This window comes from Cupressus sempervirens, chromosome 10 (genome assembly GCF_028749045.1).
Source record: "Cupressus sempervirens isolate cs-2001-9-10 chromosome 10, ASM2874904v1, whole genome shotgun sequence".
NCBI classification, from domain to species: Eukaryota; Viridiplantae; Streptophyta; class Pinopsida; order Cupressales; family Cupressaceae; genus Cupressus; species Cupressus sempervirens.
The window spans coordinates 528,048,812-528,625,527 of record NC_143127.1 but is presented as its reverse complement, the minus strand read 5'-3'; the positions used below and the strand labels follow the sequence as shown (position 1 = coordinate 528,625,527).

The window sequence follows — 576,716 nt, the reverse complement described above, 5'->3', positions numbered from 1 at the left end:
AGATAATGAAAAAAATTGAGCTTGAAGGAAAAATTGGGAACATTCTTGAGAAACTGATGGCCTATAAAGCTAGCCTATGGTAACTAGTCAATGATAGAAGACAACATATGGACATGATCACTACTAGTTTATGTACAGTGGTGGATAGCTTGGATAGGAGGAGCAATGAGAAAATTATTTCTCCTAAGCATGCCCAAATGACTGGTGGTCCTAGTAGAAGGACTAGGAAGAGCACAAAAAGGGCCATTGAAGCTACCCCTATTTCCAATACTAAGGATCTCCTTCAAGGGGTTGCTCATACTACCAAAGATTTCACTAAGGTTGTAGAGGACCTTTAGTGACAAGAGTTTTTCCTTCTTTTCTTCTGCTAGTCCTAGTCATTAGTTTGGGTCTCTAGTTTGTATCTCTATGTTGGCTTTCTTTTACTATGGTTTTTTTGTTTCTAGATGGTTTATGTTTATACATAGGTTTCAGGTCCTTGTAAAACCTAGTTTTTTTATGATGATCATTGTAGGTTCTAGGTCCTTATAAAACTTGGTGGATACCATATCATAGAATTTTTTTGTATGGGGTTTTGAGTCCCCTCAAAACCTATTTTTACCTTATTACAAAATGTATTTCATAATTGATCGATGTGTGACTTATGTAATAAAAATGAGATTCCTTATCATCTTGATCATGTTGAGCCAAGACATTACTTAATGCTTTAGAAGAAGAAGAGGTATAAAGAAAGAACAACTTGTTTGGTTGAGCCTTTTGCAAGATAGGATGATTGGAAAGATAAGATTTAAATTGTTTAAATGAGATCTCACAATCCTCATCCCAAGACAAAGTGGAATCCTTCTTAAGAAAGTAAGTGAAAGGAATGGTATGATCCACTAGTTGAGAGACAAACCTACAGATAGCCTATATCTTCCCTTATAAGCTACAAACTTGTGAGATATTTTGAGTAGGCATATTGACAATAGCATAAATTTTATCTCTAACAATATCAATACATCTATTACATGTTATAATCCCTAGGATCTCTCCACTTTCAACCCCAAAGGTGCATTTTCATGGATTTAAATGCATATTATACTTCCTTATTCTTTCAAATATATGTCTAAGATTATGAACATGCTCATCATGTTTCATAGACTTTTCTAGACTGTCATCCACATAATCTTCTACAATCTTATGCATGTACCTATTAAATATCAATGTCATAACACATTGATAAGTAGAACCCACATTTCTTAATCCAAAAGGCATTACTACCCAACATAAAGTTCACAAAGGAGTAATAAAAGTGCTTTTATATTGATCACAAGGAGGAATAAAAATGTGATTACACCCAAAGAATCCATCCATAATAGATAATAATGGATTTCTATTAGTTGAGTCCACTATCATTTCAATGTTAGGTAATGGAAAATCAACTTTCAAACAAGCCTTTTTTTAAATCACAAAAAATAACTACACATCCTTATATTATTTTCACCCTTAGAGATAATCACTTTATTAGAAATCCAAGAAAAATAATAAATAGGATGTATAAAATAATAGTCCAAGAGATTTTTATATCTCATCATTAACATGAAGAGTGATAATAGGATTCATTTTATGAATATTCTATTTAATAGGTTTATCATCAGATGTCACAGTAATGTTGCGGGTGATAATCTTAGGATCAATTCCTAGTATATCAAAGTATTTCCAAGAAAAGATACAAAAAAATTCTAGAAGAAGTTAGGTAAGCTACTTCTAATCTATCTCATCCAAATATTTTCCAATATTAATAACCTTTTCAGAATCATCAAGATCAATTGGCACATCTATAGTTTCTTTGATCAAGAGATTACTCTTCTGTGCTTCATAGGAGGAAGAGGGTCAATATCTGATTTAGTTTCTTCTCTAAATTATTCATTAATATACAATCAATAAGGTTTTCTCTTATTATGATAGAAATAATGTAAATCCTCATATGCACCCAAGAAATCTATTAAGGCATCATTAGAGGATAAAATATTCAAAGAAGGTGTTTGATAAATGTCATAAGATAGAGGTTTGATAACTTCAAAGGACCACTACAAATATGATTCACATTGGAAATAAAGAAGGTTTCTTACAAGGACTGAATCCAAAACCATAAGTATGCTCACAACCATCATTATATAGAGAGACTTGTATTTCTTGTTCAAATTTTCCACATCCTTGACCATAAAACTCATGTTTAGTAAGAAAATGGTACCCAAGAGCATACCAATCAGCCATTTTTGAGCTAGCAAAAGAATCTTCATAAGTCACCACATCATGATAATAAGGTTTAAAGGTTTCAATGGTTTTCTTTGAGGAAGAAATGATAAAGTTAATACTTGAATCTCTAGATAGAGGAGTCAAAGAAAATTTTTCTTCCTTAGGTTGTTCAGATGTTTTCATGAAGGAGAGACCAGAAACCTTGTATTATCAAATGAATCTAGGATTAAAGTCCAAAGTGCCCAAGTCATCTTCAAATAAAGAGGAGGAAGGTTCTTCTCTCAATTGATCTTTGATTTCAATTTCATCCTTTTTTTAATTTCCTAGGTCTCATAACCTTATAACATTCAACATTGTAGCAAATATTAGGTCTATCATCTGCATGAAGGGTGTATGTCACATTTTCATAAATAAAATAAAATTTACAATGAAGATTAGATAGAATAACATGCATATTATGTAAGCATGGTATTCCCAAAAGAAGGTTATAGTTGGGAGGTCTAGACATCACATGAATTGGAGTATCTAATACAACAAGGATAACTTGAATAAGAAGAGTTATGACTACCAAATTTTTCTAGCAATGGTATACTAGCCACAAATAAGAACACTAACTAGTTTTATCATAAATATATTAGAAATGATATCTTTCAACATATCCAAACTACAAACATTCAATCCCAATCCATTATCAATTAAAGTTCTTCAAATAATGTTCTCATTGATAAGAAACACAACCATAAGAGCATTATATTGATCTTGAAATTCCTTAGGTGGTAAATCATCTTTAGCAAATGTAATCTAAAGAGGAATAGGCATGGTATGCATACATGCTAAGAAAGAATTAATGTTATCCATATTAGGTGGAGGCTAAGGAAGAGTAGATAAAGTCTTTTGTAAATATTCATGATAAGTAGGAGATGTTTGAAGAAGTTCCCATAAGGACATCTTAAAAGGAATAGTGTGTAACTGCTCAACTAAATCATACTCCTTTTCCAAGGAACTAGGTAAATGGGGTGCTTGGGGAAGCAACAGTAAAGGTGTAGAAGTTACCAAAATAATCAATTGAGAATTATTTTTTTCTTGATAAGTGTGAGAAAATGAACTATAAATGTGTTTCCCTTAAAGGACTATAAGAGGCTTATCATCTTGAGGAACTCCTTCAAGAGCAATAATGATTTGTTGAGGTGGACAACCTTTAAGAGTGATAAGTGGTTGAGAAAATTGCATAGGCTCAATATTAAAAATAGTATCACACATAGGAAGTCATGATGGAACCCTATTGTGAAGGTTAGGTATAATAGATGTAGAGGAAGTCATAGGAGGAATGGATTCAATGAAGATCCCATTCTTTTCATCCAACCATTCACTACTAGACACCTTTATAGGGTTACTAAAAAATGCATAATTAAAGTACTCTTGAAAGAAATCATACATATTGAAGCAAAGCTAAATCAATCAAGAGCAACATAACTTGGATACTATCAATGCTAAACTTAGTCATATGGAAGGACAGATGGGAGACATCCCTAACAAACTTAACAACTATGAGTAGATCCTCACAATGTTAATCAAGGAGAGTAGCACTAAGATGGAATAGGTCACCTTGAGTATTTGTGCAGCCGCTACAAGCCTGGGAAAAAGGGCGAATGAAGATATCATTTCGGCTGAGGGTCCAAAAAAAAGAACAAGGCAAAGCTCGAGGAAGAGTGCTATGAAAGCTGCTACTACTATGGATGTTGTTTCCATTCAAGAGACTGTTGCAATTGGTAAGGAAGCAGCTAAATTTATCCTGGAGCTACAATAGTGGCATTGGGGTGGGTTCTCTAGTTTGGTGCCTATCTGGTATTGGTCGTTGGTTGGGGACTCTGGTCTTGGTTTCTAGTTTTTTATAGTTTAGACTGCTTGTGGTTCCAGGTCCCTGTAAAACCTGGGTTAGTTTGTTTTTGGACTTTTCTAGTGGTTTGAGGTCCCTATAAAACTTGATTTTGATACTGTTCTTTAGTTTGTTGCAGGTTTTTTCCTGGTTGGGCTGTCTTGCTTTATCTTTCTATTTTTTCTTGAAGGGTTTTGAGGTCCCTTCAAAACTTGCTTTTACCGTAATCTAAAACATACAAATACAATGCAAGATATTGTTTTATTTTTGTGTTTATAAACATAAGGCTTAAAAGAAATATCTAACTACAAAGATCAAACAAAAGGAGGGTTCATGTTACATTCACCCAAATGTTTAGGGTGAAAATGGTACCAATGATAGTAAATAAAACTAAACTAAGAAAGTTCAGCACTTTCTCCCTAATCCATTTAGTACAAAAGAAAGAGGAGCTTCCAAGCATAACTCTCAATAAGTCCTAAATTTGATTAGCAAAAATCCAAAGATGATATAGGGATTCAATACAAAATCTAGAGACTTATCAAGGAAGTGCACTAGTTAGGCCTCTTTCATACAATGTTGTGTGACTAAAGAGATCTAAACAAGATTGATATGATAAATGTAGTCTTAAAATGTACACAAGTACCCCAATGTAGATCTGCAAAAAAAAACATATGCTAGGAAGGGAAACAAGGAATGAGGTACTCACCTTGAATTTCATAATGGAAGATGTATTTTAGCCCAAAAAGTCACAAATATGAACCTATTTCTAAATATCCAACTATGGATCCTAAAATAAAATGATGAAAGGAGAAAAAATGAGAAATTGTTTTGCAAGAAGGACGAAAGGACTAGGTTGTTCTAAAGGAAGGAATTTGTTCCATAGAGTTGACATAGTCTGGTGACATTGTAAAAAAAAATCTCCAAAAATCCCATGGGGAGTAGACTCTAGATATGTATATACCAAATTTATATCTTGCAAGTATGAAACAAATTATTTGTGTGTGGGTGGCTATAAAAGGGTTTTCCTTAGTCACTCCTCTTTTTGGTGATTTCCACATCCACGAATAGTTTTCAAGAAAAATGGCATGTGTATGTGTGTATCCTAGATATGTAGATATAGAATGTAAATATACCAAATTCTAAGAATTGACTCTGTGTGTGAAATCGTGGCATGTAAGTGTGCATACATTTAAATGTATGAAGGTGGAAAGAGTCAGATCTGAAGTATGATGTATAAATCATATTAAGCCCCCAAGGCTAAAGTATTGTAATGATATTTGAGATCCCTTTATAAATCCATGTTGATGTATTCACCTTTGATTTCTTGATGAAGAATAATAACCTTGCTTTGAAATGAAGATTAAGAAACCAACCCTTTATATCACCTTGTAATTACACTATGTTAGATTAGGGTGTCTACAAATGCTTGGATCTTGCTCCTCTCATGTGTAAATGAGGGATTTGATTCATTTTATAGTATATTTATGGAATATTCACAAAATTACCCTACAAGAGTCGACTATGCAAGTGGGATTTTACCATAGGAGTAAAAAATACTAGGCCTAGAATCATTGGAAGCTTCAAAACTAGACCAACATGGGGTCAACCTTTTCTAGACTAGGTTGACCTCACCTAGACTAAGTTGGCTTGGGTCAACCTTTTTAGACTACATGTTCTATATTCAAGACTAGTAGGGATTAGGGGTAAGATGAAAGTTCTCGATTGTACCGAAGATTGAATCTAAGATTTTAGGTCCTAAGAAGAAAGGATACTCATGAGTTAAGTCCCAATTTAGTGGATATGTGAGAAAGAAGGGAAATCAAGGAGGATTTTTTAGGTCCTATCTTAGTTTCACCTAAGATGGGGAGAAGAAAGAAGAGAAGTGTGTGTTGAAAGTGTGATTGTGAAATGCAAACATACTAAAGAGGAGCTAAAAGCTCCAAGATTTAAGTACATACAATTTAAGATAGTAGAGTGTCCACTATTATATATTAAATATTGATGATAATTAAATATCATCATGTTAAAATAATAATAATATATTTTTTATGGATAGAATAGTAAAAATATTCATAATAAAAGAAATTCAAAATTCATAAAACACTTTCAACCATTTACACATGTCCAGGGTCACTAATCACTAATGATGATAACATTGACAAAATGATGCGGAAAATGCTAGAGGAACACATGATATCTAAATGAAGTATTGTCTATGAATGTGGCTATGTGTTGACCACAATTTGATCAACATAGATCAATGACCTATGAGTTGTAGAACCTCAGGCCAATTCAGGGAACACTTGCTCCATTTTTCAAATTTCCCCAAGAAAAAAGATACATCCACTATTATATATTAAATGATGATGATAATTGAATATCATCATGTTAAAATTATAATTATATTTTTTGTATGGACAAAAATAGTAAACATATTCATAATAAAAATAATCCATATTATTATTAGTATTTACTGTAGACTACATAATATTGCAATCACTTTATCTTAACGAGTTATTAAAAATGTTTTATCTAGACTAATTAAAATCAAGTATTTTTATATTTTAATTATTTCTCTTAATTTTTCCAAAGTATACATGTGCAATATAAATGTAATATAAATCTAATTTATAGAATTAAAATGTGCTAAGTATTGATTAATTTTATTTTATTAAATCTAAACATAAATGTTCAATATGGAGTCATTTTTAAAATAATATTTAATAATTTTAGTACTAAAATTTGTAATAATTTTTTTACTTATATTAAAATTTAACTTTGTAGTAGTAAAATTTTTAATGATATTTTGTTTAATTTTTAATTTAATTGTTTAATTTTCACCTTCTAATTATATCATTCCCACCCTACTTAATTAAAAATATAATAATAGAATATTATCATTACAATAAACCAAATTTTTTCTAGTATAATTATTATCCAAAACAATGCACTACATAGCACTTATTTTTTAAATTGACAATTAATGAATAATGATTTGATTGTCCCTAATTTTAACATACATAATAGTTTTCATATTATGTATTTGATTTCGCAGGTATCATATTAGGTTTTCATACTCCTTTGCAAATGTGACATGTATTATATTTAATTTAGAATAATTATAATTGTGGGACCTATTTTCTGTCCAAAAAAATTATACCAAGGCCTAAAAACCATAGATCAAAATAGATAAAATTATAGTCATAGAAGAAATAAAAATCAAAAGTTTGCAAGATACTCCCAAAATCATGACATGTCTCCAATGTCACTAATCACTAATATCAATGATAATGTGGAATCTGTTAGAGGGAAACAAGGCATCTACATGAAGTACAATTTACAAATGGGGTAATGCATAGATCATCATTTTGTCAACATAGATTGATGACCCAAAATGTATTTTAGGCCAATTTGGAATTTTGGGAATACTCAAATATTTTTTCAAATGCCTCAAGAAAGAAGATGTGTGTCATAGACATACCTTCAAAAATATTTCTTCAAATGGAAGCAACATTGAATAAAGGTTAATGTTGAATGCATTGTAGGTTACTATCTACAAGTTGTACTTACTAACAAAAGATAATAGCAAACATGTCTCACATTTTTACAAGTTATGTTTCGTAACAAAAATTAAAATTTACCCTTTGTGTAAAGATATGGTTGTGTTCTCCTTGTTCAATCTAAGTGTTTTACTTTTAGTGAGTAAAAGTAGTGGAGATTAAGAAAGGGTTTATACTTTATGAATTATTGGTTGAGGAATGCAAGATTGTCTCTTATCCCTTTGCCCATTCTCAATCTTTTAGTTCTCAAATTGAGTTTCTAGATAAAATCTTGAACACTACTATGCCCTTTTTTAATTTTTTAGTTATCACCACGTGATTTACTATACTATAGATTATATAGTTTAGAGTTTAATTTTGAATCACACATATAAGCCTAAATTGTTACAATTCTAGCTAACATGCTAAGTAAAATAAAAGACTTAATTTCAATTTTTAAGCAAGCGTAATTTTAAAATGGATAAAACAATTGCATTTATTTTTAATTATTCTTGTAAATTATAATTAATGACTATGTATATTTATTTGAATTTTTCAACGAGTACATATCATGGTGAGGAAAATATACAAGAGGACTATAAAACAAAAATAAGGGAAAGAAATATTAGACTTCATGAAATTGGTTAAAACACTAGGTTTCACTAATGAATTTCATGATATTTATGATGCTATTATCTATGGTAAAAAGAGTATCATGGAAATTAGATTTGTGGTTGAAAATAAATGGAAACATCCACTCAAGAAGATAAAATATTGTCCATATAGTAACATGATAGGGTCACACACAAATAAAATTGCATTATAAATTGTTGGATCAACAACCTACATTGTGTTAGATCAAGAATTCATTTTCTAGAAATTTTCATGGTCTGTGCTACTAACTATGATGAAAATGGAAAGGAATTTTTTAATAAAAATACTCGGGAGCTAATTTTTTCAATAATAGAGAGTGAATTTTCTAATTTATTGGAACTAGGGTCTGAAACACAAAACTTAATTATGCATACTGACCTAGAAAACCTGGTAGAGACATAGGAGAACTTAACAAAAAATAGAAAAGATTCATATATTAGAATACTAGTACACAATTGCAATCTAGATCATGATCATAAGCCTCCTTGTAATTTTGATATTTTTGTACAATGGGTTCAAGATAGTTGATCCTTGCTAGGATGTTTTTTTTTATTGTAAAGTAACCAAGAAGTGGGTAGCAACATCCTGGAAATGATTTGAAATATTCCTTTTTAAATAAAAAATAGGAAGATATAATTTTATTGAGCATGGTATGCTTTGTATGTAAGAGAAATTGTTATAAATTAGAAGAGGTTCACAAAAGAGGTTTAGATTCACAACCTACTTGTGTTATCTTTTATTATCAAAGCCTCATCAAATATTTTAAACATACAAGATTCAAATTAAAGTTCATCATTGAATCCATCATATCCAAATAATGTATATATATGGTTATTTCATATGAACTTGAATTCATGATGGAGATTTGAATCAACAACATGCATAGTGTGTAACCAAGTTCAATGAAAAAAAGATTATAGTTAAGGGACCCAAGCATTACATAAATAGGAGTGGATAAAATAAGTAGACCTACCTTAACAAGACGTGATGATGCCCAATGTTTTCTTAAAAACATTATCATAGCCATAGATATGAATAGAATCAACTTTAATAGTTGAAACATAACCTTTCATTTCATGCAACATATCAATGCTACAAACATTAAATCTAGACCTATTATAAACTAAGATCCTATAAATGAGATATCCATTTACAAGGGAAACCACTATAAGGGCATCATGTTGATTTTGAACTTCTTTACAAGGTAATTTATCTTGAGTAAAAACAATTTGATATGGGATAGGAGTGAAATACACAGATTCCAAAAAGGAATTAATGTTTTCTTGTGAATGTGATTGAGATCTTTTGAAGAGTAGTTAAATATTGTTGTAATCCTAATATGTAGGATAAGTGTGAACAAGTTCCCAAAAAGAAATCTTGGTAAGGGTAGTATGTAATTTCTCTATTAAGTCATACTCCTAATTTACAAGATTAAGAGGTGGATGAGGTGCTAGAGAAAGAATGGGTTGAGAAGGTGGATGAGAAGTAGGACCAATAGGATACTAGGTTTAAGATCAAGGATAAATTTAAGAAACCCCCTCCCCAAAAGAATTATAAAGTCATGGAAAATCAAAAAATTATTTTCAAAGAGAAAAATATTTATATTCATGATTTTATTCCAACCATGTAGTTAAATTTCATAAAGTTGAAGTGATTGATGGATTAATATGGGGAAAAGTATATAATGTATGATGCAAGGGCATCCAGGGTTACCTTGCTATCCTACTCATATTTTTGCTTTCTATCAGATATTGCTGAGTTGTAGTTTTTTTTGAGCTATAGTATTGGTCGAGTTCCTTCTTTGGCTAAATTATGTTGTTCCTAAGTTCCTTCTTGTGCTGAGTGAGCTCATTGGTTTGTTGATTCTCAGTTCCTTCTTTAGCGAAGTTTGTTTGTGATTGGTTCCTAGTATTAGCCAACTTGTTCATTTAATTAGAATTATGAATTTAATATTAGGATCATGCATTGGGATGCATGTAGGTTGTTATGAGGTTGGCCTTCTCTTGTGTAAAGATCTAGAATATTATGTAAGTCATTTTGACAAGTATAAGTATAGGTATCTAGGATTAGGTTACAAGAGAGTAAATAGAGAGTTTGGAAAGAAATGTGAGTGATTATAGAGGAGAAAGTCTAGGGTTAGAATTTGTAGAGATCTTAGATCTCAAAGTTGTAATCATCTTGAATTGCTCATAACCCAAAAGACTTTAAAGTTGAGCATGTTGTCAAAATCATGATGAATTAATAAATATGTTGGTGTTTCTTATATCCTTGGTGTTGTTCTCTATTTTTTTTTCTATTGTGTCTACTCTACAAGGTGTTCAGATTGTTAGGTGTGGCTTTGGCACTAATTTTCCATCCATTTCCATGTCAATTGGTATTAGAGCTTAAGGTTCATCCTTGTGAAGATTGGATTATGTAGAACCCTAATTTATTTTGGTTGTAGGACGATATATCTATGTACTTGATCTATAACTTGCAAACGGTAGTGATCTTGAAGGAACTATTATCAAGATGGTTTGAGGTAGAGTAAATGTTGATAATTCCATATTTGACATGTTGAGATAGTTTTTAGCTAGATTATATGTTGTGGAGAAATCTTAGAGGAGAGGAGTACATATTGATGATGTTAGTGATGATGAAGAAATGACACCAAACCCTAATCCAAAACCTAAGGAAGATCAAGATGAGGAAATATTATTGAGAGTGTTCTCTAGGACATATTCAAAACTTATTTTATAAGTTGTCCCTTATGAAAGAAAGTTGGATACCAATTTTGTGTTGGATTGGATCTTTGATATGGAGAAGTTCTTTGAATTTGAAAACACTCTTGATAATAGGAAGGTAAATATTGCAATCATGAGGCTAAAAGGTCATGCCTCACTATTGTGGGAGCATTTGCAAACTGCTAGACAAAGAAGAGGAAAAGAGAAGGTCATAACATGGTTGAAAATGGTTAACAAGGTGAAGAAGAAGTTCCTTACTACTAAATACCAAGTTATCTTGTTGAGGAAGATGCAAAATTTGAGAGAAAAGGACATGACTATAAAGGAGTTCACTAATGAATTCTATAGATTAAACATCAAATTTGGACATGTGGATGATGAGGTTGAGAAAGGTACAAGGTACTTGAATGGATTGAGATCTAGGATTCAAGATGAGATAAGTTTTGTAAAATTGGATAGTGTGGGAAAAGCATACCAATATCCATTGAAAGTTGAGGATATCTTGACCAAGAAGCATGAACAAAGACAAAGAGGTAGAGGTGGTAGATTCTAGAGAAATATTGGTAGATCTTATGGAGAATGTGGAAAATCCAAAAATTATGCATAAGGTAAAGGCAAATATGAATGGAAAAGTGATGAGAAAAGTAAGACCAAGTGAAAAGGTAGTAATTTGTTGGTAAACAGATTTGTTCTTTTTTAATTATGAATCTTGAATGCCAAAATTATGAACAATATCTGATTACAAGTAGTTGAAAAGCCACTTCTAGATAGATTGGCCTTTCTCTAAATTAATAGGTACAACTCCCTATGGTGGATTTGCAATGAGTTATGTTTTATTCCTAAAACTAATATAAGGGTGTGTTCTTGACCTAAGAACAGAAGGAGTAAAATTGAGCTAGACCTATATAGGATCTAACTCATGTAGAAAAAGATTTATGAGGAATTGATTAAGTTTATGAATCCACACATCTTATGAGCTCACAAAGCTTAATAACATAACAACTAATACTAAACTAAATCAACTAGGATATGAACTATAGAGAAGAAGAAGTTAACTAAAAGGAAAAAAAAATGTTTAAGAGATTCCTCTTTGAACATATAATGACACTACTTATCACATCCATTTTCTACCTTGAAATAGGGGAATAAAACTTTGTTCTTTCCTTGCTTCAATCAAAACAAAAGAGAAAACACATAATACAACTAACCAAAATGGAATGGAAAATAGTTGATACAAATTACCATTCAATTAACTCTGCAACATCAAGTATTTCACATAAAAAATTAACTGAACTTTTATTAACCTTTCAATTTCGTACATATAGGATTCTGAGATGAATGTTATGATAGAAGTTCAATCAATTCATCTCCTCAAAGAATGAAAAATGACAAGAAACCAATTTTTTGTTGCAATAATTACATAATAAAGTGACGAGAGGATAGAATGTGAATCACTTCATCTTCTTCCCCTTTTCTACTTTTGTTTTATAGGCCTTAGCAGCAACTATGATTGGGATTAGCTCTTCATGCCTAGAGACATGTATGTTGGCATATCTTAAGAGCCACTTAGAATGTTCCCTAGCTTACTCCTTCACAATACTCAATTGATTTGGTAATTCCTCTATGGCCATGTATATACATCCATTGAGTTTCTGAAGTTTTGCAATTTTGATTATTTGAAGATACATCAGTCAGACTATCTAAAAATTTGGAGAGATTCTCCTTCATGACATTTATCCCAATGAGTTCTTTTCCCTAGCCACTAGTCTATGAATCTATATGTAGTCCCCTCATGAGTTCAAATCCTCTATCTTGGGTCTTCTTCACTTTATCCTCTATTTCCTTAAGTCCTTTTTCTACTAATAAGATCATTTCTAACTTGAATTGCATGCTCTAAAGCCATTCAAATAGAGGTTCATCTCCCTTTGGAAAGGTTTTTTCTTCAACAGCTTCCTTTGTCTTCATTTGAATGATCATCTTCAAAAGAGAGATACAATCATCACTCTTCACTCTTTCTCTGACTAGAGTACTGCTATTTGCTAAGATGTTATCCTTCTCTATTTCTAATCTTAAGATAACATTGCCAATTTCTTCTATAATAGAAACTCCCTCTAATTTGAGCTTCCCAATCTAGTCTTTACCAATTTGGCCAAATTACCTTGGATCTTCCTAAAGTTGGAAGATAAGGGCTTGACCTTTCATAGCCATAGAATTTCTTGTTACTGATACTCTAGAGATAATTTTCAATGAAGTGACTAATTTCCTAATGAATCTATTCAACTCTTCTATCTTACCCTTCATCCGAACTTTTGACAACATCAAGTTTTTCAATTGTCCCTCAATTACTTCATTGGTTGACTTCCAGAGGCCAACCTTGGTGTCATGCATGGCCTCTCCAAGGCCCACCAAGTGCAATGTAAAATCATCAGCAGTCATATCTTCAATTCTTCCATCTTTTTTGGGCTTGGCTATCTCCATTGTTAGGTGCCCTATTTTTGGATCTTTCCCAAGTATAGAAAAAGTTTTTTTCTTCTTACCTCATCATATTCAATAGATTCACTACTACTTCTTTTTCGATCTCCAAAATCTACTATCTACATTGGGGAGTCACTTGGTTGTAGAAGTGTAGAACTTACTGATAGAACTAGGCTATAATGAGGTGAGGGAACTGGGGTGACATGAGGAGAGGGGATTGGTGTAACATGAGGAGATGGAACTAAGGTAACAACACTATCCTTTGGCTCCTCTGTCTTCTTCTCTTTAGCATTAGTTTGGGTTCCAATAATTGGGAGGGAGCCATCATGACAAGTCTTAGCTATGGGGATGCTCTTGTCTAGAGGTTGCTCACCTCCTCTCAAAGATTGAGCTGGTCCTTGAGTGATAGCTTGTGTTACATCTAGTGTAGAACTTTAGGAGGAAGAGGGAGTTGCAGTTGCTGGAGAAGCTTTAGTGGTTGTGCCCTTACTTTGGCTTCTTTTGGTTGTCAATTCAACCCACTTCCCAGTTCTTTTGATGATTCAAGCCATCATAGTGTCTAAATCTTCCTTGATATCCTTATAGGCTCCAAACTAATATGAGTGTTTCTTAACTTAGTTAGATATGTATTACTGTACATATATTGCCCATCATTCTCCAATCCTTCAACATTAAGATTGATATTATATGTTTTTATCTACTCCACTATGTGCCTAGAAAAAGCATAATCTTGACTTTCAAATTCATCTTTACATTTCACCCAATAGTCTTCAATAGTGGTAATGTGTTTGATCACACTCCCAATCTACAACACATCCCTATCATATCCATTTAGATCAAACATAGGTCTCAAGACCTCATATATCTTCAATTTGTATTTCATCTCAAACACTTTGAGCATATTCTTTGTATTAGAGTGGGACTCACAACTGTAAGCTCCTACTTTTATAGGGAACTCATATCCCTTCATCTTCAAGCTTCTGCTTAACACATTCACCTAGACTACCTACCTCACAATCTCTATCAGCACGATCATGTTACTCAGATACCTGGGCAACTTCAAGGAGAATCCATTGAAAGCTACAAGATGCAAATATGAGAAAGATTAGAACTAGATAAAATAGCTTCCAAACTGACTAATAGCCACCATTTCCTTTGGACTAAATCTCCTCTTTGGGCATCCTTGGAGTTCCCTACAAATTCTCATTGTGAATTCATCATTAACTTTGACATACTCTAAATAACTATTTTGTAATTGCAAACATGGATAGAACTCATAACACTTCACTTCATCAGGGAAGTTTTCTATTCGTAGAAGGCCCACCCATAACTATAAAGATGCTAGCATGTAAATAAAAAAGAAAGACATATAGAAAGTGTTGTAGATCTTCACAGTGCTGAGAGCATTGGAAAGATTTTCACTTACCTCATGAGCCCAATCAATATATTGCGTATATGAACAAATACATTGTACTAGAAAGAAATATTATTCAACAAAATTTAGAGCTTCTACATCACCTTTCAGTCTATGCAGGAGAAGCAAAATATCTACAATCTCAGGCTTGAGACTATTACCAAATAGAGTTTTTTGGACCTTACTCTTGGCACTCTATGGCTTTTGAAACTAGGATTTCATAATTTCCTTCCTCCACACCATCTTCTTTGTAGAGAACTCAGAGACAGCTCCTCCTACTGTGAAGTCCAAAAATTCCTCCCATTCTAGAACTTGCAAGCAATTCACCATAATTTTCCTATCAATGGATATTAATACTATATGATCAGGTAACAAAATTTATCTAGTATTAGGATTATAGTGATTTATGCATTTATAAATCAATTCTAGAGCTTGAATTGCCACTAGAAAACTAGCTACCTCTACTAGTCCACTTCTCACAGCTTCTCAATTATGAGATGAATTGGCTTTGACTTCAGCCTCCTTTGGAAATCTTACCTATCATAAAAATGAAGTGAAGTATCCATGAAATTTTGCAATGTGGACTTGATTCCATTTAGCCCATCAAACCTTGCAAATTTGGTTGCCATTCTCTTTGAGAATAAAGTAAATTGAAATTTTGAATCTAGATGAAGAACATGATATTGAATTTGCAAATATAGACTATCTGAAAGCATTTTGCAATTTAACAAAATAACAGTTCAAGAAAAAGTGGTAGTTTTTCTAACTGTTATGTTTCCATCTATATAGGAGTCTCAATTCATCCGTTGATCTTCAAGATTCATGCCACATGAATGAATTAAAGAATAAATCCATTGAAATAGTAAATGCGAGAGCTTCTAATGGATATTTTGGTATCTTTTCACTATTTCTATTGACCCAATGGTAACTTTCCTTTCTTTTATTATTTTTCATTTCCCATTAAGTTTTGGAGAAGTATGAATAGAGTAAACCATAAGGAATATCTGCCTAATTGAATTCTACTCAGTATACCTTTCCCACAATGGTTAGATTATTTCCATTATCATCTTAAGATGTTTTGTGTATAATTCATGGGCCCAATCTACTTACAAAGTTTATTTTCTCTTGAATGCAAAAAATCATCCTCATGGGTTGAAAACTTGCCGAGGTGAAGATAATTCGCATTTTTTCGCCCAGGCTTTCCTTTAAACTTTATCCTTTAAGTTAATATTTCCTTTGGGTTCAAAAAATCTTAAAAGGACTCTGAAAGTTGAAAAGGGGCCCACTTCCTTATTTCTTTCTTTTACAATTGCCTTTGGTGGAAAATGGACTTTATGGGTTAAAAGCTCGCCGAGGAGAAGTCATTTTTGAGTTTTCCACTTAAGATTATTTTGAGTTCTATGATGAATCCTAAATGTTTCCCAACATAGAATATTGTAATGAAAATAGGGATTTTCCATAAAATAGCTCATTATCTTCTTATATGGGCTTGTAAACATCATTTATTGCTCTTTGCTAAAAATTTCCTTCATGGGTAGAAAACTTGCAGAGGAGAAGACGATGCTCAATTTTTTGCAAGCTTCCTTCTTTCATTGAAAACATGATAAGCTAGAAACAAGCACAACTTTGTGAATAACCTTTGCATGTTACAAGAATCCCCATCAAATTAGGTACTAAGCTACCCATAAACTCACAACATCAAGGAAAACCACCTAGCCAATAAATGTGGGAGAAGGGAAAGATGGAAAATTTGATGGAGACTCTTTTCACCTAAGGGGAATTAAAACTAGACCTAGGCATACCTAGGCTTAACTAAGACAAAAAAATTTCCACTTTTGCAAAATGGTTATAGGGTGAAAAGTGGGGCAATAGCTGGCTCTGACTAGCGACTTGGGTAGACTATACCCAAGCAAGGAACTCAAAATCTCTGGTTTCACAAAAATAAAAGGTGGCAACACAACAAAACTAAAATAGAGGAAAAAATAGGGAAGCAAAGGCAAGGAAGGAAAAATAGCTAGTAAAACATAGAAAGGAACTAAATGTAACTGTAATACAATATAGGGGTTACCTATTCTCAATTTGAAATTTGATAAAGCTTCAAATCCTAACCATTATAGATCAAAGGTAGCACTTTTCCATCTTAGTAAGCCAATTTGAAAGAATTGTTATCGAATACCTAGTGAATTATGAATTGACCTTTCCACAAGGTGTAAAAAATTTTATGCATACCCTTTGGAGCACTTTGCTTATCCCAGAGTAACACACTATCTCCTACCATGAATTTTTGTGGTCTTGCCTCCTTACAAAATAGATTCTTTACTCGCATCTAGTGTTGTGTGATGTGATCCACGATTTCTTCTCTTTCCTCTTCAAGCTTTCTCAAGTACAAAATCTTCTTTTCTAAATCATCTTTATAGATATCATCTTCAATCATTATTCTAAGTTTGTTCGTAGCCAATTCCAAAGGTAATGAGAGATTAGCCTCAGTTCCATAGACTAATTCAAAAGGAGATATGCCAATCACCCTCTTAGGTGTTACTCTATCTTCCCATAGTGCGTCATGAATTTTCTTGTGCCAAGTCTTTTGATTATCTAACACCAATGTCTTGATAATATTTATCAAATTTTTGTTGCTAGACTCGGCTTGACAATTTCCTTGTGGGAAATAATTAGACAAATGATTGACTATGATTCCATGCTCAAAGAAAAAATTGGTAATCTCAATTGAAGAGAAATAGGTCATGTTGTCCATCACTAATTTGATGGGAACACCAAACCTAACTAGTATGTTTTCCTTAATGAATTTGCATACTACTTCAGAAGTAGTTTTCTTAGTTGCTTTAACTTCCACCCACTTAGTGAAGTAATTAGTTGCAATTATCACATACTAGTGACTAGCAATAGATGTTGGGTTAATTAGACCAATGAAATCAAGAACCCATTATTGAAAAGGCCCCTCGATGATGATAGGTCTTAATGGTAGAGTAGCTAATTGAGGATGCCCAATGAACATCTTACATTTTTCGCATTTTACCACCCAGGAATGGGCATCCTTGAACATTCTGGGCCAGTAATAGCATTGTCTTAATATTTTGAAATTTGTGACTAAGGATGAAAAATGCCCTCCACAAGCTTCATCGCGAAATTTTTTCAACAACTTTTCTTGTTGTTGTTTGTCTACACATCTAAGGAAAGTGCCATCTATGGTTTTTTAAACAATTTTCCATCCCAAATTACATACTTAGCTTCTTTCAATTTAAGATCCCTCCTTTGTCTTGTATTTAGGCCCTCTAGACATTCTCCATATGTTAGTAGATAAGTAATATTTTCAAACCATGGATCATGAAGACCTATAGCCAAAACTAGTTGTTTTTCTCCTAATTCTTTTGATTCTTCAACAATCTTGTTTTTCAGAATCACCTTGTACAAGGCATTACACCTTACTAGCTTGGTAGGTTTAATTTTTATATCATACTCTTGTGTCTTTTCTATCCATGTTCCTCTGACATTTCACCCTACATCCTATTGTGTTAACACACATTTTACAACTACATCTAGGACATAAATGATAGAATGTGAATGCAAGATGTAAAATTAAAAAAAAATAAGTGCTTTGACTACTGCAAATGCATGTTTCTCAAATTGTGAGTATATCAATTCATGAATTTTCATAGGTATGCTCATGAAATCTATTGGGGCTTGTATCCCTTTGTTATTATCTTGCATAAGTATTGCCAATAAAGTGTGTTCAAAATCCTAATAGTAGATGATGAAATCTCTCTTATAATTCAGGTGACATAATACTAGAGCATTAGCAATAGTAGTTTTTATATTTTGAAAGGCCTATTTTCCTACCTCATTCCATTTGAAATTTGAATTTTCCTTAATCATTTCCACAATACACTTTGTGGTTTCTGCAAAATTTGGTACAAATCTTCTAAGGAAATTCACCTACCTGAAGAATGATTTAATTCCTATTTTATTTGATGGCAAGATCAATCTTTGAATGGCTTCAACTCATTTAGGATCAATTCTAATACCCTTTTGAGAAACTATATGACCAAGGAGTTTTCCCTCTATCACACAAAAAATAGATTTTTTTGGATTGAGCAAGATTCCATGTTCTCAACATCTTTGTAAGACTTTCTTCAAATCTTCTATGTGATCTTTCCTCTTTTTTGAAAACATGGTGAGGTCATCCAGATATATAACTATAATCTAGTCCTTTAGATCAGCAAACATTTTACTCATACACCTTTGAAATGTGGTGCTAGCATTGATGAGCACAAAGGGCATTCTGTGATACGCAAATGTACCCCAAGGAGTTGTGAATGTTGTCTTATGCTAGTCCTTCTCTTCCACTTCAACTTGATTGTAACCTAAGAACTCATCAAGCATGGACATCATTTCAAATCCAACCACTATTTTTAGTAAGTAATCCATATTGGGGAGAGCAAAATTATCCTTTAGAGATGCCTAGTTCAAATTACAAAAATTAGCACAGATCCTTATTTCTCCATTCTTCTTTCTAACTAGTATTATATTAGCTACCTAGGTGGAGTGATGGATGGGATAGATGATTCTTGCTTTCAACATTTTATCTACTTTCTAAAATATGGTGCCTGCTACCTTAGGATTATAATTCCTTTGTTTCTATCAAAAAGGAACTACATCAGGTTTGAGGGGAATCTAATGTTTTATCTCCCCACCTCTATAGCTTTTCAAATCTTCATAACTCTAGGCGAATACATCCTAGTATTTTATAAAAAGAAACTTAGTAGCTTCTTTCTCTTCTAGTGAACAACACTTACAAATATTAATCATTTTAGGATTATAGACATCACCAATATTTACTCCTTCATACTCACTAGTAGTAGGTCCTTTTTCCACCCTCTTTTGCTTTATGTAGGCATCATGTCTATTAAACAATTTTTCCAAAGACACAAAGTATGGGGGAATGATATTACCTCATAATTAGATTTCCCCCATCTGATTTTATTTTAGCTCATGATTAGAGTCTTCATTATTACCTTCATTAGACTAATGTTTGGAAGTAGCCTTGTCATTTTCTAAGAATAATTTCAAGCTCTTGTTATCTTCAAAAACTTGCCAAGATTCTATATTATCTGGAATAGAGGCTTGATATACAATCTCAATTTGGTACTTCTTATCTTTGAACTCCGGATGAGGTAACAATAGAGAAGTAGAAATTGCTAAGGAATCAACTTTGGTGTCCATCTCCCTTGGCACTACTTCAACAAAAAAAACATCTAGGCCCTCTATTTCATCCCAAACTCTGTTTCTGTAATTCTTCAACTTGTGACTCTTCATAGAGTATTTCCCTTTAATTTGTCTTATAATGAGCTCTGCATCACCTCGACCTTTCAAGATCTTTATTCCCTTTTCTTTCATTGTCATTATCCCTAGTAGTAAGGCCTCATACTCTGCAGTGTTATTCATATTCCCAAACTCCAATTTGAAGGCCATGGGTTCAAGTTCTCCCTCAAGGGTTATTAACACTACACCTACACTAGATCCTGAAGAGGAAAAACTTCCATCAAATTCTAGTGTCCATATGCCTGTTAAATCTTTTTCCTCATTGGAATTTCCTTAACTCAGAGTTTTATTTCTTTGTTCATCCAAAGCCTCTTTAGTAAATAACATGTAATTTCCAAACTCCATCTCTTGGTAGAGGATCTGAGCTTTAGGGACATCTAATTTTAAGACAGTAAATTTTTCCTTTTCTTTAGGTTCTAATTTGACTTTCTTATTCCCTATAAGTATGACTACTTGGGACCAATCTAGTTTTATTTCTCCTCCTAAGTCTTGGAAAAAACTCCTACTTAAGAGAAGTCCATAGGTTGCTAGAATATCTACAACTAGAATGGTCAATAAGAGTTTCTTTTCTAGATGTTCAAGCTAAGGCTACTTGAGCATCTTAAATTTTTCAGAGCAAAGGAACTTGTTTCACATCCATAGAATAACATCTTCCATGTACCTTAGTAAGGTTGATATTAGCTACAGAATAAGGCATAATGTTGTCTGATGCACCTGAATCTATTATGCAATTGCTTAGTTTGCATCCATTGATATACAATAAAATATAGAACAGGTCAAGTTTTTTCCCAGGAGAGGTTGCTAAAATAGTAGAATCCTCTTGATTAAATAGGTTAGATGTCAAGGTTTCATCCCCTTCTTCAATAGTTACATTGTGATTTAAATCAAAAGTATTTCCTTTACATTGATCTACCAGTCTTTTCAACTCAGAGGGGTGAGACTTCAAATAATCTATAGGGGAAATTTGGATTTTTGATTCTTCATAGAATTGAATGAAATCAAAAGGCATTTTGTCCTTACCCATTTGAGAAGTTGATGCTCCTTGATCAACATGAATATTATTCATTAAGGGGCTAGGATTGTTCCTATGGGGATAACTGGAGGATTGATTATTTAGCCTTTGACCTTGAGTAAGCATTGTATATGAAGTTCCATCAATGGTCACATAACATTTTCCCTTTGGTTTAGAATCTGACTCATATTCCAAAATAAATTTCTAGAGTTTCCATTTGAGTACGAATCTGATTTTGAATAAGGAGTTATAATGTTCAACTTCTTAGTGGATAATAAATGCATCATACGAGTAGTTTTTAGATAGCTTTCACTATCATGATCTATTGTCAAATGAAAGACACACATATTTCCTTTCTTTGGTGCTACTTCAATTTGCAACCTAGGTTGTGAGCCTATGAGCTACAAAAATTTTCCATCATTGTTCCTTCCTAGCAGATTTTGATAATTTTGCTTGTAGGAATTATTGAATCCTGGTAATTGCCTCTTTACTACTACTAACTTATTTGACAATTTTTCAATCATTACATCAGATGATGTGGTGTTACTAGAACTTCCTTTAGTTTGAAGTTATCACTTCCATTTTCCAACAAAAATCAAGTTATCTTCAAATTCAATTGCATTCTTTTGTGCATCTGTTAAATCTATGGGATATGCCCTTCTCAAGTCATAATTGATATCTAGGGGCATCACACTTATGAATAAGGTTTTTAGATTACTGGCTATGGGCCTATCAATAGTTGGAATTATACTAATAATCTTATTGAAATTAGTAATGAAATCCCTCATACTCATGGTAGGTTTCTTTTTAATAGATGTCAACTATGTTAACAAGACATGTTCATCTTCCACAATCTTAAATCTTGTCTCAAAGGTCATTCTCATTGTATCCCAACCAATGATCAAGCCATCATCTAGATGATAGAACTAGTCTACTACATTTTTTATCAAGGTTTCCACAAATAATCTTATGGAAACACCCTCATGTCCAACTCCTAAGATGTGAGTAGCTACAAAGAAGGCCTTAATGTATTCATCTATAGTAACCCTCCCATCCCATCACTTGAAAATTTAGGGAAATTCTTCCTTGAACTAGTTGGGAGTGGATGATAATTTGTTAGTGCTAATGGTCCTATTGTTGCAGCCCATGGAGCAACCATCATTGTTTTGGCGAGGTATTGTGGGAAATTAACAACTGGGAGAGTAGTGATTTCATGTAGGGCCAATACTTGGCACATAGTATGTGAAGCACTTTGATCCCTAATAGGGGAAGGTAGTCTACTTCAGCTTTTCTTTTCACCTTTCCATTTTAGAATGTCTAGAATGGGAAAACCAAGCTCTTTAAGTTTATCAAAAATAGGGTTTTTCCCACCCTGTTCTTTAGTACTTCTGAGGAACCTTGTTTGTTCTAGGGTGCTAGGTTAATTTTTTCTTTGAGCTTCACGTCTCAATTGTCTTTCTACTCTTCATATGTCACTCCTTTGAACAACTCTTTCTAAAGCTTTGGCTCTTATTTCTTCCTCTTCCAATACTTGGCTAGTGTTCCTATAATGTTCAACATTCCTCCTATGTCTCCAAAAAAATGTTTTAAGAAATGAAATTATGTCTTCTTGGTCGTCTTGAAAATTGAGGTTAGCTTGGAGCAGTGGAAAAATGTTCTCATGAGGTAGTACCATTTTTCCTCATGATATAGGCTTATTAGTCAAGTGACTATTCATATCCCCAAAAAAAGTCGCCAAAAAATCTATTGGTAAATAGATTTGTTCTTTTTTAATTATGACTCTTGAATGACCAAATTATGAACAATATCTGATTACAAGCATTGAAAAGCCACTTCTAGATAGATTGGCCTTTATTTTAATTAATAGGTATAGCTTCCTATGGTGGATTTGTAGTGAATTATGTTTTATTCCTAAAACTAATATAGGGGTGTGTTCTTGACTTGAGAAAAAAGGAGGTAAAATTGAGCCAGACCTAAACAAGATCTAACTCAGGTAGAAAAAGATTTTTGAGGAATTGATTAAGTTTATGAACCCACACATCTTATGAGCTCACAAAGCTTAATAGCATAACAAATAATACTGAACTGAATTAACTAGGATCTAAACTACAGAGAAGAAGAAGTTAACTAAAAGGGAAAAAAATGTTTAAGGGATTCCTCTTTGAAAATGCAATGACACTACTTATCACATTAGTTCGTTGCCTTGAAATAGGGGAATGAAACTCCATTCTTTCCTTGTTTCAATCCAAACAAAAGAGAAAACATATAACTACAACTAATAAAAATGGAATAGAAAATAGTTGATACAAAATATCATTCAATTGATTTTGCAACATCAAGTACTTCACACCAAAAATTCATTGACCTTTTATTAATCTTTCAATTTTATACATATAGGATTCTGAGATGACCGTTACAATAGAAGTTCAATTGGTTCATCTCCTCAAAGAATGACAAATGGCAAGAAACTAGTTTTTTGTATTGCAATAATTATATAAGAAAGTGAAAAGAGGGAAAAATGTTAATCACTTTGTCTTCTTCCCCTTTTCTACTTTTTTTCTATAGGCCTTAGTAGCAACTATGATTGGGATTAGATCTTCATGCCTAGGCATGTGTATGTTGGTGTATCTCAAGAGCCACTTAGAATGCTCCTTGGCCAAATCTTTCACAACATTCAATTGATTTGGCAATTCCTTCATGGCCATGTGTATACATCCACTGAGTTTCTAGAGTTTCATAACACTATATTTTTTTTATTGGAAGATACATTAGATAGACTATCTAAAAATTTGGAGAAATTTTCCTTCATGATGTTTATCCCAATGAGTGGTTTCCCCTAGCCACTAGTTTGTGAATTTGTACGTAATCCCCGCATGAGTTCAAATCCTCTGTCTTGGATCTTCTTCACTTTATCCTCTATTTCCTTAAGTCCCTTTTCTACTAATAAGATCATTTTAAACTTGAACTGCATGCTCTGAAGCCATTCAAATAGAGGTTTGCCTCCCTTTGGCATGATTTTTTCTTCAATAGCTTCCTTTGTCTTCATTTGAATGATCATCTTCAAAAGAGAGATACAATCATTGCTCTTCACTCTTTCTCTTTCTAGAGTACTATTATTTGCTAAGATGTTATCCTTCTCTATTTCTAATCTTAAGACAACATTGCCAATTTGTTCTATAATAGCAACTCCCTCTAATTTGAGCTTGTCAATCTAGTATTTTCCAATTTGGCCAAAGTTCCTATCTTCCTAAAGTTGGGAGAAAAGGGCTTTAAATTTGGCAGCTATAGGATTTCTTGTTACTAATACTTTAGAGATAGTTGCCAATGGAGTGATCAATTGCCTGATGAATCTATTCAACTCTTCTATCTCAACCTTCATCCTAGCTAATTTTGACAACTTCAAGTTTTTCAATTATCCCTCAATTACTTTATTAGTTGACTTCCACAGGCCAACCTTGATGTCATGTCTAGCCTCTCCAAGGTCCACTAAGTGTAGAGTAAAATCACTAGTAGTCATATCTTCAATTCTTCCTTCTTTGTTGGGCTTGGCTATCTCTATTGTTAGGTGCCTTATTTCTAGATCTTGCCCAAGTATAGAAAAAAATTTCTACTTCTTTACCTTAGTTAATTCAGATAAAGAATGAATTGCAAGGGATATGTGGTATCCTTGGCGAGGGTGCTTTCATCTTTCCTTTTTCTCTTTCTCTCCAGAGTATCCTCTAACCAAGAATTAGTACCAATCACCTTGGAGGCCATCCCAAGTGAGTCTATGCTAAACATCTTCTTATTGACTAGAGTGATTTTCATCATAGTTGAAGAGAAGGGATTCTTCGGGGCCTAAGAAATGAGCTTGGAAGAGCTTTGGCCTTTGTCCACCTCTAAGGTTTTCTTTGTTGCCTCACCAAATTTAGCAAATTCACTGGTATTGCTCTTTCCATCTCCCAAATCTACTATCTCCAATGGGAAGCCAATTGGTTGTACAACTGTAGCACTTACTAGCATAATTGGGCTATGATGAGGTGAGGAAATTGGGGTGACATAAGGAGAGGGGACTGGTGTAACATGAGGAGAGAGAATTGAGGTAACAACACTATCCTTTGACTCTTCTATCTTCTCCTCTTTAGCATCAATTTAGGTTCCAATAACTAGGAGGGAGCCATCATGACAAATCTTAGCTATGGGGATGCTTTTGTTTGGAGGTTGGTCACCACCTCCTAAAGGTTGAGCTGGTCCTTGAGTGATAGCTAGTGTTATGCCTAGTGTAGCACTCTAGGAAGAAGAGGGAGTTGTAGTTGTGGGAGAAGTTTGAGTGGCTATGCCCTTAATCTAGCTTCTTTTGGTTGTCCATTCGACCCACTTCCCAGTTCTTTTGATTATTTGGGCCATCATATGTCTAAATATTCCTTAGCATCCTCATATGGCTTCAAAGTAATAAGAATTTCTTAACTTAGTTAGATATGTATTACTATACATATATTGTCCATCATCCTCCAATCCTTCAACATTAAGATTGATATTATATGTTTTTATTTGCTCCACTATGAGCTTGGTGAAAGCGTGATCTTAACTTTCAAATCCATCTATACAATCTACCCAATAGTCTTCAACAATGGTAATATGTTTGATTACACTCCCAATATACAACACATCCCTAGCATATCCATTCAAATCAAACATAGGTCTCAAGACCTCATACATCTCTAACTTCTATTTCATCTCAAACACTTTGAGCATATTCTTTACATTAGAGTGGGACTCACAACTATCAGCTACTACTTTCATAGGGAACTCACATCCCTTCTTATTCAAGCTTCTACTTAGCACATTCACTTGGAGCACCTATCTCATAATCTCTATCAGCACTATCATGCCACTTAGATACCTGGGCAACTTCAAGGGGAATCAATCGAAAGCTGCAAGATGCAAATATGAGAAATATGAGGACTAGATAAAATAGCTTCTGAACTAACTAATAGCCACCATTGCCTCTAGATTAAATCTCCTCTTCAGGCATCCTTGGAGTTCCCTAAAAATTCTCATTGTGAATTGTAAACATAGATAGAACCCATAACACCTCACATCATCAGGCAAGTTTTCTATTCTTGGAAGGCCTAACCATAACTGTAGAGATGCTAGCATGTAAATCAAAAAGGAAGACATATAGAAAGTGTTGTAGAACTTCACGACACTAAGAGTATTGGAAAGATTTTCACTTACCTCATGATCCCAATCAATATATTGCATATTTGAACAAATAACTTGTACAAGAAAGAGATATTGTTCAAAAACATTTATAGCTTCTACCTCACCTTTCAGTCTATGTAGGAGAACCAAAATATCTATAATCTCAGGCTTGATATTAGGACCAAATAGAATTTTGGGGACCTTACTCTTGGCACTCTGCAGCTTTTGAAACTAGGATTGCATAATTTCCTTCCTCCACACCATCTTCTTTGCGAAGAACTTAGAGATTGCTCCTCCTACTGTCAAGTCCAAAAACTCCTTCTATTCTAGAACTTGGAGGTAATTCACCATAGTTTTCCTATCAATGGAGATTAATACTATATGATCAGGTAACATAATTTGTCTGGTATCTGGATTCTAGTGATTTGTGCATTCATAAATCAATTCTAGACCTTGGACTGCCATCAAGAAACCAACTACCTCTACTAGTCAAATTCCTTAGAGTTTCTTAGTTATGGGATGAATCAGCTCCGACTTCAGCCTCCTTTGGAAATCTTGCATATCAAAAAAATGGAGTGAAGTATCCATGAAATTCTGCAATGTGGACTTGATTCCATTTAGACCATCAAACCTTGCAAATCTGGTTGCTATTCTATCTAAGAATGAAGTAAATTGAAATTTTGAATTTAGATGAAGAAAAAGATATTGAATTCACAAATATAGACTATTTGAAAAAATTGTGTAATTTAACAGAATAATAGTTCAAGAAAAAGTGGTAATTTGAATAATTGTTATGTTTCCATCTATATAGGAGTCTCAATTCATCTATTGATCTTCAGGATTCATGACAGATGAATGAATTAAAGGATAAATCCATTGAAACAATAAATGTGGGAGCTTCTAATGAATATTTTAGTGTCTTTTCACTATTTCCATTGTCCCAACGGTAACTTTCCTTTCTTTCATACTGACTTTTCCATTTCTCATTAAGTTTTGGAGAATTATGAATAGAGTACCCCATAAGGAAATATCCACCTAATTGAATTCTGCTTAGTATACCTTTCTTGAAATGGTTAGATTATTGCCGTTATCATCTTAAGATGTTTTGTGTGTAATCTATGGGTCCAATCCACTTACAAAGTTGATTTTCTCTTGAATGTGGAAAATCATCCTCCTATTTTGAAAATCTGTCGAGGAGAAGATGATTCCCATTTTTCTGCCTAGGCTTTCCTTTAAACTTTATCCTTTGAGTTATATTTTCTTTGGGTTCAAAAAATCTTGAAAGTACTATGAAAGTTGAAAAAGGACCCACTTCCTTGTTTCTTTTCTTTACAATTGCCTTTGCTAGAAAATGGACTTCATGGGTTAAAAGCTCACCAAGGAGAAGTCATTTTTGAGTTTTTCACTCAAGATGATTCTGAGTGCTATGATGAATCTTGAATGTTTCCAAAGATAGAATATTGTAATGAAAATAGGGATTTTCCATAAAATAGCTCATTATCTTCTTATATAGGCCTGTAAACATCATTTATTGCTCTTCATAAAAAATTGCCTTCATGGGTAGAACACCTGCTGAAGAGAAGGTGATGCTCAATTTTTTGCAAGCTTCCTTCTTTCATTGAAAACATGATAAGCCACAAACAAGCCCAAATTTTTGAATAACATTCAAATGTTACAAGAATCCCCATTGAATTAGGTACTAAGCTACCAATAAACTCACAAAATCAAGGGAAACCACCCGACCACGAAATGTGGGAGAAGGGAAAGATGGAAAATCTGATGCAGACTTTTTTCACCTAAGGAGAATTAAAACTAGACCCAGACATGCCTAGGCTTAACTAAGACATAAAATTTTCCACTTTTGCAAAATGGTTATAGGGTGAAAAGTGGGCCAACATAATTATTATCTAGGAGGTACTAGTTCTTATTGAGGAAGAGGTAATTCTTATCCTAGAGGTGGTTTTTGTGGTAATTGATTTAGATGTGGAAAAGAAGGACATAGATCCTTTGAGCATAGATAATCTGGTGAGAGTGATAATGGTAACCAAAATTTTGTGATTCAAGGAGATCTTGAGGGTTCACCAAGTATACTCAAGGCTAGAGAAAACCTGATGGTAAGGAGAATTTTGTCTAGTAGAAGTATTAATGAAGAATTTGTCTTGAGAAGTCTTTTCAAGGTTAGATGTAAGATAGAAGGGACATTTTGTAAACTAATCATTGACAATGGTAGTTCCAAAAATTTGGCATTAGAGGAGTTAGTTACCAAGTTGTAGTTGTAAAGGTGAGACACCCCAAACCCTATCGTGTTTCATTGATTAAGGATGAGCATAAGTTGTTGGTAAGTGAAAAATTTGTTGTAAAATTTAAGAATAGAAACTACTTTAGTAAAGTTCTTTGTGATATTATGCCAATGGATTATTGTCATAATCTATTAGGTAGACCTTGTTAGTATGATATACATGTTATGTATGATGGTATATTGAATCAACATACTCATTGGGTGAATGAAGTGAAGAAAAAAATGTTTCCTTTGATTCAAGTTGTAGATGAGGTAAAATTGTACTACTGCTAGAGTTTGCATGATCAATGGAGAATAATTTGTAAGGAGATGAGGATGAACCAAGTTTATTTTATTTTAATTCCTAGAGGGCCATATTGTAATAGAAATGGTTGAGTGACATAAGATACTAGAGGCTGAGTGACAAAATAAGCTGACAGTGTTAGTTGAGTGCTACCAAAAATTAAATTAAAAACTTTTTGAATGAGTATAAGGTGATTATTTAAGAAGATATCATTGATGTTTTTCCACCAATAAGGAGTATATGTCATTGTATGGATCTAATTCCTAGAGCTAGTTTTCCAAATAAAGCACCATATAGATTAATAGCTACTGAAAATAAAGAACTTAACAAACAAGTGTAAGAGTTGTAGAAATGTTTCATTAGAGAAATCTCAAGTAAATGTTTTGTACTTACTATATTGGCATCTAACAAGAATGGAGAATGGAGAATGTGTATTGATTTTAGAGTTATTAACAAAATAATAGTGAAATATATGTCTCCTATATCAACAGAGCATGACATAATAGATTATTTGAGTGGAGCAAAGTATTTTACCAAGATTGATATGAAGAGTAGTCATTATCATATCAGAATCAAAGAAGGTCGTGAGACAAATATTTCTTTCAAGACAAAAGATGGTTTGTATGAGTGGTTGGGTATAAGTTTGCGATTATGTATCTGGATGATATCCTAATATTTATTAAGACTAAGGAAGAACATCTTGAACATATTAGGAAAGTTTTGTTGAGGCTAAAAGAGGAGAAGTTGTTGATTAATTTGAAGAAATGTTCATTCATGCAAGAGGAGATTGTGTACTTGGGATTTTTGATTTGACCTGATGGTTTGAGAATGGACGCTAAGGAGGTTAAAGCAATTTTTGAGTGGCCTACACCTAAGAATGTGGGAGAGATAAGATCATTTCATGATTTGGCTAGTTTTTAAAGGAAGTTTATAAAGAATTATATTTATTTTTGTAATGCTATGAATAAAACTATGAGAGGAGACATAAAGGATTTCAAGTTGACACATGGAGCTTAGCTTTTCCTAATTTCAATAAGGTATTTCAGGTTGAGTGTGATACAAGTGGTAGTGCAATAGGAGCCATGTTGAGTCAAGAAGGAAAATGTGTTGCTTTCTTTAGTGAGATGTTGAATGACATTAAAAAGAATTTTTTTATGTATGATCAAGAGTTATATGCTATTGTTCAAGCCTTGAAAAAATTAAGACATTATTTGATTCCTAAGGAGTGTGTGTTGTATACTAGTCATAAAGCTTTACAATATTTGGGAAGTCAACATAAGTTGAACTAGAGATATGTTAAGTGGGTTGAGTACTTGCAAAGTTTCACATTTGTGATCGAGCATACAAGTGGAGTTACTAATCAAGTTGTAGATGTATTGAGTAGAAGACATTATTTATTGACTGAGATGAAGGTTGAAGTTCTTGGTTTTGATGAAATGAAAGAGTTGTATGATATTGACCCTATTTTTTCTGAGGCATGGAGAGAAGGTAGAGTACCAAATATATCAGATCAACTGATAAGTATGATGAATATTTCATTCAAGAAGGTATGTTGTTCAAAGAAATTCAATTGTGTATACCAAGAAGTTCCATGAGAGTTAATTTGATTAAGAAAAAGCATTGTGGTGGATTGGCTAGACACTTTGGTATTGATAAAAGATTTAGATTTCTTAAGGATAAGTATTATTAGGCAACAATGTGTAAGGATGTTCATAAGTTTTTGAAGAGTTGTAGAATTTTTTAAGTTGTAAAAGAAGTAAGTTAGAATAATGGATTGTATACGTCTATTTTTGTCCTTGAGAAACCTTGGAGTGACATCAATATGGATTTTGTTCTTGGATTACCTAAGACATCAAGAGAGTTTATTCCATATTTGTTGTTGGGGATAGATTTTCTAAGATGACACATTTTATACTATGTAAGAAGACATCTAATGCAATGCATTTTGTAGAGCATTTCTTCAAAGAGATTTTTAGATTGTATGGATTACCCAGAAGTATTATTTGTGATAGAGAAAGCAAGTTTATTAGTTATTTCTAGAGGACTTTATGGAAGAAAATGAATATTGATTTGAATTTTAGTGATACATTTCATCCATAGACAGATGGATAGACAAAGGTTGTGAATAGAATCTTTGGTAATTTGTTGAGATTTTTAGTAGGAGATAAGCTAAATAATTGGGATATGGTATTGTATCATCTTAAAATTGAAGCAATTCCATGTTAAGATTGTTTAGCCCTCTGAGTGAGTGGTCTAGGGTCATACCAAGTACCTTGAATGGGTCTTTACAAGGATATGGTTATTTTTGCCATGTTCTACTTCTCTCTCCCTATTTTGAGCCTCTTTCTAACAATTTTCTCTATGAAACTAAAGACTTTGACTTTCTGGGTCAAGGATGACCTAAAGGGTCAAGGTTGACTTCAACCCTAACCTAGGTCAAGAATAACCTTGACACTAACCTAGGGTAAGGTCAACCTCATCCTTGACCCCAGGTCCAATTGTTAATTTCCAGAGATTTTAGGATATCAGGCTTCAAAAAATTTCATTTTCCCATTTGAGGTTGACTGTTTTTGGTTTTAGAATGGTAAACTCTTAACTTTCATTTAATCTAGGTCCATTTCTAGGGATTAAGGTTAACTATTATTTAATTCTTCAATGTCGATCTTCTCTAGAAGTTTATGCCCTAGATATCTATATAAGGAAGCCTTCCTCTCTCATTTTAGACACCCACAAGAGATATTAGATGACAATTTTTCTATGAAGTGAAGATTTACTATCCATCAATTATTCAAGCATTCAACTCATCAAGGAGATCTATTGTTATCCATTGAAGAATTCAATCTCTATGGAGCCCTCTTGTTGAAGATTTCTCCATCCACATCCATATTCATCCAAGCCTTTTTCTATGCAAAGATCCATTCAAGATTGGTGTCGAAGATCAATATGAGCAAGGTAAATAGTTCCATTTACTTTGTTTATTCATATTGCAATTTCAATTATATTTCAAGATAAATTCCAAACTAGGGCTTGACCAAGGCAAACCCCCCATCCAAACAAAAAAAACCAATTTTTTTGTAGGTATAGGTACATGACAATTAATTAAAGTACAAATTTGGATACCCTTTTCATCAAACTTCTAGGATCTAGAAGAATTTTTTTTGTCAAAGCTATACATGTCAAGGTCAAATTTTTGGGGCACAATTGTTCCCTGGGGTAAGATTGTGCTCCACTATCTAGGATCAATGTCAACCTACCCTTGAAAGGAAAATCATTTTTTGCGTTTTCCCCATCTCGACATTTCCTGTCCATAGCAAGTTGTTGAATTCCTCAAAATTGTACACAAACATCAAAAAATTTAATAATTTTTTAAAAGATTTTCTCTATTTTGAGGTTAGTATTTATCTTTTATTCATTCAAGGTTTCATGTACTTACTTTATATAGTAGATTATAGGATTTCCTCCTTTCTTCATATTCTCCATTCACAATGTTTGATTCATTTGTGCATTGGTCACTTCCTTGTGGTTAATCAATTTGGATCATTCCTTTTTGAAATTTGGGTTAAGGATAGATCCTATATTCCCCCTCATATCATATTTTCTACTTACACATTTTTTCCTCTATTCAGGTATTATCATATAATAATTCTTTGAATAGGAGTACTTGGAAAACACCTTTTTATGTTGTTACTGGAATATAGTCTAGAGGTATATCAGATTTGAAGGATGTTGTTGGTGAAGAGAAGAGAAGTGTTGAAGGAGAATTAATTTATGATTTTATGAATTATTTGCATGAGAAAGTGAAGTTGACATTCAAACAAAGTAATCAAAGGTATAAGAAGACTGTAGTCAAGTCTAGAAGCCATCATGTTTTTGAAGTTGGTGATGAGGTGATGATTCATTTGAAGAAGGGTACATTTCCTATTGGTACATACAGTAAGCTAAAAAATGAAGAAGTTTGCTCCTTTTAGAATCTTGAGGAAGTTTGACAGTGGTATTTCTTATGAAGTTGAGTTACTCAATGCCATGGATTATCTTCTATATTCAATGTTTCTAATTTGTATAAGTATCACCAGTCAATTGATGAAGTTGTTGTACTAGATGATTATCCTAAGAAGCAGATTGAAGAGGTTGAATAGATATTGTATCAAAGAGTTGGCAAAAGAACAAGAGGAAAATTTTACTATGAATATTAAGTGAAATGGAAGAAAAAACCAATGAAAGATGCCACATATGTTTCTCAATCTGAGTTGGATTTAGCTTAGGTTGTGACATCTCAATGATTCAGGAGAATCATTTCTTTCAACTAATTGTCTAATGTGGGAGCATCCTAGGTTGTCTTTCTATCCTAATCATCTTTGTGCTTTCTATTAGTTGTTGTCAAGTTATAGTTGTTTCCAAGCTTTGGGATTGGTCGAGTTCCTTATGATGGTTGATTTCCTACTTTGGCTGAATTCTATTACTATCAAGTTCCTTCATATGCTGAGAGTGAGCTTGTTGGTTTTTTGATGCTTGATTCATTCTCTGTGATTGGTTCCTAGTATGATTCAACTTGTTCATTTAATTAGTATCATGAATTTAATTTTATAATCATACATTGGGATGTGTTTAGACTGTTGTGAGGTTGACCTTCTCATGTGTAAAGATCTAGAATCTTCTATAAGTCATTTTGGAAAGTATAAGTAGAGGTGTCTAGACTTAGGTTAAGACAGAGTTGTTAAAGAGTTTGGAAATAAATGTGAATAATCATAGAAGAGAAAGTCTAAAGTTAGAATTTTTAGAGATCATGGATCTCAAAGTTGTAATCATCTTCTACTGGTTATAACCTAGATGGCCTTATAGCTAAGCATGTTTTCCAAAATCATGATGAATCAATAAATATATTTGTGTTTCTCCCCTCCTTGGTGTTGTTCTCTTTTATTTGCTTCCACTATGTTTACTTTGGAGGGTTTTTGGGCTATTTGTTGTGCCTTTGGCCCTAATTTTTCATCCACCCTTGTGTCCATGTATGAGCCAATTTTTTCCCTTCTAATGGAAAAAATATAATGTATGAGGTAAACTTTTCGTCTTTATGGAAAATATATACAATATATTGGTGAATCTATTGCCTATAAATGTAAAATAAATAAAATATACTAGTGAACAACCCCTTTTAAATACTTTTTATGTGTAATGTTAGAAAATTTTGAATGGTAATTGATCAAAGATATCATAGTGGGTGATGTTGTTCATTAGCATGATGTGGATCTAACGTTTGTCTATCTTTTTTTATTATGTATCAATGATTGATATTTCATTTTAGGTTGAATGTCTTGAATGATTTCTCAATATTTTTTAAGTATCTAGAATGGTGACACATCTCCCTCCACCCAGCTTGACTTGTAGTGGACATTAAATAGATGTCTTTTTATTATTAATGAAATTCTCTCTTCTATCTACAATGTATGCATCACTTCTTTTTTGGTACTAAAGAAATTGTAATACTATATTTATGGGAAATATTTTTAAATATCTTCATTTAATTAAATTGAACTATAAGGACAAAGGGGAGATTCAAGAAATTTATATGGTTGCTAAGATTATTTACAGCCAATTGAGCTTTCTTCTATATTCCTCCATTTATCTTTGGTAGTCACTAGTCTAATAAGTAAATTTTGTTAAGTCCATTACTATTAGTTTGCAAAAAATTAGTGTGGTTTAACTCATTGCTCTCTAATTAACTATTTTTCCTACTTAAATAAATTAAGATGGACACTTAATTTCATTTGATATGCAAATTGGAAGAGGACCAAAAGGTTTTTTTAGGCCCTTCATTGATGAAAACCTCCAATCAATTTACAATGAGGTAGGGCCATTCATCTTCTAGGCTATTATAATGGTATTGGACCATAATTTTGTGCTAAATGATGAGAGGCATTGTATGAACATAGGTATTACATCCCACTTTTTGGCATCTCTCTTCAACTCCAAAAGAGAAAAGGTTGACATTATGATGTTGTTAAGGAAGACCTTCAAAGTAGAGTAGTTAGAAAATGAAATTGAGGTTTCCATATTTTCATAAATATGGTAGAAATACCTTGCACAAGTCAAATCCTCGAGCTTCTATCACTTAAGTAGAATGTGGTAATACAATCAATTTTGTTGGACCTAAATTGGTGCTAGGCACCTAGGTGGGCTAAGGAAGACCTAGGGCTCCTTTTGGATTTTTTATTGTAGTGGTTCTAGCCACACTACTAGGTGAATAAAGGGACCCATGTAGTTCTAAGAAGGTAAGGTGTTAGGTTTGGCAACCCTAGATAGGTCAAAGTTATTCACTAGGCCAACATAGGTATTTTGAGTCCTAGAAGGCTAAATGGTTAAATAGAGGTTATAAGGGAATATTTAGGTGTTTTAAGTCCTATTTGGACATTATACATGGTTTCATTACTTTTGGAGCAAGTTTGAGGACTTAACTCCATAAGATGTAAAAGTTGCTCAATTGTTGTCAATGTTGTCAATGACAACATTGACAACTTTTCTTGCATTTTGAGAGAATTTGTCTAGAAAGTTTTATAACTATCTGAAATAATTAGGAGTCTGAGTGGAAATCCTATATGATTTCATTCTCACCCTATTCAAGGGGTTGGAGAAGTTTGGCACTAGACTATATGAATTGTGCAATAAATTTTAAGTAGCAGTTTTATGTATTTGAGCTCTTTTGGACAAAATATGGATTAGATTTGGAAATTTTTGAAATGGAAGTGTTAGAGTAGGTTGATTCAAGGTTTTTTATAGTTTTAGTTGGTCATTTTATAAGGCTTTGTGTTATTAGTTAAATTGTTTTGATTTCTACCAGTTTGTTGTTCTGAGTTAGGTTGTTTGTGCAAATGGAGTTATAAGGCCACTTCCCACCTTAGGTTTTGTATGGGATTTTGGGTTTTGCAAAATGAATCCATGTGAATTTTTTACAATGGAGATGGTTCCCTTGAAAGATGAGGAGGTATATTTGAAGTGATGCCCTAGGCAAGTCTTGGTAACTTGGTTAGGGATCATAGAGCAGAGCAAGTAGAATGAGAGTGGTTGAACATTACTAATACTTAAACTTGAGATTGGATTATGTTATAAGGTGTTTTGGAGTAACCCCAAACCAAATGGGAAGCCTTGGTGGGAGTCCTAAGCAAGGAAAAACACTCTTTCCATCAGACAATAAGCCAAACCCTTGAAACCCTTATTTTAAAGCTAAATTTGTGCTTGTACAATACTTACAATTTGGGAACCCTAAACCCCAAAAATCCTTAAGGCATCTAAAAATAGCACTTGGAATGGTGGTTTTTTTAATTCCTTATTAATAATTTTTGCAAGATAAATGGTTTTTTCTACATTTGGAGGGCTAATTCTTGTAGCCCTATTTCAAGCATTTGAATGTATTTTTTCTTAAGAGTTGGAACTGGAATAGGGTTTCTTAGTTGATTTTGGTTGTAGATCTTATGGGGACTCCAAGTAAATTCCTAGATTACTACCCATAAATTTGGGGAATCTAATGATCATTTGGGTTTATTTGTGTTGAATGAGAGTTAGCAAGCAAGATTGTTCTACTTGGTTGATGTGTGTCAATTGAAAGGTTTAGAATCTACTTGGTTACAATCCTTACTAGCATAGGATTAGTAAAATCTCTATTTGGTCATGTGTATGACCTAAGGAGACCCTAAGGGAGAGCTTGGGAGAGAAGAAATATTGGTTGTCACATTAGAATGGTATCAAAGCAAGTTGAAGATGGGAAAAGTAGTGTATGTTTACAGATACTACAAAATCAATAGGTGAGTATAGTATGGTGACTATTCTAAAACTAGCCAAAGAATTTAATGAGAAAAAGGAGAAGAATAGACTCCTTTAAGTAGCCTTGGAAGAGGTGAAGACAAAATTGGAAGAAATTGATGATGCAACAAAAAGGAAGGAAGAAGAAGATAGTGAGAAGGGTAAAGAGGTAGCAAAAGAGGATGTTATACCTAAACTTGACCCTATCTTAAATGAAGAGCTCTTCTTGAAGGTTATTAAAGCCCTAAGAGGAAAATATTTGGAAGGTGTGAGACTTTTAGTGGAATGATGGATATTGATCCAGTAATGGATTGTTTGGATGGGATGGAGTACCATTTTGAATGTGAAGGTGTATCAGAGGCACAATATGTGAAAGTAGCTAAGTCAAGACTTTGAGGCTCAACATTGACATGGTGGAAGTTTGTACAAGATGAGAGAATTAGCATGGGAAAGAATCCTATAGCCAACTAGAATGTAATGGTTACTAAGTTAAAGGAGAACTTCCTACTAGAAGACTTTGAAATCCATCTCCATAAAAGAAGGAAAGGACTAAAGAAAAAAGACCTAGATGTGACCTCTTATACAAAGGAGTTTTAAATTTTGTGTCTCAGATCAAAAAAGAAAGAAGAGGGGCCAATAAAGGTGACTAGATACTTAGGAGGTATGAAATGGAACATCCAAGAGGAAATTATTTAATCAAAGGTATCGTTAGCTAGCCTTAAAGATGGATGAGAAGAATAGGACAAAAGAGGATTCTAACTTTAAGGACAAAGGTAAGGATAGAAAGGAAAGAGGACAAAGAGGAGGTTACCAAGGTAGTGGTAATGAGGATAGGAATCAATGTGAGAAAAAGTTCACTAAGAAAACCAATGAAGGAACTTCTAGAGGAGCTTATAGTAGAGGGAGAGGCAACCAAGGAGGCTCTAATAGGGGCAAAGGATCATGTAGATGCAATTCATACTTTGCTAGTATGAAATTTTACAACTATGGCTAATTAGGCCACCCTACATATAGATGCCCTGACAAACCCTCTTCTTCTAACCAAGATAAGAGGATATTATATGTCCAAGAAGACAACTATAGCAAGGACTTTGAAGTAGACCACATAGAATCAAAAAAGGGAGAGAAACTTATGTTTAGAAGGGTGTTGATTAAGAAACCTACTCTAGATGAGCCCAAGAATAGAAGGGCACTATTTAAGATTAGATATAAGATTCTAGGTAAGTTATGCAAAGTGGTAGTAGACTCTGGATCTACTGATAAAATAATATCAAAGGAAGTAGTGGAAAATCCTAAACTACCTAAGGTGCTACATGTGAATTCCTACAAGCCACTAGAGTATACTGGTCAATGAGTAGACAATGGTGGACTTCTCCATTATAGGTTATAAGAAAAAAATAGTGTATGACATTCTACCCATAGATGCTTTCCATTTTTTGTTGGGCAGACCTTAGCAATTTGATAGAGAAGAAATTTATGATGGGAGGAAAAATTCCATCTCATTTAAGAAGGGATGCAAGACATTCAAAATCCAATCTGTTTTGGAGGAAGAAGAGCCATAAACCAAGGTACCTAGTGTCTTTTTGTGTAGTGATAAGGAATTTGTCAAGAACCTCAAGGATGAGGAGGACCAAAGTAATGCAATAGTATTGAAGTCCAAAGGAAAGGAGAATATAGTCAAAGAGGCATTACAAAGGGAGGTATAAGCACTGCTTGAGAAATACAAGGATATAGTAAGTGATGGTGCTCCTACTACACTACCACCTAGAAGGGTCATAAGTCACCAAATTGACTGTGTCCCTAGTGCATCCTTACCTAACAAGGCAGCATACAAGTTCACTCTAGATCAAAACTTTAAAGTGGTAAGGCAAGTGGAAAAAGGTTTGATTCAAAAGAGCATAAGCTCATGTGTAGTCCCTATGGTATTAGCATCCAATTAAGAAAGGAAATAGAGACTATGTATAGACTCAAGGTCCATAAATAGGATCACAATCAAGTATAAGTTTCCTATACCTAGGAGTGAGGATCTCATGGATTGTCTTGGAGGAGCTATGTATTTCACCAAGTTGGATTTGAAAAGTGGGTAACCAAATTAGGATTAAGGAGGGAGATGAATGGAAAACAACATTGAATACCATAAATGAGCTCTATGAATGTCTAGTGATGTCATTTGGTCTCTCAAATGATCCTAGCACATTCATGAGGCCTATGAATGAAGTGCATAAAGACTACATAGGAAGGTTTCTAGTTGTGTATCTAAATGATATCCCCATCTTCAGCAAGACTAAAGAGGAGCACATCAAGCATGTGGAAGCAATATTTTAGAGGTTGAATGAAGAGAAGCTTGCCATATATGTTGAGAAGTGTGACTTCTTCAAGCAAGAGCTTGTGTACCTAGGCTTTGTGGTGTCTAAGAGAACCTTGAAGATGGACTAAGAGAAGGTTGTTGCAATCCTCAAATGGCAACCACCTACTACTTCAACTAAGGTAAGGATGTTTCATGGTCTTGCTTAATTCTATAGGAATTTTATTCAAAACTTTAGTAGCATATGTGCACCTTTGATAGAGACCATAAATGGTGGAGTCAAGTCCATGTTTAGGTAGACACTAGAAGCTTAAAAGTCATTTAAAATGCTCAAGAAGCAAGTAGTTACTCAACTTGTTATGTTTACTAATAACTAGGACCTAAGATACATAAACACTCAAGAAAATTTGAGAAATAGGCACTTGAAGTGGATGGATTACTTACATGCATTCACTTTCATAATCAATCACAAGAAAGGACTAATGAATAAAGTAACAAATGCATTGAGTAGGATTGTGTTGATAGTTAAGAAGTTCAGCTACATAGAATTGGAATAGAGAGCTTCAAGAGTCTCTATAAGGAGGATGAATACTTTGGAGAGGCCTACAAGGTATGTTTAGATCTTGAGAATCACTTTCATAGAAAATTTTTTGAGTTTACCTTACAAAATGGGTTGCTCTTTAAGGGTAATTAGTTGTGTGTGCCAAGGGGATAAATAAGAGAGAACCTAATGCATGAGAAACATAGTTGGAGTCTAAGTGGACACTTTGGGATAAATAAAATGTTGAAATTGGTCCAAAGATCCTATTATTGGAAAAAAATAGTTAGATATGTGATTAAGTATGTGGAACAATGCATGATATGCAAGAAAGATAAAGGAGGGATGGGCAATGCAGGTCTCTATCAGCCCTTACTAGTCCCAAATAGGCCATGAGAATATGTGAGAATGGATTTCATTGTGGGGATTCCAAAGAAAAAATAGGGCTATGATAGTATCCATGTAGTTGTTGACAAGTTTAGCAAGATGGGACACTTTGTTCCATACAAGACTACTAATGATGCAAGCCACATTGCCCATCTATTCTTCAAAGAGGTTGTGAGGATTCATGGCCTTCCCTTAAGCATAGTTTTAGATAGAGATGTGAAATTAATGAGTCACTTTTGGAAGATTTTTTTGAGTAGACTTGGAACAAATTTATCATTTCAATCAGCATACCATCCTCAAATTGATGGTCATACTGATGTGGTCAACAAGGCCCTAGGTAATCTTGTAAGATAGCTAACTAAGGAGTATGGAAAAACTTGGGATGTTATAATTCCCCAAGAAGAGTATGCCTACAATGATAATAGGAATAGAACCATATTAGAAGCCCCTTTGAAATTTTCTATGGCATGCATCCTAGAGGTGTGTTTGATTTGAGGGATCTTGGAGGAATGGAGCATTGGAGTGGACATGCTGAGGATTTTTCCCAAACTATGAAAGAGATACAAGAAGAAGTCAAAGGACTATTCAAGAAAATACCCAAAAGCTAAAAGGCAAGGTAGATGAAAGGAAAAAGGACACTTAGTTCACCATTGGAGATTATGTCATGATGCACTTAAACAAGGAAAGATTGCAAAAAGGTGTACCTACCAAGTTGTAGAGGAAGAGAGTTCCTTGCAAGGTCATAGAAAAATATGGGGCAAATGCATACTAGGTGGATTTACCATAAAATTTGGGCATATCTCTAATTGTTAATGTTGAAGGCTTGGTTCAATTTAAAGGAACATTTCCTACCAATGCTACCAGCAGCTAAGGACTTTAGGATGACTTGGAACCTGCAATAGTCCCTTCCACCAAAAAGTTGGATGCTAAAAAGGTGTTAGAATCCAAAGTGAAGAAAGCCATTAGAAACAAGGTGTACATGGAGCACCTTCTCAAGTGGAAAGGCATACTAGACTCAGAAGCCACATGGATTATTGAGGAAGATTTCAACAAGTTAGGCATCAGTAAAGACCTACTACCCATAGGAGTGACATAACTTTTCTATATGGGGGAGTATGGTGTAGGGGCACCTAGGTGGGCTAAGGAAGACCTAGGGATCCCTTTTTTATTTTATCTTGTAGTTTTTTTAGCCACAAAACTAGGTTAAAGGGACCCATGTAGTCCTAAGAAGGTAAGGTGCTAGGTTTGGCAACCCCAGATAGGTCAAAGTTGCTTACTAGGCCAACATAGGTGTTTTGAGGTGTAGAAGACTAGAATGGTAAAATAAAGATTATATGGCCATATTTAGGATTTTAAAGTCCTATTTTGACATTATACAAGGTTTCATGACATTTGGAGCAAGTTTGAGGACTTAAATCCATAAGATGTAAAAGTTACTCAATCGTTGTCAAAATTGTCAATGACAACATTGACAACTTTTCTTGCATTTCGAGAAACTTTTTCTAGAATGTGTTATAACTATTTGAAATAGTTACAAGCATGGATGGAAAGCTTATATGAGGCCATTATCAACTTGTTCAAGGGGTTGGAGAAGTTTGGTATTGGACTGTATGGATTGTACAACAAGTTTTGAGTAGCAGTTTTATGCATTATAGTTATTTTGCAAAATACGGATTAGATTTGGAACTTTTTGAATTGGAAGTGTTAGATTAGGTTGATTAAAGGTTTTATAAAATTTTAGTTGGTCATTTTATAAGGTTTTGTGTGCTTAGTTAAATTATTTTGTCTTCTACTAGTTTGTTGTTCTAAGTCAGGTTGTTTGTGCAAATGGAGTCATAGGGCCACTTCCCACCGTAGGTTTTATATGGATTTTTGGATTTGGAAGATGAATCCATGTACATTTTATATAGTGGATATGGGCCTTGGAAAGTTGAGGAGGTATATTTGAAGTGATGCCCTAGGCAAGTAATGGTAATTTGGTTAGGGGTCATAGAGTAGAGCAAGTGGAATGGGAGTGGTTGAACATTGTTGATACTTCAACTTAAGATTATATTATGTTAGAATGTGTTTTGGAGTAACCCCAAACCAAATGGGAAGCCTTGATGGCAGTCCTAAGGAAGGAAAAACACTCTTTCCATTAAACAACAAGCCAAACCCTTGAAACCCTTATTTTAAGGCTAAATTTGTGCCTGTATAGTACAAAAAATTTGGGAGACCTAGACCCACAAAATCATTAAAGTCTCTAAAAAGGGTACTTGGAATGGTGGTTTTTTGGATTCCTTGTTAAGAATTTTTGCAAGATAATTGAGTTTTTCTACATTTGGGGGGCTAATTTTTGCAACCCTATTTCAAGCATTTGAATGTATTTTTTCTTTAGAGTTGGTACTCGATTAGAGTTTCTTGGTTGATTTTGGTTGTGGATCTTGTGGGGAGCCCAATTACATTCCTATATGACTAACCATCCATTTGTAGATTCTAGTGATCATTTGGGGTTATTTGTGTTGAAGGAGAGTTAGCAAGCAAGATTTTTCTACTTGGTTGATGTGTGCCAATTGAAAGGTTTATGATCTACTTGGTTAGAGTCATCAAGAGAGTAGGATGAGTAAAATCCCTATTTGGTTAGGTGTATGACTGAAGGTGACCCTAAGGGAGAGCTTAGGGGAGAAGCAAGATTAGTTGTCACATCATAAATGTTAGGCAATTGAAGTGACATAGGAAATGAGTGTGGATTGCCAAATATTTTCTCTAGAAATGGTTTTATTTTATGGAGTGGAGGAGGGCCAGTATGGAAGGCTTTGTGAATTCTTAGAGTTAATAATCTCTCAAGGATTCTTCTTAGATTCAAGGGAACATCACTAGGGTTTCTTAGGGCTTGTCACCCCTAGTTGACATCTTTTTTTTTTCTTTTTTTTTTTAATTACAAATTATAATCATTGTGCAAACATCTAGTTGTAGATTATAATTTCTTGAAATTTATTAATGAAATTTTTTTATTTTCATTCAAAATATGTTTTATGAATTTTCAATTTTGTTGACTTCTTAAATTTTTTTCTTTAAAAGTTTAATGTTTTTAAAGGTTCCAGGTTTTCTTTAAAAAGTTGTAAGAAACATGAGTCTAACATAGAAATTAAAATTTATCATTTAATTAAAATGTTAAGATTGTGATGACTCATAATAAGATTGTGATAAATTTTACAATAGTATTAAAATAAATTACCCTACATATATTACACATATAAACATCAATATCTAAAAGATACCTTCATCAGAGATCTATTTGATCAAAATCAAAGGTTCAAAGTGTATTTGAAGCTAAAGTAGAGAATGAGAATTAGGTTTTCATAATTTTTTTAAAATGTGGCACATATCCTATTCAACTCGTAAAATACATTATAATTTTTACACATGCCAAGTGTCACTAACTAGCATTTGATCAACAACCCAAAATGTACTTTGGTCCAATTTGGTTATCACTCACCCATTTTTGCAAATATCCCCCTAGAAAGAAGATATGTGTCCACTATCATATATTAAATAGTAATGTTATTTAATATCATCAAAGTGAAATAATGATAAGTATTTTTGTATCAATAATAATAAAAAATTATTCAAAGTAAAATTAATATAAAATTTTAAAAAAGCTTCTTGAATATTTACACATGTCTAGTGTCACTAATCACTAATGATATGATGTGTACAAATGATGTGGCAAATGTTAGAGGCACACACGGCATTTGAATAAACTAAATTATATGAATAAGGTGATGTGATAAGCACTTTTGATCAATGTAGATCAAAAATATCATATATACTTTGGGTCAATTTGCAAGACACTTTCCCCTTTTTGCTAACATCCCTCAAAAAGAAGACAAGTGTCTATTAGGGGGGTAAATGATTCCAATCATTGTAATGTAAACTAGATGAATAAAGTTCAACACTTTTTTCCTAACCCATTTAATAGAAGAGAAAGAGGGGATCCCAAGCATAACTCTCAACAAGCCCTAAATTTGATTAGTAAAAACCCAAAGAAGATACAGGGATGCTAATACAAAATCTAGAGACTTGTTAAGGAAGTGCACTAGAAAGGTCTCTTTCATGCAATGTTGTGAGACTAAAGAGATCTAAAAAAAGATAGATATGATAAATGTAGATCTAAAATGTACACAAGTAGCCCAATCTAGATTTTAAAATAAATATATGTTAGGAGGGGAAATAAGGAATGAAGTACTCACTTTAAAATTTGTAGTAGAAGATTATTTTGGCCCAAAAAGTCACAGATATGAACCTATTTCTAAATATCCAATTGTGGATCTTGGAATGAAATGAAAAAAAGAGACAAACAAAAAAATCATCCAACAAGAAGATAGAAAGGACTAGGTTGACCTAAAGGAATAATGTCCTTCCATAGAGTTGGCATAGTCTAATGACACTATAAAAAGCTTCCCCAAAAAATTCTCAAGGAGTAGATTCAAGATTTGTATGTGCCAAATTGATATCCTACATGTATATGATACATTTTGTATGTGTGTGTGTGTGTGTGTGGCTGGATATAAAGTGTTTTACCTTAGTCAACTCCCCATTTTGGTGATTTCCACCTCTATGAATAGCTTGTAGGAAAAATGTTGTGTGTATATGTGCATCGTAGATGTGTAGATCTAGAATGTAAATATACTAAAATGTTAAGAATATAATTTGTGAGTAAAACCCTAGCATATAAATATACATTATATAAATGTATGAAGGTGAAAAGAATTAGATCAAAAATATGATGTAGAAATCATACCAAACTCCCAAGGCTAAAGTACTCTAACCATCTTTTAGATCCCTTTGCAACTCCATGTTGATGTATTTACCTTTGAATGCTTGATGAAAAATAATAACCTTGCTTTGCAATGAAGAATAATAAACTAACCATTTTTCACCTTGTGATTGTCCTATGTCAGATTGGGGTGTCCACACATGCTTGCCTCTTGCTCCTCTAACATGTGAATAAAGATTTTGATGTCCTTTTATAGTATATTTTTGGAATATTTGTGAAATTTCCCAACTAGGGTCAATTGCGCACACAAGATTTTACCATAGGGGTAAAAAGAAAAATGGGCCCAAAATTGCCAAAAGATTTAAGAACAAGCCAACCTAGTCTATACCAAGTTGACCTAGGTCCACCTATTCTAGAAGGTCAACCTTCCCAAGATACCTATTCTAGATTCAAAACTATAAGGGATTAGGGGTGAGATAGATATTCTAGAATATCAATCTAAGATCCAATCTAGGATTTTAGGTCCTAAGAAGTAAGGATACTCATGAGTTAAGTTATAATTTAGTGGATATGTGATAAAGAAGGGGATTGAAGAGGATTTTTTAGGTCCTACCTTAATTTCACCTAAATAAAGAAGGGAAATTGAGGAGGAGAAGAAATAAGAGAAGTGTGTGCTCAAAGTGTGATTATAAAATGGAAACATAGTAAAGAGGAGCTAAAAGGTCCTAAACTAAAGATAATCCAATTTAAGATAATACATTTATCCCCCACTTTAGTGAGATATGATACTATGTGTATATGCAAGCTAAAGTAAGACAACATAAACATAACTTGTAAAAAGGATATAGCATAGTCCAAGTGCACAAATCTTGCAAGAAAACATTATTTATTGTATCCTAAAAAACCACAAGTTAGTGATAATAAAAATCACCTAGGATGGTGAAGCTCACAAATATCCATGCCCCCCCCCCCTGTTTTGGATTTCTCATTTAGGAAAGGTAAAACAAGGTATCATGCTAAATGTAGTGAACTATAAATAAAAGATTATGACAAGTAGCCCTCAAAAAAATTCTAGAAAAACTTTAAATACTCTTAGGAGTGACTTGGAAAAGTAGATAACCAAGCCATAATTTCAATGCCTATGACATGGAAGAAATCAAAGTTACCAAACTTAAGATATTTAAAAAATAGTGAGGGGAGCTATTATTTGCAAATTAGGGTTTTGTGAAATATATTAAAAATGTAAACTAGAATAATGTTATATAAGTTCATGCTACCTTTTGAAGACTCATTTTTTTCCTTGTACTTTAAGGAGAGAAGAAGAAAAAAGGAGAAAGATGTCAAAGACAAAGCCACTAAAGCCCATACAAATGGAGGTGCTTGAACTAGATGTAGTAGATTTATGCTTGAGGAGGTAGGCATCAGATTCATACTTCATATCAATTTATTTCTTTTCTATATTTTTTATTTTCATGGATGTAGAATATTTCCATATAGGTGATATGTATAGTCCTTAGTAGGAGTTCAACCTAGTCCTGGGTGAGCTCAACCTGGTCCTTAGTGCATCTAGGGTTTCTTAGGGTGATATTGACATAGTCCTCAGGGAGGTCAATCTAGTCCCTTAGAAGTCAACCTAGTCACTAGGGAGGTTGACCTAGTCCTAGGGAAGTTGACCTAGTCCCCAAGAGGTCAACCTAGTCTAGATGTAAACTAGATGACTTACTAATTTGATATGGTTGACTGATAGATCCTTGGTTGATGGTTTCTAAGATCCACCAACAATGAGAGAGAACTATATTTTGATGACTATTGAGAAGAAGTAAAGCACAAACTTTGCACTCACTATCTCAAGTTCATGCTCCTAGATTGATACATTAAATGAGTTTAGCATGATGTTCTAAGTAGAAACATGATGAATTTCAGGAATGAATAATTGTTTAAGGATGTCCACTCATTGTGTTACTAGGATATTGTTCTAACTAGTCATTTTTGGCACTTTTTCTAGGGATGGTGTTAATTTAGTTTGACCTAGAAGTCATTAAGTTAGTTTGCATTTTGCTTCATTTTGCATGCATAGGCATAGGGACCATCTTGGGTGATTTTGACCTAATCTTAATTAGGAAGATCCATCTGAGGTTATCAATCTATATAGAGACCATCTTGGGTGATTCTTACCTAATCTTAACTAGGAAGAACCATATGAGGTTCTCAATATAGCACTTGAGGAAACCCATTTAGAAATTCCACAAGAAGAAGAAACATTTGAGAATGTGTTTGCTGATGTTGATGACCACTTGCCTTCACCATCGTTGTCTTTAGAATATATATATTAACTATTCTAGAGCTATTGTCAAGAAAGGAAGAGGATTGAGAGCCCTCCCTCACAAGTCTAATAGTAGAGGTGTGTCCAAAATAGAGATATCTAATATGTTGTCAAATTTCAAATAAGACACCATTAACAAATTTGACACTCAGTTGGATACAATGCAAGTAAGGAGAAAGAAAGATGAATATGATGCAATGTTGGCTATATATTGTCCACATTGTAGGGAGAAGAAAAAGAATTACTGTTGCAAGTTTGTTGCAAGCCTAGAATCTCAACCTATGCCTACTAAGTTCAAAGCCATTGATGAGAATGGAGAGGTCCTCTACATTTCCCAGAAAAGGCCATGGGCTCCAAGACTAGATAATCCCCAAGATCCTCTTCAAAATTTTAATAGTAATAATGCATGGAAAAACCAATAACATAGTGGATCTAGTGGATATAATAGTTGGTAAAAGCCCTAACAGGGGTGGTAAAAACCACGCAATTGGTTTAACCAATCAAGCCAGCAAGCTTTGATGCCACCACTTCAGTAACAAGCTTTGATGCCTCCTCCTACTACCAATATTACTTCACCTAAATGGATTCATCAATTTCCTACTTAGCCTACTCCTAATCCAAACAATGCTAAGCCAATAACACAGTAGCAAAGCTATGCAATTTCCCTGAATGACATCCATTTAAGATCTGGAACAACTCTTCCTCCTCCAAAGCAGCCTATTATTACCAAAGTGGGGAATACTTTAGTAGAACCAACTGAGATACCAATCCAACTTGCTGCTCCTATAGCACAAGAACCTCCATTTCTTCATAGGTTGGAGGAACATGTTAAGTCAATGGAAAATCTGGCAATGTTGGATTTTCCTGCTCAACTAAAGAAAATGATAGTAAAGATTCCTTGTTAGGTGCCACAAAATAAGTACTTTCATATACCAAAGCTATCAAGGAAGCCTACATAAAAAAACCTAGAAGAAAGAGAAAAGATCCTAAAGCCATTCATGTCCTAGGTTAGTTATCTGATCTCATGTTGGAGAAATTAACAATTCCAAGGTATTATGATCTTAGTAGTCCTATGCTAACAATCAATATTCAAGAAGTTCAATTCTAGAATGCCCTAGTTGACTTAGGTGCTACCATAAATTTCATGACCACGGAGGTAATGTCTCAGTTACATATAATCAATCTTAGGAAAGTACCCAACATCCTTTAGCTTGTTGATAGTTTCACCATTACACCTAATAGGATGGTAGAAGATGTTATGGTGACCTTGAGTTCTTGGGAATATTTGGTTGACTTTGTTGTCCTTTCCCCAAAGGCTAACATGGGAGGATACCCAATAATCCTAGGTAGACCTTGGTTGGCTACTGTTGATGTCTATATATCTAATGGAGTTAATACTAAACATTTGACTCTATATTCCCCAGTTCACCCTCTATTACAAGATGATTAAATCATCTGGCTAGACTTGGATGATATTGAACCTAAGGTCAATTTCATTCATCAATTAATGATGATATCCATGAAACCTTTTATAACTTCTAGTGGGGAAGATGAGATCATTTCCTCCATTATTCTGAATGAATATGTAGTGGAAACCCAAGTGTGTTCCCAAGGTAACTATGTTCTTAACACTTTGCTACCACCTATTGATGCTTTGCAGTATTTAGAAACTTCAAAATTTCTTCACACATTGCTACCTCATGAAATGGAGTCTTTCCCAATTTCTCAACTAACCACCAAAAAAAAGGTCACCAAGATTGAGGTTGTAGGTAGTGCTTGACTTCCTCTCAGTATCAGAAGTCCTGTAGCTTCTTACAAAACATCAATCAACCTTTGCTTGGGATTATACTGACATGAAATTCCTAGACCCTAAGCTCTACACTTACAAAATTTATACTAGCTTTGAATATAAACCTATTGACCAACCTCAATAGAGGGTAAATCTAGCTCTTAGGGATGGAGTCAAGAATGAGTTGTAGAAGTTGTTAAATGTTAGCTTCATCTCTCCAATTCTAGATAGTTAGTGGGTTTTCCCTCTTGTTTTAGTGCCTATGAAATGAGGGAAGTGGAGAGTATGTGTCGACTATAGTGAGCTTAACATGGAATTGATACAAAATTAGCACAAGCAATGGCATGAAAAGTATGTTCAGGATAAATAAATTTATGTTGGTGATTGGGCACTCTTTTATGACTCCAAGTATCAGTATAATCTTGGAAAATTAAAAACCAAATGGTTAGGGTTATATGAAATTATTGTAGTCTTTCCAAATGGAGTGGTCTAGCTATCCACTATGGATTAGGTTTGGTTCAAATTTTTGGTCAATGGTCATAGTTTAAAATTATATCACAAACCAAAGAGTAAGGAGGAGTTCCTACAATAATTCTCTTCTATTGTTGGTGTTGTAGTTCCTATAGCATCTCCTAATGAGCTTTTTTCTCTTTTTTCTACCTCACTCTATTTGGTCTTGTCACTATCATAATAAACATTTTCATTGCTAAAGTTGATTCTCCATAATAAATTTTTGCTTCATTTCTAGTCTACCACCCATCCATGTCATCATTTCTTTTATTCATAGATAGCAACTACCACCTCACCAACACTTTTGGTTAGTACACATTCCAAGGTATGCAATATTAATTTATATTCCAAAAAAATTTGTGTGCCTTATCGCCATTGCAAGTGGGGGACCACTTGCACTATTTTAGCTACGGGAGTTATATTAGTTTTGTCATTATTTTTATGCCACTAGTTTGACATTATTATAAATCCTTTTGTTGTGTGTTATTTTTCATATGTATAAAACTAAAGTGGAAATAAATATTGTGTACAAGTTCTAAGAGATATATTTATGAGTGATTATGAAATGATAACATGGAGATTTGCATTTATTTTACTCATAAGTTCTTATTTCTTGAGCTTTATTACTCTAGAAATTTCATCTTGTAACCCACTGTTTCAAGTTTTCTTGTCCAAATTTGTTGTTATCTATTATTCTCTCCTACAACTTTGTTTTGGGTACCTTGGAAATTAGACTATGGGAGGAGACCTGATTCGAATAGAGCCTACTATGCATAATATGTTATCAAAGACCAAATTTGTAGGCCATATTTTCAAGAAAGGGGATGGACAGATTATGTTAAGAAGCTAACTAGCTAGGATGACGAGATTGCATTTTAATTTCTGAACTCCTTAAAGAATGAGGTGACAACAGTTAAAGGATTGAAGGTGTCATTTTCTCAAATATTTTTGTTAGAAGTTATGGGACTACTATTGGAATGAGAGGAATTTATAGAAGATCAAGCTCAGTTCACTCTACATGTAGACCCAAAGCTCTATATTAATAAGAAACAAGGTACTATTAGACTATCTCTTTCTGAGGCATATCCACAATGTATGGTTTTTATCATTAAGTATTTCACCTATGAAGGGTGATACTCATTTATGCATGTCATTCATTTCAAATTCTTGATTTTTTTAAGGCATGATATCAGATCTATTAATGTCCCTAGTTTTGTATTTGGCTTTTTGTCAAAACAAGCCATACTAGTGCAAGAGGGTAGATGGAACTTTGTCTCTCACCATTGCTCAATTAAGCTGATAGTAGAAAAAGCTTTAAAGGAGTAGTCAGATATTTCTTGGGAGGAATTTCTTCTACAAGGGTTTAAGGAGCCTATCCCAAAACTAGTTGGGTGTAGAGTAGGTCAAACAGTTAAAACTGCTAAAGGAATTAAAAAATTCTTTATCAAAATTGGACAATATTCTTCGTCCAAAAAGAAAAGGGAAGCTAAGGTTAGAAGCCTTAATTACTCTAACTTCCCTAATTCTACTAATTCCTCTACTTTGAGAATAGTTCATGAATAGGAATTGGAGACTCTACAAAGAAGTTTGAAATTGCCTCTACAATAGAAACAATTTACCCAAAGTGTAAGAAGCAAAAAATTAAACCTAGTACTAGCTGATAGGCTAAGGCATCTCCTATAGCCAAGAGAACTTCTAGAAAAAGGAAAGCCCCTAAAAAGTAAGAAACTCCATTAAGCAGAAGTTCTAGGGGAAGAACAAAACCAACTGAGGAGATTCCATATAATGAACATCAAGTAACCCAATATTTTGAGCTAAAGGAAGAAGAAAATGAAAATATCTAGCAAGAGGCTTATTTATAGCCTAAAATTTCTCAGCAAGATGAGCAATGAATTGAAGTTATGGAATAGGACACATTTGAGGAATTTCATGATGACAAAATGGATAAGGTTCCTGATAAGCCTAAGAATGAAAAAGTCATTACAATCAAAGATGACTCTAACTCAAAGGAGTAGGCTTATGTATTTCAAAGACCAGCCTCTAGGAATTTTTAGTGAAATGATTCAAGAAGTGATGATTTTGATAGTTATATCAAGGAAATAGACGAACCAACATTTTCTCCTATAGTAGAATTTCTTATGGTAGAGAAGGATCCCTATGAAGAAAATCCAACTATTGATATGGACCTTATCAAAAATGTGGTTGAAAAAATTTCAAATGAAAGATTAGAAACATTAGCTTTAGTGGTTCAACAATGCTCTAATCCTAAGAAAGCTACGATTATTTGGATAGATCCTTTAAAAAATACAAGTCCTAATAAGGGTAAGTCATTTGTTCCTCAAGTAGTACATAATTCTCACCATAGTTCAATATTAGCTCAATCTCGTCCAAAATTTTTGTTATATGTTATTTTCCTATTGACTAAGCAATTAAATTCTGAGGGAGAAGTGAAAATAGAAAAGGAAAGAATTGAATAAAATCATAGATGGTCATTATCAAGAAAAACTTGTTCAAGAGGAAAAAGTAGAATAGTTAAGTGTAAAGCTTGAAAAAATTATATCCTTAATCCTTGAATTAATGGGTTGTAGATCTCCATCACCTATCTATGCTCTATTTCTTAAAGAAAAATTGTTAAACTATTAAATGACCTACATTATGTAGGATAGGAATCCACCATTACAAGATCCTAACTAGTTTTTCCAAGCTTTTCGTAACTCTCTAGCAATCATCAAAAATTTTCTATGTGAACTTTATCTTCACAATCTTGCAGTTCTAGATGACTGAGTTTGGAATCCCTTACTTTATGTTGGGGATATTAAACTTAGAGCCTTCATGTCCTAAATATAGAATGAAATTAGTTGTAACACTCAAGCTAGAGTGTGTAGAAATTTGGAATCAAACATTCACCTATTTCTAAGGTATGAAGCCAAGGATCCTCAAACTCTCTTTTATAACTAGTTAACAATAGCCTCCTCTCAATCAAGTAGCAATATCATCTATCCAATGAGGATGAAAACATTTAATGCATATAAATAGATGGTAAATACTAAACTACCTAAGAGAAATGCCATACATTGGTGCTAGAACAATTTATCTGAGGAGATGAGAAAGAGAGAACCACATTCACCTCTCAATTTTTCTATGTCAACCTAGTGTGCTCCTTGGTACATTTCTTTGGGAAGAGAGAGAGAGAGAGAGTTTTTGGATTCCATTAACCTTTCAGCCTCCATTATTACTTTCTCCAATAGTTACAAATTTAGAAAGACTGGACGATTTTACCATGCATGAGGAAGAGGATAGGTGGAAGAAACACAAGAAAGAAAAATGTTTCTACTAGAGTTTTGTAGAGGGAGGATCTAGATAGAGCATAGTTTCTGGCTATATGATGACAACTAGGTTAAAGAATCTATTTGCTATGGGACTAGCAAATGGCTAAGCTAGGGGGAACAATGAGTCAACTTTTGGGGATTTATTGTTTATGATTTTCAAAGTATAGACTTGAATATCTTATAGTTTTTCATAAGCATGATAGAATCTTTTATGTTTATAAGTGTTAACTATATGTAGATTTGATTCTTATGGAACTTAAAGAAAAATACTAAACAAATTTCTAAATTAATGAATGTCATGGTAAATCTGGTATATTTCTTCTTTAGCTTTAATGGGTAGACCTCCTATAGTTGTGTGAAAAGGCTGCATTAAAATATGAAAAACTTATTACAATCTATGCCTTGGATTCATGTTTGGATTTTTTTGTGTTAACCTTTTGCAAGAAGAATAAGTCAAGCAAGGAGTGTGGACTAAAGGATGAGTGGGTCTTTTAAGGTGAGTGATTGTTTTAGAGTTCATTTATAGCTCCACTCCTTCCATCACTTTGTGATTTCTAATTTAGTTCAAGAAAATTTAGTTGCTAAGCATTCCTATATTGCTGAAGCATTAAATGTAGTTTATATTCTTTCATAAATAATGTTGTCACTCCTTAAACTAAAATTTTTTATGCTATGTAATGGAAGACCTACTTTGTCAGTATTCTATTTTTCCTAGTTTCCTTTAAATAAATTGGAACTTATGTTTCTAGGGGAGTTAGATGTTTTGAGAAGTTCACGTTATAATCAAGAAGTAGAGTAAAGCATCTTGATACTCTATATTGTATCCATGTTTTATTGAATGAACACATGATAGTTTTTCACTTCAATCTCTGACTTATAATTTATTCATACTTCTAGGGGCCCATGCGAAAGATGAATTCTCTATTCATGCTTAAGTAGAATTTAGTTAAGTTTCCTTTGATTTGTTAAGTATTGTTGTTCCTATAGTCACTGGTAGCAGAACCATTGACTATATCCTACAGCATAGGATTATTTCCAAAGCATTATCTATTTAATGTTATGTTTTCCTTAGATGAGAATTAGTCTATAAGTTCAGTTTCTAGTATAAGTTTCCTATAGAAATTGTTTTTACCTTTGTAGTGATGACTATTGAGAAGAACTAAAGCATAAACTTTGCAGTCACTATCTCAAGTTCATGTTCCTAGATTGATACATTAAATGAGTTTAGCATGATGTTCCAAGTAGAAACATGATGAATTCAGCAATAAATCATTTTTTAAGGATGTCCAATCCTTTTGTTACTAGGATATTGTTCTAACTAGTAAATGCACAAATGAGAGCACACCAAAGTTCTAATGGTAAGAAATATCCACATACTCAAGGCAACCAAATTCCATTGGGTAGCCCAACAACCATATGTGAGATTCCACATAGGGATGATACTAGCCTTGATGGAGAGATGGGATGAGACTACATATTCATTCTATTTACCAATGGGAGAGATGATAATGATCTTAGAGGACATGTATCAGATCTTATTCTTACTAGTCTGTGGATTGATAGTGAGACCATAAGAATGCCAATCATGCTCAGGGATTATGATAGATTTTTAGTATGGCATGGCTATACCATACAAAGAGAGACAAAGACCATACCAAGTCACCTAAAGGGAATAATCCATCGGTGGATACCTCTACTTAGGAAGATTATTTTATGTGTTACTACCATTTTAGTCATACTTGACACAAAGTGTAAAATATTCCAAGCTCTTCTAGTACATATAATTAGGCATATAGAGAGAAAGTTGATAGTGTATGAGTCAAGATGAGGCATGCTAGTACATCTATAATATGAGATATGAAAGTTTATGAGATATTGGTGATAGAGTCTTATGACATGTCCACTCTTACAATGTGGACCTTTGAGAATTTCACATGCACAAGACCATTTTGGTTCTTGAATGATATACCAAGTTATCAAGAGTATATGTATATACTTGAGTCATATCTAGAAGTATTGATATATACTATAATGGAGGATTAGATTCAACTAACTAAAGTCTACTATTCTTACATGTAGAGCCTACCATCTCATAATAGCATGGCTAGAATTAGTAGTACAACTAAGATGGTTTAGAGGTAGAGGGTTTTAGAGGGTAGGCATGAATACATAATGATGCCCTACTAATATGATAGAATACTATGGAAGTTTGGTCATAAACAAGGTCCTCCCCATCTGTACCCCAATATCCATACAAAGAAATATACAAAGATATCCTTGGGACCAAACATCGATTGATAATGGATGATGTAAAGTTTATAGATACTAAGAGTCTTGATGACATAGAGGAGCCCCCTAAAATAGAATATATAGGAATATCTAAAGACTATCTATGGTATTTTGGTGTTTAGATAGATCCTTGTTTGATGATTTGTAGGATCTACCAATGTCAAGAAATAATTATTCTTTGAATGTGATGATATACATTTGAGAGCACATTGAAGATTTAGGGGCAACAAATATCCAACTACTCATGGATATAAGCCTCTACTAGGTAGCCAAAAAACCACATGTGAGATTCCATAGAGGGATGCTACTATCCTTAATGGGGAGATGAGGATACATATTCATTCCATCTACTAGTGGGAGACACAGTAGTGATCTTAGGGGATGTGTATTGGATCTTATGCTTGCCAATCCGTAGACTAAAAATGAGACCACTAGAACACCGTTCATGCTAAAAAATTATGATAAATTTAGTGTACTAATGGGTATGCCATATAGACAAAGATAAAGACCAAACTAGGTGCACCTAAAGGGCACCATCCATAGGTGGATACCTCTACTTAGGAAGATTATGCTATGTATTACTACCACTACAATCATACCTGATACAAAGTGTACAATATTCCAAACTCCTCTAGCACATATAATTAGGCATACAAAGATCAAGTTGACAATATATGTGTGGGGACAAGAATGTTAGCACATCTATACTATGAGCTAGGGAAGTTTGTGAGATACTAACAATAGATTCTTGTAACATTTACACTCTTACAGATGTGGACCTTTGAGCACTTAACATGCATGCGACCATTTGGCTTCTTGAATAAGATATCGACTATGTTTCTTAGAGTATATGTGTATACATTGATTCATGACTAGCAGTGTGGAGATATACTATATTGGAGGATTAGATTCAACCACGGTCTACAAATGTTACATGGAGACCCTAAAATATCATGATAGCATGAATAGTATTAGCATTACAACTAAGATGGATGTAGAGGCAAAGGGTTTTAGAGGGAAAGCACAAGTACATAGTGGTGTCATACTAATATTATAAAGTACCATGCTAGTTTAGTCTCTAGCAAGACCCTCCTCCATCTATGCCCTAATATTTGTATAGAGTGAGATATAGAGATATCACTAGGACCAGACATTGATTGACAGTGGATAATGTAGAGTTCATAGATAATGAGAATCTCGATGACACAAAAGTGCCCCAACAATAGAAGATGCATAAGTACCTAGAGAGAGTCTATGGAATTTGGTGTTTAAGGTATGAGAACCATATTCCTAAATGACTACCCTACAGGTGATCCAAGTTCTATATTATAGAGTTCCACTAGGAGAGGATGGCACTGATGAGGATAAAAAGTATGATGATAATGATGGTGACAAACCTCTACCAGAGGGAGAGACAATAGAGTTTTAGGGTGAGGAGGATATACTAGGAGTGAGTGGGAGAGAAAATGATAGGGAACTTCTTTTATATAGATAAGGTTACTATGATCCTATATGCCACAAGGTCAAACCAAGATCCCTCCTCCCAGAACTAGATAGGAAGAGCATAGAGATTCAAGCTAACCACCACCAGCTATCCATCTCTGAGATATAGACTACGGGTTCTAGGAAGGAAATCCACATATGAAAAATTATAAAGAATTAATATAATGATAATTATATATAGTAAATGACTTCAAAAATGTGATTTGTGAAGCTAGTATAGAGGAGTGGAGATCCTTTGTGAGGGACATCCTAATGGACATGGCTAGAGAGGCAAGGATTCCTTCCATATATTAGATCTTATATGTGGGAAGATGAGAATGAAGACACCATCTAGACATCTTTACACATGTAGTAGTAGAGCTACAATTTATATGAGAGAAGCTAGACGAATAGTGTCATGCATTATAGGGGCTATGTGAGTACCAATGTAGATCTCAAATCTAATCAAAGAGGAGTACCTCTAGGAGTCATGCACACATGTATCGACTACCCAAAGGATAGGCACATCATCACATCATAGACTAGAAAGATAAGGATCTCATTGTCCTATTGATGAGATTTTATTGTATCTATTTCGATACAAGACACATTTTGTATCCAGTGCCTACTATGTATACTAAAATAGTTTAATAATTATATTTGTGTATGTGTGTGTGATGGACATGTTTTACTATATCTTCTTATGATTAATTTTCACAACTAATTACATAAAAATAAGATAACATTAGAATGTGGTAATATAAAAGAATAACATGTAGTTAGTATTTTTTTTTAATCACCTTTGAATCTGCAAAAGGAAAAATGTAAGTGTTACCAAATTTTAGCATCCTATTGAAATTTGGAAGGCCTATATAAATTATTTTAAGTGAATAAGGTATATTCATACAATTCAAAAACTTTTGAATTGTCAAGTGCTATGATTTATTTAGAGTCATACAAGAGAAAAATTAATTGAGGTACATAAAGTTCAAAAAGAAGCAATTGACAATTCATATATGAAAGGAAAAACCTTATATATCTACATTTAGTGATATTACAAAATCATATTTATACAACACATCTTTTTCAATTTGATGTTTATGATTGCATTTATAGATTGAAAAGTGTATAGAATAATTGAAATCCTACACAAGCCATGGTTGCTACAAGAAAACTCATAATGTATCTAAATTGCAAATTTGAGAAGTCAAGATAGAAGAGAAAGGGATAGATTGGCCATTTCTATTCAATTGCATACTAGTATGACTTGATGTGTTGTAGAAGTGTGTTCCCCACATCCATGGAATATGAGATAGTACCTAGAAGATAATAGAAATGGTGTTAGTCACATGGACTAAGAAATGACAAATCTAATGTCAATAATACAAAGCATGATCAACTATCATTTATACATATCCATCCATGCTATGAAAAAGATAAAATCATTAAAAGTAAAGAGAAAAACATGTGAGAGAGAATGAAAACATCAATTAGGGAACATTTATTTAACATGTTTTCTAAATGTGCAAATACAAGTGATTGCAGAAATAAAAATGAGTGTGCAATTTCATAAAACAAAAGGCATATTTTATTTCAATCAGCCAAAAAGAAGTAGTGATATTCATAGGCATGTGATCAGAAGATATGACAAAAAGTTACAAAATAATGACAAATTATTCCATGGAAAAATCAATATAAAAGGAAGAAACACAAGTTTTCTCATAGCTATGAAAGTTGCTACACATGAATGAGTAACATAATTCTAATGATTTTATGTCATGTTTGATAGCTATATCAAGTCTGAAAAATAGAAGGAACAATAGAAAAAAAGTAGTGGCATAATCAACATAAAAGTAGGTTGCATTATTTTAATAGATAAAATAACACGATATCAATGTGTGCAAGTAAAAAAGGAGGTCTCATATACAACATATATAGAAAGTTTCAAGTTTCACATTATGCTCACAAGAAGGAAATTATACCAAGAGCCAATCGGATATAAGGAAAGCTTAAATTTTTCATAACAATGACAATAAGATTAAAATAGAGTACATGTTCTTCCACAACATGCTCAGGATTAACATAGAAAATTAAAGAGAGGTACACATTTATAGAAACAAAGTATGATGAAATCAAGAGGTGTCACTAAAGAACAATCAAGGAAAATTGACAAGGGATGTACTCCAGATATGATGAGAAAGAATGTGTCAAATATTGAAATAAAATACAACGATACTTGTAGACTTTACAACTTTATAATTAAATTTGTGACAAGAATAATTGAATTTATAAGAATATGTGCCTTGAATCTCAGTATAGAATAGCCAAAATGAGATACCATGAAAGTTCATTCAATAACTAAGAAATGCCTAGTTAATTACAACAAGCATTTACAAAAAACTAAAACTAAACTATCATTTTCTATGGTGTATTTTGGGCAAATAACATTGAATCTCGCAAAATGAATTCTAGGTTTTCTCCATAGCAAGTTTGTTTAGGTCTATAGCGGGAAGAATTTACATAATAGAAACAAGGAAGGAGATACAATTGTTTTTCCAATGGAAGCTTTAAAAAAAATTCCAATTCAAAATAGATTATAGGGAAAATGCATCAAGTTTGAAGCCAAGGAAAATATAAACCCTTAAGCTTTTTTCAGCCTACAACAACAAAAAATGTGAAGGATCCCTCATGAGATAGATGGGAGATCTTGGGATAAAAGAGACAAGTAGAAATATCAACAGGAGGTCAAAAATAATAGAGCATCCAATGTGTAATGAATACAAATTGATGGATTCAAATACCCAATGAGAGAGGTAATATTGAAGAAGCTCACATCATTTTTGCAATGATTCTCCAAGCCATGTGTCATAACAAAAGGAATAAAACTACAATTTGGTTTTGTGATATGATAAAGAATAAAAGAACCATGTATTTTCAGCAACAGATCTAAAACTAATTCATTACAAAATATATAGGTGGCAATCATTTTCAAAAAAAAAAAAAAAGAGAAAATTTAAAATCCTTATTTCCAAAATAAGTCACAAATTTAAATCATGAATACATGATAAGAATAGTATAGAGAAATAACAACATGCTAGTAAAAATGGTGAAATAATGACAAAGCTTATAAGCAGTGATTTCAAAGGTCTCATAGCTTCCATGCCTACATTCTCCATATCCTTAAGTGATTGCCCTTCGATGGGAGGATTTTTTTGTAGATAGAAGAAAAGTTATAGAATGTTAGCTCCAAAACCATTAAATTCTCCACCATTATTCACCAGTTTAAATCCTAGCCAATAGGTAGAGAGGAAAATTTCTAGAAAATGATAAAATGCCAAATTGATATAAAAGTTAGGGATTTTCTTTATGTCTACAACACTATATTTTATTAAATCCAATACAAAAAATCATTTTAGATATACTGATATGAAAAGAATGTTCCTTATTTTATCTTACAAGAAAACTTTGTATATGTATATGCATATGTGTGTGTGTGTGTGTGTATTAACATGTACATACATACATACATACATACATACATACATACATACATACATACATACATACATACATACATACATACATATATATATATATATATATATATATATATATATATATATATATATATATGTATGTATATGTATATGTATATGTATATGTATATGTGTGTGTGTGTGAGTGTGTGTATTAACATGTACACACACACACACACACACACACACACACACACACACACATACACATATACATATCTGTATATGTATATACATATACGGATATGTATATGTATATACATATACATATACATATACATATACATATGTGTATATGTATATACATATGTATATGTATATATATATATACATATGTGTATATATATATACAAATGTGTATATATATATACATATGTGTATATATATATACATATGTGTGTATATATATATACAAATGTGTATATATATATACATATGTGTATATATATATACATATGTGTGTATATATATATATATATATATATGTATGTATGTATGTATGTATGTATGTATGTATGTATGTATGTATGTATTGTGTGTACAAAAAATGTCACACTTCTATAAATCATTATTTTTGAGAATACCCGTGAAAGAGGGCATCTCAAAAGGTGGCTTATAGCTCTCTATCTCTGATGTACAAAGGCCATGAGATGGTGGCTCTCAAATAAACCAAGCTATGCAACCCTTGTAAGGTGCACCATAGAATGAAAAATTCAAAGAGTAGAGGCAAGAGTACGAATATCCAAGAATCTAGAGTAAAATGCAATGCAATTATAAGCTATTCTAAATAAATACAATCTAACAAAGAGAACTAAGCTAAAGAATAAAGAAAAATAAGCTAAAAAGTATACCATAATGTAAGCAGAATGAGAGCCAAGCTAAAATGCAAAAATGCAAGAATGCTCCAAGTCTCCAAACTCATCAAGAAAACTTGTAGCATAACAATAGCATGAAAGACAAAGATTTTTGAATGAGGAGGGATCTCTCCCTTTTAAAGAAAAATGGACAGTAGAGATTAAGAGGCAAAAGAGGCATAATCAAGGGAGGAGAATACATCTTGAGTGATCTGTTTGCACAAGCATCTCAACCAAGAATTATTAATGGTTAACTTTTGAGAGGGTTTGAAATGTGTGGAGGAGAATTAAAGTTATTTAAAAAATAGAAGATTCCTCTCACATAGAAAATTGTGCATTCATGTGTAGACAAAAATGTCTTTTCTTTTATTTCTAAAATAAGAATAATGCTTTATCTATGCACATTGAGTGGGTAAGAAGAAAGGGGACTTTTATTTAATTAAAAGGGGACATGTTCTTTTAATCAAATAATGAACTTAGGATAATATAGTCAAAGCTATAGGTTATAATCAAATTAATTGATTTCTAGCAATTTGGTCTAGGTAAATGACTAATTAATTTAGGCAAAATGCTAAGAAAGAGCTAATAGTCTAGATGACCATTTCAAGGCAAATATATTAGTTGGCTATCAGTTGGACAGGTACTTGAGGAAAGATCTGATTGGTTTCTTCATATATTAGAGAATTTTTTAGTCTTTCATTTCATGCATATTTCTCAAATTCAAGTTAGGGATTTGAGCTCTATTTATTGTATTTTCACTTCATTTTGAGGTCTCTTCTTTCTTACTTAGATTTTTTGCACATTGCAAGTTTGTTGAGTTGACTGTGGAAACACTTTGTAGAAGACATTTTTCAATATTGATTATTTAGATTTGATAGTTCCTTCACATTGATTCTTTTTTGCAATATTATGGGTTCTTTGCTTTTATGTTGTGTTTATCCTTCATTGAAGCTATATTCCTTATTGCATGTTTGTATCTTGATACTTAAAATTGTAGGTCTTTGTTTGTGTCCTTATTATTTTTGTAGAAAATTGGTAAATCCTACATTTTCCTTTCAAAGAAAAATATTCTAGGTTCTTGTATAGAAATACTTTTATAATTGAATGCTTGATTGGGTATTGTGAATCATTTGTATTATGGATAATTTGTGATAGTTTTAATTGTAGATGCATACAAATCATTGGTGTATCACCCCATTTAGGTTTAGTATTCATTATTATCATTCACTTCTCATCCCTTTTCCCACATTCAAGTTAAAATTTTAGGTGATCACTATTTAGGAACTAGTCAAATCTAGAGATTCATCTCTTATTTTAGGACAACCCACCACCTATGATAGTTTCCATGTTTCAACAGAATAGATAGATTTTGCATCTTGCTATAGGTGCAATGCTGATTGAGAGTAATAAGAATACAGTATACAAGAATGAATAATTACACATAATAATGACATAAATGCATAATATTAATAGGATCCTTAAAAGGTACACCATTCATATCAAAAAATTTATATGCATTGTATCCATATACTTTTGTATTAACATAAAGACCTGCTAATTAGGACTAAACTTTCCTATTCTAGTAGGTAATACATTTACATTTCTTTGATTCTAGTAAAGGATTAAATCACCTACTAAAAAGGAGTGTTCAATCACTTTACCATTATATCTTTTGTTCATAATTTTACGATAAGCCATGAAATGTTCCAGAGCATTTATCATCCATATCAAGCTCTTGTAAATGGTGTTCCCAAAAAATATCCTTGTCAATTATTCCCTTGAAAGAAAATCTCAAAGAAGGAATTTCTTATTCTAAAGGCATCCCCACATCTACCTCATAAATCAAGTTATAAGGACATTTTCTAGTCACAGTTCAAATACTAGTTCTATAATCCCAAAAAGCATAAACCAATTGAATTCCCAATCCTTAACATATTTTTAAATTTTCTTATAAAGGATCTATTTGATAACCTTGTTAGAAGCTTCAACTTATCCATTAGATTGAGAAAAGTAAGGAGATGAAAAATGATGATGAATGTGATATTTCTTTAAAAAGGTCCTTAAATTCCTTGTTTTCAAATTGAGCTCTATTATCCAAAATCATAGCCATAGGAAATGCCAAATCTAGAGATAATGTTTTGAAGGATAAAATTACAAATAACATTCATAGTAGCAGAGCAAAGAGGAATAACCTTTACTGATGCAGGAGCATCTAGTTGTGTAAGGGTAATCCTATATCATCCAAAAATATGCTTAGTGTTAGTTTCTATTTAAAAAAAAAATTCATTTCTTTATACCCATTTGGATGAAATAAAGAATCCAACTCTCATAGTTCCACTATTGGTTTTCTAGGTTAGAGTTTTTGAGCACCTTGGGATATGTATCAATGTAGAAAATGGGTTATTTTGTAATTGAGCCATAATTGTGATGAGTTAGAGGGTGTAAGTTGGAGGGATGTTTATATTTGTAATTTAAAATACTCCAAAAAAAGAATTAGGTCAAAAGGCTTTATGGTTTGAAAGCTATTATAGTTTTGAGTTGCCTGGAGACCTCCTAAGAGTGCTTCCAAGTTAGATTTGAGGCATTAAGCAACCTTGTACGAGCCTAAAAAATGGAGGATGAGAAAAGCTAGTCCATAAGATTATAGAGAACTTTAAGAGCTTTCTGAAAATGTAAGTCCCAGATCAAAAGTTATGCCTCCCAGAAGTTGGACTACCATTTCTAGATTATTCTAATTTTACATTGGCTTCTAATGTTATTTCTAGAACCTTCTATTTTGTTAGTGGATTCCAAATGGCATATTCTATCATGTATTCCTAACCCTAAACCTAATTAGGGTTTATTTAAGAACATTTTTGGCATTATAAAGGTAGTTCTTGGTGGAGTTTGAGAGAAGGTATTGTGAGGATTTTTTCTCTAGGATTTGACCATTGTAAGCCCATAGGGCATGTATTTGGGTGTATTTACATGTACTGAATGTAGTAGCATATTTTAATAATAATATTATTTCCCTTTTCCCCTATTGCATTCATTCTAGTTGTGGTTTTTGTCTTCATCATATATCGAGTTAGTAAATATGATATGTAGCTATGAGGATATAAATATGTCATTGAGAAGAAGGAGAAGAGATCTTACCAATAAGATCAAAACCACACACAATAAAAATCCATGGTGAAAATTGAGATCATAAAGCATAGAAATGAGCATGAATAAGGTCATTATGGTGTTCACATTATGAACACTTCTTAACGAAGGTGAATGAATCATGTTCAATAGTTTAACAATAATATACCATGCAAATGATTTTTTTATTAATTACTTCCCACCAAACTTCCCCTCGCATGATCCAACATGAACTTCTTGCAAGGCCTCAAGAATCTCATCTTTAGTAAGGCATCTAAGAAGAATACTATCATAAAATTATTTGTAGAGAACATCGACAAGAATGATATAACAAGTCACAAGGATTTGAATTGTACTCCTAGAATTATTGGTTGATGACTCATGGAATGATCCATCATTTAGATATTGATAAATATGATAATACTACTCATCTAGATGTAAATTAAGACAAATCACATCTAGTAGGGTTTTGTGTGAAAATGTAGGTTCTAACAAGGTATGAATTGTGAATAGAAAATATAAAACACCTTCCTCTAAAGTATTAAGGGATGTCACACTTGCCATAGCATCAACATTCCAGTTGTCTTTCTAGGGTAGGTTTTGAATAGAAAAATAAGAAAATCTCCCAAGTTCATAGCTAGATCATGATACTTGGTCAATTTGTCATTCTTAGCCTAATATGGGTTATTAATCTATTGTATAATAACTTGAAAATCATCAAAGATCATAATGTGTTTAATTTGTAAGGATAAAGCTTCCTTCAAATGATAAATAAGGGCTTCATACTTAGCAATATTATTGGTGCATGATAAGATGATTTTATAATACAAAGTAATGGGTTTCCTAGATAGAGTTATTAATATGACACCTACTTTGGATCCTGTTTGACATCTAAATCCATCAAATAATAATGCCCATGTCTCATCTCTATCAATAGGTAAGACAAATTTGTTAGGAAACTCCACATATTCTGATGTAGAAGTAGGAGAGGGAATCTCATCCAAATAATTAGTATAGGCTTTCTGTTTCATAGATTTATGTGAGATAAATTTCAAATCAGATTTTGTCAAGACCATGACCCATTTAGCAAGTCACCCAAATAAATATATCTTTGAAAAAAGATTCTTTAAAGGATTGAACTTCACATAAACATTAACTTCTATATTGAGGAGATCATGTTGGAGCTTTTGACAAGAGAAAACTAAAGCTAGATATTCTTTATCAATTGTAGTGTAAAACATTCCATAATTGATCAATGTGTGACTTACGTAATAAATTGGACATTCCTTATCATCTTGATCATTTTGAGCCAAGACATTACCTAATTATTTAGAAGAACCAAAGGTATGAAGAAGGAATGACTTGTTTTGTTGAGCCTATTGCAAGATAGGAGGATTGGAAAGATAAGATTTAAATTCTTCAAATGAGATCTTACAATCCTCATACCAAGACAAAGTAGAATATTTATTAAGAGAGGAAATGAAAGAGATGGTATGATCCACTAGGTGAGAGACAAACCTATAGATAGCCTATATCTTCCCTTGAAAGTTGTGAGGCTATGAGATATTTTGAGGAGGCATATTGGCAATATCAACAATTTTCTCTCTATCAACATCAATACTTCTATTACATATTATAATCCCTAGGATCTTTCCATTGTCAACCAAAAGGGTGCATTTTCATGGATTCTAATGCATATTATACTTCCTTGTTCTTTTAAATATCTATCTAAGAGTATGAACATGCTCATCATGTTTCACAGACTTTGCTAGAATTTCATCCACATAATCTTCAAGAAATATTATGCATGTAGTTGTGAAAGATCAACTTCATAACACATTGATAAGTAGTGCTTGCATTTATTAATCCAAAAAGAATCATTATCCACCATAAAGTTCAAAAAGGAGTAATAAAAGTGATCTTATATTCATCATAAGGAGGAATAAAAATCTGATTAGACCCAAAGAATCTATCCATAAAAGATAAAATGCATGTATAGTAGTTGAGTCTACTATCATATACATAATAGGTAAAGAAAAACCATCTTTCAAAGAAGCCTTGTTGAAATCACAAAAAATTTTACACATTCTTATCTTGTTTTAACCCTTAGAGATAACTTCATAACATCATTACAAATATTATTATTTGGAAAGAAAGAAGGCTACTTATAGGGATTAAATCATAAACCATAAGTATGCTCACAACCATCATTATATAGAGGAACGTGTGTTCCTTGTTCAAAATTTCCACATCATTGACCATGAAACTCATGTTTAGTGAGAAAATAGTACCCAAGAGCATAAGGATTAGCAATATTAGAGATAGTCAAAGGAGCTTCATAAGTAACCACATCATGACAATGAGGTTTAATAGATTCAATGGTTCTCTTAGATGAAGTAATGATAAAGTTAATACTTGACTCTCTAGATAGAGGAGTCAAAGAAACATTTTCTTCCTTAAGTTTTTTAGATATTTTCATGAACAAGAGACCAAAAACCTTGTATTATTTAATGAATTTAGGATTAAATTCTAAAGTGCCTCTTTCATCTTCAAATAAAGAGGAGCAAGGTTCTTCACTTGATTGATCTTTGATTTAAATTTTATCCTTTTGTTTTTCTTTCCTAGGTCCAAGAACCTTAAAATATTTAGCATTATAGTATTTATTAGGTCTATAATCCATATGAAGGGTGTAAATCACATTTTAATAACTAAACTTAACTTTATAATGAAGAATAGAGGACATAAATGCATATTATGTAACCATGATCTTCCCAAGAGAATTTCATAGTTGAGAGGTCTTGGAATCACATGAATTAGAGTATCTAATACAATAAGACTAACCTAAATAGGAAGATTTATGACTCCAAAAGTTTTCTTAGCAATGCTATCAAATCCATGTATAGGAATGTTGTCTAGTTTTATAGAGGACATATCAACATTGATAGCTTTCAACATATCCAAACTAAAAATATTCAATCATGATCTATTATCAATTAAAGTTCTTTGAATAAGGTTCCCTTTGACAACAACTAAAACCATAAGAGAATCATATTGATCTTGAAATTCCTAAAGTGGTAAATCATCTTTAGTAAACACAATCTAAAGAGGAACAAGTGTGGCATGCATACACTCTAAGCAAGAATTAATGTTATCAAAATTAGGTGGAGGTTTAGGAAGAGTAGATAAATCCTTTTGTAAAGCTTCATAATAGGTAGGGGATGTTTGAAGAATTTCCCATAAGGAGATCTTAGTGAGATTAGCACATAGTTGCTCAACTAAAATATACCCATTTCCCAAGGAATAGGTGAATGAGGTGCTTGGGGAAGCACTAGTAAAGGTGTAGGAGGTACTAGAATAGTCAATTAAGGATTATTTTATGTAAAATAAGTGTGAGAAATTAAACTATAAATAAGTTTCCCTTTAAGGACTCTAATACGATTATCATCCTAAGGAACTCCCTTAAGAGTGATAACAAGTTGTTGGGGTGGAAATCCTTTAAGAGTGATAAGTGGTTGAGAAAATTGCATAGGCTCAATGCTAAAAATAATATCACACATAGGAAGCCATGATGGAACCCTATTGTAAAGGTTATTTGTAATACATTTTGAGGAAGTCATAGGAGGAATAGATTTAATGAAAATCTCATTCTTTTCATCCAACCCTTCACTACTAGACACATTTAGAGGTAACAAATGCATAATCAAAGTACTCATGAAAGAAATCATACATCTTGAAGCAAAACAAATCACTCAAGAGTAACATAAAAATGCAATGTAAGATATTATTTATTATTGTGTTTATTTATAAACATAAGGCATGAAATAAAGATCTAACTACCAAGATCAACCAAATGGAGGGTTCACATCAGGTTCACCCAAATGTTCCAGGGGAAAATGGTACCAATGATAGTAATGCAAACTAGACTAATAAAGTTCAACACTTTCTCCTTAAGCAATTTAATACAAGAGAAAGAGGGGCTTCCAAGCATAACTCTCAACAAGCCCTAAATTTTATTAGTAAAAACTCAAAGAGAATACAAGGATTCAATACAAAATCTAGAGACTTATCAAGGAAGTGCACAAGCAATGCCTCTTTCAAAAAATGTTGTGAGATTAAAGAGATATTATAAACAAGATAGATATGATAAATGTAGTTCTAAAATGTACAAAAGTAGCCCAATGTATATCTACAAAAAAGACATATGCTAGAAGGGGAAATAAGGAATGAGGTTCGCATCTTGCATTTCTTTGTGGAAGATGTACTTTAGCCCAAAAAGTCACAAATATGAATATGTTTCTGAATATATGATTAAAAATCCTAAAATAAAATAATGAAAGGAGAAAAATTGAGAAATTGTTTAGTAGGAAGAAATAATGGACTAGGTTGTCTTGAAGGAAGGACGTCCTTCAATAGAGTTGACATAGTTTGATGATATTGTATTAAACTTCTCCAGAAAGACCATGGGGAGTAGATTCCATACCTACATGCACCAAATTGATATCTTACAAGTCTATAACAAATATTTTGTGTGTGTGGGCTGCCATAAAGGGGTTTTCCCTAGTCAACCCTCATTTTGGTGATTTCCATGTCCACGAATAGTTTTCAAGAAAAATGTTGTATGTGTGTGTGTATCCTAGATGTGTAGATCTATAATGTAAATATACTAAAATGATAAGAATCTACTCTATGAGTAAAAGCATAGCATGTAAGTGTGCATGTATTCAAATGTATGTAAAATGTATGAAGTTGCAAAGAACCAGATTTGAAGTATGATGTAGAAATCATACCATGCCCCCAAGGCTAAAATATTGTAATGCTCTTTGACATCCCTTCACAACTATATGGTTGTCTATTCACCTTTGAATTCTTGATGAAGATTAAGAAACCAACCCTTTCTTTCACCTTGCAAATTACCCTATATCAAATTAGGGTGACCACATGTCCTTGCCTCTTGCTCTTCTCATGTGAAAATGAGGGTTTTGATGTCCTTTTTATAGTATGTTTTGGAATATTTGCAAAATTACCCTAGAAGGGCCAACCACACAAGTGGAATTTCACCATAGGGGTAAAACAACACTAGGCCCAAAATCACATAAAGCTTCAAAATGAGGCTGACCAGGGTCAACCTTTTCTCAAATAGGTCAACCTCATTTGGACCAAGTCAACTTGGGGTCAACCTCATTTGGTTCAGTGGTGCAAGAGCACCCACATAAAGTTATTTTGGGCATGATTTCTGCATGAACCGACTTGAGGAATTTATCTTGATTTCATCATTAGAATAAGGTCTTTTCTTGGAATTTGTACAAATCATTATGGGGTCATTCTGCCCCATTTTATATTGATCTAGAGTATTATGTAAGTTATTCTTCCTATTTTTTAATAATCTAGAATGTTTCGTAGACCATCTTAGCAAGTACAAATAGAGTTTTAGGTTTAAGTTTAGATCAAGTTTTTGGATAGAAAGTTACAAGAAGAAGAGAGCTATAGAAAAGCAAGTGTATGCATTATTCATTTGATAAATCAATTAGAAGAATTTTATTATCTATCTCTTGCTAGTGCTGGTTCCTTTTGATTTTGCTTCTGTTGAATTTATCTCTACATCATTTTTGGTATTAGAGCTTGGGGAAAGCTCCTAAGGTGCTTGGGAAAATCTTGGGGAAAGCTTTTAGGTTCTAAGGTGAATTGGATTTTGTGACAAGTTAGGGAAAGAACCTGTAAGTATGGTCAAAAGACTTAAGTGGAGAGAACCTAGATAGGAGAAAATGGTCACAAGAGAAGATTTATCTCATGATCAGAAGATATTATTTGATGCATGGGTTTCATATTGGAATTTTCAGAATAAGAAGAAGGAAGAAGCAAGGAAAAGATTGGAAAAGAAAAGGAAGAAAACAGAAGAGGAATCCATAATAGATCAAGAGATAAATGAAAAAATTGAATTCCTAATGCAGGTACTAAGAAAGCATGAATAAAATTTAGTGTGACTAAAAGAGGAATTGCAGAAAAATATGGAAAAAGAAAATACAAATCTGGAGCACCAACCAATTCAAATGACAAAAGCCTATACTGAGACATTGGAAGAGAAGAGTTGTCCATTGAAAGAACAACCTAATCACATTGATCCTAATATACCATATGGATAGATTGATGCTAACATACCAAATGAACATAGTGAAGTAGATATACAAGGTGAGCAACAACATGTTTTTGATGAAACTTATGATACAAAAGTTCTTGAAGATAGAAAAGAGGTTGAAATGGTTGATAAGAATTGTGATGAAATGGTTCATAAAGAGTTGGATTTGATGGTCCTTCATGTAACCAAGAAATGGCATTTGGAGTTAAGAAAGAAGGTGGTCTAGCCTATTAAAAGGATACTAGCAGCAAGGATGAAGACTTGTGATGAAGCTAAGAGGATAGAGGAGGCTCCAATAGTGATGAATTTGTCTCCAAACATGGAGATATTATAGCATAAAGACATTACAAAAAAGGATCCAACAGTTCCTATAGTAACCCAAATTGGTGAAGTCATATTTAATGAGGTTCCATCTAATCCATTCATTGTAGGTTTGCAGCAATTCCATCTGAATATGGAAAAAGTTTATGCACATATGATAGTTGATTTGGATACTGGTCAAGAGTACAAACAACAAATACCAAAGAATTGGAAGGCACAAAAGAGGAAGGCCAATCCAAGGGACTTGGATTCTATTGTCCCTTGGAGTATGGTGCAGGAGCACCCACATAAAGTTATTTTGGGCATGATTTTTGCATGAACTGACTTGAGGAATTTATCTCGATTTTTTCATTAGGATAAGGTCTTTTCTTGGAATTTGTATAGATCATTGTGGGGCCATTCTTCCCCATTCCATATTGACCTAGAGTATTCTGTAAGTTGTTCTTCCTATTTTTAATAATCTAGAATGTTCTGTAGACCATCTTAGCAAGTATAAATAAAGTTTTAGGTTTAGGTTTAGATCAAGTTTTTGGATAGAAAGTTACACGAAGAAGAAATATGTAGGAAAGCAAGTGTATGTATTGTTCATTTGATAAATCAATTAGAAGAATTTTATTATCTATCTCTTGTTGGTGTTGGTTCCTTTTGATTTTGTTTCCATTGAATTTATCTCTGCATCATTCAGGCTGACCTAGGCCAACCTAGTCTAGAAGGTCAGTCTTCTTAGGCTATGTGTTATAGATTCCAGACTAGTAGGGGTAAAAGATGAGATAGATGTTCCAGACTATACCAAAGATTGAATCTAAGATTTAAGGTTCTAAGAAGAAATGACACTCACAAGCTAAGTCCCAATTTAGTGGATATGTGAGAAATAAGGGAAATTGAGGAGGATTTGTTAGGGCCTACCTCAGTTTCACCTAGGCAAAGGAGAAGAAAGAAGAGAAGTGTGTGCTCAAAGTATGATCGTGAAATGCAAACACACTAAAGAGAAGCTAAAAGGTCCTAAATTAAAGTACATCCAATTTAAGATAGTAGATTGTCCACTATCATATATTAAATATTGATGATAATTTATTATCATCACTTTAAAATAATAATATATTTTGTATGGATAAAATAGTAAAAATATCATAATAAAATAAATCCAAAATTCATAAAACACTTTCAAATATTTACACATGTCTGGTGTCACTGATCACTAAGGATGATGTCATGTACAAAATGATTGCGAATCCCAAAGGAACACATGACTTCTAAATGAACTGTTGTTTATGAATGAGGCAATGTGTTGACAACCATTTGATCAACATGGATCAATGACCTATGAGTTGTACTTCAGGCCAATTTTGGGGAACACCTACTCCTTTTTGTAAATTTTCCCCAAGACACATGTCCACTATTATATATTAAATGTTGATGATAATTGAATATCATCAAGTTAAAATAATAATAAGATTTATTGTATGGATAAAAATAGTAAAAATATGCATAATAAAATTAATCCATATTATTATTAGTATTTATTGTAGGCTACATAATATTGCAATCACTTTTTCTTAACGAGTTATGAATAATGTTTTATTTGGACCAACTAAAATCAAGTATTTTTAAATTTAAATTATTTCTCTTAAGGTTTCCAAAGTATACATGTGCAATATAATTGTAATATAAATCTAATTTATAGACTCAAAATGTGTTGATTAATATTTTATTTTATTTTATTGAATCTAAACATAAGTATTCAATATGGAATCATTTTTAAAAGTAAAATTTAACAATTTCAATACTAAAATTTATAATTTTTTTTGTTTTACTTATATTAAAATTTAACTTTATACTATTGCAATTTAACTTTGTAGTATTTGTAATGATATTTTGTTTAACTTTTAATTCAATTATTTAATGTTTACCTTCTAATAATATCATTCTGACTCTGACTAATTAAAAATATGAGAATAGAATATTAAAGTCACAATCAACCAAATTTGTTTCCATATAATTATTACCTTAAAAATCATGCTCTACTATACATCATTAAAAAATGTTTAATATTATAGTTACTATATCTGTGAATTGTGGGCCTTGGATCCTCACACACACTCCAATGTGGTCATTACCTAAGAGATCATCCCAAAATGAACATTGAATTGTTCATCTGAGTAATCTAACAAAGTGACCTATTGCCTTCTAACTAGAAGGATTTTGCCTTTGTTCTCAAACCGAGAAGCAGGCAACTAGATGTTTTAGTATGGAGGATTTATGTAGCTATATGATAGTGCAATAAATCTAAATGAACTACAATTCTAATCTAATAATAGGAAAAGGAAATTAAGCTATATTTTATTTTTTTTATAATCTAGATGATATTAATGCTAAATAATTATAAAAGCTATGAAAGTATGAAGCAATTGAGTATCTATTTCAACAGTAATTCGATGCAATTCAATTCCCCCCTGTAATGAGGAATTAGAAGCCTTCTTAAATAGAATTTCCAAAATCAACCAATAGTTGAGATCAATTGGAAAGGATGGTCAAGATTCAAGCTAAGATTTAGTCAAGATGGAAGATTCCAAGTGTAGGTGAGGTTAACTAACTCAGATCCTAAGTATAATGAAGAGTTAACTGAAATTCACCTAAGTGTGAGAATAAGTTGAATAAGTTAGTTTCAATTCAAGAGATATATCACTTAGAATTCTCATTCTTGAACTAAAGATAAGATTTGGAAGATTATTTAATTTAATAAAATGAGATATGACTTCATAAATGTATATTTCTAATTAATTGAGTAATCAAACCCAATAATTGAAATCAAGACATTACTCATTAAATTAAATATGTTTAATTCCTTTGCACATTAGCTTAAAGAAGTAATTTAATTTAATTAAGGTATGAACACTTATAATTAAATCAAATTTAATCAATAGGTTTAATGTAGGTAATTTGAGTTGATACTTAGGAAATAAATAGAGAATGTGATTAATGCATATTAGGGTTTTCTACATATGAAAATTAGGTCAAGTAGCGATAACTAGAATAAGAATTGCCTAGTAAAATAGGACTTAGGGTTGGTCAAAATAGACCAAAATTGGCTTACATGGCAATGTGCAAATTTTGGGGTATTACATTTGCCCATCTTTGAATGAATGTGCAAGCAGCACGTTCCATTCAAAGAAATTAGAAGTATGACATCGAAGATCAAGAAATGAAGATTGGTTCCAAAATTGATGATACAAAGACCAATTGATAATAATTTTAAAGGTTATCTCCAAAATGAAGCTTAACCTTAGGGAATCTAGATAGAATGCCTAGATACCAAGATTGATAAACTTTTAAAGATTATCTCTAGAACAAAGCTTAACCTTAAGGGATCCAAATAGAACATCTAGATACCTAGATTGATAAGCTTTTAAAAATTATCTCTAGAATGGAGCTTAACCTTAAGAGATTCAGATAGAACACCTAGATGCCTAGATCAATAAGCTTTTAAAGATTATCTCCAGAATAGAGCTTAACCTTAAGGAATCCAAATAGATTATCTTGATACTTAGATAGATAAGCTTTTAAAGATTATCTCCAGAATAGAGCTTAACCTTAAGGGATCTAGATAAAACACCTAGATACCTAGCCATAAAATATAGAGAGATTCCATCATGAGTCATAGAATCATCTCCAAAATTTAGGCTGTCCCAATACTTGTCCATCAAACTCTAATAAGAACTACTTATAAGATGTGATCAACTGATCAAGAGATGCAGTAGATGATAAATGATGCTAGATAGAAAGGGGAAAAGATGCCTCGAGTGATGAGGACATCAGTTTTAGATTGAGTTGAAATTTAGATTCAATGATGTAATCATCCTGCCCCCTTAGGAGAAAAATAAAAAGATGACACATTAGAAATAGAGATGCAAAATAGTATATCAAGAGAGATAGGAGAAAATTAGATTTCAAAGAATAGAGAAGGGATCAAAATGATTAGAAGAAAATTTTGAAGTGATTTCAATGTCCAAAAGACCAAGTTTGACCAAAGTTGACTAGAGTTGACTTGAGTTGACTCTTTCCCAAAATTTTAGAAAATTTGAAGAAATTGTGAGTTGAAAAGATTCTAAGATTCACAAAGTATCAAAAAAATTAGACTACACAAGAATTCGATTGCATTGGTCCCAACATTTAAAATACATTTTTGAGTTGCTTAAGTGTGTCAAATTTTGAATTTGATCATGAAAATAGATTCAAAGCAGTTAGATTAGTTAGGGGAGTGATTTTCACATCAATTAGAGCACAAATTATCAGAGTAGGAATCTCAATCTCAATTGGAAGCACAACATATGCTCCATAGACTAAAACAAAGGGCATTGTACCCATTGGAGTTCTGATACTTATTCTGCATGCCCATAAAGCTAGATTAATATGAAAGTGCTAGTCCCTTCTAGATTTGCTAGCTGTGTGATGCAAGAATCACCTTGTTGGATGTCTCTACTTGAACATTACCCTTGGGGTAATAGATAGAAGACTAGTGTTGCATGATTCTAAACTTTTTGCATAACTCCTTAATATCCTTGTTTTTAAATTATTCTCCATTGTCAATAATAATGGAGGAAAGTACATCATACCTGCATATGATGTAATTCATAATGAATAGAGCTACGGTTTTTCCATTAGCTATAGAGAGAGGGACTACCTCCACCCACTTAGTGAAGTAGTCTATTGTTGTAATAATGAACTTATGTCCATTTGAAGAAGATGGGTGAATCTAACCCACAAGATCAAAGGCCAATAATTGGAATGGCCACAGTGTGATAGATGGAATTAGCTCCCTAGCTAGAGTATGAATCAAATTCCCATGGAGCTGGCATTGTTTACAGAACTTGGCATATTTGACTACCTCTTGCTCCATATTCAACCAATAGTAACCAACTCTAATAAGTTTACAAGCTAGTGTCAAGACATTTGAGTGAGATCCACAAAAGACCTCGCGGACATTGATTAAAGTGTGTTTGGACTCATCAAGTTCTAGACATCTAAGGAGTGTCCTGTCGAGACCTCTCCTAAATAAGTCATCAGCAATAATGGCATACCATGAAGCATTGTAGATAAGGTGACATTTTCATTCCGGGTTAGACCATCTAGAATGATTTGGTCATGCAAAAAGGTGTATATGTGGTGGTAGTGGGATGAATTGTGTCCTAAAATAGAAAAAATCATCCAAGATTCAAGGGTATCATAGGTAGGGTAGAGAAACGTTTCCACCAAGAACTCATATCAGAGGTCATTCTCTGGCATTTGTAACAAGGAAGCAAGATTAGCCATGACATCAGTCACTTTGTTGTTTGCTTCAGAAACATGTTGAAAAGTGATATAAGAAAAGTATTTCTTTAGATCATCCACCATGCATTTATAAGGGATCAATTTCTCATCTTTTGTTTTATATACATCATTGACCTAGTTGATTATGAGCTGTGAATCACTAAATATTTTCAATTGACCTACTCTCCATTCAACTACAATCTTCATGCCATTAATGGGACCTTCATATTCTACAATATTTGTACAAGGAAATAGAATTTTGTATGCCTTAAGTAGTGAATACCTTTATGGTGTTATGAACACTAACCCAACACCATATCCTTGTTGTGTGAAGGAACTATCAAAGAACATCACCCAAGTTTGATGTGTGAGTATTAGAATTGATTCACCAAGGAAGTCAATGTTTAGTGGAAGAAGACTCCACATGGGCTCCTCTACTAACTAATTAGAAATCACTTTTCCTTTGATAGCCTTCTATTCAACATACTAAATGTCAAACTCTCTTAGTATCATGACCCACTTAGCCAATCTTCCTATTAGAGATGCATTGATGAGTAAGTACTTAATAATTTTAGCAACTAGTCATGTAGTGTGGGAAAGCATGTAGTGTCTCAACTTTTGGGAAGCAAAGATAACTTCCAAGCAAGCCTTCTCGATGATACTACAATTCTTTTTATAGGAGATCAGTGTGCAACAAAAATAGTAAATAGCTCTTTCCTTGTTATCATTGTCCTCTTGAACTAGCAAGATATCTAGAGATGTCTCTATTGCTAAGATGTACATAATAAGAGGCTTCCCATGAATAGGAGGCATCAAGATTGGTGGATTAGCAAGGTATAGCTTTATCTATGTTAGACTCTAATCACAACCTTAGCTCTAGTTATATTTCACACCTTTGTGCAGAGTCTTGGTAAAAGGTTGTGACATATCCACTAGTTGTGAGATGAATCTAAAATTGGATTGGAGTCCTCCTTGTCCCCTCATATGATTGATATTATGAGGTGGAGGCATGTCCATGATTTCTTGAAATTTATTTAGATTGAACTCGATTCCTTTTATAGACATGATGTAGCCAAGTAATTTCCTAGATGTTATACCAAATGCATATTTTTTGGGATTAAGTTTTAGACTGAAATTCTCCATGCGATTGAGAATAGGTCCCAAATCTTGAAGGCAAGTGTTGCATTTTGTTCTCTTAACCAGAGTATCATCAACATAGTCTCTTCCATTATTTTATGCATCATGTCATAAAAAATTGTAGTGACTACCCTCTGATATGTAGAACCAACATTTTTCAAGCCAAATGACATCACATTCCAATAGCAAGTTCCCCATGCACAAGTGAAAGTAGCTTTTTCCTGATCTTTTGGTGTAATTTTGATATGATTATAACCAGAAAAACCATCTATGAGTGAGTACATCTCATATCCTACCATCATGTCCACTATCATATCAGTGTTAGGGAGTGGAAAATCATCCTTTAGACATGCTAAGTTTAGATCTTGGAAATCTGTATAGACTCTAATATATTTATCATGCTTGGAGACTAGAACAATGTTTGATATCCATTCATCATAATCAATAGTGCAGATTAATCCAGCTTTTAGAAGTTTTTCCAATTCATCTTTCAAAAGAAATGCAACATGAGGATGCATTTTTCTAAGTTTTTGTTTGATTGATTTAACTCTTGGTGTGATAGACAAGTGATGCATAATGAGATCAGGATATAATCTTGGCATGTTTGAGTATGTCCATGCAAAGTTTATCTTTTTCTCTTGGAAGAAAGCAATGAATTCCTCTTTTTCTTCTGGAGATAGTGACTATGCAAGATGTATCATGTGAGGTTTTTACTTTGTTCCCAAGTTGATTGGCTATGTTGGTTCTATTAGCACTAATGATCTCTCTTGAAAATGACTAGGAAGTACATCAAATATTTTGTAGATACCTTAGAGAGGTTTTCACCCTTGAAGCATCTTTTATATTTTCTATTTTAGGTTCCAACACTGCCACAATGTGGTTTTCACCATTGGACCTTTTATTTCTTTTCTTTTTTATTGTATGACTAAGATATTTGATGTCAGCTTCAGTCATGTTGATGCTTTTTTCACCGGTGGAAGACATTATTGGTTTGACAATATTTAAGTAGCAGGAAAGAGCATAGTCATTCTGGAATGTGAGGACTTCACTAGATGCATTCAAATTCCAATCTATGAGCTTAGGATAGGTGATTGAAAGGGATGTGCTAGGTTTGATTGCATTCATAGTATAATCATTAAATATTTGGATGAGCAATTTGAGACCTAGAGCAGCTTTATCCACTAGTGTGTTTGAATGTCTTTGAGCACTAACATGAAGAATCAAGGACACTAGTTGGATAGGACTCATTTGACCTAACTCTAGATGATTCACCTACTTTAAGGAGGTTTTCAAAGACATGAACTTGATCTATATCTTTGTCTATAGTTTCTTTTGAGAGAGTCAAATTCATACTCTCTAGAATCTATACTGCATGGAGATAGATTGTAGAATTCCCCAACAATGATAGGAACAAATGCTCCTTCATCATATATATTTTTACAAAGGTACTTAATGTATAAAGTGTGACTAGACTCTCCTTGTTCTCATTGGGTATGATGTGAACTGGTTGATGAGGCTAATTATTGCCTCTATTTCATGATATTTTTTAAACACTTTATTAATACTCTATTTCATTTTCATCAAGACATTTGTGGATCTATGTTTACCTAAACCAATGATTAACCTATGGGTAGATAGTATGTCATCTTTTGCTAATATCATATATATGATACAGTATTTTATATAATTATCAAAATGTGTGTTCTTATATTTGAATTTAATTTGAAAATCCTTATTTGCAATTATCTTTGCATTATAACTAACCTATTAGCAATGAAGCTAAAAGATTATTGGAAGAATTCGAAGATGAGTATGAAGACAACCAATAGCATTCAAGGAGAAAAGAACACTAACATTTAGCCACGATGGAGGAAATTCATAATAGTTCCAAAGGACATGGCAGCAAGTATGGAGGAGCTATGAAGACTTATTGCATTCTTTGCATTTATTCCTATGGCAAGCAAATGTTTAGACTTTATTATTCCCACCTTAAGCCGTTATCCCTTCTTCCCGCCTTGAGTTGTTATTTTCCTTCTTTCTCTCCTACAAATTTATAGCTAGGTTGTTTACTTTTCTATTTCAGAATAAGTGTTAATCTCCTATATATAAGAATCAAACCAAGTGTGTTAGTTTAGTTAGAAGGAAAAAGTTTATGGGAACAAACTATTAACTTTTATAGTGAGTTGTGTTTTTACAATTCTATGTGTTGTTTCCATGTAATGAAATAGTTTTTTGGCTTCTATCATGTGTTAGTAATTTAGTTGAAGCTGACCAAGGGGGGCCACTTGGAAGGTGGATTAGATTAGGATAGTATAGATTTATTTTCAAGCATTTTTAGTATTGTAAGTAGAAGTTGTAAGTTCCTGTGACATCACACTTCATGAATGTTCCTATAGCATATGTGAGAATAGTTATAGTGGATGATGAACTAAGTTGAATATTTGTTAATCTTTCATTTTATTTCCAATTTTCATAGAGTTAAGTGTGTTAGTTTCCTATAGCAATAGTGTAAGTTCTTTTCCTTGCATTTTACTTTCTTGCAGTATAAGCATAGTGACTCATTAAGAGACCTAGTGCAAATATTGTGCCGACCATTTCAAGTATACGTCCCTGGGTTGACAAGATTAAATACACCTCATAGTGGGAAAAATGGTCCTTAGATTAAATACACTATTCCTAAGCATGGCCCAGAGCATGACTATGATACACCTATTGTGAGGCAGACCATTTTTGGTGTCGTTTCCAGGGATGGTGTCAAGCTAGGAGCTTTTTTGAGTCATAGTTCTTAGACATAGTTTTGTTTTTAGAAATTTCTAGTTTTGAAGCTTCCTTCACTAGTGTGAAGAGTTTAATTGCATGCATCAAAGAGGAAGACAACAAGATGAATATGGAACATATCTTCCATGGGATTCTATTAGTTTGAATGAAGAAATTAAAGAAGAAGAAGTTGAGTTGCCTTTTGAAGACACAAGCCCTCTTTTTCCTACAACATCATCTTCAAGAGAAAAACCAATAGATACAAGTGGTCTTCAACCTTTTATTGAAGTTTTGGCTAGTTTTCTTCATAATACTACTTTGAATCCACTAGTTGTTAATCATCCAGTACCCAATGTCCCATTTTAGCAACAACATCATAATCTAATACCTCTAGTAATAGCACAACCTACTTTTCCATTTCCTCTCCCAAGCCTTATAAATATTGATAATCTCAAGAATATACCTATAGTTGCCCTTCCAAAGTTCTATGGCCTTGCAACCAAAGACCCTAATACTTTCTTTTTTGAATTTGACATACTTTATCATAGGTTTGGCTACAACATTGGTGACCATAAGCTCAAATTGTTTCTAGCAACATTGAAAGAATCAACTCTACGATGATTCATAGGCTTAGGAGCCAATGCAGTAGGAACTTGGGATGAAATGCAAACTCTATTTTTGGATAAGTACAAAGTATTGCAAAGCATCTGGTTCAAGAGGAGATGATGTCTTTAAGATATCACAAAAGGAGGAAGAAACATTAGAAGAATATGTTTCACATTTCTTATAGACATTGCAGAAGAACCGTTAGCATGTGTTGTTTGAGGATTCACAAAAGCTAGTCTTTCTAAGAGGTGCGAATGATAGTTGTCTAGAAGGACTAGACCTAATGGCTAGTGGTGATGTATATCAAGCTTCCTAGGAAGACCTCAAGAACATCTATTAGAACTATTCAAGGTCAACCATGAAGAAAGTTTGAGGACCTCATTCTACAGTCACTAAAGGAATCAGTCAAGGTATTCCAAAGCTTGAGATATCTAACCTATTATCAAATTTCAAACAAGACATCATCAATGATGTTGCTACACATCTTGAGACAATAAGTGCAAAGAAGAAGTATGCAGAAGCTTAGTCACAACTAGCTTAATACTACCCTTATTGCCAGAAACAAAAGAAGGATTGCCAATGTAAACTAGTTGCAAGCATGGAGAACCATCATCTTCCAACTGAGTACCTCAAGATAGATGAAGATGATGAGAAAGTTTTTTTTTTGCTCAATGCTGACCATGGGCCCAACATCAAGGTATGCCTTAGGACCCTTTTCAAAATTCAAATTCATATGGTAATCAATGGCGAAACCACAATCCCCAAGGTCCTCCACAATATCAACCTAATTGGAATAATGTTGGGCAAAACAACTTGCAACAATCCCAATTGGCTTAGAATTCCCAACTGCCCTAGCCTAACCAATAAAGTAACCAATGGCAAAACCAATAGAACTACTGATAAAACCAATAGAACCAATAGCAACCACCCCAAGGGAATCGGTAGTCTATGAACCAATGGAGGGGATCTCAATAGTGACCTAACCAAAATACTAGTACTCCATAATTACCACCTCCAATTGAACAACCTACTCTAATGCCACCACCTACAAATCTTAGACCTCAAAAGAAAACATAGTTACCTACACAACCTTAGCCAAATCCAAATATCCAATAGCCAGAACAACCCATGTATAGTTTTGATGCTCAGCAATATCCTACTTATGCTTTGAGTGTTGCAGATATACATCTGAGATCTGGTACAACTTTACCAGTGCTGAAACTGCCTCTTATAACTAAAATACTAGATCCTTCTGTAGCACCAGAACCCTCAATTATTGAAATAGTTGACCCAACCAATGTCACCATGTCAACCCAAGCTCAACTAGTAGTGGAACCTCCTTTTGCAAAATTTTTTATATAAAGCAAACCTATACAAGCAGAGGAACAATCTTTTAATGTTGTTGATTAGTTGAAAAAAATACATGTCCAAATACCCCTTTTCCAAGCCATTAAAAATGTTCTAGTCTATGGAAAAGCCATTAGAGATGCTTGCCTAAAGAAGCCTGGAATGAAGAAAAAGGACCCCACCATAGTCCATGTTGTGGGGCAATTGGCTGACATTATGTTAGGAAAATTGATCACACCAAAATATTTTGATCTAGGAAATCCAGTAGTGAATGTCAATATAAATGGTCAGTTTGTTAAAAATGCTTTAATAGATCTTGGCACTGTTATAAATGTCATCACCAGGGACACTGTGAAGAAGTTGAAAATAGAAGGACTAAGGTCTACTCTAAAAACTTTGCAACTTGCAAGTAGTTCTATTGTCACACTTGATGGGATGATAGAGAACATAGTGGTAACCCTAGATTCTCTAGAGTATCATAAAGACTTCATGATTTTATCCCCCAAAGTTAATCTATCTAGTTACCCTATCATCCTAGGTCAACCATGGTTAGCCATAGCTGATGCAAATATAATTTGTAGATCAGGGAATATGACCATATCAAATGGCCAAGAAACAAAGAAATTTGATTTATATCCTCCAACACAACCATTACCAGATTTGAGCACATTTATTTGGCCAAATTTAGGGGATGAAGAAGAAGAGTTAAATTCTATAGTAAAACTCATGATGTTGCATAGACAATCCTTTCTAAAGCTACAAGAGGAAGATTCAGTACTTTTGAGTATCCTTACTAACAGTTGTGTGGTAGAAAAAGATGTATATGAAAGTTTTGTGTTGGAATTAATCACATTTGAAGAATGTGATAAGAATTCTAATTTTCTCAAAGAACCTGACATTCTTCATCCACTCTCACCATGTGAATTAGAAGCAACTCCAATATTTGAAGTTTCTACGATAGAGTCCACCACTGCTGTTGAACTGACTAAAGGTCATAATCTCCATGTTAATCCCAAATTAACACCCACATAGATGGAACAGTTAAAAAAGTTACTTCAAAGGCATAAAAAGGCCTTTGCATGGGACTATAGTGATATGAAAGGGTTGAGTCCTACATTGTGCACCCATAGGAATATCAATGAAAGTTGTCTACCACTCTATCAACCCTAGAGAACAATAAATCCAAGCCTTAGAGAGATAGTTAAAATTGAATTTCAAAAAATACCTTTTATTTATCCTATATCTAATAGTAGATGGGTGTCACTCTTGGTCATAGTGCCTAAAAGGAAGGAAAATGGAGAATTTGTGTAGATTACAGAGAATTGAACAAGGACACCAAAAAGGATTACTTTCCTTTACTATTTATAGACCAAGTTCTAGACACTCTAGCTGGAAAGAAGTATTTCTCTTTTATAAATGGGTATAGTAGTTATAATCAAATCAGTATTTCTCCTAAAGATCAAGACAAAACCATATTTACATGCCCATGGGGTACTTTTGCATACTTTGTTTTACCATTTGGTCTATGTAATGCTCTTGCAATGTTCCAATGAGCCATTATTAGCATCTTTGCTAATATATCACATGATTGTATAGAAATATATATGGATGACTTCACAACATTTGGAGTCACTTTTGAGGAAACAATGATGAATCTTAAAAATGTTTTGGTAAGGTGTCATGAACATAAATTGGCACTTAATAGTGAAAAAAAATTCATGCTCATGCAAGAAGGTGCAGTACTTGGTCATTTCATATCAGCTATAGGAATACAAGTGGATCCAACTAAGATAGAGGTAATTCAAACATTGCCCATACCTGAAAAATCAAAAGATGTAAGATCTTTTCTAGGGCATGCTAGATATTAAAAACATTTTATAAGAGATTTCAGCAAAATAGCTAGTCCCTTGTATAAGTTACTCACAAAAGAATATGAATTTAGTTGGACATCCAAATGTGATAGCCTTCCTACAGCTTAAGAAACTTCTAACTACAACCCCAATTTTACAAGGCCCTAATTGGAATTTACCTTTTCATATATATACAGATGCCTTTGATTATGCCATAGGTGTAGTTCTAGCATAGTAATCCAAAAATCTTGAAAATGAAATCTATTATATTAGCAAGAGCCTTCATGGACTAGAATTAAACTACATAGCAACAAAAAAAGAATTGTTAGCAGTAGTTTATGCCCTGAACAAATTTCAGCATTACATAACTGGCTATTCCATATTTTTTCATACTTATCATGCAGCAATTAAATATATCATGAATAAACCTTCTATAACTAGTAGGTTAGCAAGATGGTTATTGTTGTTCCAAGAATTTGATATAACTATTGTTGATAAGCCTGGAAAAGCCAATGTTGTAGCTAATTATTTATCAAGAATCTATCATGATGATACTGACACTAATTTGGTAGATGATGCATTTCCAGATGAGCATTTATTTCATATTGTTGTTCAAACTCCATGGTATGTAAACATTGCTAATTACATTACAGTTAATAAAATACCAAAACATTTTTCTTTCAAGGAAAAGAAGTTTTTTGTAGAGAAAAGTTTCCATTTTTCTTGGATAGATAATCTCTTGTTTTATACTAGACCTTATCAAGTTATTAGAAGATGTGTGAGAAAGGATGAGACATATGAAATTCTACATGCATGTCATAATGAACCATGTGGAGGACACTTTGTAGCAAAAAGAACTGCCTTGAAAATATTGACAATTGGTTATTATTGGCCTACACTTCACAAAGATGCAACTAACTATACACAAAAGTGTGATAAGTGTCAAAGGATGGGCTGACCAATAAAAATAGATGAAATCCCTCTTAACCCTCTGATGGCATTAACACCATTTGAAAAATGGGGCATGGACTTCATTGGTCCAATTGATCCTCCATCTAATGGGAAATCCTATATTCTCGTGTGTGTTGATTACCCAAAAAAATGCGTTGAAGTCAAAGCCATGAAGCGTGCTCATGATGAAAAAGTTGCAGAATTTACGTATGAAATTTTGTTTACCTGCTATGGTGTACCCAAAGAGTTAGTCACTAACCAAGGTGCACAATTCACCTCTAATCTGATATCAGAACTGATGAAATAGTATAACATTAGGCACTAAAAATCCAATTCTTACCACGCTCAAGCTAATGAACAAGCAGAGGTTATAAACCATGAACTGGAGAACATCCTAACAAAAATGATTCATCTACATCATAGGGATTAGACTAGTAGATTATAAGAAGTTTTTTGGGCTTACACATCAACATGGAAGACTACTATAGGATTTACACCATTTGAGCTTCTATATGGAAAGGTAATAATGCTCCCCATTGAATTTGAACATAAAACTTTGAGAACTACTCTAGAGCTAGACATTGAACTTCCTATAGCACAAAGAGAACATCTTCTACACCTTAACTCTTTGGATGAAATGTGAAAAGCTACTTTGGAACATACTAAAATTATACAAAAACAAAGGAAACAATGGCATGACTCTCATATTATCAGTAAACAATTTCAAGTTGGTGACTGGGCACTACTATATGATTCCAGATTTAAATATATGTCAAGCAAGCTACAGACAAGATGGTTGGGTCCATATGAAATTAGTCATGTCTTTGATAATGGAGCTGTTGAATTAACTACCATTGATCTAGTACCTTTCAAATTATTAGTCAATGGTCACAGACTCAAGTTATATAAATGGTCCCAAACAAAAGAGGAATTCTTGTAGCAATTCCAACAGCTAAATTCAAATACAAAAAAGGTAACTCTTCCTGTAGCCAAAGGTGTCAACCTTCTGCCTACCAGTATTCAACACTAATTTCATTGTGCATGCTCATAATAAAAACTTTATGCCCACATAAAGTTCCAAATTTATCCATTCACTTTCTCATTCCATCTCATCTCTTTACCTTCCACCCATACACCTCATCTCATTTCATTACCTTCCATCCACCCACTTTCCACGTCATCAATTTCTAATGCTTTCAATAAATCCCATGAGATGCTGATGGATGTTGTCACTATTGATATCACTTCCACCAACTTTTGGTATGTGCGATGATCAATTAATAGGTATAAGGTTTTTAGATTATAATTCATTTATAATCCACATATTTCATCAATTATATATGGCAGTGTTATGTTAGTTTTCTACCCTGTACTAAGTCTGACAAGTGTGGACACTTTTCCTTATTTCATAGGGGGTAGGGAAGGTTACTAAAACCCAATGACTACATTTATTCATAAAGATTTTTACAAATCTTCATATTTCCTTAAGTACACAAGTGGCTAGGTGTTGTACCCCTTATTTTTTAATGATCTTATTGTCAAGTTGTGATGTGACTTGTGTTTAAATTTTAAGTGATTTGAACCGCATTTTTGGATGATATTCACACACTTCCATGATTTACTCTCATTAAAGCCATATTATTGCTCATAATGAATCACTATGAAATTAATTACCTATCAAATGAAATGTTAAATGGTCTATAAAACAATAAAAGAAGCTTGAATTTGTAATGGGGAAATAGTGAAGTAGTGCAGATAGTGAAAGTGTTAAAGAAAAATGGGTGCACAATTGCAAAGGTGAGAACCAGTGGAGCATACTATTTTTCTCTCAGATGTAGAATTTGTGAGGATGTTTAATGCATGCAACTAGTTAGGGTACTTTTTAAGTTTGACTGCATATGATGAAGAAGAAGCCACATAATTCACAAGGACATTTGATGAAGGGGAAGCTTCTTTATGGGGATTAACAATGGTTGTTACAAAGGAACATATAGTAGAAATTATTGGGTTACTAGTGATAGGAGAACATTATCCCAACACTCATGATGCAAGATCAGCCAGAGCTCAATTTGTCATACCAACCGACCCTCAGATGGACATTACCAAGCAAGTTTGTAAAAGAATGTCTCTTCTGCCACCATACAACAAACTAGCCATGCACATTATTAGGTACCTCACATGTGAAGGAAAATTTTCATATATACATGTACATCATTTCAAATTGCTCAGTTGTATAAGGCATAATCATCCAGTTAATGTTCCCAATTTCTTGTACAATATGTCGTGTATTAGTGTCAAAGAAAATCAAAAAGGAAAAGATAATTCTATCACCCATCATGCCCTAATTAAATTACTCATGGAAAGGTCACATAGGGATGTTTCTCCCTTGTCATGGGTGGAATTTTTCCAAGCCAAAACTTTACAACCCCAAGCTACCCTTCATGAACAGCCTAGTGAGGAGAATGTAGTTCCCACTAATGAACCTGCTAAACAAAGCATTCAAGAGGCTAAAACTAAAAATGTGCAAAGAAATGTACAAGAAAATGTGCAAGAAAATGTGCAAGAAAATATGCAAGATACTGTGCTTTCACCTATTCAAGAAACCCAGAAACCTACCTCTAGCCAAACAAAGAGAAAACAAAGATTGTAAGAAGAAATATTTGTTCTAGTAAAAGAAGAACCAAACCCTATAGTCATGAGGCAAAAGAGAACTAAGAAAGGTCCTGTAGTAGTTACTCCTATAGCATAGAAGGCTATAATATTAGAAGAAACCCCTATAAGAAGAAGTCCCAGAATGAGAGGACAAATTTCCAAAGAATCCCCCTCATCCAAGCCATCTACTAAAGAATCCCCTTTACAAATTGTTCTTGGTCACTCTCCTCCTCACCCTGAAACTAAAAACATTCTTAAAAATCCTAAGGAGGAATGCAGGGTTGAGGTTAATGAAAATCCAAATGATACCCCAGTAGACCAACAAGTACTTTGAGCGGTAGGGATGAACCGGTTCCTAGCAAGTTTATCCAAACATTGCCCTAGTTCCTTATAAATAAACATGGTTTATTGATATTGTAGAACAATTATGAAGGGAATAAAGAAAGAGGAAAATAAATCATGAGGAAGACAGCGGTTCTATTACCCTGTAGAAACTCCTTTTTTATTTGTTTGGACAACATATGTTTGCTAAGGCCTTATGGGAAGAGGAGAGGAAAAGAATGAAGAAAGACATAGTGCCTCTGAATGCAAAAATTATAGATTTGAAAGAGCAATTGGCAAATCAAAAACAAAGGATGGATCATGCCCTCAAATTGGCTGATCAAGCACTTTCCTATAGATCGCCACCATGAATTTATGCTTTCTGTTTAAAAGAACAATTTCTCTTATTCCAACTCATGCTAACCCTTAAAAATATAAATGTAGAGTTTAAATTAGCCCAAGAATTTTATGATTTATATTAGACTCTGCCATCCTAGTAGTAGAATTTTCTTTATGAATTATATATGCATAATTTTGTTATCCCTTCAGAAACCCAATGGAACCCTTTACTTTATATAAGGGATATACATTTAAGAGCATTGATGTCCTAGATGTCTAATGAAGCAAACTCTGATAGGAAACTAAATAATTATAGAGACAAGGAAAGGATAGAACCTCAACCATTAAGAGCCAAAAGTAACAAACTAGAAGAAGTTCTTAGGGACTGGTTCAAGTTAACTTATGGGAATAAGAATAAGGGAGTAAGGGATAGAATCTTCACTGCCAGAGCCAAGGCCTATGCTAATTATGAGAACTTGCCCTACTTTTATTTCTAGAGAGCTATGGTTGGTGCTAGAAGTAGATGGGAAAATTACCTGAGTTACTTAAAAGATCAGAGCCACATAGTCCCATCAACCTAGAAGCTACCCTTAATCGAGCACCAAACTATATAAAGCTAGGAAAATAGGCTAGACCCAAATTATGGTGCCCACTCACTATGCAACCTCCAATGCTCATGTGGCCTTTATATGACATTAACATTGATAGACTTGACAAGTTGTAGGAGGACAACACAAGGGAGGTTTGGGAAAGAACACAAGGATTCTATTACACCTTCAAGAGTACCAGGAAAGGAAGGGTGGAAGTGGGGGAATTTAGGTCACTGACTAGGAAATACCATGCTTGAGGACAAGCATCAGTTTACTAGGGGGCAGATGATGAGGCTAATTATTGCCTCTATTTCATGATAGTTTTTAAACACTTTGTTAATAATTTGTTTCATTTTCATCAAGACATTTGTGGATCTATGTTTACCTAAACCAATGATTAACCTATGGGTAGATAGTATGTCATTTTTTTCCAATATCATATATATCATGTAGTATTTCATATAATTATCAAAATGTGTATTCTTGTATTTGAATTTAATTTGAAAATTCTTATTTGCAATTATCTTTGCATTATAAGTAACCTATTAGCAATGAAGCTAAAATATGATTTGAAGAATTCAAAGATGAGTGTGAAGATAGCCAATAGCATTCAAGGAGAAAAGAACACTAAGGTGTAGCCATAGTGGAGGAAATTCTTAATCGTTCCAAAGGACACGATAGTGAGTATGGAGGAGCTATGAAGACTTACTGCATTCTCTACATTTATTCCTATGGCAAGTGAATGTTTAGACTTTATTATTTCTGCCTTAAGCCATTATCTCTTCTTCCTGCCTTGAGTTGTTATTTTCCTTCTTTCTCTCCTAAAAATTTATAGCTATGTTTTTTACTTTTCTATTTTGAAACAAGCGTAAATCTCCTATATATAGGAATTAGACCAAGTGTTTTAGTTTGGTTAGAAGGAAAAAGCTTATGGGAACAAACTGTTAACTTTTACAGTGAGTTGTGTTTTTACAGTTCTATGTGTTGTTTCCATGTAATGAATTTATGAAATGTAATGAAATAGTTTTTTTGGCTTCTATCCCATGTTAGTAGTTTAGGTGAAGGAAACCAAGGGGGTCCACTTGGAAGGTGGATTAGATTAGGATAGTATAGATTTATTTCCAAGCATTTTTAGTATTGTAAGTAGAAGTTGTAAGTTCCTTCCTGTAGCATTACACTTCATGAATGTTCCTACATCATATGTGATAATAGTTATAGTGGATGAACTAAGTTGGAATATTTGTTAACCTTTAATTGTATTTCCAGTATTCATAGAGTTAAGTGTGTTAGTTTCCTATAGCAACAGTATAAGTTCTTTTCCTTGCATTTTACTTTCTTGAAGCATAAGCATAGTGACTCATTAAGAGACCTAGTGCACATACTGTGTCGACCATTTCAAGTATATGTCCCTAGGTTGACAAGATTAAGTGCACCTCATAGTGGGAAAAATATCCTTAGATTGAATACACTATTCCTAAGCATGGCCCAAAGCATGACTATGATACACCTATTGTGAGGTAGACCACTAGTAGTATCCTTAAAAGAATCACTATCATTATCCATGACATTGACACATGGTACAAAGTTATCTGGTTTCACAAAGAATTTAGCCAAATCACTAGGAATTGGATAAGGCTAAGGATCCTCATTGTCAACATTGTCTTCATGGTCATTAGACTTAGCTTGTGACTCATGTTTAGATTAACTCTCAGGTTCAAGTATGAATTTGTTACTCCCTAGATAGAAGGCAATTTTCTTGAAGCCTAGACCAGATGTGTCTCAATTCCTTCTAGATATTGTTTTGATAGGATCAATCAAACCATTTTTGTTGTATCCAATAGGACCAATTCCCTTGTAGCCAAAGTGTTTCATGAGTCTAGTACCAGGACCATACTTCTTAGGAGTAATTTCATGAGACTGTTTGGTGAGGTCAACTGGAGTTTCCTCTTTGTATATCCATGCAACAATGGCTTTTTTTTTAGCTTCCTCCTTGAGAGGAATAGTAGCTTTGACAAAAATACCATCATACTTAGTTTGAGGTGTCAACACAAAAGGTCTCTTTGCTTTAGATGGTCTCCCATAATGATGAGGAGACTCAGGAAGAGATGTTAGAGACAAAACTAGTTCTATGTGATATTTACCCATTCTAGTTTCTTTTAGCTTGAGTGACTACTCAATTTGATTCAACTTATTATCATGATATTTTGTAGATTCCCTATTAACAGGCACAAAGTTTTCAATAAATTTTAGCATGTTAGAGGTATAGCTAATACTTGCAGGTATGGTGACTTTAGAGACATGAAATGGGAATTTTACACATTAATGGTAAGTGGATGGCACCACATGCATCTCATGTATCCATGGTCTTTCTAACAGAATATTGTAAGTTGAGGGAATGTCGAGGACTTGAAAAGTGACATCCTTTTCTATAGGACCAATGTAGAGAGGCAACACCACTAGACCTAAAGATTTTTGTTTGACTTCATCATGCACTTTGATAATTATCTTCCAGCAAGGTTCAATGGACTCTTTAGAATAGTCCAATTATCTAACTAGAGTAGTAGAGACAATATTTAAACCAGCTCCATTATCGATGAGCACATGACGAGCACGTTTCTAGTGTATCATGACCTCAATGTGTAGAGGTTGATTATGTAGATGACTTAGTAAATTGTCATCCTCCTCAAAGAAAGACATATAGTAAGGTGAGATTAGATGACCTACCATAGATTGGAACCTCTCAAGATCAAGATCTTGAGGTACATTTTCCTCAACAAGGGCTTTGTCGATAATCAACCTATGAGCAGGTGAGATTTTAAGTAGCTCAAAGATTGTGATGTGAGCATTAGTTCACTGTAACTAATCTATATCTAGTAGCCATAGAAGTTGTTGCAAGTTTTTTTCCTTTTCCAAAAGGACCAACAAGAATTGGGTCTTTATGTTGTTTGAGATCAGGAGTAGAAGGCGCAGGGGCTTTGAGTACTAACTTAGCATGAGAATGTGTGACAGTGTTGGCAAAAGATTGCAATGGTTCATTTTTAGATGTATTAGAAGAAGGGCCCCTTAAGACAAATGGTATCTTAGTTTTATTTTTGTCTTATTTTACCTTGATGGTGATGACATCATAGTACTCAACATCCACAAGCTCAACCATGTGGACTATATCATCATCATTAGAGTATGTATAGTTGATCTTGTTATGAGATTTCTATTTTAAGGTTTCTTCCTTTTCATAAGATAGGAATGGCTCCTTGAAATCATTGTGATCTGCATTCTTGTTATGTCCATCCATAACAATGTCACCATTGTCAATTAGGTCTTGGACCTTATGACGCAAGTTGATGCAATTGTTGGTTTTGTGACCTTTGTTTTAGTGATATTCACAAAATGAAATTTCATTCCATAGTGGTGGTCATGATTGTGGATCATAAGGATGAGAGTTATCCAATGGAGAAATGAGCTTGTTTTGTAGCACATTCTGTAGACCACATCCAAAGGTTCACCAAGAGATGTATATTCTATTTTTGGGTGTGAAACCCAAGATGTGTTCTTTGGTTTGTTCCCAGACATCTTATTGTCAAAAGGAGGTTTCTCAAAATTCTTGGATGCTTTGAGATTGTCTGTAAGATTGAAGGTTGCCTTAGCAGGTTTAGGAGTAATGTTGTCAACAACTCTATCATGCACAACCTTTCAATTTTTATTCATGTACTTGGATTTTTCCTTGTTAAAGGTGGATCCTTGTTTTGTGTCCTCTTGAAGGGTTATTTCACCCTTTTTGATCATGAATTCCTCTGTATAGATAGCTTGTGTGACCATGTCTTTGAAGGTGCATGGACCTTGAAGTTGAACTCTATACTCAAAATCAGGTAGGAGGTTATCAATGAAGCTATCAAGCTTTTCTATTTTCAAAATCTTTTGTGAATATTTTGTGTAAATTTGTGAGAGTAGTGTTGGACAAATAGGTTAGTAATCTCATTAAACATTTTGATACCAGAAGGCAAGTGTAGAAACCAATCCATAGCCTAACCACCTAGACTTCTTGGGAATAAACACATGAGATATGTGTGATTATGCATAAATTCCATACATAAGGCCCCAAATCCCTATAAATGATCTTGGGGATTGGTAGTTCCAAATTATTTATCATACTTAGGTAATTCAACTCCTCTTGGAAAAGGAGGTATGTCTATACTCTTGTCAAATGGGAATGGACAAAGAGTTCCTAAGGTGTATGTTTTTGTAGGTTTGTCTTTATCATGCATCATTTGGGCTAGTTGGTCTTCCATGATCTTCAACTATTTTTGCAATATGGATGTTTTAGTTTCCTTTTCAGGTGTAATAATAGTTTCAATGTTAAGGTGATGAGGTAACTTAGCTCCCTCTTGGGAAAGTTTGAGAATGCATTTCGTTTTCTCTTCATTAAGCAGTATTTCCATGACTTTCTATAAGTTTTCATCCTTACAACACTTTTCGATGTGTTCAAGGAGTGTTTCCACCTTTTCCTCATTCTCATTAGTAAGAAGAGGTTCCTTACATTTTTCACTTCTATTTTGATCTTTGTCTCTACTATGTTCTCCCTATTCAGGTCCTTGATCAACCATTCTAGGAATGTGAATGGCTTTAGTATGTTTTGGTTTAAAAGGTCCTCTAAATAAGAATTTCATTGTGTTTTTTAGAGATGTATGACCTTTTATAGTTTTAGGATCCTCTTGATATAAGGGTTTCTTGGTTTGTTGTAAGTTTATAGATAACATTCTCTAAACGTGAGGTGATCTGATGGGTGAAGGAGATCGTGAAGACTCCTCACTAGATGAATCAAACATAGATTGTGTATGAACTAGAAAGAAACCTTTGACATGATTATGACCCCTAGCTCTACCTCATCTAAGTCTAAGGGGATAAAACATGAATCTACTTCTTATTGCCACAGTTATAGACAAGGACAAAAAGAAAAACCTAGACAAGGACCACACTAGAATGTAGCCTCAAGAAAGGCAAGATGAGAGTGATGTATACTAAGGTATGAGTAGTCTAAGTAATGGCTAGAATAGCCAAATATTATGACTATCATGATATAGAATATGACAAGCACTAATGGACAAGAACAAGACAACTAAAAGATGAGAGTAGGTTGAGTGTAGGTCACAAGTTGTTAGCTAAGCAAGATGCCATTGTTTGAAATTGTTTGCAAATAGAAAAGAGGCAAACTATTGTAGGTAATAGACTATACTTAGAGTGCAAATAGCTCTACCAAAATATTTTGATAGTTTTAAGGCAAGATCCCACACAAAGATTCTTAGGGAATTCCATGAAAAAGTACAAAGAACTAGGTGAAGACTTAGAAGAACAATTTTTGGATACTCTTCCTATATGAGGAATTGATCAAAGCTATGTGAGGATGTGCTAGCTTGAGAAAAGGACAAATAATCTGACATATAAGGATAGGCTTGCAAGATCTCACATAGATATTTGCACAGGACTACATGAGGACTTGGACTAGGTCAAATGAAGAAGTTTGGACTAAAAGGTTCTTGCATGAAATTTTGCAAAAATGGGCGTGAAAAAAGGGACCAAACTATTGACTGAGACAAAATTTGAAAGAGATTTACAAGGTTCAAATAGTTTTGGATAGATTTTTGGTTTTTTTGATAGATTTTACATAGATAGCAAGATGGTTTTCAAGTTGTTGAACAATATTTTGGTTTTGAACAAGACAGTTTGCTTTCAGAAAGACATGAGAAGCAAGCAATAGTCACAAACAATTCAATCAAGGATAAAGTAACTTGGAGGGATGGGGGATTATTGACTTTCAATTCTTTTTGATAGGTTTAGACAAGTTTAAGACTCAATAAAAAGCATGCTTTTTCCCTATAACCAAAAATGGTAGAGGAAGCAAAACCTTTGTCCCACAACTTATGTGCATGCATTCACCTCACACAGCTGTGTCACCCCACTAGAGGGTGCTCATTTTTTTGGTTTATTCTAAGGGCTCAATAGCATATATACTAAATGAACACCATTGCGGTAGGGTTCAAGCACATATACCACCTTCCAATGCCCAGGTACATGCCTATGGGGACTTCTATAGGAGAGATTCTTCCCCGTCCTTGCACAAAGATTATGCCCCCTTTCAAAGGTGAACCGAGTAGCAACTAACTAAGAATTTTTTACTAAGATTCCATTCATATTAATCCCTAGTGGCTTTGCAAGTGAAGTTAAGACTAGCATCCCACACCAACATCTGAGAGTGCACACACTTGACTAGCATGACTGGGGCTAGTGCTGGCCAATGCAATAGATAGAGCCTCCTCTTGATATGCAATTTTAGGAATCAAGAGGAAGAAATTAACATGGCTTTGGAGTCTTTCACTCTACAAAGCTTCTTTATTATAGTGAGTTGGAATCTCCAGTGAAAGGAGTGTGTTCACTTGGGTCATTCTCAGAGGTTGGATCACTCTAGCAGGCCCTTTAAGGGTTGACTTGGACTAGTGGTTTGGATCTAAGGGTACAATTTTCAAATTTCCCTCTAGGGGAAAGAGCATACACCTCTACCTTGTCACCTCACTCAAACATACAAGAAATGTTAATCACTGAGTTAGCTTAATCGATCTAGACTTGTCCTTTCTCAAGATTTTGATTCTATAAAAGGAAATCATCATTCCTTCATAGAAGAGGACTCGTACAAGAGAATCACTAACTTTCTTTCCTCCCTCAAATGTCATCTTTCAAAGGCTTCTAGATTTCTAATTTATCCTTGAGCATAAATTCCAAGTGGTAAAGAGCATACTCCCCTATTCCCCTATCTTGTACCCTATGAAGTTCACAAGCCCTAATTATACTATGTGTGAAAAAAAAATTAAAAATGACACTTTGAGTAGGTTTAAAATTGGTCTTCAACATGTGTTTCTTTGGCAATCATCCTACAATCACATAGTCAATATGTGTTTCAAGTTGTTTTGATAAAGGCATCTTTGTCAAGCATCCTACAAACTATTGTTATGCTACAAAAAACTAGAAATCCAAAAGAAAATGCTTTAGAGAAAACTCATTAGTCAAACATAAAGATAAACTAAATTCTAGAAAACTATATTTTGCATGTTGTGGAAAAATTTTGTGTGAAATTCTCCATAAACCTGCATGAGAAAATGTTATACACCACACGAGAAACCATGCAATTATGTACCATTTTGCATGAGGAAGTGCAATAAAAGGGGCAAAATCTTCAAATCTCCACACAAAAATGATATTTCTCATGCAAAAATCTAGAAATTTGTAGAGATGAATGTGATAGAACCATTAAAAGAATAGACAACAGAGTAGATGAGGCTGAAAATTTTGATTTCTCGGCCCTACAATGGGTGACAGAAATGTATATGTGAATTGTGGACCTTGGACCCTCACACACACTCCAACATAGTCATTATGTGAGAGATCATCTCAGAATGAACATTAAATTATTCATCTAAGTAATCTAATAGAGCGACATGTTGTCTTCTAACTAGAAGGATTTTTCCTTTGCTCTCAGACCAAGAAGTGGGTAACTAGACCTTTTAGTATGAAAGATTTATGTAGCTATATGATAGTGCAATTAATCTAAATGAAGTGCAATTCTAATCTAATAACAAGAAAAGAAAATTGAACTATAAGAGTTTATTTTAATCTAGATGATATTAATACTAAAAATTTATAAAAGCTATGAAGGTATTAAGCAATTGAGTATCTATTTCGACAGTTTTTCAATGAAATTCAATTCCCACCCTGTAATGAGGAATTAGAAGCCTCTTAAATAGAATTCTTGAAATCAACCAATGGTTGAGATCAATTGGATTGGATGGTCAAGATTGAAGCTGAGATTTAGTCAGGATGGAAGATTCCCAGTGTAGGTGAGGTTAACTAACTCAAATCCTTATTATAATTAAGATTTAACTGAAATTCACCTAAGTGTGAGAATAAGTTGAATAATTCAATTCTAGTTCGAGAGATATATCACTTAGAATTCCCATTCCTAAACTAAAGATAATATTTGAAAGATTATTTAATTTAATAAAATGAGAGATGACTTCATAAATGTATATTTCTAATTAATTAAGTAGTTAAACACAATAATTGAAATCAAGATATTATCTCATTAAATTAAATATGTTTAATTCCTTTGCACATTATCTTAAAGAAGTAATTTAATTTAATTAAACTATGAACACTTACAATTAAATTTAATCAATAGGTTTTTAATGTAGCTAATTTGAGTCGATACATAGGAATTAAATAGAGAATGCGATTAATGCAAATTAGGGTTTTCTATATCTGACAATTAGGTCAAGTAGTGATAACCAGAATAAGAATTACCTAGTAAAATAGGACTTGGGGTTGAACAAAATAGACCAAAATTGGTTTACATGACAATGTGCCAATTTTGGGGTATTACAGTTATAACTTAATTAGAGCTAAAGAAAATATTTTCCACTACATAGAACTTCTTTTTTTAAATTAACGATTAATGAAAAATGATTTGATTGTCCTTAATTTTAACATACACAATAGTTTTCATGTTATGTATTTGATTTGATTCCTACCATATTATATTTTCATACTCCTTTGAAAACATGACACATATCATATTTAATTTATAATAATTATAATTGTGGGACCTATTTTCTAACAACCAAGTTTATACCAGGGTCGAACAACCATTAGAAAAAAATAGATAAATGATGTATGATGTATTTTAGGTCATAGAGGAAATAAAAATCAAACATTTACAAAATACTCCCAAAATTGTGACATGTCTCCAATGCAACTAATCACTAATGATGATGATGTAGAAAAAGTTAGAGGGACACATGACATCTACATAAAGTACCATCTACAAATGAGGCAATAATTTGATCATCATGCTATCAACATAGATTGTTGACCCAAGATGCATTTCAAGCCAATTTGGGGAATACTCAAATATTTTTTTCAAATACCCAAAGAAAGAAGACATGTTTCATAGACATGCCTTAAAACATAATTCTTCAAAAGGAAGCAATATTGAATAATATTTAATATTTAATGCATTGTAGGTTACTCTTTACAATTTGTACTTACTAACAAAAGATAATAGCGAATATGTCTTACATTTTTACAAGTTGTATTTAGTAACAAAAATTAAAATTTACCCTTTGTGTAAAGATATGGTTGTGTTCTCATTGTTCAATCTAAGTGTTTTACTTGTATCAAGAAAAAGTATTGGAGATTAGGAAAGGGTTTACAATTTATGACTTTTTGGTTGAGGAATGCAAGATAGTCTCTTATCCCTTTGCCCAATCTTGGTCTTCTATATCTCAAATTTAGTTTTTGGATAACATCTTGAACACTGATATGCATCTTTTTAATTTTTTAGTTCTTACCACATGGTTTACTATAATATAGATTGTATAATTTAGGGTTTAATTTTGAATCACACATGTAAGCCTAAATTGTTACATACTATCTAACATGCTAAGTAAAATAATAGAATTAGTTTTAATTTTTAAGCTAGTGCAATTCTATATGACTTAAAAATCGGGTTTTTTTAAAATTATTATTGTAGATTATAATTTGTGATTGTATAGTTATCTAGATTTTTCAATGAATACATATCAAAATGACAAAAATATACAAGAGGAGTTAACACAAATATACATGAAAGAGATAATAGACTTCATGAAACTAGTTAAAACACTAGGTTTGACTAATAAATTTCATGATATTTATGATCCTATTATATATGGGAAAAAGAGTATCATGGACATTATATTTGTAGTTGAAAATAAGTTGAAAGATCCACTTAAGAAGATAAAAATTTATCCATATAGAAACATGTTAGGGTCACAGAAATGAAATTGCATTATAGGTTCCTAAATTGACCTACATCGCATCAGATCAAGTATTCCTTTTTCCATAAATTTTTGTGGTTTGTGCTGATAACTATGATGAAAATAGAAAGGCAATTGTCAATAAAAATACTTAGGAGGTAATTTTTCAATAATAGAGAGTGAATTTTCTAGTTTATTGGACCTAGGTTTTGAAACACAAAACTCAACTATTATATGCACATTAAACTAGGAAACCTAGTAGAGACATATGAGAACTTAACAACAAATAGAAAAGATTCATATATTAGAGTACTAGTAGGCAATTGCAATCTAGATCATGATCATAAGCCTCTTTGTAATTTTGATATTTTTGGACAATGGGTTTAGTATAGTACATCCTTGCTAGCATTTTTTATATATTTTAAAGTAGCCAAGAAGTAGGTGCCAAACCCTAGAAATGATTTGCAATATTCATTGTAAATCAAAACTAGAAAGATATAATTTTATTGAGCATATTGTTCATTTCATTTAATATAAATGGTTTTTAATTAGAAGAGGTTCATAAAAGAGGTTTAGATTCACAAACTACTTGTGTTATCCTCTATTATCAAAGCATCATCAAATATTTAAAACATACAAGCTTCAGATTAAAGTTCAAAATCCAATATATGAATGGGCATTTTTGATAAGGATGAGTTATGATGAAATACAACCCTCTATAGACTTCTTTTTGGAACCCATGTATCATAAAATTACAAGAACTTCAATGACTAGATTGCATATGCCTTGTAAAGATTGCATTCAACTTAGAAGTAAAATATAATTGATCAACTGGTACATCATGGAAGAGTACATTGTATCAAGGTTTTATAGTTCAAAAGTGGAATCCTAGAAACTTGTAATACATATGATAGAGATGGTTTTTGCATGGAATACTTATGACTGATAGAGAGCACAAATGTACTCTTTCATGGGCAAAAAAAGAAAACCATATTTTCTTCCTTGTCTTTCTAATGCAGAGGGTTCACATTTGACAAATAAGGATTTAAAATGGCACAATATATTTTACAATGTTTAAATTTTATGTTGATAGACACTAGAAAAATAATCCTCTAAGCATAATTGGTACAAATCTTACACATAATAGGAACTCTAAAACCAAATGTCAACATGAGAGCATGCCATTGATTGAAATTTTTAAAAATACAAACTCTTAGTAAGTGCTCAACAAAGAGATGGAGAAATGCACCACTAAAAACAATATTTGAATATGGGAATTATCAACTTAAATTATAGGTTTGCATAAGCAAAAAGTAAAAGTGCAACTGTAGCTTAAGACAACCTACAATTTCTACTAGAAAGTGGGTCATCCACCTAAAAAATCTATTCTAGATGACTTATATGAAGATCATGAAGATGATTATTAGACTTCACAAAAAAATACTAATGTATGGAAAATGAGGAAGAATCTTGGTGAGCCAAAGACTTTTGTAGATCTTTATGTTGTGGTTGAGGATAAAAATTTAGCCAATTGTGGGGCAATGAGCATTTAGATGAAGGAGTAGCACATCATGTTGACAATGAGGGTGAATAAAATTAGTATGTGGCTTATGCAGATCCCCAAACTACTATAGTACGTTCATCATTTTCTATATTCACTATGACTAAATTAAGTTATTTAGGTTACGGTAGGTTGGGTCCAACAGGTGAAGGAATGTGGTTTGCACTTCACACACCAAATCCACAAAAAATGTGATGGTAAATGAGTCCTTGGAGATGAATCATCAGGTTCATAAAAACAAGGTAGATCTAGAGTTGTTGATGTTTTACCTTAATTTGTCTCATCTTTAATTCCAACTCTAACTATTCCAAACACTCGTATTCAATCTAAACCAAGTGTCACTATTACTTAGGGATGGTATGGGTAGTTTTAGTGGTAAAAAAGGACATTACAACCAAACTTCAAGAATACAAATAAGAAAAAGGTTATGGAAACAATTCCAAAAATCTCCACTATTAATCCAATTACAATGGCGAGTGCAATTGCAACAATTGAAAGTACTAATCCAATGGTGAGCATAAAAATTTCCACTAGTACAACTCCTTTAGGATAAAGCCCTTAGAACAGTCTAAAAACTTCACTTTCTATTGCCACTAATACAATTCCTTCAAGACAAATCCCTTTGGATAGTCCAAAAAATCCACTTACAATTATTGGAACCTTAGAAATAGGTGGACGTAACTATATCACTGCAAGCTCCTTTTCTCCTTCCCAACATCATATTATGTTAGCAAACCCAGAATTATATCACAATAATTTTGTAACATGTTTTGAACAAACTCAAAATAGTAATAGTCAAAATAATAATGCATTGAAGAGGGATGAATTTGCTACATGTGATGCAAAATCTACATCAAATAAAGTATTTCCCACTTATGGCCAAAATAAATAAATGATACAGTTAATGTTTGGTGTGCTCCCATAGAAAGACAATAATCCACAAAGAGTCGGATGGATCCATTAGAATTTTATCTTACACTACAAAATTTGGGATCAAATTATGATGAAAATTTGTGATGATAGTGTAATTTATGGTCATTTACTTCTTCTTTTTTGCAATTGTCCCTAACGTCATTAAAATACCCACATCAGTGTTGCAATTGTGATGCCCTCCAATCATAAAAAGAAAAAAGAAAACATGACAATCATTTTTTATTTGTTTCGATTTTGTAGAGCTAAGTACAAAAGAGGTGGAGAGCTTTGAATTACAAGGGTGGAGAGCTATGACCATTTTCATGGCCCTTGTGATTGGTGTATTTGGTTGTTGTTCCTTTGTGATCTCTGCATTTCATTTCTATGCCCTTGCTCTATGATTTGATTGTCATATCCTATCCTTGCTCTATGATTTCATTGTTGTGTTGTGCCCTTGTGATCTACGTGCCCTTTCTCTGTGATTTTCTTGAAGGGTGAGAAGAGGTATGTATGTAAATGTTTCTTTCTCCGTGTAAACATGTATGTCTTGATATTTCCTTCTAAAAATGTATCTCTTTATATATTCGGAAAGATCTTTTTTAAGGTGCTTATTACATATATGATCTAGCTACATATATATTCTAGAATAAAACAACAAGACTCACTCAACCCATGCTAAGTGACTTACCTCAAGATCCTACACAAAAATAATGCAAACCATGAAAAATGGGTAGAGTCCACAAGAAATTTTACAAAAACATATCATAGCAGATATTTTTAGAAAGAAACAAGCCATAACCTAGTTAAATTGGTCTAGTTGCTAATTAGCTAGGTTGATTGCAAATTCATGTAGAACTATCATCAGATTAGGTACAATGAAATGAACAATCAAATTTACCAAAAATGATCTAGCTGCATACATATTACAGAATCCAAATAATAAAATAATAAAACTCACTCAACCCATGCTAAGTGATTTACCTCAAGATCCTGTACAAAAATAATGTAGACCACAAAAAAGGTGTAGAGTTCACAAGAAATTTTACAAAAACATATCATAATAGATATTTTTAGAAAGAAACAAGCCATACCCTAGTTAAATCGGTCTAGTTGTTGATTAGCTAGGTTGGTTACAAATTCATATAGAATCGTCATTAGATTATGTACAATAAAATGAATAATCAACTTTACAAAAATGATCTAGTAGCATACATATTCCATAATCCAAATAATAAAACTATAAAAATCACTCAACCTATGCAAAGTGACTTACCTCAAGATCTTGCATAAAAATAATGCAGACCACAAAAAATGGGTAGAGTTTGGAAGAAATTTTACAAAAATATATCATAGCAGATATTTTTAGAAAGAAACAAGTCATAACCCAATTAAATTGGTCTAGTTACTGATTGGTTGGGTTGATTACAAATTCATGTAGAACTATCATCAAATTAGATACAATAAAAAAACAATCAACTTTACCAAAAATGATCTAGCTACATACATACTCCATAACATTGGCCTCCACATCATTTTACTTATTGTACAATAACATCATAGGGATGGTGAATTTTTAAAATAGATGTAGAGAGTGCATTGTTGCATAGAAATATTCATGAGGAGATCTATATGGATCAACTGTAAGGATTTTTTTAGGAATTCTATGTTTATTATAGTATCCAACATTCATTATATGGCCTCAAGAAAGTCTGTGGGGCTTGGTAGGAGAAGATGAACTCTTTTTCTCTCTCTTCTAGTTTTACTCATTATCATTCCAATCCCATAGTTTACACTCAATAGCAAGAGGGAAACAAAGAAAGGGGTATAATTTTATCTTGGTATTATATGTAGATGATTTGGTCCTTACAAATAGATCTCACTCTATGATTTAAAGTGTTTAGTGAACATTGATGGAGATTTTTGACATGAGAGATCTTGGGCATCTACACTATTTCCTTGGGATTGAGGTTGTTCAATATTTCCATGTGATTTTCATTTGTCAACAAAAGTGACATGCTTTCAAAGGTTTGGCATGCTTGATTCCAAGCCTACCGTCACACTCATTCAACTAGTTATTATTTTAAATACCAATAGAACTTATTTATCAGTTGATATTTGTTTGGAAATATTTTATACCTAACACATACTTTTCCTAATATTTATTTTATGGTTGACCTTTATGTGATCACTTTTTTCATGATCCAGATGAGTCAGTGGAAGACTATCAAATGCATTTTGAGGTACTAGACTTTCTTTATGAATTTTGAGGTTTTACTATTTACATGAAGCAATTTGATGTCCTCATTGTTCTAATGGGGTTATAAAATCCTCCACTAATGGAAATTTTTAGGGAAAACTTGTCAAAAAATTTAAGAGTGCTTGAAAAAATAGAGAAATAGAGAAATCCCTGCTCGAATGATAGGGCTAAGAAGATCAATTATTGGTCATGGTCTTTTGATGGGTAGTCCTTGACCCAACTCATTCTTTCTTACCCACAAAAAAAAAATTGGTGGGTTCTCATAATGCATTGCAATAGAACTCACCTAACCTCTCATCAAATGGGTATTAAACACTTCCATTCATTCTTCCAATATTACTTAGGAAAATTGATGCCTCCTCCTTTGTTTTAACCTTTGAAGATGAATAGGGTTGCACCATGGTTCTACAAAGAGGACAAGTAGAGTGGGAGTAAAACCACATATCAATATATTCTGTATAGAAGTTGTGGTTATAGCTTGACAAAAATTTACATTTCTCATTCTCTTGGAATATAGAGAGATAGACTGCACAATCTTGTCCTTGATTGCAACTCTTTGATTTTTACTTAGATATAGGCAGAGCATCTAGACTTTCTTCATTCAAGCCCATGGTGGGAATAATTGCAAGATTATATTTAGAGTCAAATTCATTAGGTTCCATGTAGGCCACACTACCCATTCTACAAAGATAAGATTGTAATTTTTTTAGAAAAAATGCTAGAAGAAGTATAGCTAGTCCTCCTGAGGTGTGATCTAGTGCTAAAAAGAGCTTGTCAGTTGAATCACCCATTGTTGCTACAAACTATTCATCACTCGAATTACACAATTGGATAGCATTTTTGATGATTTAAAAAGAGTTTTAGATAGAGCATGTTTGGAAAAGTTTGACCACATCATTTTTAAAGAGGAATTACATTACTTCATAACTTTATTTTTCTTGGTTTAGGCCTTATTATTTTATTTTGCAAGAACTAATATGTAATTGCATTATCATCTACAAAGGCTAAGTACAAAGAAATAATTCTTAATAGTCAAAAGGTTTTATGGCTTAATTAGTTGATGACAGAGTTTTTGTTTCCTCCTAATGGTCTAATTATTCTTTTGTGTGATAATTAGAGTGCTATTCACATTTTGTGCAATCTTTGTAAAACATTTGGCATTTCAATGAAGGAATTTGTCTTTGAGGGGTCCTCTTGAGGCCTCCCTTTATTTTACATTTCATGTAGTTACATCTCTCACTTTTGGAGAGGGTTTTTTGACCATGTTGTTTTGCTCCTTTTTCTTCACTTTGAGAGGCTTTCATTGTGCAAGGGTACTTAATAAGGTATTTTGTTGTTAGGACCTGTTCATGCATTTCATGCTGAGATAGTTTGTAATCTTATATTAACTAGTTTCCTACATGTTCAAGAATATCATCATAGACATTTTTATAGATAATCAATAGCATGTTTGTACATTTATTCTCTAACTTAAGTTCACTTAATTGAGCCTAAATTTATAATATTCTAGTCTAGTTGGGCTCTATTTTATACATTATGCATATCATGCACTTCTAACTTGTATATCTAGCTCTATTATACTACAAATTTAGTTTGAGTTATCTCTTCATTATAATTCATATTGCATATTATGATCCTTTTTTTAAGGAATATGACTACCTATTTGAATTTTGTTCCCTCTATTTTTTCTTGAAATTTTATGTACCAAGATCTTACTTTGTGCATACTTTGATTGTTGTAAGTCTATGATGATTAGCTAGTTTAGTATTTCATTAAATAGAATTAGACCCATAAATTATTTATTTAGTTGAACTCATTTTTGAGTTTTTTATTCATATATATGCAACCACTTTCCTTAGTGTTATCCTAGGATGATATGTGTTTTTCTATGCATCATAAAAACATGGAGAAAGAAATTGAAAATCTATTCTACAATATATAACAATAGAGAAACAATATAGTTGGGAGAAGAGAGGATTTAGGTTAGTTGAAGATGGAGAAATAATTTTTCAAGTGAAAATAATTTGAACAATCAGTTGTTCCCAACTAGCAGGATCAAATATAGTTTTTCAAGGTGATAATATTGTATATCTACATCACTTTCATGTCAGGCATGAAGTGCATTCCCCAACTTATAATGAATGGTTGGATATAAAAGCTCCATACGATGGCTCAACAATGGAAGCCATGGATGTTTAAGAATAACTTTAGTGAAGAGTTGAGTGACATTACCTCAAAACCTCTAAACATATTAAGAGACATTTTGTGGTTGACATTGAGGGCCTTTCAAATGATGATCAAATAGGGCCCTAGGACACAAAATTTCTTGGACATTAATTTGAGCACCCAAGATCATGATTAAGGACTTCAAAGTCATGAGGATGAACTAGGTGAGATCACCTCCCTGACATGGCTATCAAAGTGAATGTGATAGGGATAAATAATAATAGCCCAACCCATTAGGAGTTAGCATCTAATATCAACACCATGTTCTTACTTCTAAGCTAATAATTTTCAGGTGCATTTTCTTGTAAAACATTAATTTTGTTAAACAAGTGTAAACTCTTAGAAAATACATTCTTATTTTCTATTACCATTGATGGGCTTCCCTTTAACAAAATCAAAATGAAGAGGCATAAATACACCAAATTTTTCTTTCAAAATCATATGTGCAGATATAAACATTAATTACAACATGTCCAATATTTTTATAGATATATACATTAATTACACCAAATTTTTCTTTCAAAACCATATGTGTAGATATAAACATTAAGTACAACATGTCCAATATTTTTGTAGATATACACATTAATTAGACCAAATTTTTCTTTCAAAATCATATGTGAAGATATAAACATTAGTACAACATGTCCAATATTTTTGTAGATAGACACATTAATTATAACAAATTTTTCTTTCAAAACTGTATGTGTAGATATAAACATTAAGCAGATGATGAAAATGATGTTGTTGCTAATTATGATGATGATGATTCTATTGATCATGATGACAAGGAGAGGATGATGATGATGATTATAACCTTTTACTATTTATAATTCATATGTGATGCTAATATTCGATGTAATTTTGAGTATATGTACCATGAATTTTTTAGCTAAAATAAGAAAATTGATTTACTATTGCATAAATGTGAAGCCCTTTCACAAATATCCCACACAATTTCATGGATCATCAGGTATAAGTTAGTACACCCCATAGAGATTAATGTCTTTTACCATTTGTAAAATATCTCTCTCATTGCCACCTATCTCTCTTATTTTGTAGAGTCCAGGTACCAACAAATAGGTATTTTTTAGATTTGTCTTCCTTGAATGGGGAAAATGTAGGAGTGGAAGAAGAAAGTGAGACATTTAGTATGTCTAAATCAAGGAGATCAACTCAAGGTAAAAATATCAGAAAGAAATTCAATAAGTGCATAAAAATTTTCCTTGCTCAAGGGGGGTCATGTTCTTATGATGATGAGAGTAAATGTGACTTTGATGTGTCCTTTAGGTACAAACATCTATAGAAATAATGGGTCCCCAATGAACTTCCTCGAATAAACATTGATTTTGTGTTGGAGAGAGGATATATCACATAGCACCATCCTCATTACATGGTTTGGGCCTATTTTCCATAGATGGCATAAATCTCTCTTACAAAAAGGTTGTTGAATTGATGGGGGGGTATTTTGGACCTTGCTATAATTACAATAGTTGGATGTAGATTGTTAGATATTAAAAAAAAAGTATGTGTATGTATGCACTCGTGAGAAATTATATACAAAAAAAAGTTAGTGATAGAAGGCCGAAAGCATCAGGGAATATTGTAGGTTTTATTAATAGTACATGACCTGTGTCAACTAAGAAGTGACCCAATTGCATATTATGTACTATCATATTATGTTTTATCATGGGTGAGGTGGCACATATTAATAGTACATGACCTGTGTCACTTCTTATGCATATTATGTTTTATCATGGGTGAGGTGGTACATATTATGCACATTTTAAATCAACTCCAAGCAATGAAGATAAACACACCATTAAATTTGTATATTTTTTTTGCTAACTTTGAATAATAATAGGTGTATTAACATGTCTCAATGATTTTTTTTGAAATGCAGGGCTACAGTATGGATCAATAGCGATAAGACCTACATGATGGTGATGGTTCTTCTCCTTGATAGGTAAAACTCATTATTGTTGTACAAATTAGATACAAGAAATATGTTAATGCATATTTTTTTATTATGTTTTATTCTTCACTACTATTTTGGATTGATTTTAAATATAGAGATAATAATATTGAGCTCACAAATGAGTGTTGATAATGAAAAAGTAGTCCACGAGGGTGAGGAGTTGCACTATGATGCACTGGCTGAATTTACTATTGATTTTGATTTAGCCCCTCATCCAATTTTTGCATTGAAGAAGTGTATTAATGATATAGGAAAAAAATTTATCAGAACTAGCATTAAATCAACCTCAGACTCCTGCAACATAAGATAAGATCAATAGGTTGTTGACCCTAGTTCACACATATTTAGTAAGTATTAATGTAATTTTTTAATTATAACAAAAGTGTGTTATTAAATAAAATAAAATGTGTGTTATTTTTTCAAAGGATGGTAAGGATGTTAAGGGGCGATCCCCTAGAGGATGATACTTTAGGTAGTTCAAGTATATTGCATGTTCTATCCTACACTTGTGTTTTTCTCGAACAATATCTTTTTTAATAGCTCTAACAATCTTGTTTTATTGTGCTCTAACAATCTCATTTTCTAGCTCCTACCATTGATACTCTGTTCACTATGCCTCATGATACAAGGAATATCATTGAAGAGGCACTACTAACTACAAATTTGACAATACATAGTTTGGCAATGAATACAGTGGCACTGCCTATTGGTAAATCGAGTCCTCTTTTTCTCTCTCATTTTTCATTTGTTTATTTCACTTGAACTATTATTTCTTAGGGGGCATTTTGTAATATTGGATTCATTTTATGCACAAGGTGATGAGGACTTTCCTGGGTGTTCCTGTGTTAGATGTATGAGAACATTAAAGAATTGTGATTAGTTGCTCATTAACAATGAAGATGGTCTTCCCCTAAAAGTATCCCATCTTCCAGGTACTTTAAAGATTGATCCTTTCTTTTACTATATAATCGTATACTCATAATCAAATGCACTAATCTCCCATGCAATCCCTTACAATAACTACTAATCACATTATTATTTTGTACGAAATAATATATTTTATGAAAAACTTAATGATGAATGTTTATGTATATTTGGGCCAACCATATGCATAGGGTATCATGTTTTGATTTCATTTTTAGATCATGTTTCCTTAATTTGATAAATTTCTTCAAGTAAATTAAAAGGTAGCTTTAGTTCATTTATGAATCTAATAGTTTTTTCTTTTCTTAAAAGGTGGAATTTGCAAGCAAAAGAGTTAAAGAATCAACTCATTGACACCATGACATCACTTTTTTGACCCAACATCTTTCAAAGACTTAGGCTTCTTGTGAAAGTGAGCCAATATTTGAAGTATATTAGGTTCAACTATAGACCCAAATGAAAAAAAACTCTTGTTACCAGTGGCCCCCTATATTCACATTATTGAGTGGGATAATCTTATAAAGGATGCCACTAAGATAAAAGCAAGAGATGATGGACAACTGGTACCACCCAAGGAAAGAAGGTATGTCATAATATTAAGAATGAAATTATGTAATCATTACTATTAATACTTATGTGATCTAACATATTTCTAACTTCACATAGGTTTCCTAGCACATCAAAGGCAATTGAAGCAAGAAAATAGAAGCATAGGTAGCACAAGCTTGGCTCGGGTGGATATGCAAAACTTGTTGCATGAGTTGTAAGAATAAGTAAATGAAAAATTATATGCAAATATGTATAAATTGTAAACAACTTGGTCTTGATGAAATTGATATAAAAAAAATTCATGATACCAAGAAAAAATGTAGGCTGTGGAGTTTTAAAAAATAATCTCTAAAGGGGACAAGAAATTAGGCTACACAAAAGGCTTTATAGTCATGGCTAAACAACTCCAAGCAATGAGTGTGCAAGGTTCTTCTATTGGATCAATTGATGAGGTAAATAATTGAATTGATTTTTATCTCAGATTGAATACTCTACGAATTACTATATTTGATATTAAGTTCCAAAAATATCAGTTGTTATTGTTTCTTAAAGTAAGGAAACAATGATGATATATTTGATATACGTATTAAAATGAATAATTAATATTTCTTAGTATTTTTCTTGTATTGATATGTATATATTGCTGATAAATGAACTAATTATTTACATTGGATTACAACTTGCCAATCCTAATACTTCAACCAAGCACTGCAGAAGTAGTGATTCGAAATTGGATCCTAGTATATTTTTGGTTTCTAAATTATTAATACAAGTAAAAATTTTAAATTTAATTTGGTGTAGTAATAAAAATTTAACTATAACATGTGTTGGAATTAATTAAAGAAACATCTTGTATTGTAGTTGTAGGGGATGCAAAGGTTGTTTCTGATGAGCATGTTGAGGTCCAAACTAGCAGGCAAGATGATGTGGTTGAACAAGGTAAAGAGCACTACAATGTTATTTAAAATCTTTAAAGTCTCAATTTATTTTTATTTAACCTTTTTATTTTTTATTGAAGATGACTTTCCTTTGTAAAGGATAGCAAGTGCACGTTCATAGGTGCAAAGAAATATCAATTATGACATGGATATGCCTCTACAGCAATATAGGGAAGGACAAAAAAAGAAAAAAAGAAAAAAGAAACGATTCATGTAACTTATGTAACTTATTTAACTTATTTGATAATGATTGATGTCTATGTATATATGTTCTATTATGTTCTATTGAATGTTCATGTGAATTTTCTAATGAATCTTATGTTTCAATGTTAATGTGAATGTTCTAATGAAACTAATGTGTTATTGAATGTTATCATGTGGCAATTCATGAATGCTAAATTTTATTAATAGAATGAATAAATTTTAGATGTTAAAGGGGAATTTAGATGTTGGGGGGCGGGCGTGAGGCCAAATGAGCTTCCGCCTTCACATGGTTGGCCCTGATTAGTATAGAATATTAAACTATTATCAAAACCAAGTGAAGCTCAACATTAACCTATGATTGTATGACAACTAACTATTTAAATCTCTTGGTTCTAGGAAATGTAGAAGGATGCCATAATTAAACTCATTTATTTAAAAATTTAGTTGCAGTGTATGAAGTATTCGAAAGAATGGCTTACTTTGGAATTACATCAAATTATTCCTCTCTAAGGTATTATATTATTTCTATTTATCTACAATAATGTTTAATTTCATTTGATAACTTTTTTTGTAAAATGGGAGACATGAAGAAGAATTTGAATAGTGGAAACAAATGATATTAGATCATTCTAAAGTATACATTGATTCATGAACTATTCTCATTATTTCTTTTGAGTGTGGTGATAGGTTGAATAATATTATAGGGAGGAAGAAGACGATCCTAAAGTATAGTCATTTTCTCAAGAAAGAGAAAAAAACTCTTGAGATAGTCAAGCTTGTATCAACAAACATCAATAGACATTATTTCAAACTCCACAGAACATGTCATCATAGAAGAGGTATCTCTTTGAATAAATATGATCTTTCTTCTAACTAGGCTCTAATACCATGTTAAAAATCCCATTTAAGATCAAAGTTCTAATTATTCATCAAGTTTGAAATCACCAAAAACTAAACACTAAACAAAGAGTGGTGATTTTCCTTCTACTTTGTCATACAACATATATGTATAAGCTTGAAGAAGAGATGCCCAACATTGTACTTGTGCCCTTTCCATATGATAATTTAGACATTTTCAATCCTTGGGATACCACTTTCTCCATTGGCTAAGTACTAAAATAAGAGCACTGCATTATGATATTTAGTTATTTTGTTGGCCTATAATATTTCTATAAATAATGCTTCTTTGGTGATTAACATATACCAAACCAATCACAACAATAATGGATTTGATACCAATATGATGTAGAGGGGATTGTGTTTTAACTAACCAAACACATTTTTCTTAACAAGGTCTTACTGACCATCCAATAGTCTACTCATCAGTGGCCTTCTTAAGGTATCTAACAAGACAATCCAACAATTCTTCATAGAGTTACAAACTCTCCAACGAAACAAACCTTGAATTCTATTCCTTCCCAAGGACTACCTTTCCACAACTACTTTACCAACTAGGATATAATAAAATTAAAATTTCTCATAGAGAATGAATGTGTTTATATGTTACTTAGACCCAACATGTAACCATAGATACTTTGGTTCTTATCCACGAAGAAACCCACAATCCAATTTTTTGTAGTAAGAGCTAAAAGAGACATGATAAAATTAGCCCTCCTAATGAGGTATTTGAGTTTTTTCTCCTACAAATCCTAAATGACCCCCAGATTAAATTTCATATTTAGAAACTCTTTTCAAGATATGAAAAAGTACCAAAGAATGGGAATTTTGTTTTTTTCTGCTAACTCCCTAGTTCACCTAAATTGAGGAAGATTAGGCCTAATTTGTAGATATAGGACCAATTCACTCTATAAGTTACTATTGAAAATATTCATTGGACATCTCTGTTACTAAGGAAAAAATCCTATACCCTTGATGGTATGATTTTTATATGTTTTCATTGTTGGTAAAAACCTTTATATTATGTTGTATGGCATAAGGAGAAGTGTTATTAGAGAAGTGTTACTGATATACTTATAATTTGGTCAAACTTCCATTAACTACTAATATGAATAGATCTTGTATTTACATTCTCATTGGGACTTATTTTTAGTTTTCTATTGATTGTTCACCATTATATATTCCAATTTTCTTCTAGTGTTTTCACATCATCCTTTCTTTGTTTCTACCCAATTGTCTATTTGTTCTCATCTCGAATGCATCCTTTTGGCATAGGGTGAAATCATTTGTTAGAAAAAGGATTTTTATTTTATGGATTAATATGTTTGCAAGAATAAGAAATAACTCCTTGTGTTGTTTCCATTGTAAAAACAATTGCATCTTTGATCTCACACAAACCTTCGTCCAATATTTCCTTTTATTACCCAAGTTTTCGGGATGGGGAGGATGGCAAGGGACAATAATTAAAATGAGGAAATTGATAGAAGTATAGAAACATTATTTTTTAATTACAACCAAAATAATTATTCTTTTTTTTTTTAACCTAATAGTTATTACAAGATTCATATAGATGTAGAAATTTAATGAATGTGATCATTACTATATTCAAACATTATATAGATAATAATAATAAATTATGGAGAGAAAGAAAATTCCAGTATGCATATTAAAGTCACTCTTAAATAAGTTCTTAAATATTTGTTAATGTCTTGTCAAATCTAACATTGACAACAAAAAATGGTTGCTTGTTAATTTAAACCAAGATCTCATCATGACTCATGTCCTATCAATTAATTTCCCACACTTCAACTAATCATCTGCACGAATGTACATGTGTCACCTTCTCTTTAATTTAAACCCCTCAATTTGATTACAAGATTTTTTTGCATTGAAACAAGCATATCATACCATCTTAGTGTTTTTTTGGCACAAGACATTTTTCTCTTTGTGTTGCTAGGCTTCACATTTTATCAACTTTTTAATCTCCTAATGGGTATGATTCACATTTCTTCTTAAACTCTATTTTTTTTTTCATTTGCATTTGCTAATGTTTCAATTGGTTTGAAAATGTGTTACAATGTTGAATAGTTTTTGAATTTAATTTTCTAAAGAATTATTTTGTTATTAGAATGAAAGAGAGCTAAGGAGTTTTAAAAATGAATTCATTCATACAAGTACTAAAATCAAGATCAGCAAGTAGCGAACAAATTGTAATATAAAAGCATTCATTTTTTGGCTTGAAAGCAATAGGAAAAGTTAGTTTATTCAATCATTATTTTGATGTACTTATTTTTCTTCTTGTTCTAATTTATTTACATGTAATTACAAGAAGGGAAAGATTTTTTATTTTTTTTATTTTAGAATTAGATTGGGCAATTGTAATATACTTTGATGTACTTATGTTTCTTCTAGCTCTTTGTTTCTAGGCAATTGAAATATATGTGAGATTGTGGTTGTGAGGACACTGACCATACATATATGGTTTGTTGGTATATGTTGGATAAGTATAATAAGTAATATTCAGATCCTTAAAGGGAACTTGCAAAATATGGAATCCCAATCTTAAATATCATTATTTTTATTTGTTGAAGAGAACTATTCATTGTAGAAGGGAATTGTGATGATCTTAAGCATGAAAATGAAATGGTATCTTGCACTTTAGTGCATTAGCCAATGATTGAGCTGTAAATAATCATAAAGTTATTATGTCGAACCAATTGTTGGCTAATAAGGCTATAGCAGCAAACATGCTCTCATCACATGGAGCAATGGATGTCTTAAGTTGAGTAAGGCTAATTTTGTTAAAAGCTTCACCAATCATGCTCCAAGTATCCTCTATAATGTATTGTCTAGTAGTCATGTCTAGTCAAAGATTTTGTTGGGCACTATGTGCACTTTTTCTTGAAAAAACATGCTCATAGTGCCATATTATTGGATTTTTTCATGAAAAAGAATGGATATTAGAGGATAGGATGTATTTCTATTAAAGTAGAGATATAGTATCCTATGTGATGATGACCATATCCATATAGGGATATTAAGCCATCGTGTTAACCAATGGACACAAAATCTATCAACCCAAAGTCTTGTTTCATCGTCTAGAATTGTACTTACTACTGAGATTATCATTCTACATAAATAAGTGGTTGGGTCATGGAAGGTATGAAAATCATATAGTATTAATGGGTGTAGGAAATGTTGTAAGCATCTTAGAGAAATAACACAACCAGTGTTTGGAGAGTACAAGAAATAGTTTACGAGTTCATTGCAAAGCTCAATGAATGTGTATTGGCAATGAAGCGACACATATATTATGTCAAATAAGCAGTCACCAAATTGCAATATATTCTACAAGTGCCCTTGAAGGATTTGAATATTGCTTATTGTGCTTATTCAACATATTCCAACAAACCATATATGTATGTTCAGTGTTCTCACAACCACAATCTCACATATATTGCAATTGCCTAGAACCAAAGAGCTAGAAGAAAAATAAGAACATCAAAATGTATTGCAATATTGCAATTGTCCATCTTCATAGTGGCCAACCTACCAACTCACTATTGATTCCTTAACACTTACTACTATTATCTCCCACAATATTCCTATTTCCTACACTTAATGTGACCCCCTTATCATCATCTAACTCCAAACATGAACTACCATGCTAATTACTTCCTAAACAACCTAAATCACTACCTTTAACAACTTACCATTATCCATCCATATCCCAACCAACACCAACTAAATAACTTTCTTATTTTACATTCACTCTTACCTAGTTTGATCCACTAACTGTATCCCATGCAATTTCTTTCCTAATCCCATATGCACCTTCAATGCATATGAGGGTAAGGTGAGACCTAAACCAAGTACTTGGGTGGTCTGATATGGGCACCTAGTTAGGAGAGAAAGGTGATGCATAGATTTGGTGGGGCCCATTCTTGGAACACACACTATGGGAAGGGGGCACATGAAGAGTATGGTGTAGCAATTAGAAAGTGCCCATTCCTTTGGAAAAGAGAGTGCATGGATTCAAAAGGAGGTGTGGGGTAGGAACCACTGACCAAAAGGGGTCCCCTTGTTGGAAATTTGATTGAAAAGATCAGTGATGAAGAAGATTGATTGAAAGAGGGAGATTGTTGTTAAAAGAATGTTTTCAATCAGTGTTTTGTCATTGATGTCAAACTTGCTATTTGTAGGAATGACATTTTCTTATAATATCTAAGTATTGTCACTTTGTTGATTGATGAAGAGGATTTAATCAACAAGATGTAACAAGAGTACCTAAGGGAAAGGTTGAGTTATAGTTTTGTAATGAGGTGCAAGGATTAGTTAAGACAATGGTTAAATGATGTATTGATAACATACTTGAAGATATAGAGGCTAGCCATGCTTAGAAACATTGGAGGAATAAGTTGTAATAAGGTTGACTATAAAGCTTAAATTAAGTTCATCAGTGGGTGTTGAGCAAGCTAGTTTAAGCTAAGAAAATTTTCAATTGGAGTCAAGCAAATGCAAAATCTAGTGTGTGCCGAGTGAAGTTCAAGTGCCGAGTGATATAGAAGGAGCCAAGTGAAGTTCAAGTGCCAAGTGATATAGAAGGAGCCGAGTGTCAAACAATCTTAGTAGGTGCTGAGTGAACTTCAGTTACTGAGCATCAGTTAAAACATAGTTGATACTGAGTAACTCAATATGTGCCAAGCACCAGAATTTCAATAGTGTCAAGCTACTACATTATTAGAAAAGTCAAAGATTGACTGAATATGAGCCAAAAAAATTGTTACCTTGAATTTTTTGAACCAGTTGGAGGATAAGGATGATGAGCTGGTGGCACAAAATTCTATGTAAACCATTTTTGAGCAAATTCAAGAGGATTCTTCATGATGTTTCTAAAAGGAACATAATATGGGTTAGATTTAATGAATCCTACCTAATCCATACAAATTAAAATTAAAAGAGGGAAGAATCAAGTAGGAAAGGAAGTTCCAAACTTCTATTTAAGGAGTCACAAACCAAGAAGTAAGAGCTATTGGTGTGCCAAATTGCGAAGTGGTTGTGTACACTCGAAAGTGTCCCACTCTAAACCATTCTATCCAAACGATTCCATGAGTTGGAATGTTCAAATGCCGGCTTAGAGCTCCCTATCCACGGAGTGCAAGAGAGTGTATTTCAAGTTCAAGGGCTCTCAAATGAGCCTTAGAGATACTCTTCTTGCTAGTAAACCATGCAATGGGAGGTTCCAAAGACAAGATGCAAGAATGCAAATATCTTCAAGGAATTCCTCAAGGATGCAATGCAAATGAAGATTAAGCTAGAATGAGAATGTCAAATGCAGCTATGCTAAAACATGTATGAGAGTGTTACAATACCATTATTAAGCTATGTGAAGTTAAGCTACATGTAAAAATGAAAGCTAAGCTAAGATGCTATGGTATGAGAGAATGTAGACAAGAAATAGAAGTTCTCCACAAAGCTCCAAAGAAACCTGTTAGAAAACCTGCAGCATAACAATATTCAAAATATGGATTGATTGAGGGGGAAAGCTCTCTCCCTTTTAAAGATGTATGGACGGTAGAGATCAAGATGAAGATGGTGGATGATCAACGGTGGAATTTGAAAAGAGGAGTGATCCATGTGCACACACAAATCAACCAATAGAATATAAGTTGACTTGTCATATAAGACAAAAGTCACAAAGCCTTTTCTTTTAATTGCAAAATAGAAAAAGGACTTTATGTGTGCACTTTAAGTGGGTTAGAAGAATGGGGTCTTTTATTTAATTAAAAGGGGACATGTTCTTTTAATCAAATAATGAACTTAGGATAGCATAGTCAAACTATAGGTTATAATCAAATAAATTGATTATTAGCAATTTGGTCTAGGTAAATGATTAAATTAATTTAGCCAAAATGTTGAGAAGGGGGCTAATAGTCTAGATGACCATTTTTAGATGATTACATTTGCCCCTCTTTGACTAATGCGTGATCGATCTGAGAACACATTATGTCAAAGAAAATAGAAAGCCAAGTAGGCGGTGATAGATATAGATGTCTAATTCCGAAGAGTGAAATGCAGAAATAGATAGCAAGTCCTGAATGCATAGCCTGATAGCAGTAGTACTGAACACTAGGAAGAGATGATGTTAGGATCTGAAAAGAATTCTAACACCTAGTAAAGCAAATAGATCGAGAGCAAGTGATAAGGTCAAACAAATGCTCCTAAGAAATAGATAGCTGTAGCAATCAATGATAGAGTATTTCTGCCCCCTCGGGATCGAAATTGAAATGAGGTAAGGGGAAGTAGAAACTAGCTAGACATGAGAAAATTGAGATATAGCAATGTCTGATATGATAGATAAATGATTAGAACCCAAGAATGACTATATAAAATTGATAAAATGCCCCAGTTTGACTAGAGTTGACCTTGAAGGATATAACATAAAAATTAGGTCAAATCTAGTAGAGAGATGATTTAGATGTGAAAAAGGTGACTAGAAGTAGATATGAAGCATAGAAACGATGAAGACATGAAGAAATGAAGATGCCCCAGCGATAATTCAAAGATTAGACCTCAAACGGTCAGCTAACTGCTCAAAAGAAAGTAAAATTTTAAAGACAATTTTGACCATCAAGATGAACTCGAATTTTGATTTCGATCCTGAAAATGAATCTAGGACATTGAAATTATTTAAGAGGTCAAAACTTTATATAATGTGATGATAAGATAGAAAAGAGATGAAGCGAAAGATTAAGGTGAAAAGACATGAACAAGAAGAAAGTAAAGAAATATATGAAAGGAGTTAGCCAATATGTCTATGAAAAGATGAAGAGAGAGCTCTCCCCATATGCAAGAATGCAAGACTAAGCTAGAAAATGAACCTAAAATGCAAGCTAATATGAAAAGTGGTTTACCAGCAAGAAGTGCATAACATTTAGACTCTTAATTTCATCATTGAGCATTTATTAGGGACATCATGAGATCATACAACCATCACTAGTATAACTATGAGGATATGAATATGATCGATATTAGATAGGTATGTGGAAATCCAATCTAAGCATCAGAGACATGTAAGTTAAGATAACTACACGATTAGATTCCCTAAGTTTAATTTAGCAAGATTACACCTGTATCAAGGCATAAGCGCCAAGATAAACCCTGAGTGCGGTCTTGCAAAATAGTCAAGGATGATACAATTGTAAGTCAACGTGTTGAATAGGACCAACATAAATGCTTACAACACTATAGACAAACAAAGTATACCCACAAGCAGAAATCAAGAAGACATGCCCCATGCCCCCAGTCTTCTAGTCAATGACATCCTTGAAAGACTATTAGGGAGGGAATACATGGCAAAGAAATCATCATAGACAGCACACAAAGTAGATAAATGTCAGCATAGCTCAGTTGTTTAAGTGTTAAAGTGCATGTGTGTAAGTCACTTGGCCATTTCTTCAAGACTTGATTCTGATAGTGAGAAATATTGCAACATCAGAGACTATAGGTAAACTATCTAAAAAGTGTTGAGAAACACTTGATGTCAAAGTGGGTGGGGGTAGTGTTGAGAAACACTATTTTGTGAGTTGTCAAAGAAACCCAAATGCATAAGAATACCTCAAAAAGGCTAAGTAGTTGTGCCCCCAAGACGAGGACAAGAAACAATTCCAAGCTAGGAAATGTGTAGCAAAATAGGTGATTGAGATTGATAGACATAGGTGCAAGGGTCTCAAGTAGCGCCTATTTTCAGATTTTTACCACTTGACAGATTTTTTTCAGGACTTTTTAATATTTTTTTGGTGATACATCAAAGTGCCTATTGCTAGGTTTTCACTAAGATGATCATTTTTTCAGGACATTTTTTAATTTTTAGGATTTTTTCAGCATCATATATGATTTTTTGGATTTTTTAGAAGGTTTTAGAGATCACTAGTTCTCAAGCAAGATCACATCATTTTCTCCCAATGTCTAGCAAGGTATAGGACACGATGGAGAAACAAGCCGATGGATAAGCAAAGATGCATAAGAAAGGAATGTGAAGCAAGTGAAAGTGATCCTCAAGGATTGACTCCTCAAGAGTACCCAAGCTAGGGAAAGAGGTGAAATAGTCATATGAAGCATGTTTTGGATAAGCAATGGAAGTAATGAGAAAGATAACATGTAGAATAAGCAGTGAAGCCAACAAGTGTGATAGCATATAAGATAAGCGATGGAAGCTAATGAGTAAGATAGCATGAAAGCATGTAGTCCAAAAGAGTAGCCATGTCAAGAGACCTATGAGAACCATGTTTGATTTATTTTGATCAAGACCAAGGGGTCAACTAGATAGGATAGCAATGGGATAGAGCAATAAAAATAAAGCTCAGGATGTGAACAATATGAGAGAATGAGAAGGATGGGGTGAGCGATAGATAAGATAGCCAATACACAAGGATAGCTCAACATTGTCAAGATCAAAGAGAGAAGAGGGAATAGATGGATGATGGAAGAATTACGCATGATGCCTGTTTGCTAGGTTTTCATCATGGTACTTATCCAAGGTACCACAAGATGTAGGTTTCACCATAGGATGCATTTATTTCTCTTTAATTTTGCTACCAAGGTGCCACAAGAAGTGGTTTTCACCAAGGCACATTTTCTTTTTTTTCCTTTTTTTCTTTTTTTTTGAATTTTTAGAAAGAGCTCAAGCTTTTTGAATGTAGATAGTGCTCCTATAGGAAAGACAAGTCATGATAAGCCAAGACCATATAAAGGTATGCTCAAAGATGTTGATAGGGTGATGAAAAAGAAATGGTAGTAGGAAGAGTATATGGAGGATAAGAGTTCATGTATAGAAAGTTAGTGTAAGCTTTAGAGGATTTCATGAGGGTAGTTGAAATATTGTACAAGATCAACATTGACACACATTTTGAAGGGTATTGGAATGATGGAGGAATCATGGATGAAATAGCTTGAGATTTAGATCTATGAGAAGGCAGAAAAGATTTGGAAAAAAGTGGAGTGGAAGGCTTTGGAATATTTTTAGAAAGATTTTTGGAAGAAGATGGAATGGAAGCCTTTGGAAGCTTGAATGTCAACTTTGAAGTATTTTCAATATTCAAGTCTTTTAAAAGAGACTTGGGAATCCATATAGCTTTAGATTTTCCTTCAGATACTTCAAAACACATTTCTTCAATAATGGGTTTAGGAACCCATATTTTCTTTGTTTTAGCTTTTTTAATAGTGGACCTTTGCAGTCTCCTTTGTGAATTCTCCTTCTTAGCATTCACATGTCGATTAGATGGGACATAGTGATCTTTATTTTTTAATGGATTCTTATGTTTATTCTCACTTCCAAAGGACTTGGGATTTGTGGATGAATAAGGATGATATGACTGGTTTAGATGTATAGATGGGTGAAAAGTCATCAAGGATGAGTGTCTTTGTTGATCTTGAGGTATGATGGGAGAGCTAGGGAATGAGCTAGGAGTGAATGTAGGAGATGGAGGAACATAAGGCCCCAAAATGGATGGAAGGTTTGAATGCTTTAGCTTAGATGGATAAGGACCAAGGATAGATTTAGGAGATGCAAAGGGATAGTGGGAAGGGATATCAACATCTTTAGAGTGAGCAACATGGTCAAAGCCATCAATAGACTCATGAGTACCTTTCATAGGAACAACATTTTTAATAGAAGCACTTGAAGCTTGAGCACAATTTTGAAGTGGATGTGGAGAAGTAGAACATGAGGGGATGCTTTGATCTTGACAAGTAGCTTTGGATAGCATATGAAGAGAACTTTTCTCATAATTTTCAGTAAGCTCAAGGGAGATAATAGAAGTTGTGTCTTCATCATACTTAGGAGGTGGATAAGATATAGGATATGGAGGGGAAAAATCTTGAAAGAGATGAAAGGGTGCTTGATCTTGATATTTCTTAACATTTATAGATTTTTCTTTTTGAGAGTCCTCTTGACATGGAGCCACTTCTAAGGACAAGGGAGAATGAAGAGTGAATGGAGTAGTGCTTGGACTAGGCATAGTAGTGCATGAAGGTTGAGGATGTTTAGGATTAGTAGCATGGAAAAGTTTTGTAGCCAAGTGAAGGTTAGCTTGAGTTTCTTTTAGAGGTAGCCCTTGAGGATACACATAGTCAATGTGGAAAGCATTAGGTTTTTTATTTGATGGAGGCATGTTGGAAAGCTTTGAAGTGCTGGGAGATGCATGAGTGTTGGAAGAAGTGGAAGATGTAATAGAGCTGCTACTAGACATAGGTTCATTAATGTAATCTTGCTCAAGAGAAGTATCCTCAACACATGATTCACTAGAGGTTCCAAGATCAAAAATCTCATCATCAATGAGATCTTGGATTTTATGTTTCAACTCTATACAATCAAAAGTAGCATGGTCATTAGATTGATGATAAGCACAATAAGCATCCAAGAAAGGATTTCCATAGGAGCTAGACTTAGGCAACATGATGAGCTTAGTTTCAAGAAGTGTTTGCAAAATGTCATCATAAGAATGTTCCAAGGGAGTAAAAGTCCTATTAGAAGTATGTCTAGGATCTTCTTTTTTTTTCTCAAGTGAATGGTATACATCCATGTCTTCATCATTATCTTGGTCAAAGATAGGTTCATCATGAAATTTTAGCATAGGCTCAAAGGAGGTATCACTTGCTTGTTCTCTAAAGAGGTCTTTAGGTCTAGAAGATGAAGACATTTGATGTCTTGAAGTAGAGCATGTAGACCTAGAAGAAGAGGATGACCTCAAAGAAGGTGAATCACATGCATGTAAAGACCTTAAGGAAGATTCATGTAATGAAGCAATCTTCTCCTCTAACCTTTTCTCAAGTTTAGACTTCATTTTTGTCATGCGCTTAGAGAAATGAAGGTAAGAAAGATCATTTGTCTCTTCTAGTTCTTTGTATTGCACATATAGATCTTGAAACTCTTTAGTGACATGGAGGATATCATGATCATCTAGATTTGGTTGAGGTTTGCTAGCACAAGGTTTAGATCCCATAGTTTTAGATGCAAAGCCAAGCATAAAAGAGCCTAGAAGATAACTTGATGTTGAAACTATAGGAGGTAGAGTGTTCACTTGCCAAGATAGTAGAGAGAGATTAAAGTGACTTATCAAACAATATGTCCAAGAAACTTACGACATGAATGACTCAAGTCAATAGCTAGGCAAGGTGCCCAAATAGCGAAATAGATAGAGCAAGCAAGGTGACAAGTGAACAACTCTCCAACCCAAGAGTTTAGTCAAGAAATCAAGGTAACCATTTTAACAAAAGGATAACTAGCAAGCAAACATAGACCATGAAGATAGGAAGACCATGAGCACTAAGACCAAAGATTCACTTTAAGCATGTTCAAGCACTAGAGACATATAAAAGAAAAGTCAAATGATGAGACTCCTCTTAGCAAGCAACACAAGAAAATGTTTGCATTTGATGTTTTGACTTGGTTGACAAAGTTTGACAATAGTTGATAGCATAGCAAGTTTGATGTTCAAAAGCAATTTCTTTCCAAGCAAGATAGTGACACATGGAGTAGTCTTCAAACAATCAAGCAAGGGAAAAAGCAACCTTGCATGATACAATCATATGTGACGTCTCAAAAGAATTCCCTAGAATTATCGTCATGTGTATGTTCAAAAGATTTTCACAAGTATACCACATTCGAGAACACATCAAGCAATACCTACCTAGAAGTCATGGTTCATTACTCAACAACTTGGCCCACGCTTGATGCTCCTTTGCCTCACACCAAGTGGTTTCCCACAAGAGATATTGGCTTTGTCATGGAAATGCCATAAGCATAACCAAGGGAACACATATGGTGAGTGTAAATCTTGGGGTGATCCGGGTAGTCCACTAGGATCAATCCTTGCACCAAGAAGTTGAGCGGCTAAAAAATGTAGTTACTAACTTAGGGTTTTTAGATAGGGCTTTCGTTCATAGTGTTCCTCTTGCTCCCAATTACGGGACACCTCACCTTGTGATGAGTAACCGATCTTGCGATCACAAGAGTACCTTAAGCATTCTTTCCTAGTGATCTCCCTATGGTCGAAATCCCATAAGCAATCACACTAGGTGAAGAAAAACACTACGTCTACCAAAGTTTTGTGTCCTTGGTAGCCTTGAGTTTATAGTGGGTTGGAAGAGCCGGGTAATCTGCTTGTCCCCACTTGGGTCGTTCCTCTCAGGTTGTCCGAGAGCAGGCCCTCTAAAGGATTCTAACTACACAAAGTGGATCAAATTTTGGAAGTCAAGATTTCTGGTTCACCACAAGGGTGAAGAGCATACTCTCCTATTCCAATCATTTTCTCCCAAACATGCCAAGAAGATTCAGTTACCCCTTGCTTTTGAAACCAAATGGCAAGTCAAGATTTCTGATTCACCACAAGGGTGAAGAGCATACTCTCCTATTACCAAAAGACTCCAATCACAAGTTTTATGTGCCTATGAAAAATGAACAATTATTCAATACCACACATGAAAACAAAAAAGTAAAAAATTTGGGTTTTTATGCTTTGGGCAGCCCTGCAAACAATCGTTAGTAGCCCTTGTGCATTTGAAGCTTTGACATGCGTTCTTTTTATGCAATGTTTCAATTTTTTTCACAAGGATGGCAACCTGAAATCACAACTTGTTAGAAACAAAAGTTAGTGTGAAATAACATAAAAATATGCAATAAAAAGTGGTGAGTTTCTTCAAAAATCTAATTTATCCTCCAACCAAGTACATGCAAAGAAAGTGCAAGTTAATCACAAATGCTTTCATTTTTACTCTTTGGTTTTGACCTAGTCAACAAGATTGGACTTTTTTGCTATGATTTCATATCCAAAAATAAAAATGAAAAGAAAAGACCCCTATTAAAAATTAGAGAGCTTTCCAAAAATGCAAGAAATTTTAAAAAATCTCTTCATTTGCTCCTTAGAGATTGATTTTGTCAAAACAGGCCAAATTTATCAAATCGAATTTTTGATCCTTAATACGATCTCAAAATTCAAAACACAAAGAAAGAACCCCCATTAGAATTCAAAAATCTTTCTGAAAATGTAAGTTTTTCCAAAAAATGCGCTGATTTGCGATCAAAAACGACTTTTTATGAAAAAAAAAAGAAAAACTCATAACTCTCGAAAATCATGTCAAAATGTTCTACAAATCGGACTGAAACATTTTGAGCATATATCCAACCTGCAAAAAAAATTTCAGAACCAAACTCTAAGCGGTTTAAAAGATATGATCAAATCTTTAAACCAACTAAGTTTTTGGCCTTCAAACCAATTTACTTATGGCTTGGCCTTAAAACCAAAGTGATAATTCTACAAAAGCATTTGATTAAACCCAATATGCTGCTGTAAAAAAACCAGAGATAAGAAATGAAAGCAAATGGAGCTGAAAATTTGATTCAAGCCCCACGGTGGGCGCCAAAAATGTACACTCGAAAGTGTCCCACTCTAAACCATTCTATCCAAACGATTCCATGAGTTGGAATGTTCAAATGCCGGCTTAGAGCTCCCTATCCACGGAGTGCAAAAGAGTGTATTTCAAGTTCAAGGGCTCTCAAATGAGCCTTAGAGATACTCTTCTTGCTAGTAAACCATGCAATGGGAGGTTCCAAAGACAAGATGCAAGAATGCAAATATCTTCAAGGAATTCCTCAAGGATGCAATGCAAATGAAGATTAAGCTAGAATGAGAATGTCAAATGCAGCTATGCTAAAACATGTATGAGAGTGTTACAATACCATTATTAAGCTATGTGAAGTTAAGCTACATGTAAAAATGAAAGCTAAGCTAAGATGCTATGGTATGAGAGAATGTAGACAAGAAATAGAAGTTCTCCACAAAGCTCCAAAGAAACCTGTTAGAAAACCTGCAGCATAACAATATTCAAAATATGGATTGATTGAGGGGGAAAGCTCTCTCCCTTTTAAAGATGTATGGACGGTAGAGATCAAGATGAAGATGGTGGATGATCAACGGTGGAATTTGAAAAGAGGAGTGATCCATGTGCACACACAAATCAACCAATAGAATATAAGTTGACTTGTCATATAAGACAAAAGTCACAAAGCCTTTTCTTTTAATTGCAAAATAGAAAAAGGACTTTATGTGTGCACTTTAAGTGGGTTAGAAGAATGGGGTCTTTTATTTAATTAAAAGGGGACATGTTCTTTTAATCAAATAATGAACTTAGGATAGCATAGTCAAACTATAGGTTATAATCAAATAAATTGATTATTAGCAATTTGGTCTAGGTAAATGATTAAATTAATTTAGCCAAAATGCTGAGAAGGGGGCTAATAGTCTAGATGACCATTTTTAGATGATTACAGGTTGAAGGGTGTCAAGGAGAAGGCATCTAGGAGAAGGAAGAACAGAGCACAGAGACTCTACTTCGACAAGTGGTCAGAAAGAGAAGATTGCACTAGTACATTGAGCATGGAGACCCAAGGAGATAAAGCTTGAAAGGAGGGAAAGCTGTTAGAGTTGCAAAGACTGAAAGCTAGGCAATGTTATGAGTTGTGAAGTGATTTGAAATCTACAAGTTAAATTGTATTCTATAATTAGGTAAAAACCCCTTATTGTTACTCTCTAAAAATTTTATCAGTTAGGGTAAAAGAAAATCCTATGGACTTAGGTTTTTTAATAGGCATTTGTAAATCCTTTAATAGGGTGGCATTCCAAGTGAATTTCCTAAAGTCCTCTAACGAGGCCCACTTCTAACAAGGTGGTTAAATCCTTTAACTAGGTCACATTTAATAGTGTGTTGTAGCCTTTAACAAGGTAGGCCTTTCACAGGGCATCACTTCAGAAGAGTGAGAATTGAGTAGCATGTTACTAGTGGTTTTTCCCAAATTGGATTTCCACGTAAATCACTATATTACATGTTAATCTTTTTATTTGTTATGTTTGCATGTTGATTTATAGTAACTTGTTGAATAGGAAAGTTAAAGCTTGGATGAATGAAGAGGTTTGAATAGGACATTTGGACCTTGAATGACTAATTCACCCCTCATCTTAGTTATTCTAAAGCATTTCTAACACCCCTCACAAATTTTAATATGTGTGTGTTTTCATTTCAATATTTTTATTGTTATATGATCCTTTACTTTTTCATAAAATGATATCGATGGGGCATATTTATTTAATGGATTTGATGGTGACTTAATTTCTAAGTATAGCCGTAGGATGCTTATGAATTATAATACTCTTACCCTTTTGACTTGGTATGCTATATCTTATATATAATCATTTTATTTTTCCTACTAAGGGACAATCAAGGAATATTTCTTTTAATATTTTATTGGTCTATAATAGAATTGGAATAGAGAAGGGTTTTTTTTTCATTCCCCATACAAAATCAAGAGAGCTAAAAATGTGCATCTACAACTTGTTTTTGTTGGAATCACAAGTAGGAAAGAAGTAAACTTCTGAGAGGGGAGTGAATCAGGAGTTTAAACTTGGACCCATAAAACTTTTACCTTTCATACATCACATGCATAATAAACTCAAATAACATATAAAGCTTATGCATCAATCATGTAAACATGTAATCAAATATACACACTTAACACTAGATATGATTACCCAGAAACCCTCCAAATGAGAAGGTAAAACTAGGGTGGGGATGACACCCACAAATCTTCACTACTGCAGCAATAAAGTGTAGCCAATTAAGGTTACAATGGTTTGTCCTTGAATCATGGTCTACCCTATGAAAGGCATGCCCTATTAAAGGCTTACAAAGATGGTTAAGTCCCACCTTGCTAGATGATTTCAACACCCTGTTAGAAGTGTGTCTGGTTAAAGGACTTTAGGTCATTCTCTTGGAATGCCACCCTGTTAAAGGATTTGGTAAAGCCTGTTAAGGCTACTTCACCTAGAAGATTTAAATAAAATCACTTGTCAAAATGTCTCAACATAGATCCTATAGTTGGAACTTTCTTGTCTGATAATAGATCACCTCTATCAAATCTCTAATTAATCCTTCATGATCTAATGTATCAATGTTGTATCCTCTATCCTCTATTCTTCACTTAACTGATTCTGCAATTCACTCTTACTAATAAGTCACCTTGAATGCTCTGCAAACTATCTTGTTTGCTCCTCCAATTAGATCATTCACCCCTTTACAATACTCTCAACATCATTAAAAATGTAGGGTTTCATCCTCCTTAAGAAGATTGAGGTGGCTTAGGGTTAGGTATGAATCAATAATTGAGATTCATCCATTTTGTCACTTAAATTTGCATTTTTTATTGGTTGCATGTAGTTGCATAGGGAATCTACATATAGATTTTTCCTTATCTCTAAAAGATCAAAATCTATCCTTAGGTTAGCTAAAAAATAATTTACATAGTTGTTTGTGCCATAACAAATAAATATGTCCAATCTATGTTATTCGACATATGTAGTCTCTGATGCTCAACATACACTACTCTGACTCAACACCTAAACTGCTTGGCATCTACAATTTACTTGACACTTAAATCACTCAACATGGTCTATATGCTTGCCACTTGAGTGACTCAACACTCATTGCAACTTGGCATGGCCTAATATTTACATGTTGTACTCGGCATGCATTACTAGTTTGACATGAACTAAGTAAATGTCTTAAGTGTGTTGACACTCACTTGTCAAAACTAATCTAAGATCAACAATTTTTCTTATGGAACTTATTATATATTATCTCTTTGAACTATCTTCTCTTTTCATTATAATGTTTAATTCTTTTGATGTTATTTCTAACATTTCAATGTAATTTTCTAGATCAATGAATCTATCTGGGATTCATTAGAATAGTAGATTTAACATATAAAATGCATGGGGATAAAATCAAAGAAAAATTAACTAATGGATAAATCTTTTCTACTAACAATGTGACCAAAATGATATTTCTTAATGATTAATGCAAAATAGAACTCCTTCATGATCAATCTTTTGAAAAAATAGTTTTCTTGTATTGATTCTTGCTTCAAAGGAATACATGCAAAGACATATACACTACTTAAGTTTCAATAGAGATAGCTATTGAAATGAATCTCTTTTACATTTCATATGTGTCTACTATGACAAGTTGATCCTTCCTTTTCAATGCAACTAGATGCATAACAATAAATCTTACTATGCAAATAGTTATGAGAATATCCAAATTACTTTCTTTCTTTCATGAATCCATTCTTCACAATGATATACATAAAATGGTGAGCTTCTTTTTGTAGCACAATACAAAAAATAACAACTATAAAATTTGTCCTTACAAATAAAATTTTCAATGGCATGGAGGAAGAATCCTCCTTTCAAATACATCACACAATAAAACCATGGAGATTTTGACTTTGAAAACACAATTCTCAAGATACATAGGAGGATTTAATTCTTCCAAATGTATTACATAATGACACATCCCTTCCTTGCTATTATGCAATCATTCATTGCAACAACATGAATAAAATGGAGAGAGATTCTCCAGTACATGTACAATGCACAATGATAAGTTTCCTCATTCAAGCAACATCTACAAGATGATCATTCCAAGTTTTTTTCCATTACTCCCTTGAGCACAAAATCTACAAATGCCACACAAAAAATAACAATGCCATGGATACTCTCCTCCCAACCATAGGCCTCCAAAGATACCACCCCTAAAATAGGGGAACAAGCCTCAAATTGGGTTCATATTCAATCTTACAAAATAAAATTCATCACATTACAACACTTTAAAAATCCCATCCAAAGTATATTTCACAATGGTTCACGAATGGAACCATGAGAATAGGGTGAAAGTGAGCTCTCCAAGAGGAGAAATGTCATGTTAATAACCATCACATATGTTGAAAATTTCATCATGCTTCTTCATGGATTTTCACAACACATTCTTTTCTTCACAATTTTTCACTTATCTCCTCTATATCACAATATTAAGACAATGGCTTCAATGGGGCCCATACTCCAAAAAATCTCTCTTCCTGACAAAGGAAGAGGCTCTAAACTACATTTTTGATCCCAACTAACTCCTTCACCCTAGAATTATTTTCCCTTTCCAAAGGGTGAGTGAAGCTCTCACACCCATAACAACACGCATGAAAAAAATTATGGAAAAACAAAAGCAAGAAAACAATGAAAATCTAAACTTCATGCTCATCACAACACAACACAATGTGATAGAAGATGATACCACACATTTTTCTTACAATGGAATTCTCACTTTCTACATGCTCCTGAATTCAATACCATGATTCAACTTCAAAATAGAAGAAAATAACTACATGGAAAGAAACACCAACCTTGAATCCTGTTTTGAAATGGTAATGAAAGGTTGTAGAAGAGTTTCCTCTAAGCTTTTGAACCCTAAGAGTCTCTAAATTTAGAGAGTGGGTACACAACTCACTAATTTTCCCCAAGCCCCCTAAGAAACCTGTAACTTCTCACTTAGCTAAAATTGGTCCTAACAAGAAGCCTCCCTTTTCTAGCACCCTTGACCCTTTCTAAAATTGTAATCTTGACCAAGTGGGAGAAACATGTGCACTCTTCAATTTCGAAATTCTATGAAAGTGACTTGTTAGGGGATCTCCAAAGTCATCTAGGTCCACTAAAGGTTAAATTTAGACTCCCAACCCATACTAATATCATGTGGGCACTTAGTTTTCACCAAAATAACCCCCTTGGACCTATTTTTTATCCCTAAAAGTTATTGGGAAGTTGGAATTCGAATTTCCCCTGATGGAGACTTCTCCTAATATTCTACCATGAGGATTTAACCTGGGTATTACATTTGGTTAGGTTTAGGTTAGGTTACTTTTTCCCAAAACTGTAAATGACAAGTCATCTCCACATGGGAAACACAAGTGTCAAGTGACACATAAAAACAACACATTACATTCATAGTGACTTGTCTCTAATTATACATGAATTAAAAATATTAGATGCATATAATTCACATTTATGAAACAAAACACAATACAATGAAGTTCAAATATTTTCCACCAATTCAACCTTGGCTATGTCTTGTTCACATGAGTTTTAGCCTTTATTCCCCATTTAATTCCATAGTTAAATTTCCTAGATACTAAAGTCGAGCATCAATAGTCCAAGAAAATCATATAAGCTATATAAATAAAGCAATAATACATTTTTACATTCAACATTAGGTTTGCATATTCCATCACTTCCAATTATATTTTCCTAGTACAATGGCACATGACATACTGTAACATTGAAATATCATAATCTATTCTTTAACACTAATTATCACTTATAAATTTCAATTTGACATTTCAAGCATTTCTAGGATCTAGTTTTTATTAAAACAATGAAACACTAAAACATAACAAAATAATTAAAACATATTAGTTAGGTCCTAATGTACAACATAAGTGTAAATAATCAAAATGAAGGTACTAAAATAACATAACCATACAGTATCAAAAGTGTATCAAAACATTGAGTCTAAAGTATCAGAATGTAAATATATCATCTATGCTATAATGGTTGGTGAGGCCTCACATCTTGGCCCCTAGGCATGAACCTTCTCTTGGAGTTCATCAAAAGGTGTGAGTACTAAGATCTCATATATGTTTCATTTACCAAGGTTGTCCTATTATTCTATCCTTACCAACCCGACTCAAATCTTCTTCATTAGTGTCAATAATCAAACAACTCTTTACCCTACCAAAGTCTAACTAATGAAGTGTTCATAGAATTTTATTATTACCTTGATACATCCTTACTTAAGGTACTTAACATTGTGTCCACCTATAGTCTTAACTAGTTTAAGATATAATCTATATCTGTGCTAATAGAGGTTTAAGGAATTTGACTATTTTTCATATTTATGACATACGAAAGGGTTATGTCTTAGGGATCTTGTCTAGTAGCTTCACAACACATAACAAGAAGGTTTAATAGTGCACTAATTTTTTAGATAGTTTTTCAAGGATTCTCCTTGGTATGGCCACTTCATACATCTTAGTATAATATACTTACCAAGATTATTCACAAGAAAAAGCCTCATAAATGACTTAAAACCAAAATAGAAGAACAATTTTATAGGAAAAAAATGCAAATGTGGCCACTTTAGTAAATCCAATTAAAACAAGACATGTCCTTGAGGCACAAGGGAACCATAATTAAGAAATCTAGCTAAGTAGCAAAATAATAAATGTCACATTGTTGGAAAAACATTTAAAATACAAAAGTTTTTAGCAAAGAACTAACAAGAATTCACATTGAATAAAAATATCACAAGAATGATGTGGTCATTCCAGGGTTCCCTGATGAGCAAAGAGGAGATGTTGTCTTATAGAAATTACTAGTTTAGAAAGGAAACTTCCCATCCCTTATGTCTCTAACTACTTCAATCCGATATCATGGTTCAAATAGGTACACTAATGCATCTTACACAAGGTTGTCATTTTTTGAATAAGTTGAAATGTAATGGGTTAGGCTCCTAGTGTTGAAACAGAGCTCTGATACCAGAACATCATGCAAAAACATTACAGGGAAAAAACACACGTACAATTTTTTTCGAAGGTAACCTTTAGAATCTCACATCAAGAACTATACATTATCAACTTTGTTAATGAATGACTAGGGTTTCATAATACCTTCCAATTAGGTTTATAAGGTTACAACATACTAACCAAAGTAATCCCTAATAGGTGGGTTAAATATTCAATTCAAGTCATCATCATGAATCAAAAGAGACAATTTGATGATACAACATCCATGATGAGGTGGAAGAAAACCAAATTCTAATGACCTTTAATAATAGCATTTATTAGGGTTCAGGGGTTTAAAAGTTATGTCATATATCTAGGTGTGAACTTAATGGACTTAGGGTGATCATGACCTAGTTGTACAAAATTAACTTAACAAACTCAAATAGTTTTGAATTCTACATCTAGGGTCAAGATATGATGTATGATGTCCTTAACATATATGCTTATATTACTCATTTCAAATGTTTCTCATGTTGAATTGTCAAATATGTTAGTTGGCCTTTAAGTCATGAAAAAAAGAAATTTCACTAGGGTCAATGTGGGTTAGTCAATCTACCATGTCTAGATGGATGGACTAGTATGCTACCATTGGTTTACCCATCATTTCTATAATCAAGGGATTTTTGTGACTTATTACTTTTCTTAATTATAATACATGGTATAACTTAGCCACAATTACATTTTTTGGAAAATATGTGTAACTCCACCTAATAATTAATGTGAATTTACCCCATACTGAACTATCATTCATAATGCAACAATTTTCATGAAGCCCAAAATCCATATCTCGATAATGAATTTGATATTCCATCCATAGTTGCTTATTTATTTCATGCTAAAGTGCATACCAATGAGTTACAATCAATTACATTTTTTTCCTAATGATTTAGCATTGAGTTTATTTCCAAATGGCACAAGCTCTTCTACTTTCCAAGACCCAAAACCCACTTCCTAATTTTATTATTATGATACCTTTCCAACCCTAAATTTACATACTTCCCAACCATTTCTTACTTTATTATATAAATCTAATTGGTGACAATTTTTAAATCAACCATTTACTATCTACTATTAAAAAACACGTTATTTGAAATTTGATTTACAAATCAAACCACATTAGTTAACATTACTATGTTGATTAATAGTTTGTCTTTCTTGGTATTTTAGTTTATACCTTTAGTCTTAGACTGCATAATGGCTTATGGAAAACAAAAAAGCTAACAACAAAATGGATTGCTATAGTAATCTATCAAGGATCCTTGGATTGAAAGGTACAACTCGCTTATATGAATGCAAGATATGCAATGAATTTGTCTTTCATTTTTTGTCTTTTTTTTCTTTTTTCTTTTTTTTTTGGTGTGGGGGGGGGGGGGGGGGGGTTGTATGCTCTTAACCAGAGAACAAAAGATAGAAAACCAAGTTGCTCAACACTTTAAAAAACTTAGGAAATTAAAAGGGGGACTAGCTCACAACATGCAATCTATTCTAACCTACAATGCAATAAATGTAAAAATGCATAACTAGCTATGACAACAGGAGGAAAGGAAGAGATAGTGAAGTAAGTAATTCATGGATTACATAGTTAACTAATTTTTTGACAATAACTAGATTTTCTATCTCTCAGCTTGTCCATACACTAGTTTCTGGCTTCCTCATGCGACTAACTACTCTAAACCCACAAACTATGGCATACAGAAGAGAGAACAAAAGACACGTTTATGATGAGGAAAGTAAGACATACAATCTATTGAATGAGGGAAACAAAACCAAGTTCATTCACACTCATTCAAATTTCAACATTAACACATTCATTCCACACACTATATTGAAAGAAAATGAACAACAAAACTTAGAATGAACTTAGAGTCACACACAATAGTACCAGCTATAGGGGTTTCCCCAAAGTAAATTTTGTCAATCTTATTAACTTCATAAAAGTTTACATTTATAGGCCTTCTCAAAATGCTCAGTTACATGGATGGTTGCTTCGTAAAGCATCTTTGAATAGAAAGACTAAAAATAGGACAAGCTTGCATCATTGTCCATTATAGAGATTAACAAAATACCAAGAATGACTAAATTTAGGAAAGAGAAGAAGGGGAATGGTAGATGTCTAAAAAAGCATTAGAACATCTTGCCTTTTTAGAAGTAATTGAATTGGCTCTATAGTCTTTCATGGCTTCAATTACTTTGTCTATCTCTTTGACATCTAGAATGATGATATTGTTAGCTTGGACCATCCAGTAGTCATGCATCTTTGTTAGTTCATATATTTTGGCCACTCTTGACTAGAATTTCTCCATTTCTCTCCTTATATCACATCTGATGTTGAGAGTTCCTTGATCTTGGAAACTTGAAAGTTGGAGAGGGTCAATGGCTTCATTGAAAAATGCCAAGAACTTTGATTTCATTCTATCAATATCCATGAGCTTTCCATTAGTGGACATGAAGGACTCTATGTGCAAGGTCTTCAAATATTGAAACAACTTTTCAATGACCTTTTAAAAAAGCTCATATACATCCTTGAGCTCATTTTTAGATCTCATGGAGCTTTCTATAACAAACTTCAAGGACTATTTCTAGTGAAATAGTGACTCCTTGCCCATCTCCCATAAGTAATGGCCACATTTGTCTTCATGTCAATTACTTCTTGTAGAAGGGTCAATAGCTCAGTTAGCTTATTTGATGCCTTTTATATGGTTGTCTGATGGCTTGAAGCCACTTCCCTATGCTTTTGAGCATCCAATACTAGGCTTCCCAAGTTTTTAACTAGTGGGAGACCTTGAGCCTTGATCTGATCTACCCATGCTCATCCAACCTACCTAAATTACCTTTATTGTTGCAGCTTTAGGAGTAGATTTTTATTCTCCTCTACATTTGGGTCAAATTGACTCGAAGAAATACTCTCAAGTGTGGACCTTATGTATTCCACTAACTTTTTATTCAAGGCCTTTAATATTTCTTTCTCTGCTCTAAGATTTTCAAGCTTATCCTCAATTTTCTCATTGGTGGACTTCCACATGTTCACCATGGAGTCATGAACTAGAATGCCAACATCTACTATCCTAATCTAGAAGTCATCCTTTGAGAGCTCATGAAATCTACTCTCTTTCCATGGCTCAACAATCTCAACTAGCATATGGCCAGTTGTTGAATCTGTAGCCAATGCAATAATTGTCTTTTGCTTCTTTTTCTTCTTGGATGGCCGAGAGGAGGTGACTCGTGTGATCAAGTCCTTTGATGGGGTTGTATCCTCATATCTCCTCTTCTTCCTATCAATGGTCTCTTCAATCCATGACTCTATAGAGATCACATTGATAGCAAATTGCAATGCAATGGGGTCAAACAACTTCCTTAGGATTAATGGAGTTTTCTTGCTTTGAGAAGCAACAGGGAAGGCAATAACCTTAGTTATCAAAAGGGATAAGGTATCCCCTTGCTAAGATACATTCTATTCATTTCCATCCATGGGGTTAATGTCACCATCCAAATTGATGACTTGAAAAATGGAAGATGGCTTGGCCACTAATTTTTCTTGTTCTTTTCCCTTGTCCTTGTCATCTCGCTTCTCCCCAGTTTTCCCAATGTTTGCAAGAGGGCTAGCTCTCTAGGTAGTGGTGAGTGGAACATTCTTTTCTGGAGTTTGGTCTCCACCTTGTCCAATGGACTATAATAGCCCTACAAATGTTGGTGTAGTAGATGTGGTGGTTGTTGTTGTGGTTGACTCAGTGGCTCTAGCTGATACTCCACCCGTAGAACTAGTACTTATGGTCTCCTTCCTCCTCACTTGGGTCCACTCCACCCATTTTTCTATTCTCTTGATTATCCCCAACATAAGAACCTCCAAGGTATCAATGATTGGATCTACAGGTGGGGTAGAAAAAATTGGGGTGCCTTTGATCTTCTCATAAGAAATGGGGTGCATGTAGGCTCTATCATTTGCAAGGTTAAAAACATTAATAGAATTTTTATATAATTTAATTTCATCAATGGTTATCCATGACCAAAATCCCTCCTGAGTTTGGTACTCATTGAGACACCTAGACTAGAAGTCTTCAATATTTGGAACATTCCTGTAGCCATATCCTAACTTCAAATGATCCCTTACGAAGTTAACTAAATCATATTGAGGCCCAAGCACCTCATAGTCTAACAACTTAGTTTTTCTCTCAAATGAATTTACTGTATTTTGAGCATCTAATTTGGAGGCACACAAATATAGGCCAACCACTATAGGGAAGGGAATCTTGACTATCTTCTTTACATTAGAGCATAGGGTATTCGCTTCAAGGATTTGTCGGCATAGTTTGACTAGGACTGCCTTTTCTTTTGGATACCTTGACAATCTCTTAGGAAATCCATCATAAGGTCTTGTTCACAAATAGGAGAAACTTGAAAATTGGATGAATGAGCATCTGAATTGGCTTATGGCCAAAATTGTCTCTCCTTTCAGGGAATTCTTGTAATTCTCGATATAGCCTCATTATGAAGGCATCATTGATAGCTACATACTCCTCATAGCTTCTTTGCAGCTATAGATGTAGGTAGAATTTGTATATTTTGGTGTGCTCATCATAATTTGGGATGCTAGGGAGGTCGGGCCACAAATGATGATTTTCCAAAGCATAGATCAAATAAGAGGACATGTAGAATTGCTTGAATCCTCTGGCCAAATTCAACCATGAGGCAAGCTCATCATAGATTATCTATGCCCAACCAATCTACATATCCTCAACACATATTGCTTGCACTAGGAAGAAGTGGTGCTTGATGAACTCCAAAATCTCCTCTTTTCCTTTCAATCTAAGGAGGAGTGTGAGGATATCCACAATCTCTCATTTTAGATTTGTGCTAAAAAGGGTATTTGGCATTTTTCTCTTCTTTGAGTGAGTAGTCTGGAACCATGTCCTCTGCATGTCTTCTCATTTGAGGGTCTTATTGTAGTTGAACAAGGACATGAAAGACCTGAAGTCAACATCACAATACTACTCCTTCACAAGAATGCCAAATGGAAACTTATTGATTGATATGAAAATAGACTAGTCAGGGAACAAAATCTGCTTTGTTTCCAGGTTGCATCTTTCAATGCATTCCCTTATGAGCTTAGGTGCATGCACTACTATAGGAAAACTAGCTACCTCAACCAATCTACTCTCTTTAGGTTTCTGAGTGATTTGGTGAATGGGTTGAGAGTTAAGTCTTCTATGAAGATCACCCAAATTGTAGAATTTGAAATATCTCTCTATAAGCTCTTTTAATTTACTTTCTAGGCCAATTAACTTATCATAACCAACAACTCTAATTGTCATTTGCTATGATTTCATAGGATGTAGTTCTCAAAAAAGAGTCATTTAAATATACTTCAAGAAACCAATTTCATGCAGTTCTAATGAAATATCTTTAAGAATTAGAATGTTGGCACCAAACGAAAAAAATTAAGTTCAGCCAACAATTGTAACGACAGGATTTGCATTTAACTCCATGAGTAACGACTATTTAAACTTTTTGTTCATTTGCATATAAAATACTAAGTTCCCAAAAACTCTCTTACTTTACTTAGAGTAAAGTGATATGGCTAAGAATCACTTAACGACATAAATTCTTTAGCTTTACATGAAGTGTCTTACTTTGCTCTAGAATTTGGAATGTAGATAAACTTGATAAAGTGAACATAAGTAGGAGAAAGAGAAGCTTAGCTTTTTCGCAAACCCATTCTCCTTCAATTTGGGATCATAGCATAGGGAGTGATCCTTTATTAGCTTGTGCATCTTGTTCTTTCGCTTTCTACCTAAAGTCATAAATACTATATCTCCTTCAATATGGGTTTGTGTTTTCATCACTAACTTCTTCGGAAGTATCTTTTGAGTATCTTTGAGGAATATTGACACTTTAGAGTAACTTGACTTTCTATTTTCAAGGCCTCTAGAGAAGTAGCCTTATTCATTGCCTTGGGATAGAAAACAAAGAAAGTAGACTAGTTTGGGAAAGATGAGAAGTGAGTTACCTATGGACACTTATACATCATACTCACTTTCATACTAATGAATTAAAGCTTTAAAGGATAAGACTAAAACTTGGCAACATACTAATAATCTAAATTCTATCTATCCCACCCTATAATCTACTTAACTTAAATGATTGTCAATTACTAATTATTACCATTATCTTAAGCTCTCACCTACTTCTAACACTACTAACTATCTCTTTTATGATTTGGTAGTGTAGTAACTCTTACTAAATATCCACTAAAATCTATCATAGTGGTCAACCTACCAACTCACTATTAATTCCTTAAAACTTACTACTATTATCTCCTACATTATTCCTATTTTCTACACTTCAGATGACCCCTTTATCACCATCTAACTCCAAAAATGAACTACCATGTTAATTATTTCCTAAACCTAAGTCACTACCTTTAACAACTTACCATTATCGATCCATTTCAAAACCAACACCAACTAAATAACTTTCTTATCTTACATTCACTCTTACCTAGTTTGATCCACTAATTGCACCCCCATGCAGGTCCTTTCCCAATCCCCTTGCACCTTCAATGTGCTTTCTTGGGTCAATGCATAGGATGGTTACGTGAGGCCTAACCCAAGTACTTGGGTGGTTTGATATGGGTGCCCAGGTAGGAGAGAAAGGTGATGTACAAATTTGATGGGGGTCATCCTTGGAACACACACTATGGGAAGGGTGTGCATGAAGAGTATGGTACAATGACTAGAAAGCACCCATTCCTTTGGAAAAGATAGCACATAGATTAGGAAGTGTAGGGGGGGACCACTAACCAAAAGGGGTCCCCTCCCAACTATTAATACATGTGTTTTTTATTTTCAATGTTTTTATTGTTATTCGGTCCTTTACTTTTGCATAAAATGATATCAATGGGGCATATTTATGTAATGGATTTGATGGTGACATAATTTCCAAGTATAGCCACAAGATGCTTAGGAGTTATAATCCTCTTCCCCTTCTGACTTGGTATGCTATAACATATATCTTATCTTATTTTATTGTTTTCCTACTAAGGGAGTATCAAGGAATATTCCTTTTAATATTTTATTATTCTAAAATAGAATCGTGATAGAGGAGGGTTTTTTTTCATTCCCCATATAAAATATAGAGAGCTAAAATGTTCATCTATAGCTTATTTTCTTATGGAACTTATGCTATATTATCCCTTTTGATGTGACACCCAGTCTTTCTCCTTCCCTAACTTCATCTAGGGTCTCCTTAGGTCTCTCACTTGACCTAGTAGGGTTGTGAACTTCCCCTAGTTTCCTTAGGAACCTAACAATGTGGTCCTAGGAAATTCAACTAGGTACATACCAATGTAAGATCAATTACTCTCCTCATTTCAACTAACTCCAAATCCTCAAAAAGTACCACAAAGAGATGGATGGCTGCTAAGAAGGCATTTGGATTCTTCAAAAATTCCACAAACACTAACAATCTTGAAATCCTACATGAGTTCCAAAGTTCATGCAAGATTTCCTCAAACTACTTGAAACAGAGCTACAAGAAATTAGCCCTCCATATGAAGTAAAAATAAAAATTAACTTGAAAAAATTCTTAATAAGAGGCCAAAAAAATCATTAATCCTAACACCCTTTTTAAAGACTATAAGGATTTTGATGGTTTAGGGTTCCCAACTTGTCCATACAACACAATGATAATTTTAGCCTAAAACCAAGGGTTTTACTAGTTGTCTACAAACAAGAAGGATTTTCCCTCCATATAACTCTTACGAAAGGCTCCAATTGAAGTTGGGGTTTCACTACTCCTTCCTTCAACACTTTCCATGCTTTGGTTGAAGTACTACACACATTCAACCACTCCTATCACTTCTGCAATAGACTATGATCCCTAGCCATGCAACTCTGGCTTGCCTAGGGAATTACCATAAAAACCATTGCCTTTCTTTCCAAGGGACCTAATTTTCTATATGATATGTACAAGGATTCACCTCCCATATCCCAAGAGATCATACAGATCCTATGGTGGGAGAGGGAGTTATGACCCCATCTTGCTCCAAGACTAGATTTAGAACAGTAGACACACAAAAGCCAAAACAATTTCTACAAGCAACTAGAACTTCAAAAGACCACAAAATAGAAATGAAAAAAATCTCACATTGATCTCTACTAACACTTTAAGAAACTATAGTCCTTAATCTAATCCATCAAAGTGCCAAAAAGCTTGAAAGCATAAAATTGTAACCATTAACTTGCTGTCAGTTCATAAACACCAGAATTTCTCCAAACTTCCAACCCTGAAAAAAGGTCAAGGATGGCCTTATAAACACATCTGAACTCCTATCCCAACTACTTCAGACAGTTACAAGACTCCAACTAAAAAGTTTCTCGATTGCAAAAAACTTGTTGATTTTGTCAATCAATGACAATTGAGACTATTTTTGAGCAATTTTTGTAATCTTGAGCATTTGACTCTCAAACTTGCTCCAAATGATATTAAACCTTGAAAAAGGAATTACATGGTTAGAAAAAATGTAATAAGGACCTTCAAACCCCTATTTGACATTTTTTCACTTCAGAACACAAAAATTCCCTAAAAGCCTAATTGAGCAATTAGGAGCAACTTATACCTTTTGACACTTACTCATCTTAGCTAACCTCAACCTAGGACTAGGTTAGGTCTACTATTCTCCTAGTGGTGTGGCTAGCACCACTACATGACAAATAACAAAGGGATCCCTAGGTCTTCATTAGCCCACCTAGGTGCACATGCACCACCTTTGCACTATATTCTATTTTCACTATAATGTTTAATTCTTTTGATGCTACTTCTAATGTTTCAATGGAATTATCTAGATCAGTTAATCTATCTTGAATTAATTAGAATAGTAGATTTAACACATAAATTTCATGGGGACAAAATAAAAGAAAAATTGACTAATGGATAAATCTTTTATATTAACAATGGGACTTAAATGACATTTCTTATTGATTAATGCAAAATAGAACTCCTTCATGATCAATCTTTTGAAAAAACAAAATTATTGTATTGATTTTTGCATCAAAGGAATACATACAAAGAAGACATATACACTACTTAAGTTTCAATAGAGATAGTTATTGCAATGAATCTCTTTTACATTTCATATGTGTCTACTATGACAAGTTGATCCTTCATTTTCAATGGAACTAGATGCATAACAATAAATCTTACAATGCAAATAGTTATGAGAATATCCAAATTACTTTCTTTCTTCCATGAAACCATTCTTCACAATGATATATAAATGGAGAGCTTCTTTTTGTAGCACAATACACAAAAAAACAAATGGAAACTTTGTCCTTAAAAATACAATGTTCAATGACATGGAGGAAGATTCCTCCTTTCAAATACATAACACAATATAACCATGGAGATTTTGACATCGTAAATACAATTCTCAAGACATGGAGGAGGATTTCATCCTTCCAAATGCATTAAATAATGACACATCCCTTCCTTTCTACTATACATTCATTCAGTGCAACAACATGAATAAGATGGAGAGAGATTCTCCAATACATATACAATGCACAATGACAAGTTTCCTCCTTTAAGAAACATCTACAAGATGACCATTCAAAGCTTTTTTCTATTGCCCCCTTGAGCACAAAATCTACAAACACCACACAAAAAACAACAATGACCATTGATACTCTCCTCCCAACCATAGGTCTCTAAAGAGACCACCTCGAGCTAGGGAAACAAGGCTCAAACCAGGTTCATATTCAATCTTATAAAAGAAAATTCATCACATTACAACACTTGAACAATCCCATCCAAAATATATTTCAAAATGGTTCACCAGTGGAACCATGAACATAGGGTGAAGGTGGGCTCTCCAAGAAGTGAAATGCCATGTCAATAACCATCACATACATTGAAAATTTCATCATGCCTCTTCAAGGATTTTCACAAGACATTATTTTCTTCACAATTTTCCACTTATCTCCCCCATATCACAATAACAAGACAATGGCTTCAATGGAGCCCATACTCCAAGAAATCTTCCTTCCTTCTAAAGGAAGAGGCTCTCAACTACATTGTTCAACCCAACTAACCCCTTCACCTTGGGCTTTTCTTCCCTTCCCAAAAGGTGAGTGAAGCCCTCAAACTCATAACAACACTCATGCACAAAATTATGGAAAAACAAAAGAAAGAAAACAATGAAATTCCAAACTTCATGATCATCACAACACAACACAACGTGATACAAGATGATACCACACATTTTTCTTACAATGGAATTGTCACTTACTACATGCTCATGAATGCAATACCATGATTCAACTTCAAAATGGAAGAAAATGACTACATGGCAAGAAACGCCAACCTTGAATCCTTTTGCAAAATGGTAATTAAAGGTTGTAGAAGAGCTCCCTCCAAGCTTCCAAACCCTAAGAGTCTCGAAACTTAAAGAGTGGGTACACAACTCACTAATTTTCCCCAAGCCCGCTAAAATCCTTTAACTTATCACTTAGCTAAAACTGGTCCTAACAAGAAGCCTCCCTTTTCTAGCACCCTTGCCCCTTTCTAAAATTGTAATCTTGACCAAGTGGGAGAAACATGTGAACTCTTCAATTTTGAAACTCTATGAAAGTGACTTTCTAGGGGTGTCTTCAAACTCATCTAGGTCCACTAGAGGTACCCATACTACTATCATGTGGGCACTTAGTTTTCACCAAAATAGGCCCCTTGGACCCCTTTTTTATTCGTAAAAGTTATTGGGAAGTTGGAATTCGAATTTTCCCTAATGGAGACTTCTCCTAACATTATACCATGAGGGGTTAACCTAGGTATTACATTTGGTTATGTTCAGGTTAGGTTACTTTTTCCCAAAACCCTAAATGACAAGTCATCTCCACATGGGCAACACAAGTGTCAAGTGACATGTAAAATCAACACATTACAATCATAGTAACTTGTCTCTAATTCACATACATAAATTTAAATTATTACACACATATAATTCACATTTACAAAACAAAACACAATACAACAAGGTTGAAATTTTTTCCACTAATTCAACCTTAGCTATGTCTTGCTCACATGGGTTTGAGCCTTGATTCCCCATTTATTTCCATGGTTAAATTTCCTACACATTAAACTCATGCATTGGTAGTCTAAGAAAATCATATAAGTAATATAAATAGTGGAATAAAACATTTTCACATTTGAAATTAGGTTTGCATATTCCATCACTTCCAATTAACTTTTCCTACTACAATAGCACACAAAATACTGTAACATTGAAATATCATAATCTATCCTTAAACACTAATTCTCACTTATACATTGCAATTTAATATTTCAAGCATTTCTACGATCTAGTTTTTATTAAAACAACAAAATATTGAAACATAACAAATCATTAAAACATGTTAGTTAGGTCCTAATGTAGGACATAAGTGTAGATAATCAAAATGCATATATTGAAGTAACATAACCATATAGTATCAAAAGTGTATCAAAAAATTGAGTTAAAAGTATCAAAATGTAAATATATCATCTACGCTATAACAGTCGGGTGAGGCCTTAGACTTTAGGACACAACTCCTAAAGACATTGAAAATTGCATCAAACCGTTACCAAATTCAAATGGACTATTGGATGCAACATTGCTTTCAATTAATCTTCCAAAATGGATCTTTGATGAAGTTTCATGTCATTTACTATAATATAACAATTATTGAACTTCTATTTGAAGCAAAATTGAAAATCTTTAAAAAGTTGTTAGAATCATCTCATAATTGATCAATCATAGTATGTGAAACTTTGAAAGTGTTTTTAACCATCTCTATAGTCTATATATTTTATTTCTATTTGTAATGGTTCAAAATGAGTTTAAATTTTGTGCTTTATTTCTTGAATAGGATAATTGTACTAGAATCTAGATGCTAATTTGTTGAACATGCTTGTCAAATGCAAAAATATCTGTGATACTAAATTTGGTTCTACTCTTCCCATGAGGAAAATTCATGTCGGGCTCTTGCTGCTTCCTTATTTCTATAAAAAATAATTTAGGGTCACTTGCTAACTCTAAGGATTATGATTTTGAAATTGGGTATTGAAATTTAACTTTTTCAAAATAAATTTGTTCAATTGTATCAATTATCATGTTTAAATAAAGTAATGAGAATAAATATGAATTGTATCATATGAACCACTATATTTTTTTAAAAATAATGAAAATATTATAATGTATTGTCTGAGCTTAATACTTCAAATAAAAATAATTTTACAATAAAATTTGAATGACTAATGAAATGATCAAACATACATATTTTTTTGACATTGGAATATGTTATAACTTATTATGTAGGATGGATGATGAGATATAAAGAATAGTGTCTAGAATCAATAAAGTAGACTATAGTAATAAGTTCAATAAACACCTAGAGGCTATGACCTATTGCTTCTACAGCTATTAGAATTTCCACATCATCTCATCATCTAAATCTTCCAATTCCTCACCATCAAGTTTAAACTATCCTTCATTATTTTTTATGTTTTATTTAGTCTACATACCTTTGCTTACCGACATCTCAAGATTCTCAACTTCAACATCAACTCTATCAATACTAGTAACATTACTTGAGTTATTGATAGTGATATCATTAGTTTTGGAGCTCCTAATTTGATTTAAAATATTACTAAACCTTCTTCTTTGGAATTTCTTCCTCCACAATATCAACGTCATTCATAAGGAAAATTATGGACTTTATACCTAGATGTATGTAGCCTTAGAAAATTTTCCAAATTATTGTATAGTTTGTTTCTTATATTTGATTTTAGGAACACCAAAGACTAAAACTCTCTCATCCTCCACCAAACCCAATATCATGGTCAAGCATAAATCAACAAGCTTGAACAATTCTTGTATTGAGTCCATCAAAAAATCTCTCTTAGCTAGATTTTTGTAAAGCTTGGTTAACAATACTTCTTCTCTAGGGTTTCGCATAAGAATGTATTGTTCCTTCATTGTATCTACAAAATGATGTAATTTCCTTCTCAAATGGGATTTGTCTAAAATTCCATTTACAATTAACCTGTTGATTACTTTGGTTTTGCAAAAATTATCTATCAAAACTAGTAGCTTCTCTTTAAAATATTTTTGACATAACTTGCTATTAGCATTGATCTATAAATTTTTTTTAGGACTATCCAAATTTGTGGGTCTCATCCACTCAAAAAAATTTGCATCATCATAAAAGGATAGTGGATGTTTATAGAGATTATCAAGGGCCACAAATGTAATTTTATGCAATGCATTATATTCTACAATGCACATCACTCTTCGTAGGGTTTGTTCATTATATTCCCCACTTCCTCTAGCATGTGGGTAATAGTTGCTAATGTTAAGAGTGTCTCTACATCACTTAACTTTTGAAGTAGCTTAGGATATTTTCGTATGCAATCCTTATTATGGCTTGACTCTATTGTACCAAGCAATGATGGATATTCAAAAAAAAAAAACTCAATGTGTTGATCCATCCAAAGAGATCCATCTGGTACCATTATCCTTAAGGAGCTTGTTCCCATTAGTTATCACTTCAAGAAAATGTTGAAATTCCTTAAATCATTTTAGACTTCAATAGAAGTGTTGGTATATCTCTTTGATTAAAAATTTGAATTTGTTTACTTGAGAGTAGTTTCTGACAATTCCAAAAGATAGATTCATTTAGTGGGTCATGTAGTGAATGCCAACAATATAAGGTGTGCAAAAAACATCTATCAACTGAAAATCAGTCAGCTTCTACTAACTTGCTAACACCCATTAGCTTGCTTGACATGCACTAGAAATTGCTTTCACTCGGCTCCAACTAACTTTTTTCTCGGCAATGGTGAACTAAGCAAGAAGGCTTAAAAAGGATGAATGCTTGAAGGGTGAACAAGCTGTCAAAGTTGTAAAGATTGGAAGCCAAGTAAATTTAAGGACTGAATAGTGATTTGTAAGCTACAAGTAAGGTTGTAAGTTGTATCAGATCAAAACTCTACTGTTACTTTCTAACAATTGTATCAGATTAGGGTAAATCCTTTGGAGAAAGGTTGACTTAATAGTCATTGGAAAATCCTTTAACAGGATGGCATTCCAAGTGAATTGCCTAAAGTCCTCTAACAAGGCTCACTTTTAATAGGTTGATTGAAATCCCTTAACTGGGTCACACTTAATAGTGTGTGTTGTATAACCTTTCACAGGGCATCACTTCATAAGAGTGAAAAAGGAGTAGCATGTTACTGGTGGTTTTTTCTCAAATTGGATTTCCATGTTAAATCATTATGTCAAGTGTACTGATGGATGTGCTATGTTTTATGTTTTATATCTTTGCATGTTGATGTTATAGTAACATATCAGTTTAGTAACACACACAATGAATGAATGCATGATTGAGAAATTTTTAAGGGTTCACTAAATTGTGAAAAGTTTTATTTTGTACATCTAGACCTTCATTAACTGATTCACCCTCCCCCCCCCACCCACAATTATTCTAAAAAGAATTCAAACTATTTTTATTAGAGCATATTTGCTTAAGAGGATTAGTTTCAAGGTACTAAAAGCATAGAAATCAAGATGTCAAAAAGAGAAGTACCCAAGCTCAACGAAGATAACCTTTCTGCATGGAAAAGTTTGATGAAGCTACACCTTGGAGGACATGGAGATTATGCACAAACTTGCATTATAGTAGAACATGTTGATCCAGAAGGAGCCCTAACTACTAAAGATTTGAAGAAAAGGAAAGAGCATAATCAGGCGATGTTGGAGATTGCCTCTACCCTAAGCTATGTTGAGTGTGATGATATCAAAGACCTTAAAAGTGCAAAGTAGGTGTGGGATGCCCTAGCCAACATCTATGGAGGAGACAAAAATGTTCAAAAAGCCAAGTCAGAGAGCCTAAGAGGTAAGTTTGATGACATGAGAATGGAAGAAGGTGAAAACATTGCTCAATATGTTGCTAGAATAAAAGAAGTTGTTAGTGCAATAAAAGGTGCTACTAGTAAAATAGATGATGATATTGTGCTAAGTAAAGTCTTGAGAACATTGTTTCCTGTGTATGCCATTAGAATGTTTGCAATCCAAGAGTTAGGATGTATGCTAGGAAATGATGTAACCCTTGAAGGTTTGGTAGGAAGACTCACTACTTTTGAGTTATCTAATTTTGACAACTATAGACTAGAAATTATTGAATCAGCTTTCAAATCAAAATTGTTACTAAAAGATTCTAAGGAGGTAAAGCCAAAGAAGAAGAAAAGAAAGATAAAGTATGCATCCGGTGACAATAGTACAAATGAGGAAGACATTGAACAATTGGAAGCATTGTTGGCCAAAATATTTCACAAAGGACAAGGTAAATTCAAAGGTAAGCTTCCTATCATTTGTTTTAATGGTAATGAAGTTAGCCATATTGTAGTAAGATGTACACAGAAGAAGAATTTTAGAGAAGAGAATAAGCACAAAAATAGAAGAGAAGATGATGGAAGAGACTATAGATATAAAGGCTTTTAGTCATGCTACATTGCTAATGAAGATGACTTTGATGAAAATGATGATGAAGTGGTATATGTTGCAATGAAGGATGAATCAGATGAGGATGAAGCTACTGCACTTATGACTTGTGTGAACAAGAATGACAAATGGATTATTGACAATGGATGCTCACATTACATGACTAGAGACAAGAGTAAGTTCATTACCTTAACTTGTTATGATGGAAATAGTGTAAGATTTGCTAATGATGCACCATGTTTAATAAAAGGAAAAGGATCCATCAAACTCATAGACAAAATTACATACATGTGATAATGTTTATTATGTTGAAGGATTGAACTATAACTTGTTAAGTGTGTCACAATTGAATAATTTGGGGTGCAAAGTTGAGTTTGAAAAAATATCTGCCAAGATATATGATACAAATGAAAACTTGATTGGGAAAGGTGATCAAACTAGAAGTAATATGTTCTATTTGGATATAGAAGATGCTACTTGTCTTATTGCAAAATTTGATGATGTTTGGATTTGGCACAAAAGATTATGTCATGTTAACTTTGATAATCTAATTAGTATCAATAAGATGAAAAGAGTTAGAGGTTTACCTAAGTTGAAGAAACCAAAAAATTTAATGTGCAAACAATGTCAGCTAGGCAAGATAACAAAGTCAAGCTTTAAAAGTAAAGCATATACCTCTAAGGAAATACTTGAAATTGTTCATACTGAATTGTGTGGACCTATTGAAGTACAAAGCTATAAAGGAGATAGGTATGTAATACTACTTGTTGATTATTACTCTAGGATGATGACAATCATGTTTCTAAAAAAAAATTAGATGCTTTACAAATGTTTAAATGGTACTTAGAAAGAATTGAGAAAGAAATAGGTAAGAGCTTGAAATGTTTGAGATCAGACAGAGGAGGTGAATTCACTTCACACGAGTTTGAGATGTTCTACAATGACAGAGGAATTAAGAGACAAACATCAACTTAGGACCCCTCCACAAAATGGAATTGCTGAGAGAAGAAACAGGTCAATAATGGACTATGCCAAAACACTCATGATGGAGAAAAATGTTTCTCTAAAATACTAGAGAGAATTTGTAAGTACTACAGTATACACTTTGAACCATGTGTAAGTAAAGAAAGGTACACATTCAACACCTTTTAAACTATGGTATGGTCATCCACCTAATGTGAAATATTTTTAAGTATTTGGAAGTAAATTCTATATTCTTAAAGATGTTAGGAGAGGAAAGTTTGACGCAAAAAGTGAAGAAGATATATTCCTTGGTTACTCCACAAGAAGTAAAGCTTACAAGTGTTTAATTACTAACACCAACAAAATTGTGGAAAGTGCAAATGTGAATTTTGATGAGTTTATAGAAGCACATAAAGATGAAACTACAAGATAATCAAAAGATCACAAGATATTTGCATACTATTATGAAGGAATGCCTACTAAAGAAGATGCTACAAATCATGCAGAAAGTTAACAGCAAGCTTCAACAACTGCTGAGTCACATCTTGTGAATGTCAAGTTGCAGAATTAGGAGAATGTCCAATCTAACTCTGAGATTAGCACACATGAAAGAGATGTTGAAATACCTGACATAGATGCACATAGTGATACTGAAGCCGAGGGATAGAAAGCAACCACTAGAACTAAGCCAAGATTATCCAAATATGTCGAAAGATGTCATGCCCAAAATACAAGACAAAAACACAATTTTAAAAAAAAATCTATTTTATAATAAATAATTCACTAGATTTGAATAGTTTAATTCAGTTAGAAAAAAAGGTACAATGAGGGTATCGAACAGGTTCTTCAATCAAGAGCCTTGATATTCCATTTAGGTTTAAGAACAAAAAGTATGAATAGATCATTTAATATAAGCATTCGTGATTAAATCGATTAATTAAATTGAACAATCCAATTTTGAATTAATTAAAAGATTCGATACATTATCACTAATTTACTTTTAAAAATAATTCGACATGAATTGTGATCGTTTCACTACCTACTAACCTTATCTTAATAACTTAAACGACAAAACAAATTTTAATCATCTAACTCTAAGCTTTAATATAATTACATAATAAATTTCAACTTTAATCTAAAATAATTACATTCAAATCGATAATCTATTTAAGCTAAAACATCCCCAACTATAGCATTATAACTCAAAAGTAATTACTACTAAATAGTAAAATAAAACTTAATATTTTTACCTTCTAATCTAACATTTACTAACTTCTAATTTTCAACTTTTATTAATCTAAACATACACCAAATGAAATAATCCTGATTAAAAAATTTAAATACAAACAAATTTAATTGTTAACAAATTAAAACTAACTAATAAAACATCTTCTTCTTTTTTTAAGAAAAAAATATGATCTAAAATAACAAATACTAACTGAATCTTATTAATGAAAAAAATGCTAAAACAAATTTAATTAAAACTAAAACTAAATTAAACTTAAACTAATTTAAAACTTAAACATTAATTTATAACTAACTTAATTTAAAACTCTTTAAAAAAAATTAAAACAACTAACTTAACACAAACTAACTTAAATTAATAAACTATCTTAAACAAACAAGCTTAAATTAATAACTAGCATAAAATATACAAACCTAAACTAATAAAAAGACTTCCTACTTCGTGAGCCCTTCTTAACTTTAAATTAAAAAATTCTAAAACTAATACCATGTTTGAATACATTTAAAACTTTAAACTTTTTAGCTCAAACAGCCTATGTGGGTATAATTATGAAGCTCCCCACACTGCCCAAGGAGGTGTACGCAGCCCCAAAAGATCTACCAATTGTAGGGGGCAAAAGGTAAAAAGGTAAGTAAAAGTTTTAAATTTTTAAACAACTTGCATTAGTCATGAGGCTACTTAATGGCTGGGAAATAATATGGAGAATGTACATGGGTTAAGTCACCATAGATGATTTTTGACTTGCTTTAAACTCCATCTTGTCCCTCTGTCCAAATCTAACTCCTAGGAAAAATTGGGTGGGGGGAGGGCAGGTGAAGTTATTTCATAAAGCTTATTTGGTAAGAATTTTGGCTTAGGATAGAGGGAGGGTAATAAAGATAAAAAGTCTATTAGGTGAGTTCATAAAAAAAAAAGGTTTTTTCAAGAATAAATATTTCCTTTAAATCCAAATTTATATATTTTCACATATAAGAAAATTTATAATAGCTTTTTAAAAAAGAATCAAAAGGGGAATATGCTCTATTGACAATGGGATTAAGTTTTTTGTATTCCCATACAAACTCCAGAGAGCAATTTGCTCCTAGAGGTGAACATTTTTTTTTTCAAGTCATGTTTTTCTTTCTAAGTGTTATCTTGTGTTTGATTGATTTCTTTAAACTTGCATAGACTCTTTTTGTTTTGAGACATGTTTTTCTTTGGTCATACATTTTAATACAAGGTATATATATATATATATATATATATATATATATATATATATATATATATATATATATATATATATATATATGTTTTTCAATTGATCTTATAACCAAGATGTATGCTTTCTCCCAAATTGGATTTTACAATCACTTAGTTGGCACAAGGAGATGTTTTTCTTTTAATCTAATTTGATTTTGCCACTTATATAGTTTAACAAGGAAAGTGATGAATTTGTTTATCCACAATGAAGGATTGTTTGTTTTCTCCTAATACATATGAAGTTGGTTTGAAAATTTCAACATGACCAAATTTCTTTTCCTTTTAATATATTTGAAACTTGAAGATTGCATGATTCAAAAACATCATCATTTAATCTATTTTTCCACACACATATGCATAAATTGAAACAACATAAGATACAATGCAAGGAGGTTTTCTCAATCTTTTCTCTCTATCAATCAATTTGGTTCAGGGCTCTATCAGAAAGAAATCATTAAGAAAACCTGGCATCCTTGCCAATACATCAAAATTTAAATTTTTTTTTTTACATAATGTTACAATTCAAATGAATTGTCTTCTAGGTCCTTCACAAGAGATCCTTTCCAATATCTTCAATGCATTAAGAGAATCATGGAGAAGACGAGAACTGACCCTGAGGTAAAAAACATAATATGAAGAATAATTCAAGCATGCACCCCCATCCCAGTTTTGTACAATATGTTCAACATTGAGCCAGACTAGGAGGGAGGTGGATTTTTCCAATAGGAGACATCGATCACCATACCATAAGATAGCCCTTTCAAGGCTAAAACTCAAGAACTTTCATTCTTCCACGAATGTCCTTTCGAGGCTGATAAAACAAGGATTTTCATTCCTTCTCTTATTCAAGAATTCAAATTTTTAAAACATGGTATGTGATGACAAGTAGGGGCCCATAACACCCTACCCTCTTTCCCTCTTCTCATCATGAGGAAAGACTCTACACTATTGAGGTCCAACTAAGGCCCTTCCCCCATACATGGCCACTTCTTCCCTATCCAAGGGTGAGTAATGCCAAAACAACCCCATACAATCCCCTCAAAATTCAAAGCAAAACATAAGAAAGACATCCAAGAACAATTTTAGATCCCTCCCAAGAAAACTCAACACATCTACAAGAAATGCAATGAACAACACAATGCCTTATGCATGAATCAAAGCATGAACAATATGAAGAACATGAGCAAAAGAGTGAAGAAATCCTACCTTCAAAATAAGGTTATGGTAAAATGATCAAGTTGAAAAGAGCTTTTCCTTCCTTTCCTTCAATCTTCAAAACTTTTCTCTAAAACTAGAGATTGGGTAACAACCAAAAATTTTCCAAAAATGCATCTAAATATGATCCTAACTCAACTAGACATTAGGTAAACCTCAAGGTGGTGTTTAAGTCACTAACTCATGAAGGAGACAATCAATTTTCGCAATCAACCAAAAGTAGGGTTTTTGAGTGACTCTAAAAGTCAACCAAAGAGGCTGGGGGGGGTAGAAACTACTCTCAACCCATAAGCTTACCCCTAGGGCACTTAAATTTAATGTTTTTAGGCCTTAAAGACTTAATAGGAACCAATCAAAAGCTAGGATAATTTTAAGACTATATAACAACCTTCAAAGAAAAATAATATAAATTAGCACAAATTAGCAAGGGGTTTAGTTCTGTCTTCCCATTAAGTTTCCTGGTTAAATATCCTGCACACTCATTGCACACATCAGTAGTTCAAGAAATCACATGCATATATGTAAATTACGTATCAAGAAAATCATATAAATTTAAAACATCCATCCTTCCAATAATCAATTGTTTATCTCATTCTATTCATATTTTTTACCATTAAAATTGCATAATCAAAGTGTTAGTTATGCATTCATTTACTTCATCGTTATACATGTTTGTAAAGCATTAAATGATGAAATCAAATATTTGGAAGTAAAGCATCAAACATGATAAAATAACATAATAATGTTCAGTGCATCAAATAGTGTCCCGACATATTGAGTCATGGGGATCAAAATAATAATGTATCAACTATGCTAGAATGGGTCAAGGTGAGGCATCACAAAAGACACCATCCTGCAGATCGAATCATTAGAAACAAAGATGCAAGGCCAATGAAAAGAAATAGGTTGAGAGGTGAAGCATGTTTTCTAAGCATGAAGGAACCTAAGACAATGAGAGATGCATTGGAAGATGATGATTGGTACAAGGCTGTGGAAGAAGAAATTTAGCAAATAGAAAAGAACAAGACTTGGAGCCTAGTTCCTAGACCAGAAGACAAGAATGTGATTGGCACAAAATGGGTATTCGGGAACAAGCTAGATGAGAATGGTGAAGTGACAAGAAACAAAGCAAGACTAGTTTGTAAAAGATATGCACAAGAAGAAGGAATTGACTATGGTGAAACATTTTCCCCTATTGCAAGAATGGAAGGAGAAAGAATTATGCTTTCTTATGTTGCATACAAAGGTTTCAGAGTTTACCAGATGGATGCTAAGTTTGCATTTCTAAATGGTATATTAGAAGAAGAGGTCTATATAGAATAGCTAGAAGGATTTGTGCATAAAAACAATAAAGACATGGTATGTAAATTGTACAAAGCCCTATATGGATTAAAACAAACAACAAGAGCATGGTATGAGAGACTTCATACTTATCTTGTTAAGATTGGATTTGAAAGGACTATTGATAACAACAATTTGTACATGAAGATAGACAAAGAAAGAGGTATATTCTTATCTGAAATATTTGTTGATGACATAATATTTACAGGACAAGATGCTTTGTGTAAAGATTTTGCAAATCAAATGAAACAGGAGTTTGAAATGTCAATGTTTGGTGAAATCAAATTCTTTGTGAGATTACAAGTCTATCAAATGAAGTATGGTGTATATATCGCTCAGTCAAAGTATGTCAAGGAGATATTGAAGACATTTGGACTTGAGAATTCAAAACTAGTAAGTACACCTATGGTAACAACACTCAAGCTATCAAAGAATGATGATTCAATTGAGGTCAATCAAACATTATATAGATTCATGATTGGAAAATTGCAATATGTAGTACATAGCAGACCTGATATTGCATTATCTGTGGGGATAGTTGCTAGATTCTCTGCTAATCCTAGAGAGAATCATTTGATGGTTGTAAAAAGAATAATGAGATACTTGAAAGGAACAAAAGAGTATGGTTTATACTATAAGGAGAATGAAAAGTTTGAACTGAAAGCCTACACTAATTCTGATTGGACTAGAAATATTGATGACAAAAAAAGCACTAGTGGAGAAGTATTTTTTTTAAGCAAGAAGACTTGTTACATGGACAAGAAAGAAGCAAAGTTGTACTTCCCAATCTATTGCTGAAGCAGAGTATGTTGTTGTTGCTATCAATTGCACAAATATTGTATGGATCAAATAATTACTAAAGGGAATGAAGAAAGAAATCACTGAACTAGTGACACTTTATTGTGATAATACAAGTGTTATAAATATATCAAAGAATCATGTAATGCATACAAAGACAAAGCACATTGCAATAAAGTATCATTATGTAAGGGAGTTAGTTCAAGACAAAGAGGTGAAGATAGAATATATTAATGCAAAGGAGAAAATTGATGATATCTTCACCAAAGCATTTCCTAAGGATGCTTATGAGTATTTGAGAGGTAAATTAGGAGTGATGCCCCTATCAAAGGCTATGTAAAAGATAGAGGGAATACCCTACATCAAACAAGCTAATATTTATTTAATACAAATTGATGTAGTGGATCTTACTTTAGCAAAATGCCTAAAGTAATCACAAGAGATGGAATTTCAAATTTGTCACAAGCAAGATGATCAAGATGTCAAGTGTTGAGTATATGTCTTTGGCATTGTTGTTAAAGAGGGAGAATGTATAGTAAATTGATCAAATGCTTATTGATCAAGAGGGAGATGATCAAAGTAGATAATCAAGGGAGAAAGAAGAGTTCATCATCATAAGATTAGAAGACTAAAAGCAATAAAAAGGGAGATATTCATATATCCTATTGATCCATGGAAGAAGTTACTGATAGAGGGAGAAGTGTTATTCATAAGATTTCTTTTTGGTATTGCCTTACTATTTTAACCTAGTTAGTTTGATAGAACAAGATGTTCATCATTTGTTTGATTGGTTGATCAGTTTGGTTTGACATCACTTCCAAAGAGGAAGATTGTTGATATATGATTGAAAAGATCATTTGAGTAAGAGAACTGTTGAAGAAGTGTTTTCAAGCATTGTTTTGTCACTGATGTCAAACCTGCTACATGTTGGTAAGATAATTGCTTATATGTTTCAAGCACTATCACTTAGTTGATTGATAACGAAGATTTGATCAACAAGATATAACAAAAGTACCTAGAGGAAAGGTTGAGTTATGATTATGTATTGAAGTGCAAGAATTAGTTAATATAGTGATAACATAATGTATTGATGATCTACTTTGAGTTTGCAAAAAAGTTGGCTACACTTAGAAAGTTTAGAAGAAAAAGATTGTACAAAGTTCATTTGCTAAGCTTGACCAAGTTGATAGAAGGTGTCAAGCAAACTTAGTGCAAACTGAGAAAAAAGTTAGTTGGAGCCGAGTGAAAGCAATTTCTAGTGGATGTCAAGCAAGCTAATGGGTGCCAAGCAAGTTAGTAGAAGCTGAGTGATTTTCAGTTGATGTCGAGCACTAGTAAAATCTAGTTGATGCCGAGAGATTTTATAGTATATGCTGAGTAACATTGTATGTGTCAAGCATCAGTAAATTGATAATGCCGAGCTACTGCATTATGAAAAAGATCGGAGATTCACCAATTAAAAGTTGACAAGTTTGTTTTCTTGGAACTTGTGAATCAGGAGGAAGATAAGATTGACGAGTTGGAGGCACATAATCTTATGTAAACCATTTTGAAGGCGAATTCAAGTGGATTCTAGGAGAAGTTTCTAGAGAAGACAAGATATGGGGTAGATACATTGTATCCTAGGCAAATTTTGGTGATGGATAATGAGTAGGAAAAGAGTTCTAATATTTTATATGTAGAATGTCTAGTCATGAAGCAATGTTGGATAGAGATTAGAGAGTTTTGGAAGTGAAAAATTTGACAAGGAGAAGGAAGAGGGTTTGCTTCATCAAGCAACCCAAGATAAGAAGTCTGCAATGACAAACTAAGCAAGAAGGCTTAAAAATGATGAATGCTTGAAGAGTGAACAAGCTATCAGGGCTGCAAAGATTGGAAGCCAAGAAAAGTTAAGGACTGAATAGTGATTTGTAATTTGCAAGTAAGGTTGTAGGTTGTATTAGATCAAAACTCTACTCATACTTTCTAACAATTATATCAAATTAGGTTAAATCCTTTGGAGAAAGGTTGACTTAATAGTCACTAGAAAATCCTTTAACAAGGTGGCATTCCAAGTGAATGGCCTAAAGTCCTCTAACAACGCTCACTTTTAATAGGGTGATTGAAATCCCTTAACTGGGTCACACTTAACAGTTTGTGTTGTAACCTTTAACAAGGTTGGCCTTTAACAGGGCATCACTTCAGAAGAGTGAAAAAGGAGTAGCATATTACTGGCAGTTTTTCCCAAATTGGGTTTCCATGTTAAATCATTGTGTCAAGTGTACTGATGGATGTGTTATGTTTTATGTTTTATACCTCTGCATGTTGATGTTATAGTAACATATCAGTTTAAGTTAACACACAATGAATGCATGCATGATTGAGAAAGTTTTAAGGGCTCACTAAATTGTGAAAAGTTTTATTTTGTATATCTAGACCTTGAATAACTAATTCACCCCCCCACCCCTCTCAGTTATTCTAAAAGGAATTCCAACAACTACAACAAAAAATATAGATGTCATCATCTCTGATGTTCATGTTTGAGGTCTCCAAGGTGATCACTAACCACCAACAATCTAACTTGTACCTACTAAATAATAATGAACCACAAATTACAAATAGATAGAGGTCTGAGTTACTCACCTTTGCATCGATTGTAGTCACCACTCACCAATGCTCTCAATAGTTTGAGAAATTGAGACTTTGTTATTGATTAGAATTGAGAGAACCAATTGACCTCAATTGTGTAAACTAACATTGATCTATGTATGCATTTATAGAAATTCTTTTTGGCGAATTTGATAGGAACCTTATTGCATATCCAAAATATTTGGCAAAGCATGCACAATAAAACACATAATTTTGTCATTTTTGAGGTAATTATCATGCATCCAATATATTTCCATGAATAATAAAGTTGGTAAAAATGACATTAGTTTGTGACACATGTCCATAAAATGTGGCACACATATTTCCCTTTAAAGAAAACCTTATAAAACCATAGGAAAATTTCAAACGTCTGAAAAATTCCCCTTCAAAAATTTTAAGTGAACGTTTTGAAATTTCCATGTGCAAAAAATAAATTTGATTGGCTATATCACATAAATAATGAAGTTGGTTGCATAAATCATTGGGCGATGAGCTTGGGAGTGCGACAAATTTTTATAAAGTTTGGGCAACATGTCCTACCCCATATGTTGAAATAATTCATCAAATTCAAGCATGCCAATGTACAAAATTCACTAATTGGTGAATATTCACCACTAAAGTTAACCATGCTCAAGATTATTTCTTATGCTATAAGTGTAAGCCACCACATGATATTTTTTGATAAATTCCAAAGAACTCTTAGGTTTTCCCTTCATAGTTGTGATTAGCTTATTCAAAGTTAGAAAAGAACTTGATTGATTATATCCTTCAACCAGAATCACAGGTTTGTTGAACGTTTGAGAACTTTGTTGATTATATCCCTTAATAGAAATCATATGCATATTAAGGGTTTGGGAAGAATTTGATTGCGTACATCCTCTAACAGTTATCACAAGTTTGTTGGTTGATGTAGATTTGTCTTAAGAAAGATGAACTACCTTGTGTTTTTTAATATTTCAAATATAAGCACTCAAAGGATAAAAATTAAGAATCTTTTTCCAAAAGGTTTATTTGGGAGATAGAGTAAAATTAAGTAGAGATGATGTCACCAAAGGCTTCATCTAATATACAAAAAATATTCACAATTATAAGACTCATTAAGGGTGTTGGTATTTCAACAACTAAAGAAATCATCAAAAGTTGTATGCTCTTGAATAAAAAAATCATACATGTTGTAAATGATATTTGAATGCAATTCCTTTTTGTATTTTCTCAAAATATGAATGCAATCCAACTACAGAAAGAGAGATTTTTTTTGGTTCTTTTTATGATTTTAAAATTCACGCTAATACTAAATCTAACTATTCACAACAAAAGGTATTATGCATGAAAGGGATAGGCTCACCAAAATGTACAATAGAAACTAGAAAGCAATGCTAAGATGTAGATTATTTACTAGTTCCTACATTCATTGCAATATGAAATTGCCATAAAGTGAATTCAATTAGCATAACCAAGAGAGTAAGGGTGCCAATGCAAGATCTACACAATGCAAGGTTTGGATTCCTAATCCAAATTAAAAGGGAATGTGAATGTAAATGACATGTCTAAACTATGAAAGTAAGTACAAAAGGATAAAAGTAAAAATATCTGCACTTGGAAATAGAATATGAAAAATAGAAATTTCAATCTGAATTTGACTATGACCAAAACCTCAGATCTTGTTGTAACTCTAGGTTTGATGATCTGAGGCATGTAGCTTCTTGCTCTTGAAATTTTATAGTAAATTAGGAGGGACGAGTTGACTTCTCAACTTCTACCCGATGACGAGATAGCCTTTCAACTTATTCCTTGGGACAAGTTGACTTCTCAACTCATTCTTGGTCCTTTCTGCTCAAACTTTTTGTGTGACAATGTTTCTATGCCTAGAAAGTATCTTTTAATTTATAGCTGAATTTAGATAGTTTGAACTTACAAATCTAAGAAACCACGTGTGTGTGGCTGTATAGGTCCAAGTTATTTTTTGTAGATTTTTCCTAAGAAAGATGAACTACCTTATGTTTTTTAATATTTCAAATATAATTACTCAAAGGATAAAAATTAAGAAACATTTTCCAAAAGGTCTATTTGGGATATAGAGTGAAATTAAGTAGAGATGATGTCACCAAAGGCTTCATCTAACATAAAAAAAATATTCACAATTATAGGACTCATTAAGGGTGTCAGTATTTCAACAAGTAAACAAATCATCAAAAGTTGTATACTCTTGAATAAAAAAATCATACATGTTGCAAATTATCTTCAAATGCAATTTCTCTTTGTATTTTCTCAAAATATGAATGCAGTCCAACTAGAGAAAGAAAGACTCAAATTCACACTAATACTAAATCTAACTATTCACAACAAAAGGTATAATGCATGAAAGGGATAGGCTCACCAAAATGTAGAATAGAAACTAGCAAGCAATGTTAAGATATAGATTATTTACTAGTTCCTACATACATTGCAATACGAAACCGCCATAAAGTGAAATCAATTAGCATAACCAAGAGAGTAAGGGTGCCAATGCAAGATCTACACAATGTAGGGTTCAGATTCCTAATCAAAATTAAAAGGGAATGTAAATGTAAATGACATGTTTGATCTATGAAAGTAAGTGCAAAAGGATAAAAGTAAGAACAACTGCACTCGGAAATAGAATAAGAAAAATGGAAATTTCAATCTAAATTCTAAGGCATGTAACTTCTTGCTCTTGAAATTTTATAGTAAATTAGGAGGGTGAGTTGACTTCTCAACTTCTCCCTGATGACAAGATAGCTTCTCAACTTATTCCTAGGGACAAGTTGATTTCTCAACTCGTTCTTGGTCTTTTTTGCTTAAACTTTTTGTGTGACCATGTTTCTATGCCTATAAAGTATCTTTGAATTTATAGCTGAATTTAGATAGTTTGAACTTGCAAATCTAAGAAATGATGTGTGTGGCTTTACAAGGGTTTGTCTTGGTCAACCCTATGTTTTGGTGATTCCCACCTCTACAGGTAGTTGATAGGATACACAAATTGCATAGTGCTTGTGAATCTAGAGTATGTCTAAATTACTAATGCACTAAAATGGATAAGAAAATGCCTAGATCTAACCCTATATGTGATAGAGTGAATCCTTAGCATGTAAATGTAATCAATGTCTAATTGAATGCATGCAAATAAACATGTAAATATGAAGTTGAAATGCATATATCTGAAAATAACAAGGATATCATACCCAATCCTAGGTGGAAAGAGAACTCCTAGCCTTCCACGTAATTTGTTTTGAACTCCATGATGATGTAGATAATGAATTAGAGATCTTGAATACTTGACAAAAGAAACATAGATAATTGATGTATATGCATCTAGCCAAATTCTCACTTCAAAAGGATGTCAAAAAATTGGGGCTTCTAACTTGTAATCACTTGATTTTACCAAGTTGGACCACTCACCTTGCAATTGATTTCATGTTACCAAAATGAGGCACGATTGTTTCCTTTGTAACAAATTAGAAGACATAATTAAGTAGGTTGGCTATAGATTTGAATACCTCACAAATATTTCATGATAAATGCCAACCCCATGTTTGGGCACAAGATCCAAGGGGAAAATTAACCTATTCAATTGTACCTCAAGAACAAGTTAACTAGTCAACTTGTCTAGCCTAGAATTGGCTAAAATTTGTTTGGTGGGTTGTAGTTAGCTCACAGGCGCTAGATCCAAATAGACTATTGATTACAATGTCAAGATTGAATTATGAGACCATAAAAAGGCGACATTCGACCTAGGGGATGGAATGAATGTTATAACTAGAGAGAACATAAAGTACACCTAAAAATAAGGTCATAACTTAAATTTGCACAAGTTTGAAGGGATTAGAGGACCATATTTGAATAATGTTGCATCAAGTGCAATTGTGAAGTTCTAGAATGTAATTATAATGTAAATATAGTAAGGTGTTGGCAAACCACGAGTAAATTGTTGAGCACATAAGATTCACATTGGAAAAGATGACATTAAGTGATAAACTTTGTGATTAAGTGATATGAATGTTTGATTTCCCTCTCATTTTTCTCAACAACACCATCATTCCATATAACACTTTTTATCAGGACATCCTAAATATCAAAGGATGAGCATGAGTCAACTCTACTTGTATCCAATCCTAAGTCCAAAAATGCAAATGTCTATCAAAAGATATAAAAAAGGCACAAAAAATAAGATTAAAACATGTAATACTTATATGAAAAACTTGGTTATGTATCAAACATGAGAATTTCATCTCACAAAATATAGCAATCGATAAATTCATGCACAAAACACTATTTACATTCATCATTATTCAAAATATAATTTCAAAAAATGAATTATACTTTTCTTTTCTTACCACATGGTACCCATCACTTTTTCCAACACTTACAAGTTTAAAGAGTTTATTTAATCATGATAGGACCAAAACAAGTTTTTAAAACTTTGAAATGAATATTTTAAAATAAATAAACATCATGCATCCATTTTAATATCCAATTTTCTACTACAGTCATAAGAATCCAATGTCACGTCTAACAACCTAGTAAAATAATGGTTAGTAAAATAATTATATAAAGAACAAAAATTAAATAAAAGGAATATATTTCCTATTCCAATGCAAATTCACACAGTTTCAAGAAATCCTTCTTGATTTATGATAAAACTAAGAAATTTTTCAAGATCTTTCTCCATAAATATATTACCTTAATCAAGGAAGCATTGCCTTCTAAACTAAAACCACCAAGAAGGAGGGAGAGAGAATATCAAAAATAAAGAATGAGTTAAACCTAGATCCCTTTCTTTCCTTTTTATTCCCAATTTCACAAAAACCCATCATTTTCATTTCACAGTCCCTCTGAAAAAGTTGATAGAACTTGACCTTAAAGCTAGGGTAGTGTTTGTTATTACATGAAAATAATTGATGTTTTTACGCTATGTGAACAAAGATAACATATGGATCAAATATGTTGAAATGACGTGCATTGAGAGAGGGGCTGAGAATGAACCCAACTTCATTTAAGATTGTACTTTTTCCTAATATATAACTATATTAAAAAAAAATTGTTGAAATTACTTTAAAATAAAATATACATTATAAATAATATATAAAATTCATCACTTAATGATAATTATATTTTAATTTATATCTAACCCTATAAAATTAAATATTTATATTATTTATAATTTCTCTTTAAAACCTAATGGAAGCTATTTATTTTTAATTATGAGATTTAAAAATAGTAAATAATACATAGGAAAAAGTGAATAGTTTAATGTGCAAGAATAGGGAAAGGAAGAAGGATCACTTATTTGTAGTTTGCAGCCTACAAGTGATTACAATGAATGCGACCAACACATGTTTTCTTATCATTGTCTTGAGTTTTCAATTTCTTTGATTGTGGTGTCAATATTCTTGGTATGGATGACACAATACACATAATTTCTTTTAAAAAGCTAATTGAAACTATCTATAATAATGAGATAAAAATATCTCTTATTAATGCTCATAGGCATTTTACAATGGCAAAAAGGGTGGAGTGGGATGGTGTGAGTGTGTTAACATTAACATTTGTAATTTAAAGTTAACTTTAAAAACCACTTACATGTCAAAATCTTAATATATATTATAAATAAAGTATATTTTTAAAAATAATTTAACAAAAACTACTTCAAATATTTTCTAAAATTATAAACTTTAGAGATATAAATAATTTTCTTTTAGAAATTGAAATTAAAAACTTAAGTGAGTGCAAAATAAATAAATTAAAATACAGCAAAAATATAAATATTTTTAGGTGTAGTAAATTAATTTTTAATCATTTTATAATAGATATCTATCAAAATTTTATTTAGATAGAATTTTTAATACATCTATACTAGTTTGTAATAATTATTAGATTGAAAAAATCAATGGTAAATAGCCATGTTACCACAATAACAATTCAAGGTTAAACTAAATACAAGTAAAACAATACACATTAGCTGATTATGGGTTTGAAAACTTTATACCTACCAACCAATAAATAATAATTAGTATAAAATAATGTAATTCACATATTGAAGAATATTTTAAAAAGATAACACTAATAAACAATCTTTCAAAAGAATCTTTAAAAAATAAAAATGCTATAGTTGTCTCCAAAAGCTTTGTTTTCTGATTCTTTTGTGAGTTCCTACTTTGGAACATTCACTGACATCTCCTAAGTAATTTAAGAGATTTTGTCCCTCCAAATTTTTTTTTTTTGACATTGTTTGGTAACTTGATGCAAATTTATGCATTAATACCTTTATGTTAAATTAATTTAAAACTTTAAAGAGTATAATGCAAGTTAAGATAATGGTTATGGAAGAAAATTGGGCATCTCAACACTCACATTCACATTTAGTCTATGTCTTCATCATGTGAGCGACATTTGCAATGACCAGAGTAGAATGTCAACAATGTCAATAGCACCACCTTTAGAAGACTTTTCTTTAACTCCATAATTCCCTTGCACAAAAAAATAATTACTTGTCATTTAGATCCCTATCAATGTTGTAATTTAGTGACTCAATCACATTAGAACACCATTGTTGTATATGCTTGTGATCAAAGCCAAAAACATTAGTTGGTATACTTGCATAAGCCCAAATGTTTGTTTTTTCCAACTTACATTGCAATAGTCAACAACAATGGAAAGGACTGGGACAAGAAGTTGGTGATAATCATTCCACCGTCTCATAGTAGATTCTAATGTCCTCATTTTAGCTCACCTTGAGTTGCACTAAAGATTAGCTTATTAGTGACCTTCGTGGGCTGATCAATTAGTTGGATGGTCTTAATTGGTTAAGCTAGATGTTATTTTCTCACTCTATTGGGCAAGGATGTTTCAGATTGCTCTTCATTTAAGTCAAATTGACACACTTACTATTTTGAGAAAGTTGGGGTTACTATTCTAAGTAGGGAACCTAAACTATTGGTAGTAGCATGGAGTTGTGGGTACATCAACAAAACTTCTAGTTTGGGAGTTACAATTTATAGGAAGTCAATTTATAGGTAGTGTTATTTTAGAAGTGTACCTTGCCATCATCAAGTTACACAACAAGCAACTAGACTTGGAGTGAGTCTTTCAGAGGATTTAATGAGCTATTAGAGTCCATTAATAATCATTAATTTAATTCCATCTAACTAATGATAAATACAATGTTCATATTATTAAGTCTGATCAAGTGCATTAAATGTTTATTTAATTATATAGTGATGTGGTGTTTATATTTGGAGGAAAATATAATGAACTATTATATTTCACACATTGCAACAAAAGCCAATATTTAACTCCTGCTCCCGCTCCCACTAGCTGCTCCCACCATTGCTTGGGCCAAGTATGGTTGTTGCGGCTGTGTCTGCTCAGCCTATTTCTTCCGGCGCTCAATCAAGGGTTAGGTTTTCTGCTTCTACTATTGGCGACAATGCTGCCTCTTTTGCTGATGTGGCAACTTTCAAAGCTAATGACCATGATTGGGGGGTTTTGGCTCTGGATCGTCCAGTTTTTTCCTTGGTTGTGGCTCTTGTCACAGTTTGCAATCCTATCTGGTTGGAGTTGGAGGATGATGCTGTTGAAGAAATTGCTCATAAAATTGAGGACTTCTATGAGCGAGCAACTATTTTTAAATCTTGAGGCTTCTAGCCTTCCCTTCAAGCTCTTCATGCTTGGAATTCTAAGCACTGGGACCCGTTGATTTCTAAATTTGTCCTCATTTACCCTATGGCTAGGGGTTTTTTCATAGTAAAATTTGATGTTGTTGATGACAAGAGGGCTTTTATGTGTAGTCGCTTCAACTGGGAGGATCGTTACCCTTTGTTGGCCAAACCTTGGCACAAGAGTTGTGACCTTGCATTTGAATCTTTTTCTCATATGCTTCTTTGGGTCAGGCTCCCAAATCTTCCCCTTCACCTGTGGCTTGATTCAATTCTTGAAGCTGTGGGAGATGCGATTGATGACTTCCAAACAATGGATTCTAAATCTTATGATATTCTGTATACTACTTATGCTCGCATCCTCATGGTGGTTAATACTTCGAAGGGCCTCCCTGAGAAGATCAAACTTGAGGTCCCTAATGGTTCCTGGATCCATACTCTAGACTATGAAGGAATTCCTTTCCATTGTAGGGTCTGCTTCGGGACTGGACATATTGTGACACATTGTCCTGCAAAATTGAGGAAACCAAAGAAAAGACCTTCTTGGTGACTTGGGGCTTTGGTTTAGCATTACTCTGTCTTTAAAGACTCTATTCCTATGGATTCCCTCGTGACAATAGTTGTTGTGGGTGCCTGTAGCTCTGCCTCGTCTTACTAGGCTATTGATCCATTGTTGGATGTTGATGTCACAATAGCCCCTCCCTCTATGGGTCGAGTTCCTATGGGCGATTTTTCTAGTGTGGTTTTGCCTGTTTTTCCAGTTGGGTCAGATGTCAATGCTTTAGTTTGGAAGAAGGAGGCTTCTCTATGGAGGAAGGTTGGACAAAGGTTAAAGAAAAAAATAAAAATGTTCCCAACAATCCTCTGATCGACTTCTTAGATCTCACTCTTTTGGGACTAAAGGGTGCTAAATGGTTTTATTAAGTTTTATTTGATAGCAGATGTGTATTGTTATCTGTGAGGCTACCCTGGTCACCTTATTTTGGTTGGTGACTTGTTTCACCTCTGGTCTCTTGTATCTTTTGTTTAGGCTCCATTGATAATATTTTGATGTGTAAAAGGTTTCAAGCACCCTGCAAAACCTATTTTGCTTAATTAAAAAAAAAAGCCAATATTTTAAATGCTTAAGTGAAACAGTGTTATGGTAAATTTGCATTCGAGGTTATAAAGGCATCCAAATTCAAGGATCAAGCATTGTATTGTGCATTTTGATTTGGTGGCAGCTAGGGTTTGAGCAATTGGAAGCTAAAAAAATTGGGAATTCTTCTAAGTATTTTGCACTTTGAATTGGTTGATCTCTACTTGTTAGTTGTTCCATTTTGGCACAGGCAAGAACACTAGCAAAGAGTTTGGACTTTGGCTTTAATTTGATGATCAAATTGTGATCAAGATCTAGCATTTCATATTAATAATAATTTGCAAAGTTTAGAGGAAAATATTAGTGCAAAATTGCTACCATTAGTGGTCATTGTTTGTAGTTCCAAGCAGTCACACTACATCTGTTGGCATCGACCATTTATATAGGGTTGTGAGCTATATTTTGAAGGCAATGTTAGACTTTCAATATCTTTGGAGAGCTTGCATTTGTTGTTGAGGACTGATTTTTTATCTAAATATGCCAACAAATTCATAACTAGTAACAATGTTGAAGATTGTAAATTCCTTGGGGAAAAACTTCATAGTTTCTAAAAGTGCAAAATCCAAGTTCAATTATTGTAAAAAATAATTATTGTTGTATATTCCTTTGAATGTAAACAGTTGCACACAATTTAATAGTGAAATAAGAATGCAAGTGCTTGGTAATTTGCAACTTAATTTCAAGCATTCTATTTCTACTCCATTTATGGTTTTAAAAAGTCCAAAAAATCATAAAACTTGCAAAAACTAAACATGCCAATCATCGTGAATCAAAAGTAGAATCATTAGAGTTCTACATGGATGTCCAAACCTCGTTCCATTTGGAGTTTGGAGTTTGGCTTTAAACAAATACACTATGGATATCCTAGAATCACGAGATTCATCAACACCAAATTTATTTGGTGCATCTTTTCAAATACTCTTCTTCCCAATGCCAGCACCATACCACTGACAAGAACACGAATGCTTGTGATGCGATTTTCGGGATACAAACTGTGAACGAAGGTAAATAGGGATGAAAACCATTACGACTTAAAGCCCACATCATTAGTGAGGTCTTATTGAAAAAACATAGCCCACACTAATTATTTTTTAAGTCTCTCAAGCCTATAACAACAATTTTATATCAATTTGGGTAATTCAAAGAAATGACTACTTTAGTGACATATATCATAATAACTGCATTTTCTTGAAAAATAATACAATGATATATTTTTGTCTTTTTTGCCATGCATTGCACTATTTTTGTGATTTGCACTAGAGCCATATGAAATAGAGTGGACTCAAAGGTTAGAGGTGACAACATATCTATCCATTGTGATTTGTAAGCTAGGAGCTCTACACCAAATGGACACCCTTCGACTTTTGCTTAAGCTTGCAATCACTTTGGTATGTGTCAAGGTTTAGCAAAAATGGACAGATTGGGCACTAATTAGACTAGACATTGAGCCACTTGAGACATGACATAAGAGGCCTTACAAATTTTAAGGCGACCAAAGAATGAAACACCCATTAGAGAGCATCAAGCCAATTGGATAGGAATAAAGCTCTAGCCTTTTGCTTCACTCTTTGCTACCTATTTTGTATTGAAGGCATTCAATCCCACAAACAATAGAACATAACTCTAAGGGATCAAAATAAAAACAAAGAAAAATAAGAAAAAACCAATGCAAATTCTGAATGCAATATTTGTGGATATACAGATTGTGATCTAACCTTCTAAAGAGTGACCATGTTCTTCAAAAATTCAAAGCTACCACATCTGAGTCAAAGTCATTTGAAATCCTTGAAAATAAAAAAGAAATGGAGAATCAAGGCAAGCTTTATAAGCAAAATGACGAAAAGGACATCCATATTTTCTGCATAGGCATTTGGCTAGATGTTGCACTCCTCCATCAAATTTCACAAGTGCATTTGAAGCAACTTCAAATGTGATCTGCAGATTTTGAAATCAATATTTTTAAAATTATTTTAGGCGAGAGAGATTGTAAGAACTTCATATGTGGGCGGGACACAAATATGCATAGTTCCATTAATATAGACCATTTCTACTTAATATTTGGAAATTCACATTGAATAATCAATTCTCAACACTAATAAGATGAGATACATTTATTAATGTCCAATAAGAGACCAACGAGGGTCTAAGGGATTGGAAACAGTACAAAGGGCAAACGCTAGCAGAGGGAACACCAAATAACATGCGCAAAAAGAACGTAAAAGCTAAACAACAAAAGAACCAAGAAAAAGGAATAACAATAGCTAAAAACTCCTCACACGCGAGAAGTAGTTTAGAATGGAAAGGTGGACTTAAGGCAATTAGGTACTCTGGAAGGTCGCCTCTGAGGTCTACTAGAAGGACATTGCTGAGTGTAATCTTTGTGGGGTCTCACAAATCTGGTGTGAACCAAGATAGTGCAGAGAGACTGCTTCGATCCTCAGGCAGGAACTGTAAGACTGAAGAAAGAGGTGATGAGCTATATAAGGGTCAATGTTGAGCAAAGCTAGAGTTGTATACTGTGCTCGTGAAGTTGCATGGTCTCCTGAAGATAGAGTGCAAGACAGTGCTGGTCTTGTCCTCCCTACCAATCTGGTGATCAGTCTGAATACGCAGCTGATGAGAACCCACACTAAAAGATCCCAAGGACATGTGAAGAGTGTGAGTCCAACGATGAGTGAGGTACTAGGGACATAAGATGATCCTGTCTTGGATATCAAGAAAGTACTCAACATAGAAGGCCATGCACGGACAGAGACCACCTTCCTCCAAGTCGTGATAACATGTTGTCTATAGATGCCAAGTCTAACATGCTCATGCAACTCCTGTTGAGGTGGAAGATGGGCTAGAGCGTCCAGAGAAAATTGGAAGGGGGGAAGACGATCCAAACTAATACCAATCGAGCCCAAGAGAGCAAAGAATAATCAAATTGTCTCCAATATTTTATATTTAATTTATAAATCTAATGCAAATTATAAATGAAATACAAAATCAACAAACCACCAAATCAAACACAAACAAGATATTAGATCAATTATCAAATCTATGATAGACAAGTAAGAAAATATGTGAACATAACAAAGAACTAGATTGAATGAAATATTTTGTACACTGTACTTTCTATTCCATAACAGATGACCAGATTAAACATCCCAAAAATAAAACTACTCACAATCTAGATATATAATTAGATCTAGTATTTAACACAAGTTACTTAATAAACAATTATATTATATCACATTTGAAAGCCTAGCCATTAAATTTTATGAACCATCATTACGAAACTATTCCATTGTTTTATTAACAAACCTCACACCCTAATAAAACCAAAAAATAAATAAAAGAGAACAACCACACCCGTTTTTCAATTATCTGTGACTAATACTTGTCAATATTAATATTGCTTAAAAAGAATTTTCTTACACCATTCAGTTACATATCTAAATGTAACGAAATTTTGGGCATACTCTCGTATCATTCTTTTTCCAGAACCTTCGCGATTCTACGGGATATATTGTAACCACTAAATATCCTTCCATAAAATCAAAGACGGAAATTCATCTCGTGACTTAAGCAATGCCATTCCTGTAAATAAATGTAACTCAATGTATCTGTGTTTGACTCTATTTCAGAAGTCAGGAAAAGAACTAAACCAGTTCAAATTACATAAACGGCTGTAAAATGACTTTTGTTACAAACCAATGCAAATAGATTCAAATGTACAAACCATTTTTAATCTTTGTTGGAATATATTCCTCTGATAGTAGAGAAAATGATGAGGCCGATATTGCCTCAATCTCAAACTTGACACCTTTGGCGCACATTATGACCAGTTGCGATCTGTTAAAAAGCATAATTATGATCATATGACTTAAAGATCCATGGATGTCTAGCATTCCTTAAAGCTCAAATTCAATTTATCAGATAAAGTGCCCCCAATTCAAATATTGCTTGTACTCATCAATTTGTATACCTCCATTCTGGTGCATGTTGTTTTAAATAGCATCTTCGAAGCATGGTTTGGACTTTCTTCTTATCTGGGCATAACAACAAATACGATCAAGCAAAAGAAAGGTCACTGATTAAAAACTCCTGTAAAATCCAGAATAGGTTTTGAACTTTTGAAATATAGCTGTAAAAGGAATACGCAAACATGCAAATGATGCACTAGTAAAGTACTACATATTACCTGCCGTTGTGAATGGTAGTAGGCATCTGTCTGGAATCTGGTAGGTGTCACAATCTGATGGGAAAACTCCAAGCCAACGAATTTCTGGTGCTGACAATGCTTTAGCATCATAAGCCATTTGCTTCACAAAAAATGCATTAATCTTTCAATAACTGATCTTCATCTGTAATAGATCCAAATACATGTTTCATAGTTTGTAACGGCATTCACAAGTCCAAAGCTTATCTATCATTCCAAGTTGTAAAATACTGTGCGCGATCTTTAGGATTCCTAGAGAAGCACGATACAAATGAAGATCTTTATTTGCAAAGAAAGATAAGCATGTGATCATACAAAATCTTCTATTAAAACCTTTGGAATAACATGTAATCTTTTATGGGCAGTTTCTTTGTCTTGTAGATTTTTGTATGGGACAGGGACTGCTCAAAAACTGCACACTGAGAAATCTTTTTTTACTTATTGAAATTGACTTCCTTGAGTCTAAATCAAAATCTGTTTTTCCCTTTCAGAACTTATTAAAAAACCAATGAAGCAATACATCTAATATAGAATTTGTTCGTGTAAAAATACATGACCAATATGCTACTAAAACAATATTAAAAAAGACTCCTTACGTTAACATGCTAGAGTCTAAAACTGATCAATAAAACAATAAAAGTAGGCGTCAAAATTACTACACAGGTTATCCAAAATATAGTCTGAGCTCTCTAAAGATAGTCAATATAACTACACAAAATATCATGTTTAAAATAGTAATGATCAGTACTAAGAAAACTTATTTATAAATAAAAACCTATTTTTAGTTTCCAATGCGGAGACTAGGACAGCAGAAAATGACAACTAAACAAATATTGTTAATATCAGCTGCATCATTCTAATGAGTATAATGCATATAAACACATCTTCAACAACAACTACCTGCCATCTTCATAACACCTATCTATTATCTTCAGAGATACCACTTGACATCTTCAATAGCAAAAGCTTGACTTCAACATCAGTAGTTTGACTTAGGTCGGCTTCTCCTAACTTGTTTGCATTTTGTTATTTAATATCAAGTCTTTGTTGTCCCCTTGTTGTCAAATCCCTATGTCTGCAACCTCTCAAACTTAAATGTATTATCTTTCCAAGTCCTTCTGTCATAATATCTACCAATTGCCCTTTTTCACCTGCAATACTGAATATCAACATTTTTTCCTTGTACCAACTCTCTTGCAACATGCCCCTTCAGTTCAATTTGTTTTTACACCATTGTCACAAAATAAATTATCTGTTCTCACTGATATTTGAGAAGTCTTCTTAACCAAACTGCTTATCTCCAAGCTAATGTTAATACACCATATGTTTTTTTGTACTTGATAATGCCATTATATTTTGTTCTTCTGAACTTCATGTAACCAAGACACTTCTATGCAATGTCATGGGCGGCCCTTGTGACCAAATGATTTACTTTTCTTTTCTTTTTTGTAATTTCTGAGTTTTCTATATAGAAAATTTCAAATAGATATAGAAATTGACAGAAATAGAGATATTCAAAATGCAACTTACAACGGCCGTATTGAGAACAACTCAAATATATGTGTGTTCTTATTTCTAATTCCAATGATTCTGAAGTACATTAATAGTAGATCATGATAACGTTTTCTCAATAATTATACATAATAGCAATGCCAAACCCATGACATCATTCCCTTGATGATTACGGATAATAGAAGACATGCACAACCTTCTTTCTATAAGCCTCAGTCCTGTATAGCCCCCTTGCAGCGCTTTCAGAGCTGTATGGCACATACAAGAGTTTGTAGACCTGCACAACTTTCCTGCAGATGATTTTACCAACCTGTATGGCTGCGAACTAGACTTGTATGACCAACATACTCTGGTTATAACCCCTTAATATGTTCGGTCAGCATACACTAGTTGATATGCAGCACTAGCTGTTCAAACACATCCTCCAACAGCTCAAATCAATCACCTTATATGTCTGAAACTTTTTAATGGAAATGAACAGATTGAACAAAGCAATCAGATTTTGCCATGGCACTCAATCAAATTCTCAGACTGTCTTCCAACAACATAGAGATCACTAGCAAAGAGGGTTTTTGCCATCCAAGCCCTTGAAGATAAACTCTCCACTTAATTTTACAAGGAAAAAAATCAATCCAATGTGCATGAAAGTGAGTTGTTGGAAATCTTTTATAACACTCATAGGAGCTCCTTCACTCATCTTACCAATGTGGGATAAACAAAATCACTTTTGCCCTTTCCTATTTTTTGGGGATTTTTCTTTCTTATCCTATTTTCTCATGATTGTTTTACCCCTATTTTCACACTTTTGTCACTTAAAATAACTTTCCCTTTCAACTTAAGTCCTCATTTACATTTTTTTCTTCAATGTTTAATTAAATAAAGGGACTATAAAGATTTCTCACTTAACTATAGTCCCACATTAATAAGGTTAAATACTTATATTTATATTTAACTTTTACAAACTAACTTTATTAAAACCTTCTATCAATATTAATCAATTACCATTGACATGAACTGCCATTGAAGACATTGACCATGCCCAAATGACTTACTTTAAATAGTATGTCCAAAATTGTATCAAAAATTAGAGAAAAATTGTAAGTAGCAATATAAAGAAATTCTATAGAAGAGAATATGAAGTGAAAGGAAAATATTTAACTGATAAATGTGTTAAGAATACAAGGAAAAATGTATATACTCTAGCAAGCAAGGAGTAGATGGTGTGGGAAATAAAGCTATATCAGATCTGGATATTGAAAGAGGTGTTAACACAGATATAGAAAAGATGTGAACACAAACATACTATGAATTTAAAAAAATGTGAATAATGTGCAAAATTGTTGAGGAGAATAAAACCATAGTTACACCACCCTGTGAGACGGGGGGATGGCGGGAGGACAAGTATCCGAGACGGGGGGACAGAGGGGCCTTGATTTGGGGATGGCGGGGGGACACGGGGGTGGCGAGGGGAGCAAGGGTGTATATATTATACATATGGTACTTAAACTGCTACTTATGAAAAGATTTACTACAATTATACAACATAAGATATAAAAATATAGCAAACTTAAACATTGAACATTGCATTGAAGTTTTGAACTAGAACATCATGATTCACGATTAAATGACAAACAACGAACATTGAACATCAACAAATGAAAGAGTGTCAAATTATATAATTTTAAATTTATAATATATATCAGTCTTTAGATATAGAAATGCAAATGTGAATAAAAATAAAGAATAGAAGGCTTTTGAACAAAGGAGGAAGGAATGGGCCCCACATCCCATTATAACAAAAACAGAACCAAAAAAATATTAAAATAATGCCTTATTTTTAAAATTTTTTAATGTCCCCCATCTTGTTGCTACAAGAGATGTCTCAGCATTCCCCTTCGTGTCCCCCGCACCCACAAGGGACACAAAGATGTCTTGTCGTCTCACCATCTTAGGTGGAGGTGGCACTCTGAGTGGCCCCGCCCGAAACACCGTCCCCCCGTCTTGGGTCCATCCCAATTATTTGGGGGGGGTGACAAGTCTCTGTGTTACACTGAATAAAACGTAGGAAAAAAATATATGCACTTGGGATAATAAATTATTTTATAACGAAAGTTCATGTCATTTGGGACATGAATTCTCTAATTGAGAGATGCATCATTTCATTTGGTGGTGAAGATTTAAATTTAGTAGCATTTAAAAAAACATAATGTGGAGGAAGTTTAGAGAATTGCACGACACTATAAAGATAAAAGAACTTTATCTATAGTTATTTTGAAAATCTGATCTAGTTAAGAACTCTATCAATTCAAACAAATATCATTTTGACCAACCTTTCGAATGATTAAATTTTGGACTCCGATAATTTTGATGAATCCTATTGTGATAAACTTAACAAAGATTGAAAATAAGTTAGTATGGAGTTTGATTTTTACATGATGTTGTAAATGTTTACTTTTAAGGATTTGGAACCCCCTGTATTTGGCAACGATTTTATATGTTACAATTCCGATATGCACATTATGATTTTGTTATTTTGCAATTCTTATGTATAGGGATGATGCAATTTAAGGGGGGGGGGAGGAGTTAACCTTTGCAATTGTGATAAATTAAGATGTTATTCGAAGAGTGCATTAATGTGTTGCCTTTTGTCATTATATATTATTTTGGTTTAGTTTGATTTATTTTAAATTATTTAGATGATGTTTGGTGAAGTAATTTGAGTTGAACTATCTTCTAGTCTATAGTGTTAATTAGAATATTAACTTTACTCAATTTTAATTATCCACTAAATAATATGTATAATTACATTATAAAGTTAGACTAGACATTTCAAAAATATTATTGAATACAATTATTAAACAATAAAAATAATAATAGAATTGTTAAAATAATATAAATAAAATAAATATTCATAGATGCCACAACCTTTTATTATGTACTAGTGTGTGAATGTGATGCTTAGATCAAAGTTCCATGACTCAGATTGGCTTATGAGTTGGCAATGCCGACTCGACTCCTGACTCGCTAATGACTAGGCAATACCTTGACTAGGATTCGACAAAACAAAAAGAAAACTTGTTTCATGCACCCATCATTGAATAAATCTTTTAAAAGACATTGTAACTATTACATGACATATATATATTTTCCTTGCTTGTACATATGTCCTCAGCAAATCCAAGATCCCCATTGAAGTGTAGAAAATCATGTGAAAATATTATTGACATTAGTTAACAAAATAACACTAAGACAATCTCTATTATATTGTAGTTGATCAAACTTGTAATGCACAGTTTTCTAAACTATGCCTTACATCTTGCACGAGCCATAGCTTAGTGATTGATGCAAATTTATTGCATTGATTATATACTTCTGAAGTTGGGGACTCATAAATGAGCATTGCAACTTCTTCCTATGGCATATTAGAGTAACTATAATGCTATATTGAACTATTATAACTTTAAGATAAAGAAACCCTTTTCTACAATATGCACAAGTCATGATCATCTGTTTCAACAAGCCATGGCATCACTTGCATGACTTGGCCGAGTCATGCGGGTCGTGGCCCGTGACCCGTTGAGTCATCGTGATGGGTCATGAAAAGCTGCCAACGACTCCACGGCCTGTGACCAACCTAAACTCGCATGATTTGCCAAGTGTTATGGAACACTAGTTTAGACAATGGTGGTCGAGTCATTTGGAAAATTGAATAATTCTAAAATTGGACTACACATAGAAATAATAATTACTAATATAATTGTTAGACATTGTATCTAATTAAATACACCTTAAAATAAATAAATAATACAATCATTAATAATTAAATGAGATATATATAATAATGATATAAATAAAAAAATTAGTAATAAATATTTTTTAAATAAACTATAAAATATTATAATTTTATCAAACATGGCTAATCTAACCTAGCCGACTAAACAAAAGAAACATTTATAAATAAATGACCAAATCTATGTAGCTGACAAAAACAAAGAAATATATATTCCTCTATTAAAAAATAAACCATAAGACAATCCAATTTTACCAAATGAAGAGGCAAATGGAAGCTTTGCGTATAAGGTTGGAGGATAAACATCCCAGATTGGAGTGGTGATGGATACCTCTAGTGCACCACATTCATCATTATAAATCTCAATTGAGCGTCGTGTTTGTAAGGCAGTGAAGATTTGATAATTTATTCTTACCTTAACTTCAGAAAGCTCAGTTGAGCAGATGAATATCAAATTAAATAAGCATGTCATTATAAAATGTGGATCAGGAAGAGCTTCACATCAAATTTCATACTTATAGATGCTTTCAATCAGACAGTAGATAAGTTATAACTGATTATGCCTATAGTAGGAAAATTTAAACAAAGTTATTGCATGATTTTAAAGGCATCGGTTAGAGATAGCAATAAAGGATTTACATCAAAGGAGTCACAATAAGATCTTATATATATATTTATGATAGTTGATTAAAGAAGGAATAAACTTGCAGAATGATACCCCTTACTTCTATTTTGTGCGGGTAGATAATAGCTTAAACTCATATAAACATAATTTTGATTTAAGACAATCTCCTTCAAACATCTATTATGTCATTAACTTCTACATCCAAGGTCAAATCAAAGGACTATATAATCAGTACCGTCTAATAGATAAATTTCTGTGGATTAACCTTCTTCAATATCCAAAATATACATTTGCATTGATCAACCTCTCTATGATCTAACTCATTAAAATAATCTAACTCATTAAAATAAGGATATTGTTGTTATTTACATCTGCAAATCATATGTTTGCGACAAAAAAGAGAGAATTATGTGCAAAATATAGATAAAAGGAAGTTTCTTGCAAATTGGGTTTATAAGGATTTAGTCCAAAGTCATACCCTTAAAGATTACATGTAAAAAACAACCTTTCCTAAGAATTAAATCGCATGGGCTTCACTTACTGAACTTTAATCATAGCATGTACATTCAATCCCCTTACAACATGAAGGTTAAACTACCAGTAAGATAGTTCTTAACAAGTATATCCTAACTACTTAGTGTGAGTTACTGTCAAGTTTTCAAAACAACCACATAAGAATGAAACTATTTTGATTTCGATCAAAAGTAATTAGGATGAACATTTTCCATTTTTGGGGAGTATTATAAGAAGAAAACAACCTAGATTTGGGCAGCAAAATCTGAATGGGACTAATCTGATTTTGGACAGCCAATATGAATGGAGCCATTCATAGTTTGGGAAACAAAATGAAAACTATGAATGGAACCGTTCAGATATTGAGCAGCAAAATAGGCATAGAACCATCCAGAATTTTGAACAGCATGGTAAGAATAAAGCCCTTTTTGGGGCAGCATAACAAGAAAGAAAGTCTATTAATTAAATAAGCATCCACTTCTATTTTATAATTTGTCATTAGCATGGAAGAACATCTATCATGTGTACAACAGTCATCACATTTATAAATAATCTAAGAGCACAGCACGGAAGGTAAAGACTCAGACACAGTGATGTTTATACACGATCTTATGATACTAAGGCCTGATTTGTATTCTGTGCAGTATTGTCTTAACCTCTGAGGCAGAGTTTAAAAATCTGATATATATATAAAATCTAACAGAAGAGAACTTTGTAAGAGCACAGCCTCCGCAATACATCTACAAAAGGCTTATAGTTCTCTCAGAAAACTGTGAGTATATTTAAAACAAGTTGCTCAAGATTAGTAACAGCAGCAGTTGCATATTTCAGCACAACAATATATGGCATTATTTACTATTAATTTATGCATAGTTCAATTTATAGCTATCAGCAACTTATCGCCGAGGGCTCAAAAAAATGTCAGGCAAATATTGGAGATAAGTTGAGAACTTAAAGAATTGCTTTAATTTAATTGGAAATACATTCTTATGCAAAATTCAACAAGGAGATGCATCTAATGAGTCGGTAAATGAAGGCAAGAGCCTACAACACAACTAGTAAATTGTGAGCCTCTTAATCGGTAGGTCTTGAGTTTGAATCTAATCAAGCTTAACCAATAATTGAAATAATTAATTACAACAAATAATAATAATTAACCTTGGCTTCGGCCTCTTACAAATCCAAAATAAAAATGAGTCGGTAAATGAGTAAACAATCCAAACAAGCTGATCTAGGTACATGTAAATGCAAATAGGATACAAAATTGCATCCTTGTTTACCGTATGGATTAATTAAGAAATGCACACAGGAAATAGACACGAACACCGAACAGCAAATTGCAGAACTCTTATTATTATTCGCATATACCAACAGTACATTATGCTCCGATGATAAGATATGATATCAGATCTCCTTACAATGCTTTCCGAAGGGGTTATAAATACTTTCCGAAGAACTTTCCCGAAGGAGTCTGTCGGCCAAATACATTATGCCCGCTACAAACTGTTTACTCGTCAGCTACATAACAAGACTTTTACCGAAGGGACCTATCGGCCGATACACAATTTCCTTCCGACAACATCATCCCCCCCAAAAAGAAAAGTCGTCTCCTGACGACAACAAAACAAAACTCAAACAACAAATACAACAATATTGATTTGCCACATCACTTTCACATTCATCCCGTTGCATCTATAGCCTTGGCTAACACAATACTAACTCCTCAAGCTGACCTTGATAGCCACCTGTGCTGCTTTCTCTGCTTCCAACTCCTCGGTACCCTGAGCCAAGTGTTGCTGCACTGCCTCCAACTGGATGATCAGCTCCTCCCAAGCTCTCTATGCATCCACCAAGACAGCCTCACAGCCAACACCTGCTCCCACTGCCTTTGGTAGACAGACACTCCATGCCTGCAGCAACTTCAACTCTTCTCAACTGGTCAGACTCCCACGACTGATATCCGCAACGACTGGGGGTCCAGGGGGCAACGCCCCCGACGGGGTCGAGGGGCAGCGCCCCGGGTGCCCTCCCGCAGGGTCCTGGGGCAACGCCCCTCGCCGCCAAGACCAAATTAGCACTCTGAAACCCACACAAAACTGCACGGAACACACCATTTCTGTCATTTTCTGCTGATTCTACACTCTTTCTGGCAATCGCTGATGCTTTCCCTTCCCTATGGCATCATCTGATACTCATTCTGAGCAACTTGATTCTGTCATCGTTTTTTTTTTTTTTTTTTTTTTAATTTAAAAAAAAATAGTCAGTTTTCTCTTCAACCGTCGTCACCGTTGGTCTGCAGTGACGAAGGGGTCTCCCGAAGGCCATTTCCTGACGCAAAAGTCTTCCGCTCGTGATATATTTTCAACTTCGACCCATTCACCACCTGAGGCACTTCGTGTCCATCCAAAGTCCATAATTTGATTGCTCCATTGTCCCCTACTTCCCGAATCTGATACGGCCCGACCCACTTAACCTTGAACTTGCTTGGGTTGATCTCATTCCAATCATCGTACTTCAACACCCACTGTCTGAGTTGAAACCTGCTACGCCTGTTCTGTGTCATCTCCATACCGCCCAGTTTGTTCCCGAAGCTCCGTAGCATGGACTCCATCAGTTGCCCCTTCTGGCTGTGAATAACACGTCCACTCCGTACTACTGCAACTTTTATTAAACCCTTCCTCTTTCTTGCCTGTGCAGAGCGTATCGTGTGTTTTCCTTGCCGTCGGTACCTTTCTGCTATATCTATGGTTCGACGTAATACTTTCTTCCTGTGCAGTCGTACAGTAGAAACTTTCCTTCTTTTGGGTTCGTACTGTATGTTCTGTCTTTTAGCTTCAGTCATATCCACGTTTTCTTCTTCGGCTTCTCTATGTTGCTTTAGACATTCATTTCCTCCGTCGGCTTTTCTGTGTTCCTTCGGACATTCATTTCCTCCTTCGGCTTCTCTGTATTCCTTCGGACATTCATTTCCTCCTTCGGCTTCTCTGTGTTCCTTCGGACATTCATTTCCTTCTTTCTTACCTTCGTCGATCCTTAGCATATTACAACTTGGAAAGAGCTCGTAGTCCTCTATCTGCCAGTGGTAAAGACCATTTACTGAATCCAAATCGTCATCTCCTTCCAGTCGTAAAACTCCCTCTTGATCCGGTTCCATAATTTGCCCCTTTTCATCCTCTTCTCCCTCAGAATCTGACGAGAGGGCTTCGTCCCTGACCATCTGAGTGTGCAGGTCAATGACATACTTCTGGCCTTTGCTTTCGAGTGATAAAGTATTTTTCTTCCAATCATGCTTTGCTTTTTGCTTGTATCAGCCACCCCCGACCCAAAATAGCATCGTACCCCTTCCGCCTGAGAGGAATCACAACGAAGTCCAACAAGAATGGTTGTGTTCCGATTGTCATTGGTTGCGCTGTGAATATTCCCAATGGCTTGATTCCATGTTGATCGGCCGTTAGCAGCTGGAAGGTAGGTGGCCATAATGTCGGCCGTCCCAACTTTTTCCAAGTATCCTCTGGTAGCACATTGACACCGGATCCTCCGTCAACGATCGTGTCCGTTAGCACAGTCCCGAGAATGCCCATTTCAACAACCGTCGGATAGTGTCCAGAGGAAAGAGCTAACAACATTGGATCTTCAACACTTGTACCCCCCTGTTTGTCGTTGTCTTGCTCTACGGGTTGCTTAGCACTTGGGACTATATTTGTGAGGGTTGTACGGAGTTGAGGCATCATGAGCAACAAATCATTTATCCTGACGGGTATCTCAGCTTGCAATATTTGCCGTACAATGTTCTGTTCTGCACAGTTCCGGACGGAAGTACTCGACATGTCCTTTAGATGTGTTGTTTCTGCCTGTGTTACTTTCTGGATCTCTGCCCTTGCTTCCTCCAGTCTCTTCTTTTCTTCCGCTGGGTCAGGGTATAGCTTCACCTATTTCCGAGTGATTGCCAGAACTTCTTCGTCTGTCCCTACGGTAATCAAGTTTACTCCGGACTTCAGACACTTAGTATCATCATGATCTCCAGGTCCACACCATCGGCATAGCAACTTCGGTGTGTTCGTCATTGTGCACTCTCGGGCGAAGTGACCCCACAGATTGCATGCGCGGCATTGAACAATTGGCTGACCATTCGCATCGTACTGAATTCGACTCCTTCCTCCATTGTTGTTGTTGCCACCATTGTTGTTATTGCTGTTGTTGTTTGGACCGCGCCGGTTGTTTCTATATCCGCCTGATGTGGCACCTTCCGTATTGGTGTTCCCGTTTCCTCCTGACGGGGATGCCTCCTGTGATAGGAACACTTGTTGTGGTGTCCTTGTTTTTAAATTGAAAGGGCATTCCTTGACTGAGTGTCCCAGGATCTGACAGATTTCACAAAATTGATCTTTGGGGCAGGATCCTTTCGTATGGCCTTCTTTCTTACATTTCGTGCACCATAGATCATTGCCCTTAGCTTCCTTGTTCATGTTTTTGAATTCTTTCATCATTCACATCATGTCCTTCTGTAGAGCACGGACTTTCTTGTTGCTTCCCTCGTCATCGTCACTGCTATCTTCTCCTGAAGACTCATCGTTATCTGAATCCGATGAGCTGGTCTTCTTCTTTTTCTTTGTCTTCTGGTCACTTTCGAGGTTCATTGCCCGATTGTACGCTTCAATGTATGTCGATGGTGGCACGATCATCTTCCTCCACAGCTTCGGGTGAAGGCCTTCAATGAACCATCTTTTCCGGAGCCCATTTGCCGGTTTATTCTCCATTTTACTGATTAAGTCCTTCAACCTCCTGGCAAAGACCCGTACAGTTTCATTCTTCTTTTGCTTGGTATTGAATATCTCTGCGACAATTTCATTATCATCACGCAAAAGTTGAAATTCTGCGATGAACTCCTTCTTAATGTTATCCCAACTATTTAATTTCTATGGATCGGCATCAGTAAACCAATCAATGGCAACACCCCGTAGGGTAGCAGGAAATTGTCGGATCCATTTGTTTGTATCTGTTATGCCATTCGCCCTCCAGATCGTTTCACATGTTTTACAATGTCGAATGGGATCAGCGGCTTCATCACCATCAAATTTAGGCAATTTTTCCTTCGGACTTGCCATTATCACTGTATGTCGAGGGTTTTGTTGTGTACCTGCGCTGATTTGCACTCCCGCGCTGTTTTGAACACCCGCACTGTTTTGAGCTCCCGCGCTGTTTTGAACACCCGCGCTGTTCTGCACACCCGCGCTGTTTTCTGCTTCCGCGCTATTTGGTGAAGAAGAGGGTTCGTCAACCGAAGCTGTCCGTTCTGGAAATATATCTCGGACGAAGAGGTCACTCCACGCTCGTGCTCCTTCGGCACTCCGAGCCGTGCGAGTCGATCTCCTTCTGTCAGGATTCTCTTCCCGTGGCGTATGCAGGTTCAGAAACTCCTCCCTCGCTTCTTTCACCAAATCAAGCCGTTGTCGAGTCTCCTTCAACAATCCTTTCGCACTCTTGTTTCCGTTGGAAATCTTCTGAAACCTCCTTCGACGCTCTATCTGCTGAGCCAAAATTAAATTTTCCTGCGCAACGCGTATGTCATCTTTTTCCTTCAGCTTACTCTTATCTTTGTTCAACTGATTCAGCATTTAATTCATATCCGCCTACCTACGTGCCAGATCCATCGGGCAACGGCGCCAAATGTTTACCGTATGGATTAATTAAGAAACGCACACAGGAAATAGACACGAACACCGAATAACAAATTGCAGAACTCTTATTATTATTCGCATATACCAACAGTACATTATGCTCCGATGATAAGATATGATACCAGATCTCCTTACAATGCTTTCCGAAGGGGTTATAAATACTTTCCGAAGAACTTTCCCAAAGGAGTCCGTCGGCCAGATACATTATGCCCGCTACAAACTGTTTACCCATCGGCCGATACACAATTTCCTTCCGATGACAATCCTCAAGTGGAATGTTAATGGCTTGTAGCTATAGTGTGATAGTTTGAACTTTGAACTCTAAAGAAACCTAAAAATAGCAAAATGCCTTTGTAAAACTATAAGAAAGTACAAGTGTCAAGTACAATATCAAAATAGTCTATATCTTTCTAGTTTCTAACAATATTTTTTTTTAAATTATTTGAATTGATTGGAATTCATTTTTCCTTCACACTCAAAAAGTTGTTTATATGAAAAATGACATTTTTAAAGAGTGATGGCTCTTTTGATCAACATAAGTTTCTTTTTTGAATATGATAATAACAAAATTCTTTCAAGGCTAGAATTGTAACATCAATACCTAGAAATTTTAGTTGGTTTCGTTCAGTTTGACTCAACTTTGCATATTTTATTGAAAGACACAAATACCTCTGTAATACATATTTTTTTAAGAAAAAAATCTCTCATTTTCTATTTTTCTCGAAGCTTCAAAAAGAGACTTTGTGAAATGGATAGACAACCTATATTGAATGTAACTCAAATAGAACGTTGCATTGAATTCAATATATACTAAAAATATAGTCATTGGAAAGCTTGTTCAGAGTACTACAATATTGTATTCTTAGTTTTATAATATAATCCTATTTAGCCATTGTTCAAGACCTCTGAGGGGCATAATTTGCCAAAAATTCTAGGGACTTGTGCAAAAATGTCATTTAGGTCACCTTCGAGTGAAAACTCCCTTTGCTCGAAGGAGTCTTGTAGCCTTCACTCAAAGGGGGCTTCAAGCGAAGCCACTTGGAAAAAACTAATGGATTTTGCCTTGGGGACCTTAGCTCGAAGCCCGTAGGCACCTTTGAGTGAAGACGCTCTAACTATAGGGTAAGCCTACCTTGCCATTGGCCTGTCTAAAATTAGCCAACCTCTCAAACTTCCTATCCTTCCGTCCTCTGGTCAAGGGCCTAATGACCCCTTCCCTACAAACTTTAGGCCAATCAATTTCAGAGACAGTGTGTAATGGGGGGGTTCCCCCAGTCATGCCCTCGAATACCTTATTGGCAAGTGCTAAGGACTGTCTTTGTGTCATTTTGTCTTCTGGTCAGGGGCCAAACGACCTCTTCCCTATAGACTATAGACCACTTGGACCAAGCCTAAAAGTAGATTATAGAGGCCTACTCAATACCATCCCTCCTTGGTCAGGTTGGTTTTGTGCCTCAATTAGGTCTTGGGGGAGGACCCCCCAAACCCTCTTCGCCCCCCCCACCTAGACATTCTTTCTCTTTGACTAGCCCCTAGCCAAGTAGGGTTTCCCCCTTGATCCCCCCTTAGCTAGTGACATCTCTCTAGTGCCTTCGAGCAAAGCCTCTAGGTGCCTTTGAGCAAAGAGCCCTCTTCGCTCAAAGACCCCTAAAATGGAATTTTCTTAATACCCTGAGTTTTTTCATGACAAAAATTCAAAACCATTTTGTGGGTTCACAAAGGAGAGAAGTGAAAAGAAGGCTTGAGGGAGTACCCAACTATATAGATGAGTTGGTGGAGCCAATTGTTCCACCTCCTATCAATAGTTTCCCATATGGGATCAAATTTGAGATTGTTGCCCTTGTAGTAATTTTTTACAAACTCTTTGGCCCTATCCATGCCCTCATAAAGATACCACAATGAGGTTTTCTCCCTATCTACCGAGAAGATAACTTTAACCAAGGACTCCATCACCTACAATTGAAAACTAGAAAATGATTATCATTAGTTAGAGACTAGAGTTAGAAATTAATAATGGAAGACGATTATTGAATTCAACAAAAATGAATAGTCAACTTTTGAAGCATCTAAGTTACCTTCACAATTTTCGTAGCACCATCAAGAAAGTGTTTGTTGAAGACAATGCATGCAACACTCTAGCTATCGAGCTTCTTTAAATAGCTTGAGTTTAGCCATTTTGGATTCACAAACAATTGCTCCAAAGGATTCAAAGAATTGATAACACTTTGCAATGTTAAGAAAATTGTTACAAACCTTGTGGTAGCAGGTCTAACAAACTCCTTCCCATGGGTGAATTCTCTCATCAAGAGGAGGAGCCAAGATGATTGTAGATGTATTTTGTTATCTTTCTTGGATCGTCTACAACCGATCTCACCTAATCCAATTTTCCCATTTCCTTTGAAAGAAGATCAAGGACACACGTTGCACAAGGAAACCAATAAAGTGTGATATACTTATCTTAAAGGATCCTACCCATTGCTACGTATGCTGCTGCATTGTCAGTTATTATTGCACCACATTAGCAATCCTCAGCCCCATCACAACTTTCTCTACCATAAGAGCCAAAGTTTTAGTTGTCTTTATCTTATTTGAGGCATCCAAGGATTTCAAAAAGGCCACTTGATCCTTCGAAGAAACCAAAAAAATGATGATCTAGTATAATTTCTTGCATTTGTCCATCCATTTCAAAGTATGGTGAAGACAAACTATTTCTATTGTGATCTTTAATCATCAACCACATCTTTGATCCAAGAAACAACATCTTTGAGCAACCTACAAGCGCAGAATTAAGTTGACATTAAGCACACAACTTTGATTAAAATTTATTCCAGAACAATAAATGTAGGCATATATACAGGGAGGGAAACGTTGTTGCGGACTCCATGGTTGCCAGCTGGCTGCAAATGGAAGGGTTAAGATGCTGGAGGGAGGTAAATCTGCTTCACAAGATACAAGGAACCTGTCAGGAGGGAGGGACATTTGGGAATAGGTAACCATAATTAGCACCATAGATTGGCTATGTGGCTGAGGTTTAAGGGTACTAAGGGTTACCCTTTCCTTATTTCAAGATTTCTCGTTCTCCGAAAGACGCTTGGCACATATTAATTATGAGCTGGAAAGGCAATTTTGGGCTCAATTCAAAGAGGTTTAGGCAGAAACTTTTAATGATTTCACATCACTACGGAAAGATTTTGGGAATTTATATTTACAACGCAAACTTAAATAATTTTAATTACAAAGGCAAGTTGGGCACTAAGTATTTATGCGAAACCATGGCTTCGTATGTGTACAGACAGTTGGATTACCCAATCATCCCATACTCACATCGTTGCCATTATGGCAATAAAAAGAAAGGCTACGACCACATTAAAAAGGGCCTTTTGAATTTCACTCTATATGCTCTACAAGAAAAGCATTCTTTGCATCTCTCCAAGTATTTCAAACTAGAAACCATGGGTGGCAATATGCTCTACATTGATCCTAACAAGATTGGCATTGAGTTCAGGAACAATGTGAAGGCTATGTTTGTGTGTGAGGAAGGAGATCTGTTACAGTTCATGGAATTTATGACCGGTGGGCATGACGAAAGTATATCGAAGCAATTTCTGGTGTCTTGGAATGATAGGAAGGTTACGGTGAGAGGCCTAACATTTGAGATGAACAAATAGGTCATCTCTAAGGCCACGAGCTTGGCCATGGGGAGGAGAAAATGGAAAAAAACAAGTAAGACGTCTAACTATGAAGCCCTCAAAAAATTCTTCAATCCCCTAAAGGAACTGGTCAAGAATTCGAAATTCAAATTTCATCTTTGGAGTGCATTACATCTTGGCATTTTGAGTTGTTTTCAAAAGTATGTTTTTCTTTTGTTTTCATTTTGTGTGCTTGTTGCTGATTTTTCTCCATTTTGGAGAAGTTGCAAGTTTTTTTCCAAAAACTTGTTTTTCCTTCATTACAGGCGAAAGCGTTATCATTTTTTACATTCTATTTCCATGTCATTACATCTCACATCTCATCCGAAAAATGCGATTACATGTTTATCATCTCACTCGCCATCTGCACATGCATGTAATCCCATTTTCCATTTCCATTTTCATCCATCTCATCTTTCATTTCCATTCACACGACACGATTACATGAAATGTCTTAAGTGTAATTGCATCTAAAAGGTCCAATTTTGACTAGAAGTCACTTTTTGAAAAGTAAAAAAGATGTCATTTTCTCCTTTCCATATGCATTCGCACCTTCATGAGCAAATAAATGTTTCTGTATCTTTCCATGCTTTTCATCTTAGCCTTCATCCGCATATGCATTTAAAGTGTATCTTTCACTCACACTTGCATCTCATTTCACCCTCCACCTTCCTTTACATGTTGCATTTACATGTAATCCATTTTCCGTGCAATGACATCTTGAAAGCCCAAGTCCCTTTTTGAAAATCAGCAATTTCCATTTACATGCATTCCCATGCGCCAAGCACTTCAAAAAAAAAAAAAAAGAGTTAAAGGTGCTGATGGAAAGTTGTTCTGAGTGTACATCCGAACATCGTCAAGAAGGTTTTCAAAGTGTCAAAGACTCCAGTTTGTGCTGATCTACAAAGGAGAATTCACGACAACTTGAGCGAGAAAAGATGGATCACATCAAGTTTCCACATGATAATGGACAATTCATTAAAGAGAGCTAGAGGTTGTCAAAAGACGCAACACTATGGTTATCAACATGAATGCAGCAGTACAAGGTACAGGAACTTCCAATCCTGTTATCATCTAGGATTGCATCGTCAAGTACAAGGCCTTTCAAAATTGTTCTTTTCTCTTCCATTTTCTTTCTTCTTCTTTCATGTTCATAGTTATTTAAGATGCATTACATGATAAAGTGTAATTGCATGTAATGCGAATTGCATGTATGTAAAAGATGTAATGCAAGTTGCATGTGCAGTTGCATGTAATCCATTAGTTTCTGTAGTTAGACTTGGTCAAAGTTGGTTGAGTTGCTCCCACTTTTTCTCAACTTCTTTGCCTATATAAAGGAGTACCCCCTCATTGTAAAATCATCATTATCTTTATGCAAGAGAGCTCTGGAGAAATTGTGCCAGCAGAACTTTGTTTGTGTAGCACTATTTTAAAAGAAAGTGAATACAAAGGAGCATTTGAGACTTAACTTTGATTAAGTGAGATTGTTATTTGTGTGAATTGTAAGCTTTGCCTATAATTCATTCAAGTTACCTTTGATTCGTACTATCTTTTGTCATTGTTATTGTATCTTGTGATTGATAGAAAAGAGTTAAGAAACAATTGAATCCCGAGCTTTGACTCGGAACAATTGTGAAAATCCATAGCTATTAGCTTTGTCTGTAGCTTGGGTGTTTGTCTTAATTTGCAAAATAGTTAAATTGTTGTTACTTTTAGGAGTCTTTGTGCCCTAATTGTAAAGATTTTACCACATAGAAGTACAACAGGACTTAAAGCCAAATTGGTATGTTTTGGCTAGCCTTTGAGTTAGTTAAAATTTATCGATATCACTGTTTCCAGCTCGTCATAGAAGTGTAATTAGAGATTCACCTTGCCCATTATTCGCCTTACGAATAAGTGGATCCTTTCTTGAAAGTTAAGAAGAAAGGATAATAGTAACACCCTCTTTATAAATCTCTCAATTTCTTGCTTACCTTGAGTTGATCCAAGGAACAGTGAGAAGAGGGAGCCTTCCCTTTAAGGTAGGAGAGACTCTGTCTCACATGCTGTGGCTGTTCATCCTATTTTGTGACTGAATTTTTACCCAAAACTATCGGTTACAAAACATCCACCCAACAAGGCTCCCCCTTCTCACCGTTCCTTGGATCAATTCAAGGTAAGCAAGAAGTTGAGAGATTTTGTAAGTAATGTTTCCAATATTCTTTACTCTTATTTTTCATAAAAGAATCCACTTACCTGCGTAGCAAATAATGGGCAAGATGAAACCTCAAACTACACTTCTATCTAAAGTTGTAAATGGTGATACCAACAAACTAAAACTAACTCAAAGGCTAGCTAAAAGCATATCAGTTTGGCTCTAAGTTCTGTTTTAACCTATTCTATAAGAATAACCTCTACCATTGGGGCACAAAAACTTCTAGAAGTAGGGAATTCTAACTATTTTTTGTGAATTTGAGATGATAACACAAGCTATTGTCAAAGCTCCCAGTCTATGTATTGCCACAACTATTCCCAGTCAAAGCTTTGAATCCAATTGTTTCTTAAATCACTATACTCTATTATTAAACACACAATAGTAACATGAATCAAAGATAATAGGCACAAATTACAGTCAAAGCTTCTAATTTGCTCTATCAAAATTGCTTCTAGTCAAAGCTTTGAAATTGCTTTTTTTATTCACTTTTCTCCCAAATTCGTACTACACAATCAAAGTTATGCTTGCACAAATGTGGCAGAACTTTCTTGCATAAAACAAAAGATGATTTTTAAAATGAGATGACACTCCTTTGTATAGGCACAGGAGCTGAGAAAAAGATGGAGGAAAAAAAAGAGCAACTCAACCAACTTTGACTGAGTCTAACTAATAAGAGAAATTGTTGGGTTACATGCAACTCACATTACATGTAATTACACATGTAAGTCATATTACATGTAATACATCCTCTTTAATCACAAACATGAAATAAAAAGAAGAAAGACGAAAGAGAATTGAAACAATCCTAGGGATTGACCTGAAAGGCCTTGTACTTGGTGATGCTACCCCAGATGATCACAAGATCAGGAGTTCTGTATAGTGTTACTGCATTTTCCTTGACAACCATGGCCTTGTGTCTTTTGATAACTTCTGACTCTCTTTGATTGTGATGTTCCTCAACTCCGTGTGGGCAACTAGTTTGACCTCAAGCAACACAGTACTGTATGGTATGCTCATATAGTATGACTGTATGGTAATGATGGACTGTGGGCCGTACGGGGTTGATAAGTGTTATTCGGTGAAGAAGAGATATTGTTTCCATATGGTGACAGAGGGATGAATAGTTGATGCCCATACGGTGGGTAACTAAAGGCTGTATGGTGGATTGAAGACAAGATCGTACAGTGTGCAAAGTAGTCGTATGGTGGGGGAGTTATGGAGGCCGTATGGTGGTAGTAATGGAGACCATATGTTGGAGACTAAGGTATTGCCAAATGGAGTGCTGTAAGGGGTGGTGGATGGAGCTTGGTGTGTGTGGCAATGTAGTTGACAGAATGTACGGATGGTACACCATGTGCAGAGAAAACACAAATGTTTTCCAGAGATTGAACACAAGAGAGCAAATCAAAATTAAACAAGTTATTTCTCCAATTAGCAATATGATGGTGCTTTGACTTTCCAAATCTGAGAGAAGTATTACAGGCAATGGAATAGGGTGAGGGTTGAATCCCACCGAAAATGGAATAGCCAAATAGGGAAGGTCTTTCACTTCTGAAATGACAAACAATAATGAATCCCAACGGGAATTCGCAATACAAAGAAATAATCCAAATTGCATACCTAATGACTACCTACAAGCTGTGCTTAAATACCCGTTGGGGAACCCTTTCCAAAGGTGTACAAAGATAGCCAACGGCTACACAAAACTACGTAAACAAAACAAAAATGGGTTCGAGATATACTAAATAAATTGGTCCATTAACAATAGTTTGATTAATAATTTATTTTATAACGAAAACATCATAGTCCTCCCATCCCAAATTTTGCTTGTCCTCAAGCAAATGCAATGTCGGATGCTATAGAATGTGCTCACCCTCCCACGTCGCATCATCCAACGGCCAGTGTTTCCAATCTACCAAATATTCTTTCACCATGCGGTTCCACAGGGTCTTCTCATGTACTTTGATGACCTCGGCCAGTTTTAATATGAGCTTTCCTTCTTCATTAAGCGGTGGAAGGTCTACAGCTACTATGACGTTCTATCCTACAACTTTCTTAAGGCAAGAGACATGAAAAACATTTTGAATACAGCTCCCCTCTGGAAGTTCCAACTCATAGGCAACTTCACCGATGCAGTGAACTACCCAATAAAAGCAATACAATTGTGGCTTCAGTTTTTCTTTCCCCTTTTCCTTCAATGAGAATTGTCAATATGGTTGAAGTTTGAGATCGACCAAGTCTCCCACTTCAAAACTTCTCTCGATTCAGTGTCTATCGACATACATCTTTTGTTGATTATGTGCCCATTGTAAGTTTTCCTTCAAGCATCTCAGGATGTCCTGTCACTCCTGAAGCCAGCCCCTCACCCTTGGTGCACAATTGTCACCCAGAACTGTGTCGATGAAGGAAAGGGGTTCATACTCATATAATGCTTTGAAAGGTGTCATCCCAAAGGACATGTCGTAAGTGGTATTGTAGCAATATTCCCCTAGGTGCATCCATTTGACACACGCCCGTCGTTGTGCCAAAACGTAGTTCTAAAGGTAGCCTTCGAGCTACTTGTTTACAATCTCCATTTATCCGTCTATCTAAGGGTGGTAACTAGTACTAGGCGACAATCTTGTTCCTGCCAGCCGAAACAATTCTATCTAGAAGATACTAATAAATCGCCTATCCTGAACACTGACAATGTTTTGAGGTAACCTGTGCAGACGAAAGACTTCTCTAAAAACAGATCGGCTACCTGTGCAGCCTGAAAATCTGAGGGGATGGAAAAGAATTGTGCATATTTCGTCAATCTGTCAACCACCACGAAGATACAATCCTTTCCGTTCATCTTGGGAAGTCCAGTAATGAAATCCATTGAGATACTTCCCCACTTTTATTTTGGAATTGGAGAAGGTTGCAATAACCCGACAGGAAGATTATGCTCGGATTTGTTTTGCTGGAAGACTGCACACTCTCTTACATACTACAATATGTATCATTTAAGACCTTTCCATGAAAACCTCTCTCTAAGATGTCTGTAAGCTTTGAGCAAGCCTGGGTGTCCTACCAAGGGTGAGTCATGTACATCCTTCAAGATTTATTACTTCAATTTTGATTCCGACACTAAATATATTTGATTCTTATAGTAAATGATGTCATCCACCACTTTACTGATAATCCTGGGTGTTTCCATCCATTAGCTCACATGCAAATGTGTTATTGGAATATTCTGCCAACAAATGTGCTTTCTAATCAGCTAAAATCTAGGTTAGTAAGCAAATGCGGGTTTCCTAGACAAAGCATCTGTAACCACATTGTTCTTTCTTTTCACATATTCAATGTCAAAATCAAAAGCCTAAACCTTGCTTACCCATTTTTCTTGCCTCGAGTCCAAGTCCCATTGCTTCAGAAAATATCTCAAAGTATTGTGATTCATACGAATGACAAACTTGGCACCCACCGATATTGCTTGAACTTGGTTACTGCATGTACGATGGCCAAAATCTCTGTCGTAAATGGAATATAAGAGTTTTGTTTGCGTAAGCTTCTTGTTCTCATAGGCTATGAGGTGTCTATCTTGCATCAGTTTTGCACCAATGCCTTCTCCGGATGCGTCGCACTCCACATTGAACAGTTGAGTAAAATCAAGTAATGCAAGTACGAGACAAGTGCTCATTGATTCTTTTAGCTTATCAAAAGTGAGTTGCATCTTTTCATTCCATTGGAAGGAGCCCTTTCTTGTCTAATGTGTTAATAGGGTGCTCAGCTGAGAGAATCCTTTCACAAACCTCCGGTAATAACTGCACAATCCAAAAAATTATCACAACTCCAAGAGTGATTTTTTTTTTTGGGGGGGGGGGGGTGGGGGGTGGGCGGTGGGGGGGCAGTTAAGGATAGCAGGAATTTTCTCCTAATGAACTTGTACTCCATATTTGTTGACAACATGCCCCAGGTACAATATTTCTATCATACTAAATTCACACTTGGATCGTTTGGCAAACAAAGATTGATCCTTCATGATCCTTAGGACTTTATCCAAATGTCTAAGGTGTTCTTCCCATGTCTTGCTATAAATAAGGATATCATCAAAAAATACAAGTACTTATGCAGTTGTTTGTTGAAGATGCGATTCATGCATGACTGGAATGTAGCGGGTGCAATCGTTAATCTGAACGGCATGATCAAGAACTCATAATGCCCGTAGTGACAACGAAAGGCTGTCTTTTCCACGTCTTCTTCCCTCAGGCGGATTTGATGGTATCCGAAATAGAGATCTATTTTCGAAAATAGACTACACCATGTAATTCATCCAGCAACTCATCTATCCTTGGAATGGGATATCTATTTTTTATTGTTTTTCTGTTCAATGCATAGTAGTCCACACACATGCGCATCGTTCCATCCTTTTTAACCAATACCATTGATGATGCAAAAGGGCTAGAACTCGGATAGATCCATCCTTTCTCAAGTAGTTCTTGGGATGGCGGTAGGGTGTGGTTATGACCGCCTTAGTGCCTGCTTCCAACTCGATAATATGGTCAAACCCACGATGGGGAGGTATGCCAAGAGGAATGTCTATAAAAACTTTATCATGATCACTCAAGATATTTTGGAGATCACCATCCTGGTGAGGTGTCCATTACCCTTTGATAGGTTCTACTGAGACAAAACAATGTGCAACCCAAGCAACGTCATCATGCAGAAAAACTGCCTCCATCTGATGTGCAGAAACTTTCCTTCAGACCCTCATTTGTCATTCCACGGAGAACAACCTTCTTTCCATCGACAACAAAAGTGAAATCCATTCAGTTGAAGCTCTAAGTGTATTCATCAAGTGTCTCCATCCATTGTATGTCCAGAATAACCTCCATATCATCAAGGTCCACTATGAATAAATCCTCAGTCACGGTGTGATTTGCCATTGTGACACTTAGCTGAGGAACAAGGTGTGTGCAGGGCAGCAGGGTCCCTCCAGCAACCTTGACTTGGAATCCTACATGTGACTTAGTAGGTAGCCCTCTTAGTTTCACCAAGGATGAGTTTATGAAGTTGAGAGTGGCTCCACTATCCAACATCACCATGACTCTTTGTCCTTGAAGGGTTCCCCGTACACGAAACACCATACACCTTAGGTTCCCAGCCAAGGCGATAGATCCTTCGTGCTATACTAATGCTGCAATCCTCTCCGTACGGTTTAGATTAACCATTTTGGTGTCTTCGTGGGACTGGTTGTCATCGAAGGGTAGATCTTGTTCGTCCTCGTCATCGGACACAACTTCAATGTAGTGAATTTTTCCTTTCCCGAGACATTTGTCCCCAGGTTCCCATGGTCCCTTGTAGTTGAAACATAGTTTCTTCCTTCAGAGCTCCTCTCTGGTAGCTTCATCCAATGATGGCTTCCTCGATGGAGGTTTATTATCTATCTCTCGAGAACACCGGCGGTTTGGACTATGAGTAACCTCAAGAGGATAACGCAGATGATGATGCCATACTCCGTGCCTTCTTAATGGCTTCCGACAGGGTAACAAGATTGAACCCTTTTACCCAACCTTTCAGTGGTTCTGTCAACTCGTCCATGAAGAGCACTATCCGTCTTCTTTCAGAAATGTCCGTGACCAAAACAAAGAGTTTATGAAATTCCGCAATGTATTGGTGAACTGATCTAGTTTGCCTTAGCTGTGCCAAATCTTTGAAATTGAATTCTAGATCCTTACCATCAAATTGATCTATCAGTCTTTCAATGAATTCCACATAAGTATTTATCTGATGATGCCCTAGTGTGATGGTATCGTAATGCCACCATTCATATGCCACTCCCTCCAGGTGTAAGGCCGCAAATTTAATTGCTTCTTTTGGCATGGGATTAAGCTACAAGTAAGTATTTGCCTTCATTACCCATGCTTGCGCAAATATGGATCCAGATCCGTCAAATGGTGACAGATTTAATTTACTCAACTTCCTCCTAAGATCATCATTAAAATATCCTTTGTTTCCGCCTCCCAAATATCTCATTCTTAGATCTGCATAATCTTTGTAGGATATATCTTCCTCCAAATTCGCAATCTTCCAGTCTTCTCTCAGTTGTTCTTGCATTTCTTCAAAGGTCAGCTGCTTCCCTCCATATGGTGCCTCTGTCCATGGGGTAAAAGACGGCATGGAAGGTTGAAAGCGTGCTGGATAAGGGTTTGCTTTACTCAAGACCAAGTTCGCATGTGACCATTTTGTTCACCGGATATTTTATTGTCTGCCAACTTCTTGAGAGTTTCTTCTATGAGTCATTGAGTATCATTGATCTGTGCCTAATTCATTGCAAGTTCTCTCAGTAGTACTGATGGAGCCAAAAAATTTAATCTCCATTTGTGAAATCATTTAAGAGATAAATGATGAAATGGTATTATCAATGTCAAAAAGCTTCAGCATTGTTATGACAAAATTGGTACTAGAGGCGATTGAAATATATAAAACATATAAAGGAGTTATGAATATGAAGGTCATATAAACATAATTGTCAAAGAGCCTTCAAGGAATGAGGATTAATAGCTTCTAAACACACAGGAAGTACAATATCAATCAACAAAAGAAATTCTAGGCATGCTATGATTTAAATCAGAATGAATGAAAATGTATTATAAACAACAAATCACATACAGAAAGGAAATTAAACTTGTTTGACCTGTAATGACCTTTCGTGATTATCTACTCTCATCCCCAATGTTGGATACTTTTGAAGTATAGGAATTGATCTAGATCATGCCCACACATTACTAGTACCATTCTTACTTGAATTTGAGGGTGTTGGAGAAGTATAGATTGTGAAAAGTCTTCAAATATAATTTGGAATGAAGGATATTACAATCGAATTACATTCAAAGGAATAAAAAACAACATGAAATACACAAACCATCAATTGTTAAAAATACAATAAAGGTTACTTCCAAGTATGATGCATATCCAAAAGATAATCGCGCCTAGCATTCAAAATTTTCAAGACAATCATATAAGATGTTTGCGGACATCACATGGCAATTCAGATTTAAAATACTTTGCAGGTGTTCGATATTTGCAAAAGACAAACACAATGGGGGTCATCGAGTTGGTGGTGCACCAATTATAATATGACTATCTTCATTGTATTTGAAAACAATACTAGAGATGCATCCGTGTTGAGAAAACCATTAGTCACGGGATTATTTAATTATCAATGTTCATAACAATGGACACAGACAGTGATGAGAATATTTTATCTCAAACTTTAAATCAAATTCTACATCTTGATGTATGAATTAACTCTCGATAAGATGGCAAAATGTCCATGACACAGTGCCACAGTGGAGTCTGGAGGGCCTAATGAATTAAAATAAAAGAATAAACAACAAATTGCCATCTCAGTCGATGACAATATACAGTAGTAGAGGAATGGAAGCAAGTGATTGTGTGGCAGACAAAACCATGTCGAGTGATATGTTCAGACTCTTCTAGCACAAGTCATGAAGATTAAAAGTCATAACTTTTATCTTGTTTATTATACAAAACGTGTTCAAAGAAGGTGATGAGGAAGATTATTCCTGAGCTCCCTTGATGATAATATGTTAATGCGATAGTCAAATTTGTGTTTAGTTTACATTTTAATCGATTCCAAATATTAGAATTAGATTATTATTTTCTATTGTAAAGGGATGCATCGGTTGAGAGGCTATTCTTTTAACCCTTCATCCACATATATATAGGCAATTACAAAAAAGAACAAGACAGGGATTAGGTAAAACATTCAAATTTATACACTCTGAAGAAGTATTTTATATTTATTTATTGTATGGAGGAATAAGGGGCTCATTATGACTTTTGTAATATAAATTCTATTATTTTATTTTAGTAATAAAATAAAATGTTCTTTGTTTATTATTAAAGGCGTGGAGATTTAAACTGCAGGAGAATCATCCTTTGTAATTATTTTCTGGAATTCTGTATACAATTTAAATATCGGATAAGAGGACACGGTCATTTAGCATTTTGAATTTGATCATTACAGATATTGTGAAATATTAAATCATTTCCGTATTTGTATCTAGTATGTCTCCCTACCAGAGGAGTTAAAGTTCAATCTGGAGATCCTCTTGTCTTCATGTTAAAGGGGCACTCTTTTGTCGAATGGCCCATGATCTGACAAATGTCACAAAATTGGTTCTTTGGACACGATCCTTTAGTATGACCGTCGGTCTTACATTCCATGCACCACAGTTCATTGCCTTTTGGCTCCTTCTGCATGTTTTTAAACTCCTTCATCATGCGAACCATATCCTTTTGTAGGGCCCGAACCTTCTTGCTGCTACCTTCATCGTCACTACTATCATCTCCGTCAGGCTCGTCGTCATCAGAATCAGAGGATCTAGTTTTCTTCTTCTTTGTCTTCTGCTCACTTTCCAGGTCCAATGCTCTGTTATAAGCATCCACATATGACGACGGTGGTACAATTTTCATTTTCCTCCGCAACTGTGAGCGTAGGCCATCCACAAACCACCTTTTCTGCAATCCGTCCGCCGACTTGCTTTCCATTTTGTTTATTAAGTCTTTTAATCTCCTGGCATAGACACAGACAGTTTCGTGCTTCCCCTGCTTGGTATTGAAAATTTCCGCTACGATTTCATTATCATCCCGCAAGAGCTTAAACTCCGCCAAGAACTCCTTTTTAATCTTATCCCATGTATCCAGCTTCTGGGGATCCATCTCCGAAAACCAATCAATTGCGACACCCCGTAGGGTTGCCGAAAATTGCCTAACCCATTCGTCGGCATCTGTGATTCCATTTGCCCACCAGATCATCTCACATGTCTTCCAATGTCGGATGGGGTCGGCTGTACCATCACCTTCAAATTTCGGCAGCTTTTCTTTGGGTCCCGCCATAACACTGGAGGTTTGCACTCCACTGGTGGTCGACACTCCCACACCGGTGGTTGGCACTCCCGCACCAGCAGTCTGAACTCCCACACTGGCGGTCTAAACTCCTGCACCGGTGGTCTGAACTCCTACACCGACGGTCTGCACTCCCACACCGGAGGTGTCGACAGCTGCGAACCTTGGTAAAGAAGAAGGATCTTCAGAAATTGTTTCCCGCAAAAGTCTATCCTGGACGAAGAGGTCACTCCACGCTCGTGCTCCGTCGGCACTGTGAGCCGTGCAAGTTGATGTTCTTCCATCTGAATTTTCTTCCCTCGGCGAACACAAATTCAAGAACTTCTCCCGTGCTTCTTCCACCAATTCCACCCGCTGCCGAGTCTCCTCCAACAATTCTTCCGCGCTACGGTTTTTATCGTCAATCTTCTGAAATCTCTGTCGGCGTTTGGTTTGCTGTGCCAGAATTAAATTCTCCTGCGCAGTACGGATTCCATCCTTCGCCTTATTTCAATCCTTGTTAAGCTAATTTGGCATTAATCTTCATTCCTCCCACCTTCCAGATTCATAAGGCAACGGTACCAAATGTTTATCGTACAGGTAAAGAAAATGAACGCATACAGACAATGGAATATAATAGCAATATATTATTGGCAATAGCAGATGAATGATGATTTACAAAGATCCCAGATGAGCTATAAATACTACCGCCGAACCTTCCCGAAGGAGTCCGTTGACCACAAATATTCTATCCGCTACAAACTATTTACTGACAACGTCGGCTACAGAATACAGAAACACCGCCGGACATCATTCCGTCGGCTACAGAAACACCGCCGGAACCATCCAGTCGGCTGACAGTTGCTCTCTCTTTTCTTCATAAAATATAAAGTCTATGCATGATTGGGATCAAAGAAAATGTTTTTTGCATTACAGTATAAGACAATCAGATTTTTTGGAATGAACACATTGTAGCAAGCATGACTCTACCTATTTGAGCTTGTAGGTAAAAAACTAGGTAACTATTATGGCATTGGCAATATTGGTAATGGCAAATTTTAAGGATGTCTTTGATTAAAAGATTTCCACCATTTTAATATTACATTAGATATCATGAGTATTAGCATCCTAAATATCAACACATGGTATTCACCAAATACTCTGAGTAATGACCTACAAAATATCAACACATGATATTCACCAAGTACTCAAAATATATCAATACAAGCAACTCGCAGATCGTCAAGTAAATGGCATCTAAGTTGTTGATTTACAAGATATAATATATTATGATCTATTTAAATATCATAAAAATGTATATCATGATTTAAGTTATTATAAGATCGTCACCTTTCAATGACTTCTGTAAATACAATTGAGGATCATTTGAAAGTCATCACTTCCTAATGATTTACATAAGGCTCATATAATTATAACATAACATTCATAAAAATAATATAGTACAATAATCATTATTCTGAGACTCTCTTAGAATTTACAATCACACTGAGTTCTCTTCGAAAGAGTTCCATCTTCGCTTTAGCAAGTGTCTTAGTAAGAATGCCTGCAATTTGATTCTATGTAATTGATATTTTAGGTCTACTACATTCTTCTCAACCACGTCTCGTATGCACTGATAAGTTATCTCAATGTGCTTTGATCTATTGTGAAAAATAGGATTCAGAGAAAGTTTGATACAACTTTGGCTATCATAGTGAATGGTAAAACGTACTAGTACTTTTCCAAATAATCCAACTAGAAGTTTCCTTAACCATAATCCTTCTCAAGCTCCCATAGATGTTGCAATATATTATGCTTCAGTGGAGCTCTGAGCTACAAATGATTACTTCTTGTTAAACCACGATATCATTGTTGATCTCAAGGTAAAACACATCCTGAAGTACTCTTCTGGTCTCATGAATTTCTTGCCCAATCAGAATCTATATGACCACTTAGATTTACTTCTACATTTGTGTAACTTAAGCCATATTCAATTGTACCACGAAGATACCTTAGGATGTGTTTGGCTGCTACTAGATGAACTTGTTTGGGTTCACACAAGAGCTGACTTAGTGCATTCATTACATAACAGATATTAGGTCTTTGAGTTCACTAAGTACATTAAGAAACCAATAATTTGTCGATAGAGAGTAGGTTCAACATTTCCTAAGTCTTTAGTTGCTTCTTTTAGTTTGTGTTAATTTGTTTCCATAAGTCTTCATAGATTTGCATTCCATTATTCCAAATCTTTTTAGTATATCAAATGTATACTTTCCTTGATTTAGGATGATTTCATTTGTAGTTTGCCATACTTCTAGAACTAGGAAGTAGAGCAGTAATCCTAAATCCTTTATATCAAATTTGGATGCCAGATCTTGTTTACACTTGACTATTAGGGGATCTTCTCTTGTAATCAATTAGTCACCAACATAAAGTACCAAAATTAACTTATCCCCCTTTTGTATTTTGAAAGACAAGTTAGGGTCTGCATCATCTTTGGAGAAACGAAGTTTGGACAAGTGATGATCTATCCATTCATACCAAAATTAGGGAGCTTTCTTTAGTCCATACAAGGTTTTCTTCAATTTGCATACATGTGATTGTTTATTATGTGCCACAAATCCTTCAGGTTGCTCTAAGTAAACCACTTCTATTACTCCATTTTAAAAAGTAGTCTTAACTTCCATCCATTTGATGAATTTTCCACACTTTAGATGCAACAGTGACAATTACAGTTCTAATAGAGGTATTTCTGCCAAGTGGGGCAAATGTGTCTTCATAGTCAATGCCTTGCTTTTGGGAGAAACTTCTTACAACAAATCTAGCTTTGTGTTTGTGAATACTTCCATTTGATGCATGATTGTATATCTACCAACCTCTAGCTTTGTGTTTGTCAATACTTCCATTTGATGCATGATTGTATATTTGGCAACTGGGGCAAATGTCTCTTCATATTCGATGCCTTCCCTTTCAGAGAAACCTCTCGCAACAAATCTAGCTTTGTGTTTGTCAATACTTCCATTTTATGCATGTTGATTTCAAATAACCATTTAGAGGATACAACTGATTTATTTTTGGGTCTAGGAACAATATCCCAAAAGTCATTTTTTAGAATGGAATTATATTGCTTTGTCATGGTGTCCTTCCAAGTGTTGTTTCATAGCTTCTTCTACATTTGAAGGGTCAAAAGCTTGAGAGTTCACTCATAAGTGCAATATAGCTAGAAAATATGTTTGGTCTTTTTCTTTCTCCGATAGATCTAGGGGCTGCAATGTTTTCTGATTCTTCAAGCAAAACCCAAAAACATGAAAATGAACAATTTCTTCATTTTTAAAGGAAAAATGCACTTTCCATGGCATATTTCAACAAGTAGCAATCATCAAGCAATAATGTGCATAAAATAAGAAAGATAGCACAAATTAAATAGCAAGAAAGAAATTGTCCACTTACATGAAGATTAAGTGCCAAAAATAGTGGAGGAAAATGCTCCAATGTTGAAAACTTCTTCAAAAAACACTTTCAATCTTTCAAACTTTGCAAACTCAAATTAGAGAAGGCAGCAAATGAGGCATTTTAGTGGGAGATGCCAAAAATGTGCCCTATTATTGCTCTAAACTCCAACGTTTTTGGTTGCACATGCATGTGGGACGTTTTTGACCAAAAACGTGATTCTCAAGGTGTGAGATCAAAATGTTTTGGCTTCTAAAAGCCAAAATGTTTACCAATATGCAACATAGAACACATATAATGCCAAATCGATTCCTCTTGGATAAAAATCGTGAGCCATAAATGGATTTATTTGAAGTTTTTACCAAAAGCATACCCTTGGATGGAGCTTGAAAAATCGTTTTTTACCAAGATGAATTTGTTTTCAATCTTGGAAAATCCATTGATAGGCAAAAATGAGCCTATTGGAAAAATTTCATGAAAAACTATGAAGGAAATCTCCCACAATCTTCAAAATCGGATTCTTGAAGTCTCTTTGCATGTGTTTTTCCAAAAAGGGGTTTCTTGGAAGAAAATACATGAACTTTAGTACAAATCACACCTTTTAAGAGGTAATGCATGTTTTAAAATATGCATACGGTGAAAATTGCACCTTTTGGCATGGATTGCATGTTTTAAAAACTCCTCATGATGCAAAACACAACTTTTAGGAGGCATTGCATATTTTAAGTGAAAGCTCATGTTTTGTATGCAATAGCATATTTAAGTCATAAAACTCACCTTTTTGATGTCATTGCATATTTCAAGGGAGTTTATATCCAATGGCATCAAAAAGGTCCACTTTTGATGACCTTACGCTTCTAAGTTGAACTTTATATGCAATGACATGTAAAATGTCCACTTTTGATGGATTTTACATGTAATGGCATATAAAATGTCCACATTTGATAACTTAAAGTGATTTAATAAGCACATGTCAATTTACTTTCATTAAAATGTTACTTAAATGGGACATAAACCATATTTACATATCATATTAAAAATATAACAGAAATATCATTTTAAAAAGTAACATTTAAATGAGCATTTGATTTAGATATCAAAAATTAAATTGAACTATATAATTAATATAGTCATCTTAAGTAAAAAATCAAAAAGTAACTCAACTTAAAATTATAACATGAAGTGCATAATAGTTACTTTAAGTGAAAATTTAAATGATAAAGTAACTTATAAACATAACATAAAGTGAATTTAAGTTACATTTTTTAGAAAGTGAATGTCAAATTAAAAATATAACATGATAGTTTTAATTTGTGTCGTTGCATCAAAAAGGTCCACTTTTTGGGCACTAAAATGACCATATCTCTTGACTAACAACTCCGATTGAGCTCTATGTTAGATCAAATCGAAGGGGAAACTAAAAGCCATGACTTGAGCAAAAGCAAAGGACTAAAAACCAACAAACGCAAACTCTAAAACAAAGAAAAGGACGACGAAGCCCTCAAAAATCAAGCAAAGACTCGATAGAAAGGAAAACGAAAAAGACTCGACGAAACCCTTCAGTAAAACGATCTGATATACAAATTGGAGTTGATTGATCAATAAACATTAGACAATTGAATATCAAATTCAACTAATAGAGATATGAAACTAGTTTGAAAAGTTCTGTACTGTTACCTGCATTTTGTGGTGACAAAATATAGGACAACAGGCCATATGGAAGTGTATGGAGCAGGGTCGTACGGTAGTGGGGCAAGGTCGTATGGTAGTGTAACAAGGTTGTACAGTAGTGCAACACGGTCGTATGGGATGGAGGAGGCCATACAGTTGTTGTGGAGGGAGTCGTATGGTGATCAGGGAATGTCGTACAGTGTCAACACGCAACATGGATGATGGAGGGATGTCCATACAGTGAGGATGGAATGGAGTACAAAGTTGAGAGATCCTAAAGGGTGACAAGTACGGTGCGGAAGACTGACAGAACAAATACTAATGGAAGTTAAATACGCACACAGACGAAATCCAACACAAGCAATTGCACTTCAATGGAGAGTAAGAATAGTTGTATCGTCGATAGACATTGTGTAGCCGACGGGTTGATGTTGTCAATAAATATTGTGTAGCCGATGGTTAGATTAGCATATAGTCGTTAATTGTTATGTAGCCGACGACCCCTTCGGGGAGGTTCTTCGGAAAGTATATGTACACCATCTAAGATCATTGTAATCATCATTGTAAGCATTATGTAATCTATTTGGCATGTGTGAATAATAAAAGCAGTACTGCTATTACATGTTTCTGTTTATTGTCTGTATGCATTAATCTATTTACCCTATACGGTGAACATTTGGCACCGTTGCCTAATGGACCCGAAACGAAGGCAGAGGAATGAAGACTAATGCCAAATCAGCTTAACAAGGATAGAAATAAGATAAAGGGAAAAGATGGAATACACACCGCACAAGAAAATTTAATTTTGGCACAACAAGCTGAGCACAGACGGAGGTTTCAACAGAATGCCAACGGACACCGAAGCACCGAGGAATTGTTAGAAGAGACTCGACAACAGTTGGATTTGGTGAAAGAAGCAAGGGAGGAATTTTTGAACCTGTATACGCCGAGGGAAGAGAATCCAAACGGAAGGGAATTAACTCACATGGCTCGGAGTGTCAAGGGAGCACAAGCGTCGAGTGAACTCTTCGTCCAAGATACACTTCTGAAACGGACAACTTTGCTTAATGAAGACCCTTCTTCACCAAAAAATGTAGCTGTTGGAACTAAGATGACTGTCCAAAACAGCGCTAGTGTTGGAGTGCAGGTCGCCAATGTGGGAGTACAAAGTGTCAGTCTGGGAGTGCAAAGCGCTGGTGTGGGAGTGCAGAGCACCGATGTCAGAGTGCAAAACAGCGTCGGTGTTGGAGTACAGAACAATGCCCGTACACAAAATCAAGTGATAATGGTAGGACCAAAGGACAATTTGCCAAAGTTTGATGGTGATGGAACGACCGATCTAATCAGACACTGTAAGACATGCGAAACAATTTGGACGACAAATGGCATAACTGACACAGATGAATGGGTTCGACAATTTCCAACAATCTTAAGAGGTGTAGCGATTGATTGGTTTGCCGACGTAGATCCCCAAAAATTAACTAATTGGGCAAGAGTTAAAAAAGAGTTTATTGCCGAATTTCAATTACGCACTACAACAATGAGATCGTAGCAGAAATATACACCACAAAGCAAGGGAAAAGTGAAACCATCTGTGTATATGCCAGAAAGCTAAAAGAATTAATAAACAAAATGGAAAGTAAGTCGGCAGGTGGGCTGAAAAAGCAATGGTTCATTGAAGGACTACAACCGGAGTTAAAAAAGAAAATGAAGATTGTGCCGCCATCATCATACACCGAAGCATACAATCAGGCGATGGACTTACATAGTGAACAGAAAACGAAAAAGAAGAAGGCAAGTAGCTCATCCAACTCAGATGACGCGTCCTCGGAAGAAGATAGTAGTGATGACGAAAAGGGCAGCAAGAAAGTCCGAACTCTCCAAAAAGATATGATCAAAATGATGAAGGAATCTAAAAACATGTAGAAAGAGACAAAAGAAAATGAGCTATGGTGCACAAAATGTAAGACAGAAGGTCAACGGAGGGATCCTGTTTGAAAAACCAGTTCTGCGATATCTGTCAAATTATGGGACATTCCACAAAAGAATGCCCCTTCAATATGAAAATAAGAGGACATCAACCAGTGCTTCTAACACAAGAGGCTTCGACGTCAGGAGGGAGCGGAAACACCAATAGTGATGGTGCCACTTCGGGTGGGTAGAGAAATAATAGAAGAGGGCAAAACAACAATACCAACAATAATAATGGGGGCCGCAGCCGAATCCAATACGATGCGAACGGCCACCCTACGGTTCAATGGCGAGCATGCAATTTGTGGGGCCATTTCGCATGGAACTGTATATCAACGAACGCACCAAAGTTGTTATGCAGATGGTGCAGTCCTGGAGATCATGAAAATGCCAAGTGCCCAAAATCGTGAGTGAATTTGATTAGCATCGACGTGAACAAAGAGGAAGTATTGGCAATCACCCATAAACAAGCAAAACTATACCTTGACCCGACAGAAGAAAAGAAGAGATTGGAAGAAGCACGGGCGAAAATTAAGAAAGCAACGCAGGCAGAGAAATTGCAATTGAAGGACACTACCGGTACCTCAACAAAGAATGGCACAGAACAAAACACCATATGACAAATATTACAAATGGAAGTACCAATCAAAATAAACGATCTGCTGCTCACAATGCCTCAACTTCGATCAGCACTTACAAACATCGCTTCCAACTGCTAAATTACTAGGACAAGGGAGAAGGAAACTGGAGCAAGTGCAGAGGACCCAATGCTGCTAGCCCTTGCGTCTGGACGACATCCGGCAGTCATCGAAATGGGAATTTTGGAAACTATTCTGACGGACACAATTGTGGATCGAGCGTCAGGTGTGAATGTGTTACCAGAAGATACCTGGAAGAAGTTGGGACAACCGACATTGTGGCTGCCTACCTTCCAATTACTGACAGCAAACCAACACGGCATCAAACCTCCCAGCGTCCTTATGGCACAGCCAATAACTATTGGAACACAGTCATTCCTACTCGATTTCATCGTCATCCCGCTGAAGAGAGGATATGACACCATTCTAGGCCATGGATGGCTCATACAAGCAAAGGTTAAGCATGACAGGAAGAAGAATACACTATCACTGGATAGCAAAGGGCAAAAATTCATTATTGATTTACACACACAAATGATGGGTGAGGAAGCTCTCTCATTTGATTCCGAAGAAGAGGACGAAGGAAAGCAGCGAATGGAACCAGATCCAGAAGGAGTCCTATGGTTGGAAAGTGAGTCAACGGATGATGATTTGGATTCAGTCAATGGATTATTTCACTGATGGAGGATTATGAGCTATTTCAAAGCTACAACATACTAACAATAGAGGAAGGGCACAATGGAGACGGATTTCCAAAAGAATTCACAGAAATAAAAGAAGGGGACGCACCGCTGGATGAAACAACTGCACATGAATTCGGTGAGGGAAAGCAAATAAAATATGACGAAGCCACAGTACAAACCATGAATTTGGGAGATGAGGCCGAACCAAAAAACATACTAGTGGGGGATAACTGGAATCTAGTACTAAAAGCAGCAGCATTTAAAATATTCTTGGAATACAAAGATGTATTTGCCTGGACATATAAGGATTTAAAAAGGAGTTCCGCCAGAGCTATGTGTTCATTGCATCCTGCTGGTCGAAGGTGCAGTGCCGGTACAGAAGCGACCTTACAAGATGAATAAAAATTATGCGGTACGAGTTACAAAAGACATTAACCAAATGCTGGAGGCTGGTATTATTTTTAAGTTTCAAACAAGTGAATGGGTATCGCCCATAGTCATATCCCTAAAGAAGGATACTAGCCAAATCAGGATATGTGTCGACTTCAGATGTCTCAATGCAGTAACAATCAAGGACCCCTTCCCAATTCCCTTCACAGATAGTATATTGGAGGAAGTAGCTGGACATGAGATTTATTCATTTATGGACAAGTTTTCGAGATATAATCAAATTTGCATAGTAGAAGAGGACAAGCTGAAAATGACATTTGTGGTAGAAGACGGGGTGTATGCAAACAACCGTATGCCATTCAGCCTGTGCAATGCGCCGACGACATTCGAAAGAATCATACTGCACATATTCGACAAAATGTCCGTTGGAAATTTCGAAGCATTCCTGGATGACTAGTCCGTATTCAGCACCAAAGACAAACATCTGGCAGCATTGGGCGAATACATAGAAAGATGTCAAAGGGCGTGACTAGCCTTAAATCCAAAGAAATGCAAATTCATGGTTCCACAAGGAAGATTGCTGGGGCATATAGTCTATAAGGAGGGATTGAAAACAGATCCAGACAAAGTCCGACTGATAATGGAAATGCAGCCATCTACAAATGTAACGGAGGTAAAGTCATTCTTGGGACACATAGGCTATTATAGAAGATTCATCAAAAACTTTGCCAAAGTATCATTACCACTCGACAGGTTAACATGCAAAGGGGAACCATTCAAATGGGAGAAAGAATAGGATGAGTCATTTGAAGGGTTGAAGGTACGATTGGCCACAACACCTATCTTGGCGTACTTGAATTGGGACAAGGAATTTTATGTTCACGTAGATGCATCCACCTATGCAATAGGAGCCTAGCGCAGACAGGCAACCATGGACTAGATCACCCGATATATTTTGCCAGTCGACTACTGTCAAAAGAAGAACAAAACTACAGTACAACAGAACGGAAAGCCTTAGGAATGGTGTATGCAATGCAAAAGTTCCGACATTACTTGTTGGCGACACCGTTCGTGTTTTATGTAGACCATCAAGCCCTGTTGTACCTAGTAAATAAACTTGTCATCCAAGGAAGAATCATCTGGTGGCTACTTTTGTTGCAGGAATTCACCTTCAAGATCATTGTATGGCCCGGGAAGCATCATGTCAACGCAGACCATCTGTCACGAATTAAAATAGGCGAATTAGTGGATGGTGGCATGAATGATGATTTTCCTGATGCACAATTATTTCAAATTGCAGTACTGCCAAAATGGTACACGATTATTTCAAATTGTAGTACTGCCAAAATGGTACACAAATATTGGGGAGTACCTTTCCACGGAACAGCCACCAAGGCAGATGCCACAAAATGAAAGACGGAAATTGGTATTAAGGAGCCATACATTTCAATTGATTAATGGATTACTCTACAAAATGGAGCCAGATCACATCCTATGACAGTGTGTATTGGAGGAAATACCAAAAGTATTGAAGGAAGCACATGAGGGCCCAACAGGACATATAGGACCTAACTTCACGGCAAGGAAGATATTACTGGCAGAATTGTGGTGGCCAACAATGTACAACGACACGCAGGAATGGGTCGTCGGTTGTGATACTTGCCAAAGGGCTGGAAAGCCGCTAAAGAAAAACTTCATGTCGTTGCACCCCTCACATGCACAGGAATTATTCGAACAATGGGGATTGGATTTCGTGGGACCCCTGAGAGTAAGCCGAAGGTACCGATGCTAATATATAGTCATCGCTACAAAATACCTAACAAAGTGGGTGGAAGCACGGGCCCTACCTGATAACTTAGCAGTCAGTACAGCAAAATTCATCTATGAACAAATAATCACTCGGTATGGGATTCCACTTTAGATAACAAGTGACCATGGAGGGCATTTTGTCAATCACATCATTAAACTGTTAACGAAGGAATTCAAGATATATCATTCTGTATCAAGCCCATACTACCCACGAGCAAACGGATAGGCGGAGGCTATGAACAAGATCTTGGTAGTAATCATCTACAAGTCGTGTGGTAGAAGGTGAAGACTGGGAGGAAAAATTGCCCTCTGCCCTTTGGGCATGCCGCATGGGGTACAAGGTGACAATGGGACACACACCGTTCCAGTTGATGTTCAGACAGAAGGCAGTGGTACCAGCAAAATTTATGAGACCGAGTCTAAGGATTGCATTGGAGAATAAGTTAGGCGACATGGAAAGCCTGAGGGAAAGGTTGCATAATCTGAACAAACTCGAGGAGAAGTGGCTATTGGCACAATGGACCACGGAGGTGACATAGAACAGGCGCAAGACATGGCATGATAAACACCTGAAACTGAACAAGTTCCAACTAGGACAGCTGGTGTTGAAGTATGATGGACGAAACGAAATCAAACTAGGAAAGTTTAAAGTCAAATGGGTCGGGCCATAACAAATTCAGGAAGTAAGTGATAATGGAGCAATAAAGTTGTGGACCTTGGACGGGCGCAAGATTCTACAAGGAAAAGAAAGCAGTGGAAGAACTAATTGAAGAAAAATATGGAGAAGAATGCCAGAGTCTTGGCTTCTGAAATCCGAGTTGCAAGGCCATCAACATCCACTAGTAAGAAGTAAAAAGTAAGGGCTGAACTCTCACATCTCACAGTTCAGTTTGATGGACTCAATGGCAGCGAGTGTCGGAAATGGTGGCAAGAAACTCTAGACACAAATGTAATCAAACAAATTCTGGTATGAGCACAAGTGCATTGGGCCATACAGCTTCCAGTATTTTCCATTCAATTGTTTGAATCAGTTTTGTGAACCATGATAGAATCATACAATAAGAACAACAGAACTAGTACATTTATGTACAAGAAGCACCGTATGACAGTCTCCTTCAAACTAAAGCATTTCACTAGGGTTTTTGGCATCCCTGGCCAAGGAGGTTGGAAAGTGGAGATCAAGAACCGTAAGCTGTCACAAGAACGAAAAGAATATTGGGTGAAATTAGTGGGCCACGATCTTACGCCAAAGGAAATGGAGTCAATGGTAAAGGGTGCCAAATGTAGAAGGCTTCGGCGAGATTTTATTCAAGACGGCCACTGGAGATGCATTATGGATGTCATCAAAAGCAGGTTAACAAGGGCAAGTTGAGTTTCGGATATAGCTTTGCCACAGATTGTATTCATGAACGACATCATGAATGGCACAGTGTACGATTGGGCCACAGTCCTCGCCGACAAGATGGAGGAGTTCATGACACTCCAGCATCGGACATTCTTCATGCCACACCATGCCATTGGTTTGTTTTTGGAGGCAGTCGTTAATCAGATACTACTCGACGATTTTGAAGTTCCATCGAGGGGAAAGTTGGTGCCAGGAGAGCCTCCAATATTCTATTGGAGACATTTGGACACGGGTGGAACAGCAGCCGGGCAGGAGAAGGTATTCTAGGGATTGGAGGCATACGAAGACACAGACAATGGATGGGAGGACACTTCAGAGAGCAGTAGGGCCGAATCCGAGGAAGAGAGTACTTTTGCAGAAGTTAGCAACGACGTAGCAGGTAGCAAGTCCACATTTTTCACCCCTCCTCAGTTGCCAACTTCAGCACACTTGACCACCACCACCTCACTCATTCCTTTGTTTGGCCAACGTCATGCATCAGTCATTATGACTCCATCGACAGGGGCAGATGTCCCACGAGCAGCGACAGATGTTGTTTCACCAATGGCCACTACAGATGTTGCTTTCCCAATGGTCGCGGCAGATGTTGTTTCTCCTATGGCCACAACCAAAGGCATGCCTTCCCAGAGTTGTTCACCAAGCCCCTTTGCACCAGCAGAGCCAACCCCAAAGATGGTAGAGTTACCAGCGCCAGAGCCCAAACCTCAGGTTCAATTAGATGTGATTGGCTCTAATGTTGTGGTCACTATTTCGTCCTCCTTGTTGGTGGACGTGCAACCAGCACAGCAAGATGAGAGCATTGAGCTGAGACAGACAGGACAGCCCGAAAAGATGGAGGTGATGGACAAAGCTAGCGCATTCCTGTGGCAGCAGTTCCGACTCATTCCTGTAGAGGTCGGTCCGTCCATTCAGTCCCTGAGGCATGGAGGGGTCTCTCTAGGACCAACTGCCATATCGGAGCCATAGGAGGTGGCAGTTCCACAGTCCAAGGGTACACCCAGGGAGGAGGAGGCGACACCAGATGTGGACTTGGCTACCGCAGGAGCGGCAAAGATGGATAGTGATGGGGAGTGGACAATGGACGATGTGGTGAAAGAGGATTATGGGTCAGATGAGGATAGATGCAAGGACTACCTCAGAGCCATGTGGGTTGCATTGAAAAAAGGACACACCATTGCATTACAGGCTTTGACTCGTCAAAGAGAGCTAGATTTGATTCGGGCTTATATTCAAGGAGTTTGTCCTAAGCGGTTTCGCTCCTGCTTTAAGGACAAGGGTTGGCTAGCTGTTGAGACCCCAGAGATGTTGGGTGATTGGGCCATCGCGCCTAAGCTGGGACTGTGTAACACTTCAATGGAGAAGCTGGCGCACGAGATAGTGGGCTTGTATAAAGAAGTCTATTATGCTCGCAAGCGTGCAGAGGCGGATAGAGCATCAGAAAAGGTCACAGCTAAGAGATCTCTGACAGTAGAGAGGGAGACTAGAGAAAAGTTAACTGCAGACTTGGCCAGCCAACAGGTAGCATGGTCAGCTAAGCGTACAGCACTGCTGCGAGACAAGGAAAAAGTAGAGCAAGAATTGCAAATAGCTAAGGCCCAAGATATATACGCAGCGCTTCTTCTGAAGGAAGTCGTAGAGGTTAATACGTGGACTCAAAAGGACTTGCGCATCCAAACATATCAAGTGTACAAATTGCACCGGCAGCAAAACTCTTCAAGGACGCAACCTCCTCTCTTGTATATATTATTTCTATATTGTATGTTGTTGTCTCCTATTTTGTTAGTTTTGAAGTTGCAAAGAGACAACTTCTCTTTTGGGGGGGATGATGTCGTCGATAGACATTGTGTAGCCAACGGGTTGGTGTCGTCGATAAATATTGTGTAGCCGACAGGTAGATTAGCATATAGTCGTTAATTGTTATGTAGCCGATGACCCCTTTGTAAAGGTTCTTTGGAAAGTATATGTACACCATCTGAGATCATTGTAGTCATCATTGTAAACATTATGTAATCTCTTTGGCATATGCGAATAATAAAAGGAGTACTATTGTTACATGTTTATGTTTGTTGTCTGTATGCATTAATCTATTTACCCCATACAGTAAACAATTTGCTAATAAGAATATTGATTAGATTTTCCAAATCTGAACCAAGAAATACACAGACGAAATAGGGTGAAGGTTGAAGCGCACCGAAATCGAAGAAAGCCAAGTAGGGAAGATCTTTCACTTTCAAAATGGCGAAGAATACTGAACTCCAACAGGGATCTGCAATACAAAGAAACAGTCCAAATCGTATACCAAGTACTACCAACATGTGCTTAAATACCCTTTAGAGGAATTTCCTGAGGGTTTATAAAGATACTTGACAGCCACACCTACGGAAACAATTAAATAAAAAATGGGTCCAAGATACACTAAATCAATCGTTCCATTAACAAAGGTTTGATTAATTATTTATTTTATGATGGGACCATTACAGCATGATAGGAAGATTCTATCATGAACAACTCAAAACCAGTCAGGGATGTATCAAGTTGAGAAACTTGACATTTTGTGAGGGTTGAAAAATCCTCAAACACATTTCCTAAGTGTTCGCATTTTTCAGCTATTAAAATGAGAGAAACGGCCGAAGATATAGAAAGTGCCTATGTATTTACTTCTGAGGTTAGGATAGAAGGTGTGAAGACAGTGGAGAATGAATCCATGTAATGTCCCCCAGTTATGAGTATTTCAAAATTCTTCAATTTCTTCTAATTTCTCTACCTAAAATTTGCAATTAAATTTGGCTTCAAAGATTATGCCCAACACTTTCATATTATATCCAATTCCATCAACCTATAATATGATTTTTCTCACATATATTCCATTATTATAATCGACCTAATAGATCATGTACTACTTTCTTATATCTTCATTATGAAGAGTACCTAAGTATTTTATATGCTCTTATTAATAGATCCTCTTCTATTTGTTCTTCCATGGTCTGGTCAATCTGTTTAATTTATACCCTCTTCAAATATGTCTTTGTCAAAGACATTGATATAGAGATTTCTGATAACAATAATGAGTTCTTGATACAGATATCTTCCTCACATTGATTAGACGTTCTTCCTAAATGTACTCACCACCAAGATGAAAAAATAATATTTATATTGCTATTGAATGTGATCGATTAATGAATAAATTTTGTATCTATCATCTTCCCTTCATTTCTAGTCTTCTGAATGTAACATGTGATCCTTGACCTCTTATATTCCTCATTTGATGGTTCTCCCGCAATAAAATTATACACTTGGCTTCTATGTCCAAATGAAGGAACATATATGTGCTCTTCTCCTTGGTCGCAAGCTTCTCACTATTTATCGTGATGGTTGTATAATTACCTCTCTATGTCCCGATTGTGTATAAATCTAATTTTTGTATTTGTTGTTTCGTTTTCCTGATCAAATACTCGCTACTTATTATTGATTAAGTGTGTCTCATACAATAAATTTAGATAATACAGTCTAGTCTTCAGACCCATGCGATTAATCATTCTCCTTGTACCTGATGGGTGTATATGGGTTGCTATTACAATTGCCTCTCATCACTCAGAACTAAAGGCGCTGATTGTAGGCTTCTACCCTTTGCTAGTTGTTTATGTCCACTAATTGTTTATGTTCTCTCTCCAAATGCGAGTCTGTTGCATATGCTCTATGTAAGGTCCCCTTGCACTGCTTAGTACCGATGCTAACTATTGAATGGTGTATGCAGATCCATGTGGAACCTTCTACAATGACTTCCCTAGTATCACAAACAACATTATGTATTGATATTAATCAACATCCTCTGAGACACAACTCTTCAAACATATGATAGTCAGCTTAATAATATTTTATTATTATATTTATTCATTGATATAGTTTATTTTTGCATTAGTATTATTAAAATTCATTTATAACTTTTTACATATTATTATAGTATAATAAATTATATCTTTAATAATATACTCTTCCATTAAAATTATAATTTGAATAATTATAAATTATAATGTATTAATATTTACTTAGTCTAATTGCATATTTTTTTCCCATTATTGAACTATTTACTTCTATATTTAATCCTTATTATCATTAAATTATGCTCTAAAAAGGGTATATCACAATCCACATCATCATCTATTGCACCCAAGAAAGGTTATTCCTGCATAGATGGTCCCTAAGTTTGTGTAGGCCATGGAGGAGATATGATCATGACTTCTCTACTTCCTCCTCGTCTTCTTTATTAAGTCCTTTATCGGATTCTCCTTCTAACTCTTGAGCTTGTTCAGGTGTCTGAGATGATTTAAATCATTTTCCACCTTTCAATTTGAATTTGAGAGATTCCTTTATATCAGAGGAAGATGCACCATCTTTGCCTGCAATTTCTAATTGTGACTTCCTTCTAGGCAAACCAAAACTTTCACAATCCACCCCTATCTTAGGATTCACCCTTTTGAGACCTTTGATTTTCAACCATTTATTAGTGTTAGCCAAGATGAACTGAAATCAATCAATGATAGAAGTACCTTCCTTTTGCTGCCATCGAATGGCAAAAGGGCATCATTTATCAAAATCAACCTAATGATATTCTAGATCAAGAATATTATCATCATCTTCAATTTGAAGATCAGATGGAATTTCAAGCATATTAAGATCTATAATTTGCTGCAATGTTAACCTGCACTAATCCATTTTCATAATATCCAACTTTGTCCGCATATCAATTCAAATTTCTTCTATATGATGGACATGAGTGAATGCTCTCTTAATTCTTGAATTCATCTCTCTGTAATCAAAATCATATCTGGCTTTAAACTTCTTTGGTGTAATCAACTAAAGTTCAGCTTCCATGGCCTTTTCCTTATGTACTGAATTGATCATGCAATGACCGATCACCAAGAGCTTAGCAGAGGTGATACCAAAACCTAACCTATGCATAGTATTTTGATCAGACTGGACCTCCATTATTTGCTCCATTAGAATGATTATGTCGGCAGCATGCCTAGGTAAGGTATACGGTTCTCCTTTGAAGTACCCAACTCACAAATAGGTAAAAGTTGAAAACTGAATAAAGATACAACCATATTGATTAACTGTATCCAAGTCCTCATCAAACACTCTTTTGACAGACAATTGTTTATCAAACAAGCACCGAAAATGTCCAAAAATTCCATGTTGAACTCTCCTATAATGATATTTACCATTTGTCAAGGTAATTTGATCATAATACTCCTAGAATGGAACTTGAAGACGATATCCTTTGGTTGAAAGTTCTGAAAAAGACCCCATAGCAGAAATGATGTAAACAAGGTAGATATAAAATAGTGCTGAAGTCCCTACGTTGAGCAGTTGCTCACAAATTGTAGTACTAATCAGCTCTTCCCAAAAGATATGTTCTTTATTATTAATGATTTAAAAATGAACTTGTACATCCATGGTTCAAAATCACTAGAATCCTTGAGACCGCATATTTTATTGAGAAGGGTAATCAAGTCTTTGTATTCTAGCTTAAAGCTGGATATATGAATGGTTTTAGGCAATCTTGAAAAATTGCTTCTCTTGGAATCCAACCAATATAGATTAACATATTTCTGCTAAGTTCCCTTGTTTTCGTTTCATATTTCCAAAGATGTTTCCTTTTTGAAATCTACACATTCTGCACTTCGTGGTACTTTGGAAATTTGTTCAATAACCTCAGGATCAAGGCTAATAATGACATTACCATCTGCATCCTTGATCAATTTAGACTTTGGATTGAAACGCTTTGCACATCCTAGAACAAATTCCAATTCCACGAAAGCCATAGGAAAATGTAGACACTAGATGAATATTACTCCTCTTGATGCATTTCATCTCATGATTGGCAACTGGTTCAATCCTTTGCAAGAAATATATCATATCCACATGTCTAATCTTTGTATCTAACACATTATCAAGAATAGATGTGACCTGAGATGGAGTTGTATAAGCCAATTCTTTATCATATTGATATTTCATTTTTCCTTACGATTTTGTGGATGAGGGCATTTCTTGTGCTTGTGCTGCAAGTTGCAACATGAAAATTGCAAAATCTAAGCACATCATCAGAGGATATCACTTCCAAAAAAATGTTGACTCTTGATCAACAACAAAGGTTTGGAGTATGGATTAGATACTTCCAAGCATAAAATTTGAATGCATGGGAATGAGTGTAAATCAAAGCTTTTGACCGTGAAAGAGTAACCTTTAGTCAAATTCTCAAGATGTAATTACACAAAAAGGGATTTACATGTAATCATGACATGCAAACCAATAATTTCTCTTGTTAGTAAGACCGGGTCAAAGTTGGTTGAGTGGCTCCCACTTTTTCCTCAATTCCTTTGCCTATATAAAGGAGTGCCCCCTCATTGTAAAAATCATCTTTTGTTGTATGCAAGAAAGCTCTGCCACACTTGCGCAACCATAACTTTGATTGTGTAGTATGAATTTGGGAGAAAGGTGAATAAAAAGAAGCAATTGGATTCGAAGCTTTGACTGGAAGCAATTGTGATAGAGCAAATTAGAAGCTTTGACTAAAATTTCTGCCTACTGTCTTTGATTCATGTTATTATTGTGTGTTCAATAATAAGAACATAGTGAGTTAAGAAGAAAACGGAGTCAAAGCTTGAACTAAGAGCGATTGTGGCGATATATAGACTAGAAGCTTTGACTGTCACTCATATTACCCTCTCAAATTCATGAAAATAAGTTAGAATTCTCCTACTTCTAGAAGTCTTTGCACCCCGATTGTCGAGGCTTTTTTTATAGAATAGATTAAAACAGGACCTAGAGCCAAACTGGTACACTTTCATCTTTCTTTTGAAACATTGTTTGTTTATTGATTTCAGCAACTAAATAGAAGTGTAATTAGAAATTTCATCTTGCTCATTACTTGTTCCATAGGTAAGTGGATTCTTTCCTAAAAGTTAAGAGGAAACAATATTGGTAACATCCCTAACAAATCTCTCAACTTCTTGCCTCCCTTGAGTTGATCCAAGGAACAGTGAGAAGGGGAGCCTTCCCTTTAATGTAGGAGAGACTTTTTCTCATACGTTGTGGCTGGTCTACCTATTTTGTGACTGGATTTTCACAACACTGTCAATTACAAAATATCCACCCAACAGAATTCAACTAAAAAGAGATTTTTTTAGACATCCTAGTTGGATGTATGCAACCACTCAAAAAATAGCAAAATTGGAGAATCACAAATCACAAGTTGTGAAAAAGCCTTAGCTATCCAAAAAGCCATGAAAGAAATATTTACAAATCACCAAATGCTTTGAAGGCATTGGAAGTTTTGAGAAGAACATGGATTTTATAAAACATGACCAAAAACAACTCAAAAAATGCCAATTTTTTCAAATGAAGACTTGCAAAAGGTGAAGCATAAAGAAATCTCGTCAAGATTTATAGAGTCGCTGCATGCAACCATAAACAAAGAAAAAAAGTGGGTCAAAGGCTTCCCCTCAATGTTTGGAACAACAAATACTCTATCAACCAAGAAATGCAATAAAAATGTTGCTTGACTTTGTTTCAGAAAAGAAAAACAATCATAAGAATGGTTGGAGCCAAGTAAATCAAAAAACACAGACCTATGTTGGCAAAAAGAAATCAAGTTGCATGAGCAGGCTAAAATAATAGATTATTTGAGCTTGTGAATCTCAAAAGAGAAACCCCCAAACTCAAAAAAAGGGCCTCTTTTTTTTAAATATGACCCATAATCTCACAAAATAGGACACAATGGGAGCCACATAAATCTACAAACTAATATAGAAAATAAACCACAAAAATCTACAAGAAAATCCTCATCCTGAAGAGAAGATCCCACAATTGTAGATAACTCTAAAAAAATTAGACACCAAGAAAGAATTTCGAAAAGTTTTAGAAAATGAAAATTTGTGAAAGAATTATTCGCAAAAAAATTAACTTAGCTCTAATACCCCATATTACAGAAGTAATTGGATAAATTAATGAATGAACAAAACGTTCATTTATAGTCTACAGAGACAATGTTCCTATTATGAAACAATCGCTAGAATTACAAAGAATCTAATATTTACAAGATTTACAATATTGAGCATTAAATGATAATAAACAAGATATTATGGAGATATTAATCTAATAATAAAAAGAACTAGACCACCCACTTGAAAATCCCTTTGTGACATTCTCTTATCATGCCAATTCTTCATTGTTAGATTATGCAACAACATTCTATCGTGTTCAAACCTTTAGTATTCATCTTTCTTTTACTCCACTATTTTTTGAGAGACAATGCCATCCCTCTCCTCCTTCCCATCATATAATACCTTATACACACATAATTCCATGTTGAGTAACATTCTAATCTCTATACCATACAATAGGTTGAATGGGCTTCTCCCTATGCAATGCTTGAGAGATATCCAATCAGCCCTCATACTCTAACTTGTCATCTCATTCCTTTATATTTAAGTCTAATGTTTTCATTATAATTAAATAAAAATGAGTTTGGAGGGAATTTGAGGTATCTAGAATTTGGTTTTTACACCAGCAGTATCGTGCGGAGAGCTCTGCGAAGGGTTTTTTTAGCAGGTCTATTTCTGAGAATGAAAACCCTCTGGAAAATCAAAGGCCTATAGGCATGTGAGATCACCCAAGGGTTTCTATAGGCAAAATTCTACAGGCAGATTGTATTAGCAGATAGTTATTCCTTCAAATTATATCCGATTGTTGACTGAGTGTTGAGATCTGAATTGGGAAAGGGAAAATATACATAATCTACTTGCAGAATGGTGCATTAAAGAGCACCATTTACCTATTTCTATCCACTAGCTGACCGTAAAGCACAGTATCAAGTCATGGAAACTCCCAGATTGGAAGCCTGACATATCCTGGGACGGGTTTTGGTATACTTTCCTTGTAATATTTCAGAAGAAGTAATTCCGTGGATTTACCAATGAAAAGACATGAGTTTCTAAGTATTTTCACACCACCCCTTCTAGCCATACAGCTTCGGGATATATGTACTTGGTTTCCAGCTGAGACATGGGAGCATTTACATAGCAAGTCTTCATTAAAATCTGAAGTAGTCATTTGTAGCTGATCTGATGATTTCAGGCCATACACATGTTTGTTGCTGTCACCATATGATGTCAACCTGGTGATTTACCTGGTACGACCATGTATTTGATTGGAAAATTCAATAAAATCAGACTTAAATAGAATTTTACTGTTTTACATTTTAGATTTAGTTATTTCATCAGCACTTGTTGTTTTATGGATTGCAAGCATTATTAATCAAAACTCGCAAAAAAAAAAAATCAAAACAAAAAAATCAGAATTCTGGAAGAAAATCAGACCTCGAAAGAAAAACCATCCAGGGGTTGGCCATTACATTCAACCCCACGGCGAAATAGTCAATCGCTGCAAGAATCCACTAGTATCCATTACCAGATCTTTCTTATATCTCTCTGATAAAATCAATCCCCCTTTGACAGAAAGGAGCATCCAAGGGGAAGTGCACCAATAAACTTTGTGGAATGCTGACTTAACTTAGGCATCTCTCTTATTTTTGCTGACTGCTGACTTTATACGCTGATCTGAACCTGATTTTATCTTCTTCGTTTTTTTTTTTCCTTTTTTTTAATTTTAATTTTTTTTTGTTATTTCTATTTATTATTTTTAATTTTTAATTTTCTTAATTTTTTAGAACCTGATTTTATCTTACTGAAAAAGTGAATTGTTTTGGCAGCTTTTGAAGAATCTAAATAGTCGCAGCTGATTTTTTCTATTTTGTTATTTTTTATTTTTTATTTGGAGCTCTCTTTCCTCATTCTCAAAAGGGGATATATCTTTTCAGAGAATGTGGAAAACTTTTTTTCTTCTAAATATTAATACTTAACAATAATTGTAACAATCTTGGTTTTAATTTTAAAATATTAATTAAGAATTATATATTATTTGTGAAACAATAATTACTGATCAAAATTAAAAATTAATAACTGAGAATTAATATCAACTAACCAACTTCAAATATTTGACAATTTGATTTTTGAAGATATTGACAGAAAACAGGTGACTTATCTGGAACAATCTATTTCTGTCTTTATAACTTTGACACACAAACAACTGAAATTAATGATAGACTTTCTTTAACACAATCAAGCTTTGGATTTGGCAAAACAATTCTCAATGACAGCTTCCAATTATTTTTCATTCCCATGCTATGCGTTACTCTTTTACTATATATATAATTATCTTCCTTAATGCAGTTTAGTGAATTCCATTTCTAAGACTTTTAGAACTGTCATATGCAAGTTTCAGTTCTAGAACAGCAAGTCTTTTAATCTTTGATTGGTTGGAGTACTTAAAATTTGTGTAGATAGAACAAGGAGAGGAATATCTTCCGCATTATGGATCAATGTCTACTTAAAGTGAAATGCCCACTGATGGAAGTAACAATATAGATTCCCATGGTTTTGAACCATGATCAAACATGTTCATTCAGCGTTTATCCATCCAAGAGCAACAGATCAGTCTGACTTTTGGAACATGCCAAAAGTGAAAGCTAGAATGTTTGTACACTAAGTAGTAAGTACCAAGGTTACTCAGGCCCTGAAAGCAAGGTTGTGCCTACTACGCTTGAGAATAAGGGAGCACAAATATATTTTGACGACAAGAACTGAATATGAAAAACTTATTTATATTTTCTTTTCGATCAAATGTATTCGTATTTGAGTCATTAGGCTTGTCATGACCAAAGACAACAAATATAGTTTTCAAGCCTTGATTTCAAACTAGAGAATAATATGCATATGGTTACCCAAACAACAAAAAGGATATGCATGCATTTGTTTCCTTACCATTGAACCAAATCGGTACGTTGTCAAGATATCAAAACCATATGGGTCGGAATCCATCAAGCCAAAAGCCGGGACATTTAACTCATTGATTAGAAGCCGCAAAAACCTAATTACAAATTAATTAACAAAAATATTGTGTTAGAGATAAATAACATTACAAACCATTTTAATAGTCTTCAAACAATAATAAATATATAACTCTTACCTCCTTGTTGACACATCTGGATAGCCTCTTCCCTATAATGGAAAAAAAACATTAGCATACCATGTGTAGGAAAACTTTATCATAAAAAAACAGAAGCTCTTACCGAGATAACAATACACTGATTTTGCTTACAAAAACCATCATTTGCCAGCCTCTGAAATACTATAATAAGAACCCAATATCATCAATTAGGAATCAACAGAAAAATAGGAAACAAACACATCAAATTTTTCAAACAATGCCCAAATGAGTTTTACCTGTTTCCTTCTCTACAACTAAAATGTATTTTGCAAGACTCATAATATCTATAATGGAGCGTCAAGAAAGCTAGCATAACTTTTCTTTTACATTATTCTAACTAATAAATTACAGTTGCTTAACAAAAACATAAAAATGCACAAGCATTAGTTTTTATAATATACTTGCTAGAACTAGATTATGGTGCATCATGTTAATTCATTCTAGAGAAAACCTATGAACACACTTTTAAATCTTTGATGAAAATAAACCAGTTTACTCATATCAAGAATTTAAGGCTAGCTCATATCTCTTTGATTCCAAACAAATTAATAAAATACTGGATGAATGCCTTGATTTTGATTTCAGTTCTTTATATAACTGCACCAGTATAAAAAAACACAAATTGGTTAATTGGTATATTGGAAGTAAAAGTTACAAACAAGCATGTTTTAATGATTTCTAGCCATTTTCGTTAATTTATTTAAGAGCTATATGTAGTAGCCTTTATTAGTTAGGCCCAAGCACACTTTGTCAAGAATACTAATCATATACTTAATGATAGTGAACTAGCTGTAAATGTGTGCCAATATATATCCATATACTTTGCAGTTGTCATTGTATAGATGTAATGACAACATAATGGTGAAAATTGCATATGCATGCCCTTTTCCCTAATGTGATGAGCTCATATTGATTACAATGTCCTAAATGCACTAACAAATTTACAAGTGACTAATTCTTACATGCATTCGGCTCATAAATTATAACACTCTTGGATTTCAATCCTATTATCAATTATCACCAAAGACTGGTCTGAATCCCTACATTCATTTTGTATCAACCTAGATCAAAATTCCTTAAATTATGAATTCAAAATAAAATGAATGATTATATGAATATTTTTTAAAATAAGAATAAATATGGATTAATGCAACAAATGAATATATTCATTCTTTAAAGGAAAGAAATGAAACAATTGCCAGCATATGGATTATGAATCAAGAGTAATATATAGACCAGTGCATAATTAAATAGACAAATAGAGTCAATATTATAAGTTGAAACGTACAAATTTATAAAGTTTAATCTACTTAGACTATAAACAAATTAACAATCTAGACAACGGATCAATTATACGAATGCAATTTTATACTAGCCTAGAATGCACTTTAACTCCTTTGATATGGAGACAAACCAGACACAAATATAGAAACAATTGAATATTTCACAATATCTATGATTATCAAGTTTAAAATGCAATAATGACCCAATCCACTTGTCCAAACATTAAAATATTTATAGAATTTAAAAAATAATTATAAAGGACACAACTTAATAATATTTTTAACCCTAATGCAAATAAATAAAACAGGTATGCTTACAGATCATGTTGGAAATAAAAATTGCACTAGAGACACTCCTTACGAATGATTCATCCAATGTATTTCCATTCCAAAATCACATAAAAAAATTTATACTCAATGATTCAAGATCCACTAGCTTAGTTCAAGAACTCATTTCTTTACCAATAAAAAAATAAAATATATCTAAGTGCATAGGATATGTAAAGACCTTGTATATAGATACGAATTGTCTTGATTATCCATCTCATATTTATAAACTATGGAGGGACACTTACCCAACCATTACACCTCTTCAAAACAAAAAACTAACCAATTGTTAAAACTTCAATTCTTGATTAAACATATTTGGCACTTTTATAACGTAGGGCCCATTTGGTTGCTGGAATAGGAATAGAAAAGTTGGAATACGTTTTCCATTTTCTGTTTGGTTCGTCACTCGGAATAGGGAATAGGAATATGTATTCCCATTTTGCCTCTAAAATGAGCTTTTACCCAATCCAAAAAATACCTGTTATTGGAACAGCCATTCCTATTCCCAATATTACATGCCTATTCTCCATTCCTATGCCCGCGACCAAACAGGCCCTTATAGTATTATCAATTATAAAACATGGTTTGAGTAGACCCGCTTAAATTTGTGGATTCGCTAGAGTTATAAATTTCCATAGCATACATTCTACCTCCTCCGCATAGGTTTGTGCTTGTAACATATAATCATGTCCTGCTGAATACACGATATAGCCTAAACAAACGCTCTTGGATGAGCAATCTTCCAGGCGACATTGAGACTGTAGATATAAGTTTCATTTCACATGTTTCTACACAGCGAGCAAATTTTCTGGAGGTTGTGTGCACGTATACTTCTTCGGCAATGTATAACTTCATGGATTTTGCAACTCTACTTTGTAATGTTTTGTTTCGCATACCAAGCTTGGTGATATCTCCGAGCACTTAGCAAGAAAGTACCTCCTCATCCTTACGCGTTTATAAAGACTTCCAATGGACACGCAACAATCAATCAGATGTATAATCATTAAGTATTAAATGCTGTAAGACTTCCTGTGCTCTTCCTCAATGGATGAATCATGATCTTATAACAAACTCTTAAGTGCCGAGAAACATGGAAAAGACTCACGATGCCTTTTGATGAATATCGAACACTCAATAATGGACTGAGACCATAATAATTTCTATTCTCTGAATATACACATACAGGCACAGAACACCATTCTTTAGGCATTCAAAACCTCTATTGGTTATAAAGCTGCCTCCTCTTGCTTCAAACTGGTCCATTCCTGCATATATCTGAAGATATAAACAAATATAAAGGGCGATACCAAGTTTGGTAGATGCCTGTAGCTTGTTCATTATAGCTTGGAGCTTTCAGGCTTTCCATGCCATCCTATGCGTATCAAACAGAGAATTTTTATAGATATTTCCGTACTCCAATGACCAAATGACCCAGTTCATCTGTCTTTGCATGCATGATGGCTTTTGAATGATGTGTCAATACCATATGGATTCTTCATCACTGCATATCATGATTGTGTTCTATGATGAATTGGAAGGCTCAGTAAACTATAATACTTTACACTCTTTGTCCTCCATATTGTGCGAAGCGGAATAGTATTACATTAGCTTGACTGGTCTCACTGCACAGATGACTTCTTTGTGATGACATTCAGGGGCCAGTTCCAGGCATAGAGATCTAAGGTTGATTGCTGAATAAAGGAAATAGCTGCTCCAATAATTCCCTACGTGATTAGAGCATTTTCTAGATGCATGTCTTTATTGATCCTTCCTCAGATTTAATCGTGGCACCTAGTTGCCTCAGGTATGCAGACTCCGAGAGCAGAGAAACTTTGGAGTCATCTGTGCTTAGGTTCTTATTTCTAGTTAACAATATATATCAGCTCTTAGATGCTTTGCTGTTACACTTATCTGGCAGTTATTATATAACATTAGCACGTAGAAGCCATGTCATATCAGCAAGTAGGATTGTAGCTTTTTTTATGTGCTGGAAATTACTCAAAATAGCTTATATGTTCATTTGATGCATTTACTGAAGATTCATGCCAATATCATGCCTTTATAGTCTATTGTAGATGTCACTCTCTCTCTATCATTTTGCATTAGAACCCTCCATCCCAATAGCATCATACTTAAAGACATCTTTTAGTGGGGTATGCTTAAATCTGTTTAATCTCTGTTCCTAATAGCCACTATTGTGAAAATGTCAGATCTCTGTTTATTTGTAAATCGATATATAGATCCATTCAGTGCTTGTCTGAATTTTAATCATTTCCTCTTACAGCCAACACATGGGACGTAATTCAAGCTTTAAAAAACACTTATTGCATCTATTAGAAGTGAACATTTAAATTCCTTGCAGCTGCAATCTCCAGACTGCTGTGAATAATGTATAAGGTCGGCAGTATACTCCATTACTCTGTTTTGAGTTTTTAATAAATCTGAAAAATGTGTCCCACTTCAGTATGTAAAAACTACTATGTGCTGATCTAAAGGAATAACCAAGTACCCCTGGAAATATAACCTGTCCTCATTAATTCCCTGTGATTCCAAATCTATCTCATAAAATCCATGCTCTCCATCTCCTATACAAACTGTCTAAGACTAGTAGCTCTAATTGTTCCTTTGAAGCATCAAGATTATGTAAATAAATCATATCCAGCTTTCCATATCCCTACACCCTTCTTCAGACATCATCATCTAAAAAACAAAAACAGGGTCTTGGTGAGAGATAAAATAAAATAGATGAAAAGATGATGCTGAAATGGAGACCCAAATTTGCCAAAATTTAGGCTCCATCAGTTACGCCTGCACAACTGTCATATGAAAATCGCAGAGTGCGAGAACATCTTCATGTGAGGGTCCCATGACAAGTTTTTGATGTAAAAACATGGATTCGGGACAAGGTATGTAAAGGGAAAATGAATGGAATGATTAAGGATTGGAAAATGAACAAATGGGTCAAGCTTAGAATGGCTCAAATATGAGTAAAATAGCCAAAAACGGGTTGTTTGGAGTGAATTGCATATATCGCCAGCAAGCTTGTTATTTAGTGAACAAGGGAAAAAAATGAGTAACACATTGGGCATAGAACATTTTAATAATTGCAAAAAGTGATACTCGATCTAGCAAGCATGTGGTAGAAACTTCAACCATAGGGCAACCATATGGAGGTATGTGGAATGCATAATAGTGGGGTTTTAATTTGCATTCGCATATGGGGAAAAAGTGAACTTCCCTTTCCTTTGAGAGCGAGAATTTACACCCGATTGCATATGTAGGTAATATGAAACCTTGCACTTGCACTTGCAAATTGGAGAAGAAAACAAAAGATAGAAGGAGCAACTTCATGCACACAAAAGAGATGCAAATCTGAAAATGGAAATGACAAAGATTTGCAACAATACACAAAACACATATATACATTAATGCCATAAGGAAAATAACAAAAGAAATTTACCTCAACTCCACAAAAAATGAGAAAACAAGTCTTTATCCAAATCTTAAACAAATCTGAAATAAGGAAATGACAAATATTTGCAATAGTACACATAACAAATATATGCATTAAATCCTTCCGGAAAATAACAAAGGAATTTCACCTCAACTCCAACAGAAATGAGAAAACAAGTCTTTATCCAAATCTTGAGCAATCTGAAATAAATCCAAGAGATTTAGGATTTTAGATTTGTCCAACAGCCAAAGACTTTATAGATTTCAAAATCCAAACATCATGGTTCGAATTTAAACATGTGAAGATAGTTAGAGAGATACAATGTTCAAAAAGTCGAACAAACTTTGACCTAGCAAATCCATATGCAAGAGCATAGAAGAACAGCACCTAGGGCAAGAGAAAAGCTTGCAAAATGATGAAGAACAAGCTGGAAATCGAAATACTTACCCCCTAGTATGCTTCTTCAAGTGATTGGAAGGTATGATCCATGAAGAAATGTGGAGTTTTTGACCAAAAACATGTCGTACACAAGCTGTATTAGAGAAAATGCTTATACTCCAAAAATTGTCATTCTTCAAAATCCTTCAAAAACACCTTGGTATTGGATAAAAAACAGGTCTTTTTTTAGCAAAAGAATATGTGATTTTGTTATGGGTATTAAAACGCACCTTTGGGGACCCAAAACATGCGAAAAATATGCCAAATGCTTCTTCAAAAAGGCACTAGAATTTATAACGTGATTTTCAAATTCAATTGCACATGCCAAAGATCATGCAATAGCAAAGAAAATCGCCAACAAGTAAAGAATTATTCAAACGCTGCCTTCAAATACTCCTTTGGAGGACAAATGCATATTCCAAAATGCATGCAATAGCAAGGAAATTCGCCGCTCATAGCCTTTTGGCGGAAAATGCATCATTTGGAGGCAAACACATGTATTTGAGAACATGTAATACCATCAAAAATTGCAACATAGTCTATAACACATTTTAAAAAGGTATTCGCATCTATACAACTATATATTGGATTGATGACTTTATTGGAGAACAGAATTTTAGAAAGAATTTACATGCTTTAGTACGTATGCAATGCCTTAAAAAAATGTCACCTTCTTCTACACACATATTTGGAAGTCATTAACATATTTTTAAAACGTATGCATTTAGTCTCTAATTTGCCACTTTGACTTGAGCTAGATGAAGATGAGTTTTATAACATCATATACACATGCAGTTGGGTCAAAAATTGCCACTTATGTCTTTGAAGAGCATTTGCATATTATAAAAATATGCAAGTTGATTTCAAAAGTCCACTAAGTGGTTATTCTAAAAGATGTATATGTAATGAATCTTAAAAACTTCATTTGAAAGCATTAATATAATTAAAATAAACTATATCCTTAACAACATATGTAAATAACTTAGATTTTCACTTACATTAATTGATAAGCTTAAAGTATGTAAATACATATTAAAAACCCACTTAACACATTAAAACATGTTATTGCAAATAAAAAGTCCATTTAATTTAATGTCAAGACTTATAATTTATTGGGAGTGGGTTTTCATGAAGTATTTTGCATGTAGATGTATGCAATGTGTAATACTAATCCAACTTTTATGCATTTAAGTTATCTCATGTATTTATATTTAATATTTAACTATAGTTTTTTATAAAGTAACATGAAAAATAGTCTTGAAATAGGCTATTTTCATTAAACATTAAAAAGTATGGTCAAATCAACTCAGAATGAGTTGAAATTTTAAAATGGACATCACAATCCACTTTAGATAGAAAAATATAATTTTATATCATGCAATTGCCAATAAAAAGTACAGTTTTATGAGGTTTTTACTAAAAATATGCAGTTGACCGAAAACCCCCACTTTTTCACTCATAACTTGAGCAAGACTACTTAGAAACCGACCTAAGTTAGCTCAAATCTAACGGAATTCCAAGGGTCATTCACCTAAGGCAAAAACAAGACCAAAGACTATTTACAACACAAAGAAGAATGAAGAAAGGACGTGAAAGTTCACCAAAATTCGAGTGCTTGCAGTGCGAGAAGGAAAACTCTTATCAACAAACAATTGGGGATAATCTCGAAGGAAAAACTTCAAAACAACACATAGAAAAGCCTACGCAAAGAGCAATTTGGAGATAATGAATTGTTTTCATGATGCCTCATCAATGCATTAAAACAAAGAGCCTACAAATCCATGAGAAAATTGCATAGGGTTGACTCAATTTTGTGATGCCAAAATTGATGACAACGTACATATTTGTTCTTGGGAACAAAGAGGAATGTAAATTCCAGAACTCTAAGTGCTTTCATCTACTCCATTGGGATATAGAGTTAGGCGACTAAAAATAAAAACAAAAATCCTAATCTAAAAAGATTTGAACATTATGTATAGGGGTACTTAGCCAGAGCTTATTCGAAATAATGCTTCACATGTTGCGCATGGTATGGAAGCACAAAAGGAGTTCCATTACGGTAGGCTAACAAGAATGTATTTTCTCTTGTTACTTGGTGAGTGGTGGAAGGACCTTGCCATAGAGAATCAAGCTTGCCATGTATTCCTTTTGGTTCTCATCTTTTATCCCATAGTAGAACTCAATCTCCAACCTAAAACTCTCTATGCTTAGCTTTTTTGTCAAACAATGTTTTCAGTTGCTATTGATATGCTACAAGACTATCCACCACTTACATTCTCTGTTCTTCAAGCTGTTGAAGAAACATGATTCTTTTATCCAAGGAATTTTCAAAAGTTTCATCTCCTACCACATTTTCTAACTTGAGAGCAAGAAGCTCTAAAGTTATGGGAATTTCTGCATTTAGACCATAAAGAAGCTGAAATGGTGACATGCCAATAGCTCTTTTTGGTGTAATTATATGTGCCCACAAAGCCTCGAACAATACCTTGTGCCATGTTCTCTTATTAGCATCCACAAGTTTGCAAATAATTGTAACCAAGTTCTTATTACTAGACTCATCTTGTCCATTTCCTTGTGCGTAATAATCAAATGCATCAGACAAGTTAATAGCATTTGATAAGTAGGAGATAATTTCCACAGCTAGTCAAATCGTGATATGAATATCAAGATTTAACTATGTGATTTTGAGTCAAACTCGATGACCCATGTTTCATGAGTAGTGACTCAACATGAATCCATCTCTCATGAGAATAAATGGAACACTTAGCACTCATTGGATCTAGGTGATGCTCACAGGGGTGAAGCACCGAGACTTCCCGGGAGGTCACCCATCCCAGTACTACTCCATCCTGAGCGCGCTTAACTACGGAGTTTTCTCCATAGTTAAACCCAAAGCTTGCAACCCCATTTGCAAAACCTTCACCAAGTGTTGTGCCTTATGAACCATTCATTAGAAATCCCCTTAAGCTCATCAATTGATAAGTAGGAGATAATTTCCATAGCTAGTCAAATTGTGATATGAATATCAGGATTTAACTGTGTGATTTTGAGTCAAACTCAATGACCCATGTTTCATGAGTAGTGATTCAACATAAATCCATCTCTCATGAGAATAAATAGTTTACTTAGCACTCATTAGATCTAGGTGATGCTCACAGGGGTGAAGCACCGGGACTTTCCGGGAGGTCACCCATCCCAGTACTACTCCAGCCTGAGCGCACTTAACTACGGAGTTTCCTCCATAGTTAAACCCAAAGCTTGCAACCCCATTTGCAAAACCTTCACCAAGTGTTGTGCCTTATGAACCATTCATTAGAAAGCCCCTTAATAGCATGTTCAAAACAAAACTATATAATTTCTGATGATAAAAACACTAAAGCATTGTCTAAGACAATCTTATTGGGTATTCCAAAACGAGAAATAATATACTGCTTCAAAAACGAACATACCACTGATGATGTTGCATTCTTCACCCACTTAGTGAAGTAGTCAGTACCAGTCACAACATGAGTATGTCCCGCACTAGATGTCGCATTAATAGCAGTAGTGAAATCAAGACCCCGTTGCCGAAAAGGTTCTTCAATTACTAACAGCTTCAATGGGAGTGTTGCTAAATTTTGTTTTCCAACGAGATGTTGGCAACATTCACATTTACCTACCCATTTGTATGTATCTTGGAAGAGAGTTGGCCAAAAATACTATGATCGCAAAATCTTACAAGCAATTACTGACGCTGAAAAATGGCCTCCACAAACTTAATCATGAAATGATTCCAACAATTTGATTTGTTGTGCTTTATGAACACATCGAAGAAAAGTGTCATCAACTACATGCTTTTACAGACCATTGTCCCATTGAAAAAAATGTGTGGCTCTAAACTTTAGACTCCTCCTTTGCTTGTAACTAAAATGTGAAGGATATTCACCATATGTAAGATAGTATGCTATATTAGAATACCATTCATCAATTGTACAAACAAACAAAACTTTAAGCAGTTCTTCTTGTTCTGGTTCATTCTCAGCCATGAGCTGACATAAGCCTTTACCACGAACCAACTTTGTAGGCTTAACCTCAATATCATATTCCTGAATATTGGCAATATAATTGCCTCTTTTAGTTCCAAAGTCTTGTTGCATCAAAATAGATTTGACAATAGAATCTGGGACAAGAACCACCACATCAGAATTCAATATATAAAATCTAAAAGATTTGATCGCATTGATGAATGCAAAGGCATTCTTCTCCATTAGTGAATATTTCAGCTCATGTGAATTGAGCTGGCAACTCATGAATGCAATACAGGATTCTATATCTCCAGCATTCTTTTGCATGAGAAGAGTTGACATAGTATGCTCGGAAGCATAGTTATACATGATAAAATCCTTTGTGAAATTTGGACAAATTAATACCGGTGCATGCGCTATTGCTTCTTTAATCTCCTTGAATGTAGCCTTTCCATCAGCACTCCAATGGAAAACTGTCGCTCATTTTATCACATTTGAAATATGATGAGTCTTTTGTATGAAATTTGGAATGAATGTCCTCATAAAATTCACTTTTCTGAAGAAAGAATGAACAACAGTCTTCTTGGTTGGTAGGGATAGACTTTGAATAGATTTAACCCTTTCAGGATCAATTTGGATTCCTTCTATAGACACAATATGTCCAAAAAGCTTTCCTTCTATAACTCCAAACACTGACTTCTTAGGATTAAAAGAAATCCCATGCCTACAACAACTTTCCAATATTTGACGTAAATGATGAACATAATCTTGTCTTTGTTTGGAAAACACAATAAGATCATCAAGGTAAACTACAATAAATTTATACTTATGTCTCGAAAACAAAAATCCATTGCCCGTTGAAAAGTAGCACCCATGTTTATCAATCTGGAGGGCATTATGTTGTATGCAAATCTACCCCAAGAAGTTGTAAATGTTGTTTTGTATTGATCCTCCTCTCTGATATCAATCTGATTATAGACAAAAAAACCATCAAGCATGGATAGCATTTGTAAATCAACGATTGCTTGTAAAGCATGATACATGATTGGCAAAGGATAATTATCCTTCAAAGATGCTTGATTTAAATTTCAAAAATCCACACAAATGTGAATCTCGCCATTCTTCTTTCGTATAGGAACAATATTAGCTACCCATGTAGAATATTGAATTGGGAAAATTATCTTTGCATCCAACATCTTTTGAATTTTCGATAAGATAGTACCAAAAATCTTAGGATTGTAGTATCTTTGCTTTTGCATGAACGAAGCAACACTCGCCTTTAGAGGAATTTCTTGTTGCAACCCTTTAGGATGAAAAGACTTGAGGTAATCATATGAATATGCCAAAACATCCATGTATTCATGTAACAAATCAATGAAATGATCCCTTTCTTAAGGTGTGCAACATTTACCAATATTTACAAACTTTGGATAAACATCCAATCCAAGATTGTACTTCTCAAATTCCAATGTAGAACTAGATCCTGCTTCTTGTTAATGTTTGACATAACGATCATATTTTTCAAACAATTGTTCCAAAGAAACTAAACCATGAAGAATTTTTGTTACCTTTAAGCTGAATGAATTCTTCAACCATGATAGAATCTTTGCCGGAGACATTCTCTCGAGGAGGTGAACTACTACCTTCAAAATATAGCTCATCAAAGGTTTTTTGTCTCCAGGAAATTAATAATCTGGTGATCATCATTGAAAATTTGCCTATGTTCACTGTTGTCGGCAACACTTGGGTGAAAAACCAATTCTATAGAATATTTTTTTTGTTCAAAAATCTCATGTGGAATTAAGACTATTGCCAAAATAGCAAGAGAATCAGCCTTGACATTAAATTCTCTTGGAACCATGGAAATGTTAAAAGCATCAAATCCTTCAACATAATCCCAGACCAAGTTTCTGTAATGGTTAAGCCTCTCTCATTCTTTGTTTCATATTGATTTCGAACTTGACATACCACAAGCTTAGCATCACCTCGAGCATGCAAATTATGGATTCCTTTAACTTGTGCAACATTAATACCAAGTATCAATGCTTCATATTCTGCAATATTATTGGTATTATCAAGCTGCAGTTCGAAAGAATAAGGAAACATTTCTCCTTGTGGTGAAATTAAAACAGCTCCGGCACCAACACCAGTTAACGCACAACTTCCATCAAACTCTAATATCCATACATCATTACAATCAACCATCTCATCAACTAATTGGAAAGAACTTGCAACATCTTTATCCTCCGTGATAGAAAGTATTAACTTTTTCAACCATGGTAGGTGTTGTCGGAACTGCGTCACCCACTACATCTTCACTTCTATCTACAAATTGATCACCATCAAAAACACAAGATGTAATGGAATCACCAAAGTGGTAATCCGCAGACAATTATGAAATTTCATCAGCATGAAGATGATAGTTTCCCATTCCAATGATTCAAAAAGAATTTGTGCATAAGGATCTTCTGACTTAATCACTGTATACTTGGTTTCTCATTAAGGAAGAAACTTTTGCATAACACCTTTGACAGGTATTCTTGCTTCAGACATATCCATGTTGAGTTCTCCTCCCACATCTTTATAAAAGTTATGGCCAAGCAACATAACATAAGAAGCAGGAACATCAGCAACCAAAACAGTGATCCTGAGCTTCTTTTCAACAAACAATGTAAATGCAAATTGAGCATCCTTAATTTATCCTCGAAGACGAACTCGCTTATTCTCCATGCAATAACAATTTCCAAAAGTCTTTGTCAAAGTAAAACCTAGTGCTTTAGCTACGTTAAATGGCATGATATTATCAGAGGCTCCAGAATCAATAACATAGTTACTCAACTTGAAACCATTGATTAACAAGGAAATATAGAAAGGTTCTATCTTTCCAAGAACACTTAAGGGAATGGTAACTAAATTATTAGGCAAAAAAGTTTTGGCGCAGAAGTTTGTGTTTGTGTAGGTTGAGACTCTTTGACAAACTTATTAAGCTCTTCCATCTTATCTCGGTGAGCTTCTACATATTCAACCTCAGACATCTAAATTTTGGTTCTTTTAGCATGATCAATAATATCAAATGCTTGAAAGGAATTGGCCAAAGAAGAACTAAAAGTTTCAGCTTGAGGCTTTGGATTAGACATACTAGGCTTTAGTATACCAAAAGAATTAGGAACAACAGATGTATTTAGTATGTTATTTGCTACATCTTTAGGAAGGGTAGGCAATGGTCTTCCTCTTTTAGCAAGGGTAATAGGTGTTTGCACATCTATTTTTGTTTTTGCAGCTTCTTGCTGTCTAGCTAGTTTGAGAACGCATCATAACCACATATGCATGACCAAAGCTATCTTCGGGATCCTGATCTTCATAGTAGACATACCCAATGATAGAATCGCTCGCTGCGTCATCATCACCGTTGCATGGGACAGCAATATCTTCCTCCTAATAGTTCTCTGATAAAGTACCAAGTTTTTCATTCTCGAAGTACCTTATAGCTTGATGGCCTGGTGGAGCTTCAAGTGCAAGCCTCTCTGGAGGAGCCAGTGGAGGGGGAAGCTTTGCTTGATTCTTAGCTGCATAGTTATGTATAGCATTAGGAAATGATCTTCGCGGAATATCCTTATACGAAGCTTTGAATGAATTTTGAGATATTTGCTTTTTCAAAGAAAGCACATTATTAGCCAACTTCTGTATCTTAGAATCTGTATTTCCAGAGGGGGAAGCATCATTGGAATTTTCTTTGAGCAATGCCTTTGTATCTTACCAGCCATAATAAGATCATCCTCACTCTTTGTTGCCAAAGTTTGAGCTATCGCTGAATATGGAGGACTGGCTCTTCACAATAAGAAGCTAACTTTTGGAAGTTGAGTGCTGATGCTAAAGCACTTAAGTTTTTCAAAAGTAGGAATCCGATTGGCCAATTTGTTGAATTTGGCAATGAATTCCCGCATGCCTTCTTGTGCTCTTTATTCATTTATGTTGTGCAAGGAATGCATGCTCATCTTCAACAGGCTTAAAATGTTCCTCGAACTTAGTCTTTAGAGAATCCCAATCTGTGATTGGACTCGTAGCTAAATTATAGAACCAATCTGCTGCAATTCCCTGTATAGTCTCACTAAATAACCTTACTAAAACATCTTGATGTTCCACACCAAGCACACCACATGCTATGTAGAATGCCTTGATGTGTCATCGAGGTGTTGCTTTCCATCTCCATAGAACTTGGAAAGTTCTTACATGGACCTTGTGGTAAAGCGTATAGAGGTGGTGCAAGAATTCATGGACTAAAAGTCATCCCTTATGGGCCAGTAGTAGCAGGAGCAGCCATGATATTACGAATATGACAATGGGCGCTACGAGTGATGGAAATCTGAGTTTTAAGGAAAAATTGGGAATCTTGATTGGGTATACTAGTTTTCTTCTTGGAAGGTGGGTAGCTTGTAGTTCAGGAAAGAGAAAGAATTTTAGTGAGTAAACCAAAACGAGCTTGTTGGGCCCAAAATGGTCCAGCAAAACTTCATAAACTTTCTGTCTTCTTTCTCCTCAAATATGCATGCTCAAAACTTGCCCATGCAATAACCTATAATTTTCCAAATACCAAAAATAAGGGCATAAAACTTCAAATGAAAGCAGGAGACTTTCGGATAAGTTTGATCCCCAGCAAAGTCGCCAAAATCTATTGGCTAGATATTTTGTAGGTCACTACAAGTACAACTTACAAAATAGGAAATTTAGGCAACGGTGTAGCAAGATAAATCTCTCCTCTCAGCAATAGAAGAGGCTCCCTTCTTACTGTAGGTGGCTACAGCAAAGACCTATCTGGAATTGAAAAATGGGCGGTTCACTACATCTATTACGCTTCTTTCAAGAATGATCTTACGCTAACTACTATTTGCAATCTAACAAAGAGAATCTGTTGCTACGACAACATCGGTGGCTTAGTAGTTGGTGTAAGAACACCTTACGACAAAAATTATAACTTCACTTGTATGGTTGATAGCAAGAACCCAAAGTCACTTACAAGCAACCTTCTTCAAACAAAAGAGCAAACAGCTAACAAAGCTAAAAGTCTCTATTCAACTATTTTGATATCAAATAATATACTAAGAAGTAAAGCTCAGAGTCCTTAAATCCTAGTACTTGCAACCACTATCCAACTATAGCAATCTTGTCTATGAAAGCTTAAAGTATTTCAAGAAAAACACCAAATGCTCAAATGCTTCACAAAGAGAGAAGTAACAAAGACAAATTAACCAATGCAACATAAGAAACAAAGATTGAATCTAAATCTCACAACACAAAGTTTGGGAAAACATGCTTCTTTATTCACTCCAGATATTTGCAACAAGAAATACAAAGCCTTTAAGTTACAAGCCCAACCTTCTTCTATAAAGCAAAAAATGATTATTTACAATGAGCTCACTCCTTTATATACAAAAATAGGAGAGAAAAAAGTGGAGGGAAAAGAGGAACTCCTCAACAACTTTGACTTATTCTCTAACAAACTCCTAACTAACTAATTTGACTTATTCAAAATTGCACGCCTAATGTGATTGCAATTTGACTATATGAGCTCATTGTACAGGGACATGTTATTGTGTACTCAAAACATAATTGCTCTTTACATCTAATCTCTATCATCCTATTCTAAATCATATGGGAAATTTGAAATGTTCACAATCTCAACTATATTTGCAAATGTTTGTAGTGAGTTACACAACTTCAGCATCAGGCTCACCGGTGTATTCAATAACCATTGTGACCTTTCAATATGTACTTGTTGCTTCCGAAATTTCTTTAATAGAAATTTCCTTCTTGCTCTAGAGTTTATCTAGTGAGCACTTCCATCTTGGGAAAGCATTCATCACGCTGATATTGAAATCATCTACTTCGAGCTGTAAGTGAACTACTTTAATAAACCCTGTAAGAATATCCTCTTCTTTATTAAGTTCATTATTCTCAATGATAACTCCACATAATAGCTTCTTGTAACATTCATTGATCATGTCTTCTTGCTCATTAATCTTCATTAATGTTCCCTTCACATGTTTCATGAGCTATTGCAATACTTGTTCTTCATTAATCATCAGGTGCTTGTAATCATGACACATCTCAATAGATGAAATAACTTCCTAACCACAAACACCATCCAAATCAACTCTAATATGCCTTTCCAAGCACCAATTTCTCCATCCAACAACTCTAATTGTCGTTTAAGCAATTCCTGAATATCACTTAATTGGGCAGCAGCTTCCTTCCCTTTGCTCAACATCCTGTAGATATCTCAAATGATCTGAACACCCTGTGATTCAATATTGGAATCCCACTCATCTACAATTTGTGTCTTTCTTTTGATTCTTTCAGTACACTTGGAAAAAGCATGTTCAACACTTGAAGATTTCTTTATCTGTTCAATTGTTTTTAAAACATGCACATTCTCCCTTTTCAACATATTTTTATTTTCCCACAACCTATTATTTTTCAGAACAATTGAGTCAAATGCATCTTGATGTAATGTCCCCAAGTCCGTTGATTGAAAAGATTTTGCAATCGCCTGACTAATGAACCTACAAAAATGTTAGTCCTCCAATAATTATATAAAAATAAAGATTTTAAGCTTTATATATAAATATAAATAGAAGTTTAACACAAATCCTATTTCCCATCTGGTACTTCCCTCTTAAGGAGAGGTCGTGATCTACCACTTAACTCCTACCGGAGTGCCTCCTCAGGCTCCTATATTGGACGACTCTCCACTAAGTGTCGTCATCTCACAGATTTTTCCTCTCAATAAGCCTTGTGGATGGTTAACCATATCCATCCATCCTTCTTAGGAGAGATTACTCTCAAACTAAGCCTTATGAAAAACGACGGGTATGTTCGTACTATCATATGTATATGTCTAGTCTTTCAATTCATTGACCTTCAAAGATGCTTGATTCTCTACCTTAATTCCCTTAGCATTCGTAGAACTCTAATATGAGTTGTACTGATATTTTTATACCCGAGTATTGATAATATAATTCCTTGTTAGATTTGGGCCTGAAACATCTCATAATTCAATTGATGCATGAAGTATTATAAGCGTTGACAAAATGGATATGTTCTTGGGTCTATACCCCACTGTCGAGCTCTGATGTTTGTTTCGTTCCCTTAGTAAACTCCGCATGTATGTAATTGTCCTTAACTATGTATGGAGTATGCAGTAATGCTCAATGATGAGATCATCGTTTATGTGGAAGGAGTGTATTTTGTTGGGTGTTGAATCTAAATCATCTTGGTGGTTGCATATCCAATGTTTGATTTCTGCAAAGTTCCCTGGTACTGTTCATCAAAAAAATGATGAGGCCACATGAGAGTTGATGTGGTAGGGATGGAAGAGATTGACAATTACAAGACTTCCTTTAATCTGCGTTATTGCCTCTTTGGTCAAACCGCTGACATGTATCTTTAGATGTGCTTGATTATGAACTATAGTTGCTAAATGATTTCAGCACTATGTTGGTTCCCATAACTTGTCCGCATTGTTTGTTTGAATTGCAATGATTGTTGGCTCACCCTATTGCTGAGAATCGAGTGTTGCTCTGCCCAATTCCACATCCTTGTCCTGTTCGATGCTCTTACCATTTTGATTTCAATTAAATAAGGGGTTTCGGGGTATCTAGGAGTCACAACCGATTGTATGGGTCGTGACTATCCACCCTCTGATTTTTACCTATGGTCCCTAGTTTGATATAAGCGTATTACATTTGATTGTTTAGTATAATAATATTTACAATGGTTGTTTAATCTGATTATATATATAATGGTTTGTGATAACTAAATTTTAATAATTATTCTATGATTAACATTTAGGAGTTTACACATTATTATATTGATTAAATAATTGTCAAAACAAAAATTAAAAAAAATCACTTATTTAAAATTGAGAAACACCATCAATTGTTTATCCTGATTCTTGGGGTTCATTACACTTGAGCATCTTGTTTGCAGCCCAAATGTTTTTGTTTGCCAAGTTCAATTCTAGAAAACTTGAAATCAGCAGGTTGCATTTCTTCAGCTTTTTTCAACAAGAGGTTTGACACCTTCTACATACTTTGTGTTGTTATCATCCACCACATCCTGAGATACTATCTTAGCATTTTTGTTCTTTGAAACCCTTTGCCTGGCAACTTGCTTGTCAAAATCATCAAGTGGGATTTCTTCTTTCTCTCCTATGTGATGGTGCTCAACCATGGAGGAAGGTTGAAAGAAGATGTACCATCATAAGTAGTGGTCACCATGTTTAACTCTAGATTGTCCTGCATAGTAGTGGTCACTATAACGGGCAACTTGATCTGAATAGTTTTAGGAGTAGGATTGTTGTGTAACTTCAGTCATAAATTGGTCAAACTGAGTTGGGGTCATGTCAAGCAATGTCATAGACCGAATAGTAGCAGATGTGATTGACAAAGAATATATATCACACACACTCTCATAGTCACACTAATCTCCTGTTTCAATCCCCTTTACATCAAGTACTCTCGAGTCCTTCCCTCCTTTCATGGATAGCTTGGGAAAACTTTGAACAAGAAGTTTAAATGTTGATGATGATGTCCCATCTTCACCTTTAGCCTTTATCTCGGATCTCAGCCCAATTGGACCAGCAAGATCAAAATCTTTCCCGGGCTTTATCTTGATGCGCTTTGTTGGGTGAATATTTTGCAACCGACAGGTTTGGGTAACATCCAGTCGCAAAATACATATACCAACCACAGCGTGTGAGACAGAGTCTCTCCAACCTTAAAAGGAAGGCTCCCCCTTCTCACTATTCCTTGCATCAAATCAAGGTAAGCAAGAAGTTTAGAGATTTGAAAGGGTAGTACCAATATTATTTTCTCTTAGCTTTTAGAAAGGAATCCACTTTCCCACGAAGCAAGTAATGGGCAAGATGAAACCTTAAACTACACTTCTATCTAGAGTTGTAAATGGTGATACTGATAAATTAACACTAACTCAAAGCCTAGCTAAAAGCATACCAATTTGGCTCTAAGTCCGATCTTGATATATACTATAAGAATAACCTTTACTATTGGGGCACAAAGACTTCCAGATGTAAAGAATTCTAACTATTTTGTGAATTAAGAAAGAGATACAAGCTATAGTGAAAGCTCCTAGTCTATATATCTCCACAACCACTCCCAGCCAAAGCTTCAGCTCCGATTGCTTCCTAACTCTTTATACTCAATTATCAAGAATGCAAAAATGCATGAATCAAAGTCTAATCACAGTCAAAGCTTCCAACATGCACAAGTAATAATTGCATTCAATTAATGTTCAGCTTCAATTGTTTCTTTGTATCTTTCAAAAGAGTACTACACAATCAAAGTTATGCTTGCACAATTTCTCCAGAGCTCTCTTGCATACAATAAAAGATGATTTTGACAATGAGGGGGCACTCCTTTGTATAAGCAAAGGAGTTGAGAAAAAGGAAGAAAATGTGGAAGCAACTCAACCAATTTTGACCCGGTCTTACTAACAAGAGAAATTATTGGATTACATGTCATTACACATGTAAATCGTATTACATGTCATTACACATGTAAATCGTATTACATGTAAATACACATTTTCATGTAATACATCCTCTTCAATCTACAAACATGAAATAGAGAAGAAAGAAGACTGAAAAGAAAAGAAACAATCCTAAGGATTATTTTCAAGTGCCTTGAACTTGATGATAACATCACACACTGTTGGAAGATCTAAAATCTCCATCATCTTTGATATAGCTTGTATTCTCACACCATTGGCATATGCTGATTTCACAACTTTGCAATTTGTCGTGAAAGAATCCTGTAAGTACTTTGCTAAAGATTCGTACAAAGCAAACATATTCATGTATGAGAACCAAAATCTTCAGAATCTAAATCAGCATTAACTCTAACTATATATTTTGAATTCATTTCTGCAATTCCAATCAAATTATCATTCTTATCAAGAACTTGACATCCCCTTTGTTCCAAGTCGTACATGATCCCAGTTTCAATTACTTGACAATCTGCTATGATTGTCTACAACTTTGTTATTAGTTTTCTTAAGTTTCTTCTTTATAGCCCATGAGTCTGTGACATCTGTAGAACATTTCACAAGATGGAACAATATCACATGTAACCATGGCGTCCAAATCGGATTTGGTGATCTCATCCCAATCACTCAAAATTTCTTTCAGGGTATTAGCTTTCTGACTCAACAATGCAATCAACTCATGCAGCATTTCTTCAATCTCTCTAATACGTTCAAGAATTCTGACCGCATCTATGATGGCTTGAACTCCTTCAGAGACAACTTCTCCAAACCAAGTTTTCACTACTTCCATGATTCGTTTCTCTTGAGGTGTCTAAGATGTTGTTGTTGTATGTTGTGAAGACTATTGTTGAATAACCTCACTCAGGCGGGCAACTTCCTACTTAAGCTGATTCATTTTCTCCCACAACTCGTGATTGCTCTTTGATACATTAGCAAGTGCATCATGAGCATCTTGTAGATAATTTAACCGTGATTGCTTACCAAGTTAGATTTTGGTGAACTTGCAATCCGATCAGTTAAGTTCTTAACCGGTTTGTCCACCAATGGTTTAGCAACCTCCACAAACTTAGTTTTATCAGAATCAACTATGATCTTTGAAACAATCTTATCTTTCAAAGATTTAGACTTGGTTTTTTTAATAGGAAGATTATTCGGGGGCAGCACAACCTTCCTTCTCTTCATAGTAATTTTGCCAAACCAAGTAGGCAAACTAAAACCTTTATCTGTTGATTCAGGAGTAGTGACAATAATAGACATTGATCCTAATTGTATTTCTGTAGTGACTGTGTAGGCTTTAGTTTGTGTTGTTGTATCATGAGGTGTTTGTCGAGAAGACTCTGTAATGAATGCTTCAAAACCACTATTGAAGTATCAAGTTGAGAAACTTGACCTTTAGTAAATGTTGGAAAATCTTCAAATATATTTCCCAAGTTCTCGCTCTACTTAGTTGTGAGAATAGGAAGACCTTCTAAGGAGATAGGAAGTGCCAATGTATTCACTACTGAGGTAGGAATGGTAGATGTGAAAACAGAATGAGTCCGCATCATCATCTATGACACCAAGAAAAGGTGTTTACTAAATGGATGGACCTTGTTGATTTATTGGTCATGGAGGAGATATGATCATAACTTCTCCTTCTTCCTCTTCATCAGATTCTTCTTTAGATGTAGTTTCTTCTTCAACTTCCTCCTCATCAAATTCTTGAGCATTAATAGGTGCTTGTGAGTGTTCTTGAGATGACTTAGATCCCATTCCACCTTTCAGCTTAAACTTAAGAGATTTCATTGTGTCGAAGAGGATGCACCATCTTTGCTTGAGATTTCTAGCTAAGATATCCTCTCAATTGGTCCAAAACTTCCACAATCTAACCCAAGTTTCGGATTCACTCTCCTAAGACCTTTGATCTTCAACCATTCGTTACTATTTACCAAGCGGGATTGAAATCTATCGAAAATAGATATACCTTCTTTCTGCTGCCATTGTATAGGAAAAAAACATTGCTTATCAAAACCATCATGATGGTATTCTAGATCATGAATATCACCGTCATCTTCAATTTGAAGATTAGATGGAATTTCAAGCATGTTAAGATCAATGATTTGTTGTAGAGTGAGCCTACAGTAATCCATTCTCATAATATCTAGTTTTGTGCATAGGTCAATCCATACGTCCTCCATGCGATGAAGATGAGTGAATTGCCCTCTTAATCATTGGCTGCATCCCTCGATAATCAAAATCAAACCTAACCTTGATCACTTATGTGATAAGTTGAAGTTCTGCCTCCATATTCTTTGCCTTGTAGACCAAATTGATCATATATCGACCAATCACCAAGTGTTTGGTTGTAGTGATACCAAAACCTAGCCTATGCAAAGAATTCTAATAAGACTGTACTTCCATAACTTGTTTGGCTAGTTCCATTAATATAATCTTATCTGTAGCATATATTGGTAGACTATATGGCTCTCCATTGAAATAACCAACTCTCAAATAAGTGAAAGTTGGGACTATAGAAATATAGCACCAAATTGATTAACCCTATTCCAAGCTTCATTCAACACTCACTTGATTACCAACTATTTGTCAAAAAAAAATCGAAAATATCAAAAAAATGCATCTTGGACTCTCATATAATGATATTTGTTGTAACAAGGTGATTTGATCATAGTAGTCTCAGATAGGAACTTGTAACCGGTCCCTTTTGGTGGAGAGACACGAGAAAGATCCCATGGATACAACTATGTAAACTAGGTAGAAATTCATGTAGAATGGTGTTGAGGTTCCTACATTAAAGAACTGCTCATAAATAGCAGTACTAATAAGTTCTCCCCAGACGATAGGTTCTTCATTATCAAAGTTTTGGAGAATGAATTTATACATCCAAGGCTCAAAGTCACTTGAACCTTTGAGACTGCATATCCTGCAGAGAAGAGTTATCAAGTCTTTAAACTTTGAATTGAAGTTTAACCTATGAATGGTTTTAGGCTACCTTGAAAAATTGCTCCTTTTGACCTTCAACCAATATGCACTTACATACTTTTGATAATCCGCACTCTTTTCATTCCACAACTCTAAAGACATATCTTTAGACAAGTCTACACACTCTGCATTTTGAGGAACTTTAAGATTTGTTTAATAACCTCTGGATCAAGGCTAATGGTGTCCTTTTCATCTGCATTATTTATTGTCTTGGTTTTTCGACTGAAATTTCGTGCACAACCCAAAACGAATTCCAATTCCAAGGCAGTCATAGGGAAAGTAGATACCAAATGAATATTACTCTTCTTGATGCGCCTCATTTCATGAACTAAAGGAGATTCAACCCTTTGCAAGAAATCAGCCACGTCAACATGCCCGATCTTTGTATCAGAAAAATTATCGAGAGGTGGTCAAACCTGAGACGCACTCACATGAGCTTACTCTTTATCGAATTGGTACTTCATCTTTCCTTTAGATTTTGTGGATGAGGGCAATTCTTGTGCTACAGCATGAAAATCCCAAAATGTAAACACATCATCAGAGGGTATTGATTCCATAAAAATGTTGATTCTTGACCAACAACAAAGGTTTGGAGTATGGATTAAATACTTCAAAAATCTAGTGTAATTATCTTGAAAGGACATGCCACACATATGCAAGGTTGAAATACAACATGGGAGGATGGAAACATGTGTAAAGGATGAGTCTTTGTGTAATGGTTTGAGGAGTGAATGTTAGAAGCATGGTAATGCACGCAAATGATTATTTTTTCTTTTAAACAGTGAGCTTTAGTCAAAAATGGGTTCTCAATAAGTCATTACACATAAAGTGAATTACATGTAAATGTGACATGCGATTGGGTTTGGAAGATGAAAATGCCTGTAAGTGAGAATGATGGATGAGAGTACATGTAAATGCAGATGGGGGGTGAGATTACATGTAATCGCATGTGGAGAATGCAATGCAGAGTGCTATGAGATGGAGAGTGGAATTACATGTAATTGATCTTGGATTGTTATTGCATATGAACGGAATGGATGCAATGTGCCTTGGCATGTAATGGTGGATATAGAATGAAATGATGCACTTGCACAAGATGGTGGAAAGTTGTGTAAAGTGAAACGTGCTCAAGTCCTTGGGTAAGAACTTGCAATTTCTTCCAAATGAAGAAAAATAAGAAAGAAAGCAAACAAACAACAACAAAAAAAAACAAAAGAAACACGTACCTTTGGTTTTAGACTTAAGAATGCCAAGAGGCAAGTTACTTTAAATTACAGATTCGAATTTGGAGTTTGGGGAAAATCCAAAAATATGATAATGGGAGATTTCATCATATTTAAAAGAAAGATGCCCTATTTATGGCATATATATCAACACGTGTGCAACATCAAGCTAAAATATGCAATGAAATAGCAAGATAAGCACAAATTGATGAACAAGATTGAAAATGTCCACTTACTTGAAGACCAATGAGCCAAAATAGCAAGATTTGTAGATTTTGAAGACCAATTCTAATCCAAATCCAGATTATTAAACAATAATATTGACTTCTTCAATCTTATAAGTGATGATCATTAATATGCAATGAATGGTGCCAAAAACGTGATTAAATATCACTTGTGCATGCCACATTATTACCCAAAACTCCAAGAAAAACCTGTTTTTTAACAAAAACGTGGTATTAATCTACCTTTACATGAATCAATTTTTCCATTTAAGATCAAAAACGTGATCTCAAATAGCAATGATGTGCTTTGGTATGTAAAAATGCCTCCTTACAAACAAAAACGTGATCTAAAATGCCCTAATCTCGACATTTCTAGGCAAAACGTGGATCCCAAAGAGCATGAAATGAACTTTTTTTTTGCATGGAAATGGACATTTAGGCAATGAGAATGCATGGAAATGCAAAACCACCTCTAGAGGAAGAGATTTCAAGACATTTCATGGACAAGTCTGGGCAAAATCATCAAAAACATGTTCTTCAAGGGCACAAGAATGGACTTTTTTTCTCTTGGAAGCAAAATCTGGACTCAAGATGCAAATGCATGGATTGGGAGTCCAAACACATTTTTCGAGAGGCATTACATGTTTTCAATTATATATCTTGTGCATTCTTCACGCCAAATGCACTCTTGGAAGGTGTTTGCATGTTTTAAAAATATGCCTTTTCGTCAAAAACACACTCTTGGAGTGCTATTACATATTTTAAATATACAATATCGCTTTCCATGTAAAACACACACTTGGAGGGTGTTGACATGTTTTAAAAGTATGCTATATGCCCTCAAGATGCAAAATGCACTCTTGGAGGAGCATTGCATATTTTGAAAACTTGCAAATGCATCAATTTTTTAGTGTAACACGCATTCTTCGTACGTGATTGCACATTTCAACACTTTGAATATGCATAAGCTCACTCTAAGAGGCCCATTGCATATTTTAAGTTGAAAGCATTTGCATGCCTTTAGTTCAAAACGCATTGTCTAGGAGCCTTTGCATATTTTACATGCAAATGAGTTAAAAGACATGTTTGCACTATAGCCGATAGATATTGTGTAGCCGACGGGTTAACATCATCAATAGATATTGTGTAGCCGATGGGTTGACGTCGTCGGTAGATATTGTGTAGCCAACAGGTTGATGTCGTCAGTATTTATTATGTAGCTGGCATATAGCCGATGAGCCCTTCAGGAAGGTTCTTCAGAATGCTATATGTACAACTTTGGATCATTGTTGTAATCATCATTGGAAGCACTATGTACTCTCTTTGGCATATATGCGAATAATAAAAGGAGTATTGCTGTTACATGTTCTTGTTTATTGTCTGTATGCATTAATCTATTTACCCCATACGGTAAACATTTGGCACTGTTGCCCAGTGGACCTGGAACGAAGGCAGAGGAATGAAGACTAATGCCGAATCAGCTTTAAAAAGATAGGAATAAGATAAAGGGAAAAGATGAAATACGCATAGCACAAGGGAATTTCATTTTGGCACAACAACCCGAGTGCAGACAGAGGTTTCAACAGATTGCCGACGGACACCGAAGCATCGAGGAATTGTTGGAAGAGACTTGACAGGGGTTGGATTTGGTGGAAGTAGCAAGGGAGGAATTTCAAAACCTGTATATGCCAAGGGAAGAGAATCCAGATGGAAAGAAATTAACTCGCACAGCTCGGAGTGTCGAGGGAGCACGAGCGTGGACTGAACTCTTCGCCCACGATACACTTCTCGAACAGACAACTTCGCTTAACGAAAACCCTTCTTCACCAAAGAACACAACTATTGGAAATAAGATGACTATCTTAAACAGCGCCGGTATTGGAGTACAAAGTGTCGGTGTTGGAGTGCAGAGCACCGCTGCTGGAGTGCAAAGCATCGGGGTCAGAGTATAGAGCGCCGTATCGGAGTGCAAAACAGCGTCTGTTTCGAAGTGCAAAATAGTGTCGTTGTTGTAGTGCTGAATAGCACTGGTGTCGCAATACTTAACAACGCCCATACACAATCAAGTAATAATGGCGGGACCAAAGGAGAAGTTGCCAAAGTTAAATGGTGATGGAACGGCTGATGCAATCAGAAACTGTAAGACATACAAAACAATTTGGACGGCGAATGGCATAGCTGACACAGATGAATGGGTCCGACAATTTCCAGCAACCCTAAGGGGTGTAGCAATTGATTGGGTTGCCGACGCGGATCCCCAAAAAAGGAGTTTATCATCGAGTTTCAATTGTTGCAAGACGACAACGAGATAGTAGCAGAAATCTACACCATAAAGCAGGGGAAAAATGAAACAGTCTGCATATATCCTAGGAAACTAAAAGAATTAATAAATAAAATGGAAAGTAAGCCGACAAATGGGCTGAAAAAGAGATGGTTCATTAAAGCACTACGCCCGGAGTTAAGGAAGAAATGAAGATTGTGCCACCATCATCATACACTGAAGCATACAATCGAACAATGGACTTAAAGAATGAACAAAAAATGAAAAAGAAGAAAAGTAGCTCATCCGACTTTGATGACGCATCTTCAAAAGAAGACAGCATTGATGAAGAAAAGGGCAGCAAGAAGGTTCGAGCTCTCCAAAAGGATATGATCAGAATGATGAAGGAATTTAAGAATATGCAGAAAGAAACGAAGCGAAACAAGCTATGGTGCACAGAATGCAAGAGAGAAAGTCATACAAAGGGATCCTGTCCGAAGAATCAGTTTTGTGAGATCTGCCAAATTATAGGACATTCCACAAAAGAATGCGCATTCAATATGAAAACAAAAGGACATGCTCTTGACCCAGAAATCTTCCGCGTCAAGAGGGAGCGGAAACACAAACAATGATGGTACAACTTTGGGTGGGTACAGAAATAATAGCAAAGGGCAAAACAACAATACCAACACTAATAATGGGGGCCGCAGCCAAATTTAGCACGATGTGAACGACCACCCGATGGTTCAATGCCGAGCATGCAATTTGTGGGGCCACTTTGCACAAAATTGTACAAATGCACCAAATTTGTTATGCAGTCCTAGAGATCATGAAGATGTCAAGTGCCCGAAATCAGGAGTGAATCTAATCAGCATCGGCGCCGATGAAGAAGTCTTGGGAATCACCCGTAAACAAGAAAAACTGTACACCGACCCGACGAAAGAAAAGAAGAGATTGGAAGAAGTGCGGGCAGAAATTGAGAAAGCAACGCAAGCAGAGAAATCACAATTAAAAAACACTACTGGAACCTCATCAAGGAACTGCGCTGAGCAAAACATAATAAGGCCGGTGATTCAAATGTAAGTCTCGATCCAATTAAGTGACCACCTCACAATGCCCCAGTTACGGACAGTCATTCTGAATATGACACCGTTTCTGAAAGCGACAGAGGAAACAGGAAAGGACAGTAGTGGAACAAAGACAATAGACCCAATGCTTCTAGCACTCACAACGAAAAGGCATCCTGCAGTAGTCGAGATGGGCATTCTGGGAACTGTTCTGACAGACACAATTGCGGATGGAGGGTCAGCCGTTAATGTGTTACTAGAAGATGTATGGAAAACGTTAGGACAACCTACGTTGTGGCCACCAAAATTCTAGTTGCTCACAACAAACCAGCACAGGATCAAACCGTTAGCAACTTTGATGGTGAAACCTGTAACTATTGGAACGCAGCCATTTTTATTGGACTTTGTGGTCATCCCATTGAAAAAAAAAGGATATGACGCTATTCTAGGACAGAATTGGTTAGTGCAAGCAGAAGTAAAATATGATTGGAAACGAAATACCCTATCAATGGAGCAGGAAGGCAGAAGATTCATAATTGACCTGCACACACAAATGGTAGCTGAGGAGGCAGTGTCGTCAAACTCAGAAGGTGAAGGCAAGAGTAACGATGAAGGAAAGAAGAGAATGGAACCAGAGGAAGCAGTATTGAGATTATAAGGATCAAATGATGACATCATAGACTCAATGAACAACCTTTTCCATTGGCAGATGGAGGATTACAAACTCTTTCCGAGTTGTAATATGTTAAGGGTCGACGAAAAGGAAGAAGAAAATGAATGTCCGAAGGAATACATAGAACTAGAAGAAACAAAGGTGATTACAACTGAAGCTAAAAGAAGCAAAAGGAAAAATTCCATTGTCCAGTACACAGTAAACCGACCGCACAGAAAGAAAAGGTTACACTGCACCATGAAATTAGTAGAAAGGTGCTGACAGCAAGGAAATAAACTAGATGGGTGACGACTGCAGGCACAATGGGCCACAGAAGTTACACAAAACAGGCAGAAGATATGGCAGGAGAAGTGTTTGGAATTGAATAAGCTTCAACCAGGACAACTCGTGTTGAAGTATAGCAAGTGAAACGAAATCAAACCACGGAAGTTTAAAGTCAAATGGGTTAGACTGTACCAAATACAAGAAGTAGGCGAGAACGGAGCAATCAAGCTATGGACATTGTACGCGAAAGAAATACCAGAAATAGTCAATGGTTCAAAGTTAATGATATACCATGCAAGAATGACTCCCTCATCGACGAAGAATGCCAATGCTTGGAGGGAGATATAAAAAGAAAATTTAAAAAAAAAACAAAAAAAACAAAAAAGAAGAAATTTTTTGGTAGAAAGGTCCCATTTACACCTACTCGCGAGCGTGTTCTACGGACACATGGCAAGTTGCCCACGGACATGTGGCCGCAGACCCCCCACCTATGCGGAAGGTGTTCTGCAGGAGTTTCTTTCCTTGCCTCCACAGATGGACCGAGTATCACTTTTCCGTCGTGGCTGCCTTTCCCTTTGCGGGTTGCTTGCCTCTACGGTCTACCTTTTTCTTTGCCAGCGTCACTGTCTCTTTCACGTACGTGACCACTCTTTCCCTCCGGAGGTAATTCCTATCTTCCGCAGGTTGCTACTTCCTGACCTTTGCGGCTTCAACATTCCGAGGGCAGTATTACTCTTTCGCAACTAAGCATAACTTCTTCCTGACCTCTGTAGCTTCAACATTCTGAGGGTAGTATTACTCTTCCATGGCTAAGTATTACTTTTCCACAGGAAACTTTTTGGCTTTTCACCAAGCGTCTTCCGACTGCGTTTGAATCTCGAGAAGTGAGGAAACCCTAGCATGGTAGTGGATATTGCAGGAGTTGGGAAGGGGAGAGAAGAACTTCAGATACAGAGAAAGGTGACAAAAGGTTTTTTTTTTTTTTTTTTAAATCGACAAATCAAAACAGTTGACAATGGAAAATGTATTTTATTGGAGCGACAAACATAAATAGGTAGTAAAGAAAACATAAGCGGTTGCCAGAAAGAGTGTGGGATCGGAAGAAAATCACAAAAATGATGTGTTCCATGGAGTTTTGTGTGGCTTTGAGAGTGCTAATTTGGTCTTGGCAGTAGGGGTGCTACCCCTTGACCCCACTGGGGGCGTTGCCCCCTAGACCCCCAATCGGTTCAATTATCAGTCATGGGAAGTGTGACCAGTTGATAAGACCTAGAGCTATTGTAAGCATGGAGTGTCTGTGTACCAAAGGTGGAAAGAACAACAGAGCAAGCCTTTCAAGAGAAGTGATATGCTTTGAGGCACTTGGAGTAGGTGTTGGATGTAAAGCTATCTTGGTGGATGCATAGAGAGCTCAAGAGGAGCTGATCATCCACTTGATGGCAGTAGAGCAACACTTGGCTAAGTGTACCGAGGAGTTGGAAGAGAAAGCGGGCGGGTAGCTATCAAGGTCAGCTTGACTAAGGAGAGAGTATTGTGTTAGCAGAGCCTACAAATGCAACATGGTTTGGAGACTAGTTTGGTGCAAGCATGGGACGAATGTGAAAGTGGTGTGACAGAAACAAATCTATCTCGTTGTAGTTAGTCAGTTAATGTATTTCGTTTTGTTAATCTATCTCGGATATTTTGTAATTGTCGTCTGAAGACAACTTTTTTCTTTTGGGGGGGATGATCTCACCAGTAGATATTGTGTAGCCAACGGGTTGACGTCATCGGTAGATATTGTGTACCCAACGGGTTGATGTCGTTGGTAGATATTGTGTAGCCAACAGGTTGATGTCGTCAGTATTTATTATGTAGTCGGCATGTAGCCGACGAGCCCTTCACAAGAGTTCTTCGGAATGGTATATGTACAGCTTTGGATCATAGTTGTAATCATCATTGGAAGCACTATGTAATCTCTTCGGCATATATGTGTCGTCAAGAAATAATGTACCAGGAGCTTCCCGACGGTGTTTCAGGAGGTTCCCGACAGTGTATCAGGAGCTTCCCGATGGTGTTTCAGGATGTTATCGACGATGTATCAGGAGCTTTCCGATGGTGTTTCAGGATGTTCTCGACGGTGCATCGGGAGGGTTCTATCAGTGTATCGGGATGTGTGTCGTCAGGCCGACATGTATCAAAATGTATCCAGAAGGTTCTATTATTGTAGTTGGCATGTTGTATGTGGCCGACGGATACCTTTGAGAAGGTTCCTTGGACAGTATATATATTTCCCTTCGAGATCATTGTAATCATCATGATAACCTAATGTAATATCTTGGCATATGCGAATAATAATAAGAGTTCTGCTATTCGTGTTCGTGTTCTTTATCTGTGTGCAATTCTTAATTAACCTATGCGGTAAACATTTGGCGCCGTTGCCCGATGGACCTGGAAAGGCAGGAGAATGAAGAGTAATGCCGAATCAGCTGAACAAGAATAAGAACAAAGTAAAGGAAAGGACGAAATACGCACAGCACACGGCGATCTGATTTTGGCGCAGCAAGTTGAACACAGAAAGAGATTCCAAAAGATTGTTGCCAACAGATGCAGAAGTGCGGAAGCATTATTGGAGGAGACGCAACAGCGGGTGGAATTGGTCGAAGAGGCAAGGGAGGAGTTTTTGAATTGGTGTTTGCCGAGGGAAGACAGTCCATACGGAAGAGAATCGACTCGCACGGCTCGGAGTGCCGAAGGAGCAAGAGTGTGGAGTGAACTCTTCGTCCAGGATCCACTTCCAGAAGGAACAGATTCACTTAACGGAGACCCTTCTTCACCAAACACAATTGTCGGGATACCAAGTGTGAGCGTCGGGATACCAAGTGTGAGCATCAGAATACCAAGCGTGAGCATCGGGATGGCGGGACCAAAGGAGAAGTTACCTAAATTTGATGGTAATGGAGCAGCTGATCCCATCAGACATTGTAAAACCTGTGAAACGATTTGGAGAGTTAATGGCATAACGGATACAAATGAATGGATAAGGCAATTTCCGGCAACCCTCCAAGGTGTTGCAATTGATTGGTTTACCAATACCGATCCACAAAAGTTAAACAGTTGGGATAACATTAAAAAGGAGTTCATCGCTGAATTTCAACCCCTGCACGATGATAATGAAATTGTAGCGGAGATATTCAATACTAAGTAGGGGAAGAATGAAACAGTCCAAGTCTTCGCAAGGAAATTGAAGGACTTGATCAATAAGATGGAGAATAAGCCAGCTGACGGGTTACAGAAACGATTGTTCATTGAAGGCCTTCACCCGAAGCTGCGGAAGAAGATGAAGATCGTGCCACCATCGACATACATTGAAGCATATAACCGAGCAATGAACCTGGAAAGTGAACAGAAGACCAAAAAGAAGAAGAAGACTAGTTCATCGGATTCAAATGACGACGCCTCTTCAGGAGAAGATAGCAGTGATGATGAGGGTAGCAGCAAGAAGGTTCGTGCCCTTCAGAAAGACATGATTCGGATGATGAAGGAATTCAAGAACATGAACAAGGAAACTAAGGGCAATGAACTATGGTGCACGGAGTGCAAGAAGGAAGGCCATACGAAGGGATCCTGCCCGAAAGAGCAATATTGTGAGATCTGCCAGATTATGGGACACTTGGTAAAGGAATGCCCTTTTAATCTGAAAACAAGAACACCGCAGCAAGTGTTCCTGACACAGGAGGCATCCCCGTCAGGAGGGAACGGGAACACCAGTACGGAAGGTGCCACATCGGGAGGATACAGAAATAATCGGCGTGGTCAAAACAACAACGATAGTGGCAACAACAATAATGGCGGAAGAAGTCGAATCCAGTATGATGCAAATGACCGACCGATAGTTCAATGCCGCGCATGCAATCTGAGGGGTCACTTCACCCAAGAGTGTACAATGGCAAACACACTGAAGTTGCTATGCCAATGGTGTGGACCTGGCGATCATGATGATACTAAGTGCCCGAAGTCCGGAGTATACTTGATTACCGTCGAGACGGACAAGGACGAAGTTTTGGCTATCACTCGGAAGCAAGCGAAGCTCTACCCTGATCTGACAGAAGAAAAGAAGAGACTGGAGGAAGCTCATGCAGAAATTCAAAAAGCAACACAGGGAGAAATGGCACACCTGAAGGACACACTGGGTACCTCTATACGCAACTGTGCAGAACAAAACATTGTAAGACAAATCTTGCAAGCCGAGGTACCCGTCAGGATCAATGATCTGTTGCTCACTATGCTGCAACTCTGTACGGCACTCATGAATACAGTCTCGATTGCTAAGCAACCAATAGAGCGAGGAAAGGAAAAATAGGGAGACACAAGTGCAGAAGATCGGATGCTGTTAGCTCTTTCATCTGGACGCTATCCAGCGGTTGTTGAAATGGGCATTCTCGGAATTGTGTTAACAGACACGATCGTGGACGGAGAGTCTGGTGTCAATGTGCTACCAGAAGATACCTGGAGGAAGTTGGGACAGTCGACATTGTGGCCACCCACCTTCCAGTTGTTAACAGCCGATCAACATGGAATCAAGCCATTGGGAATACTCACAACGCAACCAGTTACAATTGGAACACAACTATTCCTGTTGGATTTCGTGGTGATTCCTCTAAGGCGGAAAGGATACGATGCTATTCTGGGTCAGGGGTGGCTGATACAAGCCAAGGCAAAGCACGATTGGAAGAAAAATACTTTATCACTCGAAAGAAAAGGCCGGAAGTATGTTATCGATCTGCACACTCAAATGGTCGAGGAAGAAGCCCTATCATCAGATTCTGAAGGAGAAGAGGATGAAAAGGGGCAAAGTATGGAACCAAATCAGGAGGGAGTTCTACGACTGGAAGGAGATGACGATTTGGATTCAGTAAATGGTCTTTACCATTGGCAGATAAAGGATTATGAATTGTTTCCAGCCTGCAACGTACTGACAATAGAAGTACACAATACTGATGAATTTCCAAAGGAGTTTACTGAAATGAAGGAAGGGGATGCGTCACTCGATGTGACCCCGACACATAAGTTCACTAAAGGGGAACCCATCAAATACAATGAAGTCGTGTTGCAGACCATGAATTTGGGAGACGAAGCGGAACCACGGAACATACTGGTAGGAAACAATTGGGACCCAGTACTAAAGATAGCAGCATTCAAGATATTTTTAGAGTATAAGGATGTCTTTGCATGGACGTACAAGGACCTGAAGGGCGTACCACATGAATTATGTGTGCACTGCATTCAATTGATTGAAGGAGCAATACCCGTATGGAAGAGGCCCTACAGAATGAACAAAAATTATGTGGCCCGAGTTACAGAGCAAATCAATCGGATGCTAGGAGCCGGCATTATTTTCAAAGTGCAGACCAGTGAATGGGTATCCCCGATCGTGATCTCACTGAAGGACTCCTTTCAAATCCAAATATGTGTTGATTTCCGATGCCTAAATGCAGTCACCATCAAGGATCCGTTCCCGATCCCATTCACGGATAGCATCCTGGAGAAGGTAGCGGGACACAAGATCTACTCATTTATGGATGGTTTTTCTGGCTACAATCATATCTCAATCGCAAAGGACGATAAACTGAAGACGACATTTGTCGTAGAAGATGGGATCTATGCCTATAATCGGATGCCGTTGGGTCTGTGCAATGCGCTTACGACATTTCAGCGGATCATACTACACATTTTTGACAAGATGTCTGTCGGAAACTTCGAGGCATTTTTGGATGACTGGTCAGTGTTTAGTGCGGAGGACAAACATCTAGCAGCCTTAGGCGAGTGTATGGAAAGGTGCCGCCCTGCACGTTTGGCCCTGAACCCGAAGAAGTGCAGATTTATGGTCCCACACGGAAGGTTTCTCGGACACATAGTCTGCAAGGAGGGACTGAAGACAGATCCGAACAAAGTGCGGGTCATATTGGAGATGCAGCCGTCCACCAATGTGACAGAGGTAAAATCTTTCCTTGGGCATATAGGGTATTACTGGCGTTTCATCAAAAATTTTGCCAAGATAGCATATCCGTTGGATAGGTTAACTTGAAAGACAGAATCGTTCCGATGGGACAAGGATTAGGATGAAGCATTTGAAGGACTCAAGGTACGACTGGCTACAGCACCTATTTTGGCATACCCGGATTGGAATAAATAGTTTCATGTGCATGTGGATGCATCGAACTATGCGATCGGAGCAACTCTCGCGCAGACAGGAAGCCACGGGTTGGATCATCCGATCTACTTCACCAGTCGGTTACTATCAAAAGCAGAACAAAATTATAGTACGACCGAACGGGAAGCATTGGGGATGGTCTATGCTGTGCAAAAATTTCGACACTACTTGCTGGCTACTCCGTTTGTGATCTATGTCGAACATCAGGCCCTATTGTATATGATCAATAAACCAGTCATTCAAGGAAGGATCAGCCAATGGTTACTCCTGTTGTAGGAGTTTACCTTCAAGATCATCGTACGACCAGGAAAGAAACATGTAAGCATCGATCATTTGTCACGTATCAGAACAGGAGAACCGGCAGATGGTGTGAATGATGACTTTCTTGATGCACAGTTGTTTCACATTGCCGCACTACCGAAGTGGTATACAAGCATCGGCGAATACTTGTCGACGGGACAGTTTCCAAATACCGTACCATCGAATGAAAGACGAAAGTTGGTGATACGGAGCAAAACATTTCAGCTGATTAATGGACTGTTGTATAAAATGGGACCCGATCAGATCTTGAGGCGTTGTGTCCTGGAGGAAGAAATTCCACGAGTACTGAAGGAAGGGCATGAAGGACCGGCAGGAGGACACATGAGCCCGGACACAACTGCACGAAAGATACTTCTAGCAGGATTATGGTGGCCAACGGTATATATAATGACGCCAGGGAATGGGTTGTTGCATGTGATACATGTCAGCGCACGAGGAAACCCTTGAAGAGAGACTTCATGCCTCTAAATCCCTCTCATGCTCAGGAGCTCTTTGAACGATGGGGTTTGGATTTCATAGGACCCTTGAAGACAAGCAGAACCAGAAGGTGTCGTTACATTGTGGTCGCCACAGAGTACATGACTAAATGGGTGGAGGCGCGTGCACTACTAGACAACTCAACGGTAAGTACGGCACAGTTTATTTATGAGCAAATTATTACCAAGTACGGCATTCCATTACAATTAACAAGCGATAGAGGAGGACATTTTGTAAACCATGTGATTCGACTGCTCACCACGGAGTTCAAAATTTACCATTCACTGTCAAGTCCGTACTACCCAAGAGCAAACGGACAAGCCGAAGCTACCAACAAAATTCTGGTATCAATTATATACAAATCCTGCGCAGTTGAAGGAGCGGATTGGGAGGAGAAATTACCTTCTGCTCTGTGGGCTTACCGTATGGCGTATAAAGTTAACAAGACACGCCGTTTCAACTGATGTTCGGGCAGGAGGCTGTAGTACCAGCAGAATTCATGATACCAAGTCTGCGGATAGCGCTAGAAAACAAGTTGGGCGACATGGAAAGCTTAAGGGAGCGGCTATACAAACTAAACAGGTTGGAGGAAAAGCAATTGTTAGCACAGTGGGCCACTAAAGTAACCCAAAACAGGCGAAAGGCGTGGCACAATAAGCACTTGAAATTGAATAAGTTTCAGCCCGGACAGCGGGTGTTGAAGTACGACGGCCGAAATGAGATCAAGCCAGGCAAGTTCAAAGTTAAGTGGGTCAGACCATATCAGATTTGGAAAGTAGGAGACAATGGAGCAATAAAATTATGGACTTTGGATGGACAAGAAGTGCCCTAGGCGGTAAATGGCTCGAAGCTCAAGGTATACCACGGTCAGAAGACTTTTGTGTCAGAAAATAACCTTCGAGTGACCCTGTCGTCGTTGCAGACCGACGATGCTAACGATCGAAGGGAAAACTGACTCTGCTATTAAAATATATATTCAAAAAAAAAAAAAAAAAAGAACACCATACGGTGGTCACCATACGGCAGGCTATTCCATGTCACTGTCACCATACGGTGTTATCCATGTCACCTTATGGTCCTATTTTGGTTGTATAAGAGCATGAAATGTAAAGAGAAGCCATTCGACTTAAAGATGAGTGAAAGCTGAACACAAAGACCATTTTCGAATCAGCTGTTCTCAACACAGTGCTCGCGAATTAGGAGAGAGAGGGCGTAGGGCGAGATAGCAAACCGGCAGGAACCTCCTTACATGGAGCGTCATTGGTCTTCTCGGGATTTCAGTTCTCTTCATTCGGCTGAGCTTTGCGAGAACGAAGAGCCATTGGCTTCATCTTTGATCCATCGTGACTTTTATTAGTTCTTGATCGCTTGGATTCTGTAGATGACTGACTTAAGATTTTTTTTTCTTCAATTTGTTCACGACAAACTGGGCAGTGCCACTTTCCAGGGGAGTGCACTTAAGGGGTGGGTCAAGACATTGAAGATGGTAAGTTCGAGGGCAGCGATCACAACAAAGCAAGTTGCCACCAGCATCGAGTTTCGCATATTCATGCTGCTGCACTGTGGCTTCATCAAGGGCCTTGACGTGGTGAATAAGTAAAGCAACGTAGGGGAGAGTTTTCAAATTATCATCAGCCCTACTCCGTCTGGATACTCGAAATGCCACATTTGGAATGTCTTTCAGCAATGTGCCTTGTTGTTCCAACAGCAATATCATTGGAGGTTTCCTTTAAATGCTTCTGCGCCTGTTGAGGGTCGTCAGTGGTTATTTGGAAGCCGTCTAGACCACAGGTTAGAAGTATTGCTTTCAAGGGTTTCATCGGAGGGCACTCGTAGCAAGAGTTACAGTGCTCTTAGGACGAAATTGATGAGATGTTGCACTGACCCATTGTTTTGTATCAAGCGGCACGATACATGAAGTGATGGCGTGAGAGAGATTTGATGTGAATCCGTACAGCTGTACGGCAGGCGCAGGAAAGCTAATAAGCATCTGCACTCACGTCAAGAAGGAAAAATTTTGCAAGCTGTATGGACATGTCACTGAAATAACAACTTTCTTTTCAGCAAAAGGTCTAGTATGCAATCAGTCGGTAAGAGAGCTTGGAGGAAACACCTAGAGCAGGATTCAGTCATGAATCAAGAGGTGCAGGCAGGACCCTCGCAAGCACAGCCACGGGGAAAGGAGACAGGCAAGCACAGGGTAAAAGTACAGACTCAGCCAGATGTCCATACAACGCCGCAAACTGTAGCTTTTGAAGGGCTGAATGGAGGGGATTGTCGGAAATGGTGGGAAGAACATCTCGATACTCACTTGGTTAAAGCAAGCATTAGAAAGGCGCAGGTGGAGTGGGGTATCCGGATGCCACTTTTTTGTATTAGAGACTTTGATGGCGTTTTGCGGCCAATGATTGAGGCTTATGACAGGCATTCTCGAAAATGCTCAATTCCATATTTGGGGTATGACAGTGTGGTATCCTTTCGGCCAATTGATTTTACGAGAGTCTTTGGTATACCAGGGGCAGTGCAAGGTGGAGCCAAGATTGATGGCAAACCCAAAAAGATGAGCAAGGAGACGAAGTTGCAGCTCATATGGATGGTGTGTAATAACGAAGTACAGAAGCACATCAATACTCTCATGGATGCGTCGAAGAAAAGAGGGCTGCAGAAGTTTGAGATTCGTGAAGGACATTGGAAGTGTTTGATGAATGTGGTTAAAAGCAAGCTTACAGGATCCAGCAGGGCATCTGACATTTCCTTTCCCTTGGTCAGTATGATGAATGGAATCATGAACAGTAAGGTATATGACTCGGCTTCATTGTTAGCCACACGCATGGAGGAGTTCATGACCTTACAACACAAAACGTTCTATATGCCGCACTACGCCATCGAACTCTTTTTGGATGCCACGGCCAGGACGATACCCCATGAGCAGCTAGAAGTTAAGCCGACTCCGGCAGTACCTGGCGAGCCTCCAGTAATGCAATGGAAGCATTTGGATACACCTATAGGTCAGAAGAGTGGCGGCCAAAAGAGGACACGGCAGGAGATGGAGGAATCGGGTAACACCGATAGTGGCCATCAAGACACATCTTGCGATGAGGATGATGACTCTGAAGGTATGGAGGTAGAACAAGAAGAGGAGGAAGAAGATGAGGAAGGTAGCATAGTCTCAGCAGTCCCACTTCACTTTCCGCGACCAGCTGCACCTGTGACTATCACTTCAGCTTCGGTAATTTCAGCACCCCACATTCACACCATGGCAAATGTTCACATCCTAGGGTTTGGTCAGTTTCGGCGTCCAGTGGTGATGACCCCGGTTACTCTACATCCTGCATCACGAACAGCAATAGCACCTGTGCAGCCAGCAATGTGCCAGGGGACAAAAACACCTATAGCCACGAGTACGCAGCCAGCGGTTCACGAACCAACTCCCATACCTATACTAGAGAGTTTGCCTCAGCCACTTCCTGTGGCGAAGCCTATGACAGAGGAAGGAGTCAGTGGGAGAGGTACGCAAGAGCAAGTTCGGCTAGAAGTGATTGGGTCAGATGCGGTAGTCACTGTAGCAGACACTCTGCTAAGTAAGGATCAGAGTGCTCACTCCAGTATCCCTGAAGCGGCACCCCAAGCCCCAGCAACAAGTGTAGCAAGTCGGGCGAGTGAGTACCTGAGGCGCCGACTACTTGCCCCTGTCACCAACAGTCATTCCATTCAGTCTCCCATGAGAGAGCACACGCCCTTGGAGGCCCATTGGTCCAAGAGTGAGATAGTCGAGATACCGGCATCACCTGAAGGGGAGGATCAGAGTGCAACGGCAGCCAAGAAAGTGGCCACGGGAGTGCAAGCGTCAGATCCTCTACCAACAAAGACGGAGGACATGGATATTCATTCTCCTGGCTGTCATTGCAGAGCAAAGCAAGTGCATAGCGGAAATGATGCTGACAGAGCGAAGAAGGGCAAAGGCTGGGTGGAAGGCTCGGGAGACGGCAGAAAAGGCTCGGGAGGAGATGGTCGACCAACTTACCACCCACCACCTTGCATGGGAAGCGGAATGGACAGCGTTGTTAGCACAGCTCAACGAGAGTACGCGAGGGAAACAGCAAGCAGAACAACAGTTAACCACAGTGGAGCAGCAACTCACAGCAGCCGAGCAGCAATTGACAACAGCACGTCTGGAGAAGGACTCAGCGCAACAAGCTCACGATCAGAAGGAAGCTGAGTGTCAGGAGGTTGCTTTGATGCTGAAAGAAATGGTGGAGGAGAACTCACAGATTAGAGCTGATTTGCAGGTACGGACAGATCAGGTGTATCACCTTCGACGCAGCCAGTCGTCACAGTCCGAGACTCAGCCTTCGGGTTGATGATGTTTACGTTCATGTTGTTTTTGTTTTATAAATAATGTAAATAGAGTGATTTTTTTTTTTGGTTTTCTCGTCATCAGGAGACAACATTTCTTTTTGGGGGAGATGATGTTGTCAGGAAACAGTGTACCAGGAGCTTCCCGACGTTGTTTCGAGAGATTCCCGACGGTGTTCAGGATGTTCCCGACGGTGTATCGGGAGGTTCCCGACAGTGTATCAGGAGCTTCCCGATGGTGTTTTAGGATGTTCCCGGCGGTGTATCAGGAGCTTCCTGATGGTGTTTCAGGATGTTCCCGACGGTGCATCGGGAGGGTTCTATCAGTGTATCGGGATGTGTGCCATCAGGCCGACATGTATCAAGATGTATCCAGAAGGTTCTATTATTGTAGTTGGCATGTTGTATGTGGCCGACAGATACCTTCGAGAAGGTTCCTCGGACAGTATTTATATTTCCCTTCGAGATCATTGTAATCATCATGATAACCTAATGTAATATCTTGGCATATGCGAATAATAATAAGAGTTCTGTTGTTCGTGTTCGTGTTCATTATCTGTGTGCGATTCTTAATTAACCTATGCGGTAAACAATATGCAAATAATAAAATGAGTACTATTGTTACATGTTCTTGTTTATTGTCTGTATGCATTAATCTATTTACCCCATACAGTAAACATGCACAACTTAAGTAACCAACTAAGCACATGTTTAAGTGATTTTTGAAGAAATGTCACTTAATCGGATCATAAATAATATTTACAATACATAGTTTAAAATACAATGTGCAAATATCATTCAAAAAGTAATATTTACAAAGATGTTTTGAATTAGAACTCAAAAATTAAACCAAATTGTATAATTAATAGTCACTTAAACGAAAATTTTAAAAAGCAACATAACATAAAAATATAATATAAAGTGCACCATAGTCACTTACGTGATAAATTCAAGTGATAAAGTAACTTAAGAACATAATGTAAAGTATATTTACGTTATATTTTTCAAAAAGTGAATGTCAACTTTAAAATATAACATGATAATTTTAAATCATGTAGTCGCACTAGGAGAGTCCACCTTTTGGGCACTAAAAAGATCATATCATTTGATTGCCAACTCCGATTAAGCCCTAAGATAGAACCTATCAAAGTGAAAACCGAAAGCAATGACTTGAGCAAAGCCTAAAGACTAAAAGCTAACAAACGCACTCAAAAATAAGAAAAATGAAGATTAAGGCTTCAAAAATCAAACATAGGCTCAACAAATAGAAAAACTAACTTCAATAAAAGCATTCATTATATCAATTGGGGTTGATTGATTGATCAATACTAACGAATTAAATAATGAACTGAACTTAGATAAACGCAAAACAAAGTTGAAAATTTTCATATTGTTACCTACATTTGGTGGTGAGAAAATGCAAGACAACAATTGGCTTTGTCTGGAGAATGTTACTCATTTGTTCTTAGAAACAAAGAGTGACATAGAATCCAATTCTCTAAGTGTCTTCATCCACTCCATTGGGCAATAGAGTTAGGCGACAAGAAAATAAAACTTAAAAACAAGGACCCTACAACTTGAAAACAAGAAACTATGTACAAGGGGTACTTATCTGATAATTACTGAAAGTAATGTTTCAGATGTTTTCCACTGTATGCCAATGGCATTAGTGTTCCATCACGATATGTGAGTCAGAAACTGTTTTCGCCTACAATTTGATAAATTGTGAAAGGCCCTCGCCAAAGATAATCAAACTTGCCATGCATTCCTTTTGGTTCTCGCCTCTTATCCCAAAGTAGAACAAGATCACCTATTTGAAATTCTCTATACTCGGCCTTTTTTATCAAATTGAACTTTGACTTGTTGGTGAGAAGCAAGTGTATCAAGCACTTCTCTCCTGGGTTCCTCCAATTGCTAAAGAAACATAATTCTATTATCTAGAGCATTTAAACAAGTCTGAGAATCTTCGATGGCACGTACCAACTTAAGAGCGGGAAGCTCTAAAGTTACTGGAATCTCAGCATTGATCCCATAGAGTAACTGAAAAGGTGACATCCCAATTGCTCTTTTTAGAGTAATTTTGTCATCCCACAAAGCATCAAACAATGCCTTGTGTCAAGTTCTTTAATTTGATTCAATCAACTACTTCATGATAGTCACAATATTCTTATTGCAGTATTCTTCTTGACCATTACCTTGTGGTTAATAGTCGGATGCATGTGCCAATGTTATCACAAGATTGAAACAAAACTCGATCACTTCCTTAGAAGAGAAAGCAGTTGTATTGTCACAACAACTTTGCTTGGAACACCAAATCGTGAAATGATATTCTTTTTCAAGAAGTTAAAAATTATTTCTAACGTAGAGCCCTTCACAGTAATGGCTTCAACCCATTTGGTAAAATAATCCGTTGTTACTAGGATATGAGTGTATCCCTTTCTTGAAAGTGGATTAATAGTACCAATGAAATCGATACCCCACTGCTAAAAAGGTTCTTCAATCACTACTGGCTTTAATAGTAAAATAGCAAGTTTTTGCTTACCCACAAATTGTTGACACAATTCGCATTTCCTTATCCATTGATATGCATCTTGAAAAACCATGGGCCAATAGTATTGTGCTCTTTGAATCTTATGTGTGGTGACAGGTGCAGAGAATGTCCACAACAAGCTTGATAATGGAAATAATCCAAAATCCGTAATTGTTGACTTTTACCCAAACATCGGAGAAAAGTTCCATCCATTGCACGCTTGTAGAGACCATCTCCCATAAGATGAAACTAGAAGCTTTCAAATTGAGAGTCCTCCTTTCTTTGTATGTTAAATGTGAGGGGCATTCTCCATAACTAAGATAATATGCCATATCAGAGTACCAATCATTTGTATTATTGACAGATAAAACAGTAGGAAGAGAAGAGGAATTCTCATCTTCAACTTGCAAAAGTTCATTTTCAGCTATAAGCTTACAAAGTCCTTTGCCACAAACTAACTTAGTTGGTCGTATCGCGTTACCATATTCCTGAATCTTGACAATCCAGTTTCCTCTTTTTGTACCAAACTATTTTTGTGTCAAGATGGTCTTGATAATTGTGTCAGGAACTAGGGCAATGATATGAGAGTTCAATATGTAGAACCTGAAATGCTTTGCTACTTTGACAACGGCAAAAGCATGTTTCTATATTTGACTATATGTCAACTCATGAGCCTTCAGAGGACAACTCATGAACGAAATAGGTGATTCAATGCCTTCATCATTTTTCTGCATCAAGATGACAAACAAGGTATGCTCAAAAGCATAACTATACATGACAAAAGTTGTCATGTAATCAGGACATACTAGCAAAGGTGCATGTGCTATTGCTTCTTTAATTTCTACAAATGTTCTTCCTTCATGATTCCAGTGGAAAGAAACTTTTCCTTTCATCATACCAACAATATGACAAGTCTTTTCAGCGATGTCTGATACAAATCTTTGCAAGAAATTCACCTTTCCAAAGAAAGAATGAATTGTCATCTTGTTTGATGGTAAAGACAGGCTTTGAATTGCTTGTACCTTCTCTGGATCAATTTTAATACCCTCTTTACATACAATGTGTCCCAACAGCTTGCCTTCTAATAGACCAAAAATTGATTTCTTAGTATTTAGTAATACACCATGCTGTCTATATCTCTCCAAGACTTGTCGGAGATGAAAGAAATGACTTGATGTACTTTGGAGAAAATAGTCAAATCATCCAAATATCCAACGGTGCATTTATTGATGAGACCATCAAAAGCCAAATCGATTGCTCGTTGAAAAGTTGCTCCAACATTTATAAGACCGAAAGGCGTCTATCAATATGCAAATGTACCCAATGGGGTAGTAAATGTTGTTTTATACTGATCATCCTCACGAACTTCAATTTAATTGTAGCCTAAGAAACCATCTAGCATAGATAGCATTTCTAAACCAGTTACAACTTGTAAGGTTTGATCCATGACTCGTAGTGGGCAATTATCTTTGAGAGATGCATGATTAAGATTGCAAAAATCTACACAAATGCAAATTTCTCCATTCTTCTTTCTAAGAGGAATTATATTTGCTACCCATGACGAATGATGAATAGGAAAGATAATTCTTGCTTCCAACATTTTTTGAATTACAGCCAAAATGGTACCTGAAATCTTTGGATTATTTTGCCTCTGCTTTTGACGGAGGGGAGTTGTGCCAAACTTGAGAGGAAGATCATGCTGGACTTCCTTAGGACGAAAAGATTTCAAATCCTCATAAGAATAAGCTAGAACATCTTTATATTCACAATGTAAGGTGATGGACTTATCCTTTTCTTCGTCAGTACACAAATTTCCAATGTTTACTTTGGGTCATTTTCAGTCCCAATGTTATATTTCTCGTACTATCCCAAGGAACTAGTCCTTGTTTTCTATTGCTCTTTGACATACCTATCATGCTTGTCAAATAGCTTCTCCAAAGAAATGAGACCTTTGGGAATCTTATTTCCTTTTAATTGAATTATCCCTTAACCAGTATCTGAATTTTCATCAGAAACAATTTCATTTGGTGCATTCTCACTTCCTTCAAAATACATATCATCAAATCCTTCCTTGGTTTTTAGAAAATTGAGAATTTGAGTATCATCATTGAAAACTTGCCAATGTTCACAATTATGTGGAATACTTGGTCGGTAAACCAATTGTATTTTATATATGCCATCTTCAAAGTCTTGATGGGGAAGTAACAAGGTGGCTGATACAGAAAGTGAATCAGCTCTATCATTCAGCTCTCTAGGGATTACCGAGATATTGGAGGTATCAAATAACTTCATAAAATCCCAAGCAAGATCACGGTAATGTCTACGTCAATTATTTCTAGCTTGAAACTGACTTTTGACTTGAGATACCACCAACTCAGCATCTCCTTTAACATGCAAACTCCTAATTCCTTTGGCTTGCGCCATGTTTAATCCCAATATCAAAGCCTCATAAACACATTTGGACCATTACCACTAATCAGCCTTCAATTTGGTAGCCAAAAGCCTTCATGAACTGTCCTCTGCAAAGTCCATTAACGAGGATGTTGTAGGCGACGACATCAGGTGTATGTCCTCTGACTGACATTTTCTCTGAAAAAATCTTCAGCTTCTGCCATTTTATTCTGCTTGCACAGCTCATAAATGAGTAGGTTGTGAGTTACAGTTTTAGGAAAATAACCTTGGCATTTTATCTCATATATTAACTTGGACGCCTCCTGCACCTGACTTTGCCTATTGTGATCAAGGTTTAAAAATACTCTACCTTAGCAGCAGCCCTATCTGTCTTGCCATCCTCGCAAATATTTGTTTGAATCTATGTTACTGTTTTGAATTTTGAATTTGAGCGCTTGCAGATTAGACTGTCACTGTCTCAAACCTGTCTTTTATCCATATGAGCAGAATGTTGTCTTCTGATTTGTTTGTTTATCCTGCACTTATAGTGCCCTCTTACTTTCAAACTTATGCAACTGGTAACGCCAAAAGGCATGTGCTCACTTGAGCAAATTCTAAATTAATAAAAAGGTAAGTTTTTCAATACCCCTGCTGATTAGATTGTTGACTGTGTATGTATTTAACATCTTTGCCTTTGACATCTATGATTATATTTCTATCTCCAGTATAATTTGATAAATGGAGGGGAAAAAATTTGGGCTCCATCAGGTGGATCAAAATCTTTAACTCCTCTGATTGACTCCACTAGTCATTCAACAAAAAAGGGCCACAAGTTGCTTCCCTATTATGTTGGGAATTATGATTGAGAGTCTCTACAACATAATTCAGGGTCCTTATCAAATCTTTCGATGAGCTTGTCTATAAACTTATCATACTTGGTGATCAAGTAGTTGTGTAGCATCACCAAACTATGGTACCGCCACTCAGGGGTGGCTCCATCCAAATTTGAAATAGAAAATATGATGGCATCTTCGTCTATCATTGGTTTGAGAAACAAATAATTATCAAACTTATATACCCAAGCTCTAGCAATGTATTTGTCACTCCCACTAAAGTGTGCTACTGTGCTAGTTGGCACTCTCTCTGTGCTAGTCTTCTGTTATCCACTCTTCCACCACCCACCTCCTCTAATTCAAGAATTGATGCAAAGATAAAACATCCTAATTGCATACTCAATACTATCCCAATGTTCCTGCTATGGGATGTCCCTATGTTTGTTTTGGCAGTCTAGTGGGCCCTTTTATAATCTTTTTAGGACATTAATAAATTTATCTTTATCATACTCAAGACAGGTGGCCCTCACTTCATCAGCTAAGGAAATATGAGTTCAAGAATAGCTTGTAACTCCTCGCAATGTTTTAAGGTAGGTTGAAATGATGTAGGAAATGACCCCAATACTGCTGCAATAGCACATCCAATAGCATTTTGCTAATTTAATGAACTTGTTTCACCATTTGGCACCCTAGTAACCTAAGGCATACCCTGATTCAAATTAGCTGGCATCTACACCATTATTTACCGCACAGCATCAAATCCCCTCTCTGGTCTGGAATTTGGGCTAACTGAACCATCTAATTGATTATCACTTTCTGACATGTTTTGCAATGAACTATCACTGCCACTGAAAGAACTCTAAGGTGCTACCCACACCTGCACTGATTGAGCTTCAAGTAGATTCTGAGGAAATGTCCCTCTATGTCTCTAATACTTCACCTCAATCATCTAGCACTCATAAGTGATGCTGCATTTGCACAAGAAGATCAAGGCACATGATTGCATAATTTCCACCTCTAATACTACTCTAATAGACACCCTCACAATATAAAAATTATTTATTAACAATGCATAAGCCCAACAAACAAACTGAAACTACAATATATCTGTAATTATAAATACTGAGAAAATATCAAAGAATATATTAGTGTTGGTATTAAACAGAAGTGAGAAAAATCATTTCCTTGCTTAAATTGCATAAAACCAAAATCTTGTTGGACACAACATAAGAATACCTTAAATAGATGATAGAAACTTGATTGCATGCTTCAATATGGATGGGAAACGTGCTCTTAGAGTCAGAACAGAAAGGATAATGCCAACAAAGCTTCAGAACACACAACAAACTCATCCCAAAGACTTTAAACAAGATTCAGAACAAATATAGCAACTCCAACACCCTCCAAAACTACCGATAGTAGAATAAAGAGGTCTGATATGTCAAGCAAAGCTATGTCATGTCCGAAATATGATTGTTGCAACTCGAAACAACCACTGTGAACACTATGAAGTATAAACCCTTCCACACAATGTAGGAATACCATTCAATTCAGCGCCAGCAAACAACAATAGAAGATCAATAGTGAGAGGGTCAACTCCCAGGAATGGTACGGCTTGTAAGATACAACTGTATGGACCCTTCAAAATCAAATAAAACCTATAAAGTCCAACAACAAATCCACTGAAACCTCATTTCCAAGTCTGGGTGCCACAAATTCAAGTGAAAATTGCATAAAAAATGCAATCAAGAAGATCCAATTTGACCTGCTCATGCTCTAGGTGTCTATGTATGTGACACAACCTTCCTAAAAATTTCTGCAATCTGGTATTAGCCTCAAAAATAATCCTCAAAAGGGTTCCCTTGTTGTTTGAATCGTGTCATACAAATCCTCTAATGCTCTCAATCCCTTTCAGCAGCCTTTTCCTAGCAATAATGGGTTGTATGGTTTGCTCTTGGAGGATAGGATGGCTAGCTAATACCCATCTGGAAATGCATCGAAAACATACCAAATAATCTTTAAGAGAAATGTTAAACACACCCAATACTCTACAATCATAACACATCAAAAACCTTAATGGTTGGTCCCAAACTAAAAACTTTGTTCTACACACTGGTGATTCTTGAATCAAATCACACCCACTGGCCCGAGATTATCTTTTGAAACTGAAAGGAGGAATCAAATGAGGCTTTTGGTCTTCAAAATATAATTGGAAAAACTCGTAGATTTTGTCTAGCTACATTTGAGTGTGCAAATCTTCAGCAAATGAGCAAATGATCATCCAAACCTTATTTTATAGATTTTAGATGAATAAAGCAATTTTAAAGTATACTACAATCAAAATCAATTTTCATGCGCAAGTCCCCCTCACATTTCCTAGTTGTCCACTTTTGTGGAGGCATAAAGCAACTTTAATAAATTATAAAACTTAAGTGAATAATTTAGCTGTTAACATTTCAGAACATCAAATACTCCACCCAAGCTGTGGATACTGGATAACACTACCAAGGCATTAGAATCCAATGTTGATCATGTCATGATGTTCAAGAAGTGAGATAATGACAGGTGCCACCTTAGAGAATTACTACAAATAGATGTGCTTTTGGAAGCATCACTACAGTCCATAATGCCAACTAAAAGCATCACTACAGTCCATAATGCCAACTAAGCTCCATTTCATAAACAGAATTCAATGAAGATTGAGCTTGTGCTCTCCAAGATCTATAGACTCCCCTTGTAATTATGAATTAGCTTACAAGAACATAAGAAATAGGCTAACAATCATCATACGGGCTAGGTTTGAGAAGGGGACATTACAGTTGACAAAAGCATCTATAGAAGCTACAAATCCATACTGTACAGCCAATATACTTTCTACATCGGCTACTCTGCAATTGAAGGTATTTTTCTTACATCCTATTCAAAACTATTTGAGTGTTTTACAAAAGTTTGAATAGACAGGAACATTGACCTAGTAAAGAGAGGGACAAATGAAGTCAAAATTATTGAGGTGATTTGTTTTCATTGTGTTAAATATACTGGAATAAATAAATGTATTGTCTTCGAAAATGTCAATTCATTACTCAATCATGTGGATGTTAGTATGGTTTGGTACCAATGCAATTGTCACCTACCCAACATAAATTCTCAAGAAACCAAACTTTATGTCAGTTAATGTTCATTAGAAATGGGATCCCTCACACATTGTCATACTCTCCGTATACCATAGCTCTTAGGTGTATGCTACATATATCACTAGTGTTGCAGATATCTATTTACAATGTGTTGTGTGCATTATCTAGAACATTCAGATTTTATAAGGCTACTGAATTGTGTTCTTTATTAGTATATTAAAAGTGACAAAAGAGAATTGGTTATAACTTATCGTATAACTTCGAAATGAAGCTAGTAGTGTTGCATAAGATAGAACTTTCCACTGCTGGGAATGTTACATCATTAAGAAAATTCTAGCAGTAATACATTGTTTACTAACTTAGTCCTCTTGTTTCCACCCTTCCAAATGGCTAATAAAGCAATCGAGAAGATTTTAAAGGGTTTTTTGTGGGAAAAATGGAGCAGAAAACAAAATCCTTTACTTTCCTAGGATCTGGCAAGGCCTTTGGTAACCCTCCCTACAAACCAAACCACAAAAACCCTATGAGGAAGCATTGTAGTCAACATTTCTACAATTGCTCTACTAAACACTAAATACCACAAGAACCTTAGACGAGAGTAGTCTCGTTGACTCTAAGCAATCCCTCCTGAAACTTCGAACTCTCAAGAAGGTACTCATTAAATGTGTTTGTATAGAAGAAATTATATGTGGAAGGATCGACCTATTCCCATGCAATCCATAGCTAATTTCTTTGACTTTGCAACACAACCAACATTCTATCGCCATTAGCTACATGAGATGAAGTAACTGATTTGCTTCCAAGAGAGGGAAACAAATCAACACGAAAGCCAACCTCCAAACTAGATGATACCCGACATGTGTCTAGTGAAGAAGATGGAGTGGTTTCATGAACTATTACACAACTTAAAACTGAATCCACCTCTAGATCACAATGGCTATCAAAAGTCTTCCATGCATCACTTGCCAATGGACTAACCTCGAGAGAACATGGTGCAAAAAGTGCCTCTCTGATGCACTCATCCATTGTACCAATCCCAACTGTCTCTATCACACTGGTATCTGAGAAAGATATAGCCACATCCGCAATGTTAATGTTTTGTAGCTTCAGTCAAATTATTCTAAGCAATGAAATCAAATGCTCAATTGACCAATCGACCTCAAGCATTTCATATCTATCCTCCACTAGGTAATATCTGATTATATATACAATATTATATTATGATTATGTAAACATCATATTATAATATTATATGTTATTTTTGTTTTCAAAATTTACTAAAAATTGTTACTAAACTTGTAATTGTTTATGACTGATATAATAATAGTTAACAGTAGTTATCATAACTGATAACTATGATAGTTATGATTGATAACTATCATACTTATTATTAACAATAATGACTATAATACATATTAATAACAATTATCACATATTACACAGTCGATAATGATATAAGTTGTCATTTATTACAAGTCGATAACAATACAATCGCAAAGTCGATAATGAAATCGACTATCATATATTGCAAATTGATGTTAATATTATCTCAAGTCAATATCATTATTGACCACCTAATAATGCAGATCGATATCATAAAAAATTAAAGTCAATTACTTTGTATTACATCGTATTAAGATTAGTCTCACGAAGAGATGTGTCTCCTCGTGAGACCTTGGATGATACTTATATGACATCAAAATCATTTTTGGAAACATACATTCAATCTTCAATACAGATCGAGCATGAGTTTATCGACAAAAGAAAGTTATATCGATATTGATATCAATAATGATAAAGAGAGATTCAATACTGAATATCAATTGTGTAGATCAGTACTGACATAAATATTTCACTAACATTCATGTGAGATATAAAAGAAATAATTCATATGATTGAGCTGTGTAGAGTTCAATTACACCATAGACAAATCTGATCAAAACTCTTAACACCAAACACATCCATCAACACAATTTGTGGGTATGATCATCAACAACTGTAGAAGTTTGTACTGAATCTCTAGCTAGTGAACATTGTACTCTACTCAGTTCGACAGTAACCTCATCCAATTGACATTGCGGCTCCCAAAGAGCCAACTAGATGCTCTCCAATATCTCAGAAGTGAGCTCAATTACCTCCTCTTCCTTTCCAAGCAAGGCATCCTAACAAATGTCGCCCTACTCAAGAAGGTAGTCTCTGTTGGCCAATAGATGCAAATAGTTCTGTTTCATTACCCTAATGGCCTCTCAAAGGGTATGAAGCTCTGTAAGGGAAAGATTGTTATCACAATGCTCATCTGTCACAAGAGTACCACATCCATAGGCAGCTAACATTTGAAAGGCAAAGTCATAATGGTCTATAGCTATAGCAGTCTAACTACTACTCACCCTCAATTGTGTGGCCACAAGGTGTCTTTGAACTCCTTAACTCTCATGTAAGCTCCCTAGCCCACAAACTGCATTGTGATAGGAAGTCCTATCTGCATCACTTGCCTAATGACACATAACATCATGTGTGTCATCATCTTCACACACATCAACTACCGAGGTACTACTGCTGAGTACCTCAACAAATGGCTCATTTGAATAAGTAGAAGATGTTGCTATATCAATCTCCTCACATGCTTCCACTCCCCATGCAACTGCAAGTTCCTGTGAGTCACGATCCTAGGACCTATCATTAACCAATGACATCTCTGAATCATTTGCTAAAGTCTGATATGACAAATCAAAATCACCGCAGCATGAGTCATCCTTATAGATAACCTCAATAGTACCCAGATCAAGAGTACCAACGTCCTCTACATGTACACTATAATATCTCATGCTGATTTAAGCATGATTCAATGCTGTCATAGAAATTAGAAGTAGAAGTAGCATTTTCCGTGTAATCCTCAAAATTAGAACTCTCATCATGAAAGTCACAACTCAAAGTGATACCCACAACATCCTCCATGCTTGCCCTATCATCAACGTTCTCAATAGGCTCAAACATAGGACTGTTGTCATGAAAATCAGACCCTATATCATTAATAACTCCAATGTTGTTTGTCGATGTAGGACTCCTATCAATGTTGGCTATCTCGTCTTCATCATTCCCATGATCATAAGCTCTTGTCTCATGAAAATGTGAAACTCAATGCAATTGTCCACTAACTAATCAAGTATAACCTCATGCCTCCGGGAAGGACATCCTTCATCCTGTGTAAGACAAACTAGTGGCTGCCCCACTAAGAGAAGGCTCAACCCCCATAGTTGCCTCTTTTCTACTACTTTTTCATGATTGAAATCATTAAATCCTTTTTTTCCCTTTTCCATAAACCAAGAATCCAAAATCTTTGGGTATTGTAGCAGACCCCATATCTTTTAATTATAATTCTGACAAGAATCACTATCGGCCTGTGTAGCACGCTGAAGCTCAGGCATAAGATCCTGTATGGATTTCATTCAGCTCTTCTTACCCATGCTTGTCTTATCCATCATTAATACAACACCTCTAATGCAAAGGCCTCGCCCGCAGGATGGAAGGAAATCACTCTAATACCACTATAAGAACACCTGCAGGTTCCAACTCAAATTTCTATCTTCCTACACAACAATTTTGTCAAAATGTTGTCATGCAACCTCTATGTACGCTGGTCTGAGTTTTCAGTCTGATTAGTTTGCTTAAATGGGCAATGACTATGACTTAAATGCTTACAAAAATAACTCAGCAATGACTAAGCAAAGAAAATGAGGAAAAGGCAACTACTTGTGCTCATTTCATATGCATATATCAGAATTTTTACATATAAATGTACACCTACAATCAAGAAGCATTTTTAAAAACACTTCGCATGAAATAACACTCAATTTAATTCTGAACATTTAATTAACCTAATAATGATGTTGAGATCTTCAATTGACTTTCAGCAATCCCAAACATGTGACCAGGTGTGGACGTGGCCTTTCACCACAAAAACAGCCCCTAAAAGTGATCGTGACCAATGAAATATCCAAACACTACTATATATTAATCACAGTTCTGCTCCAAAACCCACACTGCCAATATCGGATTGATAGATGCCCACGTGACTGTCAAATCTTAATCAGAATCGACCTCTAATGCATAAACTTCCTGGCTGGCCAAATGCACAATGAGTAGCAACAATTTTGGACAATCAGCAGCACAGATCGATCCACTAGACCCTTGTCCAGAATTCAAAGAGCAGGTAATTTTAAGAGTAATTTACAATTCCTTCAGCACATAAATGTCTCGAACTTCTCAAAACCCTCTTCAGCAACAAATTCACAAAATAACATAATCAATAGAATGAATAATTTATCCAAATGGGCTGCATATACAGAAAAACCAGCTGCTTGATTCACACACAAATGGCTAGCTCCTCCATGACACTTTTCACTTAAATACTTTACTTGCTTTTTTGGTTGGACCTTTTGAATTTGAAACAATATAAAATAATAACTCATTTACTCAAATACTCTAATTGATTCCTTGGCATAGGCTTCCATGAATTAATTGAATAAATGGGGGCCCTTCCAATGACAACTCAACCCTCAACTTAAGTGAAATTATAAAGTTAAATTAATACTTTATAATAAGCTATTTAATGATTTAATAATTTAGCCACTAAAATAATAATTTCCAAAATACTTATCCTTTTCATATACCGTTTCAAAAAGGAGTCACCTATTATTTCTCATGTGACCAAATGCACTTTCCAAAAATAGAAAGGGTCGCTCTCAATCATCACGAGACTTACCATAAACAGTAAATACATATAACTAAGCCCAAAGGAAATCCAATCTAAGCCAAATGAAGACCAAACTAGAACATACTTACCATAACCGAGCCTCTGCCTCAAAAGTCCCTCTATACACAATAATTAGCCTACAAGGGTCAATTATAGGCTAACCCCACTACAAAACAAGAACAAACTAAAATGGGGGCATTACAACAAGAATCTAGTGCATGTAACTTGACGGAAGCAATTGATGCTTTTTGGGAAAGATGTATAAAAGCTAGTTTATAGAAAGATACCTTGCAACATGAAATTAGTGGCGTGACAATTTATGACTATGTTCGTGCAAGTTAATATCGAGTGATGTCCCAGGAGAATATAAATTCATTGATTTTTAATATGCACATGATCAGGCAAGTAGTTTCTCCCCTTATCTATGAAGGGATCTATTTTCCTTCTAACCATAATGCTTTTAGCTGATTTAGACCATTTGTCTTCTAAAGTTATAATTTATATATTTATCCAAAGAAATAAAATATCATTCATCATTACGTACTGGCAAATCCAATGAACACTTCAGGATTAATAATTTTCTTTCAAAGATGCTCTATAAGCTTCACTAAACATGCAAAGTATCCATTTTCTGAAGCATTGTAGCTACTATGAGTTATCTAGGTTATACAGTCTAACTTTACATGGTGAAATATAACTATATTCTATTTTTATACATTGATTGAAAAGCCAAAATGTCTATATAGATTTGTTGCCAGACTTTCAATCTCTCCCCTTTTATACCTCTAGTTTGATATATTGAATACAATTTAGTTAAATCCAAGTCTAGACCCCCATAGCTTCCTTCTCTTCTCATCATTCCTAAGGCTTATTCATGTGGGAAAACAATTGCATTATGAGTTAGTAGTTGATTTAGCTATGGGTGGGTAGTCTTGAGCATCATTGCAGATGAGAAGAAAGCATAACCTCCATGATACTTTTGTTTGTGCTCAGATGTTCTTGAATTGGAAAATCAATTCGTGAGGCACTCCAGGAAGCAAATGCGTCTCCGAGGAACCAAATTGCATTTACCAGATACATCTCCAAGCAATTCAAGCCACAATGACTAGGAAATGTCAATTCGAAGAGATCTAGTGCCTAAGCTTAGTCTAAAACAAGTTTTGGGTTTAGTCTCGATGCTAAGCCGGAAGAACACCTCTGATGTTGCTTCGCATGGCCTGGAACCTAGATTTCCAATTGAGGAATTGATCAACCACTTCAAGGCATTCAAGTAAGAAAATCTTTTTATACTAAGCAGAGAATGAGGGAGATTACTTTTCAAGCAAAAATGACAAAGAAATGTTGAGGAATCAATCAAAGTCCTTAGCAAACTCTCATTTCGGAAATTTCACTTCGTGGCTTCTCTAGCTTCGAAAGCGCACCTATCATCAAGGCTTTCCAAATGAAATATCAACTTTAAGTAAAGTCAAATCAACAGTGGTTGTGTAACAAGTTGGAAGCAAAGGAAGCAAAGGTGGGACCCTAGTGTAAGCAAAGTCAAATGAATACATGCCATTTGTCGCTGACATGATATCAGGTTGGCTTTTGGCCCAGACCTCATGGCTATTGAAATAAAGCTAAATTAGCTTGATCCACAAGCCTTTGAAAGACACGTATATGCTGGAGATGCCAATTTAACGCTTCTACCATATGATGCTAAGAAAATAGAAAGGCCCAAAAGGAAAGCGAAAAGACTTCTCCCCCAAACAAAAGTGGAAATAAAGGTTTTCTTAAGGGTTGGAATCACATCTCAAAGGTGACGTCTTCGGAACTAGTATAAATAAGGAAGCAGAAAATGAAGATCTCTGCTACGTCGACGCTTACAAGGTAATTCTACTGTATGATTAAATCTTAATGATGGATTGAGTTGCAAAATAGCCATTAACATACTGAAGTAATTGCAAATTTGATCGTTGCTAACCTTATGGAGTAATCTGAGCTATTTGGCTGTTTTTCACTCATGCGATGCATGAAACTCAATGCCTAAAGATCAGATTTGAATTCAATATATTTGGATTCATCATCAACAGTGTTTCATCTTGTAACAGGCAAATTCTTGCAATTCAATTCAATCTCTGTAACTATAAAGCTAATAGCTGGAAGAATTGGAGGTACTAATAAATTACCAGGCTTGAGAGTCAATTAAAAGATTATACTGACACTTCTTTCAGATTCTAGAACCTCAAAGATCTACGCGAAGGTTGAATTCAGAGCCAATTCATCCTATGACATTCAAGCTGAAAGAAAGTGGACTTGTTGAAGCTGTTGGATTTCCAATGATGGTCCAAGTGCTAGAGTTTGTGAAGGAATGTATAGAAAGATATGATCTAGCAACAAAGAGAATTATGGTGCCAAATAATTCCATACTAATCTCCTTGCACAGAGAACTGATGCAAGCAGCCTTTGGTGTTCCTGTGATAGAAGAATTTTGTGATATTAATTTTGGGTCATTTGCTTCAATGTTTAACGAAAAGAAGACTCTCAAAAGCGCGGACATGCTAACTTCATGGTTCTAGACTCCTAGCGGAAAGAAGAGTAATATGCCAAAGACTTTGTTTGGCACTAATCTGACAAGAGAGATTGTGGATATTCTTGCTCCGTTGTTGAGGCTAAAGGGAGAGGAAGAGGTTTTAAATTTTGTTGAACACCACTTCTTGTTAGTTTAAGCTATCAGTGTTGATGAGCAATATATAGATTGGACTCATACTCTGTGTGATAAGTTAGCCTCGTGGATGAATTATGCTAAAGCATTCAAACATTTCTACATGTCATCCTATCTAATGTACTCTAGCCACTCATCACTTATGGCCTGGTCTACCTTGCATTAGGGATTTTGACAAAAACACTAAGGTCTAGGAGTTCTATCCATGTCTACAATTGGAGAAGTGTGCTATAGAGAATATGTGAGACTGAATGACATCTTTACAATGAGGTTTTGCAGAGAACTACAAGGATGCCTGGAATGAAGATTCTCACCTAAAGCTAATTCAGTTGTTGTTCTATTCAATTTCCTACCTTCTTGTATATCAGAATTGGTGCATACGATGGCTTCCCAAAGAGATTGCCTAGATATCTAAAGGATAGGGTAGTTTTGATTGAACTGTGTAGGCAGATCTTAGATGTGAATACTATGTGCTCTACTGTCAAGAAAATCACTGCTATTCCCTTCCCAATTGTAGTAGGAGCTCTCTCATTTGCCCCTAAATCAGATGCTAAGAACTTAGTTATAGCCTTTGAGAGCAAAGTGAAATTGTTAGATTATGAGGTGATCAGGCCACAATATGATCCAATCGACTATGTAAAATATCATCTGCAATTAGGCTCTAGTTATAGGCATGTTCCTAATATGGAAGATGTTTAGGCCAATTATTATTCTAAAATCCATACTAGAGAAAAGTTATGGTCCAAATTAACTATGGATGAGGTCAAGTTGTATAATGTTGATATTGATATTACTGATATTGATGAGGATGGCTCTCACATGACAACCTCGACCTATTTGAATAAGATCAAAGACACTCCTATAGAGTCAAATCCCCCAAAAGGTCCAGTGAATGATAAAATGGAAATTCTTATGGAAGGAATCATAAAGAGAGCCGATAAATGGGTGGAATGGAAGAGGTCCGCTAGAAAAAGAACCGGAACATCAGGCTCAGCAAGTTGAGCTACCTCACGTGTTGCACAATCTTCATCAGCCACCGCATCATCTTTTTCTGCAGCAACATCAACGTCTATGGGTCCATCCCAATCTGTTGGTGATGGAGGAGGAGATGAACCTCCTAAGAAGAATACACAAATCCCTCCAACTTGTGGGGAAGGATCACTACTAGACACTGGAAAAGCTGAAGAAAAAGAGACGAAGGAGGAAGCAAAGAAAGGCAAGAAAGTAGAAAAGAGAACAGAACACATCTCCTCTACATTGCCAATCATTGACCTGGGTGGTGATAACAACCCTTTGGATGGAGGAGATGAGCAAGCCCAAGCTACACCCCAAAAACCAAGAGATACAAAGCAAGGTGTTCCTCTTGTTCAATCTACAAAGAGTGTAACATTTCCCTTTGACAGCAAGAAGAGCACACCTCGAGTGGCTAGGAAATTGTTTGACCCAACAACCCTGCAATCATCACTGAATGTCCTATCTACTGAATCATGGCTTGAAAAGACAATTGAAAGGAAGAAAAGAAGAGTTGAAAGCAATGCTCCACCTACAAATTTAATTGCTCAAGCTATACAGCAACCATCGTAGTGTCTTAAGTTGACAAAACAGAAGACCCTCATGGCTTTAGCCACCCATGCAAGTATTGAAAACATATTAATGGAGATTGTTGAGCCCCAAAAGGATGGGAGAATTGAGGAGTTAACTCCAAATGATTTCCAAGTAAGAACATTTGACATAGGGAAGCCTATACATGATTCAATTATAAATACCTAGGAATGAACCAATGTGAAAATAGAAGACAGACTTGAAGCGCTGAAGTTGGTGAAGGCTACTTTGAAGGCCGTCAACAAAGAGCTCACTAAATAACTAAGGGTAGCTATAGGACAGCTATAGGACCTCTCGCTATGATGCCAGTTGATAGTGCTTCAGCAAGCACTTTTGATCCTAAAGCTAAGGAGAACAAGAATCTACTTGCCAAATTATAGAGAGACACTGCGGACAAATTGCTAGAGCACGGATCGAGGATTTGGAGGCTCAAGGACCCCCAAGAATTGAGAACCTTGCAATTCTGATAATGGATGCTAATAAGTTAGGGGATACCATATCCGAGCATCAACTCTCAATGCAAAATGAAACCACAAATCTTACAAAAGAATTGCCTCCTTTGCAAGAGGTGTTGGATATGAAAATTGATGCAGCAATTGCTTATGGTATTCTAAGAACTGGTAAAGAGCCATTGCTTCTTTGGAAAAAATCAATTGTATTCAAGACGAAGAGTCTGGAAAGGTCTGAGCTGGAATTGAGGGCACCATATGGAAAAGTAAAAATGCATAAATTATTTGAATATCTTAAGGCATTATACATTGAGTCCTTCGTATCTAAGAGTGGTCAGTAGGTAGACATAGAATGCATGAAATCCAAATTCTTGAAGTTCACTGATGAGACAACTAGACCTGCCAACTTGAAAAATTCAAAGATTCTAGAGCTTACAACTGTGGATGTCATTCTAAAGACTGCATCAGAGAAGATCCCATCAAAGATCACCAAGACTGAAGAGCTAAAAGATAGTCATGATCATTGGGTAATCAAAGCTAATAATGTATTCATTTCAGGAGTCAAGGAAAAGAAAATAGTTATAGAAGCCATGAAACTTCATAGGGAAAAGACTATAATGCCAGCCAAAAAGAGTTGACCGGTCAAGGTGGCGTTACATTCCTGTCTTAGTCATCTTCAGTTAATTTTGTCCTACTCTCTCTCTCTCTCTCTCTCTCTCTCTCTCTCTCTCTCTCTCTCTCTCTCTCTCTCTCTCTCTCTCTCTCTCTCTCTCTCCTATTGTAAGCCATATATAGCATTCGCCCCTTGCATGAGCAAGTTTTGTAAAGGATAACTGGCATGTCAATCCTATTTTAGGCTATTTCATTCAAAATGCTCTAATGCGGAATCATGAATTGTAACCGGCCATATCCTAACGGCCTATATATGTAATCTTTGAAAGATGAACATGGATCGGCAAACTTTTGGTGTGAATTGGCTTGGTGGCTTTGTATACCAATGTTTACAATAAAAGTTTTGTCGTTCATTTTCCATTCTGCATTTTTTTAGCTAGTTCTGCTAGGATTTGAAGGACAAATGTATATGAAGATGTCAATGGCATGCTAGACTTTGTGTTAGTATGGTGTTTTCAATTAAAGTAGACTTTGTGTTGCCTCTTATGTGCATTTTTGTTTCTTATCTGCGGCCTTGCATATGCATTTCATACCATAAATTAAGAGTAAGATTGCTTAGATTGAAATGTTAAGCTAAACGAAGACTTTGAGCTGTAGTAGCTTGGCGGGATGGGCTTTGAATCATCTTCTCATTAAACATTTCTAGCTTTTCTAGTTATTGTATTCATTCCGATAATTTAGATTATACTGCATCATTGCATCTAAATTAGCAATAGCAGTAGAATTAGGGGAGTCGAAGATAAATCAAACTAGTCATTCTATAGTGTTTGAGGCTGTCCAAATCCTTTAATTCGCATGGGTTGCCTATGTCTACAAGTAATCTAGTTTACCTCTATTGTTCTCAGGTCAAGAGCATACCCCCAAAATTTTGATCAACTAAAAATAGAGCCAAATGCAAATCTTTACAAAAATAAGGGAGTTTTACCTTTCAATTCAGGAGAAGGTGACATTAAGATGCACTTACCCATTCTATTGCTAACATCCTTTTGTTTCTCTATACATTGGGCATTTTATGGGTCAGGGTATAAGCCAAAACCTTGAGAGACAAACTATTAGCCAACAAGATTATGTACAATATCTTATGAATTACCAATTACCATGCAACTATGAAACTAGTTATGTTGTTGTTCGCCATTTCAGTTGAAATAAGAACAAATCACAAGGATTATGTAATGTCCCCTCTTCAAGATTAAGGAATGAATGTTTGAACCTACAACAAATCGTTAGCGCCATATAGAAAAATGTATATTAAACATGTTAGAAATATTGAACTAATTAAGCATTGTTCCAAATGCTACCCTTTCTAACCCTTCCTAGTCCTTAGGAGGAGCTCTTCTCAGACTATCTTAATCCTCTGCTAAGAATAATTCTCAATTAGGTAATCGTCATGCGAAGAGTGCCACCTGAAGGCCTTTGGGATCTCTATTAATGAGAAAGCTCATTAACAATCACTACCAAGTAGAGATCCCACCTCTAACCAGGTCTCGTGTCTCTAACATATGCATACGATGAACCACTATAATATATATTGTCTCTAGAGATCTATAATGAATCTCTCCCTAGATACCAATTTGGAATCTCGACATTCATATAGAATGTCCTCTAATCTTTGAGTTCTCTTTTTAGAGACACCTGACATTCCAAAAATGAATGCTCTCTTACCTCTCAATTTTCTTAAGGGGAACTCAACATCCATTTATGTCCTCTACCAAGGATCCACTTCGTCTCTATGAGAACTATAAGATCTCATCTCTAGAATAAAAACTATCATTCTTCTTCTTGTTTATTTTAATTCTGCAACTGTATTCTCCTTCTCACTATTCATCGTTTTGGTCTTTTTAGTTAATTCTTCACTTAATGTCCCAAGATATATATGAGTCCTTGTTTTTTATTTATATCATGCAGCTGTAATAATTATTATATTTTATCATTCTTTTGGTTCAATTCTCATAAGAACTTGATGGTTACTTTTATGAGTTACTTATTCTAATCATCAAGCTCTTCCCCCTTTTGCAATCATGGCTGGATTTGTCTTGCCACATCACACTAGTTCTATTCTTACCCGCAGCAGTATTGGCTTAAGTTTTTTTATATGTTTGATATCTCTGTCTCGTATGACATAAGAAGTATATCTTCTTTGGATCTCCTTTCGATGGCTTTCTTACTTCTCTTTCCATATGTATCCTTTCTTGGTTTTGTCTTCTTTTACTAATGCTATATGCCACGACGTCTTTAGATCTTTCTTCTATTCGCTGAATTCTCCTTTGTTAGTTGTTTGCTTCTGCTGATGATTCCTTCTTATCACTATCATTCTTAGTATTGATTTTGGCATTTGTCTCATTTCCAAATAAATCCTCCAAATCATTCTTTTCTCTGCCACATATTTAGTTACTAATGCTGAGAAACTTCAGGTCTTGTTCGTCCTTGATTATTATATCGGATAGAGATATCTTTGTCTTCGATTTATTCCTATTGTTTTATCGGCTCTGCTCATCATGTTGATCCCATCAAATTTGGTTTGCTGTAATTTTATTTATCAATTTTGACATTCAATTCTTCCTCTTACCTTTTCATTTACCTTCCATTTTGTGCTCTGTCCCTTGTCCGCCCCAGCAGGTTTTATCCCAGCCGTATAAGGCTTCATCTTGTCTCTTTTTCTTTGATGTCTATCTCAGACTTTTCTGCTGAATGGTGTCACCTTATGCAGCAGGAAATGTATTTGTTTTTTATGCTTGATCGATGATGCCATTCATTCTCCCCTATCCACCCCTTTTATATGCATGAACCTGCACTTGCTAAAGCCTCTTCATGGAGCAGACCTGACCGTTAATTTACTTAGGTTGGGTCCTTTGATTATTATATTATAATGATAGTTTTAAAATTAGTTTGATGTTAGCTATATTAGATTGAATATTTATGTTTATTTTATGTCTAATATATATATATATAGAACAATTATCAATATATTTAAATAATATCAGAAAAATGTTAAAAATAAATTATTATTAAAATAATCTTTAATCAATTTGTTATAAATGTTGTCTCTTATGATTTCTATTATGAATAGATTGACAAACTGTTTATTGTCATGTCCCCATTTTTGGAGGCAATTTGATTTAATTAATTTAATTAATTAGGTTCTCCAAAATAATGAATATTTTATGAGGATGACTAATTAATTATTTTAATTAAATAAATAAGTGGTATTAAGTTAATTATTTATAAAGTTATCAAATAAAAAAATATTAAAAGGTAACTTTATATTTAATTAATTTAATAAAGTGACTTGAATTATAAGATATTTTATAAAGTCGCTTAATAAATAAAACAAAATAATGTTCTAGAAGCTTCTGGAGAAAGTGGAGGAAAAAGAATAAATAAGCACCCCGGGCTTCATTCTAATCATCCAGATTTGTTGTTATTGATGTTGATATTTGTTGATGTGCATTGTGGAGCCTAGGGTTTCTGCAATAGTCACAACTAGCCATTGAGAACGAAAACTCTCAATTGGTACACAATTTTGAGGGTGTGAAATATCACTTGAATTATTGCAGCTGGGAGGAAGATACTTCAGTCTTCTATTTGTGCTACATTGAGAAAAAATATTTGTGGCCATTGAGAACGAAAACTCTCAATTGGTACGCAATTTTGAGGGTGAGAAATATCACTTGAACTATTGTAGCTGGAAGGAAGATACTTCAGTCTTCTATTTGTGCTACATTGAGAAAAAATATTTGTGGCCATTGAGAACGAAAACTCTCAATTGGTACGCAATTTTGAGGGTGAGAAATATCACTTGAACTATTGTAGCTGGAAGGAAGATACTTCAGTCTTCTATTTGTGCTACATTGAGAAAAAATATTTGAGTACAAAAAGCAGTTCGAAAAAGCAGGCCGAAAAAACAGTTTGGAAAAGAAGGCCGAAAAAACAGTTCGAAAAAGCAGGCCGAAAAAGCAGTTCGAAAAAGCAGGCCGAAAAAGCAGTTCAAAAAAAGTAGGCCGAAAAAGCAGTCCGAAAAAAAGCAAGCCGAAAAAGTAGAACCGAAAAAGCAGGCCGAAAAAGCAGGTCCGGAAAAGCAATCCAAAAAAAAAGCAAATTCGAAAAAAGCAAAGAAAATTATTTCAGTCATCTACAATCAGGGGCAGCAACTAGAGAGGCACGACTTGGGCACTTGAGGAGGTTATTTTCTGTTCAGTGGTATTGCAATACATCTATTCTCTAAGGCGACTTCATATGCCATGTCTGACATGTATTTTCATAGTTGCCTTTCACTATAGAGTGCTGTTGTAACTGTCATTCATTAATAGATACATCATTCATTTTTACATTTACCACAATGGTATCAGCAATCCATCGCTTTAGTTGTATTTAATCATGCATGTGATTAGCGTACTGCTGTAGGGGAGTATTGAAGTTAGATATTTAGTATTGCATTAGTTTTCATTGGCAGCTGTAGGTGCATATTATTTTACCAGCAATCATCATATTTTGATATCTTTGTAAATGCCAAGAGTCTTGGCTAATTTAGTATGAATATTGTATTCGATACTCATTCTCAATCAAGGAGATACAATTGCTGGTCATTAATAGTTGTGTTTGAGCATTAATATAACATTTCTTATCAACCAGTTAGTTTGCATACCAACTGTTTGTTAAAATACCAGTTGGCTGTAGGTGATCTTTTTCATGATTAGAACTCATATATGCATTCACTATTGCCAAAATTAGTTGCATATTTATGTTAGGTCATTGCTTAGACAATTTTGTAAGCATTCTCTTTGAGGCAAATCCAAACAAGAACCACTGCAGCAATCTGAAAAGTTATATCAGTCAGATGACCCTTGCTTGCAAAGTGTTTGATGAAATGTCAAACCACTGAACTATAAAGATTTTTGGTGTTTGAAGAAGTTATAACCTATTGGAGTTACTACAATGGTATCAGAGCTATTGACCTGCCATCCTGTTGGGTTGATTGGACATTGAATCAGCTAGTTAATCATGTTTACTTCAACTACCCTAAAGCAGTGGGACAAGGATATGAAGAAGCTTAAACAAAATTTGAAAAGGTTGGATGAAAGTCAAAAAAGGATGAATGAATTGATGGTTTCCATGTTTAAGAGGACTACATCACAGAACAAAGACAAAGAGGAACAAGAGGTCTCTACAAGTGAGGTATCTAGAAACCTCTACAAGGAGTTTGCAGTAGTTGGTGACCAGCATATAGCCGAATCTAGGGAAGACAAAAATCAGACTAGCTTGGAGGAAGATGTTGGGCACACAATACTTTAGAAGGTAGTGGGAATGGATATTACGCAAATTGATAGTAACGGTCAACTTGATACTCAAGTTGAGACAATTGTATACAGGTCGTCAGAGGGTGATGTCACAGGTACTCGGGATGGTTTAATTCCAACAGGCAGTGACTACAACGTAGTGGGTTCAGATGATGATTATGAAGATGTTGTTGTGCATGATGGTGAGATACCTGGTAGAGACAAGCAGACATTGAGCATTCATGACTTTGCTGAGAGAGAGTACCAGGCATAGATAGATGCTTCGTCACATGAGGTTAAGGCTAGTAGTACTTCACATGATTTGTCCAGCCAGCTGAAGGTGAGCGAAGACAGTATTGTGACTTCATTATCTCATCATGACAAGATGCGGGATATGATAGAGGATCACATTCGGATGATTCAGTTACAGGGTAGACATAAGGGACTTCAGGCGAAGTCTTCTTGTGTTGACTTACAGGCGATTAGGGAAGGAATAGGAACGATGAAGTTGAGTTATTTACATCTTCTATCAGATCGTGACCATCTTCTTAGCCTTGTCGGAGACTATTCAGATGCCTTGAGGAGAAAGCAGGAGGAAGTTGACAGGCTTTCTCGCGAGCTTGAGGACATTCGAGCTTCTTTGGTAAATACTCCATTGGCATTACAGGATTGGGAGAGACATGGGAATAAGCATGGCATGGAGTTGAGCTTAGTTCAATCTTGCACTCCTGATACTCAATTTTCAGCGGTAGGCGGATCATATGTGGTCGTTGATAATGTTGTGAGTTCATCTTGCATTCACATTCAGGATACAGGGAAAATGTCAGACAGGTATGTGGAGTTAGTTGGTATTAGTCATATTACTCAGGTGAGGAGTTTTCTTGAGTTACCAGCTGATTCTAGTTTACGGATATGGATTCGAGATTGTTATATTGGTGTTTGAGATTCAGTCGACAGGAGATCTTTATCACTTTTTGGTAGCAGTGATTGTTTGGGTGCTATCATGGATTTGATTAGCAGATTGCACGGTGTTGTCTTTTCTTGTGCCAGCAGCTTGTCCAATGTTGGTATTAGTTTTTATACACCGGTGTTGGGCTTTGTTCATATATCCAGTCGACCATTCTTGCTGGAATGTGTTGATGATCTTTCATATTTGGCAGTGTGTACAGATGAGTCCCAAGATCATATTGGCATTGATGACATCCAGGAGGATGCAATGGGCAGTTTTGAAGACTTAGTTTCCTTGGCAGTTTCCTTTGGTACAGAGGAGTTGGACAGCAGTGCTACAGTTTTTGATACTCCGTATGTTGATATGAGCTTTGGAGTTGATTTGCAGGATATGGTTGTTAATACTCTAGAGACCAGTAACTTTGAGGATACTCCCTTAGACACAGTGTCAGAGGAGGTTTGTAGGAGACAGTCTAGCCAGTGCCATCATGTGTCTAGTCAGTTGAGAGTTAGTGAGCGAGGCATTGCTATCGCTTGCCAGCATTTCGATGTTGCTCGTCAATTGTTAGCAGTTTATTGATGGGGTTCTCCTACTAGTGATGAGCAGGGAGGCAGTTATTTTTCCTTGACAGAGATCCACTCTTTATGGGAGGCTATTCGGATTCTGAGACAGAATTATAAGCAGCTGATAGCCGACAGAGATTATCTTATAATGTGGGGGAGTATAGCATACGATGCATTATTGGCCTAGGAAGATGAGGTGAGTGAGCTTACTCAACAGCTCGAGGTGACTTCTGAGATTCTTGCGAGTACACAGTTGGCTTTCGAGGAGTCACAATTTCATTTGGCTAAGGTGACCATGGAGTTAGAGCGATTGCAGTCTTTACCAGATTCTGTACAGTCACAAGCTCTGGTGTCTGGTGATCCGAGGATGTCCATGGACGAAATTATCAGAGACAGTAGAGATGGGGATGCATCCATCCTTGATACTAACATTGGCATATCAGTTTCGTTCCCACTAGAGTCAAGTTCAGTTGAGTTGGTGCTGCAGCAAATTGTTGTATGCCTGACATGGTGGTGGCCTCTAGTACTGATGGCACGGAGACTAGAGATGTTGTATCAAAGATCATGTGTGATGTTGGTGAGCCGACAGTTGGCATGGTTCCTGCTAGTAATACTACTCCCTTGGTGATGTCTTCGGAGGTAGTAGTCAGTTCCAACTTGGTTAGTGATCGATTGCAGTTAGTTTCATCTGGATTGCAGTCTGAGCCACTGACTGAGATTGGCGCATTCTATCGGCATTACACTGTGAGGTATGTTCATCAATTTACCTTTGATGACCATGTTGATGAGATGATGATACAGAGATGTACTTTGGTTCCTAGTGCTTGTCATCAGTTATGGGACGGTTTGACGCCTCAGGATGAGAGTTGTGATGAGCATGACATGGCGATAGGTTTTGCGGTTGACAGCTTGATAATACACGACTTAGAGCAGGAGTTTGGGAGTGATGCTTCAGCAATTGTTGTTATTGATTCTAATCCTTTGGCTATGACATCTCCTGACTTAGCTAGTGATCAGTCACAGTGGGTTGCATCGCTTGTTCATGGTGAGCTGTTGACTGAGGTTGGTTCTTTTTATCAGCATTATACTATAGGGTATGTGCATCAGTTAGCATTTGATCCTTGTGCTGAAGAGTTGATGGCAGGGAAATTTGGTTTGGGTTCCATTTCTTGCCGTTTATCTTGTGATGTCTTTTCACCATCAGCAGTGCATGGGAGTTATGGCTATGAGATAGTGGCCGGTGATCTGCAGAGTTGTGTTGACTTCAGGAGTTGTTTAGTGTGTGGATTCTCCATACTTGGTACAGTTTCATTCGGGAGCGTTCACCATTGTTGCAGAGTTGGATTGTACATTCCATATAGGCCAATAGAATGCGTTGATAGTATTTACTGTGTCGGCAGTTGGAGTTGTCCACTTTACTTGGGTTCTAATGTACTAAGAGTTTGTGTCTCGTGGGTTTCTGACTGTGGCAGTTGCGATTTTGGAGTTTGGTTGAGCTGTAATTGTCAGTTTGATTATGAATTCCTCTTGGTTATCTTGCAGAGGATATTGCAGGAGCTTGTGTTGATTGATAGCAATATAGTTCATGACTACATTTGGGATCCAGGCGGATTGATTGGTTTATTGTTCAGCCATTGCTTGGGGACAAGCAATTTCAGGAAGGGCGGACTGTCATGTCCCCATTTTTGGAGGCAATTTGATTTAATTAATTTAATTAATTAGGTTATCCAAAATAATGAATATTTTATGAGGATGACTAATTAATTATTTTAACTAAATAAATAAGTGGTATTAAGTTAATTATTTATAAAGTTATCAAATAAATAAATATTAAAACGTAACTTTATATTTAATTAATTTAATAAGATGACTTGAATTATAAGATATTTTATAAAGTCACTTAATAAATAAAACAAAATAATGTTCTAGAAGCTTCTGGAGAAAGTGGAGGAAAAATAATAAATAGGCACCCCGGGCTTCATTCTAATCATCCAGATTTGTTGTTGTTGATGTGCATTGTAGAGCCTAAGGTTTCTGCAATAGTCACAACTGGCCATTGAGAACGAAAACTCTCAATTGGTACACAATTTTGAGGGTGTGAAATATCACTTGAATTATTGCAGCTGCGAGGAAAATACTTCAATCTTCTATTTGTGCTACATTGAGAAAAAATATTTGTGGCCATTGAGAACGAAAACTCTCAATTGGTACGCAATTTTGAGGGTGTGAAATATCACTTGAATTATTGCAGCTGGGAGGAAGATACTTTAGTCTTTTATTTGTGCTACATTGAGAAAAAATATTTGAGCACAAAAAGCAGGCTGAAAAAGCAGTTCGAAAAAGCAGGCCGAAAAAACAGTTCGAAAAAGCAGGCCGAAAAAGCAGTTCGAAAAAGCAGGCCGAAAAAGCAGTTCGAAAAAAGCAGGCCGAAAAAGCAGTCCGACAAAAAGCAGGCCGAAAAAGCAGATCCGAAAAAGCAGGCCAAAATAGCAAGTCCGGAAAAGCAATCCGAAAAAGCAAATTCGAAAAAATCAAAGAAAATTATTATAGCCATCTACAATCAGGGGCAGCAGCTAGAGAGGCACGACTTGGGCACTTGAGGAGGTTATTTTCTGTTCAGTGGTATTGCAATACATCTATTCTCTAAGGCGACTCCATATGCCAGGTCTGACATGTATTTTCATAGTTGCCTTTCACTATAGAGTGCTGTTATAACTGTCATTCATTAATAGATACATCATTCATTTTTACATTTATCACAATGGTATCAGCAATCCATCGCTTTAGTTGTATTTAATCATGCATGTGATTAGCGTACTGCTGTAGGGGAGTACTGAAGTTAGATATTTAGCTTAGTTGCCGATTCGTGACACGAATCCGATTCGGGCACGTGAATCGGATCCGTGGATTCAGGATTTTTTTTTTTTCCCAATTATGATTCGTGGAGGATTCGTGCATATATATATATATATATATATATATGCATTATATATACTAAAAAAAAGAGAAATATACATAATTCTAAAACTAAATCATTTCATAGTATGAATCTAGTATACTTGATCAATGACATTGATAATTAATCTATTTTCACGATTATAAAGGAAATCAACACATTCACATTGAATTACTGAAAGTGAAAGCTTGTAACATTCAAAATATAGATCATTAAACTTAAAGTTTATAACATGATTTACTCATAAAAGAGTCAAGAGTCAACACTAAAGTTTTTTATTTAATCATCAAATGGATTTTCAAGAAAATCCGCATCAGAGGGGTACTGGTGAGCTGCAAGTGCTGCATCTGTATTAGTAGAGGAACCCAAACCACTAGTAGTAGAGGGGATTGTTAACTCATAATCCTCCTCCTCATCATCCACATCAATCAAAGTGGATCTAGCAAGATCTCGGATGGTCATATCTAAATCAGGAGTCTCGGGTGCTACATCCCAAAGCTTTTCGGGCCCCTTCTTGTACTTAGGATCCTTCCGTGACAACAAGCGCAAATTGTTGTGAATGAACACAAGGTCTTCTGATTTTTTTGGAGCCAACCGGTTGCGTTTGATTGAGTGGATAAAGGAGTAAGTACTCCAATTCCGCTCAGCGCCAGAAGAGCTGGCAACCTAAAGAGAAATTAAAAATTATCAATACAACAATCAAAATAAATAAATTAAATAATAAATTCAAGGAATTGAGAATGTTAACCTTAAGCTTAATTTTACAAACTTACTTGGGATAGGACCTTTATGGCAAGAGGTTGGAGATACGTGAAGGCTTGCCCATGAAGGTACCACCATTTGATGGCACCCATCCTGCTTTGGTCTGCTATGGCAATAGGGTCGAAATCCTCACCTGAGTTGAAAGCAGCAAATTCACTCCTCACAATTGCCCCAATCTCTGGATCTTGGAATATCTTAGCTAGTGCCCTCTTATACCCATCTGCAACTTCTGCATCTCTAAATGGTGGCACTCTACCTGGAAGGCGAAGTACATCTGCACTATAGTACCTGGGGATAACAAAAGACAATTGAACACTATCAAATATCAATAGCACAAACATTGGATAAAATAAGCACAAACATTTGATAAGAACTACAGTACCTCGGGGATAGAGCATATGCAAGGAGGTGCAAAGGTGTGGTCATCTTGTTCCATCGATGATGAACAATTTTTTCCACCTTCTTGTAAAGGGTGTCCTCAGGATCATTCTCCCTCCTCTGTATGACCTAAGATATGAAATATGAATAATAATTATAATTAGTGAATATGTCAATTTAAACTTTAGAATCTAGATATCTCTCAAATAAAAAATTGTTGTAAAAGAGCGTAAAACTTACCATTTTAATTTTTTCCAGCATACTATCCATGGAATCATAAATATCCCCAAGGCATGGCTCATCACTATCTGCGAAGCGAAGCATTGCCATTATTAGATCGGTGATTTCCAACACATAACTCACAAGACCCCACCAATCCTCATCTAGTATCATTCTTCTCATATTTAAAGCCCTTGCTGTATTGGAATTCTTCCAAATGCCCCATTGGGGGCTAATGACCATATGCTTCAATGCTTCTTTTACCTTCACAAGTCGTCTCAAGACGATTGTGTGAGAGGCAAAGCGGGTTTCAGCAACCTAAGAACATGTTAAACTCAAGTTAGTAAAACATTTAAAAATTAAAACATGTTAATGTAAACAACAACAAAAATTAATAATTGTGGAATCCAATAATATTCAATTATATATTAAATATAAAAATTTACCTTCAATAACTCCAAGTCCGAGAAACTCCTAAAAATTGCTTGTGACATGTGGTGATTTGTCACAAACATTTGAATCTCTTCAGCTTCCTCATATATCCTTTTCACCCAATCTATTTCGGTGCCAATTGCTTTCATCACTAAATTGAGAGAGTGGACGGTGCATGGTGTCCAAAAGATATGATCATATCTAGACTCTACAATTATCCCTGCAGCCCTGCAAACTTTTGCATTGTCCGTGACCACTTGAACAACATTATCAGGACCCACTGACTCTATGGCATCAATGAGAATGCGTGAAATAAATTCTGCATCTTTCACTTGCCCTTCACAATCAACTACCTTCAAGAACATTGCCCCCTTAGGGCATACAGCAATAACATTGATCAATGGACGGTTTCTACAATCTTTCCAACCATCCGAAATAATAGACACACCCGATTGAACCCAAAAATCTCTTATTGGTTGAAGTTGAGCCTCTACATTTTTCCTCTCATCATGTAATATGGTAGTGCGCAACTTCTCATAACCAGGCGGTTTGTAACCATGGGGTGCATCATTTATTGCTTCCACCATCTCCCTAAAATAAGGTGATCTAGCAAAATTAAATGAAACACCATTTGCAATTAAACAACGTCCAATTTTGTGATCAGCAATGTCTCTCTTTTCAATTTGGAATGCCCTATCTAGTGGGCCTCTCTTGCGGGTGAGTGGAGATGGGTCTTCATCTTCATCATTTGTAGTTGGCATAGGCAAAAAAGGATGTGTTCTTGTGTTTGTTTGATCAAATGATGGTGTTGGTATATTTGTTTTTTGGGAAGCACCACGTTTTGCTTTTGCAACTGCTCTATCAGCATCATCTTGCTCTTTTGCTAATGCTGCTATTTGTGCAGCTGGTAATCCCTTCTTATCACTACCTTGACACATGTGAATTCCTTCACCCGCAGGGCCCAAAAAATGTAGTTTCACTCGGGAATAGGAGCTTCTATGTTGTATGTTGCAAAAATTACATTTCCATATGTATGCCCCACCCCCAGGACATTGTGCAACTCTTGTTGTGTGTCTCCATAAAGGAGACCCCTTATCAATTTTGAAGCTTGGTGATGCAGCCCCACCCCCACCCACTGAGCCTTGACTACTCATTGTTCTATTCTTGCAATCTAGAAAAAGTGAAAGAAAACCATACTTCACACTTGCACAAAAACTTGAAAAGTTGGAAAACTAAAAATAAATCAATAATCTATGAAAGAATTCAAGAATATGGTTGAAATGCATACCTTAAACACTTCTTGCAAGGTATTTGAAGCTCCACAACCGATCTCCTTCGAATCCAAGCACTTCACTTCAAACTAGCAAGTATGAGAGAGCAAAATGAGAGAGCAAAATAGAGAGCAAAATAGAGAGCAAATGAACTTGCATTGTGATTTAGAGGGTCGTTTTTAGGGTTTAGGGCCTTTAGGGCAAAAAAAAAAATTAAAAAATGATAATGGGCCCACGTTTTTGCATTCTCCTCCTTCATTGCTGCGGATTCACGCGGATCCGCGCGTGGATCCTCGAGGATCCGGGCAGGATTCGTAATCCTGCCTGTGGATCCGTAAGGATCCGCGGGCCGCGGATCCTTACGGATCCACAGGCAGGATTACGAATCCTGCCCGGATCCATACGTGGATCCGGATCCGAATCGGACCCGAGCCCGGATCCGGCCTTTTCCAGGCGAATCCGGTAACTAAGATATTTAGTATTGCATTAGTTTTTATTGGCAGCTGTAGGTGCATATTATTTTACCAGCAATCATCATATTTTGATATCTTTGTAAATGCCAAGAGTCTTGGCTAACTTAGTATGAATATTGTATTGGATACTCATTCTCAATCAAGGAGATACAATTGCTGGTCATTAATAGTTGTCTTTGAGCGTTAATATATCATTTATTATCAACCAATTAGTTTGCATACCAACTGTTTGTTAAAACACCAGTTGGCTGTAGGTGATCATTTTCATGATTAGAACTCATATATGCATTCACTATTGCCAAAATTAGTTGCATATTTATGTTAGGTCATTGCTTAGACAATTTTGTAAGCATTCTCTTTGAGGCAAATCCAAACAAGAACCACTGCAGCAATCTGAAAAGTTATATCAGTCAGATGACCCTTGCTTGCAAAGTGTTTGACGAAATGTCAAACCACTGAACTATAAAGATTTTTGGTGTTTGAAGAAGTTATAACCTATTGGGGTTACTACATTTATACATTTATATTCTGACTATTATGATTAAATTTCCTTATTAGGGGGATATTACAGATTCTAAAATATAAATACTTCAAAAAAATAAAAATGAAAAAACCAAATAGTTCCTTGTGGAATGCTCGCAGTAGGAGGATGTCACTCACTAAACTAGTACTCCTTATTAGGGGGATATTACAGATTCTAAAATATAAATACTTCAAAAAAATAAAAATGAAAAAACCAAATAGTTCCTTGTGGAATGCTCGCAGTAGGAGGATGTCACTCACTAAACTAGTACTCTTCTGGGAAGTAAACTAAAAGACTATGTCACCATTTTTAAAGAATAAGAAACAATATGTTTTATATGTAAATTATGTTTCTCTTCATAAGCTACTTCTCTTGAATCTATTATGAAAATGATCTTAGACATTCTCTAAAATTTAGCATGTCCTTAAGGATACTTTGAACTTGTTCGACATGCATAGGAATGACATAAGCCTGTAAGAAGCATTTTTACGAGCATATATTAGAATCATATCAGAAACAGTATATAAAATACCACATGGAGATAATTATTATAGGTCGTTTATAAACTTACAGTGCATATATTTCTTGTGCAATCGACATTTCTGCCAGATTCTATGAATCGCAGCCAACCCATCACCAATCTAGAATTAAACAAACCACACACGTGTGATTTACAAACTTCAAATAGGGAATTAAGTGATTTATAAATAGAAAAGAAAAGTACAAATTTAGAACCAAACTATATCAACAGAATTGTGCAATATTAAGTGTCCTTCAGAAAATAAAGGAAAATTATATGTGTTTATAAATCAAGTCCTTACAGCCATTTTTGGGAAACATTTTAAGTCACCATCCTCGAAAGAACTCTAATTATCAGAGAAGTCGTGCTTTGAAAATTGTGAGGTTATTATACAATGCAAGGCATAATGCAATGAACATTTGCAATCTACTTGTACACACAATTCAAAGTATCTTGTGTGGCCTAGAATGAGCACTAAAATAAAGTTTTCACTTTTCATAGAAAATCCAATATGTTTGGTTCATCATAATCTCAAAAGAAGTTTCATTTTGTCTTATATAATTCAACTAAAGGAATTTTTAATCCATTTCTGCCTCATTGGTCACAAGACACCTCATCGCAGTGTTAGTATCTATTTTAATTGATCACTATGGTTTCTCTTCTTTCTATCCTCTACAAATTAAAAATTAAAAATTTGTGTCCAGATGCAAATCACCTTTAACTAGATCTGAACTTTTGCTTCTGACATTAAAATGGTATTGCTCTTCTTTGTATTGAAGGTATCACATAGCCTTTAAGACTATAAGTTTTTCTACCTTGCTGATCTCACATATCATTTTCATGCTGAGTGTGAATTTGTAAATTAAAAGCCCAATGGAATATCTTAGATGCATAAATTGTTGTGTTTAACAAGCATAAAACCCTTTGGATCATGGTGAAAAGTGATGGATAAGATGGGTAAACTGAAACGGATCCAAGGATTTATGCATCCAAGGAGCCAAGCAGCCTAAAGACACCTGACTGGTGAGAAAAGAAGTCAAATGAATTCCCTTAATAAATGGAAAAGGCTCATGCATATGAACCAAAATGGAAGAAGTAAACAAGGAATGACAGTTTGTTTAATGACCTAAAGAAAACCATTTTTGGCTTAAACCATATTATAGTTAAAAACTTAAAAACTTAAAAGAGCATTCAATATCCAATTTAATTAAAGAATAACATGACCCAAAAATTTGTAAATACTAACTGAATGGCCATAAAGTTTGGTTTGTCATGACAAGAGATGTCCGTTTGGAAGTTCATATTTGAACATGACCAATAAGCAGGTTGTATTAAAATATGAATCCGAAGAACCAAGCAGCCTAAAGACAACTAAATGGAGAGAAAAGAAATGAAACCAATTCCCTTAATTAAGCATAATTTCATCTTATATTAGATTTTATTATTACCTACTAATTGTAAGTTATTAGAAATGTTAGAACAGAAAATTATATTAAGTACATTAAAAATATACATTCTCACACAGACCAGGTTGGACTGTACACGGGAACATTTGCATGTTTTCTATTGTAGAAACATGTTTAATTGATATCCACTATTGACTTGAGAAGACCAAAAGGAGAAAAGATGACAACTACACAGAATTCAACCTACAACTCAACAGTGAATGACTATTTTTTCCTACCAACAATTGTCCAGATTCCATACAAACGAAATTGCATAAATTTAGTTTGGGTTGTATAGCATTGTAAAATGAGTGTGTGACTGCACATCACTATGGAATGAAAGAGTACAGCTTTGTACCTATAGGAAAGTCTATAATCATGTTAAATTTCCAGGTACATCTTGTTTTTCTATCAAGAGTCATGCTTCCTACCACTCATCATAGTCATCTATGTTGATCTTGATGTCTCTCATATATTCTTCTCTACGAATAAAAAAGCTTTCAAACACATTCAGATAAGGCAATGAAAAACTTCATGGTTGGGTTTGATAATCATTTTTCAAGAGTAAGAAACAAAGATGAAGGACTGAAGCTGGATTCAAGAAAAATAGTCCAATGAATGAAGATGAACAACTACCAGATTGTAGCACAAATGACAAAGTGCTATCATATGCATGTATCACATGTAGGACGTGTGCCACACAATACAAATACAAAGTTATGGTAAAAAATGTATCTCTAATCGATGGGAACACACCCTATAACAGAGTAACCAAATTTACAAGAAAACTCTGCATCTAGTATACACATACATGCACCTGACAATCTGAAAACAAATTTGATTTTTTAAAATTTGTGTCGTGCAGGGGAGAACACCACTCTATGGAAGTACAATGCATTATGTAAAGAGGGAATTATTGTCTTAGACATCAATACTATTGCTGCATTGCATATGGAGTTCCTTCCCAAGACTGAAAAAAACTGTTCAAGAGAAATCAGTTGAGAATGTCAAGGCTGTATCCTGTGACCAGCAGTCTCATAGATAAATCGGTAAACAATCTTGCAGAGTGATTAGTACAAGTGACTGTCTACAGTGGATTCGTCTAATATCCCCTTATGAAATTTCTTAGGGTTTTGTCTAATTTCTAAAATTGCAAGACTTCTTTCTAGCTAAAAACTTTATTTGCTACTAACATACGCTTTTAATATAACTTGCAGGTAGGTATAAGAACAATACCTTAAAGAAAGGATATATTAAAGAAAATGATGGTTATCTCAATCTTACGCAAGAGATGACAAAGAATGATTCATGTAATTCTCCAGTCGATGAAGGTATAATTGCTATATGATGGGAGTGTCTATGATCAACAAATATCGCCTATACAATCCATATATCCAAATACTTTGTGTAAGATAAACACCAATATAGAAGGTATCGATCTGTAATTATGTCGGGAATATATATCAATCTGAATGTGTATTTGAATATTTGCTGATGTCAACAAGTATTGAGCTGATGAGTTTGTATTGATCATAATATTGATATCTTTATGAGAAGGTAAGAATGAATATTATCACTGATAAAATATAAACGTTGTATTGATCTGTAGGCAATTTACTGTCATGAATGTGGTATAACTGTGAACCTTAATGGATCAATTGAATGCTATTTCAGATTATATTGTGTTTGTTATCCTGCATTTTGTCACTAGAAAGTGGAGGTAACAGTGCAAAACATTTTCAACTAGGTTTTACATTTTTCTGAGATAATTCACTATTTAATTGGCCAAGATTGATCAACCAATCGTTCCCAATTCGCGTAGTGAATACTTTTACTGAAGCACTACTACATTTAAGGCCAAATTGCGACGGCAGTGGAATTATAACATGAATTTGGCTTTTTTTCTTAATAGTATCCGCGACACCGTCGTCATTGTGACGAACCGTCGATATTGTGATAGTGTTGGGAATATAAACAAGAAAAAAGGAATACACAAATCAATTTGAAACAACCAAATTCACAAAAAACACCTTCGTCCGCTCGAAACCAAATTGGCTGCACGAAAGTTTGCAACCATGAACACATGAAATCCCCAAATCGACCACGTGAAGGCATGAACGCATGAAAGCAATTGCAATTTTCTTGCAATCTCTTAAACAACAGCTTGCAACAGGCGAATTAGGTATATGTTAGGTTTTTTTTTCAATCTTTTTCCATGAAAATGATTCTTTGGTGAGATGGGGGAATGGAAGGGAAAGTAGAAGTCATTAAATTTGGATTGTTTGTGAATTATAGTTCATGCCCTGATTTATTCATTTGGGATCCAGGATTGAAAATATATTTTGTCTCTTGTCATGCCCTAGCATGATCTATGTCTCTGCAGGTATGTTTTTCCATTTCATACCTTCATATGTACACAATTTATTTCTATTTTCTTTTTACTCACATGTCCATTTCAATTCATATGATCATTTAGAATTCAGGAGTGAATACATTTTTTGTCTCTTGCTGTGCCCTTGTGATCTATGTCTCTGCAGTGATGTATTTCATTACTGAGTACCCCAAAATTGTCCATTTCATATCTTCATTTCAACTAACATGCCCATTTCATTTCATATGATCATCTAAAAATTGTGTATGCTGAAAATTGAATATGTGCATACCGAATGCTGAGTGTCTGTACTGAGAACTCCAAAATTGTCCTTTTCATAACATCATCTTTACATAATTTATTTCTATTTTCTTTCTCGGATGACAATATGTGCATACTGAATGCTGAATGTTTGAATTGAGTACTCCAAATCTATCCATTTCATACCTTCATCTGTACACAATGTCTTTCTAGTTTCTTTCTACTCACATGCCCATTTCATTTCATCTGATCATCTGCTAATTTGCAAGAAATAAAAATGATTAATCCATTTTCGTAATACTCTACTTTTCTCTCACATATTAAGAAAATTTTCCTTTCAAAAGATGTCAATTTCTTATATGTAAATTTCAATGTTCTTGGAAAGTCAAATATATGAGACTCAATAGATGTTTTGCACTTAAAGAAATAAGTCAACCAAATCGACGATATTACACTACTTGTCTAGCATAATCACTAGCTATTAGTATTATATTTTTATCAAATCCATAAGCATTTACTAATATCATCAAGTATTTGATCCAAAATCTCCGAAGGCTGAATACATATGTGTAATATTGTTTTATGAATTTTCTAAAGGAACTATTTATGTTCTAATTTTTTAAGAAGACTCGCATGGAGTTTACATATCTCACAAACACAAAGTTTACATGGAGTTTTTATTTTTCTTATAACAGTTGCTAGATGAGATAGCCGAAATGTTTTATGGAGTACGTTGGAGAAGTGGTCTGCAAGCTATTCTAGGGGGATATGTTCAAAGTCAGGCTTTTTTTCCCCCTTGCTAAAGGTGAATTTAATTCAAGTTTAGAAAATGAAATAAACAACTTGAACACCTTTAAAGAACCTAAAAATTGACAAATTTAAGGATAGACATAAAATAAATAGCCAAATGACTTATATAGTCACTAAAGAAATCATACTAAATATTATGCTCAAGGTCACCGGGAGATGGGGAGACTACGAGGTCTCTGGTACTGGTACTAGTACCGATACGAAAATTTTACAAATAGGAGACGGGGGTACTTGGAGACGGCAATTTTTTTACTTTTATTTTTTTAATAGTTTAAAGAGTCTAATACTAAAAATAAATACAAAATTTGAAAATAGTAATACTGTAAGACTAAAAGACTAAAGTAAATAATAATAGTAATGTCACACTAAAAATTAAAATAGACTCATAGAGTCAAAGATATCAAAACTCATGTGATCACAATATTGTATCAAAATGAAATAAACAACTTGAAATAAAATAAAATTTATTTAATTAATTCAAGTTAAGAAAATGAAATAAACAACTTGAACACCTTTAAAGAGCCTAAAAATTGACAAATTTAAGGATAGACATAAAATAAATAGCCAAATGACTTATATAGTCACCAAAGAAATCATACTAAATATTATGCTCAAGATCACCAGGAGACGGGGAGACTTCGAGGTCTCTAGTACTGGTACTAGTACTGGTACCGGTATGAAAATTTTTCAAATAGGAGACGGGGGTACTTGGAGACAGCAATTTTTTTACTTTTATTTTTTTAATAGTTTAAAGAGTCTAATACTAAAAGTAAATACAAAATTTGAAAATAGTAATACTGTAAGACAAAGACTAAAGTAAATAATAATAGTAATGTCACACTAAAAATTAAAATAGACTCATAGAGTCAAAGATTTCAAAACTCACATGATCACAATATTGTATCTCATAGACATATTTGTTTTCTGAATATTGCATATGATCACCATCATATCAGATTGATAATCGCTGAGATTATCATTACATATTCAAATTTTAAATTCAGAAAAGTATAGTTTGATGTTGAATTGTCAATATGCAAACAAAAATGAACACTTTGTACAATAAACAAAAAACAGAAATATGTCTAGTATTAGTATGTTGATGATACTATCATCTACTCCACAAGGTTGTGATCATCCATCTCAAGGTCTTCAGCTATCATGCTCTCCAAAAAATCATCACTCTCCAAAAATATTTTAAATGATTTAATCATTTAAATTGTCAGTGGTCTTAATTTTTGCATTAAAAACATTAAAATGAGGCCTAAAATATATAAAATTATTTAATATTATATTTTACATTTATATTTTATCAAGAGACTTCAAGGAGACTTTGCTTTTTGGATTAGGAGACGGGGAGACTTCAGGAGACTTCGTCACACAGTCTCCAACATTTTTTGAGGTCTCTGGAGACGCGAAAAGTCTCTGAGACGCGTATCGAAGACCGAGACACGACTTTTAGGGGGGAGACGGGTCTCCCCGTAACCATGATTATGCTTAATGCCTCTTTCTTTGTCATTAAGAAGAACAATCAACTCTTGATGTTCAACACTTCCTACTTGACCTTGAATTTACAGCTCGAAATGATTATGTAAATTTTCCTCTTCCAACAATTCTAATTGATCATCAGATGAAGATTCATCCACTACAACTTGTTCCTTTGTTACGTCATGCTCCACCCTATCCTATTCATCAAACCAATACTTTTGCCAATGATAGGCTCATCAAGTAAGGATGAATCAACAATACGATAAAAGGAATCAAATGATGAAGGAATTAGCTAGATAGGTTTTTTGGGTTTCATTAAGCAATGTGAGATTTTGAGAATACTGCTCTTCGGTAGTGGTAAACTAATTTTGTACACTTACTATGTTATCTTGCAATAAGTATAATCCTCTAGAAATTGTAAACTTATACTTGGTAACCTACTCTTCAATAAGTTGATTCGTTGCTTTAGAATATGCTGATCTAAAATAGGAACACAAGGATACAGTTGAGCTTCTAGTGCAGTTTTTGAGGTTAACCGAGAAATAATATTCATTTTAATTTATCTTCTTTTTAAGCCAACTCACTTGCAATATATTTTTCAAATTGTTTACTTTCCAACTCCATCTCATGCTACAAGCTGTTAAACTCCAACAATTTCTAAACACCCTCATGTTGTTTTTGGAAGGACAATGCGATATCATTTATGCTTGTGTTCTCAATATGCTGAGGCTAAATCCAAGCTTATTTATGCTATTTTGGGATAAATTTGTCTCTCCAAGAATGATTATCAACATACATAGCCTTCCATGAGGTTTGAGGAGGGATGGGTGAGTAGCTTGTTGCTAATGGTTTATTTTGGATGAGGGAATTACCTTGTTCAATTGGACATGGAAAGTAAGGAGGCGGATAGGCATCATTCTCATGACATAGAAGATGATGATCCATTTTACCACTAAAAGAAGACATGTTGAAGCATTCATATAAGCTAGGAAATCATAAAATATATGCTAAAGCAAGAAGAAATTGGGTCGTATTTTTTTCATATGATCATCTGAAAATTGTGTCAATCTAAGCTTCTGATTTGACCATTCCCTTGTATTCATTTTTAGCTTGTATGTTGATTAATAAACATCAGAAAAAACATGTTAGAGAATTGGCACACATCCATCATGTTATAAGGTATCCACTTTGTTGATTTTCATGGTTGATTTTATAACTCTACAAGATCATTGCACTAGATACTCACACAGGTCAATGATGGCAATGTAGATATAGGATGTATGCATGCCACATTTGTCCTTTGTGTGATAGTGTACAAAGAGAGTAAAATATAGTTTGACAAATCACTCTATTTCTAGTCATCAATCCCTTGCACACATGCAAATGATGGAAAATATTGGATAGATAATTAGAGATCTGCATCAAACAAATCCTTTTTTCTTGGTGTTTCCACTTCCATAATATCTGATATAGCTAATATAAAACTGTAATAGATAAATGTAAAGCTAATAAATATAAATATAAAATATGATGTAAAGATAATGATATTATGAGATTAAGAAAAAAAAATATGAGATTGAGATAAATAAACATGACATGGCAAGTCAGAAAATTAAATCAACCTCACAAAAACCAAAAAAAAACCATAATCAGGGTATGAAATGAAATGATACAATTTTCAGATGATCATATGAAATGAAATGGGCATGTGAGTAAAAAGAAACTAGAAAGACATCGTGTATAGATGAAGGAATGAAATGGGTGATTTTGGAGTACTCAGTACAGACACTCAGCATTAAGTATGCACATATCATAGTTGCTTAGTGACACAGCCTGCTGCTACTCCAGCTGACCACTAATATCGTTGTACGTAAGCCACTTGTACTACACTATGTATAAAAGACCCTTTCTTTTCCTTTTCCCTTTCTTCCTTCTCCCCAAAAAGGAGTTTATGGGGATTTAGCTAAGATTGATAAAGGATTATTTGGTTTGTCTGCTGCCTCATCATATAATGCACATGAATAGGCCTAGGCCTAGTTATCATTTATAATCGTACTATAGTCTGCCTCTGTATAGTATAGTATGTATAGTTAGTATTATTACTACTATTACTACCACTACTACTAACTGACCTAGCCTCCTGCTGCTTCTGCTTGTAAATTATTAAATTGATCACTTTATTTTCTTTCCCTTGTTTAAAAGAGACTGGGGAGTCACGCTTTTGAGTGCTCAACCTTATTGCTTTCTTTAATGTCTCTTACAAGGTCATCGCTTAAATCATTGATAGTCTTTAATGTCTCTTATAAGGTCATCGCTTAAATCATTATTGATAGTTTGAAATGGTTCTTAGATTGTGTGATACTCTATAAGTAGGGAATCTTTGTCAAGGGTGTTTTATTCTTGATAGATTTAGGAAGTGATTCATTCCATGGGTTTCTCTAAGGATAAACATATGCTTCTCACGTGGGATATATCTAAGGTTTCTAATATAGTCTAATAGAACTTCTCCAATAATTTATGAACTAGCTTTAATTTTTATCTAAGGTGGATTAGGTGGACTATGAGACATGTGACATATAATTCATTCTCTATATTATTATTAATAGTATCCAATCTTCTCTATTTTGGGTTCAAGGGTTTTAGCACTGTCATCATATGTTTCTTTATCTTTTCATCCTTAAAGCTTAAATGGAAGGTTCTCTTATTGGTAAAGAGTGATAGAATAATTCAATCTTATAAGGAGGAATAATTCAATCTTATAAGGAGGAGAAGGATTTTGATCATCATTATTACCTTTAATTTGTAGATTGTCATGTCCCCTCTTTAGCTCTGTCTAGCAGTGACATGAGAGTTAGCCTATTATGGAGTCTTGTAGGCTAGTAGTGGTGATTAGGGATTCAGTTAGGGTTTCCAATGTACAAATTTGGTATTTTCAGGTAGTAGTAGATTAGTTGAAAGCAATTCCTCAATTTTAGGAGGCAATTCCTTGATTGTAGGAGGAGATTCCTATCTTTTAGGATGTGGTGACATTTCCAGAGTTGAGGTTCTATAAGATCACCCCCTGGTCTCAGTTTCAGGAGATTTGGGTGTGTTCCCTATTCTTTAGGAGTATCCTTAGATTTGAGGGTGATACTAGCAGTTGGCCTAGGTTGTCTAGCATCAATCACAAGCAGGTGACAAACTCAGTTTCATGTTTTAGAGGTGTTTGGCTTGTTCCTTGGCTACTTGGGAAATATTTTAATATATTTAAATATTTTCCTAAGTTAGCATTTTGATAATTTAAATAAGGCTAAGTGTTTAGCTATTTTGGGGTAACAAGGAGTTTTTTGGCTCCATTTGGATCAATTTGCCTATGTGTGATAGCTCATTGGAAAAAGCTCAATCTCTACTATTTGATTATCACTTGCCGAGACTTATTTGATGCTTGGAGCTATTTGTCATTAATATTGGATGCCTTTATTGGGGAAATAATGTTATATTTTAAAGTTCAAATGAAATCCACTTTAGGGTTCTTTTAGGGTTCAATTTGCCTTGGAGAGGGGATATAAGGAGATTTTAACCTAAAGGTGAGTATCTTTCATCATTTTGTCAACCTATTTGGATGCCATTGCTCTGGAAGAGCATTCCTCACCTAGGATGCAAACCCTAGTATTGAGAGCAGATTTGTTGGGAAGTAGCACTCAACAAGATCAAATTCGAAGGTTCTTATCCATATAGTTTGTTAAGGCAGAGGATTGATTTCTAGTATTGCAGTCACACTTTACAAGTAGTGGACTTTTACAGAAGGCGACCACTTTGGTTCAGCCTGGCATTTCCTTATAGCAGCTCACGTGAGGAATTATGGGGTGTTTATTTGCAGCAGACTGGATTTGTTTTATTGTAACAACTTGGGCTTTATCATTTGAACTTGTTTGGCTGTAGCCGATTCCCATCTTCAACTGGCGGCAACCTTGTTTGAAGTACATCTGTATTGGTACTATTCTGAAATAAATCAGACTCTGCTGGTACGGATTTAGAATCATTTCCAGATTAGTATGTATTGTTACATATGCTTTCTATCACTTCTATTTTATCAGTTACTATTATTTATTTGTTGTAATATTTATTCTGGAAAATAGAACAAGACAACATTCTTATGCAACTTTTGTCTAGCTCCATAAGATCAAAGAAAAATCTACAAGAAAATATAATTTATATAATCAGATATAAGAGCAGCGGCAAAGCAAAAATCCATTTGGGATATTTCATAGATGGTATTGAATTGTTAAGATTTCCTAAAATAAGGGAGGCAATTAGGTTTAGGCTCGTGTTAAATATGTATTTGTAACTTTTATTTAATAGACAAATGACAATAAATTTAATAGTTTTTCTTTGATAATACTTTAGAAATCCAATAGAGGTTTTCTCTTATTGTTAGTATTCCCTTATTTGTTGGTTTTCATCTAAGTTACCGATGTGTCTAAGAAATGTCCAGGTGTGGGTTCTGATGCTTCTAGATGCGCTGGTGCTTTCGAGGTGCTGCACTGGTGCTCTGTTGTAACAGTTAACAACTTTTACCATCTGTCAGCTCCTGCCATATTATCGCAGTTTGTCTCCTCACTTTTTAAGAGCAATCTTCCTCTGTTATACAACGTTATACTTTTAGTCGACCAATTCGTATCTGGTTTTATTTGTCGTTTTTAGTATATTTCATACTGTTAACATGCAAAAAAATGGCATAGGAAATTTCAAAAAATTGTTTGCCATCGGCAATTTCAACTTAAAATTGTAGACAATTTCCAAACCGTCAGTTTCAGCAGGCCCTATTATTATGGAATGCTTTATATATATATATATATATATATATATATATATATACATGCACCCAAACGCATCCAAAATACCCAAACGCATCCAAAATCTCCAAAAAAAAAATCACACCAACACATCAGAACCTTGCACCCGCATCAGCATCAGCATAATAACCAAAATCAGTAACTTAGGTTTTCATAAGACATATAATGAAATTTGAGGATTCTTGAAAAATTTAGAATGTGTGCTGATCAGTACATTTTTCTAAAGTTCCCATTTACTACACATCATTTATTTTTGAAACAAATTTAAACAAAGGTTGTTGGAGTCAATATTATTCATTTATCTAGTTTTTTTGTTAAAATACATGTATCACTTGGAATATCATAAGAAAAAGAGGCTTTAAGATTACATATGTTAGAATACATATGTTTCCAACCGCTTGCCAATGCTACTTCTTTGCCTATTCTTTTGGCTTCTTTGGGACATTCTCTTACTCTAGGTTTTCTCCTCTTGGTGGCTTATTGGCCCCATATTTATCCTTCAAAAGTTTTCGTTGGAATTAGAATCATTAGATCTTCCACGAGAACTAGAGTCTTACTTGATACATGTTTAATAAAATATTTTGCACTCAATTATTGAAACTTTATTAAGTTTCTTATGTATGAAGTCATATCCCCTCCAAATAAGTAGTTTTCAAGGCAATTAGAATTGTGTAATTTGATTGGCTTCTTAGTCCATTATAACTTTCACATTAAAAACTTTTAGCAAGATGAATAATGTAAATAAAAGGTCTCATTCCCACCAATCTTTTCCAAAATAGAAACTTTTGTCTCTTCCATAACAATTGAGATTGATATGAATCCATAGAGTAAAATATACTAATCTAGCCTTCAACATAAAGAGTTGGCTTAAGGTTGTGTGATGCACAATTCCCTATACATTTCTCAATATATGGTCAAGTAACCCATGGCAACCTTTCCCCTAGTTGTTATTGTTATTTTATTTTATCTTTTATTTAGATACATTTCATCCTTTCCAAAGATGATGTGAGTTATTGATTGAACAATCAAAATCATTCTTTTTAAGAGATGTCTAATTTTATATAGACTTTTTGTTGATGATTGTAAGTAATGTTAAATTTATAAAGAAAATATTTTGTCTTTCTTGTCCACATTTTTCTATATGTCAAAATAAAATTAAACATATGTGGAATGGAATTGTGAACCACGAACGCTAGGCAAACATTAAATATAAAAGCAAGAGAAACATGCAAATAAGTGAAGATGATTGCATGGAATGATAAAGTTTAATACATAGGAGAGGAAAGAAAGCATTTAAGGGAAAATGTCCTTCTTACCACCCTACTTAGTGTTAAATATGGTTATCCTTTATGTTAAGAATGTTAGTTGTTTAGTGAATTGAAACATCTAATGAAGTATTGAATATTCATATGTATCTATACAATATATATATACATATATACATAAAAATATATATATAAACATAATTTGATAACCTTATAGTGCAAATACCAATTAGCAATGAGAGTCTATTCTTCTTCCTTTGTCATTAATAGAATCGAGAATTATATTATCAATGTTTGTTCTTACTCACCGATTATTATCGAGAGTCTTGCCTTATCTTCACCTTAATTATTAACAGGATGTTTTGATTTACATTCACATCGTTAGTTCCAGGTGTTTATATGCCGATTAATATCAGTTACCTTGTCTTGTCTATCACACTAATTTAGTATCGGGTTGTCCTGTCCTCAAATTTTAATGTAATAATTTAATTTAATTAATTAATTTGTTGGTCCCAAAATTTAAATAATATAACAAAAGGACCTTTAATTAGTTACTTTAATTAATTAATACAGGGCCCAAGTTCATAATAGTATTTGTGGTTCCAATTGATTTAGTATATCTCGGACCCATTTTTATTTTTATTGTTTCCATAGGTGTTGCCATTGGCTATCTTTGTAAACCCTCGAGAGTTCCTCCGAAGGGTATTTAAGCACGGCGTGTAGGTAGCAGTTGATATGCGATTTGAATTATTTCTTTGCACTGCAAATTCCTGTTGGAGTTTAGAGTTGTTCGCCATTTCAGAAGTGAAAGATCTTCCCTACTTGGCTAATCCGGTTTAGGTGGAATTCAACCCTCACCCTACTCTGTATTTGTACTACTTGCTCGAATCTGACATGTCCATGCATTATCTTTGCTTACAAATATATATATATATATATCAGTTCAATACTTGTATTAGCATTAATTGGCATTCCTGGCGAATACATTCACTTTGTTTTGGCATCTCCGAGCGCAACTCAATCCATCACCTGACAGCCCTCTACGACTTTTGTACCCATCTACACTTCTCCCAAACTCCATCATACAGACTGCACTTTCAAACTGTACGATCACCCCAGCCATTACCATACAGCTCCTTTTATTAACACATCACTATGTGGCCTCCTCTCCTCATCATACAGCCTCTCAACCCTTAACCGTACGGCCTCTCAGAGTCAACCTTACAGCCTCTCTTCTCTTGCTACTGTGCGGCTTCAACTACCACTATACGGCCTCCTACACTCCGCTTGGCCTGCTCCAACAACTACCGTATGGCCTCAACACTACCGTACGGCCTTCCACATTGTGCACCAAGACTACCGTACGAATTCCCATTGTGCATTCTGACGAATACTTGATAGGTTAGATCGTGTTGGAAGGGAAACGGAACATTACAGTAGTATCAGAGCTGGTGATTCTACCAGCATGTTGTGTGAATTGAGAATTTTGACTTGGATTACACTATGGCTCAATTTCAAGCCAATTGGAGGGCACATTTGTTAGTCGAATACTCCAAGAATACTTTTGCATGCCAACTATTGGATGGTCAAGTACAGCATGACAGATATAAGGTGGTTGGCGAAATCATTTACCACATAGACAAATTCTACTTGGTAGCTAAGTCCAAGATTGAGGAAATGATTCTGGAAGAAAGTACTTGCAAAAATATCATTGAACCAATGCTCGACGATCAACTTCATGGAAATTTAGGTTTTACCAACGACCCTTCGAACAAGCAAGCTCTATTGGTAGTTATTCAGCCTTCTGGTGATGCAGATTCAATCGAGGATTATTTGCAGGAGAAATCTTTACAGTTGGCTGATTATGAAGCCTGTTCCCCAATGGCAATCATGATGGATTACACAAATGAATTTCAAGTTTGGGATCTTGGCGACACAGGAAGGAACAATATTTATATCAGAGTGGTGCAGTGAAAGTTTGACGGCAATGTGGTGGTGCGGATGATTGATGGCATTTCACTTGTCTCGCTTGCGCATTTGATTTGGGACCCTGAAGCTATTGGCATTTCGTCTAATGGCCTTTGGGCAGCGATGATTTGTCATGTTCCCAAATTTTAATGTAATAATTTAATTTAATTAATTAACTGGTCCTAGAATTTAAATAAATAATATAACAAAAGAACCTTAATTTAGTTACTTCAATTAATTAATATGGAGCCCAAGTTAATAATATTTGTATTTGTGGCTCCGATTGATTTAGTATATCTTGGACCCATTTTTATTTTAATTGTTTACATAGGTGTTGTCATTGGCTATCTTTGTAAACCCTCAGGAGTTCCTCCGAAGGGTCTTTAAGCATGACGTGTAGGTAGTAGTTGATATGCAATTTGGATTATTTCTTTGTTTCCTGTTGGAGTTCAGTATTGTTGGCCATTTCGGAAGTGAAAGATCGTCCCTACTTTGGCTAATCCAGTTTTGGTGGGATTCAACGCTCACCCTACTTCATCTTTGTATTACTTGCTCGGATTTTGCAAGTCTGTGCACTATCTTTGTTTACAAATACATATATCTATATATCTATGATTGGTTTTCAATATTTGTATTGGCATTGATTGGCGTTCTTGGTCAATACATTCACTTTGTTTTGGCATCTCCGAGCACAACTCAATCCATCACCCAACGGCCCTCTTCGACTTTCGTACCCATCCGTACTTCTCCCAAACTCCACCGTACGGACTACACTTTAAAACCTTACAATCACCCCAGCCATTACCGTACAGCTCCCCATATTAACACATCACCGTACTACCTCCTCTCCTCATCGTACGGCCTCTCAAACCTTAACCATACGGCCTCTCTACTCTTGTTACCATACGGCCTCCTACACTCCACCTGGGCTACCTCAACACTACCGTATGACCTTCCACATTGTGCAACACGACTACCATATGGCTTCCCATTGTGCATTCTGACAAATACTTGATAGGTTAGATCGTGTTGGAAGGGAAACGAAACATTACACAGGTTGTCATGTTTAGTTATGTTACGGTGCAGTTAAGGTTATGTTGAGACATGATCACGTACGGACGTGCCCCTACGTGATTATGCTTGAATATATATATATATATATAAGTTCTATTCAATCTGCAGATCATTCATCAATAACATTGGCATATTTGATCTCAGATTTATATCAGAATTTCATATATATATAAAAGATGTCTTGAATTTACATAAATCATCAAGCTTTCACATCATAAACTTCAAGGTCTCCAAATTTAATTCATCTCAAGCCTGAAAATATAATTGCTTAGTCTCCACCAATAAAGATCTACTAAAATTTACACTTTATATTCTTCTACTTAAGATGCTAAAATAATATTATGTTTCCATATCAAGTAGTGGGCATATATGCAACTTCTAATTTCTTATGTTGTGGGATTTCTATGATGTTTGTGTGATATAGGTATTTTACCTTGGTTAATCATCAGTTTGGTTAATCATCACTTGGTATAGCACACCTGTTGCTTTCATTGAGACCTTGCCTACAAGGTTATCTTCATGCGAATCGAGTAATTGTAGTTAATTTCTACTCATGACATGCCCATTTCATTTCATATGATCATTAAAATATTGTGTCAATCTAAGCTATCAATACATCAATTCATTCATTCATTTGGGATTCAGGAGTGAATATATATCTTGCCCCTTGATGTGCCCTTGTGATCTATGTCTTTGCAGTGATCTTTCTCAATGGAGAAGGAAGGGTCTCACTACCTAGCACAATTGCTACCTTAATTAGGACCTGCTAAGGTTTGTAACATTACATGTCCCAATTTTTTACCCTCTCCTCTAATCTGTATTAGTGTAACAGTTAGCATTTTCATTTGAATTGATTTAATAGTGAATGTTGCAATGTTTATTGTTTGTATGAAACTATTATTTATTTTTTATGCAGGTCAACCTTGAAGGCTATCATAAATCACTTGCATTAGGAGTTGTTACACTCTTCTTGAGATATGTTAGCTCATTGTTTCACTACAACTGTTGAGAGGAAAGAACATAAATTTTGTTAGCAAAGTCTTAATATCTCACATGCGAGAGGTTTCAATTTATCATAAACCTTACATACAAATGGTTCGGCTGGCCAGAGACCTCTCGATTCATTTTGGATTATCAATGAATCAATCTACAAATGGCTTCAGATAACCATAGACTCAATATTGTATAAAAATATACCAAGCTCGTTCAAGTTGAACATGCATATGTTTTGAGATTAAAAAAGGGTTAATTTCAGTTAGGCTTTTCATCTTAGTAGATGTCAAACTTATATTAGGTACATCATAAAATTCGTTGCTCAATTTAAAGGTTTTCTCTCTAATGTTAATGTGTATGGTGAGATGGTTATCAATGATAGATCTAGCAAGTACAACCAATTGAATAAGGGTACAAGCATAAGATATTCCTATGAAGAAGGATCATGTCAGATAATAGAAGTCAATTAGATCGAAATAGGGAGACAGTTGCTAGATTGGTGTCTAACTTTCAAACAGAAGGCGATCGAAAATGCTAGTCCCTGCAAAAGGTGTAAGGGCTTAAACACTAGAAGACTCCTAATCAAAACGGCTAAGATACATGGTAGGGACAATGGTCACATTGAAGGGGGGTTCGAATATCGTCCATTAGTAAGTTGTTCATTATATTGCTTTAACAAATAATATACATATCAAATCACTTGATGATGAGATCATGATCATGGTTTTTTTTGCTCATCATTTTTATATAGGTCGATCTCCCTTGGGCAATATGTGATATGGGCAGCCACATCCTGGGGAATACGGTTTTGGAAATGGAGGAACATGTAGGTGTGAATATTAAAGTTCAAGATAATGATTCCATGGAAGATGATGATCATGCCCCAAAAAACACAATTGAGGATGATACAAATACATTAGTCCATGACACATTTGGAATTGACGCAACTGATGATGATGATGATCATGATGACATTGATGTAGTCCATGATATATCTCATCAATATAAGTATCCAAAGCTCCACTGTGTTTGAGTTTAGGTAACTCCTTGTAGTAGACTTCTATGTCCTCCCTGTCAAACCTGCTTATCAATTTATTACTAAATTCCTCATATGAATTAATCATGCCATAATCTTAAGTGACTAGACCATAGTGCCACTAATCATAAATTGCTCCATTCAAATGGGCGTCATCTACAGTGCAACTTATATGCAACCTTTATGCAATGAAAATATAATAGACTTAGAGTATTAACACTGCATACAGGTGTCTATAAGTTGCCCCATAGCCACTAGAATCCAGATGCATGGTAGAAAAATTGATTGCGTCATTTTCAAACAAGGGAAGTGTGAGAAAGGTATCCATTTTTTGTATCCCGCTATCATGAAATACTAGTAATGAGAACTTATTCATAGCATGTTTTAGATCTCCTATCCTATCTGGCTCTCATTACTTCCCTCTAGTGGTTCATATATTCGACGAAGCCCAAAACTGCCTTAACATTGTCTAGGAACAAATCCCATTCAACATATGTAGCCATGACATCATTAGGTATGTCTCTTACAGCTCCAGCATTACCAACCTCATCTTGATGTTTAGCAAAAACCAGCATTAAAGGCATGTTTGTAGTCCGAGTGGGTGCTTCTCTGCTACGCGGTGATCCACATTGTGATGGCTTTGGGGTCTTCTAGGCCCAATATTTATCCAATATATAGCTTGCTTCAGTTGCTGCAAAATGTTAGCAACCTGATTTTGTCCATCTCTCAGAGCCCTTAAGGTTTCCCTTGCTTCTTTGTCTGCTTCCTCAACAGCAATTGGAACCCTTTCACCCATTGAATGTACTCTAGTGATCTCTAAAGTTGTTTTTTCCTCTGGAATTTGTGGAGGTCTCCAAATTCCACGTGGTTCTCTGTTGTACTAGCACATTCAAGAAGAAAATCTACAAGGCAGTAGGTTCACTACTCTAATACCACTGTAATGAGCTCTACCTAGTTCTGAATTGTTTGGATATTTTAAATCTTTGAATGTCGAAGAAGATTGAACCCAAACAAGAAAACATAACAAATATGCAATATGGTACAGCAATGATGAGCTTACTAAAATTGATTCAAGAATGAAACAATCAATATACGATTAACACACTCACAATTGAGAGTTAGAATTATACATATATATACAAAATACAATGTAGTCTAGGGATTGACATTACATATCAATGAAATGATGCACACAACAAAAGTTTGAATTTCCCTAGAGTAAGTAGTCCAATAACAACATCAGAACCATATATTCAAATGTAAAGTACCGTGAAGAATGAAACATGCTAGACTGGAAATGCTTGTCCATACGTAGGTATTGTGCCAACCAGTCAGAATTGCTCCTTGTCTAAACGCAGACCCAGTAATTGCAAGACGGCCTCTCCAAAAGATATCATTAATCAATTTCATGCTACAAACTAGTGTCTGTTGTCGGTAAAATCTATATTGCAGCCGACGGGTAGAATAGTATCCGAACGGGCGCATGACACTTGAGTCACCCCTTTGGGAAGGTATATGTACACCGTCCGAGATGGACTTTGGATCATCGTTGTAATCATTGTATTCGGATTGTAAGCATTGAGTGCATATTGCATATATGAATAAAGGATCTGTTCTGTGTTATATCGTGCTATACTACATGTGTTAAGTATTCTTTTACCCTGTGCGATAAACATTTGGCGTCGTTGCCAGACATACCTGGAACGAAAGAATGTGATGAAGATTAATGCCGAACTTGCTTAACAAACATTGGAACAAGGTAAAAGACAACGATGGAATAAGTACATCACAAGAAGTTTTAATTTTAGCACAGCAGGTAGAGCACAAACAGAAGCTTCAGAAAATTGCCGACAGGCACCGAAGTGGTGAAGAGGCACAGATGGAGGGAGTGCAGTCACCTAGTAGGCTGAGGAGTGCCAAGGAATTGCTAGAGGAAACTTGACAACAATTAAATTTGGCAGAAGAAACAAAGGAGTTCCTTAACCCGTATACACCGGCACGAGCATGGAGTGAACTCTTCATTCCCGACACACCGAACGAATGGATACAGGCGAAGAATCGACCAATTTCACTTGAAGAAAACCTTTCACTAGGCAATGCGGTTGTTGGGAGCAAGGCTATTATCCGGAGAAGCACGGGTGTGCAGAACAGCGCAAGTACTTTGAACAGTGTAGGTGCTCAGCAAGTACCTAAGAATCAAAAGAAAGTAACAATGGCAGGTCCCAAAGAAAAATTACCCAAGTTTAACTGTGATGGTACGGCAGGCCCAATTCAACAATGTCCGGCATGCAATCTTTGGGGCCACTTCACTAGGGACTGTACTACAAAGGAGATGCCACAACTACTATGTTGATGGTGTGGTCCAGGGGACCACGAAGATGCAAAACCAAAACAAGGGGTAAAGCTATTAAGCATTGAAATGTGCGATGAGAAAGTACTGGCAATTACATGGGAGCAAGCAAAGAAAGTGAAATACCTGGATGCACAAGAAGAGAAGGAGAGGCTACCAAAAGAACGAACAGAGATAGAAAAGCAGATGAAAGCAAAGACACTGCCGATATTTAGAAAAGGAACTTGGCGAAACAAAACATGATGAGGTAGATAACGCAAGCAGAAGTGCCTATTAAACTAAATGACCTTCTTCTCACGATGCCACAGTTGCGTACGGCTATTATGAATATGATACTGTCCCCAAGAGTGACGAAGGAAGCAAGGGATAGTAAGGGAACAACGGCAGCAGACCCAATGCTATTGGCACTTACAATAGGAAGACACCCGGCAGTAGTGGAGATGGGCATTCTGGATACTGGGCTAACAGATACAATTGTAGACGGAGGATCGGGTGTGAACGTGCTAGGAGAAGATATTTGGAAAAAACTAGGACAACCCACATTGTGGCCACCTACTTTCCAGTTACTCACGGCGGATCAGCACAGGATCAAATTGTTCGGAACCTTGATGGCACAGCCAGTAACAATTGGGACACAACCATTTTTACTAGATTTTGTAGTCATCCCATTGAAGAGAAGAGGGTATGACGCCATCCTTGGATGGGGATAACATGATTAGAAACGGAACACCCTATCCATACAGCAAGAAGGCAGAAGATTCATACTTGATTTGCATACACAAATGGTAGGGGAAGAGGCAGCATTGTCAGACTCAAAAGGTGAAGGCGAGAGTGATGACGAAAGGAAACAGAGGATGGAACCAGATGGAGTGTTGAGATTAGGAGGGTCGACTGATCACGACCTAGATTCGGTGAACGGACTGCTACACTGGCAGATGGCAAATTACGAGCTCTTTTTGAGCTGCAACATGTTGGATGTCGATGAAGAAAAAGGAAGAAATGAGTTCCTAAAGGAGTACAGTGAACTAATAAAGGAGGGAGAAGTGCAAGTGGATGAAACACTAGCTCATACGTTCAGTGAAGATAAACCGACAAAGTATGAAGAGCCTACTGGGAAAACAATGAACTTGGGTGATTGGGAAAACAATGAACTTGGGTGAGGAAAATCCAAAAAACATTCTTTTAGGAGATGATTGGAACCCAGTGTTGAAGGCAGCAGCACTCAAAATATTCATGGAGTACAAGGATGTTTTTGCTTGGACATATAAAGACTTAAAAGGAGCGCCACCGGAGCTATGTGTCCACCAGATACCATTGATCGAAGATGCCGTACCTGTATGGAAACGGCCATACCGAATGAATAAGAACTATGCGGCACGGGTCACGAAAGAAATCGATAGGATGCTGGAGGCAAGAATCATTTTTAAAGTGCAAACAAGTGAGTGGGTATCACCGATCATGATATCCCTGAAAAAGGACACAACACAAATAAGAATGTGTGGACTTTTGATGTCTAAACGCAGTAACAATTAAAGACCTATTTCCAATACCATTTACGGATAGCATTTTGAGGAAGTAGTGGGGCATGAGATTTATTCATTCGTGGATGGATTCTCGAGGTACAATTAGATATCCATCACTGAGGAGGACAAATTAAAAATGACATTCATCATGGAAGATGGGGTATATGCATACAACAGAATGTCGTTCGGATTGTGCAATGCCCCGACGACATTCCAAAGGATTATCTTACACATATTTGACAAAATGTCTATCGGAAGTTTTAAAGCGTTCCTTGATGACTGGTTAGCACTGAGAACAAACACATAAAGGCACTCGGAGAATGCATGGAGAGATGCAAACGAGCAAGATTGGTGTTGAACCCAAAGAAGTGTAGGTTCATGGTGCCATAGGGAAAGCTGCTTGAACACACAATTTGTAAAGAAGGATTGAAGACGGATCCAGACAAGGTCCACGTAATATTGGAGATGCCACCTTCAACGGATGTATTGGAAGTAAAGTCATTTTTTGGGCACATCAGTTATTATCGGAGATTTATTAAAAACTTTGCAAAAGTTTCTTACCCGCTGGACAAACTCACCTGCAAGGGTGAACCTTATAGATGGGAGGCTGAACAGAATGAAGCTTTTGAGGGATTGAAAACAAGGTTGGCCACGGCTCCAATTTTGGCCTATCCGAATTGTGTCAAAGAATTTCATGTTCATATAGATGCATCAAATTATGCCATCAGAGCAACACTAGCGCAGACTAGTGACCACAGATTGGACCATCCAGTATATTTTGCAAGTAGATTGTTATCGAAGGCAGAGAAAAACTATAGTACGATAGAGTGAGAAACGTTAGGGATGGTGTACGCAGTGCAGAAGTTCAAACATTACTTGTTGGCCACGCCATTCGTATTCTACGTAGATCATCAGGCACTACTATACTTGGTAAATAAGTCGATTATTCAAGAAAAAATAAGTCGATGGTTGCTATTATTACAGGAGTTCACATTTAAGATAGTGGTACGGCCAAGGAAAAGTCATGTAACTGCAAATCATCTGTCGAGAATAAAATTGAGGGAGCCACCTAAGGGAATTAATGATGATTTTCCAAATGTGCAGCTATTTCATGTTACAATACTACCAGCCTGGTAGGCACGTATTGGAGAATATCTATAAACAGGATAGTTTCTAAGTGAAATGCCACCAAATGAGAGAAGGAAATTGGTGTTGAGGAGCCGAACGCTTTAGTTAATCAATGGGCTATTATACAAAATGCGACCGGATCAAATTCTAAGGCGATGCATCTTGGAGGAGGAAATTCCAAAGGTACTAAAGGAAGCACACGAAGGACCAGCAGGAGGACATATGGGGCCAGACACAACTGTGCGGAAGATACTTCTGGCAGGACTATGGTGGCCAGCTGTATACAACAATGGCAGGGAGTGGGTCGTTGCATGCGACACATGTCAACGAGCCAGGAAACCATTAGAGAGGGATTTCATGCCTCTAAATCCCTTGCACGTACAGGAACTCTTTGAAAGATGGGGATTGGACTTCATCGGACCTCTGAAGGTGAGTAAAACTAGAAGATGTTGATAAACTATGGTAGCGATGGAGTACTTGACTAAATGGGTGGAGGCACGCACACAGCCGGATAACTCGGTAGTAAGCATAGCGAGATTTATTTATGAGCAAATTATTACCAAGTATGGGATTCCACTGCAGTTGACAAGTGATCGGGGAGGACACTTTGTTAACCATGTTATCCAACTACTCACTACTAAATTTTTAAGATCTATCATTCATTGTCGAGCCCGTACTATCCGAGAACCAACGGGCAAGCAAAAGCAATGAACAAGATCCTGGTTGGAGTGACTTATAAATCCTGTGCAGTTGAGGGAGAACATTGGGAAGAAAAGTTACCATCAGCCCTATGGGAGTACCGTACTTCATATAAAATTACTACTGGACATACCTTGTTTCACCTGATGTACAGATAGGAGGCAGCAGTACCGACAGAATTCATGGTACCGAGTTTGAGGATAGCGATCGAGAACAAGTTGGGCAACATGGAAAGCTTAAGGGAAAGATTGTATAACTTGAACAAACTTGATGAGCGACGGCTACAAGCACAATGGGCCATCGAAGTTACACAAAACAGGCAGAAGGCATGGCATGAGAAGCACTTAAAATTAAACAAGTTTCAACTCGGCCAGTTAGTATTGAAGTATAACAGACCAAATGAAATCAGACCTAGAAAGTTCAAAGTTAAATGGGTCGGACCGTATAAGATACAAGAAGTTGGCAATAATGGGGCAATCAAGTTATGGATGCTAGATAAGAAAGAAATACCAGACGCAGTGAATGGGTCAAAGCTAAAAATATATCATAAGAGAAACTCTTCCCCATGGACAAACAATTGAGAAAGAAAAGCGACTGTAAATAATGTATATATGTAAAATAAGTAAAATATAAGAGTTGAACATAGTTTTTAAATAATAAAAGATCAGAGTATTAAAATGGAAGCAACGAATTTGGAATGTGAGTGTTAAACGAATCAAGGAAAAGACCGCACTGTACGGCTTCCTGTATGGCCTTAGGGATGCCTTGCTTATATATTAAGCTACCATGCGAAAGGAAACAGTTGAAGTTTGGGCACTGTACGAAGGTAGGAAACCGAGAAGGAGAATAGAGACCGTACAATGTGTGTAGACCGTTCAGAGAACAGTGAGAAGGAAGAAAGGCCATATAGTGCATGGTAGGAGAAGGGTTGAAGTTGAAACCGTATAGTGTTTTAAAAGAATGAATAGGAAAAGGCATCTCACAGCCTCATAAAGCCTGCACATAGGCCGTACAATGAACGACACAAGAAGAGTAAAGGAAACAAAGACTATACGTCAAAAGCCAAAAGGAAACAGAGGTCGTACAGCGCACGAGGCAAGGAGATAGCAAGGCAAGGACTATACCGTACGACATGCTAAGGGTCATTAAAAACGAATACCGTACAGCAAATAGGCAAGAGAGGATACAAAGACCATACGGTGTGAGGGAGTTGAAAGAACTAAACCGTATGGTGAATTGTGGGAGAGAACCATACGGTGTGTGTCTAAGGGAAGGACTTGTTTCAAGATAACAGGGAAACCATACAGCAGATTTTGACAAGAACTGGCAAAAGAAAAAAACCAAGGCCGTACAACGTACAATGTTAGAGATTAACGCTATTTGGAATTTCGTACAGCGATCAAGAGAGAAAGGAGGAAAGGATCGTACGTCTAAAGGGTATAGAGAAAGAGAAGAAACCGTACTACAAACACCATACGACCAATACAGTAAAAGCAGTTCACAGAATTTTCGAGGGTTGTACAGATCTGTACAAATGCCAACTGAGGAGAGGGCTTTTGTAATTGGTTTGTATAGGGAAGTAACTGCCCCAACGATTTGTGATTTATTCAGCAAAACGACAAAGAAGTGACATTTATGCATTCAACTGGAAAAAGGGCGTGGCAAAAGAAACTAGACAAAGACGCAGCCATGAACAGGAATGTGAAGACATTGCCATCTGGAATCCATATAGCAGGAGGGACCAGTGCAAGTTCAAGTAAGAAGAAAGTAAAGCAACCAAAGCAAGCGGCAAACATTCCTACAGTACAGAGTGTTACATTTTAAGGGTTAAATGGTGCAGAATACTGGAAGTGGTGGCAGGAGACTCCAAACAACCACCAGGTGAAGGCCAGTATCCGGAAAGCACAGGTGGAATGGTTGGTGCAAATGCCAGTATTTTGTATCAGAGACTACGAGGGGTTTTTACACATAATGATAGAAATGTATGACAGGTTCTCTCGAACCAGTACGTTTGAATATCTTGGTTGCAATTTAGTAGTGTCATTCAAACCGGCTGACTTTACACGGGTATTTGGGATACCTAGTCATGCTCAAGGTAGAAGGAAAATAGAAAGTAAGCCAAAAAAGATGAGCCACAAAGTGAAGATGAAGTTGATACAGCTCCTGTGTAGAGACCTATCGCAGGCAGAACAAGAGGCTCTTTCAGACACGTTCAAGGGTAGAGGGTTAAAGAAATCTAATATTCAGGAAGGACACTGGTGTTGTTTGATGGACATCGTGAAGAGCCGCCTCACAGGTTCGAGCCGCGCTTCGGATATCTCATTCCCTAATGTAACAATGATGAACGGGATTTTGCATGGCAAGGTATATGACTAGGCAGCATTGTTCGCTGAACGAATATTGGAATTTATGACAATGCAGCACAAAACATTCTATAGGCCGCATTATGCCGTCGATATGTTCTTGAATGCAACGACGTGGATGATCCCCAATGATGCACTGGAGGCCAAACCGGGACCACTCGCCCATGGCGAACCACCTATTATGCAGTGGAGGCATTTGGATACACTTAGAACAAAAGCCATCGGATAGAAACTACTGAGGCCAGACGGTTGAAACACAAATAGTGGTCGAGAGGAGACATCTTCAAAGGAGAGTGCCCAAGGGGGAAGAGGAAGAGGACGAGGAGGTAGAGGTGATCATTGCTACACCATTGAGATTTTCGCGGCCTGTACTTTCGGCTACGACACACTCGGCCCCTGTGGACATACATGGCATTCCAGGGTTTGGCAGTTCAAGCAGCTAGTAGTGATGACACCAATTTCAACTGCAACACAGCCCACTATAGAGACACGAGCTATTCCTGAGGCAAACATTTATTTAACAACCTTTAATGAAGGCACACTAATTTGTGGAAATATAAGTAAAGTTGCAGGAGCTGTTTGGAAGACTTGGAAAAGTATTTGATAAACTTTCCTTGCCGATGATTGGCTCATTTGTGAATTCCTAACAGCATTGGTTGTTGGTAGTAATTGTAGCTTCATTTGGAGTGAAATTCTTAGTTGGTTAGATGAGGTACAATTTCACAACAGCAACATAATGAGTATCAACATGCCAGAGGGATGTGTCAGTGCAAAGATTTGGGATCTTGGTATCAACATGTGTTGGGCATTTCTTCAATGGATTCATGTTGAGTTGCTTTTGGTATACAGATGTTTACATCAGAGTAGCGCAATGGTTGGGTGGAGCAATATTTCTCAGATTGATATGGGATTCAGGAATTGATAATCCTACAATGTTGGGTACAAATGACACATGCTTTGGTTTTTCTCATGATGGCATACATACTTCATCTTCGAATTTGTCATCTACATCCATTGATATGGCAGTGGTATCCTTGTTGTTTGGTGATTCCATAGTCTTCGATTCCTTATGGACTAGTGGCTGTCCAAGCTGGAATTATTTACTACTTGACTTGGCATTGACCACATCCATGATTTAGTATGAGGGCATTAAGGAGTGTTTCTTTGGGACATTTGTTGTTTGGCATTGGTATGATTACGTCTATGATATCATTCGAGTTGTTGGTCAGAATTATAGCAGCATTGCTAGGTGGTCATGTGGGTTGGAATACTGGTTTATGGGAGTTCACTTTCACACCTTGCTGGTCTGCTTCATTGTATGTATGTTTCATGGAGTGCGGTTGAGATACTTCTTCATCTCATTCAGTACATTTGGTATTTTGGTTTGGGATCCGGGCCCTGGTCTCATTGATACATTGGTGCTTCAGGGTCCTAATGAATTGCTTCACAACTTGTGGTTCACTAATATTTATATCAGAGTGACGAAGCGTCAGCATGGTGGTTCCCTTTTGAGGCAGATTTAGAATCCTGGAATCACTTGGATTTGCAGTTCAATAGTTGAGGATGAGGAAGCCAACGTAGGCTTATTAGAGTTTTCGCCTTTAGTGTTCCAGTTTGGTTCTTTCGGAGAGCAATTCATTGAGGAGTTGACAGAATTGGTACAGTATTTGATTGCTCTTCCTTCAGGGGGTTTTCATGAGGTTACTTGTTTGGGTGCAGTGCAGGACAGTGTTTCTAGAAGATGGAACTACAAACCTTCTAGGATGGCTTGGGACCCTGGTATCATTCTTGGTTATGGTATGGACTTGCCTAATGTTTGTGGAGTTGGATTGACATTGCTTGAGGACAAGCAATCTTTGGAAAGGGAGGACTGTCATGTCCCCAATTTTTGCCCCTCCTTAGTGACAACATTTCTAGCAAGGTTGGTCTATTATCAGGTTCCCATAGGCCAGCAGAGCATAGAGGGAACCAACCCAAGGGCTTTGAGAGTCATGCATGAGATTCCCAAGTACTTTGGAGCAGTAGACAACAATTTCCTACAATTTAGGAGGGATTCCTAATTTGTAGGGATTGACTAGGAGTGCTCTAGGAGGCATTTGGAGACCTCGGCGAACATTTTGGAGACATAGAGTGCATCTCCTATTTTTTAGGAGGCATTCCTATTTTTTAGGAGGAACTCCCAGTACAGTGACAATTCTCTCAGAGGTGCACACAGTAGGGGAGATTCATTGGGAGTCAATTTTGGTTGATTGGGGCAATCTCCTACTTTTTACGAGCATCCCTAGATTTTAGGGATGGACTGCCAGTTGACCCATCTTGTTCGGCATCAGTCACAGACAGGTGACAAGGTCAGATTCATGTTTGATTGGTCATTTTGGACCTTTTGGGACCATTTGGAAAATATTTAAATATATTTAAATATTTCCTAAGTTGGTGATTAAATAAATTAAATAAGGTTAAGTTTTAGCCATTTTGGAGTAATAAGGGGTTTCTTGGCCTCATCTGCATGCGCATCCTATGGTGTGATAGCTCGTTGGAAAGATCTCAAAATTCTCTAAATCTTTCTCTTTGGTCTCAGGGCATTTCAGTGAATGGAATTCTATCTGTGGGGAAAAAGGTCATTTTCTAGTAACATGACCACTTTAAAATAAGAAATTATAACATTTTCACTACACAATGCCACTTGGAGACACTTAGGGTTCAATTTGCAATTGAGAGGGGGTTATAAGGAGATGGAAGCTTCATTCTAAGATCATCTTTTGCATATTGAAAAACTTGTTTTTGTGAATTGGTTCTGAGAGAGCAATTCTTCATCTGGGACGCAAACCCCAGGTTCTGGATTGGCTGGGACGTAGCCCTCAGCAGTTATTGGCATTGGATTCTTCAGATAGTGTGCATTGCTATCAGGGATAGAGTACACCATTCTTTATTGTGAATTCAGGTTGCAGATTTATGGTTTCAGCGTTACAGATTGATTCTTTCAGCTGGGACATGATTCCTTGTAGTCTTACGGCTGCCATTTGCAGCAGTTTGGCATCATTGTTGGATGTAAGCTCCTTGGAATTGCATTGGATTTATTATTTGGCTTTATAAATCAGAAATCTGCCTGGTACGATTTATAGCAATTCTGATTTGGCTCTATGTTCTTATTTATTTTCAGTCTCCTCTCATGTTTATTGTTCATTATTCATTACTATTGTGAAAACGATCAAAAAACCCAAAACAAAAACAAAACCTTCTGCAACTTCTGTCTATTCTCAAAGACCATCAAATAAATCACGGGAAAATATAGTTTATTAATTTAAAAACTATAGCAGATCAGCAAGAGCATCTATCAGGGATCTTTCAGTTCTTCTTGCCTTCTGGTCCACCACTCTACCATCCCATAATAGGGTGATGAGCATGGAGGATGTTAGTGCAAGTAAGAATCCCAAGCAGGCAAACACTAAGAAAGACAAAGAGGATATGATGCCCAAAACTCCCTTCTTCTCGAAAATGAAGAGAATAACTGACACCAATATCGGTACAGTGGACATGATACAGATGAGGGACAAACTAAAGGAAGGACAATTCTCCTTGGCAAAGAGGATGTCAACGAGACAGATTTTGGATCGAAGTTGGATGAGTTAGGAAAGGTTGCTATTAAGAAAAAGCATTTGGGCACCCTTTCCTCTCTCAATGCTTTTATTGGATTTGCGAAGGAATATGAGAAGGATCACAAAAGGACACTACAAGCAACAAGCAGCGTGGCGAAGTCAGTGGAACTCAGGGCGAAGCACACACCTTGTCCTCCTATGGAAGATGTTAACGAAAGGCTAGCTAAGTTCATTGCCTTAGCTAAGAAAATGAAAGAAAAGGGAAGATTTATATTAGAAGATCATTTGATGTAAGCCCAAGTGGCAATTTCCCTTTCTTCTAGAATAGGACAAGTGTCTATTTCTGATTGGCCACCATTTTGGTGCCTTCTCATTGGTTGCCACTTTTTGAACTTTTTTCATTGGTCCATTGATGAGGTGGCAGCTTCTCATTGGCCAATGGGGTCGCAACCCTAATTTGGGTTTTGAGGATCCAATCTGGATCGTTGATCTTGTTTTGATCTCCACCATCCGTTGTATTTTTGGCCCCTATAAAAGGCCATTTGCTCTCATTTGTAAATAGTTGGAGAAATTGTTGCGAAGATAATACCAAAATTGCTCTCTTTTTCATTGTTGCGATTTGCATGTTGATTAAGAACATTGGGTATTATTGCATGTTTTCTACTTCCACTTAGTTAGATTTCCTTTCAAGTTGCTGAAGCAAATTTCATTTCAAGTTGTTTAAGCGAGAGTAAAGTAGATGGATAGTTGTATGGTAGCATTGGTAAATGCTTGATAGGGGTCAATACTAGGCCACTAGCATCCTAGCAGCTGGTTGGGAAGCTTTGTGTGGTAAACTAGTTTATTATTCCTTCGAATCATTGCACCTATGGAAGTGAGGCCGCTCGTCAGCTCTCATTAGGTTCGATCCCCGTCCATTTGCTAACCTTCCATTCATAGGAGTAGGAGTAGAATAGTGAGTAGCTTGGTAGTCGAAGCTTAGAGAAGGAAGTTAGGGAAGTAGATCAAGTATCTGAACACACCCATTCACCCTCCACCACCATCGCTTTCTCATCAACATCACCATTGGCAGAAACATCCTACCTCATCATACCATCAACATTATTTGCCTCCGCACATTTCACAAACCGAATCACCATCACCTTCATTCCACCAAAGTACAAGTCATCCTTGAATGAATAGCGTAAGGCCACCTACGTGATTACCAGCGAATCACATCGATAAAACTGAGCAAGTATCCAACGGTGTAAGGAACATTGGAGCTATTGCTTATGTCTTCATACGTAATAACTTTTCAAGAGAGGAGTTGCATGTTTGATATCCCATATTGAATATTCAAATCCTAATATGTTATGTAAGTGATACAAAACTCGCATCAACAATAGGAATGAGAGACATTTCTTGGTGATGTAGCAACTCTAACGACTCGGGCTCACCAGGTGCTAGCTTCGACAGAGACTCAGGCATTGGACTCAGTTGTGAAGGAGTTGGAGGGAGTCATATCTTTTATGAGGTTAGGATGCCCAATTGCCTTTACAATTTGTTTTGAGCAACGGGGATGGCCGGATGTGGAGACTGCAGAGATGCAACAAGACTGGGCCACGACGACAGATCCTAGCATGGAGAGCCAAGTAGAGGCTTTGACTCACGAGATAGTGAAGTTATATAGGGAGGCGTATTACACTCTTCGGAGGAGCCAGGCAGATCAGGTAACAGCTGAGAGGGCTCGGGAGGAGTCAGCTGCCAAGTTAGCCTAGAGGGCAACCTGGGAATCCGAGAGGGCGGCTTGGGAATCCAAGAGGACAGTCCTGTTAGACAGACAGAGTCAGCTACAGAAGTTGGCAGAGGAAAAGGAACAAGTGGCAGCAGGAAAGGAGAAAGAGTTGGGAGAAAATGCAAAGATGATGCAGTCAGCTCTAGAGCTTCAAATGGAAGCGGAAGCAGAACTGAAGGTTAGGAAAGAGCAAGTCTACAAGCTACGGGCGGAGCTGAATGAATTGAGGGCGCAGTCGACAACTACGCCAAAGACGCATCCCTCTATTTAGTATTTATTCATTGATGTATTTTGTTATTTTAAGTTTTGTTGTATTGTCGTCCAGAGATGAGTTTTCTTTAGAGGGGGATGATGTTGTCAGTAAAATCCATATTGTAGCCGACGGGTAGAATAGTATCCGAACAGGCGCACGACACTTGAGTCACCCCTTCGGGAAGGTATATGTACACCGTCGGAGATAGACTTTGGATCATTGTTGTAATCATTGTATTCGGATTGTAAGCATTGAGTGCATATTGCATATATGAATAAAGGATCTGTTCTGTGTTGTATCATGCTATACTATGTGTTAAGTATTCTTTTACCCTGTACGATAAACAGTGTCAGTCATGCTCGGGCTCACTATAATACACACACTAATAGAACTTCGGTCATGCATACACTTCTCAAGTCGGGCATTCAACGTTAAAGGTAATCCACTCTCCAATCCCTATACGCACAGCGTTAATATGCAAATCATCCTAAAAGAATTTTCTTGTGAATGCATAAACTGAGAGCTGATTGAGAAACAAATTAAATACAAATAAGGGCTACGTCCTATTTAGAAATTGAAAGGGATTTCGTCTCTTAGAGAGCTGATGTTTCACCTAAGCAAAAATTGTGTTCTCCAAAGAATTGCCTCTCTCCATGCTCCTTGTCCAAAAGTAATGCTCGAAACTACACCATCGACCAAATGAAAGGGTGTTACGTTGGGCGAGACATGTAGCTTCAAGGCTTTACAAAGTCTTTGACGAGAAAGGCTACTATGGTGGCTGCCAAGAGGGAGGTACTTGGCAATCCATTGCCACATCCGAAAGGGAACCACCACCGTGGTGCAAATTGGATAGGAATTACCTTAGTTATGGTGGAAGGAATATTATTTGATTTTACTCACTTTTCCACCCCCATGCGACACCCCTAGGATATAAACTTAGGCCTATTGAGGTGCAAATATAGCTAAGTTTTAAACTTAGGCTATTGAGTGCAAGGGGACATGACAGAAATCATCTCATTACAAATGCAAAAACTCTTCCAAAATCCAAAAAAAAATTGCATGTAAAGGGATATCTTGAAATTAGTCATGTTTGAGTCAATAGCAAGAGATAAGTTTTTGTTTTGTTTTTAGTTTTTCTTTCTTGTCTGTTGCTTGTTTTTAGTTTTTTTTTTCTTGGATAAAAGTTGAAGTTTTTCACCCAAGAATGCAAGTGCATTTCCATATTTCCACCTCCCATACTTCATCCATTTTCCAAACACATTCATTTTTCACTTTCCCATACATGTAATGGCGCTCTCTGAGCCTGATTGCATGTTTTACATCATGTAAAATGAAAGGATTTTACCATGTGCAATGACATCTACAGAACCCGATTTGGATGAAAACTCTCATTTTAAAGGATCCAAACTATCATCTTGTAAATACCCAAATGCCTCCAACTTGCATTCTTGACCTTTCCCAACAAAAGCCCATCTTTGCCCACATGCAATCCATCATTCTAAATCTGATTTTGGAAATTTTTGGGCAAATAAATGTTGTATGGTTCATTTCCAGCCATCACATGTGTTCCATATGTATCTAATCAATACTTCAAACACTTGTTCATCATGGATCCACCAATGTAACTCAAATCCAAAAAAAAAGTCAATCTAATCTAGTTGGCAGATGTTTTCATCTTCGAGATATGTCAAAACTTCTTCGAAGAACAAAGACATCCTATCGAGAAGACATGCTTTAATTCTCAAGAAGAAATTATTCATACGGTCTCCACTTTCCCATGGCAGCCTTGCAACCAGAGTTCGTGTGGGAACGCAAAATCACTTTAAAAAAAATAGAAAGGGAATTCAATGAAGATGTTGATGGGAAAGTTGTTCCAGGTTTTCAAAGTATCGTAAAGTCCAGAATGTGGGAATTTGACAAAGACGAATTCACAACTGTGGGATGAGGAAAAGGCTGATTACATCAAGTTTTAAAATGACAACTGGCAATTCATCAAAGAGAATGCAACAACGCACAATACAGGAATTACTGATTCAACGATCATCAACAATTGCACCATCAAGTAAAGGCCTTCGTTGATAATCTACAGGATTGATTCATTCAAAATCAACACCTTCAACATTTTCTTCAAGTGTTTTGTAGCTTTGTAGTTGCAGAAGATGAATTGCATGTGATGCAATTTTATGTAATTCGTTTGCATGTCCTCATGACATGTAATCCAATAATTATTCTCACCTAGTTTGAATAAGTTAAGGTGGTTGAGTTTCTTCACCTTTTTCTCCTTCTTTCTCTACCTAATTTTTCCTATATAAGGAGTGCCCCCCTTATTGTAAAAATCATCTTTTATTTATGCAAGGAAGCACTACCAAACTTGTGCAGAGTAACTTTGATTGTGTAGTACTGATTTGGAAGAAAATTGAAAGAAAACAAACAATTGGAGTCGAATCTTTGACTTGAATCATTTCTAATTAGCACAAATTGGAAGCTTTGAAGCTTTGACTATAATTTTTGTCTATTATCTTTGATTCGAGTTTTATTGTATGTTTAAGTAATAAAGCATAGTAAGTTGAGAACAATTGGAGCCAAAGCTTTGACTAGGAGCGATTGTGGTGAATAGACTAGAAGGTTTGACTGTAGCTTGTATTACCATCCCAAATTCACAAAAAATAGTTAGAATTTCCCTACTTCTAAAAGTCTATGCCTCCAATGGTAGAGGTTTTTCTTATTGAATAGATTAAAACTAAAAATAAGTTATAGAATAGAAACCATCTAATTTTGGAAGTCTTTGCACCCCAATGCTTACGATTTTTCTTATAAATTAGACAAACAGGACTTAAAGCCAAACCGGTACACTTTCAATCAGCCTTTGAGTCGATGGTGGTTTATCGGTATCACCGTTTCCAGCTATTAGATACAAGTGTAGTTTAGAAATTTAATCTTGTCCATTACTCACTTTGCGTGTAAATGGGTTCTTTCCTGAAAGCTAAGAGAAAAGAATATTGGTAACACCCCTTGCAAAAATCTCTCAACTTCTTGCTTACCTTGAGTTAATACAAGGAACAATGAGAAGGGGGAGCCTTTCCCCTAAATCTAGGAGAGACTCTATGTCAGATAATGTGGGTGGTCTACCTATTTTGCAACTGAATTGGCAAAAATTGTCGGTTGTAAAATATCCACCCAACAGTGTTCATGCACTTGCGATTGAGATAGCCTTCCCTAATTAGAATCATTGATTTCTTATGCTTCCATGGGTTGGTGTTTCTACCACTCAACTGAGCACTTTAGACAAGATTAATAACATAAAATCTTCACATATATTCCTTTAGAAATACCTTTCATTCATAAAGAGTTGTGACTCTTCAGTGTGAGAATTGCCAATGAAGTGTTGTATCTTTTCTTTAATCATAGATCACCTCACCCATTAATCATGACTTGCAGTAAGTGTTATCACCAAAATAGAACACCCCTGCTGAGTAAGCTCAAACCTATCAATGAACATGGGAAAGCTTCCCTGATTGTCCTAAGATGGTGGAAGCTAATCTCTAGAGCAAGCTGGTTCTTATAGTACTCACCTAAACATTCCTAAAAGTAAAACCCTTGCTGAGGGAAAGAGTTGGAAGGAAACATGAAACAGAAAACTAACTCCTATAAGCTGTAGCGTACTTATGCTCAAAAACATAGCTATATAATAACACAACTCAAAAATCACTCAGACCTCTACATTAGAATTTCATGAAGGTGTAAACGCTCACAAACCCAAAAAGGAAAACAGAGGTCTCACAGCTGGGTATTTTTTCCATCACTCACACAACTATATGACCTGCAAAGGTATGACAAATCCTGTCTAAAGGTGCTGAAAGTGGTAAATGTTGAAGAAAATGCATAGAAATTCACAAAAAACACTTAACCGTTCTGCTCTATACACAGTAGAGCGGTCCTTGAGAAGGTAAAGTCACTAAAATTATTGAACAAATGATGCTCACAGCAGTATAGAACTCTGGAACTGAGTTACAAAAATTCCCTCTTGCTAAAAGAACCCAACATAGGTTGCAATACAACATAGAAGAATGCTAAGACCCCCTCCAAAAATAAAGCCTCCACCCATACTTATGCTTTTTGATCCAAATGCAGCATTCATGAGGGCAATAAATCCTGGGTTGGATACACTCAATCAGCCTTATTTTGAGCTCCTCAAAAGACTTAAAAAGGCATAAAAGTGGCCCAAAAGTCATGCTCCATCAATGCCATCATAAAGGCCCCTCATAAACACAAACTCATTTCTCTAAAATCTCATCAAGAGCCCCAAAAAAACAATAACCCTCTCTAACTTTGAATCTTATCAGTATGACCATAGCACCTCTACCATAAAAGCTCTCTTGAATCTAGAAGTAAATATAAATATCTATTTGTTCTTCAATTGATGATTATTAAATGAACTATAATTTATTTACTTTAACAAATATTATTTTTATTACTAATATTAATCACGCAATAATTACTTGTTAGAAATGGAAAAAGAAATCTGTAAATACGCAATACCAGGAAAGAACCTAAGTGAGTAAATGCATGAAAAGATATTACCATAAAATAGGAGAGAGAAAGCTTCAAGCTCCAACACCATGAGACAAGATATTTGGAAAGGGGAAAGCAAAGAAAACCCCTTGTGACATTATGAATGAGGCATGAAAAGCCTAAGAAGGAAGAGAGAGATAGAGAGCAATGCTCATACAATAATTGAGAAGAGGAAGAAACCTCATTGTTGTTGAATGAGAGAGGAGGGTCATCTCTTAAATAGAGATGAGAGAGAGGAGTTAGAATGTAACTCCCATGTCTATGAATGCCACCATTCATATGTGTGTGAGGCCAAGTGTGAGATTCCTCTTAAGGAGGAATAATCTAAAATTAGAAATTACAATACATATTTATCCTCACATATTCCACTAGATGACAAAATAAGATGTAGTGGAAAAATGACAAAAAAGAAATATATTAGGATACCTTGGCTTATATCCTAATATATTACAACAATAAAGAAAGGAGTTCTAACCTTGGTTTATAAATACACCAAGGAAAGATTACAACTTCTAACACCCCCCTTTAATCTTTACTTGGGGTAATTACATCAAAGGGTATTAAACCCATAATTTACAAAAATCTGCAACTTAATCTTCAATATGAAGTAATTTGATTGTCTTCAAGCCATATGGTACATTTGCAGATCCAAGAGAAGTACATGAGTCCTTTGAATGTGGAAGCATAGACCCCTCCAAGAAGGTTCCTTGATGGATCACCTGAAAAAAACAACAAGACAAATATCCACAAGTAGAATGCCATCATATATGCAAATTCAAAATCCTTTTGAATAAGGATAATAAAATTCTCATAGAGAAACAATGAGTAAAACATGTTACCACAAAACAATGGAGATAACCTGATATCAAGATAAAGTATATGCTCAAGAAATTGTCAACAAGGACAAATTGAGTAAAAAGCTTGATCAATGCTCTCATAAAAAGTATATGATACTAATGCACAAATGACCATAGACAAGGCCAACTAATGAGACGTGCATCAACATTGCATCAATCATGTGGATATAGATAGTCCACTTAATGAATCATTCCACTGCAAGTTAATGGGTGATCAATCCATAACATGCATGACTCATGATCTAAGCAATAAAATATGCAGATCATTATCACATTAATATATGAAAATAACATAAAGGAGAGACATGCTGATCAAAGTAGAATTATCATGATTTGTTAGGATAATCAAAAGAATGGATTATGAGGATATAACAACATATTGCCTTCAAATTGGATCAAATCATCTGAATTTGGAGAGAAAACTCCAATAATAACATCCTCTTCATTGAGGATCAACATGGAGGGAAACTCCATATAAAATGAGTGCATACCAATATAGGATGGAGGGATACTCCATGGGCCAGATAAGGAAACTATGTATCAGTTATACTGAAGGGACTTACATAGTTATCCTTGAAAAAATATTAAGCTCCCTATGCAACTCAAAAAAAAATCATATAAATCATGTAGATCATTGGTATAAAACCAGAAAGTGCCAACATGGCATAGAACAATGCTATAAAAGCATAAAAGTGCAACTATGTGCAGATAGATCAATTAATTCAAATCATTAAATAATGAAGGCAATAGTGTAAGATTACTCATAATCCAATAAAGTAAAATGATTTAAGGAAGATCAACTAAATATAGATATCAGGTATAAAACTCCATTAAGGGTAAACATGGATATGAAAATTATAATAGGTGGTATATTTATCTTGGTATATATGTGTGAACCCATATATACTTGAATAAATATACTTAAAATATCATAGTATGAAATCATACAATTACAATTATTAAATGATAGCTTGATGCTAGAAAAATGATTTCCCACTTTTTCTTGTTTAAGAGTAATTACCTTCATGTAAAATTTGTTACAACTAACCCTGCAAAAAAGGTTAGTAAATAATGATAGAGTTCAGAGCTGGCAGATAAGAGTATACTAAAAAAAGTTAAAAAACTTTTCTAAAAAAAGTTTGAATAAAAGCTTGTAATGAGAGAATATTGCACTTGTCTGACAATGACTGATTACATGCCAAGAATAGGTTGACAAAAGGCAATAATAAAAGCAAAAGATGCCTCTGTCAAGAAAAAAAGAAGAAGAAAGAATCTTGCAAAAAAAACAAGCAAACTTTACAACTAAATCTAAATATAGATATCAGGTATAAGATATAAATAACAGCTTGAACTGATTAAAAAACATCAAGGGTCAAATCACGAATAACAACTTGAACTTATCAAACATCAGACTGAAAGCACAAAGTCCAGCTTGAACTGATAAAAAAAACAACAGACCCAAATCATGAATCCTCCCATGAATAGATAAAAGACAGCAGACTCAGAGCATAAGTTAAAATTTGAAAGAACATGGGGTAATTACTAGTCGAATCTTATTCTATTCAAACCCCCAAAAAAAGTCTCAATGAGAGTCCACAAAAACCAATTTCAAATGAAACCGAAAGGGGGGCATCAGAAATCACAACCCCATCAAAATCAGCATAACACCATTCTCCGGGGACAATTCTGTTGCCGGAAATGATGAGCGGCACATTAATTTCTCCGTGCCCCTTTTTACTCGATCTCAGAGGATGCGCTCCCAAAGCCCTAACCCCAATATCACAGCAATTAATTTCACGGACATCACGAACACAGAGATTAAGAACAACGCCACTCCAGCCATTGATGTGCGCGAGTTGAGCAAGGTTGCCGTGTTTTCGGGATAAAACTGCCAACTTTGTCTGAATTCAGTTATCATTAAGCTTGTTCTGAGTTTGATTGAAAATGAGTGACATTGGACTGGACATCGGCAATGAAAATTGCGTTGTAGCAGTGCCAAAGCAGCATGGCATTGACGTGAGAATCGAAGCGAGAAACCCCCGCCATGGTTTGTTTCGGCAAAAAACAGCGATTTCTTGGAACGGCAGCAGTGGCCTCGGCCACCATGAATCCCAAATCTACTATATCACAGATCAAACGCCTCATTGGGAGGCAGTTTTCTGATCCGGAGGTACAGAATGACCTCCGCCTCTTTCCTTTTAAGGCTCCAGAGTCCTATATTGAGAAAGGGTATGAAAAGGATCAAAGGAACGCCATCTGAAAAGAAAACAACAAGTCATTGACTTGCAGATTGTAAAAAATGGACAAGAGCATGCTTGGGGATTTGGCCAACATGCCAGAGGAAGACCAACAGAGAATGTCCAACATGATTGATCAGCTTCAAATTAGAGACAGTTTGAGGATGAATAATTCGTTGGTTGAAAGGTGCTTCAATAATTGTGTAGATAGATTTCGACGCAAGACTTTGGACAAACAGGAGGAAACATGTGATCAACGGTGTGCAGAGAAATATTTGAAACATTCTATGAGAGTCAGTATGAGGTTTGCTGAGCTTAATCAAGGAAGCCCAACTCCGGATTGACTGTTTTCAAATTCTGCCGCCGCTCATGTAGCTGCGGCTTGAACGTCGCCTTTCGCAAACCCACTTCGAATGCAGGGGAAGGTGCGGGGGCAGGGGTCGAAGGGGCTGAAGCAGGGGCCGATCGCGGCAAGTAACGGGCAGGCATGGTGATAGAAGAACTGTCAATACCCATGCGACCATCCTGTGGAATAGGTTAAAAAAGACAAAAACAATTTTTTCACCTGCTCTCCATTCAAATATATAGCCATAAAAAACATAGAAGCACGATATATAGTCAGAGAGTCATTTCTTAAAAAAAAATTTAGAAAACAAACTGTGAATGCTTTGGCGGCAAGCCTTCCAAAGGAGTTAGATGAAAAGTAATAGAAAATAAGAAGTAACCTGCACAAATTAGAGCACACAAAAGTTGATCAAGTTTGGCGGTAAACCAGCCAAACTCAAAAATAAATTCAATTTCTTCCATCTTAAGAAGATTAAAGAAGAAATTAGTGAAATCTCTCTCAAGAGTCTCCTTCGAATCGTACCTTCATGCAAACCTTCAAAACAAAGATTAGTAGCTCTGATACCATGTTAGAAATGGAAAAAGAAATCTGTAAATAAGCAATACCACGAAAGAATCTAAGTGAGTAAATGCATGAAAAGATATTACCATAAAATAGGAGAGAGAAAGCTTCAAGCTCCAACACCATGAGACAAGATATTTGGAAAGGGGAAAGCAAAGAAAACCCCTTGTGACATTATGAATGAGGCATGAAAAGCCTAAGAAGGAAGAGAGAGATAGAGAGCAATGCTCATACAATAATTGAGAAGAGGAAGAAACCTCATTGTTGTTGAATGAGAGAGGAGGGTCATCTCTTAAATAGAGATGAGAGAGAGGAGTTAGAATGTAACTCCCATGTCTATGAATGCCACCATTCATATGTGTGTGAGGCCAAGTGTGAGATTCCTCTTAAGGAGGAATAATCTAAAATTAGAAATTACAATACATATTTATCCTCACATATTCCACTAGATGACAAAATAAGATGTAGTGGAAAAAGGACAAAAAAGAAATATATTAGGATACCTTGGCTTATATCCTAATATATTACAACAATAAAGAAAGGAGTTCTAACCTTGGTTTATAAATACACCAAGGAAAGATTACAACTTCTAACATTACTAAACACTTAATAGTATTATTGTTATAATTAATATTTGTTAAAACAACAATTAAAAATTATTCAGCAATATTAAATGATGTACAAATAAAAAGCATTTACTTTTATTTTGGAAAGTCTATTTCCATATTTGGATCTCCAAACTATACTAATAAAATGATATATTTAAAAAAACATTTTAATAATATAGTTTTTACTTCTCACCAAGAAAACATATAAAGCCTATGTGATAATACATATCAGTTCACAAATTTGAAGAATAATTACCCAACGGAGTTTGGATGAAAAAAAATTAAAATAAATAAAACCCAAAAAAGGCTTTACACTTGATGATATATTTCATTTTTCATTTTTGAACTCTCCATTTTGGTGCATCTTTCCATCATGTTGTTTGGGTGTCGCCACGCTGCCATGAAGGTTTACTGGAAAAAAATGGAAGCCTCATTCTTCATCTGTTGTTGGGCGTCGCTACTACTTTGAAAATGGAGCTTTTTGGCTCCCATAAAATGAATGAGGGTTTCTGCAGAGTTTTTTTCAGATCCAGGAGATTTTCCATCATTATCTGAAGCCATTCCTTTTATTTGATTTTTTACCTTTCACTGTTTCCTCCTGGAAGCCACCATGTAAGGTAGGGTTTCATAATTGTGGAGAAAAATCTTAAGGCTTTGCTCTTTGTATGCATAACCTTTGGACATCTACAGGTAAGCACCCCATTATATGGTTAAACTTTTACATTTCAAGCTCTCTGTCTTTGCTGAAAATTATGTAAGCACTTCTGATTTTTTCCCTTGTATATCTATGCTCCATTTCAAGTGGGGGTTTCACTCAGTGTAGGCCATGGCTTGTCTCAAACTCTCGTTTCACTTTTTGTTTTTGCATATTTGGTTACATTTTGTATCTGCTACAGACAGCACTGAAAGACTTTGGTAAATAAATGCATCTTGGTCCTTGGCTGTATATAGGTCTGTGAAAATATCATGAATATCATCATTTGATGCCATTTCCTTTGTATAGTGTATTCACTATTATGTTGGCTTTTATGTTATCCCTGACAAATTGTGCAACGCGTAGTCTCAGGACTGCTTTTTTTTTTAAATTTATAATGGAAACTCACCGCTGCTCCCTAACAGTCATAAAATCGAAGTCTTTTAATGGATCTGCTCCTTATTTCATGGTCTTTATGTCATCTTGCTATCAGAAACTACACCCATACTCATAAGTGATGCTGCTCATATTTAGATTTCAGTGCCTTTGATATTTGGATAATGTTCTTGCTGCTAAAATCATAACTATCACACTGTCCTTTCAAGGCATATTCCTGCTCGAGCTTGAGCTTGAATGCACATGTGCAGCCCATATCCTTAAATATCCACCTTTGATTAGCTTGGAACTTTTGATAAATTGCCACTGCTTTGGAATGTCTATTCGAATAGCATAAACTCCATTATTTTCGTATTTTCCTGAAGCATGAAGAAACCCATTTTATTTTATTTTTTTGTTTCTATTTCAATTGCTATAACTGACTTGTAATGATGCTACTGTCATCAATGCCCAGAATTTGTGGGCTTTATGCTCTACTACAATGGCCTTATGACTATTATAAATGTCTAATCACGATCATTGCATGCTATACTCTATTTTAATCATCTTGTCACTGTGTTGCAATCTGGAACCTTTTTGCTCCAGTTATAGCATCTTCCTTGATAATGACCATACTTTCTAATTTTAACAATGTGTTCAATTCATCTATTTATCATATTCATACCATCTTTTGGCTTTGCATTCTGATTGCAATGTTCTTTGCTCTTCAATCGTGTAGATAGCATACCATAAATTATTTCACTACAAACCATGATTTTGTTCAAAGGCCCTCAAACAATTTATTGCTGTCCTACTTGTTATTGATCAGCATTCTCATACCTTTGAATGTCTAAGACTTGAACTTGGGAGGGCTTAAACGCATGCAAACGGTGCCTTCATCTATTTATGTAGCTGTACTCAAAATGTTGTCGGTCTATGACTATTTTACCAATGCATTCTCTTAATCTTCTTTACACCAGCTAGAGAACAATATAATAATGCTTTAAGTTCACAGCTGTGATTATTGTTTATTATTCAGTATGACAATGTATTCATCTAGACTCAGTGTATTCCTGTAGCTATATTGGCATTATTTTCATCATATTGTAACTGTCAATAAGATATCATGTCAAAACCTTTAAAAAGTTGTTAGCATCGAATGTGTTCTTGTAGATACACATGTTGGCATCTCTAGGACACTATAATATATTATCCATTTAGCCTTCATGATATCTGTCACTGTAATAACATCAACATACCTTGCTCCTCTTCGGGACTTTGTGTAACCAGCAATATATAAAAAATGTTTGCTGCTCCTGTAGCCCTCCTTTTTAGGAACTATCATGTGATTTGCCCCTGTATTCAATTATATTAATCACTTGTGTCATCACAGTTTTACATACCAAAACCATGTTCTTGTAAAATCATGTCACCTTGGGACATGTTAGCTCAAACCTTGTGGGAGCCACATTTTACCCCATGTGCTACAAGAAGGACCGTGTAACTACACATGAAGAAAACAAGTTAGATACAAACCAACATATGGATCTTGTTTTTGATATTTCTTGTTTCTCACATATCCATGATAGATTGCCATCTATTATGCATGTGTGGAACAGATTTATATGTTTGCAGATGTGTGTATGTGCAGTGATGATGTATCATGTAATATCCCTTAACAGGATATTTTCTAAAAACCCTTGATAGAAACTCAGAAATTTTAAACAAATAATTTCATACAACACATTTCAGATTTCATCAACAAAAACCCCATAAATTAACTAATAAAAATGAGTCTCAAACAGTTATTACATTCAATCTCCAGTAGATATACATTTTCAGAAATAATATTTCATTGAAGCTCTTCATAAAATAACCAAGATATCCAATCGTGGATACAGCAACTACAGTAAGAATGGATAATAGAAAAGATGAACCTAGAGTACAATGTGAAAAACCTCTATGATGTCTCCAACTAACAATGGGTTTTCGTCGACTGCCCAAGCTTAAAAAACCTCCGTGATGTCTCCAACCTAGAAATGAGCTCTATCTTCCCTTTTAAGAACAAACAGGCAACTCTTCACATTCTGATTTATGTTTATTTCCTTTTTTAATAAAAACTTTTCCCCCACTTAAGAAAATAAGGCGTACATAGATAATAAAGTGACATTAACAATATCAACTGAAGTAGTCACTTTATAATAAATCTATTAAATCTTCAGACATTATAATCTCCCATCAAATGGACTCTGATATGCATGTCAAATAGCTTGTCGGAAAGCTCTAGAGCAGATGCTCTTAGTCCTACCTCGTGATATCAAGTATGATGAATCTGTTGACTTACTAAAAATAGTAAGTGTCTAGAACCCCCACTAAAACAATCCTCATTAACTCGGAGCTGAAATCACTTAGGCAAAAAATTGCTCTAACTGTATAGAAAACCTGGTTTGCCCATGGGATCAAGGAAAAACAGGATAATGGCGCAACAAAAGTCGTTGGCTAGAAAAGGGGACATGACAGTCCTCCCTTCCCAAAGATTGCTTTCCCCCAAGCAATGTGCATCTATGAGATGAAACCAAATGTCTGAATCCCAGACTGACTCAAAGATGATACTCTGTCCAATTGTTGCGCTACACTAGTGTAAACATCTCTAACCCAAGAGTCATAAAACATCTCAGCATAAACCCGAACACCAATCAACTAGATACCTAACATCCAAAACATCTCATGTGTATACTCAATCCAGACAACCTATCATGTGCTGTTATCATAAAAGGAAGTGCTCACTACCCAACTGAGTACCTCACTCTAGCTGTTACTCCACACTCCTCTGATATCACGAGGTGGTGGGAGCTCAACAGTATACCAATTTCCATCAAGAATGGAATGAAAAAAATCACTTCACCCGACTCCCTAATCTGTAATCATCTTTGTAAAAGCTCCAACTGGATCCCAAGTGAAAGCCTATGTAATGTCCCTAATATCATCCACTAACTCCTGTAATACCTGTGCCCACGAAGATGAAAATATCTTCCAAACTATCTCATAAACCATGACACCCTGCTAGAACTTATGGAATAATCCAATAGTAGGTGTCACCAAAGTAAACATCTCAAAGAGAGTGTCTCAGAAAGCAATCATGTCTTGCCTCCCTCAATTGTGTAAGGACATACACCACACTATCTAAATTCCACACACAAGAGGAATCCATCAAAATTAAAACATATCCAAGCAGATCATCAGACTCCTATCGGACGACTTTGACCTCATCTTCATCATAGCACGATTGGTGAAGCCTATCAATGGAACCCAACCAAGCTATACTGATAACTTTGTCAATGCTCAAGTCCCAAAGCAAACCACTCTCACATCCATTGTCCGTAAGTAGGTACAAAACACTAAAGGAATCTACAATCTTACAACTACATCCAACATCTGCAAGACTCCTATGAATGTGTTAACTCTACATGTAACCCAACTGGTAGCAATTGACACCATAACCACCCTGTAAACTTGTATTTGCATGACACGCCTATGATATAGAAGTAAGAAACACCCTTGAATACATATCACTATGGTGAGAAATTAGTTGGTGCCCCTGTAAGTTATCTCCCATCACCACCTGATTCAAATACTTGTAGCCTCTAATACTATATTCCGAAGATGCCAAGCCTTCATCCCTAAACGGATGATACAATCTTTGAGTCAACCCACACTACGCCTCATCAAGACCCGTATGTGAATCAAAAGAAAAATGATGAGCACTCCTCACTGTATAGTCACAATGAATGACCCCAACCTCTGCTAATGGCTTAATCATAAAGTACAATCTGACCATTAGAAGTGAATAAATCCATCTCAACATGATCAGCCCTCGTGCCACCATCACTAACAACCTCCTCAACAGTCATATCTAAATGTTGGGCTGAATTAGAGCGTGTCAAATCTAATTTTTGACTTAACTCAGCAATATAATTTTCTGCTTCATGAAATGCCACTAATGTAGCCTCAAGGGTGTCCTCGACATTCATGAGCTCATATGTGCATAAATCTACTTTTGCTTCCTTCTTCCTAAGTGCTTCTAAGTAAATTTGTGTAAGGGTCGAAGAGATGATCACGATCTAAAAGGTGGTGCAAGTCATCCAATTTCATAGTTTTCAGCCCTTCTTAAATTATTAATAGCTGTGGAAATTCCTATTCAAGTCCCCTTTACTTTCCCTCTGTTGTCGGTAAAGTTATAAAATAGCCGACAGGTAGATTAGCATGTTGTCGGTAAAGTTACAAAATAGTCGACGGATAGATTAGCATCCGAAAGGACGCGTAACGGTTGAGTCACCCCTTCGGAATGGTATATGTACACCGTCTGGAATGGACTTTGGATCATGGTTGGAATCATCATTGGAAGCACTATGTAATCTCTTCGGCATATATACGAATAATAAAAGTAGTACTGTTGTGTTACACGTTCTTGCCTATTGTCTGTATGCATTAAACTATTTACCCCATACGCGATGATTTGGATTCGGTCAACGGCCTTTTCCACTGGCAAATAGAATTACAAGCTCTTTCCGAGCTGTAATATGTTAAAGGTCGACAAAGGTGAGAAAGAAGAGGGAAACAAATGTCCAAAGGAATATAGAGAAGCAGAAGAAGAAAAGGCGATTACGAAAAAAGTTGAAGCGAAGAAAATACAATACGAACCCAAAAAAAGGATAGATTCCACCGTATGGTACACAATAAACGGACCGCACAGAAAGAAAATGTTACGTCGAACCACAAATATAGTAGAAAGGTGTTGGCAGCAAGGAAAACACATCATACGGTCTACAAAAGAAACAAAGAGGAAGGGTTTAATAAAAGCTTCAGCAGTACGGAGTGAAGCTTCTAAAATCAAGATTACAGTTATTGATGGCAAGAAGTGGCAGCCAACGGAATTCATGGTACCGAGTTTTGAGAAGAAACTGGGCGATATGGAAAACCTGAGGGAGAGATCATGTAACTTAAATAAACTTGATGAGCGACAATTGCAGGCACAATGGACCATAGAGGTGACACAGAATAGGCGCAAAGCGTGGCATGATAAACACCTAAAGTTAAACAAGTTTCAACCGGATGGTGTTGAAGTATAGCGGACTGAACGAAATCAAACCGGGGAAGTTTAAAGTCAAATAGGTAGGGCCATACCAAATCCAGGAAGTAGGTGAAAACGGAGCAAAAAAGCTATGGATATTGGATGGGCAGGAAATTCCAGAAATGGTGAACGGTTCCAAGCTAAAAATATACCATGCTAGAACTCTTCCCCTGTCGACAAACAATGAGGAGCATCAAAAAAAAAATTGAAAAAAAAACGCAGTTATAAAGGCACCATATCGTGACCGTACGGCATCCCAATGCATTCCAAGACACTGTACGGTTCTTCCCAAAATTGTACGACAACTCCACCATGTTCTAAGGCACCGTATGGCAACTTACCATACATAGGCACCATAAGGTACGACAGGCGGACGTGTACGGAAACTATACGAACATCTTAAGACAATGTACGGGCATTGTGAAAACTGTACAGGGAGTGTTTATAAAACCGACTGTACAGGTGTTGTAAAAACCGTACAAGGAGCATTTGCAAATCCGTATTGACAATTAGGAAAACCGTATGTACATCCACATAACCGTACGGGCAGCAAATTAATCATGCAAGCTTCAATTGTTCGGCAATCAAAGTCTCTGGCATCCATACTGTACGAACGGCTGTTATTAGGAGATCTTCAACCGTACAAATCTCTTCACAGACATTGCCACCGTACAGTCACGCAAAAAAAGAGATGAAAGGCACTACCACTATAGAAGCATGTACAGGCAGAGGTCATTGTCTTGTGAGAGCTATTTTAGTTTGGGTTTTGCAGACATCTTCCGAGTGACCAAAGAGGAGGGAATAGGCACCCACAAGTATTATCTGTGTGGCTTCTACAAATAATGCCATCACAAATCAGCAGAAGGAAGCAGTCAGAAGAGAAACCAAAAAAAAAAAAAAAGACAACAAATCAAAAATGTTCAAAATGAATAACCCATGATGCCCAAGGGAAAGGAAAGACATAAACAGGTAGTAAAACATAAGAAGTTGCCAAAAAGAGTGTGGGATTGGAAGAAAATCACAAAAATGGTGTATTCTATGGAATTTTGTGTGGCTTTGAGAGTGTTATTTTGGTCTTGGCCCCTAGACCCCCTAGACCCCCAGTCGCTTCAGTTATCAATCGTGGGAATTATGACCAATTGATGAGACCTGAAGTTGCTGCAGGCATGGAGTGTTTGTGTATCAGAGGTGGAGAGAACAACAGAGCAAGCCTTTCGAGAGGGTTGATACGCTTTGAAGCACTTGGAGTAGGTGTTGGATGTGAAGCTATCGTGGTGAATGCATAGAGAGCTCGGGAGGAGCTGATCATCCAATTGAAGGCAGTACAGCAACACTTGGCGCAATGTACCCAAGAGTTGGAAGCAGAGAAAGCGGCACAAGTGGATATTTTGTAATTGTCGTCCGGAAACTGACTTTTCTTTTTGGGGGGGATGATGTTGTCATTAAAGTTATAAAATAGCCAACGGGTAGATTAACATGTTGTCGGTAAAGTTATAAAATAGCCGATGGGTGGATTAGCATCCGAAAGGACATGCAACGGTTGAGTCACCCCTTCGGAATGGTAAATGTACACCATCTAGAATGAAGGAGTACCGTTGTGTTACATGTTCTTGTCTATTGTTTGTATGCATTCAACTATTTACCCCATACGGTAAACACCCTCCACATACTCTTTCCAAAGGTTCTTTTCAAACATCTCATATATGTCATCAAAGCATGATAAAGCTGCAACAATCTTATGTTCAGCTACTTTCATTTGACTCTCCAAATGAGGTGAACAAGTAGGTGTGTGAAATAAGTCAAACGCATATGAGGTCGGACAAAGTGTTTCATCATACATATCCATATCATATGTAGAAACCATTGAGTCTGAATCAGCACCAGCACTCACAAAAGATGTTGAGTCCTCATCATTGGCTGATTGGACAATCTTCTCCATGTGTTAACAACATGCTTATCAAGAGCACTAGTGTTGGCAGCCTTGCAAAAGACCTCTACCACCATACTGCTCATCTAAAGAGTTGTACCATGTTTAACATATTCTGCGTGATTATGAGAAGGCTGCAAATCAGTGGTAGTTGGCTGCTCTTCTTTTTCAAGACTACCAATAAGATGATTATTGTCCTTCTCTTACAAATCTCTGCACTTGTCTTTTCCAAGGAGATCCTGGCCCAATTCATAATATTTATTTTTTGTCATATCAGTCTTCTTTTCAAGCATTGCATGGAAATCCATTTAATTAATGAAGAGTAATTCTTCTTGAACCCATGGAGGAAGTTTGTTGCCCTCATCATATATGCTGAATACTTCAGTTCTTGCATCAAGTGGGAAATTTTTGGCCAACTGTTGTTGTAATTTAACAAGATCTTTTTTTACTTTTTCTAAGTCATTTACTTTCCCTATGACTAGATATTACTTGTCTTTGCAGGCAAATGTTCAACTTTAATGCAAATCTGGTCTGGATCAAATACTTACAAATTGTTGCAGATTATAGTAACATACAAATTCTCACATATATGTCCCACAGGCATTCACACAACAAATGTTTAGATTCTATTAACTGTCTTCAACTGTAATTTGGACAAACACTTCTCAAAATTCGACATTTAATCAAACCATTGTCGTGCAATTCCTATTCAATATTAGGAGTTTTGCTCAAAATCTTCTTTTGTTGGTCTTCCAACTATGCCTGATTATTTTGTCAAATAGTTACTTGGCGTGAATCTTACTTTGTTGTCTTTCCAACTTCAATTTTACCAAACAATTATCATGTTGTCGGCCAAGTCCTGAGAACATATTCATTCATGCATCCTATCCAACGCTTCCTGGCAAGTATGACAGGCATTGCTTCAACAATCTGGAACAACAATGATAGACATTGTTAAAACCTCAACTGCCAATAATCTTCACTAATTCCTCCCTTGTCACGGCTTGCACCTCAATAACAACAACTGCAGAGTGTCAATAGTCTTTTAAACTTAGCTTTGACCAGCAATTGCTACCCAAAAGTTTAGTAATGCTCAAAACGGAAAATACCTTGGACATCAAAGTTTTTACACTGCCAGCACACTTAGTAGGTCTGAAAGTGTTTCATACAGCAAACTCAAGTTCCAATGCTTCTTAAGTGGTCCAATTTAAGCCATGAATCTCTGTTGTGTTTGGATGTTTACAGCCTGCAATGGCTTCCTTAATATTGTCTCCACAATCTATGCACGATAGCCTCTGATCAAGGATTCAAATATTATTTCTCTACCTATAATAGTTTGCTAGGAATATGAGGTGCACCTTAATGACCAAGCCAATAAGATGGTTTTCAACTTTTCGGATAACTGGACAATAGATGATGCATCGCAGGTGACGGTTGAGCTATCTGGTTTAACCGTAATGAAGTAAATCTCTGCCAACATTAGACACTTTGATATTCTTCCAAAGTCTCTGCTAACAAGAATGCCAGGCCTAAAAGATATCATCTGTCACATAATTTATTTAATTCTCCATTTTTTGGCAACATTGGAAACTGTTAATATAAACTCCTGATATTTGCTTCTGTCAAATAAATTCACAATGTATTATATAGTGAACCATGGAATAGAGACCTGGCAATAAGGACCATTGTGCCTGTCCCGAAGAGTCCATGTGACATTTATCAGTCGGAAAGGTTTTTATCCACCGATAACATGGATATTCCACAAAATACTGATTGGAAAGTTGAAAATCGATGCAGGTAATAGTGTGCATGTTTCAGAAATGTACCTAACATAGATGAAGCTTCCAATCGAAGAACCCCATGATTTATACGTAATTCCAATAGATTATTGTGATAGAGACTTGCCAGTGGCAAAGTAGAAGTTGCCATGAACACACAAAAGGGATGAACGAAGGCTATCACGCAATGAATAACTTCATCGAACAAAGCAATTATTTGGTATATAAAACAATTGTTGATAAGACAATTCAGCACTTCCATCAAAACAAGGAGTTTGTATTGCTACTATAAAAATCTTCATGGACTGGAGATACAAAAGAACGTAGAGAAACACAAACCATATATGTGGTCAGGGGCGTCGAAACAATATAAGGATTGTAAAACAACATGGAAGATACAAGCAAAATATTTCAGTAGCCGTCTGGTTCCATAAATATTCGAGTAACTTCGTCTGTGAGAATATACTTTTAAAAATTAAAGTGATGCCAAAGTACCAATCATTTCATGAAGACAATGCTACCGCCAAAGTTTTTATCCAGCAATTCAATTAAAAATACCACAATTTATTGAGAAGCAATTAAAGATTATACTAATTAAAAATGTGAACTATGTTGTAATAATTAAAAGGTGCAATTATAACAAGAGCTCTTTGCCAGCTTGAGTTCCTATCTTTTGGTTACAAGAGTGTAAAACGGGTTTAACTTAAAACAATTTGTTACATATATGTGTCATTGTGAGCTGATGTAGGAAAGAAACATATAACATATTGTATGAACCAATAAAATAGGTGGTGCAAATGACATTGATCTGAAAAATGTCTTATTTTTATGTCAGTCATCAGTATAAAAAATAAGTAATTCTTTTGTTGTTGTCACATAGTTGAAAGCAATGTACATAGGTCATTATTACTTTTTGAAGAAGCTAACAATTTCAAAAATTAAGAAACTTTATCCATGGATACTTAAGATTTTAAAAAAGTATTTAAAAAGTTAATATAAAACTTTTTTTTAAAACTACCATAAAAAAAAAAATTTAAAAGCTTTACATGTATTGAAAAATCTAATAACCTAGATTTTAAAGACTTTGTTTTTCAAAAAAGAAGTGTTAAAATTCTCAAACCTTATAAATAAAACAATGAAATAGTTGGTTGAGCAATGACATAATAAAGTGTATTTTAAAAATAATTCGTCAAACTAATAATTAAAAAATTTGAAGATAAATAATTTTTAAAAAGATCGATTTTGAAGATTTTTTTTTTTTTAAGTTCCACTTTGTTCATGTAAAAATAAATAATAGATTTATTAGTGGAAATAGAGTTTTTGGAAACGACAAATTTTAAATGTGAAGACAAAGGAGAACAAACAAATAGTTTTTTTCTCAATATTAAACTAAAGATAGCTCTAAAAAATTGTAAAGATAGCTCTGAAAATTTGTAAAGATGATCCCATAAGTTATATCAGATAGAATACAAAGAAATCTTATTTAGACAAAATAAAACACAGTTGTGTGTTAGATATGAAAGCGAACAAAATGTTGTTTTCCAATATGTAATATATTTTTGTTGCTTTGGTTACGAAGTAATTACTAGATAAGGTTTAATGAGAGGACAATAGCGTTATTTGAAGTTCCAAAGTAACGGAAAGAAAATCGAAAAGGCAAAAAAGATAAATATATGTAATCAAGGGATATGATAGAAACATTGCAGATTTGGTGACTTACAACTACCAGACTCACTTATAAGTATGTAGAATATTCAGAGATCATTGTCAGAAGAAGCCAACGATTTGCATGGAAAAGAAAAACCAATGAAAGAAGGGAGATTGCGAAGAGCGAAGGTGGATCTGAGCGATAGAAAAAGATTAAAGAAAATTAAATGAGTCTGAATCCATTATCAAACTTCCACGCTGACCAGAGAAAGTATCGCACTTCTTCAATGAAAGACATATATTGGCAGAGGAATTAGAAAACTAGCAAGAAATCGGCAACAAGGAATGGAAAATACAAAAGCCCAAATAGAGGACTCAAACAAAGAGACGGGTAAGTATAACCCCACACAATTGAAAGAAGGGGATATAAATGAGAATATAATAAGACTACAATATATAAATTTTATTAAGCACTAGAAAAGTCCACCAACATCCATAGATGGTCAAATGTATCAATGACTCAATTGAGTACATGCATAGAAATTACTGCATATCACAAATCTGGATTAGCGCTCCACACATCGCAAACTTCAAGTGTTGTAAGGAGGCCATCCCGAAAGATCGGTGCGACAAATTGTGCTGCTCAAATGCAATGAGGTTTGCAGTGTTCATATGCCATAATTGATGGTGTTTTTGTAGAGAATTTTTTTGTGGGTTTAAGGGGTATTATCTGCACAAATTTCCTTGCTAGCCTGGATAAGCATGGGTGAACATAATATTTTTTGGGCATGGATGGTACAGATGTTCTAATAACAAAGAAGGTGGAGAGAACAAGAAAATGAAGACAGATAAAAAAACCAGTGTGATGTTGGTGGTTCAATTTAAATGACATTAATTATACCCTTTTCCTCCCCAGCCTGTTGCGGCTATCTAACCCATAATAAATGATTCCTTGTCTAGATCAACTATCATTCATATTTTTTTCTCATATTAATTTCCAGAAAAAATGCTAAAAGCCCACCTAAAATAGTCTTGGCCAATCAAAAGTTCGAAATTGACATCAAATAATTGTATTTTTTTAATATACCTTTTTAAACTTTGATAAATGATGCATGTTTAGGAAAAAAAGAAATTAAGGGGGGGTTAAAAGAAAACAATAGTTCCCTACCTTATACAAGGCAAGGATGAATAAGAGGAGCCACTTCAACATGTTTGATTAAAATAATTAGAGATTTATTAATTATAAGAGTGTGACTTTTCTTTTTAAAGATACATAACTTTAAAAAGAAATGAGAGATATAAATAAGAAATTCTATTATTCCAAACAAGATATATTCAATATATGAAAAAGAAGTATTTTTAAAAAGTATTTTATATTTATTTGTATGGAGAAATAAGGAGCTTACATATGACTCTCTAATAATATAAATTCATTTATTTTATTTTAATAAAAAAACAAAAGGCCCTTTTGTATATTTTTATTAAAGAAATGGAGATTTAAACTTTAGTTGATTCATTCTTTATAATTATCTTTTTTAATTCTGTAAGTAATTTATGTCAGATAAGTAGACGAGGTCATCTATGGCATTTTAACCTCGATCATTGCAGATATTGTGAAATATTTAATTGTTTATGAATTTATGTCCAGTCTTCCCCGACCTTAGGAATTAAAGCACAATCTGGAATAGTTTAGAATTCTGTATTTATATTTGATTTTTCATGTGTTAATTACTAAACTGTTTATAGTTTACGTGCATAGAACATTATAAAGTTGTACATTATAATCTTCATTGTAGTTGACTCTGTTGCCCGAATACGCTAAAACACTAGTCTTTTTGTCATTGAAGTATTGGATTTATATTTGAAGTCGGAAAATCTATAACTTCCTTCTTACAAACATCAAATCCATTGTTAAAACTTTTAACAAAACATCCATTTCAAACTATCACATTACTCCATATTAATTGAGTTCAAGTACCTTGCCAGTCGGAGAACTCCAAAGCTTAAATTCGCTATAGAAAAGCTCTGAACCAAGTGATCAGATTCGAGGAAAAGCTCTTCCCGCCTAGGTGTAAAGGAGCCTTAAGTGCAGGGGAATCAAGGTGATTCTTGTTCGTTGGCCAAAACTAATTGTGATATCTTATCAGAGAGGTGGCAGGCTCTTGGATTTCAAGTCTGCGGTTTTGGGAACCAACAGGCCCACCAATTTGCATTCTTAGATTAACACAATTGCGTCAAAATACTTCAAACAATATGCACCCTTCTGTAAATATTTCAACTTGAGATTCTATAGATTTATTCTCTGTTGTAATCTTATGAGTTGCATTCAATGTCAAGATTCCCAATAGATAGCAGGTTTATTGCTCTGATACCACTGTAATATCCCTAACAAGGTATTTTCTAAAAATACTTGATAGAAACTTAGAAATTTTAAGCAAATAATTTCATACGATGCATTTAAGATTTCATCAACAAAAACCCCATAAATTAATCAATAAAATAAGTCTTGAACTGTTATTACATTCGATCTCCAATAGAAATACATTTTCAAAGATAATATTCCATTGAAGCTCTTCATAAAATAACCAAGAAATTCAATCGTAGATACAAAAACTACAGTAAGATTGGATAATTGAAAAGATAAACCTGCAGTACAATGTGAAACACCTGCATGATGTCTCCATCTGACAATGGGTTTTTGTCCACTTCCCAAGCTTGAGGGTTTTCGTCCTCTCACCTGCTAAAAGCTGAAGCTTTCGAGAATAACTCTCCAAAGAGTTTAGTAAAATCCCAATCACCAAACCAAGTCTGTTGGAAATGAGCTCCATCCTCCCTCTTTAGAACAAACAAGCGACTCTTCACATTCCCATTTCTGCTAATTTAGTTCCTTTTTAAATAATACCTTTTCCCCCACTTAATGAAATAAGGTGTACATATATAATAAAGTAACATTACCAATATCAGCTATACTCACCTTATAATAAATTTGTTAAATCTTCAAACATTAAAATCTCCCATCAAATGGACTCGGATATGCATGTCGAATAGCTGGCCGGAAAGCACTTGACAAGGCGCTCTTAGTCCCACCTTGAGATGTCAAGAATGATGAGTATGCTGACATACTATGACCGTATAGAAAACCTGCTTTTCCCATGAGAGCAAGGCAAAATGGGCTAATGGAGCAACAAAACTCACTAACTAGAAAAGAGTACATGACACATCATTGCTTAGATCTATGAGATCTAACATCATTTCTTCTCTTAAATGCGAATATTTGAAGCAAAAAAGACACAAGGGCTGGACGCAAGGCAAGTGAGGGGACTAAAGATGATGCAAGGCAGCTCAAGCCGGACTCGTCCTCAAGCAGTGAGGAGTCACCTTACACTTCTTGTACATTATTTTTCATAGCACCTATAAATGTATAATTTTATTTTCATGTGCACTATGATAGTCTCATGGCTTGTGTGAGACATTGTTCATTTGCATAATCAATAAAGATTACTTTTTCAACAATTTTTTGCACTCTTTCCTATGACAGCAATTTGCATGATGCCATGTCATAGTGTGATCTTCTATTCATTTCCTTATGCATATGAATGTGATACGGTTGAACTAAAATTGTACCTTAATGCATTTAAAAATTACAGAAGCTCTACCTGATTTAGCTAGTAGCAAAAATCGGGTAGCAGTAAGCTTGCGTTATTTTGATAAATTGGACCTCTTTCACAATGTTTGCTTTGGCAATTGCCCCCTTCCAAGTTAATTCTCTTTACTGATTGTTAAAATCAGTTAGCATAATGTATTGAAATCACTGTGCTTAACAGAGAAATCATAAGTCAGCACTCAGCTGAAAACAAAAATGATTATGTTTAGTTTCGATCGCTGTTTAAGAAATAATTGCGTCTTTGCTGCATGATCGATGGCTGCTTTGGGCTGTATTTGCCTTATCATCGCTTTCCATGATGTCCATGCTTATGTACATGGTCACTGCATTTTCATTTAACATTTGCATTGTTGTTCATTTCCTTTGCAATCACTTCAAATGAATTTGGTCTACTCAAATTCATTTCTGTGCCTTACCTTAAAGAACCAACCTGCATGAAAACTGTTCCTTTTATCCATCATGAATTGGTTTTGAATGTTATTTTTATCATTTGTTTGGTTTAAACTTTAATCCTCGACAAAAATTTGTTTAATATTGTTGGTGATAGGAGAATTACTCTCTGTCAATTGCTCCTTACTTCCATTGGCTTTTTAAATAACTATTATTACATCTTTGACTTGGGTGATTTACTAAATGTTCAGCTGGCATTAAGACATCAGATTTATTCTTCTTTCCATTTTCTTGTTAGGATTAGGATATCACAACTCAGCTTTCATAAAGCATACTGACTATGTTTAAACACCTGCACTTTTGATCTGCTGGTTTCTCTATGATCACTCTATGCATACACATTCTAAATATAATCAGCGAACCTTGATTTGCGTTCCTTCTTCCACTAAACCATGGCACTACAATATTCCCTTTCAAGATTACTGTTAGAAATACATGGATTTGCCTTATTCTAGGTTATCAGTTCAGGTTCTGAGATGGGTTTGGATACGAGAACCCGGTAAGTGAGTTCATGAAATTTTATTTTTTTTCATTATGGCTCATATAGGTTTGTGTGTCTGTGTATATACCTCACTTCGAACTTGCAAGATGAAGAGAGAAAATGTGCAATGAAATGTGTTTGGAGGCTGATATGAGGCTGTTTTAGGGTTAGAAAGAAATAAATAAATAAATTAGTCTGTTTATAATGTTTATTTGGGCCACAGGTCTGATCAAGGACCCTGCCCAGACCAAACAAGGACCCCCCTGCAAATTTGAGGGTCCAGCGTGTGAACCCAATAACTAAGGCCTTACTTTCTACATATTAGATGAATATGGTAGGAAAAAGGAAAAAGGTATCCCTAACCACTCTTCCATCTGAAAATAGTTATAGGCCTTTTGCTTTATGGAAATTGTAATGTCCATTAATTTTAATTATTGTAGCTTTTTTTCTTCATAGTACCACTAGATACATTAGATGAGAATGGCTGGAAAAAGAAATAAAGGTATATCTACACATTCTTCCATCTAAAAAGGAAAAGCTGTAGGCCATTTCCTTCTTGGAAATTGTAATGTCCATTAATTCTAATTATAGTGTATTTTGTCCATCTTAGTACCACAAGATAAGATAAATGAGAATAAGATGAAGATCGTGTTCACAGCTTGCAAAAAGAATGATTCAGTGTAGCTAGATACCCTTTACTTGGAGAAACCTGCCAAAATAACAAACAAATATCATGCTTTAGAGGTACTAGAAAAACAACTGTTTATTTTAAAAACTTAGAAAAAAAAAGATAAGAAAGAAATATTAACAAGTAACTATTACATGGCTATGGTCTTCATTCATCAATGCATCAAAGCCTTCATTCATATTATGCCACTTCTGTATTTTTTCTAGCTATCTTGATAATTATCATTTACACTCAAAGGAAATTTTAAACAAATTTAGACATAAGCCTTCACCAAAGTAAATTATGAAGGTACAACCCAAAGGAGATAAATTCACACCTATTATAGTTTCACAAACAATTAAGTATTAGAGTGACATCCATGTTGCTCATATGGTCTTCAGACTGGCATATGATAAGTCTACATGGAACCACAAAAAACTAAATAGTTTTAAAATATAAAGAAACTTAGTGGAAAGGCCAAGAAGTTATCTGGATTGCTTATATTGGAATGTGATTGGACATATACAGTAGTGGACCTAGCAGCCCTGGATGAGTAATAGTGATGCTGCAGTACATATAGCTGGAAAATATTGGACCACGCCCTAAAAGCGCACACCTCTCACATGCAGGTTGTGATGTGAAAGAGAAACCATTCACCCCAAACACATTTAGTAGAACCTAATGCCCCCTACATGTGCGTGTGTCTACATCCCTAATTTCACTTGTACCTCATTAAAAAATCAAATAAATAATTTTTTTAAACAAAGACAATTATTTTGTGAAAAAACTTACAAAATGAATCGTCATACAATATTTTATTGCAGCAGATACTTTATTGGCATTCAGTTAAGGATTTCAGAGTGTTGTGCAGCTTTCTATTGTTGAAGATTGTCCAGCAGGCATTTATTTCATTCATTTATTAAATATAATTTTTTATTAACTAATTTTCACAAGAATGGTATAAAAACAAAAACAAACTCTGCTGTAAGAGAAAACTATTTATAGGAAATTGTAGTTTTTTGGAAAGCATGTTTTCGGAGATTTTAGAATAGAAATATACTCTAGAGGCCAGATGTCCATAGTGAAAAGGAGATGAACAAAATCAGTAATAGTTAAAATCTTAGTTATCAATTTGTGAAATGAATCCGATTCAGGTACACGAACCGGATCCATGGATTTGGGATTTTTTTTTTTTTTTTCCAATAATGATCCGTGGAGGATTCATGTGTGTGTGTGTGTGTGTGTGTGTGTATTTATATATATACTAAAAACTAAGAGAAATCATTTCATAGTATGAATCTAGTATACTTGATAATTGATCTGTTTTCATGATTATAAAGAAAATCAGAACATTCACATTCATGATTTTATGTTTTTGTGCCTTGTATTGCCACGGATTCGTGTTGGATCCTTAGGATTCATGCTTGGATCCTTGAGGATCTAGGCAGGATCCTTGATTCTGCCTGTGATCCGTCAGGATCCTTGGGCCGCAGATCATGACGGATCCACAGGCAGAATCACGGACCCTACCCGGATCCATGTGCGGATCCGGACCTAGCTCGGACCTGAATCCGGATCTAAGGTCTGATTCGCGAATTCGATAACTAGGGTTAAAATATATTAATGTCCTTGTATAGACAAAAATTGGTCAACCCGGCTCTAGAGCACATTAGGATACAATAGAAATTTCTGGAAAGAGAAAATTTTAACATCTGATCACAAATCCAATACCAATAGAAAAGTGGGAAGGGAGGAAGGAGAAGTTCCGCAAAGAACATAAGCTAGTCAAATAGCCAACTCAAAGGAACAAGATACATAAAAGATAGATAGGTATCATCCATCGCTGATCACTAATAAAGGACAGATAAAAGATCTAACAGTGTTCATTGGGGAATGTCTAAGACTAGGTAGGGAATTTGGGAGATTCCATGGGCAAACAAGGGACTCGCTCTACAATCGCAGACGAACATCCAAGGCCAATATAACTCTATAGTAATGAAGTCACTTGCACTGTGCATTTGTCCCTATGGTTCTAGAGTGTTCTATGTTGAGGAGAAGGAGCCAAGTTGTGCTACTACAAGGAAGCTAAACCACATTAGCAAGCGGGAACATGATAGAGCATTTGCATAAAAGTGATAGGTTGTCAGAACCATTATTCACAAATCTATCCACATTTATGTGGGAAGTAGCATTATTCAAAGGTTGTTTGGAGTCATCACAATCCTAGATGGCTCTATCATATTTGGAGACACCTTGCAAGGATATATGGAAAAAGTAATGGCCTCCTATAGAAACGGTCCTAGTAAAGGTTGGTTTGTATATCTAAAGAAAGTAAAGAGAGGATTTCCTATGTCCCAATAAGATAAATGGTATCTCCACTATATCTCATAGTAAATAGGGCATCTAAAATTAAAATGCACCTCAATCTCCACCTCCTAGAGGGAGCAAAGATGGCAAGTGCAATCTGAATGATGAAAAATATTTGCAAGACTAAGAGAGATTGTTAGTAGCAATGAAATCAATCAACTAAACTATTAAACAAAGACCCTACAGAACAACAGAATATAAGCATCATAATCACAAACTAAAAATACTAAATATCAAAGTGCTTATGTTGCTTCTCTGCACTCTTGTTGAGGTAGCACTCAATGTTGATTTGGGCAACACCTGGACTAAAGATATTCGAGAAATATGATGCTTGATGATTGCAATAAACTACAAATGAAACCTGCATAAATTAACTGCAATACAAAATTAAGGATCCTTCACATGTGAGAAGGGAGTTTCATTTGGATTTTCAGAGTTCACTGAACTATCAAGATCAATTCAGGAAAATCAAGATGAACGAATGAGATAATTAGAGACTAGACAGTTTTGGGTAACTTTCCAAAAGAAGAGATTTGTTTCCATTTCAAACTCAAAAAGCAAAATGTAATTTGGAAAACAAAGGAGAGGATAGGATTTAAAGATATTTCTTATTTTCGAAGATTGATATTTCCAAAAATGCAAATTTGGAAAAGGAAATGATTTTGGATTTTTGGATTTTGAAAGGATTTAAATTTTCAAAAAATTGTTTTCCTCGATTTATGAGGGATTTTTTAATTTTAAGAATTTAATTATCTTATAACTTCCATTTTCTGATTTTTGAAGCTTTAGATTCAATTTAAGTTCAATTATGAGATTGATGAAATTAATGTGAAAATAGAACGAAATCATATAGAAATTGGATAAATGAAATTAGTTTGAAATTTGAGTGAAATTAAATTAATTTAATTAGAAAGAATAATTAGATAATTTAAGAGATTACAAATAAAATTTTCAACTATAGGATTATGGAAATTGAACTTAATTAACCAACAAAGGTCAATTAATTAAGGTTGATTAATTAAATAGCATTGATTATTAGATTAATATTAAGAGGGTGATTAAATGATGAAACGTTTGGGTTTATAGAACAAATGCAGTAATTAATTAAAGAATTAAAGAATTAATTAATAGAACAGTTAGTAATTAATGTGAACTCACAAGAGTGTCCAATTTTGGTTGTCTACACAATCTTTTCAAAAAAATATGATGATCAATATCAATTCATAACTAGTGGGTACACATAGTTGATCAAGGGGAACCTCAAGTTGTGTGCCAATGTTATTTAAGATAAAGAGGCTGACATAAGATACCATACTCCACATCGAAGAAATGATCTTTATAAACAGCAACATTTGAGTTTCATACCATAACAAGGAAGATGCAAGAGACAAATAGAGTTTCACTTGTTGTAATTACCTTCCGAGAAAATGAAGGAGCTAGCAAGGCCATTGTTACTACAATTAAGGTTAGTTTTCCCCTACATTGGCTTTTCGATGATAAAAACGAAAGTTTTTGATGCAGGAGCATCCAGAGGTATAAGGGCAATCCTGTGTCACCCAAAAAAATATACTTAGACTTAGTTTCTATTTCATGTGTTTTCATTTCTGGATACCCATTTGGGTCAAATAAAGGTTCCAACTCTCACAGTTCCACTATCAGTGTTCGTGTAAATCCCGAAAAAAAAGGAGTATGTAATTGGACCATCATTTTGGTAAACTAGAAGGTGTGAATTGGCAAGATGAATGTAACTGTGATTTAGAGCATTCCAGAAAAAGAATCAGGTCAAAAGGCCCCACGGTTTGAAAGTTATTCTATTTTTCGGGTTTTGGAGACCTCCTAAGAATGCTTCAAAGTCAGGTTAGGGGCATTAAATGACCTCGAAAAGGGCCGAAAAATGGTTCGCTTGTCCATAGGGCTATAGAGCGCTTCGAGAGCTTTCCGGAAATGTAAACGGTTCGTCAATCGGAGCTACGGTTCAAAAGTTATGCCTCCCGGAAGTTCGGTTACCGTTTCTAGATTCCTCTAGATTTGCGTCGACTTCTAACGCAGCTTCTGGAACCTTCTATTTGGTCGGTGGATGCCTGCTAGCACTTTCTAGAATGTACTCCTAGTTCTTAACCCTCTGGGGTCTATTTAAGGAGATTCTTCGCATTGTAAAAGGCAGTTCGGAGTGGAGTTTGAGAGGAGGTACTGAAAGGAGAAATTATCTCCACATTTATGCTATTATAAGCCCTTAGGGCATATTTTGAAGTTTATTTTCTCTGTACTGAATGTACTAGCTTATTTTTCAATTAATACAATTTCCCTTTTCTGATGTGTCCATTCTGTTCTTGGGTTGTGTCCCCATCAAGTGGTATCAGAGCAGGTTTTCCTGAGTGTGTAGACAAAGCGCCGACTGTGAGGCAGTTTGCACCAGGACTGTGTGGTTGTGGGTTCGAGTTAGAAGATGCCTCCACGAAGAGAGCGTGGTGGAAGGGCCAGAGCTATTAATCCTGAGGAGGTTAGAGCCGTCCAAAGGCAGGTACAAGCATTGCACGAGGAGCTCCGTAGAGGAGCAAATGTTGCCGCAGGTGACGAGAGTGACGATGACAATGAAGAAGAAGAAATGAGACCAGAAGGAGAATTTCACGGGGAAGTTCTGAATCATGCAGAGGAAAGGCTTTTTAGGGCCATTACTAAGTTTGGGAAAAGACCTACAATTGAAGTGAGTGTATTTTCAGAAAATCTGAAACCAGACGAGTTGATCGATTGGATCAATGAACTGGAAGAATACTTTTAGTATGAGGATATCAAGGACCCAGATAGGGTTAAGTTTGCAAAGGCCAAACTGAAAGGCCATACCAAAATCTGGTGGCCAAAGGTTCAATTGGAAAGAAACAGAAGAGGAAAGGAGAAGATCACAAGATGGGATCGCATGGTGGACAAATTGAAGAAGCAGTTCATTCCTGTGGACTACGAGCTTGATTTGTTTAAGAAGATGCATGGGTTAAAGCAAGCAGGAAGATCAGTCCAAGAATATACAGAGGAATTTTACGGACTCTTGATTAGAGCGGGGCATGCAGAAGCAAATAAGGAGAAGGTTGCTCGTTATATCAGTGGGTTGCGACCTAGCATCCAGGAGGAATTAAGTCTGGTAAGAATGACCAGCATTGAAGACGCATACCAGTTTGCCCTACGAGTTGAAGAGAAGCTGAATAAGAGGTTTGAAGGAAGACAAAGAGGACGCGGTCAAGGAGGAAGGGGAAGCGGTAGATCATCTAGAGGCCGCAATGAAACCCAAAAGAAAAATGAAGATGTGGGTACTAGCAGGAACCAGAGGAATGAGGGTTTCAACCGCTCCCATGATCAAGACTTTGGAAATCAGAAAGGAAGAGGTAGAGGACGTGGACAAGGAAGAGGAGCCTTCCGTGGTACTTGTTTCAATTGCAATGAAGAAGGTCATCGTGCCTTTGAATGCCCTCAACGACAAGGAAGGACAGATAGGAGAGCTGAGGGCCAAGCTAGGGTTGCTCATGTGGATGAGGATGCACAATCATCACATTAAGAGGATGCAGAAAGAGGAGAGACCTTGGTAAATGAAAAAGTCCTACTAAGTGGTGAGATTGAACCAGGACAACGGAGGAGTTTGTTCCGTACCAGATGCAAGTGTGAGGATAAATGTTGTGACGTGATCATTGATGGTGGTAGCACTGATAACTTGGTATCAGAAGAGATGGTCTCTAAGCTGAAGCTCAAGAGGGAGAAACATCCCCAGCCCTATCGGATTGCTTGGGTAAAAGATGATCATAAGGTCCTGGTAAGTGAACAATGTTTAGTGAAATTCAAAATTGGGAGTTACCATGATGAAGTTCTCTGTGATGTTATTCCGATGGATGTTGGCCATCTATTGTTGGGTAGACCATGGCAGTTTGATAGACATGCAGTACATGATGGGCATGCAAACACATACTCTCTGACAAAGGATGGAGTTCGCCACAAATTGGAGCCCATGAAAAAGGAAGGCGAAAAGGTATGTAGAAGTGCTAGGATTTGTCTTGTTGATAGAAGGATGTTTTTAGATGGCATGAAACATCAGCATATGTGCTATGCTTTGATTCCTAGGAAAGATAAAGAAGGTAGTAGTGAAATACCACTTGAAGTTTCAGATTTACTAGGTGAATTTGGAGATATTATCTCTAATAATGTTCCAGATGGATTGCCACCAGTAAGGCAAATCAGTCATCAGATAGATCTGATTCCAGGAGCTAGTTTGCCTAACAAGGCTACTCACAGCATGACTCCTACTGAAACAGAGGAGCTAAATAGACAGGTTCAGGAGTTGTTGAGGACGGACTTGATTCGGGAGAGCCTAAGTCCATGTGCAGTACCTGCAGTACTCGCACCAAAGAAGGATGGAGAGTGGAGGATGTGTACAGATTCTCGAGCTATAAATAGGATAACCATCAAGTACCGGTTTCCTTTGCCAAGGATGGATGATCTTATGGACTGCTTAAGTGGAGCTTAGTACTTCACAAAGATAGATCTGAAGAGTGGTTATCACCAGATACGGATTCGAGAAGGAGATGAGCGGAAAACAACCTTCAATACCAAGGAGGGTCTTTATGAGTGGTTAGTCATGCCCTTTGGATTGACGAACGCCCCAAGCACCTTCATGCGGCTCATGAATGAGGTACTTAAGAAGTTCTTGGAAAAATTTGTTATTGTTTATTTGGATGATATTTTAATTTTCAGCAAGACTTTGGAAGAACATTTATTGCATATTCGTAGTGTCCTTGAAAGGCTAAGGGAAGAGAAACTGTTAATTAATCTGAAGAAGTGTATCTTTGCAAAAAGGGAGTTAGTCTATTTGGGGTTTGTTATATCACCCGAAGGTCTCAAAATGGATCCAGAGAAGGTAAAAGCCATCTTGGAATGGCCTACTCCAAGGTCTGCTACTGAGGTAAGATCATTTCATGGTCTGGTTAGTTTTTACAAGAAGTTTATTAAGAATTTCAGTAGCATATGTGCACCCCTAACTGATACAATAAGAGGGGATAGAAAAGAGTTCAAATGGACTGCAGCAGCTGCGAGAAGTTTTGAATTGCTGAAGAAGAAGGTGACAGAACAGTCTGTATTGGCACTTCCAGATTTTAGAAAGGTTTTCCAGGTGGATTGTGATGCCAGTGGCAGCGCTATTGGGGCTGTATTAAGCCAAGAAGTTAAGCCTATTGCATATTTTAGTGAAAAATTGAATGATGCAAAGAAGAAGTATTCTGTTTATAATCAAGAGTTCTATGCAATAGTTCAGGCCTTAAAGAAATGGAGGCATTATTTATTGCCAAAAGAATTTGTTTTGTATACTGATCATCAGGCATTACAGTACCTAAATAGCCAAGGTAAATTGAATCAGAGGCATATGAAGTGGGTAGAGTTCTTGCAGAGCTATACATTTGTGTTGAAGCATAGAAGTGGAAAATCTAACAGGGTTGCAGATGCACTAAGTAGGAGACAGTTGTTACTTACAGTAATGTAGTAGTTGGGTTTGATGAACTCAAGAAATTGTACCCCAAGGATCCTAATTTTGCTGAAGCATGGAAAGCTTGTAAAGAACCTGTTGCTGTAGATAGAACCAAGTGGTTAGGCTATTTGATTCAGGATGGCATGTTGTTCAAAGGTAGTCAATTGTGCATTCCAAGGAGTTCCATGAGAGAAAATCTGATTAAGGAGAAACACAGTGGAGGGATGGCAGGACATTTTGGTCGAGATAAGACCATTGCCATTCTTAGAGAACATTATTTTTTGTCTCAAATTTCATAGGATGTGAAGAAGTTTGTACAGAGTTGTCAGGTTTGTCAAGTTGCCAAGGGGTTTAGTCACAATACTGGCCTATATCAGCCATTGCCTGTTCCATCAAGGCCATGGGAGGACATAAGTATGGATTTTGTTCTTGGATTACCAAGGACACAAAGGGGTAATGACACAGTATTTGTGGTGGTTGATGGGTTCTCCAAAATGGCACATTTCATTCCATGCCACAAAACTCATGATGCTGTCCATATTGCAGACTTGTTTTTCAAAGAGGTGGTAAGACTACATTGTCTTTCAAGGAGTATAGTTTCTGACAGAGATACTAAATTTGTGGGGTATTTCTAGAGGACATTGTGGAAAAAGTTGAGAACAGACTTGAAAATCAGTTCCACGCATCACCCACAAACTGACGGCCAAACAGAAGTGGTAAACAGAAGTCTGGGCAATTTGCTGAGATGTTTAGTTGGGGATAAGCCCAAGGGATGGGATTTGATTCTACTACAAGCAGAGTTTGCTTACAATAACTCTATAAATAGGAGTACTGGAAAATCACCATTCCAAATTGTATATGGGAATAGCCCAAGGACTGCACCAGAATTGAGGAAGATAGAGCAAGGGGAGAGGACAAGTGCTAAAGCGGAAGAATTTGCTAAACATATCAAGCGTCTACATGAGGAGGTTCAGGCACACATTACCAAGATGAATCGAGAGTATAAAGCTAGGGCTGATCAAAGGAGAAGACATAAGGAATTCCAAGTAGGGGATCTAGTCATGGTGCACTTACGAAAATAAAGATTTCCAGCCGGTACTTACAACAAGCTGAAAATGAAGAAATTTGGCCCCTGCAAAAATTTGAAGAAACATGACTCAGGAAATGCATATGAAGTGGAGCTACCAGATGTTATTCACATTTCTCCCATTTTCAACATTGCAGATTTAACAAAGTATCATGATGATGGTGCAGACGAGGAGCTAGTGTTAGAGCCATGTCCAATTCCTGCTTCTAAGAAGGAGGAGATAGAAGACATTCTAGATCATCATGTGGGTAGGAGTACCAGAAACAGGTAGTATGAAGAGTATTTGGTCAAATGGAAAGGACGACCGATCGAGGACTCACCTTGGATTTCAGCAGCTGAGGTTTCCCATTTGGGATTTCCTCTACCATTCATAAAGTGACAGGGTCACTTTTCAATCTACCCTGGGTGTCTGATGCAGGAGCATCCAGAGGTAAGGGCAATCCTGTGTCACCCAAAAAAATATACTTAGACTTAGTTTCTATTTCATGTGTTTTCATTTTTGGATACCCATTTGGGTCAAATAAAGGTTCCAACTCTCACAGTTCCACTATCAGTGTTCATGTAAATCCCGAAAAAATAGGAGTATGTAATTGGGCCATCATTTTGGTAAACTAGAAGGTGTGAATTGGCAAGATGAATGCAACTGTGATTTAGAGCATTCTAGAAAAAGAATCAGGTCAAAAGGCCCCACGGTTTGAAAGTTATTGCAATTTTTCAGGTTTTGGAGACCTCCTAAGAATGCTTCAAACTCAGGTTAGGGGCATTAAATGACCTCGAAAAGGGCCGAAAAATGGGGGACGAGAGAAGCTTGTCTATAAGGCTATAAAGCGCTTCGAGAGCTTTCCGGAAATGTAAACGGTTCGTCAATCGGAGCTACGGTTCAAAAGTTATGCCTCCCGGAAGTTCGGTTACCGTTTCTAGATTTTTCTAGATTTGCGTCGACTTCTAACGCAGCTTCTGGAACCTTCTATTTGGTCGGTGGATGCCTACTAGCACTTTCTAGAATGTACTCCTAGTCCTTAACCCTCCGGGGTCTATTTAAGGAGATTCTTGGCATTGTAAAAGGCAGTTCGGAGTGGAGTTTGAGAGGAGGTACTGAAAGGAGAAATTATCTCCACATTTATGCTATTGTAAGCCCTTAGGGCATATTTTGAAGTTTATTTTCTCTGTACTGAATGTACTAGCTTATTTTTCAGTTAATACAATTTCCCTTTTCTGTTGTGTCCATTCCGTTCTTGGGTTGTGTCCCCATCAGTTTTCATGTAAGCTGTTGCAAGTTTAAATTTTGGTTTGATCACACAATTTTTGGTTTAATTTGTCTTACAGATCAATTTTAAAACTAAAGTGATTTGATTCTTTTGAGCTTATGACAAGTTTTGTACGAAATTCAGTAAGAGATAAAAATGGAATCCTTGAAAAAGTTGAGTGCAACAATGTAATGTCCCCATTGGTTGCCAGTATCAAAATTTAAGGGATTAGCCTAATATCGGATCCTCGTAGACTAATGAGGATGGTTATAAGGTCTTTTGAAGATTGATTCATTTCCAACATTCAGCAATTTATGGATTTGACCTTTGTTCAATGTCATTTGGACTCCATTTGCCATACTTACTATGTCTAGTAAGTCAGGGGTAATAGAGATGGACCCTTTCTTTTTTTTTAAAGTGTATTTGGTCACATGGGGAATTACAAGGAGAGATTCCTATTTTAGATGGGACGAGAATTAGACAAGTATTTCAAGAAATATTAAAGTTCAAGTGACTTAAGTGATTTATTTAAATATTTTAGTGTTATAAAGTTATAAAGTTACTTAAGTGACTAAAAGACGAAATAGTCTTTTATCCCACATTGTTAAATTGTTAGAGCCTCTCCTAATTTCAAAGTTATAAAGGAAAGCATTTGCATTGGACTTATTACAACGAATATATGATATTACTAAAAATCCTAAATGGTTGCTTAAATGTGAATTTGTTCTTCTTAAGGACGAAACCCCTTGGGAAGTCGGAAGTTGGATGTAGCCCTAGTCTTCTTTGTGAGACTTGAAATGTTTCCACTATAAAATAAATCATTTATCCAACTATTGTTTATGGGCCAATTGATTTGATATATCTCAAACCCATTTATGTTTTTGTTCCGTAGTTTTGTCACCGTCGACTCTCTTTGTACACCCTCGGAAAGTTTCCCGACGGGTATTTAACCATGGCTTGTTACTAGTGTTTAGGTATGCAATTTGGATTATTTTCTCTGTACTGCGAATTCTTATTGGGATTCTCGATTCGTCATTTCGGCAGTGAAAAATCTTCCCTCTTTGGTCATCTTTGTTTCGGTGGGAATCAACCCTCACCCTACTCCATCGCCTGTAATACTTCACTCAGATCTGGCACATCAGAGCATCATCATATTGTGAATATTCATTGTGTTGGTTTGATCTACTCTTTCTCCTGTGTATTTCCATTTGTTGTTTATCTGTATTAAATCTCGCTATTTGTTCACACTATTTGCTAGTCTACAAAAACTCTCTGTGCATCACCCTATGAACTCCGACCATTCACCTCTAGTCACTACCATATATTGTATGGCCTCCCATTCTCACCCTTCAATTCATTGCTCTACACCATACAGTCTTCCCTCTTCACCGTACAGTCACCTTACTTCCACTCATCTCCATATGGTCCCCCTCCAATTACAATTGTACGGTCCTTTGTACCTCTTCTCTGTACAATTTGTCCACCATACGAACTTGATTGGTCCACCGTACGACCCTCACAACTCCCATACTGCCTCTTCTGTACCACTCCTGCCACCGTACAACCACTTAATACACTCTCTGCCACCATACGGATCCAACTTTGTGACCTATGAACAAAGAAATTGCTCCAGTCGGATTGTACGGCTATTACATTTCTAGGTCGGAACATTACAATGGTATCAAAGCCATTTGATCCTGCCAGACTGTGGACAATGAATGAGAATTTATAGTTAGAAGAGGAGGACACATTCCATTGATAGAATAGTTGTCGAACCAGAACCGACAGCTGCCGAACTCGTGGCACTATTGACAGTTTTTGCCAAGAATCAGGCACAAATCACTAATACTCAGCAACTCATGGAAGAGACATTGAAGAAATCGGCAGAGAATAAAATATCCGAAGAACAAAATGGTCACAGCACGGACTTGGTGTCAGGTAAATCAAACCCTCATCAACACACTCTCAACCTTCCATGTTGTCTTTTCCCCTATGGACGGAGGCACCACACAAAAGGAAACAACCAACCTTTGAAGAATTGCAAAAACAACTAAGAGAAGATTGGAAGAATATGAATTTTGAGGAAGATGTACCCTACAAAAACTATGCAGATCTGAGAATGAGATATTCAGGAGGCAAAAATAGGGGATATTTTAACGATGATCTCAAGAGGAAGTTAAGTAATGTAAATTTGTCCCTATTTGATGGATCCGGATCCAAATCTGTACAAATGTGGGTAATCAACGCTGATACTTACTTCCAAAATAATCCCATGCCAGAAGAAGCAATAAAATTTGTGGCATTACACTTGGAGGGAGTTGTGCATGAATGGTGGCATCACGGCAGCATCACACTGGGGCATGCTCAAATAAATACTTATGCGAAATTTACTGACAGATTGATAGATAGATTTGATGGTAAAGATCCAAAACTCAACTTCCAAGAATTGGCATAGCTGAGACAAATTGGATCAGTCGATCAATACATTGCGGAATTTCAAAAACTCTCTGTTTTGGTCACAAATATTTCTGAAAGAAGGCGGGTAGTGCTCTTCATGGACGAACTGACAGAACCACTAAAAGGTTGGGTAAAGGGGTTTAATCCTACCATCCTATTGGAGGCCATTAAGAAGGCACGGAGTATGGTATCATCCTCAATATCATCCTCTCGAAGTTACTCGCACCCCAAACCGCCGGCGTTTCTAAGGGACAAAGATAATAAACCTCTACCCAGTAAGCCGTCATTGGACGAAGCTACCAGACAAGTACTCTGAAGGAAGAAATTATGTTTTAACTGCAAGGGACCTTGGGAACCTGGTCACAGATGCCTCGAAAAAGGAAAAATACACTACATTGAGGTCATGTCCGATGATGAGGACAAACAAGAAGAAACACTTGCCAAAGACAACCAACATCACGAAGACACCAACACGGTTAGTCTGAACCGTACGAAAAGGATTGCAGCGTTGGTACGATGCGGAGGGACTATCGCTCTGGCCGGTAGCCCAAGGTGCACAATCTTTCATGTACAGGGAACCCTTTAAGGACAAAGGGTTATGGTGATGCGTGACAGCGAATACACTCTAAACTCCATAAACTCAAGTGAAGTGAAGAGGTCTACCTACGGAGACGCACGTATTATTTTAGGTAAGGTTGCTAGAGGGACTCTTTTTCCCTACACACACCTTGTTCCTCATCTAAGTATCACAATGGCGAATCACACGGTGACCGAGAATTTCTTCATAGTGGACATTGATGACATGGAGGTTATTTTGGGCATACAGTGGATGGAGACACTTGATGAATACACTCAGAGCTTCAAACGGATGGATTTCACTTTTATTGTCGATGGAAAGAAGGTTGTTTTCCGCGGAATGGAAAATGTCGCTCCTACACCATACGGTCTTCCCTCTTCACTGTACGGCCACCTTACTTCCACTCACCACTATACGGTCCCCCTCCAATTGCAGTTGTATGGTCCTTTGTGCCTCTTCTCTGTACAATTTGTCCACCATACACACACTGTACGGCCCTTACAACTCCCATACTGACTCTTCTGTACCGCTCCTGCTTATAACTTCCACCATACAGCTACTTAATACACCCTCTGCCACTATACGGATCCAACTCTGTGACCTACAAACAAAGAAATTGCTCCAGTCGGATTGTACAGCTATCATTTTTCTAGGTCGGAACATTACAAGACTTACATCAGATTGGAAGATTACTAGACAGTAAAAGTGTTTGGAGACAATCTAGCATATACAAGTCAGTACTGGATATTTTTATGTTCAGACAGCAGGTAGGGTAGGCCGACTTTCCTTTGCCAAGTAAGGAGAGATAACGTAGGTTTTAAAAGTAAAGACTTCAGTTTGAACGTATTGGGATAATCAGGTCAATCATAGCAAGTCAACACATAGCAGGGTTGTGCTTGACGACAGGCAGCAAGTTTTTATATTCCATATTTGAGTAAGGATAGATCATCACTGCATCAAAACTAGCTCTTCAGTTCATATCCAAACGCAAGTCACTCAGTATCGAGCAAACAACAGATTAACGGGTTGAGAGAATCACAACCAGCATTCACTTCATTCACCAATAGTCTCACGTGGTCGTAACCACCTACACAACAGTAGCAGGCAGATCAATAGAAACAGCTAGACTCGGGAGAGACCAAGGGTGATCACGGGAGGAGACTTCCAAGTGGGCTAATAGGGTTTCTCCAATGGTAGCAGCATAAGGACATCATCAACCAATGGCATAGTATACAACTCCAGGAATACAGTATTCACATCACCTAATAGTGGTATCATCTATTGTTGCAAATCAAACAATAGTATTCTTTAAACCATGAGTTTCATATTTATTAGTGACTTGTAAGAGTTTGATAGTATGTAATGATCTGATTGGAATTCAGACAGTGGATTAGATTTGTTTTGATTGATTTTCTTAACTGGGCTGGTTCTCTCATGTATTTCGATATGCCAAATAAATGAACCCTTGCAAATATTGGAATAGTTGTGTTGATTTGTCGACTGTTAATCATAATGCAAATCTGGAAATAATGCTACAGCGACCTCTCAATTAACAGCAGGTCATAATTTGCCAACTGTTTGACAAAATTCCTTGGTTGAGTCTTGACCATTTTATTATAAATTAAGGGAGAATATTACAAACAATAACTACACTTGGAAGGTCAATACAAGGCATCACAAAAAATTCACTAGGTTAACCTAACACTTAAAGGATTTGACAATGAAACAAAGAATATGTTCCAAGAAAAATCTTCTACAAAGAATTTAGTAGAACCCCTTGCCAAAATATTTAAATTAGTTTGGAAGATAAAATAAAATAAAATAAAATTTTATAGAAGAACCAAATGAAGATAAAAACAAAAATAAGAGTTCATTTAAACGAGGGAAAAAATTAGATATTAAATGTTTCCATTTTCAAATTATTGCAAGACTTCTCAATGTATAGATTACACAAGTTGAAGCATATTTTAGTGTGCAAAAATAAAGTGGAATATAAAGAATTAGCGTCTGCATACCTTATAATGGAGGATCATGCTCTTATACAATGGGCAATCTATGTTGCTACTTGTGAACATAGGAATAAGCATAACATACGGTAAGGAATTAAAGATGTCAACATGTTGAGTGGATATTGTGCAACTAATAGTTTTGTCAAAATCCAGTCACAAAATAGGTAGACCAGCCACAATGGGTGAGACAAAAGTCTCTCCTACATTAAAGGAAAGGCTCCCCCTTCTCACCATTCGTTGGATCCACTCAAGGTAAGCAAGAAGTTGAGAGATTTGTGAAAGATGTTACCAATATTCTTTCCTCTTAACTTTCAAGAAAGAATCCACTTACCCACAGAACAAAGTCTCTCCTAGATTAAAGGAAAGGCTCCCACTACTCAACGTTATTCGATCAACTCAAGGTAAGTAAGAAGTTGAAAGATTTGTGAGGGATGTTACCAATATTTTTTCCTCTTAATTTTCAACAAAGAATCCACTTACCCGCGGAACGAATAATGGGCAAGATGAAATCTCTAACTAAATTTCTATCTAGTAGCTGGAAACGGTGATACCGATAAATGAACACTAACTCAAAGGCTAGCTGAAAGCGTACTAGTTTGGCTCTAGGTCTTGTTTTAATCTATTTTATAATAAAAGCCTCTACCATTGGGGTACAAAGACTACCAGAAGTAGGAGAATTCTAACTATTTTTCATAAATTTGAGATGGTAATACAAGCTACAATCAAAGCTTCTAGTCTATGGGTCACCACAATCACTCTCATTCAAAACTTCGGCTCTGATTGCTTCTTAACTCACTATGCTCTTATTATTGAACACATAATAATAACATGAATCAAAGACAATAGGCGCAAATTACAGTCAACGCTTCTAATTTGCTCTATCACAATTGCTTCCAGTCAAAGCTTTGAATCCAATTGCTTCTTTTTATTCACTTTTCTCCCAATTCATACTACAAAATCAAAGTTATGCTTGCACAAGTGTAGCAGAGCTTTCTTGCATACAACAGAAGATGATTTTTACAATGAGAAGGAACTCCTTTATATAGGAAAAGGAGTTGAGAAAAAGAAGGAAAAAGTCGGAGCACTCAACGAACTTTGACCCAGTCTAACTAACAAGAGAAATTATTGGATTACATGTCATAAATTGTCATGTAATACATCCTCTCCAATCTACAAACTTGAAAACTAAAGAAGAAAGAAGATGGAAGAGAATTGAAACAATCTTAGGGATTGTTCTGAAGGGCCTTGTACTTGTTGATGCTATCACAGATGATCACAGGATCGGGAGTTCATGTATTTCATGTTACTACATTCATCTTGATAATCATGGTGTCATGTCTTTTGACAACCTCTAACTCTTTTTGATGAATTATCTATTGTCATTTGCAAACTTGATGTAATTTGGCTTTTTCTCGTTTTAGTTGTCATGAATTTTTCTTTGTAGATTGGCACAATCTAGAGTCTCTGACACTTTGAAACTTTCTTGATGGTGTTCAGATGTAAACTCGAAACAACTTTCTATCAGCACCTTTAACTCGCTTTTTTTTGAAGCAAAGTGCTCAGCACATTCTCACACGAACTCATGTTCCAAAGCCGTCATTGGGAAAGTGGAGACCATATGAATAATTTCTTCTTGAAAATTAAAGCACATCTTCTTGACAGGATGTAAATGATAAAAGAAATGTGTTTTGACTTAAAAAGTCCATCAAGCAAAAAGTGGCGACTTTCTATAATTTCGCATATGTTTATATATATGCAAATGCCGCTTAAAAATGCGGTCAAGTCTAAAGTGGTGATTTCTAACCATTTTACATGTTCTCATGTGTTTGCCTTTAAAAAGTGTGTTTTGGTCTTCAACACTAAAGTGGCGATTTGCCTTGGCATTGCATATACTTTTTTTTAAAAACACATCTTTGCCCTCTCAAATTGTGCTTTTCTCTTGAAAGCCAAAAGTGGCAATTTATGTTTAAAACACGTGTTTTGAGGCATGTATTTGCTCTCCAAAACAGCGTTTGAAGGCAGAATTTCAGCAAATCCTTATGGTGGCATTTTCCTTAACTAATGCATGTGTTTGTGTTCTTAAAATGTGTTTTTACTTTTAGCCATTTTTGGTGAAGGTTTTGGCATCCTTTCCAAGTGTTGGTGCCGTCTAAGATTGCATCTATGTATAAGCACAATATTGACATGTGTTATTCAACTACAAAGACCCGTTATTATCAAATGAAAAGGCATTTTTGAAGGGCAGCGATTTCTAAGGAAAAGCATATGGCTCCCAATATGCATTTTGATCAAAACAGCCCCATCTAGGGCATTTCCTCCATCATTTTCAGCTTATTCTTGTGTGTTTTGCCATTGAATCTCTTCAAGAGGTTACCTAGGGCAAGCAAATCGATTCCAAGCTTCTTGTTTATCCATTTTACAAGCTCAATCTTGCCCTAGACGTCATTTTTATATGCCTTTGCATTTGAAATTGCGAGGGAAAAAGTTGTTTTACATTTTGGGCATTGCATTTCTCTAACTGTATCCACATGTCCAAATTCGAACCATGTAATGAGGATTTCGAAATCTATTTAAGTCTTGGTTTGGGCAACTCCAAAATTCGAACATCTCTTGGATTGTTTCAAATTTGCCCGAGGTTTGGACAAGGTTTTGTCTTTCTCATTTTTGGTGGAGTGGAGGTCATTTTTCTTGCTTATTTTCTATAAGGCATCTGTATATTTTAGTGTGAATGTTCATGCAAATCACTGACATTTCCATTTTCAGATTTGTAAGATTTTCATTCTTGAAGTTGTTCCTTCTATCTTCCATCATTCTCTCTAAGTTGCATATGCAAGATCTCATCTTACTGATATATGCAATCCAGCGTAAACTCCTGTTCTAAAAAGATAAGTTTTCACTTCCCTTACATGCAAATGCGAGTTCAAACCCCACTATTACGCATTTCATGTATCTCCATATGGCTGCACTATGAATGAAGTCTTTCCCACGTGCTTACTGGATAATATCTCACATTTTTAAGTTATTTAAATATGAGGTGTTCAATGTGTTATTCATTTATCTCCTTGTTCACTCAAATACAAGCTTGTTGGTCACAATATGCAATTCATCCTAAAAAAATTGTTTTAGGCAAATTTACTCACAATTTAACCATTATGAGTTTGACCCATTTGTTCATTATCCATCCCTATTCATTTCATTCATTTTTCAACTTATACCTTGTTCAAAATTCTACAAAATCTTGCTAGGGATCTTTCACATGCTAATGTTCTCATTTTATGGGATTTTCATGTAACAGTTTCATAGGTGTTCCATTTTGCAATGTCAAAAGTATCTACTCCAGCGAAGGGCAAAGACAAAAAGAAGATGAGATTCCAATATGATCAGTATCATAACGCCATCCCTTCATCACAAGTAACCTCATATTGTGATGAAGTACGAAATACTGATATTTCTCTTATGAACATTGAAGACTTTCTTGCAAGAGTTGAAGCTTCAGCTTCAGAGGAGATGGTGTGGATTAAACGGAATCATATTCATAATTTTTCTACCTTTCCCTTGGCGGCTCATGAACCAAAATTCATTCTTGCATGTGCAAGACATTTTGATGTTGCTTCACGGACCATCAAAGATCAAGACGACAATACTATCATTAGTCTTGATCCTGAGACTATTGATTGTATATTTCATGTTCCTCACACTCCAGTTGTTGCAAACATCACAAGACCGAAGGTTATGGGGCAATCGAATGAGGATACTTCATCTTGCACCAAGTTTGTGAATGATAACTCGTTAATTACTAAGAGACCAAATATTGTTAGATGGTCGGTCAAGGGAGTCCGCAAATGTGATTTTAAAGAGGAAATCAATGACCTCATCACATTTCTCAGCCGCTTGGCAGGGCTCAAGGATTCAAACACCTTCAAACCCTAGATGTACAAGTACATCTCACTCATAATATGGTAAAAAAAAACATGTTTTGGGCTGAATTGGTGAGTGATTCCATATGCGAACAATTGGTGAATGTTGTATCAATTGGTGTGTTTAACATAAATTCCTATATGGTATACATTGTTGCTGCTCTAGGTACCTTTTTTATCAACTAAACATGACAGGTCTATAGTTGATGTGTGGGAATATTATGAACAACTGCCTTTAAAACGAAGTCGGATACACTTCAAAAGAGTTCAGGATGCCTTCATTGAGCATTTTATGTGCTTATTTGATAAAGAGATCCCTAGCAAGCGTGTGTCTGATGAGGCATGAAACAAGGTTAATGAGTAGGGTTGCATATTTTTACAATTTCCCAACTTTTCATATTTGCAAGTTGGGTGTTTCAAAGGAGAATCATACACATTACCAAGGTATCCTACTGATAGAATTATATTGATGGAGTTGGCGAGACAGCTCATGGAAGTCCAGGCTTATCAATCTAGTTTACACCTGCCTAGAGTGGGAATTTCATGTCGAAACCCATTAAAGATTGGAGGATATTCAATTGACACTATTCCCAAGGCCCAGAATATGGAGTTTGAACTCTAGAGGATCGCGCTGAAAAAGCTTGCAGCTAGAAGTTGTTTTGATTGGAGGGGATTGAATGACAAGATGAGGAAGCAATTCTTGCACATACATCGTTTAGAAGATCTCTGGATCGATGTACGTATTGAGGTGGAAATACGGCATATGGATTATACCCGGTTAACTGCGAAGCAAATTGTAGATTTCCATTTGGCATCAATTCCCCCTAGTTTTGAAGATGACCAAATCTGGATCCTGAATATTTTCAACATGATGTGGAGAAGTTACCCATTCTTCCTCCTACATGGTCATACATAGAAAATACATCCATTTGGGATAGATTTCAGTCTATTCTCGTTAATACCAACATATGGATGAAGAGGAACGGTCTTAAATGCATAACGATAAAACCTGGCAAAGATTTTAATCCTACTGGTCCGATTGGTTCGAGATCAGAGATAAACGGTAAAGGAAAAGATGGTACATGCTCCTCTACATTTGAACCCTCTGTTCAAAGTTTTCCTAAGCTATCTATCAAAGGAGGAAAAGATTCAAGAGTTCTTGAAGTGAAAGAGATTTGATGTCAATGAATTCAAGTTGACTCAAGTGACGATGAAGAGAGGAAATCAAAGCAGTCATCACCTTTTATTTCACAGCCTCTAGAAGTTCTTGCTGCAACTTATTTTCCAGAGTCAACTCCACTTTCAGATGAATCTCATGATTCCCCTTTAGGCGTTGCAATGGGTGCATTCTCCATTAAGCATTCATCCTTTGAGGATTCTGTGACTATTACACCGGCTTTGCCCGTATCATTAGCCGCTCCTGAATTAGAGGCACAAGGAGATCAGTATGATTTTGAAAATGTATTTAATACATATTCTTTGTCTATTCCTTCTGTCACTGTCTAGTCTATAACATTGCTAGATGTAACTTCAGCTCAGTTTGAACAATTTATGACTGAGGTCACACATAGCACTCCTCCTGTGGCCATTCAGAGTGAGACACCAGCTATAGTTACTACTGTAATGCAAAGTGATCCTGAGTTGACTATGGTAACTACTGCTTCAGCTAGTGCATCTTCTTTCATTCCTCCTCCATGGTTGAGAGTTGTTACACAAAAAATAAATAAAGAAGAAATTCCTCTTGAAGAAGATGACAGACAAATAACCAAGCGAAGGGTTTCAAAGAACAAGAAAGCTAAAACAGTTTCTCAAGTGGTAGTTGATGATAACCATATCAAGTATGTTGAAGTAGCTGAACTACTTGTGGATAAATCTACTGATGATATGCAACTTGTTGATTACAAAATCACAAGGGTTGAACTTGGAAAGCAAACAAGGCTAAGTTATCAACAAGATGCACATGGAGCGGTAAACTTTCTTTGACAAAAGAATGATGAATTGTGGAAAAAGAAAGTGAAACTCAAAGAAGAGAATGCTCGTTTGGTGGGAATAATTGAAGAAATGAAGAGGTCTTTTCTTGCTAGTGAACCTGTTTCAATTGTAAGCACAGAGAGGGAGAAACAGAAGGCACATATCGTTGACAAGTGGGGCAGCAATATTGAAAAAGAGGGAATCCTAGTGATTTTCTAAGCGTACCGAGAGTTGAAGAAAGTGGATGAAATCTCTACTAAACTCAATGACATGTTGAAATTGCTTAATCATCAATTTGAGTAGATAGACGGTGATTTTGGTGCTTGGAACAGCATGATGGAATTCGATTTAGACTTCTTATGTGAGTATAATTTTATTACATCTGTCGAAATGTATCATGACTTCATGCATGTGATGGAAAACATGAAACAAGTTCTCCAAAAGCTCATTGAAGAGGTAAAGGCAGTGGTACTCATAATGTCAACTCAAGAAGATAAGATTAAAGGAGCTTTGAAAGAATTGTCATGTGAAGTTATTGATGAGGACAAAAAAGTAAGAAGTCAACAAGAAGTTCTCACAGAGTTTGCAGAAGCCATTACCCTACAACTTGAGTTTGATGACGTCAACATCCATGTGCTTGATACATTTGCAAATTGGAAGTTTTCATTGAAGAATTTGCATAATCAAGTGGAGGTTTCTAGCAAGGAAATATCTAGGGTAGCAAGCACACTCCGGAAAGTTATCATGATTTTACAACATATGTAATGTCCCCACTAGTGAGGACAATAATTCCGGCAAAACCAATGTTAGAATTTACACAATAATTAAATATATTTTACTATTCTACCCTCTATCCTATGGCCTTAAAGATGTCTCTAGATCGTGTTTCCTAACCCTTAGTTATTCAACTGTCTTTTCTAGAGTGCACCCCTTGAAGCTCACATATGCATATATTGGCACCGTCAGAACATTCTTACCATTATATTTCCTCCGACATGTTGGTCAGATGGAGATAAAATTTCTTGCATACCAATATTATAGAGGTCATATCCTTTTAGGTAGTGTTTAGCCAAATGCAATTTCACCCATCTCTAATACCAACACTATATGTCTATCTCTATTGTGTCAGCGAAATGGGTAGTTATACCCATCTCTGATACTAACACAAAATATTCATCTCTAATGTTAGCCAAGTAGGTAATGACACCCACCTTTGATACTAACACTAAGAGTGTATATTTCATCTCCTATGTGTCAGCCAAATAGAAATTTCAACCATCTCTGATACTGACACGAAGAGTCTAAGATTAGTCTACTAAAATCAGAAGAACCATTTTTAATCTTTCATAAAATATCAAATATATTTTTCATAAATATAAACTATAATTTTATTAGAAAAAGTTATTCATATATATATATATATATTCATTATTTATAATTGACATTATAATCACATTAATAAGAACTCTTCATATAAATGAATTTAAAATTAAAACATACCTCTTATACCCTTTTTGCTATTTAATTATACTTGGTTTTCCCTCAAGCTGAAATAGGGATTACTACCCATATACTCCCCTTTCCCTCTTGTGAATGGTGCCTGCTCTAAATTGAATTCCATTTATAATGCCTTACTAAGTTCATGGTTTTATTCCCTCCTTTTAATGTATCTTTCTTTTATGCATCTTTTATTACAACATTCACATATCCACCTTTCTAATTAAATCCATACATTCTCACGTCCTTGCTGATATATTTTTACAATGCTCATTAGGAAATATAATTATTATTTGAGGGTTGAAATGATCAAAGTCTTTACGAGTCTGTTTATAATTTTCTCTCTGTGATCCCATGTCCGAATGGTATTTTTGTTTTCTCTACACATATTTATATGGGAAGATATGAAGTATCGTGACACTTCAATGGGATTAATGTATTTATCTATTGTTAGGTAAAATGTCAAATATTATTATTTGTATTTTAATAAATACAATTTATTCAACTGTTTATTCCATGTAATTAATTATTGATTGGGATAACATTATCTTATGAATAATAATATTTGAATTTCATTAGCATCATTAGCGTCAATATTATTCATTTTATTATTTAATCATTACATCTTTAATCTTATTTGAGATTCATTGCAACATACTGGAGAACCAGATGCTGCAGTTGTGCGAAAGTCCCTATGAAAGTTTGGAGAATTGGTTGATTCCATGTGAAAACTCCAAATCATATTTTACATGCTTTAAAGTAGATTAGTGATACGAAGGCTACATGTAAAGAGCATCTTTGTTGTAAGTACAGGATAACATGTACCGGTGCAAGTAGCTCATGTAGTTAAGTTGCAATTGCATTAGGTATGCAACTTTGAATAAAGTCAAAATAATTAGGATAAGTATCGGTGGTTAAGGTTGTTCCACTTTTTCCTCCACCTTTCTCTCTTCATTTTTCCTATAAAAAGGAGAGAGTTCATTGTAAATAATCATCGTTTGCTATAGAGGAGAAGGCTGAGCTTGTGACTAGAAGACTTTGTATTTTTGTTGCAAATTTCTGAAGTGAATAAAGAAACAAGTTTTTCTCAAACTTTGTGTTCAGATATTTGGAATTGATCCTTGTTTCTTATGTTACATTGATTCATTCATTTTTGTTACTTCTCTCTTTGAAAGCATTTAAGAATTTTGGTGTTGTTTTTGAAAGACTTTGAGATTTCATTAACGAAATTGATGTAGTTAAATAGCGGCCGCAAGTGCTAAGAATTTCAGACTTTGAGCTTAACTTCTTAGTATATTATTCCTATTTGGATAGCTAAATGAAGACTTTGAGCTTTGTTAGTTGTTCGCTCTTTTATTTCAAGAAGGTTGTTCATAGGAGGCTTTGAGTTCTTGCTATCAATCACACAAGTCAAGATATAACTATTGTCTTAAGGTTGTTCTTACGTCAACACTTGAGCCATCGGTATTACCATAGTAATAGATTCATTTTGTTTAATAGCAAGTAGTAGATGGTACTATAAGATCATTTCTGAAAAAAAAAAAAAAATTTGATTCAATGAACCACCCTATTGTTAATTCCAGTTAGGTCTTTGTTGTAGCCACCTACGGTAAGAAGGGAGCCTCCCATATTGCTAAGAGGAGAGATTTATCTCACTACACCGTTGTCTAGAAATCCCATTTTGTAGGTTGTGGTCATAGTGGCTTACAAAATATTTAGCCAACACGTACCAAAGAAAGATGGTTCTTGGAAACAAAGTATGTATTGATTGTAGAGCACTTAACAAAATCGCCATTATGAAGTATTTTCGTCCAACAATTGATGATTTGTTAGACCAACTATGGCATTCCAAATATTTTACAAGGATGTGAAGCTCGAAATGAATCAAGTGTGGTCTCTAAACACCTCAACACATAGGTCTCTAAACACATAGGCACCTCAGCAAACAATATTTCAGAGTTTAGGGTGGCCTTGTCCTAAACTGGGAAGAGAGATAGGTGCAAAAAGGATTTGCATCGAAGGAGATTCCTTGATAACAATCAAAGCACTAAGGAAAAAAATATTCCTTCTTCATTAGAACTTGAGTAAATGGCTGGCTTGGATTAGGTGCTTGATTAGCAAATTACATGAATTTAAAATCAGCCACGTTTATAGAGAGGAAAACATGTTTACTAGTGAGTTAGCAAAAAAGAATCTAAGATAAAGTTATAGATCAGTAACCAAATAGATTTAGAATGAGGTGTCAAGGTTGAGTTGGAGGGATGAGTAGTACGTATGAGAGAATGTGGGTCATGCCTTAAAAAGCACATGCCTTAATGATATGAATGATTGCTCATACAGATTGATGGTGTTTCACATGCTATTCAGGTTGTATAGCAGGTTGGCAAATATTGCACTTATATCATGTACATCGCTAGTATTAGAAATGATAGCAATCATGAAAGGTATCTTCTTCACATATAAATTGATGACCTCATAACCAATACATGGTGAGATTTGACAATACATATTATTTAAATTAAGGCATGCCAAATATTTGAACATCTACAACAAGATTCGAGTTTGAGCCAATGATGGATTTGCATTTATATCAAACGCTCTGATTAGATGGCCATGAAACTCATTTGCATATTTAAAGAAGTTGTAGTAATTCTGACTTACAGTCATCTACACTCTGAAATTTGCTAATTTTCTCTTCTCTGCATTATGGACAGGCCTAATATATTGGAGTCCATGAAGACCATATGACATTCCTAGGGTAGGTCATTGACAAACATATGCGGTATGTTTTGGCCACAAGAAATTTCCTAGTTCTATAGGTTGTCTGAGAGGTGTTGGATAGGGAAATCATTCTGGCCTACCTCAGATATAGGGTGAATTCGAACTTGGCGACAATGTTTTTAGTTGTGATTGTTTATATGGGTTCTCGTAAAGAAAAGGCTGAGAAAGTTTGTCGAATGCTATTTTTCCATGCCTTCCAAGGAGAGATAGATGCATCCTTCGATAATATAGATGACAATTTTATGATCCCTTTGGCGAAGATATACTACATGTCTTTGAAGCAAGGGTGGGAAGTACGAAAATATCCCATTGTACAAACCCTAGAGCCAAGACTTCTACAAGAAGTTGGGAGGAGAGGAACATGAGCATAATCTTTTGTTACAGTTGGCCAAAAATCAACTTGTACAAGAAGAGGGATGGATGACAAGGTACATGAGATTGAAAGGGTTGTTTCCTAGCAATGTGAGGAATGAGGGGGAAGAGGATGAGATGGATATTCTAGATGAGAATTCAGACTACGGAAAGGAGAGTGATGATTTGTTAATGACCAAAGACATTTGGAGGACATAGCCAATAGTGAGGCGCATATTGAATGTTGCTTCGACTACCTGGGGATTGCAAGAGCAGAGGTCACTAGGTGCATGAGAGAGGAGACCAATGATAAGAACTCAGAGGAGGAAGATGATCCCAATGAAGGTGCTCGCGAGGCCTAGCCACCCTCTCTGACATTAAAGGGTCTACCATTTTGAAGATAAAGCTATGGAGCCTTAGTATATTATACTTGGTATAGTTACAAATATAGGGAAAAAATGAACTCTATATAAGTCACTTTTGTACAAAAAACGTTATAATACAGAATGACTTCTCAAAGCACTTTGTTTCTGGATCTATAATAACAGTTAGCTTTGGTATTGTATGGATGTAAATTGTGGGACTTGGCTAGATAGATTATCCAAGCATTTTGCAATCATGTTTGGAATTCTAATGTAAATCTTCCATGATATTAATACAATGGATGCTTTCCTAGCAGTTATGTAAAATACCGTTAATGTTCATTGAAAAAATGTTCACATTGCATTGGCTTTATTAAAGCTTCTTCCCTCAACCACCATTTAGGAGACCTACTGGCTCACACCATCACGGTGCTGAAGAATGTATTTTTTGTTCTTTTGGATGTTTTACAATTTTTAGGTTTTTGCAATATATATGATTTTTTTTGGATTTTCAAATATATAGAAAAGCTGAAATAAACATTTAAACCACACAACTACGAACAATGCCAATATAAATTTGCAAATTATCACATTCTATCCTCCTAAAATTGTGTTTAAAAATTAGGAACCTGGTTATAGTGGGTGTCCAAATGTGTAGCACCAGGTTGGTTATTCTTGAGGGTAAAGCAAGTTAGCATTCGAGGAATTTGCAGCAGGATGCCCTTGGAACAATGCGCAATCAGTAGTTCCCTAGCCGTTGTTGGAAGATGGCAATGTTGAGAATTTTTCGACCCAAACCAAAGCCTGTATAATGTATACGTTGCTTCAAAACGCACAACCTTATCTAGGAAAATGTCCACACAATTTAAGGTGCAAATGCAAGCTCAAATGCCCAATTCCAGCAAGAAATCCATGGCCTTCAACAAATAGTAAATACAGTATGAAGGCAAGCAAAAGCATGCCCAAACGGGATATAAATTGTAATGTCCCCCTTTTTGGGACATTAGGAATTTTGAAGTTAAACTCATAAAATATTAAATTTGACTTATGCGAGTTTAAAGCAAATTAATAAATGGGTCAATTAATGTTATAAAGGGAGTTAAAAGGTGACAAGAGAGGAGAGGACAAAAGACATAGAAGCGAAAACTGAAGAGTGACAACTTGATGCATACAAAAAATGGACAAAGACTCTTTTTGCGAAAGCTTGGATGTGAGACTTATTTTCTAGTTTTCTCTTTAAAGAATTTTGGGAAGCTGCTAGCTTTCTCTTGTTGAGGATCCTGAGGACGGAATCCTTCAGGCTCTTCTTAATGGATTGGACGTAGCCCCAATTCATTTTTGTGGTGGATTAATATCAAAATTCACACGTGAGATTACCGGTGCATTTATTGTTATTTCTAATCTGACTGTATTTTTTATATTAAAGATTGTCTTGATATCTGGTTATTGTATTGCTGATGTATAAAGCAATAACATATTCTGAGGCATTTTAATGAGAATTTATTTGTTATATTGTTGGTTTTCATTGCATCATTTTTCTGTTTATGTTCTAGAAATTATTTTGAGAAAATTTGGAGATGATATACTATTGGAAATTACAATGGTATGAGAGCTAAAGATCCTGCCATCCTATGGGATTTGTTTAGAAACGATTTTAAGAAGGGGTTTATCAAATTTTTCCTCGTTCGTTTCTCTTGTGAGATGGTGAGATTTCTTGAATTAAAGAAGTACAAGAAATATTTGTCTTGTGTTTTTACCAGAAAATTAAGGAGTTGAGAATTATTTTTTATTAGTATTTTATCTGCTTCCTTTTGTTGGCAAAATAATTAAATTAATTCTGAAAATCATCTAGTTGGGGCATAATCAGAAATTTGATCAACAACAATAGATTCTGTGAGATCTTAAGGAACAATAAAAGTGCATTTCGACTAATGTCTATTTGGGAAATATTATATTATTTTGTTATGTTTGGGTTGAGCTTAAACATTGCAAAATAGAGTTGTGAGTTTCATTTTGTGAAGGGATTAATTGCTATATCCAAAATGCACACTAGAAGAATGACTATTGATATTTAAATATTTTATGTTTGTGGAGATTTGGAGACTTGGCCTTCTCATAAGTTTAATCACAGTGGACCCGTTTCCTTCATATTTGTAAACCTCTGCATTATTTGAGTCTCAACAGATATTACATATATTTCAAATATTGTATATGTGGAACGAGTGAAACAAATTCTGCACAACAATCGGGCTCTGGAGGTCGAAATATACTTGTAGCCGTCATCGATAATGATCAAAGTAAGGAGACCATAATATATTTGAGTGTGGTTCCCAATATATATTGTTGAAATCAGTAATTGGTATGCACAAATTCTCATCTATGAACAACAAGTGATCATAGCAAATATGTTGAAGGGATGTCAACCTTTTTGAGTGTCAACTGATTTCATGGAGCAACAAACACAATTCTAAAGTTTACACAAGCTATGTCGTAAGTTCCAACGCTTGTAGTCAATTATCATAACTTCATTTACATCTACAGCTACCATAGATTGGAATCTTTATTCGAAAGAGATAGTCCCTAGAAAGTCAGAATGTTATTGGGGGTGCTAAAATGGAGACATAATTATCACCGAGTTCCTTCCTGTAATATCGTTGTGTATTTACAATATCCTTAGCAGCATGAGGAAGTTTGTCTACAACAATCAAAAGCTTGGAAACAAAAAAGGTTTTTCATTCGCATATTGAGAAGAAATTTGTTGAACCGATGAAGTCTATAATGCACAAGGTACAAGCTTAGTCCTATGATCTCTGCAAATACATCACAAAATTCACAGTGAAGAATTGGTTAACAATAACATAGGAATTTTTCCAACAGGCTTGACTATTGGAGTCAAACGAACCTAAACGATGGAGATGTAATGTCAAGAGGTATACTTGTTTCAAGGAATATTTTCCTAGCAATGAAGATACACATATTGGAGAAATATGAATCGTACATAAAAAAACATCACTGTGAGCATTACACCTAGCAACTGATGCCATCACAAATTCCTTTCAATGAAGGATACCTTAGCAAAAGATAACGTTGGATGAAATTGGTGATCCTTTGTGGTTCATCATGAGCGGGAGTTTTAGAAGAATAAAGGGGGATTGATAATTAGTCTGAGTGGGCAGAGATTGTATGTCGTACACCAAAGTCATCAAACTTAGTAGGACTAATGCAATATGTATCAAAGGGGTTGAATTTATACAACAAACGTTTCAAGTTTGTCAAAAAAATTGTTGGTCCTATTTTAATGAAATACATCATGGAAAACAACAAGGAGACTGTCGAGTGAGTGAAAAAAACTTAGACAGTGCATAGAGTTGGTCTTCATTCAGGTATCATAGTTGTTAAAGACCACCACTAAAAGTATTGGCAACCGTGGTTGAGCATTCACATGTCATGGGAAATTAACAAGGTTGAATGTTGCACTGATAGAATTGTGAATGGTAGGACAGTAGATAGAAGCCTTTTTACCAATCGACATGACTAGCTGGAACAGTTCTTAAAGAATACTCGACATTTGTTTACCGTATGGGTAAATTAAAACAATGCATACAGACAATGAACACGGACACGAACAGCAAAATTATATTCGCATATGCCAGACATACATTATGCTTGATAACATCCATGATAGAGGATCCAAGATAGAAGATAGATGATGATTTACAATGATCCTAGACGGGATATAAATACTATCCGCCGAACCTTCCCGGAGGAGTTTGTCGGCCACAAACATTATATCCAGTACAAACTATTTACCCGTCGGCTACAAAATACAAAACACCGACAACAATCATTCTATCGGCTACAGAAACACTGTCGGGACCATCCAGTCGGCTGACACCATCCACCCCAATCGTCAGACTCAGAAGGTGAAGGCGACAGTGACGACGAAAGAAATGACGATGAAGGAAAGAGGAGAATGGAACCGAACGACAAAGGAGTATTGACACTAGAAGATAGATGATGATTTACAATGATCCCAGATAGGATATAAATACTATCCGCTGAACCTTCCCGGAGGAGTCCGTCGGCCACAAACATTATGTCTGCTACAAACTATTTACCCGTCGGCTACAAAATACAAAACACCGACGACAATCACTCTGTTGGCTACAGAAACACCGTCGGGACCATCCAGTCGGCTGACACCATCCCCCCCAAAAAGAAAAGTCGTCTCCGAACAACAATTACAAAATATCTGAGACAAATTAACAAACAAAATACATTAACAAGGTGACTACAACAAGAGAAATCCACTTCTGTCACATCACTTCCACATTCATCCCGTTACAGCTATAGCCTCTGCTAACACAATATTGTCTCCTCAAGCTGACCTTGATAGCCACTCGTGCTGCTTTCTCTGCTTCCAACACTAGGTCCACTGAGCTAAGTGTCGTTGCACTGCCTCCAACTGGATGATTAGCTCCTCTCGAACTCTCTACGCATCCACCAAGACAGCCTTCCGACCAACACCTACTCCCAGTGCCTCCGGTACATAGAAAGTCCATGCCTGCAGCAACTTCAACTCTTCTCAATTGGTCAGACTCCCACGACTGATATCCGCAACGACTGATATCCGAACCCCACAAACTGCATGGAACACACCATTTCTGTCATTTTCTACCAATTCTACACTCATTCTGGCAATCGCTGATGCTTCCCCTTCCCTTTGGCATCATCTGCTACTCATTCTGAACAACTTGAATTTGTCATTTTTTATTTTTTTATTTTTTATTTATTTTGTTTTTTGTAAGAGCTTCTTGCCACCTTCCTTCTGCCGAAGAAGAGGTTTGGACGTGGCTGGCTGAATCCACACAAACATTCGATTTATGCTTAGTAATCAATGAAATTCCCTCTGTTACTTCCTTACTCTGCTGCAGGGGAGAGAGCTTTCATGGGGAAGAGTATGGATCCCGCAAAAAGACATGCTTGGCAGAAGAATGTTATCCACAGAAGGTCGCCTGTGGGAGATACGAAACACTCCGAGGCGAATTTATAATATTGCCGGCTAGTGAAGAATTCCGCAGAGAAAGAGAGAAGGGCGTAGGAAATAAGGCAAAAAAATTATTCCACGCCAGATCAAACAAGAAGGAGAGACAACTCGCATGGAACTCAGAGTGCGGCAGTGAGTTAAAGGAGGGAATCGAACACCAGCTTTCGAGCCTGAAAATGGCGTGAATAACCTGCGGAAAGAGGACCTCCGGATAGGCTGCCGCGGACAGGTGCCCGCAGAGCACCTCCCGCAGAAGAGGTCTGCAGAACACCTCCCCCGGACAGGTGCGTGTCAGCCGACTGGATGGTCCCGGCGGTGTTTCTGTAGCCGACAGAATGATTGTCGTCGATGTTTTGTATTTTGTATCCGACGGGTAAATAGTTTGTAGCGGGCATAATGTTTGTGGCCGACAGACTCCTCCAGGAAGGTTCGGCAGATAGTATTTATATCCCATCTGGGATCAGTGTAAATCATCATCTATCTTCTAGTGTCAATACTCCTTTGTCGTTCGATTCTATTCTCCTCTTTCCTTCATCGTCATTTCTTTCGTCGTCACTGTCGCCTTCACCTTTTGAGTCTGACGATGTTGCCTCCTCACCTACCATTTCTGTGTGCAGGTCAATTATGAATCTTTTGCCTCCCCGCTCCATTGATAGGGTATTTCGTTTCCAATCATGTTTTACTTTTGCTTGCACCAACCAATCCCGTCCCAAAATAGCATCATATCCTCTTCTTTTCAATGGAATGACTACGAAATCCAATAAAAATGGTTGCGTACCAATGGTTACCGGTTGCGCCCTCAAGGTTCCTAACGGTTTGATCCCGTGCTGGTCCGCCGTGAGCAACTGGAATGTACGTGGCCACAGCGTCGGCTTTCCCAACTTCTTCCAAGTATCCTCCAGCAACACATTCACGCCGGATCCTCCATCGACAATTGTGTCTATCAAAACATTTCCCAAAATCCCCATCTTGACAACCGTTGAATGTCGTCCGAATGTGAGCGCTAGCAGCATTGGGTCTGTTGTCGTTACTTCTCTATTGTCCCTTCCTGTGTCCTCCGTTGCTTTCGAAAATGGTGTATGATTCAGAATGGCCGTCCGTAACTGGGGCATTGTGAGAAGGTCACTTATATTGACCGGTATCTCTATTTGTAAGATCTGTCGTACAATGTTTTGTTCTGCGAAGTTCCTTGCCAAGGTGTCGGTGATGTCCTTCAATTGAGATGTCCCCGCCGACGATGCCTTTGCAATTTCCACCTACGCTTCCCCCAATTTTCTCTTTTCCTCCGCTTGCCTCCATGTAATTGCGAAAACCTCCTCTACATCCGTGCCAATAGTGATCAAGTTTACTCCAGACTTTGGACACTTGGAATCTTCGTGATCGCCGAGTCCGCACCATCTGCATAATAATTTTGGTGTGTTTGCCGTTGTACAATCCCGCACAAAATGACCCCACAAATTACATGCTCGGCATTGAACGATCGGCCGTCTATTTGCATCATACTGAGTTCGACTTCGGCTCCCATTATTATTGTTATTATTTGTATTGTTGTTATTTTGCCCTCTGCTATTATTCATGTATCCTCCGAATGTGGCACCTGCACTATTCGTATTTCCGCTATTGCCCAACAGGGAAGCCTCATGTGTAAGAAACACCTGCGAAGATCCTCTTGTCTTCATGTTAAAGGGGCACTCATTTGTGGAATGGCCTATGATCTGACAAATGTCACAAAATTGGTTCTTCGGACACGATCCTTTAGTATGACCGTCGATCTTACAATCCGTGCACCACAGCTCACTGGCTTTTGGGTCCTTCTGCATATTTTTAAACTCCATCGTGTAGATCATATCCTTCTGTAGGGCACGAACCTTCTTGCTGTTGCCTTCATCGTCGCTGCTATCATCTTCGGCAGGCTCGTCGTCATCAAAATCAGAGGAGCTAGTTTTCTTCTTCTTTGTCTTTTGCTCACTTTCAAGGTCCAATGCTCTGTTATACGCGTCCGCATATGACGACAGTGGCACAATTTTCATTTTCCTCCGCAACTTCGAGCGGAGGCCTTCCACGAACCATCTTTTCTGAAGTCCATCCGCCGGCTTGCTTTCCATTTTGTTTATTAAGTCTTTTAATCTCCTGGCGTAGACGCGGACAGTCTCATTCCTCCCCTCCTTGGTATTGAAAATCTCTACAACGATTTCATTATCATCCCGCAACAGTTTAAATTCCGCCAGGAACTCCTTTTTAATGTTATCCCAGCTATTCAGCTTTTGTGGATCCGTATCCGTAAACCAATCAATCGCTACCCCTCGTAGGGTTGCCGGAAATTGCCTCACCCATTCATTGGCATCTGTAATTCCATTTGCCCGCCAGATCGTCTCACATGTCTTACAGTGTCGAATAGGGTCGGTTGTACCATCGCCATCAAACTTCGGCAGCTTTTCTTTGGGTCCTGTTTGGCGAACAAAGACTGCTCCTCCATGATACTTAGAACCTCGTTCAGATGCTTCAGGTGCTCCTCCCATGTCCTGCTATAAATAAGATCATCAAAGAATACCAATAGATACTTACGCAACTGTCTGTTGAAGATGCGGTTCATGCACGACTGAAATGTGGCGAGTGCATTGGTCAGACCGAATGGCATGACCTGGAACTCATAGTGTCCGTAGTGGCAGCAGAAGGCCGTTTTCTCCACATCTTCTTCCCTCATTCAGATCTGATGGTATCTGGAACGGAGATCTATTTTTGAAAAATAGACCGCGCCATGTAGTTCATCCAGCAGCTCATCTATCCTCAAGATGGGGTACCTGTTCTTTATTGTCCTTTTGTTCAGCGCGGGATAGTCCACACACATGCGCATCATTCCGTCCTTTTTGACCAACACCACAAATGACGCGAACAGGCTAGAACTGGGACCTATCCATCCTTTCTCAAGTAACTTCTAAATCGTCCATTCAATCTCATCCTTGAATTTCTTGGGGTGGCGATATGGTGCGGTTATGACTAGTTTTTCCCTAGATTCCAACTCTATTGTGTGTTCAAACCCCTGATGCGGTGGTATGCCAAGTGGAATATCCATGAAAACTTTTTCATGCCTACTTAAAATATCCTGAAGTTCATCATCCTTTGGAGGTGTTCGATGCCCCTTCATTGATTCTGCCGAGATAAAACAATGCACAGCCCACTCAACGTCATCATGCCACAAGACTGCCTCCATCTGATGTGCGGAAACTTCCTTCGAACCTTCATTTTCCATCCCTCGGAGGACCACCTTCTTCCTGTCAACCACGAAAGTGAAGTCCATTCGCTTGAAACTTTGCGTGTACTCATCAAGCGTCTCCATCCACTGTATGCCAAGAATGACTTCCATGTCAATGAGGTCCACTATGAAAAAGTCCTCTATCACCGTGTGATTTGCCATCGTGATACTCAACTGAGGAACAAGGTGCGTGCAGGGCAAGAAAGTCCCTCCTGCAACCTTGACCTGAAAGCCTGCGTGTGCTTCCATCAGAAGATTCCTTCACTTTTTCAAGGACGAGTTTATGAAATTCAAGGTAGCTCCGCTATCCAACATCACCATGACCCTTTGTCCCTGAAGGTTACCTCGCACACAGAAAACTGTGCACCTCAAACTACCAGCCAAAGCAGTGGATCCTCCATGTTGTACCAAGGTGGCAATCCTTTCCGTACGGTTTAAGTTGGCCACGTTGATGTCACCACTAGGTTGGATATCTTCCACTGGCATTTCCTCTTGTTCCTGTTCGTCCTCTTCATTGGACATTACCTCGATGTAATGGATCTTCCCCTTCCCAAGGCATTGGTGGCTAGGCTCCCAAGGCCCCTTGCAATTGAAACACAACTTCTTCCTTCGGAGTTCTTGTCGGGATGCTTCATCCAATGACAACTTCTTGGGCAGAGGTTTGTCCCTTGGAAACGTCAATGGTTTTGGATGTAGCTCGAAGATGATGATGCCGACGACAATGCCATGCTTCGGGCCTTACTGATCGCTCCCAACAGGGTTGACGGATTGAATCCCTTCACCCAACCCTTCAGTGGTTCTACCAACCCGTCCATAAAGAGCACAACACGCCTCCTTTCGAAGATGTGTGTGACCAACACAGAAAGTCTCTGAAATTCTACAATGAACTAATCTACCGATCCAATTTGCCTTAGTTGCGCCAAATCTTTGAAATTGAACTCACAGTCCGTTCCATCAAATCGTTCTATTAATCTTTCCATAAACTCCGCATAGGTCTTTATTTGATCATGCCCTAGTGTGATAGTGTCGTGGTGCCACCATTCGTGTGCAACACCCTCCAACTGCAATGCGGCGAATTTGATAGCTTCTTCAGGCATAGGATTCAACTGGAAGTAGGTATCGGCTTTCATCACCCACCCCTATGCTGAAATGGAGCCCAATCCGTCAAATGGAGACAGATTCACCTTAGTCAATTTTCTCCTAAGATCATCGTTAAAATATCCTCCTCTGTTTCCGCCTCCCGAGTATCACATCCTCAGATCTTCGTAATCTTTGTAGGAAATATCCTCTTCAAGGTTTGCATTTCTCCAGTCCTCTCTTATCTCTTTGAAAGTTGGTAGTCTCTCCCCGTGGTGTGCTTCCATTCGTGGTGGGAAAGTTGACATGGAAGGTCGAGAGCGTGCTGGCGGAGGGTGTGGTTTACCTGATACTGAGTCCACGTTGTGCCCATTTTGTTCACCAGATATTTTGTTCTCCGCCAACTTCTTGAGGGTTTTCTCCATGAGTCGCTGCGTATCCATGATCTGTGCCTGATTCCGGGCAAGTTCCCTCAAAAGTGCCACAAGTTTGGCACCGGTTGGTTCCTGTTACTCAACCATTCAATCAACAGAATGTGTCCTCTTCCAACTATAAACTCTCATTCACTGTCCACAAGCTGGCAAGACCGACAACTCTGATACCACTGTAATGTTCCAGCTAGCACAGGAGCAACTTGCAGTCTGCTTATTTCCAAAATGGGTTCAAATATACTCTCGCCTAAGATCTGTACAGATGAGAGAATGGAAGTTGGAGTTGTCATACAGTGGATAGAATGGTATGCAGAGGCCATATGGTCACCAAATGAAGATTACTCAGTGTTAGAAGGCCGTACAGGTTATGGAAGGTGGCACAATCAATCGTACGATGTCTCTGATAGGCTGTACATGATGAGCCATATAGATGGAAGATTGGATGTTTGAAGGTCTCGTACGGTGGATAATGGATTTACTATACGGTGAGGAAAGGAGGGTAAAAATGTCGTACGGTTGGGATATCAGTCCGTATTGTATCCTAATAAGCCGTATGGCAATTTCAGTATGGTGATATAATGGCTTGTATAGAATATGGGACTGCCCCACAGTCCTACGGTAGATAAGGATGTCGTACAGGGAAAATCTAAATGTCGTACATCACTTCAAGAGAAGTAAATGAATAACAATGAAGCCGTACAGGGTAATACCAGGCCATACGGTTAGTCTTACTACCCAAAGCCGCACAGTATGCTCCTGTAAATGATTCACAATACAAACCAAATGATACCACTTAGGAAATACATACACAAATTTGCAGACGCAGTGCAAGAGATTCACAACCAGGAACGGAGATATATAATTAAGCCTTCAAATTGCTAGAAACAAATTGAGATGAACACCAACGAAATAGGGTGAGGGTTGAATCCCACCGAAACCGCGCAAGCCAAATAGGGAAGATCTTTCACTTCCGAAATGGTGAACAATGCCGAACTTCAACAAGAATCCGCAGTATAGAGAAATGAAATCCAAAGCATGCCTACAACCTTCTACAAGCCGTGCTTAAATACCCATCGGGAAGAAACTTTCCGAGGGTGTACAAAGTTAGTCGACGGCAACACAAACTATGAAAACTAAATAAAAATGGGTCCGAAATAAAATAAATCCATTGGCCCGTTACAAAGATTAAATGAGTACATTTATTTTATGACGGGGACATTACAATAAATGAGTCAACTTATATTAAGAAGAATAGGAGTTTGTGTGAACAAAGAAGCACAAATAAAGAGGTGAACAAACAAGCACAAATAATTTCTTAACTTCCCCTAATGAAAGCTTCAACAGATTTTAATCTGTAAAATATCTCAATATTCACAGTTAAATTGAGCCCGATGAATTAGTTGCAACTAAATGAGAAATATTGAAGCCATTAACTAACCTCCGCCTTAATATTCAACGAAACATCAATAGAGTCTTTGTGACCTACATGAAGGTGAAAGGACTCCAGCCAATAGAAGTGTTGCCTTCATGAAGTATTTTGCTCAAAATTGTATACTTTCTATAGTATGGCTGATGAGAAAAGCTGCAATAAAATCTGGAAAAAAAAATTAAAAATACTCATATTAACCTCAACTTAAAAACATAATGCCCAATCACTTGTTGTGGAGGCCCATAAATAATTTGGCAGACATCATTTTCTGATCTTCAATATTCTCTACTTTCTCAGATGATTTTCTTTCCAAAAAATTTATCTCTTGTAAAACCTCACAAGCTGGCAAGAAAACCAGCTCTCATACCACTGTAATAAGGACTCCCTAGATATTCTTTTCCAGTTTTTCTCAAATAAATTTCAGTAGCATAAACAGAGAATTTATGCAATAATAACCAGCAACATTAACAAGTAATAACCAGCAAATATTCCAAAACTTGTTACATCATTATAATTCAGCAATACAATAACAATCCAATCATAAAAATAGTGATAACAGTCAAATTGAATAATTAGAAAAGAACCTCAAAAGCAAATATGAGCTCCATCACGAATTCACCATAGCTGATGAATCGGGACTACATCTAATCCACCCAAGAACCTTAGGATTTTTGTCCTCGGATCCTAAATAAAAGTTGAAGCTTCCTTAATTTCTTTATGAGAAATCTCAAACCAAATCAATATCCAAGCATGATGAGCTCTCCCTTCCTGTTTGAAGCTCAACAAGATGACTCTTCATATTCCCTTGCCTAACTCCTGAATATTTGTTCTCTTTTCTCTGTTAATTGTCTTTTTCCCACGTAAGAAAATAATATTACTTTATAAGCTAAGTGACTTATTTTAATTTTCCTTTTTATTTTAAAGTCACTTTATTAAAACAAATTAATCTTCAGATGTTAGAATAAATATCTTGTCGAACTCAAAAAGCCATCTATAATAGCTTGCCAGGAAGGTCTCGACAAGACACTCAAAGTCCAATATTGCAAACCTGGAAATATTAAACCCAATTAACTAACTATAAACAGTAAATATCAGAAACCCTTGCTATCTCGACTTTGATAAGATGCCTATGTTGAGACTCATACTGACCTGTGGCAAGATCTAGTTAGCTCACAAGACCATGATGGAAAAGGCTAACAATGCATTAGAGGTTAAAGGAAAGAAAAGGGGACGTAACAAGATAATTTGCATCCGAGACCCTGGTCGAAATGCAGCAAGCAAAAGAATAATTTTCGTATACAGCAGTACCAAAGTTCTAATCAGTATAATTAGAATTGATCTCAGAAATTCAAAGCACAATTTATCATGTCTTTCAATGGTTCAAAGAACAAATAAAAAGAGGAATCAATCCTCACAAACCCTTGAAGATACCTTCAGTCAAAATTCACAAGTAATAAAAATCAATAGACAAGATTGAATCCCTTTCCTACAAAAAGTCTCTTTTATAATACAAAATGCATCTTGGCTTCTTCCTCACACTTTTTATTAAAGATGCTTCATCAATACACTTTTCAATTAGAAGCTTTCATTTGACAATTTTGAATAAATAAGTCCAAAGCTAAAAGCTTCATGAAGACACTTTTCACTTGAAAGGCTTCTTCAGCACACCATCAAATTATAACACTAAATTGTCAAAGTCATTTATTAGAATAGTCTTATAAACAACTTATAATATATAGCTCCATTAATTGATCAAATCAAAGACTAATGATGGCCAATACCAAGTGCCTCCACTACACTGCTAAAAATAGTAATCCACTCTCCTAACTCAATATAAATAATAAGTCACACAAACACAGACCCTCAAATTGTAATGCTCTCGTTACAAAATAAAAAAATAAATCAAACTTTTGTAACAAGCCAATTGATTTAATATATCTCGGACCCATTTTTACTTTTGTTTCTGTAGTTTGTGTCGTCGTCGGCTATCTTTGTACACCCTCGGAAAGTTTCCCATTGGGTATTTAAGCACAACTTGTAGGTTGTAGTCGATATGCTTTTGTATTAATTTCTCTTTACTGCGAATTTCTATTAGAGTTCGGGATTGTTTGCTATTTCGGAAGTGAAAGATCTTCACTATTTGGCTCGTGCGGTTTCGGTGGGATTCAGCCCTCACACTATTCCATTGTTGCATGTAATACTTCACTCGGATCTAGCAAATCGGAGCATTATATTCTAGCAATTATTATTCGCATTCAAATCTCTATTATTGTGTGGTTTTCATCAGGTTCTATTGTGTTTGTGTATGAACAAGGGTGTATTCCGTTTTGGTTCCTGATACCTATCCGTGTGGCTTCCTGTTATTTTTCGTATTGCTCATACCTTGACCGTACAGCCCTCATCCCTCCACCATTTATATCATTTAACTCTACATTGTACGGCTTATGACCTTTTTGCCATAGTATGGTCTTTTGCCTCACCCCTTACCTTCTTTACTCCCTCCCCTTTCACCCACCGTACGGCTTGTTGTACGGCCACCTTGGTCTGTCCCACCGTACGGCCATCCCTTCCACCATACGTCCCTCTCTTGACATTGTACGGCCAAGTATTCCTCTCGTACGGTCACTTTTCCATGGAGTGGCATAGACTAGACTGTCGTACGGCCTTCCTGGCATTCGTACCTCTTTTGCATCCCATACGGCCTCCTGTGGCCATCTGTACGGACTTTCCTAAGCATATTTGTATCCATATCGTTCATCATCTATACTCTTCCACACAAGTAAACCATTTCATCCATTTGTCTGATCATAAAAGAGGACTGGAACATTACAGTGGTATTAGAGCGCTTCGATCCTGCCAGCCTGTGGACAGTCAATGAGAGTTTATAGCCAGACGAGAAGGACACATTCTGTTGATCGAATAGCTACCGAACTGGAACCGACCGCTGCCAAACTTCTGGCACTACTAAGGGAACTTGCCAGGAATCAAGCACAAATCACTAATACACAACGACTCATGGAAGAAACTCTCAAGAAGTTGGGAGACAACAAAATATCCGAAGAACAAAATGGTCATTGCACAGACTCGATGTCGGGTAAATCAAACCCTCAACCAACATGTTCTCAACCTTTCATGCTGACTTTTCCACCACAAACAGAGGCACAACATGGAGGGAGACAACCAACCTTCGAAGAGGTGCAAGAACAATTGAGAGAAGACTAGAATAATGCAAATCTTGAAGAAGATATATCTTACAAAGATTATGCAGATCTGAGAATAAGATATTCAGGAGGCAGAAACAGAGGATACTTTAACGATGATCTTAGAAGAAAGTTGAGTAAGATACATCTGTCTCCATTTGACGGATCCTGTTCCATATCTGCACAAACGTGGGTAATGAAGGCCGATACCTACTTCACGCTGAATCTTATGTCAGAAGAAGTAATCAAATTTGTCGCGTTGCACTTGGAGGGAGTTGCGCATGAATGGTCGCACCACAGGACCATCACATTAGGGCATGATCAAATAAATACTTATGCGGAAGTCACGGAGAGATTGATAGAACAATTTGATGGTAAAGATCTGGAGCTCAATTTCAAAGATTTGGCACAACTGAGACAAACTGAATCGGTCGATCAATTCATTGCAGAATTTTAGAAACTCTCTATTTTGGTCATGGACATTTCCGAAAGAAGACAAGTAGTACTCTCCATGGATGGACTGACAAAACCTCTAAAAAGTTGGGTAAAAGGGTTCAATCTTGCCACCCTATCAGAAGCAATCAATAAAGCACAGAGTATGGCATCATCATCGGCATCATCCTCTCGAAGTTACATTCTAAACAGCTGACGTTTTCGAGGGACAAACCTTCGCCCAAGAAGCTGACATTGGATGAAGCTACCAGATAGGAACTCTAAAGGAAGAAATTGTGTTTCAATTGCAAGGGACCTTGGGAGCCTGGCCACTGATGCCTCAAAGGGGAAGATCCATTACACTGAGGTCGTGTTTGATGATGAGGACGAACAAGAAGAAATGCCAGCCGAAGATAACCAACCCCACAGTGTCACCAACATCAATTTAAACCGTACGGAGAGAACTGTCGCTTTGGTACAACTCGGAGGAACCATTGCCTTGACCGGCAACTCGAAGTGCACAGTTTTTCATATACGGGGTACCCTTCAAGGACAAAGGGTTACAGTGATGTTGGATAGCAGAGCTACTCTAAATTTCATAAACTCATCCTTGTTAAAACGAATAAGTCTACCTATAGAGGTGCACGCAGGCTTTCAGGTCAAGGTCACCAGAGGGACTTTCCTGCCCTGCACGCACCTTGTTCCTCAGCTGAGTATCACAATGGCGAATCACACGGTGACTGAGGACTTCTTCGTAGTGGACCTAGCTAACATGGAAGTTATTCTTGGCATACAGTAGATGGAGACCCTTGATGAATACACTCAAAGCTTCAAACGGATGGACTTCACTTTTGTTGTTGACGGAAAGAAGGTTGTCCTCCGAGGAATGGCAAATGAAGGTCTGAAGGAAGTGTCTACACATCGGATGGAGGCAATTTCTCGACACGATGATGTTGCGTGGGTTGCGCATTGTTTTATCTCGGCAGAACCTATAAAGGGGCGTCGAACACCTCCACAAGATGATGAACTTCAAGATGTTTTAAGTAGACATGATAAAGTTTTCATGGATATTCCTCCTAGCATACCACCTCATCGAGGGTTTGAACACATTATCAAGTTAGAATTAGGAGCAAAGTCAGTCATAACCACACCATACCTCATCCCAAGAAATTCAAAGATGAGATCGAAAGGACGATTCAAGAATTGCTAGAGAAAGGATGGATCCGTCCCAATTCTAGCCCATTCGCATCATCTGTGGTATTAGTCAAAAAGGACAGGACGATGTGCATGTGTGTGGAATACTGTGCGTTGAACAAAAAAACAATAAAGAATAGATATCTCATTCCAAGGATAGATGAGCTGCTGGATGAATTGCATGGCGCGGTCTCTTTTTCAAAAATAGATCTTCGTTCCGGATACCATCAGATCCGCATGAGGGAAGAAGATATGGAGAAGATGGCTTTCCGTTGTCACTACAGACATTATGAGTTTCTGGTCATGCCGTTCAAATTGACCAATGCACCTGCTACATTTCAATCATGCATGAACCACATCTTCAACAAGCAATTGCGTAAGTATTTATTGGTATTCTTTGATGATCTTCTTATTTATAGCAGGACATGGGAGCACCTGAAGCATCTGAATGAAGTTCTAAGTATCATGGAGGAACAATCCTTGTTCGCCAAGCAGTCCAAATGTGAATTTGGTATGACAGAAATATTGTACTTGGGGCATGTTGTCAGTAAATACGGAGTTCAAGTGCATCAGAAGAAGATTTAAGCTATTCTTGACTGGCCTCCACCAAAATCACTCACAGATTTGCAAGGATTTTTAATACTGTGCAGTTACTACAAGAGGTTCGTTAAAGGATTCTCTCAGCTCAGTGCACCCTTAACAATCTAACAAAGAAGGGGTCTTTCTAGTGGAATGAGAAGGCACAACTCACCTTTGATAAGCTGAAGGAGGCCATATGCACTTGTCCTGTACTTGCACTACTTGATTTCACTCGACCGTTCATTTTGGAGTGTGACGCATCCGAGGAAGGCATTGGAGCAGTACTGATGCAAGATAAACACCCCATCACTTATGAGAGCAGGAAACTTACACCAACATAATGCCTATATTCCATCAACGACAAAGAAATGTTGGCCGTCATTCATGCATTAACCATGTTCCAGCAATATCTGGCGAGTGCCAAGTTTGTACAGTCTGAGATATTTGCTGGAGCAACAGGACTTGAAAGAACGGCAACAAAAATGGGCAAGCAAGGTTCAAGCTTTTGATTTTGACATTGAATATGTGAAAGGGAAAAACAATGTGGTTGCGGATGCCTTGTCCCGGAAACCCACCATCTGCTCACAAGACCAAATTTCCGCTGACTGGAAAGCACATCTGTTAGTAGAATATTCCAAAAATACATTTGCCTGTGAAATAATGGATGGCCACACCCACGATGATCCGTACAGAGTGGTGGATGATATCATCTACTATAAAAACCGGATATATTTGGTGCCAGAATCCAAACTAAAGCAGAAAATCTTGAAGGAAGTACACAACTCACCACTAGCTGGACACCCGAGTTTCCTCAAAACTTATAGAAGTCTTCGGGAGAGGTTTTCATGGAAAGGACTTAAAGGGGACATGTTGCAGTATGTAAGAGAGTGTACGGTCTACCAACAAAACAAGTCCCAACATACTCTACTTGCCGAGCTGCTACAACCTTTGCCAATTCCCAAACGTAAGTGGGAAAGTATATCGATGAATTTCATAACAGGGCATCCCAAGGTGAATGGAAAGGATTGTATTTTCGTGGTGGTTGACAAATTGACAAAGTATGCACGTTTCTTCGCCATCCCTCCGACCTTCAGGCCGCACAAGTTGACGATCTGTTCTTTAGAGAAGTCATTCGTCTGCAGGGGTTACCCCGAAACATCGTCAGTGATTGGGATGGACGATTCATCAGTATCTTCTGGACAGAACTGTTTCGGATGGCAGGGACAAAACTATCACCAAGTACAAGTTACCACCCACAGATAGACGGACAAACAGAGATTGTGAACAAATGGCTCGAAGGCTACCTTCGGAACTACGTTTCGGCACAACAGCGATTGTGGGTAAAATGGATCCATCTAGGAGAATATTGCTACAATGCCACGTACCACATGTCCATCAGAATGGCACCCTTCAGAGCTCTGTACTGGTACGAACCCCTTTCCTTCATCGACACAATGTTGGGCGACAGTCACCCACCAAGGGCGAGGGACTAGCTTCAGGAGGGACAAGACATTCTGAGATGCTTGAAAGAAAATCTATAGAGGGCACAAAATCCATAGAAGATGTACGTTGAAAGACACATAATAGAGAGAAGTTTCGAAGTGGGGGATTTGGTTTATCTCCGGCTCCAGCCATATCGACAATCCTCACTGAAAGAAAAGGTAAAGGAGAAACTGAAACCTCGATTCTATGGCCCCTATCGTGTAACTCGCCACATTGGTGAAGTTGCCGATGAGTTGGACCTTCTGGAGGGTAGTCGTATTCATAATGTCTTCCATGTCTCTTGTTTGAAGAAAGTTGTAGGGCAAAACATCACACTTCCTACCGACCTTCCGCCACTCAATGAAGAAGGAAAGCTCATTTTGGAATCTGCTAAGATCTTCGAAGTATGTGAGAGGGCCCTACGGAACCACACTGTGAAGGAATACTCGCTACACTGGCGACACCTGCTGTTGGATGACACGACATGGGAGGGCGAGTGCATTCTCCAACACCTGACGTTGCATTTGCTTGAGAACAAGCAAAATTTGTGACGGGAGGACTATAATGTTCCCATTATAAAATAAAAAAATAAATCAAACTTTTGTAATGGGCCGATTGATTTAATATATGTCGAACCCACTTTTACTTTTGTTTCCGTAGTTTGTGTCGCCGTCGGCTATCTTTGTACACCCTAGAAATGTTTCCCAATAGGTATTTAAGTATGGCTTGTAGGTTGTAGTCGATATGCTTTTGGATTAATTTCTCTATACTACGAATTACTGTTGGAGTTCGGGATTGTTCGCCATTTCGGAAGTGAAAGATCTTCCTTATTTGGCTCGTGCAGTTTCGGTGGAATTCAACCCTCACCCTATTCCATTGTTGCATGTAATACTTCACTTAGATCTGGTAAATTGGAGTATTATCTTCTGGCAATTACTATTTGCATTCAAATCTCTATTATTGTGTGGTTTTCATCAGGATCTATTGTGTTTGTGTATGAACAAGGGTGTATTTTGATTTGGTTCCCGATACCTATCCGTGTGGCTTCCTGTCATTTTGCGTACTACTCATACCTTGACCATACGGCCCTCATCCCTCTGCCTAGACTGTCGTACGACCTTTCTGGCATCCATACGACCTCTTTTGCATCCTGTACGGCCTCTTGTGGCCATTAATACGGACTTTCCTAAGCAAATTTGTATCCATATTGTTCATCATCCATACTCTTCCGCACAAGTAAACCATTTCATCCATTCATCTGATCATAAAAGAGGACTAGAACATTACACAAATCCAACTGTTAGCTCATGACGATCCAGATGATGAACTGACATACCCATGCTCTTGGGCCCTACTAAATTGGGGGCATTACAATCTTCCCTCCTTGAAACTGCTTGTCCCCAAGCAATCTCAGAAACACATAACACATTAGTCCACCCGAATCCCATGGATAAGACTGATTATTGTCTTTGTCATCACTAACCAGCTCCTATGACATCATCCCCAATACAATTGACTAAATGTCCCAGAATCTGAGTAAAGATATCACAGGAGTGAACATCTCAAAGGGAAGCAACTTGCTAAGTTGACAAAGATTGCTTCTGCAAACTATGCAAAGTAAGCTACCATACACACTAGCAGACATGTTTGTAACTGAGCTGTGTGCCTGAAAAAGATCATGCACCTGAGAGTCAAAAGTAAAACCATATATACTTGGCATCATGTATACATTCCAAAACTCCTCTGCAAGTCCTGTCTAAAATCCCCATGCACTAGAAGGATTCCAAACACTAAACAGAAGCTTCCCAAGAAGAACAACCTCTAACATTTGTCACTCAACTCTGAACTCAACTTCACAAGCCAATCAACAAGACTCAACCAAACTTCAGTACTAACCATGTCAGCACTTTCAGATAAAAACATCTGAAAGTGCTAGTATCACTAGCACCATCTTTATCTTTTGCAAAGCTCTTGTGGATGTGCTAATTACTGATGCCATCTACTGCAGATGGCAAATACTCAGCCCACAAAGGATGCTAAACATCAAAACTAGTCCACATTGAAGCCTTGCCAAAACCTGTGTGGATCAGAGAAGTAGTGATGACTACTCCTCCCTATCTAGTCCTGATAAAAGGTTCCCACCTTGGTCAAATGTTGACTTTCATAGCTCTGAATGTAAACCTTGTCATCTAGCTCATCACCAACATCTATATTCGGTGTAACCTAAGGAGAAACCGATGCAACATGTGGGTTCCTACTGCTCTCTATAGATGCCCTCATGCCAACCGTAACATCTATGCCTATAACTGCAATGGATGCAGCCACATCTTCATCATAACTTCTGGATATAGGAACATCACCAACTGCTCCTATTGGAAACTGAACTGTGTCTGCAGATAGTGTAAACTCTACCCAGCTCCGCTAAGGTGAGTGATCAACATCCACCTCAAAAATGGATTGTCATAAGACAATGTTGCTTCCATCTTGAACAAAGGATTGTCCACAAAGTGAACCTCAACACTGTGTTGATTCAGTAACATGTTGTCTCTGATGGAGCCTTAAGTTTTGCAAATTGGGGTATCCATTCTGAGCAATTATATTGGAGGCTTAATATATATTCTTGCTAATGTTAGGTTGGTATCATGTTGAGTATTTGAAGATGAATACTTACCACTACATAACGCAATGTACAAAGGGATGACAGAAGACTGATTATTCATGGTGTTAGTGAACTCTCAGCCAAACAGACAATTCTTATATATAATCAGTATTGCTTATATATGAGCATGAGTCAAGTTTCATGGAAATAATAGCAGTAAAGCCTGTGTAAATTTATTAAAAGTAAAACCTGAACAAGAAAGACATCTATGGTTGAGACTCATAACTAATTGTTGCAGCCTTAAAGATATATGGCTGGAAGCATTAAGCACAGGTCATTAAACTTTGAGGGCATCTATTTCAAGCAATACAATAGAGAGAAGTATATATATACAGAAATAATACTTCCAATTTAACTGGCCAAGGTCAAGTGCAGAACTGTAACATTCTGAATAAGGTATTAAAGTACCAGTTTCTTTCTGAACTAGTTGGTGAAGCTTTCACTACCAAATTTATTACTGCAAAATCTCATAGGTAATCATTTAAAAAAAGTAAACAGAAAAATATGTTGAGCTTTAAGAATGTTGTGTGGATAAGAGAGTAATGTGACTGCGTATAAACTTGGAGCATGCACTTTGGAAGATTCAGTCAGGTACTCTATACAAAAATTTGTGCCTAGTAAACGGAGGCATATCAAATTAAAGTAAAATTCTCTTCCAATAAAATGCTAATGTCTAGATATGCATCTAATTATGAAGACCTTAAGGATTCAAATTAATATGAATGTATGCACTGAGAGAAGGGGACTATGGACATTCAAAAAAAAATGCAGAGATCTCATACAGTGAGTTCCGAGCAGGTAAGATACAGGCTTTGTGTATCTGCGATGACAAAATGGAAGAAGTACCAAGTGACCTTTCACAATGCAATTCACTCAAAGTATTGACTATATGAGGTAATAAGATAGAGGAGTGGCCTGGCATTGCAGGAGCTTAAGTTCGATGCTTTATTAAAATTGACAACCCGTGCACACAATAGACAGAGTGGCGTCTTCATGACATTCGATACTCTGCCTGGTATGTCTGGTAAACTCTAATCCATACACCCAACGTTGATATGAATCGGCAATATTTGCATCATTTGCGGAGACTATTTTGAAAACTTTATATGCGGTATATAATCATTCTTCGGTGATTGTCAATACATGCACGAGTGTTATGATCCCGAGAGAATATTAGGAATAAAATAAAATGGAGATATCATGATGCCAGATGTAAGCCGCATAAGTGGATATGGTCAAAGTCTTCAAATCACTATGGATTCACAAGAATGTAACCTGAACATAAGAGTGGCATTGGCAAGAAGTCTCAACTTCATTTTTCTATGTCATTAGTTGAAGCAAATAAGGAATGTGTGCAACTATAACCAAGAGAATAAGTCGTGCAATGATATGTGCACAGAATATTCAGGAATTGGGAATCATGGACTATGGAAACTTAGATGCGGAAGACACACACGACCTTCATCATGCACTAATGAACAGATGTTTTGCCTTTTGATCTTCATGCTCCCACCACGGTTAGGTCTCAAAGCACTATAAAAAACATTCTAATGATTCTTTATTGTTTCTTGCAGGTTGAGAGACCCCGTGTGGACTTTTAATATGGATGTTGCATAGCGTGATAGGAGTGTTTTTGGAGGGAGAAATTCATATTTCCAAAGTGCGATGACATGCCCGTGTTTATACCCTTGCTTCAGAATCCTTGATAATGGTCACTAAATGGTGGTTTTAATTTTTTTAAAGTAACACGAAATTATGTTGCAAGTTAAAAATTAAGCATCACAAATATTCAATTATTCATTATGAAGGGGCATGATGTTTTGAAAAGGCACACCCAAATCCTATGCAAAATTATAAATAGGGAATGTACAACTCATATTCATATAGACTCTTCCTAATTTTTGCATACTATATGCACTATGATATAATATATTCTTTCATTGGTAAAGAGATGGATTTTTGAACTAAGCTCGTGAATTCCAGATTATTGAGTAAATATATTCATATGCGATTCTAAAGTCAAACTGTATTGGATAGACCATTCGTAAGGAGTGTCTCCAATGCAATTTTATTTCCAGCATGATTAGTAAGAAATATTTATTTTATTTTATTTGCATGAAACTTTAGAGTTAAAATATTATATAGTTTCGTCCTTCATAATTATTATTTTAATTTTATAAATAATTTATATGATAGATAAGTGGACAGGATCAACTATAGCATTTTAAAATCGAACATCATAGATATTGAGAAATATTTAATTGTTTCCGAATCTATGTCTAGCTTGTCTCCAAACCACAGGTGTTAAAATAGATTCTAGACAATTTTAAAATTGTGTCCATATATTTGATTTGTCGCATCTTGATTACTAAATTGTTTATAATTGATGTGCGCAGAATTTTATAAAGTTGTATGTTTTAAACTTATAATACTGAGTCCTGACTCTATTGCCCTTCGGCACTAGTCTTTATATTTTTCATAATTCGCAATATTTGATCTGTCACATCTTGATTACTAAATTTTTTATAATTGATGTGCGTAGAATTTTATAAAGTTGTATGTTTTAAACTTATAATACTGAGTCCTGACTCTATTGCCCTTCGGCACTAGTCTTTATATTTTTCATAATTCGCAATCCATACGCTGGCAATTATTTCATATCTTTCCTTTGAAGAATTAATATATTTGTTTGTTGCAATCATCTATAATAATTACTCTTATTTAAAACCCTCATATATTCATTATTCTTAATTTGTAATTTGCAAGATTAAAAGTTTTCTATAATTCTTGCCATTTGGGAAACTTTCGTGCCATTTGCATTCTAACCATTCTACTATAAGCATCTTGGGCTCAAGTGTTTTGTTCAAGATTAGGTGCACCTACCATGGTTTTTTTGAGCCAGAAGTGCAAGGAACTCAGACTACACTATTCAGTTTCGTCAGGTCGACCATAATTGGTTGGATATCCCAGCATCGAGATGGCAAGACTCGTAGGATTCCAATCTGGGGTGTTGGGAACCAACAGTCTCCACACCACTCGCCTCATAATCAACAAAAACATGTGTGCTATCATTAGTACACACATCAAAGTAGTTGTTGATCTTCAACGGATGGCTCAATTGGCACGAAAGTAGTTGTTGATCTGATAGTATCATCACATGTTGTCACTCCCACTATCACTGCATGACCATCAAATGCATGATCCCTAGAACTCAAGCCAACAAATGCATCATCCAACTCAGCCTGACATGAATTCTAATCACACCCCACATCCAATGTGTCCAAAGCCTAAGTGCTGACATGTGGTAACACAAAAGGAATGTCCTACACATCTATAGCTACCACATTATCATTATGATGCCAAAAATCCTTGCTGTTGTCATGCAAATCAGAACTAATGTCACTATCAATATCCATGTTATCTTCCTCAAAATCATCAATAACATGTGCACTATCATCCACAACTCTATTTACAACATTTTCAGAATTTGCTATGACAATAAGTGCAACTATAATCTCACACAGACCACTCTTGATATGAAACTCAGAGTTTTGACTGAAAACATTTTCTTTCCCTCTAATGGTGTCCACCATAACATCATATTTCTTCCTTTAAGAAAATGATACCATGTTCTGCTCAATTTTTGGATTTGAAATCACTTTTGTCATTCATTTGTGGTTTTGATTCAACACATTCACTAGCACATTCAAATGTTTTACAATACCATCCCATTGTTCCTTATTAGTGGCTATAATTATGATTTATGCACTATAAATTTTATTTACCTACCCCATACGATGGCAGGAAACTACTCTGATACCACTATAAGAACTCCTATTGGTTCTAACTTTAACAAACACCAAATTTTCTTCGCTATTCAATTGTTTGAAATTTTGTCAAGCACTTTGCAAGCAAGCTTTGATACCACTCACTGTAAGAACCCTGCTCACTCACACTATAGCAGTGTTGGAGAATGTATATTTTGTTCGTTTAGATGTTGAGCAATTTTTTGGTTTTTGCAATATATATGATTTTTTTATTTTTTTATCTTCAAATATATAGAAATGCTGAAATAAACATTTAAACCACACCACTTCCAACAACGCCAATATTGTCCTAAAGATTTGCAATTATGAGTTTGCAAATTATTACATTCTATCCTCATGAAATTATAATTAAAAAATAGAAGCCTTATTATAGCAAGCGTATAAATGTTAGAAGCAGGTTGGTTATACTTGCAGCGACAGGAAAGTTGGTGTTGGAGGAATTTGCAGCAGGATGCCCTTGGAATTCAATGCCCAAACAGTGGTTCCCTAGCCATGGCTGGCAGATGGCAAAGTTGGGAATTTTCAGACCCAAAAGGCAGCATGTACAGTGCAGACGTTGCCTTCAAACCCACAGCCTCAGCTAGAAAAATGGACACCCAAATAAAGGTCCAAATGCAGGCACAAATGCCTAGTTGCAGTAGGAATCCATGGCCTTCAAGCAACAGTAAATACAGTAGGAAGTTAAGAAAGACCACACCCAAACAAGATATAAATCGCAGCTCCAGTAATTCTGCAAGACGGCTAACAATGGCCTTCCAATTAACAGCGAACTCACACCAAAATGAAGGAGATAATTGATGTCAAAAACCCTGATCGAAATGCAGCAAGATGATGGATAATTTTAGTATACAACAACACCAAAATTCCAATGACCAAAGCTGGAATTGATTTCAGAAATTTCGAGCACAATGTACCATGTCTTTCAATGGTTCAAAGTGCAAATCAGAGGAGAAATCAGTCCTCACAAACCCTTGAATAAACCTTCAGCCAACATTCACAAGTAATAAAAATCAATAGACAAGAATGAATCCCTTTCCTTGATGAAGTATCTTTTATAATACAAAATGCAACTTGGCTTCTTCCTCACACTTTTCATTAAAAATGTTTCATCAATACACTTTTCAATTAGAAGATTTCATTTAATAATTTTGAATAAATAACTCCCAAGCTAAAAGCTTCATGAAAACACTTTTCACTTAAAAGGCTTCTTCAACACACCACGAAATTATCACTTAAATGATAAAGTCATTTATTAGGACAGTCTTAATAAACAACTTATAATATAAAGCTCCATTTGTTGACCCAATCAAATACTGATGATGCCCAATACCAAGTGCCTCCACTGCACTGCTAAAACAGTAACCCACTCTCCTAACTTACTATAAATAGTAGGTCGCACCAACAAAGACCCTCAAATCCAGGTGTTAACTCACAAGAGTTGCAATGATGAACTAACTTACCCATGCTCTTGGGCCTAACTAAATTGGGGACATTACACACCCTACAACAATTTCACAAGTGATTCCCGCACAAAACTAACCTAAGCTACTACATACGGCGATAAAACATTGTTAACATTAAAAAATTGTAAAAAAATCTAGGATTATTTATTTATAAACTAAATTGTTGCTTCTAGTACATATCCTAGTTTGTATTATGGATCCCGTTCATGGGATTAGCTTTAAAAAATGAGATTTGTGTTTGTTTTGGGTTCATCTATACAAAAAACTTGTAAAAATCAAACACACACACATACTAGAAGCGTGAAAGAATTAGAATATCACATAGCATCATATAAACAACAAAAAGACCATAAAGTTGAATGTCATTTTAAAATGCATGGTAAATATTTATAATGCAAACATACTTATACATATGTGTGTACATATATACATGCAGCCTAAAAGCATGAATCAGGATTACAAAAGTACATAGCATCATCTAAACAAGAAACACCATAAATTTTAATGTCATTCAAAATATGCATGTTAAGCATTCATCATTCAAAATTCAAGTTCAAAATTAAAATAATAATATCAAGTTCAACAAAGAGTTTAACTTATAAACTTTTAATCTTCAAATGGCTTTTTTAAATATCCAATATCATCATCATCGATGTTAGATTAATGTATTAACACTCAATGAACCACAAGCAATATCAGTACCACTGCCGAAGCCACTTGCGCTAAAAGTGTGTTGGACCCGCTGGACACACTCCCAGGCTCAGGTAAAGTATTACATCATACACTGAAACAAAAACAAAACAAAGGAAATTCTCCTGCATCTTCAACAAGGAAAACTCAGGTATCACTACCCACAGAAACATCTTTGATCATTTTTAGTTGGCACTCTCCAACCTAAAAATAACACAGACCACAGCTATGAGCAATCATCCAGCAAAAAGAATCAAAAGAGATATTTATCTCCCAGTTTATTCCATTCAATAGAAAATGGTTCACAATTTCCAGCAGACTTGTATAAATCAAATTGAGACGCATTTATACCCCCGCCTTCTTCCTTGAGAAATTCAGGATCTCCAAGCAAGTCACTCTTTTCCAGAATCTATCGGGTTAGCATAAATCAATATCCTAGTCATCCGCATTCACTTTTTTTTGGACTACGGGAGGAATATTTCCCTAGGTAGACTAGACATTCATCTTTTCCACTTCACACAATATACTATTAATTTCAGCTTTGTAAGGTGTTCGTCTAAACATCTAAGCTAACACCCACACATGCATTATATGCACATGAAAGAATTCCATTTCCTAGTAACACGAGCATCATAGATGTCGATGAGAAGATAAGTAAATCTAAAGATTTTTACAAACTACCCAAAAAACTTTTCATACTTCAAGTGTTTGAGATATCATCAATTATGACTTTTCAAGGCTTGCAATTGTTGCTTCGTGATGCTGTTACTTGTAGGGAAATCGGATTTAATAATGTGCCTTTAGACCTTTCGTATTTGTCAGTTTATTCATAGATTTTACTCATGTTGCTAATATCTCATTGCAAGCCTCCCAATATCATTTAACATAATATAAACCATTATATACACACCACATTTAGATCATGGCGGCTACACTGAAAATAAATGCAGACATCATTAATTCCACGATCTACCGTTGTCTGATCTGTTAAATCATAGAAGAAACATATGTTAGCAGTAGAACTATGCACAGAACTGCTTAAGAAGATACTTCTATCTCTTTTGCATTATGTAGTTGCAGCTCCTTAAGAAGTGATAACCAAAAGGTGTACAATTATCATATCTTTTACTTGCAAAACATCACAGCTAACATTGCCACAAGATTCACTGTTGAATTGTAAATTTCATCATTATTTTCACATCAATGTTTAACAAAATTGTCTTTATCTTGGATGCAAGAACAGATATTAGTGAGAGATTAAGATGTTTAAGGCATAAAATGTATATGAGTGAGAAAATTAAATTATTGAATTTTTATCTTAGATCATTTACGTTCATCAAAATTGATAGCCTTTCACACTCATGAAACAAGCAGTTACAAATTTGTTAACAATATTTGAACGACGACAAAGATTCTTAAAAAAGTAGATTACACCAACCAAGAAAAATTGCAGGATCTGTGTAGTAGATATCCCTCTTAGAAGCGTGTTTGTTTTCTTGCAGCAACTCCTGAATAATTTGGAGTATCCGCAGCATTGCAACTTGCATCAGATAAGATTCGAAGTAACCCAGTAAGTTCTAAGTCCCAGCTCACTTCAAAAAGCAACAGAGAAAAACAGTTGTTTTCTGATTGGCTACAAAACTGACTGGGTGACATTTGAGATGTAGATATCCAGCAAGCAAAAAATAAGATGATACATACCCAACCTACGAGCTGCTGCCTTTGTTTCCATGGTTATGACCTCCTTGTGTATTGCTGCCGCTTCTGTACAGGAGCTGTTTCGCAGAGACACAGTTTTTAAGATTTGTGAATGCATTCAATTGTAATGCATACAGATATTTTTTCAGTTTTTACCCTGCATAATTTTTGCTAATTCTTACTCCTAAGCTGTGCAAAACATCTCTTCTAAAGAACTAACAAATTTTGTCTAACAACAGAAGTGATAAGTCAACTCCACATGCCCAAAAACCCAATGGAGTATTGAATGTAGGTACACAGTTTTCCAAACAGATATTCTTGCTTATTCCAACAAAATTTCAAAAATCCAAGACAAAAATATAATAGGAAATACTTCAGCTCAATTTCATGCAAAAGATCATCAAGAAAGCCTGCTTGAAACCATGGAGAGATTTTTTTGTTCTGCGTATGTTATCATTGTCGTATATAACTTCATATGACAACCAACTGTGAATGAGAAATTGTAACGTCCTTCCTAATGTGACCTTGGAAAATAAATATCTAATAAGGTCTTAAAAGTAATTTATTTAATTATTTAATATTATCCCTCAAAAGTAAATCATATGGGTAATATTATTAAATTAACTTTGCATGATATGTCCTAATTAACTTAATAAAGTGACTTTAATGTTAAGTGAAAATCCAATAAAGTCAAAAGACACGGGAAAAGAAAAATCAGGAGGCAAAGCAAAGGGAAAGCCAAGAGCCTCTGCATTGGGATATAAGAGAACAATGAGAAGTTCATTCAAGATATGCCTGGTTTGTGAATGAGCAATTGTAACGTCCCTTTCTAATGTGACCTTGGAAAATAAATATTTAATAAGGTCATAAAAGTAATTAATATAATTATTTGATATTATTCCTCAAAAGCAAATCATATGGGTGATATTATTTAATTAACTTAAGATGATATTATTTAATTAACTTAAGAAGCTGAACTTAATGTTAAGGAAAATCTAATAGTGTGTAATGTCCCCACTATTAGGGTTTGCTAGAGACAAGAAATACCTGCAAAATAAATGTTAGAATTTAATAATAAGTCTATGTATACTATTCTACCCTCTATCTTAATCTCAACCTTAAAGATGTCTCCACATCGGGATTACTAACCCTCCTGATCTCTATCTTGGATGATATAATATCAATTTTAGCACCATCCTTGGTTACTCCTCCATCTTATATGGAGTGCTCCCTCTAATGTCCTTCCTCAAAGAGATATCCTCTATCCAGGGCCCTTATGACATATGCATATGTTGACATCAATAGAATAGTCTGACCCATGGAGATTATATCAATCTCAGGCCAATATTACATCAACCTCTCGTACCAATACTACAAGAATTATAGAAATCCTTGTCTCTTCTGTCAGGTGGAGATTAAATCAATCTCTCCTCCTAACACTAGAGGAAAAAATAAAAATTACAGAAATTATATCAATCTTTTCTTTAGAGATTATATTAATCTCAGTCCAACAAAAAATTATTATAATTTCTTTCAAATTAATAAATATAAACAACAATAATATAACATTATTTGAAATAGCTTTTTCTTTAATTCTAAATTTAATTTCTTGATCAATACAAATAACATCTGTATAAATATTCATATAAAATTATACATATACATTCTGAATTCATTATACATAATTCTTAATTTAGGTTGAGCTGAAATAACATAATTCTTTATTTTAGATATAAAAAAGAGATAATGTAATTTAATTTAATAATTAAATACATACCTACTTATGTTTGCCTTTATATGCCCTCTTACGTAACTTTTACCTTTCTCTTTTGAAAGGAAGTGATATTTAATGTCTTATTGTTTTATTGTAAATAATTTAGACTTATTACTTTGTTGTCTGCCGCATGTGCTAATGCATTCCCTTATTTGCATTTGTATATGAGGCAATGATAAAATGGCACGGCAAATGGATTCCAATTGCCATAAAATTGACTGTGGAAGAAGACTAATCAAAATGCCTAATGTGAACCAGCCAGTCTGAAATGAAACATCTGAGTATTGCATTGTCAGGCCTTAGGAGATTCCGTAAACATGTATAAATTGAGAGCATATACAACGATGAAAAACTTAAGTCAAACGATAGCATACATGGAGCCCAATAAAAAGATAGGTATAATCTATAGACACCTTCGACAGAAGCCCACGATATCCAAATGATTAAACATAAGTGCAATGAAAATATTCAATACTCCATTTAAGACAAGCAAGGTGAATCAAGGAATCACGGTGAGTCTAGAGGAACAATGATAGCAAAGTTGAACAAATAAAAAATCAGAGTATCTACACGGCAGTAGGAAGACTGAATTGGTGGTCAAATCATTTTCAAAGTCCAACATAATTGGCGGTCAAATCGTTTTCAAAGTCTAACATATTTGGTGGTGTGAGCCGTAACCTACTGTTGCTGTCATAATTTCATGGTTATCCACGAGTTCCTCCATTCTTGCTTGAGACATTGGCTACCATGATCGTATCTATAGTATTTTCTATAATGGACGTCGTGAGCTAGGTTCTACTCAAATGCCATGAGGGTCATTTCTCGATGTCGTGACTCCATTTATGCTTGGTTTTGGTTCCTCTTGCTGAGTTTGACTCCTTGGATGCCAATGCCATGAGGATTCTTCTTCACTTCATGGATTTCTTATGGCTTTAGCTATGAAGGACACCATGTCTTCTATGAAGCTGTAGCTTCATCACTTCTTCAAATTTTGGGTTTCTTAGCTCATAGCAGCTATGAGCTATGGTAATTTATGTAAGTTCTTTTACCTCCATTCTGTGCCATGACTGTGATGTAAGTTATTTGCTATTGTTATTACTTCAGATGCCATGGTTGTTGTAGCTGAATATTTTTCATGGCATGAATATTTACATCTTGTTGTTCTCTATGCCGTGATTGCTTAAAATCCTTGCTTATTCTATTATTTGAAAACAAGATCCGGAAGTTAGATCTTCTTGTTTCTATTTCATGGTTGTTGTGAGATCTCCATTCGTTAAGAGTTTCACGCCCCCCTAGCCGGCCATAGGAAGATATAGAGGATAGATTAGATCTTCTTGCTTCTGTTTCATGGTTGTTGTGAGATCTTCATTAACTGTTGTTATATATGCTATGACTCCATCTGTTGTTATCTTTTCCTCTCATGCTGATTGTCATTATTTGGTACAGCAGGTCTGATAATAACCTTGACATGAGTATTTCTTTTAATTTTACTAATTTCAAACGACATATCATATTGTGCACCAATTGTAGCAAGTCAATCAGCATGTTTATTCTGATTTCTAGGTACAGATTGCAAATTAAATGTTCAAAACCTTCAATTAAATCCCACACAAAATGTTTATAACTTTTCAACAGAGCATTTTTGGTTTCATGGATGCTTCTAACTTGGTTAACAATCAATTCAAAATCACCAAAAACTACTGATACGTCGCTTTATGGCCCATTTGAATCCATTCACAAGCACTTTATATTCAGCAACGTTATTAATACAGCTATAAGTAAATCTGAAAGAAGCATAATACCTTTCATTTGCTGGCGATATCAGCGTACAACCTCCTCCTGCACCTGTTTTGCTCCGTAAACCATCAAAAAATAATTTCCAAACATCATTACTTTGCTGTTCCGAACTTAAATCTGCACCTTTCATGACATTTGGCAGAAAATCAGTAGTTTCCTGAATGACATAATTGCCCAAACTTGGCTCTTCAACCTATTCTTCTGTAATTTCAGCATTTTCAATAGCCCAATCATCTAATAATATATCAAAAACATTGTATACCTACGTTTTGGACTCATGAACATCATTACTTTCCTCTTGATCAAATAAAATGGTTGCTGTCTCATTTTCAGTAGTAACAATATTATGTTCAATGCAATCCTTAGCAATAGGTTCAGATGGAATTGTGATCTTAGTACCATACCTAGTGCGGCAAAGCATGTGAGACCAATCTATAAATACATAACCTCCTATCTTGGTAGTGAAATCACGTGATAAACATATGGGAAAATAGGTAGGTAAGTCAATGATATAAATATCCATAGAGACTAAAAAACTAGGACAAGAATGCAAAGTCAAATCCATTTTCCTTATAACTCTAATTGTCTCAATAGTTGTCCTATCTAGTTGAACCACCCCCTTTTCAAGTGGCTCATATTTAAGGCCTAGCTGATCAACAATTTTTTTGGCATAATTGAGCTAGTAGCACCTGAATCTATCATGCAATTATGAACAGGGTACTTGCCTATTATGACTGTAACGTATAAAAGTGGTGGTTTAACTAGCTTGGATGGTTGTTGTGACGTACAAGCATTTGCAACCATTAGAACTTTAGGAGTTTGTTGCACTAAAGCATCATCAAACAAGGTAAGTGACTGTAATACTTCCTGTAACATATCCTTTTGACCTAGGAGTGCTAAAACGTCCCACATGGAAATAGGAACATGAGTCTTCTTCAAATGCTCAATAATATTGAAATTTTGCATACTAACTTTGAACTGATGTTTTGGTACAGCAGATTCCTTTTGCTGTTGTGATGGTTGTAAACTTGCCTTTTGCGCTTGCACTTGCTGCCCTTTTGGCACATATTGCGCTTTTTGCACATTTGAAGGTCATGGTTGATTATTATCAGTCTTAACCTGCTGTTGGTTTGCCTTATCAACTTGTTGTTGCACATTTGCAACCTAGGTCTTTGACCTTTTGCCCGCTGATACAGGTGTCCAAACTTGGTTTGGATCAAAATTTTCTACTATAACAGCTTTATCTTCATTAAAATTCATTAGAGTAGCATCCAGGTTACCTTGTTGCTGCACTTGATCATGATGAACTTCTCCTTGAGTAGTTATTTGTTGTCCTTTAAGAACATCTCGTCTTCTTGCCTCAAGCATATGTGCACAATCAAGCCAAACATGAACAGCGTTACAAGTATTACACCACTCCTCATCATGTGCATAGTTGTTTTGATTATCAACTACCAATTCTTTAGAAGTACTAGGAGTTGCATAATTATAGAGTTGATTGGCTCTTTAATCCTTGAGCTTGCCTTTGCTGGTTTGACCCTGAAAGTTAATTGAATTGCCTATTTTCCTGATAGGAAGCTTGATTAGGCCTATTGTATTGACCTTGTTGCCTTTTCAAGTTTGTTATTTCATTTCCATAACTCTACAAAGTTCGCATCATATTGTCACTTTTCTTCATTAAGTCCAAATTCTGCTCTTTTAGCTCTCTGATAGGAGTTGTAGCAATGAGTTCTTCTGCTGCAACTTGCACATTAAATGTTGGTAATGCTAGCATAGGTGGATGACAGCTAACGATGGTATAACAGCCGGTACAATTGGTTGTATTTCTATAAAATAAGGCATTGGAGGCCTAAGAGGTAACTTGTCGGCTTGTATTAAGTTGTATTCAGCTCTTACAACGATATCAAATGCATCAGGCAAAGTACACCCTCCCATAGATTGTATCATAACTAAAATATCATTGTTAAAAGCCTTCAAGTAAAATAAGAATGCATACTCATCAGAAGGTTTAACAGATGCTGGAATTATGTCCCAAGTTCGCTAAAAACGGAAGTTAAAATCAGAAATATACTCATTAGGATGCCTTTTGATGGTAGTCAACTGATCAACCAAGGAGAGATTATTGGACTTATCTTCAAACTTGCTGTAATGACCCTGCTCAAATCTGATCCCAAAATGTTGATAAAGGTTCAAGAAAAAACTTTGCATACAAGGGTCATATGACTGATATAAAATTTCAGTTTGCTTTTATGGCTCTTTCCTTCACTTAGCATCAATAAGAATGCTTGCAAGAAGACTCTAAATTGACTAAACAATGACCTAACATGTATGTGCAACTTATTTTGACAATATTCAATGCATATATGTGACTGAAACTACTTGCAATATGCAACTATAGCAACTAGTAATTTTGACAAACACTTGGGATGCAAAATTATAACATTATTTATACCAAAAAGAGAACCTACAATCAATTGACATTTTTACAAACAGTTGGTATGCAAACTAACTAACTGATAATAAATGATATTGAATTGCTCAAATGACACCAGCAACTATTATCTCTTTAATTGCAATGAAATTTCTAATACAATGCTCATGAAATATGGCGAAGACTCTTGGAACTTACATGGATTACAAGATATGATAATGTTGGTATAATGCACACCTACAGCTGAAACTTATAACACCTAAAATGCAATGCTAACATGAATGATAAACAAAGGAACCTGGTTGTAGATGGCTGTGATAATTTTCACCAATCCTGCCTTTCTGCTTCGCTATTCCAGATCTGCTTTTTCACTTTGCTTTTTTCGGACTGCTTTTTCGGACTGCTTTTTCGAATTGCTACGAAAACTGAAACATTTCTCATTACCAACTAATGTTAAAAATTAGATGCACGGGCTGAACAAAAATCACTGAATATTATCTCCCAATTAATCACAAATGAATTGGCTGAATACCAATTCCTCCACTCCCAACTAGGGTTGATATCTCCCAACCGAAATTGACACCTTAGAGTCTTCAAACCCTCAAGCAAGTATGCAAGCACTAAGGCTCTCAGGACAAGAGATGAATATGCAACTCAAGATGTGTAAAATGACCCCCCAAAGGCTCCTTATAAAGATTTCGCAAGCAACTCCAAGAAGCTTCTAGAGCAATCCAGCACTTTATTCTTTTAAGTGACTTTTGATATTTTATTATGTTAGTCACTTTAATATTAAATCAATTAAATATAAAGTTACTTTTTAATATTTCATTGTTTAGTACCCTTATAAGTAATTAATTTAATATATCTTTTCCCCCTTTTTCTTCCATTTTAGCCTCCGAAGAAAATAAAGGCTACAATAAAATAAGTAGCTGATGCCTGTCAAAAAGGGGACATTACAGTCCTCCCTTTCCAAAATTGCTTGTCCTCAAGTGTTTACCGTACTGGTAAAGTAAATGAACACATACAGCCAATGAACACGAACAGCAGAATTATATTCGCAATAGTAGATGATTGATGATTTACAATGATCTCAGACGGGATATAAATACTACCGCCGAACCTTCCCGAAGGAGTCCGTCAGCCACAATTATTTTATCCGCTACAAACTATTTACCGCCGGACCGTCGGCTACAGAAACACCGCCGGACCGTCAGCTACAGAAACACCGCCGGACCGTCGGCTACAAAATACCGCCGGAACCATCAGTCGGCTAACATCAAGCAATTGCAAACTCGGGTGCTGTAAAATTTGCTCATTCTCCCATGTGGCATCCTCTGCAGGTAGATCCTTCTATCTCACCAAGTACTCCTTAATCATTTTGTTCTGCAATTTCCTCTCTCTGACATCAATGATCTCTTCAGGCACCAAGACCAAATGTCCCTCCTCATCAAGAGGTGGGAGATCCATGGAAGAGATAACCTGCTGACCTAATGCCTTCTTGAGGCATGAAACATGAAATACATTATGAATCTTGTTGCTCACAGGCAGCTCTAACTCATATGCTACCTCCCCAATCCTCCTGGTAACCCTGTATGGACCGTAGAACCTTGGTCTTAGTTTCTTTGCTCCACTCTTTTTAAGAGAGGACTGTCTATAGGGCTGCAATCATAGATATACCATATCACCAATCTCAAAGCTGCGCTCAACCCTATGTTTATCTGCATAAGTCTTTTGATGATTCTGTGCCATTACCAAATTCCCCTGGAGTGCCTTCAATATATCTTGGCTTTCCTGAATCCAATCTCTTGCTTTAGGTGCCCTACTCTCACCAAAAGCCATCTCCACGAATGAAGGTGCATCATACCCGTACAAGGCTCTGAAAGGACTCATTCCAATGAACATATGGTGTGTGGTATTGTAACAATACTCTCCTAAATGCAACCACTTGATCCAAGCCAGCTATTGTCCTGCCACATAATTACGCAAGTACCCCTCAACCCACTTATTAACAATTTCTGTTTGTCCATCAATTTGAGGGTGATAACTGGTACTGGGTGTCAACGCAGTACCTGTCAGTTTAAACAGCTCCTGCCAAAAAGCACTCATAAACCTACTATCCCTATCGCTGACTATGTTCTTAGGTAGCCCATGCAATCTAAAGATCTCCCTGAAAAATAGCTCAGCCACCTGTGAAGCCCTGTATTCTGTCAGAATAGCAAAGAAATGTGCGTATTTTGTGAGCCGGTCTACCACAACAAAGATGTTGTCTCTCCCTTGTACCTTGGGTAGGCCTGTGATGAAGTCCATCAAAATGCTCTCCCACTTCCGCTCAGGAATGGGCAAAGGCTGAAGTAACCCAGCTGGATGTGTATGCTCGGACTTATTCTGTTGGCATGTCACGCACTCCTTCACATGCTTCAACACATCATCTTTGAGGCCTTTCCATAAAAACCTCTCTCTATATCTATAAGTTTTGAAGTAGCCTTGATGGCCTAATAGGGGTGTATCATGGCAAGATTGTAGTATTTTCTCCTTCAATTTTGATTCTGGTACCAGGTAGATCCTATCCTTATAGTAAATCACATCATAAACTATCCTGTACCTATCATCCCGAATCAATCCATCCATCAACTCACAAGCAAATTTATTCTTGGAGTACTCCACCAGTAAGATGGATTTCCAATCAGATCTATGAGATTTCCACAATCCATGAATATAAGTTTTTGTTTCTGGATTCGATTGTGTGTAGTTTTTTATCATCAACGTTTCGGATCATACTACATGATCCATCATCAGGATGCTAGAGAACATGAAGAACAAAAAATGATAAGATGCAGATCTAGCAAACCCCTAAAAAGGAATAGGAGAGAGGGGGGGGGTAGCTAGGTTGAAGAGAGAGAAAATAGAGTACCGAGGATGACAAGACACAAATCTACTGAATGTGAGCTACTCCCAAAAAGAAAAAATTAAAAAGTCAAAACTAATAAGAAGAACAAATAAATAAGATGAAAAAATAAATAAATATCTAAATAATATCATGATAGATATATATATATATATATATATATATATATATATATATATATATATATATATATATATGCATGAGTGAGACCTAATAGCAATAATAAAGAAAGAAAATAACACAAATAGCCAGATAACCCGAATAATAACAGAGAATATTGAAAAGGAACCAAGTACACAAATAAGGGAAAGAACCTAGAAGGGAAAAGAACAAGAACAACAAAAAAAAAAAAAAGATGGGAGTAAGAAATGCATATATATATATATATATATATATATATATATATAAGCAAACTACAAGAAATTTAAAAAGGTATAAGCATTGCTAAGATATATATATATATATATATATCAATGTAAAATAGGTGACCTCAAAAAACGAAAAAGGGAAGAAAATTAATAAGGGAATAAAGAGCAAGAGAATAAACACCCCAATCTACAAAAATGTAGATGGGTAAAAGAAAAGACTAAATAATAAATAATAAATATATATATATGCAGGCGCTAGACCTAAAAACAAAAAACAACAATGAAAAATATAACGCATATATAAATAAAAGAGGACAAAAGATGACCTTAATAATAACGGTGAAAAATAATAATAAATAATAAGGGAATAAATACAAAAGGAGAAAACTAGAATATATATATAAATGTGTGAGACCTAATAAAAAATATTGAGAAAATAAAAAGGATAAACTCACTAATAATAGCAACTAAAATAATAAGGAAATAAATCTACGAGAGAAAAAATAAAAAAGAAATAAAAAATAGCACAGGGAGAGACAAGGGAGAGAAGATAGGAGACCGAGATGAACCCTACCAAGCAAGACAAGAAAAGAAATCTCAGAGAGTGAGCAAGCTGAAGGCCTCCTGGAGAGGGCATCTACAACAATGTTCTTCTTCCCCTTAACATACTCTATGTCGAAATCATATGCCTGCATCCTCCTAACCCACTTCTGTTGTCTCTCGTTCAAGTCCTTCTGCTCTAAGAAGTATTTGAGACTGTTATGATCTGTCCTCACCAAAAAATTTCCCCCAACTAGATACTGTCTGAACTTCGCCAAGGCATGCATAATGGCGAGCATCTCCTTATCATAGATGGAGTATAGTCTCTCAACTCCCATCAACTTACGGCTCTCAAAGGCGATAGGGTGTCGATTCTGCATCAACACTGCAACAATACCTTCCCCTGAAGCATCACACTTTAGAATGAAAGGCTGCGTGAAATGAGGAAGTGCCAACACTGGAGAACTACTCATCACCTCCTTGAGCTTATCAAAAGCTCGCTGCACCTTTGTTGTCCAACAAAATGCACCCTTCTTGGTCAAATCTGTCAAAGGTGCCCCCAACTGTGAGAACCCCTTAACAAAACACCTGTAGTAACTGCACAGTCCGAAGAAGCCCTGTAGCTCTGTAAGTGACCGTGGTGTGGGCCAATCTAGAATAGCCTGTATTTTCTCTTGGTGCACTTGGACACCCTCTGCACTGATCACGTGTCCCAAATAAAGAATCTCTCTAAGGCCGAACTCACATTTCGAAGCCTTAGCATACAAGGACTACTCCTCCATGATGGTAAGGATCTCATCAAGCTGTTGCAAGTGTTCTTCCCAAGTTTTACTATATATGAGCAAATCATCAAAGAATACCAAGAGGAACTTACGCAACTGTTTGTTGAAGATATGATTCATACAAGACTAGAATGTGGAAAGTGCGTTAGTTAATCCAAATGGCATCACCAAGAACTCATAGTGCCCATAGTGGCATCGAAAAGCAGTCTTGTGCACATCTTGTTCCCTCACTCTAATCTAATGGTAACCCAATCGAAGATCAATCTTTGAAAAATATACTGCCCCATGTAACTCATCCAATAACTCATTGATCCTGGGTATCGGGTACCTGTTCTTGATTGTTTTCTTATTGAGGGCTCGGTAATCTATACACATTCTCATGGTCCCATCTTTCTTCTTCACCAAGACCACTGAAGAAGCAAAAGGGCTGGAGCTAGGACGAATGTGTCCCGTATCAAGCAATTCCTTTATTGCTTTCTCGATCTCATCCTTAAATTTCTTAGGATGGCAATAAGGGGTAGTAATCACTGGCTTGGCCCCTTCTTCCAACTCAATAGTATGCTCGAAGCCTCTGTCCGATGGCCTCCCTGGGGGTATCTCACCAAAAACCTTGTCATGTTTGCCCAATAGCTCCTTGATGTCAATGTGGATTGGCTGTCCTGAATCTGTAGATTCCTTAGGAATGATCACACACTCTGCTGCCCAAACTATGTCATCATGCCTGAAAATACTCTCCATACCTCTAGCTGAAACAATCTTAGTTGCTTTAGATGCCATACCTCTAAGCACCACTCTACGCCCATCAACATCTCTGAACTTGAGTTCCATGGTTTGGAAGTTTTGTGAGTACTTCCCTAATGACTGCAACCATTGGACCCCAAGTATGGTATGGATATCACCCAAGTCAACCACATAGAAATCATCTGTAACTATGTGGTTGCCCATCATAATAGACAACTGTGGAATCCACTGAGTAAAAGCTATCTTACGCCCATCAGCTATCATCACACTGAATACCTCAAAATCCTCTACCGCTTGTTCACCAATGATGCATCAATGAAGTTATGAGTAGCTCCACTGTTAATCAATACTGCTATCTGATGACCTTGTAGGACCCCACAAACTTTAAAAGAGTTGAACTTAGAAGCACTGGAGATGGAAGCAATGATCTCATCATGATTTTCCCCATCTAAACCGTTAATGTCTTCCCTTTGAGGTTCCTCTTCCTCAAAACTGCTCTCATTATCTGATATCACCTCAATTAAGTGAGCCTTGCCTTTCCCTAGGCAACAGTGTCCACTAGACCATTTCTCCTTGCAATGATAGCAAATCCCCTTAAGCCGACACTCCTATCTATAGGCTTCATCAAAGTTCTTATTACTTTTTTTTTGGAATGGCTTCTTCCCCTTATCCTTATGGGATGTGAAAGGCTTGCTAGGAACCCTAATGCTAGATGTAGAATATTTCATTTCTCTAGTCTTCATGATAGCATCCTGGAGAGAATCTGGTTTGAAGGCCTTAACCCAGCCACGAAGAGGCTCTATCAATCCCTCAATGAAGAGCATAACCAACTGCTGTTCTAAAATATCTGTCACCATAACTGTCAACCATTGGAACTCTGTGATGTAAGAGTCCACTGAATTAGTCTACCGGAGTTGTGTTAACTTCCTAAAGTGGATTTCAGGATCCTTACAATCAAACCTATCAATGAGCTTCTCAGTGAATTCCAAATATGAAGTAATGTCGGCATGCCCCAAGGTGACAAGTCCATGGTACCACCATTCATGTGCTTCACCTTCCAAATGGAGTGTGGCGTACTGGATAGCCTCTGTTTCCAACATAGGATTGAGCAGCAAATATGTGTCGAGCTTTTGAACCCAAGCTCTAGCTGTACCTTTGTTACTTCCATCAAATGATGATGAGGTTAGTTTTCCCACCTTACGCTGCAAGTCTTGACTTTGCACTCCCCGTTGATTGTTTCTTGGTCTATTTCTCAATTTAAGACCACAAAAGTCTACTAGTGACATGGCAGCCTTGAAATCATCACCTAGAGAGTTGTACTCCCTCAAGTAATCACCATATCCCTCTTCTCTTACTTGCTGGTCGTGATTTGGAGCACCATATTCTCTCAAAAATGTAGGCATAAGAGGCCTAGGAGAAGCTCTACTTGTTGTTCTAGCACTGCTTTGAGCTGTGTCATTATTTTCTTGATCCCCATTGTGTCCATTCTGCCCATTAGTCTTGTTATGGTTCCTATCATTTCCATTGTTTCTGTTATCTACCAGCTGTCCAAGGATAAGTGACAATTCTTCTCTTCCTCTTGCCATTTCATCTCTCAACTCCTGTTGCCCTCTTGCAAGAGCATTAAGCATTTGTTGGGTACTGCTTTCTTCCATGACTTCTAAAGGACTTAAGCCCTTTCTTGCCCTATTATAGAATTTATCCAAAAGATTTATGAATGGAACATTTGGAAACTCTTCACTCATAACCCGTATAAGATAGCAGGAACTTTGGCTCTAATACCACTGTAAAGTGCCTTGACAATTTTTGATGTTTTATCCCTATTTTTCTGACTTAAGAATTTTGTCAAACACTTCCCTTGCAGCCTCAGTTTGCTGATGTTTGTTGTTTTGCTATGATTTTTGAATGCCAATGATATTGATGAATACAAATGATTGCAAAATAACTAATTGGAAATCAAAATGATATGCGACTTCTTTTTATTATTTCTCAAATGCAAGTACATGAAATTCTGATGTAATTGGCTCAACCTGCACAACATTTGTAACCCCTTATGCCTGTGAAGATGATGCAGATAAACCATTACCTAAAGATGTGCTAATGTCTCCCTGTATCGAATCCGCATGTCTGTTAAACTCCTCATACAAGTTTCTGCCTATCATAGGGAAGGTACGATCCTTAGGCCTATCAATCAGGCTCTTTAACCACCTACATGCCATAGATGAGAAATTCCTCTCTTTTGTCCAAACATACCATAAGTCTTCTGCCAAAAGTTTAGAAATTTCATCCTCCTCCTCAAACAAGATTGTGAACATGATGGAGTGCATCGATGCCAATATCCTGCTGGGATGAAACTTGTCCATAATATTCCAAAATGTATTAAACATCTTGCTAATGTCACCAATACAACCTATTGCCAGCATAATATTTTCAAATCTACACCTTGCAAATACTTCAAGTAATCTTGCCCTCTTTGTGAAATAAGGGTCCCAAATATTGTCCAACTTTTCAAAGCTTTTTACCATGGCATGAAGTACCTCTCTCATAATCTGATCGTCATAAGAATTAAAGCCAGCTATTATCCTCATGATTTCACTAATGCAAGAGAGAGTTGTGAGTCTTATTACCTCATCATGATGTCTCAATAATCGGAGCTTAACCAACAAACCAAATGCTGGAGATAAAGCTGTTTGCATAGCACCGGGTCTTGACTAATCAAACTTGCCTAAATAAGTTTCCAACTCCTCCAAAGTTCTTAGAAGGTCCTCTGTTCGCTGAAATGGACAATCTAACTTCTTCATTACATTGTCCATTCCTTCTTCCAAATCCTTGTCTCCTGTTAAAGCCATACTGATAATTGAATTCAATCTTAAATAACCCAATCAAGGTGGCAAGAAACCGTTCTGACACCAATGTAATGACCCTGCTCAAATCTGATCACAAAATGTTGATAAAGGTTCAAAAAAAAACTTTGCATACAAGGGTCATATGACTGATATAAAATTTCAGTTTGTTTTTATGGCTCTTTCCTTCACTTAGCATCAATAAGAATGCTTGCAAGAAGACTCTAAATTGACTAAACAATGACCTAACATGTATGTGCAACTTATTTTGACAATATTCAATGCATATATGTGACTGAAACTACTTGCAATATGCAGCTACAGCAACTAGTAATTTTGACAAACACTTGGGATGCAAAATTATAACATTATTTATGCCAAAAAGAGAACCTACAGTCAATTGACATTTTTACAAACAGTTGATATGCAAACTAACTAGCTGATAATAAATGATATTGAATTGCTCAAATGACACCAGCAACTATTATCTCCTTAATTGCAATGAAATTTCTAATACAATGCTCATGAAATATGGCCAAGACTCTTGGCATTTACATGGATTACAAAATATGATAATGTTGGTATAATGCACACCTACAGCTGAAACTTATAACACCTAAAATGCAATGCTAACATGAATGATAAACAAAAGAACCTAGTTGTAGATGGCTGTGATAATTTTCTCCAATCCTGCCTTTCTGCTTTGCTATTCCGAATCTGATTTTTCGCTTTTCTTTTTTCGGATTGCTTTTTCAGACTGCTGCGAAAAATGAAACATTTTTCATTGCCAATTGATGTCAAAAATTAGATGCACGGGCTGAACAAAAATCATTGAATATTATCTCCCAATTAATCACAAATGAATTGGCTGAATACCAATTCCTCCACTCCCAACTAGGGTTGATATCTCACAACTGAAATTGGCACCTTAGAGTCTTCAAACCCTTAGGCAAGTATGCAAGCACTAAGGCTCTCAGCACAAGAGATGAATATGCATCTCAAGATGTGTAAAATGACCCCCCAAAGGCTCCTTATAAAGATTTCACAAGCAACTCCAAGAAGCTTCTAGAGGAATCCAGCGCTGTATTCTTTTAAGTGACTTTTGATATTTTATTATGTTAGTCACTTTAATATTAAATCAATTAAATATAAAGTTACTTTTTAATATTTCATTGTTTAGTAACCTTATAAGTAATTAATTTAATATATCTTGTTCCCCTTAGTTCTTCCTTTTTAGCCTCCAGAGAAAATAAAAGCTAAAATAAAATAAGTAGTTGGTGCCTGTCAAAAAGGGGATATTACACCTACTAATTAATAAGCTTCCCAATGCAATGCATTCCACAAAGCAATTTAACTTACTGCTAAACTTCGGAACCAAATTAATGTCTTTTCTCTAAAAAAGGCTACTAATAACTTTAAGGCCACATCCTCATGTTGAACTTGATGCAATCCACAAAGAGTAACTATATCCCTGATGTGTTCTACTACTGAAACATGATTTTCACCAATAAAATATGGCACACTTTTTAATGCTACTAGTGGAATATCATGGTGAGCAGCAATTTGTAAAGGGCTACCAGTATTAAAAGCTACAAATAGCAAATTTCAGGCAATTTGATGAATTGGTGGTACTTGTTGCTCTACCATAATTGGCAATAAAGGTTGGATAGGCTGATTTACCTTTCGCTGATATGTCTTCAAACTTTGAACAGTAGCTTAGTACCACTTGTAGATGATGCAAAAACAAATTGATCTCTTGGTAGTTCCTCAAAAATGGGCAATTCAGATTCAAAATTATCAAGAACGCTTAAATCTTTAGGAAAACTAATATCTTCAATAACTATCTCAGATTCTTTGGAATTTGTTGGTTGATCTTCAATTATAGGATTTTCAAATGTAGAAAAATCTGGTCCAGATGATGAAGCAGATCTTCCTCTTGTAACCAGTGGTGTTTATCTTCATCGTATTGCTCTCCTAGGAGTTCTCATTAAAAGAATCACCAAAACTGCAACTATATCTGCAATAAACCTTCAAAACAAAGCCTCCAGGATAAAATACCTTCAAAAAGGCTAGAATATTGCTCTCCACACCAAAACAACAATAAAATCTTATAATTCAAAGAACTGTGAAGCAGTTTGGCGTCCCACTGGGCGTGCGAAAAAACTATTGTCAATCAGGATTGTGCCTATAGCAAAATGCGGAATCTAGCTATCCTGTTGAAACATTGAAACTCTCTCGGGTGGTGGGTTGTCCTAAAACAAGAGATGAATCTTCGGAAGCTAGGTTGGTTCGTAAATAGTGATCACCTAAAACCTAAATTGTATGCAGGAAAAGGGATGAGAAGTGAATGACAAATAATAAATACTAACCTAAATGAGGTGAGACACCGATGATTTTGTATGTAACTTTAATCAAATCAACACAAATTATGCAAGATACAAATGATACACGATACTCAGACAAACACGCAACTACAAAATGATTCTATGCAAGGACCCGAAATCTTTTGCTTTGAAAGAAAAAGCTAGGCTTTACCAATTTTCTGCAAAATAAATAAGGACACAAACAAAGACCTGTAATCACACGTATCAAGTTTCTAACATGTAATAAAGAATATAACTTAAGGACGAACACAACATAAAAGTAAAGAATCCACAATATTGCACGACAATCAATGAGAAGGAACCGTTGAATCTGTATAACCAATGCTAAAAAATGTTTACTACAAATTGCTCTTACAATCAACTCAAGATTTGCGATGTGCGAAAAAATTTGAATCTGAAAGATCCTCATAATGAGGTGAATGTACAATAAATGGAGCTCATAACCCTAATTCAGATTTCAAAATCAACCCAAAAATATAGCATGTATGACTCATCAAAAATATGAAAAGTATGTATAAAACAGGCTCCCATAACAAACTGCATGCAAAACTAGCCTTAACTACTCCATATATCGCCAAAAATAGCTCTGTATTTGACTCCACCACTGCATAGAAAACTCAAACTACCCTTAACCAATCATGCATATGAACAATTCTGAAAAAGACTTTGAAAACACCAAAAATAGCTCCACATTTGACTTCACAATCTAGAGCTCGACTTGTGAGTCTACAAATAGTCACTGAACTTCATACCCTTGCATTTAGGCATTAACAATTGAAACTCACTCTTAACCTCTTTACTATTATTGCACTTAACATTAATAAACTGATTTATTATTATGAATTTATTAATATTAATTACATATTTGATGCAAATAATAATAAATGAATTCTTTTGTTTGAAGTCAAAATTGTTATTAATTAATTCATTTTGTAAGACACCAATTAATATAATTATTATTATTCTTCTAAAAAATAAAAACATAATAATCTATATATTAAACAAGGTTGCATGGGTACTCATACCCACACCCCTGGTACTCGTACCCACGTACCCAAGTACTAGGTACACGTATCCCACGTACTAGGTATTCGGTGGAGAGCATCATAGCTAAGGACCTTGATTAAGATTCTGATTTTTTTTTTGGTTTTTTTATTTTTGTATTAGCTGCTTGTTTATCAAACTTAATTCAATACCAAATCAGTTTGAAACTTTGATACTCATTAACAGTAGACTTTATCACTGTTCAAGTCACAAGTTTATCATTTGCAATATGTCACTGTCATATGATTTAGGATCTTCTTGTTCATGTTTAAAGTCTGCCTTCTTTGTTATGCATCTAAGCATTTATCATATATTATTATTTCAAACATATAGTAAATCTGAAACTGAAAAGAATACATTACATTTGCAAACTTTATCACTGTTATTGTTTTGAAAAACCATTGTCATGACTCATAATTTCAGATTTTTTATAAATATAAAAGTATAATTTTTAAATAAGTTTGACATACCCGAGTACCTTCATCCCCTATTATGAAAAATACTTTAAACATAAAACATTCAGCAATAGCACATATATATATATATATATATATATATATATATATATATATATATATATATATATATATATAATTAATTTGACTTATGGCTCATATTTTCAAATTTCTTGTTTTGAATGCTCAATGTCATGACTCATGACATATATTTTAATTTTTATATTTTCTATAAAATATTAATTATATAGAAAAAAATTAGGCATACAAACATACCCCCGACCCCTATTTTGAAAAATATGTGTACCCGTACCCGTTCTCATTCTTGTACCCACGTACCCGTGCAACCTTGATATTAACATATATATGATTCTAATGTTAATATAAAAACTACCATATTGTTTTAACTAACACATTCTAAAGAATGGACTCGAAATTTTTATCAATAATGCTTAAGGGGCCATCAAAAGGACAAAATATAATCATTCTCAACATTTCGAATTGGGAAGATGAGAGAAAAGAGAAGGGTTGAAACCCTAGCCGCCATGAGAGTTTCTCCTTACGATTTTCTGATTTTTGTGGGTTCAGAAGCCATGAATCTGCTGTTATTTCTTGTATTGGATGGATGTCTACTTGTTGTCCAAGTCGTTGCTGATTGTATCCTGCATCTCGTGGCTCCATTTCTATTTTGTGAGCTTCATTTTTTGTTATTTCATGGTTATTGTGGCCGTGAGTGCTCTAAGTTTACCTCATTCTATGGCTCTTGGACAATTTTTTATTTCTTGCTCTGACTGTGTACACGGTCACCATGAGGGTTTTTCTTCTTGTTTCGTGGCTTCATTTCATTCACGGGTTCCTACTGATGAACGTCATGAGCTTCTTTTTTGGTATAGTCTCGAGGGTTTAGCTTGCTCTACAATTTTATCTTGGTTATGGATGCCATAAGATCATCTCTCCATGTCGTGAGCTTTGATGGTTACTTTCTGCTAGCCGTGAGATAGAAGGTTTGCAAGAATTTGTGGCATGAACCGTAACCTACTATTGCTATCATGCTTTCATGGTTATTCACGAGTTCCCCCATTCTTGCTTGAGACATTGGCTATCATGATCATATCTGCAATATTTTCCATGATGGACGCCATGAGCTAGGTTCTACTCAGATGCCATGAGGGTTATTTCTCCATGCTGTGACTCCATTTATGCTTGGTTCTGGTTCTTCTTGCTGAGTTTGACTCCTTGGATGTGTAATGTTCCAACCTAGAAATGTGATAGTCGTACAATCCAACTGGAGCAATTTCTTTGCTAGTAGGTCACAGAGCTGGATCCATACGATGGTAGAGGGTGTATTAAGTGGCCGTACGGTGGAAGTTATAGGCAAGAGTGATATGGAAGAGTTAGTAGAGGAGTTGTGAGGACCCTACGGTGTGTGTAGGTGTACCAATGAAGGTCGTACAGTGGACGAATCGTACAAAGAAGAGGCACAAAGGACCATACAACTACAGTTGGAGGGGGGATCGTACGAAGCTGAGTGGAAGAAAGGTGGTCGTACGGTGAAGATATCTGAAGGGGCCATACAGTGGATCTGTTGTACACCAAACAGCAGTGGGGAGTGTCAGAAGGTCGTACAGTCAAACTAGGTGGTCATATGGTGGTCTTAGGAAGACCGTATGGTGTAGGAGCGACGAATTGAAGGGTGAGAATGGGAGGCCGTATAGTGTACAATAATGTCTGGAGATGAATGGTCGGACTTCATAGGGGGGTGATGCACAGAAAGTTTTAGCAGACCAACAAATAGTGTGAACAAATAGCGCGATTTAATGCATATAAACAACAAATGGAAATACACACGACAAAGAGTAGATTAAACCAACACAATGAATATTCGCAATGTGATGATGCTCCAACTTGCCAGATCTGAGCAAATTATTACAAGCAATATAGAATAGGGTGAGGGTTGATTCCCAGCAAAATCGAGATGACCAAATAGGGAAGATCTTTCACTTCCAAAATGGCGAACAGAGAATCCCAACAGGAATTCGTAGTATAGAGAAAATAATCCAAATTGCATACCTAAAGACTACCTACAAGTTGTCCTTAAATACTCGTCGGGAAACTTTCTAAGGGTGTACAAAGATAGCCGGCACAAACTACGAAAACAAAATAAAAATGGGTCCGAGATATATTAAATCAATCAACCCATTAACAATAGCTTGATAAATGATTTATTTTATAACAAGAACATTACAGTCCTCCTGTCCCAAATTTTGCTTGTCCTCAAGCAAATGCAATGTAGGGTGAAATAGAATGTGCTCACCCTCCCACGTCATATCGTCTAATGGCAAGTGTTTCCAATGCACCAAATATTCCTTCACCATACAGTTTCGCAAAGCCTTCTCACGTACCTCGATGATCTCGGTTGGTTCCAATATAAGCTTTCCTTCTTCATTGAGTGGTGGAAGGTCTGTGGCTACCGTGACGTTCTACCCTACGGCCTTCTTCAGGCATGAGACATGAAAGACATTATGAATACGACTTCCCCCTGTAAGTTCCAGCTCGTACACGACTTCACTAATGCGACGAATTACACAATAGGGGCCATAAAATCATGGCTTCAATTTTTCATTTTCCTTTTCCTTCAATGAAGATTGTCGATATCGTTTGAGCTGGAGATAGACCAAGTCCTCTACCTCAAAACTCCTCTCCATTGTGTCTATCGACGTACATCTTCTGTTGATTTTGTGCCCACTGTAAGTTTTCCTTCAAGCATCTTAGTATGTCCTGTCCCTCCTGAAGCCAGTCCCTCGCCCTTGGTGCACGGCTATCACCCAGAACTATGTCGATGAAGGAAAGGGGTTCACACTCGTACAGAGCTTTGAATAGTTTCATTCCGATAGACATGTGGTATGTGGTATTGTAGCAATATTCCCCTAGATGTATCCATTTGACCCACGCTCGTTGTGCCGAAACGTAGTTCCAAAGGTAACCTTCGAGCCACTTGTTCACAATCTTCATTTGTCCGTCTGTCTACGGGTGGTAACTAGTACTTACTGACAATTTTGTCCCTGTCATTCGAAACAGTTTTGTCCAGAAAATAGTGATGAATCAACCATCCCGATCACTGACAATGTTTTGGGGTAACCCGTGCAGACAAAAGACTTCTCTAAAAAACAAATCGGTAACTTGTGTGGCCTAAAAATCTAAGGGGATGGCAAAGAAATGTGTGTATTTTGTCAATCTATCAACCACCACGAAAATACAATCCTTTCCGTTCACCTTGGAAAGCCCCGTTATGAAATCCATCGAGATACTTTCCCACTTATGTCCTGAAATTAGGAAAGGTTGCAATAACCCGACAGGTAGAGTATGTTCGGATTTGTTTCGCTGGCAGACTGCACACTCTTACATACTGCAACACGTCCCCTTTAAGTCCTTTCCATAAAAATCTCTCCCGGAGACTTCTATAAGTTTTGAGGAAACCCAAGTGTCCTACCAAGGGTGAGTCGTGTACTTCCTTCAAGATTTTCTGCTTCAATTTGGATTCCAGCACTAAAAATATCCAATTCTTATAGTAGATAATGTCATCCACCACTTTGTACCAATCATCCTTGGTGTTGCCATCCATGAGCTCACAAGCAAATGTGTTTTTGGAATATTCTACCAACAAATGTGCCTTCCACTCAACTGAAATCTAGTTTAGTGAGCATATGGCGGGTTTCCTAAACAAGGCATCTGCAACCACATTGTTCTTTCCTTTCACATATTCAATGTCGAAATCAAAAGTTTGAACCTTGCTTACCCATTTTTGTTGCCTATCATTCAAGTCCCATTGCTCCTGAAAATATCTCACACTACTATGATCCGTATCGACGACAAACTTGGCACCCACCAGATACTGCTGAAACTTCGTTAGTGCATGTCCAATGGCCAACATTTCTTTGTCGTAGATGGAATATAAGCGTTTCGTTTGTGTAAGCTTCCTGTTTTCATAAGCTATGGGGTGTCTATCCTGCATTAGTATTGTGCCAATGCCTTCTCCCAATGTGGCGCACTCCAAAATGAATGGTCGAGTGAAATCAAGTAATGCAAGCACAGGACAAATGCTCATTGCCTCTTTCAATTTATCAAAGTGAGTTGTGCCTTTTCGTTCCACTGGAAAGATCCCTTCTTTGTAAGATCCGTTAAGGGTGCGCTAAGCTGAGAGAATCCTTTAACGAACCTCCGGTAATAACTCCACACTCCGAAAAATCCTCACAATTTTGAGAGTGATTTTAGGGGAGGCCAATCAAGGATAGCCTAAATCTTCTCCTGATGAACTTGAACTCCATATTTACTGACAACATGCCCCAGGTACAATATTTTTGTCATACCGAATTCACACTTGGATTGCTTGGCGAATAAAGACTGTTCCTCCATAATCCTTAGGACTTCCTCCAGATGCTTCAGGTGCTCCTCCCATGTCCTATAAATAAGATCATCAAAAAATACCAATAAGTACTTACGCAATTGTTTGTGTAAAATGCAATTCATGCATGATTGGAATGTAGTAGGTGCATTTGTCAATCCAAACGACATGACCAGAAACCCATAATCCCCGTAGTGACAACGAAAGACCGTCTTTTCTACGTCTTCCTCCCTCATCCAGATCTAATGGTATCCGGCTAGGATACCGATTCGTCTGGAAATGCAGAGGCTTCCGCATCGGATGCGGACGGATGCGGGATGCTTCTGGAAGCCTTGTGGATGCTGGCCGGAAGCCACCTGTAGGCTCCCGGATGCGTTTGGAAGCCAATATCCAGCTTCCAGACGCATCCGGGAGCCTGCGGGTGGCTTCCGGCCAACATCCACAGAGCTTCCAGAAGCATCCGGGAGCATCCACGGGCCCAGCTGCATGAAAAGTGTAAAACTCATTCATGTTATTTATCTTTCCAGCATTCATGTTATTTACACACTGCTTATCTTTGTTATATATATACATATATGTTTTCTTTAAATGCCAAACTTTGATATTGCTAGTGCCTAGAATATTTGATTATTAAACAGTATGTAGATACAACTTTGTTTATGATGTATGATTCTTAATATTTGCTGCTAATCAAAATCTTTGACCAAAAGTATTCACGCAGACTGTATGTCTTTACTGGGTCTTCAATACTAAATACTCATCTCAGTTGTTATATATTAATATATATAGACATATATTAGTATATTTGATATTTCTTGCATTTCTTTGCATATATATATATACACACGTTTCCTCCCGCATCCGCATCCAAAAAAAATAAAAATCCCCGCATCCCGTATCCGCTTCCGGAATCCGCTTCGGAATCCGCATCCGAATCGGTAACTTAGGTATCCGGAACCGAAATCTATTTTTGAAAATAAGAATGCACCATGCAATTCATCCAGCAACTTATCTATCCTTGGAATGGGATATCTATTCTTTATTGTTTTTTTGTTCAACACACAATAGTCCACACACATGCGTATTGTCTCATCCTTCTTTTTGACCAATACCACAGTTGCTGCGAAAGGGCTAGAACTGGGACGGATCCATCCTTTATCTAGTAGTTCCTAAATCGTCTTTTCAATCTCATCTTTGAATTTTTTGGTATCGTGGTACAATGTAGTTATGAATGGCTTGGCTCCTGCTTTCAAATCGATAGTATGTTCAAACCCTCGATGAGGCAGTATGCCAGGAGGAATGTCAATGAAAACTTTATCATGTTTACTCAAAATATACTAGAGATCATCATCCTATGGAGGTGTCTATTGCCCTTTTCTAGGTTCTGCCGAGACAAAACAATGTGCAGCCCACGCAACGTCATCACGCCAAAAAATTGCCTCCATCCGATGTGCCAAAAATTCCTTCAGACCCTCATTTGCCATTCTACAGAGAACAACCTTCTTTCCATCAACAACAAAAGTGAAATCCATCCGTTTGAAGCTCTGAGTGTATTCATAAAGTGTCTCCATCCACTGTATGTCCAAAATAACCTCCATGTCACCAAGGTCCACTATGAAGAAATCCTCGGTCACCATGTGATTCGCCATTGTGATACTTAGCTGAGGAACAAGGTGTCTACAAGGCAGAAGAGTCCCTCCGGCAACCTTGACCTGAAATTCTGTGTGCATCTCCGTGGGTAGACCTCTTCACTTCACCAGAGATGACTTTATCAAGTTTAGAGTGGCTAACCATGTTGGTGTCGTCGTGATGTTGGTTGTCTTCAGCGAGTGTTTCTTCCTGTTCGTCCTCATCATCGGACACAACCTCAATGTAGTGTATTTTTCCTTTTCTGAGGCATCTATGGCTAGGTTCCCAAAGTCCCTTGCAGTTGAAACATAATTTCTTCCTTTGTAGTTCCTATCTGGTAGCTTCATCCAATGACGGCTTCCTGGACGAAAGTTTATTATCTGTCCCTCGGAAACATCGGCGGTTTGGGTTGTGAGTAACTTCGAGAGGATGACATCAATGATGATGCCATGCTCCATGCCTTCTTAAAAGCTTCCAACGGGGTGGCAAGATTGAACTCCTTCACCCAACCTTTCAGTGGTTCTATCAGTCCATCCATGAAGAGCACTATCCATCTTCTTTCAGAAATGTCCGTGACCAAAACAGAGAGTTTCTGAAGTTCCGCAATGTACTGATCGACCAATCCAATTTGGCTCAGCTATGCCAAATCTTTGAAATTGAGTTCCAGATCTTTACCATCAAATCGCTCCATTAATCTCTCAGTGAATTTCGCATAAGTAGTTATTTGATCATGCCCCAGTTTGATGGTGTCGTGATGCCACCATTCATGCACAACTCCCTCCAAGCGCAGCGCCGCAAATTTGATTTCTTCTTCTTCTAGCATAGGATTCAGCTGGAAGTATGGCCTTCATTACCCATGCTTGCGTAGATATGGACCCGGATCCGTCAAATGGAGACAGATTTACTTTACTCAACTTTCTTTTGAGATCATCGTTGAAATATCCTCGATTTTCGCCTCCCAAATATCTCATTCTCAGATCCGTGAAATCTTTGTAGGATATATCGTCCTCAAAATTTGCATTCTTCCAATCTTCTCTCAATTGTTCTTGCATCTCTTCAAAAGTTGGTTGTTTCCCTCCGTGTGGTGCCTCCGTCCGAGGGGGAAAAAACAGCATGGAAGGTCGAGAGCCTGTCAGATGAGGGTTTGATTTACCCAACACCGAGTCCGCGTTGTGACCATTTTGTTCTCCGGATATTGTATTGTCTACCAACTTCTTTAGTCTCTTCCATGAGTCGCTGAGTATTAGTGATCTGTGCCTGATTCCTAGCCAGTTCTCTCAATAGCACCACAAGTTTCGCAGTTGTAGGTTCCAATTCGGCAACCATTCTATCAATGAAATGGGTTCTTTGTCTCTTCCGGCTATAAACTTTCACTCACTGTTCACAAGCTAGTAGGATCGAAGCACTCTGATACCACTATAATGTTCCAACCTAGAAATGTGAGTCATACAATCCTACTGGACCAATTTCTTTGTTCGTAGGTCACAGAGTTGGATCCGTATAGTTGCAGAGCGTATTAAGTGGTCGTAAGGTGGAAGTTATAGGCAGAAGTGGTACGGAAGAGTCAGTACAAGAGTTGAGGGTCGTACAGTGTGTGTATGGTGGACCAATGAAGTTCGTATGGTGGACGAATTGTACAGATAAGAGGCACAAAGGACCGTACAACTGCAATTGGAGGGGGTGTCGTACAGAGGTGAGTGGAAGTAAGGTGGTTGTACAGTGAAGATATCTGGAGGGGTCGTACGATGGATCTTTCGTACACCAAGCAGTCGTGGGGAGTGTCAGGAGGTCGTACGGTCAAACTAGGTGGCCGTACAGTGGTCTTAGGAAGACTGTATGGTGTAGGAGCGACAAATTGAAGGGTGAGAATGGGAGGCCGTACAATGTACGATAGTGAATGGAGATGAATGGTTGGACTTCGTAGGGTGACACACAGAGAGTTTTTGCAGACCAATAGATAGTGTGAACAAATAGCATGATTTAATGCAGATAAACAACAAATGGAAATACACGAGACAAGGAGTAGATCAAACCAACACAATGAATATTTGCAATATGATTATGCTCCAACTTGCCAGATCCGAGCGAAGTATTACAGGCAACGAAATAGGGTGAGGGTTGATTCCCACCGAAATCGAGATGACCAAATAAAGAAGATATTTCAATTTTAAAATAGTGAAGAGAGAATCCCAACAGGAATTTGTAGTACAAAGAAAATAATCCAAATTGCATACCTAAAAACTATCTACAAGTTGTGCTTTAATACTCGTCGAGAAACTTTCCTATGGTGTACAAAGATAGTCGACGGCAACACAAACTAAGAAAACAAAATCAAAATAGTTCCAAGATATATTAAATCAATCGGCCCATTAACAATAGTTTGATAAATGATTTATTTTATAAGGGGAACATTACATGATGCTAATGCCATGAGGATTCTTCCTCACTTCGTGGATTTGTTATGGCTTTAGCTATGAAGGACGCCATGTCTTCTATGAAGTTGTAGCTTCATCACTTCTTCAGATTTTGGGTTTCTTAGCTCATAGCAGCTATGAGCTATCGTAATTTCTGTAAGTTCTTTTGCCTCCATTCTGTGCCATGACTGTGATGTAAGTTATTTGCTATTGTTATTACTTCAGATGCCATGGTTGTTGCAGCTGAATATTTTTCATGGCATGAACATTTACAACTTGTTCTCTATGCTGTGATTGTTTAAAATACTTGCTTATTCTGTTATTTGAAAATGAGATCTGAAAGTTAGATCTTGTTTTTGTTTCATAGTTGCTGTGAGATCTTCATTATCTGTTGTTATATATGTTGTGACTCCATCTGCTGTTATCTTTTCCTCTCATGCTGATTGTCATTAAAGTCTTCTATATCTGATGTAAAAACATAGGCCTGCATTTTGTTTCTATGAAGAGAAACGCTAATATATTCTAGAGCTCTCTTTGTTGCATCTCTTGTTCGCACTTTTATCTTGCTTTTTCCTTACTTAAGAATAGCACTTTCCTTACCAACCTGCTGTAATTTTTACAATTTGCTCGAGTAATATTGCTTTTATTTTCCACCACTATAATTGATTGAAGCTCTTGTGAATTGCATCATGATTTGTTATTCCTCTTCAAGTTGGAATATGTTTGTTGTTTTACAATCTTGATGATATTCATGTAGTCTCAACATCATTTTGCTTTGTTGTGTGATTACTTGATGACGACATTTTCCATGTCCAAATAGATCTACAGATTAGATCTTTCAAGAAATAAAGCATTATTTTCCATAAAAATACAAGCTTCCTAAATTGGAACCATGTAGCTTGCAATTGAAATGGTTGCTGCAGCATGCCTTTAGTTTCGTCAATAGGTTTCTCCTCCACATTCTTTACCATTATCAGTTCACTCTGTATTTATCCTTTGCACTTTTATTTTCATATTCACATTCCTGTCTTTACAACCTTGCTGATCAATCTTTGATTCCACCTATAGCTTGCTGCCTATTTTGCTTATTCTGTTATTTCTGAATGTTATCTCCTCTGTTGTACATGCTTTAAAACTTTATCCCTGACTCTATACTTGTAGAGTTCCAATTCCTTCATTATTCGATTGAAAGGTATCATTCTTGTAACATATGTGCATCCCTTTGACAATCTCCTCGTGTCTTCAATCCTCTGCTATGATTCAACTAGAAGGTCCCATGCTTGAAATTTACGTATGCCGCATCAACAATCTCCCCATGTCTTTAGCCTTCGCCTCTACATGATTTCACTAGAAGGTTTCGCACTTGTAATTTATGCGTGTCCCTTCGATAGTCTCCTCAGTCCTTTAGTCTTGGCCTCTACATGTCTCAGTCAAAAGGCTTCATGCATGTAATTTATGCAAGATCCTTCAACAACCTTAAACTTTATACCTGTATCTGCACATGAAACAAATTTATTAGCCTATAACCTGTTTTGCTTTCAGATATCTCTCTTGCCTTCACATCTTTTAATGCAGTTATCTGAATAACTACATTGTAGGAGCACCAAGTAGTGTAGCGATAATTGGAAAAGTTTCCATTGCTCAGTTCGTATGAACTGACCCTCCTCTTTTTACATTTGTTTGCAGGTCTATTCCCAGATGGAGATGTGGGCTCAAACCTTCTTCAACATTCAGATCAACAATAATTCCATTCAAGCAATAGAGGCCTTTCCCCTCATCTTTTCAGTGCTTCTATGTTTATACAATGTGTTTATTCAGAGATTATGCTAGGAGCTAAGAATGCTTGTGTGGTATCTGAATGCATTGTATTAAGTAATGTTTAAATTTGAACACTTTGTACCTTATCAAAACAATTATGAATATCTCAATAAAATGTACTATTTTGGTACTTGTATAAAAATGATCAATTTTTCTTGTTTATTAATCTTTGTACTTTACTTTCTGCATCCATTTCATTTTGTAATATGTATGCTCAGCAACTTGAAACACTTGTCACAGAATAAAGGCAAGCATAACATAGCAATTTAGGAGGTAGGTTAATTGGTAACACAGTCATCCACTTCTGGTTCAACCAACCCTTTAGTACAAATATTAGTGAATGATATGACGATGATAAAGAGACAATTGCCCAAAGCTACTACACCATATCAGGACATTCCTACAAAACATCACAATCAATGGGGAGGAGCATTTGGAAGACAACCTAATATGCTGCCTGGTTCACAGAAATTACTCATCGAAAGCCCTTCTGCTAATAAAGGGAATATGTGTACTTTTCATCTGACAGATGATCACGATGGTATTTCATGTCCCTAAATGGTACGGTATAGACAAATGGAAGCAAATAAATAAACTATAGAGGAAGTTCTCACTGAGGAAGGAGCATCAGGAGGACCTAGCGACTCTATTAGCTATTACCTCAAATATGAATCTAATTCTGAGTGTGGTGGTGATATTCTTTTCACTTTTGAGGAGCCCTCTTGCTTTCTGCTCATGAGGAATCAACGGGGAGGCAAATCACCAAGCCAACCCTCCTCTCCTACGCCTTTCAACAAAGAGACAAAACTGATACATCAAATTAGTGGTAATCCAAAGACTAGGAGGACTCCAATATCTGAAGCAAAAATTCTAAAGAAGCTCAACCCGGAGCTTGCCTTTGACATTATTGAATTTTGTAAGTCTTCTAAAATTTGGGCTTCTCCTATTGATTACTTGAGACTTTAATCTTAGTGAATTAGACAAATTGGTGGAATATGTAAAAGGTCTTGCTTTTTCAAGTGTCACTCTGCAAGTGAACTCTATCTCTCCCCTAAACCTCTTATTGACCCAGAGGAAACCTCTTTGATAGAGGAGCCCTCCGTCCACTTAGAAACCTCAAAAAGTCCCCCTATAGTTGAAAAGTCGAATCCCTTCTATGTATCTCTATTCATTCATGGTCATAAGTTGAGCAACTATATCATAGACTTTAGGGCATCGGACAATATAATGCCATCTTCTATTGCTAATGCCCTAGATTTGCCCCTGACTAAAACCTTTGGCAAGTGCTACTGGGTGACTTCGAAATAGGTTCCATTGGTTGGGTAAATCAAAGACGCCCAAGCGTCATTAGCTGAGTTTCCTAACAAAAGGTTGAAGTTGACCATCATAGTTACAGATATACCAGCTAGTTACCGCATGCTCCTAAGTAGAACATTTTGCAGGGACTTAGGTGGTGAGATTAAGATAGATTGGTCACAAGCCACTATTCCTATTGGTAACCGGAAAGTCATTTTACAGCCTGAAACCAAGTCAAAGTATACTATCTTCCCCTCAGAAGATCCTCCGTCCCACATTCTATATAATGAAAGAGATTTTGTTAACTATGTTATCTTGCCCAAAGAGCATGTGGTAGACACAAATCCACTAGTGAGTAAAGGACTATAGACATTAGAATCCGATGGCAGTTGCTCATCAGCCGATTCAGGTGCCATAATGGTCTTGATATCTCCTTTTGGAGACATGATCCTTGTGCTTACAAATTGGATTTTGAAAACACCAAAAATATCGCAAAGTACAAAGCTTTGTTTTTGGATAGTGAAGAAACAAAAAGAAGGATTGAATTTCTTAAAGCTCGAGGAGATGCAAAATTGGTGGTAAACAAGTTAGGAGTACTTTCACTGTGAAGAATGAGAGATTAAGGCACTACAAGAATAGAGTATGGGATGTGTTGGAGGGATTCGATGCATTTTCCATAAAGGCGATGCCTAGAAAGCTCAATACTAGAGCGAATGCATTGGCAAGGTCAGCAGCCTTGATGATACCCCATCCTGACTTTCAGGAAGAACTCTATACTATCGAGTTGATACACTATCCTAGCTTGCCGGACAACTTTAACTCCTGGTAGGTGTTCAAGGATGATGCACATATAAACACACTCTTGCAAGGCATCGAGAAATTTAGGTCTACATTCTTCGAAGGGTTAAATGTGGAATGTCGGGAATTTTGCCCAAGTTCTAGTGAAGAGGGAGATGACAAGATCGTCCAACTAAGGGTGTATCGTCTTCCAAAAGGACTAGTAGTGTTGGAAACACTTTTTGACAGAAGAGACCATTGTGTTGGCAAGGCTACAGAAAGGAAAGAGAGTCAATCTAGCAATTGTGAAAAGATCCATATTGGCAATGAAAATAATCCAAAACTTATTAATATGGGTACCTGTTGTAGTGCAATCGAGAAGGTGAGATTTTCCACGTTATTGAAAGACTCTGGAGATGTGTTTGCCTGGTCTTACGAAGACCTAAAAGATTTCAAACATCAAATTCCATTGAAACCCGTGGCAACCCCATTTAGACAAAAGTTGAGAAATTATAGCCCAAGGGTGCCAGATGCAATTTTTAGAGAGGTGAATAAAATGTTGGAAGCTCGTATAATCTATCCCACCCACCATTCTACATAGGTTGCAAACATAGTGCAAATTCATAAGAAGAATATAGAAATCAGAATCTGCGTGGACTTCAAGAACTTGAACCAAGCAAGTTTGAAAGACAACTTCGCTTTGCCATACATGAATCACATCTTGCAAACTGTTGCAGGCATAGAGATGATGTCCATGTTTGATGGTTTTTCGAGGTACAATCAGATCAGTATGGCTCTTGAAGACCAGCATAAGACAACTTTCACCACCTTGTGGGGCACCTTTGCATACAATTAAATGCCTTTTGGGCTCATAAACGTAAGCACCAACTTGCAATGAGCAATGAATTCATCCTTTGGGCACCTCTTGGACAAAGTAATTGTCATATATTTGGATGATATGACCATATTTTCCAGAAGGAGAAAGAAGCACCTAAGTGACTGAAGGTTGGTTCTCCAAAGATGTAGAGAGCACGGTTGTAATGTTTCGTTCTAGAGTTTCCTTATGAAGTCCCGTAGTATGCTTTAGGTATTCTTGTCGTGTGCTTCAGGTAGTCTGGTTGTGTGCTCCAAGTAGTATCCTTCAGTGCTTCGGGAGCCAATGCTTCAGGTAGTTCTCCCTTAGTGCTTTGGGTGGCCAATGCTTTAGGTCAACGCTTCAAGTCAGTGCTTCAAGTCAGTCCTTCAGGTCGTACGATATTATCTTGATGATCATATAGTAGAGTGTAATGATCTGTTCGCCCTAAGTGCCTGATAGCGAGTTCCAGAATGTTAAATGCCCATAGGGATGGGGTTGCAAGAAGGTTGTACGGTAGGAAGTACAGTCATATGGTGTCTAGGGAAGGTGTACGGTAGGTAATTGCTAAAGCAAATGGTGTACGCATCTTCTGTTGTTTACCTTGGTGACTGTACAAGAAGGTAAGAAGTTTGTATGGTGAAGCTAAGGGACCGTACGATACGGTGAGGGAGCAGATAGTTATGGGGAGCAGTAGTGGATGAAGCTGTATGGTAGAGATTGAGGCCATACAATACGCCTGAAGGTCATACGGCTGCACTTGGAGGCTGTACTGTAGGCTTGTGAGGTTGTACGATTGAACTTGAGGCCTTCCGAAAGGTGGAGATCGAACTGTGCCAACAAAAATAGTGGTTGATAATGCACAAAACTTTTCTTCAAGAGAATTACAGATTTTCTATTATGACAATGGGATACATCTCTCACATTCCTCAAATTACTTTCCGCAAAGGAATGGCCAAATCGAGTCCACAAATAAAAATCTCATTTCTATCATGAAAGTCAGTCAATGAGAATGTTAACGATTGGGATAAAAGGTTGTACGAGGCATTGTGGGCTGATCAGACATCGCCTAAGAGAGCTATTGGGGTGACTCCCTTCGAGTTGGTATATGGCATTATAGCTCAACAATCTTTGCCCCTTGAGCTCGTCAAAGCCAAACTGCAAAAAGTAATTGAAGATGAAGCCTTTCAAAATGCCCCAGAAAGGAGAATACTCTACCTGACCAAAATTGAGGAAGATAGGGAGAATGTGGTGGATCAAATCACTAGTCACCAGGCATAGGTGAAGAAGTTTTTGATCGCAGAGCTAGGCCTACGAAGTTTAAGGAAAATAATAAAGTTCTGCTTTGGGACAAGCAAAGGGAAATGCGCGGGGCTCATGGGAAGTTTCAATCATTATGGAAGGCTCCACAAAGTGCTAGGATCAAACTCCTTACAATTAAAATATCCAAATAGAAAAGAAATGTCCATGTCCTAAAACAAGCAGGATCTTAAGCTTTACCAACTGTAAGGTTTTTCTCTTCCCTTGTATACAATCTTATGTTGTGTCTTAGGTGCAGTTTCCTTCCTTTGTTGTTTTGGTGTTTTGGTCCCCTTTTGTTTAGTTAGGTTGTGAAACCAAAGATGTTGAATTCCTTTCCAGTGCCTCACACTCCAAATCCCCACTTAGAGCCAGTTGTTACCTGCATTTTACCTTGGCTTTTTCAAAATTTTGTTGAACTCAAAGGACCTTCAAAAGGAGTCTCGAACCTTGAACTAAACCTCCTAGGTCCATGGTTCAAAGTCATCCCTTGCCTCAAGTCGAGTTGTTTTGCCTTGCTTCATCTTTTGTCAAATCTAAACCTTGGACTTGAACCGTTAAGCCGTTTGGTTCAAGATTCAAAGTTCGATGGTTCATTCTTATGTATTTTGTATGTCTGACATGATGGAGCCCTAATTTAATAAACTATGGCCACCATTTATATACCCTTTGTCACTCATCTTTATTTTCAATTTTATCTTTTGGGTCATTAACATATTGCCATGAGGATAAATCGTTTTATCTGATTAGTTATGATACCCTTATCCCTTATATTCCCAAGTTACATTTTCAAGTTTCACACACCATAGTCATATGTAAACACAATTCCAAACAAGCCATCCTCTAGTTCAGCATTTAAATCATTTCATATAACCTTTTTCTCCTTTTTACTAAGAATCTGTATTACTCTACATTTACAACCCAATTGGAATCTGGTCCAGACAAGATATGCTGATATTTGGGAGAAGAACCTAATGGATGTCATGGAACATTATTGGAAGTTACAGATGCCTTGTTGATAAGAAGAGAAATTTCTCATTCACATTCATTTGCTCTCATGAATCTAGTCCTGATCTATTATTGTTAAATCCAGGCTCATAGATGGAAAGTACAATTTCATTGAATGAAAAATGTTCTCCTTCCTCTGATGTCTACTATGTTGAATGTGGTTTTATGGATTCTATGACTGGTGATATTATCCTTCGCATATATGGTGCTATGACAAAGAAGTCTTTGCGTGAAATTTCAAGTCAGAGACCACGTTACTGATTTATGTATAGCAAAGGCAAGAGCAACTATCATCATTCAATATGGATAGAACTTAAAAGAAATCTGGGGTATTCATGATGATACGATGCATATTGGAGAGCTTCAGGAGCAGCTTGGTGTAAATATTATATATCTTAAGGAATTTGAGGAGAATGAAAACTGTGTTGAAAGAGACGATGAGTTTTGAAGCCAGATAATTGAATGGATAGCATCGATGAAGAGTAGTGATAAACGACAAATTGTGGTGACAAGGAGGGAAGCTATTAAAGCCTATTTTAATTACAAAGAATACGTATACTGATATGTGCGTCAAGCATTAAGGAGTCAGGAGAATACTCATGCCTTAACATGATTAGGGAAGTCGTCGAAGGTCAAACCAAGCAAAGGAGGATGTTAGAATGAATATATAATATTGAAGACCCAAAATAGAACATATATTGCATGTCGTAGTTGGACACTGTTAACAATAAAATGCCATTGCCATGTTATCGTGGAAACAATATACAATTACACGGCAACAATCATACCATGTATTGTATCAGAGAAGCAGCTAAAAAGGTGAGCCTTTGTGAAAGACACAACATCAAGAGTATCTTCAGAGTTTTGACTGGTTTGAGTGGGAAGTTCAAAGGAATCCACATCGACACCCAACACCTATTACACAAGGCCCAATAGTTGCAATATAAATTACAATAAACAAACAAAATCTATCCGTGAGCATGAGAGAATTAAGGACTTCGCAGATGGATAACCAAGCCTTACACGGAATACAGAGGGAATGACACGCAATTCTTCTTGATCACCTATCTCAATGTCTGAAGTTGGTTAATAAAATATTGATAATGTAATTGGAAGACAAGGTTAACTAAGTGCGATCAGGTATATCTATTCCAAAAAGTGTGATTAAGCCACCAATTATGTTTATTAATAAACAAAGAAGTGTGACTTCTCATAGGATGGAGGTGCTTCTTCATGACATTTGAAGATATAAATAGAGAACAAACATATTGGACAAGACAAAGGGATAGATTCAGAAAAAAATTCAGATCCATATCCTCTTAGGAGAAAAGTATTTTATATTTTATTATTGTATGGAGGAATAAGGAGCTCATTATGACTTTGTAATATAAATTCTATTATTTCATTTTTATAATAAAATAAAGTGTTCTTTGTTTATTATTAAAGGCGTGGAGATTTAAACTGCAGGTGAATCGTCCCTTATAATTATTTTTTGGAATCTGTATACAATTTAAATGTCGGATAAGTGGACATGGTCATCTAGCATTTAAATTCAATCATCACAGATAGTGTGAAATATTTAATTGTTTCCGCATCTGTGTCCAATTTGTCTCCTTACCAGAGGAGTTAAAGTTCAATCTGGACCAATTTAAGATTGCATATATATTTGATTTGTCGCATTTTAATTATTAAATTGTTGGTAGTTATAAGTGCGTAAATCATTATAAAGTTGTATGTGAAAATTCACTAAAGTTGACTCTATTGCCCGGATGAGCAGAGGCATTGGTCTTTTTATTATTGAAATCAGAAAATATATATATTCCTTTTACAAGCATCAAATTAATCATTATTCAATTTTACAAAACATTCAACTATTATCCAACATCCAATTTTCACTTTAATTGAGTTCGAGGATTTTGCCAGCCAGAGAACTCGAGAAGTTTAAATTCGCTATAGAAAAGCCTTGAACCAAACAGTCAGTGTCTGAGGTGAAAGTTTACCCGCCTAGGTGTAGCGGAGCCTAAAGTGCAGGGGAATCAAGAAGTATTCCCGTTCGTTGGCCAAAACTGATTGGGAAGTCCTATCGGAGAAGTGGCAGGCTCTTGGATTTCCAATCTGCGGTTTTGGGAACCAACACTACATGAAGTCTCATAAGCACTAGCGGACCTCGACACTCTTAAATGAAGTTGAACTTTGTACCTTGTATCTTGCTAGTTTGAGTTCAAAGTTCAGTAAGGTATAATTCAGCCAAATCATATGAGTCAGGTCTGTTGAGCGCCATGTCCCAATATTATTGGCAAATAGAACTTGAACTTTGAACCAATTATTTCATGGTTCAAAAGTTCAAAATTCACAAGCTCATAGCTGCTCGCCCATAGACACATGGCATTACAAATATACTCAATTCCTTTCAGAAAAGGTGAAAACACATGTATTTAATGATGATTGAAAAAGGTGACGATGGAATGAGATTTAGTATGTGCAAAGGTAAATTAACTCATTACATATTGATACCCTATTGAATCGATACTTTCCTCTATCATTCAACGAGCATATTGCCCAAACCTAAACTATCATTAATCCCTGTTCTGGTAAAGTAGCCATGATTGTATGAATGAGGTAAGCTCCCCATGTCTACTCGGAATTAAAAAGTGATGAAGTAGTGTTTCATCAGGAAATTTTCGTGGATCCAAACACGATAAGTTTGTATCTCTTATCCAAATCCTTTGTTTTTGCTTTCTCTTTCAGTATTTAGAAATTCTTCTAGTTTCTTTTCCCGTACCTCTTCATGCGTAGTTAAAACCTGCAATATCCCATGGCTTCCTCCCACCCCAAACTGCGTAAAGAAAAGAAACATGTGCCCTTGAGAAGTTCCCTACTAGAATTAGGGGATACCGAATTGGTTGATGAAGAAATTGAGAAGGTAGTATCTAGGTATAAGAAAACTCAAGACGGGTCTATAGCCAAAAAAATATCTGCAAGTGGGTTAGTACAAGTCGGTGGGTTTCTTGGAGCTATTCATTGTCCTGAGTTGGTTCTAGAATGTAGGGATAAATATGACGCCACTAAAAGATGTATCAGAACTCATAGTGCTAAGAATCTGGTGTATGTAAATTGTGTCACTATCATGAGAGTCTTAAGAATTCCGCCAAAAGAGGTGTACGAGGATTGGACAATGAGTATATTATATTTCTAGATCACTATAAATGTTAAAGACAAAAACATTACCATTGCCAAAAATTGGTTATTGAAGTCAGAGAAGGGTGGTTTCGTTTGTCATGGCCTTTAACCAGAGAACATATGATTCCAAAAATCAAGGATATTATCATTTTGTTGAACAGGAAAAATTGAAATCAGCATGCTTCTCTATGGAAAAATAGGATGCATTTCTTCATTCAGGCTATTTTGCGCAAGGATAAGTGCATTGACTAGGCAGAGATCATCGCAGACAGACTTCATGAGGAGCTTTCACAAGTATATGGGACCATCGTTTTTACATGTCATCTTACTTATTTTACATCCTAACCTGTTGCAAAGAGTGGGAGGGCTTACCTCACCAAGTTTGAGCTAATAACATGACTATCTATGATTATTACCCACTACTACAAAAGAAAAGAAACCTTGAAGATTTCCAGAGGGTACAAGACACATTTCTAGCTATGTTGGTTTTCAAATTGCAAGGGAAGGAGAATAGAAGGTTGTCCGAAGAAGCCATTCAACTAGTTACAATTTATGGCAATTTCTTAGTCCAAATTGCTAAATTCACATATTTGAGGGTTGGCGGATTTCAAGGGAAACCATTAAAATTACCTAGGTAATGTTTAGACAGATATGTGTTAATCGAGGTATGTCGACAAGTTGTTGATGTGGACAAAAAACTTGTAAAGCCAAGAGAGGTTTCGAATTTGTCTTTCCTATCATATTGGGCCATTATCACTGCAAGAGAATTCAAGATGCTTTTAAACAGGATTCTGAATTCAAAGCTATGAACTTGAAATGCTACTCGGCCCGGCCTTATTTTGATAGTAAGGGCTTCACCCAATCTCAACTTGAATTGGACCCTTCATTCACTAATGAACCTTAGATGGAAGATTATTGTTCAAATTGCAAAGACAACTTTGAAGTAAGAAAGAGGTGGTGATCCAAATTCACTTTGAAACAAATCATAGAGTTCAAGTTAACAATGGACATTTCTGAGATTGAAGAGGCTGAGGGAAAGGTAGTGGATCCCAAATTTGTTGAACAAGTTGAAGCATTCCCTATATCCAAACTAGATTGGAGCAAGCCGAAGGAAGATGAGCTCCAAGCAAGAATTCTTTCTATCATCACCCGAACTGAAGAATGGCTTAATGAAAAAAAGGAATTGAAATTAAAGGAAGCAGGACACATCCCCCGAATAGATTCAACTAGTTTTAGTTCAGCATTGCCTCCCTTACATACTGATGAAACATACCATGTCCCTCTGTAGGTAATCAAGAACCTGAATCTAAAGTTGAAACCCTTGTGCTGAAACCAATTCATGTTCAAATTCAATCTTCACTAGGGTTACCCATTCACGAAGCTAGAGGAAAAAAGTGCAAGAAACGGTTATAGTAGACCTGGAAAAAGAGAAGGGCGAGAGTGAACCGGTAGCAAAATCTACTATAGGAAGTCCTACAGAAGTCGTGGATCAGGGAAACAAGTAAGCAACCAATGATGCCAATACCTTAAACTCACTAGTTGTTGGAAACCCTTCACGGCTCCAAACACCTGAAACCAAAGGCAACTCCACCGCACCTAATTGGTTTGACCTTTCTGTCAACAAAAAGAGGAGCATAGTTCCTGTGATTGTTCCAATACAAGACAAGGTCAGCAAGCACTTGGGTAAAACACCAAAAAGCAAGAAACCCAAAGTTAAACCCATGCTCAAATTAGATGAGAAAACCAGACATTGCATGGCTGATATACAACAAGCAAGTGACAAGAGCCGAGAGGAAATCCTATTGCAAGATGATACAATCAAAAGAAATAACTTTGGGCTTGCGACTAGGGCAGTAGACATGAAAATTTTCAATACCAGCAACCAAAAGATCGCAAACAAGATTTGGAAGGATTGGAAGGGCAAGAAGGAATTAAAGCAATACGTGCAGTTGAAGGCTGAATACATTTATGCCCTTCAAAATCCTGATGCATTGGCCTTGCCAAATGCTACTTCTATAGTAGACGTCACATCCCTTGCTAAACAAAGGTTTTTAGATCAAATAAAGAGGGATAGGTATGTTGCCAATGTGTTCAACAATTGGGTGGACTCAATAGTGGCCAATGGAGCTAACTATATTTCCAATTTCACCGGAACTAAGGTACGGGCAGACAATGTGATTGTTGAACTGGAGTCTAAATTCAATGCATGTGAGGCAGAGAATGTCAAACGAGATGAATATATCATCCAAATTAGTGAGGTTCAAACCTATGGTGTGACCAAATTCTTGACAAAAAACCCAATGCCAATGTTAGTGCTAATCTCCTCCTTGTAGCAAGGGCCAATTTGGAATGGAGGAATGCAGTCATTGAGCAAGGCTTAGATGAATCATCGCAGCTCTTAGGAGAAATGGAGTGCCCTAGACAGATCCTGGACAATGGCATTGATGTCAAAATAATGGAGAATGAGGATCGAGTAAATCGAGGAACTAAGGAAATATTAACATGTTTCCAAGACAAGATAAATATCATGAAAGAAATCCGAGAAATTTCAGTAAAAGATTTCATTACCATTTCTCGAGATGACTCCATGATGATCATTTGCAAAGACCACCTAGAGGCGCATGAAAAGAAAATGGACCATATTCACAAGGTAAAGGACCTATGGAAGTTGAGGCTAGAGCACCTAGGACTACCACAGCAAAAAGAATTGATCGGGTTCATGGTTGCACCAAAGGAGTGGAAAGAAGAAAGTGGAGGTCTTGTTATGAACTAGGATGAACAGATCAATCCTACTGCCACAACTAGTGGTTTAGATAGGGATTTAGAAGCTAATAGCCAATAGGGTGCTTCTTACTTTTAATTAGTTGTTTAAAAGGTTATGCAAAAAAGGTGGTATTTTACCGACTCCGAGTCAGCTCTCTGTTGGAATAGAAAAACTTAAATTTTAATGTTTTGTTTTGCATCTGTTTGAAACTATATACGATGTTATAGATATATGAGATCCTATGGTTTTATATGTGAATCATCTAAACAGTAAATCTTATGGTTTATGATTGCATACTGTTCATCTTCTTATGAAAATGAATAATATGTGAAGTTGGTTCTCTTTTCATCATATTATGTTCTCTTATCCAAGGTTGCAGAGAGCAGTCATTTTAGTTAACCGATCTTGGTGATTTCATTGTGGTAATTAGTCATGTGGCTTGTTATTATAGTGAAATTTGAATGGTTCTTTAATCTGCATATTCTCCTCATTTTTATAAGCTGAATGTTATCTCCTTATACTTTCAGTTAAAAGTACTATTTTAAATTATTCTTTCATAATAAGAGTTGATTGCAAAATCTTTCAAGTAAGGGAGTTGCACCTTGTAAATGCAGAGAGTTTGCTAGTAAAGGAACTCATTTGTTGGTTTATTAGTTTTTCTTAATATTAGTAATAGAGTTGTGGATTGATCAATATTGTAAAAGGAAAAAATTGTTCGCTAACTGGATAAATCAGCACTTCAACATTTTGATGCATTTTATACATTTGTAGAAGATTAGGACATTGATGCAGAAGATCAGGTGATGAAACTATTTCTTAGGACATTAAAGAAAATGCAAGACAAGCATATGAATCATTACCTACACAATGTATCTCATCTTGTAAAGAATTTGAATAATGGTTCTTCTATGAATTTCATGATTCAAGTCAGGAAGATAACATGTCTTATGAACAAGATGAAAGTCAAAATTGCATTATGGAAGAACCCTACACGTCTCCCTAGGATGAATTTCTGAATATAAAAAGATAAGAAGATGAATCTCCAGTCAAATTGTCCATGAGGATGTTTAACATTTATTGGAAGATACCTTCAGAGGTTAAGCCTCCATTCTATAAAATGCGCAATAAATTGTATGAGTTAGGGATCTATTATAACTCTCAGGTGCGTCAGTTGATCAAATGTGTATACGATGAAATAATTATAGAAGAAAAATGAATAAAGAGAGAAAGTTACTCAAGGGTCACAAGAGCCAAATGATGCTTCAGATTCAAATGTAGAAGAAATTTTGAACCAAATTGAAGAAGAATCCACCCGTGATGAGACTTGTACGACAAAAGATATCAATAAGTGTAAAGATGAGGAAGAAGCCATTCTTAGCTCTGAGGAAATCACAGTCATATTAGACATGGATTATCGGAAAAATGTTGAAAGAAATGGTTCAAATTTTTTCTCAATCTAATGGAATAAACCAGTTAATGGATCAACACATATTTAAGGGGTACTAGATTGAATAGATGATGATCTCAGAAGGATCAATTTAGTAATGGTATGCAATTTGCTGATATATTATGTAATTGAACACCTGAGGAGCCAGATAAAATCTCTTGTGGAGGTATGCCCAAGTTCTCTATGTTCTTGAATCCATTATTTGAAGAGGACTTTCTATGCAATCAAGTCTATCAATATCATGATGAAGATAGCAAGCCTAATAATAATTTTGAAGATGATGAAACTCATGATATGAGTGGGGAAATGTATTTAAAAACTGAGGCATTCCTTAGTTCATCCTATGAGAAAGAATTATATCAAATATGTGAAGATGAGATGAAATCAGACAGACACAATGAGGAGAATGTGTTGAAGAATAGTTTTGAAAATTTTCCAAATTTCCTATCTGATCAGATTCTTGATAAAAGAGAAGAAATATTTCCTGAACATGAGCTATCTTCAAAACCTTTTTGTGAGGAGAAACAATATTTGGAGTATAGAGATGGAGCAAATTGTGTGAAAGAAGACATGCAAGCAGAGAAGATTAATCTAGAGGCTTGTATGACTGATCAAACACATGACTCGAGGGATCTTCCATTCAGCAAAGACCATAGTGTACCAAATGACTTCTCAAAGGCAAAACAAAAGTCAAATACCAAAGACTGCATTGATGAAGTGTTGTCTATAAAGATGATGCGTCTAACACAACAAGAGATCAAATGTTGGGGATAAATGATTATGGAATTTGTTTCTTTTCAAATACTCTTGCTCTTGTTGATAAGGAAAGGGCAAAGTCTGATCCTAAGCAAGTAATGAAGGGAAAGCATACCATGATCACAAGGAAGGAATTATTACATGATTGAAATCAGGTGTTCGATTGACGAAAGGATCAATGTCCACTTTTGGGTGGCTTGGGGCCACCCAATTTCACTTTGCATCAGGTTAAGTATGGTCTTCTTCTCCAGAGAGTCAGATGCCCATTATGCCCACAAGGAGCATATGTCCCCAGTAGGAGCCACTGATGGAGCCCTAATTTTTGCAAATTAAGGCCTCCATTTATGAAATAATATTGCAGACTTGTTTGTCATTGATGTCATTTACACTTCCCAAAACAAGAACTCATTTACAGATCCCTATTTGAATACTGTGCAGATGTAAAGTTCACATGCAGATATGTAAAAGAAAGGCTACATGCAATCTTGAGCATTGACCACATATACGCGTTGAAGTCTTACAATGAAGTGTTCAATTCTCGTATGCAGATGGAGTCTCACTACAGTGTGCAGAATATGATAGTATACCAAGACAACCTGTGAGCATATAATCTAGATAACCCTGTAAACATTTGAATGGAAATGTAAATGTTTGAATGGATATATTATGGACAAAGTTTGAATGGATAATTTATAGATATCAATCCTATAAACCATAGAGTTAAAATTCAGAAAAAATACATATGAACAATGGTGAGAACAGCAATATGTAAAAGCAGCATGTTCATCAGATAAGACAATGATAAAGAAGTTTCAGAACACAAAAAGACATATGAAATTCGCAAGTTAAGGATATCTCTTCGACGCTAGAGACTCAGAAGAGTTGAAGGAAATATGTGCTAATGATAAAATGGCATGACAAATGGATTCCACTTGTCATAACATCAACTGTGGAAGAAGACTAATCAAAATGCCTAATGTGAACCAACCAGTCTGACATCAAACATCCAGGTACTGTCTTGTCGGGCCTCGAGAGATGTCGTAAACATATTTAAGTTAAGAGCATATACAACGATGAAAAACTTAAGTCAAACGACAGCATACATGGAGCCCGATAAAAGATGGGTATAATCTATAAAGACACCATTGACAGAAGCCCGCGATATCAAAATGATTAAACATTAGTGCAATGAAAATATTCAATACTTCATCTAAGACAAATGTGGTTAATCACAGAATCACGACGATTCTAGTGGAACAATGATACCAAAGTTGAACAAATAAAAAATCAGAGTATCTATGCAGCAGCAGGAAGATTGAATTGGTGGTCAAATCGTTTTCAGAGTCCAACATAACTGGTTTGAAGGTCAATCATTGGTGCCGTCAGTTTTACATGACAATTATGAAGAAAGAATCTATCTTTGAGGGAGTCGCATACACAGGATATAGCCGTTAGGATGCCATAAGCGGAACATAAGGAATTTATAAATAATTCAACAGTAGCAGAGACAAAAGATAAAACGGCAGTATGAAGGAATAATATAATATTCAAATCAATATTAAATTGCAATATTTCTAAAAGCATGCGATCAAAGAAATACAATTGATATTGATTATAATTAAGAGGAGGCTTGATATCTATAAATTATGGATATCTTATGGACAAAGAAGTGACCCTTAAAACTAAGAAGTCACATAAATAGGGAGATATGTCATCTGGAAGAAGGCAGCAAGCAATAAGATGAAGAAAAATACAGAGATAAATATATAAAAAAGGAATAGATCTTTCTACAGATTTTAACAGACTAGATATTGTAAATGAAGCACAGACTATTTGTACTCCTCATTTTTCATATTTTATGCAAGAGCCATGTTTTCTTCATTCATCTTGAAAATCGAAGTTCAAACTATTTTGTTCAGATTTATCCCCTGTGATATTTGATTTCAAAATCAATTACTACTAATGGTGAAGAAGGAAAGTTTAACTCAATTTACCCAAGGTTGGATAAGGGACTGGTCTGCAATTTATTTTGTGAAATTGGGTTGATGTCTGAGGTCTTGAAGTTCAATATTCTGTCATATCCATAGCTCATAAACACTATTCCTTTCATTAAAATAACATTCATTCTATAAGTAAATATCTAAAAGCATTCATATAACTTTTATTTTGATCCAGTTTAAGAATTTTGTCAACTTAAGAACTCAAAAGTTTTAAATTTGCTATAGAAAAGCTTCAATTCAATAATGGTTAGATACTTATAGTTGCACATTTACACTTTCTAAGCCAATTATCTTCTCAACTTTTTATATTAAATTTTCATTTCCTTCATATCCCTCTAACAATAGTTTATTACTTCCATATCTACCTCTAACAACTATAGTCTTATTAAAGGCGATTGTAATACATTGGAGATTACGCATAATTTATCGTATCTTCTTATAATATTCTATATTGTGTAGCTAGCACTCTTAGTTTGTGATTATATTGTATTAAAATTTACTTATCTATTTATTATTTACTTAGTTATTATTTGTTTATTATTTTATCTATTTAATTCTCTTTCAGAAAGGGAACATGACATAAAGACACTTTATTATTTACGTAAGCTCAAATGAAATTAAAAGAGGGGAAACCAAAATACACAGGAAAATAAAAATCAAGACGCAAAGCAAAGGGAAAGCCAAGAGCCTCTATAGTGGGCTATAAGAAAACTAAGTTGTCAATTCGAATTCCACTACAGATGTGTATTTGAGGTTCATGTTTGAAATTAGTCCAAAAATATTTTTTGTTTGGTCCGGATTCATTTTGGGTTCGTCCGTATATATATATATATATATATATATATATATATATATATATATATATATATATATATATATATATATATATATATATATATATATATATATGCTTACTAAGTTAACAACTCCGTTCCTTCCCGCTGGAGTTCGAGACTCGGTTCATTGCATAGTTGGATTTGGTTTGAATTTGCTCAAAGTTCTGCCACAATCTGGCAAATTCACTTAAAATTCTCTCAAAGGGACTCAAGCGGACTTTCAAATGAATTTGGAAGACTTTTGAGTCAGACATAGCAACCTAGAATGAATTATGGACGAGTTTGATTGAAAGTGTCATTTTCATTGACTTTTTTGTAAAGTTTTTGTTTGCAAATAAGTTCATACACAGCTATGCTAATACTAAAGCAAGATAGCAAAATACACCACTACAAATATTAACGTTTTAGTCCAAATGATATAACAAAATGCCAAAATACACCACCATATCAATGTTTCAATTAAAAATAAATAATGTTGAGGAGTTGTCCACACTTGCAACCATGAAGGAATAGCTCAATGACAAGCTTAGAGCATGCAACAATCACCTGATGACATTCCTTGAACAAAGACAAGCAAACAAGAAAGTTAAGCAATGAAAGCAAGAAGTTTTTCTTTTCATTCACATATGCACAAATGACATATAAAACAACCTTTTAGGTCATTTTAGTGGTCACTTTTACAATTGGAGGGTCGAATAGACCTAAGTTGGATAAAAAAGCTTTATGAAAAAGTCAATGAAAATGACACTTTAAGTCAAATTCGCCCATAATTCATTTTGAGTTCCCGTGTTTAATCCAAAAGTCTTCCAAATTCATCTAAAAGTCTGCTTGAGTCCCTGTGATAGACTTTTAAGCGAATTTGGTTGACTGTGACAAAACTTTGAGCGAATTCAAACCAAATCCAACTTTGCAGGGAACCAAATCTCGAATTGCAGTGGGAAGAAGCGAATGTGGTAACTTAGTAAGAAAACAATGAAAAGTTTATTCAATATATGTTTGTTTATTAATTTGTTAGCTCTCAAAGATCCCTACTTTCAATTTCCCAAGGATAGAAACCCTTGGGACTATTCTTGAATTGGACGAAAAACCCAATTCAAGTTGGAGATATAATCCAAGTATCTCAATTTTTATTTACAAACTATTTCAAATGTGCAAAATCTCCGTCTGAGACAAATTTGCCACAAGTTATCGTTTTTAAGTGGAAAAATATACTTCTAAATTATGTAATGAAGTACATTCATTAAGAGCATCCATTTTGATTTGGTAAAGAGATATTATTAATTGCCTATTTATATTGGCATGTGAAAGAAATACCAATGCATTACTATTGAGCAAAATTATGAGAAAATGCAATTCTTTTTGGAAAGTGCTAGTAAATAAGATATGATTGTTAACGGCATAGTTCGCAAACTCGGACTTGAAGAGAACTCACCAAGCTCAAAATTTTCAACTTGACAAAAGCTTGGCAAAAGCTAGGCAACTTAGAGAGTCCTAGAAATTAAAATCTCTTAAAGAAACACATATTTTTGATAGAATTCAATTACAAAATGTATTAAATTAGAAATTGACAACTCAATATAATGCTTAGTTTTATAGCACTAACATCATGTGAAAAATGCATCTTACCTTGCATTTTACCTGCATCAACAATTTTACCTTGTGTTTTACCTACAATTTTATACATCTATTAAAATGTGAGAGTTAAACTTGAGAGTACTTGCCTAGCAAAATAAATTGAGAGTACACGGCAACTCTGAGAGTACTCGTAGAGTTTGCAAACTATGGTTAACGTGATGGTGCCATTCAACTGACTTAAATATCCGGAGATATTTTATTGTTTGCAACTCTTCGTTAATCAGAAGTGTCTATAAATTTCAACCTTATGTTATCAATTTGGGGATAATGAATTACTAAGACTTCTCTACCTTGGGATATATATTGTTTCCCATATGTGAAGGTGTGAGAACAAGCACATAGATATTGATATCAAATCTTGTTTTGATGAATTAAATCACTGATATTCTCTTCTTTCATCCCTAGAGGAGCATCCGTTTGGAGCGGCACTTGAGTATTTCATAGATGTTGAGCCTGTGTATTGTCGATAATTATATTCAATCTTTAGCATATGGTCACCGCCTTATTCAACGAAATTGTGGCAAACTTCATACGTCCCATGAAGGTGTAATTATTTGGAGAAAGGTTAACCGTGGCTATGCTTGGACTACCGTGGACTTAGATTAATAATTGTATGTGGAGCTCCCTTTCATTATTTCTTCAATTTGATCTTCTTCAATTGGCATACGCATCTATTCTCTCAATCTTTAACTATATATTCTTGACTAACGTATTTTGTAGCAATGTATCTTGTAAAGAATAGAACTGGTTCTAACTCCAACAAACATCAAATTGCTTCACTTTTACAATTTTAGACATTTTGTCAAACATTTGGCATGAAACCTCTATTTTGTCGTCCTTTATTTTCAGATTACATTTGCTTGCTTGTAATGGTTTCAAATTTAGCTTATACACTTGCAAATGGTTATTAAATATCCAAGTAAAGAAACTGAAGTACAAATTCATTCCTTCTGACGATTCAAATGCATAAATAAGATTTCTACATGGAAAATGTGCATCTACAGCTTGTAGAAATTTCTACAAACACTTGGCATGCATACTAGCGAGTTATTATAACCAAAACACATATAGCTACAGCTTGGCATTTTATCAAATAGTTGTGGTGCAACCTTATAACTCCTCTTTCCAATACCAATTGTTTACAATGAGCACTAATAATGCTGAACTAAACAATGCCAATTATCAAATATTAATACTACAATTCATTGTAACATCTCTATGGAAATTACAATTAAATTAGAGAACCTCTATATAGTTGTTGTAGGGATCAACTTGCAACAAATTAATAATAAGGACCATGTACAACAGTGTGTTCTTACCAACTCAATGCAAGTCGTTGCTATGTATATGTTAGACACTGCCCAAACAAGGAAATGTCAATCTCCCAAAACATAGATCGTGGCTACCAGGAAAAGGTGGCAGCAGTGATGAAGTCTCACGCCGATTATGTGGGTATTTTGCAGCAGTGAAATGCCCTTGGTAGCACCCAAAAGAAAGGAAACCGATTGGGAAATTGATGCCCAATCAAACACCAAATGCCAAACGGAAAGGCCAACCAACTAGAAGTATATATCAGAAATTAATGATGCCAAAATCATATTGTAGTCACAATTTAAGTCACTATACACCAGCATGAAATGAATGGTCAATTCAGATTCAAAATAACCAGTCAATTGCTTTACAACAACAACAATAGATGCACATATCAAGAGGAATCAGTCCTTAAGAATTCTCAAGAAACTTCTCAAGTAATAAAAATGCAATAGCCAAGAATGAATTCTTTTTTTCTCCACGAAGCCTCTTTTATAGTGCAACTTGACTTCTTCCTCACACTTTTTATTAAAGAGCCTTCATTAATACACCTCTTAATTAGAAGCTCTCAGTTAATAATTTAATAATAATTTGGCAACTAAAATAATAATAACTCCCAAAATACTTATCCTTTAAATGTATTGTCTAAAACAGGATTCATACCTATTATTTCCCTATGAGACCAAATGCACATTCCCAAAATAGAAAGGATCCCTCTCAATCATCACCAGACTTACCATAAATAGATGGTGCATGAAACTTAGCACAAATGAAGTCCAATCTGATTCAAATGAAGACCAAATTGGAACATACTGAATTGTACAGAAGACAAGACCCTCTCATAGCTAAGCCTCTAGCTGAAAAGATGTTTTATCCACAATAATTAGCCTATGAGGAACAAAATAATTGACGCAAGGAGGAGAAGAGAACAACCAAGGCCAAAGGCATACCTAGCTATTCACTCACCTGCGTAGAGTCACACAGCGGAAACCAACAGAAAATACAAACAACTCGGGAGATAGAGGAAGTAAAAGCCTTCATTCATATGTTCATCCAAAGATCAATTACATGCCCAGTTGTAAGGCCTTCTGGGTTATGGCTGTCGTAGGTAGAAACTGTGTCTGCCGACTAGATTGTCGTCAGTGTTTCTATAGCCGACGGAGTGATTGTCAGCGGTGCTTCTGTAGCCGACGGGCTAATTGTTGTCAGTGTTTCTGTATTCTGTAGCCGACAGGTAAATAGTTTGTAGCGGACATAATGTTTGTGGCCGACGGACTCCTTCGGGAAGGTTCGGCGGATAGTATTTATATCCCGTCTGGGATCATTGTAATTCATGAGGAATCATCTACTATCATTGATCTTATGAAGCATAATGTATGTCTAGCATATGCGAATATAATTCTGCTATTCTGTTTCATTCTCTGTCTGCGTTCATTTATTTTACCCATACGGTAAACATTTGGCGCCGTTGCCTTATGAACCTAGAAGGTGGGAGGAATTAAGATTAATGCCGAATCAGCTTAACAAGGATCGAAATAAGGTCAAGGGAAAAGATGGAATCTGTATTGCGCAAGAGAATTTAATTTTGGCACAGCAAGCCGAACGCCGACGAAGATTTCAGAAGATTGTCGAAGGAAACCGGAGCGCCGAAGAATTGTTGGAGACTCGGCAACGGGTGGAATTGGTGGAAGAAGCACGGGAGGAGTTTTTGAATTTGTGCTCGCCGAGGGAAGAGAATCCAGATGGAAGAACATCGACTCGCACAACTCGGAGTGCCAACAAAGCAAGAGCATGGAGTGAACTCTTCATCCAAGATATACTTCCGCAGGGGACAACTTCAAAACACCCTTCTTCACCAAGGTTCGCAGTTGTTGAGTCTGACGGTGTGGGAGAGCAGTCCACCAGTGTGGGAGAGCAGTCCGCCAGTGTAGGAGTGCAGTCCCCCAGTGTGGAAGTGCAGACCGCCGGTGTGGGAGTACAGACTGTCGGTGTGGGAGTGCAGACCGCCGGTGTGAGAATAAAGAGCGCCAGTGTTGCAAGACCGAGCAACGCCTGTTTACAGAAACCAATTGTGATGGCAGGACCAAAAGAGAAACTGCCCAAGTTCAATGGCGATGGTACGGCCGATCCCATTCGACATTGTAAAACATGTGAAAAGATCTGGAAGGCAAATGGGATAACTGATGAAGACGACTGGATGAGGCAATTTTCGGCCACCCTACGAAGCGTAGCAATCGATTGGTTTACTAATACAGATCCACAAAAGCTAAACAGTTGGGATAACATTAAAAAGGAGTTTTTGGCAGAATTTAAACTATTGCGGGATGATAATGAAATTGTAGTAGAGATCTTCAATACTAAGCAGAGGAAGAACGAAACCGTCCGCGTTTACGCCAGGAAATTAAAAAACTTGATTAACAAAATGGAAAGTAAGCTGGCAGACAGACTTCAGAAAAGATGGTTCATGGAAGGCCTACGCTCGAAGTTGCGGAGGAAAATGAAAATTGTGCCACCGTCGTCATATACGGAGCTTATAACAGAGCATTGGACCTCGAAAGTGAGTTGAAGACAAAGAAGAAGAAGAACACTAGCTCATCTGATTCTGATGATGACGAGCCTGTCAGAGAAGATAGTAGCAACGATGAAGGCAGTAGCAAGAAGGTCCGCACCTTGCAAAAGGACATGATCCGCATGATGAAGGAGTTTAAAAACATGCAGAAGGAACCAAAAAGCAGTGAGTTGTGGTGCACAGAGTGCAAGACTGACGGTCATACTAAAGGATCCTGTCCAAATAACCAATTTTGTGACATTTGTCAGATCATGGGCCATTCAACAAAAGATCTTTAACATGAAGACAAGAGGATCTCCGCAGGTGCTTCTTACACAGGAGGCTTCCCCGTCGGGCAGTAGCGGAAATACGAATAGTGCAGGTGCCACATCCGGAGGGTACAAGAATAATAAAGGGCAAAACAACAACAACAATGCAAACAATAACAATAATAATCAGAGCTGAAGTCGAACCCAGTATGATGCAAACAGACGGCCGATCGTTCAATGCCGAGCATGTAATTTGTGTGGTCATTTTGCACGAGATTGTATAGCAGCAAACACACTGAAATTATTATGCAGATGGTGCGGACCCGGCGACCATGAAGATGCCAAGTGCCCAAAGTCTGGAGTAAACTTGATCACTGTCGACACGGATGAAGAAAAGGTTCTGGCAATTACGCAGAGGCAAGCAAAATTGCCGGTGGAGGAAAAAAGAAAATTGGGGGAAGCGCAGGTGGAAATTGGAAAGGCATCGTCGGCAGGGACATCTCAATTGAAGGACATCGCCGGCACCTTGGCAAGGAACTTCACAGAACAAAACATTGTACGGCAAATCTTATAAACGGAGATACCGGTCAAGATAAGTGACCTCCTCCTCACAATGCCCCAGTTACGGATGGCCATTCTGATCATACACCGTTTTCGAAAGCAACTAAAGAACATAGGAAGGGACAGTAGGGAAGTGATGACAACAGACCCAATGAACCTGGCACTCACATCCAGACGGCATCCGACGGTCGTCAACATGGGGATTTTGGGAAATGTTCTGACAAACACAATTGTCAACGGAGGGTCCGACGTGAATGTGTTGCCGGAGGATACTTGGAAGAAGTTGGGAAAGCCGACACTGTGGCCACCTACATTCCAGTTGCTCACGGCGGACCAGCACGGGATCAAACCGTTAGGAACCTTGAGGGCGCAACCGGTAACCATTGGTACGCAACCATTTCTATTGAAATTTGTGGTCATTCCATTCAAAAGAAAAGGATATGATGCTATTCTCGGACGGACTTGGTTGGTGCAAGCAAAAGTAAAACATGATTGGAAATGAAATACCCTATCAATGGAGCGTGGAGGCAAAAGATTCATAATTGACCTGCACACACAAATGGTAGGTGAGGAGGTAGCATCGTCAGACTCAGAAGGTGAAGCGACAATGACGACGAAAGAAGTCACGACGAAGGAAAGCAGAGAATGGAACTGGATGAAGAAGGAATATTGAGACTAGGAGGATCAAATGATGACGACTTAGACTCGATGAATGGCCTTTACCACTGGTAGATAGAAGACTATGAATTGTTTCCGAGTTGTAATATGCTAAGGGTCGACCAAGGTGAGAAAAATGAGAAAAATGAGTGTCTGAAGGAATACAGAGCAGTGGAAGAAGGAAAGGTGGTTATGCTTAAAGCTAAGGGGAAGAACATACAGTCCAAACCCAAAAAAAAGAAAGATCCCAACATTCGGTACACGGTGAACAAACCGCACAAGAAGAAAAGAATGCATCGCACCATAAAATTAATTGAAGGGTATCGACGGCAAGGAAATAAGCTAGATGCGCGACGACCGCAAGCACAATGGGTGACGGAGGTGACACAGAACAAGCATAAGGCGTGGCATGACAAACTCAACAGGTTTCAGCCGGGGCAGTTGGTACTCAAGTACGACGATCGGAATGAAAGCAAACAATAAAGGTTTAAGGCAAGATGGGTTGGACCATGTCAGATCCAGAAGGTCGGCGACAATCGAGTGGTAAAGTTGGGGACATTGAACGGGCAAGAGGTACCTCACGCAATCAACGGATCCTACCGTGCCAGGAAGATGCCGTCGCCGTCGCCGTCGCCATCACCATTGCAGAATGGTCAAATGATTCCCTCGTCGTCGTCGTTGCAAAATGGTGATGCCTGGAGGCAAAATTGAGGTACCTCTGTATTTTTATTTTAGGAAAATAATAATAATAATTTTTTTTAAAATTGAAAAAAAAAATTGAAAAAAAAAAAAAAAAAAGTATGTAGGCCGCGAGAGAATGTTCCGGAGGCAACTCTCCGCGGGAGATTGCCCCGCAGACACATCTCCACGAGAGGTTGCCCCGCGGGAGATTGCCTACGGGCACATCTCCGCGGAAGGTTGCCCCACGGCCAATTCTCCTGTCCGCAGAAGCAATCCGCAGGGCTGTTAAAAACAAAAAAAAAAAAAAAAAATGCCGACTCTCCCAGATGGGATTGATTGTGTTAGAGGAGCTACAGTTTGGCGAGATGGGATATTTGTTACGAGGTCCCTGTGGTGTTGGGCCAGTGGAGTCCATATTCCCGTGGAGCAGTTGACCATTTCCGTGGAGTTCTAGGCAATACAATCAATGCCATCGATTCACATCTTCGTACTGGGATGGCCGTGTTCATACTCATAGCAGAGAATTTTAACAGACTTCAGAATAGTGATTGAGGGTTTGGAAGGGTGGAGACTTTCTGTTGTGGGAAGTTTGAAGGACGACGACTCCAAATTTTGAGCTTGAGGTGTGAGAAGTCGCGCACCTGTGTGAGCTGATGTAATTGGAAAGGTAGACTTGAGAAGCCTTTGATTTTTGGTTGGGATTTGCTAGTTTCGGGGTTTGTGATACCTGAGGTGGCGTTCTTTTCTTCCGCCCAGGAGGGTTTGCTAAAAATTTTTTTTTTTTTTAAAAAGACAGATTCAAATTGTTCAGAATGAGTTACAGATGATGTCAAAGGGAAGGGGACGCATTAGTGGTTGCCAGAAAGAGTCTAGAATCGGCAAAAAATGACAGAAGTGGTGTGTTCCGTGCATTTCTGTGTGGTCTTGGCAGCCTGGGGCACTGCCCCAGGACCCCCAGTCGTTGCGGATATCAGTCGTGAAGTCTGACCAGTTAAGAAGACTTGAGCAGTTGCAGGCATGGAGTGTTTGTGTACCAGAGGCAATGGGAGTAGGTGTTGGCCGAAAGGCTGTCTTGGTGGATGCATAGAGAGCTCGGGAGGAGTGGGTCATCCAGAAGGCAGTACAATGACACTTAGCTCAGTGGACCCAATGTTGGAAGCAGAGAAAGTAGCACGGGTGGCTATCAAGGTCAGCTTAAGGAGATAGTATTGTGTTAACAGAGGCTACAGATGTAACGGGATGAATGTGGAAGTGATGTGACAAAAGCAAATTTTTTGTTGTAGTCACTCTGTTAATGTATTTTGTTTGTTAAATTATCTCAGATATTTTGTAATTGTCGTCCGGAGACGACTTTTTCTTTTGGGGGGGATGATGTCGTAGGTAGAAACTGTGTCTGCCGACTGGATTGTCGTCAATGTTTCTGTAGCCAACGGAGTGATTGTTGACAGTGTTTTTGTAACCGACGAGCTAATTGTCGTCGGTGTTTCTGTATTCTGTAGCCGACAGGTAAATAGTTTGTAGTGGACATAATGTTTGTGGCCGACGGACTCCTTCGGGAAGGTTCGGCGAATAGTATTTATATCCCGTCTGGGATCATTGTAATTTATGAGGAACCATCTACTATCATTGATCTTATGAAGCATAATGTATGTCTGGCATATGCGAATATAATTCTGCTATTCTATTCCATTGTCTGTATGCGTTCATTTATTTTACCCGTACGGTAAACAATGGCCACATATATCAATTCAATTACAATCTTCAATGATCAAACTTCGCACTCTGCTTCCTCTCTAAGCATCTCCCTCTAAGACTCTAACCAAGGTCTCTTAAATACATGCACAGCCACAAATCAGCTTGTTGCAAATGCAACTAAATAAACTCTCGTATTAAATGCTAGGCTAAGCCACAAGTCAACTCGCAGTAGATATCTAACACTAAATTTAATGCAAAGGTCAGCCTCAACAGGAAACCGCACACAGACAACTCAAAAAATGAAGACTCCACAAAATACTGGCACTCGGCATCCAAACGAACTCGGCAACCACACGAACTCGACATCCAAAGGATGACTCGACAACCAAAGAACACTCGGCAACCAAAGACACTCAGCAGCAACTGTGAACTCGGCATCAACCAAGAAGCTTGGCATCCACTAAATGCTCGACAACAACTGATAACTCGACAATGCAAGACATTGCAACTCGGCAGAAATTAAGAAAATTGAAAACATGCAAGATAGCAATGCAACCCAGGATGCTCCTGCATCAATAATAGCTAATCCCTCAAACTCTAATGTTTGAAAAAATGGGGGCATTACAGTTTGCCCTTCCTAAGATTGCTTGTCCCCAAGCAATCTCAGAAACAAATAACACATCAGTCCACCTCAGTCCCAAGGGTAGAATCATGTAATGTCCCTATGATCACTAACTCACACTTGTAGCATCATAACTAATTTAATTGGCAAAACCTGCCAAACTGAAATGAATCCAACTATAGATGTCGCAGGAGTGAACATCTCATAGAGAAGCAACTCAGAAAGCTAACACAGTTTGCTTCCTTGAACTACGCAAAGTGAGCGACCATCGACACTATCTAACACATGCGCAATTGAACTGTGCACTTGGAAAAGATCATGCATATGAAAGTAAAAAGTAAAACAATATGTACTCGGCACCATGTATGCATCCCAAAACTCTTATGCAAGCCCTATTTGAACTCTTGATGCACTAGTAGAATCCCAAACACTAAACAATAGCTCACCAAGAAAAACATCCTCTGATATCTACTTCTCAACTCTTAACTCAACTTCACTAAGCCTAAAGTGGTGAAGACAATCAACAAGACCTGACCAAACTTTAGCGCTGACCATGTTAGCACTAGGGATCCAAGGCACATTGAATGCACATTTATCCATACCATGGAGATTTGAACATCTGAAAGCGGCTGAATCACTAGCATCATCTCTATCCTCTGCAAGGCTCCCATGGATGTGATCACTCTACAAGTAATCCATCTTGCAACCACTAATCCCATCTATTGCAGATGGCAAATACTCACCCCCTAAAGGATGGTACTCTCAAAACCAATCCACACTAAATGCACATCCATCCGTACCATAGAGATCAAAACATCTAAAAGTGGTTGAATCACTAGCACTATCTCTATCCTTTGCAAGGCTCCAATGGATGTGCTCACTTTGCAAGTAATCCAACTTGCAACCACTTATCTCGTCTACTACAGATGGAAAATAATCACCGCCCAAAGGATGGTACACCCTTGAAGCCAATCCACACTAATACGTCATCAAATCCTCTCTGTATGGATCTCAAAAGTCGTGATAAATACTCCTCCCTATGCGGTACTAATAAAAAGCTCCCACCTTGATCAAACAGTGATTGTCATAACTCTGAATGTAACCATTATCATCTAGCTCAGCACCAACAACATCTATAGTGGATGTAACCATAGGATAACCCAATAAAACGTGTGGGTACTCGCTACTCTCTACAAATGCACTAATCCCCACTGTATGATTTGCACATATAACTGGGATATGTGGGGCCACATCCTCAACCTTCTCACAACCATAGCCCGTGGGTATCAAATCATCACCAACCACCGCTATGTGTAGCTAAGTGGATCTAAGGCTCGTACTGACTGTAAACTCTACAACTCCATGGAAAGATAAAACCTTTCTATATTTCCTTGTTAATCAATGGTTTAAGTTGAGCAACTTTGTCATTGATTCTCGAACCTCTGATAATGTAATATCATTTAAGGTAGCTAAAGCACTAGGTCTTACTTTGGCAAAGACTTTTGGAAATTGCTATTCCATAGAAAATAAGGAAGTAGCTCTTTGAGGGCAAATTAAGGATGCTCAATTTGCATTTGCATCCTTCCCTAAAAAGAAAATCAAGATGATTGTCCTAGTTGTCAAAGTTCCTGCTTCTTATGGCATGTTGCTTGGTCGTAACTTCTATAAAGATGTGGGAGGAGAACTCAACATGAATATGTTTGAAGAAAGGATACATGTCAAGGGTGTCATGCAAAAGTTACTTCCTAAGAGAGAAACCAAATACATAGTCATTAAGTTAGAGGATACCCATGAATAGATTCTTTTTGAATCAACCAGAATGCGAAACCATTATATTCATGCTAATGAAATTTCAGAATTTGTTAAGGATTACTACTCTAATGATTCCATTACATCTTATGTTTTTGATAGTGATAGATTTGTAGATGCAAGTGAAGATGTAGTGGGTGACGCAGTTCCAACAACACCGTCTACCATGGTTGAAAAAGTTATACTTCCTACCATGGAAGATGAAGATGTTACAAAATCTTCCCAATCAGTCGATGAGACTGTTGATTCTAATGATGTATGGATATTAGAGTTTGATGGCATTTGTACATCAAGTAGTGTTGGTGCGGGAGTTGTTTTAATCTCACCACGAGGAGAAATGTTTCCTTTTTCTTTCAAACTACAATTTAATAATACTAATAATACTACAGAATATGAAGCATTGATACTTGGTATTAATGTTGCACAAATTAAAGGAATCTGTAGTTTGCATGCTCGAGGTGATGTTGAGCTCATGGTATGTCAAGTTCGAAATCAATATCAAACAAAGAACGAGAGGCTTAAGCATTCCAGAAACTTGGTTTGGGATTATGTTGATGGATTTGATGCTTTCAATATTTCGATGGTTCCAAGAGAATTTAATGTCAAAGCTAATTCTCTTGCAATTTCGGCAACACTCTTAATTCCATATGAGAGTTTTTAACAAGACATATTTTATCCAATTAGTTTTTCGCCCAAGAGTTCCAAACAACTGTGAGCATTGGCAAATTTTCAATGACAATCAATAGATTATCAATTTCTTGGAGACAAAAGAAAATTTTGATGAGCTATATTTCGAAGGTAGTAGTTCACCTCCTCGAGAGAATGTCACTAGTAAAGATCCTATCAATGGTGAAGAGTTCATTCAGCTAAAAGGTAATAAAATTCCTCATGGATTAGTTTGTTTAGAACGATTATTTAAAAAACATGATCGTTATGTCAAGCATCAACAAGAAGTTGGATCTAGTTTTGTAATGGAGTTTGAGAAGTACAATCTTGGATCAGATGTTGATCCAAAGTTTGTGAACATTGGTAAATGTTGCACACCTACAGAAAGGGATTGTTTCATCGATCTGTTGCATGAATACATGGATGATTGGACATATTCATATGATGACCTCAAGTCTTTTCGTCCTAAAAGCTTGCAACATGAAGTTTTCCTAGGGGTAAGTGTTGTTCTGCTTAGGCAAAAGAGAAGACAAAACAATCCTAAGATTTCTGGTACTATCTTATCAGAAATTCAAAAGATGTTGGATGCAAAAATTATTTTCCCAATTCAACATTCTACATGGGTAGCTAATATTGTTCCAGTACAAAAGAAGAATGGTGAGATTCCCATTTGTGTGTATTTTCGAAATTTAAATCAAGCATCTTTGAAGGATAATTACCCTTTGTCGATTATGGTTCATGTTTTGTAGACAGTCACTGGTTCACAAATGTTATCCATGCTTGATGGGTTTTCTGGCTACAATTAGATTGAGGTCAAAGAAGAGGATCAATACAAAATAGCATTTACAACTCCTTGGGGTACATTTGCATACAATAGAATGCCTTTCAGATTGATAAACACGGGTGCCACTTTTCAACGTGCATGGATTTTTCTTTTCGAGATATCAAGGATAAATTCATTGTAGTCTACCTAGATGATCTCACTATGTTTTCTAAATAGAGACAAGATCATGTTCATCATTTGCTTCAAGTGCTTAAAAGTTGTCGAAGACATGGAACTTCTCTTAATCCTAAGAAATCAATGTTTGGAGTTACAAAAGGGAAGCTTCTTGGACATATTGTGTCTAAAGAAGGAAGCAAAATTGATCCTGAAAGAGTTAAATCTATTCAAAGTCTTTCCCTACCAACCAATAAGCCTATTGTTCATTCTATCTTCGGGAAGTTGAATTTTTTGAGGAGATTCATTCTAGAGTTTGTAAAAAAGACTCGTCATATCTCAAATATGATGAAAGGAGCGACAGTTTCCGTTGGAGTGTTGAAGGAAAGGTTGTATTCAAGTAGACCAAAGAAGCAATAGTGCATGCGCCTATGTTAGTTTGTCCAAATTTCATGAAGGATTTAATCATGTATAGCTATGCTTCCAAGCATACTATGTCAGCTCTTCTCTGCAATAGAATGTTGAAGATATAGAGTCTCCTATTGCATTCATGAGTTGTCCTCTCAAATCACATGAGTTGAAAATTTGAAATATTCACTGATAGAGAAGAATGCTATTGTGGTCATCAAAGCGGTCAAATCTTCCAGACTTTATATACTGAATTCACATGTGGTGGCTCTTGTCCCAGATGCTACTGTCAAATCTATTTTGACACAACAAGAGTTTGGAAATAAAAGAAGCCGTTGGATTGCCAAAATTCAGGAGTATGATATTGAGATTAAGCCTACAAAGTTGGTTCGTGGTAAAGGCTTATATCAGCTCATGGCTGAAAATGAACCAGAACAAGAACTACCTTTAGGCATACTCTAATGTAATAACCCTACCTAGTTATGTCTTAGATAAATGCTAGTTCTACCAATTTTCACACACTGGCATTTAGACAAACACTCGCCAAACAACTTATAGCTATTACAAATAAACCCCAATTAATTCTCACTGTTAGATACTTCTTTGTTTGAATAGATACTTTGAATTATTTGAAAATATATATATGTGTTTGATTGCTTTGAATAAAACAGCTCTAAACAAATGCTGAACCAAATAATGGTAACTACTGCCAAATTTTATTCATAATTGTATATGGAATTGAAATTACAAAAAACTAAATAGGAACCTGTCCTTTGATACAGAATACAACTCCCAAATCCCACAGAAGCCTTCAATTCTCTAATCATCAATTATATGCAGACACTTTCAGCAATGCAACTCCAAGACACTAATATAGCCACCAGTTGTCACAGGTATGTGTTTTCAATTAAATCGCAGACTTCCATATTTGATTGCAGGCCTCCTGAAAGGGTATCGCCAGTCCTCTATACTCCAAACGCCACCATCTGACAAATGTTGCAAACTTAATTTTGAATCACAGGGCTTGATTATGGATTGCAGGCCTCACTATGTTTAACGCAGGTCTTAGAAGAAAAAACAGCAGACTCCAAAACTCCAAATGCTGCCTTATCGCAGGGCCTAGGAAACACACCCGCAAGCCTCAAAAGAGGTAATTTCAAGCCTGTAAACCCAAATGCAGCCTTCCCCAATGAAAGAAATCCCTGTCAATGCCCAGTTACTGCCTAGAAGGATAACGGCACCCTTAAATTTGCACAACGAATACTTCAGATGCAAAACACAGGTAATAAGTATGCTTCTAATTCACTTCTAACTCAGTCAGTAGTATTCAGCATTAAATCTCCTTAGACATGGTAACAAGCAGTAGGAGAAATGGCAAAGTAAATTGCAAATGCAATCTCAAATTTATCCTCAGACTTCAATTCTCAATACTACAAACAAGAACTCCCAGCCAAACTTCTTCCAAGCAACAGTAATAACAGATTGGAAGATACAATACCTTAAGAAATTGATCCACAATACCTCAGTTGTAGGATTAATGCACAATTCAAAGCTTCAAACCCTTACACCTCAGCAAGGGCACGAAAATATAGAACTCAGAAAAGTCACAAAGACACAAAAGCAAATAATATTCAATCGATATTTTTCCCTCACAACGAGCTCATATTTATAATATCCAAATGCTCTTTTGTTTCCAAAATGTAACTTCACAAACGAAGCTTTCTCCAACACAACATAACTTTATAACATTTAATACTTGGCTTCGGCATAGAATTAATTAAATAAATGGCCCCTTCCCATGATGTACCCCCAACTTAAGTGAAATATAATTTTATAATTGTCGTCGGTAAATACTGTGTAGCTGACAGGATGTGTCAGGATGTATGTCGTCAGTATCGGGAAGGTTCTCATCAGTATCGGGAAGGTCCTCGTCGGTATCGGGAAGGTTCTTATTATGTAGCCGACATGTTGTATGTGGCCGACGGACCCCTTCAGGAAGGTTTTTCGGAAAGTATTTATACACCCACCTGGGATCATTTTATTCATCATCATCGAAGCATAATGTAATATCTTTGGCATATGCGAATAATATAAGAAGTTCTGCTATTCTGATCCATTGTCTCTATGCATTAATTTCTTTACCCCAGTACAGTAAACATTCGACGTCGTTGCCCGATGGACATGGAAAGGCAAGAGAATGACGACTAATGCTAAATCAGCTGAACAAGAATAAGAACAAGCTAAAGGAAAAGGACGAACTACGCACAGCACAAGGAAATCTAATTTTGGCACAACAAGCCGAAGCAGGAGGTTCCAGAAGATTGCCGACGGACACAGAAGCGCGGAGGAATTGTTGGAGGAGACTCACCAGCGAGTGGAGTTGGTGGAAGAAGCAAGGGAGGAGTTTTCGAATTTGTATTCGCCGAGGGAGAATCCAGATGGAAGAGAATCAACTCGCACAACTTGGAGTGCCGAAGGAGTAAGAGCGTGGAGCGAACTCTTCGTCCGTAATACACTTCCAGAATGGACAGATTCGATTAACGGAGACCCTTCTTCACCAAAAAGAACAGCTGCCGGAGTACAAAGCGTTGGTGTCGGAATAAAAAGTGTCCGTGCCGGAGTGCAAACCGTTGGTATCGAGATACAAAGCGTTGGTACCGGAGTGCAAACCGTTGGTATTGAGATACAAAGCGTTCGTGCCGAAATGGTAGGACCAAAGGAGAAGTTGCCTAAATTTGATGGTGATGGAGTAGCCGATTCGATCCGACATTGTAAAACATGCGAAAAGATTTGGAGGGTGAATGGCATAAGAATTACAAACGAATGGGTCCGGCAGTTTCCGACCACCCTACGAGGTGTTGCAATTGATTGGTTCGCTGATGCAAATCCCCAGAAATTAACCACTTGGGACAACCTTGAGAAGGAATTTACTGCCGAATTTCAACTGTTGCGCGATGACAACGAAATCGTAGCGGAGATATACAACACAAAACAGGAGAAGAATGAAACAATCTGAGTCTACGCCAGGAAGCTAAAGGACTTGATCAATAAAATGGAGAATAAGTCGGCTGATGCGTTGCAAAAAAGATGGTTCATTGAAGGCCTACACCCTAAGTTGCAAAAGAAGATGAAGATCGTGCCGCCATCGTCATACACTGAAGCGTACAATCAGGCAATGAACCTGGAAAGTGAGCAGAAGACGAAAAAAAAGAAGAGTAGCTCGTCGGATTCAGATGATGACACATCTTCAGCAAAGGAAAGTAGTGATGATGAAAAAGGCAGCAAGAAGGTTCGCGCCCTCCATAAGGGCATGATTCGGATGATGAAAGAGTTCAAGAATATGCAGAAGGACACCAAGGGAAACAAGCTATGGTGCACCGAGTGTAAGAAAGAAGGCCATATGAAGGGATCCTACCTGAAAGATCAATTTTGTGAGATTTGCCAGATCATGGGACATTCGACAAAGGAATGTCCTTTCAACCTAAAAACAAGAGCACCGCAGCAAGTGTTCCTGACACAGGAGGCGTCCACGTCAAGAGGGAGCGGGAACACTAGTACAGAGGGTGCCACGTCGGGAGGATACAAAAATAATCGGCGAGGACAAAACAACAACAATAGCAACAACAATAATGGCAGCAAGAGCCGAATTCAGTACGATGAGAATGGCCGAGCCACAATTCAATGCCGAGCATGTAATTTGTGGGGTCACTTTGCCCAAGACTATAAAATAGCAAACACACCGAAATTATTATGCAGATGGTGCGACTCGGTGATCATGAAGATGCCAAGTGCCCAAAGTCGGGAGTAAATTTGATCACCATCGGGATCGACAAAGAAGAGGTTCTAGCCATCACACGAAAGCAAGCGAAAGTGTATTCCAATCCGACGGAAGAAAAGACGCGACTGGCAGAAGCACAGGCAGAGATCCAAAAAGCAACACAAACAGAGAAAGCACACCTAAAGGACACTCCGTACGGAACTGCGCAAAACAGAACATTGTACGCAAATATCACAAACCGAGGTACCTATCAAAATAAATGATCTGCTACTTACTATGCCTCAACTTCGTACAGCACTCACGAACATAGCTCCAATTGCTAAGTTACCAGTAGAACAAGGAAGGGAGAAACAAGGTGGCGCAAGTGCAAAAGATTCGATGTTGTTAACCCTCTCATCTGGACGCCATCTGGAAATTGTTGAAATAGGAATTCTCGAGAATGTGTTGACGGACACGATTGTGGATGGAGGGTCCGGTGTCAACGTGTTACTAGAGGATACTTGGAAAAGGTTGGGACAGCCGACATTGTGGCCACCTACATTCTAGCTGCTAACGGCCGACCAACACGAAATCAAACCATTGGGAGTCCCAATAGCACAACCAGTAACAATTGGAACACAGCCATTCCTGCTTGATTTCGTCGTGATCCCGCTGAAGAGGAAAGGGTACAATGCCATTCTGGACCGTGGATGGCTAGTGCAAGCAAGGGTTAACCACGACTAGAAGAAGAATACTCTATCAATGGAGCACGGAGGTAGAAGATTCATAATTGACCTGCACACACAAATGGTAGGTGAGGAGGCAGCATCGTCAAACTTAGAAGGTGAAAGCGAGAATGATGACAAGGGGAAGAATAGAATGGAACCTGATAAAGAGGGAGTATTGAGACTGGAAGGAGGGTCAAGTGAGGACGATCTAGACTCATTGAATAGCCTTTTCTACTGGCAGATGGAGGATTACGAGCTCTTTCCGAGCTGTAATATGCTAAGGGTCGACGAAGGTAAGAAAGAAGAAGGAAATGAATGTCCGAAGGAATACAGAGAAGCGGAAAAAGGAAAGGTGGTTACGACTGAAGCTGATGGGAAGAACACACAGTACGAACCCAGAAGAAGGAAAGATTCCACTGTATGACCACGCAAAAAGAAAATGTTACGTTGAACCACAGATATAGCAAAAAGGTGCTAGCAGCAAGGAAAACACATCATACGGTCTGCACAGGAAACAAAGAGGAAGGGTTTAATAAAAGTTGCAGCAGTACGGAGTGGAGGTGTTATTGACGGTAAGAAGGGGCAATCGATGGAGTCCATGGTACCGAGCTTCGGGAACAAACTGGGCGATATGGAAAATCGAAGGGAGAGATCGTCTAACTTAAATAAACTTTGACGATCGCAAGCACAATGGACCATGGAGGTGACACGGAACAAACGCAAAGCGTGGCATGATAAACACCTGAAACTGAACAAGTTCCAACCGCGATAGTTGGTGTTGAAGTATGACGGACGGAACAAGATCAAACTAAACAAGTTTCAAGTGAAATGGGTCGGGTCGTACCAGATTCGGGAAGTGGGTGATAACGGAGCAATAAAACTATGGACGCTAGACGGAAAGGAAGTGGCCGACACAGTGCATAGGTCGAAGCTGAATGTCTACCATGAAAGAAATAACGCACCTCTGTGGACTAACAACTAAGAAAAGAACGATTGTAAGTACTGTATATATGTAAATATTGTACATATGTAAGATCAGTAAGGACAGTTTTTTTTTTTTTTTTTTTTTTTAAATTTAAAAGGAAAAGAAAAAGCACCATACGGCATTATGGGCAAGAAATGAGCACCGTACGGTGTTCTTAAGTAAGCACCGTACGGCTTAATATTTGCACTGAACACATTGAACACCGTACGGCAAGTATGTACCGTACAACATTCTAAAACCATAGTACGGCATTTTATAAAATAAACATGAACTGTATGGCATCCCCAGATGAAGCACTGTACGGTACGATTACTTCATTCGACCACCCTCGCCGTACAACCCTCCAAAATGCAATGTCGTACGACTCTCCAAAAACTATTTCAGTGTACAGTGTTTGAAGGAATACAGGCATACAGTGATTGAGTTGTTTTAAAGACATAATGTACAACAGCTAAGGCACAATTGCTATACGGTGGAAGATATAATCAGCAGGGGCATTTTTATGGTTGTACAGACAGGGAGTTCGAAGGTAAGCCATATACGAATCAAGTTGTAAAGCCATAGCAGGGATTTTGTGTTTGGTAAGTCTAGTGGTGAGGACACTGGACTCTGAATCCAGTAGATGCCAGCATCCGTACGGTTGGAGCAATAACATTAATTAGGACAGACAAGAGTATAATGCAATCAGGGCACAAGTTATTAAGGGTTAGCAATACAAGCATGGCATTTTCAGGTCCAGTGGATTAAGAACGCATAGACTAGAAGTTGTGAATTGATGCAATCAGGAAGGCAAGTAGAGGAGCGCAGCCGCACAGCGTCCAAAAACAGATATAGAAGAAGGGTGGCAGGAGGTTTTCAAAAAAAAAAAAAAAAACGACGACAAATCAAAAATGTTCAAAATGAGTAACGCAATAAATACATAATCAAGTAGAAAACATAAGTGGTTGTTAGAAAGAGTGTTGGATAAGAAGAAAATCACAAAAATGGTGTTTTCTGTGGCTTCGAAAGTGCTAATTTGGTCTTGGCGGCAAGGGGTGTTGCCCCTCGACCTTGCCCTGTATCCCGACAGGGAGCGCACCCAGGGCATTGCCCCCTAGAACCCCAGTCGTTGCGATTATCAGTCATCGAAAGTCTGACCAGTTGATGAGAGCTGGAGCTGCTGCAGGCATAGTGTGCCAGAGGTGGAGAGATCACAGAGCAAAGCAAGTCCCTTGCAAAGTTGGTGCTCATAGAGAAAAGATGGGCAGAGGCTGGGCAGGAAGCTCGGGAGACGGCCGAGAAGGCTCAGGAGGAGATGGCCGACCAACTTGCCACCCAGCGGATTGCATGGGAAGCAGAGCGGACAGCCTTATTAGCGCCACTCAAGGAAAGTGCACGAGGGGGGCAACGGGCAGAACAACAATTAGGGGCAACAGAACAACAGTTGGCAGCAGCATTACAGGAGGACTCAGTGAAACAGGCCCTTGATCAGAAGGAAGTTGAGTGCCAAGAGGTCACTTTGATGCTGAAAGAAGTAGTGGAGGAAAACTCTCAAATCAGAGCTGATTTGAAGGTCCAAACGAAACAAGTGTATCAGCTTTGACGCAGCTGGTCTACACAGTCTGAGACACAGCCTTCTGGTTCATGATGTCTATATTTATGTTGTTTTTATGAATAAATGTAGTTAGTTGTTGAGTTTTGTTGTGTGGTTGTCCGGAGACGACTTTTCTTTTCTTTTTTGGTGGGGGGGGGGGGGATGATGTCATCGGTAAATACTGTGTAGCTGACAAGATATGTGTAAGGATGTATGTCGTCGGTGTCGAGAAGGTTCTCATCGGTATCAGGAAGGTTCTCGTCAGTATCGGGAAGGTTTTCATCGATATCGGGAAGGTTCTTATTATGTAGCCGACATGTATGTGGCCGACAGACCCCTTCGGGAAGGTTCTTCGAAAAGTATTTATACACCTGCCTGGGATCATTGTATTCATCATCATCGAAGCATAATGTAATATCTTTGGCATATGCGAATAATATAAGAAGTTCTACTATTCTGATCCATTGTCTGTATGCATTAATTTCTTTACCCCGGTATGGTAAACAATAATAAGCCATTTAATGATTTCATAATAATTTGGCAACTAAAAATATAATAACTCCCATTATACTCATCATTTAAATATGACATCTAAAATAGGAGTCACGCCTATTATTTGTCCATGTGACCAAATGCACTTTTCCAAAAATAGAAACAATCCATCTCAACCAACACCCAACTTACCACAAATAGTAAGTACACAAAACCAAGCCCAAACAAAGACCAACCTATAACTTACTGAATTGTGGAGAAGACAAGACCCTCCCAAGCCAACCCACTACCTCAGAAGACCCTCTATCGACAATAATTAGCCTATGAGGAAAACAATAATAGGCTAATCTCTCAAACTCCAATGCTGGCAAAAAATGGGTACATTACATCTAATTATCAGTGATTGCTATGCTTGGTCTGTTGTTATATTTTCAGATGTGGCTCATCTTTTAGGAGACAGTGAGTTGTAGATTCATTTCCTATTGAGGCACATATCTCATGAGATGATTTTCCTTCTAGTATATAGGCAAAATGACAACATGGGTATCATTCCTATTCCTGATTCAGATTATAGCAGCAGGATGTGGGGGTCTTATGAGTCGGACTTCTTACATATTGAAGAAGTTTTTGGTTTTGGTGGTGATTTGTTCGTTCAGTTGACTGATTCAGGATGAGGACAGGTGGATAGACAACTACTTCTACTCCCAGAATCATGTTGATAGGATGGTTTGGGATTCATGTGTTGATTGGATTTCTGTGTAGCATTTTGAGGATTCTTTTGTGATACCAAACAATTTGAAATTTGATGCAATTATGATCAGAGTCGCACAGCCTACAAACACAATGGTAGTTCACAAATTTACATGGGATCTAGGGATCTGGTTGATGGATGAGTTGCATTTGGATAACTTGCTCCATAGTGTAGCAAGATGTGTTTTCAGATTGGACTACAAAGCTACTTGCAAATTGATATGAGATCATAGTATTGGTTTATGGCCTTATGATTGCTTGAGGGAAAGCAATTGTGAGGAGGGAGGACGTAATGTCCCCTTTTCTGGGATAGTTGAAAAATTAATAGGCCAACCCAATTTATATTAATATTAGCTATTGAGGACTTAATGCAGAATTATTCAAGTCAATTTAATATTAAAAAGGGGTTAATGAGTGACAAATTGGCAAAAAGGGACAAGGACAGGATTGGGGAAGCTCAAGAGTCACATTGATGGGTCCTTAAAAGAAGTACGAGGAGCTCATTTTGGTGGGCTTGGATTTGAGATTGATTTTCTAGTTTCTCTTTGGAGAACGTAAGAAAGCTTCAGCTTCTATTCAAGATCCGAAGATGCAAATTCTCAGGTTCTTCTTGAGTGGATTAGACGTAGCCCCAATTCATCATTTGTGGTGGATTCAGATCAAAATTCACATCTGAGATTAAAGGTGCATTTTATAGTTTCTCTCCAACTTGACTATGTAGTTGTATTTAAGATTGGATTGCTCATATTTGGTCATTGTATTGCTGATGTATAATGCAATAACGTATTTTGAGGTATTTTAATGAGCATTTATTGGTTCATTTGTCGTTTTTATATAATTGGTTTGGTTTGCAAGAGTTATCTATTATGTGTTGAAATCTATTCACGAAAAAAATTGGTAGAATATCTATTGAGGATATTATAGAAGGCATGGACAAAGTTTGTGGCAATGGACATCAAATGGATGTCCAAGGGGAGGGAGCGATATCTAGACATCAGGATGAGCTGGACAAAAGAAGAAATGGGAGGCAAAAGCTGATTGTAGCTTTTATAAGATTTGTATGCAAAAGGTGGAAGTTAGAACAAGATGCTGCAATAGGGATCCTAATATTCCGGATGTAAGGAAAAAGTCTAGAAAACAGAAATGCAGGAGAATGTTTGGAAATCTTGCAAAACATAAACTAGAAAGTGGATAAAACGGAGGGGTGAAATTACCTAGTATGGATTGATTTGATGGCTAGAGGATTAATCTAATTGATTTTGTGGCTGGAATTGAGAATTGCTTTCACTTTGGACTAACAAAATGAAGTTTGAAAATTTTATTTAAAAATTAGTAATTGGAAATTGATGGCTAGGATAATTTAGTTGACACGATGAATAGGATTACCATTGGTGATTTTAAGTTCTTTTACTTTTAAATTGTGAATGCAACATGATCACTCATTAATGGGGGGAATTGGACTAGGATTTGGGGAATTAGGCTGATTAATCAAAAAACTAGATTATGCAATCAATTAGCAGAAATGCATATAAAATGTTAGATTTAACTAAATAAATTTGATTTTATTCAATTAATTGCATGATGAAGGGAATGTTAAAAGGATAAGCCCTAGCTAATTAAATAAATATTTTCTATTGAGATGTTGAGAATGTGGTTATAACAGGCCTACAATGGTGTCAAAAGTGGTGAAAGTGTTGATGTTAGGCATGTTGTTAGAACATGGATGACTTTGATGTCCAAAAAATGAAATTACCTTGACTTTTTTCAAGTAGATAATGATATTGAAATTCTTGACTAGGGCATTAACTACATCTTCTATGCTGAGATTTGCTATCTGGATTTGATTGTGTGACCAATTTTTTTTACATCAACGTTTCGGATCACACTCCGTGATCCATCATCAGGATGCATACAATAGAAGAGAAGGATAAAATGATGGATCACGGAGTGTGATCCGAAACGTTGATGTAAAAAAAAAATTGGTCACACAATCAAATCTAGTTAGCAAATCTCAGCATTGATGGATTGTGGAAATCTGACAGCTCTTATACATCTTCTATTTCAACTATTAAAGGGGCCCTGAGTTGATTGAATGACTCTAAAGCATCTCCAACTATTAAAGATATGATAGTGTCGATAGGCATTCAAGGACAAGACCTGGCATCCGTATGCATATGTGAGTACATGTACGTATACCAATTTACCATGTTCACTAATATACATGTAATGTTCCCATTATAAAATAAATTATCTATCAAACTATTGTTAATGGGCCGATTGATTTAATATATCTCAGACCCATTTTTATTTTTGTTTTCGTAGTTTGTGTCGTCGTCGGCTATCTTTGTACACACTCAGAAAGTTTTCTCGACGGGTATTTAAGCACGGCTTGTAAGTAGTCTTTATGTATGCAAATTATTTGGATTTTTTCTTTGTACTGCAAATTTCAGTTGGGATTCTCTGTAATTTGCCATTTCGGAAGTGAAAGACCTTCCCTATTTGGTTCGTGCAGTTTCGGTGAGATTCATCCCTCACCCTATTCCGTCTTTGTACTGATTGGCTCGGATCTGGCAAATCGGAGCATTATATGTATATGGAAATCCTATCTGGTAACAAATGTGTATCTTTTATACTCTAGCTTCTACAAACTATTTGTGTTTAATATATGTTATTCTACATTTTGAGTGGCATCGTTGAATCCCTTGCATCACCCTACCTACATATACCCTTCTTTACAATCGTACGGGCACCTTGGCCTCTAGTCATCAGTGTACGGTTTACATCAAATACCGTTCAGCTTCATATCGCTCCGTACAGCCAACTCCCACGGTTGCTCCCACACCATATGACCATTCCCCCTACCTCCACCAACCGTACGGCCACTGCACGTTCCACTTCCCTCCACCGTACTGTCTCAGCCCTATCACCGTACACCCTCCTCACCTCCGTACGACCACTACAGAGACACTATACGGCCAGCCCATTGACATCATATGGCCCATCTACATCAATATTCTTGCTATGTACAGACATCCCAATCATCATACTTGATCAATACCACACCCTCCCATTGAAATTCAATGAGGTCTTGTCTTCGAGGACAACAGAACATTACAATACATGCATAGACACACATACATATACATAGACAGTAATATTAATATTGCAATTATCATCAGAAAATCCTTGCAATTGACCAAATCATCATTATCAAACAAATTATGAATTTTGAAGCATTCAGATATATATTCTCTTGGATCATGTTCAATCAAGTAGATTCATCGTGGTTATGATTATTACTTATTCCAGATAGAAGTTTGCTAATGATTATTTAAACCTGATCATACTCGATTAGGATCGAGTCCTTTCTAATGCTCTTTGTATATAATTGTCTCTTCATGAAGAGACCTATGGTGAATAGACTTGACCGTCTATGTTGTGTCCCTTGGAGAAAATATAAATTAGGATTCAAACAAGAGATATGATCATCGAAATTAATAAATGGTTCTATCTCTCCACAATAACATCAGATCGAGCATCAGAAATAAATTGCAGTAAGACTTTTCTCTCAATTGGATAGTTATTTGATTCATATATGTAGTGACTTAATATTACCTGCAAAACCAAAGTTCTGATCAATATTATTACAGTCTGAAATATTTAGATCAGTATAATCACAGTCCGATATAAGTTTAACAATCATTTACATGATATATGAGTCAAGTTAGGAAGATCCAAATTAAACTTGATAAATCAAACTATCAAACTACCTACCTCAATAAGTAAAGTCATGCTTTCATTCTTCAAAATGACAAATGCAATCAGATTTGAGGGTCGCCTTGAAGGTGCCAACAACTTCATAGCATGGAAGTTGAGAATCATTATGATATTTGAAGAGAACAAAGTAGATTCATATGTAAAAGACAAAAGGATAGAACCTGAGGATGAGCCAGAAAAATCCCGATGGATTGAAAATAACAAGAAAGCTATAAAATTGATAGGCTAGAGACCACACAATACCTATACTGGCAAAACAGACAACTGCATACCTCATGTTCAAAACTCTAGAGTTCACATTTGAGATAAACAATACTGACAGAACCCTTGCACTCAAAACATAGTTTAATCACATAAGTATGAACAAAGGAGAATCTATGAATGCCTTCTTCATGAGAATAACAGAATTGAGGAATCAATTGTCAAACATTGGGTATGAAATAGATAGCAAAGAATTATCCCTAATAGCCTTAGGTGGCCTACCAAACTTATGGGAATCATTCAAAAAAGGCATAAGTGCAAGGTCAAAACTCCCAAAGTTAGACCACCTAAGATCTGACTGCCTACAAGAAGAAGCTAGATAGTTACCAAAAGGAATCAAACAAAAATCCATAAATGAAGACACTGATGTTCTCAATACCAACCATCATAAGAAAGGAAAGAACTTAAAAAGGAAGAAAAATCATAATGGAGAAGGTTCATTAAGACAAATAGAAGATGTCTCCTAAATTCAATGTTTCAGATGTGACCAATATGGTCACTATGCTGCAAACTGCCCAAACAGAACTAAGAAACAAGCATCATATGCTAAAGTTAGAAAAACAAAATAAGAAGAGAGTTCTGAGAAGCTGGTAGGTGAAGCTGGTAAACCAATCACATGAGATGGTTTGAGTGATCCCTCCAATGTCCATGGCTGCAATGCAGAGAACAAAGAGTTTATTTGCTAGGTTTTGGAGTAAGCTGCAAATTGTAGGTTGTGGGATTGGTTTCCCATTAGCATCCATTAGGCAAAGAGTTGGGGTCCACTGACTAAGTAAGCCCTTTAAATTTGTTGAAATTGGTTTGATATTTTTTATTTGAGTTTGCATATGTTTCATTGCCAAATGCTCAGGATATATTTTCGAATTATAGTGGCGCATGAACTGGCAAGAACAGCAAAATTTATCCCAAGAAACTCCATTATACAATATATCAGCCATATAAACATTCATGAAGGAAATTACAAGAGGTTACAACCTTATAAGCAACTGTCCATGAAAACTAGCGGAGGTGAAAAATTGAAGCCATGATTCTATGGGCCCTACAAAGTCTTTATGGAAAATTGGTGAAGCAGCTCATGAATTAGAGTTACCCAAGAACAGTAGAATCTACAATGTCTTCCATGTATCATGGCTAAAGAAAGTCCTTGGACAATGAATTACTCAATGTGAAGAATTGCCTCCACCTGATGATGTGATAAGCTCATTCTAGAACCAAAAGGGTTCTCAACATGAGGGAGAAGAAATTGAGGAATAAGACCATTCACGAATGCCTGATCAAATGGAAAGGTCTGCCGGAAGAAGATGCAACCTGGAAGGAACAGAAGTTTTTGAGAACCTAAACAATAAATTGCTTGAGGACAAGTAAATTTAGGAGGGTTGGACTGTGATATCCCGTCTATAATGAGAATTTAAACAATAATATAATAACTATTTAATAATAATATTAATCTTCCCAATGATGATTAATCTTTATTTATAACATCCATTGGCAAAAATAATATGATCCGTTTTCATTAATACATCAGTTACTAATTATTATTATTATTGAACTTCTTATTCAGTCTAAATTTATAATATCAAAATAACAAATTCTGGGCAAAAACATTGGACAATTATAATAATTAATAATAATAAAAGCCACCAATATGGTATACGATTAGAAAGCATAATTAAGCATGGAAATGAATATTGGAATATCAATAAGTGACCTGTATGTCTTCGTGAATAATATATATCATCAGAAATATGTCTGGCTGTTCCCTCAAGGGTTGACAGTGCTCACTTGATTTATTCAAGGTTGTGAACTATGGAAATCAATTTTCAAGGATTTGGAACTTGCATGTGTTCAATACGATATCCAAAACTAATTAATGCAAACCCAGTAATTAACGGTTGTTAACTAATTGATTATGATATTATTATTAAGAGGCGATAGTATGACAATGGTTTACAAGCTAGACAATGATTTAATATGAGGAGTAATCAGTAAAGATTACTAACTGATTCGCATAATGAAAAAAATTCAATACAAACTTTGCATAGAGGGATGCAATTGACTAAATTATGAAGTGGTATGTCTCATTGATCGAAGGAATGTCACTTGCGAGTTCACAAACTATATATAGTGAGGATGGATTTCATTCTGAGGACCATCATCGATCAGGAAGAAAGAAAAAGGATACATATCAAATCAGACTGAAATCTAAGACTTGGACCAGTAGGCATTATTGTCATTGGGTACGTACAATATTCTTTGATAGTAACCAGTGAGTAAGTAGTCACGGATATATTAAGATTTTTATTTTTATTTTTTTTCAGATCTCGTTACTGATTTGGTACCTAAGGAGGAGAGCGCTGAGGCGAAGGACGGTATAAATCCAACCAATAGGATGATTCCCAAGATGAGATAGGCATTAGCGTCCCTTTAAAACCTTGAGGGCATGGTCAAAAGGTAGGTTAAGGGCTTGATCTGTAAACTATAATGGAAACTATTGAGTGGGTCTCTAAGCGCCTTGCTTGCATTCAAGTCTTCTCCCTTCTCAAACTGAAAGAGGTAATGAGATCAGCCTTAACATTAAAGAATTATAAATAGTGTTGGGATAAGGTGACTTGGTCTTACCACATTTTATTGCTTTCCTGGAAAGCTGCTAAATGAAGCTGGATTCTTCCACAAGAAAAGACTTGGAGTAGAAAAATAGAAAGCTTCTGTTTTTTGGTGATTTATTCTCTTATGTTTTGTTTTATGCAAGGGTTGTGCATAAGGAAGTTTCTAAAATAATTTGTAGATGCGTTGAATGTAGACGCTTTAGAAACTGTTTCCTCTTGTATGAAAACTCTATAAGTACAAAGCATTGTTGTAGAGAATAGAGAGAGAGATAAGAAGATATTTGCACAAGGCTATGCTGCCGGATTTTCTCTAGAATGGAGCAAGATGTAAATCTCCATGTGAAGGCTGAAAATGTATTGTAACTTGTTACTGAATAAAACATTAGCTTGATGGTTTGGAGGGTGGGGTTTTTACCTGGAAAGGTTTTCTCCACATATATCCGTGTTTTCTATTCTGTCTCATTCTTCTAGTTCTATGATTGTAGAATAATAATCTGTATGTCGTAATGCTGCTGAATTTTGTTTAGATCGGTAAATTCCAATCACTTTCCTTTAAGGTTTTAATTGTGGGAAATCAACTATGTCTGTTTCCGCTTTTATGGCATAGTAGTATGCACTTGTATTTGCTGATTAGAAGTTGTACAAGGAACTATTGTATACAGGATGTGCATACTGATCTCAGATGAATTTCTCGGGTGCTCTCATTTCCCTTCAATTGGTATCAGAGCCTTTTTTTTGTGAATTGCATGTTGTTTGCATGGGAGGATTCACAGAGTTTTTGGTTCTGGGTATTTCTTCTATTAAGATTTCTTAGCTTGCAGAGCTTGAAGAAGTTTGTTTTGAAGAAATTGACTGATAATTAATCCTTTGATAAGTGGAAGTCTTGCAGTTGATTTATTCCTTCAGGAGACAGCTGACATTTCTTGAAGGATGGTGAAAACAGAGAAAATAGAGCTGGTCATGTTGAAATGACATTGATCTGGAGCTCTTGGTTGACAGCAGAATAACACTTGATGCATGGGTATTTGAAGGTGTCTCTTTTGTTACCTAGAATGCATAGAGGCTATAGAGTTGATCATTGGATGATTTGGAAGCTTCTAAATAGCCTATCTCTCTCATATGCATGTACTAGTAGTGGTTGTGGAATTGGTCTACAAGTGGGCCTGGAGTTCCTGCACTATGTTTTCCTCTTGGATTCTTATGCTTATAGATTTTCTTTAAAAAAAATCTATGGTGATGTTCATCTATGATAATCCATTATTATGGGTTCAGTTGTTTGGTATTTTATTCAGACTTTGAGTCTTCCAGATGAGAAGTGGGTGTGGATGTGTATGGGTGTTCTTAAACACAATGTTTTTGCAGGTTTTGCATGCTGAAATAAAAAACTTGTGGTTTTTTGTGGATCTACTGAAGAGCTATTTTTTGGACTCTTGTTCCTTTAGAGTGGTACCAGATGAGATAGTTGTAGTTCTACATGCATGCATTCTTTGTGCATGGTGAGGGGAGGTCTTTTTCTTTCTCTGCATGGAGATGTTGGTACGTGATCAATCACTCAACATTTCTGTGGTGATGCTTTGTTGGATTCCTGGACTATGGTGCTTGATATGGACATAATTGGCAAATTAGATTTGTGCTTGATCTGGTGTTTGAGTCATGTTGTCTACATGATTATTCTCTTTGATCTAATTTGTATATGTCACTAATGTGATAGTGGGTTTGCATGTTGCAATGATTGGATCTACAAGTTATGCAGTTAAGTGGGTAGGCCACCCATTTAATTGCAGTGGGATAACTTGGATGTGGATTGTCTATATCCACTAGATTTGATTTAGTGTTGGTGCAGACTAGTTAGCTGGCCTTGTTTGTGGTCACTTGTGCATTTGTGTGGTTGCTTTGGATGAGAGGATGGATGATATTTGAGTACTTGGATAGCTTATGGAGTCCTAAAGCATGGTGAATTTCCTTAGTGTGGAGACTTGGTTTCACCCAGTGTGATGTGTGGGCCTGGATGATTTTCAGATTTGGAGGATGGTGTGTCATATGCTTGCAAAGCTTGGTATCACGCTTCAGTGGGAGCTTTAGCAGTGGCTGTATTTTTCCATCATACGGTGATGGATGATCTTCTTTAGTGTTGCAGATGTTGGAGGATGCCTTAGATCCTATTGTTGCAGAAGGGTCTTTCACATTTGTCGGTTCACTAGTTGGAGATGGTATCTTCATGTGATTGGAGATGTTGACATCTTTAGGATTCAAGGGGTCCTTGGTAGAGATGTTGTTTATGCTTTTATTTGATATGTTATCATGGTGGCTTTTATGTCATGGTTTTCTCTTTATTACCAGTTTAGAGTTGTGACATGATACAGTTATTTGGTATGATCACTTGAAGCATGTTATCTCTTTGGAGGAGATGGTTTAGATCATGATGTCATGTTTATGTTCTTGATTCCATGGTTGGAGCTTTGACATTGATCTTGTTTTAGTTTCTTGGTATTGAGTACTTTGATCATTTGCTTGATACTTCATGACAGTGCTATGTTGCAGTGGGGTTTTGCATGGAGTGATTGATTACAGGTGCTTGTGGATATTTGGAGACTTAGGTGAGGCTAGAGTTCTCTTGAGATGAGAGACATGTTGTTGAGATGTATACTCTTGATGAGATTTCAACAGAAAGTCCAAGGAGCCTACAACTTTGTTGGACGTGAGTTCAATAGAGACCTATGAGGAGATTGTTCTTGGATAAGTCACAGGGTGACTTGCATATCTTGGAGGAGCATTCTCATTCCCCGCTCTTGGTCTACTTGGCAATTTATCAGTTGAGAGGTATTGCCCAATGTTACTTTCAACTGCTTTATCTTTTCTTTCATATTCATGGTCTTGAGCTGTAGTTAGATGGTTCTGGAGGATTCATTGTGAGAGATGGATAACATGGTTATCTCCTTGAGGTGTACTTTCATTTATAATGACAATAGGAGATGGTAGTGGGTTGTTTTCCTGAAATGGGAAATGGAGTTGTTTGATTTTCTTTGAGAGGCTTACATCCATGTAGATTTATGATATCATATTATGTTTGATCTCTTGAGGTTGAATAGTTTTGGATGTTGTTGTGGCTTTTCTCTTGGGGTTGTGAAGTAGATCATACTTGGCACAATTGACATTTAGAAGTGTTTGTAGAAGGACATGCTACATGCTTATGATTTGCAGTTTCTTTCTTTGGTCTTGGTTATCTTCTTGGATGTTTGGGTTCACGTAACATTGTTTTTGAGATTTGTTGGAGCTATGTGGTCACTCTTTTGTGGTCATTTTTTATCACTTGTACTTCATTGTTTTTTGGTGATGACATGGTGGCTACTTTATCCTTTTTCTTTGTTGAATGTGGAGAACATGGGAGAGTTGTGGAGACTGGACGAGAGAGATGTTTCTTGCAGTGTTTCTGCTAGAGGATTTGCATATCTTTGTGGATGGTCCTTGGTACTACATGGTTTCACTTTCTTTGTGTTGTTATCAGTAGACTCAATATGCCGTTGATTTTTCAGATTTGACATTACCCATGCAGTGGGAGTTCTTGTATGTGTTTGGTCTTCATCGACTGGTTTGCACATAGAGCTTGAGGTTGCAATTTATGGGTTGGTTATGTTGCTGGCATGAGTTTTCTGGTGTTCGATACCTTTGAGGTATGGGTGATTGGATGAGTTAGCATTTACTATGGATGCTATTTTCAATCTCGTGGGTTTATCAGTTGGATTGGACAAATCAGTTTGGTTGTTGTTCTGGCTGATGTTTTATCTTGTTTTCTGGAGGATGACTTCACAATTTTGTTGGGCTAAGAAGTTGATGTTTTTGATGCTTCTGTGTAGCTCATGAGCACAGTGGAGTGGTGGCATTGTGTGTAGCCTTTGTTATCACATGGATCTTATGCTTGTGTTATTTGGAAAAGTGTCTAGTTGGAGCATGAGAGCATATGTTATGATTTATGTTGTTTCATGGATGGTTGTGATGATATAGTTTCATTAGTTTGAATCTTGTAAGGTCTTCGTCAAGTGGGAGATTGTTGGGATAAGGTGACTCAGCCTTACCACGTTTTATTGCTTTATTTGTGCTTTCCTGGAAAGCTGCTAAATGAAGTTGGATTCTTCCACAAGAAAAGACTTGGAGTAGAAAAATAGAAAGCTTCTGTTTTTTGGTGATTTATTCTCTTATATTTTGTTTTATGCAAGGGTTGTGCATAAGGAAGTTTCTAAAATAATTTGTAGATGCATTGAATGTAGACGCTTTAGAAACTGTTTTCTCTTGTATGAAAACTCTATAAGTACAAAGCATTGTTGTAGAGAATACAGAGAGAGATGAGAAGATATTTGCACAGGGTTATACTACCGGATTTTCTCTAGAATGGAGCAAGATGTAAATCTCCATGTGAAGGCTGAAAATGTATTGTAACTTGTTACTGAATAATACATTAGCTTGATGGTTTGGAGGGTGGGGTTTTTACCTGGAAAGGTTTTCCCCACGTATATCTGTGTTCTCTATTCTATCTCATTCTTCTAGTTCTATGATTGTAGAATAATAATCTGTACGTCGTAATGCTGCTGAATTTTGTTTAGATCGATAAATTGCAATCACTGTCCTTTAAGGTTTTAATTGTGGGAAATCAACTATGTCTGTTTCCACTTTTATGGCATAGTAGTATGCACTTGTATTTGCTGATTAGAAGTTGTACAAGGAACTACTGTATACAAGATGTGCATACTGATCTTAGATGAATTTTTGGGGTGCTCTCATTTCCCTTCAAATAGTAAAGGAATCAAATAACTTAAAATGTTTGATATATTTTCCACTTTGAACGATGGAAGAAAATAGATTTCAATCACCGTATCTTTGTCAATTCGTTTAGGACATTAGATCATAATTTTTTGTGTAACAGAAATCTCATTAAGTCGCTGAGATTTGTCATTTGTGACTTTTGAAGGGATGAAAAGGGTATTAAATTCATAAAAGGTTTGACGAGGATGTTTGTGATGGAAAACAGAGAACAAAATTTAATCATCAAGTAGAGTGACTACACTATCTAGTCCATATGCAATTTACAATATGCCCAATTAAAGCTCTTTATGGGTGTCAAAAGGAAGTATAATCTAACTACAATGGGACAATTCGCAAGAAATTTCCTTTAGACACCCTAACTTGATGGGAAGAGAAAACAGAGACCGGAATCAAACGTAATTCAAGACTGAGACACAAGATCAGCAAATAAGTCTTGCAGATAACAAAATATTATTACAAAAATTAAGTTTCAAAATCACATCAGAAAATAATCCACTGAATTGGGCCAATGTAAATCAATGCAATCGAATGCTTCAGAAAAAGGCAATTCGTAGCCTGAGGTAAGGTAACGGACATTTTCTTTCACCCTCAAAGTCTTTATCACCAGGGTAGGGGATTCATCATAACCCATATAATTTTTTGCCCCAACCATCTGCTGTTCTCAGCATCATATCAAAGTAACCCCAGTTATAAAGCGCCCCAAGTGTAACCTTATATCTCCAGTTTATGGGCATTTGGATTTTGCGTCGTTTCCTTGGATTTTCACAGAGAATCATTATGAAGCAATCACAAGACTAATAACACTAAATCTTTCTAATGCTCGCATATTGATCTCTTTAATGGGGCCTTTCTCACGTGCTCTCAATATTAAATACATCGCAAACCACAACAAATTACATTTCCAGTCAATTCTAATAATAATAATGCACTAAGCGTGTGAAGAGACGTGTGATTCAAAGAAGGTAAAACCATGAACATTTTGAATTCCGACGCACATAACTAAGCTAGTTCAGTATAGAATTCGTGTACTTGCTGTAATAGTAACATAAAATACCAGGCTTGGTGGTGATGATCAAGAGTGCAGTACGCTTGGTACTTATTTATGCCAACACAAGGCACGTTTCCTTCCCATAACTCCAACAACAGAGTTCGCGTAAAACCTAACAAGTTCCGATAGGTTTTGTTACTATGTTATAGAGCAAAATATATTGCTAAGTTTCTGTAAAACCGAAAGTCACCTTTGATGCTCTGGAGCAAACCCTGCGGCGTTACCTCCTTTCCTTCCATCTAGTGCTTTAGTTAGCTCCTAGATTTAAATTTAAATTTTCAGGCCCTGGCTAATCTCCAGGCGTTACCTCCTTTCTTTCCATTTACTGCTGTTGTTAGCTCCTAGATTTAAATTTATATTTACCGGTTCTGGCTAATCTCCAATAAAATGCACCAAAGAAAAGAAAAAACAAAATCAATTTTCTCAAAAAAAAATTGTTGTTTTAGAAAGAATAGTGTCGGGGATAGGTAGAATACGTATAGAGGGGGAACACTCTAGTTATTAATCAATGTTAATTTGTAATGATATATTAAAAAAATGATTATGATTGAAATTGCAAATTGATCTTAGTTTGTCATTTTAAGGAACAAATAGTTACAAGAAATGAAGACAATTTGATACTTGATAAAATACCACAAATTGTTACTTTCCAAATCATTCGTTAACATGCAATCATGTATTAAAAAGAATGATTTTGATTGAAGATTCTATATAATTAATGCAGATGATCTAGAACATTGAATGTAGTTATTTCATTTACAAATATACCTTGTTAGAGCCACATTGCAAATAAGAATGATAACTAAAAACTCTATCTCTAGAACTCTATAATGGAGATAATCTAAATCGTTAAAAAGTAGCTAATTCATTTATTTATACCTCCAACTATCCACATTATTTTCAAAAATACAAATGTACTCTTTTAGATTTACCATGTCCCCACACATCTTAACATTTATCTCATTTTAAAGAATGAACAATCATAGTAAGTGAATTATGAGCCTAATACTTAATAAACAACCACAAATCATCCATATAAATCACAACTTCAAAGTCATCATGTTAAATTTGATGATCTCCTCCAGAAAACACAAATTGTAGGAAAAGAAAAACGCAAAGTTTATACACCCAAAGAAGAAGATTCTAATGTAAGGATAGTATTTTGAAATTTATACATCTTAAACACAACACAAATCTATTTCTCCACAAAATCTATGAAATGATTAAACAAACATTAGTGCATGTAGCTAAATCTTGTAAATGTAACAACACAAAATTCTAAATAAAAAATTGAAAATTATTCAAAATGACAGAAAACAATATGATCCATTCAATAATATCATAACACATCAAAATTATTCTTTGAAACACTTCTAAAGAAAATTGTACACTATGAATTGAAACTTGACGCTCCTAAAAACCCTATCTCTAGAACTCCATAATGGAGATAATCTAAATCGTTAAAAAGTAGCTAATTCATTCATTTATCCCTCCAACTATCCACATTATTTCAAAAATATGTAATTATCTGACCCACACAACTACTCCTAACAATCTTTCTACCAAATAAAACTCATACAAGATTTTGGAGGACAATACAGTGCAATTGGAATTTGGAGTATGGATGCCAAATTGGAACAACACAGACAATATGGAGATCGTACAATGTTTGAGTGACTATACGGTATGATGGGTGGAAATGGGTCGTACACCCAGGATGTGAAGGTTGTACGGCATGGAGAAGCTTGTACAATGGGTAGTAGAGTCTATATAGTAGACAGGTCATATGGAAAGGAGTTACTATGGCCATATAGAGGAGAGTGGAGGGACACAATGGTCGTACGGTGGATGCCAAATAGGGTCGTATGGTGGTTTCCAAAGGGTCATACAATGAGTGATGAGTCATATTGTATAGGTGGTTGTGTCTAACGATGTTGTACAGATGGAACCGAGTGTTGGGAAATGTTTGAATCACTTAATACAACCAAGATAAGACTCGAACAAGAAATGAAGAGTGAACACAATCATTTAATTAATATTTACAATATGATGGTGCTCTAATTTGACAGATTAGAGTGAAGTATTACAAGAGACAACAAAATAGGGTGAAGGTTGAATCCCACCAAAACTGCGTGAGCCAAATAGGGAAGATCTTTCACTTCTGAAATGGCGAACAATCCAGAACTTCAACAAGAATTTGTAGTACATAGAAATAATCAAAAAATCATGCCTAAAGACTACCTACAAGTCGTGCTTAAATACTTGTCAGGGAAACTTTTTGAGGGTGTACAAAGATAGCCAACAACGACACAAACTACAAAAATAAAACAAAAAATGGGTCTCAGATATATTAAATCAATCCGCCCATTAACAATAGTTTGATGAATGATTTACTTTATAATGGGAACATTACAAAATATAAATGTACTCTTTTAGATTTACCATGTCCCCACACATCTTAACATTTATCTCGTTTTAAAGAGTGAACAATCATAGTAAGTGAATTATGAGCCTCCTACTTAATAGACAACCACAAATCCTCCATATAAATCACAACTTCAAGTCATCATGTTAAATTTGATGATCTCCTTCAGAAAAACACAAATTGGACAAAAGAAAAAACGTAAAATTTGTACACCCAAAGAAGAAGACTCTAATGTAAGGATAGTATTTTGAAATTCAACATCTTAAACACAACACAAATCTATTTCTACACAAAATATATGAAATGATTAAACAAACATTAGTGCATGTAGCCAAATCTTATAAATGTAACAACACAAAATTCTAAATAAAAAATTGAAAATTATTCAAAATGACATTAAACAATATGATCCATTTAATAATATCATAACACGTCAGAATTATTCTTCGAAATGCTTCTAAAGAAAAATGGACACTATGAATTGAACCTTGACCAAACAAAGGACATAAAAAAGCCTCACAGTTATCTTGAGGTACCTTAAAAATTTTCACCCTTAAAATATTTTCAACAACTAATCTTATTAATCAAATTTGAACATTCAATCGACTACAACAATATGAATATAAAAATCAGAAAATAACATGCAAAACATTTAATCACAATTTTATATCATTATTTAATATGGAAGCCCAATTTGGGCAAAAACCACTACAAAAATTATGACCCATAAATAATTCACTCTTCTGAAGTGAGTTTGGTTAAGAGCCAACCATGTAAAAGGTTACAAACATATTTGCTAGACTTGACCCTGTCAGGGAATTTTCACCAAACATCAACTAGATCTATCACCCTATAATGAGTTGTCTGGTAAAGAGGACTTAGTACATTCATTGGAATGTCACCTTACAAAGGATTTAGAAATAGGATTGTTAAATCCACTTGGTTAAGAGATTTTTTGCTACAATAGTTAAAAAGTAACTATGAAATGATCTGATAAATTGTGCAACTACATTTGCCTATTTAGGTCTCCTTTTTCTCTTTTCTCTTCTTCAAACTATAACACCCTACTTGGGAACCCGAGAGGAATAAACCTAACATTTAACAATGTTTAATGAGCTATTTTTTTTAAGTTTAAACAACATCAGGATAGCATAATGCAGAAAAAACATACACATCATATACACATAAGCAATTACAAATACAATTTCAATATCTCAAGGGTTCCTTCAAGTTGAGTCATGTTAAGAATTATAATAATTAGTTTAAGTTTCAAGTACAATGTGTCAAGATCATAAAGAATTAACAAATACCTAATCTCATAAGCAAATGCATAGATACATGAAATACAATGAAAATATATCCAATGAATAACATATGTTGCACATGTCGCAGGGTATGCAAAAATAGATACAATACATCCGAATACAGGATTATATATATATATATATATATATATATATATATATATATATATATATATATATATATATATATATATATATATATATATATATACACCAAATAGAAGTCTCCAAGATAGAAGTAAGAATAATAAAGTACAATTGTTGCAATAAACATCCAACAGCTGTAAATCTAAGGGGGACCCAAATGGTAAGAAGACACTACCTCCCGACCGCTTGGTTACCTAGTTAGGCTTCCACTCCCACTGTGCAAGGAAGATAATGAACGATCCACATATGCTAATCAATCATGAAATATTCCTAGGCAAGAAATCCTAATGGCCACCTCTACCTTAGAGAATCCAAATAGAAAGAACACTCAATCCAATACCAACAGTGCATAACAAAACATCATACATATACCATAATATATCAAATCACCAAAATCATAAGATAAAGTCAATGAAAGATATCCACCTCAAGTCAAGAACCACATGTCAAAAGTACATCATCCATGAATCACCAATCGTCATCAATGAAAGTAAATAACCTCATTAAAAATATCCAACAATAAGTGCACCATTAGATCTTCAAACAAAATCTACAAAGGAGACTCAGGCTACATTCTAAGGAGTGTCATCACATAGTCAAACTACTTGAGTTACCCTGGATTGACTCTCAATAGACCCCGGACCCTTAAGCATTGAGTTACCCTAGACTGGTTACTCTAAACCTCAAACCCTTAATGTGACACATGTGGAACCAAAAAAACCTCTTAAGAAGATGACGCAAACCAATCATACTGTCATCCCATTCCCATCCTTAGTCTATACAAGCACTCAAGACATGGGCAAGGCAATATCTCTAACTTATCTATTTAGTGTATTTCCCAAAATATTAATTACTAGATTATCACTTATTAACCTACAATAGGTTATCCTAACAATAACCACTTTAGGTCTCGGACCCCTACTATAAGCTAGTCACAAGGACATGCACCTAGACAACCTCTCCTAAGAATACACTCACTTTTGTGTCCCATACCACAACACCCATAAGATCGAATTCAATTCCTTAATAGGCAACCCGAAAATAAGTTGGTTCTCCCAACCCATGTAAACAGAAAAGCACCACATAAAATCTCTCATAAATGCAACTATCAAATTGAAACACAAGTTCATCATGATATTCAAAATAGAGAAACATCATAAAAGAAAAATACAATGAAAAACTCTGGTGTACATCCTAGTTGGCTAACTAAACAACTTACATGAAATTTCTCATGAAATAAAGACCACAATTCCTCAAATAACTAAAGCAAAAACATTAGAAGAACACATACCAAGAATACAAGTTTCAGTCCTACCATTTAATTCATTTGTTTTTTTTTTTTAATTTTCAAAGTAACTGTCTTCTCCATGACTTTATATATATATATAATTTTATTAATATTCATTATTAATAAATTATAAATATTATCAAATTCAAACCAACCATAATTTGATATCAAATAATCTTACATATATTTAATTATAACTTATATTTAAATCCTTACTAAAATTATACATAGTAAAAAACAATAATAATCAAAACTAAATTTAAACACTCTCTCTTTTGCTAAATATATCTATATTTTAAAATAGATTTAAAAAAAAAAGAATCTTAAAACATATTCTTTTTTTTTAAAACCCTCTTAGAAAAGCTAACTTAAAAAAAACATATTAAACCAAAGGTAATAGGAATGGGATAAATCTTTGGGGAACATGTTAATGTCCTTAATAAATAATTTTAAACAAGTCATAAAAGTTATGCAAGAAGTTAGGTATCGAATTATCCTTTTTTTAGTCCCTGCCTATATATAGGGAGGGAACTAATGTTTTCATTAGATCCCCCTTTCATTTATTAGCACATAAAATAAATTTCATAGTTCAAAGGTTTCAATGGTAATATTTTTTAAATCATTTTTTCATTTATAATTTCTTTTTCCTGATTGGCTAAAGGCATTTTTCCTGGGGTTAAATTTATTTATAAAAATAAAAAATTGAAGAAAAATCTGCAATGATTAAAACTATATTTATTGAACTGATAGCAACATTTATTACTGATTTTCATTTGATTTTTGTGCATATTGTATTACTACCACATAGTACAAGCACAGACACACAAGCATTGAACGTGAAGATTGGTAATGCTCTCATCTAACATTTTAATAATTGGAAAAGACTTAGAATGTTAGCATAGGTCATAAATGATCAGTGCCTTATGCATCCAGCCAAAGGGTCGAGGGCATTTTTTATTTTTAATAGTCTTTTCCATAATCCCAATCGCACCTCCTTCTAAAATGTCTACCACTTGTTTTTCTATCTAATTCATTGTGCCTTTTCTCTGTGGGCTCTTATCTTTTTATTTTCAATTTTTTTTGGAAGAATCGTAGGTACTGAAGTTTGGTCAAGGAATAGCTTTTGAGAAACAATTCAATTTTAGAAAAATGACATTAATAAAAGAAATGAGAAAAATTTATAAATATGCAAACCGTAGTAGTTTTATATTGGCAATCTATAGTCTTGTAGCATTGGGGATGGTGAAGATCTATTGTTTATTAAAAAAATTAAATTTCTATTGTCACTTTCACAATATAAAAACTATATAGGGCATTCTAGATTCGCGTGTATGACTTATCTCTTTGAGATTTTAAGCAGTGTATGCTATCATTCTAAAGATTCTTTGTATAATTTGTGTGAAGGTTAGATTAAATACTATTGAATTGATAACAATATGTAAATGAAAAATTAATCAAATTATAAAATTTAGTGAACAAATTTTAATTTTAATTCAAGTATATCTAAATTGTGTCTTTATACCTTTTTACTATCATTCTTATTTTTTCCTTCCTCATCCAAAGTTATAAATCTTCAAATTGTATTGCATGCAAATAATTCTAAAATTCAAAATTTATTGATTTTTTTTCTTGTTAAAAGCTTTCTTACTTCTCTATTTATAATCCTATCTAATATTGTTTTAATTTTTTTGTTTTTAAATAGTCTCAAATATTTATGTAAAACTAATTGAAAGTAAAATTATCCATGTGAGGATGACATCAAAATGATAAACTAAGTCTTAACTTGTGGAGAAATTGAAAAAAGCAACTAGCATTTTTGTCAACTAGAGCATAGTATGTCAAATAGATGTTTTCTGGAACGTGTGATCCATTCTAATTTAGGACCAATCTCATCAAAATATTTAGGTTCATCAATTTCAATACTGCTAAGATCTACTATTGAATATTCACAAATTTGAATTTATTGAACTACAATCACATAAATAACTAGAATATATCAAATTTAAAAATAATATAAAATACAATTGACTAAATTACTTCAATAGAAACAACTATTAATAAAGAAGCATCAATAAAATATTACAAAATTTTATAAATAACTAGTATAGATATCTTAAATAAATCTATCTAAAGAAATGTCCATAGATATCCACTACAAAATAATTATAATTTAATTTACTATATCTAAAATTATTTATATTTCTTTTATCTCCATTTATTTATTTTTTACTAACTTAAGCTTTTTATTTTAATTTCTTAAAAAATGTAACCCCCCACCAAGGGATCCAAAAGAGTTAATGTAGTGCCTACCCTCGTTCACATCTTTTCTAGACTTATTGTTGCTATTATTATTAGACTTTGATGGACTAGTTTTATGTTGATGGTTTAGTGGTGTTGTTTTGACACTATCAGATATTATGATAGGGATTCAGTTGATATATGATGAGATCATTCAGACTTTACATTTCATGTATGTATGATGATCATTACATTGTTTTCAGTTATTAATGATGATTAGTTAGATGGTTTATTATTTCATGTGTTTTATTATGGTTACTTACCCCATACTTGCATGTGTATGGTGTGCATGTTTTCTTATTGTATGGTGTTTCTGATGTGGTTAAGGAAGGGAGTCGTAGTCACCTGCTTAGTCGGGATCTACACGATGCACCACTTCCTGCCATTGTCTGTTTAGCTTAGCATTATATATTGTATGTACATGCATGGTTTTTCTGCAGGTTGCAGGTACCGGGTATCGACTTCCCTAAATTGCCAGGATGAACGTACCTTATTATACTATCTCAATGATAAGAAAAGGGAGATAAATTCTCAAGTCCAAATCCCAAACCTAAAAACTATTTGTCCTAGTGAGTTAGGACAAGTATCAAAGTTGAATACCCATCGAATGTGTCGGATGACATATTTCGTGATTTTTAACCCTTTAGATTTATTTTGTATGATTTGTTCTATGATGGGTTTTCATATTTTATCTTGGAGGTCTATGGTGAATTTTCCATTAATTAAGTCTTAATAAATAGATTTAATTAATAAATTATTTATTTGAGAAAATTAATAAAATATCATGATCTTTGATATTTTGATTGTAATTAATTAAATGTGAATTATTGGGGAAAAGGAATTAAATAAAAGAAAACTAGAAATTAAAATTAATAATAATTATAAAATAATAATAAAGTAATAAATAAAATAATAATAATAAAAGTTATAAAAATTAAAATGAAAGTTATAAAATTTAAATAGAAATAATTGGAGTTATAAGCTTGCATGGGAATTAACATGTGTCAACAACACGGGGGTTAGTGCATCAATTAAGCACAAGGTGTCTACAACTCTATGACTCAGCAAAAAGGTTGGAATAGACCCATGCTTAGTTGGTGAGACCTTTCAGCGGTTTCAAGAAGCATTCCAAAGGTTTCTTGAGAGCTCTTTATATTCAAGCATTCATAGAAGCTTAGGGAGAGAGTGTGGAGAGCAATTGGAGCATTGGAAGACTCAAGAACTTTGAAGAAGGGAGCTTGCTCTGTGGGTTTTCTGAGGAAAAGCGAATTAGCATCGAAATTTGGGTAGATTCTTGTGATTTTTCTTATGCTATTTCCGCATCATGCATTCCTGTCTTCTTCGTGTCTTCCATATGTCTTCTGAGGAATTTCATATTTTTATTGTATGCATTTTCAATTTGGGCAATTAAATTTATTTGAGAATTTTATATGCATGGATTTTTTAAAAAAAAGAGAAAACGGGGCTAGGGTTAATTCATAGCCAAACCCATTAGATTATTTATTGGATAAATTTGAGATCAAAGTTTATAGAAAATTTCTGAAAATTAGAATTTCTAAATAAATCGTGTATATACATGTTTATATTTTTTAATCTGCATATATATATATATATATATATATATATATATATATACATATATATATGTCTATATATATATATATATGTATATATATATGTATATATATATATATATGTATATATATATATATATGTATATATATATATATATATATGTATATATATATATATATATGTATATATATATATATATATATATATACACACATATATACATATATATATACATACATATGTATATAATATATATATATATATATTTAATTAAAAAAAAAAGAATATCATTAATCGAAAACATTTTTTGAAAAACGTTGAACTTTATTTAAAAATCGAATCGCATACTCGCGAATGGAAATTGCATAAGCGATTTTTTTAAATAAATAAAAAATTTAATGCAAATTGAGGCGGGCGGGGAGGGCTGAGCCCGTACCCCCACCCCACTACGTATATGTGGCAAAGGCCGGCGGCACTGTTGTCGCAGGCCTGCGACAGCAGGCCCGCACGGTACCTCCTCTGTGTAGTGATATAGATATATATGAATTGACTTCCAAGGTTGTGACGCAATTTTGCGATTTGCGAGATGCGAATTGCGAATTGCGATTTGATTATTATATTTTGTTTTATAAAATTTTTTTTTTTTTATTATATGTATAGATGTATATTTATGTATATATATATATATATATATACAAGTATATATATATATATATATATATATATATATATATATATATATATATATATATATATATATATATATATATATATATATATAAAATTAACTATAAATGATTATTATAAAGTTCTCAATTAATGGATCACTTTTTTAATGATTAAAATATTGCTATTAAGCTTGTCAATTATGAAGAGATATTAACAATTAATTTAATTAAACTTAGTTTTTTTTTAATTAAGATTAATTATTAGAATATATAATCTAAGTTTTTGATTCATTGAGAATGTCAATTTTCAAACAATGTCATATAAATCAATTAAAAAATTGAGTCTGATGGAGAAACTTTTATCTATCAAACGAATACTTGGGTTAGGAAAAACATGAAATTTCTCCACTTGATATAATTTGGAAAAACGTAAACTGAGACTTTTAAAATTCAAAAACTTAGCAAAACCAAAACATGTGTTTACATTGTGTATTCCTTATGATATTATTTTGGGTTTTGGGTTGACTAGTGTTGACCAGTATAGGACGTCTACCAAAGGCTTGGGGGTTATGTGATTGTGATGCCATGATGATGTTTTAATCTCGATCTTTATGAACCCAACCATGGTTATGTGATGGAATGCTCTATGTATTGGTTGTAATACTGATTGTTATAGTTGAGGTTCTTATTTATGAGACACTTGACTTAACCATTATTTTTGGTCATCGATCAGTTATCCTTGGTTGTTTTCTAGTCACCATGATGGGACTGAAATGTGGATTTATTCTTGATGATGTCATGTTGTGACATGTTTGACTCAACCATTTTTGGAGTCTTCAATCAGTGTGTTTGAGATATATTGTTGGTAATTGAGAACCATTGGATACTTTTGATTATTAGTGATGCTTCAGTTGCCAATAGAGAGCTGTTGTGGTCATGATTTTCTATGGATGTTTGCTCATGGAGATTTGATGCTTTTATTTGATGATTTTATTATGGATTATTTTTGTGATTTTGAGATTTATGATTCCATGAGCATTAGGGTAGGATATCTGCATGTAGTGACGGGAAGTGGCTTGCAATGGGGGCCGGGGCCTTAAGAGGCTGCCAGGGTAACTCATTGTAAGTTGGATTAATAAGTGATAACATTCACACCTAATACTAACTAAATGAACCTAAAAAGATAAGTGTTTTGGTTCTCGCCCAGGCCTTGAGTGCTTGTATAGGCTAGGATGGGAGTAGTGAGAACGCATGGTTGCGACCTTGCATTCCATAGTATGCCTTGTTAGTATGAGAGGATACTAGTGGCTGCATGAGATCAGTATGGAATCGTGGAGTTTAGCTAACTACCAGGGTAACTTGTACGTGATAAATGCGATGACACTTTCCCGCTTGCATAGTAGGTTCCTACATGTCATTGTGTGCCTCTGGGATTAGATGTCAGTTTTGTGATTGGAACCTTTGAGTTAGTATACTTTTAGGATTCCTGGATTATAGGGATTTATGCTATGTGATTTTGATAACCTGTTTGGGACTTGAGATTATCTCCTTAGCACAGTGGGAGTGGACCACTTAGATACCACGCGATCGGGTGCTAGTGTATTTTTCACTCTTATCATTTGAGATTCATTGAGACATCATGGCTGATGCGTCCTTCGTGATGGTGGATATGTATCCTTTCATTGATGATTAGCATATGTTAGATGATGTTATCTTATGCTTATATTTGCATGTTAGATTACTTTCTACATATGATGTTGTATATGTTAGGAGTGACATTCCTACTATGTTAATACCGATGATCTCTTCGGTGATTTGGGATGTTACGCACGAAGGGATGGCTAGGGCCCACGATGGTTTAATGATGCTATTAACGGTTGGGAGGAACCATGCACTTAGTTAATTATGTTTGATCTTATGATGGATGTATATGTGTTCTATGATGATGTATCATGAGTATCATGTGATTGTCTTTGATGTATCATAGATTAGAATAGGATGATGTACCTTATTTCACATATATATATTCTTTGAGCTTGTCATACCCTGTGACATGTACAGAGGATGATTGAGCATTTGGAAATGTAATGTATGAACATTGGACTTATCATTATTATTTCATGTGGATGTTGTACTAGATGGATTCATGTATGTTAGTTAATTTAGATGTAACTCAATGTTAAGGTATTCTTAAAGAATGAAATCGGTTATGTATGTTATATTTACTTTTAGATGGACATTGCTATTGCTTCCGTTATTATGTACAAGTTATATGTGGTATTTACTTCCATGTTATTTTTAAAAAAAAATGTTATCAAACTTAGTAAAATTCTAGGTTAATTCTTTGGATCCCTTGGCGGGGCATTACAGTTAACCTAAAGTTTTACTAAGTTTGCCAAACTTTTTCTTTTTTTTGAAGTAAGAAAGTATAAAATGCACATAAAACACATAGTAGTGGAAGCAATAACATACAAACAACTAAAACATACATAATAGGTTACAATCCTTAAGGATCCCAAGATGTTGAGTTACATTTAAAATTTAATTAATACTAAGTCTAACAACTACCACATCCACATGAAAGAATAATCAGAAAGTCCAAAGTCCATAATATACATTTGTTTCGAATACCTCTTGGCAAATTAATTCGGAATGCGCAATCATCCATTGTACATGTCACAGGCCATGAAAGGCTAAAAGAATATACATATGTAGAAATAGAAATAAAAATACGTCATCCACCTCGAATCCATGATACAAAAGCAAAATAATAAATGAAACTAATAACATACATGATACATCCATCCATCATAAAAGATATGTACATCCAACATGAAATACAACTATCCATCATAAAACATAACTAAGTGTGCAGTTCCTCCCAACTGTTAATAGCATCATTAGACCATCATGGGCCCTAGCTATCCCCCGTGCATAACAACCCAAGTCACTGATAAGATCATCAGTACTATAGTAATAGGGACGTCACTGCTAAACATACTACAACATAATCATAAGGAAATCTAACATGCTAATCATCAATATAAAGAAATGCATCAGTAAATAACATCAGCTAATCATGTTGAACAAGCATCCCAAGAAGCTCCAGCCACGATGACTACGGACAGATCTCAATGGTAAGAGTGAAAAAGTAATACCACCCAACCGCGTGAAACCTGAATGGCCCACTCCCACCACACTGAGGAGATAGTCTCAAGTCCCAAATAGGATATCAAATCACATAACACAAATACTCTCTAAGTCTAAGAAATCCTAAAAGTATACTAACTCAAAGGTTCCAACATATAGATCAACATCTAGACCCAGAGGCACGCAAGACACATAGGAATCTACTATATAAGCAGGCAAGTGTCATTGCACGAATCACGTTTGAAGTTACCCAAGCAATCCCTTAGGAATCCTGGGTCCCTAGTGATCCTTGCAACCACTAGTATCCTCTCATACTAATGAGGCATACTATGAAATTCAAGGTCGTAACCAAGCGTTCTCTAAACTCCCATCCTAGTCTATACTAGCACTTGAGGCATGGGCGAGAATATACAATTAATCTTATTAGGTTCATTTTACTCTCATTTAGTGTAAATGTTATCACTTATTAAGACAACTTACAATGAGTTACCCTAGCAGCCTCTTAGGGCCCCGACCCCCATTGCAAGCCACTTCCTGACACTACATATAGATTACCTACCCTAAGCTCATGAAATCACAAATCAATAATCACCTTAGTCCTATACAAGTGACTAAAAAGCATCAAAAGATAATCCATAATAATCACATCAGTCCTCCACGAGCAAGTAAAAAGCATCAAATGATAAATCACAATATCCATCAATTCTCTAACAAGCAACTGGAAAGTATCCCACAATATCCATTGGTTCTCAACGAGCAACCAAAAAGCATCCCAAAATAATACTGATCAAAGACTCTAAAATAGTCAAGTCAAACATGTCACAACATGACATCATCAAGAACAAATCATCCAAAACATCTCAGTCCTCTCAAAGCGACTGGAAAGCAAATCAAATATAACTAATTGATGACTCAAAAATGGTTAAGTTAGATAGCCTATAACATAAATCTCGCCATCCCACAAGGCATTTGAAAACAGTAATCAACAATATAAATACACTCAACATAGAGCATACCATCACATACCATGGTTAAGTAAAAATAATCAAGATTGAGAACAAATCATCATATCATCACAATCACAAAACTCTCAAGTCTCTGGTAAACGTTCTAAACTGGTCAACACCCTAAGACCACCCAAACCCCAAACATAGACATCACATAGAAAACAAAACAATACAGTTTCATAGTTTGGGTTTGATTTGAAAATACAGAATTGAGTAGAACAATAAAGCTTAAGTTTCAATTTGAGTTTCAATGTTTGTTTCAGGTGTATAAGATTCTCAGTTTATTCCCTGAAATATCCCATTCATGTTTTCGACTCAAATATATAAAGTTACCCTCATGATAACAGTCAATCTCCCAAAGAATGATTCGAGGATGATCATTTAATTATCTACATTATAAAGTAACCATTATCGATTTAAAATAAAGTGATTACGATCTTATTAAAATCAATACTGTTTATTTTAAACAACAATAATTAGATTTACAACTTCATTAATTACATCTCATTATTAATAAATTTTAATTAAATTAGATTTAATTAAATTAACTAATAATTAATAATAATAATAAAACTATATTGCATTAATTCATTTAATAATTAAACTTTAATAGTAATAAAAAATGATTAATAATTAATAATAATATAAATTTAAAAATCATTAATAAATAATAATTAAAATTTAATATAAATTAAATTTAACAATTTTAAAATTTAATATAATTATAATTATAATTAAAACATTATAAAGCGCATGCATTATATACATATGCGGTCTGCATAAGCAGGCCCACGACCTGTCAAAGGCAGTCGCGATCTATCAATGGTAGGCCCGTAGTCTGCCAAGCAGCCGCAACACTAATTAAGTGGGTGATATAATATTTTTTTTAAAAATTACTTTAAAAAAAAAATCATATCTATTCTATAAAATACATTTGATTTTTATTAAAAATTGTTTTAAAACAATGTGAGGCCTCGTCCCGACCCTTCGTAGCCTTAGATGTTACTTTATCATTTTGATACTCACAACTCGAGATGTCGAGACATTATCTGATACTAGAACATATTATGTTATTTCATGCTGTGTGATGTTACTTTCATATATATTTGATGTTTGTCATTTAATGTTTCATGTATATGTATGTTGATGAAATTAGTAAATGTAGGATTGATACTTTGATTTAAGAGATTTTAAATGGTTAAGAATTAAGTAGGATGAAAGAAACCCTGATTTTGTTATAGATGGATGTTTTAATTTATGTGATTCCTGATACGTATATATATACATATGTACATGAGATTTTCGGGACTACTGATGTGTGCAATGAGTGTGTAGATATTTTAGTCGAGAAAATCGACGGAGGAACAAAATTGATCTCTATGTGCTAATTTTGGAAACCTTGTTGTTCGTAATTAAATTGAGATGTATGTATGTATCTTTCTGTGTTCAGTAAATGTTAATGTTCGTAACTATGTTTCTTTAGTGTTGCTTGACACTCGTGAATTGTTTATGTTCTTCTACATGCTAGCTAGGGTTAGCTATGTAACCTTTGGACCTAAGTCGGTTTAAGTTAGTGTCAGTTTGCTAATTTGGTTCTTAATCGAGTTTAGTCATCCTTAATCCAAATTAGTGCTTAATTTGCCTTTTTAGAGTTGTTAGATGGTCCTAACTATCCCTAGCCTTTGTTTGGCTCTAAACCTATTCCTAAGGCTTTAAAACATGAAATATTTATACTCAAAGGGTATGGGTATGGGTTGGGGGTCTTTTCCAACCCCTAAACCCCTTTTATTGACTTTTGAGGTCACTCAAAAAGTCTCTTTTTGCCTTTGTGCGAAAATTGACTACGGTTACCATGAGTTGCATCACCTCACCTCCACTTAGTGTTTAACCATAGTATGGGTTGAGTTAGGAGCTTCTAGATTTGTAGGTAGGTGGGAGAAGTTATTGATCCCTTTGGTGATTGAGTTTGAGGCTTATTTAGAGGCCCTTCTTGATCTAGTTGAGGTTGTTACCCAATCTCTACATTTAGAGAGGAGTCTTGGAAGATTGAAGCAAGGAAGGGAAAATCTCTACTCAAACTTGTTCATTTTCCATTACCTCGTTGTGAAGGTAGGAATTCTCATCTCCCTTGTTCAGATTTCATGTGTGTTTCATGCTTATGCTACCTTGTTGTTGTTTGAATGTTTGTATGTTTGTGGGTATGTTGGGAAGCTTTGAAAACAATGTTATTTTGAATTATTTCTTTTCATGTTTATGTTGGAATTTTGAGATTTTCTTGCATGGGTGTTTTGGCATTACTCACCCTTGGAGAGGGCATAAGTGGCCAATTTCAAGAAAGGGCATTTTAGTTGGACTCCAACAATGTAGAGTCTCTTCTCAGGACGAGAAGAGGGAGAGAGGGTAGGGTGTTATGGGCCCTTACCTGTCAGCACAAACCACGTATGAGTTTTGGCATGTAAGAATGGAAGAACGAAAGTTCTTGATTTATAGCCCTGATTGGGCATCTGGTTTGGTGTTGTGTCTGATGTCTCCTGTTGGAAAAATCCACCTTTCCCTAGTTTTGATTTATTATGAATCCTATTATGAAAGTCTTGTATGAATATGTATGTTTGATTTGTTTCTTGGTCATGCTTGTGGTCACCTGACCAGATTCTATTCTTTCCATGGTTCATAGAAATGTGTTGCAGAATTTGATATGGAACCCTTGATGAGGGTCATGAAGGAAATTCAATTTTATTGTTGTAATTCAGGATTGAAATCCTATGTAATTTGTTTTTCAAACTTTGTTGTAAAGGCAACGATGTCGAGTTTTCTTCCTGGTTCTTTCCTGGCTGAGCCTTTGAATCAGGTTTGCCAATATAATTGGTGTTTGAGTATAATTGTTTATCATGTGATTTAATTGTAATTTTAGCTTAGATGGATGCACATCAAAAATAAGATGGAAATAATGATGATGTTCAATTTGGCAAAATTTCAAGTTTTCATATATGTTGAAAATGAAAATTTATGATCATGCATGTAGATTCAGTTTTTATGATTATTAGATATCAATTAATCTTGCATTATTGTACCACAATGACTAAATCTATGTTATAATTCCATTCAATTAATATACTCCTTGTAAAAATAAAAATAAAAATATACATCACTTTGTAATCTACACTTAGAAAAATAAAGCTTCAAAAAAAAAAGTGTTCCAAGAGAGCAAAAACTCTCTGGTTTTTGTATGGGGAGAAAATTTAAATCCTCCCCTTGAGACAGAGAATCTGAGGAGAATCTTAAATATCCATAAATGAAATATATTTAAATGTGCTTTGAATATTTAAAATTAACTAACAAATGAATATAATTATATGATAACATAACCTTATATCATTACTCACTCACTTTGCTTTATGCATTAACCCTCTCTTATTTGGCGTCAGCCTTTGGTGATGTGTTGGTATAGTTTTGTAGCAAAGTCAGATTTTGCTGCCACATGGTGACGTCACTGTACTCCCCCTCCCATCTTATCCTTGCATAGTGATTTCAGTCTCATGGTAAATGCGCTTCATCCTTGCATTGGGGTTGAAAGCTTGAACTGAATTAATGTTCACCCTCCTTTCACCTTTTTCCCATGTCATCATGTCTCTTGGCAGGCTTGTGTCAGTACTTACTTCTCTTGGGTCAGTGCACGTTTTGGGGCAGGGTGCCATGGAGAGCGCTTGGAAAGCGCAAAAGGGTTTGGGGTAGGATAGAATGGTATGGTTTATGCTTAATTAAGTTTATGTTGTTTTAGATTTTCTTTTTGTAGTGGTTAGTTTGTTTTGGGTTTTAAGTTAGTATTTTAGTTAGTGAATATTAATAAGTTAGATTAGTTAGGTTATGTGTTAGTTGTTATTTATTATTTAGTTTAGTATGTGTTGTTTTTTTTTTAAGTTTTAAGTTAGTATATGTTAAAGTTAATTTATATTCATTTAGTTAATTTAAGAATCGTTTTAGATTTTCATTTGTTTTGTTTTGTTAGATAGTTTATATTAGTTTATGTTTTTATTTAGTTAGATTTTTATTGAATTTAGTTATTAAGTTAGTTGTTAATTATGTTTGTTTAATCGTTATTTGTTTTTAAGTTATTTGTTTAAATTTTTAATATATTTAGTAGTCATTTTAGACATTTAAGGTTTTAGCAAACTTATTGTGAACTATTATCTTGTTTCATTACGTTAGTATATGTTAGACAAATAGAAAATGTTGAATTGTTTTTCTTTATCATCTAGTCAAAATTTAAGTGTAATTTTTATTGTTAATATCTTTAGAAACGTTTAATTCTTAAATCACATTATGGGTTTAAATAAAATTGAGATTTGAGTAAAGTTAATTCTAGTATATATATGAATGGGTAGACATGATATTTCTTGTAATTAGTTCTTGATTAGATATTTCAATTAATTTTAACCCAAATTTATTTAAATTGTTATTTAAATAACTTTAGTATGTTATTGTGAAGTTAATGTAATAACATAACTTATGATCGATATTAATCTAATAACGAAAGTTTCAAAATCTTAACGATGTATTTCCTCCACAAGAGTTTATAAACTTAAGACGTAATATAGAGAACCCTTACTTAAACTGTTATCTATCATTTCAAACTTAGAGCATTCTAATTATTAAATTTTTAAAAAAATATTTGTGTGTTTTTGCCCACGTAGTTTGGGCATGACAAACAATTTCCCCCCATAAACATATATATTATTTTTAAAAAATAATAATAATAACTACAATATTAGTCTGATAGGAAAATAAGTTGAACTATTTGAATTATCAATCTAGGATTTTCATTCCCAAAATCAAACCCTTTCCAAAATTAAATTTCTCAATCCCTTTTTAATTCAAACCCAAATCTCGATTTATTTCTAATTTCTTTCAATTGTTGAACAAGGTTTCCTAAATAGTTTTTCAATCTAGATTTATAGATGAAATTGAATGGCAAAGGATTCAAAGCGAAGGGTGGCAATATTTATGCAACAAGATTTGAGGACACAATTTTCTTACAAGCACGAAGTAGACAGAACATATTGAATTTACATAATTCATCTAGTGGTCACAACACAAGATCCTACCTGAACCTGATGCTAATATGCAACCACCTGAAGATTGTGAGAGAATTCGCTTCTATCTAGAAATCTCTCTCTCTAAAACTTTCCCCAAAATTCCCTTCCAAAATTTGCTTCCCAAAATTTTCGTCCAAAAATTCCTTCTCAAAAAATGAACCCTCCAATTGCGATAAAGAGCCGTCTCCTTAAATCGGGCACTAATTGTGTGTTCACCCAGGAGAACTTCCTGCTCACAAGACTTGAACTCCAAATTAACTTTTATTTAATCTTTCTTTATCTTTTCTTTATCTTTTTCATGCACATTTATGAATTATTAAACTACTTTTTTTAATTTTCCACTTGACTTCTATTTTAATTAATTTATTAACTTTAATCTTATGCACACTTTACGAATTAAAATATCTTTATCAAGTCCACATGTTTTATCTTTTTAATTAATTTCTTATATTTTAAACTTATGCACGCATCATGCGAACTTAAAACTTTTAACAAATTAATATATTTTCACTTTTAAATTTATTTTGGAAACTTAATTGATAAAATATTTATTAACTTAAATAACAATAATATTTAGCATTTATTTAAAAATGAACTCCAAATATATTATTATTAAATTAAATTAATATTATTACGTTTTAAATTTATACTTATAGCTTTTATCTCCAAATTTAATTCTTTTTATTTAATTAATTAAATATAATTAAATATTAACATGTCATAATAATTTTCCATTAAATTTAATCTTTTAATTAGACTTAATTAATAGAAAATCCACCAAAGACTCATAAAGCAACATACGAAAACCCATCATAGAACAACACATACAAAATCAAACTAAAGGGTTATAATCACAAATTAACGTCATCCAACGCATTCGGAGGGCACTCGACTCAGATACTTGTCCTAATTTTCAATTAGGACAAATGGCTTAAAGGTTTAGGATTTGGACTCAAGAATTTATCTCCCCTCTCTTACCATTGAGATAATGTGATAGGGTACACTCATCCTGGCAATTTAGGGAAGTTGATACCTGGTACCTGCAACCTACATAAAATCCACACATGTACAAACACAATATATATTAAGATAAACATGAAATGGCAAGAAGTGGTGCATCGTGTAGATCTCGACTAGCATGTGACTATGACTCCCTTCCTTAACTACATTAGAAACGTCATACATAAAGAAAACAAACACACACACTATACACATGCAGTATAGGGTAAGTATCCATAAGAAAACACATATGATAATAAACCATCTAACTAATCATCATCAATAACTGAAAACACTGAATAATCATCGTGCATACATGAAATATAGAGTACCAAGTAATCTCATCATATAATAAATTGAATGTAAAACAATATCTGATAATCTCAAAACAATAGTACTAATCATCAAACATAAAACTGGCCTAAAAGAGTTTGGCAATGATAATTGAAATGCGACTTAGGGGCAGGCACTACAAAAAAATGGATTATTTATATCTCCAAATATTATAATTTAAACAGATATTTTATGTGGTATTTACTAAATTGTTTTTAAAAGTATATTCTATTTATAATAAGATTTAAACTTTTGACATGTAGATGGTTGTCAAATTTAACCTAAAAGAATAAAAGTTAACATTAACACACTCACACCATCCCATTAGCACTAATAAATATTTCTTCTAATTTGATAATAATATTTGTGTCTTGCATTTTAATATTAGCATCATTTAGATATTTCAAATTAAATTATTAAGTGTCTTTTAATTTTGAACAATTTGAATATATATTGCACATTTTCTTATTTATAAATATCCTTTTATGTTTTAAAACTTTATGTAGATATTTATAAATCCAAAATCTAATCGTTATTCTAACTCATAACTTTTACAAAATCTTACAATTTTTTTTATTATTATAATAAAATCTACTTTCTTAATAATCACAAGGCAAGGACTCCAGCTCCAAAGAGCTCTTATTTTAAAAAAAACATGACATTATCAATGTCTTCTCTTTTTCAGCAGTGATTCTATATGATAATAATAAATTTAAAAAGAACCCTCCCAAATATATTTGTGTTTATATATATATATATATATATATATATATATATATATATATATATATATATATATATATATGAAATTTCTTTATAAAATAAAGAATTTCTTATATATAATGTCTTTTTCTTTCTTTTTTGTGTGCAGGTATAGGTTTGATGGAGGAATCTTTTCTAGCAAGCACAAATAAGTATTTATTTCATTTTACTTATTTTTATTATGGTTTTAAAACAAATAAGAGGATATTTAAATTTTATTGTATATTCAATCTAAATTAAATTCCAATCAAACCTTATCTTCTCAATTGAGTTTTCTATCCAAATTTTCTCTCGTAAAAATAATCAATTTTTTTTCAATCATACAAATATGGGAAAATAACCAAAATGACGAACTTGATTCAAGCACCCAATCAAACAAATCTTTTTCAACAAATTATTCAATCTTGGGTGTTTAGACCCTACCTCAAGGTGATGCTAAGAACTGACAGTTGGATGAAATTTTTGTTGCAAAAAAAATCCTTCAATCCACCAAAACTTTCTTATTTTCCAAACCCCAAAGTTGCTCTCCAAAACCCGTGTGTGCAATAATGACCTGAAAACCCTCTAATATAGAACTCTAATTACCTTTTAGAGTTTCTATCTCTACTAGTTCTAAATTGAAATTATTTTAATTAATTATTCCTTTTATGCACAATTAATTCACTTTTTAGTTAAAATATTATTTTATTATTATTTCTTTATTTCTCCACTTTTCATTTAAAGTAACTTCGTAAAAGACATTTATTATTTCATTAATAAAGATAACTTATGTGCATTATTTCAATGTCACTAATTATTAAATCTTTATTAATTAAATAATAATGTTACACAATATTTAATATTTAATATTTAATTTTCAAATCTTTTTAATGTAGTTTTCTAAAATTAGAACTTTTAAATTAAATCTCTTAATTTAATTTTTTTTAAATCCATTTAATCACTATAATTCTAAAAATGCAAGATCATCTTATTTTAATATTTTTCCACTTTTAAAATAAATAACATTTGATGAATCGATATCATTGATCAATCCAAGAATAAAAAATAACTAGTCAATCACGCAAATCACCAAGTCAAACCTCAAGAAATGCATAAGGAAAATCAACCAAAGAAAGAATCAAACCACATACGCACAAAAGACTCACAAGTTTAAAAAAGGGTAGATAGTCTATTATGAGTACTCCTTGTAGGACAAGTATTTAGGCTATGTCTGAGATTGGAACTGATCACCATCTTTCCATTCTCACCATTTGAGTATTGTAATAGGGCACACTCATCCTGACAATTCAGGGAAGTCAATGGCCAATACATGCATCCTACATAAAAGGCAAGCATACATACATACATACATACATATATATATATATAGACTAACAGATAATGGCATGGAGTGGTACACTGTGTAGATCCCGACTAGCAAGCAACTACGACTCCCTCCCTTAACCACATCGGACATGTTAGACAAAAAGGTAAAACAAACATGCACACCATACACATGCAAGTATGGGGTAAGTATCATAATAAATCACGAGTCAACTTATCAAATGCTCAGATGTAATAATGCATCTCTATGAATACAAACATAGTCATCATTAAAGACATCTCAATTAACATCATTATGAAAGCAACCACATTTACTAATTAGGAATCGTTAAAGCATCATTAATATGCAAGTACTATCCATTTGGATCAGATTAATTATGATTGATGACATCATGGCATTGTCACTAAAGGTCTTAGCATGATTAATTCTTATGAGGAGCTTAGTTGCAAGTTGATAGCTAGATTTGACAAGAAGGACATATAAGTTTATTGTTGAGAGTTAGCTTATCTTAGGCATAGTGGAGCTTTGTACAATTATATTGACGAGTTTCAATGGATATCTATTGTGGTTATGTTGATGAGTTTGAATGTATATCTATTATGGTTCCTAATCATATTCATCAAGTAACACGTGAAATATAATCAATGACATAATCATATTCGATACCTATGTAATACAAGTCATGAAATAATACAATATAATTGTAAATCAAATATCCCTAAAACTAACACATGCACAAAATAGGCCAAAAAGAGTTTTGACAATCAAATTAGAAAAGCAACTATGGGTGGGCATTACACAAACTCTTCCTTGTTGGTTGATCAACACAAAATCTTCATTTCATCACTTTCCTTCACTTGACTCACTCTTTATTTAAACTTTGTTCTACTCGGTTTACCCTTATGTATTCATTTGGCTATTAGTAGCAACAACCTTCTTGTTCATCCTTTATATAGAAATTTTTTGCTAATAAATCACATTCATTAGGGTTTTCTTGAATTACTCTCATCTATTCGATCAAATCTCAACTTACATGTAGTGTATTTATCACTCAGAAAAATGTTTTATGACATATAAGTGGTGTCTTTCATACCATGCTTAGGGTGCGTGTTACAAAGCATACAATGCCTTGTGCAGTTTACATACCATGTTTTTCTGCCTTTTTGTCAACAAATCCTTTTGGTTTCTTAATGTACACTTCTTCTTTCAGTATTCTATTAAAAAATGCAATCTTCACTTACATTCATTTGATAGTCTTTGAAACCTTTATAAACCACATATACAAGTAGCATACTCACACCTTCTAATCTAGTAATAGGGGAAAATGTCTCACCATAATCAATACTTTCCTATTGAGCATATCATTTGCACACTAGTCTTGCTTTGTTCCTTATCACATCTCCATTCTCATTCATTTTTTTCTTTAGAATCCATTTTTTACCTATAACATTTTTATCCTTAGGTCTCGGTACTAGTGACTATGTGTTCTTTTTAATTTAATCAATCTCTTCTTTCGTTGCATTAACCCAATCTTCTTTTTCTAGTGCATCCTTAGCTAATCTAGGCTCAACTTCAAAAATCAAACATATATTCTCTCAACTTACTTCTTGTCACAACTCTTGCATTCTTATCTCCAATTATTTGAGTTAGTGAGTGGTTTGTTCTGACATACTTTACTAGTACTAACTTAGTTATCTATTCTTCAACATTTTCTTCTCTAGGTAGGGGTTTAATTAGTTCCTTGAGTTCTTCTTTCTACCCAAGTAAAGTACCAAGAACTCATTCCTATTCAAAAATAAATATTTGATAATCTTCTAGTTCTTTTTTGTTATCCCCTTCATTCTTATGTGCAAACTCATCAATCTTTACATTTTTACTTTCTACAAGCTTGTTAGTAGCTTATTCAGACATTTATAAGATTTTCTCTTTGTGGAATATCCCAGAAATATTCCTTCATCTCCTTTTAGAGTTAGACTTTTCATTCTTAGAATCTTTTAAAATGTAACTCCTACTTCCAAAGATTTTAAAGTAGCTAAATTAGGTGTATGCTCATACCAAAGTTCATAGGGGGTTTTATTTGTACCTTTCTTCATTTGTATTTGGTTGAGGGTGTAAATAGCAATATTAATGGCTTCTCTCCGTAATGTTTATGAAACCTCTTTCTCAATTAAAAATATTCTAGCAAAAATAAACTATTAATCTATTCCTTCTTTTAGCTATGTCATTTTGTTGTGGAGTTCTCAGTGTAGAGAGTTGTCTTTTGATTCTATTTTCATTGTAGAAAATGGTGAATTCATTGGAGATAAATTCACCTCCTCTATCAAGTCTTAAACACTTCAACTTCTTATGTATTTCCTTCTCAACTCTTGCCTTGTACCATTTAAAAATTTGGAATGCATCAAACTTTTCATTTAGAAAAATTAGAGACATCATCCTCGAGTAGTCATCAACAAACAAAATGAAATAATGATCACCATAATAACTATGTACTCTCATAAGATCATAGAAATCAATGTGATCTAAGTCTAAAATATGATTAGATGAGTAAGATTTTCTTTAAAAACTTGAATTTATCATCTTATTGATCTAACATTCCTTACACATAAGTTAATTTGGTTTTCTTAGTCTCAATAAACCTCTTACTCTTTTCTTCTTACTAACCTTGATCACGTTATCAAAATTTACAACATAGAACCTTTTATGTCATAACCAAACACCTTATCTTCTTGCAATCCAACATGTATTTGTAGTTGATTTTAGATAAAATAATTTACCTTTGGATTGATCACCAGTGCCAATCAAATCTTCAACAACATCATAGATCTTCATCTTTCAGTTTTGAAATTCCAATTGGTGGCCTGTGTTATTCAATTGTGTCACACTTAACAAGTTTTATTTTAGTCTTTGAACCCAATAAGGATTGTCAAATTTAATCTTTTTCATTTATCACAATAGATCCCTTTCCCATTACTAAATATGGGGAATCATTTCCAAGTTTAATGAAACCTCTATCACATTCTTCTATATTTTTAATCTTTTCAACATCACCAGTCATATGATGTGAACAACCACTATCAATAATCCTTGGATTGATCTGACGAACTTGACAAATAAAGGTTTTTTCACCTTCATACCTTTCTTCCTCTAAATCATCCTTTATGGAAACATAAACTACTTCCTCACCTTTATCCAAGTCATCTGATTCATTGTTGGTTTCACCTTCCTTAGCTAGGTATTATGATTTCTTTCCTTTGTCCTTGTTGTCTCTAAACATTTAGTATCAATTTTCCTTCTTGTCCTTCTTATCATTTATGTCATTGTCAAGGCACTTGATGTAATATGACCAATCTTGTTGCAATTAAAACATTTTAGAGGCAATTTACCTTTATACTTTCCTTTTCCTTGTATTAGTCTCTTTGCTAGCAGTACTTTTGATTCTTCTTGTTTATTCTCCTTGGATAGTATACTATCATAGTCACTTCCACTTGAACTATGATGATTTTCTCTTTATTTTTCTTTTCTTGAACTACCAATGGTTAGAGATGATTTGAAATTAGTTTATATCTTCAGTAAACTATTATCAAAGTTACTAACCTCAAATGCAACCAACTTATTAATAAAAACATCAATGGTAACATCACCTAGTATGGATCTTGATTCTCGAATAGCATATTGAGGTAAGAGAGTTCTGAGGATTTTTATTACCTCATCATCTTCATTCCTGGTTCCACTAGCACTTTGATGAAGGGTGCTCCCTTAATACTATAAACCATAACAAAAAACAAAGAAACAACAAAAAATGTGAGAACAAAATATGGAGTTCTTATTTGTGCTATAAATGCAGAATTACAGAATTCACAAGTACACTATGCTAACCCACATGGGCACCTTCAGTACAATAATTTGCAAGACAAGTTGCGAACTATCACCCAGAGTTGTCCTAGACAATGTTCACGCCTTTCTTAAATAGGCAATTTTATGCTACCTAGGAAGGTTCTGGATGCTCAAACTTAATACCTAGGGCCGACAGACCCTAACAATACATATAGAGTTGGCTAAATACATTTTTGACAAATTATTATAGAAATTTTGGTAGCCCAACTTCAGAAGGCCATAACTCTCGAACCGTTGCTCTGATTGGCTATTATAACCACTTTTCAAAAATGTCAGCTCTTGATCTACAGGCTTGGAAGTGCGCAAGTGCCCTTCTGTCAAGTTTTCGGACCTCATCTGAGCACTATAAGGCCTCCAATGATGAGCCTAAAGATTTTTCTACAATTTTTTCCACCAAAAATCTATAATAACTTCTTGGATACTTAAGCTGGAGCAATGAGATTTTTATGGTAGGTTTATAACTCTAAAATGAACCTTTATATAGAAAATGAGAACAATCTGAGCTCGTATGATAAACTTCCTAAAAATAGAAAGTTCCCATAAATAGTAACCACCTTGTCTACTAGTCCTTATTAACATAGAAAATATTGAAAAGAAAATCTTTTTGGGTGATGCAAGATTGCTCTTACACCTAGGATGCTCTTACATCACACTTTTGTTAGCACTTACCACTTCCTTGATTCTGATACTGTGTTGTAAATGTTTTCACCTTCTTCCATTTTCATCTCATCAAATTTTCCTCTAAGAGTACCATCCTTGGTCGTTTCTACATGCTGATCACTTGCATAAACAAGTGCAAGTTTGTTCTAGATATTTCCTTTGTTGTAGTACAATTCTTGAAATAATCAAATTCAACATCGATCACCCAAAGACATGTCTCAGAGGTTGAATCAATCATGGCCACATCTCCTCTTTTGGCCCCATAAAATAGGACATATGGGTGAGGGTAAATAGAGATTTTAATAATTAATTAAAATTAATTATTGGTGCATGAGGTGACACATGGCATATACTGACTGAGTGAACTAGAAGACTTAGTCATTTGAGTGGATAATTAAATAATTTAAATAAATTACTTAATATGATTATTTAAGAGACGTGGGATAATGTAATTGACTTAGGTGAATTAGTTCAATAAATTAAATAATTCATTAATACTAATATAGCAATAATATTAATTAAATATAGAAATATTTAATTAAATATTGGAAAGTGAATTAACTTAATAAATTAAATAATTTTGTTTTGATTGGTAATAGGTTCTTTGTATTAATTTTAAAAAGCATTACATCCAATTCCATTTCAAATAAAATCTACCCCTACATCTCTACCTCCCCACAAACCTTTCTCCCACATGCTTACCTCCTTATAAGCTAATCCTGTATGCTACCTATTAACTAAAAAGCTGTAAAATTTTATACATTTTTACAATGATACATAATCAAAAAACTTATGAGCTTTATGTTTTCAAAAATTCTAGCTCCATCATTGTACATCAATAACTTCTCTGTACTTTATCTACGCAACATCCAAAAACCATCAAAATCCATCTTTGTCATTGTGCATCATAATTATTGCTACTTCCTTTCTTCGTACTTTCTCTAGAAGCATCAAAAACTTCTCCACTCCTTTGTTGGGCAGTGTTCAAAAAAACCACAGTCTTCCCCCACACATCACCTCTATTGCAAGCCCCCAAAAAATTGTGTTCATCTATCACCTAGCCATCACTTTTAATCACCACCTAAGCTAGACCAAGGCCCAACACTACTCCTTTGACAATGAGGGAAATTTCTCTAGGGTCCCACATCATCATCATTTTCTACTTATTCCACTCCCCAATTCTCTTACAACCCTTGACCACGCCTCCTCAAATTTATGAAACAATAATGGTTTATCTGCTTGTGCTTTCCAACATAGGAAGGGAACATAACCATAATGGTGAGAATCATCTTCATCCTCAAGCACTCGCTTGTATCTTTTCCTATTATAGGGATTGAGCACTCCATAATCAAACCTGACTTGTCTAACATATCCTTTGCAAATAGGGCACACATCATAGATTCCACCTTGTAGGTGCTTTTGTTCAGCTCCAAACCCCGGGCTATGAATATTGAAATCACATCCAGATTTGTCATCCTCTTAATGGCTCTTTCCTAGAATTGATCTCCAATCACCCCTAACACCGTCAAAATGATCTCCTTTGTCTTTATTTTTAACAACCCTTTCACCTTTTCCCATCATGTTGGACCTTTAAATGCCTTCATTTGTCTCTCGAAGTCTATAGAGAAAGAGGCTTCCATATTTAATTGATTCTTTACTTTAGTTCTTTGCACAATCCTCCCTACATTTAACAAATTTAAATTAGCAATTGAAATGACTTTCCCTTCACTCTTTCCTTCACATACTTTCACCAACTTTTCATTAATTCCTCTTTGGGTCATTCTGTCTCCGAAGGCCTCTTTGAGTACTTTTAATCTTTCACATTTAATGAGTCATATCATTGCCTTTCTGTTGGCACATTTACCATCCTCTTATGTGTGTCGTTAAAATTCAAAATTCATTGTTGGGTAGGTCACTAAAAATATCCAATATTATATCCTCAATAGGTAGCGATATTGTATAGTTTGCTAATTTATCAACTTCAAAGTTCACCTCTCTATAAGTGCAACTTATTTTGAAGTTGGTAAACCTATCCATCAATACATTTATTTCTTCTATTTTTCTTTGTAAAAACCAACTATGTGATTGTCTTTTTTTCAGCATGTTTACTATCATTTTTGAGTCACCTTCCAAATGAATATTATTCACCTTCAACTTTTCTCCTAATTGCACTGCTAGGAGAGTTGCATGTGCTTCCTCTATATTTTCAGTTCCATACTGCAATCTGATTGCTGCTGTAGCTACGATTTCTCTATTTTCCATATGAGCAATAGCCCCTGCACCAGACACTCTCGGGTTCCCTTTCAAAGTGCCTTCAAAATTTATTTTTATCCAGTCTTTGTCTAATAGTTTCCATAAGGCACTCTCCCTTAACTATTTTGTCCACTCTCCTAGCTCCATTTGAACACCAATTAATTCTGACCTTTGGCTCATATCTATGAATCAAGCAATCCTAAGATGAATAAATCATATTCCCTTGCCCCCTAGAAGTGATAACTTGTAGAGTTTCACCTATTGATCTATGAATTTGATTCCAAACTCTCTCCACTGATTCCATGTTGTCCTAAAAAATCTATCTGTTTCTCTCATTCCACACCTCCCATATAACTATTGATGGGTTTATAATCCAAACCTTTGAAAAGGTATACTTTTTAAAGTATTTTGGCCATCCTTGGAACAAAGGTCATAGCTTATTGGGTAGTGGACTAGACCAAGTTAAATGTTCTCTTAATTTTTCCTAGCACTCCTCTACAAATTCACAATGGACTAATAAATGATTTGTATCTTCCTCCTCATTCTGACATAAGATACATCAAGTTTTCCAATGAACCCATATTTGTTTCTTCTTTCGCAAGTTAAAATCCTTGAATTTCTAATCAAGTGAAAGCCCCTACCTTCTGCAAATAGTCTTTATCCCAGCATAATTTTCATGTCTATTCTTCTAGACATTTCACTTTACTAATCATCCGATTTCCCACTTTTTCTAAGTAAGTTCCACTTTTTTCTACACACCAAATGATCCCGTCCTCTTTCTCTCTAAGAATCACAATCTATCGTTGAAAATCCTCTGCAACACTTTTTTTGATATGTTGTTAGTCCCAAGTGAGTCTAGTCTTTCTAGCTCCAGTAAGAACCTACAAGAGTTTGCTTTCTTTCCATATAGTCCACAACTTTAACCCCCCAAGATCTAACTAAAATATCGTTCACTCCTAAAAACTCAGTTGACTCTACTAGAATCAGTGCACCATTCCAGGAGTCATCCCAAAAGGAGGCCATTTTACCATCCCCTACTTGCCAGGACAAGTGATTTTTGATAAGCTGTCTACAATCCAGAATGAAATTCCATACAACAGAGCCTTTTGGTGGATTTCTAACTATCAAATCTCTTGATGCCTCCCTAAAATCACAATATTTACCCTGTAAAATATGCACCGACAATTGAGAAGGGTTAGTATATGTTTCCCACACTAATTTTTCTCCGAGTGCTTTGTTTACCAAGTGTCATTTTTTGAGGCCCGCATACGCCCCCCCCCCCCCCCCCCTTGGGTTACAAATCCTATCCCAAGCTATAAGTGGAATCTCCTCCTCCTCCTGAGCCCCATTCCAAGAAAATTTCCTCATCCTTTGTTAAATATACCTTAACACTTTAAGGGGGATATTTAAAAAACTCATTGCAAAGACTAAGATCATCGAAATAATTAATTGTAATAGTAAGATTCTTCTAGCATAAGTTAACCATTTTCCTTTCCAACTATTTAATCTTTTAACACAGGCATCTATTCGATATTTCCATAGATCAGCCCTATTAGCTCCATTAAAAAGAGGAACCCCAAGATACTTATTTGGTAAAGTACCCAGCTTCATACCCAAAATTCTACTGATATGTTCATGGGTGGAGATAGGGGTGTTAAATAATTTTTTTAAAGAATTTTTCCAATTAATGAACTATCCTGACGGTTTACTGTACTTCTCCAAAAATACATTTAATAAACTTTGCTTCTAGAACAAAAGTCTCCCCCATAAAAAAGGTGTCATCTACTAACTACAAATGTGTAATTTTATGAAGCCCCTTGGCTATCTTTAAGACTTTCCACTCTCTATTCAGGTCAACACTTTTGATAGATTACCCCAAAACCTTTGTCATGATAATAAAAAGAAAAGGGGAGAGAAAGTCCCCTTGTCCAATACCATTAGTAGTCTCAAAAAAACCTTGTGGACTACCATTGATCAATATAGATAGCCTTGGTGTAGAAATACAACTCTTTATCCAATTAAACCAAATAGGAGTGAACCCAAACTAATTAAGAACTTGAAGAAGGGAGGCTCTATCCACATTGTCATATGCTTTCTTGATGTCCAATTTGATCATCATTCCCATCTCTCTAGCTAGTTTTATGGAGTGAATTGTTTCATGCACCACAATAATCCCTGGAGCAAACCCACTTTGCTCCCTTGAAATAATAGTTGGCAAAACTTTTTTCAATCTATTTGTAATCACCTTCGCTATGAATTTATATGTAGTATTATAGAGGGAAATTGGTCTAAAATCTTGAAATGAATCCTTGGCACCTTTTTTGGGAATCAAAGTTAAGAAGGTGTTATTAAAATCTTTGAAAATAAAGTCTCCTCTTCAGGATTCTTCCACCACATTCTGAAGATTCTTTCCAATCACATTCCAAGTTTTTTGAAAATAAAGTGTAGGAAACCCATTTGACCCTAGGGATTTATCACTTCCTATACTAAATATAACATTTTAAACATCCTCCTCCAAAATAGGTTTCATTAACATAGTATTTTGTTCCTCACTTATTAGTTTGGGGATTCCATCCAATAATCATGCCATATCCTTCTACTCTTGAATTTTTTAGTAAATATCACTGAGAAGAAACTTATAGCTTCCATATTAATATCATCTTTCTCCTCTAGCACTCCACCCTATTTGTCCTTGATAGTGAAAATCTTATTGACTTCTCTTATGCCTTTAATTGAACTGTGAAAAAACTTTGTGTCACCTTCTCTAAGCCAAAGCTCCCAAGATTTCTATTGCCAAAAGGATTTCTCTCTTTGTAGAACCTCATTACACTTCTTTAACAAGCTCAACTCTTTAATATATAGGAATTCATCTATTCCCCCCTTCATTATTGTGTCATTAACCTTTGCCATCTCATTTTCCAATTTCACCTTTTCATCAAATATATATTTGAAAACTACTCTATTCTAGATTTTTAATTGTTCCTTCAAAAAATGAAGTTTCTTGAAGAAAATGAAGGCTAAGTTCCCTGATCTTTTTGGAGCCTTGTTCCACTAGTTTTGAATTAAATCTACCAACCCCTCATATCTTAGCCACATGTTTTCAAACCTAAAGGGAGCCCTCTCTAGAAAAGAGTCATCCCAAACCCAAAGACATATCGAAAAATGATCTGAACCACTTAAAGGCATTACCTTTGCTTGGCATAGCCATTTTGTATCACACTATGTCCCCCCCAAAAGAAATCTATCTATCATTTCTGCAATATTTGTAAAACCTTTACAATGGTTTGTCAATGTAAATTTTCCATTATTTAATTCCACATTCTGCACACGATTTACAACAATTTTTTTTGCAAATTCCAATTGACTTTGGTTGAGGCATCCTTTACCTCCTAATTTTTCAACTGGGGATAAGATAGCATTGAAGTCACCTCCTAGAAAAAACAAACTTTGCTTCACATAATTACATTTATCAATCAGAGTTTCCCATGCTTGAGATTTTAAAGTTTGATTGCAAGGTCCATACACATTGATAGAAAAGAATTCTAGCTTTAGCTGAAAGGAAAGTATTTTAATCAACTATCAGTTTGTGTCTGAATCTATCAATTGCACACTTATAGAGGTTTCCTTCCACAAGATGTATAGGCCTTTAGAGGCTCCCTCTGCCTCTACAAATAAACTTCCCTACATCCTAAATATTTTAGCAAAGGATTGAATGCTATCACCACTTTATTGTGTTTCTTGAAGAAAAATCAAGTCTAGTTGGGTTTGATCAAAACCTCATTTGATCAAATGCCTTTTGTCAGAGGCATTGCAACCTCTGACATTCCATGAAAGTGTCTTCATTTCTTCCAATAAGAGGTATATCCTTTTCTCGATACAATTTTGCCTAGTTTGTTGCATTACCAGCTAAGGCTAATTTAACTTTAGCAAATTTTGGGCCTCTCTTCTTCTCCTTACATTTTGGTCTCTGAATTTGGGAGAGTGTTTCATAAATTGTTATATTTTTCTCTATATCTACTTGATCCTCCATGCTACATCCATCTTGATCATGCTCCTCCTCATTAAAAAAAAATCTGACTTTTAAACTAAGTTGTTGCCCTATCTCTAGCTCTCTACAAGGCCATTTCCAAATTCCTAATAGGTGAGATTTGAATGTCTTTAAATCCATATGTGTTTTGCTCCCTATTGCTTTTTGGGGTAGACACATTGCTTGTTGCTATATCCAAACCTAATTTGAAATTTGTTTTCTAACCTCTATCCTCTTGAATACCTTTTAGGTAAGGAAGGACCAGTTCCACTTCCTCCAAAGTATCTGGCACAATATAGAAAGACTAGTTAAAAATCATATTTGTAGTTGAAGAGAAGGCATTCAATCATGCATTACTCCCAAGACTATAGAGAGTCTCCTAGACCTCTTGAGTTGATCCCTGGGGATTATCTATAGCAATTACCCGATCTTGATGTGGATTGTTACTATTTCCTACCACTTCACCCACTGTTTCCTCTTGATTACATTGATTTGCATTCATTTTCTCTTCAAAGGAGATATATTAGCAGGGAATAATTTCCCTTTGTTCCTCAATGCTTATACAATATCCACACAAAAGTTTCCATCAATTCCTTTCCCTTTTTGGCTATGGTTACCTTTGCTAATTTCTACATCTGCACAATCATCTTCCAATTTAAGCTTACATTCCCCTTGAGATGTGCTGAGCATTACAAAATCTGGAACCATATAATAGTCTTGCATTCTTAACATAATTCTTGTATACTAATAAAAGTGGTTAGAATCCACCATCTCCTCATGCAAGTGATATGCATGAAAGTAGTCCCCTATTTTCTTTAGTGTTTCTTCATCCATGAACTCCCATGGCAATTTTTTTAGGTTTATCCATACCATCACATCCTTAACCTCCTCTATATCTGGGTTGAAATTAGGGCACCAATCATAGATATACACACCTCTAACATCTATCATATAAGGCCATCCCTTCAATATATCTTCCTTTTCTAATTTTGAGGGGCATATGATCATCATGAACTCATTTGAGAGCAGTTTGATAGTGATATTTTGTCTCTAGTTTCGATCCATCCATGCTTTAATTTTTGTTACAATCGACCATAACCCTAACCATTCCATAAAGAAGGCTTGATTTCTTAATCTAGTCACTGAATCCGCCCATGCATGATTATTAATAAATAAAGTGGTGCCTCTTTGAATCATTTTTTAATTTGACTCATTACCTACCTACTCCATTACTATATTCTTCTCCTCTCTGGATGTGTTCTTCGCCTTCTCCTTCTTTCTCTAGAATTTATGTTCAATATTTTTGAATTTTAAGTTGTTGGACACTAGGTAGAAGTTATGACTATGTGTCTCACCATTGTAGCCATTGTTTCCTTCCCTTCCACACCCACCAAAACCTATCCAACCTAAAACTCTGTCTTTTGGAGCATTTTTGCTCACCCTACCCGGTAATTTGTAGCTAGTATCAAAGGATCCCCATGTAGGCTTTCGAAAAAACCCTGCAACATTTCTATTAGGTTTGTTCCAAGCCTCATTTATATCATAAGATTTATTAAGAAACCTTCTTTGGGACTAAAGAAAGGGATTCACCCGTGGCACTTGCCGCCTACTTGGGTTTGTTCTTCAGTCACCTCGTTGATCCCAATAGCTCTATCTCCTTCTGAAACCCTAATTGCCAGGGTCTCCATTTTTGTCTGCCATTTTTGGGAGCGTAATTTTAAATTAAATAATTTATTAAAGTTAATAGATGAAAATTTATTAATTAAATATAAAAATATTTAATTAATTAGGAAAAAAGGTGAATTAACTTAATAAATTAAATAATTTATTAAAGTTAATAGAAGAGGTTTTATTAATTAAATATTAAAATATTTAGTTAATTAACTTGACATTTTTTGAGTGTATACATTTTGCCCCTCTTTGGAATAATGTGTGGACAACACATTTTTTCAAAGACAACTAGCAGTTGACCTTGTTACCCCTGCCCCCTTCAAAGATCAATCAGGGTGTTAATTTGAGCAATGTTTCAATAAGCAACTAGAAGTAGTAGACCAAGTGATAGAAAATAATGAAAATTGATGTTGTATGGTATCACTCCCAAAAAAAATGGTCCCACAGGTATATATAGGAAAAATAAAAGGTGGGTGAGTCATCATTTGCACACTTGGCAATAGGAGATTGGTGGAGAGTAAGCAGAGCAAAGATTACATTCCTGATTGTAGATCACCGATTTGAGCAAGTTCAGAGATATCAGTGGCCAACCAATTACGGAGAGTCGGTAGGTGGTCTATCCCTCTTAGCCAATTGATAGATTTAGGTAGAATTAATGACATATTGGTAGGTGTTTGATAGGATTATAGGATAGGTAGGAAATTTTTAAATTTTTCAATTTTAGTAGATGGATGCACAGTTACAGCACACAAATGCGTAGTTATACTTAATGGTTGCACATTTGTGTACTTTTATTACATTTGTAGGTGCAAATTGTGCACTTGTTGTTTAAATTCCCACATTTGTCAAATCTGCACATTTGTTGATTGGTAATGCACATAGGTTTAGGGATGTTGCACATTTTCTATAAATGCACAAATTTAGTGTTGTGTTGCATGTTTGATTAGGGAGTATGTGCATTTGTTAAAAAAGTGCATGTGTCAATAGATTAGGCTCATACATATTGGATTTTTGGGTAAGTGTTTGAAATGTGCAAGTGTTAGTTGATAATGCACATCTGTTAAACAAAGCTACGCATTTGTGTTATTGGGTAAAATGGCTAGCTAGAATTTAGCATATGGTGGGAATTGTTTGAAAGGATAGGATAAAACTCAGTTCAAGTGTTCAAATATGGTAACTAATGTACCCATATAGGCATCATTGTAGCAATGTTAGCTAAAAACCCAAATAGGTACAAACAAATGATAAATTTGTTGATAATCATGTGATAAACATGTGATAGGATCAGTTGTTTAATAGAAAATGTAGAAAAAAGATTTCCAACATAGCTAATTTCACATTTTATGGATTTGTGTAGGAGGATCTATTACATATTCTAATATCGAGAGAGATATTCTCAAACACACAATTTTTGAGGCCTTTATTGACTGAGAGTGATCGGGTGTTAATTGCTACATGTGGAATATATCATGCTATGTTTTGGCCTGTGATTAGGGATAACCTTGGCTTATTGAGGACTCTTGTAGAGAGATGGCATTAAGAGACTAATACCTTTCATCTTCCAATAGGGGAGATGAGTGTGACACTTGAGGATGTATATGGGATCCTTAGAATCTAGATCAATAGAGAATTAGTTTAGTATGATCAGCATGGGGGATTAAAGGAGTATCAAGGTGTTTTTGGAGATGAGGAGCTGGAGAACTATGAGATCAGTTGGGAGTTCATGGTGGAGGCTTATGAGTTGTTACCTATAATACTAGTAGGTATGATCACGGGGTATATTAAACTTGACAGGAGATCTAGAGGTATCCTCATGGGATGGGGATGCACATTGCAGTGAATATTGGAGGAGAGGATCCAATTTGCTTGGGGAGTATGTGTATCAGTGCACTTGTACCATGATTTACATCAGGTGGTGTATCCAAGAGGTGCATCATTATTAGCTGGGGTTATACTATTATATGTGTGGGCATGGGAGCATATAGAGGTGTCACATCTCGTTCATATGAGGCTCAGAGGTGTGGGGCAACCATATGTGCACTTGTATGCTTTGATCTAGTCTTGGTTGAGATTCAAGCACTTAGAGCATTGGAGATATGCACTGGACACATTGGATGGGGTGATATGGAGACCGTACTTGGACTGTGAAGCATGGGATGATAATATGGAGTTGGGATATTACTTTCAAACATGATGGTTGATTGGTCGGACACCACATATCTTGGAGAGACAGTTAGTGGGCTATGTCCAGAGATAATTTGGATGTTAATAGCGTATGCCTTAGGGCATGATTGAGCTTTCCTATACACATCAAGAGAGGAGAGACTGGGGACCAACGACATCATATGAGGTGGCTAGACATGAGTATTTTCACATACCATTCTAGAATTAGATGATGCAAAGGGATGTGGTTGATCTAGGTATGGCAGGAGATTATGATCGATATCTTTAGAGACATTCAGTCCTTCAAATATCATTGCCAGATGAGCCACCTCCAGTGGTGAATGTGAACCGATGAGGATAGAGGCGGAGGAGGCAAGTTAGGAGAGAGGGTAGAGGTAGAGGAGATGGAGGTGAGGTGGAGGTGATGGGGAGGACCAAGGTGAGTATGGACATGAGGGGGATTGGTATGAGGTATAGGAGAGAGACAATCTTCTCCACCTCATCTAGTTTAGGGGCAGGTCTGATGCAGGTGCCTAGAGAAGGCAGAGAGAGGGAGGAGGCAGAGAGGCCTTGACAAGATGATCTAGTGCAGGGTTACCCTCAAAATGGGGAGATGGGGGGTGATTATGTATATGTTCAAGGTGTGGATGTAGAGGATGAGATGGAATGGGCCGCAGAGGCCTTTCCAGAGCTAGAGAGGTAGGTGAACTTGCTATCGTAGTTAAAGAAGAGGATAGTGAGATTAGAGGGACAACCAACAAAGGCTCTGAGGGAGTGGGATAGAACACTAGAGAGATTAGAGAGGGTAGAGAACCTACTAGAGAAGATGAAGAGGACTCATGAATTGGGTCCAAATGTAGAGATCATGTGGCTTATGTTGAGAGCAGGTTGAGAGATTACATATTGGAGGGAGGCTTATGAGAGAGCAGTTCTTGAGGATCAATGGATGAGGACCTTCAGAGAGAGCTCATATTATTGGAGCCCATAAATTAGGCCATAGAGGGATAGTGAAGGTGTATCCTTGGGACCACCGAGGTCAGAGGTTGGGGGACAAACAAAGACTGGTAGAGAGACTAGTGAGGCTAGATCATCTATAATGAGGCAACATGATAAATAAGTAGAGTTAGGTGGCAATGCTAGTTAGGCATTGTGTATGCACGATGGAAAGAAATTTTTTACTTGGAGAGATGATGTATTTCGAGACATTTTGTTATTATTATGATATATCATCAACTATTTGACATTGTATACTATTTTTGATCATGCATGGACATAGGACTTATGGACATTGGACATTTATCATTTTTATGGATTTATGATGTTTATATGTGATGGATACTCACACCTTATTATTTAGGATGTGATATGACATGATTATGACATGATTTTCTATATGTTCTATATACATGATTTTTGATTATCTTATGACATGATGCAATTGCTTTTGTTCTAGATATTTTAATTTGATGTGATAAAAATGTGGTAAATGTAATATAGGTTATGCAATGTTTCTAAATGATTAATGATAGATGCAATGCAATTTATGAATACATTTTATTTTATCATGTATGGATGTATAAAATGAAAATGTTAATGAGAAATGAGTAATAAGGAATGATAATGATGACTTAACTTAAAACAACAAATGGATGCACACTAAATGAATTTTGTAATGATGTAATCTATATGAAATGCTAATGTTTTGATTAATGTACCAATAAATTCAATTTGGATTATAACAAAGTCTCATCCTAAATGACCTAATAAAAGAAAAGAAGAGACCTAGAAGAAATGACACATAATCTATAAAAGGAACCTCACACACTCAAACAAAATTAAGGTGGATGAATATGGATTGGTAAAATGAAAACTATAAATGTCACACTAAAGTTCACATTCTTTGTTTTCTTGTAACATCCTATTTTTTAAGGTAGAATAATTTTTTTAATCATCATTAGGCTCTTTATTGTTGTAAGAGAACACGAGCATCATGGTATAATTAAACCAGGATGACCAAAGCATTCCTTACATGGATTTTAATATTGCAAACTTGACAAGCATCTAAGTATAATCGAATTGAGATGACCTGAGTTTCATTTGCATGATCAACAGACAAGAAATGTTTTCCCATTCATCATATGAACAAATAGTTGAGGTAAAGATATGTGTGACTCTTCATGATTGATGCAACAGTGTGACAATCAAAGTTGTCATCTTGGAATTCTCAATAAATGCATGAAGACCATTAGGCATAGATACCCCAAAATAGATGTTCAATGAGTACAATAGGAAACCCCCCACAAACAACAAACAAAGAAAAATATCATATTCCATCTTGACTATTCTAGTCACAATGGTAAATAGGAGTGATTAACTCATACCAGTGAGATATCTTGGAATAGCATAAGAGCATGATAACAATGAAATTGAATTGATGAATGCATTTACTCTAATAATCAATCAAAATTGTTACTAGATCCACAAATATCTTCCCAGAGATCATGTTATTATTTGTTGTGATTCATTTAGATTTTTGGATAAGTCATAACTGTTGATGTAGGTATAGTTTGATTGAGCATTATGAGTTATGAATCAATATTTTGAATCCACTGATAAGGACCACTTGGTTGTCATTTGTTTATCTAAAGATTGTTAAAATAGAATCCTTTTTTGTCCTCTTTTGAGATAGTTTTGTCAAAGATATACTTCTAGAACTAGGTTGAGGACATTCCCCCAGTTAGGTATAGGACTGACTTATTGATGGAGAAATACTTGAAAGGAGATATGGATGAAGATTGAATTAGACCAAGTTATGACGGAACTTTATTATGGATATGCATGTGGTAGACAATTTATTATGGATATGTACAAGATAAATGATGAGTTTAGATAAAAGGGACAATGGATACTGACTAGGTGATTGAGAACTCAAAAGAATCCTAATAGATAGAAGAGATCTTTTTGACAAATGACACCTGTTGCCAGGCTTTCCCCAATTTTTTTTAAGTTTTTAATGTTTTTTCTATTTTCTTTGTATTTTTCATCCCTTGCACTAGGATTTTAGACATAAAATTTCTTAAGGTGTCTGTTGTTGATAGGTTCATCCAATAGCTCCCTATCAAAAAGTTGATAATTGATATGCCCTAGATTCGAATATTATTGTGATCACAAAAGGACCTAGCCAATTTTCTTCAAATTTGCCTTTCTTTTCTTTGCCAACTTGATTCTTTGAATTTCTCTTAGAACTAGGTCACCCACTTGAAATTCTCTAGGTTTCACTTTGTTATTGTACTAATGAGACATTCTCTATTGATACACTTTCAGATGGTTGAAAGATTTTTGTCTTTTTTAATCTAGCAATTCTAATTCTTGTAAGTGTGATAATTTGTAGTCCTCATCTAGAATAAGATCCCTTAATGATACTCTGAGAGATGGTATCTTGATCTTGAGGAGAATTATAGCTTCATTTATGAAGACAAGGGAATATGGAGTGGCTCTAGTAGGTGTATGAATGGATGTGCGATAAGCCCACAATGTTGGACTGAGCTGAACATGCCAATTACAGCTACCATCATTGACATTCTTTTTAAGGATCTTGACAATGGTTTTAATATATGCCTCAACTTGAACATTTTCTTACAGGAAATATATTGAGGGAGAATGATGGATAAATGGAAATTTCTCAGTTAGTTATTTAATACCCTTATTTTGAAATTGTTTACCATGATCTATGATTATGGATGTTGGAATACCATATCGACACATGATGTAGTTAAGGATGAACGTCGAGACTTGTTTTCCTATGACATTTATGATTAGAATGGATTCAACCCATTTGGAAAAATATTCAATTGTTGTAATGATAATTTGTGGCCAGTAGAAGAAGATGGATAATTTTCCTCAACGGGGTTGAGTCCTCATTGATTGAATAGACATATTGTTATGAAAGTATGAAGCTCTTAAGCTGGTGCATGAATTAGATTTCCATGTATCTAGAAATTTATGAAATCCTTTGCATATTGAAAGGAATCTTACTCTATTGTAGGCCAATAATAACCCATACACATAAGTTTCTTAGTCAAAGAAAAACCAATCGAGTGTGACCCACATATACCCTTGTGCACTTCTCATAAAGCAATTGGAGACTCATCATGTTCAAGACAACATAAAAGAGTACTGCCAAGCCCTCGTTGATACAAGGTATTAGTAATTAGGGTGTAATGTGATGTTTGGTGAAGGAAATTTCTCTTTTGGTTTTAGGATAAATTAGGTGGTAGGATATTTCCTTTTAGATAGGCATATATTTTTCCATAAATTGGGGAATCTTGACTCATTGGATGATATACAATTGAAGAGTCGAGATCATCATAAGAAGGATAAAATAAGGGTTCCACTGAGAACTCAAAATGAGCTTGTTTATTTTCCATATTGAGAAAGGAAGCAATCGTTGCCATGGCATTTGCAACTTTTTTGTCTTGTCAAGGAATCTTCTTAAATGTGATCACTATGAAATACTATTTGACGTGATCTGCCATACTATTTGATGTGATCTTCTTATATGATAATAACTTATCATATTTTGTTTGATATTCATCATCAACTTGATTAATGATCAATTGGGAGTCCACATAAACATGTAACTCTGTTATTTTCCATTGTACTGCCATATTGAGTTCTATGAGGAATGCTTCATATTCAGCCATGTTATTAACTACAAGGAAATTATAGTTTGTAAGACTTGGGTATTGTGCATGCTTGTGGTGTAACAAAGAATACTCCCATTCCTAAACCATTTTGGGTAAATGAACAGTCAAAATATAATTTCTAGGATTGTGTTGATATTTGCATGATTTTGGCATCTGGAAGCTCAACATGTATCGGGTGATCATCGAATAGTGGAGCATCTTCTAATTGATCTATTATAACTTGTCCCTTTATGGATTTTTGATCCACATACTCAATGTCAAATTCACTTAGTACCATAACCCACTTTGCTAGTCTGTTTGTTAATGTTGATTTACTAAAAAAATAGTTCAAAGGATCTATCTTTATAATTAGCTTGACTTTGTGAGATAATATGTAGTGTCACAATTTTTGTGAAGCAAAGACTACTGCCACACATGCTCTTTCAATTGATGAATAGTTCAACTCGTATCCCACTAGAGTGTGACTAATATAATTAATAGCCTTTTCTTTTCCTTCATGGTCTTGTTGTGCTAATAAGGCTCCCAAAGAGTTTTTAGTTATTGACATGTATAGCAAGAGTGATTTGCCATGTATAGGTGACATCAAAGTTGGTGAATTTGTCAAGTACTTCTTGATTTTATCAAAAGCTTCTTCATATGCGACATCCCGATGAAATGACACATTCTTATGTAACAAGTGCCTGAAAGGATGACTTCTATTAGCCAATTGTGATACAAACAACCTGATAGATTATAGTCTTCCTTGTAATGATCTCAACTAATTTATGTTTTTTGGTGGTTGCATCTCCATGATTTCCTTAACTTTATTAGGGTCCACTTCTATTCCTATTCCAAAAACTATATATCCCAACAATTTCCTAGACGTAATGCTAAAAACACATTTCTATGGATTTAATCTTCCATTGTATTTTTCCAGTCTGTTGAATATCATATCCAATATTTGTAAATAATCTTGCCTAGTTTTTTATTTGCCTAGGATATCATCAACATAGTCTTACATTATGGTATGCATCATGTCATGAAAAATTGTAGTCATAGCTTTATGATATGTAGCACCTACATTTTTTAGGCCAAAATGCATGATATTCCAACAATAAGTACCCCAAGGACATGTAAAGGCAATTTTCTCTTGATCTCCTAATGCAAATTTGATTTGGTTATAACCAAAAAATCCATCCATTAAAGATAGTGTTTCATTGGTGGTAAGATCTACAATACTATCAATGTTTGGTAAAGGGGAATCATCTTTTGGACAAGCTTTGTTTAAATCTATAAAGTTAGTGCACACCCTGATAGACTTCTCTAGTTTGGAAATAGTGACAATGTTTGATATCCATTCTACATAATCAATTGCTCTAATAAATCTAGCATCCAATAGTTTCTTTAATTCAACCTTGACTAGGAGTGCCACATGTGGATGCATCTTTCTAAATTTTTGTTTTACTAGTGTGACTCCTGGAGATATAGATAAATGATGCGTTATGATATTTGGATCTAAACCCAAAATATCAACATAGGACCATGCAAAATTGATTTGTTTAGATTTGAAAAACTATATCAACTCTTCTCTTTCTGATTATGACAAAGATGCAACTATTTTCAATATGCATTGGGATTCTTCTATTCCGATAATTATAGAAACTATTAGTTCAATGAGTATTGTTGATTGCTTTCAATAGAAATAATCAAGAAGAGTGTCAATCATTTCATCTTTAGGTTCCTAAGAGAGGTTTTCACCCTTAGATATGTCTTTTCTTTTTACTATTTTTGGATCTAATACTGCCATAGTATGGTTTTAACCATTATATCTATTGATTATTCTCACATTTTTATGACTAAAAGGATTGATACTCTCACCAAAATAAGCCATGTCATTGATTTCAATAGGAAACCCTTTCTTATGATCTCTGCATGGTATATGGTCTTTGAACTCAAGATAATCTATGAGTGTGCCATCATTATGGAAAACATCAAATTTGAGAATAAGAGGTGAAGCCTAGTCAATAAGTTCAGGATGTTTTAGTGGTAAGGGATCATTTGGGTCATGTTCAAAGGTGGTAATGGTATATTAATAGATTTTTTTTTGACGTTTAGGAATGTATTGACAAGGTTTATTTCCATACTCTCATCCAAAATATTAAGTTCTTGATAAATATCTTTTTCTTCACCATTGTTACGATTAGCACAATATGGGATTAACTCTAATGAGTATGACTATGAACTTTCTCCCCCATGGTATGTCACTATAAGTCTAAACAATATCAATTTTCTTATCTTTAGTGAGAATATTGGAATCATCTTCATCTTCATCAGTATCTTCTTATTTATCTATAATTTGATTTAGGAATTCTAGAGTGACCTTTTATTTTCCTTTTGGTTCATGTCTTTGATTTGATTTGAATCCCAATCTTGTGGTATCTCTCCAATAACTTGGATTTTCCACAATGGGTTGTAAGACACATTTTCTTTGTAAGCCAAGAGATCCACTTCCTTTATATCCGACTTTGACCAAGATAGCATATCCTTTCCCATAATGTTCAGGAGATATATGTTCATACTTGATGATCTCTTATTTCTTTTCTTTGTAAAGGAATTGCTCAACATTTTGTCATTTTCTTCATTCATTAAGATGCCCCCACTCACAAAAGTGCCAAAAAATAGTAGTGGGATGTGGTTCCAACTGTTGTTTTCTTATCAAGGATCTTCCATATGATCTAAGAGATAGGGGTAATTATGCGATACAAAAATCTTTTCCCAAGGTATATTTTTCTATGCTTTGTTCTTTGACATCCACTTTTACATCTGACAACTTGGAAGTAGATGCTATATTTCTAGTATCCTGATTGAGAATGTGGATATAACCCAATTGTATGGTATTAGATAATCTGTTGACGACTTCAAGGTATTGCAATACTGAAAAGGATTGGGATCTCCTTTAATTGTTATCTCTTGTCCATCAATGAGGGAATTTTAGACACTGATGAAATGTCAAAGGTATTGCTTGCATAGAATGAATCCAAGGACATTCTAAAAGAATATTATATGCCAGTTACATATCCAAGACTTGATAAGGTACATCTTTGACTACATGATCAACTCTGATAGGTAACACAAATGATCCTTTAGATGCCCTTTTTTGTTCATCACAAGCTTCCATTGTGATTTTATTTTTAGGATCTACAACATTTTTAGAAAATCCTAGTACAAGGACCAATTTTAGGGTATAGATATTCAATATTTCTCCTCCATCTATAATGACTCTTTTGATCTTATAATTTCGTACAAAACTTCAATGTGGAGTGGAACATTATGAGGTTAGTGAATTACAAAATCATCATTTGCAGTAAGGGATATGAAATGGGGCATAGTCAAATGTCCCACTATAGCTTGGAATTGATTCTAATCTAGATTGATAGGTACTATGGTCTCTATTAGAGCTTTTTTGAGAATTTCTCTATGGGATGTTGATAACTATATAAGCTCTATTATGGATATTTGGGCTGGTATTTTCTTCAATTGGTCTAAAAGATTGTATTGTTTTGATATTCCAAGCATAGACTTGGGTATATAGACAGATTTTGTTTGAGATATAGATGGTTTCGATGAAATAACTTGCAGTGTGACCTTAGCTTGATTCCTAGTGGTGGCATTAACTTGTTTGGACTCATCCTTCCCATAAAAGATAATGAAATTGGCATCATATTGAGAAGGGTCACATTCAGATAGGTTATTAATGTATGTGTAGGATGTAGTATTGTAACTAGCTTGATTTTCATTTTTTTTGTTGGAAGCATTTACCTTATCATGATCTAGAAGTAGAACTTTGAACACAATATGTGTCTCATTTTAGGTGTGTCCATCAACATTTACTTCATCACTCTCAAACAAGTCTTATATCACATTCTTTAGTCTTTGACAGTCATTTGTTTTATGTCCTTTTCCTCTATGGAATTCACAATAGTCATCATCATTCCACCATGATGGTTTCACTTTTGGTTCATAATCTTTTACTTTAGAAAGTGTGATAAGTTTTTGAGTGAATAAATTCCTTAAAGTGGATTCAAGAGATTCCCCTATGGGAGTAAATGTTCTTTTCTTGGGTATGAGAGATTTTCTCATGAAAGACTAATCGATTTGGACCTCTTGAGCATTTTGATTCATTTGAGGAGTAGTAGATTTGTTACCAAGATTCCATATGGGTTGTGATGTTTTGACATTTTGATTATCTACTACTCCATCACTTAGAATGTTTTTTTTTTTCTTCCAATATTTGCATTTGTCATTATTGGTATTGGAATTGTTGTTGTTTGTATTTGAAGAGCTAGCATTGTCTTCTGTGTAAAGTTTGAGCTCTCCTTTTTGGACCATAGTTTCTTCAATTTTTACACCATTAATCTCAATGAGCTTTTTGAAGTTTGGTGGACATTGTGATTGTACTCTATAGCTAATGTTTGGTGTGAGATTTTGTATAAGGATATTCACCTTTTCATGTTTAGGAATGATTCTTGGATATTTTGATAAGAGGTGATGCCATCTTTGCAAAAAGGTAAGGAATGATTCCCCATTCTTTTTTTTGTATTGCAAAGGTCTAACATAGTCACTTCATGTCTAATGTTATAGGAATAATATGTTACACACTTATCAACTAGCTCATTAAAAGACTTAATATTGGGTGGTAACTTAGAAAACCATCCATAGCTTGGCCTCCTAAACTTTGTGGAAAAAATATCATAAGGCAAGTCTCATCATCAGCTACTTCAATGTAGGTAGCACAAACTTCTCTAACATGGTCTTGTGGATTCACATTCCCTTTGTATTTATCAAAATTGGGAACCTCAAAATGAGGAGGAAATGAAATCATGACGAAAATTTTGTCAAAAGGGTATGAACATATGTCTTCTATGGTGTACCTCTTGGATAAAGATTTAGTTTGAGTTTCTTGGATTTCTTGTTGAAGCATTTGGATCTGTTGTACCAAAGGGTCTGATGATAATGCATGTTAATGCGGGATATTTCCTTGAATACTAATTCCTTGAGGATTTTGACTATGAGTGTTCATACTAGGAATATTATAACCTTATTGACGATGTCCTTAAAATGTTAGATTTTGTATTTGAAAGGGCCCTGACTGAACATATGATGTAGGTATTTGTTGAACATAACCTTGAGAAGAAGCATGTTGGTGATAACCTTGTTGTGTGATTCCTTGTGGGGTTATCCCTAATGGATAAGATCCTTGATATGTTGAGTTTTGTTGTTTAGTAGGACCTTGTGGGATTATGTGTTATGAATAAGGACCTTGTTAGGTTACACCTTGTTGAGGAATACATTATTGGGTATAACCTTGTTGAGGAGGTCCTTGTAAAGTTGTCATAGGCGGACTAGGACCTTTTTGGGTTACACCTTGTTGAGGAATACATTGTTGGGTATAACCTTGTTGAGGAGGTCCTTGTAAAGTTACCTTAGGTGGTCTAGGACCTTGTTGGGTTACACCTTGTTGAGGAGTAATTTTTTGGGTATAACCATGTTGAGGAGGTCCTTGTAAAGTTACCATAGGTGGAGTAGGACCTTGTTGGGCTACATCTTGTTGAAGAATTTTTTTTGGGTATAACCTTGTCAAAGAGGTCCTTGTAAGGGTAAATCTTGTTGATGAATATCTTGTTGGATTAACCCTTGGAATGTTGAACCTACTAGAGGACCTTGAGAAGAGGGATTTTGTTGAATGGGTCCTTGTAAAGGCACAACGTTTTGTTGCAAATGATCACTTATAAAGGACCTTGTGAGGTTGAATCTTGTTGAAAAAGATGTTGTGGGATTAACCCTTACTGAGGAGGTTCTTGATCAATTGAGGTGTCCTTAAGTTGGTTGAGATAAAAATCAATAGGGAGCTTGACACCTTGTTTTGCAAGTACCATGAAATATCATTATTTATCTAGGTTTGTTATCATTTCCATTGTTTTCTGAAACCTAGGATCTTTCTATTGAGCTGTCATTTTGCATGAGGCTTAATGACATGAATCCTTTCGAACTGCTCTGTTGAAAAGCTGATCTGAGATCAACTCCAAGGTTGTTGGTGACCTTGTGATCTACTAGAATTTGCTTAGTTGAAGATAAATGTATTTGTTCATAGGGAGGCCTTTGCTAGTTTGAATAATTTGGATAAAAAGTAGAATTTGCTTGCTATCTCAAAAGAATAAAACACACACAAAAAGAAATATATTTTTATGTTTTTCTATTTTTTAATGAATGTAGTCTGACAATGCAACTATATGAATTCCTAAATCAACAATGAGAAGTTGAAGCAAATAACTTTGAAAAGTAAATTCCTAATGGACATAAACTACAAAAACAACATGTTTGTGAGTTAAGCCTTTGAAAATATTGGTAGGTAACAATGAAAATATGAGCAATGCTTCCTTAATTTCACTGATGCAATCATTGATGGAAATTCAATAAGTGTAAGATGTTTCACTTTTCATCAAATCGCAAAGCCATAGAAAGTGTGCTCATGTGAGACAAAAAGCTATGTAGGAACAATGAGGGTGATCTCTTCTTGAACTAAGTACGTTAGAATAATTTGTAAACTTGTAGCAAACACTAGAATTAAAAGATTGCACAAACAGAATAATGCAATAAAACTATTGGCTCAATTACACTTCATGAACATACATTCATAGAACATAACACACTTAGGCAAGAATCACTACAGTCCAAATGCAAGCACAAAAAGCATATATTATTGCATCAAAATAACAACAGCCTAGAATACATGTTACATTCCTCAATTTACAAGAAATCTTCTCATTAATTTGTGTTGAGAGTGAGAGATATCTTTATGCAAACATATGCTTCTAAACTAATAAAACAATTTTAATTATGTACAAACTCATTATCTAACTGGTGCTAAGTAGGTATCCATCCATATTTATATCATTAAATGGATGCATGAGCCTTTACATGTCTTAAAGAAAAGAAAGCATGAGAAAATAAGAAGAAGAAAGCCATTAGATGATGTAGGAGTGCCTAGAAGTGCCAAAAATAGAAGCTCCATGTTCACTAGGTGTTTATAGGAGTTAAACTGCTGTCAAAATGCATTTTTGATGCATGGAAAGCTCTAAATTTATAACTAGTAGTTAACTATTAGTACACCTCTAACTTGCTCAAAAATTTTTGGTGCACCTTTGAAAAAGTGCACCTTGGAAGCAGGGCACTTGCACACCTAGTGCACCTGTGCATCTTGGAAGCAGGTTCAAAAAATGCAAAATTTCATCAAGTGTCAAAATTGAAATTCTGGCTTCAAGGTTTTGTTCCCCTTTAGACCAAAGCTATGTCTAGGTATTTGCCCTTGAATTTATTAATAATCTTAGTGACTTGAGTCACATTTGGCAAATCTAAGGCTTTCTAATTGTCCTTCACTTTCTACCTATAATTGCCCACTTCAATGCAAGTCTCTGCAAAATCTTCAAGTTTCACATCAAAATATAATAATGCTTCTTCAATTCTAAATGCTTATCTAATATCATCATCATTAGAAGCTTATTCAAAAGCCTTTTGGAATTTTTCAGCAACCACTTCTACAACTATCAATTTATCCCTTGAATCATCTTCAAAAATATCGAAACACACATCACTATAATATTTCTCTACCTCCAAAATTTGTTCTCGGGTTTGATCCTTGAGCTTATGAATCTTCGAATTTAACATTTCCATTACTTTTTATTTCCATCCACAATCTTATCTATCTAATCATCAATCTTATCTAGTTATTTTGTTGTATATACCTCCATTAACATCCAATACCTTTGACTCTTAATCGATTGTAGTGCTTGCAGGTCCTTGCCCTAGGTATGTACTTTGCCCATCAAACCAAAATCCTGATTCAAAATGGCCACTAGCTTATCTACATTATTTTGCATATGTTCTAGCAACTTAAGATTCCCCTGTATAATCTGTACACCTTTTTCTTCAAAACTTTCTTTCCATTGCAGACAAGCTTTCAAAAATGGGTCTAGCTATACAGTCTCTTTATCCCTTTTCTCTAGTGCTGCATTAAAAGTCTCCTCAAGATTTTTCAAGATCTGAGGGACCAAAAACTTCATTTAGATATCCTTTTAGGATCTCATTCTATTTCTAAAGTGTTATCAATTCTGCCTCATCCTTTTCTAAGTGCCTAAACACTTCTTTAACTCAAGTTGTCAACATCAACTTAGCAGTGTCCAACGTGGGTTTCCCAAGCATAACCTCCCTTATCTAATAATCTTTTGGAGTCAATTCCTCAACATTTGTATGTGGAGGATGGATAACAACATGAGAAAATAAATCCTAGTTTTGATCACTCATCACAAAGGCCAATGCCCGTGCATCTTTTGGTGGTGACTCAGGTTTCCTAAGAACTTGAATCAATTCTATCATATCCTCTTCCTCAGTAGTTAATTACAACCTTTTGTTTCCAATCAATTCTTTCATCAACCATCTTGGAATATGTTTCATTGGAGATTTTCCTTTTGATGAGGAAGGAGTTTTTTTGGCTATACCCTTTCCCTTATCACTCCTCTCCAGAGTCTTCTCCTTTTGTGAGAAATCTACATTGGGAGTCTTTATGTCCGTGGACCCCACAATTCTCACCTCTACATCTTGGGAAGTCTACTAAGGCTACTTACATATTTTTATCTTCCTTTAACACTTCATCAAAGGGTATTTGTTGTAGCTCTTCCTCCTATTCTACTTGGACCTATTCTTCTTCATCACTTAGAGGGATAGGAGTAGCATAACCTTTATCCACAAAAAATGTAACTTGAACAAGTGATGGTGGAGCTACTTCGGGACCTTGTGGCTATGATGGAAACTGATTCCTATTAAGAAATGATTGAGAAGATCATTGTTGAAGATAAATTATTGAAAGAGGGAGATTGTTGAAGAAGACTATGCATTTCAATCATTGTTTTCTCACTGATGTCAAACCTGTTATTTGTTGGTAAGACAATTGCTTATAAGATTCAAGTACTATCACTTGGTTGATTGATGAAGTGGATTTGATAAATAAGATGTAACAAAAGCATCCAAAGGAAAGGTTGAGTGATGATTATGTAATGAAGTACAAGGACCAATTAAGATAGTGATGACGTGATGTATTGATAAACTAAGGTTACAAATGTTGGCTAAACTAAGAAAGTTTAGAAGAATAAGTTACACAAAGTTTGTTTGCCAAGCTTGACCAAGTGGATAGTAGGTGCCAAGAAAAGTCAGTGCAAGCTAGGCAAAAAGTCAGTGAAAGAAAATTCTAGTGGATGCCGAGAAAGACAGTTGATGTCAAGTAAAGTGTAGTTGATTTTGAGCATCAATAAACTTTAGTTGATGCTGAGGGATTTTATAGTTGATGACGAGCAATGTAGTATGTGCCAAGCATCATAAGGTTGATAATTTTGTACTACTAGATTATGTTAAAGATCGAAGATTCACCAAATCTAAGCCAACAAGTTTGTTTTCTTGAAACTTGTGAACTAGGAGGAAGATAAGGTTGATGAGTTGGTGGCAAAGAACTTGATGCAAACCATTTTTGAGGCAAATTCAAATGGATTCTAGGAGAAGTTTCTAGAAGAGATACAAGATATGGGGTAGATACATTATATCTTTCCTAATCCACCTAAAACCTAATTTTGATGATGGAAAATGAGCAGGAAAATATCCTAATTTCCTATTTATAGGAATGTCTACTCATGAAGCAAAAGTTGTCATGTGCGAGAACCTAAGGAAGAGAAGGAGTCAAGGGTTTTGCTTCATCAAGTGACCTAAGAGGAGAATCTCCAATGACATTTTAAGCAAGAAGGATTAACAAGATGAATGCTTAGAGGGTAAACAAGCTATCAGAGATGCAAAGTATGAAGGCCAAGTAGAATGGAGGACTGAATAGAGATCTTAAATCTACAAGGGAAGTTGTAAGTTGTATCATATCAAAGCTCTATTGTTACTCTCTAACAATTGTATCAGTCTAGGGCAAATCCTTTGGATTAAGGTTGACCTAACATTCATTTGTAAATCCTTTAACCAGTGGCGTTCCAAGTGAATGGCTTAAAGTCCTCTAACAAGGCTCACTTCTAACAAGGTGATTGAAATCCCTTAATCGGGTCACATTTAATAGTGCGTATTGTAATCTTTAACAGGGTTGGCCTTTCACAGGGCATCACTTTAGAAGAGTGAAAAGGAGTAGCATGTTATTGGTTGTTTTTCCCAAATTGGATTTCCACATAAATCATTGTGTCAATTGCGTTGATGAATCTGTTATGTTTCATGCTTTACATTTCACCAAGTTGATTTGACAGTAACATACAAGTTTTAGTGATTGCATAATGGATGCATACATGGGTATGAATATTTAATGGGTTCACTAAGCTGTGAAAAGTTTTATTTATACATCTAGTATACCAACAATTGGTATTAGAGCCATCTATTTAAGAGGACTAGTTCCAAGGTACTAGAAGCATAAAGATTGAGATGTCTAAAAGAGAAGTACACAAGCTCAATAGAGATAACTTTCCTATATGGAAAATTTTGATGAAGCTACACCTTGGAGGACTTGGAGACCATGCACAATTTACCATTTCAGTGGAACATGTTGATCTAGTTGGAGTTCTAACTACTAAAGATATGTAGAAGAAAAAAGAACAGAATTAGGTGGTGTTGGAGATTGCCTCTACCCTGAGCTATGCCAAATTTGATGATATCAAAGGTCTTGATAGTGCAAAGAAAATGTGGGATGCCCTAGCCACCATTTATGGAGGAGACAAAAATGTTCAAAGAGCCAAATCTGAAAGTCTCAAAGGTAAGTTTGATGATATGAGAATGGAAGAAGATAAAAATATTGCTCAATATGTTGCTAGAATAAAAGAAGTTGTTAGTGCAATAGGATGAGCTACTAGTCATATAGATTATGATATTGTGTTAAGTAAAGTCTTGAGAACACTACTGCCTATTTATGCTATTAGAGTTTCTGCAATTCAAGAACTAAGATGTATTCTAGGAAATGATTTGACCCTTGAAGGTCAGGTAGGTGGACTCACTGCTTTTGAGCTATCTAACTTTGATAATTACAAATTTGAGAGTCTTGAATCTGATTTCAAAGCTAAGTTGTTATTGAAGGACTTTGATGAGGTGAAGTAGAAGAAGAAGAAGAGAAAGATAAAATATGCATCTAGTGATAATGATACAGATGAGGAAGATGTTGAACAATTAGAAGCACTACTAGCAAAAAGATTTCACAGAGGTAAAGGAAAGTTCAAAGGTAAGTTACCCATCATTTGTTTCAATTGCAATGAGGTTGGTCATATTGCTGCAAGATGTACATAGAAGAAGAACTACATAGGTGGTGACAAGTACAAGATTAGAAAAGAAGATGAAAACAAAGATTACAAAGAAAAATGCAAGAAGTCATGCTACATTGTTGAAGAGGAAACCAAGGATGACTCTAATGAATATGATGATGAAGTGGTGTATGTTGCAATGAAGGATGAATCTGATGAAGATGAGGTGACTATACTTGTGACTTGTGTGAACAAAAGTGATAGATATATCATTGACAATGAATGCTCACATCACATGACTAGAGACAAGAGTAAGTTCATTACCTTGAATTGTTATGATGGAAATAGTGTAAGATTTGGTAATGATGAAAAATGTTGGATAAAAGAAAAAGGTTCTATCAAACTCATAGATAAGATTTCATGTGACAATGCTCACTATGTTGAAGGACTAAATTATAACCTTTTGAGTGTGTCACAATTGAATAATTTGAGATGCAAGGTTGAATTTAGAAATAAGACTGCTAAGATATATGGCATAAATGGGAATTTGATTGGAAAAGGTGATCAAACTAGAAGTAATCTATTCTATTTTGATATAGAGGATGCTACTTATCTTATTGTAAAATTTGATGATGTATGGCTTTGGCACAAAAGGTTATGTCATGTTAACTTTGATAACTTGGTTAGTATCAGTAACATGAAGAAAGTTAGAGGTTTTCCTAACTTGAAGAAGTCTAACAATCTAGTGTGAAAACAATGTTAGCTAGGCAAAATGACAAAATCAAGCTTATACCTCTAAAGAAATACTAGAGATTGTTCATACTAACTTATGTGGACCAATTGAAGTGCAAAGCTACAAGGAAGATAAGTACATAATGTTATTTGTTGATGATTACTCTAGGATGATGACAATTATGTTTTTGAAACAAAAATCTGATGCTTTTCAAATATTTAAGTGGTACTTAACAAGAGTTGAGAAAGAAATAGGTAAAAGTTTGAAATGCTTGAGATCTGATAGAGGAGGAGAATTCACATCAAATGAGTTTGAGATGTTCTATAATGATAGAGGAATCAAAAGACAAACATCTTCCCCTAGGACCCCTCCACAAAATGGGATTGCTAAAAGGATAAATAGGTCTATAATGGACTATGCTAGAACACTCATGATGGAGAAGAATGTTTCTCTAAAATACTGGACATAAGTAGTGAGTATTGTTCTATATACCTTGAACTGTGTGCAAATCAATAAAGGTACTCATTCAACACCTTTTGAACTATGGTATGGATATCCACCCAATGCAAAATACTTTAAGGTATTTGGAAGTAAATGTTACATTCTTAAAGATGTTAGGAATGGAAAGCTTGATACAAAAAGTGAAGAAGGTATATTCTTTGGATATTCCATAAGAAGAAAAGTTTATGAGTGTTTAAATACTAACACTAACCAAATTGTGGAAAGTGCAAATGTGAATTTTGATGAATATACAAAGATACATGAGGCTGAACATATGAAAGAACTAGAAGAATAAATATCAAGCTACAAACCAATAGCAAGTTTTAGTGACTGGCGAATCACATCTTGTGAATGCTGAGTTGCATTCAGGAACTAAGCTACATTCAAATGTTGAGTTACAAAATGAAGAAGATGCACATTCTGATTATGGGAATAGTACACATGAAAGAGATGCTGAGATACCCGACAAAGATGTACATAGCGATTCTAAGGTTGAAAGAAAAATTGAAGAAACAAGAATTGAACCAAGATTGTCCAAATATGTCAAAAGACATCATCTTGCTACTCAAATCATTGGAGATAAAGATGTTAGGCCAATGACAAGAAACATATTGAGAAGTGAATCATGTTTGCTAAGCATGAAGGAACCCAAAATAGTGAAAGATGCATTAGAAGATGTGGATTGGTACAAAGCCATGGGAGAAGAGATTGAACAAATAGAGAAGAACAAAACATAGTGTCTAGTTCCTAGACCAGAAGATAAAAACGTGATTGGCACAAAGTGGGTATTCAAAAACAAGCTAGATGAAAATGGTGAAGTTGCAAGAAATAAAGCAAGATTAGTTTGCAAGGAATATGCATAAGAAAAAGGAATTGACTATGGGGAGACATTTGCTCCTATTGCTAGAATTGAAGGAGTAAGAACTCTACTTGGTTATGCTTTATACAAAGGTTTCAAAGTTTGTCTGATGGATGTTGAATATGCATTTTTGAATGACACACTAGAAGAAGAAGTTTTCATATAACAGCCAAAAGGTTTTGTTGATGATAACAATAAGAACATCGTCTCTAGACTACACAAAGCTCTATATGGTTTGAAACAAGCACCAAGAGCATGGTATGAGAGACTTCATACTTATCTTGTGAAGATTGGATTTGAAAGGACTGATGATAACAATAATCTATACATAAAGATAGAGAAAGGTAAAGGTATTCTGTTATCTAAAACATTTGTTGATGATATCATATTTGGAGGTCAAGATGCCTTATGTAAGGATTTTGCAAATCACATGAAGCAAGAATTTGAAATGTCTATGTTTGGAGAAATCAATTTTTTTTGTGGGTTTGCAAGTCTATTAGATGAAGTATGGTATATACATCACTCAGTCAAAGTATGTCAAAAAAATATTGAGTTTTTTTTGATAAGAGGATTCCAAAATAGTAAGTACACCTATGGTGATAGGACACAAGTTGTCAAAGAATGATAATTTTGTTAAGGTGAATCAAACATTATACAGGTCTATGATTGGAAAATTGTAATATGTAGTACATAGAAGACCTGATATTACATTATTTGTAGGGATAGTTGCAAGATTCTTTGCTAATCCTAGGGAGAATCATTTAATGGTTGCGAAGAGAATAATGAGATATCTAAAAGGAACATAAGATTTTGGTCTATACTACAAGAAGAATGAAAATTTTGAATTGAGAGCCTACATTGATGATCAAAAGAGCACCAGTGGAGGAGAATTTTTCTTAAGCAAGAGACTAGTTACATGGACTAGTAAGAGAAAAAGTTGTACTTCACAATCTACTACTAAAGCTGAATATATTACAACTGCTGTAAATTGCACAAACATTGTATGGATCAAATAACTATTTAAAGGAATGATGAAAAAAATCACAAAACTAGTGATACTTTATTGTGATAATACAAGTGCAATCAATATATCAAAGAAGATGCACACAAAGACTAAGCACATTGCAATAAAGTATCATTACTTGAGAGAGTTAGTTCAAGATAAAGAGGTGAAAATGGAATATGTCAACTCAAAGGAGCAAATTGCTAATATTTTCACAAAACCATTGCCTAAGGATGCTCATGAGTATCTAAGAGGTAAGCTAAGGGCGATACCCCATCAAAGGCTATCCAAGTAACAAGAGGAGTGCCCTACATCAAACAAGCTAATATTCATATGTTACAAACTGATGAAGAGGATCTTACTTTAGGAGTTACCTAAAGTAATCATAGAGCTAAAACTTCAAATCAGTCACAAGCAAGGTGATAGAGGGAGAAACTAAAGAAACTAGGAGAAACTAAAGAAACTACAAAAGCTTATATCTGCATATTTTAAGATGACAAGTTTTTAGTATATGTCTTTGGCATTGTTGTCAAAGAGTGAGAAAGTACATTAAATTGATTATCATTAGAGGGACATATTTTTTATAAATGCTGAGGGAGAAATTTTGACAAGAGATTTTTGTCAAAGAAATTGGAGAAGTTACAGATCTTAGAGGTAGATCAAATAATTATTGATATTTCTAATTAGAAGAGGACACATGAATGATGTAAGAAAGAGGGAAAAATCCTAATCCACCCAATAAGAGGGAGATATAAGAAGAAACTTAGAGAGAGTTATAATAAAGAGTTTTGTAACCTAATCAAAAGATGGAAGTTGCTGATAGAGGGAGAAATTTTGATAGAAGTTTTCTTTTTGGTATTGTCTTACTATTTTGACCTATTCAATTTTCTTGAATAAGATCTTCACCATTTGATTGACTTGGTTGATCAATTTGATTTTCCATCAATTCCAAAGAGGGAGATTGTTGAGATATGATTGAAAATATCATTGTTGAAGAGATATTATTGAAAGAGGGAGATTATTGAAGAAGGCTATGTGTTTCAATCATTGTTTTGTCATTGATGTCAAACCTGCTATTTGCTGGTAAGACAATTTCTTATAAGATTCAAGTACTGTCACCTAGTTGATTGATGAAGAGGATTTGATCAATAAGATGTAACAAAATCACCCAGAGGAAAGGTTGAGTTAGGATTATGTAATGAAGTACAAGGATTAGTTAAGAAAGTGATGACATGATGTATTGATAATCTCCTTATGGTTACAAATGTTGGCTACACAAAGAAAGTTTAGAAGAATAAGTTACACAAAGTTTGTCTACCAAGCTTGACCAAGTGAATAGTAGGTGCCAAGCAAAGTCAGTGCAAGTTGAGTAGAAAGTCACTTGGACCAAGTGAAAGAAAATTCTAGTGGATGCCAAGTAAGACAATTGATGCCAAGTAAAGTTTAGTTGATGCCAAGTGATTTTACAGTTGATGTTGAGTAATGTAGTATGTGCCAAGCATCAGAAGGTTGATAATTTGAGCTACTGCATTATGTTAAAGATCAAAGATTCACCAAATCTAAGTTGACAAGCTTGTTTTCTTAAAACTTGTGAACCAGGAGGAAGATAAGGTTGATGAGCTGGTGGTACATAACTTGATGTAAACCATTTTTGAGGCTAATTCAAATGGATTCTAGGAGAAATTTCTAGAAGAGATACAAGATATGGGGTAGATACATTGTATCCTATCTAATCCATCTGAAATCTAATTTTGATGATGGAAAATGAGTGAGAAAATATCCTAATTTCCTATTTATAGGAATGTCTACTCATGAAGTAAAAGTTGTCATGTGAGAGAACCTAAGGAAGAGGAGTCAATGGTTTTGCTTCATCAAGTGACCTAAGAGGAGAATCTGCAATGGCATGTTTAGCAAGAAGGCTTAAGGAGATGAATGCTTGGAGGGTGATCAAGCTAGTAGAGCTACAAAGTATTAAGGCCAAGCAGAATGGAGGATTGAATAGAGATCTAAAACCTACAAGAGAAGTTGTAAGTTATATTAGATCAAAGTTGTACTGTTACTCTCTAACAATTCTTTTAGTCTAGGGTAAATCATTTGGATTAAGGTTGACCTAATAGTCATTTGTAAATCCTTTAACTGGGTGGCATTCCAAGTGAATGGCCTAAAGTCCTCTAAAAAGGATCACTTCTAATAGGGTGATTAAAATCTCTTAACTGGGTCACATTTAACAGTGTGTATTGTAACCTTTAATAGGGTTGGCCTTTCATAGGGCATCACTTCAGAAGATTGAAAAGGAGTAGTATGTTACTGGTAGTTTTTTCCAAATTGAGTTTTCACATAAATCATTGTGTCAAGTGTGTTGATGAATTTGTTATGTTTCATGCTTTACATTTTTGCAAGTTGATTTGACAGTAACATACAAGTTTTTGTGATTGCATAATGGATGCATACATGGGTATGAATGTTTTATGGGTTCACTAAGCCAGAAAAAGTTTTATTTATACATCTAGACCTTGGATAATTGATTCACCCCATTCTTAGTTATTCTAAAGTATTCCAACAACTTCAATCCTCCTATTGAGGCTGATTAGTTGGAGTATCCCTTATTTTATCTCCCACCAGTTCAGTGCCAACCGACATAAAATCAAAATCTAACATTTTGAAGACATCATTCCCTTCACCCTCTTGCTCATCAATCCATTATTGAAATTCATCTTCTGATGTAGTAGATTGAATAGGCAGCTCAGGAATGGATGGTGGAATAATTGTGGAGCTTCTTCTCCATTCTAACTCTATGGCTCTAGCTAGATGAGTCCTCTAATTCAAAGGAATGTTAGCTTCTTCATCCTCATCGTCCTCTTCTTCCTTTCCTTTTGGGATAACTTCTGGGACTGATGGGAAAGGAATAAATCTCCTAATCACCTTTTGTCTCCTCTTGACTAGAGTCTTGATAATTCATCTCTTAGGAGCGAATGAGGAGGCTTGTATCTCTTGTTGTGGTGGAGAAACTTCTTTTACTTCTATTTTAGCTCCTTCTTGCCCTTGAACTACTAGTGGTACTTGAGGATTATCCTTGGCTTGTGTAGCTTCCATATTCTTTGACCCTTGAACATCCTCTATGCCTTCTTATGGTGGGGCTTGAGTTGGTTCCTCTTCTGGCTTAGCTTGATTGGGAGAAGTCCTCTTCCTCTTGCCTTTACCTTTTTGAGCCCTATAATATCCAACTTCTCTATCAAGTTGGTGCACTGTTTCTGGCCTCACCGGGGACTAAGTTGTAAAAGTGGGGATTGTTACCTTAGCTCCTTTACCTCTTGCTGGGTGGACTATAGTGTGGAAGACTACCTCTTGAGGAATTGGATCTAATTTAAAAGGTTTCTTAATCCAATCCTTGGTTAGTTTGATGACATGCCTAGCCTTGCGATTAATATCTGAGTTTTCTTCCTTATCAATCTCAAGATTCATAATAGGTCAATCACCAATCTTGTCCCTATTGAACAATGGATCAAGGAAATTTTTAGTATCTTGTTGCACAACCTTTAAAGGAACCTTAATCTTCAAAGCATTGGTTTCCAGATAAAGAGTCATCCTACAATAATCCCTTATTCGAATACTGTAGTCGTCTACTGTATTCATCCAATGATCTGCGATTGTATCTTCATGTTGAAATGTCTTGCTAGCTAATTATTGTACTCTTCTAATGTTATCAAAATAGGGCCAAGGAGAATTATATTCATCCAAAGGATATTGATCCCATTCAAACTCAAAAGATGGAATATCCCATTTTTGAACCACACTAAACCATCCTATAGTAAAGGGCCAAACCTAGGTTATCTTAGTTTGCTTCCTAACTCTATCATATGTAGACAAGAGTTGTTGAGTGATTCCTAGCAATATAAGTCTGTCACTTAGATATCTAGGGAGCTTCTTGGGATTGATAGTGGTACTCCCTACCCTCAAATAAATGAATGTTTGATATTGGATGTAGTAGGCTTGAAATTTTGAAATCTTTTTTGCTACCTCCTCTGACATCTTGTTCGCATAATCCCCTTCAATGAATTAGAAAATTGTGAATATAAATGCATCATTCACTATCTTGTATTCCTTGCTATGCTCTGGAAGCTTTTTCTTCACCAACTAGGGATAAACTATATATGGCCATGAATTTGCATCTTGCATACTATCCTTTTTAAACAATCCTAGATAGCCTGTTTCCCTTGCAACTAACAAGTACACCAAATAAGATGTCATATAGAAATAAAAGTTATTCTTAACTACCACTAGTTGCTCATCCAAGTTCTCACTAAGCATCGAAGCCCAATCAATTGACATCTCTGTTATTTTGATAGTCTCAATAAAATACACCATCCATATGTTCACGTGCCTTGACACAGGTAACCCCATTTCTCTACTCAAGAGTATTATAGAATAACTAATATCCTCTTTCATGTAACTCCTTATCATGTTCACTTGACTTGCTTTATACCCTAGAGGAGTCTTCTCAATTAGGTATGAAGACTAGATGATTTCAAATGCTTCCTCTACATGTTCTCTATACCATGTTTCCACCTGGTGATAGGTTAATATGATAAACTAATCTGTCCTTGGAAGATGGAACACCTTCTCTATGTTCTTAGGTCAAAGATCTAGGATGATATCTCTAGTTATACTCTTGACGACCCTTTCTTCAGAGACATAGTTTTCTACTAGTGCTATGATCAACTCCTAGAATTGCACCAATATTAGGTGTGATGCTGCACTAACTAATCCTAATCAAATAAGAGTGCATATCATTGGAGACCTTTTCATAGGTTTGTTGCACAATACTAGGAATGTTTTCCAATCAGTATGACCAATTTTAGTGTCCCGTATCTCCAAATAATCATGTTGGAAGCGTGATTTTGCCAGTACACCTTGAAATTGAAGATCACTAGTTTTGAGACCATCTTTGTAGCAAGGGAGGATGATGAAGAAGCCATTGAATCTATTTAAAAATAATGTCTATTAGTCTAAAGTCAAAGAAAAATCAATTAAAATCAACCCTAACTATGACACAAAAAAACCCAAAAAACCCAAAGTAATGAGAAAATATCAAAAAACCTAATTTTATCCCTAAAATGCAAAAAAAGGGCACACCTGGCACACCTCGAAGGTACCCTAAGTGTGCCTAATCCCTATACTAATTCTTATCAAGGGTGTGCATCTAGTGCACCTATTGGGGTGCGCACACTAGAGCACAAAGGGTGCACATTTACCACACCTCATGAGGTGCACTAAATGCACACCCTTTACTTTCTTCAAGGGAGGCTTAAAGGTGCACACCTAGATAGGTGCACAACTGTGCACCTTTTATCTTTATGTTTTTAGCTTTTTAATTTTTTAAAAAAATGTTTTGCAAAATAAAAAAGGTGCGCAGTTACACACCTTGGTAGGTGTACAGTTGCGCACCACTTTAGGTGTCTTAAAGTTATTTTTTGTTTGTATGTAGGTGGAGGTGTTTAGGTGCAATAACACATCTGGGAAGCTATGCAGGCATGGGAGATGTGCTCAGAGCAAAGAAATGAAGGAGAAAATGAGAAGTGTAGAGGAGTGGGGGATCCTGGGACCTAGCGCACCTCTTTGAGGTGCACAACTATGCACTTCAAAGAGGAAGTGCTTTACCTTGAATATTTGGCACACTAGTGCACCTGGGGAGGTGCACTAGGTGCACCATTTTCCTTGCAAAAAATGACTTATCCCCTTAGATGGTGATTTTTGAAATTTGGGTTTTCAAGTCGGGACTCATATCTGACCAAAGACATTAGAAAAAACCCTAGAAAAGACTCAGACCCTAGACTAGGGATCTAGAAAGCCAAAAGATAAAGTAGGGGGTCCCCATTTCTAGGTGAAATGGGGCATGTGTTGTGGAACCACAATAGTTTCATGGACTTCTTAATTTCTGCTTTAGTTGGTTCATTATCCATTGAATGTCTACAAGACCTAACAATTTTTGTGGGCCAAGGATTCTCATAAGCATTTATTTCTTCGATGTTGGTTTGTTGTTTTTGTGCTTTCGATTTTTGAGCTCTGATTTGAACTACCATAAAATGGAAAGGTGTAGATGTGGTTTGAAATATTTTCTAAAGTGTTGAAAATTTGGATGTAGACAATGAGACTCTAAGTCTATAGGAGATAGATACTTGCTATGATGTCAACAAAAAGATTTCAAAATGTCAAATCTAAGCGAGTTTCAAGATAAAGGATGATAAACCCTAAAAAGGACACTAATTAATATGGAATTGTTCAACAGTATAAATTTGGTGATGGATGTTTTGGATTTTGATATGCTAGACTAGAAGGACGTAAAATGAAGATGATGTTCAAACTAGTTTTTCATTATCTAAAATTTATAATTTTTTAATAGAACTAGAAGGGAAAATCAAATGGGTACCCAAGAATGTTCATAGTTTCCCTTGAAAAGGTCATTGAAGCTCTCTATTTCAAATTCTTAGTAATAGATGGGTAGGCAGACTAAACAAATGCGTAGAAAGCAATGATAGATGTAGATTACTAATGATTACAAATGCATAGATATAGAAAGAAAATGCATAGGAGTAATAAATAGAAGTACAACACTACTATAGAAAGTACAAGTATATGGGAAAAATACGTAGATATTGGATAAAAGTGTAGCAGTTTAAGACAAACACGTGACTCTGTTGAATTTTGGAAAATTTTGTTTTGATTTTTTTGGTTTTTTGATTTTTTTCTCATTTTTATATTTTTTGGCAAGTAAAATATGCACCCACATAAAACAATATGAATGATTCCTAAAAGTTTTTCTAAAATGTAATGTACAAACACACCATAATCCTAGGTTGGCCGGGATAGTATCTGTTGAATTCCCACTTGGACTAGGTCCAACCGTGCTAATGCAGTATGGATAGAATGGTAGCTTGGAGGCATAGGCTCCCCCTTATAGTGCACTCACTTCTCGAGCACATCAAGCTACGAATTCCAAGGGTGATGAAATCCCAAGGAACCACTACCCCAAAAAAAATGCATGAGAGGTGTGGGATGTCTTTAGCAACCCTTAACACAATAGATAGAAGGTTTTTGGCAATCTACAACACAATATTTAGTAAGGTCATCCATTTTGAAGGTTATAATTTTGGTCACTTTCATCATCCCAACATAACAATATTGCAACCACTCCATGAAAATTTTTTCCCAATGGATTTTTATTTATAGTAGATTAGAAGAGCTTGGCATTATCCCATTACCACTTGGGTCATTCCCTCTCACCAGCTATGCTAAAGCCATTCTCGGCATGCAGGTCCTCTAAAGATTAGTTTCTCTTACACCCAAGACTACGAATGGAAAGGGGAGAGGATGCTTCTTTGTACTAAAATTGGGTAAATGTAGAACATGGCTATCTCATAAGACACAACTGACATGATGATCTAATTTAAAGAAGACACATGAAAATGAAAAGTATGTCATATTTTAAGCCCAAATGAAGGTTATGGTTTTCATTTAACAACCCCTTAGAGAAATCTATAAACAAAAGGGACAATTAAATATGTTTGAGGGGCCTTTGACAAAAATGTCTTGCAAAATAAATCTAGAGGGATACCAGAAAGAACATCAACTCATCAAAATGTTAGAAATCTAAAAATGCAACTAGAATTTTATCAGATTCTAACTAATAAAATGAATGCGTAACTTTATAGAATAGAAGTGCAAAATTAAGAAACAAAAGCACAACTACAAGAAAAGTGCAATAAAAATGCACAGAAGTGTTGATGTATGAAATGTATGTGCATAAATAATAGATGCACACTTTTGATGGATAGATACATAGTTTTGATGAACATATGTGTAGAACAAATAGGTACGATGGATAAGTGAACATATGCACTAGGATATGGGACAAATGCAAGTATGTGTATGAAAGTGCAATATAAATGGATAAATGTGCAATTCTATAGAATGAAAGCACCAAAATAACATATACATCACCTGAAATCTTAAACACTTCAAACAAAGATCAAATTTTGGGGGCTAGGCCCCATGATGGGCACCAAAGATTTATGTATATTTATATGTCAATGCCTAAACAACTAATCTAATCCAATAAATGCATATGCAATGAAGTATTTCAAATGAAAATGAAACTTTTTACCTTCATCATATGCAACATGCCTCCATTGTCCTCCTAATCTTGAGTCATCTTGATTTTGTGAGCCCTCAGATTCTAATCAACTTCCTTCTACAAGATTGCTTCAAGGTGTTGGAGATTGTGAACTTGAATGTAAGATCAAAAGGAATGATCCTAAGATAACTAAATGTAGATGAAGATGAATGATGATGCAATTGATATGAAAATGGATATATGAAATTGATAACTAATTGCTTAAAAATACTTCTAATTCTAATTCAAAAGTCTAAAGTTGAGTATGATTCTAGATGCCAGAATGAGGAGAGAGGGGTTCCTTTTATAGACTCTGGGAAGACTCTAGCCTAGGTGGCAACATCTGACAATGGAGAGATGATTAAGGATACATGGATGATTGAGATTGACTTGGTTGGAGTGATGGATGAAATCAAGTATTTAGTAGAGTTGTGAGAGAGAAGTTAGGGAGAGGAAAGACACTTGTTAGACATCTCATCAAGACCTCTTGAGAGGACTCTAGCTTTAGAGAGGACTCCATGGACAAGTGTCTCATGAGACCCTATTGACTGCATGAGGAGGATTGACTGACTCCAAGTTGTTAAAGGGAGAGGAAGAGGACTTAGTCACCCACATACACGTGTCTCAAAATTTGAATCAATCAAGGCCACATCTCCTCTTTTGGCCCCATAAAATAGGACACATTGGTGAGGATAAATAGAGATTTTAATAATTAATTAAAATTAATTATTGGTGCAACTATGAGGTGGCGCATGACATGGATTGACTAGGTGGAATAGAAGACTCTGTCATTTAAGTGAGTGGATAATTAGCAATTTATATGAATTACTTAAAATGATTATTTAGGAGACTTAGGATAATGTAATTGACTTAGGTGAATTAGTTTAATAAATTAAATAATTTATTAATACTAATAGAGGAGTAATATTTTTATTTTTGATCAGTAAACGATTGAAGCCTTGTATTATATTAAATAAAATAAAATAAAATTGAATTTACAGAATTCTTTGTTCAAATGGGCACTGGTAGGAAAGAACAGAGCAAGAAAACCTCCACTCTCATTCGGGACCAAAGCCTAATATTATACAATTTAAAAGGGGCATAGCCCAGTTTATATGAAACTTTGTACAAGTTTATACAAAATTTGATTAAACAATTAATAACAAATAGACTTCCTTTGAAAAATGGGACATATATCAAAGGAGAGGCAAGTTTTTGAACTAAATACATCAAGGATCCTAGCATGAAGAAGTGATTGACCAATCATCTGCATGACAAATTATAACTATCTTCCAGTATGGATTAGTACCAAATCAATGTGATCAAAAAAAGTGGGAGGAGTAAAAAGACCAATCAACATATTGAGAGACTTTTCATACAATTATAATCCTAAATTGTACCAATGGAGTTAATTAGAAGAGTTTTATAATATGCTTTAAATGAATCTTTATCTAAAATCTCATCCCTTATCCTATTCAGTTTTCTATTTTTACATAGAGTGGATTAGATATTCAGGGTTCTTATCTAGTTCAAATGAATAGATCAATCAAGATTATATTAACTAATTTCAATAATTTAAGATGTTCATTGATTCATCTTATTCTTATCGTCTACTTATGAGTTTAAGAGGAGAAGCCTGAATCAGTAGCCAACTTGAATTCATACATATTGCCTAATTAAGGTTACAAAATAATCAGTAGCAGGGGAATCAATAAACACCTTGCTCTACTTAAATCACAATGAAGTGAAAACTAAATCCATAATGATGAATGGAAAGAAGTAGAGCAGTGATAACCAGACATAATACAAATTCAAGCATATAGGCCCAACGGTTTATTTTAAATACCTCACAAATACATATCGACTTAATATTCTAAGTCTCATTCATTTATTATTACTGAGGAAATGAACTCAATAGAATAAAAGATCATAGATCAACATTAGCAGCTAAAAACCATCAATATTTGTACAATAATGATTAAAATCTTTAATAACAAAGATGTAGCTCAGTCCCAAAAGACCAAAGAGAAGAAATCAAAAGGGAACATAAGAGTCTTGAATCGAAGCTAGGGTAAGGCAACAACTAAAGTAATGAAAAAACCTAGAAACATCATCTACCAGGTTAATGATCCAATTCCATCTCTCCTGTTTGACAATCCCTCTAAATACCATTGTCCTCACTTCTAGAGCATGAAAGAGGGAAATTGAAGACTCCATGCTCATAGAGAAACTATAGGATTTATTAAGAAAGAAGAACTATAAAAAGATTTAGTACTCTGAGCCTTAAATAATAGATGGCGACTCTTGTGTTGTTAAATATTAATTGATGCCTACTCATATTTGTGTAGGATTATTAAAATACACGAAAAGAGACTATACTTAATGTTTCATGATTTTATCTTAGATGCCTAATAAATGTAAGTAGATTTACTTGTTACAAATGTCTGTCTAATAATTACTTCATATAAAGGTGTGTCATACTTCTACTAAACTATCCTTTGCTCTAATATTAGTATTCTACTTAACTTAATTTTGTCCTGCTAAATATATAAAGTCTTCTCCCTCCACTCCTTTATTTGCCAATTTATTAGCTTCTAAATTCCCTTCATAATAAATATGTTGAATTCTAATCTCCTCAAATTGATCTATAAGATTAAGTACACTTTCTAGTTTAGCATTTAACATCCAGTTCGGTGTTTGTCACTTTCTAATTACATTTAGGATTATTTGTGAATCACCTTCAATAATTAACTTCTTAATATTCTTTTTTATGCTTAATTTTAATCCTAATTTTAATGCTTCCAATTCATCTATATTATTAGTTACATTACCTAATGGTTTAGCTCATTTTAATATCCAATCTCCATTTTCTAATCTAACTATACAACCCAATTTTTCTTTTCCAGGATTCCCTCTAGAAGCTCCATCAAAGTTTAATTTTTTCCATCCTATTAGAAGTGCAACCCATTTACATTCTTTCCTAGCTATATTATCCTTTTTAGGATAAACTAAGGGACGATTAATCAAATGTGGCCAATTTTTCCTCATATTCTCATCCCATACTGAGAATGTACTTCTACCTTGGGTGTGTTCCTGAGATGGCAATTCATAACTTCTGTGATGGCCGCCTCAATTCTATTGATTTTTTTATATCTTACTAAGCTCTAAATTTTGAAATATTCATCTATTTCTTTCCTTCCATAATTCCCACATAATAATTGCAAGTGTGATATTCCATAATTTCTCATATATGCTAACCCTATTCTCAATAGATCAACCCCTAAGTAATCCCTCGATATCCTGAGGTATAAGGGATGTCCAATTTAATTTATTCTTAACCCAATACCAATAATCTTGTGCAAAGGGGCACTTAAACAAAATATGCTCCATATTTTTAGATTCATTTTTACATAGACTACATCTGAATTTTCCCTCAAACCCCATTTTAGAGAATCTATCTATAATCACCTAAAAATGGTCATCTAGACTATTAGCCCCCTTTTCAACATTTTGGCTAAATTAATTTAATCACTTACCTAAGTCAAATTGCTAATAATCAATTTATTTGATTATAACCTATAGTTTGACTATGCTATCCTAAGTTCATTATTTTATTAAAAGAACATGTCCCCTTTTAATTAAATAAAACACCCCATTCTTCTAACCCACTTAAAGTGCACACATAAAGTCCTTTTTCTATTTTACAATTAAAAGAAAAGGCTTGTGAGACTTTTGTCTTATGTGACAAGTCAACTTATATTCTATTGGTTGACTTGTGTGTGCACATGGATCACTCCTCTTTTCGAATTCTACCGTTGATCATCCACCATCTCCATCTTGATCTCTACCATCTGTATGACTTTAAAAAGGAGAGAGCTTTCCCCCTCAATCAATCCTCATTTTGAATATTGTTATGCTGCAAGTTTTCTAATAGGTTTCTTTGGAGCTTTGTGGAGAACTTCTATTTCTTGTCTACATTCTCTCATTCATGGCATCATGGCATTCTAGCTTAGCTTAGCTTTCATTTTTACATGTAGCTTAATCTCACATAGCTTAATAATGGTATTGTAACACTTTCATATATATTTTAGCATAGCTCCACTTTGCATCTCATTCTAGCTTAATTTTCATTTGCATTGCATTCTTGAAGAACTCCTTGGGACATTTGCATTCTTGCATCTTGTCTTTGGAACCTCCCATTGCATGGTTTACTAGCAAGAACCACATTTCTAAGGCTTGGCTGAGAGCCTTCATGCTTGAATACTAGCTTCTTGCACTCCATGGATAGGGAGCTCTAAGCCGGCATCCGAACATTCCAACTCATGGAATTGTTTGGATAGAATGGTTTAGAGTGTGACACAATTTGAGTGTACATTTTTGGCGCCCACCGTGGGGCTTGAATCAAGTTCTAGCTCCATTTGCTTTCATTTCTTATCTTTGGTTTTTTACAGCAGCATATTGGATCTAATCAAGTACTTTTTTAGAATTATCACTTTGATTTTAAGGCCAACCCATAAGTAGATTGGTTTGAAGGCCAAAAACTTAGTTGGTTTAAAGATTTGATCATATCTTTTAAATCGCTTGGAGTTTGGTTCTGAATTTTTTTTTGTCACATTGCGTATGTGTTCAAAATGTCTTAGTACAAGTTTCAAAGCATTTTGACATGATTTGCGAGAGTTATGATTTTTTCTTTATTTTTCATAAAAATCCATTTTTGATCGCAAATCAGTGCATTTTTCAGAAAAACTTACATTTTCAAAAATATTTTTGAATTCTAAGAGGGGTACTCTCTTTGTGTTTTGACTTTTGAGGTCGTATTAAAGATCAAAAACTCGATTTGATAAATCTGGCCTGTTTTGACAAAATCAATCTCTAGGGAGCAAATGAAAAGATTTTTTTGAATTTCTTACATTTTTGGAAATCTCTCTGATTTTTAGTCATGGTCTCTTCTTTTCATTTCTATTTTTAGATTCAAAATCATAGCAAACAAGTCCAATCTTGTTGACTAGGTCAAAATCAAAGAGTAAAAATGAGAGCATTTGTGATTAACTTGCACTTTCTTTGCATGCACTTGGTTGGAAGATAAATTGGCTTTTTGAGGCAACTAACCACTTTTGTTTGAAGATTTTTATGTTATTTCACACTAACTTGTGGTGCTAACAAGTTGTGATTTCAGGTTGCCATCCTTATGAAAAAAATTGAAACATTGCATAAAAAGAACGCATGTCAAAGCTTCAAATGCACAAGGGCTACTAACGATTGTTTGCAGGGCTGCCCAAAGCATAAAAACCCAAACTGGCTTGATTTTTATTTCCATGTGCAGCATTGAATAATTGTTCATTTTTATAGGTACATAAAACTTGTGATTGGAGTCTTTTGGTAATAGGAGAGTATGCTCTTCACCCTCGTGGTGAATCAGAAATCTTGACTTGCCATTTGGTTTCAAAAGCAAGAGGTAACTGAATCTTCCTGGCGTGTTTGGGAGAAAATGATTGAAATAGGAGAGTATGCTCTTCACCCTTGTGGTGAACTAGAAATCTTGACTTTCAAAAGTTGATCCACTTTATGTAGTTAGAATCCTTTAGAGGGCCTGCTCTCGGACAACCTGAGAGGAATGACCCAAGTGGGGATAAGAAAATTACCCGACTCTTCCAACCCACTATAAACTCAAGGCTATCAAGGACACAAAATCTTGGTAGACATAGTGTTTGTCTTCGCCTAGTGTGATCGCTTATGGGATTTTGACCATAGAGAGATCACTATGCAAGAATGCTTAAGGTACTCTTGTGATCACGAGATCGGTTACTCATCATAAGGTGAGGTGTCCCGTAATTTGGAGCAAGAGGAACACTATGAACAAAAGCCCTATCTAAACACCCTACGTTAGTAACTACCTTTTTTAGCTGCTCAACTTCTTGGTGCAAGGATCGATCCTAATGGACTACCCGGATCACCCCAAGATTTACACTAACCATATGTGTTCCCTTAGTTGTGCTTATGGCACTTCTATGACAAAGCCAATATCTCTTGTGGGCAATTACTTGGTGTGAGGTGAAGGAGCATCAAGCGTGGGCCAAGTTGTTGAGTAATGAACCATGTCCTTTAGGTAGATATTGCTTGATGTGTTCTCGAATGTGCTAGACCTGTGGAAATCTTTGAAACATACACATGATGATAGTTCTAGGGATTTCTTTTGAGACCTTAGATATGCTTGTATCATGCAAGGTTGCTTTGTCCCTTGCTTGATTTTTTAAAGACTACTCCATGTGTCACTATCTGGCTTGAAAAGAAATTTCTTTTGAAAATTAATTTTTCTATGCTATCAATTATTGTCAAACTTTGTCAACCAAGTCAAAATGTCAAGTGCAAACATTTTCTTGTGTTACTTACTAAGGGGGGTTTCATCATTTGGCTATGATTTGTTATGTCTCTAGTGCTTAAACATGCTTAAAGTGGTTCTTTGGTCTTAGTGCTCTAGGTCTTTTTGTCTTCATGGTCTATGCATGCTTGCTAGTTATCCTTTTGCTAAAATGGTTGCCTTGATTTCTTGACTACACTCTTGGGTTAGAGAGTTGTTCACTTGTCACCTCGCTTGCTCTATCTATTTGGCTATTTGGGCATCTTTACTAGCTATTGACTTGAGTCATTCATGTCGTAAGTTTCTTGGACATATTGTTTGACAAGTCACTTTAAAGTGAACACTCTACCTCCTATAGTTTCAACATCAAGTTATCCTCTAGGCTCTTTTATGCTTGACTTTGCATCTAAAACTATGGGATCTAAGCCTTGTGCTACCAAACTTCAACAAAATCTAGATGATCATGATATCCTTCATGTCACTAAAGAGTTTCAAGATCTATATGCAAAATACAAAGAACTAGAAGAGACAAATGATCTTTCTTACCTTCATCTCTCTAAGCGCATGACAGAAATGAAGTCTAAACTTGAGAAAAGGTTAGAGGAGAAGATTGCATCATTACATGAATCTTCCTTAAGGTCTTTACATGCATGTGAGTCACCTTCTTTGAGGTCATCCTCTTCTTCTAGGTGTACATGCTCTACTTTAAGACATCAAATGTCTTCTTCTTCTAGATTTAAAGACCTCTTTAGAGAACAAGCAATTGATACCTCCTTTGAGCCTATGCTAAAATTTCATGATGGACCTATCTTTGACCAAGATAATGATGAAGACATGGATGCATACCATTCACATGAGAAACAACAAAAGGACTCTAGACATAATTTTGATAGAACTTTTGCTCCCTTGGAAGATTCTTATGATGACACTTTGCAAAAAATTCTTGGCAATAAGATCATCATGTTACCTAAGTCTAGCTCATATGGAAACCCATTCTTGGATATCTATTGTGCTTATCATCAACATAATGAGCATAGTACTTTAGATTGCATTGAGCTAAAACATAAAATCCAAGATCTTATTGATAATGGAATTATTGGAACCTCTAGTGACTCATGTGTTGAGGATACTTCTCTTGAGCAAGATTACATTAATGAACCTATGTCTAGTAGCGGCTCTATTAAATCTTCCACTTCTTCCAACACTTGTTCATCTCCCAACACTTCAAATCTTTCCAACATGCCTCCATCAAATAAAGAATCTAATGCTTTCCACATTGACTACGTGTATCCTCAAGGGCTATATCTAAAAGAAACTCAAGCTAACCTTCACTTGGCTGCAAACCTTTTCCATGCTACTAATCCTAAACATCCTCAACTTTCATGCACTACTATACCTAATCCAAGCACTACTCCATTCACTCTTCATTCTCCCTTGTCCTTAGAAGTGGCTCCATGTCAAGAGGACTCTCAAAAAGAAAAAGCTATAAATGTCAAAAAAGATCAAGATCAAGCACCCTTTCATCTCTTTCAAGATTTTTCCCCTCCATATGCTATATCTTGTCCATCCCCCAAGTATGATGAAGATACCACTTCCATTATCTCCCTTGAGCTTACTGAAAATGTCAAAAAAGATCAAGATCAAGCACCCTTTCATCTCTTTCAAGATTTTCCCCCTCCATATCCTATATCTTGTCCACCCCCCAAGTATGATGCAGATACCACTTCCATTATCTCCCTTGAGCTTACTGAAAATTATGAGAAAAGTTCTCTTCATATGCTATCCAAAGCTACTTGTCAAGATCAAAGCATCCCCTCATGTTCTACTTCTCCACATCCACTTCAAAATTGTGCTCAAGCTTCAAGTGCTTCTATTAAAAATGTTGTTCCTATCAAAGGTACTTATGAGTCTATTGATGTCTTTGACCATGTTTCTCACTCTAAAGATGTTGACATCCCTTCCCACTATCCCTTTGCATCTTCTAAATCTATCCTCGGTCCTTATCCATCTAAGCTAAAGCATTCAAACCTTCCATCCATATTGGGGCCTTATGTTCCTCCATCTCCTACATTCACTCATAGCTCATTCCCTAGATCTCCTATAATACCTCAAGATCAACAAAGACACTCATCCTTGATGACTTTTCACCCATCTATACATCTAAACCAGTCATATCATCCTTATTCATCCACAAATCCCAAGTCCTTTGGAAGTGAGAATAAACAGAAGAATCCATTGAAAAAGAAAGATCACTATGTCCCATCTAATCGACATGTGAATGCTAAGAAGGAGAATGCACAAAAGAGACCGCAAAGGTCCACTACTCAAAGAGCCAAACCAAAGAAAATATGGTTTCCTAAATCCATCATTATACAAAGGCACTCTCAAGCACCCAAAGAACGAGGAAAATCTAAAGCTATGTGGATTCCCAAGTCTCTTTTAAAAGACTTGAATATTGAAAATACTTCAAAGTTGACATTCAAGCTTCCAAAGGCTTCCATTCTATCTTCTTCCAAAAATATTCCTAAAATTACTCCAAGGCCTTCCACTCCACTTTTTTCCAAATCTCTTCTACCACCTCATACATCTAAACCTCAAGCTACTTCATACATGATTCCTCCATCATTCCAATACCCTTCAAGGTGTGTGCCAATGTTGATCTTGTCCAATATTTCAACTACCCTCATGAAATCCTCTAAAGCTTACACTTACTTTCTATACATGAACTATTATCCTCCATATACTCTTCCTACTACCATTTCTCTTTCATCACCCTATCAACATCTTTGAGCATACCTTTCTATGGTCTTGGCTTATCACGACTTATCTTTTCTATAGGAGCACTATCTACATTCAAACAGCTTGAGCTCTTTCTAAAAATTCAAAAGAAATTTAAAAAAAAAAAAAACATGAAAAAAAATGAAAATGTGCCTTGGCGAAAACCACTTCTTGTGGCACCTTGGTAGCAAAAGTAAAGAGAAATAAATTTATCCTATGGTGAAAACTACTTCTTGTGGCACCTTAGATAAGTACCATGATGAAAACCTGGCAAACAGGCATCATGTGTAATTCTTCCATCATCCATCTATCCCTTCTTCTCTCTTTGATCTTGACAGTGTTGAGCTATCTTTGCATATTGGCTATCTTATCCACCGGATTTTTTATTGTGCTCTTCCATTCACTCATAGCCTCTATCTGGAGCTTTATTCTTATTGCTCTATCCCATTGCTATACTATCTAGTTGACCCCTTGGTCTTGATCATAATAAATGAAACATGGTTCTCATAGGTCTCTTGACATGGCTACTCTTTTGGACTATACACTTCATGCTATCTCACTTGTTGGCTTCATTGCTTATCCTACATGCTATCTTTCTCATTACTTCCATTGCTTATCCAAAATATGCTTCATATGACTATTTAACCTCTTTCCCTAGCTTGGGTATTCTTGAGGAGTGTGTCCTTGAGGATCACTTTCACTTGCTTCACATTCCTTTCTTATGCATCTTTGCTCATCCATCGGCTTGTTTCTCCATCATGGCCTATACCTTGCTAGACATTGGGAGAAAATGATGTGATCTTGCTTGAGAACTAGTGATCTCTAAATTATTCTAAAAAATTCCAAAAAAAATCATATATGATGTTGAAAAAATCCTAAAAATAAAAAAAATGTCATGAAAAAATGATCTTCGTAGTGAAAACCTAGCAATAGGCACTTTGATGTATCACCAAAAAAATAAAAAATACAATAATTTGAAAAAAGTCCTAAAAAAATCTGTCAAGTGGTGAAAATCTAGAAATAGTTGCTACTTGAGACCCTTGCACCTTTGTCTATCAGTCTCAATCACCTATTTTGCTACACATTTCCTAGCTTGGAATTGTTTCTTGTCCTCGTCTTGGGGGCACAACTGCTTAGCCTATTGAGGTATTCTTGTGCATTAGGGTTTCTTTGACAACTCACAAAATAGTATTTCTCAACACTTCCCCCACCTTGACATCAAGTGTTTTTCAACACTTTTCAGATAGTTTACCTATAGTCTCCGATGTTGCAATATTTCTCACTATCAGAATCAAGTCTTGAAGAAATGGCCAAGTGACTTGCACACACGCACTTTAACACTTAAACATCTGAGCTATGCTGATCTTTATCTACTTTGTGTGCTGTCTATGATGATTTCTTTTCCATGTGTTCCCTCCCTAATAGTCTTTCAAGGATGTCATTGACTAGAAGACTGGGGGCATGGGACATATTTTCTTGATTTCTGCTTGTGGGTATACTTTTGTTTTTCTATAGTGTTGTAAGCATTTATGCTGGTCCTATTCAACACGTTGACTTACAAATGTATCATCCTTGACTATTTTGCAAGACTGCACTCAGGGTTTATCCTGGCACTTATGCCTTGATACAGGTGTAATCTTGCTAAATTAAACTTAGGGAATCTAATCATGTAGTTATCTTGACTTACATGTCTCTGATGCTTAGATTGGATTTCCACATACCTATCTAATATCGATCATATTCATATCCTCATAGTTATACTAGTGATGGTTGTATGATCTCATGATGTCCCTAATAAATGCTCAATGATGAAATTAAGAGTCTAAATGTTACGCGCTTCTTGCTGGTAAACCACTTTGCATATTAGCTTGTATTTTAAGTTCATTTTCTAGCTTAGTCTTGCATTCTTTCATATGGGGAGAGCTCTCTCTTCATCTTTTCATGGACATATCGGCTAACTCCTTTCATATATTTCTTTACTTTCTTTTTGTTCATGTCTTTTCACCTTCTTAATCTTTCACTTCATCTCTTTTCTATCTTATCATCACCTTATATAAATTTTTGACCTCTTAAATAATTTCAACGTCTTAGATTCATTTTCGGGATCAAAATCCAAATTTGAGTTCATCTTGATGGTCAAAATTGTCTTTTAAAATTCTACTTTCCTCTGAGCAGTTAGCTGACCTTTTGAGGTCTAATCTTTGAATCATCACTGGGGCATCTTCATTTCTTCGTGTCTTCATCATTTTGATACTTAATATCTACTTCAATTCACTGTTTCATGTCTAAAATCACCTTTCTACTCATTTCGACCTAATTTTTATGCTATATCCTTCAAGGTCAACTCTAGTCAAATTGGAGCATTTTATCAGGTTTCTTATAGTCATTCTTGAGTTCTAATCATCTATCTATCATCTTGGACATTACTATATTCTAATTTTCTCATGTCTATCTAGTTTTTGCATTCTCTTACCTCATTTTGATTTTGATTCTGAGGGGGCAAAAATACTCTATTGCTGATTGTTACAGCTATCTATTTCTTAGGAGCATTTGTTTGACCTTATGACTTGCTCTCGATCTATTCACTTTGCTAGGTGTTAGCATTCTTCTTGAATTCTGACATCATCTTTTCCTAGTGTTCAGTACTACCACTATCAAGCTATACATTTAGGACTTGCTATCTTTTTCTACATTTCGTTCTTCAAAATCAGATATCTATATCTATCACCGCCTACTTGGCTTTCTATTTTCTTTGACATAATGTGTTCCCAGATCGATCACGCATTAGTCAAAGAGGGGCAAATGTAATCACCTAAAAATGGTCATCTAGACTATTAGCCCCCTTCTCAACATTTTGGCTAAATTAATTTAATCATTTACCTAGACCAAATTGCTAATAATCAATTTATTTGATTATAACCTATAGTTTGACTATGCTATCCTAAGTTCATTATTTGATTAAAAGAACATGCCCCCTTTTAATTAAATAAAACACCCCATTCTTCTAACCCACTTAAAGTGCACACATAAAGTCTTTTTTCTATTTTACAATTAAAAAAAAAGGCTTGTGAGACTTTTGTCTTATGTGACAAGTCAACTTATATTCTATTGGTTGACTTGTGTGTGCACATGGATCACTCCTCTTTTCAAATATTACCGTTGATCATCCACCATCTCCATCTTGATCTCTACCATCCGTATGATTTTAAAAGGGAGAGAGCTTTGCCCCTCAATCAATCCTCATTTTGAATATTGTTATGCTGCAAGTTTTCTAACAGGTTTCTTTGGAGCTTTGTGGAGAACTTCTATTTCTTGTCTACATTCTCTCATCCATGGCATCATGGCATTCTAGCTTAGCTTAGCTTTTATTTTTACATGTAGCTTAATCTCACATAGCTTAATAATGGTATTGTAACACTCTCATACATGTTTTAGCATAGCTCCACTTTGCATCTCATTCTAGCTTAATTTTTATTTGCATTGCATTCTTGAGGAACTCTTTGGGACATTTTCATTCTTGCATCTTGTCTTTGGAACCTCCCATTTCATGGTTTACTAGCAAGAAGAGCATCTCTAAGGCTCACCTAAGAGCCCTTGAACTTGAAATACACTCTCTTGCACTCTGTGGATAGGGAGCTCTAAGCCGACATCCAAACATTCCAACTCATGGAATCGTTGGGATAGAAGGGTTTAGAGTGGGACACTTTCGAGTATACATTTTTATCAATTTTTTATAGTCATTATTGGGTTCTAATCATTTATCTGTCATATCAGACATTGTTATATCTCGATTTTCTCATATCTAGCTAGTTTCTACTTCCTCTTACCTCATTTTGATTTCGATCCCGAGGGGGCAGAAATACTCTATTGCTGATTGTTACAGCTATCTATTTCTTAGGAGCATTTGTTTGACCTTATCACTTGCTCTCGATCTATTCGCTTTGCTAGCTGTTAGAATTCTTTTTGGATCCTAACATCATCTTCCTAGTGTTCAATACTACCGCTATCGGGCTGTGCATTCGGGACTTGCCATCTATTTTTGCATTTCATTCTTTGAAATCAGATATCTATATCTATCACTGCCTACTTGGCTTTCTATTTTCTTTGACATAATGTGTTCCCAGATCGATCACGCATTAGTCAAAGAGGGGAAAATATAATCACCTAAAAATGGTCATCTAGACTATTAGCCCCCTTTTCAACATTTTGGCTAAATTAATTTAATCACTTACCTAAGCCAAATTGCTAATAATCAATTTATTTGATTATAACCTATAGTTTGATTATGCTATCCTAAGTTCATTATTTTATTAAAAGAACATGTCCCCTTTTAATTAAATAAAACACCCCATTCTTCTAACCCACTTAAAGTGCACACATAAAGTTCTTTTTCTATTTTACAATTAAAAGAAAAGGCTTGTGAGACTTTTGTCTTATGTGACAAGTCAACTTATATTCTATTGGTTGACTTGTGTGTGCACATGGATCACTCCTCTTTTTGAATTCTACCGTTGATCATCCACCATCTCCATCTTGATCTCTACCATTCGTATGACTTTAAAAGGGAGAGAGCTTTCCCCCTCAATCAATCCTCATTTTGAATATTGTTATGCTACAAGTTTTCTAACAGGTTTCTTTGGAGCTTTGTGGAGAACTTCTATTTCTTGTCTACATTCTCTCATCCATGGCATCATGGCATTCTAGCTTAGCTTAGCTTTCATTTTTACATGTAGCTTAATCTCACATAGCTTAATAATGGTATTGTAACACTCTCATATATATTTTAGCATAGCTCCACTTTGCATCTCATTCTAGCTTAATTTTCATTTGCATTGCATTTTTGAGGAACTCCTTGGGACATTTGCATTCTTGCATCTTGTCTTTGGAACCTCCCATTGCATGGTTTACTAGCAAGAACCACATTTCTAAGGCTTGGATGAGAGCCTTCATGCTTGAATACTAGCTTCTTGCACTCCATGGATAGGGAGCTCTAAGCCGGCATCCGAACATTCCAACTCATGGAATCGTTTGGATAGAATGGTTTAGAGTGTGACACAATTTGAGTGTACACTATCAACTATAGGAATTTGATTCTAAATTGCCTCCCAAATAAAGACACCGACCTTAAATAGGCATGTTGAATCCCCACATAGATCCAAGGGTATAGCAATATTATCCCATCTTTGTGAGTTAATTATAAGATCATATCCTAGCTTAAACTTGTATATTCCATCATTAGATGCTCCCCCAATGAGTTTATCTGCTCGATTGTTATGAATCAAAAATCTACCCTTAAGGATATTTTCAAGGACAGTTTTATCTATACTTGGAATATTAATATTATCCAAAGATTTCCATACCCAAGTCTCAGTCTCATCAATCTTGATAAGTGTTTTGGCATCTGAAACCTTGGGTCCCCAAATATTAGTAATGACATTGATATTGCTTCTGGATATTCTAGATTTAATAATTAGGGGTTGACCATCCCATGAATCATCCTAGAATAATGCCTCATCATCTGTACCTAAATCCCAAGTTAGATATTTGCTGACCAGAGGCTTACACTTCATCATAAAATTTGAATTTTCTAAACGACTTGGTGGATTTCTGGTTCTAAAGGGAGAGGAAGGGTCTAATGGATTGAGATATTTATTATAAAGTATTTTTTCCCATTTTAAAATCTTTTTCCTTATATAGATGCCATACTAAATTTGCTCCTAATGCCTCATTTTGCCAACTAAGATTTATAATCCTCCTTAATTCTTAGGATGACATATCTTATCCCATTTTATTAGTGCTTGTTTCTTTTTCTCTTCTATTCGACTCCAGAAAAAATTTCTAAGTTTTCCTTCCAATTTTTTATTAACATTATTTGGTAGAGGAAGGTAAGATAGAGTATAAGTAGGAATAACTGATAGAACAGATTTAATTTTTGTTGCTCTCCCAGCTTTACTTAACCATTTTCCTTTTCATGATTCTGTTTGTTTTTCTACTCTCTCCAAGATATTGTCCCATCCTTTTTTACTCCAAACTCCTTTTTCTAAGTATATCCCTGAATATTTGCATGGAAAGTTACTCTTTTTGTATCCCATATAATTGCATATGTATTCCTCCACGTTCCTTGGAGTGTTTAAAAAGAAAATTTGTAATTTTTCTTTATTAACCTTTTGTCCCAATGTTGTTAAACAATCCAATATAATTTATTTAAAAGATTTTATTTCTTCCTTGGTACTAATTCTTGGTAGAATGGCATCATCAGCAAACTATTGATGTGTAGTATTTGGAACATTCTTAGTAATAGTAATGCCTTTAATTAATCCTACACCTTGTGCCTTTTGAATAGCTCTACCAAATGCTCCTGCCATAATTAAAAAAAGAAAAGGTGACACAGGGTCTCCTTGTCGGACACCCCTTGAAATCTTGAAGAAACCTTAAGGGGTACCATTAATAAGTAGTGAAATTTTTAGAGTAGATATACAGTTAAAAATTATATTTATCCATTGTTTGAAAAATCCAAAATTTTCTATTCATTTACATAAAAACCTCCAATCTACTACATCATATGCTTTTTGTATATCTAACTTCATAAACATATAGACTTCTTTGTTTTTAACTGCTGAATGTATAGTTTCTTGAATGATGGATATTCCATTGAGTACTGATCTACCAAGTACAAACCTAGTTTATTCTTTTGAGATAAATTTTAGAAGCAAAGTTTTAATCCTATTTGTTATTGCTTTTGAATAAATTTTATATATTGTATTACATAATGCAATGGGATAAACATTTGAAGGTGACACTGCTGCAATTTTTTTTGGTATTAATGCTAAAAAAAGTATGATTAATTTCAGTTAAGATTGATCCCCCATTTCTAGCTGCCTATATTGCTTTCCATAATTCTTCCCCTAAGATTTGCTAGAATTTTTGGAAGAAAAAACCTTGGAAACCATTAGGCCCTAGAGAGTTATCTAGGCTAAGCTTAAAAGGGGCTGATTTGATTTCTTCTTTTGTAAAAGGTTTATTCAGCTCCATGTTGTCAAATTCTGTGATAACTTTAGGTATATAATTAAGCATAATTTTTTGCTTGGCTAAATTGGATGAGTCATAATTGTTTAATAGATTCTCATAGTATGTGACGAAGGTTTGAGCAATTTTTGCTAGATTATTGATAGCACTACCATTATTATCTTTAATATGTGTAATATTTTTAAGAACTTTGTTGCGTATTGTACTGTTATGAAAGAATTTTGTATCTCTATCTCCTTCTGCTAACCATTTTTCCCTCAACTTTTGTCTCTAAAAGAATTCTTCTTTTGCTAAAAATGTCTCCTTGTATGATTAATAGTTTTTTTCTTTAATGAATTTTTCATTGTCCATACCATTTTTAATAATTTCATTATTTAGTTTTTTAAGATCTTTTTTGTTATTCAGTTTGTCTTGGAATGTAACGCCATGCCAAGGGATCCAAAAGAAATAACCTAATATTTTACTAACTTTGCCAACAATTTTTTTTGAACAAGAAGAATAAAATACACATAAAACACATAGTAGCGGAAGCAATAACATACAATCAACTAAAAAGCATACGCAACAGGCTACATTCCTTAAGGATCCCATGACATTGAATCACATTTAAATTTAATTAATACTAAGTCTAACAACTACGATATCCATATGAATGAATAATTAAAAAGTCCAAAGTCCATTTAAACAATATACATTTGTTTCAAATGCCTGTTGGCAAATGAAATTCAGAATGCTCAATCATCCACTATACATGTCATAGGGTATGAAAGGCTACAATAATATACATATGTAAAAATAGAAATACATCATCCTCCTTAGATCCATGATACAAGTACAATAAAATAAATGAAATCAACCACCATACATGATACATCCATCCATTGTAAAAGCTATAAACATCCATCATGAAATACAACCATCCATCATAAAGATACATAGATAGAAGGAAAGGAATTGCAGACAAGGAAGCTCCAGCCACGGTGACTACAGATGGATCTCAATGGTAAGAGTAAAAAACACTACCACCCAACCGTGTGGAACCTAAATGGCCCACTCCCACCATGCTGAGGAGATAGTCTCAAGTCCTAAATAGGATATCAAATCACATAACACAAGTACACTCTAAGTCTAGGAAATTTTAAAAGTATTCTAACTCAAGGGTTCTAAGATAGATCAACATCTAATTCCTAGAGGCACACAAAGACACGTAGGAAACCTACTATGTAATCAGGCAAGTGTCATTGCACGAATCATGCTAGAGTTGCCCTGGCAGTCTCTTAGGACCCCAGGTCCCTAATGATCTCTATGTAGCCACTAGTATCCTCTCATATTGACAAGGCATACTACAGAATGCAAGATTGCAACCAAGTGTTCTCTCTACTCCCATCCTAGTCCATACTAGCACTCGAGGCATGGGCAAGAACATACAAAGAATCTTATTAGGTTCATTTCAATCCCCATTTAGTGTAATGTTTTCACTTATTAAACAACTTACAATGGTTTACTGTGGGAACCACTTAGGGCCTCGACCCCCATTGCAAGCTACTTCCCGACACTACATGTAGAAAATCTACTCTAGGCTCATAAAAATACAAATCAATAATCATATAAAATCACCTCAGTCCTACACAAGTAACTGGAAAGCATCAAAAAGATAATATCACATCAGTTCTCCATGAGCAACTGGAAAGCATCCCAAAAATAATATTGATCAAGACTCCAAAATGGTAAAGTCAATTATGTCATACTATGACATCATAAAAAAAAAATCATACAAAACACCTTAGTCCTATCAAAGCGACTAGAAAAAAATCCAAATACAACTGATCGAAGACTTAAAAATGGTTAAGTCAAGTAGGTCATACATTTGCCTCAGCATCACACAAGAACATTGTAAGGCAATAACAATCATTAAATATAAACATATCATAGAGCATACCTTCACATTACCATGGTTGGGTTTAAAGAATCAAGATCAAAACATCATAACATCACAATCACATAACTCCCAAGCCTTTGGTAACATCTTAGGACTGGTCAACGCTAGAACAAACCCCGAAACCCCAAAACATAGACAATATATAGAAACATAATAGTCTCACAGTTTGGTTTGATTTAAAAACATGTAATTGAGTTAAGTGTAATGTTTCAGTTTCCAGTTTAATGTATGATTTAAGTAAATAAGTTCACAATTTACCCTTACCATTTTCCCATTCTTGTGTTTGAATAGACTACAAAATTATCCCTATTTGATTTGAAGTAAAATTTTCCAAAATAATAAAAAAGGGAAACTATTTATTAATTTATTAAAATAATAACCATTGATTATCAAATAAGATAATATACCATTCTAGTTAAATCAGTATTATAATAATTTGAAAAAAAATTAAACTTCATTATAACCAGTCATTAATTAAATTAAATTAATTAGAAATTATATTTAAAATGACTTTAATTATCATTGAATTACTACTAATTAACCTTTAGCTAAAAATATCTAATAAATTATAATCTATTAATATTAAAGAAATTATTTTAAAATATTATTAAATAATTTTTTTAAAACTACATTTTAAAACTTAACAATATTTATAAATTTATAAAATTTAAAATAAATAAAATAAAATTTACAATGCAAAGTTTGGCGTTTATAAAGGCCCGCCGACTTGGTACCTGCGGTGGTTGGTACCTCTGCTATCGTAGACAATAGTTGTACTGCTGCTGCGTGCAACAAAGTATCCTGCTGTCGTGGCCCAATGATAAGCCGTTGGTGGGTATGGGTTTTTTCCCCACCCTCTCCATTAATTTTAAAAAAAATATTTATTATTATAAAATATTGTATTATAAAACATAATCGACCAACCCCCCCTTCCATTCAATCTTTTTAAAAAATGATTTTTTATTTTTATTTTTAATTTAATTTTGTATTAAAATAAAATCGTACCCCCCCATACAAATATATGTATATATATATTATAAATAATTACCATTTTAATTTGGTAGGAGAATTACGAATAACCATTCAAATTTTTAATTTTTAATTTATCTTTAAAAAAAAATTCTAAACCCTTCTCAGTTTAAAATCTAATTTGCAAAATTAATGGATGAGGTTTTCTAAGAATTTTCAACCTCTACATGTACAGAGGAATTAACATGCATACTGGAAATCCTTAGAATTGAAAGCACCCATGATAAGAATTATTCAGATAGCCATTCAACAGAGATGAAGATAAGAAGGTAAGAGAATAAATAAATTGAGCGAATAATCACAAGCATCTACCTGGACACTGATGCTAATCGCTACACCCAAGAAAAATTGTAGGGAAAATTCCTCCTCTAAGAGCCTTCTCCTTTCCAAAAATTTCTTCCTTCTCTGAAATTTGTGGTCCTTCCCAAAACTTTGGTCCCTCGAAAATGAACCTTGAATTGGTGATAAAGAGTTTTCTCCTCAAATTGGGGCACTAATTGTGCATTCACTTGAGAGAACTCCTTGCTCACAACCCTTTAACTCTTATTAACTTTTCTTAATCTTTCTTTTTATCTTTTCCATGCACGTTAATTGAATTATTAAATAAATTTATTTAGTTTTTACTTGACTTCTCTTTTCAATCAATTTATTAATTTTTAATCTCATGCACACTTTATAAAGTTAAAATATCGTTATTAAATTCACTTGTTTTATCTTTTAAATTAATTTCTTATATTTTAATCTCACGCACACATCATGCGAACTTAAATCTTTTAATATATTTCCACTTTTTAATTTATTTTTGAAACTTAATTGATAAAATATTTATTAACTTAAATAATAATATTATTTAGCATTTATTTAAAAATGAACTCTAAATATATTATTATTAAATTAAATAAATTTAATCACATTCTAAAATTTAATCTTATAACTTTTATCTTCAAATTTAATTATTTTTATTTAGTTGATTTCCCAATTAATTAAATATTAAAATATCATAATAGTTTTCTATTAAATTAAATCATTAATTTAATCTTTTAATTAGACTTAATTAATAGAAAATTCACCAAAGACTCATAAAATAAAATACGAAAACCCATCATAGAAAAACACATACAAAATCAGACTAAAGGGTTATAATCATGAATTAACATCATTCGACACATTCAAAAGGTAGCCAACTCAGATACTTGTCCTAATTTTCTAGGACAAATGGCTTAAAGGTTTAGGATTTTCAACTTAAGAATTTATCTCCCTTCTCTAGCCCTAGAATCTCACTTATATAGTGTGAGATGCAAACAGCTTCAGGTGTAGAGAATTGACAGGTGTCCTTTCACAAAGATATTTACATTTTACTCAATGGGAAAAGAAAAAAAATTATGTAAAAAAAAGGTAATACTTCATGATATTCTCTTGGTAGGCCCCTCTTCTATTACATCTTCAAATGCTACAAATCCCATGATTGGCCTTTATTCATTCTGAGTCCTTGGCATATGTTGCTATCAAACTAGCCAGTGAGGTGTTAGGCTTCGATTCTTACAACTTCACCTCTGCTCTGGCATTTCCACTCATGTCATCATGTACCACCAAGGTGACAGTTACATCTAGTTTCATTTCTACCACATTATCCAACTGATCCATTGTATCTTTCACATGAGATGGCTGCCCTTCCTTGTCTTGTTCTCATTTAGGTATTGGTGAAAATGAGTCGATGATTTGTATTTCATCTTCATGCATTTCATCATCATCACTTTCAACTTCTTCCAACCATTCATTAGAAACAATATCTTCCATCCATGTGTCAAAGAGTGTATCATCTGGCTAATTGAATTGCAAAACATCATGTCGCTTCCTAAGCACATATTCATCTTCCTTATCAATATTAACAAAATCTTGTTTTAAAGAATCAAAGAATAATTGGACTTTCACCAGTTCTTCTGTTGTGGTGGCCCACCAAGCATGCCCTTTTTCATTAATAACCTTATTCATTCTCAAATAGAACAAGTCATCTAATTCCTTGGTCCATTCATCCTTGTTCTTTAATTTGTTCTTTCTATTCAAAGCACAAGGGAATAAATAAAATTTCTCATTCTTATACTTGCTTAGATAAGAAACAACTTTTAGTTGTAGTACAACCCTTCTGTTATCAAACTCTGATTAATCATTAGCAATATCATGTGGTCTCTCAATATAATAATGGGAAGACTTTATAACAAAGTAACATAAAAAGGTAATTTATTTCCTTCTTTTTCCCCACTTATTGACAATGGGTTTCAAAATATCTTCATGGGCTTTCAGTTCTTCCCATATGCTTATTACCTTTGCTAATCGATCATAAAATAATGGCCATTCAATTTTACCTACTAGATACATTAGAGCCTTTCTCTGTTTATCTTCATATTGTACATTTAGTTCCACATGTAATGCCCCACAACTTGCTCTTTTCTTCTTCAAAATATTTAGCAGTGTAGTATTGTGGCCTTTGTGGTGTATCTGGTAGTTCTATAAGTGGAGTGGATTTAAAAGGCTTCACTGGAGGATGGGGATATGTTATTCTTGGCCTAAAAGACCTCCCCATTAATTTATTCTCAAGTTCAATTCTCTTTTGAACTTCTTTATTATAGGCATCCAAAACACTCTCATATTTACTCTACAGTTCAAACATTATTTTTTTTGTCTTTCTTTGCAGTGACCAAGACAAATTGAGAGGTCCCTATGTTCACGTGTGTAGCCTGTACATGGGAAGTATCTGCCACTCTTCTTACAATAATATTTCCCATCAATCCAGATTCATCTGGTTGTGATGAGGTAGTTTGTGATCCTTCCTTAATGACCAAATGACTAAGGTAGCCTGGTCTTCACTAAATGTAGTACCCACAAATTCCTTTTTATCTTGGTTTTGTAAATCCAACTTATTTGAAATAGAATTAAAAACTAAGGCATCAACTATCTCCCAATTGGGCAACAATATAATATTTGATGCCTTTACCATTTGCCTTCCTTCCTCAGGGCTTATATTTTGAAACTCTTGTATCATTTCTCCTTTCACCTAATTTTGCAAGGCAGTCTCCTCCATTTTTGGATGCTCTGTTCTCAATTTATTGCATCTTTCTTCAAATTTTCCTATATTGGCCCTCCATGCAAACTGGTAAAAAGCTTTGGATTTAATAAAGCTTATCATTTGACAAAAACTGATGACTATCTTGTTCTATGATAGGGTCCAATTCCCTACCTTTGTAATTTTCTATTGTTAAATCAAGGCTAAGCACAAAAGGTTCCTGAGGGTCTCCCTCATCCAATTCTACTTGAGTAATAAAAACATCTCCTTGCAACCCCATTTGCTCAATTTGTTCTCCAATGAGTTGCTCCTCTCCAATCCACAAAGGGGATTGTGTAGGTGAATATTATTCAATATGAGGATCTTGTTCTTTCATTATTCTTTGCCTCTTAGGAGAGGGCTCATTAGGTCTCTCTTCCATGACAACACTGGTGGATCCCATTATTTGTTTACCCTTATCTACAGTGGCCTTTTTATTTTGAATTATAGTATAACTTCGCCTCTTTTGGATAGTCAAATGTCCAACTCCTACATTAGGAGTAAATGCCAACCTCCTTATGACCTCCCTAGCCTTATTTGGGTAGGAATTAATAAAGAATTATTTCTTCTCATTTTATTGCAGGAAAAGTATTCATGAACTTTTTAATCTTATTTGCCTTTGTTATGACATTATCTAGCGGACTATAATCTTTATCAAAACAATGTATAAATTCTAGAACCCTTGAGTAAACTCTCCATTTTTATTTTTTAGTTTCCTGTTCCTACAAGGAAAAATCATTTCTTATAATATCCTTACAGTAATAAAATTCATGGTCAATTTTGCCAAACTTAATTCTGTGTCTAAAGGCCAAGTTATAAAATCCCTTAGTATCAGAAAAATGGGGATGAGAAACAACCATTTTGTACTGATCCAAAATTTTATGCAGAAAAAGCCAACCCCCTTTAGTGATCACAAGTTGATGGGCTACAGTACAAGTAGGGAATATTGACCCTCTTGATCTTTTCAACAAATAGGTTTCCTCTAGTCCTCCCAGTTGCCACAAAAATTTAGCCATCCCTATCTTTAGAGGTACTTGGTAAGGCAGTACATGAGGGGTTCCTTTAAAACCATAAACCCTAATGACAATAGAAACAAAGTATGGGATAATATCTCCTCAATTATGTGAAACTTTCAAGCCAATAGGATTATCCATAGGCCTAACGAGAATCATCATTGCCCTAGGCACTTTGGGATTGTCACTTAATATGAGGCACCTCAACTTTGAAGCAAAGTAGCTATCAAACCTGCCAAAGCTAGCCTTCTCTGCATCCCAGGTCATGTCTACACTCCATAACTAGACTGGTAGCGCTTCTCCATCCTATTCTCTATTTAAGTCCATTTCCTTACCAAAATATGTGACTCCTTTAAACAAGAACATATGCATCAACAAAGAATAATGGCCAAAAGTCTTCTCCACTTTCCCCTTTGCAATTCCTACTAGGCCGATATGAATTTCTTCTGCTAAATAGCAAGCAAAGTCAAAAATAACATCCACACCAAAAGAAGCAATCTAAACCATCATGTACATAAGACTGATGGGCATGACATTGTGTTCGTCCTCACCAAAAACTTGACACAAAGTCCTGTGTATTTCTACAACCCTCGAAGAGAAATATTCTTTCTTGAAAGGTTCCCTCGAAGTTGCTGTAATTACTGGCAAATTCTTGATTGTGCCAATATGGGCCCTCAATGCACCCCTCCTAATTGCATCCCTCTTTGACACGTATTCCTTTTCTAATTCTTGTAAGTTGATGGGTACATGATAATCTGTCAAAGGCTCTAGACCAAATACCTCTCTAATCTCTTCAAGACTAATTGTAATCAAAGGCACACCATCAGTTCTTCTTACTATTCAGACTGCTTGATCATAATTCTTTGCAATAGCTTCAAGAAGGTCATAATCCATAAAGACACTTGGAACTACTAATTTCCCTAAATCAAAGTTCCAAACATTGGCATGCGAGGCAAACAAATTCCTCTTTGAAAACCATTTCTTGAATAAATAAAGACCAGTTTGAAAAGTATTGGCATCCCTGACCCAATTCCCCTTATCATATAACCCATCTACAATTGTCAACCAAGGGTTTAATGAGGTTATCTTTTTAACTTGCACAGTTTCAGTAGTGGATTCAGGGAGCAATTCATGTAGGTCATGATGGATATTCCTATCCAAATAATTCTCTTTCTCAGAAAATGCTTTCTTTGGAGGCATCTTGACTATAATTTGTAGAAACTAAAATGCTACAAATGTTAGAGTATATAAGTACTTAATTGAACTTCTACTTGTTCTTCTCTGTAATTCAACAATATCTTGTGAACAATGGGGAAGCGACTTTACGTTCTAGTCAAACTAAACACAATATTCTTAGTAATTTCTTTTGCTTAGAAAACTTGAAATCTTGTTCATGTGAGATGAAAATGGTGAAATCTCCTTCAATATACTCTATTTTTTCTCGCATGTGAAGCTTTCATTCCTCATAAATGAAGTGTAAGGGAAATAGAGTGGCACCATCTTCTTTTTTCAAATTTGCACCATTAATCTCAGAAAATTCTACAATCCAGGAGTGAAAATAGGGATGATTCATGTTCTTCTTGCCATGCTGGCAGTTAAGCCAATGAAAATTCTCCATATGAACCTTTCATTCATAGTTGGCACTTCAAACTAGACCTACTAACTCTTGAGGACACGTGTCATCGTATCACTATCTCGCTGTACATAAAGAGTGAGCATATTGCTTATGCAAGATAGTGACAACCATTGATCTCATTTTGATCGAGTGGAAGATATCTGATTCATTATTTAAGACAAATATAGTGGGCCCACTATCCACTTACTTCATTCACTATGTTGCTACCCTTAAACTTCGTGTGATTCTCCATAGAAATGATGCGATGGTCATAGATTGAGGCCTGATATAACGGTGTGGAAACTACAATATATCCCTATAACTGAGGTGGGTCCCTTAGTCAGCCAGTTGTGTTAAGTAAATAAAGTGCAACTTCTCATAACGTCTTGGCGATGATCATTGATCTGACCTTGATCCAATGATCATCATTGATCATCTGATATCTGACATGTGTGTGGGTCCTCATCCATGATGACATAGGAAAATTATGTCAAGGTGGCATATATATCAATATTTTAGTCCTCACTGTGCCATCATGTCTTCTGAGCCTTGTCACATTTTTCACTTTCAGGTTGGGCACTATGTCGCTACCAACAATTTGCAAGAAATTCTCGATCGTGACATAGCGACCTCTGGTGGTGAAAAATTTCTAATGCCCATATAATTTAGCAGGATGCCACCGTGTCATGGTTCAAATCTAATGAAGAAAATGTTGGGACCCACCCTAGATTCGCTACCATGAAACCATTTTCTTGACTAGTTGCTATGTCGCTACCAACGAGATTTATCACCCTTCTGATTGCGACATAGTGACTTTCAATGATTTGTTAAAATTTGGTGATGGGGAAAAAGATGACCTATCAATCATGATCATGTTAATTAATACTTTTGTCAAAATAATGAATGTGCATGTTCATGATACTATGTGGGAACTTCTTAGTTGTTGTTATTTTCAAAAGCTACTACTTTCTACATTCTCTAGCAAGGTGCAACATCGCTACCGATATGGCACAAGGATTTTTTGGTTGCAACATAGTGACTCACCATAAAATATGAGTTCTAGTGATGCCAACTACAACTTGTTCCAAGTAGTCCTTTCTAACATTATCAACTCTAAGATGGAACATGTGACTAAACCCTTTTCGAAACAATGCACCTTTTCAACACCGGCTTTCACTTTGCAACATCATTAAGATATTTCATGATGGTCACTATGTCACTATCATTAAAAAGCTCACACTTCCTTATAGAAATGATGCAATAGCCGTAGATCTAACAAAGATCAGATGGTGGGAAGGACTTGGAAAAATGCACTCAACACCACAAAAGATTTAAATGGGAACAGGAATATTCACACCCTTTTAAAATTTTTCACACTAGAATAAAATTAAAAGAACCAAGACCTAGGGTTTAACAAAGATATTCAAAGGTTATCAAAATTGCAAAACCAAAAACCAGAAACCCTAGCCTCCCAAATGGATTCAACTATGATTTTTTACACCTAGAATCTAGAAAAATTATTTTCTAAAAAATCAGACCAACAACAATAGTTCCAAATTAAAAACTAGATGTATTCTCAAAAACTGAGGCAGATCAAGTTTAAAATTATTCTCACCAACTTGTTTCTTAATGGTATATGACCCATACCAAATAGGATGAAGCTTTCGATAAGGTCCTTGGAAGCACTCCTTCTAAAGATGTAGCCATACCTTGTCACCAACCTGGGAATGATGGGGAGTTTTATGTTGATCATGTCTTTCCTTATACTTCTTGTTGCTCTATTATTAAATATCATGAACTTGTTGCTATAACTATTTGATCTTCTTAATAAATTTGTTTGCTTTATCTGCCTCCTTTTCAGTATTGAGTGGTTGACTAGATTGCAAGATGGGTAGTGCTACATCTATGTGTGCCAATGGTTGATACCTAAGACAAAACTCAAATGGACTATGTCCTATAGTAGTGTGGAGTGCATGGTTGTAGCTATGCTAGACATAAGGTAAGCTCTCATTCCATGTATGTGGATGTTTGGAGTGGTACATTCGAAGAATGTGGATAATCATTCTATTGACTACCTCTGTTTGGCTATCTATTTGAGGATGGAATGATGTAGACTTTGTCATCTTGGTGTCCATTCTAATCCATAATGAAGACCAAAAGTTGCTGAGGAACTTTCTATCCCTGTCTGAAATAATGCTTTTTGGCAACTTAAAATGAATCCAAATATGTTCAAAAAATAGCTTAGCAGTCTCCTTTGTTGAAATCACTTTTTTACAAGCCATCATGATAGCCATCTTAGAAAATCTATCTACTATCACATATATACAGTCATTTCCCCTTTTGCTACTTGGAAGTCTAGACATAAAGTCCATTAAAATAGAATGCCATGGTTTCTCAGGAATAGGTAATGATAGATAGAGGCCCAATTTACAATTTGCAAGCTTTGCATTTGAACAACCAACACAAGATTTTATATATGAAATGATATCATGTTTCATTCTGGCCAATATAAATACTTTTGAAGAATTGCAGTAGTCTTACCAATACCAAAATGTCCTACCACACCTGGCTATAGTGTGCTTCCCATATCAATTTCTTTCTTCCTTCATTGGAGACACATACATGAGCAATATAAAAAAGTAACCCATCCTATATATAAAAGTTAGGAACATTCTTCCCTTCTAAGGTTGCATTGTAAATGTTACAAAAATTAGGATCCTTACCATATAGTTGAGGCCAAGTTTCTATTTAGTGGCCACATGAATCCAACACCATTGTCAAACTGATGATTGAGGGCCTACTCAAAAAATCTGCTACCTTATTAGTGCTGCCCTTTTTATGATGAGTGTTGAGGTAAAATTGTTGCAAATAAGCTGACCACCATTGATGCCTATCATTCTGCAACTTCCCTTGTGTTTGTAGAAATTGCAGAGGTTTATGATCTATATGTATCATAGGTTATTTTTGCAAAATATAGTGCTTCCACTATTTATAGGCCTAAAAAATGGCATACAAATCCTTATCATAGGTGGGGTACTTGTGAACTATTTTAGAAAATGTCTCACTATGATATGCAATGGGATGCTTGTGTTGTATGATTACAACACCAAGAGCATAATCTAATGCAGATGTTTCTATTTCAAATGACCATTGCAAATCTGGAAGAACCAAAATTGGAGTTGAACATAGTCTGAGTTTTAAATCCTCAAATGATTTTTATTTTTCCTCTATCCACTAAATTTTTTCTTGTGAACACCTTTGAGTGACTGATTAAGAGGCCATGCTAAATGTGAAAAACCAAATATAAATCTACTATAAAAGTTGGCTAGACCCAAGAAAATGTGAAGTTCTGTGAAATTTTGAGGAGGTGGCCAATCTCTGATTATTTGTATCTTTGTAGGGTCCACATGAACACCCTCACGATCAATGATGTACCCTAAGTACTGGATGCTTTGCATACCAAAAGAGCACTTCTCTATGTTGGCATAGAGTTTATGTTTATGCAAACTCAAGAGTACTTGTTCAACATGTTGCAAATGTTTAGACTAAGTTTTACTAAATATGAGGATATCATCCAAATAGATAACTACAAAAGAATCAATTGAAGGGTTTAAGAACATCATTCATCAACCTCATGAATGTGGCTGATGTATTTTTTAGACCAAAAGGCATAACTAACCATTCAAACAAACCTTCCTTGGACTTGAATGCAGTCTTCCATACATTTGCTGGTTTCTAGTCAATTTTTGTAAAGAACTTAGCCCCATTAAGTTGATCCAAAAGGTCATCAATTCGAGGATTTGGATACATATTTTTCACAGTAATTTTGTTAAGTGCCCTATAATCAATACAAAGTCTCCATGTCCCATCTTTCTTTCATGAAAAAACTATAGGACTGCCACAAGGTGAAGAGCTTGGCCTGAAATTGCCTCTTTCAATCAATTCCTGAATCTATCTCTTAATTTCATCATTTTCCAAAATTGATCTCCTATATATTGGTTCATGAGGCAATGGTGTTCCTAGAATTAGATCAATAGAATGCATGACTTGGTAGTGTATTGGGACCCCTACTGGTGATTTAAACACACTATGGTATTCTTATAAGAGTTTATCGATCTCCTTTTTCTAGTCAAATGTGATAGCCATATTAGTATGTGTGTTAAGGACAACTAACTTTATTTTCTCAAAAAAAATCATGAGTAGTACAAAAGTTCTAGTTTGAGAAATTAAATGTTTACATTGTTTAGCAATAATTAAAGAAGCAAATTGAGTTGGGAATACCTTTGGTATTCGATATCTTTTTCCACCAAGCTTTATTGTGACACTACATGGTTTGGATTCATATACCCCATGCCTTTGATACATGTATGGTTGTCCCAGAAAAACATCACATACATCTAAAGGTGCTACATTACAAATTATTTCATCCTTGAATGGTTTGATTGACTGTGATAGGCGACATTGCTGATTTATCTGAATACCTTTTCCTTCACTAACCCATCAATAGAGTATGGTTTTGGGTGTCTTGTCATTTTAAAACTTAATCTCTTGGCTATCTCCATAGAAATTAAGTTCTTTTGGCTCACACTATCAATAATAAAATGTAGAGGCTTTCCATCAAACCACATCTTGTGAATAAAATAATCTCTCCTCATCTTCTCATAGAACTACTTTCATTGTTGCAACAATTGCATCCAAGTCTACTTCTATTACTGACTCATTTTTAGGAGTTTCCATTGGTTTGGATTCAGGCTCAACTTCCTCTCCTCATATTACTGTCATCAAATTCTTAATTCTTCGATAGTCCTTTGTGTTATGAGTTGGGCTCTTATGTATCTCACACCACATGCCCGTATCTATTTGTGTCTTTTTGGTAGCCCACCATGTATTCTTGGGTGGATTTGAGGGAGGGTCCTTCCCCACTAGTTTTCCCCCAAATTTATTATTGCCTTCACCCCTTGGCTTATTATTTGAAAAGTAATCCCT

The 576,716-nt window shown here is 35.6% G+C and overlaps 3 protein-coding genes and 1 pseudogene across 9 annotated transcripts; 2 read left to right on the top strand and 2 right to left on the bottom strand.

The window, feature by feature from the left end:
- Positions 1 to 163,847: 163,847 nt before the first annotated feature.
- On the top strand, positions 163,848 to 164,330 carry LOC149534972 (uncharacterized). The gene has a single exon (XM_089806097.1). The coding sequence runs from the start codon at positions 163,848 to 163,850 to the stop codon at positions 164,328 to 164,330; it is 483 nt and encodes a 160-aa protein (XP_089662223.1).
- A 3,861-nt stretch (positions 164,331 to 168,191) lies between these two features.
- Positions 168,192 to 482,921, bottom strand: ATSPO11-1 (Spo11/DNA topoisomerase VI, subunit A protein). 7 transcript variants are annotated; one of them, XM_089803827.1, is made up of 17 exons: positions 482,753 to 482,796; positions 482,569 to 482,674; positions 407,002 to 407,113; positions 403,429 to 403,502; positions 403,166 to 403,267; positions 402,638 to 402,711; positions 348,834 to 348,886; positions 291,669 to 291,738; positions 291,532 to 291,568; positions 219,363 to 219,410; positions 219,209 to 219,267; positions 219,106 to 219,137; positions 218,901 to 219,006; positions 169,105 to 169,225; positions 168,889 to 168,952; positions 168,643 to 168,755; positions 168,192 to 168,500 (listed from the first exon to the last, which is right to left on the bottom strand). In XM_089803827.1, the coding sequence occupies exons 4-17, from the start codon at positions 403,457 to 403,459 to the stop codon at positions 168,439 to 168,441; spliced, it is 972 nt and encodes a 323-aa protein (XP_089659953.1). In that variant the 5' UTR covers positions 403,460 to 403,502; positions 407,002 to 407,113; positions 482,569 to 482,674; positions 482,753 to 482,796; the 3' UTR covers positions 168,192 to 168,438. The 7 variants fall into 7 exon arrangements, with proteins under 7 accessions (XP_089659953.1, XP_089659947.1, XP_089659948.1 ...); XM_089803821.1 differs by lacking the exon at positions 407,002 to 407,113 and having other exon boundaries at positions 482,753 to 482,921; XM_089803822.1 differs by lacking the exon at positions 407,002 to 407,113 and having other exon boundaries at positions 348,870 to 348,886; positions 482,753 to 482,921.
- Positions 287,228 to 290,378, bottom strand: LOC149534971 (uncharacterized). Its single transcript, XM_089806031.1, has 5 exons — positions 288,845 to 290,378; positions 288,420 to 288,716; positions 288,184 to 288,308; positions 287,813 to 288,089; positions 287,228 to 287,705 (listed from the first exon to the last, which is right to left on the bottom strand). The coding sequence occupies exons 1-5, from the start codon at positions 289,982 to 289,984 to the stop codon at positions 287,319 to 287,321; spliced, it is 2,226 nt and encodes a 741-aa protein (XP_089662157.1). The 5' UTR covers positions 289,985 to 290,378; the 3' UTR covers positions 287,228 to 287,318.
- Positions 330,529 to 330,874, top strand: LOC149534970 (mitochondrial import inner membrane translocase subunit Tim9 pseudogene; annotated as a pseudogene).
- Positions 482,922 to 576,716: the final 93,795 nt, after the last annotated feature.

Bases quoted from the DNA above. Each gene is read 5' to 3' on its own strand.
- LOC149534972 (XM_089806097.1), top strand. From the start codon at position 163,848: ATGGCTAGGGGTTTTTTCATAGTAAAATTTGATGTTGTTGATGACAAG.
- LOC149534971 (XM_089806031.1), bottom strand. From the start codon at position 289,984: ATGAGTAGTCAAGGCTCAGTGGGTGGGGGTGGGGCTGCATCACCAAGC. The intron at 288,090-288,183 runs GTACTGTAGTTC...TGTTATCCCCAG, and splicing joins GCATATGCTCTATCCCCGAG to GTACTATAGTGCAGATGTAC. The intron at 287,706-287,812 runs GTAAGTTTGTAA...ATTTCTCTTTAG, and splicing joins CCATAAAGGTCCTATCCCAA to GTTGCCAGCTCTTCTGGCGC.
- ATSPO11-1 (XM_089803821.1), bottom strand. From the start codon at position 482,801: ATGGAAGGAAAGGAGGTAACGCCGCAGGGTTTGCTCCAGAGCATCAAA. The intron at 219,268-219,362 runs GTAAAACTCATT...TTCTTATTATAG, and splicing joins AGTTGTAGAGAAGGAAACAG to TATTTCAGAGGCTGGCAAAT. The intron at 168,501-168,642 runs GTTTGTACATTT...ATTTATTTACAG, and splicing joins TCCAACAAAGATTAAAAATG to GAATGGCATTGCTTAAGTCA.